Source organism: Malaclemys terrapin, chromosome 10 (assembly GCF_027887155.1).
Source record: "Malaclemys terrapin pileata isolate rMalTer1 chromosome 10, rMalTer1.hap1, whole genome shotgun sequence".
Lineage (NCBI taxonomy): Eukaryota > Metazoa > Chordata > Testudines > Emydidae > Malaclemys > Malaclemys terrapin.
The window spans coordinates 68591470-69114067 of NC_071514.1; the positions used below are offsets into that span (position 1 = coordinate 68591470).

Consider the following 522598-nt stretch of genomic DNA (forward strand, 5'->3'; position numbering starts at 1 on the left):
GAGCAGAAATTTGAACTGTTGGAATTCTCAGACAAATGCAGTCCTAGTAAAACAGAGCACAATAATTAACCCTACTTCTTGATGACTGTCTCTTCTGATTCTTGTTTGAAGTGGACAGTTAGGCATATAGAGTTTAAATGTTAATGGGTTTTTTTTTGACAGGTACCATAAAGGTTTAGAGCTTTTGAAAAATGCACATAAACATTTCTGAATTGTGCACTGACATTGATGTTGCCAGTGAGTGGCAATGTTCCTCTTTACAGGACCTGAAAGAAAGTTAGGTTATATTAAACATTTAAACCCAAAAGACATTACTATTGTCAGAAGAGATCTGGATGCTAAAGGTTTCATGATAGTTTTGTTAATACTTCTTACATTAGTGTGGGCCTAAATAATTAAAGTTCAGTACATTCAGTGAACATTCTCCGTCAGCAATTGTCATTGCAGCACACACAACACCTCTCCTTTGGAGAGAACCTTTGTTAAGAATATAAAAATGAAGAATGTTGGGAATGCAATGGGAAAGCGTTTACAGCATTAGAATTTTTGGGATGCATTTGCAATAAATTATGCTCTATTTATTGACCTCTTAATTTATATTGCCAAGATGAAATACAGATCTCCTTTGTTTTCCTATATAATTTATTCTAAAAGCAAGCTTGAATTGTTAACATTTTGATTTTGTTTTTAGTGCAGTAAACTATGAAAGGCTGGTCTGATGAGGACACAGATGCAGATTTTAAAAATACCCGAGGGAAGTTTAAATGTTCTAATTTTGGTCTTGTGGAATTTGCTGATGGATTGACAGTTTAAGTAGTTGCCACTTGCCTCAGCCAAATACCTATCTTAGGGTAAATCTACACATGTGATTGTAGCACAGATAGGCACCCCCTGTCCTAGCTTTAACCTAGTTAGCATGGGTAGCAACAGTAGAGTAGGTGGGGTGGGTGGCACAGGCTTCAGCATGGGTTAGCAAGCCAAGTGTGTACCCAGATCCCCTGCGTACTTGTATATGTGTAGCTAGCCCATGCACCACGTCTTCACTACTGTTGAGACCCATGTGAGGCAGATTGAAGCGGGCACAAGTGTAACGACCCATGCTATAATCCCATCTTGTAGACTAGACGTAGTCTTAGCCTCAACTCTGGCAAAGGACTTACATTCAAGGCTCTAAGATGCCATGAGGAAGGCCATGTGAGTGCAGTGTATGGGTCTGTGTCTACACTCTACAGACCTCTTCCCAGAATTGGGCCCACACTAAGTTTATACATAGATCAATGTGTATCTTTCATTGCTGGGAACTGTAAGAAAAATCTGAATGCTACTAGCATTCTCCTATTATATGAACACATCTTAGAAGGGCAAACCTGAGGTTGAGAATACAAGACTGATGAAAATTACAGCTTCAAATCCAAAGAGGCTTCATTCCTTTAAATGTATTCTGTTGGGGGGGGGGTCTTTCAAGTGACTCCTCAGAGAGGGGCTGTCTGTTGTGTATAGATACTGTACATCATCAGGCTCTCTGGCAAGGGATATGCCTCAATGTCTGTGACCAAAATTCCCTCTCCTCTTCCCTTCTTATAGCACATCAGCAGCCTATTCAGTTTAAAGTGCTTTGGCATGGAGGGTGCAGCACAAGTGTGAAAAATTAATTCTAATGAGTATCTAGCTCACTCTTTTCAGATTGGCAGAAAAGTCAGAATACATTTGCAGAATGGGGAAAAATAAAGCGTGTGCTAAGAGCTAAGACTATTTTCAGAAGCTCACCTGACACACTAAAACCAAGGTACTCGTACCCTAGGTTAGTGCCCCCAATTCCACTCGTAAAACCTGCAATCAGATTTATAACCAACCCAAGAAGACTTTTCAGTTGAGTGTCAATCAGGGCCCTTTGCTTATTGATTCTCTGCATCTCTCTCATTTACACTGTATGCACATATAAGACTTTTCAGAAATTCACAATTCAAATGCAGAAACCAGTGTTTCAGTTTAGGAGTACAGTTTGCATCTGAGTGCTTAAATAGATTTCCATGGTACCAGGTCTGCCTCTTTCTGTAGACTTAAATATGGGTTGGATTGGACCTTTGCCCTTACCATCTATTGAAAATGCCAGTGTTGCACATGGGTGCAAGCTCCTAAGTGGGTGCCTGTTTGTCAGTTTGCATGTAGCACAAGGGTATCAGTTTGCTGGCAACTACACCTCTACCCCGATATAACGCGACCCGATATAACACTAATTCGGATATAACGCAGTAAAGCAGCGCTCTGGGAGGAAGAGGAGGGCGGGACTGCGTACTCCGGCGGATCAAAGCAAGTTCGATATAACGCGATTTCACCTATAACGCGGTAAGATTTTTTGGCTCCCGAGGACTGCGTTATATCGGGGTAGAGGTGTATGTCAGATGGACGGGTGGGTCATGTACTTAATCGGCAGTAGGATGTGTGAGCATATTTCACTTAGGAGATATATTTTACCAGGAAAAAAGTCATCTGTTTTTCTCAGATATCCAATAATCTAAGACCTAGCTAATTTATTCACTCTGGTTACTTGAAATATGGCAAATGTCTTGAGTCCTAGTGGCAATGGGACTTAGAATTAGAGGTGGTTGTCAATTTTGTGTTTTTCCATAACATTTTTTTCAAATGCAACATTGGTTTCTGTATATTATTTGTGTGATTCTTCAGCAGTGTAACACACGTGCTTAATGATAGGTTTCAGAGTAGCAGCCGTGTTAGTCTGTATCCGCAAAAAGAACAGGAGTACTTGTGGCACCTTAGAGACTAACAAATTTATTAGAGCACTTAAGTGGGCTGTAGTCCACGAAAGCTTATGCTCTAATAAATTTGTTAGTCTCTAAGGTGCCACAAGTACTCCTGTTCTTTTTAGATGTGCTTAAGATTCTGTTGTTTAAAAATGAAATGGATCATTGAGATTGAATGTTTACAGTGTATTATCTCAATGATTCAGTTTAAATCACAATGCAGCCTTTTTATTACAGATGACAAATCAAGGCATATTCCAAAACCAAAAAATACTTTTTCAAAAATAGCTAATGTTGATTAGTAACACCTGTGTAGTTGTGACTGATAGGGAGATTTCCTGTAATATCCTTGAAAGACTTTATTTCATATAATTTATGTATTATGTGGGCCAGGATTGTATGTAACTACTCTAAGGAGGACATGTGAGGCCTGGGAGTTGAAAAGACGATATTGAAAATGTGCCAGACAAGTATGGACTTTGGGGATAATAAGTGTTAAGTGGATTTCCTTATGGAGGTTAAAATTCCCCAACTTGGATTATGCAAAAATCCAGCCCTTTGAAGGCTGAGGACAGAGTAGTTGGCTGCTGATTACCTGTTACAGAAGACCAAGGTCAAAGACCTGAGCTTTATACAGAAATGGCTGATCTGCCCAACCTTTGTTCTGGTTCTGGATCTAAGAGGGATGAACTTATAACCACAGGGAAAACTCAGTTACGGGGTTTGAAGGACTAAAACCTACCAGAGCCATAGGTTACAGTTAAGGGTGACTGTTGGTAAGTGTTTTTTAGCATGCGTGTAGGTTCTTTTATTGTCCTTAATATTGTCTCTGTAATGCTTTTTACCTTTAGAATAAATATGCTTAGAAGGAGCTATGTGGTAAAATCACTGTGGGCAACACACACTGGTCATAGCCCTCAGAGAGAAAGCAAAGTACAGGCGCTGGCTTTTTAGGCAGTCTGGTTTGCTGAGGGATATCACAGTGTCAGCAGGGAGCTGTGCAGCTTTAAAATCCCCAGTCAGACAGTAGTGAGGCACCGGTCTCCGCCCAAGAGAGGTGGCTGGGAACCAGTGAGTGCCCACAAGGCAGCACCGAGAGGGAATACAGGTGCAGTTACCCTGAAACTGTGATCGATAACTACTATAGTTATTTATAAAACAGGCATTTTAAAAGCGAGGCAATGAATAGTTAAAGATGTCAAGTCTTGTAATGTCCACGAAATAAGCATACATTTTAATCACATATAAAGAAATATGTGTTTCTTAGTAGTCCAGTAACCTTAACTCCAACCTAAGGACTTTAATGTACTTTCTTGATCTGGATTTCAATATGAGAATGTTTTCTAAATGAGTTCTCATTGACTAGGAGAGAAATACATTTTTCAAGTGACTACAGTTTTTGGATAGCAATTCCTTGAATTTTATACATGTAGGTCAGGAGGAAAGTAAGATTATTGATTTATGCTCGAATTCGGTAACTAATTCTGAAATACAGGGTAAAGAGTTGGCTCTAGTGATCGATACACGATGGGACATCCCAGCTTTACCAAGAGATCCCACAGCAGGAAATGAGGGATCCATGCAAAGCTGCCAAAACAAGAGAGAAAAATAAGGTAAGAAATGTGAGGCCAGCCCAGGCTGACCACAAATGCCATATGTGACATGGATAGCCAGTGTTGTCCTTAGGTGTTTTGATTTCTGCTGGTATTATGTGAACACAAAGGCTTGCTGTGTTAGTGCAACACCCTCCTCCATTTATCTAAGACTCCCATTTGAATCCTGCTGTACTTCTCTTCTTTCATTGCATAAATCATATGCTCTGCATAGTCTAAGTGTAGCTAGAAAAACTGCATACATTAATTTGAGAAATTCAAAAGCCCCCTCCCCAGCTCCAACCTGCTGAATTCAGGACTAGATCCCATACTACTGGTGTTATAGATTCTGTAGAATTTCTACGAAATCAGTGAGAGTTAAGTACCTAAGCAGTTTTGAAAATCCCCCAGGGACCTATTGGCATTTTTAGGTGCCTAAATACCTTTAAAAATCTGAGTTTAAGAGATTTACTCAAGATCAGTGAGAGTCTGGGTCAGAACAGGGAATGAAACCCAGACTAGGCCCTTAACTACTGAACCATCCTCCCTCAGTGTGTTTTGCCTGTACATTTTCAACCTTTAAGTAATATTATGAGCTGGGTGAAATTTTGTCATTTCAGGAGGTCGGTTTAGATGATCTGGTGGTCCCTTCTGGCCTTAACCTCTATGGTTTGTTGAGATTGATAGGTGTGAGCTCATCTTTCTGTTAACCTAACTGTAGGATAAGCCCACACATAGGACAAAAGAAGTGTGTGAACCTGCCCAGGAGTTTTTGCTGTGTATTGGGGCGTGTGTGTGTAATTCCTGCATATGCATTGTGTGTTTGTCGCCTAGCTCCTTTGGCTTCCATTATCATTTTAAACTCTTTGTTTTTAATGGAATCAATATGACTATATTATTGCCCTCTGTTCTTTATATAATCTTCCATTTTCTTCCCCCTCAGTAGTGTCTGGCTTTTGAGGTCATTTGAGCCTAAGAATTTCATATTGCTTGACAATTGTCTCAAGCCTTTTTTCGCCCCCGGTTCATATTTTATGTTCCCTTTATAGCCTAAAACTATGTTTACTTGAAAAACCCAGTGATATATTATGATAAAACATCAAACACTCACCAGAGGTTATAGAATTTATCATATCCAGACGCTCACTAAACAGTGAAAGATAAACCTGTTTTTTATTGCCTTCAGGAGCAGGCCCCGTGTCTCTTTCTTTACTACTTACTCTTGTCGACACCAGAGTAATTAAATCCCCACCACCAAGACTCTAGCTCCTTTGCTTACCATTGTGAGTTTAGTCACTTAGAATTTATAAAAAATGTTTTTTGTAAACCATAAACCATTAAACTTCCTCCAAAAGCTGCCTTAACATCTGGCAGGGGGGAAAATCACAGGCATTTTTATTTAAAAAGGCAATTATTTTGGTTTTATGGTCTCTAGTTTTTTCTAAATTATAGAATATCCTGCAAATCCTAAGATTTCAAGTAAAGAAAGTTAAGATTTCCCCCCCAGTTCTACAGTGGGAGGCATGGGGGTGAGGGTCTCAACAGGGCTTCGCCTAGGCACAAGGGTCGGCCTCTGCACATCTCCTTGCAGGATCGGGGCCTGGATTTCTTTCTGCTGTGAAGATATACTTGCCAAATGTAACCCACTGGCCAGCTGTCTCCAGCCATACTAGTGAGCAGCACTGTCATTAGGTGAAGTGGGACTATTTACATGCAGGCTTTATTAAGCAAAGGCAAGTTCTCCTTTTAAGAAACAAGGAAATCAAATACATAAAAAAAATTGTCAGAAAAAGTGTTTGCATTCTGCCCACAGCTGCACCCCATTAACCTTCAACGGGGACTTGGATTGGATTGTACGATAGTAAATAAGGGCAGAATATAGCCTGCAGAATCTCTGTTACTGGTGATGATGAATGGGAAGGAAAAAAAGCCGGCTTGACTATTAGGCCTCAGTCCTGCAATGAGCTGCGTGTGATGCCTACTGATATTAAATAGGCTCTGTGTAGACACAAGTCCACCCACATATTGCTCATGACAGAATGAGGGTCTTAGAATCTAGGAGGAATTTGCAGTCACTTTCCAAGTTAAAAGGATGGCTTCTCAAACTGAGACAAGCCATGTGGCAGTGAGACACAATAAAACTGGAACGTTGTGATGCCACTTCGCAGAGGAGAAGCCCACTTTAAATGTTGTAGTTATGTCTTTTTTCACATTATATATAAAATCTGTGAGGGCGCGGCGCTGTCTATATTTTCCCTCACCAGCTGTCTGCTGATTATTTCCTTTGTGCTTCCATAACAATTACCTGCTTGCAGACTCCCTTAGAACTGGGTGAGTCACTGTGGGGGCCCACTCCATCTGCTAGTTAGAAACATTATAGCTGTGCATTGTTTAGGGCTTGGTATAGTTTCATCTTTTCTATAGATAAAGTCCGATCCTCCTACATCTGTGTGCTGTACCTCTGTGTAGCTGGGTATCTCCACCTTTCACATCTTCCATCATCAGGGCCGGCTCCAGGCACCAGCCGAGCAAGCTCGTGCTTGGGGCGGCAGATTGTACGGGGCGGCATTCCATCTAATCCTTTTTGTTTGTTTGTTTGTTTTTTGTTTTGCGCTTCACCGCTTTGGCCGCCCCTGCAGGTTTTTTCTTTTTGGTTTGCTGCTCCCGCCGCCCTGTAGGGGGCGGAGGAGGGGAGCGCCCTGCAGCAAGCCCGGTAGGGAAGCCCGCGTCCTTCCCTGCCTGCCGACCGGAGCGGCGCAGAGCCCTCCCGGCAGGCGGCGCAGTGGGAGGGGCCGCGTGGCAAGCACCCCGCTTAAGGAAGCCCTGTCCGCCCCCCTTCTCTCTTCTCCCCCCCCCCCCCCCGCTGGGGTGTGCACTCCGCTGCCCGGGGACTGCAGGGCCGGGAGTCCCCCTGCACCCACGCTCCCGCCGCCCCGCAGGTATTTTTGTTTTGTTTTTTCTTTCCTTCACCACTGGCCAGTTTGTCCCCCCCCCCTCCACCGCTCCGGCCGGGGGCAGGTTTGTTTCCTGCCCCCCCCCCCCCTTTGCCGCTCTGGCTGGCCAGTTTGTCCCCCCGCCCCATTTGCTGCTCCAGCTGGCCGGTTTGTTCCCCCCCCATTTGCTGCTCCAGCTGGCCGGTTTGTTCCCCCCCTCCCCTTCGCCTCTCCGGCTGGCGGGTTTGTTCTCTCTGCCCCCCCACCACCCCTCCGCCGCTCCGGCCGGGGGTAGGTTTGTTTCCTGCCCCCCCCACCTTTGCCGCTCCAGCCGGCAGGTTTGTTCTCTTCTCCCCCCCACCCCCACGCTCCGGCCGGTTTGTTCTCTCTCCCCCCACCTTCGCCGCTCCGGCTGGGGGCAGGTTTGTTTTCCTCCTCCCTTCTCCCCCCCCCCCCCTTGCTGCTCCAGCCAGCCGGGTACTTTTTGCTGGGGCGGCAAAAAAGCCAGAGCCAGCCCTGTCCATCATGCCTCATCCACAGTAACTTGTCATTCATCTCTGCAGCCCTGTTGAACAGTTTAAGAGCCTCCACTTATGTCTGTCAGTAACTCTAAATCTAGTACTCCATTCTTTTATATTTAGATACCTGAACCTTATCTTTGGTTTATGGAGGTGATGGTATGATGGGACTGCCCGCAATGGCATGTAGCCAATCTAAGGCTGCTAGCAGCAAATATTTCCAATGGCTGGCGATGGGACACTAGATGAGGAGAGCTCGGAGTTACTACAGAGAATTCTTTCCCAGGTGTCTGGCTGGTGGGTCTTGCCCAGATGCTCAGGATTCAACTGATCACCATTTAGGGTTGGGAAGGAATTTTTCTCCAGGTCAGATTGGCAGAGAACCTGTTGGAGGTTCGTCTTCCTCTGCAGCATGGGGCCTGGGTCACTTGCAGGTTTAAATTAATGTAAGTGGAGGATTCTCTGTAACTTGAATCATGATTTGAGGACTTCAGTAACTCAGCCAGCGATTATGGGTCTATTAAAGGGGTGGACGAGGTTCTGTGGCCTGCAGTATGCAGGAGGTCAGACTAGATAATCATGACAGTCCCTTCTGACCCTTAAGTCTCTGAGAAGTTGCTGTCTCATTTGCATTTTTTTCTATGTGTACCAACAAACTGAGTGCTCTCATAATTTTGAATTAACATGGTTATCCTATTCCTGATGTACTTTATCTTTCCAGCCAATAATTGGCAAAGCAGATTGGGTGAAAGGAGTAGCAGAGACTCTACAACTGCTACATTCACTGGCTCTCTATTGCTAGCCTTTTAACTTTTATTATTTCTATTCTACCTGAAACATTTGCCTTAATCTGCCCCCTTCCCGATCACCTTGTCTGTCATCACATCTACGGCATACAGCACTGCTCTTTTTTCACTGAGCCTCACGCTGCTCTAGAATGCTTTTGTTTCTGATAAGAGCCAAATGCCTGAGTGGACAAGAAACTGTCTATGCAACTGGATCATTAAATCTATCAAAAGAGGGACACAAATGAGGTGTCAGCAGGGTAAGAACAAGTGTACTAAACCTGGCCACAAAGAAGTGTATGGCTCCAGTCCCTGAAAGAAACTGCTCCTAAGGTCACTGATTCTGATTAAAGCCATTCACTGTTGACCTTGCTTATATGCTAAGGCCATGTTTCCGCAAGGTACTTAAGCATGTGCGTGATGTTAAGCACGTGAGTAGACTTACTGAAATCAATGGGATTATTCACATCATTAAAATTAGGCACTTCTTACGCCATTACTGACTCTGGGCTTAGTAAGGAGGCGGCTGCTATTTTTGCAGGACTGCACATGCTTTGCTGTAGGAAATGGCACCTATTTGGTGAGGACACAAGGAAATACCTGTCAAATTAGTTTGATAAACTTTTTGAGGCCAGACTGCAGAAGTTTAAGGATGGGATTCTCAAAAGAACCCAACTGATTTAAGAACACCAGTCCCATTGGCTTTCAATAATGCTTGTGCATCCAAGTCACTTAGGTGCTTATGAAAATGTCACCCTAACCCATTAAATAAATAGGATTCAGACTCTGGTGTGGGTACTGAGAGCTTTTGGGTGGTGTCTTGATTGTTTAGAAGGATGGATACTGGCTGTTGGATTGAAAGAAGAGAGTGAACTTTATTTTTATTGGTTGTAGGACCTGATGCAGAGACAATTTGTCTTTCCACGCCTACCCTTGCGTCTCTGTAAACTCCAATGTAAAGAGAGCCAAAGTTCATCTGACAGACACTATTTGTGCTTTGGAGATAATGTCTTTATATTGATCTGTGTTATTTTTGAACTATACAGTTTCCAGAGTATGAGTCAATGAGCTTACTATACTGATCGGAGAGTGGCATATGAAAACCAGTTTACAGGATTGGGTCTCATGTTTAAAAAAGATCAAGGTATTGCAAGGAAGAAAAAGAAATTCTACCCACTCACTTCCATATCATCAACATTTCAAAGAGGAGCAGTGACAGTGAATAAATTTATAATAATATGTAAATAATATGTGAAACAACAATATGCACCAGTAATTGTCAAAGTATAATAGGGTAATATTTTCAATGACTCATCACTGAATGTGATTTGCATGCACATATGAAAGAATCCAGTTTAATAAGAGCCAAAGGAATTGCTCCTGTGCTTCTCCAAAATGATAGTTTCCTACAATTTTAACCATTTAGTCTGGGATTTTCAAAGGTGTCTAAGGGAGATAGAGCCCAGTTAGCACTGAATTTCAATGGGAATCGGGCACCTTGCTTCTTTTGGTGGTTCTGAGAATCCCAACTTTATTTGTCCAGATTTCCCCCGGCTCCCCAAATCATGAAAAAGGAGAGGCTCCTTGAGGAACTGGCTAGCCAGCTCGCTGGACGCTGGTGATTTATTAGCCTGGCGCTTTATTTAAAACCAGAACAAAGGATAGGCTCTTAACTTTTACTATAGCAAGGCTTCCTGGAGCATTGAGGGCCAGATTTTTAAAGGGATTTAAGCACCTAAAGATGCAGCTAGGGCCTTAGTGAGATTTTCACAAGTGCTTAAACAGATTAGGAATGGGAATAATAACTCCCATTATTAATAATACTTAGCTCTTATAATCTTGATCCTGTGCCATTGCAATCAATGGGAGTTTTGTCATTGACTGCAGCGGGAGCAGGAGCACTTTTCGGTGATGAGTCTCAAAGCAATTTAGAAAGTGGTGGCGTTAAGCTCATTTCACAGATGGGGAAACTGAGGCACAGACACTCACCCAAGATGACAGAGCAAGTCCATGGCAGAGTCAGGTTCCCTGATTCGCAGGCCATAAGAACAGCATCACTTTTCAGTGACAGCGTTAGGCACCTGCCACATGCAATCGCGGGGGGCCTAAGGCAGCGAGGGAGCCCCTTGACATGGTGAGTCAGTTACTTGTCCCTGATGTCAAAGAGTTGTAGTGGAGCCAGAATGTGCCCTACCTGGGAGGAGGATGCCATTTTGCTCCCCACAGATAGGGACCCCACAGGACAAAGGCCACCACTGACACTCCCTCGAAAAGAGGGAACAGGAAACCTATATGTGGAGTACTATAAGATAAAAATAGGATCCTCAACGTGGCATAAAAATCTATTCAGTGGTCTTTGAAGCTCCAGCTAGCTTCCCTGGTCTACCATTTTATTTCACACCCATTTATTACCTTTCTGGACAGGAGGGCCAGATGTAGCTACCTTTTGGACCTAGTCCTGAATCAACCGGAAGTTTTTTCAGTGCTTTCTTCCCGCATGGGACAGGTTAAGGACTTCACTCTATTTAAAACAATGCAGCGACACTGCTGTAGCGCTTCAGTGAAGACAGTCCCTATGCTGACAGGAGGAGTTCTTCCATCGCTGTCAGTACTCCGTCTCCCCGAGAAGAGGTTCTCCCTTCGTCCTAGTTGTGTCTATGTAACACTGACAGACCCTGGTCGTCGGCGGGTGGGCTCGAACCTGGGACCTCTGGAGCTTAGTGCATGAGCTAAAAGCCGACTGGCTATTAAGCAAACTCATTCATCTCTCACTTTCTAAGTGGTCTCGATGCCACTAGAGGGGACAGACCACCACGCCCAGGAGGTGTGTTGGGTACATACTTCCCCTAGCTGAGGAAGTGTGTCCCAGGCTTCAGAGACTTCCCTATTGAAATCCTGGCCAAACCCCCACTTGTATCACCGACAGACCGTGGTCGTCAGTGGGGGGGATCAAATTTGGGACCTCTGGAACTAAATGAGCCTCTACCGCATGAGCTCAACTTGCTGTAGGGCAGACTCCTTGTTTGTCTGTCCGTTGCCCTTCCCTCTCCTCCCATGGGACAGAACACCACACCCAGGAGGTGTGTGTGGGTTACATCTACACCAGGGGTTAGGTTGGTTTAAGTGCATCTTAAGTGGATTTTTCACATCCTTGAGCAACGTAGTTATACTGACATAATGTCGGAGTGTAGACCAGGCCTGAGAGTAAAAGTTTCTGATAGAACCTTTATCCACCTCACTGAAAATCTCCCTCATGTCAGTGGGAGCGCTTCTGGTTCCTAAACTCATATTGCCTGGATGCTGGCACAACATCTCCAGATCACTCAGGACTTGTCTACACGGAGACATCCAGGAGAGTTTATCCAACTGAACTAAAGGTGTAAATTTGAAGTGGATTAGTTAAACAAGTGGCTCGCAACCTTTCCAGACTACTGTACCCCTTTCAGGAATCTGATTGGTCTTGCGTGCCCCAACTTTCACCTCACTTAAAAACTACTTGCTTACAAAATCAGACATAAAAATACAAAAGTGTCACACTTTCTCATTTTTACCATATACACCTCTACCTCGATATAACGCGACCCGATATAACACGAATTTGGATATAACGTGGTAAAGCAGTGCTCCGCTGGGGGTGGGGGCGGGGCTGCGCACTCCAGTGGATCAAAGCCAGCTCGATATAACGTGGTTTCACCTATAACGCGGTAAGATTTTTTGGCTCCCAAGGACAGCATTATATCGAGGTAGAGGTGTAATTATAAAATAAATCAATTGGGATATAAATATTGTACGTCCATTTCAGTGTATCGTATACAGAGCAGTATTAAGTCATTGTATGAAATTTTTGTTTGTACTAACTTTGCTTGTGTGTTTTATGTAGCCTGTTGTAAAACTATCAAATACCTAGATTAGCTGATATACCCATGGAAGACTTCTGCATCTCCCAGGGGTACACTTTGAGAACCAGTGAGTTAAACCACATGAAACCTCTGTGTGAACAATCTCATTCAAAATTAAAGGGGTATTAATTTGGTTTAGTTTAATTCCAAAGTGAATTCAATTGAATTTAATTAAGGCCACTTTAATTCTGAATACCTGCCTCCACACAGGGATTTAATGTGGTTTAACTCATCCACTTCAAAATCACACCTTTAGTTAATTTGGATTAATTTTTCTGGATGTCCCCATGTAGAGAAGCCCTGAGGTTCTGATCCAGCACTTAAACACAAGCTTTAAACTTGTGCTTAAGTGTTTTGCTGCACTGGGGCCTAAGCTATGGCCATTTGTGGCTAATTAGGATGTCAATCTCCAAGGTTATCAGGTTGGTACCTTTTGTCAGCATCTAGACAGCTCTTCTACTACAGAAAATACGAACACTTCATGCAGCCCAGTTTTTCTGTAAACTAAGGCTGGACTATGCAATCAGAAGCTTTCCCTCTCTGTTTGCTGTCTTCATTCGTACAAGTACTGGGCAAATAAATGGAGAAGAGAAGTGACATGGAAGTTAGAAAGGCAGAAAAGACATAAATGCTCTTGGTTATTAGTTTTTATTCCATATTGTACCATGTAACATTTTTCTTCTCTGTCAAACTAATTAGCAAGAAACTCCATCCATAAAAAGTGCCTGAGCTTTTCGCTAGGTCACGGAGTACATGTTCATTCTGGTAGCAAATGCTGTCTGTGATTATTGTGTTCATTAATTTTAATAATGGAAATAATACCCTTGTGTTCGTATATATTAGCACGTCAATTTCTGTCCCACATGGAACTTCCTCCATGTCCTTTGTCAGTGCTGGGCGCCCACAGCAGCTAATGCAATGTCAAATCAACCTTAAAAATGCAATTTTATTTTAACTGAACAATAATTTAGAGTCTGTTGTGGTCTGCAGGCTGAACTAGGGTAATAATGGGGCACTGTTATGTTTTTGATATATTTTTTAGGGCACATAAAACATGTAAAAAAAATTGTTAGGCTGTGAAAGCAAGATATTGAATATGGAGCCTTGTAACTTTGGTTTATGTCTACATACCTGGGTTCTGTTCCATGTGGGGTGACCAGACAGCAAGTCTGAAAAATCAGGATGAGGGTGGGGAGTAATAGGAGCCTATATATAAAAAACAAAAAAAACAAAAATCGGGACTGTCCCTATAAAATCAGGACATCTGGTCACTCTAGTTCCATAAGCTTAAAATTCATTATTATATTGTTGTCTTATATGTCAGCCACACATGTTTTGGTAGCACCAAACATTGTAGATTCTTCCAAGAGATTGCTTCAGTATTAGGGATTAAACTCAGTGATTTGTTTGTTTAGTGCCTATCCCCCTGTAATGAAAATAAAGCTGGTTTCGAGAGAATTGACCACTCTGCCAGTCGAAGGGTAAAGCATAGGGGATCCAAAACAGTCTTGTACTTGGGTCAGCTGATTTTACAACAGCCAAACCAGATGAACTAAGCCTTGATGACATCTGCTCCAAGGAGAGGTTGCTGCAGCAACAGGGCTTTCCTGGAAGCAAACTGAGCAACTACTGTACAAGCTACAATACTACTGGGCCTACTCCACTCCCGTGAAGCACCACTGCAAGAGGAATCTAGCTGGATAGCCCTTGAACTTGTGTGTCCTGAGGGATGAAAGCACCTGTGGGCAGAGAGGAGGGAAGAGGAAGTGGAGAAGAAATGGGCAGTGCAGAGCAGCTGTAGCAAGGATCGGAGGAGCAGAGAAAGGATTAAAGGTGCTTCGTTATCTGATGTCATTCCCATGGGGTTCTAGCGACCACAGGACTTGTCCAATTTTTCCACACTCGCCTGCTACAGTGTGATCCGGTGTTGTGTACTGACCTACCTACTGCACCAGCAGAGAAATCTTGTTTACAGTCCCCCTCCGCCTAAATCCTACAGCATGCTCTCTGCTCAAGAGTGAAAGGTAACTTAGTTTGAGACCATGCTAGGAGTGGGATGTAAATCATATCACAATCAGTAGCAGATGTAGTTTAAAGAGCCTTCTTGCCATTGCAGTCCTTTAGACAGCTCTGGGACCAGGTTCATTTTGCTCTCCAGCCATTAGAGACTCACTCTGAACTATAAACTGCAAACTATGGCTTCCTCAGCTCTGATGTGGATCTGCTTAGGAGATGCTCTTCCATCCTCTTTTTGTGTATTTGTCTTTAATTGTTTAAACCTGGGATTGACTTAATCATACAGCTAGCAAGACTCCTGCTGCTGGTTCTGGTGATCAGAATCTAGATCTGCAGCTGAAATCATTTTTTGCTTAACAAAGCTCATTAAGTAAATTAGAAATTATTGTGCCATATTAATCTTCTTAGTTTGAATAATTTCTCCAATAATTATATTAAGTGTCAAAGTCAAAATTCTACATCCAGTAAATTAAAATGGTTTTGCATATTCTGTGTGCCCTGAGAATCATCTGCGTTCATTTGCCCAGTGGCCTCATATCTTTAAGGGGTAACATTGTCATGGGCAATGGAAAGGCTACTTAGGAAGGATCTTTGACATCACTTTTCAGGATGAGGTCTAGTCATGCTCGGGAGGGAGTAGGAGGAGTGACCTTTGCTTTTCAGATACGGTCTTTTGAAAGACCTAGGCCCAGGTTTTTTAAAGGTATTTATGTTTTGCTGTGCTCAACATTGCGACACCTAACTGATCTAGGAGCCTCTATCATTTTCAAAAGGCATTTAGGAGCCAAACAGCCCATTGAGAGGATTTAAACTCCTAAGTGCCTAAATCCTTTTTGAAAATGAAATATAGGTTTCTAAATCAGTTGGGTATTGCAAAGCTGAGCACAGCAGTGCCTAAATACCTTAAACATTGGGATTTATTAAATGTTAGATTTGTCTTTTGAAAATACTGGTTTGCATTTAATTAAGCTAGCAAGGAGCTGAGAACTGTGGCATAAATACTGTTTCATTATTATTGTTATTTAGTATTTGCAGTAGCACCTAACAGCCCCAACCGTGATGGAGACCCATTGTGCTAGTCTGACACTGAGGCCCATGGGTGGTTTGTTAATCTGTATCAACAAATCTTTTCAGGCCTGGCAAACTCATTATACTGTTTTCAAAGTGTTTATCCAAAAATGTGTCTTGTAAGGTATCTAATGAAAGCTGGTAGCACATTGGTCATTAATATCCCTGTGCAGTGTATGCATTACCACTGTATGCGGAATTATGTACACCTATTGACATTATACTTTAAAGTCTGTAACAGGGCAGAGTGGACAAACAGGTCTTCTGCCAGACAAAAGCTTGTCTATGCAACTATCCCTGTCTATGTAAATTAAGCACTGTGAGCCAAAGACAAGGGGAGTTACATCTGCAAGTGAAGTAAACAGAAAAAATGAGTTAACATGGGGACGTGGCACCAACACACTGCAGAACAAGTGACAGGGGAGAAGAGTCTTACTTGGTGATACGCTTCAAAAGGAGACATTTAAAAGATTTACTGGACTATAAGAAGAAGGAAAAAGAACCCCTTTGTTACCCATTTACTGAAGAAACCCCTTGTAGTGTATAGTGGAATCATGAAAGCTGGATCCTGGTCTGACTGAAAACCAGCCAGCTCTGCAGGAAAGCTTTGGTGAGAGACAGTTTTAGGCAAAAGATTATACAGTAGCTTGTTAAGGTTTAGTCTCTCAAAAGTGCATTATACTTCTGTTTTATTTGTAACCTGTTGCTCTCATTATTCTTGTCCACTACATCTTGGATTCTCTGTTCTTTATCACTAAACTTATCCCCTTTTTATTATAAACAAGGGTGCTGGAACAATTTTTATATTGGGGGGTGCTGTGAGCCATTGCACCAAACTGTAAATCCTGTGTATAATGGAAACCACTTCAAGTCAGGGGGTGCTGCAGCACCCCCTAGTTCCAGCACTGAGATTATAAATTCATCTCTCTGCTGTGATACTAAGTAAAACAGGCATCCTCAGTTGAATCCCGCAATCTGGTGTGTACACTGTCTCTAAGGAGACAGTGGCCTTGGTAATTACTGTGAATGTCCAGTGGCAGGGGCTGGACTCAACAGTGAAACACTTCTGAAGTGTTTGGGAACTGGAGTTGTTATCCGGGGTTATCTGAACCCACAGCTGGTAACTAGGTTCTGTTTTCCAGGTGGTGTCATCAAATAAATCAGTGGGGGAAACAACAACTCCGACTGTTGATTGGTACACACGAGAGCTTCCACCCCAAAATCCTTATTTTTATTGAATACAAAGTATACATCTAAAGTAGCAACTGGGCTACAGCACCCCACTGAACCCCAAGAAACTTAGTTACTCAAAGTCTGAGGTGGTGTTGAATGACAGCAACAGGGTTCCAGTGGCCAGCCTTCCACCTAGCTGCTGTGGAGTTTTTATGGTAGTGACTCCTTGCTCGTAGAAAATCCAAACTTCTCCAAAGCACAACTTCTAACTAAACTCCTGATGTGCTTTGTCCGGAGAAAACCAATAGGCTACAATTTCCTTAGCAACAGCCAATAATAATTCATTATTCTACTTAGCAGCAAAGCAGCTTCAGCCAAAAAAAAAAAAAAAACCCACCACATTTAAAAACACAGACAACCACAATCAAGGAAAGTTTTCCACCCCTCGCCCCTTCTCATGAATCTGTGCTTTCACTCTATCTATCCCAGTCAGTAAAACTGCAGCTTACAGCTGTTTGTGTTCTGTCTGACCCCAGGCCAGATTATTCCTATGTGCCTAGATGCTGGAACTGGGGGTGCTGCCACACCCCCTGGCTTGAAGTAGTAATAATCCAAATACATGGTTTCCAACTTCAGCACGCACACTATAAAAATTGTTCCAGCACCACTGCCTATGTGGTGTTCTTGCTTCCAGCCCATGGGGGTTAAGTGCACAAAATGGCTGTGAGTTGCGTCAAATCCAGTTCACTCACAACAGGGTACACCAAGTGTTACCTGCAAGGTGGAGTGAAGGCTGGCAGGGCTTCTGAGGAGATTGTTTGGGTGGCTAACAGACTGGGGTGAGGGGAAGCTGACACCAAGTTTAACCCCAGCAAGTCTCTCGCTCGCTGAGGCAGGGGGTTATCAAGTTGACTCTTAGGCCTGGTGCACCAAGAAAATGTCACAGCTAGGCACTCTACATACACAAAATCCCTGTTCCAAAGAGCTTACAATCTATTCACAGAATCTGAATATGGTCCCCATTGTACAGCTGGGGAACTGAGGTACAACAAGATTAAGTATCTTGCCCAAGGTCACATAGGGAGGCTGTAGCAGAGCTAAGAACTGAACCCAAATTTCCTGAGGCAGAGTCCACAGCTTTAACCACAGATCCATCCTTCCTGTTCTGTAAAGGATTGTTGCCTAGTGGGTAGAGCAATTAAATGGAAATCATTTTTTCCCCCTGACTTTGCTACTGATTGGTCATATGCCTTTGGCCAAGTGCCTTAATCCACTATTTTCAGACATGGCCTGTGACTTTGGCTGCCTGACCCGAAACACTCTGGGCTCGAATTTTAGAGGTGTTGAGCACCCCAAATTCCAACTGATGTCACTGGGAATTGCAGGATCAGAGCAGCTTTGAAAATGAAATGCAAGTTGGAGGCTCAAAAAAATGAGGCACCAAAAATCAGGGTCCAGTTTTAAAAATGTGGCTTATACTGCTTTGTACCTCAATTTCCCTTTACCAAGGGATGTGGTGATACTTCATTCTGCCTCAGCTACTGTGTGTGCAACTCTGAGTGAAACCAGGGGGATTTGTGTGTGCAGATTGGAAGGCTGTAAGTGGCCCTTTATACAACTCCGTGAGATTCTCAGGTGACAGGTGCTAGGTAAGTTCAAAGTGTTGTTGTAATTATAAACAACACATTAATGTCATAATCACCTAGCTAAGGTAGCTCTGACCACTATAAATGATGTTTAGAAAGAAACCAATTTACAATGAATTACCCTGTGATGGAAAAAGTAAAGAAAAGATTGCAGGAAGGACACTAACAAAGCTTGGAAATACAGTTTGATTTATATTAAAAATTTTGATGAGGAAAGTCCTTCAGATAATAAATATTTAGGGCCTGATGTGGAGAGGGGCAGGGCAGCTGCATGTCTCATTGACTTCAATGGAAGTCATGGGTTCTTAGAAAATCAAGACCTTAATATTAAAAAAAAAAAAAAATCCACTTCATCATCTAGAAATTTGCCCCCAACACCAATTTTATAAGCCCTTGTAAAACACGATCTACTGTGAAATGAGAAGGTGCTAAGAACTAGGCTGTTCTGAGTCTTCTGTGCCTCACTGCATTTACTCGGCATGATAGAAGTGCTGTGGCTGTCTCCTTAACTCACACAGAGCCTGATCATCAGCTCGTTTTCCTAAAGCAGAATCTTAAATATTTCCCTTCCTGTTAGCCGTGTCCCTTTTCAGTTGTGTTGACGTCATCCTTCACATCGCAAGAAGAGAACAGCAGCAGATGAATATCCTGCAATTCTGCCTTTCCATTCTCCTCACGGTCTTTTCCTATCTTTTGCCAGGGGGCTGTTTGCTAGTTTCTGGTTTCTTCTAATTTCCTTCTGTTTGACAGTAAAGGGTATAATACAAAGGGCCATCTGCACATCTGTACCTCTCTGCTGAGGATTATTTGGTTTGTGGGAAGCTCAATGGAATTCTGAAGAATCAAATCTGTAGGGAATGGAGGCTTACATTTCTGATTTAAAAATCCAACTAGAAAACAAAATCTATCCAGTGTGCTCAAATGCTTGCCCATCCCCAGGAAAAATGCATTTCTTTGACCTACTGGTCCTTTTGCCATTTATAAAACAGACCCCAAAATGATGGCTTTATGATTAAAACTGAAGGGAAAGAGTCCAGCTGAATCACCAATGTGTTCTCCAGAAGGTGTTAATATAATGTCTGTTAAGATGCCTCTGTTGAGAAAGGTTACTTCCATTTATGCTTTAGATGAAAATATTTCCTAGCTTTATAGCATGTAATCACCAGCCTACATAAGTTAACCCCTCAGGTTTACAGCTGCTTGGCATATTTGACCTAATGAGGATGGAATGTTCTGAAGTTTTCTTTCAAAACTACTTTTTGTTTCCAAATGATTTTGATGATATAAATTATAATCTAAAATAAAAATTGAAATTAAAAACATTTAAATTTTATCAAGATGGGACATCGTGGTTAATCCAAAATTAATTTTTTTAAACAAATTTTGTTTCGTAGGAAATTTCAAAAGTTTTTGGTTTTGTCCCAACAAACTTAAAAATGTCAGAATTTCCCACAGAACAGATATTCCAAATCTTAACCAACTCTGAAAAAGAGTTGGGGATTGTGGTGGGTAAGCAACTGAACATGAGCTCCCAGTGTGATATCGTGCCCAAAAGAGCTAGTGCAGTCTTGAGATGCATAAACAGGGGAATCGGGAGTAGGAGTAGAGAGCTTATTTTATCTTTGTATTTGGCACTGGTTACACCACTGCTGGAATACTCTGTCCAGTTCTGGTGCCCATAATTCAAGAAGAATGTTGGAAAAAGTGGAGAGGGTTTAGAGAAGAGCCATGAGAATGATTAAAGGATTAGAAAACATGCCTTATAGTGATAGATTCAAGGAGCTCAATGTATATAGCATAACAAAGAGAAGTTTAAGGGATTTAATAATGGGCTCTTTAATGTAGCAGAGAAAGGTAGAACATAATCCAATGGGTGGAAGCTGCAGCTAGATGATTTCAAATGGGAAATAAGGTGTACATTTTTAACGATGAGAGTAATTAATCATTGGAACAATTTACCAAGGGTCGTGGGGATTCTTGCAATTTTAAATCACGATTGGAAGTTTTTCTAAAAGATCTGTACTGGAATTATTTTGGGGAAGTTCTATGACCTGTGTGATATAGGAGGTCACACTAAATTATCATAATGTCCCTTCTGGCTTGGAATCTACAAATCTATGAAAACAATCAGAGCAAGCAGATCATATAGCAGAAGCCCAAAACTTTTATCAGAACCTTATTGTTACGAAGGACAGCCCTAAAAGCTGAGAAATTCAGCTGGATATATGATGTATTTGGGACATGCAGCCTTCATTGGTAGGTGATGGATTCCCTTAAATATCCCTTTTACTGTTATTATAAATAAATAAACTTCGCCACCTGCACAGGCCTAAGGCCTCACTCTCAAGCGGAGTGAGGAAACCGGGGGAGAGGATAAAGCAGACCAGCTGCAGACATCTCGAGGCAAGCCAATGTGAACCCAGGGCTTGCCAGGGCTGACACCAGTGCCTCTAGGTTTGGCAATTCATAGCCCTGGCACCTCTTGGCTTGCCACATCAGTTATGAAAGTAAAAAATTGCTTGAGCCCCAGCATCTCTTTCATTACAAATTAAGCACTGGGCTCCCTATTTGGAGACAAGGTGGATTGGTTGAGCACTCTGCTTACCAGACCTGTGGAGGGAGGCACCATAGGAAAATACCTCAGGGAGTTTTGCTTCTGACAGATTCACTGAAAGCTCCAAATTTGAAATGTCCCCCTTGAACCATTCTCAATTTTCAGGCAATTTGGCAAAAGGAGGAAAGCTGCTTTTTTGTAAAGGCCATGTTGCAAACTGAAATCTGATTAGTTTCACATAGTTCTGGGCTCTCAAACTCTACATGTCGTTGTCTGAGTTGGACCGATATGGTGCTTCTCTAGCTTCAAATCTTTGACACAGAGGATTAACTCTTGAGTTGCTTACTGTGCAGCCTACTTACTCTAGCTCTGGAGGGGGACTTCAAAGGCTTGGGTTCTATTCCCACCTCTGCCATGGTCTCCTGGATGACCTTAGGCAAGTTACTTCTCCTCTCTCGGCCTCAACTTTCCCATCTGTAAAAGGGGAATGATACTGACCTCCTTTGGAAAGTGCTTTGGTATTTACTGATGAAAAATGCTATGTAAGAGCTAGGTATTACTATTAATATACTCTCCTGGGCCTGGGTAGTGGGAGTTACATACACACACTGGGTCACATTCTGTAATCTTGGAAGTGAATAAGCATTTATGACAAAGAATTGAAGTGTTGTGCACATTATACTCATTATTTCCCCCTTTTCTCATAGACTTTAGACTTTAAGGTCAGAAGGGACCATTATGATGGTCTAGTCTGACCGCCTGCACAACGCAGGCCACAGAATCTCACCCACCCATTCCTATATCAAACCCCTAACCTATGTCTGACCTATTGAAGTCCTCAAATCGTGGTTTAAAGACTTCAAGGTGCAGAGAATCCTCCAACAAGTGACCCGTGTCCCATGCTGCAGAGGAAGGCAAAAAACCCCAGAGCCTTTGCCAATCTGCCCTGGAGGAAAATTCCTTCCCAACCCCAAATATGGTGATCAGCTAAACCCTGAGCATGTTGGCAAGATGCCCAGGAAAGAATTCTCTGTAGTAACTCAGATCCCACCTCATCTAACATCCCATCACAGGCCATTGGGCATGCTTACGGCTAATAGTCAAAGATCAATTAATTGGCAAAATTAAGCTATCCCATCATACCATCCCCTCCATAAATTTATCAAGCTCAGTCTTGAAGCCAGATATGTCTTTTGCCCCCACTGCTCCCCTTGGAAGCTGTTCTAGCACTTCACTCCTCTGATGGTTAGAAACCTTTGTTTAATTTCAAGTCTAAACTTCCTGATGGCCAATTTATATCCATTTGTTCTTGTGTCCACATTGGTATTGAGCTTAAATAATTCCTCTCCCTCCCTGGTATTTATCCCTCTGATATATTTATAGAGAGCAATCATATCTCCCCTCAGCCTTCTTTTGGTTAGGCTAAACAAGTCAAGCTCTTTGAGTCTCCTTTCATAAGACAGGTTTTCCATTTCTCGGATCATTCTAGTAGCCCTTCTCTGTACCTGTTCCAGTTTGAAGTCATCCTTCTTAAGCATGGGAGACCAGAACTGCGCACAGTATTCCAGATGAGGTTTCACCAGTGCCTTGTATAATGGTACTAACACCTCCTTATCTCTCCTGGAAATACCTTGCTTGATGCACCCCAAGACCGCATTACCTTTTTTCAGGCCATATCACATTGGCGGCTCATAGTCATCCTGTGATCAACCAATACTCCAAGGTGATCAACCAATACTCTCCTCCTCTGTTACTTCCAACTGATGCTTCCCCAGCTTATAACAAAAATCCTTGTTAGTAATCCCTAAATGCATGACCTTGCACTTTTCACTATTAAATTTCATCCTATTACTATTACTCCAGTTTACAAGGTCATCCAGATCTTCCTGTATGATATCCCAGTCCTTCTCTGTATTGGCAATACCTCCCAGCTTTCTGTTATGCGCAAACTTTATTAGCACATTGCCACTTTTTGTGCCAAGGTCAGTAATAAAAAGATTAAATAAAATTGGTCCCAAAACCGATCCCTGAGGAATTCCATCTTTTTTGGTTCTTGCCTAGTTTCCTGTCACAGCCTTAAATCTTCTTTTTAAAATAGTTTCCTTAATTGAGGGGAATCTTTTTGACTAAGCTCATGGTATCATTAAGCTTGCCAACTTCCTATTTGCAGAAAACTGAATACCCTTTCCCCACCCCTTCCCCAAGTCCATGCCCCTATTCTGCCCCATCTCAGAGGTCCCGCCCCTGCTCACTCCATTCCCTCCCTCTCCATCGCTTGGTCTCCTCCACCCTCGCTCACTCCATTCATTTTCACTGGGCTGGGGCAGGAGGTTGGGGTGTGCAAGGGGGGGTGAGGGCTCCAGCTGGGGGTGTGTGCTTTGGGGTGGGGCCAGGGCCGGCTCTGGCTTTTTTGCCGCCCCAGGCAAAAAAGCCTCCCGCCGCCACCCCCCCACCTCCCGGCGGGGAGCGCGGCGAGCCCAGCCGGGGCCCCAGGGGATGGTGGCGAGCCCGCTGTGGCTCCGCTCTTCCCAGCGGCAAGCCTGGCTGGGGCCCTGCTCTCCCCGGTGGCGAGCCCGGCCGGGGCCCCGCTCTCCCCGACTGGCCGGAGCGCCAGGGGAGGGCGGCCCCGCTCTTCCCGGCCGGCCGGGGGGAGGGCGGCGAGCCCGGCCGCGGCCCCACTCTCCCCAGCCGGCCGGAGTGCCGGGGGGAGGGCGCCGAGCCCGGCCGCGGCCCCGCTCTCCCCGGCCGGCTGGAGCGCCGGGGGAGGGCGCCGAGCCTGGCCGCGGCCCCGCTCTCCCCGGCCAGCCGGAGCGCCGGGGGAGGGCGCCGAGCCCGGCCGCAGCCCCGCTCTCCCCGGGTGAGCGCCGCCCCTCTCCAGGTGCCGCCCCAAGCACATGCTTGGAGGGCTGGTGCCTGGAGCTGGCCCTGGGTGGGGCCATAAATGAGGGGTTCAGGAGGTTGGGGTGAGGGAGGGGGTGCAGGGTGTGGGCTCTGGGAGGGAGTTTGGGTGGAGAGGGCTCAGGACTGGGGTAGAGAGTTGGGGTGTGGGAGGGGGTCTGGGCTCTGGATGGCGCTTACATCAGGCAGCTCCCAGAAGTGGCTGGCATGTCCCTCCGGAAGGGCAGCCAAGTGGAAGGGCAGCCAGGTGGCACTGCCCCCACAGTTCCCATTGGCTGCAGTTCCTGGCAGATGGGAGCTGCGGAGCTGTGGGAGTAGCACGTAGAGCCCCCTTGGCCGCCCCTGCGCCTAGGAGCTAGAGGGACATGCCGGCCACTTCCAGGAGTTGCGTAGAGCCGGGCAGGCAGCCTGCCAGCCCCACACCAACCGGACTTTAAATGGTCAAAAACCGGATGCCTGGCAACCCTAGGTATCATATGTTCTGCAAAAGTTTGTAATGATAATATCTCAACCGTGTTTCTTTTAAGTAAGGATCCATTAAGTAGAAGTCTTTTAATGGTCCAGCCTGATGGGACCATGGGGATGTTTAATCAGGAACCAAAATAAAGAGCCAGATAGATTTATAACAGCTCATAATGTGTAAAGTACCAGAAAGGATTTTACTCAGTGCATGTGTGCCAGGAGTCTTCTGATAAATCACAGTGCATCACACGTGCTGCATACTGTACTAGTGAGATTATTTTATCTGCAATGTATGCACTGCAGTCAGATTGGGACAGAGCCCCTTGCCACTTCATATAATATTCTCTTTACACTATAAGTGGCCTTATTGAATTCACAAAAGAAGAAATATCCCTTATAGTTCCCCAGCTTGCCCCCAGATCAGCAGTAAATGTGAGGCTCAATTTACATGTTCTATATGAAAATCTCGTGCAAAATAATAGCATACATATGCATGAAAGCAATACATTTGATATGCTCATAAAATTGCCTCCATAACAAACAAAATAATTTCAGACAGGTGAAGAGGCGTCTGCTTCCCCCTCATTTTTAATGTCTAACTTGCACAATTCTATTACCTGAATTCAGACCAATGACATTTTGCTCCTATAGTATTTTGTGCCTTTCATCATCTCTCAGATTACATTGTCACAGGGATGTGCTGCCCCTTTAAAATGGCTGGTTTGACCCAGTATGTCCCAGTGCTATACTGGCCCTTTTTGGTATAGGCATTCTGGGAACTGTAGTTCTCAAAAGGGTCAGGTGACTGTGGGAAAAGGGGGTAGGTTATAAAAAGGCTGCTTGTGGTTGAAAATGAAGGGAGGATGGTGTCTCTTTATGATGAGTGGAAGGAGCCTGGGTCGGGGCTGTAGCTGGAAGCTGGATAAAAGGCCAGGATGAGGCCTAGAGAAACCTGAGGAAGGAACCTGAGCTGGGCTATCTGAAGGAAGCCTAAGGAGAGCTGGTAAGCCTTTCAACTTTTAACACTAATCAGTCACTCTGAACTTTTCAAACTCTAAGTAACTGCACCTTGTTCAAACTACTACAAATAACCACCCTTTTGTTGGAAAACTAGATTGTAGACTGGGGACATGATTATTGTGGAACTAAGTTTTACTTACAAAACTGCAAGCTTTTTATTGTGGAATCATTTGAAGAGTAAATATGCTCACAAGTGCATTGCATATTATGTGGTTTTTGCATTTAATTTTGAAACACCTGTGTAGTATTTTTTCAGCTGTCTTTTTGTGTTGTTCTCTTTTCCTCCCCACCCCTTTATCCCTGGGAGGCGTGAACAGTAGATTGGTTTAAGTTTGAGGGGGAAATTGCAACAATCCTACTATTTACGCACTTTTATGGCCTACTGTGATTTGGTGGAGTACTTGCTCTAGCAGGTAGTATTGCCACATGTGGCTGAACATATATTGTACTGCCATGTCATTGTCAGAACTAGCAGTGATGTCCCTTTTCTATCATACGTCTCACCCAATGTTCTAGTGCCTTGCAAATAACTAACGCTCGCAACAATCCTGTGAAGTAAATAGAGGATATATGGGAGACACCACTGAAATGCACCCTCCTCCACTTTCCCCCAATCTAGTAGCTGGCATAGAGGAGATGTTTAATAGGGGACAGCAACAGTACAGGCCAGGAAGAGAAGAAGAAAGCCAGGGACAGTTAAAACTATAAGGGAATTTAGGTAGAATGTAATTAAACCAAGCTGGAATTTGCACAGAAAAGTAGGGTTAAAATTTCCAAAAAGTGCATTGGGTAAGTTAATGACTATAAAGTGGCCAGAAACCCTTGGTGTTTCATGTCACCTGAGAGCTGCCATCTTAAAGAGTATAGTGTCCCATTATACTATTTGTGGGCATTGACCCAGGGTGACTCAGAGGAAAGAGTACCATCTATTCACCCAGCACAACTCCTTGTGCTTTGAGTGTCTCTCCTCTGCGCACAGACCCAGGTATGCCTTGCTCAGTTTGTGACTCTACCAGGATCTCAGTCTGAGATGGCATGATTGTAAGTGCTTTCAGGAAAGTACATGGGGAAAAACAAGCTCATATCAACAAATAGAGCCTCAAGTATCTGAATTCTTACATTATATGCACAGTGGTGGGGTCTCTGGTTTGCAAATACCTGAGGCTTCTTGGAGTGGTGGGAGGAATCTGGCCAATCTTTAAATGCAACGATTGTGGAGCAATGTTGGAACAGAAGAGCGCTGCCACCCTATATTGATTTCAGAAAAATAGACCACTCTCTGCTGACCCTTTGCCTTTTTAAACTGGCAAGCTGTGAAGAATTATGGAGATCCCTTCTTCTGTGTACATGTTCTGGGGACTGGCCAAAGATTTTTCTCTGACTCAGTTCTCTGTAAAAACACAAAGAAAACTTGTACAAATCAAACATTAGAACAGTGATATTTCCACTGTCTGGTGGCTCATTTAGTTATGAATATGATAAACTTTAAACTACAGCAGCTTCAATATGAAGTAAATTATCTGTGTGTAGCAAATTAAAATTAGACACATTCTCAAGGCTGGGAATTTGTCCAGATAGAGAATGAAATTTGCTTCCTATCAAAGTGCAGTTCTACTCTCCTGGGTTTAGAATTGGCTCTCCTCAGTTCTGGAGAGGCATTGATTTGACAACCGTGGAAAAGCATTGAATTCTCATTCCGTAGTTTTGCTGAAGCGAGAGCAATTGAGAAGACCCTTGTTCCATTAGTAAAAATATCGGGTGAAATCCTCACCCCACTGAAGTTGATGAGGGAGGGGGGGATTTTTCTATTGTCTTCAGTGGGGTCAGGATTGCACCTATTGACATAAGTCTGTAGCAGTTCGTACAAATGGTGCATTTAAAACACACTTGTGTTGCGGGAAATCCGAGATGTTCATTTCTCCATTTCCTTTTAATAGTGAAACCAAGTAAGAATAGGAACAGCTGAAGTGGAAAGCATAAGTGAACTCAACGGGCTTACATTTAAAAAGGAGAGACCCTGCCCCTTTCAATAGGATGTGTGTATGTATCCAGAACTATAGGTTGTTTTGCTGGTTTTCAGAAGTAATCGCTTTATCTATAATCTATGGAACAAGACTCTGGTAGAAGAGGGAGGCAATATGGTCTACTGTCTAGAGCACTGGACTGGGAATTGAGACCTGGGTTCTTATCCTTAACCTGCTCTTTGACCTTGTGCTTCTGTTTCCCTTCCTACCCTTTCCCTGTATCGTGCATCTAGACTGTAAGCTTTTTGGAGCAGGAGCTATCGTCTCACTTGGCATCATGAGGTCTGGTCTTGGTCATGGGATGGGGGTGTCTCCAGATGCTACTAGAATATAAATCACCATAGCATGCTTCAGCCATTCGTGTATAGAAAGATACACTGTGAAAACAGTTGAGATTTCCATTTTAATGATAATGGAAATTGATGCAGAGAAACCTGCAAACTGGGATTGGTTTTTCTTTATTGTATTTCTGTGGGATTTTTGTCCTTCCAGATCATACTCTTCAGGAAATAATGTAGGAACTATTCAAGGAGTAAAAGGTTTTACCACATACTGTGTGGCTCAAATCCCCCTGGGGTTTACTCCCTGTCTCTTATAAATGCATAGTTTGTGTTTCCAATGGCTTTGACAGAATATTCAGAAGTTGCCAGAACTTCCAGCTTCAATTCTGATTGAGTCCAGAGGGAAGAATTTTGAGCCCATAATGCAGTAGGTAGCGCTTAAGTTACTTTCTGATACTGCACCAATTATTTTACAACCTACCCAGCCGCTGGTCTTGAGACTGTCAATAGAAAGTATATCAGAATGAATCTGATGGCATTTGAGTCTCCCTTTATTTTTTTGCAATGCTTCTTTCCTCTTGGCAATTTGAGAGACGAAGGAGGTGTAGGAGAGGAAGGTCTGAAAGATTAAGTCAAATGAAGCATTCTGTTCTGAAAGAAAGAACGGGAGTTCTGTATTTCTTGTGCCCCAGGATCAGCCCCACACTGTTAAATTTATTGTGGTCTGGATTGTGTCTTTAGGCACAATCCCACCAACAGGTGTTGTGAAAGCTCCCTTCCCTTAGTGGTAGCCCTGGCAAGCATTGTATTTCAGCCATCTTTGAAATACAATGCTGTCTTGGCTCTCCCCTTGCTCCAGGGGCATGATTTGCTGCTGGCTTCCACCTCTGAAGGCCAGAACCAACTCTCCACCTATTCCTTGCTCTCCATGTACCTGGCTGACTCTGGTGGGGAGTAAGTGGGCTTAGTTCTGTGCACTTGGACTTGAGGAGGTCCTGGCAGCATCTGCAAGGCTGTAAGGGGGTCCTTATCTACATGTGTTGTCCAAGTCATAATCTATCCTGCTAACACACACAAGATTTCCAAAGCCATGACTTCCTCCCTTCACGGTCTGCTTTTACAAATGAGAAAACTTACTTGGGTCCTGATTCAGCAAGGCACTTAAGCACATGCTTCAGTTGCTCATGGAATAGGCAGAGACTTATGCACTCAAATCCCATTGATTCTTTTGCTGAACTGGGGCCTCGGACTTGCAGTCCCATCTCTTGTGTTTGCTGATTAAACCTTCTCCTTGAATATAACTTTCCCACTATTTTGTTTGGACTAAAATAAATGACTTGGTATGCATACATACACCTCTACTTCGATATAACGCTGTCCTTGGGAGCCAAAAAATCTTACCGTGTTATAGGTGAAACCGCGTTATATTGCACTTGCTTTGATACGCCGGAGTGCGCAGCGCCCTCCTTCCCCCGGAGCACTGCTTTACCACGTTATATCAGAATTCGTGTTATATCAGGTTGCATTATATCGGGGTAGAGGTGTATTTATGTTCTTATCCCATCCACTGGTGGGGAAGTCAGCATTAATCTTATCCAGTATGTCTGCATGGATTCGTTGCACAAAAACCCAAACCAGTACAGCATGATGGGAAAGTGGAGGGGAGTGTAAAATATTCCTGACATGAATAGAAACAAATGTAAAAAGTTACCCTCATCTCACTTCCCAGAATCCTCCATACGACCCATCTGCTCTCTGGGAACTTGGAGCTGAATTCAACTTCAGACACCATCTTCTTGGCCTCAGGTTTACAGCTTAAGGGGCAGAGAGGTAAGTCTATTACCAAAGAAAAGAGAAGCAAGCGTTACCACCTTGCACCGCAAGTGCAGGTTTTAATCCTGCAAAAAGAAACTTCACCCTGAGTTTCCCTGTAACCACTTTGATTGTGAGCATTGCTTGCATTAGTGTAAAGCACCAATAAAAATACTAGCCAAATGGCCAGCCAGGAGACAGAAGATGGGCAGCTCCTTCTGAATTGCTTATTTAAACTAAACAAGGGGCATGAAACTGAAAACAGAAAATCATACAAAATCTGGGTAAACAACCCTATTACTAATAAACCCATAGCATAAAACCTCAAAAAGCATCCTCCCACCTGGCATTGAGTGGTTCCACTCTTACCTCTGCCTTGATAAGATCCCCACCTCCCTTGGTCTTTGCTCTTTGTCAGAAGTTTGCAGTTAAATAGGTGGTAACAAAACCAAACATCACAAAACATTTTAAAGAGTCAATGGGGCTGTGTGCAGGCCCCAGAATCTACTTGCATACGTGCAGTTGCAGGATTGAGGCCCAAGTTATTCTTAACTGGATAAGAACCATCCTTCCCCAGTGTGGATTTTTCTTAAATAACTGCGGTACCTGTGAATGAACAGTTCTTTTCAGACCTTTGCTCTGCTCATTTGAAATGATGTAGTTTTTAATGGATGCATGTCATACTATATTTTCACTTCTCTTCAGCAGGAAGGGAAAGAATATAGGAATACAGTACAGTCCTGTAAGGGTTTCTTCCCCCCCCCCCCCCCCCACTGTTTCCAGGGGCAAAGGATGGATATAGGACATCTGCTTATAGGACACTTTTAGAGCAGTCTTGGGTTGGGGAGCTTAAGTAGATCTACATTTCTCATGGGAAAGTTTATATTATAATGCAACCATAGCTTTCCTGGCCCATGGTCCTATGCAGGTATTTTTTCAGCAATCAGCTATACACCTTTAAAGAGGCTTTCCTGCTTTATATCCTTTCCAAGTTCAATTCAGAGGCACCTCCTCATTCTAGAGTTTTATGGGGTGGAAAATGCCCAACTGATCTGCTTAACTTAGAACTGGAGCCAGCTGTTAGGTCAGTGAGGCATTTACTTGCCCCTAATAAGTAATTGGAAAGCTAGTACTTGATTTGTTTAATAGGAAGACAGTAAATCTTTGAAGGGGGATCTGTGACAGGACTTGATACCCTGTCACTCAAATCCCCACCAACGTGGGTTAAGTGGGACCTAAATAGAGGACCAACTAATGAGTAGAGCCACAGCTGAAGGGCTAATTAGAGGGAGAAGCAACCCCAGCAACTGGGAGCAGATAAATAGGAAGGAAGCCCAGGAAGAGGTAGGGGGTGGAGAGGGAGAACCTAGCAGAAGTAGCATCCAGTTCTGCCTTCTATTTGTCCTGCCTTTCTCCCTAGAAGTGATGAAGGTGGCCTGGAGGAGTGTGGTGTGTACCTAAGGTGAGAGACACAGGGGGCCACCCCATGACATATCTTAAGGACAATAGGAGGGTAGTAATTACTTATTTTAATCTAAAGGAAACACAGTTGTGCAATCCAAAAATTATGCTACTATCCTAAGTATTTCAGGTTTAAGGGCTGCCCTATTCCAGTCTCAGATATGCAGGTGCATCTTGGAAAAAGCCGATATTGTGTGTCTATGGGTCTAAGAGTGAAACTGCTATCTAAGTGAAACAGGAAGGCTAGGAAAGATAGCTATCTGCAGTTCTTCCCACTCTGAGTGAAATCCTTGCTAAATCGGGGTAATTCAGTTCTGTGCAAGGGAAGGGTGGTGGCTGAGAAGATGAAATTCATCCTTCAACTTGGAGTATCCACTATTTGCTGAAATAGCCACTACAGCTCCTTGGTGCCAGTTGTTTGTTGAAAATGAATATTTTCATTCTCCTATATTGTCTTGTGATGAAGCCTTTCAAGAAAACAGATGAAGTTGCATTCTTTTTGTGTGTCTACCAATAGGAGACTTGCTGTGCCATTATAGCAGTAAAAGTTGTGTCAAATTAGCAAGTTGCTTGAGGGTGGCCTTTAAAGTGTGTCCTGTGAAGGCGACACTTAGCCTATGACAGCTAAGACTTCTTTTATAATTTTTTTGGTGAGTTCCTGTTTTGCCTCCCAGACTGCAGCTTTTCTCCTATCCGATAGCTGTGATGACAGTTTATTCTTTGCACTTTGGAGATGTCAAAGGGCTTGTCACTCCCTAGAGGAAAACTTGGAATTGTCTGTGTTTGTAAAGTGTTCAAGGGAGATAAATATATTGTTCTTTCAAAACCCCCAGCACCTTGGTGCATGAGTGTTGAAGTTAAGCATTTAAAAGTCAGGCAATGACAAAGTTAAGTTTGGACATATAACCTTTACTCTGCCCACTTGTGCATTATGTCCCCATCCTTAATTACATGATTAATAATAGAAATGTCAATTTTTCTATTATTACTCCATATACACAGTTAACGGTTCTTACGCAGTAGACTACAGACTAAATATGACAGTACATCCTGCAAACACTTACTGCATGTGTAACTCTACTCATATTGAACTCAGTGGGACTGCTCATGTGAGTAAATACTTGGAAGGATGAGTCCCCAGTTAGCTTTATAGTTCATGGGGCCCCACCCCTTAAACTGCATCTAAGAGAGGCTATGCTGCTAGTTGGAGAAAAGTGTTGTGTACATGATAGATGACTAAAGGCAGATCCCTGTGCCCGTACAGAGCCCCAGTGATGCCTATGGCTCTATGAAAGCGTGCTGCCTGCAGTCCTAAGTCGATCAGAGCAAAGCCAGGTCTCACCACAATACTCACCAGAACTAGGTTGTCACAGTCCTTACAGAGCTTTGCAGGGGTGTAAGGAAGAAAGAGTGATTGCTGGAGTAAGGGTAGCCCAGATTGTGGCAGCTGGCACTATTTGTTTAATTCCTACCCCCATGCACAAGTAGGCAGGGAGGAATGGGGAGTAGAAGGAGCTCTGGCATTGTCCCTCCCCCACTCGCTGACTGGATTAGCTGTTTGGCCATATGGACAGGAGTAATTTGCTGACCAGAAGGAGTGAAGTAATTTCTTCCTCTTGCAGGGCATGGGACATGCTGGGGTGAAATTATGACTTGGAGTCACTGTTTCTTCTTTGGTCCTCTGCTGAGGTGATGCAGTTACATGCTGACCTCCATTCAAGGTAGGCTGTGATATTGCAGTCTAGCTATTGGCAATGGCTGTGTCCTTGACACATTTCAATTTCCCACCTTGTCATTTGTGCTCTAATGCTATATTTAAAAACAAACACAAAACCAGCCAACACCCTGCCCCCCAGGCAAATGGTTGATCCTCCCACATGAGTTCCCAAACTTTCTAGAAAGTTGTCTTCAGACAGAGACCAAGCACAGGAAATTTCATCCTAAATGGTGAAAGTTTGGGAAGCATCTTAATACAGGGACTTAGGATGGGAATGCTCATGCTACCTTTTGCTATTGGAACACTTTTTGGTATCTTCAGTTGGGTGAAACAGTGCTGTTTAACTGCAAAGTTATTTATGAACAAACTTATTATTCGGTCATGTATTTAGGAAACATACTTGAACCATTAGTTGTCCTGTATTCATAAAAGGATTTCTTTGTTCACTTTCTTGCTTTATAAGTTCTTGGGTTTTAAGAAGGCGTTTAGAAGTATAGCAGGGACACACACAACCTGCAAATCAAGTCCTGGGCTGGCAGGGAACCATTGCTAAGTGGCAATCTCTCACTTCGGGGGGGGGGGGGGGGAAATGTATTGTAGAGAGTCTAGCAAAGCTCTTATTCTTCTTGAAGCAATCTTGCCAGTCAGCAACAACTGTGGGCAGAGACAGAAACCTGGCTGTTCTAAAAACTGAAGATTCTGGCACCATTCCCTGCCAGCTACAGTTATTAAAAATATGCTGAAGTAGCACCATCCAGCAGCTTGAAATATTTCAGACAGCGTGATGATAACCCATCCACACCTATCCTCCTCATAGCATGGCAGAAACAAACAAAAAAAAAACAGTGTTCTGAGGAAAATGTGGAAAAGTTTCTTATTACCTTGCACCAAAATCAATATTGTCTGTGTTGGGGGACAGGGAGCTTTTGAAGAACTTTTGCTGCATATCCGAGGGTTGAATGCCCAGCAAGCTTCTGAGACCGAGGTCTGATAGAAATGAAACACTTGCCTTTCCGGAGTTAGAAATGTCATGGAGGCATGCTGTAGCCATGGGGAGGAAAATGAGAGAGAGCGAGACTTTAAAATTAAACTGTTTCAAATTCAGTAAACTCATTGTCTTTGCTCTAGATAAAGTTGATCCTGGGAACTGGCATAACTGCTATTTAGAAGTGGGAAAGCTAATTCTGCAAAGACTGATGCATATGCATTACTCATGTAAGTAGTCCTACTCTACTCCTCAAGACTATTCTCATGTGTAACTTTACCCAGGTGTTTAAGGCCTTGTCAACATGCACAGGTTGTATTGCACTGGTATCAGTAAACAATACATCTCTCTCCCTAGTGTGACCGCAGTTACACTGATATAATGACGGCCTTGTCTACACTAAAAGGGTTTACCAGTATAGCTATGCTAGCTGGAGATACATCTTATACCAGCAAAAGTTCTTTTATACCAGTTCCCTGAATGAAATAAGCTAAGGGAATTTTTGCCAGTATAACTGCATCTACACTAGGGCTTTTGCTGGCTTAGCTGGGCTTTTGCTGGCTTAGCTATGCTGGTCAGGGGTGTGACTTTTTTTTCACACTCCTAACAGCTGTAGCTATGCCAGTAAAACTTAAGTGTAGATGAGGCCTAAGCTTCTTGGGAGAGGGACTGTCTTTTTGTTCTGTGTCTGTCCAGTCCCTAGCATAACTGGGTCCAGTCCATGACTGGGTACTATGGAAATACAAGTGAGGATAACTGCTTACATCAATGGTTGTACTGCTATCACTCCTTTGGTAAAAACATCACACCCCTGACCAGCATAGTTATACCACGTCTACTGTGGTATAACTTAAGTAGACCAGGCTTAAGTCTTCTCAGAATTGGAGTCCAAAGCAGCTTTGACCAGCTGCCAGTTATTAATGAAAGCCCCATGTAAATGTTATGGTTTCATTATCTGTGTAGTTTAGGCAAAGTAAATCATCAACTTAATTATGACACTTTTACTTGAAACTTTAATTACTAGCTTTACAATTAACACTACTATAACTGGAGGAAAAAAGTTCTCCCTCTTTCTGTTGGTTTACATTGTGAATTTGGCAGTGCTTGGTCTCAGTTTGTTAGTGAGTGCTATCAGATGAATTGGAGTAACAATGCATGATGTCCAGTTAAACTGGTCTGGAACTGTAAGATTCCTGTCCACATAAGCAGGCAATATAGTTAAGTGATCTCCACCTAAGTGGAGACTACTATATGAAGACACATGCACTGCAGGAGGCACTAACAGACACATGGATGGACCTGATTTTTTTTTTTTTTTTCAGAGCTGCTAAGCATGAACAACTCTTGTTGACTTCACCAGAAGTTGTGGATGCACCTCACCTCTTAAAATTGGGCCAGAAGAACCTCTCTCAATCCTTGCTGAAGGCCAAAAAACGCAACATCAGACTGGTACTAACTTCTCATGAGAAAAATCCATTTAATTCTATCTCTGAAGTGAGTCAACAGATTCCCTCTTGTGTGGGAGCTTGTGAAATTGTTGATAAGGTTCAGTAGAGGATGACAATCCCTCACATATTTGACAACTGGTCAGAGAACCTGCCCTTCTGCTGTTTGATCCTACAGCCACAGACACCAAATTTGTTGTAGGGTGTAGGATTATTATTTAAACCAGTGTATTGCCATGAACAAGCCAGTGTTTTAGAACAGACACGAGAGGTACTTTAGTCTGTCTTTGATATCCTGTTCTGCTGGCATCTGAGAGCAGCAGCATTACCACATGTCCAAATGGATTATTCCATTCAGACAATTAGCCCTCTTCTGGAAGGAAGGTATGCCAAAATAAGAGCTACAACAGGAGCCGCTTGTTGAAGAAAATGCCAAACTCCTCTCTGGAGCATTTTGTCTGTGGATAAATACTAATGTGTTTAGACCTTAAACAAAAAATTGGTGAAATCCTATTATAGGTTTAATGATGCAAGGAAGAGACATGCATCAAAAAGCTTCCTGTAAAGTCTGCAGAGCCTGTCTGTGGATAATCCCCATTACAATGTGCTGTCAAACTGGTCAGGTGTAATGTGCATTAGCAGAGCTGCTGCATAGGGAGAAGGTTGCCCATCCACAGCAGAAACGGATCAATATCAAAACCTTGGATTTCAAACCCCTCCTTTAAGCACGCCGGGTAATCCTAGTTCTGGAACCAAAGTCTATGTGTGAAGGTCAGTACCCTGCAGTTCATAATACCATAGTTTTCTCCTTAGTTGTTCCCCCAAACAATGACACTTAAGATAGTTTCCCTATGTGTGCAGCAACATCATAACAGTACAGTCTGAGCATTAAAACAGTGCTAAATATGAACATGATAAATGCTAACGATTGACTTCTTGCAACTAATTTTATTAACACTCAGAATCTTTATCACCAACAAAGTAAAGTTATTTGGGTAAAGACTTTTTTCTGATGACAATTGTCAGATACTTTTGCAGGGAGTTTTTAGACTCTGAAATTAAGCGCAGAAGGGATCATCTAGTCTGACCGCCTGCACACTGCAGGCCATGGAACCTCGCTCACCCACTACTGTAATAGACCCATAACTGCAGGCTGAGTTATTGAAGTCCTCAAATCATTATTTAAAGACTTCAAGTTAGAGAATCCACGAATTTAAACCTGTAAGTGACCCATGCCCCATGCTGCAGAGGAAGGCAAAAAGCCACTAGGGTCTCTGCCAATCTAACCTGGAGGAAAATTTCTTCCCAACCCCAAATATGGTGGTCAGTTGGGTCCTGTGAATTTTGGCAATAGCCAGACACCAGGAAAGAATTCTCTGTAATAACTCAGCGCGTTCCCCATCTAGTGTCCCATCACTGGCCATTGGGGAATGTTTGCTACTAGCAGTCACAGATTGGCTATATACCATTGTAGGCAGTCCCATCAGACCATCTCCTCCATAAACTTATCAAATTCAGTCTTGAAGCCAGTTAGGTGTTTTTTTGCTCCCACAGCTCCCCTTGGAAGGCTGTTTCAGAACTTTACTCCTCTGATGGTTAGAAACCTTCATCTAATTTCAAGCTTAAATTTGTTGATGGCCAGTTTGTTGTGTCAACAATGGCGCAACATTTTAATTCTATTGAAAAGACACAAAGGTAGTTAAGCCTCTAATGCATGTCCACAAATATACAGAGGCTGATACCTTCTCACCCAATGTGTCTCAGTAGGCGTATCATGTGGTCATGGGACAGCGGGTATGATCACCATGCATGGCTATGTGCAGGCTAAAGCCTGTGAGTTAGAGAAGTAAGCTGAGGGTTTCAAAGGTGGTTAAGGAAGTTTGGCTTTCAGTGGAATTCTAGGTGAGTTTGGTGCTCAACTTTCTTTGGCCCCTTAGAAAATCCCAGATGGAACATCTGTTTGGTAAGGTTTTAGTCAGCCCCTTGCTGGTATGGAAGCATGCTTTTTGTGGCTTGACTATGATATGCACCGTGGAATGAATGACTGTTCAGCTGCATGATGAAAGCAATGATTCATATCTAAGGCTGTGGTTATGGGACAGTGCAAGTTGAGCTGCTGTAGCATACGAGCCCTTTTGACACTGAATTATGTTGTCAAATGATACACACTCTGCACATACTGCAACCCAGAGAAGGATGAATGGAAAATTTCACTGAGTGCTTTATTGGCCAACTGACAGTGGTGGCTGATAATACTGCGATGCGCTTGTGGCGAGGATAACAGAGCGGTGAAGAAAAAAAAAAAGCAAGAAGGTAATTGACACTTGCAAGGACAAGGACAAAATATACAAATCATACTGGAGATAGAGAAATGCTCAGGCTTATGATGGCAGTGTGTTTGGGGTACATGATGTTATCACAAGATACGGTAGCTCGTTTATCTTGCTGTGAAATGCACAGACTAGACACGTCAGTTTTGGAAACTATTCTGAACCACAAGAGCTAGGGAAAATAACTTTGCAATGTACTTAGTTCTGGTAATGAATTAAGATAGTGAAGACTGAAACACAGAGTAGTGAAGTATCAGGGGGTAGCCGTGTTAGTCTGTATCTACAAAAACAACAAGGAGTCTGGTGGCACCTTAAAGACTAAGAGATTTATTTGGGCATAAGCTTTCGTGAGTTAAAACCTCACTTCTTATGCATCCGAAGAAGTGAGGTTTTAACTCACGAAAGCTTATGCCCAAATAAATCTGTTAGTCTTTAAGGTGCCACCAGACTCCTTGTTGACAGAGTAGTGAGTGCACTATATGTGCAGTCTATTGGCACATTAACCTTGAGTCTTCCTCTTTTATGGTTGATGCAGAGGCAGAATTATATCATAAAACAAGTACGGAACTGGTGAGGCAGGGCCAGATTCTCAACTGGTGTAAATTACTGTAGCTTTATTGAAGTCAATAGTGCTACACCAATTTACACCAGCTAAGAATTTGGCCTAAAAGTTTGGTTTGTGCCAAGTTAGACTAGTTCACGTTTGTACCACTGCTGTTGATGGACCATGATCTGAAAAGAGTGGCAAAGAGGTAGCGTGTAGGTAACTTTGTTTGGTGGTTTTGTGGTGGTCAAACAGTATGTTGAGGATAAACCACAAACCTCATAAAGTCACACTTTTTTTTTTTAATCTAGGGTTCAAGAGGTTACAATTTATACATGACCCCATTACACTTTAGTGCACTCAATGTACTACATGAATTTAAAGATGCGTGTCTGTTCATCTCCAAGTGTGCATGTAACCCCTTTAATTGTTCATATAAGTTACACAGTAACTGCATTAAGAGAAGAGTGCTCTGATTCTGGAACGGTTTCCTGCTAATCTAAAGGTAGAGAGGGGAGTAGAGAGGGTTAAAGCTAGAAGCAAAATTTAACTTAATGGGGAAAAAACCCTTTGATTAAAAAGTTTGATTCTGTAGACAAATAATAGTTGGCTTTCACCCTACAACATGTGTTAAACTTTCTAATAGCTCTATGAAAAATACCCCATTCCTATGAATAATACTTCTGATTTTCAAATTGACTATATTGAGAATATTTACCAAAGAATAAATAAAATTCATTATCTTGATTTTTCTTAAAACTGGAATTGCTGAAGCCTATCCCCCATTACTGTATCATACAGTTTTTGTAAAATTCGTAATGAACAGGCCTGACATTTTATTTGTTCTAAAGTTGAAAAACCGTCACTTTTTGTTAATATTCAGTGTAATTTCCCTAGTCGCCTTTTTCAGTGAAAAATGTTTATCACAAATAGTGTTATGTATGTAGCAGAAAAGTTAAAAGAATTGAATTCTGTCCTCAAGTGTGGTGTTAGCATGCTTAGGGTTACCATATTTCAACAAGCAAAAAAGAGGACGGGAGGAGCCCCGCCCTAGCCCCTCCCACTTCCCACCCCCCCAGAACCCCCAACCCTCCCCCCGTTCCTTGTCCCCTGACTGCCCCCTCCTGGGACCCCTGCCCCTAACTGCCCCCCAGGACTCCACTCCCTATCTAAGCCTCCCTGCCTCTTGTCCCCTGACTGCCCCAACCCTTATCCACACCCCCACCCCCAGACAGACCCCTGGGACTCCCACGCCCCATCCAACCACTCCCCACCCCCTGACAGCCCCCCCCCAGAACTCCCAACCCATCTAAACCCCTCTGCTCCCTGTCCACTGACTGCTCCGATCCCTCTCCCCACCCCTGCCACCTGACAGCCCCCCCCAGAACTCCCAGCCCCCTACCCCCCCACTCCTTGTCCCCTGACTGCCCCCTCCTGGGACCCCTGCTCCTAACTGCCCTCCAGAACCCCACCCCCTACCTAAGACTCCCTGTTCCTTGTCCCCTAACTGCCCCCTCCTAAGACCCCCCCAACTGCCCCCCAGGACCCTACCCCCTACCTGTACCCTGACTGCCCAAAACTTTCTCCACTCCCCCCAAAAAGCCCCCCCCCCGTTTCTTGACTGCCCCCTCCAGAACCTCCCTGGCCCCCTTACCCTGTTGCTCAGAACAGGGTGTTGGGCTCTGTGCCAGCTGGACACATGGCTGAGCTCCCCAGCACAACAAAACCCGGTCCCTGGCCCTGCACAGTGCTGCTGGAGCGGGGCTGCCGGAGAGGAGGAGCTGCCGGCTCAGAATGCAGGGAGGGAGGGGGGAGTGGGAGGAGGAAGCTGCTCCGGAGTCCAGCCCGGGACTTTCCTGCATCCCTGCCAGCCGCTCGCTCTGCTCTGCCGGGGGAGGGGGGAAATCCCGGACATTGTGAGTGCTTTACAAATTCCCCCCGACGCTATTTTTAGCACAAAAAGGAGGACATGTCCGGGTAAATCCAGACAAATGGTAACCCTAAGCATGCTCTTCTTGAATACATTAGTTGGCTGATCAATTAGATGTACAAGGTGTACTCAGTTGTTATTGCTTGCTTAAATTACTCCATAATGAAAACTAAGCATTGTGCAGAAGATTAATCAGTTAGGTTTTGAGGACACTGAGGCTGGCATGGGGAGGGTAAATTTCATATTCCTGCCTCATTACAACTCCTTGAATGAAAGGGAGGCTCCTTCTTTTCTTTCTTTTCTTCTTCTTTTTTTTTTTCCTTTGAAGCTCTAGCTATTGCTGGCTATAGTCCTGCTGCAACTTTTATATAGTGCCCCAGTCTCCAGGGACAATATTGTGAATGTTTGAAATGAATATACACTTCCATTTACTGTAAAGGACCTATTTTAAATAACATAGTGGCTTCAGGACTGGATTTGGGTCGAGTCTAATGGAGCAGAAACAGAATCACTTGAATTCCAGTATATAGGCTTCAGTGGCCTCGCAAGTATTCTGGGTCAGGTTTCAATCCCAGACTGAAATGGGGGGCCCACACAAAGCAGTGACAGTGGGGAGAGAAAGATGAACCTCTCAGATAAGAGGGAAAGCTATATCACAGGGAGCTGGAGAAATGTTGCTTCTGGCTAAATACCAAATAGATATAATGTGCAAATAAAACTTATTTTCTTATGAATTTTAAAATCTACACATGAAATGAAGATCATAAGGGTTAAGACTTCTCTGTTTTGAAAGAGCTTATTTGGTTAAAGAATTGGGATCAACTACTTTACATCAGGGGTTGATCTACTGGGTTTATGATTCACAAAGGTTATTTTTACTTGCAACTGTGGTCAGAGGTGGATTAGGGGTTTCTGAAACCCTGGGCCAGAGCAAGTGAGGGCCCCTCCCCACCTCTTCCACCCAGGGCTCCTGCCAGGGAAATGGGGTTGGGGTGTGGGGCTTGCCCTGCTCCACCTGCCTGGCGCTCCTGCTGGGGAGTATATTACATCAATGTTGTTCCTTTAACTATATAGACTTACTATCTCATTTAAAAAAAAAAATCAAGTTAGTTTGACAGGGTCTATTTTCCATAAACCTGTGTTGAATTGCATTAATTACATTACTCTCTCCTTTAGCTCTTTCTTTATCGAGTCCCATATCAGCAGCTCTGTCAAGGCTGTATCCCCACTTTGAACTTTAGAGTACAAAATGTGGGGGCCTGCATGAAGACTTCTAAGCTTAACTACCAGCTTAGGTCTGGTCCGCTGCCACCATCCCAATGGATTCCCTTCCCTGGGAAGCCTTGAGAAACCTTTCACCAATTCCCTGGTGAATACAGATCCAACCCCCTTGGATCTTAAAACAAGGAGAAATTAACCATTCCCCTCCTTCCTCCCACCAACTCCTGGTGAATACAGATCCAACCCCCTTGGATCTTAAAACAAGGAGAAATTAACCATTCCCCTCCTTCCTCCCACCAACTCCTGGTGAATACAGATCCAACCCCCTTGGATCTTAAAACAAGGAAAAAATCAATCAGGTTCTTAAAAAGAAGGTTTTTTAATTAAAGAAAAAGGTAAAAATCATCTCTGTAAAATCAGTATGGAAAATAACTTTACAGGGTAATCAAACTTAAAGAGCTCAGAGGACTCCCCTCTAGTCTTAGGTTCAAAGTACAGCAAACAAAGATAAACACTCTCTAGTAAAAGGTACATTTACAAGTTGAGAAAACAAAGTAAAACTAAGACACCTTGCCTGGCTTTTTACTTACAAGTTTGAAATATGAGAGACTTGTTTAGAAAGATGGGGAGAACCTGGATTGATGTCTGGTCACTCTCAGTCCCAAGAGCGAACCCACAACCCAAACAAAAGCCTTCCCCCCCCCCTCCCCTCAAGATTTGAAAGTATCTTGTCCCCTTATTGGTCCTTTGGGTCAGATGCCAGCCAGGTTACCTGAGCTTCTTAACCCTTTACAGGGAAAAGGATTTTGGAGTCTCTGGCCAGGAGGGATTTTATAGTACTGTACACAGGAGAGCTGTTACCCTTCCCTTTATAGGTATGACAAGCTCCATTATCTTTCACGTGATCTAAGCCAATTTTCATTAATGATCTGGAGGATGGCGTGGACTGCACTCTCAGCAAGTTTGCAGATGACACTAAACTGGGAGGAGTGGCAGATACACTGGAGGGTAGGGATAGGATACAGAGGGACCTAGACAAATTAGAGGATTGGGCCAAAAGAAACCTGATGAGGTTCAACAAGGACAAGTGCAAAGTCCTGTACTTAGGACAGAAGAATCCCATGCACTGTTACGGACTAGGGACCGAATGGCTAGGAAGCAGTTCTGCAGAAAAGGACTTAGGGGTTACAGTGGACGAGAAGCTGGATATGAGTCAGCAGTGCGCCCTTGTTGCCAAGAAGGCTAATGGCATTTTGGGCTGTGTAAGTAGGGGCATTGCCAGCAGATTGAGGGACGTGATCATTCCCCTCTATTCGACATTGGTGAGGCCTCATCTGGAGTACTGTGTCCAGTTTTGGGCCCCACACTACAAGAAGGATGTGGAAAAATTGGAAAGAGTCCAGCGGAGGACAACAAAAATGATTAGGGGGCTGGAGCACATGACTTATGAGGAGAGGCTGAGGGAACTGGGATTGTTTAGTCTGCAGAAGAGAAGAATGAGGGGGGGGGGGTTGATAGCTACTTTCAACTACCTGAAAGGGGGTTCCAAAGAGGATGGATCTAGACTGTTCTCAGTGGTACCTGATGACAGAACAAGGAGTAATGGTCTCAAGTTGCAGTTGGGGAGGTTTAGGTTGGATATTAGGAAAAACTTTTTCACTAGGAGGGTGGTGAAGCACTGGAATGGGTTACCTAGGGAGGTGGTGGAATCTCCTTCCTTAGAGGTTTTTAAGGTCAGGCTTGACAAAGCCCTGGCTGGGATGATTTAGTTGGGAATTGGTCCTGCTTTGAGCAGGGGGTTGGACTAGATGACCTCCTGAGGTCCCTTCCAACCCTGATATTCTATGGTAGGCCTATAAATATCCACGTCATCTTGTGTACCTTTATAAAAATAAAAAATTGGCATATTAGCTTTCTTCCAGTCTTCTGGAACTTCCCAGTACTTCAAGAACATATTGAAAATGAACATTAATGGTCCAGCAAGCTCATCAAACATCTTTTAAAACTCTTGGATATAAGTTTCAGGGCTGCTCTTTATAAAATGTTTAACTTCAGTAGCTTGTTTAACATTCCCCAAAGATACAAGTGGAACGGGAAGAGTGTTATCACCATATGATGAGACAATATCATTTGTTTTTACCTCCGATCTAGAATAGAAATATTTATTCAACACTTCTGCATTATTGATAATTCTACCATTTCTATCTAGTAATGGACCAATACAATTGTCAGAATTCTTTTTGTTCCTAATATATTTAAATGCCTCCTGCTCATTGTTCTTAACGCTGCTAGCCATAGATTTCTCTTTGTGTACTTTTCACTTTCCTTATCAATTTTCTACACTTCCTAACTTCTGATTTATATTTATTATCAACTTCCCCTTTCTTCCATCTGTTCTAAATATTTAATTTTTATATTTAATTTTTTAAATAGGTTATAATTATTGATGTGTGTGGTGGTGTTGTGTGTTTTTTTTTTTTTTAAAACATTCCAATCCTGCAAATCATCCAGGTTTAAGTAATACCAACTAGATTGAATTAATGCTCATAAATGAGCAATTCCAATTCCTCTTGTTTATCTCCTAGTGTTGGTGTAGAGGCAATTCAAGAACAACTACTTCTCTTCAGATCCTTTGGTTCTTGATTAATTTTGTTCTCAACATCTCAGTTTTGTGCTAAGTGACTTTGCACATCATCCCTCTTTATACCTTCCCCTTTTTTTATTAGTTTAATATCCTCCTGACTACTCTAGCCAGTTTGTCCACAAGGAGGTTGGTCTGTCTTCTACTGAGCTGGAGGCCATCCAAACAATACAGCCCCATCTCCTCTTAGAAGTTGGACCAATGTTCCACAAAGCCAAAACTCTCTATCCTATACCATGTACCTAGCCAGCAGTTCACTTCCAGAATCTTCTTTTGTGTCTTCCTTTGTTCCTGGGATGGTGGCTCTCAGAACATCACTTGGACATTCTTCTTCAACATGCTTCTAAGTTCCCTGAAACCATCTATACTCTGCAAGATATCCCGTAACTCAGTGTCGTTACTACCGGTCTGACCCATGAACTTGGCTGTCCATTAAAGGCCTTTGCCATGTGTAAGTCATGACTGGGAAAGAAACGTGTTATACATACGTTGTGCAGCTTAATATCTGTGGAGATGTAAGTGCATTTTTGGAGACATGACATAAACTATTTATGCCTGCATGTTTGTAGCGCTAGATCCCCAGCTCATGTAAATCAGCATAGCTCCACTGAAATTATACCATCTGAGGATCTTGTCCCCTACTCTCTTGCTGAGCTAACTGAATTGGGGATCTCTAACAGGGTCAAAGAAGATAGTGCACAACATTCAAATGTGCTTTTCTAGCAATTTGGCTTAACTCAAGCTGAAGAGCTAATAAAAAATTGTCTCCATATTGCTGAGTATTATTAAAGATGTTGCATATCTGAACAGCTGTGAAGGATTAGTAGCAGTAAAAATAAATTATACATAAAATCAAAAGGGAGCTTATATATTGATTCCACCAAGCTGACATAGAGTAAAATAAAACCCATAAGATGTATCAATAGAATTATATTATAATAATATAATTATAATATTGCCTGGCAGTAGGTTGTATTTTAAATAAAATTAGTCTCACAACCTTAAAATGTCAGATAATAAACATCTTCACAGGCTAGAGGCTCATCTCACTTAACTCAGAAATATTAGATGTCTGTCTAATCATAGTACTTTAATATACAGTGAAAAGACCCATGTGGAAACCAGAATAGTATGTTTGTTCTGTTCATCCTATTGAATTATAATATTGGTCTCTCTCTCCAAATTTTGCATTTTTTTTGTAACTTCTCTATAGCTGTAATTTTATTGAAATGAGAATATAAAATACAGACGAAAGTAGTGCGGTATGTCCTAGTACAGTGACGAAAGTAAAGGCAATTCATATGGCAAGACAGGTGCAAGTCAGTAACAAGGGTGGGTAAGCATAGACCTGCTCTATGCTTACCAGATACTGACCCGGTGCTCCCCTCTATTGGATGGTATGTAGGGGAGCCAAATGGCATTAATTAAGTGGATATTGGACATGGGACTCAATGAAGAGGAAATAAAACTACACCTCTACCCTGATATAATGCTGTCCTCAGGAGCCAAAAAATCTTACCGTGTTATAGATGAAACTGCATTATATTGAACTTGCTTTGATCTGCTGGAGCACGCAGCTTGCCCCCCTGGAGTGCTGCTTTACCGTGTTATATCCGAATTCGTGTTATATTGGGTCATGTTATACACCTCTACCCCGATATGTGGAATGTCATCACTGACCCCTCTGTACAAGCCCACGTGGCACTCTGGGTATGTACTTGTGTTGTCAGCCCATGCCGTCACATCTTCGCTGTTGTTTTTAACCATGCTAGCTAGATTAAAGCGAGTGCAGGTATGCCTACCCTAGCTGCAATCACGCTTTTGATTACAGTGACAACATAGATCACTAAGGCCCACAGTCAGCTCCAGGGATAAAGGCATGTCTGTAGCTCAGCATTAAACACTTTCTTTCATTTTAAAGACTTGTGTTCTTGCCTCGCTCACCTGGATAGCCTGATGCTTTAGCATCTTACAACTCTGAGGTATGGACTATACTATGTGGTGAGGAGAAAATGGAAACTTATATGTTTGAGCCCTTGGAGAAGGATGCTGGATTTAAATCATCATGACTGAGAGAATTCAGATGTAGTAAAACCTGCAAATCATCAATAAAAGATGATACAGGAAGAGAATCTCTGGACTGGGTAAGTTCAATTCCCAGATCTACCAAAGACTTACTGTTTGACCTGGATAAATTGTTTCAACTCTCTGCTTAGCTCCTAATCTGTAAAGCAGGAAATATCCTCTTCTCCCACCTTTGTCTCATTTAGATTGTAAACTCTCTGGGAGTGGGGACAGTCTTTTTCTATGAGTGGTGCCTGGAGCAATGGGGCCCTGATCTCTGTTGGAAGCCTATAGGAGCTACTGTTTATACTAAGAAATCTGGAAATCTCTTTATTAGGTCATTCCTTCTAATACAAAATGTTAAGTCTCTGCCTTTAAGGCAGTTACTAAAATATTCCTGACATGTGCAAAGGGGGAGAACATGTTTTCTCCTCACCTCACTGAAGAAGGCTATAAGAAATATGGATCCAGTTTCTTATCTGCATTCATCTCCCTTATGAAAAGGGTGGAAATTGGAGAATGTTAGCTACTAAAATATTCTGAATGTGAAAGCGTAATGTATTCTAGGTCTGAGAGAAGCAAAATATTCCTGCCTCATTGGTCATTATGGTGCCAATCTTGGCATTGCTATTAACATTGTCATGCAGGAGATGACAAGTTTGGTTTCTTTTCTTGGCCTTTCACTCTCCAGGATGATACAGCTCTTAGGCTATATCTGTACTAGACTCTAAAACAAATCTCAAACCATCACATTAGCACCAGTGCAGTTCTATTGATAGTGGCAATAGCGTAAACTGGTTTTCATTACTTTAATCACTATGGTGTTGTCTAGACCTGCCCTAAAGAAGGTTGGACACATCATGTTTAGAAATCGGAGCCCTGTCCACGCTAGCACTTCTCCGCCCATTGACACTGTTCTTGGCACTGTAGTGGTGCTAGCACTGTAGTGGTGAGGGGTTCCCATTGAAGAAAAGTTTCCTGGGAGGCAGCCAGACACCCATCTTCCCATTCATAAAGCAGTGAGGCTGAGGCCAGTTTCAGGACAAGGAGTGAATAGGTGACCCTTGTGGGAGGCTGAAGTGATGGATGTTTGAGAGCCTTGAAGATGTACCCCAAAGAGGCAACATGCTTTTTAAACATTGCTTATCCTATTGATGATTTTGTGTGTGTGTGTGGGGGGGGGGGGGCTTTTTCTTTTTCCTCTGTATTCTGTCAGCAAGTGGTGCTGGGAAATAGTATAATATTTACACCTGGACCTGAACCAAAATCCTGGCTACTTCGAAACTTGGGGCTTTGAAATGTGAATCTAAACACGTTTGGATTCAGTGTTGAGATTCTGCTCATCCTAGAGAGGGGTTTGAGTGGTTAATGTGGGTCTGGCTCTGGTGTATATGGGTAGGGCTCACCTTTATGTTAATAAATCCTGGCCCCATTGGAGTCAGCGGCAAAGCTTTCATTGGCTTCAATGGAGCCATGATTTCACCATCCAGGAAATGTCTATTCCACATCTGGATAGACAGACACATGCTAGCTCTGCTCAAGCTAGTGAGCTAAAAATGGCAGTGCAGCTGGGGAGTAGCGTGGGTGGCAGCTCAGCCTAGCAGCCTGAGTACACATCATCCCAAACTCCTTGGGTACATATTTGGGCAGCTAGCCCGAGCCACCCCCCATACTACCTTGGCTTCATTGTTGTTTTTAGCATGCTAGCTCGAGCGGAGCTAGTGCGTGTCTGTCTGCCCATGCTGGGATGGACACTTCTAGCTGTAGTGCAGATATAGCCTTACTGAGAGTATTAGCCCCAGTACCACCTTACGTACGTGTTCCAGTAACGGATCAAACGAGAGAGAGAGAAAAGAAGGTTTCATGGGCTCCTGCTGGCAACTGATAAATTTGTGCCTTTCAGAAAGCATTCCGTTCCATTCAGTACATAAATGTTTCAATCTGGAAACAAATACAATAATATTACCTGTCTCAGTTATGGGTTACCCCAGCTGAAGTTTCTGCCATGACTTAAAATGAGAGCTGTGAATGCAGAGGAGGAGGGCTGTTAAGAGAAGTAATTAACATCATTGAAAATAGAACTTGTTCCTGTGAGGTGGGAGTGCTGATTGAGCACATGAGCTCCATTTACATTTTGTTGTGAAATAGATTTTAATAACACCACAGGCAAATTGTGATGGAAGAGAACAAATCATCAGAGTGGAGAAATTTTTTTAAACGTTTTATTTATAGCAGTTTAATGAGGGTGCAGAGTGGGTTCTATATGAAGTATCAGATCTGAAGTAAAATCAGAAAGTTATTGTTAAGGGAATTTGGAGCTTTTCTTCAATGTGTCCATGTGATGCTGGTTATTTGAAAAGAGTGACACTTTACATTTAAACTAAGTTTAAACTCCAACATCTGAACTTTATATTTAACTTAACTTGTTTTTTCTAACTGACAAATGAAATCCTTACTTTAAATTTTAAGAAAAATATTCTCAATTTAAGAAAAACTTCCTTCTTAACCCTGGATCCTCAGAGGGCATTTGAAGATCACTCGGGTAGTTTGCTCTAAGCTTAATATATACGGCAGATACTAGCGTTTATACATGAAATACCATAGTCCTGACTTATAAATCATTGTAACAGAAGGCTGATTAATATTAAACTTTTGGCAGTGTAAACGTTACCGATTCCTGAAGTTTGTAGTGTTCTCTGGGTAACCCATTCCTGAAAATACATTTCTACTCTCAAAAGCAACTGAGTTAAAAAGATGGCATCTTGGTATGCCACATTTTTGTTTCTCAGTGATTTACGTATCAAATTTGCTCTTTCTGGTTAAATGTTTCTTAACTCTTAACGCTGTGAAGTTGCCTTTGGATCTGAAAATCAAGCTGTGATCGTCCTTATACACAACAGCAGTACTATTCCACCACTAAAAGTTAGCAATTCTGATCGCTGGTGTGTGAACAGGAAGAGGCCAGTTTGCTTTCTCAGAGGTGGTGTTGCTGCATTTCTAGCTCATCGTAACACACTTATATCACTACAGTAAGCAGGTAACTGAGTACTTGCAGAGAGCACGACTGTGGAGTAATAATATGCCATTTTTAATAGTTGCTTCCTTGACCATAAATACACTTTAATTCTGTTCAATCTCTAGGGAATGTTCTCATCTTTTTTTATTTATAACTCTTTGAATTACACAGACCAGATAAGTTTGCTGCTGCTCACACAAGGTGTGACAGGTTGGCATTAACCTGTCCATAATTCATATTTGATTCCAAGTAGAATTAATGGTAAGGATTATAAACACCCTGTATCTCTCAAAGCTTTTTAGCAATAAAACAAAATCCTTCACTTGTCTTCAGCAACGTAGTATAATGAAGTCAGACCCCTTTTGGTAATCCATTGTCCAAGTATTAGCACTAGATACCAGATTATTCAAAGAATCAGACCCTTTGTGGAAGGAACAGACTATGACAGGCTGCTTTGTCATTATGCCATACCTGCCCTTTTTTTAGCCTGGTGTCTTTCTGCCAATCCAAGGTTCTTGCACAGTTTACACATGTACAGTTCTTGCACAGTTTACATATGCAAATTTATACATGGGAAGTTTCTCCCATGTAGGCACTGTTCTGAGCTATCACTTCATAAACACGCAGACCTCATCCTTTGCAGCTGTCTTAAGAACAGGCTTACCATAGGTAACATTTCTGTGAGCTTTTGCATATCTTTCTGCCATCATGCTTTAACCCTCCCTTAGCATGGTCACCTTGAGAGGTGAGAAGGGAATTAAGTCTCTATGCTGATTCAGCCCATGGTCTGGGTATTTGCAGGAACAGAGCAGAACGTAGGTGGCAGTGTTTCTTCTAATGAGCCAAGAACCACAACTTGAAATCAGATCTGGCTCTTAAATTGATCCTCCAAAGAATGGTGCTCTTTGATTGGTGGTTTAGGTTCAAGCCCATCTTTACTTTTAATAAACGGTTTCATAAGCTCTGAAATAATTTTTGTGCCCCCATTTTGTGCCCTGTCGAAGGGGAAGTTACCTAAAGAAAACTGAACTGATTCTGAGATGGGAAGCTGGAACGGGACATAGTATGAAGTAGCATATGGTGGTGATGGGCATATGAAGGGTTACCATCAAATTGTGACCAGTTTTTATTTTCTATTGAGCTCCACTAGATGGTGGTGTAGATAAAAGCAGTGTGCATAAGGTACCTTGCATATAAAATCAGTTCCTGTTTCAAAATCTATTGGATCATGTTGGTAATTGTTTGCTAAGAATTAGTAATTAAAGAGCTGGCCTCAGTCTTAGCTCTAGCACGCTAACCTTAGGATTCCTGATGTTAATTTTGTTAACTACTGTAAGGTTGTTGAACTATATCCCTTTAAGCTTTCCTAAAGTGAGTTGCTTCAGGACTCATTTAAAATTGCCCTCAGTGATTTGGTTTGACTTCTTACTATTCGTTAGTTCACTGATTGTTTGGAATGTCATACCTTCCTACCTGTCATCATCCTTTCAGGAGCAACAGACCCAAATGGAAAGAGAATGCAAATTCTGTCCTGCTGAGAAACTCAGATCTGTTTGGCATTTAGAGTTCAGCTATGCTTCCCTGCACATGAAATCAAAGGAAACTTGTTCAAATGTAATTCTCCACTCTCACCATGAGCATCACAATCTGTGGATACAGTATATTGCATACTTCTGGTTGCCTAGGGCAGGGCCGAATTAATCTTTTGTGGGCCCGGCGCTAAAATTATTTGTGGGCCCCCATGCCCTGCCTCCCAGCAGGGCCAGCAAGTGCAGCTGGGAGGCAACTGTGTCTGCCTGCCTTCCTGCCCAGGACCGGAGGTGCCCTAGGGTCTGGCCAAGGGGGTGGGGCTGAGGAGACAGCAGGTGGGCAGGCTGAGAGGAGCAAATGGTGGGTGGGGGGAGCCAGCGGGGTCTCGGGTTGCAGTGCAAACAGAGTAGGCCAGGGCCCCTTCTGAGCATGGGCCTGGCTCCGTGGAGCCACTGGAGCCATTGTAAACCTGAGACTGGCCTAGGGGATTGCATCCTGTCCTGGTGGATAGTGACCTGGTCTTGTCAATTTCTGGTGCAACGTAACTGGGTATAAAGCAGTCAGCCCTTTGGGAAAATGCAGCTAGTACAAAATGTGGCAGTGCATCTCCTCAGGAGATTCAACAACTCTGTCCTCAACTCTCTACGTTGGCTGTCCATACATAGAGTCAAATTCAAGATCCTGGCCATTATTTTCAAGACGCTCAATGGTCTGGGCCCAGCATACCTAAAATCAGGGCCGGTGCAAGGAAGTTTCGTGCCCTAGGCGAAACTTCCACCTTGCGCCCACCCCCAGCCCTGCAGCAGCTCCCCGGCCCCCTCTGTCCTGAGGTGCCCCTACCCCCGTGGCAGCTCCCCACCCCAGGAGAGCCGTGCGGCAGCTCCCCACCCCAGCTCACCTCTGCTCCGCCTCCTCCCCGAGCACGCCGCCCCCGCTCTAATTCTCCTCCCCTCCCAGGCTTGCAGCGCCAAACATCTGATTGGCACTGCAAGCCTGGGAGGCAGGAGAAGTGGAGCGGTGATCGCGTGCTCGGGGAGGGGGCGTAGGAACGCTGTAAAAAAATTGGGGGCACCGCTTCTTGGCGCCCCCAAATCTTGGCGCCCTAGGCAACAGCCTAGTTTGCCTTAATGGTAGCACTGGCCCTGCCTAAAATATGCTTGGAAGTGTTGCGATGAGAACTCTACCCAGTGGACACAATGGAGCTGTCCACAGCAAGTGAAAAGCTCATCTGTGCAGGAGACAGAGCTTTCTTGGGGAGTGGGGTTGGGGGTGGAGGGAAGATGTACAAGAACAAGGAACGGAATCCCATTAGGGAATAAGAGCTACCAGAAATGGGTTCAGAAACCACCAACCTTGCCTTCTCTAATATAAACACAGTGTGCATATGATTTATAGTAAAAAATCAACCAAATAACAATATGCTACCCTGGCCTGTACACAGTTACTTCTGGGGAGAGGATCAGAGAGACGGCATCACACGTGACAGGTGTTAGTCATGTCACTTAATAGAAGGCACTCGGGTACTGTGGTGATGAGGGTGGTGTGAGAAAGTGAATAGACTAGAACCTCCTAATGATACAACGTAAGCCTGTTAGACATGATGTGCATACCTTTTTCTGTATTTCCTTAGAAGCAGTGAACCAAATCAGGACTATTGTAAACTCATGGAAGTTGGTAGCTACACTAGGAATGAGTCTGGTCCATTGAACATCATGTTAGCACATTCAAAGCAAACTTGTCCTCTCTGAAATTCTCTATTGATTTGTGACATTAAAAACATTACAGAAATATGACTGTAAATATAAGTTATTGCCACTACCTTGTAAACTAAATGGTGTATGCTACCAATGCAGTAGCAATCAGGATTTGTGCTTGAGCTAGTCACTCACTGACGTAAGTGGGACTGGGCTGCTGGCAGGGTGACTTCCATGGTGGATGAGTGGCATTCTTGCCTCTGGGACTTGCTTGCTCATGTTGTTCCATCAGAACCCGAGTTTGTTGATCTTCAGGGCACACTGTGGGAGCCCTCTGGTTTCTTTGGCTTTTGTTGACTGAGGAGTGGCTTATTTTGTTGGGTGACTTCTACTTGAGATGGGTAAATCCTCTTGTCTGGGAATGGTGTCCTTAGTTTTGCATATATGAGCTATTATATTGCTGATTAGATGTGCTTCAGCTTATTGAACAAATATGGAAATAGAAATGGCAGTATTCCCTCTAATCTGATGCATGGAGGAAACTTTCAAAAACTACCATTTACTGCAATTTTATACCGTTCTTGTGACAGCTGCAAGAATTCCATGCTGTAAAGGGAATACCTCCAATACTATAAACAATGTCAAAAGTGATCAATGGCCATGGCTTAATGACCCCAACTGTATCATCAGATATTCCTGTCAGTGGGAGCCTTAGGTTTATCAATCTAAGAGGATGTAAAGGCCCCTGCCTTATACCCCTAACCACGCCAGAGCACTGTATCCACAGCAATATTTAATTTTGGTGCAAGTGGTCACTGTGTGTTTGTAAAAAGAACAGGAGTACTTGTGGCACTTTGGAGACTAACAAATTTATTTGAGCACAAGCTTTTGTGGGCTACAGCCCACTTCATCGGATGTGTTTGTACAGCACAACAAGGCTCTGACCTGATAGACTTCTAGATCCTACTTCATCACAGATGACGAAGATGATAGAAGTGGGCTGTGGCAGAGACTGAATGATTAAATCAAGGCTGGATTTTTTTTCTTTTTCTAAAATAAATCCTCCTTGCTCTAGAGCACATATCTGGAGATGTTCTATGGCCTGTGTTATGCAGGAGGTCAGACTAGGTGATCGCAATGGTGCCTTCTGGTCTTGAGTCTATTCTTTCTCTAGAAAATTGCACTTCCAGTGTTGTGATGTATGGAACTGGTGAGGACCACAAAGAACTGACCGGTTCAGGTGGGTCACTGCCTGTTAGAGTTGGTGAGGGTGCGGGGAGGTAGATGGCAGTTGAGTGGTGTGGGGATGGGAACTTAATAAGGCATTGTGTCACTTTCCATCAGTCTCTGCAAAACAATAACCATGCAGCTGATTGCTGTACATATCACAGACAGCCAATGCAATCATGTTTGGAAGTTTAACACTGTCAAAACTTGCCTTACATTTTTATTTTCTGGAGTGTTTATAGTTTTTCAAAAATGTGCAAAGAAGTCTTTATTCTTGGACTGTGGAAGTGTCAAATTAGTATTAAAGGAAAGACCTAGAGGATGGCAAGTATTTGATAATAGGCGTAATACTGGTACTGATGCAAATTCCCAATGTCCGCTCCTGCCAAACCAGCAACAGTGATGTGGAACAGTAGATCACACAACTACAGCATAATCTTTCAGAATGTTCACAAATATACACCAGTCCGTGCACAAAACCCGTTCACCTGCCCTCTAACAAAAGGGCAAGGATAGTGAGCGGGGGAAAAAATACTGTTATGCTGGAGGGTGTTGGTAGCTGCCAGAAAGTGTCTCTTTGATATATGGGTAGGGCCCTACCAAATTTACAGTCATGAAAAACGTGTCACAGACAGTGAAATCTGGCCTTTAGTATAGGGTAAAAGCATGCATCATGGATTTCATGGGGGAGACCAGTGTTTCTCAAATTGGGGGTCCTGTCCCAAAAGGGAGTTGTGATATTTCCACCCTTACTTCTACGCTGCCTTCAGAGCTGTGAGGCCGGAGAGTGGCAGCTGCTGACTGAGGGCCCAGCTCCGCAGGCAGCAGTGCAGATGTAAGGATGGCAATACCATACCATGCTATCCTTACGTCTGTGCTGTTGCTGGCGGTTACTCTGCCTTCAGAGCTGGGATCCCGGCCAACAGCCACCGCTCTCCGGCTGCCCAGCTCTGGAGGCAGCGCTGTTGCCGGCAGCAGTGCAGAAGTAAGGGTAGCAGTACTGCAACACCCCCCCCCCCTACAATTATCTTACAGACACCACCCCCCCCCCCGCAACTCCTTTTTGGGTCAGGATCCCTACAATTACAACACCATGAAATTTCAGATTTAAATAGCTGAAATCATGAAATTTATGACTTTTTAAAAATCCTATAGCCGTGAAATTGACCAAAATGGATCATGAATTTGGTACAGCCCTATATATGGGACCTTGTTGAGACTCATGGGCATGCTTGCCATCCTTCGTTATGCCTAAAGGAAGAAGCAATTAAGTTCCTTTATGGAATAAGATAGTTGAAACAATAGAAGCCACCACCCAAAGCACAGACCACGTAGAAGGCCAGAGCAAGAGGTAACTCAGGGAGAATGAGGAGGATTTCCTTGGAACTGATGGAAAATGCAGGATTGGATTTGCAACTGTGTCAGAACACAGAGAAACCAACTGATAGTAAGATGGCACCATTAGCATGGTCTTGAAAGGAAGCCAAGAGAGAACTTCTGGATAATAAGGCAGGTTTGGAAATTAGGAGACTCTTTCCTTGCTCACGACTTCAGGTCTGCGCTCAGGGAAACAGAATTTTGTGTACATTCTTTGTGTATAAAAGGATTGCTCCAGAGAAATACTTTAACAGAAACCACTCATATCTGTTAACTGCTCGGGACAAAGGGACAACAATATCTTTCTCGTTCATTCGAAAGGTTACTTGATGTGGGTGAGTAGAACTTTGTAAGACTGAACTTTAGGATCTCTTTTTCTTGTGATCACTAAACACTAGTAGGCTGGGTGAGAGAATCATAGAACTGGGAGGTACTTTGAGTGGTCATCTAGTCCAGTCCCCTGCACTCATGGCAGGACTAAGTATTATCTAGATCATTCCTGACAGGTGTTTGTCTAACCTGCTCTTAAAAATCTCCAATGATGGAGATTGCACAACCTCCCTAGGCAATTTATTCCAGTGCTTGACTACTCTGAGAGTTAGGAAGTTTTTCCTAACGTCCAACCTAAACCTCCCTTGTTGCAATTTAAGCCCATTGCTTCTTGTCTTGTCCTGTCAGAGGTTAAGAACAATTTTTTCTCCCTCCTTCTTGTAACAACCATTTTCAAGTGTATATAAAAGGTTATCATGTTCCCTCTCAGTCTTTTCTTCTCCAGACTAAAACCCAATTTTTTCAATCTTCCCTCATAGGTCATGTTTTCGAGACCTTTAATCATTTCTGTTGCTCTTCTCTGGACTTTCTCCAATTTGTCCACATTTTTACTGAAGTGTGGCGCCCAGAACTGGACACAATACTCCAGTTGCTGCTTAATCAGCACGGAGTAGAGCAGAATTATTTCTCATGTCTTGCTTGCAACACTCCTGCTAATACATCCCAGAATGATGTTTGCAACTGTGTTACACAGTTGACTCCTATTTAGCTTGTGGTCTACTATGAACCCCAGATCTCTTTCCCCAGTACTCCTTCTTACGCAGTCATTTCCCATTTTGTATGTTTGCAACTGATTTGTTCCTTCCTAAATGGAGTACTTTACATTTGTTCTTATTGAATTCAGACCATTTCTCCAGTTTGTCCAATCATTTTGAATTTTAATCCTATCCTCCAAAGCACTTGCAACCCCTCCCAGCTTGGTATCGTCCGCAAACTTTATAAGTGTACTCTCTATGCCATTATCTAAATCATTGATGAAGATATTGAACAGAACCAGACCCAGAACTGATCCCTGCAGGACCTCACTCATTATGTCCTTCCAACATGACTGTGAACCACTGATAACTACTCTGTGAACAGTTTTTTCCAACCAGTTTTGCACCCACCTTATAGTAGCTCCATCTAGAATGGAAGATACATCAGGGATTTAGATGTCATGGAACACGAATGTTGTTAGAAATTTTGTGTCCAGCCCTATGAGGCAGCCTTGCAAATCTCTTGGCACTGACTTTGAGGTGCCAAGTACCCACAGCTCCCATTGACTTGCATAAAAACTGTGGTTGCTCCTCTGAAAGTCTAGCTTTAGAGGTGGGGATTTCTCCTTTCCCAAAGATCTTCCTAATGTCTGTCAGGTTTTTTACATTGATCATGAATGCAAATAGATCCACTGAGGGTAGATAGAGGGCAAATTTCATTCAGTTATTCATTAAAACTTTATATGCACTTCCAAAGGAGTTATGTACTACAATATGTGTGGATGTGGAGTATTAGAAGACATGGAAATATGGCAAATATTGATAGGATAAGAATACAACCACACTATTTCCATTACAAGGGGACATCTGAAAAGTGACTAAGGTACTGCTGAGATGGGCCAAAGGACAAACTATATAGATGGAGCCCTGGGAATCGGGTGTGATAGGCATTGCTGATTGATAGAGGTCAGAACTGCAGAGTTTAGGTCCAGATTCAAATTTCACTCAAGTTCAGGAGTGTTTGGATCCAGGATTTGGATCCGAGAAGACTAAATGATTCATGACAAGAGTGCAATTAGAATCTGTACTGTATTCCTATAATCAACGAATAAAAGATCTGTAAATATACTTAAAAGGTGAGATCTTGACCTTGCTCTGCATCTTTGGCATGATGTTGCTCTTTTGATTATTCTCAGTTTCACATTCCCTTTCTAAGTGGTGCTTACAGAGCACGGAATTTATTCCCATCTCTGACTATGACTTGCTGCATGACCTCAGAAAAGTCACTCAGCCTCCTTTTACAGATAAAGAAATTGAGGCCTGGCTAACACCACCCATCTCATGGGTATGTTGGGAGTAGAGCAGTATGACATCATTTAAAAATAGTTTTGGTCTTCGATAGCAGCTTCCCTCTGATCTCAAAGCATTTAAATTGATTAATGCGTAAACTTCACAGAACTCCTCCTTAGGGGGATAAGGATTAGTATCCCCTTTTAATTGAGGTTCAAGAAGTAAGGCCTCAATTTTAAGTGTCCACAAACTTTGGGCGCCTCATTTCTTTGGTGCCCAGCATGAAATGTCCAGCTGTCTCAATTTCACTGGCCAAAATTGGTGGCACCCAATATTAGGGGACTCTTTTGAAGATGTTGGATGTCCCTGTGTAAACATGTCCAGGAAAAGTAATCTTAATTAACTAAAGGTGTGAATTTGAAGTGGATTAGTTAAACTGTATTAAATCCCTCTGTGGATGTTATTGAGAATTAAAGTGGCCTTAATTTGGTTTATCTTAATTCACTTCCAAAGAGAGTCAATGAGACACCGCATGGGGGCAAGGGTCCATGCTAGCCAAACTCAAAGGAGCATTGGTGCCATATATTCTTTTGAACTTTGAAACAATTTCTGTTTTTTTTCTGGCAACTCAGCAGCTGTGGGATGCTTGTCAAAGATCCTCTTCAGTCTGTCCCTTGAAGCTGATGGTTTTTTCAATATTTATAATACAGAGATTAAATGGCACTTGTTCTCTTGTTTCCCCCTGCAGTATTACGTTTAAGTTTTTATATGTTATGCGGCTGTTTTTCTTTTAATCATCATCAACCACATCAATTTTATCTATTAGTGTTTAAACTGTGTTCATGGAGGCACTCCAGCATGTCATTTTGAGCACTGAGAGTACTTCTTTATTGTCCCATGATAGGGAATATAGTGTGTGGTTTTTTTTCTTCTTCTTCTTCTTCTTTTGCAGAACACTATCAGATCAAATTAATTATGGGCTTTCTGTTCTCCTTTTCAGTAAAATGTCTTATCACCCAGTATCAGCATCTCCATCAGAACAAGAGTAGAGAGAGAGGTTTTCAGAGCCAAAGCAAAATCATTTTTGGCTCCTGCCTGTCTTTTTTTATTTTTATTTTTTTTTATTGCAGTATTTTAATGCCCTGGTAGTAATTATGTTAATTACACTCTGGGGAAAAACGAATGTGTCTACTGCTCATGTGCAAAAACTTCTTGAAATGCAATCTCACCGGGGTCCTATTAACGGAAAAATATCTTCAACAAAAAATAGAGTCCCCAGGGATCTGATGACCTTTTTGGTTAACTTATTTATAGTGAAAGGAGAGGAAATTTGTGCTTATTATTTCTGCACCAGGAAACTTCCCCTCCAATCCAGCTCTTTCTATAAATCAATCAATCACTCAGTATGTTCAATAGCAAAGCCTATATATAAACTTTTAAGCAAAGGGTGTAGTATAAATAAATACTGTAGCACTTTGCAGTATTTGGATTTTTTATTCAGTCAAAGTAGCCATCTTTTTTTTTTAGTTTTAATGTTGAGCTGTGGCCAGAACAGAGATCTTAAAGATGTCAGCACCTTAGCTCATCAAACAGTACCTGTTCCTTGTTGGCTCATCCATCAGTCCATCTGTATGCCCCTGGAGGAGAGCGAGAGGGTTTAGGGATACACAGGCTCTTTACTTGCCAGACCCTGTGTGAAGGAGGGAGGGAGATCAGCTGCTACTTCACCTGCCGTGCAGGTGGATGGGGAATGGCTGGGCAGAAATGAGTGAGTGGAGCCTTGGTTCTCCTTTTCCCCCCCTCTTCAATATGTCCCCAGTACAGCCAAGCTAGTGTGGCAGGAGATGGATTGGAACAGTTTATGCCCCTATGGATCAAAAGGGTTCAGGAACTGAACGTACACAGCTCCTTACTTGGGGGGAAAATAGTAAAGTGCTAGCCTGGCCCTTTATTGACCTTTTGTTCTGTGCAAACAGTTTGGCTAGAAACCTGATCAACCCATATTTAGGGTGGGTTGAAGTCTCAATTTGTAGAGCTGGGCAAATGCAGTTTGCCCACCATAACTCATCCCATCTCCGAGCAGACTCCTCCAAGGATTTTTCTCTGTCTCTCCCCTCCCCCGCAGTTCTACCTTACTTGCCTTCCAGGGTTGGTGCCCTGAGCCCCTTCATTGCCTTGTGGGTGCTATGCAGAATCTCTCTGTTCTGGTCATTCAAGAGTGGCCTGACCATATCTCTCTGTCAAAAGCAATAGGAGCAGGGAAAACATCACCATGTTGATCCAGAGGCAGAGTACATGGCATAGCACTCAGATTTAGTATGAACGGGATTAAAACCATGGAAGGAAACAAGGAGACCAAAGAATGGGGACTTGATTCTGCACCACATTTTACATAATGACTTATACCTGTGCCTCCCCTCTCCCTTCCTCCCCTATGTTCTGATGGCTTTCTGCTGCATTAGCCCCAAAAAGGGGAATAGCTGGGGACAAAGGGTGTGATTGCTAAGCGTCTGTGCTCCAGCAGTCTCTGACTGTGGGGTGGTGATCAGCCAGGTTTAATTTAGGACAGCCCTGAGGCTGCTCTAAGTTGAGCCATTCAACCTGATCAGGATTAGGGCAAGTAAGAATAAAGGTGTCCCAGTGCTAATGTGGCCCAGAATCTGTCCCAGTTAGCACTTCAAACTGGCAGTGTGTTTACACCCACTTTGCATAGATGTGACCTACTGAAGGTGCAGGGCATTGGAGAATCAGGTCCTGGGTGTTTTGAAGGTACTCCTGAATCATCTGTACCTACATTTTACTGTAAGGGCCATATGCTGCCCTTCATGTCTGGTGGCACTTTCATTAACATCAATGGGAACTTCAATTACTGAGAAGCCACGTTCTTTCTGACCATGTCCAATCAGACTGTCATTATGGATCTCAAGCCCTGGAGTGCGGTTTACTTAGATGTGGTGAATCTACACCATTAATTCAGACAAACTGGGAACTTCTACAGACTTCACTGTAGACTAGTTTCAGTATTCATCGTTGTTTGTGTTCCTTATACCCCTGGGTTTTTTGACTGGAGAACCCAAAAAACCTTATAATACAATACTCAGATCTTCAATGGCAAATACCTATAGACTGTGTGGAATGTAATGCCCATTAGTGTCAATGGAAGTTATGTATATCCGTGAAGAAAGACCATACACCTTAAGGAGGGGAATTCTCACTTCCTTTCTGTTCATTTTCCTTTCTCTCGCATAATTTATACACAAAGGCAGCAAACTTTGCTCAGCTGAGGCAACCTGCTAGGAACCAAAGGACCACATCTAATTTGTAGCAAATTGAGAATGTATATAGAATATGCTCTTTGGTCGCCGCTCAATATGGATCAATGGATGCTGGGAGTCCATATGTAGCACCTCCATGTCAAAGATGAAGACAGCTGTGGGCCTGTCCATATCAGAGCAGGCCCAACAGCACCAGCATCAGCTTTGCTAAAAGGCACATGCGTCCTACATCTCCAAAGCCTGGCTGACAAAAGAACACATAGAGCAGATGACAGGTGATTTTACTTTGCTATGTTCTCCAAATTCATTTGAACTTCCGTTTAACTACATATGTTGTGCACACAGTCCTTTAGCTACTCTGTCTATTCAGTGGCAGCCTTCGCTCCAATGTTTAATTCTAATTGGACACAAACTATGTCCCTATTTTCTGATCCACTAAGCAAGAATTGTTGACATGGCCTTCTGGGACTTATTATTCACTAAGCATATTTCAGATAAAAGGTTCTGGTTAAATATGAACATTTGACAGATGTTTCTAGAGTCTCCCGTGATAGTAAGTGCACTGATCTAATACAAAGAGCTCAAACAGACAAACACTGCTGTTAATTACTATACATGGATCTATTTGATTTTTTTTTTTTCCCTCCACTTTTCCACCTCTGCTCATTGGGCCCATGAAGCTTCAGCTTTATCTTAAGTAGCTCTTTATTTTTTCTAGACAAAGGGGAATTGGCCACTGGTCCCATTGCCTTTGGAGCTGTTATCCAAGTAAATTCTAAGCCTATAAAGCATTCCAAATAATCAGGATGTTTGAGAATTACTGACATATCTGTTGAGGTACTTAGTGATGAGAGAGTGTTGTAAAGCTCTGAAAATTCTGCCTGTTTGAACACCAGTGGTTTGGTTGTTTTAACAGACTCAAGCTGTTAAACAATCAATTTCTATTTTCGGGGGAACCTCTTTCCCCAATCATAAGAGGCCACTCCCTGGTGTCCTCTGATCTGTTCCACATCTCTAACTCTGTAAATGCCAGCATCGTTGATCTCTGAACTGGAGAGCCATAAGTAGGAACAGGCCTGAACTACAACTCTGGATGATAACCCTTTGGCCCTGAATTTGGGAATAGTTTGGGGTAGGATTTGATCTCCCCAGCTCGGGGCCTATCTCTAATCATAATGCTCTTACTTTTCCTCGGAGGGGTCAATCCTGCAGTCCTTGAGTGTGTACATGTCTTATTGACGTCCGTGGGAGTTCTGTGTGCAGAAGGACTGCAGGGTTGTACTCCTAGAGACAGGAGACTAGGGAGGACCCTTTAAAGTGGTGTGAATTGAAAGAATCCCTGCCAGGTATCAAATCTCTCTCTCCACACACCATCCCTACTGCTCACTTTTGCAAGGGCCTAGTTCACTATGGCTGTTCACCTTGTATAATTATTTACAAAGTGCATACTGAGTGTAAAACTATCCAATCAGAGGAGAATGGCCATACGGGGCCAGGCCAGTGGTCCACCTTGCCCAGTATCCTGTCTTCTGTGGCCAATGACAGATGCTTCAGAGGGAATGAACAGAACAGAGCAATTTATCAAGTGATCCATCCGCTGTTGTCCACTCCCAGCTTCTGGCAGTCAGAGGGTTAGGGACACTCAGAGCATCAGATTGCATCCCTGACTATCTTGGCTAGTATCCATTGATGGACCTATCCTCAATTCTTTTTTGAACCCAGTAATAGTTCTGGCCTTCACAACATCCCCTGGCAATGAGTTCCACAGATTGACTGTGCATTGTGTGAAGTACTTATGTATGGTTTTTAACCTTCTGACTATTAATTTCATTCAGTGACCCCTGGTTCTTGTGTTATGTGAAGGGGTAAATAACATTTCTGTATTTACTTTCTCCACACCATTTCTGATTTTACAGATGTCTGTCATAACCCCCCTTAGTCATCTCTGTTCTAAGGTGCACAGTCCCAGTCTTTTTTTAATCTTGTAATCATATAGAATCATTAGGTTTCATGCCCCTAATCATTTTCATTGTGCTTCTCTGCACCTTTTCCAATTCTGGGGTGACCAGAACTGCAAGCAGTATTCAAGGTGTGGGCATACTATGGATTTATGTAGTGGCATTATATTTTCTGTCTTATCTATCTATTTCCTAATAGTTCCTGACATGGTGTTAGTTTTCTTGAATGCCACCTCACATTGAGTGGATGTTTTCAGAGAAATATACTCAAAGAGCTTGGAGTAACAGCTAATTTAGACCCCATAATTTGTATATGTATGTATAGTTGGGATTATGTTTTTTCCAATGTGCATTACTTTGCATTTCTCAACATTGAATTTCATCTGCCTTTTTGTTGCCTAGTCACCCAGTTTTGTGAGATCCCTTTGTAACTCTTTGCAAGCTGCTTTGGATTTAACCATCTTGTGTAATCTTGTATTGTGTACAACCTTTGCCACTCACTGTTTACCCCTTTTTTTCCAGATCATTTGTGAATATGTTAAACAGTATGGTCCCAGTACAGATCCTCTGCGGACCCATTATTTACCTCTCTCCTGGTTTCTTATCTTTTAACCAGTTACTGATCCATGATAGGACCTTCCTTTTTATCCAATGACAGTTTACTTTGCTTAAGAGCCTTTGGTGAGGGACCTTGTCAAAGGCTTCCTAAATGTCCAAGTGTACTATACCCACTGAATCACCCTTGTCCACATGTTTGCTGATCCCCTCAAAGAATTCGAATGTATTGGTGAGGCATGATTTCTCTCTACAGAAGTACTGTTGACTCTTCCCCAATGTATTGTGTTCATCTGTGTCTGATAACTTTGTTCTTTACTATACTTTCAACCAGTTTGCCTGGTACTGAAGTTAGGCTTAGTGACCTGTAGTTGCTAGGATAACCTCTGAAGCTTTTTTAAAAATTGATCTTACATTAGCTACTCTCCAGTTAACTGGTACAGAGGCTGATTTTAAGCAATAGGTTACATGCCACAATTAGTACTGCAATTAATATTTGAGTTCCTGCCTGGTCCTGGTGACTTATTACTGTTGAATCTATAAATTTGTTCCAAAATCTTCTCTAATGACACCTCAGTCGGGAACAATTCTTCAGATTTGTCACCTGAAAAGAATGGCTCAGGTGTGGGGATCTCCCTCATGTCTTCTGCACTGGAGACAGATGTAAAGAATTCATTTAGCTTCTCCATGATGACCTTGTCTTCCTTGAGCGCTCCCTTAGCACCTCAATCATCAGTGGCCCTACTGATTGTTTGGCAGGTTTCCTGCTTCTGATGTACTTAAAAAAACAGCACTTACACTTACTTTGCATTGGTGTAACTGCAACATTCAAGTCAACAGTGAATCAGGTACAGTGTGTCCAATATTGCTCCAAACATAGTCAAAAGAAGTTCTGTCAAGGATTTCAATGGCAGCAAGACTAGGCCCGAAATGGCAGGGAGAGAGAAGTAAGTTGTAGCTGCATGTCATTACTAACACCTTTAACATTGTGAAAACAAACCATTGTGTAACTTTGCCCTTGGTAAGAGGTGTAATCTCAGTGGAAAATTCCTGGATACGTCAACTGGCTTCTCAAAAGCTCTGTCTTGGCTTGGCTTCCATGGGAATAGTTAGGTCAGCACCAAGAGCTTTAGAAAATCCCTCTTAATTGGCGGTTGGTTTGTGCTGGCACAGCCAAGCTCTGCCAGCCATAGTTTTCTACTGTAGGAGCATTAATAGAGTGAAATGCTCACAGATTCTTATTAACTCCCCCATAAAAGGGGCTGTTTTACAAAAATAGATCCAAATGGTATAGATCTCAATGAACATGCAAAAACAAATTAGTGACACTGTGTTGCAAACAGTTGGAGGGAACTCAAAGCACAATGCATAAATACCGGTAGCAGTATGAGGGGAAGAGTTTTCTCTGGAATTCATATGAATTAATAGCATTTATGTTCTTTTTCTGCAACAAAAAAACTTGACAATGGTTAGGCAGTTGGTGTGCTGAGATCACTGCCTATTGTGCAGACCAACATTGTCTTGTCGTTTTCCTTGTGCTCCCCTGTCGGACTGTATCTGTCTCTTGTTTTATTCTTAGAATTTAAATGGTTTGGGGCTCTTTTGCGTTGGTACAGCCCCTAACACAGGAGCCTCCGTATTAGAGCACAACCTCACTGGGCATTACCACAATACAAATAACAACATCTAGGTAGTTGGTACCTCTAGTGATTTTTAAAAAGGAGGTATTGTGAGACCGGCAACCTCTTAGTGTTATGCTGTGGATTTCTCTCTCCCTCCCCTTTGTCTAATTTCCTGTGTTGATGTCCTATCTTATCTAGCCCAGACTGCAAGCTTCTTGGGGCTGGGGCCATGTCTTTATTCTTTCTGTAAAGTGCTACTCCTCTTGGGCATCTATAATATCCCAGATTGTCCTCCAGAACCATGCATGGAGGGGAGTCTCTGCATGCTGATCTCTCCCCTTTTGTTTTTAAGGGGTGGGGGTTGAGTTACCTCCATGGCACTATGTACCCCACTGCTCTTTGTTTGCCTTCTGGTTTCTGCACCCGCTTCCCATTTTCAAGCTTTCATCTGCAATCACAAGGGCTAGAAGGTGACTTGGTTTAAGACTGAAAGCTGAAAAGGCCTCTTTGTGGATAGTCCTGGCCTTTCAAGGATCCCTGTCCTTCTTGTTTGTTGCTTTCCTCTCCTCAGATCTCAAAACAGGGTTGCCAACGTTTGTATTATTTAGTGTCTTTCTTAAAGACCTAGCTGCCAGATTCAGGTGGCATGGGAATCTCGGCTTTCAATTTTAAAACTAGTCACCTTCTAGCCTTTGTGGTTACAGATGGAAGCTTGAAAATGGGAAGCGAGTGCAGAAACCAGAAGGCACACACAAATATTTGTTTTTTAAATCTCATGATTTTTGAGCCAGTATCATGATCTGGGGGGAGCTTGTCTCATGTTTTCTGAATGCTTGGAGTTAGCAATACTTACTATGACTTGCCCTTTATGGGGATGGGAATAGATAGCATGTGCTGTATCCCAGTTCATAGAATATCAAGGTTGGAAGGGACCTGCTCAAAGCAGGACCAATCCCCAACTCAGACATTTGGATTGGCTGAAGTTGGCATAGGCCTTTTATCCAGATGACACTCTGCACCCTTCCTGTTCTTTTGTAGTCACTAGCAAAACTCCCATTTATTTCAAAGGGGTAGGATCAGGCCCACTGTGTGTTAAGCTTCTGGTATGGGTTGTCTCTTTATGGCATATTACGGACATTGCCTTCAGCTATTTCCATGGCCCTTATTTTTTCAATACACAAGGTCAACAAGAACCTGTACCCAAAAAGGAAGATATTTGTAAAGTACAGTGATCCCTTTTGTGGGCATTCACACTATTCCTAGCTTCATTTCCTCCTTCCTAGTGCTTCTTTCCTCCCCCCTCCCCCCACCCCGGGATATTACAGAACTATCCTTTTAAAATGTGAGCCAGCAAGCAAATACCATGCATTAACCATGACAAGGCTGAGTTTTCAACTGAAATTGTGTGAGACCTCCTGATAAATCTAAACCAGTCAGTCATAAAAAAAATTAGTCACTGAAGACTTTAATCCCATTTCAATGTTTCTGGGCGTATGCCATAGCAAAATGAGGAGCAAACTGCCTAGGGAGTGTAGGAAACTGGACACATTCCAGTACTGTCAACTGAAGTGACCTTTAGCTAAAGAGTTTTGGAATTAATATTTCATATATTTTTGCTTGGGAAAATGGAATTTGAATCAGCTTATTAAAATGAGCTAAAATACCCATTTCTTTTTTAAAAAGTCTCAAAGTGCACTTGTCTTGTACCAATTTATTTTTTTTACTGACTTGTGTAAACCAAGATTTTTTTTTTTTTTCCCCCTAAGAAGTATTTTACCTAGACTTCTAAAGAGAATTCGCTATTATAATGGCGTGTAGTGATGCCTTTGTAGCCCAGTGAAGTATGGAGTTTACAGTCTTAGGTAAGCATTTCAAAGGCAACGACCATGATTAGCCAGCAATTGCTATTGAAACTGAGTTGTGTGGCAAACGCTGCTAGGCACTCTTGAACATCTCAACCTTCATTCAGTATGAACAAAACTGCACTACATAGCAGACAGATGACTAGAACCCGATCCTGTAATCTGATCACTCATGTGCCCAGGGTGTAGCCCCACCAATTTCAGTAGAACTCTGTGCAGGTGGGAGGGTTGATTCAACTTCATAAATTTGCAGAATTGAATTTGCATGTGCCTCGTCACGAAGAGATTTATAGTCTCCTCTAAGCTAGATGGCTGTCTTGTCAGATTCTGTTTAAATGAGGCATGGATTGAAGTTTCAAGGGAGATCTGAAAAAGGTAACATTCCCCCCACGAACAGGAGAGAACGTCTGTCATTCTCATTTTTTGTCCAAGTGTGAATGAATGGCTCAGCCTGTTAAAGCAGGATTTTCTTTCTCTATGCAACCATAAGAGATGGTCTAGTTAAAATAGGGAGAGTGAGGAAAGAAAGTGGTTCTCCCCATAGGCCACCCTGTCATGAGAGAGCTCTGTTTGTGTATGTGAAATTAGATAAAATGCCAGTAGATGATGCTCAATAACATGTAGTATAGTTCCTGGGATTTGTAGGCCCTATAAAACTTAGGCACTGCAAATGGCTTCCTCTGGCTGCTGTCTACATCATCTCTTAACGGGGTTTTAGAAATGGGATTTGCCTTAGCAAATGTATCTTGTCCAATCCTTAAAGCACATGATGCTGAAAGGAAAGCCACTATTCCTTCAGCATTTGAATGTCTGAGAGAGATGCCTTGTTAGCGTATGACCTTTTAGCTGTGCAAACCACTCTTTTTTTCCCTTTGTGTTTGGTAGTGCTCTTAACGCACCTGGAGGCTTCCGCTTCTGGGGATAAAGCCTGAGGACCTTGATCAGTTTGTATTTCATCCTTATTCAAAGATCTTCCCATTAGGAGCATTGCCCTTAGCTTCAGGATGCAGGGCCAAGTACGGCAAAAGTAGTTCTTCTCACACTATTCACTTACGGGCAATCCAGCTCTCTTTAATTCTCTACACTCCTTTTTCCTGTGATTGTTTTACTATATTTTGTCTTCATTTTCTTGACGTTACCTCAATTAAATATACAAAACCAGAATATTTTCCTATAGCATTTTTCTTAAAGCAAGCAACCTCTGCCTCTATGATACTTAAAATCTATAGAATATTCCCCAAGAGACTTTTAATTCTTATAAGACAGGTCACATTTTGGTTCTGAACACACATATGTTGTCTCGCTAAAGCAGGGGTGGGCGACTACGGCTCACGGACTGGATGCGGCCGCTCAGGGCTTTGGATCCGGCCCGCAGGATTGCCCCCTGTGGCACTGCAGGCCCTGCGCCGCTCTCAGAAGTGGCTGGCACCAATTCCCTGCAGCCCCTGTGCGGCGGGGCAGAGGGCTCCATGCATTGCCCTTGCCTCCAGGCACTGCCCCCCGCAGCTCTCATTGGCTGGGAACGGGGAACCGCGGCCAATGGGAGCTTTGGGGGAGGTACCTGGAGGTGCAGCAAGGGCAACGCACGCGGAGCCGTCCGCCATGCCCGCTTCCTCTTCCCCCCCCGGGGCTGCAGCGCTTCCTGGAGTGGCACGGGGCCGGGTACAGGGCAGGAAGCCTGTCCTGGCCCTGATGCGCACTGCTGCCACCCTGGGACCGCTTTAGGTAAGCAGCGCCGGGCCAGAGCCTGTACCCCTCCTGCCCCCTGACTCCCTGCTCGAAGCCCCCTTCCTGCACCTTGCACCCCAACTCCATGCCGAGCCCCCTCATACACCCTGCACCCCCATGCACCCCAACCCCCTGCCCTGAGCCCTCTCCTGCACTCCGCACCCCTCCTCTGCCCCAATCCTTTGTCTTGAGCGCCTTCCTGCACACTGCACCCCCCCACTCCCTCCTGCACCCCAACCCCCTGCCCCGGCCTGCATACAATTTCCCCACCCAGATGTGGCCCTTGGCCCATAAAGTTTGCCCACCCCTGCTCTAAAGCCTGAAGCTTCAGCAGAAGAATTTTCTGTAAGGCTTCAATCTATTTGATTTTGTTTTTTTGTTTTTATCTCACTCAAGTGTTGCAAGAGAAACTTGCAAGTAATCAATCTTGGATACAAGGGCAGGATTTGGAATCCGGCTAGCTAAGGAAGTGAGAAATGGCCAGATCTTGCAATATTTTTAGATGCTAGCATTGTGATTGATAGGTGAGAAAAGTTAACCTGAAGTAAAGTGTGCGTGTGCATATACACCCCCCGCCCCCAGAGGACATTGAAAGCTATTAGAAGCAAGAGAGAATGATGTCCAGTTCCAACGGAGATGGAGTCACCAATCAAAACCATAGAATCTAATCACAAGTGTCCATAGTTGTGATACATTCTAGATCAGTATGAAAGCAAGTTGCTCAAAATATTTGAATGGCATGATTGATGCTCTTCTTAAAAGGACATAGTGCTACAGTAAAAGATGTTACAGTTCCTGGGGGAAATTAAGATTTATTAGTGACTGTTGGAGCTCAGAAATATTGGCTGCATTTGTCAGTGAGCTCTCTTCTAGGGCTGCAGTAATTTACTAATTCTCACACATTGGGGTACATTAGTATCCATCCTAGCTGCCTTCATTAACTCCATTTTTATTAATGCATAATGTACCAAAGCCTTGTGGTGAGGAAGCACTGAAAATCTTTGCAAACTGTCTATTTTTAAATGTTTTACTAGTTATTTCCTCTCTGTAGCACATGGTGGTAGTTGCAGGCACTCTTAGGACTTAGCCATAACTCTTTAATAACTGAAAGCCATGCAAAAGAAGCTATATTTGAATGAGTCCAAATTGTCTTGGAAATAGGTATGCTCAAGGGTGATTGATCATATTATAAAAATAACTAACTAAATTAGAGATGGGATCTGTACAAAACTCCACCTCTGAACCTGGATCAAAGAATGTAAAGCTTATAAGTGAGCTTTCTCTGAATACTTTAATTGTTCAGGTTTAGCTGTCAAACTCACAAGTTTGAGGGTTACCAAAAGAAACTGCACCATCCACTCAAGAAACTCCCTGAAGAAGCACAGGAACAAATCTACACAGACGCCCCTAGAGCCCCAACCAGGGGTATTCTATCTGCTACCCAAGATCCATAAACCTGGGAATCCTGGATGCTCCATCATTTCAGGCATTGGTACCCTGACAGCAGGATTGTCTGGTTATGTAGACTCTCTCCTCAGGCCCTACGCTACCAGCACTCCCAGCTATCTTTGAGACACCACTGGCTTCCTGAGGAAACTACAATCTATTGACGATCTTCCAGAAAACACCATCCTAGCCACTATGGATGTAGAAGCTCCTTACACCAACATTCCACACAAAGATGGACTACAAGCCATCAGGAACAGTATCCCCAATAATGTCATGGCAAACCTGGTGGCTGAACTTTGACTTTGTCCTCACCCACAACTATTTCAGATTTGGGGACGATTTATACCTTCAAGTCAGCAGGACTGCTATGGGTACCCGCATGGCCCCACAGTATGCCAACATTTTTATGGCTTACTTAGAACAACGCTTCCTCAGCTCTCGTCCCCTAACGTCTCTACTCTGTTTGTGCTACATTGATGACATCATCATCTGGACCCAGGGGAAAGAGGCCCTTGAATTCCACCAGGATTTCAACAGTTTCCACCCCACCATCAACCTCAGCCTGGACCAGTCCACACAAGATCCACTTCCTGGACACTACAGTGCAAATAAGTGATGGTAACATAAACACCACCCTATACTGGAAACCTACTGATAGCTGTACTTACCTACATGCCTCCAGTTTTCATCCAGACCACATCGCACAATCCATTGTCTATAGCCAAGCTCTAAGATACAACAGCATTTGCATTTTGTCACTCAGACAGACAAAAACACCTACAAGATCTCTCAAGTGTTCTTAAAACTACAATACCTACCCGGTGAAGTGAAGAAACAGATTTATAGAGCCAGAAGTCACCTACTACAGGACAGGCCCAACAAAGAAAGTAACAACACCACTAGCCATCACCTACAGCCCCCAACTAAAACCTCTCCAGCTTATCAAGGATCTACAACCTATCCTAAAGGACAGTCCCTCACTCTCTCAGATCTTGGGAGACAGGCCAGTCCTCGCTTACAGACAGCCCCCCAACCTGAAGCAAATACTCACCAGCAACTACACACCACACAACAAAAACACTAACCCAGGAACCAATCCATGCAACAAACCCCGTTGCCAACTCTGTCCACATCTATTCAAAGGACACCATCATAGGATCTAACCACATCAGCCACACTATCAGGGACTCGTTCACTTGCACGTCTACCAATGTGATATATGGTATCATGTGCCAGCAATGTCCCTCTGCCATGTACTTTGGCCAAACTGTGCAGTCTCTACGCAAAAGAATAAATGAACACAAATCCAACATCAAGAATTAGAACGTTCAAAAACCAGTAGGACATTTCAATCTCCCTGGACACTCAATAACAGACTTAAAAGTGGCAATTCTTCAACAAAAAAAACTTCATAAACAGACTCCAGTGAGAAACTGCAGAACTGGAATTAATTTGCAAACTGGACACCATCAAATTAGGCCTGAATAAAGACTGGGAGTAGATCGGTCAGTACAAAAACTCTGCTGATACTCACACCTTCTTGTCACCTGTTTAAAATGGGCCACCTTGATTGCATTGGCCTCATTAGCACTACAAAAGTGACTTTTCCCTTCTTTTGGTATTCACCCTTTATCAACTGTTGAGAATAGGCCACTTCCACCTTAATTGAATTGGCTGGCTAGCACTGACCCCCACCTTGGTAAGGCAACTCCCATCTTTTCATGTGCTGTGTATTTATACTTGCCTACTGTATTTTCAACTCCATGCATCGGATGAAGTGGATTTTAGCCCATAAAAGCTTATGCTCAAATAAATTTGTTAGTCTCTAAGGTGCCACAAGAACTCCTCGTTGTTTTTGCTGATACAGACTAACACGGCTACCACTCTGAAAGTTGGTGACTGTTTTTCATCTGGGAACCTGTCCTGTATCAGAGGGGTAGCTGTGTTTAGTCTGTATCCTCAAAAACAACAAGGGGGTGCCACCAGACTCCTCATTGTGCTGCAATAGAAACAGCAGAGTTAAAATCCTGGCTCCATTTAAATCAATGGAAAAACTCCCACTGACTTCAGTGGAGCCAGGATTTCACAGGTTTGATTTGGCCCATCTTTAAATACCAATAAACTGCAGAGAGTACATGAGGCTGATGGTACTATATCTAGATCAGGGGTAGGCAACCTATGGCATGTGTGCCGAAGGCAGCACGCAAGCTGATTTTCAGTGGCACTCACACTGCCCGGGTCCTGGCCACTGGTCCGGGGGGCTCTGCATTTTAATTTAATTTTTAAATGAAGCTTCTTAAACATTTTAAAAACCTTTGTTTACATACAACAATAGTTTAGTTATATATAAGACTTATAGAAAGAGCCGTTCTAAAAACGTTAAAATGTATTACTGGCACGCAAAACCTTAAATTAGAGTGAACAAATGAAGGCTCGGCACACCGCTTCTGAAGGGTTGCCGACCTCTGATCTAGATGCTAAAAGGGTCTTGGAGTAAGACTGGTAAAATTCTGAGTGGATTCCTTGTGTGGCCATAGTTGATTAGGATGGTGAGTTTCTAAAGCTGATTATTATCCTAAATCAATAAAGGTCTGATCCAATGGAAAGACACCCATTTACTTCAGTGGGTTTTGTGTTAGGCCTTAGATCTCTTCTGGCTTCCTCAGTACTATGAACCATTTTCTTCCTTCATTCCAAAGATGTTCTGGAGTCTGAGTCTCCGTTGGTCTGATTCCTAGGTCTCAATTACCCTCAATCCAAGCATATGACACATGGCTGGTTGTGAAGATGTCCTCCGAGCAGTATATAGAGGGGCATACATACGTGGTATGTGGGCTGTTAGCAACTATTTCTAACTATAAGGGGTCCCAGACTTATTTTGAATATTTCATAGTTCTGAGAGAGCATTGTCCATGTCCAATGCTATAGATACAATAAGTAGTAGGCAGAGTGTTTGTTTGAGCCATTATTTTCACTCCTCAACCATAAGTTGGTATAATATTCTCCACCCTCCCCCATTACCGAAGGGCATGTTCGGGGGCAGTGGAGTCATCAGGTGAGTACAGGATACAAGTAACGCCTTGCTGTTGCATGTTTGTTGAGTTTTGTTTAGGTTTGATCTCCTATTCTGTTCCTTCACTATAGCTATAATCTTTGATGTGAAACGTGTTCCATGCTGGTTGAAAATCTAAACAAGCTATTATCTTTGTATATCTTCAATAACACCAGTGAGCTAAGCATCGTCTCCATGAATGTATCAGGTGCTGCTTGTTCTTGATCAAACTGTACTTTTCTAGGTGTTACCCATCACAGCTCTTAAGTGACTGATGTCACAACAGATGTTAAACGTACTGCACTGTAGTTTTCTGGTTTGTCTCTTGACCCTTTTCTAAATAATGGAGTTGTTTTTGTTATTTTCCTCCATTAGTTAAAGAGGGATCAAAAATCAAACTAGAAAACTATAAAGCAGTAAGTTTAACATCTGTCACAACACCACCGGGAAGAGACTGCTTTGAGAAGGGTACACTGTAGGGCAACTCAGTCTGGTGAATAGTCACATTAGTGTCTTCCCATGTATCTTTTTTTCTTCAGTTTCTCTTCTGATGTGATTCTCTAGTCTCCTTACAAATTTAAAGAACTACTAAATTGAATCCCTTCTTTACCCACAAATATAATTCTTAAATAGACACTTCTTTGTACTGGATAGTGAACCATAGGCTATTGCCATCATTTATATATGGCCTGGGGAAAGCTTTAATGATTGGGATGCAGCCCAATGTGTATGTGGGGGAAATGGGACCAAAAATTAGGATGTTGGCATTAAATTTACCAGGTCTTAATTTGAAATTCCAATGCAGTACGAATTTGTCCAGAGGGGTTCTGTGAGTTATTGTACAGTGTGCCCTCCAGTGTCAGGTCATGCAAATATTTATTGCAAGCATTAAATGGAGCAGTCTGCATATTTGTAAATCTGTTGTGCTTCGTTTCAGCTGGGAGCCTTTCTGGGTTAGGACTGCAGTTCATTTTGTTGCATCTGCCCTCTCCAGGGGGAAGACAAACCAAAGATGAGGAACTGGGAGCTAGCTATCTAGATTTACTAGCCTGAGACGGATTATACCTCAAAATTATCATTTGGCAACATAAGAACGTCCATGTAACTGTCACTGCCTGGAGAACAAATTACATTCATGCTTTATGGCCCTTACTCTGCCACCCTAACTCAGGGTTTGTCTACATGGGCAGCTGGTACACACTAACCACACCATAGGGACCCTACTCGTGCTCACTACAAGTTTTCTAGTGCACAGTGGTTTAGTACTTTTAAAATGAAACTGTGCCGACGCACACTAGAGAACTTTCAGTGCACGCCCACAATTCGTGCACATCATGCTGGTGTACACTACTGTAGCATGTAGACAAGCCCTTGCATTAGGCCTTGGGGGTGGTACTTGTGGAGCAAGGTGCTACTCAGCATGAGTAATGGTACCAGAAATGGGCCCTGCAGAAGATGGTCATATTTTTCTGAAAACTTGGTGATTGATTCAGAATGAAACATAACGGTTTGTTTTATGAACCACTAGAATATTGCTTGCTAAATGTCAATAGGAACTTAAGAGTAATTCCCAAGAGATGGGAAAAAGGAGTCACAAAATATATGGAAAAAGCATTTCTTCTTATAAATCAAGGAGAAATACTTTGAGCCCAATTTCTCACATGGGCACCTTTGAAAATCAGGACGTTTGTGAGGGTACCCAGATGTGGATTTAGGTGCCTAATTTTATAGTATCTAACTTAGAAAAGCGCTCTGCCTCAGTTTTCCCAGCAGTAAAGTGGGGATTAATATCACTAGCGGTTCTCTGAGAAGTAAACTAAAGGGGAGTTGTGAAGGCACAAATGGGAGTTGAATGCCCGACTGCCCTTTGTGCTATTGAAAACTCCCCCCTCAGTGTTTGAGAAGTACTCTGTAAACAGTAGCTATTCGTATTAAATGCCGAGGGCGATGGAATTTCCTTGTCATTATAAGCTGCACAACTGTTCTAAAATATTTAGAAGACACTAATTCCTTTAAAAGAATAAACATGCGGCGTTTTCTTCTATTGATGATGTAGTCTCTTGCTGCTGCTGGCCAGCCTTATGTGAAGGAGACTATATATTTTCAGAGCTGTGGCACTTTGGTGTACATTCACTAACGCCAGGCCAGCTGGCAAGACTGATACGGACCCAGCAGCTTTTAGGAAGTATTTTGTTTTTAGCTAGGAGAATCCATTTAGCTTGAGTAAAGCATATTGGGCTAGATTCTGTTTTCCGTTTTACTGGTGTAACTGAAATCAGAGTCCATCTTGCTCCTGTGTTGTTGCAGGGTTCCATAGTTTAACTTGTGGGTGATTGCATCTTCGTTTCATATTAGATATTGTTCACCCAAATGACAACCTGATACTAACAGGGATTAGAAAGATACTGTTCACGTGGCCACTTTTCATGGTGGTTAGTTTTGTATGATGATGTGCAAATGTTTATGAAAGTGAGTTGTTAATAGTGTTGGCTTTGGCTAGAGCCAGGCATAATGCAGACAGATTGTGAGCAGGATTCATTATATAACTCTCTGCATTTCTGTCCTGACCTGACAGACCTCTTCTGTTTCAACCCTTAATTTATCAAATTATGGGGCAATTTTATGATGTAGACTGTAGTTCTTGGAGTTTTAAGGGCCATTGGAGTTCTGTGAGATTACTGCACTGTAAGGCCTGAAATTTACTAGGCTAGTAGAGTTCAATAGACTTGTCAATAGGGAGTCAGTTGTAGCTGGAGCTGGAATTGGTGTATGAACCTAAGGATGAAGTGTTAAAGGATTCTCACTGTGTTAACTGGATTAATTTTTACTTTGTTTCCTTGTTGTCATTTTAATCTCACTATAGTCACTGGAGCTGGTCAAATTTTTTTTCCTGTGAAACCGTTTTTCATTGGAAACTGCTGATTTGAGTAAATCAAAGTATTTGTGTCAATGTATCAATTTTTTGGACAAATGATTGTAGTGCTTTGTTTCAATAAGGTGGAAGCACTTCATTTTGACTAAGTATCATAATAAAGTCAAAATGATAAAGTGGAAAGGACATTGTCCAAAGCAAGCCCTTTGACATTTCTGAAACAATTTTTTGGGAAATTTGGTTTGTGGGAAACTTAAAAATTTTGGCTTTACATCTGACCTTGAGATGAAAGTCAAATGTCAGACTTTCCCATGGAACAAGTTTTGACAAGCTCTAATAGTCACTACAGCTAAACCAAAAGGCATCGTTTGTTTGAGTTTTTTTGGGGAAGTTATAAGTGACTGCTATAATCTAGAATTAGAACCAGAGGTGGCTTTCATTTTAATATTTTCTTTATGAAGAGTGGAAACAGACACTTCAGAATACATTTTCTCATTAATGCACACAATATAGAGCTTTCAGTGTATAATCCTACATCAGTACTGTGATAACAGATGCCCAGAAGCTTTATAAAGGAGAGATTGAATGTGTTGTTCCACTTCGCCTTTCTAGATAAGATTTTTCCTTTATAACCCCTATCCATTTGGAAGACACAGGACCGAAGACAAGGGGTCCAGTAATAAATAAGGTGCCAAAGATGAAGGGCTTGGAGGAGTGGTCTTGAAATTTCAACAAATGTAGGTTTTGATTTCTGGCTGTGATCACACTGCTGATTGAAGAGGTAGCAGAGTGACAATGGGCTGTTTACACAAAACCACATCATGAGTCATAGCAGAGGCTTATATTTTATTTAGAGCTAGGGGAATTGTTCAATTATCTTTCCAAAAGCCGGATCATAAATAGGGGTTTGTGTTTTCTGTACAGGAACAGATTAAAGATACCAAATTCCGATTCAATTCCCAAGTCGTTTTTCCAGCTGTTCTTAGTACTGCTGAAGTAAATGGTGAATAGCAGAAGTCTTTTCAGAGATGTATAACATTGCCAAGCACCATGAAAGTGGTAGAATCTGTGGCTACTAAAGGGAGGGTATTGTTTCTTTAAGGAAATTAGAACACTAATTTGTCCCGCCCTCACTTTTGAAGGCAGTGCCAAAATTCCTAATGGCAGTTTCTCAATGAGAGAAATATTCTGTAATAGCAGGACCCCACCCCCCCCACACACACCAATGTTAGTGAGATGTTGATATGGAGAATTGCAATGCATAGATCAGCAATGGATTAGAGAGAAAATGGTGGCAGTCAGGGATGCTGGAACAATTTGTATGGCGGGGGTACTGAGTGCCACTGAACCAAACTGTAAAACCTGCATATAGTGGAAATCACTTCAAGCCAGGGGGTGCTGCTGCACCCGTAGTTCCAGCACCTATGGTGGCAGTGAGTCAGTTTGTGTTTCATCAAGCTTTTCCACTATTCCCACAAGTTCTTAAACAACTGGTAACTAGGATTACAAGCCGTTTACAACATGATGGTGGTGGCAGAAACTGGAGAGCACAATTCTCCTGGTTCTTGAAGGACTGCAGTAAATATTGACATATTCCACTGGGATGACTTTAATTCCAAGTGACACTGTTGTTGTGAAGCATTGGGGACTGAATGTAACTCTGTTTTTAATCTCTATGTATATAGTGTTCTCATTTGGAATACTGACAGCAAACTATTTTTCACAAGTTACAAACCTTCAAAGGGCTGGCGTTGTATTTGACATTCCCCCAAATAGATTTGCTGCTTTGCGGCAAATACCACCCTCCTCCAGATTAGAGAATAGTCCTCAACAATTTGAAGACCACAGTGGTTTCTGCTTCAGTGTTATGTCCAAAATCTACTCATGGACATTCTACTCATGGACATATGATAGCTTATTTTTTCAGCTATGCAATAATACACTCCTGCATGTCTGAAACTAGTATTGAGCCCAAAATACCACGGATGATGTCTAATTCCCTTCTTATGTAGATCACTATAGCATCCCAGGTTACTGGAAGATTCTTAAACTGATGGACTAATACACTGGGTCATATTCAGAGGTGACTCTAAATTGAGAAGGATGGAAAGTGTAAGTTCACCAATGTTTACATGTATACCCCCGTAGTCTCCATATTTACTTGGGGCTTCTTGACACTGAGGCTTTCTGGCACCAGTATAGCTACACCGATGTAGCAACAGTGGTGGAGACCCCTAGAGTGGACATGCTACACTGGTGTGAAACCTTGCACCAGTGCAACTTACCCCTGTCTAGAATTCTCAACTTTAGGTAGCCATTTAAAAAACAAAATCTTCGTTCTTATCCTTCTATTCCGTGAGCAATAAGCTGGAGGCGGTTGGGTGCATTGGCAGAGGAGAAAGCTTTGTGACCGCTAGCATCCTCTGTTCCAAAGAGAAAAATCCACAAGAGTGCATAAACAGCCTTGCCCTCTGGGTTGTAATGGGGTGATCAACAAGGGCTCCTTAGACTTGAGCAAACAGGCTGAAAACTCAGTGAGTCAGCTGAAGAAGGCTCAAGAACTACCAGTGGCCAAAGGAAACTAATACGTAGCCCATAATATGAAGGAACTCAGCAATACACACAATTGTGGTAAGGAGTCTATCAGTGTTGTAGTGTCATTTATTATCACAATAAATACACCTGCAACTGTAAAAGTATCGTAGGTCAGGATGTAATTAGCCATTATAAATTAGTATTTACTAGCCACAGATAGTCTGTCCTATTTTCTTGTAAATTGCTCTGGCACGCCTCCAATGCAGAAAGCTTGCAAAGGCTGATGAGCAGAATAAATCATTCCTAAGGCCTTTTCAAGGTTTTACTCAAACCAAAATACTGTGCATCTAATTCATAGCCACTGATGCATACATTACAGTGTCAAACTTTGGTGACTGTACATCATTGGACTAATCTTTCACTGCAACACATTTTTTAAAATATGTGAAGCATTTGCATCTGTATGACTGTCTCCTGGTTCTGTGGAGACTGATGGACATATAAATATTAATGCTTGGAAAAGATATATAGATTAGATAGAGCATACTGCTGTAATCCACAGGGAAGATGATCTCATGAAAACTTGATTGTTTTACATAATCCCGTCAAAACGCTTCCTAATGTAAAATAGAAATGCATTTACAACTATTTTACCTTGTCAGTATAAACAGGGAGAGACTATCCCTGCCTTTTATCTAGTACTTGAGCTCATGCAAAAGTAGAGATGGCAGTCAAAAAAAATCATATGGGGTGGCTATCGCCTGTGATGATGCATCATATTGATATAACTGAATGAATTTTAATTGGAATGTCAGATTTATTGTGTTTTTTATAAACACAAAACCAACTGGAGCCCTTTAAGAAGCGGCTCATTAGATGTACTGAAGGTGTACTTTTAGAATGATAGATACAATATTACCAACTCTAAGCCTTTAGGAATCATGCCTCTCATGGAAGAGATTGACAGTGTCTCTCTTCTACCATAGGGCAATTACCTCCCTCAAGACTGGAGTCCAGATTGTTGAGACAAGAAATCAACAAGAGGCTGATCATATTCTCAAGATATTCTTAGCTGGTACTTTGCAACTCTGCTCAGAGAGAGGAGAATACGCCTCAGAGACGGAGAGCTCTTTAACTGCTTTATATAGGGGTTGGTTTTAATTATTTATTCTCACATTTCTAAACAGATAACTACTTTGTGTAAGCAACCAAATTAATATAAAAGCGTGTCTTAAACTACAGTAACTGGGGTCCTCTATAAATATGTATATACCACTAGTGATAGAGCTACTTTTTCCCCTTCAACTCTGAGAAGGAACATGGCAGAGACCATTGTAGCAAATAGGAAACTCATCTATGGTAGTGTATAAAATATAGAATTAAAATAAAAACATTGTCACCTGAATAGATGGTGACCGCCCTTGTGATATGATATATGAATGTAAGAAAATATGTCTTATGGTGACTGTTGATCGTGGTTGGCAGACAGGGTCTGATCCTGGAAGGGATAAGAAAGCCATGCCTCTGATTTGTGGCTGTAGTTGAAACTCATGGGAATTAATGGCATGAGATGTGTGTTTGGAGTTATCCAGTGGCCTTGTGGTGTTCAGATTTCAGTTCTGAATGAAGTAACTTTAGCTATCTACTGGTGAAACCATTGCAGATCAATTGCAGAGACGTTTGGTTTAGTAAAAGGCATTGAATATACTGCATTTTCAGTGGTAAAATGTTCAGTCTGTGTTTCTATATAGACAGAGACAAGGTGGGTGAAGTAATTTTTATTGTCTCTGTTCCTGTTGGTGAAAGAGACAAACTTTCGAGCTTACACCAAGCTCTTCTGTGTAAGCTCGAAAGTAACATAAGTTGGCCCAGTAAAAGATATTACCTCACCCACCATTTGCCAGGGTTCAGGGCTTCAGCCCTGTGGGAGCTGCTTGCCAGGGCTTGGGGCTGAAGTCCTGCTCTTGCTGAAACCCTGAGCCCTGCCAGGCATGCCCTGTGGGGCAAAAGCCCCAAGATTCCCCCTACCCCAGCTGGGCAGAAGCCAGAGGCGACGTGTGGGGGGGCATGTGGCGTCAGATGGCCCACCCCCAGATTTTTGCCAGGGTTTGCTGACCCCATTCAGTCACATGGTGCCACTGTGCTGCCTCCCTGCCTGGCAGCTGCTGGAGCCAGCAAGTTGGGAGCTGTGACCATGGGGAGAGGTGGCAGCAAGCAGTTGGGAGCTGCAGGTAGAGCTGCTGCTTTTGCTGCTGGCTCTCCCTAGAGAGATAAAGCAGCGGCCCCTCCCTGCAGCTCCCAGCTGTTAGCTCCAGGTGGAGAGGCAGCAGCAAACAGCTAACACCTGGGAGCTGCAGGGAAGGGCCACTAAGGATAAGAGGGGGAAGGGAATTTTGTATAAAAGTTAAACTATCCAATATAGTCTAAAATACCCATCAGCTGAAAAGCCTACTAACTGATAGCAGATATACTGTCTCTATTAAAGGGGCTGATATTGCCTTCGCCATCTCCTCCAGCTCACCACCATCACCTCAGTCTCATCTGGGTTGAGATTCAGCCAGCTCACAGAGTTCGTGGTGGTCACTATTGTTACTCCTTTAGCCTTTAAGGATGTAAGCAGAGTCCGGATGAGCTCTACCCTGACATCTGGTGGTGAATTATGGCGAGTGTGGAAAAGAACTCCAGGGGCTGATCTTGTTTGCATAGGCACACCCACTCGCCTGGCATGAAACAACAGCAACTCAAAGTGGTTACTTTGGCTGGTGTGGGATCCCCAGTCTTCTCTGTTATTGGGGCAGGAAGAATAAAGTTTTGTTACCCTGATTCTGTGAATCAAGGGCAGTGAAACTGTTGTATGACAGAAGGACTGAGTGAGTCCTTCACCATTACCTAAGTAGCACTTGCTTGACAAGGGGCATGGGTTACAAAACCCAGTGAATGGAGAGAGGATGGGACAGGTATTTGTACCTGATGGTATGGGCCCTCTCTGAGGAGTTGAAACACCAATTGCACTACCTCCTCTCTCCACTGTTGAATATCAGAGCTAACTTTGATTCCATTAGAAGTCTAGTTACAGACACTGCTGAGCTGAATTCACTTTGGGCCAATGGTGCACTAGCACTGGGGCTCCCCTACTATGAGCTGAAATTGCTAAGAGCTGAAATCCCAAAAGAGCTGAAATCCCTGAGGCTGTGTTAACTAGTGGGGGAGCCTGAAGCTATATTGCTAAGCGGCTGGTGGAGCAGCTAGCAGAGTGGAGCCTTGCGGGATGGTTGGAGCGGAGCTGAGCGACTCACAGGTCGGTGAGCGGAGCGGAGTGGCTGGAGGAGCAGCTAGCAGAGCGGAGCCTTGTGGGAGTGGCCCAAGGGACGGCTGAAGTGGAGCAGAGCTGAGCGGCTCACAGGTCGGTGAGCAGAGTGGAGCAGCTGCCAGAGCAGTTCGTGGGACGGCGGGAGCAGCTCACGGGACAGCTGGTGGAGTGGAGCGGCTCGTGGTGAAGGCTGTGGCGGAACCCCGTCGGCCTCGGATCACGTAAGGTGCCCCTTAACACCCTGCGTGCCCCCCCCCCGAACTCTGGGGCTGCACTGACCAGGGACAGAGACTTTGGGGGGTTGTTGGACTTTTGGGACTTTGGTGATCCTTGGGTTGCTGGTTTCAAGAATCCAAGGGAAAGGACACAGCCCAACTTGCTGGGGTGGGTTTTTTGCTCATGGTTTGTGTTATGAATCCTGTTTGTGGTGTTTTTCCAATTTAATGCTGATGTCATTTACCTCATGTTATTAAACATTTTCTGTTACACTCAGACTCCATGCTTGCGAGAGAGGAAGTATTGCCTCTTAGAGGCGCCCAGGGGGTGGTATGTAATTGTCCCAGGTCACTGGGTGGGGGCTCGAGCTGGTTTTGCATTGCGTTATTGAAACGGAACCCCTAGATACAGAACCCGGCCCTTGTTGCTGCCAACTTAGATGGGCAGAAGGGTTACAAGTATATGGCTGCTCCTCTGCAGGTTTCTTCTCAAAGTGCAGCTCTTTCCCAGCTTTTCTCTCGCTTCTGAAAATTGCCCCACCCTTAGTTACAAACTTGCGGTGACACTTGGGCATTGCAGGTGTAGCCGCTCTATGCCGACGGGGGAGAGCTCTTCCATCAACATAATAAAACCACCGCAATGAGTGGTGGTAGGTATGTTGGCAGGAAATTTTTTCACACCTCTGAACGACATAAGTTTTGCCAACATAAGCGGTAGTGTACACAGGGCCTTATAGTGTCAAGCATTTGTCTGTATTCAGTTTTTGGTGCATTAAAGGTATGTCTACGCTGCATGTTCTTTTTTTTTTTGGCAGCGGGCAGAGTACATACTGCCTGCTCACCTGGCAAGAGTATAAATAGCAGTATAGACAGTGAGGTACTGTTCAGGGAAGTAAAGATGAGCCTGAAGCCATAAGGCATGTACCCTCCACAGCTCTCTGTGCCCAAGCAATGCCTCTCCATCTATCCTGCAATTATTAGCAATGTAACATCCCAATCCCTTCCTGTTGCCAGAGTCTTTCCTCACTACAAGGAAAGGCTCCAGAATGGGGAAAGTCTCGGGGGGACGCAGCAGGGCAAGGCTCCATTAGCTCCCCACTACTGGAGCCTTTCCCCACCACAGGGAAAGATGCCACAGCAGGGTAGGGCTTTAAAAGAGTTGAAATTCTGGCCCCACTGAAGTCACTAGCTGTTTTGCCATTGACTTTTGGGTGAAATTTTCCTAACTTCTGGGTCTTTAACTTAGCAACTTTAGCACTGAGTCTTTTAATGCTGTATTAGAAAAATTTAATGTATAAAAATGCTATTTTCAGATACTTTGCACTTTGGAAATAAAGGGTGAGATTTTAAAAATTGTTAGGCTGTGTCTGCTCCCAGTCAATGGGAGAAGAGTGAGGCCAAGGCTGAGTGCTTTTGGAAGTGTCGCCCAAAGCCAATTCCTCTAATAAACCTGACCTCCCTAACTGATCCAATTCAGGGCAATTTTAGATTCTTAAATTGCAGTGAACTGCCTCCTCTGCTGGGGATCTCTAGTGGACATGGCCTGCCAAGGTCATGAGACTTGGCTCTCAAATGCATTGCTCTTTGCCTGGTAGCTCACGCTTCACTGTGAATCTGAATGCACCCAATAAAACCGACTTAGAAAAAAATATTGCCCTCTTTCCCCCACATACTGACAAGCATGCCAGTGAACAGCAGGGCGATTCTAGCTCTTGGAAGTGTCAGAGGCAACAGCGTATTTAAAACAAATGAATGTTTGGAAATGTGATGCAACTCTATGGTCAATGAGACTGCTTGTGTCAAAGTGACTTTGGGGCCATATGATACCCACCAGTGAGAGGAAACCTAGAGAGAAGACTAGGTAAGGACATGAGGTAAGTACCGGAATGCTGACAACTGTTCTCCTTAGGGTGCTAATATAGTCCGTATGCAGACAGAAGCTCCTATTAGAGTCAAAATGAAATTTATAACGAGTGAGAGCCTTGCCAGATTTCTGGGGCCTCTAAAATGTATGTTTTTAACTTCCATTTCTACTGACTTTAATTTAGCTTGCACAATATTTTAGGCTGGTGAACTGAGACCAATAGTGAGTTTTCTTGGATCTATGACTCTTTCAGCTTGGAAAAAATACCCTTTTCTTTTTAACGTAATAATTCAAGAAAATGTCCTCCAGACCTTTTGGGCTAGCTAAGGATGAAAGGTTTCTCAGAATTGTGTTGCACATGCCACTAGCATAGTTTTGAGATCGTATCTCTGCCTCCAAGAACAGTCCTGGTGTTTGAAAGTTGGATGGCAAGGCTGCCAAGTACCTTATACTGCAATGCTAGTCCTTCATATCTGAGACTCAAAACTCGCTGGGCTTGTTGGATGCCAATTTTACACTGGTGCAATGCCATTGAAATCATTGGAGTTACAGTGATGTAAAACTTGAGCAACACAATGGAGAGTCTGGTTCTCTATTTGTAACCTACAGCCTCTCCACCCTGTACTTTCGATAACACTGCTCTACAGCCAAAATGCTTCTGAAATAAATGTAGTCAAACTTTACTAATTCTGGGTCACTGAGAATGAAAATGATGCTTAAAATTGTTGATTGGCTCTAGTTTTCAAGATATGCTATTGGGTCAGTGTATATGACCCTTGACTTGGGAAGGGCGGAGGATAAGTGAGTTATAAAGGGAAGGGATCTCAATTTAAACCAGAAATGACTAAAATACATCTTTGACTGGATCTATGAATAAATCTATGACTGGGTTTGGACAGTACTTGCTTTTTAGGCAAAACAATGAATGATGCAAGCTGAAGCTGGTATTGCGTCATACATGATATGAATTGCATCATGTTATTCCTAGAAGTCATGGATGATGCAATCATAACGAAGCTTACATCACTCTGCTGAACAAATTGCCCTATATCAGCTCTAGAAATCATACAGTGTCGTGCTCTCTTATTTGTCAGTGTTTGATTTTTGCAAAGGGACACATTTCTGTTTAGCCAAAGTGAGCAGAGATGCCTCGTACTTGTGTGAACAGTGCAGATAACTTCTACTATGTTTGTGGTGAAGTGACTTTTGCATCACAAAAGCGCAGTATAACCACTATGGTTAAGAAAGCCTATCACTTTTATTTTGGCTGCAAAATTGGAGATCAGGACAAGAGGTGGGCCCCACACATATGCTGCAACACTTGTGCAACAAATCTTCGCCAGTGGTTGAACAGGAAAAGGAAATCTATGCCTTTTGCAGTGCCAATGATTTGGAGAGAGCCAACAGATCATACCAGCAATTGTTACTTCTGCATGGTGCCTCCAGTTGGGAAAGGTGTGTCAAAGAAGAAAAAGTGGACTGTGCATTATCCAAACATTCCATTAGCTATACGCCCAGTACCCCACGGAGAAGGACTGCCGGTTCCTGATGCACCAGAATCATTCTCACTTGAGTCAGTCGAGGAAGAGGATGAAACTTCTGGTCCTGAACCATCAATGTCACAGGACCCACATTTTCTCCCATCCTCCTCCTCTGAACCACACCTCATAACACAAGGTGAACTGAATGACCTTGTCAGGGATTTGGAACTACCCAAGAGTAAGGCAGAACTGTTGGGCTCCAGACTACAGCAGTGGAATCTCCCGGCAGGTGATGTTAGGGTTTCCATGTTCCGTGACCGTCAAAAGGATCTTGTCCCATTCTTCTTCATGGAAGGTGATCTTGTAGCCTGCAACAACATCGATGGTGTGATGGCAGCCCTCAACATCGTTCACGATCCAGATGAGTGGAGACTGTTCATTGATTCATCGAAGACGAGTCTTAAAGCTGTTTTACTGCATAATGGCAATGTTTTGCCATCAATTCCAGTTGGCCAGGCAGTCCATATGAAGGAAACCTATGACAACATGAAACAACTTTTGAGGTGCATAAACTATGACCAACATCAGTGGCAGCTCTGTGGCGATTTGAAGGTTGTTGCTCTCTTGCTTGGTCTGCAGACTAGATACACAAAGTACTGCTGTTTTCTCTGCGAATGGGATAGTCGTGCAAGAGATTCCCACTACATCAAGAAAGATTGGCCACTCCGACAGTCATTGGAGCCTGTGAGGAAAAGTGTTCAGCATCCACCACTTATTGAATCAAGGAAGATTTTGTTACCACCCTTACACATCGAGCTGGGTCTGATGAAGAACTTTGTCAAGGCCATTGACAAAACACAAGCAGCTTTCAAGTACCTCCGTGGAAAATTTCCAAGGTTAAGTGATCCTAAGATAAAGGAAGGTGTCTTTGTTGGTCCTCAGATTCGTGAACTTCTTCAAGATGATGCATTTGACCATGCACTGAGTGGCAAAGAAAAGACAGCATGGAAAGACTTCCAGTTAGTGGCAATAAATTTTCTCGGAAACAACAAGGCAGACAACTACAGGTTGTTGGTGGAAAATCTCCTCAAGGCATACAAAAGCCTTGGTTGCAACATGTCACTAAAGATACATTTTTTGCACTCTCATCTAGATTTTTTTCCACCGAACTGCGGAGCAGTGAGTGACGAGCACGGTGAGTGATTTCACCAGGACATTGCAACAATGGAGAAATGCTATCAGGGCAAATGGAGCCCATCAATGCTTGCAGACTATTGTTGGACAGTGACAAGAGATTCTCCATTTAATGAATACAAGGGAGAAGCCAAGAAGTGCCGAGTAGACACTGACTAGGACTAAACTATGTACATAATAGTTTTTTGCCTTTTGTTTCATAATACATTTTATTTATATAACCCTTTTGTTGATTTTTAAAGTGTTACATAAACAGGACAGGTGAAATATTATCATGTAAAGCAACCATAAACACATGAAAAGACCTAGGTTTACAATTTATGATTAAAACTCTATCTACACAATATACATAGACATAAAATGTAAAAACTTAAATATCTTAGAAACAGTAGCCAATCAGTTGTTTTAATTGTCATACTTGAATTCAGCACATCAAAATACATAATAAATAGCACATTTTATCTCTGAAGCAGACGACTTCTCAAAAAGTGTAGACCAGTGTAATCAGTGAAAGCAGGTAAAAAGCCAGAGCCTAAGATGCGAAGTAAGTAATTTTAATTCGATCTAAGATACATCAACTATTCTCGTAGCTGAAGTCGACGTATCTTAGATCGAATTAAAATTACTTCCTTCACGTCCTCGCCGCGCGGGATTGACAGCCGCGGCTCCCCCGTCGACTTTGCTTCCGCCTCTCGCACAGCTGGAGTTCAGCAGTCGACGGGAGAGCGATTGGGGATTGATTTATCGAGTCTACTCTACACGCAATAAATCGATCCCCAATAGATCGATCGCTACCCGCCGGATCGGCAGGTAGTGTAGACGTACCCTAATTAGAAAGCGCGAGACATAGGTGAATGTGAAGGAAAAGGTGTGAGCAGGAAAAAAAACCCTCATCATATGGATGAGATTAGCTGGTAATTAAAAAGTCAACCAATTTGAGTTAAAGGATGGATTAATTAGATAAAACACCAGGAAATCTAATTCACTCAGCAATTTATTTTTAATCTGAGTCAAGAAGATGTTTATCATGGTTTCTATGAAGCTTGTAGGAACCAAGTCAGATTTAATTAGACTCTTGTGTAGTGACCCACATCTCTCCAGTTTTATACTTGTTATAATTTATTTTATTTATAAATAGATGTACATTTAAGATCTGGAGAAAATATCTGGAGTATTTGATTGCTGCTTTAGCAGGTCAGATGTATTAATGTTATAAATGTAGGGGATGTACTCTGTTCCCCCCCCTATTACCGTTCATATATCAGACTTCCTTCTGTGCCTGTAATATTAGATCCTTTATAACTGGAAGTTTAACTCTTCACAGAAAGCAGAAACTCACTAACCTATGTCATCCCCCATTAGGAAAGCACTTCAGCATCTGCTTGAAGCTAAGTGTTGGCTTAGTGGTTTCTTGAATTGACGCCTAAATCAGCAAAAAGATACATATGGAAAAATATACATATTTATAATTTGAAAGTGGGTACTAATTAAGGTTAAAACAAATTGCAATTAAATTGTACATAGAATCAGTCAGAATTACATCCATAACTGAGCTTGGTTCACCAATGGAAAGCAAAAGATGCTGGGAGTGAAGCAGTGTGAAAAATGAGCAGACCTTTACGTACATTATTTTGAAGACCTTGGTTTTGCTTTTCAGAGTATGTCAGAAGCTTCCATTATTATTACTTGGTATTGATTTTTGTCTTTTGCTGATCAACAACCTTAAAAGGATGGGTCAAAGAATATCACCCACAATTACAGCATGTCTGGTACTACCGTGGCAGTTCCTTGTGCTGGTATGCAGGAGACCTAAGCTGAACATCAGTGCAAAGGTTGTGTGGTCCCACTAGTGGAAATTGGGTGCATCTTAACAGTGGTTGGATTGATGGAGAAAAAAGAAAAGACCAGGGGGATGAATAAAACTTTATAACTAGAACCAGTTGAAAATTGGAATTTCTGGTATTTTGAAATTTTTGTTTTCATGATGATTTGGGGATAAAAAGGTCAATTTCCAAATTCCAAATCTTTCACAGAACAAAGTTCTGAAAAATTGCATGTGCCCAAAGGTTTAGTTGGCTTGGTTCAGTATTAATCTGTTTCTCCCTGAACGTCTGTGAATTGTATTTCGGGTGCCTCATACATCTATTATCCTCTAGGGGCCAGGCTCCCTAGCTGGACTACATCTCCCACGATGTGCTACAGTGTTTCAACCAAAGTTGAAGATGTATCATGGGAATGTAGTCCACCCTGGGGGCCTTGTCCAGGGAGGCAAATAGGAGCATTAGGCAACGTGGAAGCACAAAACTGCACACAGATTTTAATGTCAAATTGATTTGGCATTAATATTTGAACTCCGACTGATGAACAGAAATGTTTTTGATTTAGATTGACCTGACATGAACAAAAATATTTTGTTTAGATTTTTCCCAATGGAAAAGCGAAAAATTTTAGGCAACACTGAAGCTTTCCCACAGAAAATTTCAGTTTTCAGAAACTGCATTTTTCACAAATTTCCATCCAGTTCCATTCCTAACCACGTAAGTAATGGTAGCTAAATCAAGGTCTGCAGCATGCCCTCCGTACTCCTATATCACTTTGATTCATAGGTAGCACCAAGATATGGACACTAGGTATGCCTAGGTACAGTAGCTAGATCCTAAAAGTTAGATCCTCTGACTAATCACATGTTTCCTATCCTCTGAAAGAAATGTGGAACAATGGCAATCAGAGACGGGAGAGCGGAAGGGCAATGACATGAATGTCTTTAGGCCCTGGACATCCAAATTGATATGACAAATAAAGAATTTCTTTAGCTCTCAAAAGAATGTTTCCATGTTCTTTATTTCTCCCTTAAGACCGGGTAAACCAAGGGCTAAATCCTGATGTTTTGGCTCAGGCAATACTCTGTCTTCATTGGAAGTTTTGTCTGGGCAAGGACTTCAGGATTGTCCAAATGATTTATTTGTATGTCTTGTGTTTTCAGTTAACAAGATGCCAGCTTGACATTACTTGCATCTGTAGGCGGTCGCTTCTTGGCCAGATTGCATGTCCAAGCTGCCTTTATGAGACATGGCATGTCTCGTATTTCAGTCCTGGGCAGTAAATGCAAAGATGGTTAAATGGCATGCCAAGAATACAACCTATCAAGCTGAGAGTTGAGGCGGCAATTCCACACTTGGCACTGCTCAACAGACAGGGAGGAGATGCAGGCAGGCGAGGCTAGCACAGTAGAGATAATGCCCAGCACAATGGAGCCCTTATCAGAGCCTGCAGGTTCTACCACAGTATAAATAATACAGACAGTGGACAGCCTCTGGTCAATGGTACAGTGAGTCTAGATGCATTGGGTCCTTCTACCCTTTCGCTGTTAGAGGTGAGCCTTCTGGGATAGGGCTGGGGCACACTGGTGTTATTTTCAAACAGCATCTCAGCCCAGTGCTCTAAAGGAAGGTGGTTCTGCAAATGTACAGCAGGGGTAAGCAATCATCCTGCCAGAGGCACTTGTCCCAAAGGTGCCTGCTTCTAGGCCGCTTTAAATGTATAATTCATAAATAACCTTCTGACCGTTGCATTTGTCTTCACTATGGAAGCTAATTGCACATTGAGGTTTTATTATAATGAATTATTTCACATCCCCATTAAGCTGATTACTGAAGTGATTGAGACACGACTGGCCTGAATGACAAAGTAGTAATCAACAAGAGTAAACCATGTCTGACAGGGAGATCATTTCTGCAAAATTAGTATCATTGATGCAAACGTTTGGACTGAATAAAGCAGCTTTTTTTGTCCTGTAAGTGACACAAGCAGATTGCTTACTTAAATATGCATCTTGGACCATTGACATAATGGTAATGGAATTTATAATGGTTTCAAACTAATCTCTTTAAAGGGGATACTCCTGGCTTTATAAATCGGGTATTAACTTCCACTTATGCTGCTATTTGTTTGCCATTGCAAATTATTATTTCAGTGATAGTACTACTTCTGCCGGACAGTCATGACCAGTTCCCACTGTCCCATAATCCTGCTGTGTGAGACGTGGGCAAATGCAGCTGTGTTAGACTATTGGGCTGAAACCAGATGTTCCATCTCCAGGATATAACCTCACTTGAATTCAGCTGTGATGTGCTGAATTAATGACATTGGGGGGTCATTATTTCTCTGAGGTGTATTTTATCTAGAGAAATACAGCATGAGTATTAGTAGCGCTGCCATCGTGTCTCAGCCCTGTTCTGGAGGAGCCATCTGTGGGAGAGGAGGGAAAGTGAGGTTCTTGGGTAGCCTCCAGGCCTGTTCACTACTTGGCTTGTTTGGGGAGACTGTGAGCAAAAGGAGTCTTCTAGGGATATTTTAAAGACAATCCAAGATAACAATCTTTAGGCTGATTTTTGAAAGCTTTTAACGTATGAAGTAAAATTATGATCTACTGAGTAGTTAGTATATTATGTTTCACTCTGAGACTGGTGTTTGAAAAGGGCTAATTTCCAAAAGGAGAGGAAAATTATGAATGAAATTGATTGGGAAGAAATATGTAGATAGAAAAATTTAATGGAAAATTGGGAATCTTTTGAGAAGAGCGTATTAGATGGTCAAAAAGCTACAATTCCACAATCAAGAAAGAGAACAACTTTGGCCAGAAGCCCATCTTGGCTCAGTGGTGAAAGGAAGGCAGCAATGAGAAACAAAGTACTGTGTAACAATGTGGGGTTGCCGGCAGAGGAGTGGAGGGGAAATAGACGCTATCAATATAAATTAGAAGTTATAACATCTATAGAACTTAATAAGAGAAACTACAGATGTCCAGGAAAATCCATGCCTGGCAGGGCTAAAGCCAATATTAATAATTAGATTTAATACTAATAAAAGTGTGTGTGTGGAGAGGGGGAAACAAATTTAAAAGGAAAATCTGTTCTATAGAGCTTGAGATGACAATGGGATACAGACCATGACAGTGGTCCCCAACCTTTTTCGTCTGGCGGGTGCCAGACGGTGAGCCACGGAGGACCATGGTGGCGGACGAGCATCCGCCAAAATGCCGCCAACAAGCAGTGTCATATGCGTCATACAGAGGCGTTGCCACCGAAATGCCGCTGAAAAGCGGCAGTATTTTGGCAGTGATGCCTATTGATGTCGGCGGCATTTTGGCGGGCACCGCGTTGGGGACCCCGGACCATGAGAACAGGGTTTGGGACTTTGAAGTCAGGCTGACTCTAGGATTTGAGATCCATAAGAGATTTTCAGATTCTGATGCCAAAGATTTTTATTTCCTTGTGTAAGGGGATTGTTGCCCCCTTACTAACATTCAGTGGGGGTGTTTTGGTTGGCTAGCTCCCAGTACTAAAAGGGGAAGGGTCGATGGCAAATCAGGAGCCTGAGACTGACAGTCCCCAGGAACAATGGGGAGAGGCCAATGCTCCAGATCAGCCTGATTGACAGGGCGGGCAGGCTAATCAGAGAGTCAGGAGGCCAGGGGGGTCCCGTCCTCCGTGTGAACTGGAATGGCCTGGGTCAGACAGAGTGGGGCCGAGCTAAGGAGAGAGCAGGGGCCCGAGCTAAGCTGCTGGAAGCAGAGCTGCAGCCCCAAAGCCAGAGCACAGCCCAGAGAGAGCAGAGCTGTCCTGGGGGCAGAGCTGCAGCAACCGGAGCCAGAGGGGCCAGACAAGCAGCCCAGGGACCTGGAGGCAGAGCAGCAGCAGCAGCTGTGCTGAGGCCGAGTGGAGCTGGTGCTGGAGCAGTCCGGAGCCAGGTGTGGTGAGCAGCTGGGGAGAGCGAGGGGGACTCTGGGCCGTGGGCCCAGCACAGGGAGACGCCTCAGCCAAGAGGCTCTGCAGGCCAGACTTGGAGGGGGATCATAACCCCGACTGGGCAGGGGCGATGCTGGAAAAAAGGGTCCTGCCACCTAGAGCCTGAGAGCATGTGGCCACCGCCAGAGCAAGTGTCCAACCCACAGCGTCTCTGCAGCACAGCCAGCGCCTGAGAAGGAGCCTGGGACCTACAAGGAACAGACTGTGAACTGCCCTGACATCCCAGAGACACTGGTTGTGATGTTCCCTGCCGCAGAGCGGGGTGATGTGTTTTCCTTTAACCTTTCCCATTTTTCCTTATTCTTTTTTTTAAAAATTAATTGTTAATTAAACAACTTGTATTTGCTTTAAATTGTATGAAATGATCAGTGGGTCAGGGAGGTGCCCAGTGCAAAGAAAGTACCCCGGAGTGGGGACACCCTAGCCCCTGTCCTGGGTGACCACAGCAGGGTTGGGAGTCGAACCCCCCAGGAATCCTGGGCCCGGCCTTGTCGGGATTTACGAGGACTCTGCCAGACAGGAGAGTGGAAGGGGAGTCTTCAAGGGCAGGGAGGCCTCTGGGTAAAGGAAGTGGGCGCGAGGACTCGGATCCTTTCGCTAGCCCACTTCACCGGGGTAGTGCAGAAGCCAGGAAAGTTCCCCACAATAGTGGGACCATTCCCCCGCTTACACTTGGGATATGTAGTTTTTTAGATGTGTATAAACTGAGGTGCGTAAATATACAGCACAACTGTTAACAAAATACCCCTTTGACTCTTTCGTCCCGTTTTAAATTTTCTATCCCTTGTAAACTTTAAAAGAAATATGACTTTATTCCAGGTAAGAATAGAATTGAAAAATACATATGAGGATATACAGTATTATTCATTAAAAAACAATCACGGGCCAGGTCCTATCCCTGGGTGGCCATGGAAGAGCCAAAATGTAGTGTCTTCTGGAGAAGTCAGGGAGCCGGGTGGGGACTTTCTGTACCCTCCTCTGGTTCCCAGCATGCTGTAGAGCCAGTCTCAGCCATGGTTCTTTGAACAGCAAGTGTGTGAGCGGGACACCAGGTGTAACAGACGACTCATGAACAGCTTGAATTCACAAGCACTAAATCCCAAGTAAGGGGACACTTGGAGCAGTTTCTTTTCCCATGGACATGGAATTCCCATGCACCAGCTACTACAGATTGGACTTGAGGATTCTAGCCTTGTGCCTTTTGAACAGCCTCTTTACTTTTCGTAAATTTGATCCTTATAAATCATTCAATCTCGCTCTTCTGACTCTAATACTATTTAAAAATTAAATGGACTAGTGCTGGCCTTCTTGCTAGGATATGCATATCTGCTCTTCATTAATAATAGCATCTTGATAGTGAAAAATGATGGTCCTCTGAACTCTGTTAGTGTTCTTGCGCTACAGTGTTGAGAGAAGCAATTCAGCATTTACCAAGATGCTTTTAAAAGATGTATATTTTTCTATTCTAGACAACCAGTAGAGAAGCTCCAAATAGTTATACGGTATGCAAACAGTGATGTTTGGTCAGATTTAATCTATCTACTGACAAATGTACTGAGCAAAGATGCAGAGTAACAATTGAGAAAACCTTTGGTCTACAACCCATTTGTTTGTCATTTAACTCCCATCCTTAACAAACACTACAGTAATTTGTGTGATATGCACCATCATACGTAAAGACTGGCATTATGATGACTTGTGATCTGATCGACTCTGTGTGTTCAATTTCTTAATTGAACACAGTCTGCTATTTAAATATACTGTAGCATCACATATGGTGGAATAGTCTTAATCCACACACAAGTCATAGGTCACCCTAAGTATGGTGTCCTTGTATACAGGTAATAGGCCACTCTGCAACAGTGAACCATATTTGGTCAAAATTGGAAACTTTAGGAATTTAGCTTCCTAACTTTAATTTAGTTTGGATTGTCATGGTCTTAATCACTTAATTTTAGTAACTTAAATTGTTTGCTTCAAAATGATGTCATTTGGATGAAAATGAAAAGGTAACAAGCACAGAGGCCAATAACTGATGCTTTCATTGATGGCTGTCTAGTAAATTTGACCTGAATGTAGGTTTTGCCAGAGTCTACAGGGAACCTGAAACAATTGCTCTGAGAGGAGTATGCTCACATTTGTCTCAAGTGGGGCTTAACTTCAAGGCCTGCTGCTTGGGGAGGGGGCAAACCAGTAGAGGACCCTGGGATGTCCGGAGAAGAGAGCAGTGGCTCTGTCCGCCCAACTGTGCAGATATCCCCGCAGCCAGTGTGTAAATACTGGGGGTACTGTTGTCCCTGATTCTCTGTTAGGGAGAAGGAATCCATGTCCTCCCCGCCACCCCACTCCCTGCCCCGTGTTGCTCTGAGGAGAGGGGACTCTTGTTGCTATACCTTGTGAGGAGAAGGGTGCCCATGATGCTGCCCCTGTCTTTCTCAGAGGGTGGAAGGGGGTCCTCCTGTATCGGCTACTCCATTGTGATGTGGGTGTGGAGCTACAGAGGGCCCCATGTTGGGAAGCGTTTAGGGCCCTGGATTGCATTAATCTGAATGTGGGCATCCCTAGAAAAGAGTGAATTAAACTCTACTGTAACATAGGATATTGTGTCTGCTTGATCACAACAGGTAATTGTGAAACATATGACTGTTTACCTGATGTTTCGGGGTTAAGCTGGGATATGGAGAAGAGGTAAGGTGGTTTGGAGCACCATAACTCTGCATTTCGGTGGTTTATCATTTTTTAAGGCGTTCTTAGTATTAGCTTTAATTTTAAACTACTTAGATTTTAATTTTTAAAAAATGGAGAATCTTTAACATTATAAGATTCCTCCCCCCCTCCATTAATTAATGATATATATTTAAACCCTAACTCTATCTTAATAAAGTTATTTTTATTCAGGTCTGTATTCATTTGTCTGTAGGGGGTTTGTACTAGTCAGAATTAGAGCCATCCAATCCCTACATATCTAGCTGAGTAGAAGTTAGCAATTGCATTTGAATTTTACATAATAAAAGTAAATGTTTGGTGATCTGGATATTTATACTATTGGGCTTTTCTTTTAACGATGCTACAATACCTCTTTCCCACTTGAGGAATGTGGTGTTTAGTAATAAACCAAAAACATATTTTTAAATTATAAACTATAGACTTGATTTATTAGTCCACTGTGCTAGCTTATGCTGATTTAATTCCATTCACTGGAGGTAAAGCTGATATAACAGAGTGGAGAATCATGCTGTTAGTGAAACAACCACCTACCTTTGACATCCTACGGATTGAAGGAGTACGCTTATTTGAGTGATGATCCCACCTTGCAGTTCTATGTAGTCGTACGCTAATGATTAGAACAGTTTTGTTCATCATCTAGCCAATTTCCATTTGAGAGTTGATTTTGGATTCACATGCTTGTAATTGAAATTGGATGTTGTTTGTCATATTAAAATATAGATGATATGCAAAATGACACACAGACTGTATTTGATTTGCAAACTGGTTCTTTAAAATGGATGGTCTTGAATATTAATGAAGCAGGCTTTCAAACAAATTGCCTTTCTTCCCCCACCCTTTTTTTCCCCTGGTTGACGCAGAGGGTTTGATAGTATGGAAATTATGAAAATAAACAAGTCCATTTCATCAAGTGCTCTATTAATTATTCATTAACAATTTAAATGGAAGCAGCTCAGCTATTATACGTTTTTGTGCACGTCATTCACCGTCTATTCTAGACAATGTCCTCTGCTTTGATATCTCTAGGTGGTGGTTATACAATTCTGATCATAACTGATCAAAGGGCTGGCCCCCTTTAATTGGACCCTTTTCAACTAATCAGATACTGAACCATGCTCATTATCTCTCCTGTTCTATTTATATGGTTTCTTTTTGAGTGATACATCCCATGCTGGTTTATTTTTTATTAAAGCACCCTATCACAGGAGAGCTTATAGGAAAGAAGTTATATGCAAATTACTAGCACAAGGTGGTACCACATTATGTAAAACAGACTAGAATTGTTTATATTACTCTGGGCTGATTTCTATTCGCAGACCTGGTCTACATTAGGTCAACATAGCTGTGGCACTCAGGGATGTGGAAAAATTCACCCCCCAACCCCTGTAGCCCTAATGCCCCTAGGCATAGATGCAGCTAGATTAGCGGAAGAATGCTTCCTTCATTCTAGCTAATGTTTGCTCAGGGAAGTACAGTTCCTACAAAGACAGAAGCTCTTTCCATCATTGTAGGTACATCTATGCTATGGGGCCACAGTGGCATAGCTACGGTCTGTAGTGCCTGTGGTGTAGGCATGGCTTCAGATACCCAGGCTCTAAATCCTAATGAAGTCAATAGATGCTGTGTCCATGTATCGCAGGATAGAGTCTGGTTCAATCTGTATAATGTAGCCAAAGATTTGGGCCGGAGATGGCTTAAAAAACAACAAACCAAAAAAACAACCTTACAGTGACACAACCATGCCGTAGTCAGCCTGCTATGAATTGAGGGGCTGGTGGTGCCAACCAGTAGCTTGCATTCCACTCTGGCAGATGAGCAGATGCAGAGAAACTCTTGACTGGATTGTGCTTCTAAACCCCCAAGGCTCAAATGGCTTCAAAATTAGACAAAATGTTCCTAAGCAGAATCTAACTCCTTCACTGCTAATTACTCATGTCATTTGAGGAGTAACGCCACCAAAATCACTAGGCTTACTAGGGAGAGACCAGAATTGGATCCCCAGTGGCTATAAGACTGTCCTGGTTCCTTCCCCACTCTGAACTCTAGGGTACAGATGTGGGGATCTGCATGAGAACCTCTAAGCTTAACTACCAGCTTAGATCTGGTTTTGCTGCCACCACCCAAATTATTTGAGTCATTTGGGAAACGGTCTACCTCCCCCTCCCCCCTCCCCCCCCGAATATTTCCCTCCCAAGTACTATAACCCTTCCCTGGGTAGCCTTGAGAGACTTCTCCACCAATTTACTGGTGAACACCGATCCAAACCCTTGGATCTTAAAACAAGGAGAAATTAACCATTCCCCCTCCTTTCCCCCACCAATTCCTGATGAGTCCAGATCCAACCCCCTTGGATCTTAAAACCAGGAAAAATCAATCAGGTTTTTAAAAAGAAGGCTTTTAATTAAAGAAAGAGGTTAAAAAACATCTCTGTAAAATCAGGATGGAAAATAACTTTACAGGGTAATCAGATTCAAAGAGCCCAGAGGAACCCCCTCTAGCCTTAGGTTCAAAGTTACAGCAAACAGAGGTAAAACCTCTAGCAAAAGGAACATTTACAAGTTGAGAAAACAAAGATAAAACTAACACGCCTTGCCTGGCTGTTACTTACAAGTTTGAAATATGAGAGACTTGTGCAGAAAGATTTGGAGAGCTTGGATTGATGTCCGGTCCCTCTTAGTCCCAAGAGTGAACAACCCCTAAAACAAAGAGCACAAACAAAAGCCTTCCCCCCACCAAGATTTGAAAGTCTTATCCCCTTATTGGTCCTTTGGGTCAGGTGTCAGCCAGGTTATGTGAGCTTCTTAACCCTTAACAGATAAAAGGATTTTGGTGTCTCTGGCCAGGAGGGATTTTATAGTATTGTACACTGGAGGGCTGTTACTCTTCCCTTTATAGTTATGACAAAGACACACACACACGTGGGTTTCCCATACTTGTCACGTGCTTCTGCCATCATTCTCTTGATCTTTGTCTCACGCAAATAGCTTTGCTCAAAAGAGTTCTGAGTATTGTGTGGTTATATGCTTTTGAAAATCAGTAGCGTCTGACTGTGTAACTGATGTTGAAAAATTATTAGCAAACAAATGTCTAATCAGTTACACAGTGGAGATCACCTGTGGCGTGCTAATCAGCTGTAGTGAGGCTATTTCAGCAGTAGTCCTGCAGCTTCAAAGAGAACAGATGCCCAATGAGAAGGTTGATATAAAATCAGAAACATCCCATTTTATGTAATTTATTCCGTTCAGTGTGCTCTTTATCCAATTTGCCATATGCTGTGGGATATAAATCTTGGGTATATGTTCTTTTCTCTTTTATACCCTGATCATTATACAACAATACTTAAAAGTTCATTAAAGGAATGCTAAGGCTCTGATAGAGAATCTCTAAGAATAAAGACAGCGAGGATAGGCTTCTGCCCCATCCTTTGACTATAACACAGGCCATTGAACTTGGGTTTGGCACTCTATTAGAGATGTAGCTTCAATGGGCTGCACTGGGGCAATAATTCACCACATAAACTGCACTAGCTGGGCCTGCTAGAGGGACTCTGAATTTCTCCATCTTTGTGAAAAATTTAGGAAGCATGGCATGCTTCCTAATATGATGAGAGGATGAAATGATGACTTTCCCTCCATATTTTCCCTTAAGCCTGATTTCTTCATTCTAGGGCTCAGCCTAGATACAAAAGGTATGCACTGGATAGTTGTGCCAGGGGCAGAGAGGGGAAAAGATCCCATCATCCAAGCTCTGGAGCAGCCTGGGGGCCCCTAATATGCATTCTTGTCAGGGGGAGAATGACCTGAGTAGCAAAAGATTCCCCTGCTCCAGCCCATACATACTGGCCCGCAGTGAGCTATTGTGGAGCTGGTCTTGGCACTGTCCTTGAAATATGTAGCTAATGACATGGACTAATCACTGATCTCTTCAGTAGCATAGAGACCCTCAGTTATCTATTGGTCTCTCTTAAAAGTATATGAAACATTTCCAGTTCACATTAACAGTCCCCAGTAGATGTGCAAAATTGTTGCAAAAATAGACAATTTTCTATATAAGTTTTGTATCTCGAGGGGACCTGCCTATCATGATTTTTTTCATACAGAAAACAGCATGTCATAAATGTCAGGGAGCTAGAAGCCAATAAAACATGTTTGTTTTCTAAGAAAAACAGAACATGCACTTAAAGGCAGATAATCAAAGGACATGTTCAGAATACATAATTTAGCAAACATTAAGGAATAAAACTTGAAATATTAAAGAACAAAGCCTGCAGTTAAATTAAATATCTAATTAAGCTATCTGGCTGCAAAATATCTTTGACAGACAATTAGTTCTGGGCAAGTCAAACATTTCAGCTATGCATTCATAAAGGGCAATTAAAGAAACTAATTTATATTTGATCTGAGGAATTGGAGAATTAATTGAAAAGTTTTTAGGATTAATATGGTAGGCTAAGCTATGCTGCCTTCTATGCAGTCACCCCAATGTACTAGTAAGAGGTCAAATGATTTCCTTGATAACTAGATGACCTTTCCTCCCGTTAGGAAATCTCTAGTGAGATAACATTATTGATTCTTGATTAATGTTGAAGACACTGACTGCCAGTTTCTCACACTGTGAAGCCTTTAATAGCAATGCATGAAAGAAAAGTACAAAATAAAAGAAATCTATCATGGGTTATTATTTTTAGATTCCCTTACTAAAATGGAGCATAATCTTCCTCCTCAACTGAGACCTCTTTGCTGCCACTCTCAGGGAAACTGGCCTCTTACTAGTTTCAGAGCCCTCCTTTCCCCTGGTGCTATTGGCCTGCACGTGTAGGCTTCATGATCCCTCCAGAAGGTCATGTATAGGTTCCAGGGGTCATGACCACCTTCCATTTCCTCATGGCTAGGTAAGAGGGAGTCTCCTAAAACTCTTCTGTTGCAACATGGTGAAGGTTGAGACTACTAGTGTAGACCTCTCCCCGCCCCCCAAAAAATCAGATCTCCATTTTAGTTTTTTATGATCAATTTCTGATCCTAGCCATATGGTGGTGAATGGAGAATTGATGGTTAGCACTGGTTCTTTGAAACATGAAAGGTTTTAATTTAACTTTAGCTATTTTTTATTTTTATATTTTGGGTACATTTTTCAGTCACCATTGCAATTTAGGCTTCTGAGTCACTTAGTTGCTTTTGAGAGTTTTACTCTTCATATATGGTATGAAGGATAAAATTAGTACTTGCTCTTGCATGCCCATGCACCAGAAACTTCCACGGTGTCTGAAAGTTTTGGATGTATAAGGAATGTAGGACTTGATCCTTTATTTGCACTTTTTTCTCATATATGTTTTAGAAGACGTTACTTTTTTCAGTGCATAAATATCAAGATATTTTGTTTAAATTTCCTTGCTCCATACACTTCTCTCTATTATGCCTAGCTAAATGTCTCCACCACAGTTCATCACTATGCTGTCTGGCTGAAGGAGAATCCCTACAAAGTCTAAGAAGCATTTTTTCTGTAGGTAAAAATATATATCCTGTTGTCATTCATTTATTATTTATTGTGCATAGTCATCTAGCCAAGTGATAGCATCTTCAGTGGCGTGTTGCAGGCCTTCTAGGCCATCACTGAACCTAGTCAGCAGGCATTCATCTACAGTCTGTGTTGTCTATGTTGTGTTGCAGCCAGGGCCGGCTCTAGGCACCAGCAAAGCAAGCAGTTGCTTGGGGCAGCAGATTTGCAAGGGGCGCAAGAATCCAGCATGGGAGCTGAGAACCAACAGGGAGCCCTGGGAGCTGTAGTTCCTTGGTTAGCTCCCTGCCTATAGAGCCAGCCCTGGAGCAGGGAAAGAACTACATTTCCCAGCATTCCCTTGGTCACTAGCAACAGGAAAGGGTGTGGGAAAGGAGTATGGAACTGAAAACTGCAGCTTGCTGTGAATGGTAGGAACAGAGCCAGCTCTAGGTTTTTTGCTGTCCCCCCCCCCCACACACACCCTGGGCTCCCCCTGCCCACACCCCCTGCTGCCCCAGCTCTGGCCCCCACCTGCACTCCCCTGCTGCCCCAGCCCTGGGCTCTTCCCCCCCCCCCCCGCACCCCTTGCCGTCCCAGCTCTGGCCCCCACCTGCACCCTTCTGCTGCCCCAGCCCTGGGCTCTCCCCCGCCCACACCCCCTGCTGCTCCAGCCCTGGCCCCCACCCGCACCTCCTGCCGCCCCAGCCCTGGCTCTCCCCCAAAGAAGGAATGGGGGGACTAAATGGATGGTGCACCTCTCTAGCTGAAGCCTAGCAAGGGAGGTATGTGGATCCCACTAGAATTTAAAATGAAAAGTAAGGGAGGGGAGGCTCTGGACCTGGGCAGCTTTAGATATAGTACCAGGCACTTAGGAGGATTTCCACTTCTGAGCCATGGAAGCAGAAATTGACTTTTCCTCTCCAGATATAGCTCATATTCAGAAAGGGAATCTAGCACCTGCCTTCCAGATTTGAACACCCTCAAAATTCAGGAGTGCTCAAGCTCAGTTTGGGCAGCTGTTACTTCATTTCCCCCAAATCAAATATACTGATCCACTGTAACTTGCTGTAGAAAAAGTAGAATAAATTGAGCAAGAAATGCTTCCCAGTGGTTATTAGGATTGGAATTGCTGTTTTCAACAGCCATTGCCTTTTTTTTAAAGTTTTAGTTTTATTTGTTTAAAAGGAAGACTGTGATAGTGCAGTCCCCATAGAAACAAAGAGTGTAACAAAAGAATAATAAAGGCACCTCAGCTTTTCCTTATTTATGTAGGACAGTCTTATAATATGCATCCAGATATCCTCCAGTCACACAAGCTGAAAATTGTTCCACTTCACTGCAGTTCTGTAACCATATGAGAACCAATCCTGTCTGTGTTCTGTGCACATCCAAAATTCCTGCTGAATGACCCACCCTGGGAGCGAGTTACCAGTGACCCAGGGCTGGGGCAGCAGGAGGATGCAGTTGGGGGGGGGGGAGGGGAAAGGGTGAGCCCAGGGCTGGGGTGGGGGGCAGCCAAAAATTTTTTTGCTTGGGGCAGCAAAAAACCTAGAGCCGGCCCTGGTCGCAGCTGCACAAAGGCCCCAGGGACACTGGTTGGCTGCACAGAGACCTTTCCCCGGTCCAGAACCTGTTCAACAGGGACTATTGGTGATGGGGCAGGTCAAAACCAGGTGAGAAAATTGTGGGGTCGGCGACGAGGGACTAGTTGTGGATTGTATCAGAGATCCATTCCTCTCGCTAGAGTGTTTTCGACCTAACATCCTGGCGTGACAGATGAGATCATAATGGGTGACGTGATGGCAAACGTGCAGCTGGTGGTTTAAAAAGGTCAGAGTCCATCATTCATTCATTCACTATCTTTGAAAGCAACCCCCCTACTATTCCCAAAATATTTGACAGATCATTAATCTTAAAAATGGTTTAACCAATTCAATCCACGTTAGATGGGGAGCCCTATATGAGTGCCAAGTTTTAACTCAATACAAATTAGAATGGCTGAGTTATATAAAGTTCTTGAAAAGCAGAGTTTATTATGGAAATGGTAACTGATCATTAGCTGGAGTGGTGCTATCAGGCACAATAAATTGTTTTGACTTTACAAAATGGTGACACAAGAAAGCACATTTGGTTTTAGAGAATAATTAGCCCATTATTCTACTTACTGAATTTTGTTTTATTACTCGTGAAATAAATTTTATTATAACCAAGAGAACATTAAGCCATAACAAAGTCTTTCCCATGGGCGAGAATTTGCTGTTTTAATATAGTCTTTGAATGTGTAAGACAAGCCATATATTATGTGACATGTGCAAGGCCCATAAAACCAACCAGTGTTGGAAAATGCTACTATATCACTGTAATCACAGTTCAGAAGTTTGTGCAGGTTTCCATGTTAGGTCCTTAATAAGCCAACATATTGGTGAATGCATCAAACACAACTGTAAGTAGGTTTTTGAAGAATTTTTAAATACGGTTAGTTAGTTACTACCCATTATGCCTCTGGCGTTTTAGGGCAGTGATGAATCTCCTCCATTCCAGTCTATTTCTAGCCAGTCTTTCAATGGTTCCCCATCTGTGCCCCAGGTTTTTCAGCTCAGCTTTCACAGCTCTTCGCCATGTTGTTTTGGGCGACCTCGTTTTCGCTTGCCTTCAGATGTCCTCCTTAATGCTAATCTGGTGATGGAATCAGTTTCCATCCGAAGCAAATGGCCAGTCCATCTCCAACACCTCCTGGTAATGATGCTCATATCTTGGCTGCTCAGTGTGAATAGATCTTGGTTTGTGATTGTTCTGGGCCAAAAGTTACAGAGGATTTTTCTGAGGCAGGTTGTATGGAATGGATTGGCTTGGGTTTTTTAATTTTGCAAAAATGTTTGTTGAGTTTCAAGTGTAGTTTTACTGTGTTAAATAAGTCATTGGGTACTCTGATCCTGTGAGATGCTGCATGCCTTGAGATCCCATTAGAGTCAATGGAAGTTTAATATACTCAACCCCTCTTATAAGGATTCAGCACTTGCCAGAGCCACAAGTAGACTTGCTCTGGTAAGGAACGGTGTCGTCAATGTTTGGATGGAGTCTTTCTGGGGTGTAGGTATCAAATTTGGGAAAGACTGCGAAAGTAATTGAGTTAAGCCTCTCAATAGGCCAGTTTGAACAAGTTTTTTTCCACACATGTAAGCCTATCTATTGCTAAAAAGTGCAGTAACTTCCCTCCTGATAAATCTGAGTGCTTACTAAACATTACAGGCACTTCAAGCACAGGCAGTGGGTCAGAGCAAAAATAAATCTGGAGTTTTACTGGATTAATGTACTACCATAGCAAAATATAGCATATGGACATAGAGATCCCTCAAAACACCAGCTTTGTCTAGGAAAATTTCTGAGTATCTGACACTCATGCCCTCGGCACACCAAAGGGAGAATTTTTGCCCTTTTGCTAATAGCTGGAAAGGTGGCAGTTTGTACAGACATCTGGTCACCAAGAACTTTCTCCTTTGTTTTCACCCTTTTATTGGGGCCTTAGCCAGTGTTTATTTGTATTCCAGTACTGCCTAGCGTCTCCTTTGAGACCCCAATGTGCTAAGCACAAACATAGAATAGAATGTTTCTTTTGTATGCTGGCCTACATCTTTTGTTTGTTTGTTTTTGTTTGTTTATTTTATTTATTTATTTTATTTATTCTCTTTTGAGTGGTTGAAAGTACCTTTCCATGGATCTAGATGCTTTTTACAACAGTTTAAAATGTGCAGCTGTAAACCACAGCCAAATGCTGCCCAGGAACAGCCATCCAGGCTAGGAATATTATTGCAGTACAGGAATAGTAATTAAGGTCCTGGTTTTGCGAGCCACTTAAGCAGGTGATTAGTCCCATAGAAGTAAAATAAACCCCAAACCCTACCCTCAAGAACATTTTGCAGGGAAAGCAGCATACCTGGAGTTAGTCCATGATTGCTAGATCTAATGCATGGAGGTAGGTGTGTGTGTGTGTGTGTGTGTGTTTTTTTTTTTTTTTTTTTTAAAGACCTGATATTCTCAAGGAAAGAACTTGTTTTGACTTTATAAAATAGAAAAAAATTGTTTTAGTGTTGGATCCCACTTTGTAGCTTGTCTCCCTCAAACTCTGCTCTTAGAGAGACTTGCATCTCTGTTAATAAAAGCTGGACTGCAAATTTCCAGGTTTGTCCTGGTAATATGCACGTCAGCTGTCCCTGCACATGCAGCCTCAAACAAATTTCATGGTGGTGGTGCGGAGCAGGAATTGCATTTTTAAAGAACCTGTTTAATCATAAAAGCAGTTTGGACAATGAGGTCAGTACAGGTTATCAAGCAGGAGCTGAAGGCATGAAGTGGAAAGCAGAGCTAACAATTCAGAATTATTCATAACAAGCCTGACTGAACAAATGATGGGGAAATATTACTCCAGACAAGCATACAAGAAAAGGCAGTTATTTGGAGTAAGAATTTGCCAAGATGCTGCTGTCTGTATTTGGCTTGAAGTTAATGACCTCTGGCAAACATTGTGATCACCTAGTGTGACCTTCTGCATAACACAGGCCATAGGAATTCCCTGAATTCATTCCTGCTTCGAGTCCAATAGCTGTGGTCCAACATTTGACCTCACTCTGCCATTCTTGCACATTCACAACTCCCATTGGAAATCAACACTTCCAGAATGTTCTTTTGAAGCATAGCCTATAATAAGACTGGCAAATATCACAATGCTGCATGAAATAACATTTAAAATATACATCTACCACACTTTACTAGAATCTGAATACAAGCGTTTTCAAATGATGATAGTTTACTCCTTTGCCCCATTAGGTAATGAGTAAAAATATGCTTAGCTTCACTGAGTGCAATGGAGTTATTTTGGATTGACACTTGAAGGAGCCAAGTGTAGAATTCTGGCTCAGTATAATTTTTGGGACCTAATCTGAAAAATAGAAACATTAGGGGGAGAAACAAATGGGAAAGGGCACCACTATTAAGCTAAATTCTGCTTTCATTTACACCAGTGTAATGCCATTGAACAACATTGTTGCACAGAGGGGTGGCTGGTACAAGAAATGAGGCAAACTCCGCTAAGTTTCCAAGTGGCTTTTGGGGGACAATGAAGAGTTGAAAATACAAACCGTTACAACTTCTCAAAGGTAGTTGGCAACGTCTCTTCAATGAAGAACAATTTAAATAGAGAGATGGTTCAGTCTCCTGGCCGCTGTTGCTCGCTTTGGGGATTAGCTGCATAATTGCAACAACTCTCATTATGTAAAGGTTTTGGCTGACAATAATTCCTAAGGGCTAGCCCTCTCTTCAGCCACAATCCATGAACTTAAATTCTTGAGCTTGGTGACCTACATCTTTGTTTCTCATCCAAAGCTCATATATCTCATGTCCTCTCCCTTGCGCTTCCTGCCTACCTACTTGCTAAACTATCTGTAGGGGCTAAATATGGCCATTCTCATCATAAACTTCTCTCCCATATGCTACACATTCTAAATTGGGTTTGTTGATCTCAAATGGTCAGTTTCAATCTCTGCAATGACCTTCCTATATCATGATGACTGGAATGGCATGTAATACCCCAAGGCAGATCTCTCAGTAAAGGTGCCTTTTATAATACCAATTTGTGTCCATTCATCTCTATTCGATAAGAAAATGAAGTAGGTGAGAAGAAAAGAGACATCGGTGATGCTTGTAGCCTCTTGAGTAGAAAGCAATATACTTCAAGTCCGCCAGCACTCCTCTAACTGATCTCCATAGTTATCAATGAAGAAACTACACACAGTCCGTTCCTGTACAGTAGCATATACAAAAATGTTATGCCCATTATGTATGTATTATTATTTAGTCCCAGTTCTGGTGATTGTGAATTCATGGTGCATTATGTCTCCTCTTTTGAAAAGGGATAAAATGCTACCAATATTAAGTGGGAGTTATATATATATTTAATAGGCATTATTAGTAAAATCTTTGTAACCTGCAAACACAATTAAAAGGAGCAAGGAAGGTAGGTTCCAATGTATTTTACCTAAAGGAGAGGAGTTTATTTTATTGCTGCCATAGTCTGTATATATTGGTCTTGCCTAGAGATGATTTGCTTAACACATTACTTTTTCTTTAAGGGAGCAGGGGCCACACAAGCCATTATTTGGCCCACCTTATGGAAATTAGTAAATTATTCATGAGGAAGTATTGACTTGTGTACTACACTTTGTGTTCTGCCTTAAATTTTGAAAGCCATCATTTATCTTCTTCATACTTTGACATTTTCTAAATCTTGCTGAATACCGCAGCTCACAGGTTGCCTGCTCTCATTGGAATTTAGCTGTGTATTTGACCTTGCCAGCATTCCTGGCTGTTTTATCAGGAAGAGTGTGCTTGAAAGTGTAATCTGTAATAGTTGTCCTCTGATGATTAATGTAATGGAAAAATAATGGAAGGTTCTGGGGAATACATCCAGAGTTTTTCAATTAGAGAGCTACTCATGTTTTAATTAATTAGCAGAAGAGTTAGTCGATTAGGTAGTATTATGCTTTTTAAAGATGTTAGAATTCCCCCCCCCCCACTCTGAGAATGTTAATGCAAAGCCATATTGCCTTTTATTTGGTATTCGTTAGACTAGAGGTTGTCTATGGTGCATTTGCTTTCTAGTCTTGGTTTTGGTAAGGATGAGCTAGATTAATTCCCAGCTAGGAACCCTCTTGGAGATGAATCTACAACAAGCTGCTTGGTGGGGGAGGGTGTCATCTGCTTCCCTGGCACCATCTTCCTAATACCCCCCTGAAATACCTTTTGAGATGGAAAGCAGGAAGTGAAGGGCCAGGCTGGGGAATGAATACCACCCCCTAAAAATTCCCTCAGAAAAGGTGGTGAAAAGAGAGTCAGCCTCAAACTGCATTAGCTCCTTGCATAGCCCCCATCCTCCTTGCTAAGAGCTGACCCCCTTTAAGTGAGATTCCTGGCTCACTGCAGGCTGAGACGCCCTTGTAGGGTGGTTCCAATAGGTCAGTGTTTACAGGGTGTTTCTTGGAGACAAAGGGCTTTTGTGTGGAAGCCTCTCATCTCCTTTGGACCCTCCTTCATCTGCATGTCAAGGGGGAAACAATTGCTTGTGGCACGGGGGTCCAACAGAATAGATTAGGAGGTATTTATAAGAGGAATTTTCCTTGTCTGGTGTCAGCGTCCCGCCCCCCCAGGTTATTTCTACCGGAGGCAGCAGTGGGGTCTACTCTGAAGTTCTTAATTGTAGAAAACACCCACTTATCTTCAAAAGTCAGAATGCAATAGGAGATGCTGCTTTGGTAGATTTAAGATTCTGTATATATCTCGTATAGAAAATGAACATTTCCATTGCTTTTGTTACCTGTTGCATATTGTCCAGAGGGGATTAATTTGTTTTGTGGTTTGGAGTTGGTGGTGTGGGATTTTATGGGTGTGGAGTAGTGGTGGTTTTTTTTGTTGTTTGTGTTTTTTTTTTCTTTTCTTTTCTTTTTTTTTTTTTTTGCTAACATAGAAGGCGTCTGTAAAATAAAATCTGAAACTAGCTAGTTGCTTGTATGCAGTTTGACAATGTTATGCATTAAATATATTATGTGCACAGCAATAACTAAAATATGTATTTAACCAGGTGTAAAATGTATTAAAAATCTGACCAATGATGCAACCTATTTACAGTATGTTAAATACTTTTTCTCTGTCACATACCTGAGCTTTCATTTCTTACGAGCTAATGGGTATTTGGGGTTTGCAAGGAGGACCAAGTCCAGAGTAGTGAAAATTTAACTGTTTTGCAGCTTTTAGTGTAGCTATGACTTCTGATTGATTGAATACCAATAGTTGGCACTTATCTAGCTATTTACTGTAGGTACTTATATGGCCCCCATTAATGTAATGTTTGAGCACCTCAGTCTTTTTTTAAATGTATTTATAGTCGTAATACTCCTGTGACTTTTGAATCCAGTGTCTTAACCACTGGGTCATCATTCCCCCATATAACTCTAAATTTGGCCCATTTTAATAAGGTTTTCTAGAGGAGCACAAGTTTTAACAGTGACTTCACCAATGTTAAGGCAAAATAACTTCCCAGATGCATGCAGCATGTGACAGTCAGATGTGCTGCTCTGTTCATATAATTAATACAAAAGCACATGAGGTCACTGTCAAGATCAAGTTTGATGAAGCTGGTGCATGTATTGCTTTTGAGTGTTTGTTGAAAATGAACTGAAGGCCTTGAGAAGCATTGGGTATGTTACCAGTAGTGTTTGTAAGCAGTAGGAAGATGAAAAGGAATGCACGTTTTCCCCCTTAACATCTCATTTCCCTGCTTTTAAGGCTTTGGGTAGGTGGGGTGGTCCTCCCACGACTGTAACCATCTCCAACTGTAGTTTTTGAATGCTAATAACTAAAGAACATGTGTGGCATTGTAATTCTTTCCCATGTTTCACAGCTGGAGGTGGCAGGCTTCTGGATTTCAGTCAGATAATTCAGTCAGGTATTACTTTCCTCAGTGATACAGGATTTATTGTTCCCAAGGGGATAAAGAGAGAACTCCTTGCTTGCATGGTGAGTTACCTCTGCTTCGATTCAGTCTGTGGGGTTACATGATAGGAAATCAAAGGTACAACTGTTGGGGGGTGAGAGGGTGGAGAGTTTGTGGGGAGAATGTTAAATTAAAACATCTTTAATTGTGGCCTCTTCTAATCTCTTCCCTTTGGAAAAATGTAACTGTAAAATTCAATGTCATAGGTGATGATTTCCAATGCATATGTTCACGCACATCTGAAGTACCCATTAAAGTAGTTCCCTATAGCGTGTCCTCCTATCAGACTTATTTGAGCTTGAAATAAACACATTTGTCTGTTATATATTTGGAAACAAAAAAGCTGCTTTATAACCATGTTGTTGTTTAAGAGGAAAACGTGTGTCAGAATGATCTATTATGGGCAGTTAAGTAAATACAGCTCCAATTTGTATTCCATACTCTTATCACTAGTACATTTCCCAGAGCCTTATCAGGACCGTTTTTAAAATATGCAAGCTATTGTCAGTTACCATGGAAAAGAGGCAAAAGGGTACTGAATAATTCAAAGGGACGCCCTACTGGTAGGTCTGACTGCAGTCTGTCATTTTTCATCGCAATGTATGACTGACTGACTGGTTGCCTTCTGTCCTAGTCTTAGATGTTGACCTTCCTGTAATGACAGAGAGGTTACTTTCTAGTTTGACAGTAACCTTTTCAAAGTGATCACTTCTATGCCATGCAATATTAATGGAGCGACAATGAATAATAAACGCTCTCTAAGACAGTCTGCTTGTTTAAATTAGACCACTGGATCGCTGAGGAGTGACTGCCATATTTTGTCACTTGTGATGTAGAGTCTGGCGCTGTGTGTGGTAGCGATGCCCAGGTGCAGCCTGAAGTTTCAAGAACAAAGGGAGATGGCTTTTGGTAGTTGCTCCGAGTGCTGGGGAGGGTGTTATATGTGAGGATTGAAAAACAATAGATGCTTTTATAAATTGGTGACCTGCGTATTTAGGGTGGGGGGAGGGGGAAATCTGAGTATAAAATGTTTGTTCTTTGGTATCATCAGTCTGGCTGAATACGATATTGAGTGGATCAGCTGTACAAAGTGGAACAAACCTGTGGAATGTATTGGAGATGAACAAACACAACCCTGTTCTGGGGACTTGCTGCTGCTCAGTGATCCTTGGTTCCTCCCGTGCCGCTGAGGAAGCAGTCCACTTCCTCCACTGATTAGTCTCTTGCTAGTTGTGGTATTTCTTCACAGCAATGCCAATGCATTCAATATCCTCTATAACTGCTACTTCTTGTTTGGTCTTCCTCGCTTTCTCTTTCCTTTCTCAGATATTAAATTTCAACGCTTGCTTAGCATGTCTCTCATCTTCCATGCCAGGTACTTGTCCCAAGCACTCGAGTCTTCTTTTTTGATATTTTCTACCATGTCCTGCTCTGTCCACTCCCTTACTCTCACATTTGTTGTTTTGTCTTTCCATGAAGAATGTAGTATCTTCCTCAGCCATCTGTGAGGGTCAGCCTCTGATCTTTTTTGTTTATCTGTCGTTTTGGTGACGTATGTGCTCCATACAGTAGAATTATCAGTACAAGCACATGGTATAATACACGGGTCTCAAACACGTGGCCCGCCGTAGGCACCAACTCCACTGGCAGCCAAGCTCCCCACCTCCCCCCAAGCACGCCGTGTCCCCGCTCCTCCATCTACCTGCCAGCACTTCCTGCCGCCATACAGCTGTTTGGCAGCGCTTAGGACTTTCCAGGGGGGAGGAGTGGGGACACGGTGCGCTCAGGGGAGAAGGCGGAGAAGAGGCGGGATTTGGGGGAGGGGTTGGAATAGGGGCAGGGAGGGGGTGGAGTTGGGGAGGGGACTTTGGGGAAGGGGTTGGAATGGGGGCAGGGAAGTGGTGGGAAGAGGCGGGGCGGGGGGGGGGGGGGGGCTTTTGTATCTTTGTATGAAAAGGTTTCAGTGATGCAGCCCTGATCTTGTATGAATATCTTTATCGCAGCCCAAGCTCAAACGTCTACACAGTTATTCTTAGCATCATAGCATGAGCCCAAGTGTGTAGATCTGGGCTCTGAGACTTGCTGCCACAGGTTTCTGTTTGCTGTGTGGGCATACCCAACAACAAACACAGTCCCTGCCCCAAAGAGCTTACTATTTACGTACACTATCAAACACAAAAAGCTTGTGCCTTATTGTTTGTAATTGTTTCACCTACTTAAAAGTCAGGTTCATCCCTGGTGTAGGTCCTTTTAAACCAATGAAATAACATCAGGGATTAATTTGGCACAAGGTTTTAAAACTGATTAGTTCTATATTAATTTCCCCTGTATTTTCCTCATGACTGCTTCAGGAATAGTAAAATATGGGTTATGGTTCCTTTATTCAGTCTCTTAGTAACATAAAATCAGATCACTGTTATGATTTCTGGACTAAACTCTGCCCTCATTTATACCCTTAAACTCATTGGGTCAAACGCCTCCCTGCTTCACCTCTACTAAAGGCAACAGGAGCGATGAGCAGTGGGCAACTCAGAAAATCAAGCCCACATTGCCTCAAGTAAGGAACCCAAGAAGTGAGATACATTTATTTTGAAGTGATCAGTGATTTTTGGTAAGCCTCAATGCTTTGCTCAGGGTCAGACAAAACAGATCCTCAGGAGTCTGAATCCAGCACCCTGCTGTAACCCCAGGTAACTGCCACACTTCACTTTCATAGGCGGAAGTTAATAATTCAGCATTGTTGATTTGTAACTTCTAAGCCCCTCTGCCTTTTAATCACCCAACTTAACCTCCAGTGGATAGTAAGTTTATTCTGGTATGTTTTATTGATTAAGTGAGGAATTTTGTGGTGGTTTTGATATAACTTACTCAAATAAAGGGAAAAAAATCTCTTGGCATTTTTGTGTGTGAGAAACCTTTGGTCGTTTTATTAATTTCCCATTGTTCCAGGAGACTGTTTCTCGGTCTCAGATAATTAATGCTTGCTGACATTTTCCCAAAGATCTGCTTAAAAAAAAAAAAAAAAGTTAAGCCTGTTTTTTACTCATCTGGGGAAAGCAAAACAGGAAACCTGTTCAGAAAGTGCGTTGAGTTGAAATTGTGGGACCTGACAGCTCATCAGTCTTAAATGAGAGGCCGTCTTTGAATTATGTTTTTCTTCTGGTTTTAGAAATGCAATTGTTGATGGTAATCTCTAAATGTTGATTGGCTGTTCTAATAATGGCATTCATGTTTCTATTGAGCAGTGGGCTAAAAAGAGGTTGAAGAAAATGGGTTAGATCACTTCCCTCCCCCACACAGAGGGGACAGGAAATGCAACAAGTTTCCTTATGAGCCGTTTCCCTGCCATCCTTCCATGGAAGGTGGGCTAGCCCCTAAAGTAATACATAAAGCAGCACTGATTTAGGTCTGGGTTTACTTTGGGATTGGTGGGAATTGAACGAGTGAACCAGGGCCGGCTCTAGGCACCAGCAAAACAAGCTGGTGCTTGGGGCGGCACATTTTTAGGGGCGGCATGGCCGGTGCCAGAATGGTGCCCCTAAAAATGTGCCCCAGCCGCCCTAGCTCATCTCCGCTGCTGCTGCCACGGCGTGCAAAACAGCTGATTCGCGCGCCGCTACTTGCCCTCCCTCCCAGGCTTTCAAACCTGGGAGGGAGGGGGAGATCCCGAGCAGCCGTTTCGCGCGCCGCTGCTCCCCCTCCCTCCCAGACTTGAGAGCCTGGGAGGGAGGGGGAGAAGCGGCGCCCACGCCGCGGCCACTCGGAGTCTGCCCCTCCCTCCCAGGCTCTCAAACCTGGGAGGGCGGGGAGACTCCGAGTGGCCGTGGCGCCGGCGCTGCTTCTCCCCCTCCCTCCCTCCTAGGCTTGAGAGCCTGGGGGGAGGAGGCAGGGCTGGGGATTTGGGGAAGGAGCAGAGTTGAGGCGGGGCCGGGGGTGGGGTAATTAAAGAACCGGGGGAGAGGGGGGGCGGCAAAAATCCTAGAGCCGGTCCTGGAGTGAACAGTAGAGTTGCCAACCCTCCAGGATTGTCCTGAAGTCTCCAGGAATTAAAGATTAATCTTTAATTTAAGATTGTCATGTGAATATATCCAACTGCCCTGACCCTTCTGGCCCTGGTTCGCTCTCACAAAGATTCAAATTCCTGGGGGGGGGAATCTCCAAAGGGACTAGAAGGAAGGGGGATGGGGCCAAACTTTGGTGGGTGATCCACCTAGATTTTCTCTTTTCCAGCCACCTGTGGTCGATTTCTGTGCAGCCCTCTGAGTGCACACCAGTGAGTTGGGGGAGGGGGAAGTAGAAGGAATGATCTGGTCCAGATTATTACACGTTCTTACCTGCAATTTCCCCTAGGGTCCATGACTAGGCAGTATGTTCCCATATGTATTTGGTACACTGAGCATTTCCTATCAAGCTTGTCAGGCTAAAAATGAGCCAGCCTTCTTCGACTTCTTAGCGGGATATGCACTCTATCCCAAATGCTGTTTTTGCATGACAGCGTAGGAGTTTGGTGTTGCCTTGATCATTTGTGCTAAATCTGGATCTTGTCTAGATTTTCAAGTATTTTTGAAACACAAATGCTGAGTGTAGAATGGATTGTAAAAGTATGAATTTCTGCATGGAGTCATAGGGCCAGATCCTCTTCTCTTACGCCAGTACAACCTCTCCCCAGTCAAAGTGGTTTCACCTGTGTAACTGAGAGGAGAATTTGGCCCATGCTTAGTAGGATTAGGACTAGCATATCATTCTCACTAATCTTGCCTACGACTAGAGCGGACTCTTTGTTTGCCAGCTGCAAAGTACTTGGCAAAAGCAGTGGTTTTTAGGAATGTGGATGATCTTAGTAAGCATCACAGCTGACAAACCCTCTTGTCTGATGTCCTCCTTCTGCCAATGGCATATACCTTTCATTGCACATAAGGGACCAAAGTCATGCCTGGCATAACTCCAAGTCACACATAGCACTGTAGTCAATGGAACAGCACCAAAGATGAATACAGCCTCAAGGATCAAATTCTGCTCTTAGTTGGTCTCAGTGGAGTCATGTGGGTGTGACTGAGAGCAGAATTTATCCCAAAAGGTGATTTAGGCAAAACTGAGCATTGAATTTGGCACTGAGGCTTAAAGCTCAGTGACATTCTAGCTGAGATTGTGGAGAAAACAGTGTTTTTACCAGTAAAGGAAGTCCCAGTGAGTTTAAAGTATGTGGTGGGTTTAGAACAATCCTGAGTTTCATTCTGTTATGTTCTCTCCCCTCTCTTTTCTCTCATGTTCTTATAACTGCTTCCAAGTGTGTATTATCTTGGATTTTCCAAATCTTTCTTGACTTCTTTTTGGCCAACTAGGATCTTCATGTTAACTCAGGTTGGTGTCGGGTTTGGGAAGTACCTGTTCTGTTTAATGTATTTGGTTTACACACACACAATGAATAAAGATAACGGGCCAGAACCTCAGCTAGTGTAAATTTTCATGAACCATGAAAACCAAAACCCATGGAAATCAATGGGGCTTTGCCAGTTTACACCAGCTGAAGACTTGAAAAGGAACAGAGTAAGTGGTACCACTCTTTGAGTAAGCGTGGTCGTCAGTAACTAACCTTGTGTTTGTTTAATGAAAAAAAGTGATTTTAATTATGTTTGGAGATAGTAACTTGACAGTAAAAGGATTGAGGAGAAATCTACTCCCAGCAGTTGAGCAGAACCAACAAGGTCATGAAGAAATGATGCTCACTGTTTGCGATTCTTTCAGCTCACTCATGAATAAAACAGTTACCAAATATAGAGATATGAGCAGGTGAACACAATTCATGGGATCTTTAGGTATACATCAAGCAGTCTTTCTACGATGAATTTTATAGCATCTTTTGCCATTCTCTGTATTTAACTTGCAGATGAATTACTTTTGGTTTGTATCAAACACATTGTTTGTGGATAATATTTATGCAAATCACAAGCTATTCTCTGAGTTTATTTTACACTTAGTTATTTGAAAGTTATTTTTGTACAAGCTTGATTTTCTATCTTTTGACTTGACACTGTTCTTCTGGGGTAATAGGGTATTGGATGCATTTTGATAAACAATGCTGAAATGACAGATTTAGGCTTTAAATAAAATTGTGTTCCATAAACTGTGAAACAAAGACTCATAACTCATCCTCAGCTACATACATTTCAGGGAAAATTATCTTTCATGCTTTGATCTACACTGTATCATTTTACTGAGTAGCCTCATGTGCAGTATCAATCAAATCCACTGAAGATGCAGGAGAATCTCATTTTAAAATCAGAGAATACAAATCATAGATTCATCTGCCTAGTAGGAAGGAAAATATTCCACAAGGTCCAGTTTCAATCTTCCCTGATTACCACTGAATTATTTCTATAAAACTCCTGGAAGTGCAAAAGATTATTCTCTGACTTGCATTATTTTTGATATTGACCAATATCTGAGGAGCCTAGGTTGGGGTTTTCAAAGGAGCTGAGGGGATTTAGGCACCCTAATACCTCTGAAAAATCAGTCTAACTCTTCATATATTCTGTGCTTTTTGAAAATCCCAACCTTGGAGCCCCAGATACAAAGGGCAAGGGAGGACCTTGCGTACCTAGGTCTGAACAATAGAATTCATGCATTTCAGCTGCCATTAGGTTGATTATTTGAAATGATTCCTTCTAGAGGAATTGTTACATTATGGAAGATGGAGGGGAGAAGGTGCAGGCACTGATACCAGAAGAGGCCCCCACAGAGTAGAAGTATATACAGGCCTTCAGCAGCAAACCTCTGTGAGGACTACTGAAAGATTGGGGGAGGGGCATGAAGGAACATTCCCTTCTAGGCCAAAAAGTCATCCTCCATTTTAACAGGTAGGGTCTGGACTGTGGGGATCCTGTCTTGCCTAACAATAGCAGTGTTGCCTGCTCTTGTGATTGTATCACAAATCTCATGATAGTTGGTGTCTCTATTAAGCTCCAGCTCCTGGAGTCATTTTATTTTACGAAAATCTCTGCTTTCACCAAGGAATTAATTTTCTGTCCCTCCTGGTTTCAGAGAAAAATTAGAAACTGTGACCCTCATATGTCCTACAGACTCAGAAACCAGAAGGCAAATAAGGAGCCCAACATTATATATTTTTTAATCTCATGATTTTGGAAGCCTGAGTCATGATTTTTGAATGCTTGAGGTTGGCAACACTGCAAAACTATTCCACATAGGGTGCGGTAGTGGCCACAGCAGCTGTTTTTCCCACTTACGTGGGGATTTTTGATAGTTGTGGACGGACTTGCCAAGCTTATAATTTATTATTCATATTACTCTAGTATGTAGAGACCCCGGTCAAGGATAGGGTCACCATTGTACTAAGCACTGTTCACTCCTATGGCAAAAAGACAATTCTTGGCCCAAAGAGTTTACAGTCGAAGTATAAGACGAGTGAATGCAACAGACAGATGGGGAGGAGGAGTGTGTGAACAAGGTATCAGTGAGATGATTGATTGTTGTAATAAGCCACAGTCACAGCTCTCCAACTGCCTAGCCCATTGTCAAATGCCCTCTAGGCATAATGGCAGAGGTGAGTTTACCCATTCTGCTCCCAATCTCCCCCTTGTTGCTGCTGCAGAGAAGATGTTGCTCCATGGTGTGCAGGGTATGCAGAGTCCTCATGCACTGTCTCTGCACCACCAACCTCCCCCTGAACAGCAGAACTGTGCTGGAACCCTTGAGATCCAAGGTAGAGAAGGTGCAGAACAGGATTCGGCCCTTTGAGAGGAATTTGCCCTTAAAAAGTTGTATTTTTGGGTTGGGTAAGAGCAAGGGAGGGGGAAGGAACAATATTTCTCTTTGAATAGTTTTCCCCCTTCACTTAAACTAATGTTACAACAGTCTTCGGTCAGCGGAGCATGACACTGACTTCAATGGCTTCACTCCTGCTTACACCACTGCAAGTCAGAGGAGAAAAAGGCCCCAAGTTATTAGCACTGGGGATACTAGTACTTCACTTAAAGCCCCCCAGCTCTTACTCTTGGCTTTGCTGGGTGGTCTTTCGTGGAGCTAGAAGGGTTATAGACTCCAGGAAGAATAGATGGAATGACAGACACCCTGCAAAATAAAATGGATTTGTGGTAGGAGATTATGATGCTACTACTATTCCCATCTCTGATTCAGACTTCTTGTCATTACAGATGAAACTCTGGAAGTAGCTACTCTTTTTTCCTTTTTCTCTGTTTTTAGCTGATTTTCATTTTTTGGTTTTGTTGCCTTTTCTCGCTGGTTTTTGGCCCCTTTGAGGAGTAGAAACCTTTCCATATCCACAAAGTTGTTCTGTTGTTTTATTTATTACATACTGGCAGCATTGTTTTCTCTGACTTAGACGGTAAGATCTTTGAGCAATGGGCTGTTTTCTGTGCTAGGCGAGACGCGTGCTCTAAAATATTAATAACGCCATTAGATAATACAGTACCATTATTTTAACACTCACCTAGTGATCTTCAATCCAATTAAATTTTGTTTTTGAGCAAAAATTCCAGTTATCAGGAGTCAAACGCGATCACTCTTCTGGTTTGTGTTTGTCTAGAACATAATTTAGGTGTCGGATACCATGACAATGGAGTTGGTATAAAAATCCCATTATTAGGGTTTTCAGAGTCAACATGGTCTGGTGGATAAGTCACTGCACTGGGATTTAGGAGACCTGCGTTTTATTCCGAGACCTGTTGTCACCTTGGACCAGTCTTTTCCCTACTCTATGCTTTTATTTCCATTCTTGTCTATTTAGACTGTAAGGGGTTTGGGGCAGGGACTCTCTTGCTACCTGTTCATACAGTGCTTAGCACAAGGGGCCTCTGATCTCAGGTAGGGTCCTGAGGCATCACTGTTATACAAATAATTTAATAATAATAAACAGAATTGTCAGTCAGCAAGGAATGCAGACACCAACTTAGTTTCTGTTTTAACAACAACAGAAAATGGGGCGAGACTATAAACAAAATACACTTGACTCTGTAGAACTGTGGAATTTTCTCTGTTTACATAAATTCATATGCGCACACATAAATTCTCTCCCTTTCAGGTATAATTGTGAATGCAGGTACCATGAAATGTGCTAATGGTTTGAATCTTTTCTGCCATCTGTGTTTCATATAAGAAATTTGGGATTTCAGCATTAACATGGAAATCCAGTTTTAAAGATGCTGGAAGGGGAACATCTGTGAAAATCACAAGAACAACTTTAACATCTGTCCCTCTAGTAGAAAATTGCTGATATTCTCTTTTTATATCAGATAAATCTTTGAGTGCTGCACTGTTTACATATTTAAATGCAGGTTTGAAATGGGAGAAGTGGCTAATTAATTTCATTCTAGATCTTAGCATTTTCATTGGTTTTTAATTTTAATTGAACATTTTATATGCTGGATTAGTGAATTTTACCATAGCTCAAACTCTGACCTTTTAATAGGTGTATGATTGAGGAACAGGAAAATGGAGAAACATCATATTGAAAGGGATTGTATGAGATGACAGCAGTGATACTGACAACCAAGGGTCTGATTTTATACCAATGTAAGTTTATGGGTTACATTGTTATTGCTTTTGACTGTAAGTGCGATCAAATCAGGCCCCACAGTGCTCATCTTGATTAAGTTGAAAATAACAAACCTCAGAATGTCATGATTATGGGGCTGATGGCCTTGGGAAGGGGGCAGTTCGAGAAGATGCCTTTCCAGAAGTTTTTAGAGTCATTAGTCTGTGCTGTACGTCTGATTCTGTTTTCTCCAGTCTAATTATACAATTCCCAAGTGATAGGGCTTTTACCATTTTCTTTTGAAAATCCTAATGAATCTCACTGTCTGGAGGTCTTCCTGCTTTTCAGTGTAATTTCCCCTTTTCTTAGTTTCACTCGTATTCCTAGTTATACCCCTACCTAACCTGTTCTTTCCTAAAGTGCCCATCACCTTGGTATCTATGTATCGTGTATCCCTCTAAATAATTCCTCTCATGACATAGTGTTCACATCCTCCAGATACATGTAGCCATGTTCCCCTCCAATATAGCTGCTGTTTGGCCAAACTACCATATACGATTATAGCTTTTTCAGTCTTTGCATTTAAAGTAATTCCTTTCATCCTTTAATAGTTGCTGTGTTTCTCTGCATTCATTCCCATCTGTCAACATACTTGCATGCAGTGGTGGCATAGCTATGCCACCCATGTTGGTCCCAGATACAGTATTAGAGAGAGAAGGTGGGTGAGGTAATATCTTTTTTATTGGTTTGGTGTCAGAAGTGGGTCCAAGAAAATATATTAGTAACTTGACAGCATAGATGCTGACTTCAATTTTATTTTTCCCCAGGAGTGTTCCACCTCCGCTCCACCCTGAGGCCCCACCCTCACTCTGCCTCTTCCCACCCCTGCTCCAAGCCCTCCCAAGTTCTCCGCTCACTGCTTTCCTCCCTCCCCACAAGTCCCTCCCTGAGTTGGCAAACAGCTGATTGGTGGCACTGTCGAACAGCTGTGGCTGGTGGGTGCTGAGTCCCCACACTTGTTTCTCCATAGGTGCTTGAGCCCCGGAGCACCCACAGAATCAGGGCCTATCCTTGACAGTAAAATGGTTCTGAAGAGAAAACTACTCCCAACACTCCAGCAGAGCCAAGAACAAGGTCATGAAGAAATGACTAGCTTTTGAGCTTGCACAGCGCTCTTCTTCAGGTCCAGTAAAAGATATTCCCCCACCCACCTTGTCTCTCTAACATACTTGCAATAATGTGGTATTTAGAAATTAACATACTAGGCCCATTGCCTGGCCATGGTACAGGTGGTTGTGGTGAGAGGGTCCTGGATCCTCCTGTCCCCACCACCCAACCTCTAGTACATCAGTACAAAGCCCAGTCTGGGCCTGTATCAATTATTCCTCTTTTTTGCTATGACAAACAACCAGCCTCATGCCCTCATAACACTGGGACTTGCATGGGTGCAGCTTAGAGAGGCTGCTCAGGGCAATATACCCATGTGGATAATAAATTTCATTGGGCCTTCAGAAGCCTCTATTCCAGATCTGCCACTGACTTGCTATAACCACAGGAGCGTTGCGTACCATTCTGTGCTTCCTGCTTGGCTATTTAGATGGCAAACTCTTTGAGGAAGGGTTACCTTTTACTCTGTGTATGTACAGTGAACATAACATAAGAACGGCCATACTGGGTCAGACCAAAGGTCCATCTAGCCCAGTATCCTGTCTTCCGACAGAGGCCAATGCCAGATGCCCCAGAGGAAATGAAGAGGTAATCATCAAGTGATCCATTCCCTGTCACTCATTCCCAGCTTCTGGCAAACAGAGGCTAGGGACACCATTCCTGTCCATCCTGGCAAACAGCCATTGATGAACCTATCCTCCATGAATTTATCTAGCTCTTTTTTCAACATTGTTATAGTCTTGGCCCTCACAAAATCCTCTGGCAAAGAGTTCTACAGGTTGACTGTGCGTTGTGTGAAGAAATATTTCCTTTTGTTTTAAATCTGCTGCCTATTTAATTTCATTTGGTGACCCCTAGTTCTTGTGTTATGAGAAGGAGTAAATAGCACTTTCTTATTTACTTTCTCCACACCAGTCATGATTTTATAGACCTCAATCATATCCCCTGAATGGCCACTGAATGATACTCCAGTATAAATAAGAGATGTCTGCAAAGAACAAGCAAACCGAGATGGAGAGCGAGAGTTTAGGAGTCTGCCTGTTCTTCTCTAACTAGCCTGAGAATTGATTTGTGTGTGTGTGTGTATATGTATATATGGGAATTGTGTACATTGCTTGATTGAATAATTTGGCTCAGGTTTTAGTCTCTTCCACACCTTCCTCTAGCTCACTGATAGGCCATGGTAATTCTGCCTCTTATAAGGGATCTGGAGTAGGGCTATATACAGAATAGGTAAATGTCTTCCTGTGCCAGGGAAAATGGGAAACAAGAGCTACTATGCAAGTGATCTGATTTTTTTTTTCTGAGCCGTTTTGTATCAGCTGCTCTTTGAAATCTACCCATTTTCATTAACTGCTAATCCTCCTGCTCATGGGAATCATTTACTTTTTTGAAATAGCTCATTATTTAGGTAAGTTCGATAAGAGAGAAGCTAGAAACCACAAAAATAGAACTCTTAAAAGTGACTAAACCAATATGTAACAATGAACACAACCCACTGGAGTTTTGCCACTGCCTTCATTTGGAGCTAGGGGAGGGTCCGTGTTCGTAAGAACAAATTGCAGTCAGGATAGCTGTTTGTTTAGTTAGTTTCAACCCCAGGGGACTGGAAATGGCCAAAATGCAGCATATGTCACTGAAAATTGAGCTGTGTATTGAAACATTGCCAGCCCCATAACTACCATGACTATGTGAGATAATGGCATAAAGTAAATAACTATTTGTCCTAATGGGGCAGATGCTACCTGCAGCCAGAAGGCTGAACTTAGGTATAGCAAATAGCTAATAAGGGAAACAGACATGGACAGATTCACATAATGACCCAAACCAACATCATTTCTGCTTGAGCAGACAATTCTGATTTAAAGGTAAATCTGCCTGTGGAATACTTTTCACCGGCTGTCAATCAAAAGAGACAAGACTCCAGAGAACCTGCTTCGATACATTGGATATCACCTTTTCATTAGTCTGTTCTGTATTTCTTGTGCTCTCAGAATCCCTTTGGGATATCTGCTGTGAGGGTGAGAGAGAACTTTTAAATCTCACTAAAAGAAGGGAAGACAGAGGAGACAGAACAACAGCCCTGCCTGAAAACAACATTTGGCAGCATTTGCTTCTAATTTTAGGCCCTGGGAAGAAAATTGCCACCTCAATGATTGCGTATTAATGTGCAGAGCGACATGCTTTCGCAGTGCCAATCTGGAGATCCGTCTAGTATGTCTTGCTGGCATTTATTAACTGTAGTTAATTTATACAAGCAATAGCTTGCTGAGTTGTGACATAATATATCACTTACATGAGGATCAGACAACACCTCATAACATGTAGGCAACAGATTTCACAAAAAATAGTTGCACATTAAAGGATTTATTTTTATAAGGCTACTTGGTGAGCATTGAAGAATTTCCCATCCATTCCTGTGGATGTTGCCCATGGGGTTCTATAAGGAACTCTATTCTGCCTCAGGGTAATGTTGTTTGCAATCATGTCCTTCAATATCCTGTTGTATGCTGATGATACATGTTTATTTTTGGTCTCTGCAGGCAGTATGGGGGTGGCTGACAGATTAACCAGATGCTTGTCCAATATCCACTGCTGGAAATCTACGCCTTCTTAAATTAAAAATCTGACAAGTTTTAGTTATTTGCCCCCACGCAATTACAGAAATCTTATCCCATTTCCCCACTTCCCTCTCAGAGCTGAATTAAAAACACCCTCCCTCCCCTGGCTTTTTTTTAGTGATCATTTATCTTAGGTTACAAAATTACCTCTTCCTCATCTTAAGATCCAGGTTCAGAGCAAAGTATGGAATTGCTTGTATGTGTGTCTGCCATTTAATCTTTCCTGCTGCTCAGAGATTGCACCAAGTTTTTAAAACCATGAAAGAGAAATCAACAATCAGTAGTAGTTGTTTCTTGTAGCACCCATAGTATAGTAGGCATTGAACATACTCAAAATAATGACTAGTCCCTGTTCCATAACACTATATAAGTTTAGGGAAAAGAGATAAACCAGACCAGTAAGGTGGCCAGGTGGTGACTGGACAATTTGTGTTAAAATATGAATAATGTAATGTGGTTTTCATAGTTTTTTATTTTATTTTTAAGGCTTGAAGAGACCGTTATGATCCTCCAGTTTAACACAGATCTTAAATATCACCCAGTAATTCCTGTGGTCTTGTAGTTTAACTAGAATGCATCTCTTGGAAAGTTCCTCCATCTTCATCATGAAGAATTTAGCACATCACTTAAGAGTGTGTCCAATGGTTAGTTACCCTTGCAGTTAAAATTTGCATTTTATTTCTAGTTTGAATTTTGCTGACTTCAATTTCCAACTTTAGTTGTTTTTTTTTGGTTTTGTTTCTTTTTTAAAAAGGAAAAGTATAAAGACCTTTCCCAGTTATCCTACAACCATGATACAGTCAGGTGACTGGTCTCTTGTAGGCTTCATGGCAGAAGTGGGCCTACAAGGAGGGATTTGTATGAGGAGAGGATAGTGACTTTGCAGAATTACTAAGAAAACATAGCCTGTGCGAAAGGAGGTATGGATTTTGAATACTTCCCTTTGATTTGATTCTTCCATAGAAGAAATCCAGTCCAGTGGTTGAAATAAACATTGATTAAGGGCTTAAAAACAGAAATTAGTTTTCAGCATAGAAATAAAGGGGGTACCATTATACAAAGGCATACAAGTATCTACTAACCACAACATGAGGTATGTACGAGGGAGACCATTATCTGATGCTGTACTCTTACTACAGCGGCAAACCTTTCATCAGAATCAATTCGGAAGCACTTAGAGGAGAGGAAAGTGATCAGGAACAGTTAGCATGGATTCACCAAGGGCAAGTCATGCCTGACTAACCTAATTGCCTTCTATGACGAGATAACTGGGTCTGTGGATGAGGGGAAAGCAGTGGATGTGTTACTCCTTGACTTTAGCAAAGCTTTTGATACGGTCTCCCACAGTATTCTTGCCAGCAAGTTAAAGAAGTATGGGCTGGATGAATGGACTATAAGGTGGATAGAAGCTGGCTAGATCGTCGGGCTCAACGGGTAGTGATCAATGGCTCCATGTCTAGTTGGCAACTGGTATCAAGCGGAGTGCCCCAAGGGTCCGTCTTGGGGCCGGTTTTGTTCAATATCTTCATTAATGATCTGGAGGATGGCATGGACTGCACTCTTAGCAAGTTTGCAGATGACACTAAACTGGGAGGAGTGGTAGATACGCTGGAGGGTAGAGATAGGATACAGAGGGACAAATTAGAGGATTGGGCCAAAAGAAATCTGATGAGATTCAACAAGGCCAAGTGCAGAGTCCTGCACTTAGGACAGAAGAATCCCATTCACTGTTACAGACTAGGGACTGAATGGCTAGGAAGCAGTTCTGCAGAAAAGGACCTAGGGGTTACAGTGGACGAGAAGCTGGATATGAGTCAACAGTGTGCCCTTGTTGCCAAGAAGGCTAATGGCATTTTGGGCTGTATAAGTAGGGGCATTGCCAGCAGATCGAGGGACGTGATCATTCCCCTCTATTCGACATTGGTGAGGCCTCATCTGGAGTACTGTGTCCAGTTTTGGGCCCCACACTACAAGGATGTGGAAAAAATTGAGAGAGTCCAGAGGAGGGCAACAAAAATGTTTAGGGGGTTGGAGCACATGACTTATGAGGAGAGGCTGAGGGAACTGGGATTGTTTAGTCTGCAGAAGAGAAGAATGAGGGGGATTTGATAGCTGCTTTCAACTACCTGAAAGGGGGTTCCAAAGAGGATGGATCTAGACTGTTCTCAGTGTTCCCAGATGACAGAACCAGGAGTAATGGTCTCAAGTTGCAGTGGGAGAGGTTTAGATTGGATATTAGGAAAAACTTTTTCACCAGGCAGGTGGTGAAGCACTGGAATGGGTTACCTAGGGAGGTGGTGGAATCTCCTTCCTTAGAGGTTTTTAAGGTCAGGCTTGACAAAACTCTGGCTGGGATGATTTAGTTGGGAATTGGTCCTGCTTTGAGCAGGGGGTTGGACTAGATGACTTCCTGAGGTCCCTTCCAACCCTGATATTCTATGACTCTCTTTATTCTATCCAGTGGGAGCTTGGACTGGATGAGAGCTTCACTTAAGAGAATAACAGAACACCACTAGCTGTCACCTTCAGCCCCCAACTAAAACCTCTCCAGCGCATCATCAGAGATCTACAACCTATCCTGAAAGATGATCCTTTACTCTCACAGATCTTGGGAGACAGACCTGTCCTCGCTTACAGACAACCCCCCAACCTAAAGCAAATACTCACCAGTAACCACACATCACTGAACAAAAACACTGACCCAGGAACCTATCCTTGTAACAAAGCCCGATGTCAACTCTGTCCACATATCTATTCAAGTGACATCATCATAGGGCCTAATCACATCAGCCATACCATCAGGGGCTCGTTCACCTGCACATCTACCAATGTGATATATGCCATCATGTGCCAGCAATGCCCCTCTGCCATGTACATTGGCCAAACCGGACAGTCTCTACGCAAAAGAATTAATGGACACAAATCTGACATCAGGAATCATAATACTCAAAAACCAGTGGGAGAACACTTTAACCTGTCTGGTCATTCTATGACAGATCTGCGGGTGGCTATCTTAAAACAGAAAAACTTCAAAAACAGACTCCAACGAGAGACTGCTGAGCTGGAATTGATATGCAAACTAGACACAATCAACTCAGGATTAAATAAGGACTGGGAATGGCTGAGCCATTACAAACATTGAATCTATCTCCCCTTGTAAGTATTCTCACACTTGCTTCTTATCAAACTGTCTGTACTGAGCTACCTTGATTATCACTTCAAAAGTTTTCTCTTACTTAATTGGCCTCTCAGAGTTGGTAAGACAACTCCCACCTGTTCATGCTCTCTGTATGTGTGTATATATTTCTCCTCAATATATGTTTCACTCTATATGCATCCGAAGAAGTGGGTTGTAGCCCACGAAAGCTTATGCTCTAATAAATTTGTTAGTCTCTAAGGTGCCACAAGTACTCTTGTTCACTTAAGGGTGATCACTGGTCAGGATCAAGTACTTCTCCAATCCATCTGTTTCTTCAAGCTGGCCATGACTATTCTGTCTATGATCACTCTGCTTTCCAGTTTCTTCTTCAAATCAATCACATGCTGTTCTGAAGTCCACTGCTAAAGCAGCATGATCTCTTACAGTAACAGCAGAAATTCTTCTGTGCTTAAAAAGTCACTAGCTACCAGCAGAGTATAGTGTGGCAATGATATTCTTCTGTTGAAGAGAAATGAGATCATCTGGCCTTGTCTTCTCTTTCAAGACTATGGTACCAAGTTCCAGCAAGCTTCGTCTTTTCCCCATGCACAGTCTTGCAGATGAAAGTGTTTATTTTTGCCTCCCTCACATGTAGAAACTCTTGCTCTTTTGTGGGAGATCTCAAGGTATCACATCTACTGAAGTCTCCATTTAAAAAGGCAATGTTTGCCAGTGGAGGCCAGTGCAATTACTAGACTTATTTCCTCTTGTACATATGGGTGGGGAAATGTGGCCACAACTCCACTGTGGCAAATGCTGCCTTTTTAATGGCGACCGCTTACTTTAAAACCAGATATCCAAAGAGGCAATTATTATACCTATGGTTTCCTGCAGAACAGTAACTTCTTCCAATAAGATTTATCTTCTATTGTCGTTTTAATCTTTGGTACATGGGTATCCACAATAAATGAGTTGAAGGCCATAGCATTGATGCCTTCTCAGCTATCATTACTGAGGCTAAAATCTACTGCGTATTGCACATACAAATGATCGGAGGCAGGAAAAATGGATATTGTTCCCTACCAATCTTCACAGCTACTGATTTTTAGCAACCTGTGAATAACCTTTCTGAATCCCTTCCTCTGGTCTTCTGCGGATCTCCCTCAGCTTATGAGGAAAGAGGAATGCTTTAGGGTACAAAAGCTTCAAAATTGTATGGATTAGTTTTAAAGCTGTTCTATTCACTGGAAAATCCCCACAGTTCTTGGCAGTTCTTGGTAATTTTCTGACATTAATATAATTGTGTTTCATTCTTACCTAAAACACATTTTCTAGTCCTTGCTTTTAGCTGTCAATACAATTTTATTCTATTTATTTTCATTAGAGAGTGTTCAGGGATGCATGTGTTAAGGGAGCTTTATGAATGTAAATGATTAATTGATTCAGATGAGAAATGCTGTTGTGCACTTTAAACCCTACTGCTTTCGACAGACAGACACTTAGCAGTTCTAAATAACCAAACCAGCCAAGTTACAAAATATCCACATTTATAATTGCAGGGAGTGCACAATGTAATGCTCTCAGGTTAGCAATCAATATATTAACCTTGAGGTAACCTTTATGCTGAGACAACACATATTCTTGTGAAGACATTTGTGTCATTCTAATTAAGGTTGTGCTAGCACTTCCATTTAAAAATCTTTCCCCCTCCTTCCATAAGAAGAGCATTTCCTGTACAGCAGGGGTCGGCAACCTTTCAGAAGTGGTGTGCCAAGTCTTCATTTATTCACTCTAATTTAAGGTTTTGCATGCCAGTAATACATTTTAACGTTTTTAGGTCTCTTTCTATAAGTCTATAATATATAATTAAGCTATTGTATGTAAAGTAAATAAAGTTTTAAAAATGTTTAAGAAGCTTCATTTAAAATTAAATTTAAAATGCAGAGCCCCCCAGACCGGTGGCCAGGACCCAGGCAGTGCGAGTGCAACTGAAAATCAGCTCGCGTGCCGCCTTTGGCACGCGTGCCATAGATTGCCTACCTCTGCTGTACAGTATCTTTTTTGCCCATTTCATCTCAGGACGTTTGAAGGACTGGATTTCAGACAGGATTCTGATACCATAAGGATAACTGTGTGGTCTTAAATTTAGGGCCAGATTCAATTTCCTCAGAGGGAATTTTTGTTTTTTGTAGAAATTTTAAACAAACAAAATCAGTGTGATTGGATTTTAAACCTACAGAGTTGCATTATGGGTGAAAGTCAGGCCTTATTCTGGCCTTTAGTTTGGGGCTATCTGCCATTTGTGACCTGTTTCATGGACTTAAGTGGAACATAGACCCTCTACATGCAGAGATGCTAGAACAATTTATATAGTGGGGGTGCGGAGAGCCACTGAACCAAACTATAAACCTTGTATATAATCGAAACCAGTTCAAGTAAGGGGGTGCGGTAGCATCCCTAGTTCTAGCACCTATGCCTACATGAGTGCATTTCACCTACAATAAGTAAGTCTGCTAGTTAAATTTATTTGCTTCTGTAAATAGAAAAATAGTTATCTTTTTACTGAAGGAAATCCAGCTGGGCTTTAGTCCATAAAGCAGCATAGGGCCGTTTACTCTCTCTTTCCAATGAAACAGTTGTGTTCTTTTGTTAGTCTCTAAGGTGCCACAAGTACTGTTCTAGTTGTGTTCTTAATATTATAAAATATCTTTAAAGGAATTTGTTGCCAGTGGATGTTGTGAAGGACTAAACTATAACTGGATTAAAAAAGAATTGGGTAAGTTCATGGAGGATAGGCTATTAGCCAACGTGGTCAGGGATGCAACTCCATGCTGTGTGTGTCCTCGGCCTCTAACTGCCAGAAGCTGGGAGTGAGCGACGGGATGGATCACTCAATAATTGCCTGTTCTGTTCATTCCCTCTGAAGCATCTGGCATACAGGATACTGGGCTAAGTGGACCATTGGTCTGACCCAGTATGGCCATTCTTGTGTTCTCAATGGGTTTACTCCAGATTTGCATTCAGCCCAATATATTTCTTGATTATTTGATAACTTTAAACTAGGCAACTGCATCATGGGCTGTTTAGTTACTTTTAAAAAAAATAAAATGGCCAATATTAATTTTAAAGAACTACCTGCAAGGAATCTTCTCTTTCAGCCAATGTAATGTTTTATACTTGGTACCGGTTAGTTTTATTTGTGTTTTGTTAAGAAAGCTTGTTAGTGGGGGAAAAAAAATACTGGCTTGACCCAATCCCAAATTTGCTCCTTTTTTGATATAAAAGTCACCTCCTATCTTTATTTCTTGCATAAAGGGAAATGCCAACCTAATCAGTCAAGGGTTCAGAGCAGTTCTAATTCCTCCCAATGCATTGTACCATAACAGGTTGAGATCAATCACGTTAGAAGCTCTGCTTAGGGTAATAAAAATTGTACCTGCCAGCTGCTTTATGTATAAGACCATGCCAAGCGAATTACTGATCAAGAGGTCTGCGTAGAATAGTCTGGGAGGAAACTTATGTGCCATTAATAAGGCAGATTCATAGAATTTAGGTACCAGAATCCTGTCTGAAATCCAATCTTTCCCATGCCCTGAGATGAAATGGCAAAAATAATACTGTATGGGAAATGTGTAGCATCCTGTTTCACTGTTGTAACCAAAATTATTTGGTCCAGCTTTGTGGGCATATTCCTGCTATGTACAGCAAGAGAAGTGAAGGAAGAGGGAGAAGCCAATACTTAGAGAAGCTCTAATTAGTTAACTCCATGTTCATTGTTTCAGTACCTGAATTTATTATTGCAGTAATTTAAATACTTCTCTGAGATCCTTCTTTTGAAGAAGATGTGAGCCACCACTTGTAATTAGTCAGAAACATCTAACAGTTTAACCGCAGCTCCATCAAATCAATTCCAACATTTACCGGATATAAACATTGTCTATCCAGTATGCGATCAGACCACCTTCTTCCAAATTTTCAGTATAAGGAATTGTTATGAAGTTAGTATGTTTCACTAAATATGTTTTGATCTGGCCTCTAAATAATACTAGCAAAATTTTGCATGTGTACCTGCTTGCATGTCCAAATTGGGTAGTTCGATGATTGGTTAGTTGGTTTGTGCATGCAAATACACCATATTTTGCAAACATAAAATGGGTGCTGTGTAATCTGATTTTTAGGAATAATTTCAATGGGGATGTTTGAAAATTTGGCTCTCAAAACATTATATGGCAGCTTCTTCTTTCAGTTCAGGCAACAGTATCTCTTGGAACACGGTTTTTCTACTATTAGATCTGTCCAGAGCAGAAGTTATAATGTGGACAAAAATCTGCTAGGAAGTAGACTGAGAGCAACAAACTAGATCTTGTTGGAAAGAGGGGCTTTTCCCTCCTGGAAATTGTGAGTTTTCAGTGAAAAAAATAATTGAAATATCTTGATTTTTTTTTTTTTTTTAATACAATGCTGTCGTAGTGCCTCATGGAAGTTATAATTCAGGTGTCACATGGTCCTTTTCTCCTTACTAGGCTAGGCTTCCTGGTTAGATTACATCTCCCACAATGCACCATGATCTCCCTTCTTGATAAGAGGAGGCCATGGTCTGTGACAGTTGCGTGTCCGTGGTACATTATCAGAGATGAAGTCTGATGAACAGTCCAGCCCATAGAAGAGAATGGGAGCACGAGACATCCAAAATAAAACTCTGAGACCCCGTGGCAGCATTTCAGAATTGAAATATCTCAGTTTTTGGCCAAAATATTTTGGTTTTGGGGCATTCAGTTTTTTGACAGAGTTTCTGTTGAAAGCAGATACTTAACTGAGAACATAATTTTCTGTTTAAAAAAACAACAAAAAACTCAAAAACCAGGAACAGTTTTGATTTTTTTTACCAGCCCTACAATAAGATAATTTTCCTTTATAGTCCATATAAGAAGATCCGATTTCAATTATACTTTGAAGAGCAAATGCATTATTAAATATTGTGCAATGCCAGCTCCTATTCTAAATCCTGTAGAATTTCAGTTCTACAGTACACTTTTAACAGAACTATAAATGTGGGACTTGCATATTGCATGCTTTGTGGATTGATTCTAGAGGCAAATATTGAATGCTATGAGCAGGTGATGTGATACCATTTTCTTTTATTTCCACATATTCCTCTCTTATAGCCTTGGCTTAGTTTACTACACCAAATGTAGAAATGTACAAAGTCATACCCTAAAGGAAACTGGACAAAACTATCATGGTGCTCTTATCACTGTGAGGGGAAAAAAGTCGCACCTGTCTCTAGCATAAGCAAAATAGCTTTTGCAAACAAAGCAATGCTTTCCACTTCCTGGTATCATACCAAGTTAGAGCAGAGGCAAAGCTGAAGGTCAAAACCTGATGTCGGCTAGCGGTGATACTTTTTCACTCAGTCTGAATGTTACCCAAAGGAATTGCCAGTTTCCATTGTCACACAAAAACTCTGGCAGGGGAGACAGATTTCACACTTTCAAAGCATATGAGAGAGGCAAATGCGCATTACATTTGTCAGAGATACTGTAGGTGATTCTTGCCTGTGCTTGTAATTTCAGAGTTCCGCATACAGAGCTTTAAAGGACTCCTTAGAATAAAACCAATTTTCATTTTGTGCTGTTGGAAGTGTCCGGTAGGGCTGGGCAAATATCTGTGTTGAGGTTTCATGTGATATTCATATTTGGAGGGCTTACGTGGATGGTATTCAAGATACACCTCTACCCCGATATAACACGACCCGATATAACACTAATTCGGATCTAACGCGGAAAAGCAGCACTCTGGGTGGGGGCGGGGGGCTGCGCACTCCGGCGGATCATACCAAGTTCGATATAACGCGATTTCACCTATAATGCAGTAAGATTTTTTTGGCTCCCAAGGACAGCGTTATATCGAGGTAGAGGTGTACTTGGATATGGGAGAAAGTCTATTGGAAATAATAAGGGTAGATCTGAAGTACAGGGAGCGGAAGAGGAAAGACAGTAGTGTAAGAATGCCCCTTCATCCTTTTATATGAGAGGCTATAATTTAAAGGCCTGCTCTTGCTCCCGCTGAAGTCAATGGAAGTTTTGCCATTGACTTCAGTGGCAGCAGTCTCAGGACCTCAGTGCTGATGACCATGGTGTATGGATGCACAAAATGGGGTAGAGCCTCAGCTCATGCAAATCCTAGTTGCTCCATTGAAGTCAACAGAGCTACACCAACTTACATCAGGTCAGGGTCAGGCACATTCACATATCTACTCTACCGGCTAACTTGGCACCACTGCGATTGATGTAGACACCGCTGTAAATTGACCAAAGTTACGTCAACTTCAGTTACGTAACTTACATAACTGAACTAGCATAACTTAGATGGACTTACAGCATTAGTGTTGACCAGTCCTATATTACACTTTTGAAAGATCAAGCTGTTGAGCTCTAAATGTGTCTAAAATATTCCAAGCAAGGCAATGACTTAAACTTTCTAGTTTAAATAGGAATATTTATGTGCTACTTCTGCCGCACGTACTGTATATCTTGTTATATGGGTCTTCGTTCCATCTGGCTAAATCTGCCTCTTACATCCATCTGCTTAAAACTGAAACGTGTTGCATTGTTTCATGAAAAAGTCACAAGGAAGTCATTTTTCTGCAGTTGGCAGTCTCGCTGATTCTCTGCCTTGCACTGGAAGAAGACAATAGCTTGCAACTGGGTTGACATAGTGGCCCCACACCAGTCAGTGGCTGCTCATTTGTTTGTTACTTTGTTGGGTATTAGTGGTTACCTAGTCAGCTAGAACTGCCACAGCACTTATAACCTTGTTAACAACTTATGGATTTCATTGGACACTTATGATCTAATGGTTGATGTCCAAAGGCCACAATACCTCCAATAAACCATTTTTACTTTATGGTTATTTCACCTTCTAGGTGCCTTTTGGGGGTCATTTTGGCCATTTTTAAGCGTTTTTAGTAGCTATTCCCGGTACTGTGGAGGATTAATTTATACACTTCTACCTCGATATAACGCTGTCCTCGGGAGCCAAAAAATCTTACCGTGTTATAGGTGAAACTGCGTTATATTGAACTTGCTTTGATCCGCCAGAGTGCGCACCCCCCCCCCCCCGGAGCTCTGCTTTACCGCGTTATATCCAAATTCGTGTTATATCGGGTCGCGTTATATCGAGGGAGCGGTGTATTATGTGACTATTATGAATCCTGCTTCATCACCAGAGGGAGAATTTCAAAAAGACATCTCCACACAGAGAAAATTTATGCCATATAGTCAGCATCTCAGGTATTTCTGATCCTCTTTTCCTTGTGTTGCATCAAAAAGCATCCTAACCTACTAGTATAATTTTCCAGTTAGCACTATATGATATGTAGCCTAGCCTTTCAAAAGGAAAGCCATAGCAGAGCAAGCTATTGGGAGCAGAGGAAAGAAACCACTGATTTAATCTGGTATGGCATTTATGTTCCTAGAGAACTTGCCTCATTTCTCATACCATCACTGAGGCAAGTCGAAGTGTCTTAAGCACCCTAGTTCCTCTTTGTCACAGGAAAATAAATAACTTTAATTTTTGCTCTGTAATGATAATTGTCACTTAGGCCATAAAATACTCTCTATAGATTACTCCAATATTTAGCTGAAAGGCCAACACATAAATTAGTTCATGTGACTTTTCTGACTTCAGCCAAATCATACCAGGAATGAATTTAGCCCATTGCTTATTTAGCACTTCTTATGTACTGTCCACAGATATGGACTGTTTATGGTAAGACTAATTATCGGAAGATGCGGACCTAACTTTCATTCTGTGATAGAGCATTCATCATTAGCCCAGAGATAATCCACACTCAAGAGATCTGCCTGTGTAACGAGAATATCCCTCTGAAAAGATGTGACTTTTTAGATTGGGCAAAGTTTGCTTACAGTTCCCATGGGATGAGCTCATTTCCTATATTGAAGATTATAAACCATCTTATCCCACTGTGGTTTTCATTTAAGCTTTCTGTGCTTCATCAGCTTTCTCTTTTAAATTTCTCCAGACATCTCTATAATTCAGGAATCTATCTTACAGACTTTTGTTTAGTTTTGAGAGGATGAAGCAACATGTGAAAACTCCTGGAGCTGCTTCCTAACCTCAGAGTTACATGAGGGAATAACAGCATTATTGGTGATCAAGTCCAGACCAGTGACGTACACTTGTTGCTTTAAAAGGGCCAATTTGACAAAGCTGAAAACAATTTTGAGACAAATCAGCTGGGAGGAAGAAGTAAGATGGTGTCAGCGCACTTTTTTTTTTTTTTTTTTAAATGACCAGCGGGCTTTGTGTGTGTGTGTTCTTCTGTATCAGGGTTCTGAGTTGTAAGAAACAAAGTAGTGTTACGTTGCAACCTTCCAGCAGGAGTATTTTTTTTTTTTAATCTAACTACTGTGTGCATGTTCTGATCATAACACTAATGGTGCAGTTTTTCATGACAATTTCCCAGTTGAGACCCTAGAAAGAGTAGTGGATTGACTAGGTGGACCTGATTGGGATTACAGTAAAACTCCTATCGGAACCCTTTTGTGGAATACTGCAGGTCTTAAAAATAAATCCCAGGATTTGGATTTTAGGAATGTCTTTTTTTTATTTAGTTTTCCTCCAAGAAACTTGTCTTTCTAAGGATACGTCTTTTTATTTACCAGGCTTTGATCTTTATTTATTTTATTTTTTTAAAAAGGGAGTGCTGAGCATGCAAAGAGAAGAACGACAAGTGGTCTGTCCCTTCTAATCTCTACCATTGAATGTTATAACTAGTAAATGAATACCTGGCAAATGGCATCCTTCTTTTCAGGTCTATAGTACTGTTGTCCCAGATTCATCTAGTCTATTCCTGAATGTTTATTTCCTTTGGGCTCCCCTTTTTATAAGAAGTGGAATCCATTAGTTGAAAATCAGACACACTTCCATCCAGTGATTTGTAGGGTCTGAAGAACCAACATCTGGACCTTAATGATCCAGCACAAGGCCACATATTTATTAAAATTGTTAAAAAATTACTGGATTATCTGACCACTAAAAAAGGATATTTTCACCTTTTAAAAGAATCATTTAAAAGAAACCACTTCAGTTTATGGCAAGGGCCATTGGACATTAATTTCTTAATCAGAGGAACCATTATCTTAAGCAATTTTTTGTTTTCCTTTCTAAAGAAAAAGTTGGATCATCAAGCAGTTCTTTGGAAGGAATTCGAACTCACTGCCATAGAGAAAAATCCATCTCTATTTTGGATGTTGGTGGCAATTGGCTACGATAATATTAATATAAATATCGAAGCTCTAATCCCCAAATATGCTTGAGAGAGAGATTTGCATTTTATAATGACACTTCATCTATCACGCTCTCAGTATTGTCTGTCTCATTAGACCTCGCATGTTGTGCCTTTCCAGAATGGCCCTCAGGATGCACCAGGAAAGCTAGAATTTTGATAAACCAACACCACCATAACACAGCTCCTGGGGAGGATTTTATCCCAGTGGACGTTTATAAGGACAATATTGAATGCTGGGCTCTTCGATTACCGGAACTGACTATTATAAATAGTACAGGGATTTTTCCCATTAGTTGGTCCATTGGTATTATAGTTCCGTTTTATATAAAGAAGGTGATAGAAATGATCCTGGAAATTGTTGACCAGTTAGCCCCCTAAATGTGGTTTTTTAAAATCCATAGCAGCTAGCTTCTGGGGAGATTTAGAGGTCTGATTGGAGAGTTGTAATTTTATTTGCCAAGGAACAAGACTGATTCAGGAATGGCTGCTCCACTATTCTTAATTGTTTTGTCCTCTGTCATTTGATTTATAAATATTGGTCCCAAGGGAGGGGGGATTTTATGCAGCCTTTGTGGATTTGAAATTGGCATTTGATTTCCTTGTCAGGATGTCTCTGGGAGAAACTTGCGAGGACTGGCATAGATTCTAGGTTATTCTATCTTTTGAGAGTGTGCCCATCTATAAAAAGGGAAATAAAAACAACCCAGGTAACTACAGACCAGTTAGTTTAACTTCTGTGCCAGGGAAGATAATGGAGCAAGTAATTAAGGAAATCGTCTGCCAACACTTGGAAGGTGGTAAGGTGATAGGGAATAGCCAGCATGGATTTGTGAAGAACAAATCATGTCAAACCAATCTGATAGCTTTCTTTGATAGGATAACGAGCCTTGTGGATAAGGGTGAAGCGGTGGATGTGGTATACCTAGACTTTAGTAAGGCATTTGATACGGTCTCGCATGATATTCTTATCGATAAACTAGGCAAATACAAATTAGATGGGGCTACTATAAGGTGGGTGCATAACTGGCTGGATAATCGTACTCAGAGAGTTGTTATTAATGGTTCCCAATCCTGCTGGAAAGGCGTAACGAGTGGGGTACCGCAGGGGTCTGTTTTGGGACCGGCTCTGTTCAATATCTTCATCAACGACTTAGATATTGGCATAGAAAGTACGCTTATTAAGTTTGCGGATGATACCAAACTGGGAGGGATTGCAACTACTTTGGAGGACAGGGTCATAATTCAAAATGATCTGGACAAATTGGAGAAATGGTCTGAGTTAAACAGGATGAAGTTTAACAAAGACAAATGCAAAGTGCTCCACTTAGGAAGGAAAAATCAATTTCACACATACAGAATGGGAAAAGACTGTCTAGGAAGGAGTACGGCAGAAAGGGATCTAGGGGTTATAGTGGACCACAAGCTAAATATGAGTCAACAGTGTGATGCTGTTGCAAAAAAAGCAAACATGATTCTGGGATGCATTAACAGGTGTGTTGTGAGCAAGACACGAGAAGTCATTCTTCCGCTCTACTCTGCTCTGGTTAGGCCTCAGCTGGAGTATTGTGTCCAGTTCTGGGCGCCGCATTTTAAAAAAGATGTGGAGAAACTGGAAAGGGTCCAAAGAAGAGCAACAAGAATGATTAAAGGTCTTGAGAACATGACCTATGAAGGAAGGCTGAAAGAATTGGGTTTGTTTAGTTTGGAAAAGAGAAGACTGAGAGGGGACATGATAGCAGTTTTCAGGTATATAAAAGGGTGTCATAAGGAGGAGGGAGAGAACTTGTTCACCTTAGCCTCTAAGGATAGAACCAGAAACAATGGGTTTAAACTGCAGCAAGGGAGGTCTAGATTGGACATTAGGAAAAAGTTCCTAACTGTCAGGGTGGTTAAACACTGGAACAAATTGCCTAGGGAGGTTGTGGAATCTCCGTCTCTGGAGATATTTAAGAGTAGGTTAGATAAATGTCTATTAGGGATGGTCTAGGCAGTATTTGGTCCTGCCATGCGGGCAGGGGACTGGACTCGATGACCTCTCGAGATCCCTTCCAGTCCTAGAATCTATGAATCTATGAGAGACCTCCATAGCCAGACTGTGACTACGGTTAAAATAGGGTGTAGAGGTGAAATAACTGACCCCATTTCCATCACAAATGTCTGTCAGGGCTATTAGCCCTTTTCATTTTTTAGCTTTTATAATAGTAACGTTGTGGCAGTTTTAGAAGAGGTGAAGTATTCCCGCTCCTCACCCCACCCACCACCCCAAATTGGAACGGTGCCTGTCTGGACGTGGTTCTGTTGTCCCAAACTTCTTTGGGTTGATGTGTATGTTAAAGGATTTTGGGTCTTTTTGCCAACAGGGGTGTTTAACTACGCATTGTCAGAAAACTAAATCAATTTACTTTGGCCTCAGACCAAAGCTGCATCAGTGAAAGACTCCATATCTACTATATTGAGCAGGTTAGGTTTTTCACCTATTTGGGTATTTTACATATAATGGCCAGTGGGATAAATATATAGAGGAGGTAAAGGGGGGAGCTTTAAAATCTATGTTAATGGTGCTCTGTTTCACTCATGTCCTGGGGGCTTTATTTAATTGCATCAGCTTTCAGAGTTTTCAGGGCTAAAGTCTGTGCTCAAATATTATGATGTGGAAATCTGAGGCTGGAAAGACTTTGGAGATTGTGCAAAACAAAATTTTAAGGAGGATCCTCTGACTCCCAAACTACAGCCCAGCCGATTAAAGCAAATATGGGGGAATGTGCTATTTCAACGAAAGCCCATTGCCTTTATATCAATTATTGGCTGTGTATTCAGCATATGAATTTACAGCACCTTCTGAGATTATGTCTGGAGGAACAGTTTAATAAAGCACAAATCTTAGTTTCCCTGACTCTTAAAGTCCATTATTCTCTTCATTTAGGCTTCTTAGAACTTGATCTGGCTAGGATGGTAGGCAAAAATAGAAATTCCTTAATTAAGTTTCCAGCCAAAGATATTTGGAAATAGCTAGATAGGCAGTTGGCCATGCGACAGATCGTCTTGGCTTCTTCATCAAAAGATTATCTGTAGTTTTGAGAAATATCTGGATTTTTTTTTTTTTAAACAATATGTGAAGAAGGGTTTTTGCGGCTCTCGGTTTTCAAGCTATGCAGTTGGCCTGTCTGGAAGGGAAGTATGCGGCGTAGATAAATATAATTGTTTTGTCCATGCAGGACTGGCCTGGTTGAAGATTTAGCATGTTATTTACATTCTTTCAACTTGTTGTGTCACCTGAAGAACAAATGGTTAACCCTGTTCTTAGCTTAGATGCCTTTTACTGCACCAGCTCGTGCACTAGGATATTTGCTATGCAGTGACAATGTTTCAATTATATGGGCCGTTGCCCTGTTTGCCTGGTTGGCTGTAAAAACAAGGAAAATATATGTGAAAGAGAGGATCCTTATGACCTCAATTAAATAATATATTCATAGCCTTGTTGATATATTTTTCATATTGTTTTATGGGTTGTGATTGTAAAAGTTAAATTTATCTTGGGAGAAGATTTAATTTTTTCCCCATTTTTTGTATTGTAAAGATCTGTATTTATTTTACCAAGCTGTGCTGACTTTAAAATTTGTATTTTGTTGTGAGCTATGGCCTAAAACTAAAATGCTATATTCTTAAACTTGTACTCAAAACAGAGTTTCAAACCATTGTCTAAAACTCCCTTCTTCTCTCAACTGCTCAGATTTCAGTTCCTTTGTACTTGTGAATATCTTCATCCTACTAATTCTCTTTAGTTATTCATATAGTTTCTCAGCAAGCCTGGGTAAACAAGGCTTGAATTTCTCAGGTATAAAAACAAACAGAAGAGGCCTCTTTAAAGGAGCCCTGAAAAAATGTTAATTTTATAATCTTAAAGAAGCGGTGGGGGTGGGGGACGAAGGGCATCATAAACCAACATCTCCCTTTTGCAAGTCACATTTTACTCTATTCTTTCTTATGTTTTAATATATTTTTTTTAATCTAGCAGGATCAATGTCCGAAGCATTTTTCAATCCTCTCTCTCCTGCTCCATTGTTTATATCATCATCAGTAAAAGTTTCCAAAATGTTCTTCCACTGCTATCCATTAACCCAGCATCAAGCTGGAGATGTTATAATGACAGCTGTGGCAGGATTTCCATTATAGACTCTTACTTTCAGCAGAAGGAGCAGTCGCTGCCTGGCAGAGAGGGAAATAAATGATGCTGGCTGTGCTGGGCAGCCATTGATTACCTACTCTGCTACCTAGCGTGCGTTCCCATTTGCTCTCCAGAGAGCTGCCACTGGGGTGGTGCGGATGGATTCGTTATTGACGAAGTTAGGCAATAGGGGGTTAAAAAGAAAATGAAAATAGAAAGGTGTCACACACATAACCTGATCTGTAGCCCAGTGAAATTAATGGGAAGATTCTCATTGACTTCAGTGAGCTTTGGATTGGCTCAGATTGTAGTTAGGGACCCACTAAACTGTAAGACCACCCAGTTCGTGGTGCAACCCACCCTAAATGTACCTGTTTTGGGTCCTTACTCTGTATTTCCTATCAAAAGGTTCCAACGTGTAATTAATACACTTAGTCGCCCTAGGGCTGTGCATAGCATCAGGAGCCTCTGAAGTTGCCTGCACTGCTGGGCTGCTGCACAGGTGAGAAAGGGCAGTCCTTGCACTCAGCTCAGCAAGGTGCATGATATGACTAGCCCCTGCTTGGTGGCAATGGAGAGGTCGGGGGGAGGTTCCTTGAGTGCCGCATGGCTTCCCCTGCATGCACAATGGAAGTGCATGCTTGCTTCTGTTGGGTGGCCACTAATCACTGACGTGGGTTGTTCCATTGAAGTCAATGTTACTGCTTGCATGAGTAACAGACTTCCAGGTGTAAGGGCCTGTAGGAGCGAACCCTATAAGAAAATGTTGCTGTTGCACTAGGGATGGATATTGTGGTGGTCAGAACAGCAGGCGCTTCACAGCACTATGCCCAGGGAAGTTCGGCCCTTTAAAAGCACAGTCCCAGTACACGGATATGGCCCCTTGTTTCTGTTCATGCATGTGAGGAAACACTGTAGTCCTCATAAATCTCCACAGCGTTTAGTCTAGAAGGAATTGAACACAGGCCTTCTAGATAAACTATTGGCTGCTGGCCTATATCCTCATGTTCCCCATCTACTTCCATCACTGCAAATCTGTCTGACTTTCCATTGGCAGTACAAGACAAGCTGGGTCAAGTGAGCTTTGGATATCAAGGATTCCTGAAGCAGACACAGGAGATGAAAAACAGTGAGCTAGAATGTGAACTTGATTGTCTTGTAAAACAAATGGAATTAAAGGGGAACAAACCTCCAAACAGAAAACAACACCCAGCCCACGTAAGGAAAGAATTCTTATTCAACATGTAGGCACAGTCCTTTTTTATGTAAGATGCTTCTTCTACTTTCTGGCAAATGCCTGCCCTGCAAACTAGTACATAAGATGACAAAGGATTTTTAATGAATCCTTCCCTGTACAGATGGCTTGTGAAAATAAATGCCAGTGGTACTGAATCCTGAAGACTGATGGATGATATTTACGGGCTTATAATTTACATTTTTTGGTGGTAATTGGATTTTTCTTAATTAAGGAAAGTGGGTGGACAGTTTTGTCACTTAACAAGTCCTTACCAATTAACAGGGAAACGTACTGTGCATAGTATAGACATTTGAACTAGGAGTAAGTGCACAGAATAATTGTTTATTTACTTGAGTGTTTGTTACTGGATGATGTAGTGCATGAAAGTTACACTCTAGGGCAATGTCTTGCTTCAATTGGTGTTAAGCCACCAAATACCTTACCGCAGCCTAGTTGCTTTTATTACATTAGCCTCTGTGAAGAGGGCCAGTCTAAAACCTATGCACCATTTTAGTCCAATTTAAACCCTAATTTGAGAGTTTAGATGAGATTAAACTATGCATAATCCTTATACTGGCTCTTTTGTATGGGGCGAGTTTCACCTTATTAGACAAGTCTTCTGTCCTTAAAATTATTGTAAAACACAATAAAGGCCTCACGTGAGCAATGCTGTAACACCCTAAATTAACTTTTTTTTTTCTTAATTTTCAAGGTTCTGGAGTAGGAAAGTTTTCACTACTTTTTTTTTTTTAACAGTTAATTTTTAAATCAAAGAATGATATTCTCCTAGAGCAGAAAGCGAGGGAGACTGCCACAGGCTGTCTTCTGAGGGCCTGTTCTCAAGCCCTGGTTAGAACATGCCGGTGGTGGGGTTGCTGCATGTAACACTGCAGAGATTTTGGGCAGTGCTCTGGGCTACTGGGGGCCATGGACTGGCTGCTGTAACACAGACAGTTCCCTAATGAGGGGAGACTGGGGTATGCTAGCATGGGGGGGGAATGAAGGGCATGAGGGCATATAGAGCCCTTACTGTGAGTGGGGGAGATGGGAATGGGGGTGTACAGACTGCTGTGAGGGGAGAGAATGGGGGGACCCATAAAACCCATGATGGGAGATTAAGGGATGCTGACATGGGGGTACACAAAGCCACTGCTTTGCAGGGTGGAGAGTGGGGGAAGCTAGGAAGGATGGGGAGGTCACCTAACCCTGGTGGTTGGTGGCGATTAGGCAGAGTTGCAAGGAATTCCTTCAAACAGAGGGGGATGGGAGGGTGCCACACGTACAGCTCATGGGGTGGAACAGAGGAAAGCCAGGGGCTCCTGATGGAAGCAATAAGCTCAGTTGACAGTCTGAAATGTGCCCCCCCACACACACTGTGTAAAAGAGACAATGCATTCTTGATGCCCAAAACCTTGCAGGTGCTGAACTCTTGTTTCAGGAAAGAGTGAATTCTCAGAACTGATAGGTTTCCTATTTCAAGTACAGACAATTGGCAGTGCAGAAAAATGGCCACATTACAGCACTTTTCAGATCTTGCGTGTCCAGTATTCCCTTCTCTCAAATACAATTTTAATTTACTTTTTTTAGTATAACCTAAAGGATGGATTTTTTTTAAAAGAGCACAAAATAAGATGTCTATGTTTAAACCCAATGATACAAACCACCCATTATTATTAATAACTTTATAATTAAGCACCTTTCATCGTGAAGGATTGGAAAGCACTTTACAGATAATATGTAGTGATGACTTGTCCACCACTGAAATACTGGCATGCAGAAACCACTCTACAGAAGTAATGCTGTGTAACAGTTATTTTTATCTAGGAAAGAAGGAAAAATAGCTTTGCCTCTGAAACTACACGAGAAACTTTAGATGTGAGGAATGTGCTAATGTCAAGTGGATGTTTGTTTTTATTTATATTACCCCACATCTGCTGGGTGCTGTACAGGTCGGGAGCACAAATCCTAGCCCCAAAGAGCTTGTGATCTTAAAAACAAACAAGAACCAAAACTTGAACCACAGAATATGGGTGAAGGAGAGGGATGCGAGATACAGGCCTGGTGTCCGGATGATGACAGGCACACAGCTTGTTAGCTTGCGTTTGTGTTTTAAGGATATATGTCCTTTTTGCAGGCAGCCCTGCAGCTGTGGATTTTTCAGTGATTTCAATGAGAGAGCTTGGCAAATATATTTCCCAGTGGGGGAGTGGGTAGGGGGGGCAGCAGCGTGGATAAAGAGTTCTCATTCAGAACAGGAAAAGGGGAACATGAACCAGCTGAAGCCATACAGTAGGGCATCAGGCAGGCAGTAGGTTAGCATAGCTCCCCTGCTCTAGTCAAGTGTCATGGAATCTTCCGTAACCCTTGTTCTCCATCTCCTCGGTAAGATGGAACCTCTATCAGTGCAATGCTCCAGGGTTGATTGCTGGGTCAAATAGTTTAAGACTAACTCAGAGAATAGCACCAGCTACTGAAATACCCACACTGCTTTCTGCAGCACCAGTGACCAGGGCTCTCCCAGCCAAAGAGATCAGACAGGGTCACCGGCAGAGGTAATAGGGCTACATTTTAATCCTGTAAGAAGCTGTATGATCTTCTGCAAATCTTGCAAGAATCAATTGTATAGTAAAAATAATTTCCCTTAAGACAAGCTTAGCACACCTGCTGCTGCTTTGTCACAGCTGAGATTGCTCTCTGCATATTGTACAAGGGGCGTCTTTGCATCCGGTCATTTGCAAGAACTGGATCAAAGCTGAGATTCAGTGCTGTGCGGCGTGGACCCCTTGCGAGTTTGGCCAAATGGATGGGGGACTCCACTAATTGGATAATTCTGCTTCAGGGTCTTGCCAGTGGCTATCAACAGAGAGACGACTTCTGATGCAGATGAATATGAAAGCTTTGCCATCCAGACTCTCACTTGAAAAACCTGCTCCTGCCCTATAGTATACAGCAGTGCGCTAAAAGAAGGAAGACCTTACTTCATTAGGGGTCAGATCCGTAACCCACTGGCCAGCCTGAGCAGCTGGGTTGGGCTCTGGGGGAGAAGGTATCCTTATCCCAAGCCTCTGAAGTAGCTGGGGAACTGCTTCAGTTCAGCAGCCCGAGAATCTGTGCAGCCCGTCCAGCTTTTCACCTTCCATCACCCACATGCTGCTCATCGATTTGCCATGGAGCCAGATACTGTGCAAGGGCTTGAGTCCCAGACTGGTTATGGGACTCTGTGGTTCTGGAGGGGGCTCTCAATGTGCCTTACAGATGTAGGGCAAGTTGCTATAATCCTTGCTGCTGTAGTAAGTAGTCCCTTAATCACTGGAATAGTTCCAGTGATGTCAGTGGGCCTGCTCGTGGGATTAAGGGCTGTTGGTGGGCTATGTTGCCCAACCCGCACTCTCACAAGTAACCCCTGACTTCTGGAGGACTATTTTGTGCGAGTTAGCGTTAACCAGAAGGGATAGGGATTGACTATCCAGCTCTTTGTAAATTAGGGCTACAGGATTTGCTTCCAAAGTCATACTAGCATGATGGGATTACCTGCCTTCTGGCTCTTTTTTCAGATCCTCATACTTTTGGGAGTGGTTTGACCCAGTTCACTAAGGGCAGGTCTTCACTACGGGGGGGGGGGGAGGGGTGTCGATTTAAGATACGCAAATTCAGCTACGCGAATAGCAGCCGATTCCCGAGAGGTCAATTTCTACCCGCCGATTCAGGCGGGTAATGTAGACCTAGCCTCAGATAAAGTGAAAACCTTTGCAATCTGCAGACCACATTTTGCTCTCCATACACGCAGACTATTGTGGGTACAGATGAAATCATGGGCTCACCAGTTGCCTCTGAGTATTTAACAAGAAATGTTACACGAGTGAGATTTTGTAGACTCTTAGCAACGTGACTAGTCTGTGGGGTTACAAGGCTATGGACAAGAAAAATGCTGAAATACGGAGCGGGGACAGAGTCATTGTACATGTAAAGAAAATGGTGGGGAACGTGTGGGATCTGCTCAAGTATCTGGGCTAAAATACAGGCTGGAAATGGTTAAGAGGAAGATCTTAGATGCATTATCCATGAGAAGATGAGTGTAAAAATCAGGGAATATTTATGCACTTGTGGAGACTTATTAAAAGCATAGAGCACTAATCACAGAGGATTTCAATTACCTAGAGTTTGACTGGAATAGAAATTGTTTAATGCCTGAGGAAGGATGCATGTGTCTGCCAGTTGTAGGGTAAGATTATTTTTCTTTTACAATTTATATAAGCAACCAAAAAAACCTCAGAGAATGTTTTGGACTTAGTCCCAGGAAATGAAGCAGGTCCCGTATGATAAATAAGATAGTAGCTGGTGAGCTTATAAAGTTGAGTGATCATAATACTATTGGATTTGAAATATTCATGAAGCTCCAATATGTACAAAGAGAAACAGCACAAAAATATTAGAAATTGAAAAGGCAGCATTCAAGGGAGTGTGTAATGAATTGAAAAAAAAAATGGATGGGGATGCAACTACTGGCCTCAAAAATGTGTTGTGGAAGAATGAAGGAAATATTTTAGGAACAGATGATAAAGATGCAATCTACATTCTTTCCAATAAAATGTAAATGTCAAACATGTAGTCAATCATCTTAAACATTTAGCAAAGAAATAGTAGACAGCAAGAAGGATTAAAAAGAAGAATCAGCCTTGGGTAAATTATATAAAAAAAGGTATTTTCCTTTCCATGATCATTCATGGAGGAACCTAAGTGAGACTTGAAATTGCATAGTGAACCTCAGCTAACTGCACTGCAGTTAGCTACTGAACATGGAACTCTTTCTCGCTCTGAAATAGAACAGTGGGAGTGAGGCAGATTATAAATTAAATAAACTGAGGGACAAGAAAAGGTTGTTCATCCCTACTATACATGTCTGCCTCTTGTTTTTCTTCTTCCCGTTTTATCTGCATCTTCTCCACCTCCTCTCTGTTCTCAGTCCAGAATCAAATCTTGTTTTTTCTTAAACGAATTTATACTCCCTGCTTCAATGATCTCCAACAATAATTTACTACCTTTTACATGAAATAATTCTGCCCCATTTCCCTGTTAAACTGAATGAGAAACTTGGAGTTATGCTACCTACTTGTTGTCCTTCCCAGCGCTCTCCTACTTTATTGGTCACTTTTTAAAACTAGATTGTGACTCTCACTATGTGCCAAGGAATAAGAGGCGGTACAACCCCCCCCGACTCATTACACCCTGACATGGACCTTGGGTCTGAGTGCATAGGAATAAGCAAGACTACTTACTGCTTATTTCCTCCCTGGAGCAGGTGGGTGGGGAATAGGTGAAATCCTGGCTCCACCTCCCTGCTTGCTGGTCAGAGTAACTGAGCCAGCACAGGGAGTAGCAATTTACTGCAGGGTTATACCAGCAGAAAATTACTGAATCCTAGAAGCAATGAGGAAGCAGGGAGAAAACTATGACTCTCAGGTTACTGGAAGGCACAGTGCCCCCCAGCTTATGCATCCACCTTGTACAGTGGCTGTGCCTCAAGGCACAGTCTAGCCCATCGTCTTTGAAGCTCTTTGGCTGTAGGTGCAGTTTACGGTGACCGTCACTATGGTCTGCAAGTGCTACACTGGTCTCCCTTTTTCTGTGTGTTGCACCCCGGGGTGGGGTGTACAAACCCTGCACCAAACCGGAAAGGGTTAAGTAGCCGCTATGGGCTCAAAAAGAACTCCACCCCCACCAGATCTGCAAGGCATCCTTGAGCTGGGGGAAGGATCAGGAAGGAAGAAGCCCAGTGCAGTCCTGGGAGGAGGAAAATCGCTAAAGCCCGAGCTCCATTGGAGAAGCCAACTCACATGACTACAGACTGTCCACGGCCTCTGAGAAGGAGGTGGGCTAGACTCCAAACGATTACCCCTTGGTACTTTCTGGTGGTTTGCCTGAGGGCACTGAGCTGGACTGTAGCTGGTCAGTGGCTCCCCGAAGGAGTGGAGGGTCGCAGCATTTTTGGAACAGTTTTTATTTTCCCGTAGGTTTTTTCCCCTTACCCTTTCTGGGTTCCATAGAAGAGAAAGTTCCAGTGGAACCCATCTGGAGGGATGAGTTTCCATCCCCAGTCCACAGCACTGTTGGCTGTGTGGGTGAGAGTCCCCATCCCTCCCCAAAGCAGTGCTGTGGAGGGACTTAAGCCAATGACACACACTTAAAGTGCTAGGAGTCTTGCTGCCTCTCTGGTCAGCCAAGCACATTGACCATTCAGTTATTCCTTTAGGCTGTAAATCCCTAGTGCACGCAAGGAAAGAAAAAGAATCCAAAATGCATTTACAGCTCATCAGGGAAAGGAAAAAGGCACTCCCAGCCATCCCTTCTCTAGGAACTTCATGGTCAAGGAACCTTAGTGGAAAAAACATGACAGCGACTGCACAAGGGTGTCTCTTACAAATTCCAGAGCAGCCTGTCAACATAGATGTGGACTTTTCCTTCCCAAATATCAGTCTGTGCCTTCAAAATGATTACTGCAAAGTGGGCTTCTCATCCCACCTGTTTTGTATGTATGTATGTATTTATTTATTTAGCCTCATGCTGCCACCTCTGAGGCAATCACACCCTTTCTGTGCTACGATGCCCAGTATTGCGCACTGCAGATCTGATCCAAGCCCGTGGGAGACAGTACACCGACTTCAGTGGACTTTAGATCAGGCCCTGTATGCGAGGCACCAAATTGAAGTCAGTGGAGTTACACCCAGGATGAATTTGGTTGAAGGTCTACATATGCTAACAGAATCACCTCCACCAATACAACCTACCATAGGAACTTGTTTATGTGCTCTTGGTTTCAACTACTTTCCTACAGTAACTGCCAAATCCTTCCCTCTTCAGTATGCTGAATGCTGCCTTGTTTTATTTAGCAAATATCCACTAGCTTGAATCTTGCCTCTGATTACTAATTATTGTATGTTTGTCTGCAATGAACTACATGTTGCATCTGATGGTCCAATTATATAAATGATCCAGATTTTTTCTTTGAACCTCATTTTTCCCCTTATGATTCAGTCTAGACAGGGAAGAGTAATTATGTACTTTTTATGCAAAACTGACAATTTCTGGTTGTTTTACAGTTGTTTTAAAGATTAACTACAGTATAATCTGCTGTGCTCTTAGCTTACTCAAGTGGTGTTCTAAGATGTGCTCACAATTTAATGTTTAATTAGGAAGACAGATTTGGAACAATAAATTAACTCAAGACCTTACTCTTACATTATAACTATGTTTTTAAATAAATAATGCTGTGGTGGGCAATACTGAAAGTTTGTAATTGCAAACTGATCTTTTATACTCTGGTAAGGAAATCCTATATTTTCTACATGATTGCAATGCACTGAAATATATGGGACTTTTGCATATAACAGATGGAACTGACTAATATGCACCATCATTGTATTGGAGACTATGTTTAAGTACATATCAGCCAATAAGCAGGGAGAGTGACTAGTCTGAGTCATAAATCTCCTTGAAATAAATCAGTTATGTTAAACTTAAGGATACATTCCCTGAAACTTAGAGGCCAGATTCTGCTCTTGGTTTAACCACTGCAAATCCAGAGTAACTTCCTTGTCTTCAGTGGAGTTGATCTGCATTCACTCCAGTGTAAAACAGAGCCAAATTTGACCTCTTCTTTTGTTGGAATGCCCTTGGAATTAAAACCCTCAGATGTCAAATTGACACTTTCAGATCAAATACATTAAAAACAAAGGGTGAATTTCTCTTCTCTGATCTGCATTATGGAGCTCTGTTGCATGTTCTGCACACAGAACACACAGTAGGAGTCTTCAGCACAGATGAGAATGTTTGTTTTTCCCACTTTAAAATACAAAGTTTTTCTTTTGTACATGGGTGACCCCGCCCCCACTCCCCAACCCCCAATATTTATCTTGATGTGACTCTGCTGCCAGTGAGAGTGTGGCAGATTGCGAGTCCTGGAGACTACTGTCCTCTTTGACAGAACTGGCACAGCAGCAGGCTCAATGACAGTTGCCCACACCGACCCGCCAACGTGCCTCAGCAAGACAAGGCGAGAATCCACCTGAGAGGGTTGGAGTCTCTGGGCCTTACTGTCTGTTCTACAGCTTGTGTGGATGAAAACTGCTGCCATTCTGAGCAGATCATGTTTTACACCCACTTAGCACTGGTGCAAATATCCACACAACAAAACAGAGCCCTCTACATTTGCTCAGTCTTTGGCGTGTCTGCTGTGATGGCAAAAAATGGTCTTTTAAAATTTTGTTTGTGTACTCCTGAAGTAACTCATTGCATGTAGGTCTCTACACAGCCTCCAGATGGTGGTAACTTTCACATACTAGGGACCTCATCCAATGCCCATTGAAGTCAATGAGAGTCTGCCCATTGATTTCAGTGGGCTTTGGATGAGGTCCCAAATGAAAGTGGGCTGGATTAGAAGTGGTGACTGAAGGGAGAAGAGCTCTATTCCATCTCTAGTTTCCCAAAGCATCTAGTCCCTGATTTTACTGTGTTTTAAATCAGAGATGATCCCCAAACTTTAGATCTGGACATCTTGACCTTTGGACTATTTTGACTCAAGACCAAAGTTTTGTGACTTGAGCCCTTCTCAATTTTAAAAATTCCCCACGAATTTGTTCATGTATATTCAAGTCATATATAACACAGAAGGCTTGCAGGGGATGGAATGGTACTGAATTTGGAGACATTCCTGGTAGTAAATTGCTGCACTTTTCAGGTTATGGGACATGATGTCCTTTAGATCATGAGAGGGTTGGAATGTTTGTATGCAGGAAGTTCTCCCTATCAAGGGGAAGAAGAAAAATCACAAGGATTGCAAATATGGGTACTCTTATCTGTAGAATGCTGATTTTCTTTTAGGCCTGGTATGACATAATTCCTATTGTAGAGTCTTGAAATGAGAGAAGCATTAACACTTAATTTTCTCCACAGTTGAAGTTTTAAGATACTTTAGTGGAAGAGTTTAATGTATTTTAAAGCCAAACACACACACACACACAGGCACAAAGCCTGGCTCTTAAGGTTTTAGGGGTGGGGTGTTTTTTTTTTTTTTTTTTAAGGCCCTTCCTGCTTCTTGAGTTGATTTCCCTGGTTGTGGATCAAAATTTTCCTACAGAGAGCTCAACCGTGGCTATCATACTCTGGTGGCTTTATTATCCTTTAAAAGCATCCATCTGTGAAATATAGTTTGGAAGTTGATAGGTTGGAATATAGAGGTTCTGAGATTAGTCTCCCCCCCTCCCCCCCAATAATGTAGGAATTTTTCTTCTCATTTAAAACAAACTCCAAGAGGTGGAGATTACTGAATATGTCAAAGGCTAGTGTTTTATAGCCCAGTCTCATAGACTTTAAGGTCAGAAGGGACCATCATGATCCTCTAATCTGACCTCCTGCACCTTGCACGCCACACAATCTCACCCACGCACTCCTGTAATAGACCCATAACCTCTGGCTGAGTTACTAAAGTCCTCAAATCATGATTTAAATATCCTTTTATAGATTTAGAGACTTCAATGTACAGAGAATCCCTCATCTCTACTAGTTTAAACCTGCAAGTGACCCATATCCCATGCTGCAAAGGAAGGTAGAAAAAAAATCTGCACTAGGGGAAAATTCCTTCCTGACCCCAAATATGGCAACCAGTTAGACTCTGAGCATGTGGGCAAGATCCACCAGCCAGACACATGGGAAAGAATGCTCTGTAGTAACTCAGAGCTCCCCGCATCTGGTGTCCCATCACTGGTCCATAGAAAAGCTGTTAGTTTAGGCCCAAAATTTTACTAACCAGATGGATTAAAATGTTCTCCGAAATGTTAAAGATTGAATCAATCTTCTACAATGATTTTAAATATTCCAGTGTTTCCAGGGTGCTGCAGTAAAGAGATGCTAGAGGCAAGCACCAGCAAGGAGGTGCCAGACTCTGCGTGGATTGCCCAAGAGCCCCCCAGGATCTGCTGTATTTACAGACAGGCCCTGTTGCATATTCTGTGGGCACCAAATCCTCTACCATCCTCCTAGTCTCCTGTGGCATGATCAGGTAAGATGCCACAAGGGGAGTCTCAGGGAAATTTCCTCTCTGCAATCTTCCTTGCATTTTTCCCTGAGGGAGGAGATCTGGGCCCGGGTCACTTGCTTTTTGACTTTGACTATCAATATGAAATCTCCTGAAACTATCCAGAAATCTGGGATTAATCCAGCTGATGGTTTCTTACCTCAGCCTATTGTTAAGTGCTGAGGAACGTTGATGCTGCTGCAGTGTTCCCGTTCTTGGAGCACTGATGTCAGCTGCAGTAGTAGAGAGTGCAGCATGGTAATTTATCAGGGGGTAGCCGTGTTAGTCTGTATCTACAAAAACAACAAGGAGTCTGGTGGCACCTTAAAGACTAACCGATTTATTTGGGCATAAGCTTTCGTGAGTTAAAACCTCACTTCTTCAGATTCAGGCATTATATACTGACACATGGAGTTACTTCGCAAGTGGAGAACCAGTGTTGACAGGGCCAATTCAATCAGGGTGGATGTAGTCCACTCCCAATAATAGATGAGGAGGTGTCAATTCCAGGAGAGGAAAAGCTGCTTCTGTAATGAGCTAATTTAGCAGACCTCGATGTTGTTCATAAGAAAGACCACAGGCTCGCTTTGGTAGCGAAGGTACTCGGCCAGGTTTCTTGTCCACAAAGCATAGTACTAGTGCCCCATGGGAGCTACAGATACACTAACACATGTATGCCCATAACAATGCACCAGTCAGCGCACTGGGATGCTGCCCCCCTGGCTGGCTGAAGGTGTCCCTCCTATGACTTTTCCTTGGATACAAACAAGTTATGTATTACACTCCTGATGTGGTTCGTGACCAACCCTGCATCTTGTACCTGCTAGTTAGGATAATGGATGAGGATGTTTTGTTCAGTCATTCCATCCTTATCGTACGAGGGGTCGGTGTGTTCCTGTATCATCTCTTAAGAACGTGTTTACATAGTTACTTGAGAACTCTGGGTGTTCTTGTACCATCCTCTGCAGTCAGGAATGTGCTTACTTGATTAGCCAATACATAGTGTGTTATTTTGCCAAGGCCAGGCCTACTCTGGTTCACAGCCTTTGGGTCACACTATTAGTGATGCCTGGGGCTCCAGCAAGGCCTATACCTATCCCAATTTAAATGGTATATGCATGGTAGGTTGCAGTCAATTCCTCTCGAGCAGCCAAATCGTCTTTTGTTGCGAGTGGCAAGATTTAGTGAACAACGAAATAAAGTTGTAGCTTTCTTTCATTAAAAAGATTCTGTTCTACATATGGAAAGAATCATGAATGTGTGGCTATTCTCCTCCTCCTTGTTTCCTCCCACCTCCGCCTCATATTTAATTGAAAACAACTGATGGTAAGAAGAATTCAGCTTTGTCTGCTTTGTAAAACCTGACATTAACTTCACCTCTTGGCCCCAGTCAGCATTCTCCCCACAATACGACCTTGCTGCCTAGAGTGCCTCTGTAGTGTCCATGTTTCTGAGAAGCTTTTTGTCTCTGAAATGATAATCCCATATGGGATGGGGGGATGTTCTTGTTTTTGTTTGGTACTACCCATATTGAGCCAGGTGCTTTCTACAAAAAAAGCAAGGTATGTGCCACATGGAGCAGGTCTGGAGACAAGAGCAGTAAACTCAGAACAGAGAGATGAAGTATTGCACCGGGGTGTTACAGACAAGTGGAGTAACCTAATATGGGCCTGATTCACCATTTGCCCTGCACTTGTAACATGGTGTTTTACACCCACTTTGTACTTGCTTTGCCTGCAGCAGGGGATCAATTCTGCAGGCGACTGCTTTAACCTTGATCCAACAAAGCACTGTAGCATGTGCCTAGCTTTGAAGTCAAGAAGATTAATCACATGATTAAAGCGCTTTGTTGTATTGATCCCCATATGACTACACAAACTGCAGGCCAATAGTGAATCATGCCTTATGTGGCAGATGCCTAGGGTGAAATCCTGGTCCCAATGAATTCAATGGCAAAGCTTTCATTGACTTCAGTGGGTCAGGATTTCACCCCTGGACCTATAAACTGTCTGGGACAAGGATTATCTTCCTTGGTTGTCTGTATAGCATCTGGCACAAAGATGTCCTGATCCTTGACTGGAATTTCTAGGAGCTACTGTAATACTAATAACAATGTCTCTAGCTTCCTTTGCATGATCTCCCGCCACGTTTTTCTCAGCACTGCCTGATACAGCCTCTGGTTTGTGAACACTCCTCCCCAGGAGAACAGGGATTTAAAAAGCCCACTCCTAAGTGACCAGAGGAGCCAGTGAACAGGGGAGTTTTGTGAGGGAGTTTAGAGAGCCAGTGTGAGAGGCAGATACTCTAAACTCGTCCCTTCCCCCAAAACAAACAAACAAATCCTCCAAGAGTAAAAATAATCTAGCAGAAGTCAACAGCAGGGGTGGCTATCCAGTGTATTGCATTGCATGCAGCATATGTGCGCATTCAGTGCAAGCAACTCATGACCCTCAGAGAATGAGTATTGGCCCTTGAAACCAGAATGGTTGAACTGGAGGAGCTAGAGGAGACAGAGAGATAAACAGGAGAGACTTTTCAGGGCACAGTAGAGCCGTCCCATCTGCAATCTGACCGCCTCGGGGCTGTTGAGGAGGATAAAAGTCCCTGGAACGAGAGCATCAAGCTGGAGTAGAGGGAAACAATTCCATAGTTGGGACTCTCCTGCCAGATGATGTCATGGTATCTTCTCACACTGAGGATACCCCGTCAGAGGAGAGGGCCCCAGTTATGAGGAAGAGGCAGGTAATAGTAATGAGGTATTCAGTTATTACTAATATAGATAATTGGGTTGGTGATGGCTGGGAGAACCGCATGTTGAATTGCTTACTGGCCACAAATGTTGTGGACTTCTAAAAACATCTAGATAGACTTATGTGCAGTGTTGGGGAGGAGCTGGTGGTCATGCTACATATAGGTACCATTGACATAGGGAAAGATAGGAGGAGAGAAGTCCTGGAGGCCAAATTTAGGCTGCTAGGTAAGAGATTAAAGTCCAGGATCTCCATGGTAGCATTCTCTGGAATGCTTCCAGTTCTATGTGCAGGGCCTGTTAGACAGGCAAAGGTGCAAGATCTCAATGCATGGATGAGTCAATCCCTCCTTCCAACACTATTTAGATTCCCTAGGAACTGGGGAATGTTTTGGGAAAGGAGGAGCCTATACAGGAAGGATGGGCTCTACCTAAACCAGGAGTCGGCAACCTTCGGCACGCAGCCCATTAGGGCAATCTGCTGGTGGGCCGTGAGACATTTTGTTTACGTTGACTGTCTGCAGGCACGGCCCCCTGCAGTTCTCAGTGGCCACGGTTTGCCATTCCTGGCCAATGGGAGCTATGGGAAGCAGCGGACTGCAGGGACGTGCTGGCTGCCGCTTCCCGCAGTTCCCAGTGGCCAGGAACGGCAAACCGTGGTCACTGAGAGCTCTGAGGGACCATGTCTGCGGACAGTCAATGTAAGCAAAATGTCTCGTGGCCCGCCAGCGGATTACCCTGATGGGCTGCGTGCCAAAGGTTGCCAACCCCTGACCTCAACCAAAATAGAACCAGATTGCTGATGTGTAAAATTAAGAAGAGTTTAAAAATTCCTTTATGATAAGAACTCGGGGAAAGCTGACAGGTGCAGAGGAGCACATGATTTGAACAGACACACCCCTTCGAGTATTTATTAGAGGGGATACTCTATATCCTAGTAAAGAGGATAGGATAGAAGGTGATAAAGTGCAGGTAGGAACTGAAGAGAAACAGGCAACTGAATGGGACTTTTTTCATTTGAATCACATGAAGACAGACAACTAAATATTGACAAATTTATAAGTGCTTGTATACAAATGCTAGAAGTCTAAATACTAAGATGGGTGACGTTGAGTGCCTGGTATTCTATGAGGACATTGATATAATAGGCATCACAGATATTTGGGGGAACAATGATAATCCATGAGACATGGTAATACCAGGGTACATGATGTATAGGAGTAAGACAGTAGGTTGTCCTGGTGGCGGAGTGGCACTATATGTGAAAGAAAGCATAGAGTCCAATATAGTAGACATCTTAGTCGCCAGGCAAAAAAGGAGACCGCCGCCCTGCTGAACCCCCTCCCAGCACTGCAGAAGCCCCCGCCCCCTCCGAGCACTGTGCCGCCCGAAGTGCCCGCCCCCCCGAGCTCCGTGCCAAGACCACGCCCCCCTCCGAGTGCTGCGCCGCCCTAGCCCCTGGCCCCCCAGCGCCACACCAAGTCCCTGCCCCCCCTCCGAGCGCCACGCCGCCCCAAGCACCCGGCCCCCCAGCGCCGCGCCAAGTCCCCGCCCCCCACCCGAGCGCCGCGACGCCGAAACAAAAAAACCCCCCTCCAGTGCTGCCCTGACTAACCAAATAAATAAATAAATAAAATAAAAACCTGAGCGCCGTCCCGCCCCAAGGTGCCGCCCCAAGCACGTGCTTGGTCGGCTGGGGCCTGGAGCCGGCCCTGACTGTACCATAGACTCTCTACAGATAGAAATTCCACGCTTGAATAATAGAAGTATTGCAGTAGGACTATACTACCAACCAGTTTACCAGGATGGTGACAGTGATTGTGAAATGCTCTTGGAGATTAGAGAGGCTACAAAAACAGAAAACCCAGTAATAATGGGGGATTTCAACTATACCCATTTTGACTGGGTACATGTTACCTCAGGATGGGATGAAGAGAGAAAATTTCTAGACACCATTAATGACTGCTTCTTGGAGAAGCTAGTCCTGGAGCCCACAAGGGGAGAAGCAAGTCTTGATTTAGTCCTAAGTGGAGCACAGGATCTGATCTCAGAGGTGGATATAGCTGAACAACTTAGTAACAAACTGAGGGGAAAAACAACTGAGGAGAGTTGGCAGTTTTTCAAAGGGACACTATTAAGGGCCCAAAAGCAAGCTATTCTGCTGGTTAGGAAAGATAGAAAATGTGGCAAAAGACCACCTTGGCTTAACCACGAGATCTTGCATGATCTAAAAAATAAAAAGGATCATATAAAAAATGGAAACTAGGACAGATTATAAAGGATGAATATAGGCAAACAACACAGGAATGCAGGGGCAAGATTAGAAAGGCAAAGGCACAAAATGAGCTCAAACTAGCTACAGGAATAAAGGGAAACAAGAAGACTTTTTATCAATACATTAGAAGCAAGAGGAAGACCAAAGACAGGGTAGGCCCACTGCTTAGTGAAGAGGGAGAAACAGTAACAGGAAACTTGGAAATGGCAGAGATGCTTAATGACTTCTTTGTTTCGGTCTTCACCGAGAAGTCTGAAGGAATGCCTAACATAGTGAATGCTAATGGGAAGGGGGTAGGTTTAGCAGATAAAATAAAAAAAGAACAAGTTAAAAATCAATTAGAAAAGTTAGATGCCTGCAAGTCACCAGGGCCTGATGAAATGCATCCTAGAATACTCAAGGAGCTAATAGAGGAGGTATCTGAGCCTCTAGCTATTATCTTTGGAAAATCATGGGAGACAGGAGAGATTCCAGAAGACTGGAAAAGGGCAAATATAGTGCCCATCTATAAAAAGGGAAATAAAAACAACCCAGGAAACTACAGACTAGTTAGTTTAACTTCTGTGCCAGGGAAGATAATGGAGCAAGTCATTAAGGAAATCATCTGCAAACACTTGGAAGGTGGTAAGGTTATAGGGAACAGCCAGCATGGATTTGTAAAGAACAAATCATGTCAAACCAATCTGATAGCTTTCTTCAATAGGATAACGAGTCTTGTGGATAAGGGAGAAGTTGTGGATGTAGTATACCTAGACTTTAGTAAGGCATTTGATACGGTCTCGCATGATACTCTTATCGATAAACTAGGCAAATACAATTTAGGTGGGGCTACAATAAGGTGGGTGCATAACTGGCTGGATAACCTTACTCAGAGAGAAGTTATTAATGGTTCCCAATCCTGCTGGAAAGGCATAACGAATGGGGTACCGCAGGGGTCTGTTTTGGGACCGGCTCTGTTCAATATCTTCATCAACTACTTAGATATTGGCATAGAAAGTACGCTTATTAAGTTTGCGGATGATACCAAACTGGGAGGGATTGCAACTGCTTTGGAGAACAGGGTCATAATTCAAAATGATCTGGACAAATTGGAGAAATGGTCTGAGTTAAACAGGATGAAGTTTAACAAAGACAAATGCAAAGTGCTCCACTTAGGAAGAAAAAAATCAGTTTCACACATACAGAATGGGAAGAGACTGTCTAGGAAGGAGTACGGCAGAAAGGGATCTAGGGGTTATAATGGACCACAAGCTAAATATGAGTCAACAGTGTGATGCTGTTGCAAAAAAAGCAAACGTGATTCTGGGATGTATTAACAGGTGTGTTGTGAGCAAGACACGAGAAGTCATTCTTCCGCTCTACTCTGCTCTGGTTAGGCCTCAGCTGGAGTATTGTGTCCAGTTCTGGGCACCGCATTTCAAGAAAGATGTGGAGAAATTGGAAAGGGTCCAGAGAAGAGCAACAAGAATGACTAAAGGTATTGAGAACATGACCTAGGAAGGAAGGCTGAAGGAATTGGGTTTGTTTAGTTTGGAGAAGAGAAGACTGAGAGGGGACATGATAGCAGATTTCAGGTATCTAAAAGGGTGTCATAAGGAGGAGGGAGAAAACTTGTTCACCTTAGCCTCTAAGGATAGAACAAGAAGCAATGGGCTTAAACTGCAGCAAGGGAGGTCTAGGTTGGACATTAGGAAAAAGTTCCTAACTGTCAGTGTGGTTAAACACTGGAATAAATTGCCTAGGGAGGTTGAGGAATCTCCTTCTCTGGAGATATTTAAGAGTAGGTTAGATAAATGTCTATCAGGAATGGACTAGACAGTATTTGGTCCTGCCATGCGGGCAGGGGACTGGACTCGATGACCTCTTGAGGTCCCTTCCAGTCCTAGAATCTATGAATCTATGAACAGCAACCATAATGTAATTAAATTTAAACATCTTATAGGGAAGAAAATACCAGAGAAACCCACAACAGCAGTGTTTAACTTCCAGAAGGGGAAATACACAAAATGAGGATGCTAGTTAAATGGAAATTAAAAGGAACAGCCACAAGGATGAAATGTGCAAGCTACATAGAAACTGTTTAAAAACACCATAAGAGAGGCTCAAACTAAATACTGTTTTTTGGGTGGGGGATAAGAAGCCCCCCGCCCCTCCAAAGCCATGATGGCTAAAAAACAGACTAAAAGAGGTGGTTAAGGGCAAAAAGGCATCCTTTGGAAGTCAAATCCTACTGAGAAAAATAGAAAGGAGCACAAACTCTGGGAAGTCAAGTGTAAAAGTATAATTAGGCAGGCCAATAAAGAACTTTAAGAACAACTAGCAAAAGATACAAAAACTAACAGCAAAATATTTTTAAAAATCAATGGGTCCACTGAACAGTTGAGGTGCTAAAAGAGCACTCAGGGAAGACAAGGCTGTTGTGGTGAAGCTAAATTAATTCTTTGTATTGGTCTTCACTCACTCACACCACTCCTGCTAATACATCCCAGAATGATTGCTTTTTTTGCAACAGTGATCTACTATAACCCCCAGATCCTTTTCTGCCGTACTCCTTCCTAGGCAGTCATTTCCCGTTTTGTCTGTGTGCAACTGATTGTTTTTTCCTCAGTGAATTTGGCCTTTATTGAATTACTTCAGACCAATTCTCCAGTTTGTCCAGATCATTTTGAATTTTAATCCTATCCTCCAAAGCACCTTCAACCCCTCCCAGCTTGGAATCGTCCACAAACTTTATAAGTGTACTCTGTATGTCATTATCTAAGTCACTGATGAAAATATTGAACAGAACCAGACCCAGAACTAATCCCTGCAGGAACCTACTTGATATGCCCTTCCAGCTTGACAGTGAACCACTGATAATCTACTCTGTGGGAACTGTTTTCAAACCAGTTATGTGCCCACCATATAGTAGCTCCAACTGAGTTGTATGGCACTTACTATCTGTTTTCTTCAGAGATCAGAATCCACATGGCAGACTCTTGACATGTTGTTGAGAACATCATGGGGGTGGAGGGAAAATTACCCTATTTCTGGAATCCAGGAGACAGAGCATTTTCACTGTTCCCATTCTACAATAAATTGTTCTCTCTCAGTACTTATCCATGCTCAGTGAGCACCTCCTAAGTATTTACAAACAGAATAAATAATAGCAGAGTAGGACAATCGAGCCACTATCTATTCATGGATCAGAGGGGTAGCCGTGTTAGTCTGAATCTGTAAAAAGCAACAGAGGGTCCTGTGGCACCTTTGAGACTAACAGAAGTACTGGGAGCATAAGCTTTCGTGGGTAAGAACCTCACTTCTTCAGATGCAAGTAATGGAAATCTCCAGAGGCAGGTATATATCAGTGTGGATATATAATGAATATGAATGAATATACCACACTGATATATACCTGCCTCTGGAGATTTCCATTACTTGCATCTGAAGAAGTGAGGTTCTTACCCACGAAAGCTTATGCTCCCAGTACTTCTGTTAGTCTCAAAGGTGCCACAGGACCCTCTGTTGCTTTTTATCTATTCATGGAATACCATCCCTTTTCTGACACCGCAAGTCCCTATGCTCACTTAATTCCAAGACTCACGCTTCCATAATCACCCCAAGAAGTGAGTCCGCAATGATGATGATATCCTAATAATTCCCTTCTCTTTGCTTCATGGTGTTTGTCTTGTTTAGATTGTAATCTCTCGGGAGCAGGAACTGTCTGTTTTGTACTGCGCTGAACACACACTGTTGGTACTTAAGCTAAGAAATTGTAAATGGGACTAGTGAAGCTGAGCAAGAATCATGAGTGATGGGAAATATTTGTACAAGCTCATTTCTAGATACCGTACCAGAGAGGAAGGCATACTGTAAGTATAACCCAGTTTTTTTTCTCTTAGCATACACACAAACACAGGCAGCAAAAGAAGCTCCTTCAACTGAAATTGTTCTGAAATTAGACATCTCTAACTTAATATTCTTCAGACTGAGGCTCTCATTTCAACTCATTTATACTTCTAGCAATGATGTCTACAAATTTAGTGTCTGTAGGGGTGTTGGGAGGACAGGAAGATTGGGATGTCTTCCCTGGGACCATATGATGTTAATTTCTTCACTGCCTGGATTATGGAAGCACAAAAAGCAATAACTCATTTATATGAAGACAGAATTCCTAGGGTTGTTGTCGTGGAAACGAGTGGAAGCACTTCCTTTTTCATGAATAAATTGAATAGCCACGCTAAAAAAGATTGAACATACAACTCATTTATTCATTCAATCTTATTGAAATGGCGCTGATAAGGAAAGACACTTATTAAGGACCCAATTCCTCAAACCTTCATGTATGCCAGGAGTCCCACTGACCCAAAGATAACTACAATGTTCATCTCCTCTTGCTAAGTGTTTGAAAGTTGGGCAAGGGAGAGTTGTGAGGGTAGTTAATTGTTGGACTGGGGAGGATCTGTTAGCTGTTAAAGTGCCGGCTTGGGGAGTCACTTGGCATGGAATTGCTGCAGTTTAGTTGGAATGTGTTTTATGTTATGCCAAAGGTGCCTAGGGCCTGACCCAGAAGCAATGACGTCAATGGGAAGACTCTCATTGACTTTGGTAGCTTTTGGATCAGATCCTTGTTTTGGGTCCGGCTCCTAGAGTGGCCAGAGAGCTGTTCCGTCTACATTGAAATGGTAATTCCAGGACCATGTATTCAGTGGTATTCAGCAAGTATTCAATGGTGAAAATGGCAAATGGTTCCACAGGTGACACTGAGGACACAATGTGGAGATTGTGGGGTTGTGCAGGTGTAACTGAGGTGTAAATTGGCCTGTAAACCTGATACTGCAGTTTAAGCTGGAAAGAATCCACTTTGCCTTTCAAATCCTAGGGGGGCTTTCTGTTGGCAGTTAGAAACAAACTTTTTCCCCCCTTGTAAACTGAGCATATTTATTTTGAAAATCATTGCAACGCAATAAACCATGAGCCCCCACAATCCCACTATTCTGAGTCACCTTGCAGAGCAGCACATACTTTTAAACAGAGACTATTCCATTTCAGTGGAAACAAAAATGCCATTTGCATTTGGAATGTGTACTTCAGTTCCAAGAGTCCAGCTAATTCCAAATCATCTGAGCATTTAAACTGCTACTCTAAAGGGTTTGATTCTGTTGAGAACAAAATTTCTTTTAGTTTTTCATTTTTATTTATTTATTTATGCAAGAGGGCAGGAAGTGGAAGGAGGAGAGTACAAAGGATTGTGATTTGGCTGTGATATATTTTTTTTTCTCATTTTGGAAACTTCTTGGTGATCATTATTACTGTTAACTTCAATGTGCTTTGGATCAGCTTAACGGAAAGATCCCTCTTTGGCTTTAGTGGGTTTTGGATCAGGCTCTGACATATATTAGATATACCATAAATGTACATGGCACTTCAGAAAATATGGATTAATGAGACCCTGCCCCAAATTGCTCATATAGAAATTACCATAAAGAAATGTACAAGTGAGCATCTTGAAATAAATCATAGTCCACTTCTCTATATTTAATCTAGCATACGTGTGACAAGCTTTCTAACATGAAAATACTCTAAAGCACAAATACAAAATAAAATAAACTTTTGGGGTAGACTTTAGATGGCTATACTGAAAATATTACAGGAAATTGAGAGTGAGGAAATTGTGTTATCAGCAAGTATATAATGTTCCTCCTTCCAGATTATTAGAATTATACTTATCTGAAGAACATTTAATCTGGCCTTGCCTTGCCTTAACGTCCCTTTCCTATTCTTTTCACATAATTAAGTGTGAGAAGAACAGGAATTACCCTTGTAAACTGTCATGTAGATGGATTTTTGGCTTCTACAGGAATTTCACATTTGAACAGCGTGACAGCGAGTATGTTCTGTCAGTATTACAACATATAGTCAGTGTTGTAAATTCCATCCAATAGCTGGCAGCCTTATCAAAGACCATTATCTGAGCAGCTGTAGTAAATTTGTTGGTTTGGTGGTACTGTGTGTGTTTTGTTGTTGCTAATCTCAGTCCTATCTAGTCTGTTATATATTTTACCTGAGAATAAAACATACTTTGATTCAGGTGCAATGGGAAGCTTAAAGAAATGGTGAACTTTCAAATAGCCTTCATGTTGTCTTTAGTGCATCAGATTACATCATTTTCTGTGTTGTGTATGTCATATCACAGCATAAACACAATCCAATGTGAAGTGATAGATCATTCCAGGGTATATTTTTAAAATTTAAAACTTTTTTCACTGAGTTAAGAAAAAGAAATTAAAAAAAAAAAAAAATCCCCCCCCACCCAAGTTTCTTTTTAAAGTTTGGAGCCTAAATTCCTTGCCAGGTATTCTCCTAAAATGTCCACAGCATAGATTAGAAAACCTGCAACCAAGAATGTTGAACCTTTAAAATGTATTGGCATCTGATCCTGCAAGTACAGGTATGTGAATAATCCTGGTTGGGCATAGAGGGGCAGTTTCTGTTGCTGTAGAGTATCATTGTACCAGAAGTTTCCTGGTATTGTGCTGTAGGTTTTTTTTTCCTGTTTTGTATTGTGTGTTTTGTCATATTAAAAAAATTCACACACCCACACCCACACCCACTACAAAAACCAGCTCTCTGGTTCACTGGCTCCTTCCTCATCATTCAAGTCATCTGCTCCTGCTCTCACTGAGGTGAATGGAAAGACTCCCACTGACTCTGGGGAAGTTGCATCAAGCCCTCATAACATGTGTTCTACTGAAAGGAGTTTGTGTTTAGTTTACGTGATAAAGCTAACAATGCAGTTGGCTGTCTTCCTTCAGTCCTTCCCGCCTTCATATGTGGCAGAGGTACAGCACCTAGATATTAGATTATAATGAAACAATCTCCATTGCTTCAGAAATTTGAACAGCTGCATATGAAATGATAAAAATGTTTTGCCAAGTTAATCTCGTATGATTTACTGCCCACGCCTAATCTGTTCGGAACCAGCTATGAATATTCTAATACCTTTTTGGAAATTACTGACTAGGATGACAGCAGCTGAGAAGAAGCTGTCAGAGCTTTATGATGTCTGCTTGCGAAACATGCACCTGCCTGCATGCCTGGAGCAGTTGCTATCAGACTTTCAAAATGATGAAAATTCATTGTTGTTTGTTGCAGAAATAAAATGTACCGCCTGGGTTCCTGGTAACTTGAGGAAGAGTCAGTGAATCCATATATGGCATCTGCAACCTGTTAAGCAAATTTATGGTTTACATTTGGGGAGTTAATACTATCAAGAAAGGTGAGCCAGAAGCCCCGCTGGGTAAACCTTCAAAAGACCTGTGAACAGATGGCAGTCATAGCTCATCAATAAATAAGAATACCAGCTAGTCTTGTTTTGTTAGCCTGGAAGATGCATACTACATCCTCAGGGTAAACCAAGTACTGCATGGTATTCTATTGCATACAACTCCATTAGCCTAACTGTTTTAATGCAGCTTCCAAAACCTTGAGCTTAGATACCAAAGGGACAGACCCCTTAGACATACAATGGAGAGATGAGTCTAAATAGTAATGGCCTCTGTGGAAAAATCCAGCAATATTTGATGGGGAATAATTCTCATTCTATGTAATTTTTGAACCAACCTATAGAATTCTGTAACAAAATCAGAATTCCCCATTCAATTCTGTAGGTTGCTTTAAAGTACTATAAACTGGATCTTATTCACTTATTAAATTCAGTACGTTTTTAGAGTATAGAACCCTGTTGATTTCATCTGTATCAAATTACATAGGATTATTCCATAAGAGGCAGATAGGTTTGTGTTTATCTTTGCTCTTTACACAACATTAAGAAAAGAAGGAAATCACATGGACACAGTTGGGTTCCAGAGAACCATGTTCATTAACATACAAGGCATAGCTACATATAGTCACTGCTGCTTTGTTAGTTCCTGAAGGCTTCTGCAACAGAAGACACAGAGGCTTACTACAGGACTCTCAAACTATTTAAAGGGATACTGCCCAATTCCTATGTGCTACAATTTGTTGAAAATATTAATTGAAATATTTTTTCCATTTGTCCCCTGTGGAACAACCCTTCCATGAATTCTCCTCAAGTGATACATCTCTGTACCTCCCCCCTTCTCAGGGTTATAACTAATAAATGGCACAACCCAGTCCTTATCTAACATGTTTTATTGCATTCCGCATTTTAGAAAATAAATCCAAAGTTTTACAAAAGGTTCTCAAAAGTTTACCAAGACAAACTTAAGTCTCTCTAGGAATTTAGAGAGGCTATGTGTAAAAATGTGGTTGTTACCCTTGCTCCATTCCCATCCTCTGATGTCCCAGAAACCTCTCAGACTCTCTCCAGTAACTGGCAAATTTATTTATATTCCTGTCACCAACACCAATACTTTGTGCAGCAAAGTATTTACAGTGCTTCTTGCCCTTTCCCATAGTGCCGAGGGAGAACAGTGGTCTCCCTTTCTTGAAAGCTCAGAGCATACTGGGCTCAGCTAGCCCAAGTCTCTCCCTCTCACTTCCTTCCTGTCTCTTCCTTTATACCCCTCAACTGATGGCTAATTGGTTATTGGTCTATACTATGAGTTGGGTGCATTTAGAATTACTTCCATAAATTCTCAGTACTGTCACAGAACTTAGTATTATTAATAGCATGGAATGGTTACTGGGAAGAGTAAATTCATTAGCAACATACCACAAATGCATAAGGAAAGTGAACATAAAAAGTCACTGATATTCCATAGCTCTTGAGATGAAAATTGTTCCTTTATCCTAATGTTTGTAGTATTCACACTGCACTACAGTCTGATCCAAAGTCCCCTGAAATGAACGGGAGTCTTTCAGTGGGCTTCAGATGGGGCCAGACATCTCCAGACTTTGAGAAAGATCTGTTCCCAATCCAGATCTGAACTCCGTGACCAGACATCCTGATATTAGGGGCTTTGGCTTATATATGCAACTATACCCCACCCTCTGCCTGAAAAAAGTGTCCTGATTTTTCACACTTGCTATCTGGTCACCTTAACCAGGTATTGGCTCTAATCTAAACTGAAAGGAATATTAGTTGTGGCCACACTGAGCCCAACCCTGCAGTCTTCACTCAGTCAAAAGTCCCATTAGTAGGTGTCTCACCTGAGTGAGGGATGCAGGATAACACCCAAGGGCCCCAGTTCTGCAAAGACTTACACACATGCTTAACTGGACACACTGTGAGTGGTGTCATTATAGTTAATAGGACTGTCTTCCATGCATACATTGTGTGCTAAAGTCTTTGCAGAATAATTTTTAATATGGTGCCGTGTTCTAGGAAGCACATCATTTGTTTGTCTAATATATCAGATCACTACAATATCATATAAGCAGCAATGAAGGACCTGTAAAAGATGGGAAGAGTGGTTTGTTTTAGTTAAGGTACTGGTCTGGGCACTTATGAGATCTAAGTTCAATTCCTGATTCTGCCACAGATATCCTGTGTGACCTTAGACAAGTCACTAAATCTCTCTGTACTGCAGCTCCCCCTCTGTAAAACAGGGATGATAATGCCTTTTCTCCACCCTTTGTCTAATTTCTTTATTTAGATTGTAAGCTCTTTGGGGCAGGGACTGCCTCTCACAATCTGTTTGTACAGCGCCTAGCACCATGGGCCTCAGTCGCAGCTGGAGCTTCTAGGCTCTAAGGTCATACAAATAATAATTAACTCTTTATTGGGTTAAATCAACATAATTCAGATCAGTGTTCACTCTGGCCTGCAATGGAATGAGCAAAACAGCAGCCCAAGTTTTCAGTTTGTCTGTATTTGTCTCCCTCAAACTATATCTGCTAAACTTTAAACTTTGTTTTCTAAGAAGAAACTAATAATAGAAAACAAAATTATTGGCATTATTATTCCCTTTCCTCAATACTTATAGTGATTAATTTGCTCTCTCTATTTATATGCAGCTTGAGGTTCAGGAGAAACAGAAAATACTTTATCAATATTGATTTCTTACATTGGCCAAACCCTCCTTTAACCTTTTGTGCTCACAAACAGCACAGAGACAGGAATACAGGAAATAGACCTTTCCTACAACAGAGGGTCCTTTGCACATTCCCAACTTTGTTTTATGTATATAGGATTTTATAGATTGGTTTACGTATTACTGCTTTACGCTGTCAGTTTAAGAATGCGCCTTTAAACCTGAAAGTCACTTTGAGTCATATTATGGTTAATAATTTGGCACAACGTTTCTGTCTTGCTTTTGCAACATTGCAGGCCCAGGTCCCAATCTTCAGGCAGTGTAAATCAGCACAGCTCCATTTAAATCAGTGGAGCCACACTGGTTTACACCAGTTGAGGATCTGCCCATGGTTGTCAATGGTGGCTGAATGGGTCCAAGGAAAAGAGAACCCATTGAAATTTTTGAGAGGTTTGGCATTTATATGGTGTCTATGAATATATCTGGTTTAAAATTTGACTTCAGAAATTGGGACCTGCTATATAATTGATGGTGGCTGCTGCAATATTTATAAATGCAGTTTATTTTCCTGCAAGCCCGCCTGTAGTTTTTCTCATCAGTAATTCATAAACAAAACTTTCAACTGTGGTTAGCAATTAAAAGATATTTGGTCCAGTGGTTATGGGCTTGGGACTGGGAGTTGACTCTGACCTGTGGGACTCTGAGCAAGTCACTTAACCCGTCTGCATCTGGAGACTACTAGATTTGCTGGTTACCTACCTCTGTGTGTGGAGTGAGGGGAAAGGAGAGGAGTATTCTCTGAAGACTGATGATGTGGCATTTTAAGTTAGGCTGCAGCATTGATAGAAAGAGTTTGCTGAAGACCAAAAAAAGAGAGAAAGTTAAAATAAAACTCTAAAAAGGAAAACAATAAATTCTCTGAGGCAATAGAGAGCTTTACTCATTTTTCAGGTAGTTCTAGTCATGCCTGGTAAGTCATTCTTCCTTTCATAAATCTTTTTGTGGCACTTGAGGTTATTTATCGCAGACTTCTTTAGTGTTACAAAAAAGAATGGCAATCATTTAGAAACTATTCTGTGAGCAGCAATGGCTATTGCGTACAGTAGCTTCTGGTTTTACTTGTTCCACCCACATATCGCCAGATTCTCAGTAGGTGTACGTTAACGTAGCTGAACTGAAGTCAATGGAACCGTGCCGATTTATGCCAGTTGAAGATTTGATCCATAATCTGCAATGACAGGGTATGGATTCCAAATTGTAATCTGTAATTGTAATTCTAATAATCTCTTTCTTTGTAAAGCTGTGAAATTTGTGACAGATTTATCACACTTAAGTGTCGTAGGCTGGGGCTATACCACACATTTCTCCCTTCTTGGCCCATCTCTCCCATGTACTTTAACTTTGTTATAGTGTACCAGAATTCGAGAAAGATTGGGAAATGGACTCAGAATGAGATACAATGCCTTTACCTTGAGGTCAGCAATTTGAATCTAATTCAGATTACCATCAGCTAGCACTTTGGTAACTAGTTGCCAGTTGACAAGAGCATATAATATGAAAACCACCACTACTTTCAAAGTTCATTTTCCTCCAAAGCGTCCAGCAAAATAACTCAAGATGGTATTTACATCCTACTGTTGCAGATTTTTAGACTTAAACATCAACAAGTTCAAGCCTGAACGCTGTGGCATACCAGTGAGGCTGGGCCTCATTCATTTTTAATGAACCTTTATCCACATAGCCTTTGAAACAAACTGTTACTAATGGCTAGTCCATACGTCAGTCTAGTGAATGGGACACCTACATTAGAGACTAATGTGCAGTCTTAGTCCAGACCTTTGACCTTACTCTGTCCATGACTATTTTCTCAGCCTGTAGAGATGTCCCTCTAGGTCCTTGGTCAGGCTGGTATGGAGAAGCTTGCATTGCTGCTGCCAATACAGTCCCTTTAATGTAGTTATATTATAGAAATTATTTCATTCTCCAGGCCTGTCAGCCTAGCAGTCATTTAGTGACTTGTATAAGGTGCCTGAAATAAGATTGTTCTGTATTACATTTTGTTAAATAAGGCTCCTGCCTGAAAGAATCCAATAAGTATCCTCCTTACTTAAGCATTTTCTCTGCCTTTCCTGTAATCTATCAACAGGAGGCTGATTACAGAACTGTGCATCTTCCTCAATTCTGTCTGGGGATGTGAGTCTGGGGCTCCTATGGATGTCAGTGCACAATACACCTGAAGGCATAATTGATCCCCAAAGGGGAATGCAATTGGAATTAAATGCAAATTGTCCCACTCACTCACCGCAACCTCAGAGGTGGGAGCCACAAGGGATAAGAAAATCCTGGAGTGCTTTTACCTCCCCTTTTCCCTCTCCTCATAGGCACTCCGCCTCCTGGTAGGTTTGGGCATGGAGGTTGCATGCCAAGGGAGTCTCCCTTGCTGATTGGCTGGATTGAAGGGTGCACTAGAAGGCCATTAGAACATAACACAAGAATGGCCATATGGGGTCAGACCAATGGTCCATCTAGTCCTGTATCCTGTCTTCTGACAGTGGCCAGTGCCAGATGCTTCAGAGGGAGTGAACTGGCTCCCATACCCCTGAGGAATGGCTGTCTGCCCCTCCTTGGTCACCATTCTTGGTCTAGTAGCAATCTCTCTTCCCAACCATCTCCTTGGGATTAGAATAGCCTGGTTTGTGGGACTTGTTCTGGGCAATCCTGCTATATATCTTTCTGGGGCTGGACAGAATGTTTCCCCCTCTGCCAGATTAGCCTAAAGTAGATGGATTTTTTTTACTTTCCTTTCAGCAACCCAGAGACTTGGTAAACAGATTAGGTTGGAAAGGGTTCACCTTGTCACAGCTTGGCAAATGTCCATTGCAGTCATTCAGTAGGGGGCTGGACAAACCAGAACTGGAAGCAAGATTAGGGGAGATCATTGCCTAAAACAGGTGTAGACTGATTGAGGCACCTAACGTTGAGTACGATAAGGGGCCGAATCCTTGGCTCTAAATACCCTGGTATGAAGGGAGGGTCGGTGGGGTCCCAGCAATAGTACGGGGATCTGGTAACATATTACTACTACAGATTACTGAAGGAAGATTGACCTTCACTGGTGGCTGGTCCTGTCTTCCTGTGGTATCTGGGACAGTTAACTTGGCTGCCTAGCTCTGTGTACTGCCACATATTTGTCCTATGCACAGAATTCTGATTGGAGGTCATAGGAATTTTGCTTAAATAGTGATGGAAGAATAAGCTCTGAAATCCTGTCCATTAACTTTTTAATAATGCCCTATATTTTCAAAAGGGACTAGTATTTTTGGATGTCTCTGAAAATCAGGCCCCTTTAGGGTGTCATAGTTTTGGCACTCAGAATCACCTGTCTTTAAATCCCCCCCCCCCAAAAAAGTTATTTGTTATAATCTAATGATCTGTAATAAAGGTCATGGGGCCACTTTGGTTCTTAGCACTAAATTATCCACAGAAATTAGATCTCTTTACTACCTTAAGCCGTAGGCTCACCCTTCCTCGTTCAAGGAAACCCTGAAATATGATCGTATGCTTAAAGATTGAGTTCACTCATATTTTTCTGTTTTTCATGGTTGTTTTCTATTCTTGTATATCCTGTGTGTGGTTAATTGATGTTCTAGAGTCCATTTTACACAGTCTGTATGTATTTATCTCTTTGTTAATAAGAAAAGTGCCTCTAAAACAGCAGACATGAGCTAAATTGGGATGCCCTGCCTAAAGACTTCAAATAAATAAATAGACTTTAATATGGGCAAGTAGTGCTGAACTATAATTACCTGGGGCTGAGTGCCATAGAAATGTAACAAAATTCCAAAAAAGCTAATTTGGTTATTTTAATGCACGTCTGCATCCCATTCATTAGACTGACATATGACTAGTCATTAGTAACAGTTCATTTAAAAAACGAGGGTGGATAAAGGTTGATTAAAAATTAATGAGGCCCAGCCTCATTGGCATGCCACAGCGTTCAGGCTTGAACTTGTTGATGTTTAAGTCCGCGAATCTGAAAGAACAGTAGAATGTAAATACCATCTTGAGTTATTTTGCTGGGCACTTTGAAGGAGCATGAACTCTGAATGCTTTACCCTCCCACAGATCTCAGAGACAAATTAATAGATAATTAAGATATTTACTGAATAAATTGCAACACTGCACTAACCATTATGCCATGTGCGTGTAGCATAAATACTTTGCTGATAATCAGGCCAACGTAGGGCTTCATCATATGAAATGCCAAATGCCTTCAACTCTCTGTGAAGTCAGTGAGAATTGGAAGGCACTTGGAACTTCAGAGAGTCAAGCCCTCAGCTACCTGCTAACTCATTGGCATCACTGTTTAGGTTTTCTGACTCTACTGTGGCCACAAGTATCAGAACTCCATTACATGTATGTAGTTCTCATTTAGTAGGGGGAACTTGGAAGGGTGGGTATAACCAGGATCCATTTAGATCAAACTTTTTTTAAACAATACTTTGTCCAATTTGATTCACTAGAACTAGAAAGAGTTTTACAATCCCTGGTGTCACTTGTTTAAGAATCCACACAGGTGGAGCCCTGGTAATCCCAACCTGCTTGTTTGGTTTACGGTGAAGAAGTGTGTGTCGGTGGTGGGTTCGGAGGAAGAGAGATGGGATTTGAGGAGACAAGTGGATTGTGGAAATTTTTGCAAGTACACCTCTACCCTGATATAACGCTGTCCTCAGGAGCCAAAAAAATCTTACCACATTATAGGTGAAACCGCGTTATATCGAATTTGCTTTGATCCGCCGGAGTGCACAGCCCTGCCCTCCCCCTGGAGCACTGCTTTCCCGCGTTATATCCGAATTCATGTTATGTTGGGCTGCGTTATATCAGGGTAGAGGTGTATAGTAAAGAAGAAAATTCAGTCCCATAAAACCAATATGGAAAGTTGCAAAAAAGGAAGAGATGATTTAGCTAGAAGGAGACTGGACTTCCACCCAAGCCCAAAATGTTCCCCCACCTCTTAAATGTCAAACCTGGGTTATAGAAATGTTCCAGCAACAGCATTGCCACCTAACTACAGTGGCTCTCTTACTCTATTAGGGCGAAGTAGCCATGGCAGCTCATGAGGTCTGAATTGCCGTTGGGGTTATGGAATCAGAGTCCAATCTGTCTTAAAATGAATGATGGCTTGTAGTAGTTCCGGGGTGGGGCTCGTCCCTTCCTGGGGCGCCTGGAAGCCAGGCCGCCCCGCTACAAAGCGAATAACAGTTCTGAGCTCAGGCCCTTTGGGCAGGGGCTGAGCACACAATTAACAGTTCTGAGCTCAGGCCCTTTGTGCAGGGGCTGAGCACACAATTAACAGTCCTGAGCTCAGGCCCTTTGTGCAGGGGCTGAGCACACAATTAACAGTTCTGAGCTCAGGCCCTTTGTGCAGGGGCTGAGCAGACAATTAACAGTTCTGAGCTCAGGCCCTTTGTGCAGGGGCTGAGCAGACAATGAACAGTTCTGAGCTCAGGCCCTTATGCAGGGGCTGAGCAGACAATTAACAGTTCCGGCCCTGGGTCAGGGCGGGGCAGCAAACCAATAGTCAGTCAGAGGCCCAGGCCTTGTAGCAGGGGCTGGGTCAGTTTGGGTTAGCCCAGGCCCTAGGTCAGGGCAGGGCAGCCAACGGATAGTCTGTCACGGGCCCAGGCCCCTTGGACAAGGAGGAGGAGAGACTGCCACCCGGCGCGGGGTGGCAGGGGGGAACACAGGCCCGCCCACTCCACTGTGTTCCAGCCCGGGGCCCTATCCGCAGCAGTCCGTCTGCCGCGCAGTCAGTGGGGATCCTGACCGCAACACACTGACATGGGTTCGGGGTCTGCTATCCCCGGGCCACTTCCCATCTCCTCCTCCATGGGTACCTGCTCCTCCTGAGTTCCGTCTGCTGGGTCACAGATCATGGGCTCCTCCGGGCCCCGAGCACCAGGTAGGTCTGTCACTCCCTCTGGGCCCTCGGCGGGGGGAAGCTCAGACCGCTCCTCAGGATACCGGGCTCTCGGCAGGCTCGGCCAGTCCTCCTCAGGGTACCGGGCTCTCGGCAGGCTCGGCCAGTCCTCCTCAGGGTACCGGGCTCTCGGCCGGCTCGGCCAGTCCTCCTCAGGGTACCGGGCTCTCGGCCGGCTCGGCCAGTCCTCCTCAGGATACCGGGCTCTCGGCAGGCTCAGGTCCGCGGGAGCTCGGGCACCAGCGTCTGTCCTCTCCCGCTGCCGGCCAGCTACTGAGCGCTGGGGCCTGGCCTTTATACTTCCTGTCCCGCCCCTTGACTTCCGGGGGGCGGGGACAGGCCGCGGTGGCTCCGCCCACTCTGGCGGCTTTTCTGGCTCATCCCTTCCTGGGGCGCCTGGAAGCCAGGCCGCCCCGCTACATGGCTGAACTTCAAAAGGTTCGGTTTGGAGAGAACTGGATGAAATTCTGTGGTCTGTGTTGTGCAGAAGGTCAAACTAGATGATTGTGAGGCCCCTCTGGCCTTAAAATCTATAAACCAAGAACTCCAAGACTAAAAATACCATGAGTGTTTTCCGTATGATGTTTCAATACCTCCACTGTTGTGGGGCAGGCTATACAAACAGCATTATCAAAATGCAATGGCTTTTGATTTGAGTAAGGCGAACTCTGTTGAATATATATCATCAGTACTCCATACGCTGCTCTGTCCTATAGTTCACTTTTGGGTCCAGCTAAAGATGTTGATAATGCTCTATAAAGCCATAAATCACTTGGGACAAATCACCCCTCTCCCTGTGTCTCATCACAGTGATTGAGATCTGGTGGATGGCTGCTGTTTCCGATATAGGGTTGAACTCTGAGTTGGGAGGAAGACTGTCGTCTATGAGGGGCACATGTTTCTGGAGCCTGTTCCCTTGACAGTTTTGCCTGAGGCAGTCTGGGGTTCTGGCTATACTGTGAGACCTGTCTTTTTGGTCAGAGTTTGAAAAGCAGAGGTACCAAGCAACTGATTAACAAATATTAGCTAGTTATAAATGTCTGAAACAGTAGTCTGCACTTCTATATTGGCAAGGTTTTTAACAATCCCTGGTAATGTATCTTCAGTACTGATCATTATATCTTCAATATGTTTAACTTCACTTTAAATGTTCTATGAAACAGCTGAACGTAACCCAAAAGATAGCCGGAGAAATCTGTAGTGGCCATATGGTGTTATAAAATTACAAAAATGAGAGAGGGGGATGAGCCAATTCCAGTTGCCAAACTTGCTACTTGCCTCTAATAAACACTGAACTATCTGGCATCTGCCATCCCTCAGGTAATACCATCAAGAGTGCAAGTAAATGTTCCCATTTAATTGCATTGTTTATGTCTCAGAGGGTCCAGGGAAATCATGCAATGTTTATCTAGCTTCTCCATTAATAGTGAATTGGCCATTTCTCAGAGATCTTCAGTCTTCTTTCCAATTTGTACTTTAATTAGGATGAAGTCTCACTTATCTCACAGGATCCACATTCTGTATACCTTCATAAAAGAGTGCCCTTATATTGTTTTCAATATGATCGTGGTGTTAGGTTTTCCGCTTTCATCTTTGTTAAGCTAAATAGAGTCAAGGCTGGTCAGTGTTTTACGTGGGACGGGGGGGAACCCAGGTGAAGTACCTCTAGGGAAAAATTTCCTGGTTAAAATCTAGAATGCTATGGGAAGAGGGTGCATTTACTTTCTCAAATCACTTACTTCTGTTAGTCTTAAAGGTGCCACAGGACCCTCTGTTACTTTTTACAGATTCAGACTAACACGGCTACCCCTCTGATACTCAAATCCATAAGCCACTTAGGATTTGTTGGCTGTAAGTGTGGATACAACGCAAACCCTACTCTTTTGAACTAAAAGGGAATCCGGATTAGTGGTAGTACTGAATGAGGGATTATTTGATCAATCACTACCTCTAATGAAAAAGTCCAAATAAATTTAATAATGTTCTAGCCAACAGAGTTCCACATAGATTTAATAAAGTTCTATACACATTTAAAAGGATTTTGTAGAAATCACACACACCACCTATAGAATTAAATCGAGAATGATATCCTTTCACCGGGATTTACTAACAATCCTATAGACATTATAATAGCAAATATTATCCCTGCTACACAGGAATAAAGATTATTTTCTGTTAAAGTCTATAGGACTTTTCCATAAGGAGATGCAGTCACATCTGAGTAGATCTGATCAAAAATAAACTTGATTAGACTCTTTCTATAGTTTGCTGACAAGCCTACAACCACTTGGATTAGGGCCTGTCGGAGTTCAATTCCAGATTGTTGGGTGGCACAGGATAAGCATAACCCGAGTTTGGAACTAACAAGGATTTGGCAGCCTTAGTGAAAATTTGGACGTGGTTTATGGATAACAATAATGATAAATATTTACAAGCCCTCATGAGATTTCATGCTGAATTGTATCACTATAAACTGGAGCATCCATATGAAATGCTGGCTTGCTACCAAGTATTCCCATGCTAAGATATGATTGTTGGTTATCGGGTGATAATGATGCCACTAATGTATTCTCACCATTGCACTGGATAATGATTTTGAAAGAAGCATTTTAGCATCAGAAAGATTTGAAAGACAAATCAAGGAAAAGGAGATGACTATAGACAGACATGATGGCTACTGAAATTATCCGGAGGCCAGAATCACTTAGGAATCTAGTTGAGACATTGATTAAGACTATGCCGTTAGGATAATTGTTAAATTCTGGTTATAGTAAGAGCTCATCCTTTAGATACTATATGTATTTTAATTTAGCATCTTGGTTTTTAATTCTCTTCCTCCATTGCTACTGCTCCTACAGAGACACCCACTGGTATTGCTGAGTGAACAAGCTGAAATGCCAGGCTCCACCTCAGGGGAAATGTACAACCGTAGACCTTCCTCCACAGCATGAGGCAGGGATCGCTAGCTGGAGGATTCTCTGCTACTTGAAGTCTCTAAACCACAGGATTTGGGGACTTCAACAGCAGAGTCAAGGGAAAGGGTTGGGACGGCTTTGTGGCCTGCATCATGCGGGAGGTCAGACTAGATGATCATAATGGTCCCTTCTGACCTTAAAGTCTATGAGTCTACTCTTTAGCTCTAACACTTTTGTGTAGGAGATAATTAGGGTCAATTGTGCTTGTCCCTTTTGGTATATGTCTCAGCAAATAAAGGCTAATCTGTCAACAAGGCATTCCCTAGCAATGATCTTGAACAGAAATGAATTTTAATAGCATTAGGAAACATCTGGGACATGCTCTGGATCAACTTGGGAACTGACTCGAGCACAAGGAATTATATAGCGTAAAGGGGGATTCGCTGTGTCAGTGTGAAATCCTTTGATTCTCACATGAAGATTGGGACTCAGATCAGCTAAACTGAATGACTGCAGAGGCTAGTCGGGGAATGTGCACTGAAAGAGCAACTATTAAAAAAAGCGGAAACCTGTCAGTTTGACAGATACTATTGTACAGCTCATGTCACCTAACAGTGGTAATACTTTGCAGTGAAGAGCGTGTCTGATTGGCAAGAACTCAGTGGAACTCAAGATAATTTTCCCTCCTGGTTAGGGCTCCCTCTGCAGGACAGTTACATGTTTGGGTGGCATAGACTGTATAGCACCTGAGACAAGACTTAGAAGGAAATATTCTGAGAAGATCTCAGGGCAGATTCTCAGATGGTATAAATTGTCAGAGCTCCCCTGAAGTCCTCTCAAGTATTTGACATTTCCTGCATATGCGTGTAAAATGTATGGTAAGGAGTTTATGAAAAGGGGCTCATTAGGGTTGGATTTAATATTTTGGAATGCAGTATGCGGAACATCACCCTAAGAGAAGGCTACATACTACATGACAAATATTTAGACTTAAATTCTGGAAAATGCAATGAAATTATATAGGTGGGGAGAAGGGGTGGAGTGGAAGGAAAAAGTTCCCTTTTCTACCTTCTGTGTTGTGAAGTGTGTAGCTTTTGACAGCTTTCCACCGACCTCTGAGATGGCTTCCCACATGAGATTGTCACAAGAGCATGAACATTACTCAAGTCAGCTGCTTCAGATCTACATATTTATTTGTTATAATTTAATTATCAAGAGGATAATCCTCATTTGCTGTTTGTACACACAAGAAATTATAGAGCTGGCTGATCACTAAAAACAGTCTTCTTTACTTGTGTAAACTAGGTGGACTGAAGCTCTAGTCTAGGGCAGTGGCTTTCAACCTTTTTTCATTTGCGGACCCCTACAAAATTTTGAATGGAGGTGCGGACTCTTTTGGAAATCTAAGACTTAGTCTGTGAACCCCCCAGGGTCTGCAGACCACATGTTGAAAACCATTGTCCTATGGTAACAACCACCTTTTGCGGACCTTTTAAACTTAGACTGTGGATTCCCAGGGGTCTGCGGACTCCCAGGTTGAAAACCACTGGTCTAGGATAAGGAGTTTCTATGCTTATCTGTTGGTGAATATGGGGACGAACGGTCACTTCATCAATATAAGCTATTTACCCAAACTCCAAATGGGCAGACGTTCCAGAGGAGAAGGCACTTCAGGCTCCTCCATCTATTAGTGAACAGTGGGAAGCATAGCTACAGAGAGTTTCATTTACATAAGTTATTTACCTAGAATTCTTCCAATGACTCTTTTTAGGAGCCACCGTAACTACACAAACTCAGAATTGGCTGGGTAAGAGAACTGAACCGAGGGTACATCTACACTGAGATGGGAGCATGCTTCCCAGTTTGGGTAGACAGATGCGCTCATCTGCTCAACCTAGCATGCTAAAAATAGCAGGGTAACCAAAGGTAGTACAGGTGGGGATTCAGGCCACCTGCCCCAAAACATACCTAGGGGGTTCGGGAGGATTTGCACTCAGGCGGCTAGGCTAAGCTGCTGCCTGTGCAACCCTGACTATGCTGCAAGTTTTAGCATACTAGCTTGAGGAGAGCTGGGAAGCATGTTCCCAACTTCAGTTCAGATGTAGCCTGAGAGAAAAGAGCTCCTTGTGGTGGGGACTCTGCTCAAGGGTCCTGTATGCTTTTGGTTCTCCTACCCTGAGGATCCTGCTATGTTTAGCGCAGAGCACTTCATGGGGAGAGATGACTCAGGCTGAGGACTTTGCTGTAAGAGTCACTGCAGAGGTGGCGCTTTGATTGGAGACAATGCACAGATGACTCCATGACAGAGAGAATGCACCGGCAGCTCTTCAGCTAGGTGCAATACCAAAAGGGCCCTTCACTGAAGCCACAGAGGACATTAGCAGAGCTAAGTGAACTCCGGTGAGGCCCCTTCTACCCAGCCAATAAATAAAATTGGAATCACTATTGCTGGGTGTAAGCGAGTGTGAACTCACCCCTGTGGCGCCTCCTGCTGGTCTCTTCCGGGAATTAGCTCATCGACCCAGGAGCACCCTCTGCAGGCCAGTGATCCACCTTACCACTGGCCCTGTGTCCTCCCAGACCCCGGTGCCCCTTTTTCTGGGGTGCTGCCCCTCTGCCTCAGGGTTTCCCCACCAAAGGGAACCCCTACCCCCACCTTGCCTCAGTGTAAGGCTACTGCCAGTCACCAACTAGCCCCTGTTCCCTGGGGCAGACTACAGTGTATGCCACTCATCACTGGCAAGGTTGGGTTTGGCCTGCTGTCTTCTTCCACCCTCAGTACCTCTATGGGCCTAGAACCAGGCCCTACAGCCTGGGGAGTCGCCAGCCTGGAGCTCCCCTGCTCCAGTCTGGCTTTTCCCCAGCCCTGCCTCACTCCCAGGTACCTCTCAACCTTCCAGCAGCCAGGCCTGTCTCCCTCCACAGCTAGAGGAGAGACTGCTGAGCTTCTGGCTGCCCTGGTCTTCTTATAAGGCCTGGTTAGTCTGTTTGGGGTGTGGCTCCACCTGCAGCCACTTCCCCCAATCAGCCGGGGTTTTGCTCCCTTCCCCAGCCCCAGCCTTCTTCAGGGCTTTTCCAACCCCTTCAGGGCTAGAGCGGTTGCTCACCCCACTACACTAGGTCAGGACAGGACCAGGCAGCACTTCCCACGGGACTGGAGACAGGCCAGCCTAAGTGCACTTGTGTCTCTAGATCTACACTACCCATCAACACCAAACTAGAGAGTGGTATTTAGTGGAGGGGGAAGTGACCTGGTAAAGAGACATTTATCTATTGGATGATCTCATTGGTGAGGGTGGGGACTACTGCCAAAGTTACCATGGAGGAGTGTGTTTTACTGATCATTCCTTTAGGTATATTGTTGATGTGTTACTTTTCCCCTAATACAGTCTTCATTCTTGAACTTTTGAATGGGGAAGTATTGCCTATTAAGTGTGCCCAAGGATGGTATTTAGTTATTCCAGTAATTCTCGGTGGGAGGTTGGGCTGGTGATGGTTGGTTTGAAGAAGGACCTACAGCTTTTTGATCCCAATGGCATCTTGCAGAGGAGTAAAATAACATGTATTTGTCCTTTTGTGCCGCACCAAATTAGATTTTACTCTTGCCCCCTTATCATCTCCTTTTATGCTAGCTTTTCAAATAAGCAACGGTAGACTTAATATTTAAACGAGAGAGGAAGGATAATAGAGTGCATATTGTTTGGTATTTTTGGCTTCTTGTGATTCAGTCATAAATAATTCATTGTGCAGCATCAATGAAATAGGAAAGGATTGATTATTTCTTTGAGCCTGAACATATCCAAATGTTACACTCCAAAATTAATTAAAAGCAGTTTAGATCAAACATCCTGTAGTGTATCTCGCTTAAACTGAACCCGTAAAGCTGCCAACATTTCAGGCTTTGAAACTCAAAGGATTTTACAAGCATTACTTTTAGAGGTGCTCTGGATCCTGAAGAAAAGAGGGGCTTCCTATGGGCTTAACTTATTTGTGATGTGATAAATTGTACAGGAAACTTATATTTTTGTATCTACAAAGACGGGAGTCTAATTAACCTGAGGGTATTAGGACTCCTGCCCTGCTAAATTAAAAGGCACATGTTAATACAGAGGAGTTGTCATTTCTCAAGGCTTGAGGCTATAAACATACCCAGTTGTAAGTAGCCCACTAGCAGGGGCCTTTTGCCTAGTGGATAATCGTGCCTACTGTGCTGTATTATATTGGTTGATTTATTTAAAAATGGAAGGGATCTAAATGTCGACAAGTTGGCCCCTGTACCTGAGTGAAGAGTCAGTGGATAACTGCACTGCCCTAGGACCGACACTGGGAAGGAATTGTCTCTCATGGGTATCTATGGATTCTAGCTATTGCAGCGTATGAATGGCTTGCATCTATAGAGACCTCATTGTTGTTCCAGCTTCTTCATATACATACATGGAGCAATAGTTGTAGCACTGTTGGCCCCAAAATCTCAGTGGTAGAATCCTGACTCCATTGATGACCATGGCAAAACTTTCCCTTGACTGTACTGGGGCCAGTATTTCACCACAGGTCTCTCACTGACACTGAAGGAGATCTTCCTTTTATGCTGGTAGAAGGATTTTATCCTTTGCAGGCCACTACTAGTACCTTACGCTTCCTTAGCTAGCCCTAAAGAGATGGCGTTGTTTATTGTGATCTCATATTAAAGCTAAAGCTCGTCTCCTCAAATGCCAGGTTTTGAAAACAAGAGTCTCAAAGACTTACCAATAATTAGTCGCTTCATTTTTTTTTTTAAATCAGGCCATGTGTTTACTTGAATCAAGAAAAACGATAGCAGATTAACTATCTTCTTTTAAGTCAGCGAGCTCAGCTTCAATTTAAAGTGACTTGAGCAGATTGTTCCTAATGTATTTCTTCCTTGTACAGTATTTTCTTTTTGTGGATTCTCGCCTGTCTGAATATAAGACACATACTAAGTGCCAATAATCCAGCTGCCATTGAAGCCAATGCAAAGACTCCCATTGATTTCAGTGGAAGTTGGATCAAGTCCTATAGATGTGGTATATGTTATGAGGCATAGAAATGTTAATTTGGTTGGCATTGTTACTTTACATGATAACACAGTGGGTGAAATCCTGGCCTCACTGAAGGAAATGGAGAAATTCTCACTGACTTGACTAGGTCCAGGATTCCCCCCTGTTATCCTTCTAAAGTAGTTTTATGGCAGATGACTTACCTACATTTAAAAAAACCCAAATAGGTTTTTCCTTCTTTACTTTCATCACCCACTTTAGCCATCCTTTTCCCTTTCTGCTGTTGATCAATGTTCCAGGTTGTGGCCGCTTGCAAGTCATGATCATCTAATATTTATTTGATTGCCTCTGTAAAACAAGTTGAAAAGGCATCATCTCACTGCATTATTGTAGCTAATACTATTTTTTGCCAGAGGTTTCCCTTGTATTTAGACCAAGACATTAAGAATGTTCTCAGATGAGGCATTTATGGCTTCTTGTGTGCTGGATGAACCATGCAATACTGTTCTGATCAAGCGCCGCTTTCCATCAAGTGCTACTTTTCTGTCCTAATTACAGTACAAGAGGAAGTCTGTCCCCCCCCCCACTTTAGAAAACGTTTGAACATTATATATAGGGGTGTAGTATGTGAGTGACAGGAGGGGTGTTCTAAAGGGGAAAGAGTTGAAAACTCTTTGAAACACTTGCCTTTTCTGTCCATAATCAATTCAAAATAAACAGCTTAAAAATAAAGGCAAAAATACTTGTAGCTGTTCGTTTGCTGCTGTTTTGTGACTGCAAAATGGGATATTTGAGGAGTTTAATCAAAGTTGTTGTAACCCTCCTGGTAAACTCCATGTAGACTTTTTGATCACCAAGGGTAGATGACATATTTTTTTAATATCTACCCTACATTTTATAAATAATAGTTAGACCTAGTCGTGTACTGAAGTTGTTGTATTTGTTTGTTTAATTAGGAAGCTGAGTCAAGCTGAATCCTGTGGCAGATGTTGCCATGTGTAATATAATAAATAAAAGTCTATGTGAGACCCAGCAGGCAGCAGAGCTTTCAGTTAGCAGATGGCAAAATATTAAACTGGCAGTGCAATAATTTAGCTGACTGATTCAGCTGGACCTTGCCCAGGTTTAACACAAGCATGAATCAACTTCCTATATGAAATGTCAGTCAGCCCTGGGTTCTTGTGATGGATGTTAACCTTTTTTTTAATACCATATGTGATTTTTTTTTAAAAAGGGCTTTTCAATTAACTAGATATTATTACCAAATCACTCAATCTAGGCTTAGCGTGATATCTGCTGTGCGAGACTACAAAAATCTTTTACAGTAGAGGAATGTCTAAGCAACAGATGTGCAACTCCACCTCCTGTACCAGCATTTAGTTTGGATTTAGTCAGGAAACCTGTTACTCCTGACCCCTCTTGAGCAGAGCAGGTGCTAAAGTGCTTTAACATGTCTAATGAATAGTTGTTATACCTTGTGGTGCTGGGCTGTTTAGGCATTAACTTTCCAGTGGAACTTCTAGGGGTAAGTGTATGGAAAATACGATAAAGCATCAGGACCAGTTCTAAATGAACCAAGGTGACTCCCTAAAAGAAGTGGGAAAGTGAAATACTTCCTGTGACGACCTTCAAGGTATGTATGCATGAAATATTTAATCCCCTACTTGCCAATGTCATTTGCAACTGGACATGGTAAACTGGGGACATTTTTGTGGAAAAAATCACCAGTGCAAGTAAGTTCATGCCTTCATTTTGTAGATTATGGGAAGTCATACACAGTTAATGAGGACAAAAATATTTGGGATTTTTGCCTGTGCCGTTTTGTTCCTTAGCGCCCCCCCCCCAAAAGGGATATGTTCTTTGAACAAGTGACTCATACTACTTATCATGAACATGCTAAAGGTTCGGAAAGTATTTTAAGTTGGGTTGAAAAAATAAATGAATGGTTAAAATAACCATGTCTGTAAAAATACACATAATGGAATTAAAATGCAGCTTGTAAAAGGGCAAGTTGTTTAAACACGACAATGCTATTTCAGTAAATGCATTGAACTGGCAAAGACTGTCTAAAACCTCCAGTCCTCTGAGTAATAGAACAGATACACTTTTTAAAGCATAGGCCTTTTCTAGACAAAACATCTAAGCTGAATTTCCTCCTGTTCTTTGAGATTTTTAAGGAAAAGTTAGGACACAAAGAATAACAGGATTGAAGCTGAATGCTTTATAGCCTCAGTGATTTTATCTTCCGTGGTGAAGCTCTTATCAAATATATAGCATCAAACCACTATAAGGTAAAGGAACAAGATAACTAACCCATCTTCTTTAGAAAACACTTTCCCTACAGATTAAGGAACTTGGGTTTATATCATTGTAGGTACATGTAGATTTTAATAATTAAAGGGCCTAATTTTGCTTTCAGTTGCTTCTTTGCAACCTTATGTGCACAACAGAGGCCCCAGTTTGTGGGTCCGGCTGAGCTATGACTCAAGATAGAAACAAAAGTGACTTTAGATCACCTGTTGTCCCTAGAGTCTGGGGCCAACATGGGGAAATGGTTTTACTCTGCTGAATTTGAATTAATTTGCAAACTGGACACCATTAAATTAGGCTTGAATAAAGACTGGGAGTGGATGGGTCATTACACAAAGTAAAACCATTTCCCCATGCCTATTTTCCCCCCTACTGTTACTCACACCTTCTTGTCAACTGTTGGAAATGGGCCATCCTGATTATCACTACAAAAGGTTTTTTCTCCTGCTGATAATAGCTCACCTTAACTGATCACTCTTGTTACAGTGTGTATGGCAACACCCATTTTTTCTGTGTGTGTGTGTGTGTGATATATATCTATATCTTCCTACTGTATTTTCCACTGCATGCATCCGATGAAGTGGGTTTTAGCCCACGAAAGCTTATGCTCGAATAAATTTGTTAGTCTCTGAGGTGCCACAAGTACTCTTTGTTCTTTTTGTTGATACAGACTAACACGGCTACCACTCTGAAACCGTCTTACATTGGGGAGTTCCCAGATTGCTGACTAAATTGGCTATCCATCTGTTTTGCATCCCCTTAGCAGTGTAAAACAGGCAGAACATAGCTAAGGAATTGGGCCCATAGGTTCCAGTTTGCATTTTGAGATTCACCCGAACAAAAAGGGCTGTGTTTGCAATACTAATAATACAACCATCTTGTATCAACAGAAAGCAATGGGCTTTCGTTAGCCTTTGAGTTTTGTTGGCGGGGGGAGATGAGTGCAAATCCCAAGCGTAGTTTTGTAAAATGATGATGATTGCACAAATGAGTCCCTCGTTGTCTCTTTAGTGTATTCTTCTACTGGGTGGTTGCTAGAGAAAGATGGATAATAATGGTTGCAAGTGCTTATATACAATAGATTGATGTGTGTGGTGTGGTGCCCTATGAAGAAGACAATGCCTTGGCAAAAGTTCTGTGTTTGCAGAAAAGGCAATGACCACACCCTAATAAATACTCTTTTTATGACATAAACTGAACATGTTGGTAGCTACTATAAGAAGTGGATAATAAAACCCCCCAACCAATCCAAAAACATCTGGCATGAGAGTTCTGTTTGGAATGATACAATTGAATGGAAACACTTTAAATATCAGAGTACTTCAGAATCACTTTTTATTGCATCGGCACTACAAATAGAGGAAGCAAGCAATTTGTAATGAGCCTCCAAAGCCCTGCCTACACTCTTCTGTATTTTGTTTAGTCAGTCATACACTGCTAAGAAAACATCACATTTAAAACTGGAATGCATGTCCATGCATGTCCGGTTTTCTAAAAAGAAAAGTTATATAAATCATATGGTATAAGGGCCTGGAGAAGGCATAGCTGGAATGTGCTATGTTGGTGGATATTCCTTTGGGGCCCATTTCCATCTGGCAGAGTTTAGAGCAGCCCCAAGACTGCTCTAAACTGCCTGGTTGAATGCAAAACTGCTTTCAGAACCAGGGAACGGTAACTCTCTTCCTGACAGGCCATGTGTCATTCTCCCCTGAGGCTGTGCGCAGCCTAGAGACTGAATACAGCAAAGAATATGGATTGATCAGTTTTTCTAGTGAAACGTATATCAATGCTTATTAGCTGGGGCGAGGTTTAAAACTGTGTGGTGCTGCATGCTTTCTTATGTTCAATTTGCCCTGAAGCCAGCCCTCATACAAGGGATCAGATTTTCAAAATCATTCAGAACTGGCATAAGTCTGCTCCCATTGAGTGGTAAAATTCCCACTGACATCAGTGGGAACATAGCTGAGTCAGTGCTGAGCGCTTTTGAAAATCATACCAAAAATTCCCACTGTTGAATAGTTAGTACTGAAGCTTTCTGCTGAGGTTGGGAATAGCTTTCCAGGACATCCTTCAAATAATGTTTCCAGTCTGCTGTGGTTTATACAGTACTTCTTAAATTCAGATTGGTACAGTGGACACAAAGATAGTTAATATTGATTCTTTGTCCCCTGAAGGACTGTGGAAATTATATTTTTTGTAACAATGGACAAAAAATGATGTGTCGAGAGTAATTTAAACCATTTAAAGATGGTTTAAAGAGAAACTTCTTTGGGAGAAAATTGAGTAAAATGCTGGTGACAGACAAGCAAAGTCCCTGGATACGTGCATCAATTTCTGCCACTGGCAGATCTTGTGTGCATAATAAAACTAAACTGCTGAGGCCAGCATCAGATTGAAACGACACTTATTGTCACAAACACCTTTATGGGATGGTAATATCTACTAGCAAAGGTGACACGGCCATCTGCCAGACACAAAAATGAGCTCTCCCACACTGCAAGATGAGCAAAGAAGGGGATCAATAAATCATAAACTTAGTTGAGACTTTATTTATCTTTCATGGCTTTCCTTCATTTCAGCCCAGAATCCCTCAGGACACTAATTCATTTATTGCATTTTATCGTTATGAAAGCACGTAAAGGCTTGCAGGCGGTGTGAACTTGGGTAAGCAGAGACAATAATGTATATCATTAATTAAACAGGCTTTTGGATGGGTCAGTTCAAAACTTGATCACAATTTGCTGTAATCTATTGGGTTATAACTCTGCTTCTGAATTGTATATTGCTCATCAAAAGAGAGGTTTTAAGTAATATGCCTTTACAAGGAGTAAAGAATTCTGTTGACGCCAAAGCAACAGTAGTTTTATTTTGGAAACTTAAGTAACAGGTGGTAAAAATAAGAGATGAGGCTATTTTATCTGACATATCACTTTAGTCATTAATTTCTACATATAGGTTCTGTGTTGTTAACCCGAGAATTTAATTTAGGGCCCAAAAAGCAAGGCGGTATCTTCATATTTGTTTGCCTTTAAACCCTTTTAAAGATCCCTAAGTATTTTATGGTTTACATATAGGGCTCACTTCACCTGTCACTGAAATGCAGCCATCGTGGTTTCGAGGGGCACAACAGCACAAGCACAACCATTCAGGACAGGAAGTGAAGATGACTGTATCTATTTGAAACTGCAGAGGAAATGTAGCTTGAATTATCTCAGTGTGAAGCATAGATACTGGGACCCTCTTTCGATAACAAATAACCCTCTGTGATTAGATTAACTCTCAATATTGGATTATTTACAGTCTATTTCATGCTTTTAGAAAAGAAAGGCAAAAGTAATTACCTAATCCCAAGATTTACATTTTTAGCCGCAAGTGACTTTAAGCTAAAGGCTGCCTTCAAACCCTAGAATGAATACATCGTGCAAAATTAATGCTGAATGTACTGCTGAGGAAATTATTGAACTGTGAGCTGGTTTTTGTTTTGTTTTTGACAGTTGCAATGAAAGTCATTGATGCTGGAAACAGGTGTCTCAAGAATATGAAGCAGAGAAAGAGTAGGAGAGAATGGACTTCTACCCTCCTTCCTTCAGAAAATGTGATTTTTGTGGTGCATAACACTGCAGCCTATTAACAAAAATCAGAATGAGGGATTGCTCTCTTTAAAATCAACATGGGGAAATTGGAACTTTCATTACAGAAATTGGGACGTGATTGTTCCGTTGAAGTATGTGGGAACAGGATTAGTCCTTTAAGAAGTGAGAAAACATTCCTTTCCGAAAAGAGAGTAACAAATGCATACAAAAGTAGTTTTAGGGACCACTGATTTTGAAGCAGCATTCCCCCTTGTGGAAAACGGAGAGTGCTACTCAAAACTGATGGTACAAAAGCAAACTAATTTTAAAGTAGTGGGACAGACTTCCCTGACATGGCCATCCTCCAGAGACACTGCTAAGACTTAAACTGCTAACCCTACAGGCTGTCCTTTAAGACATCAATGAATAATGATGTAAAAGGAAATCTATGACAGAACACCAGATGAATATTTTGGTAATCTCAGTACAGAGTCAAGAGGATACTAGATTGTTGTGTACTATTGTCTTCATTTCATGACACCACTGACTACTTGTCAGAAGCAATGGATTACCTGTTCTTTCTCCTCTTCTTCAATCCTTATTTCTCCTCTTCTTCAATCCTTATTTCCCTTCTTCTCTGTTGCTACTTTTGCTTTGTCTCTTTCTCCTCTGTTTAGGTTTAATGAGGCCCCAATTCAGCAAAGCACTTGCATACTCCCTTACATCTATCCCTCTCCAGCAAAGCACTTAAGTTCATGCTTAAAAGTAAGCACATGTGTGACAGCCTCACTCTTGCCTGACACTCCAGGGACTGATCTGGGGACCTCTAGAACTAAAAGCCTTGAGGTGCTACAGCAGGAGCCGAAGAGCCAAGTCTTAGGGGCTGGAGTTTGTGGCAACTCGTATCCTCAGTGGATCAGCACAGAGAGGGTCTTGTAGCACACTGGTGAGTGCATATTACATGTTTTACTACTTACAGGTGTAATCACTCAGGCTCAAATTCAGCAAACAAATACAGATGTCATTGGCAAATTATTTATTTTTAAAACTTTGCAAGGATGGTAATGTATAGAACTCTTCAATATTTCTCTATTTAAGTCAGTAGGAGATGTGTGGCTACAGCTCTGTTTGGCTCTTAAAATGTTTTTGCCCCTTAGTGGATGTGACTTTTTTCCAGAACTTTGCGAAGATGTATCTAGAATGTAGTATAAGGGTAGGTTTCTTTAGCATACAGTGTAGTCAGCATCTGCCATCCTGCATTCAAGCTGCATCCTCATGAAAATATTTGCCCAGGTGAGGTGGGTTTTTTTAATAATGCTAAAACTAATCAGGAACACACTATTCAACAAGTATTATATATGCTTATATGGGGCCCGATCCTGCCTACTGACTTCAAAGGTAACAGAATAATGTCCACAGGTAGTTTAAATTTGCAGTAGTTTGCTGAGCATTTATTAAAAACCAGTCAATTTCAGCAATGCAGTAATTTCCAGGAGTAGATTTCCACATGCTTTTAGGCCAGTGCTACAGAGTGGACTATACCAAGGCATGACATATTGCAGGACTGTCCATTGCAGCAAAGAGAGAGACAGGCCAGTTGAAATGGCAACAGTTTGGCTTTTGTCATCATTATCAGTGTTAGCCTACTGTCCAGTTCACGTACCCTCCCTGGAAGGCCATTATTTGTGAACACAGGTTTGCCAGTGGCATGGACTGGACATTAATATGCTGTGTGGCCCTGAATTTTCAGAAGCGCTGAGCAGCCACCGCTCCAGCTGAAGTCCATAGGAGCCCAGCATCTCTAAAAATTGGGACCAGACAGGATAGAGGATTAAGAGTTTTTCTGTACATGGACTCATGTCTGCATCTAGGAAGAAGTGACAAAAGTGCTGAGTGCAGTGTGACAGCTCTCTTAGATGTGAGCAAGGTTCCATCCAGAAGTCCTGAGGAGAGGGCGTGGAGAAAGACAGAAGCAGCTGGTAGGGAGAAGTAGGCAAAGCATAACGCAGCTGGAAAGAATAGGTCCTTTTATGTCTAATACTTTATATGCACGGTCTACATCGCACACTAATACTTCTGCAAAAGTCTCTCTTCTAGACCCTTGTTAGAGGATTTGATAATCTTTTATAGTGAGATGAAGGGTGATCCAGATAGTCTTATGCAGGGTGGATGCAGCCTATAGCTTCTTGATAAAGTGACCTCTGCTTTAGCATAAAGGATTCTACAGCTGCAGCATTTTAAACCATCATTTGGGAAGTGACTAGGACAATTTTCTTAAGGTGCATTTTCCCCCCCTCCTTATCGCTACTTAGTATTTAGTTCTCCATAAGAACCTCAGCATCAACAGTAAGCAATGTATCAATTCTATGACACCACTGACTTCCATCTCTCCCAGGAGCTGTAAACTGTTCACAAATTGCTACTGGCACATTGCCACATAATTAGGTGAGTGAGTTTCTAGAATGACAAACCATTTCATTTTATCACTCTGCAGGTCATGTACTGTATGGCATGAGGCACAGAATCACTGATGTGGTCAGCACATTCCCAGGGTTATGTTAAGATTGATTTACGTACACTCGCAAATGGCTGCGAAGTAGCCTATTTTTGACTGAGTAGGAGCCAGCCTTTGTGCCTTTGCTAACACAGGACAAAAATGTAAATGTGTTTGCTTCTAAAATTTCTTGATATTTTCTTTTGGGCCTGAAGAGGAAGATATTTAAGCCTGGATTCTCCCTTGAATTCAACCAAAGGGTGTTTGCAAAAGGAACACTCACTTCTCCAGTCAATCATATAAGGTCAGGTATAGGTCAGCTTGGACTTTCTTCCAGGTTACTGCTATTCCACACTATACTTTCACAACTCCCTTCCTGCTCCTAGCTGCTGTTGCATGCAATGCATACCTGTATTCACTAGGGTATTCTCCTAATGGGCAATAGGCTAATTCTCCCCTTTTGGGGCTAAGAGCATCACCAGTGGTTGCTCTCCATTTAAAAGGTACATGTTAGAGTATAACTTGCCTTAGCTCTACTTCGGCTCATTATGAGAAGGCACGTTTTAAAGTGCTCCTCAGTGTATTGCTGTGGCCAGCAGCCTAGTGAATGAGGTCCTGCTACTGCTGCTTTATATCCACCTACAGGAATGTGCACATAAAGCATGCTCAGTAGTTAAGGGCACTTTAGAAAGTATCCTTGAATGCTCTGCTGTGGTTCCTGGGCTATTCAGTGAAGTGCTGCTTTGAAACCTCCGCTGGAAAATGCATGATGCTGTTTGGAGCACAGAACTGCTGAATTACAGGGATCGTCTGGAAGAGCTATTCTCTCACATTATCAGCTGTGAGTGGCGCCTTTATTTTTCTCTGCATGTTTTGGAGTGGAAAGAGGCCTCTTGTATTAATTTTAGATGGAAATATGGGCCCAAAGAGGCAAAAGTGATACAGCTGCTCACAGCTCCCAGTGGCCGTGGTTCACCGTTCCCGGCCAATGGGAGCTGCGGGAAGCGGTGGCCTGGCCCGTGCTGCTTCCCGCAGCTCCCGTTGGCCAGGAACGGCGAACTGTGGCCATTGGGAGCTGTGAGCAGCCGTGCCTGCGGACGCTCAGGTAAACAGTGTCTCGTGGCCTGCCAGGGGCTTACCCTGAAAAAGCTGCGAACCAAGTTTGGGAACCCCTGTATTAGAGATACAGAAAAATAAGGTAAAATAGAGCATTTGAAATGTAAAGTGTTAAGTAAAGCTTTCATTTTAACAACAGTCCTTGTACCCGTTCCCTTTAGCTGGAAAGACCCCTTCAATCCCTCTGACAATCTCTTAAATGGTATTAAAGATGGTACCAACTGTCCTGTGTGGGAGGAGGGAAATAGAAGAAGTTAGTTGAGACAGGCTGGCGCTGTTGCTGCTGCTGCTGTTTAAAGTCCAGTCCCATTTCCTAGAAGACACAATTGAGCGTTCTCTCTCTCTCTCTCAGATGCTTGGCTAGCTGATTCTTGCTCACGTGCTCAAGGTCTAACTGTTGCCATTTGTGGGGCCGGGAAGGAATTTTCCCCCAAGTAAGACTGGCAGTGACCTTGGAGATGTTTTGTCTTTCTCTGTAGTGTGAGGATGCGGATCACTTGCCAGGATTATCTGGGTATATCTCATTTAATCATCTCCCTGCCATTGCAGGGGGGCCCTTGGGCGCTGGTCCACCCTGGTCCCTCCTGTTCTTTGCCTGTGGCACACAATAATCTAGTCTCCTGTGGGCTGTGATACGTTGACCTAATTTTGGTGGTTGGGTTTAGTGTGTGGGCACTGGCTGGCATTGGTGGCCTGCGACAGGCAGGAGGGATGAACTGATGCCCCCTTCTGGCCTTAAAGTCTGACTCAAAACAAGACACACACACACCCATCCACCACAGGGAAAGGAAAGAACAATGAAAATAGAGCTTCTGTTGATTTTCGTTTGCAACCTTGCTGCTGTGGAAACACAGACACAGCAGATGGTCTTATTAGCCACTCTGAGACCTGGCAAACTTGTGCCGGCATGAGGCTGTTTAGAGCATTACTTTTAACTGCTTCTTTCTGGTCACAGGCTCACAGTAATGTTGCAAAATACATGGTCTTCGTTGGCTTTGTCAGACTCTTATTTGACAGAAGACAAAAGAAGGAAAGCAAAGACAAAAGGTGAAGCAGGAAAAGGTCACTCTGTCTCTCCTTCCCCCTCGCCCCACAGTCTCACATCCCAGGTGGTGTTTGGGATTTAGCCGGAGCCAGTGTTGATGGCGATGGGTACCTCTCTCTGGCCCAGTCCGGTCCAGGACATCTTTCAGATCAAGACGAAGAAGCCACAATGGTGTCATGCTAGATCCTGGCATCCCAGGTGATGGTGGGGCTTGCTCCTTCCCCTTTTATCTTTCAGTCAGTCTGCATTGTGGTCGCTTCCTCCTTATTCTCCCCCTCCCCCCCCCCAAAGTATTTTCTTTTAAGGGCCCCACAAGGGAGTGATGGGAGGAATAGCCCATCCCCTCATTATTTTGTCCACCAATTAGGCCTAATTTTTGACATACCAATTTTGGTTCATTAATTTCCTGTCCCAAACTAATCTTGCTGCCTATGTCCATTCATGTGCTTCCATCTGGAGATGGTCCTGGCAAGTGTGACTGTCCAAAATGCCCACGTACCATTTATGCATGGGCTGTGCTGCCTGTTCTGTGGAACTGGCCTTGAAGAAACTCATTTTCAAAGTGGAACCCTGCTGTGTCATTGACATCAGGGCCATTTGCCATTGACATCACTGAGAGAAGGACTGGGCCTTAAATTGATGTCTTTTTCCTTTGAAGTTACCTTTTCTATGATATGAACTTTTAATAAACTGAGGCAGCTCCTGGAAGTTCACTTAGCCTGACCAATGGAAAGTCCCTATGACAAAACAAGCAGGCATAGGTGCTAGCACTCTGAACCCCAAGATTTGGTCATCTGGCTATTGAGGGGAAGGACATTGTCTGGAGAGGGGTCCCTGTTAGTCCAGCAGAACCTAAGCCCTGATCCGCATGCCATGCTGTAGGACCCATGTCTTTTTTTTTCAGTCCTGATAAGTATAGGAAAGATGGTTCACCTAAATGCTGGGATTGGGGAAGGGAATCTTTAATGTGCTTTGTATTGTGTTTTTGTGAAATCTTGGATGTGCACTTAAAGTGGATTGGGGAACACGTCATAAAAATCGAGTACTTTGTCCAGTGCAGAGCGGATCATAGACATCCATGCATGAGTAACACCTTCCATGTGTTTCTGGGGAAAAGTGTGTGTGAGAGAGACAAAGCGATCACTCTAATTCTGGCCTATCAGTCCTCATCCTCAAAGGAAACTTGCACCACACTTTCAAAAGATGAGTCTGGGAGCTTAAATTCATACCTCTGCTAGCCACTAAAAATCATGAACTGAACAGAGACTCTGGATTTATGGCTTCTTACAACAGTCTGTAACCCAGAACTTTGTTCTATGACTGCAGAGGTGTTAACAGGCCACTCAACCTTGAATGGTCCCTTAGACCATGTGCTAACTATTTATGCTGAACAATCTGTTCCACCTTGTATGTAACTGTGACTTTGGAGTACTTTTCCTAGACCTGAAGAAGAGCTCTGTGTGGCTGGAAAGCTTCTCTCTCTCACCAACAGTTGGTCCAATCAGAGATATTACCTCACCCACTTTGTTTCTCTAGCAACGTTGTCATTTCAGGTTCCTGGCTAGTTGGGAAGGGGGGTATTACATATTTGGAGTGATAGGATGGGATGTAGGGTCACATAAACCAGCATGTGCTCATCTGATGAGCTTTCAGAGCAAACAAGATGCATCTGTAATGATCTGTGTTCCTGTCTGCCTCTTTGTGCAGTGCCAAGTACATGGTCAATATTTAACAACAATAAATAACAATAACTTAACTGTCTAGGAAGCTGCAGGACGGACAGAAAAATAAACATGAAAATATTTTTAAAAAATTCACTAGAGTTAATAAAATCCCCAACATCCCTTCTTCTGCCTTTTGTGATCGTAGGGTTTGACCCAAACCCCACTGGAGGTCATGGGAATCATAACATTTGATTTCAGTGGGCTTTGGATCAGGTCCATACTGCACTTCTGGGTTTTGAAGGCTTTACTGGCTGCAACTCTGACTGAGATGAATATTGTGTATCTGTGTAATGCACAGAAAATAACACAGCCCATCCATATTTTCTGTGCATTGGGCAGGGATTTTTCACTTCCTACATCATTCTTAGCTGCTGCAGCGATTTCACAAAGTCAATCCATATCCATTAATACACAGGGAAAGTGGCAGAGAAATATACATTTGTGGTATGGGTATTTTTCTGAGAATTCTTTCTAAGCATTAACATATTAAGTACAGGTGTCATCCTACTGCAGTATCACAAACTGCACCTAATCCTCCAGAGTCAAACCTCCATTATGTTAAATTAGGATAAACCGATCTTTGTCAGCTTTTTGTCATGATCTGCATAGCAACTGATTTATGGGGCTTCCCCTCCCCACCCATCAAACTGCATTGATCAGATCTGTGCATCATGCTGCACTGATTTAAGGTAACATAATTTCATTATTAAAATTATTCATTTAATTTTATCTGAACCTTTACAGGTTCAGACAAGGACCTTCCCTGCTCTTTCCAACTTTCAGCATGGCCACATTCACTCCCAGGCTCTCCAATAACGTCTTGACCTCTTTGCTCCCTGTGACAGTTCAGTATCCTTGCAGTTTCCCCTGCGTAGAAATTCCAACATGGCTCCAGCTCTTTGCAGCCCACAACTCCCACAACAGATGATAAATTGTCTTTTCACCTTAAGCAAGGATCCTGCAAGCTTTTACATGTTAGTGGGATTCCTGCGCCTGAGTGGAGATGAACTGAATGAAGTTAATGGGTCTCCATGTGGAGGCAGTATTCCAGTCATGCATTTAGTTAGTAGGATCAAGGCCTAAACCTCTTCCATTTTTATATAATGGTAAAAAGCTTCCCCCCCCCACCTCCCCCAGACACCAGATTGCTTCTTGCTTTCACAAATCCATTGCCAGTAAACAGTGTCTTGGTACAAATGGTGAACTTGAATATCACAAAAATCTCACATTTTAAAATGAAAATGTATTTTTTACCACAAAAATAAACAACACGACTTGAGAATTTTTTTCTTGTAAATGAGTGTACATTAATTTCCTACCTTGAGAGCTAGAAACTGTTTTCCTCAGGAGAAAGATGTTGGAATATGGATCCTTCTCATTTAAAGGGGAAATAGTAACCACTTCCCAGCATTTGACCTGCAGTGATGGCAGGATATTCTCTGCTGCCAACAAACTGTATTCACACTGTGCTAATCAAAATACCGTGTATTTGTGATTATGTAAACATTTGCTTTCATCCAGTAGGAGGATCCAGAGATCCCAAACAGTGGGAATGAAATCCTGGCACCAAACTTCTGACTCAGGTCCTCAGCTTGACCTGAGTCCACACTGCAAAGTGACAGGGCTTGGACCTGTTCACAGCAGGACACAGGCTCTGAAACACTCCCCTAGCAGGTCCTAGAACCTGGGTCCTGTGTGCTTGCTGATCTGAGTCAGACTGGTTTGTGTGTGGACCAAAGGGGGGCTTGGGGTCAAACCTGAGTCAGAGCTCAGGCTTAGGCTGTAGTGTAGACACAAGTTATGCCGACATAGGCTATGTCATTCAGGGGTGTGAATAATCCACCCCTGTGAGTGACATAAGCGCTCGTATGCACAGCGTTATGACGGCGGGAGAGCTGCTGTACGTATAGACGTAGCCTTAGTGTGCAGTGTAGATATGCCCCCAGTCCCACTGCGATTCAGGTCCAAGCCCTATCATTTTGCAGTGTGGCTGCTGCTCAAGCCACAGACCCAAATCAGAAGGTCTGCTTAGTGCAGTATGAATGCGTTAGCTTGGCTGTGAGGCCCAGGACCAGCCATTGTAAACCCAGGTCCACAATATAGTGTGGACGTTCAAGCATGGGCTTGGAAACAGAGTCCACAAGCCTGGGTCCCACAAACCTGGGCTTAGTGTGCAGTGTTGACATACCCTACGTGGGCTGCAGAAGGGGTGTGTGTATGTGTATGTTTCTTTACTCTTCCGTCATGTCTGCGTAAGAGCTAGCCACAATTTCCTCCCAGTGAGCTTGTCCGACTATTTCTGTTTCAGTGTGTTTGTTCCCCCCAATGCAGGGTGGGTAGGATGGATTACATGCCTATTGTGGGTGATAAGTGATGCCAGGGCCCTTATGCAGGGTCTCTGAACTAAAATGGATTTCATCTGTTTTGGGTGGTGATGAGATTAATATGCAGAAATGGAATAGCCTTTTTTCAAATAAAATGAATGAAAAATAATGATGAAGAATGACAGAGATGGGATAATTGGGCCGGGGGGGGGGGGGGGAAGGGGAGGGTGGCGGCAAAGGTGGTGGTGGGGAAAGTTCAGCGAAGACAGAAACCAAATGGAGAAGTGAGGCCTCCAGTCTCCCAAATGCGAGCAGTTTTTAGTAAGCCACAAGAATGCATTTGTCACCTGCTCATTTGATAGGTATTCATGAGCTTTACAGTTACACCTGTGCAGAGGGCAAGGACAATGGCTATGTACCATGTGAGTTCTTATGTGGTGCATAGACCTTGCACTTCCCTGTGGGCATTTGTAATCAACAGGATGGTAGTTTCCTCTGTGTGGGGAGAGGATGGAAAGCAAAGACCAAAGAAAATATAAGCAGGAGGAAATATTTTCTAAAAATAGGCCAGATTCATTCCTGATGTAACTCCATTGACTCCAATAGAGTTACAGCCATGATGAATCAACCCAATGGCTTTGAACCCCATATGAACTGCAGTGCATTCACGAGAAAAGTGACTGAGTGGGTGCTCCTGCAGTGATCTCTGCATCTAGATGGCACTCTTACAACACTCATTTGCTACCACGTCAAGCTCGGTAATGGCTGGCGCAATGTTCAGCAGAAAAGAAAATGCTAAAGGCAAGTACTTACTACTTGATAAACAACCTAATCTTTTATCAAACAATTTATTTTATGTAGAGGAAGGATTTTAGTTGGCCAAGCTAATCTGCCTTGTCTAAACCCTCATTTTTATCTTTGAAGCCCAAGCAAGTACCCAAATTGTAGTATTTAGTAGATAGGATTTGGAATGATCAACCTAGCAATCTTGGATTTTGAGTTTCTGGTCACGTTTCCGTGAAATAAATCAGCATGAGAAGCTGACATTTTTGACAGGGTATTTGCTTTTCTTTTTCTTGAATGCCCAAAATATTTATGCTTGGAAAAGTGTGTGTTACATTTATCAGAAGACTGTAGCATGATTGTAATATTTTCTTAGTTTTTCCTCCAAGTAAATGACTGAAAAACCCCACAGTTGAACAACCTTTTATATATTTTTCTGGCTTCAATATTGACTGTTAAACAGTTGCACACAGCTGCTAGGTATCTGGTTCTATCAGGGGGTAGAAATCAATGACACGAGGGGAAGGGATTTAATAAGAGATGCCAATATCACTTTGAGACATGCTGCCAGGCTTTTATTTGTAATTATTGCAGAGCTTGACACCCCATGGAACTCTGTTTTTCATGGAGCACTGGGGGCTTGGTTTTCAGAGATGCTGACCACTAGCAGCTTCCGTTTACTTAATTTTGAGCAGGGATGCCTAGCATTCTGAAAGTCAGGCCCGAAGTACCATCTTTTTTCCCCTTTATTTAGGCATTTTTGCAGCTAGACTTTTGGTTGAAGAACAAACTCGCAAGATAATATGGAACAAAAGAGTTGGGATTAGAGATAAGGGAGTTAGAAGGGTTAGAGGCTAAAGGTGTAGAGACCCTCCACACTTATCCCTCTACTTATGGACACAATGGCATTTTCTTAAAAAATATCAACTGTACAAGGTAAATCTGAATGCAGACAACTTTACCTTTATACAAGCAGAAGGCTTATGGCCACTGACCCAAGGTTTCATTGGCCTTAACATTATTAGAGGAAGAACAGGAGTACTTGTGGCACCTTAGAGACTAACAAATTTATTAGAGCATAAGCTTTCGTGGACTACAGCCCACTGCATCCGAAGAAGTGGGCTGTAGTCCACGAAAGCTTATGCTCTAATAAATTTGTTAGTCTCTAAGGTGCCACAAGTACTCCTGTTCTTCTTTTTGCGGATACAGACTAACACGGCTGTTACTCTGAAACTTGTCATTATTAGAGGATAATCTTTAAAGAGGGATTGATCCTGAATGTGTTCTCCAGTGTACAGGTGAGACATTCAGGTGCCCATTTACCAGAGTGTGTGAACCCCTTTCTTGTGCGGTGAGCTCTGACTCTCAGAAGTAGTCAATGGGACTATTCATGCGAGTAAGGGGTTCTGGTCCTAAGGGAACATAACTGCTTCCAACAGAAAGTTAGCAACCTTGCTTCAAATACAGTAATACATGGTGTGTTTTATCATTTATTTGTTTGATAGTAGCGCTTATAGCACCCAGCTGAGATGGCGGGCCCCATTGTGCTAGGCACTTTACATATATCTAATAAGAGGCAGTCCCTGCCTTGAAAAAACTACTGCCCCCATTTTACAGGTGGGAATGCAGGAAGAAATGAAATGAGTTGACCAAATTCACACAGGGAAGCCAGTGGCGGGGCAGGGAATCGAACCCTGATCTCATGAGGTAGTCTGTGGCTTTAATCACAGGAGCATCCTTGTTCTTGTGTAATCAATTTGCATCAATATCATGTTAGGCACAAGCCATTGGGTATGGCTATAATCTTGTTTTCCTTTTTTCTTAATCAGACATAGAAAACATACCTGGGGGCACAGTCCTATTTTTCATTTCTCTCATAGATTTTTCTATAGCCTACCTACTGTAGCTTGGGATATTGATTAAGCAGGGTACAGATGGATGATTTTGTAGGAGACCTTTCAAGACTCTGATGCTAGTACAAATGGTGGTATTTAGTGACCATCTATCTTTGGGAATTCAATTACTTTCTTTTTTTTATTTGCAGTGTTGTTGCAGCCATATTGGTCCCAGGATATTGGAGAGACGAGGTGAGTGAGGCAATATCTCTTACTGGACCAACTTCTGTTGGCAAAAGAGTCAAGCTTAGGGCTTGTCTACACTTGAAATGCAACAGCTGCAGGGCTGCAGCTGCGCCAATGTAGCGCTTCAATGTAGACGCTACCAAAAACAGAAGTTGGACCAATAAAAGGTATTACCTCACCCACCTTCTCTCTCTAATATTCTGGGACTGACACAACTACAGCTACACTGCATACAATACGTAAAATGTCTGTCAGAATTAAGACTGATGCTCTTCCTCCATATGTTGACAGAAAAATGCCTGTGGCTGTATTTCAAAGCCACACACAGCCATGCGGCTAAAAATGCCTATCAACATGCTAGTGAACAGTCCTATCTCTTGGATAGCCGGGGCTTGAGTCTTCCCTCACACTAATTTTCGCTCTGTAATTCCACTGACTACAGTGAAATTACTTCTGATTTACTCATGCATAAGTGAGAGGAGAACCAGGCTGTCTTTTTTGCAGAATATGCTGCATTTAACTCATCCATCCTGCTGTGTAGATCCATTGGGGAAAATGTGCTGAATATGCTTAAAAGAAAGCCGTAGGCACAGATTTGGTTTAAGGCAGATATATCGTCAGATCCAGTTTGTCATCTCTTTATGTCCAGACAATCATAGTAACAAATTACAATCAGAATGTATGGCTGATGATGATTCTGATTTATTATTATTATTATTTATTATTATTATTAAAAATATTTATATTACAATAGCACTCAAAGGCTGGAATCATGATCTGGGGCCCCTTTTGCTGGGTACTATACAAAAAATATGAAGATATTCCCTTGCCCCAAAGAGCTGAACTAAAAGAATTATTCCGTTGATTGATCTTCACCTTGTGGGACACTACCATGGCCCTGTGGCCCATCTATTTCTGTTCCATCTCAGCATTACTAAAGGGCCCATCTGTGCAAGAGAGTCTAGCAACCATTGAGCCTGAAGTCCGGTCAAACTTGAATTCTTTCCTTGACTACTTACTACCTGAACACTGTGGAATAAATTCTGTCCTTCAACATATGTATGGCATTAGTTAATGGAGCTAGGTACACACTTTTCATATTGCAACATTTGGCTCAGTTATACCAGGGAGGTGTAATGTATCTGTGTTCTTGTATGGGTACTGTACTTTTCAAACTCCTGTTATGCCTGCTAAGGGAACTGTTTGGCTACCTTTTTCTGAGCATGTGCCGACAGAGCTAGGACCAAGGGAGGAACCTGTTAGTTAACAGCTCAGAATGCTTTCACCTGTTTCATATCGGAGGATCCTAGCCTGAGTTCTTTGCCAATACTTCTTATTGTAGGCCCAGGTTGTGACTTAGTCTGTTAAACTGACCTGTCTTTGGTAGAGTGGCTTTGCCTTGTTAGTTGTTCCTCTTGGTTTGAGAGCCATTGACAAGGAAAAGTCACACAGACACCTATGTACAAAATGGTAGCCGTGTTAGTCTGTATCAGCAAAAACAATGAGCAGGGCCGGCTCCAGGGTTTTGGCCGCCCCAAGCAGCCAAACAAACAAACAAACAAAAAACAGCCGCGATCGCGATCTGCGGCGGCAATTCGGCGGGAGGTCCTTCGCTCCGAGCAGGAGTGAGGGACCGTCCGCCGAATTGCTGCCAAACAGCTGGATGTGCCGCCCCTCTCCGAAGTGGCCGCCCCAAGCACCTGCTTGGTAAGCTGGTGCCTGGAGCCGGCCCTGACAACGAGGAGTCCTTGTGAAAAAAACAGTAGGCTCTGTGTGTGTGTGTGTGTGTACAACACAGTATATATAACGGCACATGAAAAGATGGGAGTTGCCTTACCAAATAGGGGGTCAGTGCTAACGAGGCCAATTCAATCAAGGCAGAAGTGGCCAATTCTCAACAGTTGACAAGAAAGGTTGAATATCAACAGAGGGAAAATTACTTTTTGTAGTGACCCAGCCACTCCCAGTGTTTATTCAGGCCTAATTTGATGGTGTCCAGTGGAATTAATTTGCAATTTTGAGAATGGGCAACGTCCACCCTGATTGAATTGGCCTTGTTAGCACTACAAATTTTTTTTTTTTTTTTCTGGGTTAAGCTCATAAACCCTCTGACCCTTTTTTATTAAGTGTAATCTCCTCTGGATTTGAACCCAAGCCTCCAGAGGTCGCATTGGTACATCGACCTGTTGTATCACCTAGTCCTGAGCGCTGTTGACTTGAATGAAGTTGGAGGTCAGACCTTAGAGCCTGTCATTGTATCTGTGAATTTTGTAACTGAAATGTTGAAGTCAATTAAGAATTTGAACAAAATATTATAATGTGGAAAAATATTTGCATTAATTCGGAGAATTGTTTGCTTTATTTGGTTGAGGGGTGTTATTTCAAAGTTTGACCGTGACATTTAATAGACTGTTTTGAAAATCTAGATTATCTAAACTGATTTGTTCCCATAATGGATTACTTTTTTTTTTAAATGGTGTGTGTGTGTGTGTGTGAGAGAGAGAGAGAGAGAGAGAGAAAATATCACTTGCACATTTTTGCGGGCAATAGAGTAGTTTTTGAAGTGAAACATTTAAAACCTATTCCTGCTTGGTGCATTGCAGTTCTCAGGGCTAGAATGAGATCTACCACTGTGAGTGGTGTGAAGGCATATGACCCTGTGACCGATCGCAGCTGTACCCTTGCTTCCTCTGCAGGGCTGGCTCCAGCTTTTTTTGCCACCCCAAGCAGCGAAGGAAAAGGTGGGGGGGGGAGTCACAGTCGGCCGCACTTCGGCGGCAGCTCTACTGCGCCACTTCATTCTTCGGCGACTGGTCCTTCCCTCCGAGAGGGACTGAGGGACCCGCCGCCGAAGACCTGGAAGGGTCGCCCCTTTGCATTGGCCGCCCCAAGCACCGGGTTCCTGCGCTGGTGCCTGGAGCCGGCCCTGTTCTCTGAGGAGCACATCACTCAGATAGGGGTGGCAGGAGGCTGGGTCATGTGCAGCCTGTTCATTGCCTTCAGAGAGGGGCTGAGGTACTGAATGGTGGTGGCAGCTGTGCCTGGGGCTAACTACCTTCTGAGGCACAATCTCTCTGTGCTACCTTACCGGCAATGTGCCCGCTGAACACGCCAGCCCTAAGTGAATTCTAGAAGATGTTAAATTATCTGCAAGGAAAAGTTACAGTAGAAAATGTTGCCGGCCCCATTTGCAAATGTCTGGTATACATGCTGCAAATGTTCATTTAAAAAAAAAAAAAAAAGATAAGTATGTTGCTTCCTTTGTTGCCGCTCTGCCCAGTGTGCCTCCAAAAGTATATTTCCGGATGATCAGCATCATGTCAGTATTAGCGATCCATATAAGGAAACAATCTGACTGTTAAACGACTCTAAGAATGGCTTTTCAAGGCTGTCATCTTCTCCTTTGGCACTGGATTCACTGTTAAACGATCAAGAGCAACAGTGGTAAGCACAACAGTAATGTGAAGGAAAAAGTCAGTGCCTGTGGATAATAGTATCAATGTTATCAAGCATTTTTTTTTTATTTTTAACAATTTTTAACAATTTAAATGTTCACAGTTGTGGGAAATTATGGGGCTAGTGATCTGACTTCGAGTATTAGGTGTAGAAGGATGCTTCTTCTCATGGGCCTTTGCTTTCAGTAGGAGCAAGCCAAAGATCCAGGCAGGATAACCAACAAATACAAACAGAAGACCACATTGTTCTATTTGTGTGCTCTTGCTAATGCAGTGCACAGCACGTGGCTGTTACTTACACTGGCTTGGAATGTTGTGGTGGCAGATGGGGATGTTGTGGACTCTCCACAGCACAAGGAAATGTTGACGTAGACAATGGTGTCAATACACTGTAGTGTGTGTAGCCAATTCTCCTAGACACACTAATTTGCACATTATTAAAACGCTCCTCAATTACTTCCTGGTATCCAACATTTTGAAAACCGATTTAGAGTAGCATTGCATTTTCATCTCATACAGTAACACATAGAAGAATGTTCTTATAGATACACAACTACAGGTGGTCTCCTCATACCCTTCTTCCTATCCCCAGCTCAGTTGACTCATAGCACACTTTCTACTTAATGCCACAACATGAGGATAGAATGCAAACGAGTTAGTGCTTATTAACACCGACAGACCACACTCGTTGGTTGGTGGGATCAAACCTGGGACCTCTGGAGCTCAGTGCATGAGCCTCTACTGCATGAGCTAAAGCAAACTGGCTGTTAACTAAACCTGTAGAGCAGACTCATTTCTCTCTTTCGCGGGCTCTCTCTCGCTGGGATAGAACATCACACCCAGAAGGTGTGTGGGTTACACAACCACAGACCATCATTATGGGTGATACTAACTGGGTACTCAGCTGTTGGAGTGTTGTTATACCTGTTTGGCTATGGATATTTCAGCAGCATTTATGGGTACTTATCTGAGTTGGGTTTTTCAGTACATACCCATTTCTCTTAAGTCCTTCATGTCCTCTGTGGGCAAATGTGTGCCTTACCTTACGTGGCTTGTCAATAGGAAATCTCTGCACTGCATCCATTCCTGTTAATTGGGGAAGTACTTTGCTACTGCTGCTGCGATCCATTCAGCACAGCAGAAATGGGGAGATGTCAGGCTGGGGGCTGCTCTAACCTATGCTACCAGGTAATAGTCCAACATCTGGGGATAGAGCACTGTGGGCTCAGGCTCCCCACTCCCCACCCAATGCCAGGGTTCCAGGAGGAGGGTTGTGCATGAATCCGTTGCACCTAGTGGGCACAATCAGTGTAAGTGGAATGAAGCAGTGATCTTCTCCCAGATCTTAACTTTCTGATGTCTACAATGGAAGACTGACAGAGGGCTGGACTATTTCTGCAGTTAGATAATAGGTCAGGCAATAGTTAAGGTGTTTAGCATCCACAGCTGTTGCGGTGGGAACAGAGGATTTGTCCAGTAAATAGACAAGGAACTGATTTTAATCACTGCTTTAGAATATGGACTCATTTGTAATATTGCGTCTTCACATATTACTGCTCTGGGATCGTAACCATTTTCTGTCGTTTAAAAAAAATAAATCTCTCTAATGGGGCAAATGGAAACCTTGGACCTGAATTCCAGAGGACTTGCATTGCTGGAGATGAGTTCAGCAACTCTGTCCCATCAGTGTTTTTTACAAAAACAGGTTGGGGCCTCTAGGGTGAAATCCATCGTTGTGCAAAGGGCCAACCCAAGGCCTGTATGGGACTTAATGGATGCTTAGGCCTTATTGTTAACCTCTGCACCAAGGGAAGTTCACCCCTAATGCATGTGTCTGATAAAGAACTATGGGAAAATTCAGGGATTAAAATAAGAATCGATTCAATATAGGTCAATAGGGTTGTATGGGTTCAAAGAATGGCTTTAATGAATCAAAGTTGAATGTAGCAGGTAGTATTAAGTAGACATTCCAGGAGTATTAATGCAAGCCATATCATTTTTCTCAGTCTGACATTGTTAACAAGTTCTGCCATAACTCAGTTTGCACCTTGGAAAGAGTTAAAAGCAATTGAACAGCAAACTTGGTATAATTAGTAGTTAATAGCCAGAGCCAGTGCTCTTACAGTGAAAATTGTTTCTGTATTGATCCAAGCCTGCATTGTCAGCACTCTGTAGAAGCTGAACTTTAAGTGCTTAATTCAGCCGTATTCAACCAATAATTTTGTTTTTATCCTCACACAAAAGTGCCCATGTTTGTTCTATTTTTCTGTGAGTAATAAAATCAATTAAACTATTTTTTTTCCCAAACCTAGTTTGCCCACTGTAATCAATACATTTGATATGTCAATGTGCTCAGAGAAAATGGCTTCAATGCATTGTGTTGAGATTTTGGGTTCATTAAGACAAATGGAAAACTGGTAGTGAGTTACGTTGTAGCTACTGATGAGGCATCTCTGGTGAAAGCTTCCATTGGTGGGAATTCTGTAATTGTTCTTGGGTGTAGCCCAGCCTTCATGGAGTTCACTTTCCATTTTGTTTCTGTTTGTTTCAGTTTTGTGTACAACCTGGTGCTTGGATGTTGGTAAATGTTCAGAAAAGGGCAGAGAGCCAGCACTAGGCTTATACACTGCTTAATTCCTCCAGCACAAAGAGCGTGAATAAAGTCAAAGTAATTTTAGAAATGTGAATGAGTGTTTGTAGATATTTTGTTTAGTATTTTCCCCAGCTGTGCTCGGAGCTTACAGTAAGTCATGCCCAAAGGTCCATAGCTTTACTGGACAAGCAACACACATCATGGATACAGGAGCGCCGCCAGCTTTTCTGCCGCCCTAGGTGGCGGAAGGTCTCGCCCCGAAATGCCGCCCCCCACAGAGGCGGCGGAAGGTCCCGCCGCCGAAATACCGCCGCGGCTGCTGCCCCCCAAATTGTAGCGCCCTAGATGACCGCCTAGGTCGCCTAATGGGTTGCGCCGGCCCTGCATGGATACTTCTCCAAAGCATTATCAGAGCTACCTGAACCTCCTGAGACTGAAAAAATGGGAGGGTTGAGTGACCTAATCTTCCTAGAATCCCCGTGTGCCATGAGAGGGTGAACTGAAGGGCTTGGCTACATGGTGGGATAATGTGCACTCCAGAGGAGTGATTTCTAAAACTCACTTACATGTTGCATATTCCTTGATCCATGTAAACCCTGTTGGCATGCACTAAGAGTCAGTGCGTTTTAACATAATACTGAAACAGTACTACATTGCCGCCCATTAGGGAAATTTTAGTGTGCATCTGCAGAGTCTACACGGACCAATTAATGCACAACATATTAGTGCACGTTAGACATCACTCCCCTGTAGTGCACATTACCCCACTGTATAGATATGCCCTCAGATTTTCTTCTTGGCTCCTGGCCTCAGGTTTTTCTGCAGGGCAGGTCTATCTGTGGAAGGGAGGGAGGGTAACACTTCATTCCAGAGCAGTGAGTCTGATATGGAGGAGTATTGATTCATTAGTGCCAGACAACCACTCTGTATACAATAATTGTGAAGTATCCAGGGGTAGCCGTATTCGTCTGTGTGCACAAAAACAACAAGGAGTCTGGTGGCACCTTAAAGACTATCAGATTTATTTGGGCATAAGCTTTCGTGGGTAAAAAACCCACTTCTTCAGATGCATGGAGTGAAAATTACAGATGCTGGCATTATATACTGACACGTGAAGAGAAGGGAGTTGCCTCACAAGTGGAGGACCAGTGTTGACAGGGCCAGTTGGATCAGAGTGGATGTGGTCCACTCCCAATAATTGAGGAGGAGGTGTCAATTCCAGGAGAGGCAAAGCTGCTTTTGTAGTGAGCTAGCCACTCCTGGTCCCCATTCAAGCCCAAATTAATGGTGTTAAATTTGCAAATGAATTCTAGTTCTGCAGGTTCTCTCTGAAGTCTATTTCTGAAGTTTTTTTGTTCAAGTATGGCTACTTTAAAATCTGTTATAGAATGTCCAGGAAGATTGAAGTGTTCTCGTACTGGCTTTTGTATGCTACCATTCCTGATGTCAGATTTGTGTCCATTTATTCTTTATGTAGAGACTGTCTGGTTTGACCAATGTACATGGCAGAGGGACATTGCTGGCACATGATGGCATATATAACATTAATAAATGTGCAGGTGAATGAGTCCCTGATGGTGTGGTTGATGTGGCTGGGTCATCTGATGGTGTCGCTAGAGTAGATATGGGGACAGAGTAGGCAACGAATTTGTTACAGGGCTTGGTTCCTGGGTTAGTGTTTCTGTGATGGGGTGTGTAGTTGCTGGTGAGTATTTGCTTCAGGTTGGGGGGCTGTCTGTAAGCGAGGACTGGCCTGCCTTCCAAGGTCTGTGAGAGTGAGGGATCGTTTTCCAGGATAGGGTTTTAGATTGTTGGTGATACGCTGGAGGGGTTTTAGCTGGGGGCTGTATGTGATGGCCAGTGGTGTTCTGTTGTTTTCCTTGTTGGACCTGTCCTGTAGTAGGTGACTTCTGGGTACTCGTCTGGCTCTATCAATCTGTTTCCTCACTTCCCTAGGTGGGTATTGTAGATTTAAGAATGCTTGATAAAGATCTTGGAGGTGTTTGTCTCTGCCTAAGGGACTGGAGCAAATTTGGTTGTATCTTAGCCATTGGCTGTAGACAATGGATCGTATGATGTGTCCTGGAGGCATGTAGGTATGTATAGTGGTCAGTAGGTTTCCGGTATAGGGTGGTGTTTATGTGCCCATCGCTTATTTGCCCTGTAGTGTCCAGGAAGTGGATCTCTTGTGTGGACTGGTCCAGGCTGAGGTTGATGATGGGGTGGAAATTGTTGAAGTCCAGGTGGAATTCTTCAAGGGCCTCCTTCCCGTGGGTCCATATGATGATGTCATCAATGTAGCACAAGTAGAGGAGAGGCACTAGGGGACGAGAGCTGAGGAAACGTTGTTCTAAGTCAGCCATAAAAATGTTAGCGTACTGTGGGGCCATGTGGGTAACCATAGCAGTGCCACTGAAGGCATAAGTTGTCCCCAGATCTGAAATGGTTGTGGGTGAGGACAAAGTCACAAAGCTCAGCCACCAGGTGTGCCGTGGCCTCATCAGGGATACTGTTCCTGACAGCTTGTAGTCCATCCTCATGTGGAATATTGGTGTAGAGGGCTTCTACATCCATGGTGGCCAGGATGGCGTTTTCAGGAAGATCACCAATGCATTGTAGTTTCCTCAGGAAGTCGGTGGTGTCTCGAAGATAGCATAGAGTCTGAGGAGAGAGTCCCAATAGCCAGATAATCCTGCTGTAAGTGTGCCGATGCCTGAGATGATGGGGCGTCCAGGGTTTCCAGGTTTATGGATCTTGGGTAGCAGAATACCCCTGGTCGGGGCTCTGGGGGTGTGTCCGTGTAGATTTGTTCCTGTGCTATAGCAGGGAGTTTCTTGAGCAGATGGTGTAGTTTCTTTTGGTACTCCTCAGTGGGATCAGAGGATAGTGGCCTGTAGAATGTGGTGTTGGAGAGTTGCCTGGCAGCCTCCTGTTCATAATTCGACCTGTTCATTATGACACAGCACCTCCTTTGTCAACCCCTTTGATTATAATGTCGGAGTTGGTTCTGGGGCTGTGATGGCGTTGCGTTCTGTACGGCTGAGGTTATGGGGCAAGTGATCCTGTTTATTCACAATTTCAGCCTGTGCACATCTGCGGAAGCACTCTATATAGAATTGTGAGTTTATAATTGTGAGTTTCTTCCCCAGTTTTCCCACTGGGTTCATTGCCTCCATAATAAATCCTGGCTGTCTGTTTGCTGAAGAAAAAGATTGTCCCTGCCCTGAAGAGCTTACAGTATGAATCTGAGAAACAGGAGAATATGGCAACAAAGAAAGTAGTGTGGGAAGGGAGGGACAGGTTAAAAACAAATATATACCCTGTGAAATGTGTGTAGCTGCTGCATGAGTGCCATTGCTCACTGTTCTAGGTGTGCTTTGCACCAGCTATCCTGGTCTGAAGTGCCCACAAAGGCTACACTCTTCCCCTCTTCCCCCCCCCCCCCCCTTGGTGAATTCTGCCAATGTAAATGGCCCCCAACAGGTGCAGAACCTTCTATCCCATGGCACTCTCAGGAGCCTCCAGTGCAGGGGGGAATTCAAAGCAGGCTAGGGATTTGTCAGTGTGCGATGGAGGAGGCATGGCTCTAGTGTTGTCCTCTAGGAATTGCCCACAGTTGCAAGGTTCCTGGGCTATAACAGCAACGGGATGTATTTAGAGCAGCCGTTAGGCTGCTCCAAGGGTCTATCTAGTCTGCCAGCTCCGGGACAAGGGAGTTACAAAGCAAACCAGGGTTTAAGTGGGACTTAAATTGAGCAAATATTTTTATGCAGGTCCTGTACATGGTGTGAATTTTAACCTCGGTCCCCATGCTCATTGTTATGTTGGACATTAGGCTGGGCTAGAGATCTTTTGGAGAGAGAGTCCACGGAATGATTAAAAAACAGGTTGTTTTTTTCTACTTCTATTTCTAATTTTCCAGCTAACACTAATGAAGACTATAATGAAGCTCCACTTGAACTTGTGGGCTTTGTATCTTTCTTTTTCTCTATTCAAAAACTTCTGTGCTTTTATGTATTTACATTTTAAGTTTCATTACCCTGTTTAGCAGGTTTTTCCCTGATTGTTCATCTTTTCAAGTTCATGTTTGTGTGCATGCCTGGATGTGTGTTTATAAATGTCTATATTATGTTTTTTTAAAATAAATTATAATATCTTAAATGTGTATACAGTGGCACCCAACTTGGGAATACACTGGAAAGTCCAGTGATTAGGGAACTAACCTGGAATTGAGGAGACCTGAGTTCCATTACCTGCTCCATCACAGACTTCCTATGCGACCTTGGGCAAGTTTCTCAGTTCCTCTGTGCCTCCATTGCCCATCTGTAAAATAGGAATAATAGCAGTGCCCTACCTTAAAGGAATTGCGAGGGAATAAATATGTTAAAGATTTTGAGATGGGCCTTCTTATTGTCTTTAGCTCTACTACTCATATATTTCTCCTTGTGTCTTTTTGCTTCACGTATCAATATTCTACAATTTCTAGCTTCTGATTTATATTCATTACTATCAGCTTCCCCTTTCTTCCATTATATTATAACTGCAATTCCTTCCCCTTTACACCAGGTCAGTTTTTTAACTTATATGCCTTTTCACTTTGATAGCGGGTTTTTTTGGGGGGGCATTTAGTAAAGTATTGGAGCAGACCTTTTCCATTTAAAACAGAGCGGAGAATTTATGAAGCCAAAGCATGATTAATGGAATTCAGACGAGATATGGGAGACCACACTCAAACTCTTGTGAAAAGTGCCTTTAGTGGCTTCAATGTCCTAATCACCTAATTGACCTAATTATCTTTAGATGCAAAGATTGTCAGCTGTATCTTTCAGCCCAGTCTATATCATGGACATATGTGAGTATATGCTGAATCAAGAAGGCCAATCAATAATTTAAAGGAACAGACTTTTAGAAAGATCAATTAAAATTCATGGGTCATTTTGTCACCAGCAGGAATGCTGGCATGAGAATTTAAAGTCCCGGGATATCTGCTGTTCATTTCTGCACTTTAGGGGCAGGGCCGGCTCTACCATTTTTGCGGCCCCCAAGCAAAAAAAAAAAAAAAAAAAAAAAAACCGCTCTGACTGTGCTGCCCCAAGAATGCCGCCTGGAGCCGGTCCTGTTTAGAGGAAACTTCAGTGACCGATAACTATCCTTCTAATTTTGACAATATTGATATGTTTATGCTTTTTATTTATTTTGCATCTTTGTGGTAACAATCCATATATACTGAACTTATGTTTTCCTTATACTCTCTGCTTTCCAATAATAAGTCAACAGTCTTTGCTTGTGAATAAAGATTTACAATTGAAGGAGTATCCGGTGTACACTTCTCTGGGGGAGTTTCCCAGGAGAAAATGAAATAAAAAGTTAGGCTGAACTGTCACTGTTGGACAGATTTTAGGTTTCCAACAGCTTAAAACTTCATAGCTCTATGTATTCAGCATTTGAAATATTTATTTCAGAAGTGGTAGGGGAGACAGGAGGGTCAAAACCCAAGTAAGCCTTTCGGAGGAGAAAGATTGGGGCCAGCAAGTCAGAGAAAGGAAGCAGTGGATCCTAGAACTGGAATGTCTGATCCTGAGATACTATCTGCCTCTTGCGGGATATGAGTAACTCCCACTAAAGCTCCTATGGCACTTTTGAAGTTAATGGGTGTTTTATATCCTTTAGAGGGAGAAAAGGGCTTCTGGAGCACTCGTGATGGCATTCTTCCAGTCATGGTAATGGGAATCTTGCATTTATAACATGTGCATGGAGTGACCCCAAGGGGAAAGCAATGAGCCTGGGAGCATAACTCTCAGCCTAAAGTGGAGGACAACATGTGATACAGATCCAAAAGAAAGGACACAAAATTATTCATCCAGGAAACATAAAAGGCTGAAAGAAGAACAGGAGTACTTGTGGCACCTTAGAGACTAACATTTATTTGAGCATTAATTGCAGTGTAGACATACCCTAAATGTGCAGAAGTTTCCTCTCACTCTGACCATTTGGGTGTCTGTGCTGTGATTTTAATGTGCAAGAAAAGTGGAATGCCTATTTGTAGACTATAAAGGATGACTAATCAAATTAAGGTGTGAGTGGTGTGTGTTTGCTATCAACACACTGAGCGTTGAGCTGCCTTTGGAAGGAAAAAAGGTCTTCTAAGGCCAGGAGACTTATTGTGCTCTGCTAAAGCCTCTTTTGTCGCAACTGTTCTAATCTCCTCTTTCACCACCTGCTAGTTAGATCAGGATGTTCACCTCTTGTATTGTAAGTAGAACCATATTGTATACGACTGTTCCATTCGGTGTCTATTTTGGGATTTTCATGTGCCTTTTTTCTCTGTTCAGTATCTCATCTCAAATGCACTCTTTTATTGAAGGAAAATGACTTTATTAGAGCGAGATGCTTGCAATGTAGTCACTCTTTTGGAAGATGCTTAACACTAGTCCCTATAAAATAAATGGAAAGAACTTCCTTTGGGAGTGTTCTCCTTCTTGTTAACTGGACATCTGCCATTCTGCTTGTTGTAAAGCAAAGGATTTATAGCCCAATACGAGAGAGTGAGTGCCACCCCACTTTTGTTAATGACAGCGTAAAATCCTGTGCACCAAGTGCCCCATAAGTTACTGAAGGGTTTAAGCTAACAGAAGCCCGAAGAATGTATAGTCTTCATATGAAAATAGATTGCCCATTGAAAAGAAACAACCTTTACTAGATTATATATTTATCTTATTTTGATGTAGCCAGTGAAGAGATGTGTTCTTCTTCGAGTGATTGTTCACGTCCATTACACATTAGGTGTACGCGCGCCGCATGCACGGACGCCGGAAACTTTTTCCCTTAGCGGCTCCCGTCGGGCCGGCAGGGCCCCCTCCTTCCCGCCAGAGCGGCGCCCCGCTCCAGGGTATATATATCCCTGCCGACCCGACCCCTCCAGTTCCTTCTTACCGTCCGTGGCGGCGTTGGAACAACTCTGTCTCTCGTCTGAGAGTGTCCCTTAGTAATAGTCATTAGTGTTATCTAGCAGTTATCAGTTAGTTTGTAGTAGTGTTGAGCAGTAGTTAACAGCTCATTAGGGTACTTAAAGTTCCTGCTGTGGTTGTTTGTTCAACCCCGGCACCGGCCCTGGTCGGCGGGGCATGCCGCACGCCCAAGGCTTCAAGGCTTGTGCCACGTGCCGCAGGCCTATGCCATTGAGCGATCCCCACGCCTCGTGTCTCCGTTGCCTGGGGGAGGCTCACCAGAAAGAGCGCTGCAAGATCTGCAAGGCCTTTAAGCCCAGAACCAAGAAAGAAAGAGACTTTCGCCTTAAGCAGCTGCTCATGGAGACGGCATTACAGCCCTCCACTTCGGCGGCACCGTCTGCCTCCGTGCGGAGCGCCCCGGCATCGGTGCGGGAACTGGCGCCGGCGGGTCACATGAAGCCCACGGCACCGACCCAACGGGGACATATACGACGCCGGTCGTCTTCGCCGGCAAAAGTGAAGGGCCAACCTAAGGCCCGAGGACGCTCCCCGCACAAGAGGGCGGCACCGGTGAAGACCTCGAGTGCCCCTAAGGCGGTACGGCCCCGGCACAGACCCCGGTAGTGGCTCCGGCGCCGAAAGGCCCGTCGAGCCCCGGGATGGGCGCGTCGAGTGAAGATGAAGGGCTGGAGGAGCTCTTGGAACAGCCCTCCACTCCGGACACGTTTGAGGCAGCTAAGGACCTCATCGCATTGTCCGTCGAGGCCCCGGCACGCGCTGAGGACGCTCCACCGAAGCTGCCGCACAGAGGCAAGCCGGCGATGGTGCGCCCATCACGATCGCCGTCTCGGCACCGTTTCGGGAACCGGTCCCGGTCGAGCTCCGCTTTGGTGGACTCCCGGTTACCCTCAGCGCAGGAAGCACCGCAGCAGTCGGGCTTCAACAAGCGGTCGGCACCGACTCAGCAACACAACACGAGTCGGCACCGCGAAATGTCGGCGGTACGTTACCCAAGGCCGACCAGCCGTAGCCGTTCCCGGTCCCGCGACCGCCGGTACCGTTCCAGGTCCAGATCGGCGAGACGCTATTCCAGATCCTGGTCGCAGAGGCGCTACTCCCCAAACCCGGACTGGCACCATCCTACGGCTCCGCCGTGGCCTTCCAGGTCACCATCCGTGGTCTCGGGGACTGACTCGGACCGGTACGGTGGATATGGCCATAGGTCACAGGCCAGCAGGGACTATGGCCATTCTCAATGGGGCCAGCCGAGCCAATGGCCATTCTGGACACCCTGGGCCTACCACCAGCAAGGGCCCCCATCGAGGGCCTCGAGATCCGGGCCACCGGGGTACCGATCCCGCTCCCCACGGCACCGCCCGCCATCGCATAAGGAGGCAACGGTCTCTAGACCTCCAGAGCGGGAAGGAGTGGACTCGGCACCGAGTACGGTATCGTCCCAGTCCCACGCTGCGGGTCAGGCCCCAAAGGAGCAACTGGTCGATGCAGGGTTGCAGGACACTGAGGAGGGGCAGAAGGCTCCGACCTCTTCCTCCTCGCCAGATGAGGCAGTAGCGGGCACCATGGTGTCCGGCCCTCCCCCGATTGACCATCGGGCACACCAAGACCTGCTTCGCAGGGTAGCCCTCAATCTGGGCTTGCAAGCGGAGGAGACCGTAGAACAGGAAGACCCCATGGTCGATATCCTGAGCCCAGAGGGCCCCTCCAGAGTCGCTCTCCCGATCATACGGACAGTACAGTCCAACTATAAGACGGTGTGGCAGACGCCGGCCTCCAGTGCACCGACTGCAAGAGGCGTGGAGAGGAAATACTTCGCCCCATCTAGAGGGTTTGACTTCCTCTTTTTACACCCGTCCCCTTGTTCGCTAGTGGTCTCGGCGGTCAACGAGAGAGAGCGTCATGGCCAGCAAGCTCCGGCCCCCAAGGGCAAGGAAGCTAAGCGACTGGACTTGTTCGGGAGGAAAGTCTATTCCTCTGGGGGCCTTCAACTGAGGATCACCAATCAGCAGGCAATTCTGAACAGGCACAATTTTAACTCTTGGGCTTCAGTCGCCAAGTTTAAGGACTCCCTCCCACCTGACGCGCATCAGGAGTTCACGGCCCTGGTGGACGAGGGGATGGCAGTGGCCAAGACCTCATTGCAGGCCTCCCTCGACTCAGCCGATGCTGCGGCTAGAACAATTGCGTCAGGAGTCATGATGAGGCCTTCGGCGTGGTTACAGGCTTCAGGTCTTCCACCAGCGGTGCAAACCACACTGCAGGACCTCCCGTTTGAAGGTTCGGGCTTGTTCTCTGACCAAACGGACGCCAGGCTGCATAGCCTTAAGGACTCGCATGCGACCCTTAAGTCGTTGGGTATGCACACCCCGGTAACGCAGCGTAAGCCCTTTAAACCCCAGCCACCGCAGAGGCAATACCACCCTCGCTCCCGGCACGAGCCTTACCGCCGTCGAGGCAGGGATAACAGGCGGAGACGTAACAATACGCCTAACCAAGGCCAGAGTCACGGCCAGGGCAAGCCGCAGCCAGGGAATAAACCAGGCTTTTGAAGCTACGCCCGAGGACAGCGTACCACTTCCTATACCGGATCCTCCTCTGGGTTTCAAGGACCACCTGTCCCATTTCTACCGGGCCTGGTTGCGCATAACATCGGACCGCTGGGTCCTGCGCACAGTGAAGGCGGGCTATACCCTCCAGTTTTCCTCGCCCCCTCCCTGCCATCCTCCTTCCCCGTCCCTCTTCAGGGACCCTTCTCACGAGCAACTCCTCATACAGGAGGTACAGACCCTTCTCGCTGCAGGAGCAGTAGAAGAGGTCCCACCAGACCTAAGGGGAAAAGGATTCTATTCCAGATACTTCCTGATCCCCAAGGCGAAAGGGGGCCTCCGTCCTATTTTGGACCTGTGCGATCTAAACAAGTTTCTGATCAAAGCGCGCTTCCGTATGGTCTCCCTTGGAACTATTATCCCATCCCTGGATCCGGGGGATTGGTATGCTGCCCTCGATATGAAAGATGCCTATTTTCACATCGCAATCAATCCGGCCCACAGACGGTTTCTGCGCTTCGTTGTCAACCAGCGCCATTTCCAATTTACGGTCCTGCCCTTCGGCCTGGCGTCAGCACCACGAGTGTTTATGAAGTGCATGTCCGTGGTAGCAGCCTTCCTTCGAAAAAGAAGGATGCGTGTGTTCCCGTAACTGGATGATTGGCTTCTAGCGGGCAGGTCGGAGGCCGAGGTCCGATCTCACGTGACGCTGGCCTTGCAGACGTTCGACAAGCTCGGCCTCCGGGTCAATGTGCCCAAGTCCACGTTAGTCCCCACACAGAGACTGGACTTCATAGGTGCGACCCTGGACTCGGTAGCCGCACAGGCAAGCCTACCAGAGGCACGGTTCATGTCAATTCAGAGAGCCGTAAGCTCGGTCCAAAAATTCCCCACGACAACGGCAAGGTGTTGCATGCAGCTTCTGGGGCATATGGCAGCTTGCACACACGTGGTCAGGCATGCTCGCCTGAGGCTCCGGCCTTTACAGTTGTGGTTCGCCCGCACGCATCGCCCCAACAGAGACCCATTGGATCAAGTAGTCACGATCCCAAACCAGGTGCTGAGCTCGCTACGCTGGTGGCTCGATCACCAACAGGTATGCGAAGGGATCCGCTTCGCTGCCCCACAGCCCACTCTGACGTTGGTAACAGATGCATCGGACCTGGGTTGGGGGGCGCTCCTGGGGGAACTGCGGACCCAAGGGCTGTGGTCCAGAGAAGACAAGCTGCTTCACATCAATCTGAAGGAGCTAAGAGCGGTTCGCCTCGCCTGTCAGACCTTCCGCGCCACCATAAAAGGTCACAGTGTGGCAGTCCTGACGGACAACACTACCGCCATGTTCTATATAAACAAGCAGGGCTGGTCCCGGTCTTCTCCCCTCTGTCGCGAGGCACTCCAATTATGGGACTTCTGTATAGCCCATGCGATACACCTCATCGCGACGTATCTTCCGGGGATTCAAAATGGCTTAGCGGACCGCCTCAGCCGATCCTACCGAATGCACGAATGGACGTTGAGGCGAGACGTCCTGCATTCGATCTTCCAGAGGTGGGGCTTTCCCCGGGTGGATCTATTCGCCACCAGGGACAACAGCCAATGCCCTCAGTTCTGCTCGTTCCAGAACCTCAGCCGGGGATCATTAGCAGATGCCTTCATGATCCCATGGGGAGGGAGCCTGAGATATGCCTTCCCTCCGTTCCCACTCATACACAAGGTTCTCCTCAAGACCTGCAGGGACAGGGCGACGATCATACTTATCGCCCTGGCCTGGCCACGCCAGCATTGGTTCACGTCCCTGCTGGAACTGTCCATAGCCGATCCAATCACCCTCCCTCTCCATCGCGACCTAGTCACGCAAGACAAAGGTCGCCTACTCCACCCGAACCTGTCTTCGCTACATCTCACGGCATGGTATCTCTCTGGCTGAATGATGCAGAACACAGGTGCTCTCACCAAGTTCAACAAATCCTCCTTAATAGTAGGAAGCCCTCTACAAGAGCGACCTACCTGGCAAAATGGAAAAGGTTCTCCCACTGGTGTGAGCCTCAACGCATACAGCCTTTACAAGCCTCAGTTCCGTCGATCTTGGACTACCTACTGCACCTCAAGAATCAAGGGCTTGCGCCCGCCTCAATTAGAGTGCACTTAGCCGCCATTTCGGCTTTCCATCCGGGAGAGTTGGGAGTGTCAGTGTTCTCCAACCCCACAGTGGCCCGATTCCTCAAGGGGCTGGAAAGGGTGTTTTCCTACTCGCGCCCGCCTGTCCCGGCGTGGAGTCTGAACCTAGTCCTAACAAGACTCATGAGTCCCCCCTTTGAGCCCCTAGCCACTTGCTCCCTCACGCACCTCTCGTGGAAGGTGGCGTTTCTCGTGGCCATCACGTCGGCCAGAAGGGTATCGGAATTGAGGGCCCTCTCTTCGGAACCACCCTATACAGTGTTCCATAAAGATAAGGTGCAACTGAGGCCGCACCCCAAATTCCTTCCAAAGGTGGTATCGCAGTTTCACATGGGGCAGGACATTTGCCTACCGGTGTTCTTTCCTAAACCCCATACGGACCCTCACCACCGCAGCCTACATACCCTGGATATCCGAAGGGCGTTGGCATTCTACCTGGAACGGACCAGGTCGTTCCGCAGAACACCCCAGCTGTTCATTGCTATTGCGGAACGTATGAAAGGCTTGCCTATCTCGACACAGCGCTTGTCGGCATGGATTGTGCATTGTATACGCACCTGTTATGAGCTCGCCGATGTTCCGGCCCCGGAGATCCGGGCCCACTCGACTAGGGCCCAAGCGTCCTCAACGGCCTTCTTGGCGCAGGTCCCTATCCAGGAAATCTGTAAGGCGGCCACCTGGTCGTCTGTTCATACGTTCACAGCCCACTACGCGATCCATCATCAGACCAGAGAGGACGCGATGGTCGGTCGGGCTGTGCTACAGTCAGTTGTACCTTGACTCCTACCCACCTCCAATGGTAAGCTTTGGAATCACCTAATGTGTAATGGACGTGAAAAATCACTCGAAGAAGAAAGAATGGTTACTTACCTTCTGTAACTGTTGTTCTTCGAGATGTGTTGTTCACGTCCATTACACTTCCCACCCTCCTTCCCCTCTGTCGGAGTCTCCGGCAAGAAGGAACTGGAGGGGTCGGGTCGGCAGGGATATATATACCCTGGAGCGGGGCGCCGCTCTGGCGGGAAGGAGGGGGCCCTGCCGGCCCGACGGGAGCCGCTAAGGGAAAAAGTTTCCGACGTCCGTGCACGCGGCGCGCGTACACCTAATGTGTAATGGACGTGAACAACACATCTCGAAGAACAACAGTTACAGAAGGTAAGTAACCATTCTTTTTCTGAACTGATCTTCAGAAGCACTTCCGTGAATTCCTTGAGTTTAAAACGTCCTGGATCTAGGTGTTTCTGAAAATTTGTTTGCATCTGCCAGAGGTCCTGCACTGCTAGGAAAAAAATTTCACTGCTCTGAGGATGGCTAGGTGGATTTAATCCCCAGTTTGTGTTAAAAATGGGTGCTATTCCTTGCATCATGCTGAAAATTTGACCCCTACAATAGCGTTAATCGAACAAGGGGTATAATCCTTTCAGTACCATCAATATCTCACAATGGGTTAATTCTGTTTTGAAAAGACTATGCACATTAACTTGGATGAAAAGTTACTGTTGCTGTATATTTGCAGCATTTACTTGTGGAAAGACTGAGGCGACACACTGAGTATACACAATGCCTTTCCTGAATTTCTTCTGTCTTCCAGTTACTGAGCCAAATTCTGCTGGCAGACCCAGATTCAATAGTCTAATTGAGTACAATTAGACTTTAGCATGTGCTTAAATCCTTTGCTAAATTGGGGGCCTTAGTTCCACCCCATTGATTCCAACAGAGCTACTATAGATTTACAAAGGAATACGTGATAGTAGGAGTTTGTTTAGAGATTTAGGAACTCTGCTGTTGATTTGATATGGAAGATGCCTAATAACTGTGGTGAGGGGCAGCAGTTTAAAACCCTAAAATAAGGAAATCTGTTTTTTGTTTTTTTTTTTTTTTTTTAAAAGACTAAATGTGGTTTTCATTTAGCTAGGCAACTATGGAAAAACTTGACAGAATACGCACTACTCGGGAGAAAGTCAAATTGATAATGGAGATTATAAAAGCATCAACAGATCCATGTGATGGTTGTTTAGTATTACACTCAGTCCTGAAAAAGTTCTCATTCTATCTTGTCAGCCAAGAAAATTCTGAGTTCTCATCTGCTAAGAGCTTTAACATGCAATAAAAAGGAAGGTTCTGGTTCACTTATCCCTAGAAGCCTAGTCCAATCCAAGAGTTATTTGAGTTAATGATATATGACCAAAAGAGCAAAATATAGATTTAGCCAGCATGAAGGCCTTGTTCCTGACGTACAGCATAAAGGCAGCATGCAGGCTTACAAGCCCTGCCACCTAAAGGGCATTATTCAGTGTAGTATTGTGAGCTCCTCAAGAAAGCAGAGAATATGAGGAAAGCCCGTGTCCCTCAGCGTTGCTGAGACCTGTGGGTGTTACCTATAAGAGCCATGTTCTCCAGGCTAAGACATCACTAGAATTGGCTGGATAATGGAAAACCCTTTTAGCAAACATTTTTACAATTCTCCTCCCTTTTTTTTTGTCAAGCTTTCTCTTTTTGGTGGAAAATTCCCATCCAGCTCTAGATAGCAGTAACAGTGATGGCAGTCTTGGAGACTTCTGCCTGTGGGCTCAGTCTTGCCAATACTGAGCATAGTGCTTATTCAGTGAATAGTCTTAATGGCTTCAAAGGGGCTATACAATAGGACTGAGCTGTACAATACTGGCCCAGTCCTATGCCCACTAAAGCCAATGAGAATCCTTCCATTGCCAATAAACATTGGATCAGACCCTGTATATGCAAACCTGCACTGGAGAGTGTGGAACTGCGCTATTCTTAGGGGAACTCAGGGAGTTTACCAGCCAAAGGAGAAATATACCTGCTGGTGCACCGTACCCTGCTACTGCGTTTAGCTTGCTTTGCAATCCAATGCTGAGGAGTCCAGGCCCACTTTGGGTGAAGTGAATAGGAGGAGCCATGTCTGCATGCAGAGAAGCACAAGAACTGCATTGTGACTAGCCCCAGAGCACATTTCTCCCCTTCATGTCCCCACACATCTCCGTGAGCTGGCCCATAGTAAACAGGACTCTCAGTGTATGTCTACACTGCAGTTGAACACTCATGGCTGACTTGCGTCAGCTGACTTGGGCTTGTGGGTTCCCAAAGCCCAGGCTCCAGCCAGAGCCCAAACATCTTCACCAAAATTTTACAACTCTGCTGTCCAAGCCCCGTGAGCCTGAGTCAACTGACACGGACTAGCTGCGGGTGTTTAATTGCAATGTAGACATAACCTCAGTAGGAGGTGTTTGCATGCTATAGGGGGTCTCAGCATTTCCACCTGAACCTAAAGTACCTTCATTTATCCCAGACTTCCACATGGTGGTTTAGTGAGTTTTATTTTGGAAAACATTCTTTATCGTGCTATGATTATTTTGCAAAACTTGCTCATTCCAAAAGTCCCCCTTATGCAGATTCTAACCAGCTAGAATTGAAGGGCAAAGGGCTAGTAACAAAGAAGTAATTGCAGCACTTCTTGGGCACTGAACATCATCTGAAAGGCTGATCTGGTAAACTTTCACTGTATTTGCATACAAAAAACTTAATATTGCCTCCCCCATTTCTCTGCTTAATAGTAAATAGATTTATCCCCATCAGAATCAGACTTCTCCCTCATCAAATCATCCTGAGAAAAACTCGATCTTTAATTGTGTGATGTATGACCAGTTAAACTGCTCTAATTCTTCCTAACAGTTCATTTTTCACTGTAGCTCTGTAATGGCGGTAATACCAGATACCTCAATGATACCATATTAATAAGAGGCTCTTCATGGCCTACCAGGTAGTCCAGAGGATTTCAGAGTTCTACTCTCAGCCTTGCCACTGACTTGCTATGTGACCTTGAGTAAATCCCCTGTCTTTTTTGTGCCTGTCACTAGTCTCTCCATCCCTCAAATAAGGGTAATACTGAGACACCTTTGTAATGTGCTTTGAGATCCTTGGTTTGCAGTGTGCTATGTCGACATAAGTGCACGTTTACATAGCTAGGGCTCGGATGTATGTACCACAGATTTGGACTCTTAACTTCAAATCTTCCAAATTGAATTGTATCCAATTTTCAAAAAAATATTCATATTTCAATCCAAAAGTGGGGTGTGTTTTTTGCGAATTATAAGTGGTTGGAAACTAGTGGCTTAAAATGAATATGCTGCCTCCAGATTTAATTATTACATTTCTCACATGAAAATATAATGCAGATAAGATGGGATTTTCCAACATGCTGAGCCTTAGCCTCTGACAGACTGACACTAACCTGTCATATCCTGAACAACGGTTAATGGAATTAAGATGAATTTAATTCAATAAAGTTTAAACCGTATTGGATTAGGGTTAACACTTTTGGGGTACATTGTAGTAAAAACTGCAATTGTGTATGTGTTGTTGTGGACTTGTATGTACCTTCTCTAGTAGGGAGGGGAGATGCTAATGAACTTCCTCCGTTATCAGTCTTTCAGCCCCCCTGGAGAGAGATGCATATACTAGTTTAAGCTGGATTCTCCAGAGACCAGCAGACAAAGGAAAAGACTTTTGGATAAAAAGTCTGTTTAGGCTGACTCAGAGCCACCTTTGTGATCCAGCAAATGGATAGGACCCCGGTCCATGGAGAGCCCCAGTCCTTAGGGGAGGATTGGAAGCAGGGGCGGCTCCAGGCACCAGCACAGCAAGCGCGTGCCTGGGGCAGCAAGCCGCGGGGGGTGGCCTGTCGGTCGTTGTGAGGGCTGTGAGGTGGCTTTTGGCGGCATGCCTGCGGGAGGTCCGCTGGTCCCGCGGCTTCGGCGGCAATTCGGCGGTGGAGACACTGATGGCACGGCACCGGTGGACCTCCCGCAGGCGCGCCGCCAAAAGCCGCTTGCCTGCCGTGCTTGAGGTGGCAAAAAACATAGAGCTGCCCCTGATTGGAAGGATTTGGCCTACTGACATCTGATACGACTTTACTTGTTCTGAGATGAAGCTCTGACCATTGAGAAATCCCTAGGGTGGGGTGATGCCTGGTAAGCTTATTAGTATGCATGTAGGTTCTTTTATTGTTTGTAATGTCTTTGTCATCTTTTTATTTAACCTTAAGAATAAAGTAGGCTTGCTTAGAAAGAATGGTGTGGTAACATATCTGTAGTAAGTACCCGGTTATCAGTCTCCGAAGAGAAAGCAAACAGGTCTGTTCACACAGATTCTGTGCTGAGAATTACACAGAAAAGGCAGGGAACTGTGCAGCCTGGCAATCCGCTGGTCAGAATGGGGAGAGACGTGGGTTTCCTCCCAAGCTGGGAAGCTGGATGCCTGACAGTGCGTGGGTGCCCTTGGTGAACCACTGAGGGGAGAGGTGCAGTTGCCCTGAATTGTGACAGCCTAACTCCACTCCTACTGAAGTCCATGGGCGTTTTACCAATGACTCTAACGGGAATAGAAGTTAGGCCAACACTAAAGGCTTTTGAAAATGCCACTCATAGCATAAAGCACCCATTTATTCATTAAATCCATTTGGAAGTTGAAGCTGGCAGCCACTTGTTTAGCAAGGTATCTCATCACATGTGCATTACACTAGTGCCTTCTAATTTGCACTGGCTATCTGTGGGTCACCAGGAGGAATTCAAGGAATTGATTTTGACTTGCAAAGCCTAGGATCTGAATATTGGAGACACCTTGTGCAGTAGCACTACAGTTGTGATCGGTAGAGGTGCTCGAGCTGTTGCTCTCTTGGTTTGAGAGATGGAGCTGCCAGCAAGGCCTTCTCTGGGGTTAGGGGGAGCCTTGCACTTTGACTTGCTCCCCCATCCCTTGGTCCAAAATAGTGCCACTTTGTTGCCTTTGAGGAGGTGCTTTAAAGCTCAACTATTACGAAGGCTTTTGGAGAGAGAGAGATGGGTTGTTTGGGGGATGCAGGGGGTGAAGGGGGAATATCTGGGGAGGATGGTATTGGATGGCAACAGTCTCACTTATTTCCACGTTCTCCAATTCTCCATCTCAGTGAATTCAAAGGAAGCCAAAAGTGTCTCCATGTTTTCTATGGTCTAATTCACCTGCTCAATGCTAGGCTATCCACACCTCAGAGGGGCTGCACTGGTTGACCCAGGACTAAGGAATCTCCCTGGGGCACCTGCACATACCCCCAGGGAACCATGGAGAAAGAATGGGTTAGGGCACTAGCATAGGCCTTGGGAGACCGGTTCAATTCCATGTTCTGCCACAGACTTCCTATGTGACTTGAGGCAAGTCACTTAACCTCTCAGTGCCTTAGTTCCCAATCTGTAAAAATGGGAATTGTAGCACTTCCGTACCAGACTGAAATGCTTTAAGCCCTACTGCTGAAAAGCACTGTATAAGAGCTAGTTTGTATTATTGCTATTGTCTCTGCACAGGCATAGAAGGCGGTGATGAGGGCAGCCAAGGGATCTGACTTTACATAGACCTAGGGCCCAGACTCCCTCTGCAACTGATTCAGGGGGTGGAGCTGGAGTAGCAGATGTGGACAGAGGGAGAACTGCAGCCTTGCATAGGAGGAGGGGTAGATTTCACTCTGAAGCCCTTCATACTTCACCTGCCTGATGCCCAAATATTTTTTCATGAGGCTGGGGTAGATGTCACTCTATCAGAATAGAAAATCTGCTTTGAAATGTTGGAGTTAGCTGGAGTCTCCTGACGGGCTAGTTTCAGCATTTCATATTTGTGGACAACAGGAAAAGCTTGAGGCAAGATCACAAAGTGAATGAAAGCTGCATGTGTATATCAGAGGGTAGATGTGGACCCAAAATATTGGTTTCCATGAAAGTGCAGGGTGAACTTCAGTTCATGCTCACATCAGTGCAAGCCCATTGACCAATTATATTTTGCCTATTCAGCTCAGCCAATCCAAGTGATGCTGATATTTCAGTCAGAGCTGGTCAAAAAAGCTTTTGACAGAACAGTTTTCCATTGGAAAATGCTGCTTTGTTCGAAATCGAAAGGGAGTCATGGGAATGTGTGGATTTCAATGCAATTTTCAACAGAAAAAAATTAAAAATGAAACAAAATCAAAGGGGAGTGGGTTTTTTTTATTTATTTTGTTTTGACTTTCTCATATCAATTCTTTTTGACTTTCTTGTTTTACTTAGATTATAATTTAAAATTATATTATTTATATATATTTTATATTATGTGTAAATGTTATCAAAATAAAATATTTGGACATTGTTGAAACAAAACATTGTAATAAGGTAATTTTGATGTTTCTAAATTGAAATATTGCAGAATTTCTATTCTGCAAAATATTTTGAGATTGTTTTTGTCCTGATTTGGGAGGAAGACAAATTTCAAAATATTGTGTTGCATTGCATTGATTGATTGAGAGTGTGTGTGTGTGTGTGTGTGCGTGCGCAATAGAATAGGGGTGGGGAGAAATCAGCATTCAGTCCCTTCACAGCAAGGAAGGAAAACCCAATTCAAACCACTTCCACAGTAACACGCAGTAGTGAGTGGCATACAGTAATTGCACAGATATGGGAATTATTAGGAGCTCACCTGAGATTTTTTTTCCATAATATTTTGCCCCAGCTTCCATTCACGTAATGGCACAAAATGAGGTTATGGCAAAATATGGTGGTAGCTGCAATTACCGTGTCACTGGTGCAGTAAACACCAATTCAGGGACTTCCACACCAATTCTGAAGAAGCCTGTTCGAGCACATCCATAAGTGAAGAAGAAAAATCTTGTTTAAGAATGGCTACAGTCACAAAGGAAAATCCCTCCAAAGTAATGAGGTGAGAGCACTGGAACAGAGTAATCAGCTCAATTCGGGCAGCTCTAAGCTAACTCAGGAGAAGACTACTCAAGCACTTTGAAGGCAATAAATGTATAAGGAACCTCCAGAGCAGTAAAGGTGAATGTTGTTCAAACAGCCCCAGACAAATGTAGAAGAATCCTATTCATGCACCTGTCTATTTGTCAGTCTTTTAGATGGTATTAAAGATGGTAATAACTGTCCTTTTGGGGGACAAGAAAAGAAGTTAGCTGAAATCACTTTGACTTTTATTTGCAATCTTACTGCTGGAAGAACTGAGGCATTGCATACGGTCTTATCAGCCACTCCAAAACCTGGCAAACTTGTACCATCCTTGGGCTGTTTAGGACATTGCTTTTAGCTGCCTTTCTGATCACACAATTACAGTACTGCTGCAAAATATCCAGTCTTGGCTGCAATGTCAGACTCTTATTGGACAGAAGGAAAACGAGGGATAGGAAAGAGAGTAAATATGGCAGGGAAAGAAAAGGACACACGGGGGAGGTGGAGAACGAAGTCTCACATCCCAGATGATGTGTGACTTAGCAAAAAGCTGGTGGAGGTGATGTGATTTGGGTCCCTCTCTTTGGCAAGTCTGATCAGGACATCTCTCCAGATTAGAGTCGTGGGTTATTGTGACACTTTATGAACTTTCACTCACTTTTCACAAGTGAGCTTACAGTTAGGGTAAATTCGTAGGCTCCTGATGCCCAGGGGAAAGGAGTATTGAGTGTAGGGTGGGGCTAATGATATTGTGGGGGGGGGGCAGAGAGGGGGATTATAAGCAACCAGTCTGCAGGGCTGAGTTGTGAGAAGGGACAAAACACTGCAGGGGGTGGGTGGGAAAGGGGGGGGGGGGGGGGGGCTGACAGGGGTGCCAGAATTAGAGGCTGCTGCACCATGCCCAGACATGAGGAGGCACACTGGCTTGTGAGTGTCCCCTTCACAGATGATTCCAGTAAACTCTGGTTTGTAGGCATCACATTCTCTCAGGGAGAACTCCCAAGTCACTGGATTTTCTAGAATGGGTGGGCAAACTACGACCCGCGGGACTGTCCTGCCCAGCCCCCAGGCTCCTGGCCAGGGAGGCTAGCCCCTGGCCCCTCCCTGGCCCCTCCCCTCGCTCACAGCCTCAGCTTGCTTGCTCTGCCGCCGGCGCAATGCTCTGGGCGGCAGGGCTGTGAGCTCCTGGGGCAGCGCAACTGCAGAGCCTGGCCTGACCCGGTACTCTGTACTGCATGGTGGTGACAGTGGCAGCAGCAGTATGGCCTGGCTCCAGCCAGACAGTGTGGCTGTAGCGCCGCCAGCCACCAATGCCCCAGGCAGCATGGTAAGGGGGCAGGGAGCGCGGCGGGGGGGTTGGATAGAAGCCAAGTGATAGCATCTTCAGTGGCGTGTTGCAGGCCTTCTAGGCCATCGCTGAACTTAGTCAGCAGGCATTCATCTACAGTCTGTGTCGTCTATGTTGTGTTGCAGCCAGGGCCGGCTCTAGGCACCAACAAAGCAAGCAGTTGCTTGGGGCGGCAGATTTGCAAGGGGCGCAAGAATCCAGCATGGGAGCTGAGAACCAACAGGGAGCCCTGGGAGCTGTAGTTCCTTGGTTAGCTCCCTGCCTATAGAGCCAGCCCTGGAGCAGGGAAAGAACTACATTTCCCAGCATACCCTTGGCCGTTAGTAACAGGAAAGGGAGGGGGAAGGAGTGTGGAACTGAAACCTCATGCTGCAGCTTGCTGTGAATGGTAGGGACAAAGCCAGCTCTAGGTTTTTTGCCGCCCCCCCCACCCCAGCCCTGGGCTCACCTCTGTGTTGCCTCAGCCCTGGACTCTCCCCCAATCACACCCCCGCCGCCCCAGCTCTGGCCCCCACCTGCACCCCCAGCCCTGGGCTCTCCCCCCCCCGCACCCCCTGCTGCCCCAGCTCTTGGCTCTTCCCCCCCCCCTCCCCCCGCCGCCCCAGCTCTGGACCCCACCCGCACCTCCTGCCGCCCCAACCCTGGGCTCTTCCCCCCCACACACCCGCCCCCTGCCGCCCCAGTTCTGGGCTGTTTCCCCGCGCCCCCCCCCCCCCCCCGCACCCTCTGCTGCCCCAGCTCTGGCCCCCATCTCCTGCCGCCCCAGCCCTGGGCTCTCTCCCCCCCCACGCCCCCTGCCGCCCCAGCTCTTCCCCCCGCACCCCCTGCCGCCCCAGCTCTTGGCTCTTCCCCCCACCACCTCCTGCCGCCCCAGCTCTGGGCTCTTCCCCCACCCGCACCCCATGCCGCCCCAGCTCTGGCCCCCACCCACACCCCTTGCTGCCCCAGCTCTGGGCTCTTTCTCCCCCCCCCTCGCACCCACACCTCCTGCCGCCCCAGCTCTGGCCCCCACCCGCACCTCCTGCCACCCCAGCCCTGGGCTCTCCCCCAAAGAAAGAATTGGGTGGACTAAATGGACATTGCACCTCTCTATCTGAAGCCTAGCAAGGGAGGTACGTGGATCCCACTAGAATATAAAATGAAAAGTAAGGAAGGGGAGGCTCTACTAGACTGGGCAGCTTTAGATACAGTACCAGGCACGTAGGAGGATTTCCACTTTTGAGCCATGGAAGCAGAAATTGACTTTTCTTTTCCAGATTTGAAGGCCCTCAAAATTCAGGAGTGCTCAAGCTCAATTTGGGCAGCTGTTACTTCATTTCTCCCAAATCAAATATACTGATCCACTGTAACTTGCTGTAGAATAAATTGAGCAAGAAATGCTTCCCAGTGGTTATTAGGACTGGAATTGCTATTTTCAACAGACATTGCATTTTTGTTTGTTTGTTTGTTTTATTCCTTTAAAAGGAAAACCGTGATATTGCATTGGCAAATTACCCATAGAAACAAAGAATGGAAGAAAAGAATAATAAAGGCACCTCAACTTTTCCTCATTTATATAGGACAGTCTTATAATTTGCATCCAGATACCCTCCAATCACACAAGCTGAAAATTGTTCCACTTCACTGCAGTTCTGTAAGCATATGGGAACCAGTCCTATCTGTGTTCTGTGCACATCCAAAATTCCTGCTGAATGATTCGCCCTGGGAGTGAGTTACCAGTGCCCCAGGCAGAAGGAAGGTGCAGTTGGGGGGGAGCCCAGGGCTGGGGTGGGGGGCAGCCAAAAATTTTTTTGCTTGGGGCAGCAAAAAACCTAGAGCCGGCCCTGGATAGAGGGCAGGGGAGTTCGGGGTGGTGGTCAGGGGATGGGGGGGAAATGGGATTGAATGGGGGCAGGGGTCCCGGGGGGCAGTCAGGAAGGAGGGGGGGTTGGATGGGGCGGCAGGGGGCAGTCAGGGGCAGGGGTTCCGGGGCCAGTCAGGAGACAGGGAGAAGGGGTGGTTAGATGGGGCAGGGTTCCCAGGGGGTCATCAGGGAACAGGGGGGGTTGAATGGGACAGGAGTCCCGGGGGGGCCAGATAGGAGGTGGGGGCCAGGCCATGACCCTCTCCCCTAACTGGCCCTCCATACAATTTACGATACCCGATGTGGCCCTCGAGCCAAAAAGGTTGCCCGCCCCTGGTCTAAAACATATCCTGATAGTATTAATTTATTTTAATAGGCCACCCACCCCCCCACACACACTAATTCAACACTATTTCCCTGCTGTTATCTTTGATGTAGCCAGTGAACAGATCTATTGATTCCCAAACAGCACTACTCTGTTAGTTTCTTGAATTTAGAACCGTCTAATATTTATGAAAGATCAATTGTCAAGCTGTGTCATCCAGGGGGCACGTTTTCATTGGTATAAAGATGGATGGATGGTTGGGTAATGGACTTGGTTTGCAATTTGTGTTAATAATAGCAGTTGGATCCTTAATTCCTTGTGAATTACGGTGAAAAATGTCCACTCTGTGGGAATATATTTACTTTCTTTATACTGCTCAGCACTTATAATCAAGTACAGAGTTGGAAGAGCTGAGCTGCCAATTAGGGCTAAATAAGAGACAGATTTTTCAAAAGCACCCAATGTGCCAAGCTCGCTTGAAAATTTGGCCATTTGTTTTGGTGCCTAAACGGGAGGAGAGCTCTTTAATATCCAGCCCATAGTACTCCCCTGTTGAGCAGAATCGATACACTCAGTGTTGTCAGTATCTCACATGTTCAACCGTGGTTTAGCCAACTACAAATCTTAACTTGGGTGCAAACTTACTAGTGCTGTATTTTCATAGCAGTTATCGTTACAGAAGAGATTGAGGCCATACAGTAAAGACACTTAGTACCTTTCGTGATTTTTTTTTTCTCTGAGATGCATTCTACTCGTACACTTACATGATGAAAACCATTCAAGTGCAGGTCTGGCAAATTCTTCTGGGGGAGAAGCTCCCAATTTAACAATACATTAATTGCTAGGGGAGTATGTCATTTATTTACTTATCGACTCACTCTTGTTCCTTCAACTCCCATTCCCAGTGAGATTCGTCCTTCTATGATATTACGTCAACACTCAGACAGGCTCATGCTCCCCCTGGGAATGTTACCATCTATTCAGCAGGCTCCCTCCTTCCATGACGGTGTCTTTATATGATGACACTTGAATGAAAAACGTAATATACAACAACCGTTTCTCTCTCTGCACTTACCTCCGCTAAAAATGTTTCGAAGGAGTTGGATGAATTTTAGAATCCCATTGGGCAGCCGTTATACATCCCTGTGCCTAGCATTGCTTTAAATGAGGCCATGCATATCCCCATCTCTATCCCTAATAATGTATTCAGTCCATCAAAGTGTGCATCAGAACGTTCTTCCACATCCCCAGTGAACTCTACAGAAACTGCTTGTGTGGCCACTGATTGATGCGGTCTATGCTCAGAATTATAGCTGTCCTTTTTACAGGGAAAATGAAATGACAAATATCCAAATTAACATTGACTGCCTCATTCAAACAAGAAGAGAGAATGTAAGATGTGTATCCTTCCATGGACACAAGAAAATCAAGACCCTGGGCTTCTAATGAATGACATCCAGTCAGGATGAAACTGTCAGACTAGAGCAGATGTTTTCAGCTGCACAGAAGACCTGCTGATGGCTTGTGGAAAATTAAGGAGAACATTCTCTTTAGAAGTTACTTAGGTCTACGTTCAGAGCCAGAACATGTCTGTTGGGCCCAGCCTTGAGTGAGGGATGGGGTGGAGCTGCACTGCCTGTGATAGTTCAGGGCAGGGTTAGTGCCTCCTCAGGCTCCCGTTATATGGTGGGGAGTAGGCTGTTCCATGGTCTGGTATGGCGTAGATTGCATGTGCGCTAGTGTGGCATAGAGTAGGGCCTCACCTCCTCTCCACACCCCTCCCCATTTGGGGTAACATGCACCCCCACAGGTATAGAGACGAGTAGTCTCTGAGCTCCCTGGAGCAGAGGGCTGCAATAGCCCTTCGCTTTTGTGCAAGCTGCCTAAGGTGGCATGGGAGGAAGGAGAGCCTTTGTGACATCCCCTCTTTCCTGTGCAAGGTTTAGGGACCATCTGATGGTCTGGTGTCTAATTCACTTAAACTTGTCCAAAAAATGAATGGTTACATTGTCAGGTGGTTGCATCATGTTCCACATATCTTACACAGGAAGGGAAGCTTTAAAGCCTAGCTTGGTGAATACTCTAGGGGAAAACAAAGTGTGTGACGGTGTTGCACCTCCTAACCCCCATGTGTGTGCAAGGACTGCTGGGCAAGCCCGCTTGGTGAGTGCAGTGGGAGACTCTTCTACTTGTAAACAACAAGGCAATTCACTTGTGGCGCTTATTGCGCAAGCCAACTGAATATATAGACTATGCTCATCTTTTATGCCTAGTCTGATGTATCCTCTTAAATTGATGTTAATATCTCTAAACTGATTGTTGCTGGCTCTACCCAGGAAAAACAATAATTTATCAGTAAAATAAGACAGATCGTGAATACATGTAGGAAACAGCAGTCACAGCTGGTCGACCCAACCTGTGGGGTAATCAGATAGCACACCTGTGCTGACTGATTCTTAATTGAGCAAAAGTTCTTCGAGAGAAATTAATCTTATGATAATTAGTTTATTTTACTGATAACAAAAACAGCTTCATGCAACCTAGAGCATACACACAGTTAAAGGAATCTTCTCTGCAGATGAAGTTAGCATTGACAGAGCAATTCTCCATAACTAGATCGCAGCATTAGGAACGTGATTCGGAATTTCCATTTGTTTTCTCTGTTTTTGTTTCACAATCGATAATGTAATGAATGAGAGAGAAATATGTTGCAGTTACATTACTTGAAAAATAGCAAGGTAAAAGTATAATTTCTTATTGATTAGTCTAACATAGCAGGCAAAGGCCGTACATAAGAGAACAGACTGTGCCTCAAATGCTAAAATGCAGAGAGCAGAAGGAAAAATGTGTATAGTTAAAAAAGGTAATCAATGTATTGAATCTCTCTAAAAATGTTTGTACTCTGTTTAAAAAGGCACTTTAAGTTCTTCCTGAGTTGATTGCCTAAACTTTTTTTTTTCTTGCCACTTTCATGCTGCCATTAAGAATAGGTGAAGGGAGCTGACCACAGCATTGTGCAGCAATAATGAAATGTCTAGGTGGAATGGAATGGATGTGGGTGCATTACCAGGCAGCATTCTGATTTTCCTGCCTGTATCCAGATGGAGTCTCTGGTCCAACAAAAGGTTACATGTGATGTGCAAGAGGAGGGGGTGGCTTTATTGCTGAAAGTAACTCAAGCTAAGGATCATGTAAGCTCCAGCCTGGCTGCCCAAAAGTTCTGTTGTGTCTTTGCTCTCTAACCAACATTAATAACATGAGGAAACTACACAGACACGGTCGGGTTCCAAATAATTGTGTTACTAATTATATACAAACATACATACATTCTACTCCTGCTCTGTTACGATCTGGTGGCTTCTGCAGTAGAAGTCAGGGAGGCCCACTGGAGGGCTCCCAAACTATTTAAAGGAATACTACCAAATTCCTATACACTACAGAACCTAGTTTTCTCTCTGGTGGGTTACTCCCCTCTCCCTTTATATTGTAACAGTGAGCCAATAGGCACTAACCTGCAGGATTCAGCAGTGTCCCCACACCTGCTAAGAGGTTACCCTGCCTCTTCTATATTTGGTTGGGACCTATCATTTTAATATTGCACCACCAACTCTTTTAAGAGCTGACATCTGCCTGCATATTAATCTGGGCACAGCCTGGTATGCAGATATTATAGGGACTTTCAAGAGCTGACATCTGCCTGCATATTAATCTGGGCACAGCCTGGTATGCAGATATTATAGGGACTTTCCACTTGAAGTAGCTGGTGCGGGATTCCCTAGCAAGAGCTGTGTTGTCAAGATATTGGAGCTAAAGAATCAGGAGCAAGTGCAGAGGCATATGACTTCCACACATCCTCCAAGCTGTGTGCTGTTCTTGTGGGTTTCCCTCATTTACGTATTCAACAAGCTCCTGTTTCTGCCTGTTTGAGGGAGAGGAGAGGTGAGGATGAAAAAGGATTTCCCAAGGGATGAATTCAAAGGAAACTCCACAGTTCAAAATCCTAGTTTCCTAGCTCCTTTATGTGGGTAGTTTATGTTTGGGATAGCATGGACTTAATGTCATTAGATTCCTTTTCCAAATATTGTTAAAGATTGATGTAATTGTTAATATATGAAAGATTGTGTATTACTCATGCTGCTTCATAGTCTGAGAGTTTGAGTCAGATGTGATGATTAGATCATCTAGTCTGGTCTCTTGTGTATTGCAGGACTTTGAATTTTATCCAGACACCCCTACATTCCATCCAAAAACGAAAGCATTCAGTCCTCAGGAGATCAAACTGTGTGCCACAGGTAGAGAACAGGAGAGACTGAGATGCCCACAATGCCCCCAAACCCGATCTCTATAAAGTGGGAAGAGGATTGGACTCACTCAGGACACTTGAGTTCTATTCCCAGCTCTGGCACAAGCCAGCTGTGCAACTTTAGACAAATCACTTCACCACTCTGTGCCTCAGTTTCGCTATCTGTAAAAAGGGGATAAAGCATTTTACAAAGGTGCTTTGAGATCAGTGACAAAAACGCTTATGAGAACTCAGGAATTATTGTTATTACATTATAAATACATTATATTTATTGTAACATTATCAAAATACCATGCTGTAGTTTGATGTACAGTAAATTATGAGGGCTTCAAAACCGGCTATACAGAGGACAAAATTGGGAGAGGTCAAGAGATTGTCATCTGGCCCTGCTTGACCTGAGTGAGGGGTGATTGGCAGTCTCAAGGAAAAGAGAACTTTACGTTACACAAACCTCTATACAAATCTCTTCTTCTGTGACTCACCACAGTGATCTAGCCAAGCCTGATTGGAATCTGTAGATGAGCCTCTCACATCTGAATGCTTTAATTAGCAGGCAGAAATACCAGGATAGCTTACAAAACTGAATCTTGCCATCATTTTGTCACTGGAGTAAAAGTGTGTATGTTCAGCAGAAACCCTCATGAAGTAGATCAGAAGCAAATACTCAAGGAATGTGAGAGCAGATGAAAAGAGGAGATAATTCCCCATGCTCTGAAGTAACAAAAGTGAGCAAAAGTCCAGCAGATGAGTGGAACAGGTGGAAGGCAGTGCCAGTTCAAAATTGATATTCACTTCAGTGATCAGAAATAAGAGGCTTCTTGGAAAAAGCTGGAAGGCATGCATGCAACAAAAGCAATGTTGGATCATATTTCACCCACCAAATAGCTTTTGCGCTTAAATGTCACAAAAATCAGTAGTTGGGAAGATTCACACCCTTGGAATGAGATTTCATTTGCGTTATTCTGTGAATCAATTTTACAATGATACGAGCCTTGCTGATGCTTGTGCTACATAACAGAGACTCACAGGTGCTGTTAGTGGCTGTGTACTAGCTTCAGCCTTGAACACATACATTACAGGGGAAATAACTAAGGCTCTGATGGTCCCTTCCTGCTCCACCAATGGAGCAGAGCACAGGGAAGAGGGGAGGTTATGGAAGAGCAGGCATGGCCAGGGATCTAGGACCATACTAATTACCCACTTGATCCACAAAAGTACTTAGGTGTGTAAAGCCCCAACTTTGGCTCCTAAGTTCCTGTTTTAGGCATCTAAGTCCCAGTTTTGGCTCCACTGTGATCCACAAAACTCTCACTGATCACTGTGGGCATCTAAACTCTAGTTTTTCAGGGTAAAAATTCCCTAGGCACCTTCTGTATGCCAACCAGATTGGATCCCATTCAAAATCCTGGTGGAAGTGTCCACCTTATAACTTTTAGCCCTGGGGAACACAGGTTCAATTTCCCCTCCCACCCCCCACCCCCCCGGGGGGGGTGGGGGGGAGAAGATTTGAATGGGGTCTCCCACCTCTCAGGAGAGGCTCTAACCACTGAGCTCTGGGATATTCTGATGTGGGGCTCTCTCAGTCTCTCCTGTTGAAGCTGTTGCACTGTGAATAAATAATGAAAGAGTGACTGGAGTAGGGGGACTGGACCCCAGTGCACCCACCTTTGAGGTGGGTGGGTGCCCTAACTACTGGACTATAGAGTCATTCTCTCTCTTTCTCTGGTCCCATGACTGTTCCATTGGGGATAAGTACTTAGTCATTGAACCAGAAAGAGAGTGAGAATGACTCTAGTCCAGTAGTTAGAGCAACTAAGGCTCTGGGCTGGAATCGTCACATGTAGCTTGCCGGAGATAGGGGTTAGTTTCTGGGTGGGATAGCAAGCTGCAGGTTATATGGAGATGTTCACAATGTGAAATTTGAACTCCCTGAAGGTGAGGTTCTGCCTTTAAGAGAAATTCTGTTTATTAGGATTAATGGACAATAACCCTCCTGAAATCTGAAGCAGCATATTGCTGGTCCTCTTCTCTGAGACAGCTAATGTGCCCGAAGTAAATCTGATGGTATTTTAGTAGGGATTGACGGTATTTTGGATGCGAATTATAGTTTGCACTGGTTTAGAGAGAGAGAAGCATCTGACATTGAGTGCCTTGACTTGCCGCCAACAATGCAATCTTACTCCACACTATCCCTATTGTTACTGCAAAATGTTTAGGCTTGGAAGGATTAGATGATCAGTAAATGTGGGTAAATATCGATTTCATCATACACACATAAACAGCTTGAAAAGAATATTTCTATCGACAATAATAGAAATGTACAGATAGGCAAAGTAAGGAAAATGCAGCTTGAGAACTTATTCAGGTTTGGTGTAAGGATATTTACGATGCATATTTTGAGATGTGATGTTGGAAATCTGTTTTAATGGTTACAAAGCTTTCACTTTTAAAATCTCAATGTCTATCATTCAGTAATTATTATCTGAACCCCCACCTAATTTCCAACAACTGTGAAAATGTAAACAGATAAAAATAGAAAAAAGCTTAAATCCCATAATCTTGTGCAACTGACAATTATAATGGGTAAAAATACAAAAAACACTTACAATAAACATAGGTATTATCTGTCAAAATTACAAAAAGTAAATTGGATTCTGCCAAGCCCAGAGTGATCAAGAACGTAAAAGAGCAGACTCCTGTTGTCAGGCCTTTTCTAATTTATTTTGCATATTACTTTGTGTTAGCAGCTGTGAGCACCACACAGTCTGAAATGTGATGATTTTTCCAGTGTTGTACATGTAGAGAACATTAAGTCCAAACCATTGCTACTTTCAAGCATCAAGCTTTGCAGTTTAAGGCAAGAACACTAATTGAGCCAGGAATAATTCTGAGGGTGAAAAAGTCTTCCTTTGTGTGAAGGAATAAAATGAAATAACTGGAGATAGATTAAATCTGTGTACTGTGGGGCTGATCTTGCACCAGTTGGCATCTATAGCAAATCTCCAGGCAAGCATCGATGGCTCACTAGTGAATGAGAGAGATGGTCGATAGGGTGGGGATTGACTGTGAAAGGCCTTGAAAGTGAAGACAAGCAGTTTGTCTGATGCTCTAGAGGTGGGGGAGCCACTGGAGGGATGCAAAAAGGGATGATGTGATTGAAGCTATAGGCTAGGAAAATGGTCTTTGCAGCAGCATTTGGAATGGTTATGAGCTGTATAAAATTGCATTTGTGAAGGTCAAAGCAGAGCGAAGGATGTTTCAGTAACTGAGGTGCGAGATTATGAGATCCTGGGCAGAGTTTTAGACATGGGTGTCGCATGCATCCCCCCATTTGGGGAGGCCATCCCCCTGCTCCGCCCCTTCTCCCTGAGGCCCCTCCGCTGGCTGGCCTGCTGGCGCAGTCCCGAACTCGGGCCAGCCCATCAGTGCCCGGAGCACTCCGGAGGAGCCATGGCCAGTCGGCCAGGGCTGAGCCCTGAGCCTGAGCCACCCAGAAGAGCTCTGTGCCCCGCCATGGCCCAGCCTTGGGGCTGTGGCAGAGAGCATTAGCAGAGGTTTGGGGAGACTTAGCCTCCTCTGGCCTCCATTATCTGCCGCCCATGGCTTTAGCTGTGTGGCTGGGTAGGTAAGACCCTGCATTAGAGATCTTGTACAGAAAGAATCTTTGAGCCTAGATGTGAGGACCTAGACACAGGTCTCAGTGGAAGATGATGACCAGGTGATGTGCCTGAGTGACAGGCAGAATGGTGGTGTTGTCCAGAGTGATTGAGAAACGAGGTTGCAGAGAGGACCCATAAACTTTGTCTCAGACACCCCTCTGATCCCTGATAGCTTCTGTGCTCAGTATTTGCATACCTCTCCTCTCAGGTTACCGGTCTGAATAGCTCTGAGTGGGTTAGGTGGCTGCCTAGATTGCATTTGCAAGATCAATCTCCACCCATTGGAGGAGGGGGGAAAAAAAAGTGAGCGTGAATTTGTGGCTGGTTGTTTTAGCAGCTTTGAAAGACAGACCTAGCTGCTCCCTGTCTAATAGAGTTGTAGGAATTACTGAGAGCACTGTGATATAGGGGTAATGATATCAGTAGGCATGGGCTGTATCTTAAATACTTGACATCAAAGGAGGTTATAACTCCAAACTCCCTTCCAAAATGCATTTTACTCTTCACAGCTGTTACTTCAGGTGGCAGTGACATCATTTAACAGGATGTCACAAATGATGAATTATGGTGCCATCATTCAATAGCAGCATAGTCTAATATATTCCGACAGTGCAACTTGGGCACTTCCAGCTCTGCTTCAGAATGGCGAAGAATGCAACCTCTCTGCACACCCAGAGCTTGTCTGAAGGTGAAACGCTTTCTTTAGCCTATTATAATTTGCTATTAAAAATTCAATCTAATCTAAATATTATTTGAAGTATTTCATGTTGTTATTCTCACTGGTATTTAATGTAATTCCAAGTATTAAAAGAATAAATTCTAGCACCTTCATTCTAATCAAGTTTGTTTGTTTTGTCTTTGTCTCAGATCAAAGCTATGGCAGCGATGTACTAAGGGAGCTGGGTGCCCATGGAAGTTCAATAGGAGAAATGGGTGCTTACTCTTTGAAAATTCCAGCCTAAAATGCTAATGCACTGCTCTTTGAGACTTCCTTTCTTTTCTACCTCTCGGAGGTTCTAAAGGAAAGCTGCCAGCTTTGGTCACCCTAAGTTAGACTGAGCTGTAAGACTTAGCGCTGAGTATGGGGTAGCTCAGAGCGGTGCTGTTCCAGGAACAACTGCGAGAAGGAATTGTGACTCAGTCCAAATCCCTCCTCTTCTCCCCCTTTGCTCCTGGGGCAAAATAACTTACTGTGTGCAGCTTCTCCCCCTCATGTTGTCTCAGCTTTGTAGGCCAGCTATGGCTGTGCCCATGTCCTTCTGTTTCTTTCTTGTCCACTTACTATCTGTACCCCCAGACTTGTGATGTGGGGAGCCCTCTCATAGCAATGTAGATGGCTGAAGAGTCCTTTAGAATTCAGTTTTCAGAGCCCCTGATAACTGCAAATGTGTCCTTAACATTAAATGAAACTGAAAACAGCACAAAGGGGGGAAGAAATCTTCCCAATTTTGAAATATTATACTGCTCTTTGCTGGAGTTCAGACTTAATTCATCAAACAGCTTTATTAATCTAAGAGAATAATTCAGAGAGATGTTTGATCACCTTTATTGACTCATAATGGCATCTTAACTGTTTCTGAAATCACCAGAAAATCTATTCCTGTCATGGAGGCAGTAACCAGGTTGTAAATTTGAAATGAAATAGAAAGGCAGATAATTGGATCAATGGTTTGTTAATGTTGATATTGAACAGCTACTTCACTCTCGCTCTATGATAAAATAGAAATGGATAGTGCTAGCATCACATCCAAAGCTGACATGGCCACACTACAGACTCTAGGCTCTAATGTAATGCTACGGCTCTTAGGACTCATTCAGCCATGCCAGAAAGGGAAGATTTTGGGTCAACGAATGGATGAGTGGCTAATCAGAATTTTGTCCTGACTATGTGGAAGCCATTCCTGTTTCCTGAGTGTAGTGAAAGCCATTCTTGTTTCCCTATGCACAGCTTTGGCTTTCAGGAGAGGGAGTAATCATTGCTAGTTCTTTCCTTTCAATGTACATTGTAGGGTTTAGGACCCGCCAGTGCCGAAAGCCTGTCTTGTTTTTCTTAACTCTGTCCCGATGCTCTCCTTTTGCTTCGGATCCTTCACTCAGCATCAGCCCAGCTCTCCCTTTCAGTAGAGCCACAACTCATTTTAGAAGGAAGGCGAATTGTGGCTGTTTTGTGTATCTGATATTTTAATATTAAAACTCATAATTACAGGTAGGCACAGAACTTTAGGAAGTGCCACATGGCAGTTTCTACTTTCCAAAAGACTAGATGGCTTGGAGAATTGGTACTAGACTTTGAATCCTTTCACTTGAGAGTTGCTAATCTGAATTAAGCCCTGATGTGTATTGACCAAAAGTTACTGTTGTCTGGCTGATGTGAAGTCTGCAGTCTCGGCCTAGTTTTTATGTCAACAACATAATTAACCTCGTAGTGTGGTGAGTAGAATTGGATAAGGAGCTTCAGATTTCGGGAGGGACATACAGTGTTGAGACCAGTGGCTCAGGAACACAAGCCTGGGTGTTGCTCCCAGGTGTGGCATAGAGACAAAGAGCAGAGCCCTGCCTGTTTGCTGCAGTACTTATTGTTAAGGAAACAAAGCAATGGAGCTCATTTCTTAAAAGTATCACTGAGTCCAGGAGTCTATTTGGATTCAGGAAATATTAGATATTTATATGGAACAATGGAAAACACCCACAGTTGCATTAGAGAGGATCTGAAAGCCTCCTGCCCCAAGTCAGGCAATAGCTGATGATGATGTTGCTGTCCCTGTCCCTGACCAAACTGTATAAATGTGTGCTGCCTGAAATTCCCCAAAACAAAGTTCTTTTCCTGTTTAAACAAATCTTGGCTTCAAACCTAGAATTTGCTTTCGGCAAACAGTCATATGAGCACACCTTTGCTCCCTCAAATGTACTCCAAAAGCAAATAGAAAGGGGCGTGAATACGGCTGGGGAAAAACTAATTTTATGTGGCTGAAATGTATGTGAATATCTCTTCTATTGTTCACTCATTTCTATTATGTATCAATCACCATATATGTCTGCACTTTACTGGCAAGAAAGGCAGCTTCCCTTCTGAGGAATTTACAGTTTAAATTAGACACAACACAAGAAAGATGCAAAGTAAAATGAACACAAAAGGTCTTTAGGAGGGATGAATGCTATGTCAGCTTCCACTCTGGCCCCCTCTAGTGCCACCCTATGTTTTTGAATAGAAATATTGGTTTCAGAAAATGCAGCCTGCTTCCCCTGTGTATGACCCTGTAATTAGGGTGTTTATTTTGATGGCCTAATGTGCTATTACCATATGTCCTAAGGGAATGTAATACATGGAAGAGTAACCAACAATATCAGAATACACCAAATGTTAGTTTTGAGTATATAATGCCAGGTATGGAATCTATATGTCTAATCTATTATCTGTCGGCATTCATGCCGTGCTTATCCCCTTGGTATTTGAACTCTTTAACTGCTGGTATTTTAACAATGGACAGTAATAATTTTCGACACAAGTAATTCCAATGAGGTTTCATTGCTACTTAAACTGCTTGTCCTTAGCAGTGTTCGTTCTTTGAGGTGGTAACATTAAAGACATCCCAAATCTGTCTTAACTCTGTGCCTACCCAATTTCATAAGGATCATTAGGCAGATAATACTTTTCTGATGATAAAACTGAAAAACATGCATATTACAGGGCTTCTATTTCTCACCTAAAATATCTTTTCACTGCAGGAGGCCATTTTAGAATCCTATTAGGCAATCATTCATTCTGCCTTTCTTCATTCTTTGTAATAATCAGCATGCCAGCAACTGCACACCTGTAAAGTTGAAAGCATTGCTTTTTATGTTACATCAGTAGCTCGCTAATGAGGGGAATTCACAAGTCAGGCAAACACTTAATTTGTCAGACATCTTTATTGATTCCTTAACCCCTTAAAGAAGTTCTATTCTTTTTCATAATCTCCTCCATCAGTCTGTCTCTCTTATTCACAAGCTGCTGTTAGGGCATTTTATCCTACTGCTGCCTGGATAAGCAGTTACCATTCAGCTGTTGCCAATGATTCCCATTGGATTTGTCCATTAGGGTAGCAGAAGCGCTAAGACTGGTGAGGATGCAATATAGGACCTAGGCTAAACAAGAGAGGATTGACTGTTAAGGGTGGGACTTTAAGAGGGGCCTAAAGGGTTTAGGAGTCTAACTCCCATTGAATTTCAATAGGATTTGAGCACCCAACTTCCCTTGACAATCCCAGCCGAGCCCCTTCTAATGCTGTAAACAGCACAGGTCATCTAAGTGAGTTTCAGATTCCCTAGTACTAGTAAGCAATAAACCCTTTGCCTTTAAGATCATTCTAAGAAAAAATACTTTTTCTTTAAAAAAACAAACAACCGCCCCTCTCTCACAACCTCCCCCCCAAACAAACAACAAACTAGTTTCACTCCAAACAGAAGGGTTTGAGCACCTTCTTCCCTTACAGCTGGCTTCTCTGAGGGGCATTTCCTCTGCTATCCTATCATTAAAATCCTTAGGTTAAGAATGTCAAAGCTGTGCTGGGGATGTATCCACACAAGTCCTGTGCATGTCAGTTGAAGTTGTGTGTTTACAATAACTGTGGTTGCCTTTGCAAATCTGAAACTGTAGTTTGTACTGTACATGTCTGAATTAATCTAATTCCCCTCCCTACCTCCCAAAAAAACCATTTACAATGAACTGTAAGGGTTTTTTTTTTTTTCTTTCTTTGGCCCTTTAGTTCCTCATGCATCTCAACAATGGAGGAAGGAAGGTAAATGTGGCGAAAAGCAGGTATCAAGGAGAAAGCTGGATAGAGGTTTGCAGCCCAGAAACTTGCAAATGTTTTGCAGCTACACCTCTACCTCGATATAACACTGTCCTTGGGAGCAAAAAAATCTTACCGTGTTATAGGTGAAACCGTGTTATATTGAACTTGCTTTGATCCACTGCAGTGCGCAGCCCTGCCCCCCCTCCCCCCGGAGCACTGCTTTGCCGCGTTATATTCGAATTTGTGTTATATTGGGTCGCGTTATATCAAGGTAGAGGTGTACAAACAAATGGATCACTTTGAAAGTCAGAGGTGAGTGTGAGGTGTTTGTTTGTTTTTTAAAAACCTTCCCATTTTTCATCCTTCACCAATTAAACAGAATTGATATAGTGATGAGTTTTTGGTTTTGGTTTGTCTGAGTGAAAAAGTGCACAGCTGTGGTGATTCCCAAAAATTCAAATAGCCAATCAGCTTGCAGCTTTGAACAACTGCTATTCCTATCATACTTTAATTAGTCACAATGGGGAGAGATGATTCTGGCACTATGGATTTATATCTGAATTCTCTGCTTTTTTGTGTTTTTAAGCCAAACCTTGAACTTTCTTTGTCTTGCTGTTGGAATGCCATTTTTGTCCATGTTTTCTGTCCTGTATAAAAAAGACTTAGGTTATAAGGAGACATCTGAAGTGAGACTGATTTTCTGTGGTAGCAATGACTTTTTAAATCAGGAAAGTAAGGTTAATGCAAAGCAAGTATTAATGGAGAGTTGTAAGTGCTGTTACTCTAATCACCATGAACCTTAAAATGCCCCTACTTAGATAGGGGCAATTCATTTTTTGGAATAATAAGCAATTTTAAAATGAAAGCAGCAAATTGGAGCCCTGTATGAACCACAAATGCTAAGTTCCAGTAAAATGACCCAATTAATTCTTTTACTCGTTATCAACATTTCTTGGAGCGTGTTCTATTTCAGAAAATGAGATGGATCGTTGTCACAGATACAGGGCAAACTGCACTTTAGACTCCTTTCAGTTCATCTCAAATGCACCTCTTTGTGGATAGGTTTTGCTACCTTCACCCTTCTCCGATTGGAACCACGCTGTCCTGCCACACTTAGGCCAAGTCTACGCTACCACTGTCAGTCAATCTAAGCTACGCAATTTGAGTGAGGTTAGTAGCATAACTCAAGTTGACCTAGCATAGATATACTTACTGCGGGGTTCACGCTATGCTATGTTGACAAAAGATGCTCTCCCGCTGACATTGCTTCTGCCTCTCATTGAGGTGGCATACAGAAATCGAGGGGAAGCTCTTCACTAGACCCGCTAAATCGATGCCGCGGCATGAATGTTTAGCATATCTGGCACGTAAATACCTTGCCATGTCGGCCTCAGAAGTGCCATGCGAACGTCTGTTCTCACTTTCAGGTGACATTATAAATAAGAAGTGGGCAGCATTATCTCCCGTAAATGTAAACAAATTTGTTTGTCTTAGAGGTTGGCTGAACAAGAAGTAGGACTGAGTGGACTTGTAAGCTCTAAAGTTTTACATTGTTTTGTTTTTGAGTGCAATTATGTAACCAAAAAATCTACATTTGTAAGTTACACTTTCACAATAAAGAGATTGCACTACAGTACTTGTATAAGGTGAATTGAATAATACTTTCTTTTGTTTATATTATTTATTACAAATACTTGCACTGTAAACATGATAAAGGGATCACTGTACTTTGTATTCTGTGTTGTAATTGAAATCAACATACTTGAAAATATAGAAAAACATCCAAAAAAATTAATAAATTTCAATTGGTATTCTATTGTTTAACAGTGTGATTAAAACTGTGATTAATCACAATTAATTTTTTTAAGTTAATCGCGTGAGTTAACTGTGATTAATTGACAGCCCTACCTATAAGCAATACTTCCCCTTGCCTAACCTTTAATCTTTTCTCACAAGCTTTTGTAAGTTCCATTCACTCCAGTTACTCCATCTGTGGGCTAGGAAAGATGCCTGCGTGATGGAGTTTCTGTGTCTCTTTCTCGGTGTGTCTCCATTAATGTCTCCCCACTGGGCAGCTGATGATCATCCACTCAACCCCTCTTCTCCCACCCTCTTCATCCCAAGGTCAACATTGTAAGATTGTAGTATTGCCTTTGTTCTTAGTTTTGGACTGGGAAGAGTAAACCTTGCCAGCCTGGTTGGAGCCTGGCCAGGGGTATCCCCCAATTAATAGCTTCCCCATTGTTTCCCCAGCTACTCTCAGAACTTGTCTTTGTGGCAATTTAGCACACAGAATGCACAGAATCTACAGTGTTCCAGCCTCCCATGAACTGAGTGGCCATGTGGACCCAGATACTGTGCACTAAGTTCTGTTGTCCACTTTCATCTACTGCTGTTTAACCCAAAGGAACTTCTGAACTTTTAGTGTGTGGTAGCAGGGCCTACATGGCCACTTAGTGTGTGGCATGCAGGAGTGCTGTAGGTTTATACCCCAGCTTGCGATGCACTAAATTGCTGCCTAGCCATGCCCACAGTATTCCCTGTGATGGTACCTTATCTTTGCCATTGTTTTGTTCTCTTTGGTTTTCCTTGAGTTTCTTTTGATTTTAACTTTATGCAACCAGGCAGAATAATACCAACCAGGCACACTGAGGTGCATATGATACTTAAAACAAATATTGACTTTTAAGACCCTCTGCAGTCAATCCCCACCCTACCTGTCATCTCCCATTCAATATCGATACATTGAAGCTCATCTCTGATTGGCCAATGATGCCATCTTCCACTGCCCGCTTCTTATATTTTTGTGCTTTCTCCCATGCTGCCCTATGTACTTGGAAAGAGCGCTCCATAAACCTCATTATCCACCTTCAAATCCTCTCTCAAATCTCTACTTTGCTGTGAGACTTTGGTCTCTGGATGCTAGTGGTTTATCAAACTGACCAATATTTTCCCTTTTACTCCCTCATCTGTCTAATCCATTTGTTGTCTCTTGTCTTTTACTTAAATTGTAAGACACTAGAGACAGGGACTGTCTTTTTGTTCTGTTTCTCTACGGTGCCTAGTACAATGGGATCCTGGTCCATGGCTAAGGCGCTTAGATGCTACCAAAATATAAATTATGGCTAAAAATACATATAACTCCCTCATTCTCCACAGTCATGATGACAACAACCACCTGGGAATTAATGAAGCACTAAACGGAACCCTTTGAAGGGCACCATTGCTCAGAAGTTCTGAGGTACTGCAGTTTAAGGCAAGTCTGTTGCATGGAACATGGATGCATAGAACACTTACTGTATTTGTCAGGCTATGACAGCCCTAGGTTGTTGAAAGGCATGTGGGATACATTTAAAAAGTGTACAGAAGATGACAAATAATTGGAGTTAGCTATATCTCTACCATAATGGAGATGGACATAATGAGAGACAGTATGTCAATATGTCAAGAGTGTCTGAATGGTGAGTAAAGGAATCTGACTTGATGTTTGTTTGCGAATATATGTATTGTGTTATGGTAGCCCCTGAAGAACCCCAGTCAGATCAGGACCCTGTTGCTCTAGGCGTTATACAAACAAAGAACAAAAAATGGTCTATGCATCAAAGAGCTTACAACCTGCATATTGTGTTCTTAGCTATCTCCTAGTTTATTTCACCACACTCTTTACCGTAGTATCGCAGCATGTGACCTTTTTAACATAACTGTCCATATAAAATGAACCACGGTCCTACAAGGCTTGTGAACCACAGAATGAGAATCTGGGGCCGCCTGAAGCTGAAGTAAAAAGACTACCCCATGAATATTACCCCCCCCCACGGCAGCTTTTTCCTTAACTTTTTGTTCAGGAGGTTCAAATATGGCTCTGATGGAGTCTGTTGTTACTGCAATATCATCATGTTCCCATTACGCCTCTGGTGTTTAGGGCAGCGACGAAGCTCCTCCACACCTGTCTTTCTGGCAAGTCTTTCAATGGTTCCCCAGCTGTGCCACAAGGTTTTTAAGCTCAGCTTCCACAGCTCTTCGTTGTTTTCAGGTGGCCTTGTTTTCGCTTGCCTTCAGCTGTCCATCTTATTGCCACTCTGGTGATGGAATCAGTTTCCATCTGAAGCACTTGGCCAATCCATCTTCAACACCTCCTGGCAATGATGGTGCTCATATCTTCTTGGCTGCTCTGTGTGAATAGATCTTGGTTTGAGATTGTTTTGGACCAAAAGATGCAGAGGACTTTTCTGAGGCAGGTTGTATGGAATGAAGACAGTTTGGACATGTCATACTTCCTCATTCCCCAGCATTCCACACAGTAAAGTCATATTGAAAGTACACAGCTCTGATAAGTCATGAGTCTGGTTTGGTGTTGTATTTTGATGATTTCCAGACTGTATTTAAGCTTCTGAAGGTTTGGCTTCATTGATTCTGTTCCAGCTGTCCTGGCTTGTTCCACCATCCTGGCTGATGGTGCTGCCCAAGTATGTGAATGTTTCTACATTGATGAGAACATGATCCTCTATCTGTACTGGTGATGGTCCAGGTCTACAAGGGATGAGAAGGGTGTCCATTTAATGCTTCTTGGAATGTCTTCTGTTGTACGCTGTATTACCCAGTCGATGGCAATGTTGAAGAGGCTTGCAGACATGACACACTCCTGACATGCTCTTGTTTCTCCCGAGGCTGCTGTTAATCTTCCTCATCCTGTCCATCTGCTCTCGCTGACACCCAAGATGTGTAAGCTGTAGCGTCTCATCTCTGCTATGACCTGAGCTAGCTTCCCTGTTTCATACATTGTCCATACGTTCCAAAAAACAAGTTTGTTTTTTGTCCGTGTGTTGAGCACTTCAGTCTTCATGCCAGTGGCTTCCTTTCAGCTTTCACCACTGGCATGAAGGAGGCCATTGACTCCTGAAGGCCGTCGCACACTGTAATGGTCAATTTCTCTGCTGCTGTTTCTGTAACAGATTTTGTTTTTTATGGGACAGGGTTGTTAACCCTGTGCCTAACCCCCAACCTGGAGAGCCAAGATATCTGTTTTGTCTGGTCCCTCCCCCCCATACCAATCTGGCATGGTTGAACTTGCCAGAAGCAAAAAGCCCCCGCTGACATTGTCTCCGGGGATCGTTTGAGCATGCAAGCTGTCCTGCCACGACAAGGCCTGGACTATCTTCAACGCTGGTGTAATGATGGGTCTTCATTTGTCAGCATGGATATGATCACTTCTGCACTTTCTCTCATCCTATAGTTTAGTGATACAGTTTGCAGTACTTCAGCAGCTAATGTGGACAGACATTACTTCTAGAAAATATCCCTTTTTAATGTAGAGGGACATGAAAACTGTATTAGACAAGCATACCACACAGTTATCCAGTTATCTTAATGGAAACATAGGTGTGAGTTAGGGCCTACCGTACCCTGCATTCTGGGGAACTGGGGGGCATGAGTAACACATTCCTCTTTACCCCAAAGTTCTTTTGAAGCTGAACATAAGTGTGATACCTTAGCCCCAGCGCTGGTGGGTTGATTTGTTAGTGGAAGGGTACCTCTTTCAGTCCAAACTTGTGCTCTGAAAACTCCTGCTGCTGAAGCCTCTCTATTTTCAATCAATAAAGTGTTTCTGCAGTGAGTAAAAAAGCTGTGGCACCTGTTGCTATCAGCAATCCCATTTTGGACACAGTTTTTTGCATTCCTGCATCATATTTGATGACATGGCACCTTCCACTGCTATTTGCAGCAACCTTTCTGCTCTGTTACTGACTAGAACAGGGGTTCTCAAAGTAGGGGTCGGGACCCCACAGGGGGTTGTAAGGTTATTACATGGGGGGTGGCAGGGTCGCGAGCTGTCCGCCTCCACCCCAAATCCTGCTTTGCCTTCAGCATTTATAATGGTGTTAAATATGTTTAAACAGTTTTTAATTTATAAGGCGGGGGTCACACTCAGAGTTTTGCTATGTGAAAGGGGTCACCAGTACAAAAGTTTGAGAACCGATGGGCTAGGGGCTGGTTTGTACACAGGTCCATGCTGGGGGCAGTGCACATCTGCCGAGCCCAGCAGGAGCTCTAGGCTGAGTTGTGCCTCAGGAAAGTCGCTTAGGATAATACAAAAAGAACAGGAATACTTGTGGCACCTTAGAGACTAACAAATTTTTCAGAGTAGCAGCCGTGTTAGTCTCTAAGGTGCCACAAGTACTCCTGTTCTTTTTGCGGATACAGACTAACACGGCTGCTACTCTGAAACCTAGGATAATACAGTCTGCTTCCCTCTTGGGTCAACACCACTGGGTTGGGCAGAATAGATGCTGGGACATGGGTAGCTTTTGGAGTAGCTTGCATCTCTGGGGTGCTAAAAGGGAACAGTACTGTGCTCTTCTGGGTGCTCCATGCACCTCCCCACTGGGCCGCTACACAGAGAAAGGGCCCTTTATTTCATATTTCAGCACAGTGGTAGAGGGTACCAAGAGGTCTTTGCATTTACATGTGCAGAGAGTGAACAACTTATACTGGACATAAGTCATTTTTATATTAGAACGTTGGCAAGTAATAGCTTTAAAATCCTATTTTATTGCAAGCTCATGGTTTAATCTGGCTTTAAACGTGATCCACATCAGAAATGGGAAAGGCACCTGTCTGTCTTCCCCTCTCCTCAGTGGTTGTCTCAACATTTCATCCATCTCCAACTCTTCTGCCACTCCATTTCTTTATTTTTATTTCTTTATTTTTAATTAGCAGAGAGAATCAGGGCATGGAATAATTATATGTCACTCTCTATCCTTTCCTGCACCCTGCTTTGTAGAGCGCTGATCATTATCATTCCCAAATATTGCGAGCTTCCTGTAGTTTAAATTAGAAAATCTTCTGCTCACCATTCTGTCCTATTTTGTCCATTAAAAAGCATTCAGGGTATTGTGTCCTACACTTGATATCAGCTTCTTGAATGGTACATTAGGTTTTTAGCTGGCACTCACATCTGGCATGCAAATATGGACAGATTGGCTAAGAAAAGGCAGCCATCTAAATCAGTGTTTGCAATGCTGCTGCAGCAAACCATGGTTTTATGAGAGAAGAAATATCATCAATCCTGGAGGAAACTGTACTGAAGGAGTGTGGGCCCTAGACATCCCAGCTAGAGGAGATATAGCTGAATGGCAAGCATTAATTACAAATGTCAGCTGTAAGTTGCACTGTACAGGCTCATATAAAATTAAGTCTTAGATTTAGCGCACAGCTTTTATTCTCCATATGCCAAAGAATAAGGTTGCTTTAAGTCTTGCATTTATAAATTGCTCTACCATTTCTTTTTAGAAACGTCTGGTAGATCTAAAGTTTTTTTTTTTTTTTTTAACTCCATTCCTAGAAAAGGAGAGAACATTGACAGGGAAAAATTTCTATGCCACAAACCATTTAGAGTTTCATCAAGTAATCTGAAAATAATCAGACGATGATAAACTTTGGAAACTAAATTAAAAAGGGTGTGCTGCAAAAAATGTAGCCTTATTAATGTTAGGAGAAATTATCTAACTGCCAAACCTTTCCAATGTATATTCATGTGCGCGGGCAGCATACTTAGGGTGAAATATTTCTGCCTTACAATAGTGAAACCACTCTGAAATCAGGCGCAACTAAGCGGAGAATTTGGCCCTTAATATATAACTTGTCTATAATATGAAATCAACATTAGCGCTAGTTAAAACTTTTTCTGTTTTTAAAATTATGATGGGGGGGGGAAGGAATTATGAATTTCAATGGAAAAAAGCAAGAGGGAAATTTGAAGGGGAAAAAAAAAAACATTTAGCTATTCCCCCTTTGGACTAGTGGTAATCAACACATGCTGAAAAACATAGGGCCAAATTCTGCTCTCAGTTGCACTTGCGTAAATCCAAAGTATCTCCATTTATTTCAATAGATAACAGAATTTGGCCTTAGCAGTCTCTTTTAATGCACATCTCCAATGCATATCCGTAGGAGAAAAGAGAATTGACAAGGGGTAGTTTTCTGGGCCAGAAGAACAATAAGAACAATAAAGGTGAATAAGTTGGAAATAACAATGAAGAGAACAGCTCAGGATTGACCAGAACATGAGCTCTGGAGAAAGAGCTGTGGATCAGTCATATGAGGAGAGGTGAATGACAAGGGTCACAAGAGAATGTGGGAAGAAAGCCCTCCTCCATGTATGACAGTAGCAGTTTCAGGAATGCTTACATATACCAGCTGCTGCTGCCATCCAATGAATTAGACCAAAGAGAAGAGATGACAGGACAATTGACTGAACTAGTAAGAGGAAAGGAAAATAGCCAAGGTCTTAGCAGTATGTGGGGATCATTAAAGAAACATTTAACAGGGAGCCTAAGATGATCAAAGTGCTTCTTTTTGTCTTAGCAAGACAGTATTTTGTTGTAAGCATCAGTTAATGTTGGTCGAGTGACTTCAACATGAAAAGCACTAAATGAGTTCAAATATTAGCATATTAGTACTTGATAGAAATCCTCAGGATGAAACTAGTAATAATTAATGGCTAATAATTGAATGAATGAATAATCAAAGCAACAGAAATAAGCCTAAGCATTTAAAATTATATCAGCCCCCTCTCCCCAAATCAGGAGATTACCTTATAAATCATGAAACTTTAAAAAAAACTTTGGGGGAGGGTCACACTTTCAAGCTTTTCCCGCACCCCAAGAGTTAGAAATTTACTTTTTTAAAACAATGAAAGTAGAAATTCCCAGGTAATGACCCAAGTCCAGCACCTGGGGTCTTAAAAACGCTAAATATTGCAAGACTCATGGTAAAATTGTGAGTGTTGGCAACATTTAAAAATTATTGGTAAGGAAGGTAAAAAAGTCAGAAAGCAAAGTAATTTAGCACAAAATGGCCCTGCACTGGATTATTTCTTAGTTTACAAAGTTTTCAAGGAAGGCACTATGTCTGCTGGTGTGTCTGTACTGTAGTTGCACAGCGGGGCCCTGATCCTGAGCAGGGCCTCTGAGTGTTACTATAATATTTAAGTTTCATGGAAAGTGACGATATACAACTAGCATTGTGAGGGTTTTTCCTCTAGCTGCCAGTCCTACAAACTCATCCTAGGACCTGAATGTCAAGCTATGTTCTTTCTAATTGTTTTGGGATTGCATGGATGTGAATGAGATAAGAATTTGACTCTCAGGTGGACATTAGTTAACTGTTCTATTGATATTTGCATCAGGATAGACTCCAGATCTCTCCCATACTATTGTTGTACAGCTTCACAGGAGTAAAAAGGAGTATAAACCTTATTGTTGTCACAAAGGTCAGCAGGTGTGACTCTGAAGACACTCTTGGCCTGACTCGGACCTCACTTACACCAGTTTTACACCAGCATAACATGAGTTTTCATTGGTGTACGTGAGATCAGAAACAGCTCAGCAGATCAGTTGTTTAAGATGCTGCCATTTCTACAAAGTAACTTTTCTAACGATAACAGTGCTTTGGCCTTGAAACGTGAGTAGTCAGGGGCGGCTCTAGCTTTTTTGCCACCCCAAACATGGCAGGTAGCCTGCCTTCAGCGGCATGCCTGCGGGAGGTCCGCCGGTCCCGTGGCTTCGGCGGCATGCCTGCGGGAGATCCGCCAGTCCCGTGGCTTCGGCCTACCCGCCGCTGAATCCGCAGGACTGGCGGACCTCCCGCAGGCAAGCCGCCGAAGGCAGCCTGTCTGCCGCCCTCACAGGGACCGACAGGGCACCCCCCGCGGCTTGCCACCCCAGACACGCGCTTGGAGCGCTGGTGCCTGGAGCCGCTGCCTTGAGTAGTCGCACTGACATCTGCTTAAACAAGTGCAAAGTGCTTTGCTTAGGATGACCAGATGTCCTGATTTTATAGGGACAGTCCCAATTTTGGGGTCTTTTTCTTATATAGGCTCCTATTACCCCTCACCCCATGTCCCGATTTTTCACATTTGCTGTCTCGTCACCTTAGCTTTGCTGGATTGGGGCCTTTAAGCAGGGGCCTTGGCTTGGTGTGGATTCCTATGGAGTGGTGGCTTTCAAGATTAGTAAATGAGTATTTGAAAGGGCTTGAAGTGGAGATAGGAGTTGGTTCATTCTATTCTCTCTGGGCCCTTGTACTGAATGTTTCACCATAGTCTCTAACAACATATAGTCATTGTCCCTTCTCTTTTTTACAACTGTTCGTCCCCCTTAAGATGAACGTTGATTGTGAATTTATTATGAAGAGCTAACATCTTTGTTTAGCACCCACCTCCTTAGCTGATGCCAAGACACATGCATCTTCTGCCAGTGGTGAATGTAAATGCTTGCAGAGCTGATATAAACCTAGGCATCTATAGTGCTCTACACCATAGAGAGTTGGGTGATGGTTTTCATGGTCACTTTTAAGTTTTCTCTTGGAGACCCCTGATGTCCATGTATCTCTGGGAGGACAAGAGGGGAAATGATGGAACATTTTTAATCCACTATGAAACATTCTGAGTCTGCGTCAGTAATCTTAAGCGATTAGCTTGGAACTAAATAACCTTGTCTCCATAGCAGCAGCTGCCACAATCAAATGCTGATTTGAGGCCAGTTTTGTGGAAGAAAGCAGGTAAATTACAAATTCCCCGTAGAAGAGTAGTTCGGCCTGAACCAAACCTTTATGTGGAAGTTTAAGTCAGACAAGCAGCTTGTCTGGTCTGTGTACTCTATATCATGTGGAAAGCACATTCCCAGAGGATGTGAAGATGTTTCATACTATTGGCCTCACTTTGATACTTGGCAGGGGTAGACTCCAGACTGATCGCCTTCATTGTGTTTGAGGAGGACAGTCAGAAATCACAGTGGAAATACTGGAGGATGTGATTAGAGCTGTGCAACCCCCAGAAGTTGTCTTCAGAAACAGCTTTACTGCCAGAGTTAGCCTTTGGGACCCAAAGCCCCCAGCCATGGATCTCCTTTCTATACATGTCAAGGCTAATCTAAGCTTTCATTAAGGATGAGTGAGTCTCTAGCCCTTAATGTTGAGGGGACAGCCTCGGAAATGTGACCCAGATACTAGGGTGGAGAGTTTAGCAGGGTGATGTCTCCAGAAAGTGATGTGTTAGTCATGACTTCTCTGTGTCTGAGTATCACAGACCCCAGCTCTGACAGACATGGGAGACCCCAGACCAATCCAGGGCTATGGCAAGAGGACAGGGCACATAAGGGGATTTCATTGTCACCTGCTGCAAAACTACTGACTTAGCTGCAGGCTGGAAAAGAGCTGCTCTGCTGAACAGGGGCAACACAACTAAGGGGCAACACATTAGACACAGAGTGATATAAGTACAGAACTAGGAGAAAAGGACTTTTATGATTCAGCCTCTGTCACTGATTCTCTCTGTGATGTTGCAATCTATATGGTTTTATAAAAATATGCTAATGAGTGATTATAATGTAACTGAAATATGCTTCATGCAAAAGGTCTCTTGTAAGGTATCATTACAAAGCTTATAATCTACTGAGTGTGATCATCCTATTTGTATAAATGTTTCATGCTTGTATCTGAAACTAGAAATACGAAATATAATTCTGAGGGCCTATTGTAATTATGCAAATGGCCATTAATCGTGGTTTGGAATCTTGATGACTCCCATTAACCAGGACAATTGTCTGCAAATGGCTGTGTTTTACCTGTAAGTCTTCCTGTATACGTGTGTGCTGGCAAGTGGGCAATGAAGTCTTGCAGTGACATGTGATCATGTCATCTGACTGGAATCCATCTTTAACCTGGTGTCTTTCCATTGAGAAGGAGTGGGTGGGAACCCAGAAAGGGACAAAGGATTCCCGCCTTATGAAAAAGATATATAAAGGGGTGGAACAGAACAAGAGGAGGAACCATCATGAAGAATCCCCTAGCTACCACCTGAGCTGGAACAAGAGCTGTACCGGGGAAAGAATTGTGCCCGGGCCTGGAAGGTGTCCAGTCTGAGGAAAAAACTTACTGAAGCATCTCTGAGGGTGAGATTACCTGTATTCAGTTTGATTAGACATAGCTTTGCGCAGTTTATTTTATTTTGCTTGGTGACTTACTTTGTTCTGTCTGTTACTACTTGGAACCACTTAAATCCTACTTTCTGTATTTAATAAAATCACTTTTTACTTATTAATTAACTCAGAGTATGTATTAATACCCGGGGGAGCAAACAACTGTGCATATCTCTCTATCGGTATTATAGAGGGCGAACAATTTATGAGTTTACCCTGTATAAGCTTTACACAGGGTAAAACGGATTTATTTGGGTTTAGACCCCATTGGGAGTTGGGCATTTGCGTGTTAAAGACAGGAACACTTCTGTTAGCTGCTTTCAGGTAAACCTGCAGCTTTGGAGCAAGTAATTCAGACACTGGGTCTTTGTCGGAGTAGATGGGTGTGTCTGGCTCAGCAAGACAGGGTGCTGGGGTCCCGAGCTGGCAGGGAAAACAGGAGCAGAGGTAATCTTGGCACATCAGGTGGCAGCTCCCAAAGGAGGTTCTGTGATCTAACCCGTCACACTCTCTGTGGCCTTGGTCAAGTCACCAAACCTTTCCCATCTGTTGTGTGGGGATAGCAAGATGCTTCATAGGGTATTCTGACAATGAATTTTTTTGAAACCTGTTTTACAGGCCATCTTTATAAGAAGGATGTTTGGGACAGGGTCTTAGTATCTTACAATAAGTAAAATTTACCTGTATTAAAAAATCTCCCCTCTGAAGGCCAAGTTCTCCCAGAATTAGTCTCAGCTCCTTCTCTTAGAGGAGACAGTTTCAAACTTTTTGGACCTTCATGTATATAAGCCACCAAGGTGCCAACACTGCACAACTGAGAGTTCATAGCTAATTTTTCTGGTCAGGCAGTTCATATGTTCCTCCTGTATCTGGCCCAAGAGCTGACGAGTCCAGTATCCTGTGTAGTACGGTAGCCTTGGCAGATGCCATTTTGCAAAAGCCAAGGGATTGTGTTGTGTCAGCTCCCACAAAGCCAGAGGTGGTTAGATGTCTTACTGCTGTGTTAGGGTCAAATCCCACAGTTCTTACTCAAACAGAAACTCTTGTGAATGAAAGGGGTGAGAGGAGGGTCATCTTATTTGAGTAAAGGCTGTAGAATTTGGCCCCAGAAGGAACAGGGCTGCCCAGAGGATTCAGGGGGCCTGGGGCAAAGCGGGGGAGCTGCGGCGCTTGTACTCACCCGGCAGCGGTCCAGGTCTTCGGCAGCATTTCGGCAGCAGGGGGCCCTTCAGTCACTCCGCGTCTTCGACAGCACTGAAGGGCCCCCCGTCGCTGAAATGCTGCCGAAGACCCGGACCACCGCCGGGCCGGGGCTCGTGGGGCCCCCGCAGGGCCCGGGGCAAATTGCTCCACTTGCCCTCCCCCCTCCCCCCCCGGCGGCCCTGGGAAGGAAAGAGTCTGAGGTAAAAGAGAAGGGACAATGACTAAATGTTGCCTCTTGCTAGCTTGTTTGACACTTTAAAAATTCTTCCAGTGGTGTGATATTTGTTGGGCATTTCTTCCTTCAGAGCAATCTGCCCAACTGTTGTGTATGTGGAGAGATTTATCAGTGAGTTTAAGATTTTTTTTGCCACATACAGCTGCATGCAGAGCAGGAACATCTGCTGCTGTGTTTTCTTTTAAATAGCTGGAGGCTTCTATTTTTAAACAGTCAGGGCATTTTCAATTATTCTGTGCTTGTCCATAACCTGTGCAAACAGAAAATTGTAGTAACTAGATTCATAGATTCCAAACCAGAAAGACCCTTGTGATCATCTAGTCTGAGCTCCTGCATAGCACCAGGCTGTGGAACGTCCCCAGAATAATTCCTAGAGCAGGTCTTTTAGAAAAACATAGTCTTGATTTAAAAATTGTCAGTGATTGGGGAGTCCACCACGACCTTTGGTAAATTGTCCCAATGGTTAAGTATATGACTTATTTCGAGTCTGCCACAGTGCTACCCAATCACCTCAGATTTCTTAGGTACTGTATTTAAGTTCATCACAGTGTACTCTTGACTAGACTAATTTTGTGTCCTTGACAAATTTTGCCACCTCTCTTTTCCCCCTGTTTCCAGATCATTGATAAATATCTCACTGGCATCTTGTTAGGAGCATTTTGCCATAAGGAAAATCGTCCATTTACTCCCACTCGGGTCTCTTGGCCAGTTTCAGATCCAGGTGAGTTTTGTTGCCCCTCTGCTGAGCCAGTAGCAAATTTGGGTGTCTTGTAAGTTAGTGGAGAAATTAATGACATGGAATCAGGTGTTCGGTGGGTGAAATTGGTTTATTAACAAAATGTACAGAGGCTCCGTTTCTTTGACTGTGATGGTTACAAACTGCACACAAGCAGAAAGCTCAGGAAAGGCCTGACTACTCTCTCCTAAGAAACAGATGTCTAGCGCCTGCTCCCTTCTTTCTCTCTCTCTGGTCTCTCCTCTGTTTCAATCATACCCAACTGCGTAAACATACTCTCTCTCTTTTCCTCTTTCAACCCTTTACTTTCCTTACACCTAGGAATCCCCTAGTCCAAGGCTCTCCTTTTTGTGTAGCTGCTCTACAACACAAAGGGAGCTCAGAAAGGCATCTTTGACTTTATGGAGTGCTATATACTGGGTGCTTATACATCAGTGACCCCTAGTTATCAGTGCCTTTCCCCGTAACAGTATATACCTCTCACCTGTATCCACTGTTTCCCAAATAAACTTGTGGGGAACATTGTCACGGTCTTTTCTGAAAGTCCAAAGACGGCATGGCTGAAATATTATGAAGTAGTGTGAGAGTTAGGCACTTGAATCCCGTTGGAAACAAGCACCTAATTCCCTTAGGCTCATTTGAATATACAGTCTATTTTTACCAAGTCTTCACTATGTTGTTGACATGAACTGATCTGGCTGTTAATACTAAGGAAATAAAGGCTGATTCTGCCCAAGGAGATGAGAATGTCTCCAATATCTGGAAAACAAATGCCAAAATAGGAAGTATATTGATTGATCAATGTCAAGTTACAAAAAGGATCTTGGGAAGGAGTTTCTGCAGTAAGAGGTGTCATAGATGGAAAGTGGAGGCTTACACTGGTGCCTGGAGGCTCCTATGTTAAGTGATCCTAGGTATGCTGACCCAGTGCTAGTTTTAACGTTGTGAAGTATCAGATCTTCACAATCAGGGTATGTGTCATGAGTGACTTCAAAGGACCCGTGAGAGTTGTACAGGTATAATTGTACAGGTGTGACACATCCCATTAATAGTCTCAGCATTGTTGAACTGACTGCGCATTTTTTAATTAGACACAGCTAGTTGTAGCTGTGTGCCACTTTCTAAGAGTCCATTGCACTTTAAGTGATCCAAATGTTGTTTCCCAAGACTCAGGGAGTGTTATAAATTTTACTCATGGGATTCTCTGATTTATAGTGGCTGATTCATGTGACACATTCCTGACTGCAGTCTTAAATGGGATAAAGATGAGTCATGGAAGAAAAGTGGGGTTTCTGCCTGGGCAGTGTTGCCAACAATCCTTAGGAGCTGCAATCTTCAGTCTACCTTGTGGGAATATTTTAGGATCATTTGGGGCAATATTTAAGCAAAATTTTACCTAGAGATAAAATATACTTTTGTGCATTATATTGGAATCGTAATAAGAAAACAGCTTTTCTTTTCTAATTTCAGTCATTCTCTTTGAACCACAATAAAAACCACTTTGTTGGCCACTCTCCATGTTCTTTAAGGGCCAAAATATGAACAGTTTGCTAGAGAATTAAATCCTTTGATCACATCAGACTGAAATACTGCTTCTGTGAAATGAAAAGGATTTAAGGTGCAATTTCAAAAGCACCCAAGGTCTTGTCTTTTTTTTAGGGAAAAAAGTGTGTTTTAACATACACATGCTAAAATCCTAGTCAAGATAGCCAGTTATAGTTTTAACATGGGCTAGCTGCAACATCACATACCTCTACCTGCTAACACATTAAAACTACAATTTTAGCCCATGTTAAATGTATAACTTTTCCCCCCTAGTGCAGACATGGTGTAAGTGACTTGGGAGCACAAATCCCATTGTTTATCACTAAATCCTAAAACACTGTGCTTTTGAAAGTCTCACCCTTGAAAGTCTCACAATAATCACTTTTAAATATATAGAGCAACTTCTATTATCCAAAGCTCTTTTATTTAACAGTCATTTCCCCATATTGAAAATTTCCTAGTTTACCCGAACTTATTCACTGTCTCTGGTAATATACGGATAACCAATATTATACTGTAGACTTGTTTTTGGCATGGTTCTTGCCTATTTCTTTCTTAGATGCTCCAGATTCGAAGGGGAAAACAGAGGACATGTCATTAAATTATGTAGTTTCTTTTGTCTTCTGTTCACTTTTTGTCTGATTTTTTTCTATTTATTTTGTTGGCAAATATGCACAGTGCTTTGTCATATTTTCATCCATCCTTTGTGGTATTAAAGTACATAGTGCAATGGTATCTAAGTACAGTGCATGGATGATTTAAAAAACAAAAAAAGACAGCACCACCACTCCAGTGGGCTGTCTTCTGCCGTTTGAGTTAGCTATTAACGTGCTACATTTTCAGGTACCTTAATCCCAGTCCGAAGGAAGAAGTGAGTTTTGCAGTGATATGAAGATAGCAATGGAAAGCTGTTATATAGGTTTGGCCAGCTATTGAGGGATCTCTTCATCTGGCTTCCTTGAGTTAATACTTGGGTTTGTTAATGGAAGTGTGGTAGATGTTTGTAATTGCTCTGGTGGGTGTCAGAAGAGGCCCTTGAGAGGTCCTATCTCACACGCAGTTTTGTAGGTCAGTACCAAACCTTGAATTAGAACTGGGAGTAAACAGAGATGCAGAATAAGTAGTAGAGCACCAGTGGAATATATTCTTTTCAGTTCATCCTACTCAGGAGATAGGCTGCTGCACAGCTTCCCCATAAGTGTGTTTGTCCATATTTAAGTAGAGCGCATTACACATGCAAGGAATCCTGTAGCCAGGTTGTCATTTGAGTGGAATAGATGGAGCCTTCTTACTGGCTGGAGATAGAAGTAGTGCTTTTGATGACTGAGTGCCAGCTGAGTGTCAAAGAAGTGAGATACTGCCATAACTATTCAGGTTAAATATTTCTAGTTACTGAAAGGGTGTGTTCTATTGTCTGGTAGAGTAAGTGCGTAGCCCCGCTCCAGCACATCTCTAAATAAAATTACCCCAGGGCCAGGCCTTTGATTTTAACTAAGATGAGGAGTAGATCATGTAATCAATTATGTAAACAGCTTTCAGAGATGCACTGGCTGACTCAGAATTTTTGTAAGTGAAATCTTCAAAGCACCAAGAGATAATGCAAATTGCAATACATGTTGATTTTGAGAATAACTAAATGAAACCCAAGGTTCAGATCCTATCTAATGCATAAAACTGAACAAAGCAAAAAACCAACAACCCAAAATGCTATATCTTAAGGAGGTAATTCTCCAGGCCATATGTGATATCTTATGACTATATGCAAAAATAATCCTCTGCAGGGTGACATGCTGGGGCAGGTTTGGCCCACGCAGCCCTTCTAATATGGTTAAAAGAAAAATTTCTGTGGATGAAGAATAATCAGCAGCACACACTGCCTTTATCTTGGACGAACATAAATGTAGCTGCAAAGGATTTCACCCAACATTGTAAGACTTAGGGCAGTATGGATCAGAGCAAAACTTTCTTTCAGATGGACACAATGAACACTGGAATTTAAATGGCTGAACAGCTATTCACAATGTGGATCATGTGTTTCTTATAAAGAATCAACATCCACATGCTTTTTGTCCTTCATTCTTATGTCTTCTGTTTAAATGAAACTACAAAGGACTTAGGAAATCTCTCTTTCAAGTATCAAATGTATGTCTTTGATAGGAATGATGATAGAGGTTACACTGTCATTTGCATAAAAAAACCACCTTGCTAACTCCATCATTCTTGAGCATGTATTTCCCTTAGTCATGCTGATTAAACTTCAGCCTTGACTGCTTGGAGGAAACCAATGAAATCAGAAACACTACATGTTAGATTTATAACAGAAGGGATTAAATGCTTTCAGAGTATTCGTTCAACACATCTGTTGAGACATATTTTATTATTATTTTTGTATTATACCCATATTTAAGCCTCTTGAAATGAAGAACAGCTCAGAATGGATTTGGCTTTCCAAAAGGGAAAGGAACTTGAGAAAATTGGCCTTGTAAGGTTAGATAATATGTCCTAGTCATGGATCTAAGTTCAATGGAACCAACAGGTACCGTAAGTGATGAAGAAGAAAATAAAAGAAAACTATTTTGTTTGAGTGATTGGAGGCTATATAAGAAAAGAAAGCAGGAAAGATTAGTTTTCTAAGGCTTGAAGCGGCAAAAAGAAAGTTAGAATTTCTGGGTTATAGGCCTGGAGAGATCTAAGGACCTTGAAATGTAAAGACACTGTCTGCCTTTGTAATGGGGTATTTATAATTAATGTGAAAACAGTTTTCATCCCCTTCACCTGCCATCATTACATGAGACAGACAAAAATAAATAGTGCATTAGTTAAACTGTTCATTGACAGTGAATATAAACATATCTTGAAGCTGTTTAAATTTGAATCTAAACTTAAATCATCTTAAGTGGCAGAGAAAATCGTCATATGATTAAATTATAAGTCTAAAAACCCATATGAATAAAATGTCTTGAAGTGAATAAGAATGGTGTTCTTTATTTGATATTAAAGATAATGAATAAAAAGCCACGTTTCTCTCTCTGATTGAACACAGTTTAATCACAATTTTCTTTATTATTAAATATTTATTAAATACAAGTAGCACCTGGAGATCTCAACTGAGAGCGGGGCCTCATGTTGGGTGCTGTACAAACACATAGTAGGAAATGGTCTCTGCTCAGAAGCGTTTATGATCTAAATATAACCAACTAGATCATCCTTCCTTTGTCTTTCTCCAATGTTTCTCCAGGTGTTCTATATTGAGTTGTATGTTTGTTTTTAAACGCTAACATGTATTTATTTTGTTAATTCAGAAGTGTAATATACAGTATTATGCAGAATCCTTGTTCCAGTGCCCCTCATCTTTAAGTAAGATGGAGAAATGTACTACAGTTGAATGTTATAAGATTGGCCTTGTAAGGTTAGATAATATGTCATACTGTTGGATAGCTTGGAGGATTTTTTATTAGCCAGTTACTAAATAGCTGCAAATATTAGTATGCCATCACACTATGCATTAACCAACCCACACATTAGTCATACATGTCTCCAGCAATGCACTATACATGGGCCTATGCCTTAAACTAACTCAGAAATTGAGGCTAGTGCAGGAGGCAGTGGCTCCCTTGTGAAGTGGAATGTCTTGCTGAGAATACACTACACCAGCACTCTGTGATCTGCTCTGGCTGTCAGATGGTTTCCAACTGGAGCAGAAGGCGTGTTTAGGAGGAAAACCAACTCCTCTTCTGCTAGGGTGATCAGATGTCCCAATTTTATAGGGACAGTCCTGATATTTGGGGCTTTTTCTTATATAGGAGCCTATTACCCCCCACACTCTGTCCTGATTTTTCATACTTGCTGTCTGGGCACCCTATCTTCTGCAGATGCAAAGAGCCCTATTGCAGTGGAATTAATACATTATCATGAGATAGGAGGGAAAAGGTGTTGGAGCACAGCCCTTTGGTAGCCCCTGAGCAGCAGAGATCTGGTGTTGAATGTGTAGGTCGGATTTCTACTTTGTCCTCTTTCGCCTCACTTAAAAGCTACTTGCTTACAAAATCAGACATAAAAGTACAGAAGTGTCACAGCACATTATTATTGAAACATTGCTTACTTTCTCATTGTTACCATATCATTATAAAATAAATTGATTGGAATATAAATATGGTATTTACAGTATATAGTACTGTGTATAGCAGGGGTCGGCAACGTTTGGCACGCGGCTCGCCAGGGTAAGCACCCTGGCGGCCCGGGCCAGTTTGTTTACCTGCTGATGCGGCAGGTTCGGCCGATCGCGGCCCCCACTGGCCGCGGTTCACTGTCCCGGGCCAATGGGGGCGGCGGGAAGCCGCGGCCAGCACATCCCTCGCCCATGCCGCTTCTCGCCGCCCCCATTGGCCCGGGACCGCGAACCACGGCGAGTGAGGGCCGCGATTGGCCGAACCTGCCGCGTCAGCAGGTAAATAAACTGGCCCGGCCCGCCAGGGTGCTTACCCTGGCGAGCCGCGTGCCAAACGTTGCCAACCCCTGGTGTATAGTATATAATTTATAGTATAGGGAGCAGTATGAACAAGTCATTGTATGACATTTTAGTTTGCACTGATTTCGCTAGTGCTTTTCATGTAGCCTGTTGTAAAACTAGGCAAATATCTAGATGAGTTGATGTACCCCCTGGAAGACCTCTGTGTACCCATTGGGGGACATGTACCCCGGGTTAAGAGCCACTGCTCTAGCACATAACTAGCAGCTTGGGATGCACAGTGAGGGTACGATTTGGATCATAATGAATGAGGCTATAATTGCAGTGAGTTTCAGTTCTGGACAAATTGCAGAGAAAAGCAGCATATTCCATACAGTGGGATTGTTAACTAGCTCAAACTAAAGAAGTTACAGGAGGCTGTGTTTCAGATCACACCGAATCATTTTGATGAAACCCACATAATTTTAGAGAAATCATGTCCTGTTTTTAAACACGGTGGGGGGGAGAGGGAGGCAAGATAAATCAACATCTGCTGCCTTTAGGTTATTGCACAATTACAGGCCTCTGGGCTTTGGAATAGAGAAATGGGCCTCAATGCAATTAGAAGGAAGTTGCTGTTGGGATCTGAAAACCTGGCAGTTGTGAGGCTAATTACCTGACTATTTCGAAAGTCATATTTTCCAGAGCATTCCTAAAATATATACCAAATCTTATTGAGAATAGAGGACACATCCTGAAATCATATGCATCCCCTTTCTATGAATTCTGAATGAAACAAGTGCTAACCTGGTGCAAGCAGGTTGAACTCCTTTGACTTCTGTGGTATTGCAGCTGCTTACATTACATTTAGCTTTGGCGCATAATTTGGAAACAACTATCTAATTTAGGCTTGTTCTGAGATGCTGTTGTTTACTTGGTGGTCTGTCTTGGTGGCTTTTTGTTTTGTTTTTTTCATTTCACATATTTCAGTGCCGTTGGCATTAAGGGATTGTAATGTCATTCATTAATTTAGCTAACAAGTTTGGTTTGATTGTCAAGATCGAAGTATGCAAAAGCTGTGTTTTCCTTTCAGAAAAACAAAGCCCCTATTTTTATCTTGTATAATGGAACTGTTGACATTTTCTTTATCCATATAAGCATCTAATCCTTTCTGAATTCTGCTAAATTCTTGGACTAACTGACACATCCTTCAGTAAGCTCAATACATTACAATGTTTCCTTTTTCCAGTTTTAACTGTGTTGCTATTCATTTCAGTGGATGTAGTCTTGTTCTTTTAAGAACAGATAAAGAGGATCACCCTTTCTACCTTCCCCATGTCCTTTATTATTTTGTATACCTTTATCATGACCCTTTTTATTTCTCTTCTGAAACTAAATAGTCCCAATTTTCTCATTCTTTCTTCATATAGAATAATTTTTGCCCCCTGAACCTCTATGTCTGTGATCTATTTTTGAGATGGAATGATGAGAACTCCACACAATATTCCAGGGATGAAAGGCACCCCATAGATTTATATGATGTCACTGTAGTATTTTCAGCATTATTGTCTATCCTGCTCCCTGTGCATTGCATCATCTTGATTGCTGTTTTGACCATTGCTGCACATTGAGCAGTTTTCATAGAGCTGTACACAATGACCCCTAGGCCTTTCTGTTGGGTTATCAGTTAATGTGGAACCTAGAAACGTGTACAAGTAATTATTATTCCTTCTAATGTGCATTACCGGGAACTTACCAATAATGAATTTTGTTGCTATCATTATTACCATTTACCTACTTTTGTTCACTGAAGTTCCTCAGTCTTTTCTCTAGTTTAATGCCCTCTGCAAATGCTGACATCTCAGAATTCACCCCCTTCAATACATTCTTTGATCTATTAAACACCATAAGATCTACCATAGAATCTTGGGGTTCCCCACTGTTAACCTTTTGCCTTGCTGAAAACTGATCAGTTATTCCAACCCTTATTTTTTCGTCTCTTAGTTAGTTAGTTTCTAATCCATGATGGAACTTGACCTCTCATACCATGATGACTTGTGAGGGATTTTGTGAAAAGCTTTTTAACAGCCTGATATTGACTTGCTCAGAGAATGATAGTTGGAGAAGTAAGTTCAGTTTTCCTTTTCAGAAGCTATGCTGGTTTGTCCTTTTTTGTATCCTGTTCACCGAGCTGTTTTATCCTTCTGTCTGTGATAACCATCTCAGCCAATATACCTGATAATGAAATAAGGCTCTCTGGTCTGTATTTCCAAGAATCACCCCCATCATTAAAACGACAGGAACATTGAGTGTGAGTACAAAGATTGCTACCTTCTACTACTATGATATAGTAGCGATTTTCAAGAGAGATTGCAAACTTTTGTTAGGGCATTTCATTTTTTTTGATAGGGTAGAAGTAACTGAAAGGTGATGTTTTGGGTTGACAGGTAACAAACATAAAGTAATGAGATCTGATAGGCATAGAGTAGAGTGGTCACATGACTGAAAGGACTTCAAAAGCCTGTGAGAATTTATCTGCTAGCAAATTTCATCCTAAGAAGAGGAAATAGCATTTGAGTTTTCATCTGCACTCATAGGCAATGTAAGAAATTTACTTAAAGTGAATTCAGTGCCATAATATAGCCAGGGATTTAAAAAAGGTTATCTCCTTTGGGGACTGGTAGGAGAACTCAGGTCTATTCACACACTCATGCAAATGGCGATAGCAAGCTTAAGAAATGGAAGTGAAAGCAAAAGAGCCTGCCAAGGAAAGAAGAATGACAATATAAGTGAAGGGGAAGCTAAAGACTTTGAGCTGAATAAAGGTCAGTGAGTGAGGCTGTAGCTAGAGACAGAGAACCCACAGCAGACATCTTAAAGGCGGCTGCAATAGCAGCCGTTTTAGACAGTCTTTAACGGGACCATAGCAATCGTTCAGACAGCTTCAGTGGAGTGGCTAATTTCGGCAGGAGCTAACCTTTGTCAAAACATCAAAGAAAGCCTTGGGTTAGTTTTAAAGGCAGAAGGGAAGGGAAGTGGTGTCTGAGCCTTCAGTTCAGAAAATTCTGAGACTTATTTGCGGTCAACTTCTCTGCTGAAGAGAGCCTTTGTCCCCTTATCTTGGACAAAGCATATAAACTTCTAAGCAATGGTTCTGTGTGTTCTGGTTTTCGGTGCAATATGATCTTAATTTTTAAAAGTTAAGTAACCGTAATGCTAACCCATAGCATTCAGAATTTGAGTCAAGCCCCCCCACAATTGTGAGATTATCTTTAAAATAATGAGATTTAAAATACTACTAATAAATACTGGGTTCAACTCTTTGCCTTCTAGTTTTTGAATCTTTAGGGTGCACTTGGGTACATTCTCAACCTTTTCCCCATACCCATGAGGGCTAGAAATATACCCTTAAAATCAGGAAAGCTGAAATTCTCATGATTCTAGGAACTGGGGCTTCAAGTAAAACACCAATCATTATGAGACTTACGATAAAACTGAGCGTTGGCAACGCTGAAATAATTTATGGACATCAACGTGCTCTCCATCAGAATCTAGCAATAATTGTAGAGAATGCGTGTACCGAAAGGAGTGGGTGTCCCAAATCAGGTTATCCTCATCAAATGCTGTTGTATCTTTTCATACACAAAGAATAATCAGTCCTGAACTATTTATTTAAGATTAAGGAACAAGAAGAGAGAACAAAAGTTCAAGAGCATGTATAGTAACTCCTCGCTTAATGTTGTACTTATGTTCCTGAAAAAATGCGACTTTAAGCGAAACAATGTTAAGCGACTCCAATTTCCCCATAAGAATAAATATAAATGGGGGGTGGTGTTAGGTTCCAGGGAAATTTTTTCACCAGACAAAAGACTATATATACAAATCTAAGATGTTGCTAAATCTTCAAAGTTTGGATGTGTTTGAATCAAGAGTTTGGTTTGGGTCTGTCTCTAGTTAAGTGGATTCCAAAAAGTATTTAACCACAAATGATGAAAAAAAGCAAATAAACAGAAAATTCAGCAAGGATTAAATATTTAAGATCAATGTATTCATAAATAATCTGCAAAAAGGGGTAAACAGCGAGGTGGCAAAATTTGCAGATGATATAAAATTACTCAAGATACTTAAGTCCAAAGAGACTGTAAAGAATTACATAGTGATCTCACAAAACTGGGTGACTTGGCAACAAAATGGCAGATGTAATTCAATGTTGATGAATGCAAAAACGTAATGCACACTGGAAAACGTAATCCCTATTATACATACAAAATTATGGGTTCTAAATTAACTCAAGAAAGAGATATTGGAGTCATTGTGGATAGTTCTCTGAAAACATCTGCTCAGTGTGCAGCAACAGTCAAAAAATCTAACACAATGTTAGGAACCATTAGGAAAGGGATAGATAATAAAACAGAAAATATCATAATGCCAGTTTTTAAATCCATGGTACAGCCACACTTTGAATACTGTGTGCGGTTCTGGTCGCCCCAATCTCAAAAATGATACATTAAAATTAGAAAAGGAACAGAGAAATGCAACACAAATAATTAAGGGTATGAAACATTTTCTGTATGAGGGGAGATTAATAAGAGTAGGACTTTTCAGCTTGGAAAAGAGACAATGAAGAGAGAATATGATTGAAGTCTATAAAATCTTGAATGGTGTGGAGAAAGTGAATAAGAAAGTGTTATTTACCCTTCACATAACATAAGAACCAGGGGTCACCCAATGAAATGAATAGGCAGCAGGTTTAAAACAAACTAAAGGGAGTACTTCTTCACACAAAGCATAGTCAACCTGTGGAACTTGGTGCAGAGGATGTTTGAAGGCCAAAACTATAAAAGGGTTCAAAAAAGAACTAGTAAGTTCATGGAGGTTAGGTCCATCAATGGCTACTGGCCAAGATGGTTAGGGATGCAACCCTATGCTCTGAGTGTTCCTAGCCTCTGATTGCCAAAAGCTGGGAGTGGAAAACAGGGGATGGATCACTTGTCTATTCTGTTCATTTCCTCTGAAGCACCTGCATTGGCCACTGTTGGAAGGCAGGATACTTGGCTAGATGGACCATTGTTCTGACCCAGTATGGCCGTTCTTATGTTCTTAGAATTTAGTTCAGAAGAGTTGTCAGAGAAGCTGGGTGAGATGGTATAAGTTAGACTTCCTTTTACTCAGTTATGTTCCTCTAGGGCTTCTTGCTAATGTGCAAGGGAGTCTAAGTTGACATAGACCATTGAGCTGGAAGCCAGTTAATGCCACTGAGCCTTAAATGAAGGTGTAAGTTAGAAATGGGCAAGGGCTACTTTAATGTTCTTCTTATTCCCTTGGTTTTTATTGCCACCCCTCACTTCTGGCTTCTCAGGGTCTGAATTACGCCACTCCCATAACACACAGTTACCTTAAGGGATCCATCAGAGGCAAGGGGTAAGGACAATAGTCCTTACCTCTCTCTTCTGACACGTGTGTGCTGCTGTCCCATTGACCTCTGCACTTCCCAGCTTGTGTAGTAGCAGTACGTCCAGGGGCTCCCCCTTCTGAGGCTGCCCCTGTAACTCATCCTCTTTCCCTAGGTGATGAGGGGGACCAGTGCATGTGAATATTGCCTCAGGCATATTAATTTGCAGTGGGTTCATGAGGCCAACCTGGAGGAACCCCAACCCCTCCTTCTCCTCTCTGCCCCTGAGTTGAAATTGCACAGGAGCTCTGCAGAGGGCCTTCCATGTGTTTTGAGGAAAGGACACAGCATGCCACTGAGGTAGGATTCCCCATCTTTCCATTTCAGGCACAGGTTCTCCTTTATATACAGACACGGAGGGAAACATGAGGCCCTGTGTCTGATCATTTTAGTCCCCATCCTGCTCCCATGACATTAATGGCAAGATTCCCCTTGACACTAATGGGGCAGGATCAGATAGTAATAGCTTTACGTGCTTTTATTTTGAGCATATTTGCTTTAATTGTAAAAATGAATTGCTTGAGAGACCTTTCATGTGACTTCAGTAGTATACCTGCTCTCTGCCTGGTGTATTTCTTCCATGTAAGATATATATCAGTCACACATTTCATTGACCTCATTGTTCATCATTACATGCTCTTTTCTGTAAAAAGAGGTGCCTCAAGCAACAACAATGACGGAGGCCTATGTTGAGGCAACCTTTAATTTAAAAAAAATGTGAGCTCCGAATCTGACAAAATGCAAGGGTCACAGAGCACTAGAAATATATAAAACACCTGAGACAGGATCTATAGGCCCCACCTAGTCTCCAGCTAGCAAAGAGGCAGGACTTTGGGGGATTGAAGAAGCTCAGTCAGGTTCTTGGAGGTGTACAGGAAACTCTGAAGAGTTGGTAAGACAACTCCCACCTGTTCATGCACTCTGTATGTGTGTATATATATCTCCTCAATATATGTTCCATTCTATATGCATCTGAAGAAATGGGCTGTAGCCCACGAAAGCTTATGCTCTAATAAATGTTAGTCTTTAAGGTGCCACAAGTACTCCTGTTCTTTTTGCGGATACAGACTAACACGGCTGCTACTCTGAAACCTGTCATTATGCAAGGCACTGCATTTAGCCGTATGGAGTGGAAATCCATCAACTTCATGAAAAAACTCATACAGATACAGACAGACATCATCTTCCTTTCCAAATGCAAGCAGATGGACATCATAGCAAAAGGACTAAAGGTGTAAAATCCATTACAATCTACATATCACACAGACTATCCTGAGAGACTGTGTCCACACTCTCAAAGAAACTGCGAAACCACCTGATCAGCATCCTATACAGCAAACAGGGAAAGATTAAGAATGAGCTCTCAAAACTGGATACTCTCATAAAAAAACAATCTTCCACACAAACTTCCTCATGGATAGACTTTACAAAAACTAGACAAGCCATTTACAACACAAACTTTGCCTCTCTGCAAAGGAAAAAGGACACTAAACTATCTAAACTGCTACATGCCACAAGGAGCCACAACAGTAGTTCCTTTAACCCACCCAACAATATTGTTAATCTTTCCAGCTACACTCTTAGCCCAGCAGAAGAGTCTGTCCTATCTTGGGGCCTCTCCTTTTGTCCCTCCAGACCCACGAACATGATACAGTTCTGCGGTGACCTAGAATCCTACTTTCGACGTCTCCGACTCAAAGAATATTTCCAACATACCTCTGAACAACATACTAACCCACAGAATCCCCCCTACCAGCACTACAAAAAAAAAAAAAGATTCTGCGTGGACTCCTCCGGACGGTCGAAACAACAGACTGGACTTCTACATAGATTGCTTCCGTCAACGTGCAAAGGCTGAAATTGTGGAAAAGCAACATCACTTGCCCCATAACCTCAGCCATGCTGAACACAACACCATCTACAGCCTCAGAAACAACTCTGACATCATAATCAAAAAAGCTGACAAAGGAGGTGCTGTCGTCATCATGAATAAATTGGAATATGACCAAGAGGCTGCTAGACAGCTCTCTAACACCACATTCTACAGGCCATTATCCTCTGATCCCACTGAGGATTACCTAAAGAAACTACACCATCTGCTAAAAAAACTCCCTGACAAAGCACAGGAACAAATCTGTGCAGATACATGCCTAGAACCCCGACCAGGGGTATTCTATTTGCTACCCAAGATCCATAAACCTGGAAATCCTGGACGCCCCATCATCTCAGGCATTGGCACCCTAACAGCAGGCTTGTCTGGTTATGTGGACTCTCTCCTCAGGCCCTACGCTACCAGCACTCCCAGCTATCTTTGAGACACCACTGACTTCCTGGGGAAACTACAATCCATCGGTGATCTTCCAGAAAACAGCATCCTGGCCACTATGGATGTAGAAGCCCTCTACACCAATATTCCCCACAAAGATGGACTACAAGCAATCAGGAACAGTATCCCCGATAATGTCACAGCTAACCTGGTGGCTGAACTTTGTGACTTTGTCCTCACCTGCAACTATTTCACATTTGGGGACAATATATACCTTCAAGTCAGTGGCACTGCTATGGGTACCCGCATGGCCCCACAGTATACCAACGTTTTTATGGCTGACTTAGAACAACACTTCCTTAGCTCTCGTCCCCTAACGCCCCTACTCTGCTTGCGCTACATTGATGACATCTTCATCATCTGGACCCATGGAAAAGAAGCCCTTGAGGAATTCCATGATTTCAATAATTTCTATCCCACCATCAACCTCAGCCTAGATCAATGCACACAAGCGGTCCATTTCCTGGACACTACTGTGCTAATAAGCGATGGTCACATAAATACCACCCTATACCGGAAACCTACTGACCGCTATACTTACCTACATGCCTCCAGCTTCCATCCAGGACACACCACACGATCGATTGTCTACACCCAAGCTCTAAGATATAACCACATTTGCTCCAATCCCTCAGACAGAGACAAGCACCTACAAGATCTCTATCAAGCATTCTTAAAACTACAATACCCACCTGCTGAAGTGAAAAAACAGATTGATAGAGCCAGACGAGTACCCAGAAGTCACCTCCTACAAGACAGGCCCAACAAAGAAAATAACAGAACACCACTAGCTGTCACCTTCAGCCCCCAACTAAAACCTCTCCAGCGCATCATCAAAGATCTACAACCTATCCTGAAAGATGATCCCTCACTCTCTCAGATCTTGGGAGACAGACATGTCCTCGCTTACAGACAATCCCCCAACCTGAAGCAAATACTCACCAGCAACCACACATCACTGAACAAAAACACTGACCCAGGAACCTATCCTTGCAACAAAGCCCGATGCCAACTCTGTCCACATATCTATTCAAGTGACATCATAGGACCTAATCACATCAGCCATGTCATCAGGAGCTCGTTCACCTGCACATCTACCAATGTGATATATGCCATCATAAATTCATAGATTCTAGGACTGGAAGGGACCTCGAGAGGTCATCGAGTCCAGTCCCCTGCCCACATGGCAGGACCAAATACTGTCTAGACCATCCCTGATAGACATTTATCTAACCTACTCTTAAATATCTCCAGAGATGGAGATTCCACAACCTCCCTAGGCAATTTATTCCAGTGTTTAACCATGCTGACAGTTAGGAACTTTTTCCTACTATCCAATCTAGACCTCCCTTGCTGCAGTTTAAGCCCATTGCTTCTTGTTCTATCCTTAGAGGCTAAGGTGAACAAGTTTTCTCCCTCCTCCTTATGACACCCTTTTAGATACCTGAAAACTGCTATCATGTCCCCTCTCAGTCTTCTCTTTTCCAAACTAAACAAACCCAATTCTTTCAGCCTTCCTTCGTAGGTCATGTTCTCAAGACCTCTAATCATTCTTGTTGCTCTTCTCTGGACCCTCTCCAATTTCTCCACATCTTTCTTGAAATGCGGTGCATTCAATCGGACACAATACTCCAGCTGAGGCCTAACCAGAGCAGAGTAGAGTGGAAGAATGACTTCTTGTTGTCTTGCTCACAACACACCTGTTAATACATCCCAGAATCATGTTTGCTTTTTTTGCAACAGCATTACACTGTTGACTAATATTTAGCTTGTGGTCCACTATAACCCCTAGATCCCTTTCTGCCGTACTCCTTCCTAGACAGTCTCTTCCCATTCTGTATGTGTGAAACTGATTTTTTCTTCCTAAGTGGAGCACTTTGCATTTGTCTTTGTTAAACTTCATCCTGTTTAACTCAGACCATTTCTCCAATTTGTCCAGATCATTTTGAATTATGACCCTGTCCTCCAAAGCAGTTGCAATCCCTCCCAGTTTGGTATCATCCGCAAACTTAATAAGCGTACTTTCTATGCCAATATCTAAGTCATTAATGAAGATATTGAACAGAGCCGGTCCCAAAACAGACCCCTGCGGAACCCCACTTGTTATGCCTTTCCATCAGGATTGGGAACCATTAATAACAACTCTCTGAGTACAGTTATCCAGCCAGTTATGCACCCACCTTATAGTAGCCCCATCTAAATTGTATTTGCCTAGTTGATCAATAAGAATATCATGCGAGACCGTATCAAATGCCTTAATAAAGTCTAGGTATACCACATCCACAGCTTCTCCCTTATCCACAAGACTCGTTATCGTATCAAAGAAAGCTATCAGATTGATTTGACATGATTTGTTCTTTACAAATCCATGCTGGCTATTCCCTATCACCTTACCACCTTCCAAGTGTTTGCAGATGATTTCTTTAATGACTTGCTCCATTATCTTCCTTGGCACAGAAGTTAAACTAACTGGTCTGTAGTTTCCTGGTTGTTTTTGTTTCCCTTTTTATAGATGGGCACTATATTTGCCCTTTTCCAGTCTTCTGGAGTCTCTCCCGTCTCCCATGATTTTCCAGAGATAATAGCTAGAGGCTCAGATACCTCCTCTATTAGCTCCTTATATGCCAGCAATGCCCCCCTGCCATGTACATTGGCCAAACTGGACAGTCTCTACACAAAAGAATTAATGGACACAAATCTGACATCAGGAATCATAATACTCAAAAACCAGTGGGAGAACACTTTAACCTGTCTGGTCATTCAATGACAGACCTGCGGGTGGCTATTTTACAACAGAAAAGCTTCAAAAACAGACTCCAATGAGAGACTGCTGAGCTGGAATTGATATGCAAACTAGATACAATCAACTTAGGATTGAATAAGGACTGGGAATGTCTGAGCCATTACAAACATTGAATCTATCTCCCCTTGTAAGTATTCTCACACTTCTTATCAAACTGTCTGTACTGGGCTATCTTGATTATCACTTCAAAATTTTTTTTCCTCTTACTTAATTGGCGTCTCAGAGTTGGTAAGACAACTCCTACCTGTTCATACTCTCTGTATGTGTGTATATATATCTCCTCAATATATGTTCCATTCTATATGCATCCGAAGAAGTGGGCTGTAGCCCACGAAAGCTTATGCTCTAATAAATTTGTTAGTCTCTAAGGTGCCACAAGTACTCCTGTTCTTTCTGAAGAGATGGTTTTTGAGAAGGAAGAGTGCTCCATCCAATTTTTGTAGGGCTAGTAGTAGCTAGACCTGCCTAGTACTCAGACCTCTTGTCTGGGGATTCAGAGAAGAAAAGCAGATCTCTATCCTACTCCACCAACTGGCATCACAGGGGGACTTCTCCTCTTGCTGCTGCTGGGTAGGTAGGAGGCAGGTGGCCAGGCCAGTTCTTCTCCCTCTGGGTCATGCAGGGACTTTCTGCCTCCCAGCACCCCCCTCTCTTTGTTCTGGGTCTTACTGCAGAGCATGAGTGGGAGCCACAGGTCTAAGCAGTGTTCTCTGGAGGGTAGGAAACTAAGAACAGGAGCCTGGCCCAGCCTGCTGTGGGGAGCAGAGCTGGTCATGCACCTACTACTACATGTTGCAGCAAAGAGGAGCTCTACCAACAGGTAATGAGCGGTTGGGGAGGCAGGCAGAGGGGTGAAGGATATAATATGGCTGAGAGTATACATGTTTTATGTGAGGCCTTCTCCACCCTGGTAACTTGTGTGCAGCATATCTTGTATGGATAGTTGGGTGAGGCGGCTTTTATGTGGTTTTGTAGGAGAGCTCGACAGACAAGTGGCTGCCATATCAACCATTTCTGGCACTGCTTTGTCTCTACCCAAGGGATGTGTGGAACTTCCCAGCTTTAACTTGGGCCTTGGCTACACTTGCAGATGTACAGCGCTGTGAGTTAACCTGACTTGTGCAGCTGAGTAGAGAAAGCGCTGCAGTCTGTCCACACAGACAGCTGCCTAGCGCACTGTCGTGGCCACATTTGCAGCAATTGCAGCGCTATTGGGAGCGGTGCATTATGGGCAGCTATCCCACAGAGCACCTTTTCCCATTCTGGTGCCATGGGTTGTGGGAAGGGGGCATGGGTGCGGGGGATTCTGGGTCCTGTCCCAATGCCCCGTGATGCATCGCTTCGCATCCCAGAAATCCCTTTGTTTCCGTCCACCTTTGGCGCCATCTTTAAATGGTTTCTGTGCAGCGCGATCTGTCTGCGGGAAATGGAGCCCGAACTGCTGAGGCGTATGCTGACGAGTCTCACCAGCACGTCACGTTTGGCTGTCGAACTATTCCTTAAGATCCAAAGTGACAGTGAGAGGGAGGGTGAGGAATCCAACGATGCTATCTAGCCGCGTAATGCGTACGACATGAAATTGCTTGTGGCATTCACGGACATGCTCAGCACCATGGAATGCCGCTTTTGGGCTCGGGAAACAAGCACCGAGTGGTGGGATCACATCGTCATGGAAGTCTGGGATGACAAGCAGTGGCTGCAGAACTTTTGGATGAGAAAAGCCACTTTCATGGGACTGTGTGAGGAGCTTGCCCCCACCCTGCGGCGCAAGGACACGAGATTGAGAGCTGCCCTGCCAGTGGAGAAGCGAGTGGCTATTGCAATCTGGAAGCTGGCAACTCCAGACAGCTACCGGTTGGTCGCAAACCAGTTTAGAGTGGGAAAGTCGACCATTGGAATCGTGTTGATGCAAGTTTGCAAGGCCATTAATCGTATCCTACTCAGAAGAACCCGTGACTCTGGGTAACGTGCAGGAAATAGTGGATGGCTTTGCACAAATGGGGTTCCCTAACTGTGGAGGGGCGATAGATGGGACACACATTCCTATTCTGGCACCAACCCACCTAGGATCTGAGTACATTAATCAGAAGGGGTATTTCTCTATGGTTCTCCAGGTGCTTGTGGATCACCATGGGCGTTTCATTGACATTAACACAGGCTGGCCCAGAAAGGTGCATGACGCACGCATCTTTCGGAACACTTGGCTGTTCAGGAAGATGCAGACTGGGACTTTTTTCCCAAAGCGGAAGATCACGGTAGGGGAAGTTGAAATGCCCATTGTGATCCTTGGAGATCCCACTTACCCGTTAATGCCGTGGCTCATGAAACCCTACACAGGGAGCCTTGACAGCGGCAAGGAACGGTTCAACTACAGGCTGAGCTGGTGCCGAATGACACTGGAGTTTGCCTTTGGCCGCTGGCGATCTCTGTATGGGAAGCTGGATTTGGCCGAAAACAGCATCCCCGTGGTTATATCCGCGTGCTGTGCCCTCCATAATATTTGTGAAGGGAAGGGTGAAAGCTTCACTCAGGCATGGACCTCTGAGGTTCAACACCTGGAGGCTGAATTTGCACAGCCAGAGAGCAGGGCTATTATGGGTGCCCAGCGTGGGGCTGCAAGGATTAGGGATGCCTTAAGGGAGCAATTTGAGGCTGAAAACCAGCAGTGATATCTGGTGCCCTGCACGGGAGTTAAGTGCAGTAGTTCCAATCTTTAGGAATCAGTGTTTGCTAAGCAGACAAGCAGACTTGCAGTGCCTGTTTATTTCCTGGGCTAAGGAGTCTTTTACTTTATGCAATAATAAAGAATGTTTTCAAAGCCAAAAAATCCATTTATTGAAAAGAAAAAAAAATTATTTATTGAAAAGAAACAAGGGGGTGGAGTGGGGAATGATACAATCATAGATTTGCGTATGTCCTGTCTGGTGTGCTGTGCAGTGAGTGCTGCACTTCAGGACAGCTACACTGCATGGTGATGGGGGTTGAGTGCAGAGGGTAAGGGTTGTGATTTTCAGGGCTGGGTGGTGAAGATACTGGTGTTGGAGGCAGTGGGTGGCGTGAAGAACACGGAAGTTGGGGAAAGTGGGTTGGAGGTGACAGTGGGGCACAACGGAAAGAGTTTTGGGACAAGGGCTGTAGGGGGGGTGGCGTTTGCGGTACTGTTCCTCTTTCTGCATGGCTACCAGCTCCTGGATAGCATCTGTTTGGTGCTCCAGGATGCTTATGAGCCTATCAGTGCTTTGCCGCTGGTGCGCTGCGTTTTCCTGGCGGATCCTGCTTTCTCTCTCCCTCCAGTTCTGTGCTTTCTCATTCTCTTTAATAGATTGCCGCATCACTTCTTGCAGCATATCTTTGCATTTTGCGGTCTCTTCCTGAGTCTTTGCAGTCTCTGAGCAGGCAATAAGAGGGACGGCTGAGGTCTCAAGGTTGATGCAGCTGTATAGGCAAAATGCAACATTTAACAGAGGCAGCATTGTTTATACCAGACAGAGTAATGATTCCCCCGCACTTAAGGAGTAGAAAACCCATAGGGTCTACACAATAGCAGAATTTTCCCGTCCGAAACAGAGCACACACATCCCACAGGCGCCTCAAAATGGTGAGTAAGGGGGACTGATTGTTTCAGAGCTGCACTGTCGTCTGGGTTTCTGTGCCTTGGGGAGAGCCAACAGCTTCAGGGGGCACCTACACTGAACACTGTCCCAACATTTTCCACAGGAGTTCGTCCTGGACGATATCTCGCTGCTGAGGGTGACCTGGGAAGCAAGGGAGGGTCTTCTACTGCAATGCGGCTTCTGCCCTGGCCCATATGCAGCTTGCCTGTGTGCAGCAATGGTCCCCCGGCCCCTCGCGGCACAGTGGTGCGGACACGTTAGCCTGGCTGGGACAAGGACCACGGTGGCTCTCCCGATAAACCTGCGCAAGCGCATCGCACACGTTCTGGATGAGACATTCGAGGAGATTACCGAGGTCGATTACCGCAATGTGATAAACCACATCAATGCACTATTCCACATCTAGGCATACATGCCTAACCCTCCTCTACCAAAGAGCCCGCACCGAAAAAATTCCTTCCCAAAAAAAAACCCGCTTACCGGGAACCTGGTCTTCTGTTTGTCCTCCACCAAGTACCGGCCACTGCACCGAAAAAATTCCTTCCCCCAAAAAAACCCGCTTACCGGGAACCTGCTCTTCTGTTTGTCCTCCACCAAGTACCGGCCACTGCGACTGGCTACCTTTCTCCTGGCTCGAGAAGAGCTCCTGGCTGCATGGCTCCAGGGATTCCGAGGTGTCTCCATCCGGCCCACCACCATCATTCCCATTTTCCTCCTCCTCCCTCCCCCCCACACCAGCTCTGAAGTGTCCATGGTGGTGCTCGGAGTGGAGGTGGGGTTAACCCCAAGTATCGCATCCAGCTCTTTGTAGAATCGGCAGGTCGCGGGGGGAGCACCCGAGCGGCTGTTTGCGTCACGGGCTTTGCGGTAGGCACTCCGCAGCTCCTTCACTTTAATCCTGCACTGCAGGGCGTCCCAGTCATGGCCCCTTTCCATCATGTCCTTTGATACTTTCCTGAAGGTATCGTAATTCCTACGGCTGGAGCGCAGCTGGGACTGGACAGCTTCCTCCCCACAAACACTGATGAGGTCCAGCAACTCGCCATTGCTCCATGCTCGGGCTCGCTTGGCGCGTGGAGGCCTGGTCACCTGGAAAGATTCGCTGATAGCACTCCACACCACACCGGGCTGAGCAAACAGGAAGGGGATTTTTAAAATTCCCGGGGAATGTAAAGGGTGGGTCACATGGTTGGTTACCTGAGGCCAGGGCCGTAGAGTTTGAACTGATGACCAGAGTGGCTAGAACAGGCATTGTGGGATACTGCCGAATAATTCTGGAGGCCATTCACAGCGCATTGGGCGGCCACACTGGCACCGCGGCGCCGCAGTGCTGCAGCGGCAGTGCAATACTTGCTATTCCTCTTGGAGAGGTGGAGTGCATGCAGCGCTGCAACCACGGAGATACAGCGCTGCAAATGCCTTGCCAGTGTGGACAGGGAGTGAGTTACTGCGCTGTAACTCGCAAGTGTAGCCAAGGCCTTGGATAGTTATCAAACCAGTGTAGCCACTTTCTTTTTTTTTAATCAGCTAATAGTGTTTCATCGGACCAATAACCAACCACCTCAGCACTAAGCATACGTGCTATATCAGTGTTTTCCTTAGCAATGGTCTCTCTCTCCTTCTCAACCTTTCTTAGCTTCGATTTTTTTTCAGTTTCCCCCCTCTCTGCTTCATCTTCAACTTCTTGTTTTCTTTAACTTTTTCCCTGTCTGCTGTTTTTACAGGCTAAGTGAAACTTGAAACCAATAACCTTTCACTGGAGTGGGACTTATGACCCCATAAAGCCAAAATTAGGCAAAGAGAATTCATCTGTCCCTAATCAAAACCAAATTGAACTACAGAACCCTTTTGGAGTTTGTCAGGCATTAGTTTGGTGATCTCCCATTATTACTAGTTTTCAAATTTAAATTAAAAATTTTGCCAGCTAGAAAACAAGTATATAAACTAAGGTTTGATCACGCTTTTAAATGAATCAGAAATCACAGAGTAGATGTAAGCAGGGCCAGCTCTAACTTTTTTGCCGCCCCAGGCAAAAAAGATGAGCGGTGCCCCGCCATAACACCCTCCCCCACGAGTGCCCCGCCATAACACACCCCCCCCCCAGCGCTGCGCCGGGCCGCCCAACCCCCCGCGAGCGCCTCACTGGGCCGCCCAACACCCCCGCCCCCGAGGGCCTTACCGGGCCGCCCAAACCCTCAGAGCACTGCGCCGGGCTGGCCTACCCCCTCCCCCCCCCAGAGCGCCGCGCCGGCCAAACCCTCGCCCCCCCAGCACCGCGCCGGGCCGCCCAAACCCCCAGAGTGCCGCGCCGGCCAAACCCCCACCCCCCACCAGCGCCGTGCCGGGCTGCCCAAACCTCCAGAGCACTGCACCGGGCCAGGCCACCCAAACCCCCGCCCCCCTCCCCCGAGCGCCAGGCTAGGCCAGGCCGCACCGCATAAACCCCCGCACCGCACAAACCCCCGCCCTCCCAGCGCCAAGCCGCCGAAGCCCCCGTCCCCCCTAGTGCCGCACCGCCGAAACAAAAAAAACAACAACAAAAACTCTTGAGCGCCACCCTGCGAACAAAAACAAAAACACCGCGAGCGCCCCCCGCCACTCCAACATTGGCCGCCCCTTATAAGGTGCCACCTCAAGCACGTGCATGGAGCCAGCCCCGAATGTAAGTGGATGTCACAAAGCACTAACTTTCCAAGGATCATTATTTTGCAGAGAAATGAGCCCACTTGTTTAGAATTAGAAATGATTACTCTTCTTACCTAAGGAAATAAGGGTCGACAGAGGGATGATTGAGTAGTCTGAGGCCAGTTTCTAGAAGACAGATAAACCCCTATCATATAAAACCACAGCTACCACCATCATAGGCTGCTTGAGTAAGGACAGAATAACATGGGCATGGAGATTGAGCTCTCTACACCTTTAGAGATCATCCACCCAGAAAGTATTGTGTATTGTGAGAATTGCCTTTACTCACATAAATAGAGGACTCGGGTCTCCAAAAATATCGATTCAGCATTAAATTAATTTAAAATACCTCCAGCAAGCTGAAGAATGGTTAGATATACTAGGAGGATAATCATGGTGAACTATATTCAATATATATTTATAAGAGAACAAGTATTTTCCACCCAAATCACTCCAAAATTCTTACCACTCAATATTTGGTACAACTACCTGGAAATAGTAGGTGTAATAAGCCTAGAGATAACTGAGTATTCTTCCATGGAGGGTGATACTAAAAGTCAGAAGGAGGTGAAGCAGAAACATGGGAAATGGGGCCACAACATCTGAATGAAGATAATTGAATGCCTGAAACAGTGACCATGAAAATAACATTCTCTGCATCTCCCAGTTGCATAAACTTGGAGTAAAAACACTGTAGAGTTCTTATGGGTTTCTGTTATTTGCTGTAGTTTCTAGCACCTCTTCCATCACATTAATAGCTGGAGCTTTTCCTAACATTCTCTAGTAGAAAAGGAACCCTTATCTCAATAGTTCTATGAAGCTGTTTGGACAAGATGAATGTACCATATTAAAAATAGTAGTGAAGTAGGTGGAACATATGGGAGCTGTAAGTGGAACACAAGGGACCTGGGGGCGTGAGTTAAAATCTAGGTTAGGTTTCACCCAAGTGAAACGAGTTCTGCAGTCTGAGTTTACTGTCTATTCATGAACACCTCAAAGATTACCACACATCTTGATGCAACTATCTGCCTCTGCTCAGAGATTTAAAACTCAATTAAGAGGCATGTTGTAAGGAATGAGGTTCATTGGTGGTATTGTGTATGGGGAGCTTGCACAGAGCACCTGCTAGATGTACTGTATGGCATGTAATGAATACCGGATATATAGGGAAGTTGAAATTCAGAGCTCCACGTAAGTTTATTAAAGATTAAGTTCAAAGGCTGAAGTTCTCCAGAGATGGGGAATGAATAATAATAAGCCAAAGTGAGAAAATATATGAGGAATTATTGTTTCTGAGACTTAGAGCTTTCTCCTCTTGGATAGATAGGGACAATGCTGGATTTTGAGGAAAATGGCACTGGAGAAGGATTTGTGACACAGGAGTGTGTCTGCTGAGAGCTGACCAAAGCCGGGGTTATGAGGAAAAGTTAGCAGCATCGAGAAAGGACTCAAGACAAAGTGGTGGCTGATAAAGCAGTTGGCTCTATTATAAATGAGACTTCATAAAAAGCTATAAAACCAATTACCCATTCCTAAACATACAGCACAAGCATCACATCAATTATTTCCTCAGATTCTAGTCTTTGCTACTGTGACATAAAAATGAATAACAAGCTGTGGGAACCAGACTCACATCTCTCTGGTATGCTCGGCACATACTGTAACTGCACAGCAATCAATAGGATTGCTCTGCATTTATACTGCTGTTCGTGAGAGCAGAATCTGGCCCTAGAAGCAGAAGGTCCTATTACTCCTATATGATGTGTCCAGTGTTCCCAATTGTAAAGACAATGGGACAGAACGTGATCTGTACTCCAGAGCCCCACATCTCAGTTGCTCTATTTTTGTGCTTTGTGTAGGAATGAAGGGGATGGCGCAGAGGTAGCCAAAGCCACCTTTGCACTCCGGAGGTCTCATGGGAGCCAGGGGCCTGACTGGTCCCAGTTGGAATTCAGAACAACCTCACAAGTGCCCTGAGTCTTGCTCCAGCTGTTCACAGTTCTGTCAATTCCATGGGCAGCCAATAGCCAAAGCACAATGTGTTCCAGTCATGCCTGTGACATGTTTTGCCTCCCCCTCCCCCTTATAGGCTTGCTTCCTCCTGGTGGAGGCTGTAGGGAGAAGAGGGAGGAGGTGGCATAGATCAATTCCACTGACTTTATAATAAGCAAGGAACACCCTACTATGCACATCAGGGTTATTCCTGGAGAGCCAATTGTGCCTGTTATAGGGCTTATTTTCACCACTGGAGCAGTGTAAAAGGGCCACAGGAAAACAGGACTGGGCTCTGGCTGGATAAAGCTGTAGCCCCTAGGGTTCTACGGGTGTAACAGGGGAAAGAATGAAATCAGGGTGAGTTGTGTTTAAGTACAGCCAAACCCGGCCTATGTCAGTGGCTGAAGAGTAGATTCCAGAATGGAGGTAATTTGGTGAAAATAGAAATGAAGGGTTTTTTTTAAACAGGGCTTTCGACACTTAGTGAAGTGAAGAAAACAAAGAAGCATAATACAAAGCTGTGAAAAGCAGAATTCAGAGAGGGTAGAAACCACTAACAAGTGCTGTATTATAGCCTTTGCTAATACTACAGCTTTTGATGAAATGCAAGGGCTCTTTGCACTTCAGTGCCCTTCTCAAGGAACTGCTCTGCTTACACTGACTTGGGAACCATGTCCTTCACCAAGGGACTGTAACTCCATCCATTTGATTCTCTTGTTAGACATCACTGCATATTTACGCAATAAAAGTGTCAGACCTGGCCATCACAGTTTATTAGATGTGATGGATCTCACCTTCAGACCACTGGAGATATTAGGCCAGACTTTGTTCCCAATATACTCTAGAAAAACCTCATTACAGCTTCAGTGAAGTTCATGTGGAGTTAAACTTGTGACCCTGAGAGTAGAATCCATCCCACTGAATTTACAAATTGAACAATTTTTCACTTCTCTTGTTGCCACGAAGAGAAACATAGCAGACAGAAGCTGAAATGCTACCTGTGCTACAACTGCAGTTAGTGCCCAAAATTTCTGTTGAGCTGTTTTGAAAAGCGTTTTTATTGTGGGATTTAACTTGTTTGGGATTGAAATTTTTTTAAAGGCCTTATGGTGTTGAACTTCAAAACATGAAGCCTAGGAGATCCATCAAAGACGTGTCAGATAATATAGCTCATACCTTACCAGAGTAGATTTGTTTCCTACCTCCGGTATATTGTCTGATGCTTTGTCCAGTCAAGCTGTACATATCTATTAAAATGTTACATTTTCTTAAAGTCCTTTCTTGACTACTCATTTCCACATCCACAAATAATTTAATACCCCTTTCGTCCACACATAAGGCCCCTTCCCTACATCCTCAAGAAAGCCACCATATATAGCCACACACATTGTAAGTGTCTATAGCATCTGTGTCTAGGTCTTAATCCTGCAAAGTCCTTGAACACAGTGCACATCAAGTTTATTGTGTTCTAGTGGAGGAGCGTGTGTGTGGGCTTAAGTAAGGTTAAGCACTAGGTGTAGTCCTCTGCAAGCCTTTAGTGTTCCAGCTCCCTTGATTACAGAATAAAAAGGAGGTAGAGTGTATGTGCAGGATACCTGTGTCTTAGGAGCCATGAATTTAAGCACAATGCTGCTGGTATGAATGTTATGCCTTCCTCTCTTTGATTTTATTTCCTGTTGTTAGATAGGTCTAACGTGATGGCTCTGCAGCAGTGATCTCATTAAAGTTGAATTAGATTCCCATGCACTCTCTGTACAGCTTTTCACCCTGCTCTTGTGTACACAGTCCCTCATACCTCTACTATGCACCACTACTCTTTTGATGCACATGTAAAATACATAGATAGTGACGTGAGGCTTATAAATCATATGGGCAGAAAGGAGCGAACACACTGGAATAAGGAATGTTCCTGGGGGCAGGGACTAGGTTTGCCAAGCTCCCAGCAAAATGGTGCCAGGATCTTGACTGGGGTTTGGGGCAGTACCACAGAATAAATAATATTATCTAAAATATTATCCAAGGGCAGGACGTCTGGCATGTTTTGGGAACTGAAATTTCTATTTTTCTGAAAGGGGAAAAATGGGATAGGAATATGCTGCAGTGCTCTGAATGTGGGGAAATGGACATTTCTCCATATTTGTATATTTCTCTATATAGCTGATCAGAAATCAAAAGTATTTCAGGGTACTGCACTAACTACTCATAACCTGTCAAGGACAATTTTGAAACATGCTTGCAAAGGTGACTCACAGCTGCTTTTCTATGCAGTTTGTTCTATAATAGATACAATGGTGCTGCTACAGATCACTATCTCTGTATTATTTATTTATGGAAGAGCACAGCCTCTAACTAAACGCAAACCACAATTACTGATGTCATTCAGCCCAAAAATAATACAGCATTAATATTTTTAATATTAAAAATTCTTCTCACAAATTATATTTGGGGGCTGAGAGCTAGTATATATGGAGAGTTATTCTTGATTAATTCCAGGTGGGGACACTTCTGAAATAAAAGAATCCAGACATGGAATAAATCAGGAATAGATAATCTGGTTTAAATTCACATTGTACCTTATTCCAGATTAATTTTCATGTGTAGACAATCCCTGCAATGAGAGAAGAGACAAAGTTAGTGACTTTTTTTTCATGTGTTCTAGGTCTTATTATAGCTTCCAGTAACTAGTGGCCTTTTGTGTGTGATGAATTAACTTACATGTATGAATAGGCACAACACAGCAGCATCCCAATTACTGGAAATAATGCAGTTGCAACCTATTAGGTTTCCCAGATGCCTCTTCAGAAGTTCAGTTCTTCTCACACAGGTATGTGGTTACAGAGCCATGAGTCATGCTAGTCAGGGTTAGTCTACACTACAAAGGCTTTGCCTGTATAGATATATGGGCAAAGCCCCCTACTGGAGATGCCAGCAAAAGGAGTTCTTTTGCTGGTATTGCATAGTTAAACCACTTCCCTGAACAATATAAACCACAGTGGGGAAAAGACTCTTTTTGCCAGGATAAGTTGTGTCTCCATGGGGAGGTGTGCTAGCATAGTTATGCTGGCTACGGATGTGCTTTTTCACACTCTGAACAGATGTAGCTTTGTTATGTAGACTTGGCCTAAGACGCCAACTCTACGCTATCCCACTCTGTCTGTATTCTGGGAGTTATCCGCAGTGTTACGTGAGCACTTTTGAATATGGAAAGGCTCAGGGCAGGAGTTTTGTAAACAAAGACTGAGACAGAATATTTCAGCCAAAATAAAGATTGATGAAACTGAGACAACTAACTTGCTAACAAACAGTTGACATTGCAGTTAATGATGGTTGCCAATTGATGCATTTGAATATTTTAGAAATATTAAGTACAGCTGGTCAATATATTTTATACTTTTGATGGAAAAGCATTTGCCTTCTTTTGCAAAACCTATTTGCTATTATCGACCAGCTCTTTGTAAATATCTAACAAATATACATTTTTCTAAGAGGCGGATCAAAGAGAGGTGAACCTCTTTTCTAAGAGGTGAACTCTGTCGAAGATGGATGACTTGCCAGTTTATACCTAGCATTCATATAGTTTACACTGTGCCATTTTGCATTAGTTTTTATACTGCAAGAATTAACAGTCTTTCTCCATTAAAGTATGGGTACATTTCTTCATTTCCCAACATAAAATGACAGGAAATCTCATCCATCCCTGAAAACTGAAAGTGACCTAAAACACGTTCTGTCTGTGTTTTAAATGGACAAGTCCTTGTAAGCCTGTGATGGGTTGGACCCCCATTCTGGGGTGCCACCTGATATGCTGGGGTTTCACAGAGCCTCTCTTGCTCAGACAGCCAGGGTTCCCTCTCCCTGCTTTGCTGAATTAGGCTCTCTGGCCTCTTGCAGCACACACACAGGTAGGGCCACCCCCCGCTGCAGTCACAGACTGAAGTCAGCTCTGCGTGCGAGGACTCCCCCAGCACTCACGTGCACACCCCTTTTGGGAGATAAACGCAAAACAATACTGTCTTGCAATGTATAGAAAGATCTGCACAGCGAAAGCTCATAAAAATCTGCCCTCTTCCTCAATGTGAGGAGAGATGTGCACGACTTCTTACCCCCGGGCCCCCAGTTAGAAAGTACATAAACTGAGTTTTATTATAAACAAGAAAGTTTAACTACAAAAGGTGAATTTTAAGTGGTTAAAGGGATAGCAAACAGAACAAAGCAGATTACCTTAGTAAATAAACAAAAGCCACAGACTGAGTTTAACACACTAGATAGGTAGGATACAAATTATCAAATTCTCACCCTGAGTGATAAATAGGCTGGCAGATTCCCAAGGCACAAGTTGCCTTGGCTTTCCTAGGTTTTCTTACACAGACTAAAGATCTTAGCCTGGGACCATCGCTTCTCACAGTTCAGTCTTTGATCCTCATGTGTTTTCAGGTGTGGTGTTGTAGGGAAAGTGAGGACCCTTCATGTTGTCATTGTCCCTCTTTTATATCTTCCCCCCCACTTGCTGGAAAGCCTTTTTTGCTGTGACCTGGGTCAAACAGTTCCCATTGTGTAGTGCTATCTCTGAGAGGTTTCTATTGCACACAGTTACTGGGATAATCCTTATGCTTGTGTGCATTTCTTCAATAAGCCACTAACATTGTTTGGCCTCATCCAACATAGCACATTTGAAATGGAGACGTGGTCAATATTCCCAGCTTCAGATACAAAAATGCTACATGCATATAAATTGGATAAACACATTCAGTAAATCAATACATTTCCAATGATACCCATCTTGCATAAAGTATATTTTAATCATACCATATTCATATCATAACCTTATTTCCAGAAAGAATATGGGGTGTAACATCACAAAGCCCATACCCTGACTTTTCCTGTAAAAGTAAAATTGCTTCCAAATTGAATTTTTATTAAAGGTCAAATTACTTACTGGGTATAGATGAGGAATGTACAACAGTCCATCCAATTTTCAATTTCTTTATTCTTTGTGTTTGCATACTCCCTCCTTATCACCTTCTCAAAGCTATTTGAAACACATTCCTTCTGGAGAATAGCTGTCTAAACCACCATGCACCTAGAGTTCACAACAATATTCACCTCTGCTGTTAAGCCATAGATTTCACTTTCTTTAATGCTGACCTAGGAGTGCAAGCGTATCGATTGTCTCTAGGTAACAAACTTCCTCAGTGGATAATGGTCCAGTCTAGTAGCTCTTACTAAGATTAGTTCCATCTAGATTTCAACTTGACTACTCATGTCATTATCTTAATGAGAGCTGGGGCACTTAATACCTTTCAGAAGGAGTTTAGGATCCTGTAGGAGCAGGGTCTCAGGGGTGTGAGCCTGAGAAGTGCTAAGCAACCATACTACCCATTAGCCAGTGCAAGTAGCGATTGCTCATTTAGAACTGAGCAACTCTTCAACACTAGTTGTGAGACTTGATGTCATGATACTCGGTCCTGCTCTCGCTCTGTTTAGTGGCAGAAATACCATTGACGTCTTAGGGTGACCAGATGTCCCGATTTTATAGGGACAGTCCTGATTTTTGGGTCTTTTTCTTATATAGGCTCCTATTGCCCCTCCACCCCCTGTCCCAATTTTTCACACTTGCTATCTGTTCACCCTACATTGACTTCAGTGCAAGCATAACCTGGGGCATGACAACAGCTACAGTTCCTGATCCTACAAGATTCTGAGTGTAAAATGGAGCGCAGCCCCCCACAGATTTGAACTCTTGGCAAAAGCAACCCCAGTAAAAATTCAGTGCACAAGCTTTGCATATCGTAGACTCTGACCGCTAATGAGCGGAGTTGGACTCTGTTTCATGCTAGGTCGCTGGATTGGGAGTTAGGAAATGTGGCTTCTGTTCCCACCTTGCCACTGAGCTGTAGTGTGACTTTGGGCAAGTCACATCACCTTACTGCGCAGCAGTCGCCCATCCATAAAATGGAAATAATGACATTTGTAAAGTGCTTGACACTCTGTGGATGGAAAGAGCTATAATAGCTAAGTGGGAATAGTAGCATGGATTTTAAGTGGTATTATGTACATACACATTTCCAATCAGCTATGAATGTCAGTTTCCTTCTGAAAAAGCTCTTAAATTTCTCTCCCAAGCTCCCTAAAACAATAATAGCTGATGATTTGCTGCACACCCACTTCTCTTTCTACTTTACATTCTTGGCTGATCTAGTTTCTCTTTTTTGCACACACACACACACACACACACACACACACACACACACACACACACACGGTTTAAGAGGCAGTTTGATGCAGCATTTTTTTTCCTTGCTGTGTGGAGATTATCCGCAATGGATATATGGTGTAGAAATGAATTTACACGTTGCTTTTGCAGCAAGGAGAGGAGTATATTCTTCCCCCTCCCCTCATTGCTTTGTATCCTTAAAAAAAACCAAACCAAACCAAAAAATACCAACTCTCATTTTGTTTGGTGGAAAAAGGGAAGAGTTGCTTGCTGCTCTAGTATTTAACATTTAGTCTCAGATTTTAAGTTTTACCTGCACTTCAGAACTACTCTGATTTACATCAGCTGAGGATCTGGCCCATGGTACTTCTCAGTTTTAATACAAGTGAAGGATACTATAAAATATGTAAAGGATTACTGCAACAGAACAAGGTGGAAAAACTATGAATAATAGAAAAGGGCACAAAAAAAGTTAACCTGTTCCTCATGTTTAAAATATCCAGATTAGGAAATCTCTTAACTCTACCAGAATATTAAATGGGGGAGCATTTAAAAAATGTCATGTACAGATACTTACTGATTGAAGAATCTTCTTATTTTTTTTTAATACTTTTTATTAGCACTTCATTGCTTGCCCCCTAGCATTTAAAGCAGAGGTATCCAAAGGGGTCTATAACAGCAGACCCCATTGGCCTGGAGCAGCAAACCGCGGCCAGTGGGAGCCGAGATCGGCCGGACCTGTAGACACAGCAGCTAAGCAAACCGGCCCAGCCTGGCCTGCCAGGGGCTTTCCCTACACAAGCGGTGTCCCAAGTTTGGGAAACACTGCTCTAGGGGCTTTCAGTTCTCCAATTTATTTGCAACTATCGTATCATCAGATATGAGTAAGTAAGAATGACATCGAGGGGTTCTGTTTATTAATCTCTGTTGTGTGATTAAACCACTCTTCTCTCGTATGCATTATCCACCTTCCCCCTTTTCTTCCTCATTTGAAAGTTGGACAATTTTTTGGGGTTGATGTGAGGAGGGGCTACTCAGATGAGTTAGGATTCAAGAATTGTACCAGTATTTAGGGGGGTACATCTGAGTATTTCTGTGCAGCACGGGGCCGTTAGTGTTAACCTTTGCTTTTTCAGAAGTTCCACAACTTTGTCCAAGAAATGTTGGGCTCAGTAACTCGGTAACTTAATAAAATAATTTCTTGGGTTGTCATGTGGGGTCTGATTTGCCAAACTTTAACTGACAGAAGTGATCCTTATTTACACATGGAGACCCATGGACGTCTATAGTCATTGGGTAACAGTACATGTTTTCAGACCAGTGAGTGAAAAGTACTATAATAAGTTATTTATTTATTTAAGTATCACAGGCTTTTGAGTACACAAAAATCCCCCTCTAGCTCGTAGATTTAACTCTTTTAAAAGCTCTCTTATTCTTGAGATGTCATTATGGGACCAATGATCCATTCTTTGTTCACCCAAGCCACAATTCTAAGGGAGATTTGGAGATAATGAAGGGATAACACCCGATTCTGAAATAAGTTATTCTGGTGTAAACTAACAGAAGCACGTCTGAAGTTATTAGAACTTCACCAGTATAAATGAGAGGAGAATCAAGCCCAAAAGAATTGGTACAAAAAACTGGGTATTGCAGCTACAAACATGATGTGCTAAAACATTTTTGGTGATCATGCTTAGATAAAAACTTCAGGCCTTACTGGGAGGACATGTTATAAATGTATAGACCCTGATATTAAACCTGGCTTCTAACAATAATGCCCATAATTGTGTTCAAGAAATACCCAACTACCTTACTTTGGGAGGTAAAGAAGCCTTTATACCCCGAGTCAGCTGTCAGGGCACCACATTTAAAAACTGAGGGGTAGATTTTCAAAGGCACAAAGAAAAGTTAGGCATCCAACTCCCATTGAAACTCAATGAGAATTGGCCTTCTACTGTGCCTTGGAAAATCTTCTCCTTAGGCCCTAGTACACGTTAATGTGATGCAGTTAAGCATGTCCATGTAAATCAACCTTAAAGAGTAGTGAAGCAAAACTGAGTTTTGATTTAATGTTTGTTGTAGTTCACAGCAGGGGAATAATGCAATAATTAGCTTAATTTGATTCAGAGAGATTTCTATATCTACCTGAACGTCTCAAGATAAGCAGTGAGGTGCAACAGGATGGCATGTGGGAATATTGCCTACTAGAATGATTAAAGGATTAGGAAACACGCCTTATAGCAATAGAGTCAAGGAGCTCAATCTATTTAGGGACTATAAATCTCCACATGGAGAAAAACATTGGATAATGGGCCTATCAATCTAGCAGAGAAAGGTATAACATGATCCAAGCTAGCCAAATTCCGACTAGAAATAAGGGGCACATTTTTAACAGTGAGGGTAATTGACAATTGGAACAATTTGCCAAGGGACATGGTGGATTCTCCATCACTGACAATTGTTAAATCCAGATTGGATGTTTTTCTAAAAGATCTGCTCTAGGAATTATTTGGGGAAAGTTCTATGGGCTGTGTTATACAGGAGGTCAGACTGTTCGCTGGTCATAGTGGTCGCTGCTGGCCTTGGAATCTATGACTCCCTGTCAGAAAAGAATGCTGGAGAGGAACAAACATACAGGGTCAGGAATGAGGCCCCTTTCCTTTCTAATCTCAGTAGCAATGGAGTTTCTCACTGTATTTCAGCAGCAGAGTGAACATAGCCCAACTGATGGGAAAAGAGGGTGAAACGGAAAAATGCCTCCCATCCTCCCAATACACCCTTCATGTATCCATACAGGACCTGACCAGAAATCAAGCCTATAATTAGAAATTGGTTCCCATTACTTTATAAAGGCGGATAATTATAAAGCTCTACAATTTACTTATAACCAGGGCTCAATCCTACTTGCCTACACCCAAGGAAAAAAAAATAAAGGGCCAGATCATTGGCTGATGTAAATTGGTATCAAACTTCAATGAAATATCACTGATTTACACCAGCTGAGGAGCTGGCCCAAAAGATATGCTGCACAATTCAATAAAAGTGACATTTTCCTTGGCTCCTCCTCCTCCTCCCTTCTGTGTGACATGTCCATCTCTTTGGGGATTTTTTCACTGCTGCGTCAATGCATTTTGCATTAGAAGCACAAATAGTGCTTTCTTTTGAAAAGTCTGACGGTCGCACAGTAAGTGGATCAGTTTTCCCTCTGTTTGCAGTTACGCACAAGGCAGCTCTTGAAAAACTCTCAACGCCCACCGCAAGAATGTGAAATTTTAAAGTGGATATATTTGGAAAAAACGAAAAGGGAACTAATTTATCATCAATTGGCCAATTAACTTCCATGGGAACAGAACTCAGCCTAATTTCCCTTGACATAAAAGAGAGCAGGATCAGAAATGTTATTAAATCTAATAGTTCTCATTCACAACATGGTAGGCATTCCTTTCTTTTGATCAGCTGCACTATGGACCTGATCCTGATACTATTTCCAGAGAAGGGCATAACCTGTCACTAAATCAATTCAATGGGAAGTATTGATAAAGGTAATTACTTACATGAATATGGGAAGGAGGACTGAGCCCTTGTGTAGGTAAATCATAAAGCTTTATAATTAACTTCCATTATATTCCACATTCTTTTCCAGAAAATATTTGGATTTTATTAGGTAAATGCAATTCTGCAGTTTTGCCACAAACAATATTTCCAAGCAAATATTAGACCTTACTCAGTAATATAAAATTTCACACTATTAAATTTATTACAAGAATTCATGTTCACATCTGGGCAGACGTTTATCAGTTGAACAAAAATGGAAGGGAAAGACAGTTCCTGTGTCCATTAAGAAGGGAATGTATTGTCCTTTCTTTCATTTATAATGAAGTTACAGGAATCACAATCATAGTTGAAAATGGGGATTCTGCAAAAATTTCTGACATGGAGATTGCAAAGAATTAAAAGATAACTGTATCAAATTGCCTTTCTGGACCTAAAATGGGCCAAATAGATTTAGAAGCTGCATCCTTTAACATGTCAATTCAAGGGAAAAAACCTAAAACATGAATCTTTAAGGGTGACTTGCAAAGGAAAAAACATTGTTTTGTCTTCTCTTGCTGCATTGTGATGTATAAATAAGACATGGAAGTTTAATACTTTTTTTGGACTTTAAAAAAAACAATCTTTGAGATAGCAGGGGTCTTTTCTGTCTCTGTCCAGCTGGGTGCATGTTGTGGCAGATAGACCAGATAATCCAACATTTATGCAGTCTCCCTCATACAACCAATGAAAGGGTTGCATGCAAATTAGCTGTAGAATAAGGATGTTGATTGGTTGAATTATCTCAGAATGGGCTAATACTCTTATAATAATATATGGAGATATACCTATCTCATAGAACTGGAAGGGACCCTGAAAGGTCATCGAGTCCAGCCCCCTGCCTTCACTAGCAGGACCAAGTACTGATTTTGCCCCAGATCCTTAAGTGGCCCCCTTGAATATTGAGCTCACAACCCTGGGTTTAGCAGGCCAATGCTCAAACCACTGAGCTATCCCCTCCCCCCACTCTTGGCGTGGTATAGCTTACTGTAGCTGTATACCACATGGATGTAATTTGTAAAGTCAAAATGACTGAGAACTTGAAAATTGGATGGTAACAGGCTGTGAATTCCCATGACAATTCATCCGAGTGATATTCTGAACTAAAGTTTTCAGCCACAATTGTAGCTGCCTCCATCATTTCACACTGACTCTACAGACTATTTAGGTCTCAGAGTAACACACAGTCACATTACTGGAATCTTATTATATAGATTATTTGTATTGCAGTAGAATAAGAGTCTGAACAAAGATCAGGTAGGCACTTTATGGTTAAGTAACAAAGAATATAGTCCTTCTCCCAGAGAGCTCACTATTTACATGTTAGATGGGATGGTGGACAAAGCAAACAAGTGGGCGGGAGGTTGAGGTTTCAATAAAACAAACAGAGTTTAGCAGAAAAGCAGAAACCACAGCTTGTAATTGTGAACTGTGTAATTGTATTGTGAAACAAAGTATCTTCATTCTAGCTACCAAATCTCTGCTGTGTGACTCTGTATCTTTCATCCAGTGAGATTTCAGTCCACCCTTTGTTGCTGACATTGCACCTGAATGTTTTGTTGTCCGAAAGGGTCTGAACACATACTGAGGAAAGTAGAATCTTGATGTCACCTCCGAAGCAGGCACTTGGATTGTTTGCGTATAGCATGCACAACCTCCAAATCATCCATTTCCTGCCCATGGTAGAGCAGTGTTAAACTTCCATTATAAAGTCTGAAGCCACATGATGCTCGCCTAGTTTTGTGGATTTTTTTTTTTCAACCACCACTTAAACTTGTTAAAAATTTTGCTATCATTCACAAAACTCTTGAGCAAGCAGGAGACCCTTTTTCAGGCAAAAACTTGGGTCCATTTATGGTTTTGTAAAACATGGGAAATGTCAGAAACAAGTTTGTGAGAATACATCCCTTGAACTTTGGAAAAGTTTTGATCCATATCTGAATGGTAAACTCTGATGCTCCAGCACCTCCCAAACCATTTGAAGCCTGTGATTTTACACTGGTATGACTGAGATTTGCTTGGAGTTTTTGGGTTTGTTCCGATCAAAAATTCAAAGTGAGACTTGTGGGGATGTGAAGCCACGCAAATAAGAACTAAAGAAAAGTACCATACAGACCTCTTCTAGATACACACTGTAAGCTATGCCTTCAGGGAGGGTGGCAGTGGTGGTGTTTTTACATAGAGAGCTATCTTCATGTAAATTCTAGTGGTTAGAAGGCACAGGTAGTCAGGGCTGGCTCTAGGTTTTTTGCTGCCCCAAGCAAAAAAAATTTTGGCTGCCCCCAACCCCAGCCCTGGGCTCACCCTCCCCCCCAACTGCACCCTCCTGCTGCCCCAGCCCTGGGTCACTGGTAACTCGCTCCCAGGGTGGGTCATTCAGCAGGAATTTTAGATGTGCACAGAACACAGACAGGACTGGTTCCCATATGGTTACAGAACTGCAGAGAAGTGGAACAATTTTCAGCTTGTGTGACTGGAGGATATCTGGATGCATATTATAAGACTCTCCTACATAAATAAGGAAAAGCTGAGGTGCCTTTATTATTCTTTTGTTCCATTCTTTGTTTCTATGGGGACTGCACTATCACGGTCTTCCTTTTAAACAAATAAAACTAAAACTTAAAAAAAAAAAAAAAAAGCAATGGCTGTTGAAAATAGCAAGTCCAGTCCTAATAACCACTGGGAAGCATTTCTTGCTCAATTTATTCTACTTTTTCTACAGCAAGTTACAGTGGATCAGTATATTTGATTTGGGGGAAATGAAGTAACAGCTGCCCAAACTGAGCTTGAGCACTCCTGAATTTTGAGGTGTTCAAATCTGGAAGGCAGGTGCTAGATTCCTTTTCTGAATATGAGCTATATCTGGAGAGGAAAAGTCAATTTCTGCTTCCATGGCTCAGAAGTGGAAACCCTCCTAAGTGCCTGGTACTATATCTAAAGCTGCCCAGGTCCAGAGCCTCTCCTCCCTTACTTTTCATTTTAAATTCTAGTGGGATCCACATACCTCCCTTGCTAGGCTTAAGATAGAGAGGTTAGTCCCCCCAATTCCTTCTTTGGGGAAGAGCCCAGGGCTGGGGCGGCAGGGGGTGCAGGTGGGGGCCAGAGATGAGGCAGCAGGGGTTGCGGGGGGTGGGGGGGAGGGGAAGAGCCCAGGGCTGGGGCGGCAGGAGTTGCGGGTGGGGGGAGAGCCCAGGGCTGGGGCGGCAGGAGTTGCGGGTGGGGGGAGAGCCCAGGGCTGGGACAGCAGGAGGTGTGGGTGGGGGGGAAGAGCCCAGGGCTGGGGCGGCAGGGGTTGCGGGGGGGGAGGGGAAGAACCCAGGGCTGGGGCGGCAGGAGTTGCGGGTGCGGGGAGAGCCCAGGGCTGGGGCAGCAGAAGGGTGCGGGCGGGGGAGAGCCCAGGGCTGGGGCAGCAGAAGGGTGGGGGGGGGAGGAAGAGCCCAGGGCTGTGGCAGCAGGGGAGTGCAGGTGGGGGCCAGAGCTGGGGCAGCAGGGGGTGTGGGCAGGGGGGGGATGGCAAAAAACCTAGAGCTGGCTCTGTTCCTACCATTCACAGCAAGCTGCAGTTTTCAGTTCCATACTCCTTTCCCACACCCTTTCCTGTTGCTAGTGGCCAAGGGAATGCTGGGAAATGTAGTTCTTTCCCTGCTCCAGGGCTGGCTCTATAGGCAGGGAGCTAACCAAGTAACTACAGCTCCCAGGGCCCCCTGTTGGTTCTCAGCTCCCATGCTGGATTCTTGCGCCCCTTGCAAATCTGCCGCCCCAAGCAACTGCTTGCTTTGCTGGTGCCTAGAGCCAGCCCTGCAGGTAGTTCCTCTATGTAACTAGTTGAGGTGAATCCTGGGTGTTGGGTAATAGGTTGAACATGACTAGCTACAGCGAGGTAAAAACTCCTTGTATCTTGTCTCCACTCGGATATTACATTGAATTAAATATTTCAATGCAAAAAGGATCACTCTTTTTGCAATGAAGACATAGCTTCTGTTTTGTACAGATCTCTCTCTATCCAGACAGTGCATGAACTTCATCAGATAACTCTTTTTTCTACTGATCTTCCAGAATTTCTTAAGCTTATTTTTTGGGGCCCACAAAATTCTGAAAATTAAAAATAACTTTTAAAGATTATTGTGCCGTACCAGTGCAGAGGACCAACCAAATGAGGGAATTTCTAACTGAGTTAGCAGTTTGAATGAAATGTTGGATAATGTGCTTGAATACCATGAAATAGTAGTTCAGAAATACTTTATGCAGCTAGATTGCTTTTGTGTTGTTGGTTCTTGCCTTCTCCCACCCAAGTTTATATTGTAATAGTAAATGTTTCTAGAACAACTGTGCAATTAGTAATAATCTTGCCATTGGCTCCAGTTAATGTCAGTGGAGTTTGGATTGGGCCCTCATTGGCCAGCAAGGCTAATTTGTTCCCAATGTGAAGTCCTGCTCTGAAGGCAAAAAAGATATAAGAAAGATCCTTTAGTTTAAAAAACACAGTAGAACATATGAATCTTAGAAGTGTGCGTGTCTCTCAGGTAATGGGGATGAAATTACTACTAAGAAGCTCCACTCAAATGGTCCCAGAAGCTGTCCTATGAGAGAGTAGCTATCACCATTTTTTTCTCAATTAACTAGTGTGTTTATTCCTGGGATCTCTGGAGAAAAAGCTCCATGTCTTATCAAGATTATAAATAGGTGTAAGGCAATGGACAGGGCCCGCAAATCTGTAATTCCCGTTGACAAAATCTTTGTTACAGATGAGACTGTGATATTATATAATGTTGATTTATGGTGACAATTAAGAATATGTTACTGAAGCCTGTTTTCACTGTAAAGTCCCCTTGGATTGTATGCCGTTTAAATCTTTCAGCGTCTGTATCCCAAAAGACTTTGATTTAAGGGAAAGGATTTAGTGATTATAAATGTAGTAAAGGATGAAAACTGCTGGAAGACTCCAAAGCAGCAAATAATGAGATTTTTTTAACCAGGATCCTGTGTAATTCAAAGGATTTACACTGCCCACAAAACTGAGGCCATGGAATCTTTTCTTTTTAAGTTTATAGCCACTATTACTTACTGTTTAAGTCCAGGTATGATGGTCTATCCCTCTCAATAGCTTTCTTTAGGAAAGCAAAGCTTTGTTCCCTTCACCGGGAGTTACTTCCTCTAAGTGTGTAATCAGAGAACAGGTTGGCCAGCTGAGGGGATCAGCAATGGGGCAAGAATTAATGTAAGGGCAGGGCTTGAAGTGAATAACTTTCAGGGGGAAAAGGGATAAAGTCCTGGTGGTGAGGTGTGTGCGTGGGGGTGGGGGTGTCAATGTATCGTCACCATAGGATTTTAAGAGGAAAAAACTATGCCATTTGGTACAGTCCGAAGGCAAAAAATCTGCTCATCAGCAGTATCTTTGAGGCAGAAATAGAAGTCATGCCTGGAAGGAACGTTTTAGTGCTGTACTATCCAGAGAGAGGAGCAAACGCCACCACAGGCAAGGACAATCCCTTTCCATTCAACGCTGGTTAAGAGATAACCTTGGACTCTTAACGACAGTCTGTGATATACAGCCTGACTGCAAGAGACATGAGCCTGGTTTCATTGACGTGAAATTGACCCAGGACTGGTTACTTCACTGGAAAAGATTCCAGACATCCAAGTCTGTAGACTCTCTAGTATCATTGTCGGGTATTTCTGACAAGTGATGCATGTGTATGTAAGTGCCTACATTATGGTTGTCCCGGCATGAGTGGGTGGTAAAGGTGCAGGGAGCACTGTCTGCACACATGTAGGGTAGCTGGAGTTTGGTTGGCTGCTGGGAAGCTGGCAGTGCTGATGGTCCCATAGGGTGCAAGTCTGAGTGGCGGTGAGCATGTCTGTCAACAAGCCAGCAGTTCTTCATAGGGTGTGCTAGCTGTAGCTGATGTGGCAAGTCTTGCATCCATTCCCCCTGAGATGTGAGACCTGTAAAACGAAATCATTTCAGGAACCATTCTAATGGCAGGGCACTTCCTCCCTCTCCCCAGCATGGATCAGCTTCATGAGAGGCAAAACAGAACCTACAGGGCCCAGTTCTACCCTCTGATAACTCCGGGAACTCGTTGTCCTCTGCCTCACGGGGATGTCTGTGGGGCTTAACTCATTAATAGTTGTTTGGCAGGGGGGATAATTTTTTTTTCATAAACAGCAGACAATGAAAAATACAAAAAGGTAAATAACTGACAGCTTGCATATGTTTCCAAATACTACATGCTTCACAGGGCTCCTATGGAATTATGCAATTTTGCAACTGGTCCAAACCGCACAAGCAGACAATACGACATAGACGTAACATGTTAGGGTGGGGTCGTGGGGGTTGCAATCGTGAAACAGGAGAAGACACATGAATAGGGAAGGACAGGACCTTGAGAAGAGGAAAAAGAGGAGAGGTTATTAAATCACTGGCCCTTACTCAATGATTTCAAACTCATCTATGCTAGTTTGCATGGATTGATGGTCCCAAGGTCACTGTGTCAGATGAAAACAAAATATTTTGACTGTCTTTGAAAGAGATCTGGCTATAGTGCTATTTATAGCAAATAAGTCCCATTGATTTCATTTTGGAAACAATGATCACAAGCTATTCTGACTTCCGACTATTACTCAATATTTATAGTGAGGTACTGTTCAAAGTAACTTGTTGAAGATGATGCAGACACAAGGTACAATCCTGCTCACATTACTCATATACACACAGTCCCATTGACTTCAAGGCAAGCCGAATGCTATTTGTACTTGTAAACTTAGGCTTTCTGGCCTCAAGACAGAGAATAACTATGAAAAATAAGATTACAGGTGGCCTGAGTGAGATGAGTGAGTGGTTTCAGCCAGTTCTTAGTAGTCAGATACAGTCAGCCTTGGAAACCAGTTGTCACCAACTGGCCGCCTTGTTTGTGATCTCAGCAGAGAGGACTAGAACCGAATGTGCATGAAGACATTTTCTCTTTTACCAGCCATCCCTGTAGATCAGTGTTGGGGTCCCTTAGCAGGGCAATCTGGCACCTTTCACAAGCACAGCATTAATGGTGAATAAACCTGTGTGTTCAATTGACAGAGTGTAGTTAAATGATTGTTGCTACTGCATGTGAGGCTGTAATGGGAGTAATTAATCACATGTTTCTTCCTTGGAAAAGCTCTAATCTGATCAAGTGTTTATAAAGCATCCCTTTTCAGGCTGCTCAGCTGAGAAAATATAACCCCAATTTACCTAGATAGATAACCGACTAAAAAGAAAACCGTAGAGAGAAGTAAGTACATACTTTGTGGCATACAAAACAATGGCAATAATAGTGTTTTACTGGATAGAATGTCTGAAATAATAAATACAAGGCATTAAAAGGTGTCTTTGTTTGGAAACAATATTAAGAAACGCCTGTTTCATTAGCCCCTACCTGTTTCCCTTTCATGATTACTGCCAGATGCACCATTCCTTTTGAGATGGTGCCTTTTCACTCTCAGCACTGCTTTGCTGCTTGCCAGTTGGGAATGGATGCTATCTGAGGAGAAAATCCTTATTAGCATCCTTTAGTTATATTAACAGGGTGGTGATTTAATAATCACAAATGACTGAGAGAACTTGGCATAGGGAAATAAATAGCCTAATAGAAGAGTAAATAAACAAGATATTAGCATATCCTTTGTTGAAAATGGGGTCAGCTTCTGAAGTCAAAGTGTGTCAGCCTTTTGCTTGTAGTCACTAAAATGAACTATTACTCGGAGGTAGCAGCTTCAGAAGTCTGGTGTTTATCCTCACAGATTTATCTTGCTGAAAACATTAACCTCTGACATGCAAGAGTACAACCACCATATATTAAGCACAGGGACAATGAGGGAAAAAACATATTGAATCCTGTGATGCCTTTCATTTACCAGAAGACTAAAAATGGCCATGTGCCTATGGTATAATTATAAAGGACCTATGCATTAGAGAAGAGCTTATGAATGTAAAAGACTCATGCTCTGATGAAGAAACATGAATTATATTAGAGCATCTTACAGGGTATTATGCTCTTCCTGGAAGAGCAGTGCTTGTTCCTCCCTCCCCATATCATTAGTTCCTCCTATTGTGACATTGTGTGATTAAAATATAACCATGCAAATCATTATTGCTGCCACTGCTATATAATTGCAGCAAATCTTATACAAGATATAACTGATGGCCAGAAAGAGTTAAACAGCTTGCAGACTGAATGACCCAAAGCCCACATTTAAAGTCATGCTGGAAAGGTATGCAAATGGTAATGAGGGTCATTGTGTGGCTAGGTAGGCTAGAACTTTGAAATGCAAACCTATATTGTTAGAAGTGATACTAATTGTGTGTATCTTTGATGCTAGCATGTAAACAGACAGTTCCTGTCTGTTACTATAACTATTAATTCAGAGATCAAAAAGGAATATTAACATTTAGATGAATCTTGGGTAAAATAATGTCATTGTCTATATGTCTCTTTGAAGTTTGTAATAGACTGCCTAATCAATAAATTGCCCTGTGCTAATTTGTGTAACTAATTACTGGTGGTGTTTAGAAAGCAAAAGGTTACATCAAAAGCCTATTGTTTAACCAGGACCGTGTGTTCAAGTGAATGCTAGAACACTGTATAAAAAGACCCTTGAGTCCTGATCCTGTTCATCTCAGATCTGCTTAAGCTTCATCAGGGGAAGTTTGAGTCGCAAGACTCAGGTCCTAGTTATGTTGGTACACCTTGAATATGATATTTGGACATTGGACTATAACCTATGAACTATTTCTGAAAGAACTCTTTGCAACTACAAAGCACAACATCTCTGCTATGAATCTGAATCTTAAGAATTGAACTCATGTCTGTATGTATATTGATCTTTTAACCATACACTTCTGTTTTTTAATACATTTTAGCTTAGTTAATAAGAATTGGCTCTAGTGTGTATTTGTGTAAGATCTGGAATATTTAATAACCTGAGAGGTAATGTGTCCGATCCTTTGGGATTGGTAGAACCTTTTATTTTATATGATGAAATAAGATTTTCATAAATCATTATATTTGGCATAGGTACCTGGATGGAAGCCTGAGGCTGGATTCACTTTAAGGGAACTGTGTTGTTTGGACTTCTGAGTAACCAGTAAGGTAATAAAGAAGCTGTTTTATGTTGGCTTGGTAAATCTAAGTATTGGGATATCCACCAGCTTTATGGGGCTTGTCTGCCCAATTCTTTGCAGTTCACCCTAATTGAGTGACCACAGCTAGCCCCCACTGGGACTCCGGTCGCACTATGGTACAATTATAAAGGGCCTATGCATTGGAGAAGAGCTTATGAATGTAAAAGACTCATGCTTTGATGAAGAAACGTGAATTATATTAGAGCAGTTAACAGGGTATTGTGCTCTTCCTGGAAGAGCAATGCTTGCTCCTCCCTCCCCCTCCATATCAGTAGTTCCCCCTACTCTTTAATTTTCCCAATATTATCAGAAATATATTCTCATGGTCTTCCCACCCACTTTCCCCAACTTGGGGGCTTTGATTAGGCTGAACCTTTGATGCCATGTTGCTGGGGAAATCAATGAGCATCTGTGATGGGGTGTACCTACTCTGCATCAGCCCTGAAAGGGATTTGCAGGCTGAGAAAGCCCCCCCCCCTCAGACTTTGCTAGGCATGCTCAGCCTAGAGGTAGAGTATGAAAGGAAGCAGCCCAGCTCCGTCTAGGCAGGCTGCTGAAGGGAGAGTTCACAGAGTGCAGCCCTCCCCCTCTCCCCGCCCCCTCAAGGAGCAGCTGCAGGCTCCAAACACAGGAGCAAGGCACGCAGAGGCCCAGACGGACTCCAGACTGCCTGACGAGCCCTGGGTGTGACGTTGCACTCTATGATTTTATGAAAATATGCTAATAAGTGTGAATATAATGTAACTGGAATATGCTTCATGCAAAAGGTCTCTTGTAAGGTATCATTACAAAGCTTATAATCTACTGAGTGTGTTTATCCTATTTGTATGAATGTATCATTCTTGTATCTGAAACTAGAAATATAAAATATAACTCTGAGGGCCTATTGTAATTATGCAAAGTGTGGGTCATTAATGTTGGTTTGGAATCTTGATGGCTCCCATTAACCAGGACAGTTGTCTGTAGATGGCTCTGTTTTACTTGTAAGTCTTCCTGTATACATGTGTGCTGGCAAGTGGATAATGAAGTCTTACAGTGACATGTGATCATGTCACCTGAACTGGAATCCATCTTTAACCTGGTGCTTTTCCATTTAGAAGGGGACCCAGAGAGACAAAAGATTCCCGCCTTGTGCCAAAGCTATATAGGGGGCTGGAACAGAACAAAGGGGGCTGCAATCATGAGAAATCCCCTAGCTACCACCTGCGCTGGAACAAGGGCTGTACCAGGGGAAAGGATTGTGCCCAGACTAGGAAGGCGTCCAGTCTGTGATAGAAGCTTATTGAAATATCTTTGAGGGCGAGAGTTTATCTGTATTCAGTTTTCTTACTGGATTAGTCATTAGTCATTGTGTGTTTTATTTTATTTTGCTTGGTAATTCAGTTTGTTCTGTCTGTTACTACTTGGAGCCACTTAAATCCTACTTTTTGTATTTAATAAAATCACTTTTTCTTATTAATTAACCCAGAGTATGTATTAATACCTGGGGGCGGGGAACAGCTCTGCATACCTCTCTGATGAAGTGGGCTGTAGCCCATGAAAGCTTATGCTCAAATAAATTTGTTAGTCTCTAAGGTGCCACAAGTACTCCTGTTCTTTTTGCAGATACAGACTAACACGGCTGCTACTCTGAAACCTCTCTATCAGTGTTATTGAGGGTGAACAATTTATGAGTTTACCGTGTATAAGCTTTATACAGGGTAAAGCGGATTTATTTGGGGTTTGGACCTCATGGGGAGTTGGGCATCTGAGTGTTAACTGAAAGCAGCTTAAGAAGTGTTCCTGTCTTTAAGTCTGCAGCTTTGGGGCACGTGGTTCACACCCTGGATCTGTGTTGGAGCAGACTGGTGAGTTTGGCTCAACAAGATAGGTGCTGGAGTCCCAAGATGGAAGGGAAAGCAGGGGCAGAAATAGTCTTGGCACATCAGTTGGCAGCCCCAAGGGGGTTTCTGTGATCCAACCCGTCACATCAGGAAGAGACCGCGCCGGCGGAAGCTAGGCCATTGGGGACCTGGGGGAAACGTGCAGCTTCACCGAGGGAGAAAGGGGAGGCAGCAGCCCAGGAGACTTAGAATCTTCTCCAATGAGTGAAAGGGGGAACTGGTCAGCATGTTTCAGGGGGATTCCCACTGACTCAGTGGTAAGCACCACCGCCAGGGCCCTGGTCTGGGACTCGGAGGAGCAGGGAGGGCCCGAGTCCCCCTCCCCTGAGTGCCACACTCCCCTAAGTGGTGCCCCACTCCCCTAACGGGCCAGTAGGCCACACAATCTCACAGAGGTGGGCTACCCTATTGACTTACTGACCACTGGGCTGTGCTACCCTGTGCAAAAGGGCTGCTTACAGAGTCTCTGGCCACTGGGTGGTGCTGTCCTGAGTGAAAGGGACACTTACAGACTCCGGCCACTGGGCCACGCTGCCCTGAGCAAAAGGGACACTTACAGACTCCGGCCACTGGGCCGTGCTGCCCTGAGCAAAAGGGCTGCTTACAGTCTCTCTGGCCACTGGGCTGCGCTGCCCTGTTTGTAGTCAGGGTCACTAACATAGGACCTTAGAAACTGCTATTCAGTTTTTTTCCCCCTTCTTCCCGCCATATGTGATCTGATCCCCACGACAGCATCCAAATCTGGTGTGGAGCTACAGGGACTCCAGGTACATAGCTCTACCCATGTGCTGAGCCCCAGTTTTGAGAGGTGGGGAAGATCTACTCTAGGGCCCAAGCTGCTGGGGAGGGTGAAATCCATTCTTTGTATGGAACAATCAGGGATCAATATGGGCACAGATTACCTCTTTATTTGCGTCTGATTTTCCCACACAACCAACCTCTCTGAAACCAAACTGCAAGTGTCAAAGGGACTGCAAGTAACATTCAGGTTCCTAACCTTATGAACACACACTATGGTCCTGTCCTGAATCTTGTGTCCTCATTTAGACTGTGCACAGTGGGTGTAAACTGCTAGCACTTCGCGTTCTTTTGCCCTTGTCTTACAAAGGTATAAACGATGACACAAGGTGCAGGGCTGAGGAGAAGTGGGCTCCATGAATCAATACCACTGTGAACAAGATCCGACTACAGAGAAAAGAGTGAAAGTGACTGTGACTGGAGAAATGTAAGTAAGAGAGCCCAAGCCTTGCCAGTGTAGGGATTGCTGTTCAATGCCATCTGAAAGCCAGATCCTCAGCTGCTGTAAATTGAGCTAGCACCGTTTCCCCAGGGCCCTGCTTGGTTTATGTGACATGTATAATGGAGAAACAATCAAAGGATGAAACATCCCCCCCAAACTCTGCTAACATCCAGAGAAAAATGTGTGTGTTAAGTGTTAAATGAAAGTGAGTCAATGACATCTGTCTCTTAATTAAAGTGGACGGTTGGAGTCTGTTATAGCCACAAGAATTTATTATAAGAGAAGCAGCCTGAAGGAGTAACATCAACACACTCATTAGGAACCATAGAAAGGTGTTAATTAGGGAATGTGTGATCCTACCATCAGACCAATTTGGGGAAAAAAGGTGAATAATATGGAGATGAGCTGCCAGTAATATAATATATCATAATTATAGTGCACATTCCACTGGCATTAATGGCAGTGGGGTAGCAGGATGGGATGCTGGTTAATTCACATTAATGTCAAGTCAGGCAGTTAAAATTTTAAAAAGTAAATGAGGAAGTCTATTTGACTCTGAGCAGGCAATTAACATTCACTTTCTTTCCAAACTCCTCCATTAACAGCCTTGAAAAAACCACTTGTGTTTGACAGGAGAAAAGACATCTGAACTGTCCAATAATGTAAGTAGCAAACTAACTAGCAGGGCTTCAGATAGTATTATTGGCATAGCTGTGACATAACTGCATATGACACTCAAGCAGGTACATTATGCTAAGCAAGCAAATACAATCGCTGACCTGAAGTGTTTATAAACTGAAGTCACAAACAGTTAAGTAGCAGTTCGGTGTGTGCGCACGTCCTCAGAGTCAGGAGTGGTTTCAAAAGAGACTTGAAGAAGGGGATGATACTTGGTGTAGAAGAGTTGTGATCCCCACATGAGATTAGATGGATAGAGTTTAAAGATGGAATAGATTTAAGCAGGCATTTTCACTAGCTAAATTAAAGGTATAGAATTTCCGTTGTCTTCATTGAAGCAAACCCTATTCTTGTTGCTTTGGTAGGCAAAGAGCTTATTAATGTTAGGGATGTGCAAAGATAAAAAGCCAGAGATGACAAACTCTGCTGTAGGTGGCTTAACATTTTTTAATCAGAGTCTGATTTCTTAAAACAACTACTTTTTAAGGGGAGGCAAACAAACCCAGAGCATGTAGTACTGTACCCCATACCCGTGAGCGTTCCTTCCAATTTGGGGCCCTCTGTGGACAGCTAGTTTTGAGCCGTACTAATGCTGTCCTTTGTTTCCACATTCAGTTGCTTATTTGTGGAATTGTTGCTGAAAAACCAAGTGAGAATGTGCTTTATTGCCTCTATATGTGTAACATGCTTTAAAGTGTGGGTCATATCTCACCTCGAGCACCTCATCCACAGAAGGTAAGAGCCTACCATTGGAGCCCACTTAACGGAGTTGCTCGTTTTGTTCATGCAGTAGTGTTCTGTGCTTTAGTGCTGAAGGTCCAAGATTCAAACCCTGCTGGCTACCCACTTAGAGGGTCATTACACATTCTCAGCTTCAGAATGATTATGTAATCAAGGGAGTTGCCTGGATAGTCGCAGACCAAGACAGCGTCAACGTCCAAGTTGAAGATGTAATTCGCTTGCAGTAAATCTTGCAGGACACATTTTTTTGTGGGCAGCAGGGTGGTGGAGCCCTTCCTTCTCCACCTCACAGCCAGCTGGGCCCATGTGCTTCAGTAAGTTATGCTGGGCTCAGTGGAGAGGATGACACTGAGATATTTCCATATCTGTGGGGCTGCGTGGCTTTGTGCAGCTTGGGTTTCCCAAGGTGGCATCTCAGACTGATATAATTTCCTGGGGTCTAATGAAATTTCCAAAGTTTACTGGGATAGAAAATTGTTTCATGAGAGCCTTTAACGCAGCATTAAAAGGTCCTGTGGGAGGGCTGGCGTCCTGCTAGAGACACTGATGATAAATGATGCCGACACACAACAGCAAGGAGAGCTGTCCTGTAGATGTGTATTTGCACACAGGGCTTACGATATTTAGATATAACAATATCTGTGCAATCTTATGTCTGAGCTTTCCAGCTTATTTTGCTTCTCTCTAAATTAAAAAGGTACTTGTAGGAAAAAGAAGGCCTAAATTTTCTCCCAGTTATATCTGTTTTACATCGGTGTAAATCCATTTTCCTCAACTGAGTTATTCCTGATTTATACCGGTTGCGATGTGGGAAGAATTGGATCTTAAGTGGATTAGAGAAAGAGACGAGTGGCTTGATTCCAATTCACCTCCCATCTACTCCAGTGTAGATCAGAAGTTGCTCCATTAAGCTCAGTGTGAAACTAGTACAAGGGAGAGGAGAATCAGACCTCCCTGGGATCTATGCCCAGAGCTGCCTCTAACTTGCAGTGGCTCAGATTCCGCCACTCCTTTTTATTTGAGTAGTACCTCATTCTGCAAAGGCTCCTGTTGATTTCTATAGGAGTATATGAAGGAGTACGACGATTCTACTCAAGGTGAATTAGGGCAACAGAAAGTTGACCTAAGTGAACTTGGACAAGTCCATGTAATTGCTTGAACCTCAGGCTCCTCAGCTATAAAATTAGGTTACTGCCTACCTCAGTGGTGTGCCGTGAGTTGAAATTAATGTTTGTTAAGGTAGACGGGCCATATAGTATAAATGCAAAATAGTAGCACAGCTCCCAGAATCAGATGGTTTTGAAAGAAGATGCTTTAGAGAATTCTGTGACATGCCCCAAAAGTCCAACTCTATAGAAAATGTATTATCATTCATGGCTGGATACCAATGCTATTACCTTTTGCATCTCTGGTAACAAGGGATGGGTTTGAATCAAACCGCTGGAGCTTTAGGTTTGTTCAAAATCTAACCCAGGTTGAATCTTAGTTTTCCAAATAGCCCATCTTTCTAACTGCCCTCCTCCCACCCAAAAATGGATTCTCAAAATTCAGGTTCTACTAATGCTTACTCATATAGTTGGATCATGCTTTTCCAAGGACCTATTATGTAACCTTGGGCAAATCTCCATGCAGCTTTCTCTTCCTATCCTTTGTGTTGTTTATGTAATTATAAGCTTTTGGGGAGCAAAGACTCTTACCCTGTGCCTGTATGGTGACTACCACAACTGAATCCTGAGCCTGCTTGGAGCCTGTAGAGGCTACTGGAATACCAATAGTAAATAATACTGGGCCTGATTCAGCTCTCACTCAGTAAATTAGGAGTTACTCTATTGAAGTCAATGATGTCACAGAGGTATTACTGAGGGGAAAAAAGCAGATGTCCGTTAGAACTGATCAAAAGTGGTAGACAAAATAATTTGCAAAAATGATATGTAAATGTGTCATTAGCTAAACCAACTCTAATGAATCACAGGCACAAAGGACTTGATTCAGATCCTGTGTCCTCCACTGTTACACCAATATTGTTTGTTCAGCTTTGGTGGAATTTGTGCTGATTTACATCTGTGTGATCAAAATCAGAATCTCACTGTGAATTTTTCTATATGAATTTTTCCATACAATATCTTTCCATACTACAGCTATTTAGTTCTAGCTAAACATATATTTATACATCTAACCCATACCTAGCAGCAACAAATTCATACTGCTGAGAGAACAGAGTGCTGGGTTAGCTGCCAGGGAGCTAGTCTCTTCTGCATTGTTTTATGAATCAATATCATTCCCCTCACGTCTCCACCTGGTGTGCTATATCTATGAAATCTGTGTCAAATGTCAGGACAGGATTTTCCAGGGTTGCTGCTGCTGAGAAGAGGCAGAAAGATCTGTTACAAATGTACAGGGATGTGGGTAATTCAGGCTCAAAATGTTAGTATTTCATCAAGAACCAGCCCAAACAAACACAGGGTTTTACTAACAAAGATCAGTAAATGTTTCCATTATTTACATTTTCATTGACAACTGTTCTTCGTTTAAATCCAAGCATTCCCTTCCTCAAACGTCACAGCATTGGGCTAGTGCAGGTGAACTTGAAAGTGAAACTGTCTGGAAACGAAAGTGACATTGACAATTGTATGTTAGTTCTCCACGTTTAAGGTATATAGAGCAAACAAATCTGCACAGATAGAGAAAAGTAAATGGTTTGAAGAAGTCATTCAGTTTTAATGCCATCCTCCCCATGGCTCAGGCCCATAAATGAGAGGATCATCTTTGACTTGTTCTATCTTGTCCCCAGGACATACAGAAAATGCTCAAAACTTCCCGCTTCTTCCAATTCAACACTTTTAAGAACTAGCCTCTTCATCCAGGCCCTAGTTATTACCTGTTTGATTGTTCTTTGGTCTCTCTGTCACCTATGTTGCCCCCCTTCAGGCCACACAAAATGATGCTGTCAGAATAATCATCCTTACCAGTCACTCTGGCCATGACACTTCCCATGCACAGTTTTTGCTGCTCTCTGCTGTCTTCTCTTCTATTACAGCAAGCCAAGCTGCTTGTTATGAGCGTCAAGGTCTTTCACAACCCTGTCCCTCCTTACTCATCTGCTGTTGTCCCTTTTATACCCCTGCTCCCATCCCCTCCACTCCCCCAACTATGCCAGCTCCCTTTCTGCCCATTTCTCCCATGGCCCTCTTTGCTTCATCAGCCATACTACCCCTTATGCCTGGAATGTCCTCCCTCATCTGGTCTGAAAGGTACCCTTTTCTCTTTCAAATCCACCCACAGTGCCCACCTCTACTGAGACACCTCCAATGCTTTGCCCACTCATAATGGCTAAGGAGTGGGTGGTTGTGCTCATAAAAGAATAACTTTGTATTTATCCCACAGCCTTGGTCTGTTGCCCGTCTTCTGACGCTGAGTTTTCTCCGACGTTGGCTGTGTCTTCCTGGGTATATAAACAGTGGCTATCATGTTGTGGACAGTGGAAATAAATCTTAATAACTTCCATGTGTAATTCCACCCATCCTCCCCAGCAGTAATGTATGTAGGTTGGAGAGGCATCCTGCGGTACCATTAATTCTTGCCATTTAAGTGCTGCTAACTGTATCCAAAGAAGCTCTGTTCTCCAAATGAAAAACCTATGGCCATTACTCAGTCTTTCTCAATTCCTGTCCCTCAGCAAAAATTAAGCTGCTCTTTTATAATTGAACAAGTGTTTTTTCGCTTGCTAAACATGCTACTTTGTATTAAGATTTAGTCCTGCTTTGTCTGCTTCTGAAAGGGAAAACAACGCTGGCGTAATGTAATGGAAGAGCGGAGTTATCTTCCTCCAGAGATAATTACTCTGAAGATAATTACATCTGAAAAAGGGGCCATTGAAACCTTGCAACTTATTTTTCATAGGGATGTGTGTGAGTGTGTGTGTGTGTGACTCCCATGCACAGCTTTGGTCTGCTTTTGCTTGCACCACACAGACAATGAGAACATAGAGTTTGACAGACTGGAGCAGACCCATTGTCCGTCTAGTTCAGTATCCTGTCTCCAACAGTCACCAGCACCAGACACTTCAGGGAAAGGGGCAAGAAACCCTCCAGTAGGCAGCTGTGCAACAATCTGCCCCCAGAGAAAGTTTCTTCCTATCCCTCTGTACTTAGAGGTTGACATATGCCAATACGCAACTTTTGAGTTAAACTATGTCTTGTTGGATCAAATATTAGGTTTTCACCACTATGAACTGGATTCCTGAGATCTGCTGCACTGGTGTAATTCTTTGTAACTCTATTGATTTCAACAGAGTAACGCCAATGTTATACTAGCACACGTGAGATCAGAATCTGGACCACATTTTTCCAAAGAGAACATGAACGTATGTTCTGTGATATGTTTCTTTTAAACCTCACTGCTCTTCTCCTTTGCAAAAGCACATTCTGAGCTGGTTTTTCTGTAATGCTCTTCAGTTCCACAGCTTATATACTGCCAAATGAAGTACTTCAGTCAAGCAAGTGCTATTCTTAATCAGACCAAGCATCCCAGGGTAATTCAGCTATTTCCTTTTGGACAATGAGAAGCCATTAGCAGGTTCACACCATTTTGCCCTTATTTAATTACACCCCAAGGAGAGGATTGAGCTTACAGGCTTGCTGAATTCTAAGGTGACCCAGTAAAGACTCCAGGCATGAAGGCTTCTTTTTAATATTTCATGCCAAGTCCTAGCAGCAGCTTGCAGTAGAACAGGTTTCAGTTTCACTCAGTGCACATGTACAATGACTTCTATTCATTGTCACAGCGATGTCCATTTCAGAGACTAGCATACAAAACCATCAAATGTGTATTAGCTCTGTGAGGTCCAGCGACTCTTCCTAAAGTGGGTAACAGTCAGATTTGGATATGATGGTGGCAGATTTGCCTTTATTCCCCCAAACAGATTCTGCGGCACTGTTTGTGCACAGGGCAGTTAACGAAGTAGTAATGAAGGAAAATCCCCTGCACTGTGAAGAAATATACTTTGGCTTGGGGTTCCCTCTGTATTGGTGGGTGGGGAGGTTTCCATAGTACTGTTAGTACAGCCTCTGGTATGGTTTAGGCAATGCTGCCAAACATGCAGTATGACATTTATTGCTCCATGGGACATGCTGACAGAACTCGGTAGGTGATCGTAATACCTCAAGGCCCTCGGAAAAAAATGGTCTCCCCTTCTATTGCAGCCTTGGCTGGGGCATACCACTGGTTCCTCCCTTTGTTTTTTTTTTAACAGGAAACCATCCACTACTCCCCTAGCATCCCTCACATATACCCATCCAGCTCCAAGTGTGGACACACTGCCTATTATATACCTCCTCCCCATAGCTGGCCCAACTGGCAGGGCACCGGAATTTGGGATAGACAAGGAGGCAGGAGAGGTGATCAGGTTGATTTAGGACAAAGCAGAACACTGAGGCCTCGAACGTGAACATTTAACATTTCTCAGTGCAAATATCATGATTCTAACGATTGTTTCTATCCCTTTGGGTCTGCTCTCACACAGAGCTATTTTATCATTTGTCCATGTTAAATCTGTGGCTTCCTTTCTGCATTTTAACAGAGCTGTCATAGTCCCGGGGTAGTGAGTGGGGGAAGCAGGGCTGAGACAGGGAGAATTTTATTAGAGATGAGCTTTGCTGAACGGCTGGATAGTAACCTGAATATTAAAAAAACGGGACCACATCATGCCATTGATTCAGTCCATTGATTTAATTTAGGAGTTCTGCAATGGTGCAAGTACGGCAGTATGTGTCCGGTATGCCATACCAGTAAGCTATTTATAGCCAGTACATGTACCGGAAAGACACAGGAGGAGCAGAACGCCGGCAGCTCCTTCAGTGTGGCTGTACCACCCCCAGCCCTTCCACGCAGCTGCATCTAGGGTCTCCGGTCTGGGGTCTGTAGGCAGCCCCGCCAGAGGACAGGGCTGGGGGCAGTAGAGCTGCGCTGGAGGAGCTGCCGGCATGGGGCTGCCCAATGTTCTGCTCCTTTCACCATTGTGGATCCCAGGAGAGCCCTGCAGTTGAGAAGTCTCCAGTACAGCAGGAGGAGGACAGAGTCCTTCCCCCATCCCACCCCAGGTAACGTGGGCTGGATCATAGGGGAGAGAGTGTGGGGGACTGGGGAGAGGGCGGATCATGTGAGGGGTCACATGCCCCCCCCTCCCTTTAGCTGGTGCAGCATATCAGTAAGAAATGAATTCTACTTGCACCACTGGAGTTCTGCTTGTGAATCAGTGGCATGACATGGCCCCAAGGTATCTGATGGCGTGCAAACCTGGAAACCATTTCCTGTAGTGAAGAGTTGTGGCACAGTAATTAGAATTCATCCATAGCTCGTTAGCAATTTTATTTTTTGACTTGCCTGTAACTATCACAGGGGGGGAAAAAAATCTAGCAATGGCTTCCAACTGCAAAACTGAGCTCCAGAACACCCCACACCTTAGTGCAGTGTTTCTCAAACTGGGGTTGCTGCTTGTGTAGGGAAAGCCCCTGGTGGGCCGGGCCGGTTTGTTTACCTGCCCTGTCTGCAGGTCCGGCCAATTGCGGCTCCCACTGGCTGCGGTTTGCTGCTGCAGGCCAATGGGGGTTGCTGGAAGTGGCGGCCAGTAAGTTCCTCGGCCCGCGCTGCTTCCCACAGCACCCATTGGCCTGGAGCAGCGAACCGCGGCCAGTGGGAGCCGTGATCGGCCAGACCTGCGGACGGGGCAGGTAAACAAACTGGCACAGCCCTCCAGGGGCTTTCCCTACACAAGCTGCGACCCCAGTTTGAGAAACACTGCCTTAGTGGTCTCCAGATTTGAGTGTCTTAGATGAATTTCTATTCCAAAGTGTGTGTGCTAGTGAACTGTGAACTAGTGTCCAGAAGGGAGTGAACTCCCTCAGTGTACTTGGACCCTTGGAATATTTCTGTAGCAAGCGTATTGGTAACCATCCCAAGATGCAGTTCCTAATCCTCCCTCCTTTCCCCGCCTCATGTAAAACACTAATTACTTGCAAAAAGAGACACAAAAATCTTGTTAGTATGGTTGGAGGTGAGAGCATCATAGTTAGCTTTCTTCTCTTTGTATTTTTTATGAATGAAAGCTGAAAGGGCAGATGGGAATTTCTTGTAAGTGGTGTGTGTGTGCATGCGCACAACCTGTGGGGAAGAGGATGTGGAGTTGTAAGAGTTTGTGCATTTAATGTCATATGCCCCAATCCTGCTGTTCCATAGAAGCCAGTTGGAGTGTAACCTGAATCAGCTGTGCAGGGTCAAGCCTATGGACCGAAATGCATATGCACTTGAGAAGAGAGCAGGCCACAGTCTGCTTTCAGGTATGCACATGCAGCTTCTAATGAAGTCAGTGGGAATCTCACATAGGTATGAGAGGGCTGAATTTGATTCTGGTGCTACCTGAATGGCTTCAATGGAACTGGGCAATGGCTGAATTCCCAGTTGCTTATTTTTGTCTGGCAGAGCTATGATTCTATATGCTGTCTTCAGTTATGTATGCACTGACTTGCTGGAGTCTTCTCAGGAGAAGAGAGTGCAGACGAGCAGTTAGAAAAAAGCTTTGTGTCTCTTGGGTTTACTTCCTGGTGTTGATCAGAGGACAATCAGGCTATATAAGGACGAGCAGGCTGTGTGCAATATGAACATGTTATTGGCACTTAACAGATAAACAAGGAGAAGCAAATGAGCCACAACAATAAATAATATTATGAGCACTTCACTGGGGATCGGTTGCTTTTTAATTATCCTTTATTATTTTCAAATAATGTAACTGACATTGACACTGAGTCTAAATCATCACAAGTAAAAAGCAATAGGGAAAATAAAAGAATAATGTAGGAATGGCAACGTGTAAATAACAATAGCTTACAGCACTGTTTGCCTACTACTGTATCCTACAAATCCATTAATCTCTAATTTGGCATTTCAAGTGCCATTAATTGGTCTTGCAATTTTAAGTCTAGACCATTACATTAATGGCTTATATCTGTAAAGAGAGAGAAAATGGAACGTAAGGCCCTGATCTTGCAAACGCTGATGCTTAGCTTTATGTATGTGAGTAGTCCCACTGAACTCCCATGCATACATTGTGTGTTTGCTGGATTGGGGCTGGACTGCCCCTGGGACACCTGCCCTAGAGCATGCGTCCTGGTCTGTTCAGTTAAATTCAGTTGTTATTCCACACCGCTTTGCATTTGAGTAGATCGTCTGCAGTTGACATATGAGGTGATCATTCACAGCGACTTGTGCCATGCTATTTCTGGATGCCAGTCACACTTTTGGTACCAGTTTTGTGCTCTGTCTCTTCAATACCAAGTGCTGTGTAGTAGCTAGGGATCAGATAGGAACAATGGAATTACCCAGTGGCGGATTAATAATTTTGCCGCCCCTAGGCCGGGAAATAATTGCCGCCCTGGCCCCGCCCAGACTCCGCTCTTTTCCCGCCCCCATTCCAACCCCCTTCCCAAAGTCCCCGCCCCAACTCCACCCCCTCCCTTCTCCTATTGGATCCCTTCCCCAAATCCCCGGCCCCGCCTCTTCCCCCAGCGCGCGGCGTTACCCCTCCTCCTCCCTCCCTCCCTGCCCCGTGAAACAGCTGTTTCGCAGCGCAAGCGCTGGAAGGGGAGAGAAACAGGATGCCGCGGTGCGCTTGCAGAGGAGGCGGAGGTGAGCCGGAGCAAGTGGGCGGGGCGCGGATGGGAGCTTCCGCCCCTGCAAATTTGCCGCCCTAGGCCTAGGCCTTGTGGGCCTAGGCAATAATACGGCACTGGAATTGCCATCAAACCAGTGTTACATCTCCCCTGATGTCCTAGTATGATAAACTCTGCTTGAATTAAATTTCATTGTTGCTATTGCCATATGAGACCCATCCTCTAAGACTTATAATTTTGAGTTATTTAAAAAGCCCATACTCTGATCTGAGTATCATACTCCACTGATCTGCCCCTATATTGCCTAACTTGTCTGGGCAAGATTTTTCCTCTTTTAAAAGAAGAAACAAAAGGAGGAGGAAGCATAATTGTTGGGACAGTGCACCAGACTGGGAGTCCAGAACCCAAGTTCTGCTCCTGACTCACTGTATAACTGTGGACAACCCCTCACATCCACATTTTCAGAAGTCACCACTGAATTTGTGTCTATTTTTGGGTACCCAACTTGACTCAATATTCAAAGGTGCTAAGTATCTACAGCTCCTATTGACTTGAAATGGAATTGTGGATGCTCAGCACTTCTGCAAATCCGAGCCAAGGTATTTCGAAGTAGTTATCCCCCAAAATGGAAGCACTAATAATCAGTGGCCACTTCCGCAAAGGTAGTCCTAATGCAAAGCTCTTTAATGGCTTCAGATTAAAACTACTGTATAAACGCAAAATGTTATTTAAAACAGAATGGGACAAATTTAGCCCTAGTGAATGTGGCCCAAGCTGTGTAGATTATGGGTACAATCCTGTTCCCGTTGAATTCAATAGTAAAATGCCCAGTGGTTTTAGTGGGAACAGATTCAAGTTCTACACCACCGGTTTTTCTAGTGGTCTCAGATTTAAAGGTGATTTTGTATTTTGGAGTATTCACTAAGCCATGGAATCATGGGGGGAGGGATAACTCAGTGGTTTGAGCATCGGCCTGCTAAACCCAGGGTTGTGAGTTCAATCCTTGAAGGGGCCACTTAGGGATCTGGGGCAAAATCAGTATTTGGTCCTGCTAGTGAAGTCAGGGGGCTGGACTCAATGACCTTTCAAGGTCCCTTCCAGTTCTATGAGATAGGTATATCGCCATATATTTATTTTATTTATTTTTTTATCATAAAATCATATAAATGTAGGGCTGGAAGGCACCTCAACAGACCATCTAGTTCAGTGACCCTCAACTTTTCCAGTCTACTGTACCCCTTATTTGTTTTGCATACCCCAAAGTTTCACCTCACTTAAAAACTACTTGCTTATAAAATCAGAAATAAAAATACGAAAGTGTCACAGCCCACTATTACTGAAAAATTGCTTACTTTCTCATGTTTACCATATAATTATAAAATAAATCAATTGGAATATAAATATTGTACTTACAGTTTAGTGTATAGTCTGTAGAGCAGCATAAACAAGTCATTGTCTGTATGAAATTTGAGTTTGTACTGCCTTTGTAGTGCTTTTTATGTAGTCTGTGGTAAAACTAGGCAAATATCTAAATGAGTTGATGTGTACCCCCCCGGAAAACCTCTGTGTACCCCCAGGGGTACACTTTCCCCTGGTTGAGAACCACTGGTTTAGTTCATCCCCCTGTGCTGAGACAGGATTAAGCATGCCTAGAACATCTCTGTCAAGTGTTGGTCTAACCTGTTCTTAAAAATTTCCAAGAATAGAGATGCCACAACTGCCCTCGATAACCAGGTCCAGTGCTTAACTATCCCTATAGTTAGTTTTTTCCCCTAATACCCAACCTAAATCTTTGCTGTAAGCTAAGCCAATTGCTTCTTGTCCTACCCTCAGTGAACCTGGAGAACAATTGATCGCTGTTCTATTTATAACAACCTTTTACTTATTTGAATACTGTCATCAGGTCCCTGCTTAGCCTTCTCTTCCCTAGATTAATCAGGCCCAATTCTTTAAATCTTTCTCCATAGGTCATGTTTTCTGAACCTTTTATCATTGTTGTTGCACTCCTCTGCGCTCTCTCTTGTTTGTCCACATCTTTTTTTGTGTGCCACTCAAAACTGGACACAGAACCTCAGCTGAGGCCTCACTAGTGCTGAGTAGAGCAGGATGATCACCTCCCATGTCTTGTAGAGGACAGTCCTCTTAATATGCTCCAGAATGACATTTGCTTTTTTCACAACAGCTGTTTACTCATTTCCAAATTGTGATCCACTATTGCCCTCAGATCCTTTTCTGCAGTCCTGCTGCCTAACCGTTATTCCCCATTTTATATTGGTGCATTTGACTTTTCATTCCTAAGGACTTGTCTTCACTACCAGGGAGATCAACGCTGCTACAATCAATGCAGCGAGTGTCAATTTAGTGGGTCTAGTGAAGACCCACTAAATTGATGGCAGAGCACTTTCCAGTGGACTCCGGTACTACAGCTCTCCCAGAAGAGTAAGGTAAGTCCACTGGAGAGGCTCTCCTGTTGACGCAGCATGGTGTAGACAGTGCGGTAAGTCGATCTAAGTTGCGTCGACTCCAGCTATGTTATTCATGTAGCTGGAGTAGCGTAACTTAGGTCGACTTACCCCAGTAGTGAAGACAAGCACTAAGTGTAGTACTTGAAATTTTTTTATTGAATTTCACTTTGTTGATTTCAGACACATTCTCCAATTTATCAAGATTGTTTGAATTCTAATTCTGTCCTTGCAAACCTTCCCAGCTTGATGTCACCTGCAAATTTTATGAGTATACTCTGCACCCCAGCATCCAAGTCCTTTTCCTTTTCCCCGTTTCGCTTTTAAAACTAGTACTGTGAAATAGCAGGTAATGAGATTTCTTGGGGGTGCCCCTATATCTCATTTCCTGGCACCCTGTGTTTTGCAGATTGAGTCCTTGGCACGAGCAGCACTATTATTTTTTTGTTTTATCAGCATTTTTAAGAAGCAAGAAGTGACTGTCATTGTCAAGGGCTTCAACAATCCACACAGTTCCAGGCACCTCACTATGGGTGTTCATTGGAATAAGCTCATAAAGCATTCAATAAAAAGCGATAACACTGTCTTCAGAAATTAAGAATGCCTGGTATTCCTCCAGTTACGCAATGCAGCAAAGAACAACAAACCTAATGAAGGAGAAGGAGCAACTAGAATGGTAATCACAATTTTAAAAAATTACACATTTATAATTTAGGAAGCTTGTTATTGTCAATAGCAGCTTAGGCGACTACGAATTTTCAAGCGTAATTAACATATTCACCTCATAAGCTTTGTACTTTGTTTTTCTCTCCTTCCCCTCCCCTCACCCTTTATTTTCTCAGCCTGTTTTCCACATACCATCTTGTCAAAACATTAGCTTGTAAATTAGCACTCGCAGATAGGCAATTTTTAATAGACCTCCAGCTTATTCTGGTCCCACTGATAATCCTTTGACTCAAAGTATCTATTAAATCTCTAGGAGTGGAACTTTAGTATAAGGGAGTAAACCTTTTAATCTTTAAGGGAAAACAAATGAGGAATGAAATTAAAATGCAACTGTAAAGGTTGAAATAAGGAGGAAGGAGGAGTGACACTAGCAGTGCCTGAGTGCTCCTTTTCCTTCTGATGATAGAATCAATCAGATGCCACCATCTCTGAAAAGCCTTTTTTTTTTTTTCTGGGGGGGCTAATCCAAAGGTCATTGAGGTTGAGGTGCTGCTACTACTGTACTGAGTTCAGTGGCCTTTGGATCAAGCCCTACCTAGGTTCAAAGAAAAAGTCCTCTCTTGAAGTTATTTGAAACCGAAGAGGTAATGGCACTTTAATATCCCTGTTAGCGACACAGATCCATTCTTTGTCCCTACATATATTTAGTTCAGTAGCTTTGACCCTCAAGGTTATATAACAATGAAGTAAAGAGGAACAATAGTAAACCTGGTAGAAGGCCTCCCCAATAGGAACATAGGCTGATGTAGACAGCATAGGAAAGGAATGCTAATATATAAATTATCAGTGGAACTGGTAGTGCTTCCTTTTAAGGTTGCTCAGCACTTTCCATATAAGACCCTGTTTTCAGTTACTTATAACTTTAATCATCTCGCCTGTTTGTTTGTTTAAATTTCAGCCAAAACAATTCAGCCCTTTCTGAAAATGAAGTGAAAGGAAAATACAGTTTTGTAATGTTAAAAAATTCTGGGGGCCTTTGCTTTGAAACCTCTAGCACTCCCATGTTTGGGGGCAGAGGGGTGCCTTTTGCTGTTCCTGTGAAAAATCTGCCCAAGTTATAAAACTTTGAAAAATCTCAGTTTGCACATGCTCACTAGAGACTTAGATTTTAGTAATCAAAGGCTCCGAAGATTCCATGTGCACTGAGTATGCTCCATCTTCTCACAGCTCATGTGTTTGACTGGACTGGATATACACCATTCCCACAGAATGTATACTGTCAGGGAAATCAGGTGACTGGCAGCCAGTGTCTTTGGGGAAGAATATGAGGGTGAGGATGGACAAACCTCACAAAGAGCATAGGTGTGGGGATGACATCTGGGCTCGCTGGGAAAAGAGGTTGGGACAAGGAGTTAGGGGATGTGGAGACAAAGAGAGTAGGCTGGGGAGGGAGAGTGGGACTGGGACCCAGTGGGGATGGGGAACATGGGTGGAGGGGAGAGAGAGAGAGATCAGAGGGAGTGGACAGGGGAAATGGGACTAGTAGGGAGCTGAGGAGCAGTGGGACTTAGAACAGCTGGAAAGGAGACAGGACAAGGCGTGGGGGGTTGAGAACAGCTGGACAAAAAGACTGGGATTGGGAGTGGAGGAGACTTGGACTGGGGAGTCCAGAAGCCTGAGGACTGGAGACTAATTGAGTAGCTGAGGAAAGTGGATCTGGGAGACAGGATGGAGAGGGAGGAGAGAGAGAACTGAGACGAGGACTCATTGCACAGGCAACCTTAATTTCCTAACTTCTGAGAGCTTGACTTTGTCCCCTTAATGTTCCTTTTTAAGTAGTTCTTTTGTGAGTAATATAGGGGAATATTTTCACAGGCACAAATGGGAGTTAGGAACCCAAAATCCCATTAATTTCCAGTGAGCGCTAAGCACCTAACTGCCCTTTGAAAATCTTGCCCATCATCTTTTCACAAATGGAAGCTAGTGCCTGATTCAAAGCCCACTAAAGTCATGAGAGTTTTCCATTTACTTCAGTGGGTTTTAGATCAGACCCCTACGGAGCTTCAGCTAAAGCGATGTACAGAATAGTTCTAGTGCTCCATAGCAAATTATTAAAATGAAGCTGTCAGTCAGTATTCTTACAGCCAGACCCCTGTATTTCATGACCTGGGGGAGATATATCACCCAGACTATCTGAGAGCACGGTCAGCTGAATCAGCTTGTTCTACTACATAGTTATGGTAAGTCTGTCGATCAATATTGTGTGCATTTTTAATACCTTCATATTGAAGTTTCTCATCTCTCTGCATTAATGCTGCTAATAGTTTTGCCTTTTGCTGCAATCAAACAGTCGAACCATAATGTCCTTTTCCTCCCCACTCCCTGCTCTGAGGGTTAATGAGTCCTTCAGCTCTGAAAAGCAAACCTGGGCTGCTGCTTGTTTACTTTTTAAAGGAAAAGATGGAAATCTGAAAAAGAAAAGGAATGTGAAGCTGGAGGGAGAGCTTGGACAGGAGCCATTCTGATAATTCCCCACAATAATAAACCTTCAAGAATCCTTTTAAACATTGAAGACTGTGTCCATCTAATGAGCAGCATCTAACCAATAGGAGCTCATTATTTTCCTGAAAGGGGTGCTTGGGGCGGGAGGGAAGAAGCTACTCTTGTTCAGAAGCTGCCTTAGCAATGCTGTTTGGGTTCCTTACTGTACCACAGCTCCTTAAAGAGCAGTCTGTGACTGAACTGTTGGCTGCTTTCATTAGATTTTTTCTTCAGCAGAACTAACTTTTTACTTACAGTTAAATCAAAAGCACTATGGGCTTCCTGTTTACTTTGGCTTACTTGTCTGTCTTGACTAGGTTTCCATTTGAAGCGCTGTTTGGTCCACCCTTTAACTTTGCCAAATGTAAGGCAAGTCAACTTCGTGATGGGGTGTCCACTCCACATAGCATTGTACCGGGGTTAAGTGGCCAGGGAGGCCAATTAACTCTGCAGGCTGCACCTACAGGAGGAGCTGGGGAGCAGGGAACTAATAGGAAGCAGACTCAGCTGTGCCGGAACAGGCGGGGCCTGTATAAAGCCAGGTAGCTGGCAGGAGATGGGGCTGCTGCTGAGAAAGGACAGTTACTCCCTGGGAAGAGGGAGGAATGTTTGGGGAACTGCTGGGAAAGGCTGCAGGCAGGCAGCAGTCACTCCCTGGGAAGAGGGAGGAAAGTTTAGAGCTAATCCTCAGAGAGACCAGGAGGAGGCGCCCGACTAGCGGTGAGTGGTGCTTCCCGTGACAAACTGAAATGTCACAGAACAAAACGGGGGATTAATCAGAGTAGGGAATGTGGGAAGTGAGAGTTTCAAAAATTCACTTTTCCAAAAATTTCCTACTTTTGTTGTTGCCTCATTTAAAAATGAATGGGTTGGCCTTGAAATTTCAAATTTCTTTGGTTCTGTTGATCTCACCAAGGTTTCGTTTTTTGTCTATTTCTGGGAAGCGTGGTGGTTTAGTTTTGGAGCTATTTGATGACATTTTATCCAAACATGAGATGTCTTGGAGTTTATGAGGGCCGTAAATCCTCTTGTGATCAGACCGTCTCAGGCTTTTTTGCTACCCCAAGGGATGAAGGTAAAAAAAAAAAAAAAGCCGCGATCGGCAGCACTTTGGCGGCATCTCAACCGTGCCGCTTCATTCCTCGGTGGCAATTCGGCAGCGGGTCCTTCGCTCCGAGACGGACTGAGCAACCTGCTGCCGAATTGCTGCCGAAGACCTGGACGTGCCACCCCTACCCATTGGCCGCCCCAAGCACCTGCTTCATTTGCTGGTGATAAGCCTGCTTGTGATAAGCCTACAGACTAATGGATTTAAGAATTCAATAGCCTAAGAAACATTGTCCCAGCCAACTCAAAGTCCATATCTGAGTGCGTAGACTTAGATGCCCACAGCTGAAGGCTTCAAGGGCAACTTTATGTAGCTTGCATGGCCTAGTTGACTCAGCTGAATTCCTCAAAGATACAGAAACTCATAAATACATCTCATGGTACTGGATCCCTCTTGACCTTTGCTTCCACTAGGCCTGATTCAATGCACATTGAAGTCGCTGGAAAGGATCCCACTAATTTCAATGGACTTTGGACCATCCCATAGCAAATATAACCTCGTGTAATTGATTTATGGTGTATATATAGTTAGTTGTGAACTATGTTTTATAAGGATTTCAGCTGAAAGCTGATTGGTTTATGCTGAATACATTTTATTGACTAATTGGACGTCTCAGTTCTACAGAGAACCATGCAGGCCTCAGCCTTCCACATCCATACAGAGGCCCATTGGCTTCAGTGGGGTTCCATGCAATCACAGAGGCCTGCCAGACTGGTTCTCTTTGCAGGACTGGGACAATAATTTGCATGACAGATTAAAATCACTATCCTTTAAACAATGTACAAAAGCTACAGCAAAAAAAACCTGTATGGCTTCTCATTAAATAGGTGAATTTACAAGCAAACCACTAATATTATCTCGAGCAGATATAACTAAGGCAGAGCTACCATAGGATTTTCATGAAATGTATAACATACCACACCTACATCAATGGCAATCTAGTTTTTCATATGAATACAACCTTCAAAGGAGAATTTAATGACCATTTACCACTTGTTGATGAGTACTGTCCTTTTCCCTTCAAAACCTGATTTATAGTGAATGTTTTATTTGGGAGCTGTCAGCATAGATTAGAGGTTGCACGGAGTGCAGATTAGTAAGAAGACTCCCCTCTTTTACAGAACTGGTGTAATAACAGCAACCATTATGTCAGCCTAGAAATGCATTCCAATTAATTAATACATATTCTTTTTACCAATTGTCAAATTAAATATATGGTGACTTCTGCTAGTAATAGATGGCAATTGAAATGCATGACCAGATATTTAGAGTACAGCTTTAAAAATGCATTGAGCTTTTTCATCCACACTAACTCTAATACTGTACCAAGATAGGGAAGACCGAAAAAAGGGATGGGCTAGCGGGAGGAAGCAAAGTCCAGTGGTTAGGGTGTTAGTCTGGGATGTGAGACCTGGCCTCAATTCCATGCTCTACCAGGAGCTTCCTGTGTGATCTAGGTCACTTAATTTAAAAATTGTAAAAACGCTTAAGTGACTTAGCAGCAGAATCGGCTCTAGGCACCAGCAAAGCAAGCACGTGCTTGGGGCGGCACAATTCCAGGGGCGGCATTCCGGCTATTTTTTTTTTTTGCTTGGCAGTTGCGCTCTTGGAGCAACAAATTTTTTGCTGGGGACGGCAAAAAACCTAGAGCCGGCCCTGCTTAGCAGCCCAAGTCCCATTTTCAAAAGGGACAAACATGGCTTGTCTACACTGAAAAGTTAGGTCAACCCAGCTATGCTGCTCATGGGTGTGAAAAGTCCATACCTCTGAGCAGTGTAGTTAAGCTGACCTAACCCCCAGTGTAGACCGCACTAGGTCAATGGAAGAGTTCTTCTGTTGACCTAGCTACTACCTCTCAGAGAGGTGGATTAAGTATGGTGATGGGAGAATCCCTCTGTCACTATAAAAAGCAACAGAGGGTCCTGTGGCACCTTTAAGACTAACAGAAGTATTGGAGCATAAGCTTTCGTGGGTGAATGCCCACTTCATCAGACGCATTCACCCACGAAAGCTTATGCTCCAATACTTCTGTTAGTCTTAAAGGTGCCTCAGGACCCTCTGTTGTTTTTTACAGATCCAGACTAACACGGCTACCCCTCTGTTATCTGTCACTATAGTGAGTGTCTGTACTGAAGCACTGCAGCAGTGCCACTGTAGCATTTTTAAGCATAGATATAGCTTGGGAACCCAATGCTTACTGACTTTCAGTGAGAATTAAGCTCCTGAGTGCCTTAGTTATTTTTGAAAATGGGAGCTAGGCTAGAGTTGAACAAAACTCAGAATTTCTGTCCCATGGGAAATTCTGACACTTTTTTTGTTTTCATCCCAAATTGAAGCGAAAAGTCGAAATTTCAAATTTTTTCCTGGGATGGAAATTCCAAAAAAAAAAAAAAAGAAAAATTGATTTGGAAATTTCAAAACTAGATTTCTGAAATCAAAAAGGAGTCACTTTGGTTTATTGAACTGACATGAAACACTTAGTTTTGAGACAGTTCAATTTTACACAGCATTTTCCCAAAATGATGCGTTGCCTCCTGGGAGTTGTAGTTCAGGAGCCTGCCCCCATTATTCCCTGTGGGCGCCAGACTATGTCACCCATGATGCATCCAGAGTCACGTGACTCCCATGATGCACCACACATCTCGATCAGAGAGAAATCTGTATTATGAGAAAATTTCTGAGTAGCTATTATTTAGGAGCATTTAAAAGTTTTAATTTGGGTCAAATTTTCAAAGATATTTAAATACCTAAAGATGTACCTAGGCACCTAATTCATTTTTATTTCAATGGGAGTTAGGCACCTAGGCATTTTCAAAATCCCCATAGGTGCCTACCTGCATCTTTAGTCACTAAATATGTGTCTCTTATCTGCTAATAGGAACGATAGTACTTTCCTGCATCACAAGAGTGTTTTGAATATAAATACATTAAAAGCTTGTGGGGTACTCAGGTGCTATGTTATTGGAAGCCTTGTAAGTACCTAAGATAGGAGATACCATCTCAGAAAAATCTAAGAGTAAAATCATCCCTTTATATATTAAGTGTCATTTGCAAACACCTTCTTTCAGATACTATGTTAACCTGTACTGAAATAGCTGGCAAGACACCTGACAGTCACATGACTACCAAATAAATACACTTCTTAATTACGGGTTTGTAAAAACGCCAAGGAAATATTTACAATATGTTCATCACCCCTTAAAATACAGAAGCATAAAACTTCATTTTTGTAAACAGCTCTCCAGATTTTATGGAGACACAAAAATGGTTTTATGGGGGGTAGGGGAGATGGAAGTATTTGCTATGCTGAGGATGAAATTCACTTCCTATCACTATAGTTATTGATTTTCTTTTTTTAACAGAAATATTCTGTGGGATGAAAAAGCATCACTGATAACACAGCCTTGACATGAAAGATACTTTAGTTAAAATAGTTTGGTTTAAAAAAAAAAAGTCTTTGAACATCTCAGGGTTTCAGCTTTTCTTTGACAATAATGGTGCTAGAAGTAAGAAAATATCCTCAGCTGGTAGGAACGAGGTTTAAGCAATCAGACACACACAGAGAGAGTTCGTTCAAGTAAGTTTTGAACCAGACTACCTATATATGAATTTCAAATTTTCTCAGTCTTGATGCTACTAAGAGATTCAACATTTTGGGCCTGACCATTCTTGATGGAAAGACTCAGATTGATTTAAATGGGCGTTGGATAAGGGCCATTGTGGGCATTTCCTTTTCTGTTTCTTGTGGTGCAAGCATTCCATAAGATAAGGTTAAGCTATATCCATGCTCTCAAAAAGTCAATAATGCAATAGGAAGTAACTACACCTCTACCCCGATATAACACGACCCGATATAACACGAATTTGGATATAACGCGGTAAAGCAGCGCTCCAGGGGGGCGGGACTGCGCACTCCGGCAGATCAAAGCAAGTTCGATATAATGCGGTTTCACCTGTAATGTGGTAACATTTTTTGGCTCCCGAGGACAGCGTTATATTGGGGTAGAGGTGTAGGTGTTTGTGTGAACACTTCTTGCTTCCTGTTAGTTTTTCTAAACTTAGAGACTACAACTCCCAGCATGCAATACTGGTTCTAGCAACATGACATTTCCCCCCGTCTTAAGACCAAACCCAATTTCACAACAATAATAATGCAATACTTTGCTACTATATTAAACACCAATTAAGTAATTAGAAAATAAATAACCATTTCTTCTTTGTTATTGTTTATGTAACTACAGTTAGAATTCTAGTTATAATTGCAAACTATTAATAATTACGTAAGTCTCTAGTCCGTATAGGTGGCTATCTGACTTTGACAGCATGTCTGTCAGGCCCAATGTCCTATTGGTTATCCTACAGTGTCAGTGGCAAAGTAAAATATTCAGGACCAGTCAGAAGATCTGAAACATCTCTGCTTCACTCCTGGTAAGCAGGTACAAGATGAATAGCATTCCATACCTGACCCTCTGACAGCTTGTAAGGGTATGGTCCTTTTTTGGCAACAAGTTTCAGTGGTGATGTTCTCCTTTTCATAAGATTCCAGGTTATCCTACTCTTACAAATGAACCACATTCAAATTTTGGTCCCTTGGCACCACAGGGTTTATCTGTATGGGTCTTATATTTTTGCTGTTTATATTGAACTGTTTGGTTACTCCTGGCTGTACAGATTTATCAGATGTAGGTCTTTGTAATCCAGCAGTGTTTAATTTAGTGTACATCTCTCTGCCATGCAATAATTCAGCAGGTGAGCTTTATGTTGTGGCATAGGGTATAGCCCTGTAGATTTGTGAGAAATCTGTAGGGAAGGTAGTCCCTGCTTTTCTTTCCAACATAGATGCCTGGAGACTGTTTTTCAAACTTATATTGAATCATTCAGATTTCCCCATTACTCTCAGGTTAACACATGGGTGATCTTCTATATCTAACATTCCTCTCTGCAAGAAAAGTTTCAATTTCCAGTGAGATAAATTACAGTCCATTGTCCAATACCACTTCTTTTGGGTTCCCTTCTCTACTGAAGACTGTCGGCAAGAACTTGATCACTGTACCAAATGTGCTCTGGGACATAAATGCCCCTTCTGGACATTTACTGAAGTAGTTGCACAGGGTGATAGCGTAGCAACAGTCACTCAGCACATTGTCAAATGTACCTATAATATCAATGACAACCTCTTTCAGATGCAGCATGGGAAAAAGAATAGTCTGTTATGGTGGCATGGATCACCACCATCTTGTCATGTAGCTGGCAAGCAATGCATGGTTTTTCAACTTGAGCATCTATTCCCAGCCACCAATACAGGTCCTCTAGATGCTGTTTCATTCTGATTCCAGGCTGGTTCTTTAGAATCACTGACATCATTCTCTGGAAAGTGTTGGGGGCTGATGCTAGTCCATATGGTACACATTTAAAGCAGAATAATCCATCATGCATAATAAATGCTGTGAGATCTCTGCTGTCCTCTGTAGCATAAGTTGGTGACATGCACTCTGTAAATCAAGAGTAGGCAACATCTTTGTGCAATGGAGTTCCACAAACATTTCTTCTATATGTGGAAGTGGATGGCTGTCAATCACAACAGCTATATCGAGCTCCTTTTTGTCTACACAAAAACAAATGCCAGTCTTCTTATTTTGTCACCACTGTGCAATCTCTTCAATAATATAATTCTGTACCAGCTATTTTTAAATCTTGTGATATCGCCTCCCTGACTGAGAATGCTAGACAGCACAACTTCTGTCGTATGGGTGTCACGTTAGGTCGAAGTCTAATTTTGTGAACAAATCCAAATGCACAGCCAAGGGGCTCCTTTTTCCCATCCTCGTTAAGCAGGGAGGCTGGAGTTTGTGGGTAGTGGTGCCAGGTGGAGTAGAAGAAATGCCCCCATTGACTAACAGCATATTTAGTGAGGCAAACAAATCTCTGCTTAGGATGGAGTACCCCTGTGCACAATATAAAATTCTACATCAGAAGTCACGGTTAGAGGGAAGCAACTAAGCACAAGAATGCGGGTCATCAAGTAGTGCACTAGGTGTAAGTTTGGTTCAGTAAGTGTCACGCATCCAAAGTATTGCAAGTAAATCAATTCAGGTAGTATAGAAACTGCAGAGCCATTGTCTGACATTCATTCCATTGCCTGGGGATTCCCTCCTTCGGTAGCAGAAACATGAACAGTGCACATTATTGTATCCACAAGGCATGTGGAGCCGCTTCCGTCCACGCTCAAAACAGGGCAAGTCTACACTACCGCACTACATCGGCGCAGTCGCACCAGACGCATTCTGCCATCGGCATAATTACTCCACCTCAACGAGAGGTGGAAGCCAAGTCAGCGGGAGAGGGTCTCCCACCAACATAGCACAATGTTGACACTGCTTTCAAGTGGATGTAACTTAGTTGCTCGGTGTGGTGGCTTTTTCACATCCCTGAGTGACATAAGTTACATCGACTTAAGCGGTAGTGTAGACAAGCCCATAGTAACGTCAGGCACAGTAATTGCATATACTTGTTGATATGTCTGGTCTTTTGGCAGCGAATGCACCGAAATGCCTTTGCAGGACACGTTGTGTAAATCCACAGCAGTGACATACTTTTCCTCATGTGTTTTTGAAGTCACTGCGCCTGTAATTTCTCCTTTGCATTGCCCTTGTAGTGTTTCGACTGCTTTGTTGTAGTAAACATCTGTAAGGATTGCATGGCTTGGATTACATGTGCTGTACCTGCACTTGTTATTTTTGCCTCCACCATAACTGACTCGATGTTATTAGCAATGGTTATGGCGTTCCGTAGTGTCAAGTCCAATTCAAGGAGTTGGTGTTCTCTGATATGGGACACAACTATTTTCTTCACGAGCTGATCTTGAATCATTTCATCGACCATGTTGCCAGAATTACATGTGACAATCAATTCCTTTAAAGCAGCAATATACAGATACCCCTAGCTTCTGTTCATGCTGGTGAAATGTTTAGTGTTCACCTACCACATTTACTTTAGACGCACACAAAAACCGCTGTAACGTAGTGAGTGCATTATCATATTTATCGTTTATCTGCTCATCTGCTCCAAGGCAGTGAATAAGCAGAACATGTTTTCTTGGTTTGGAAATAAGGACATAGTTCTCAAATACTCAAATCCAACATTAAAAGCAGTTGGAGGCACAACTGGGCTTTGAAGAAAGGGTGCAGGTGCATTCAGGGGCAGGAGTGCCCTCCTCATCACTAGTTTGTGGAATAGTACAGGCTGAGATCAAAAGAGCAAAATCTAACCCATTTTTTTTTATTAAAACAACAATCCATGCAGCTCCACAAACAGCTGCAGTACAGGGGCCTTTGACTCAGCTGTGACATCCATCTACTTACACGTTTTTTCCCCCTGCTTCCTCTTAGTTTTTCCAAACTCAAAGACTACAACTCCCAGATGCAATACTGAACTAGCAATGTCACAGTATACCCAAGCCCTTAAAATGGGGTTCTGAAAAATGTCTGTGGACATAACCATAGAAACAGAGGGACATGCCTGTAGAAGCAGGGGGATGTTATTCCAAGACCCTGGCAGCACAGAGAGTTGAGCACACTACCTTAGTAAGAGATGTAAAGCAGCAGGGCTCGAGAATAAAGATGGCTATTGAAGCCAAGGACTGACCAATTTGGAAATTTTGGAGTATCTGCAGGCATTGGGAGGGGGTGATAGTTTCCTATGTGCTTACTGCTCAGTGAGTACCGTTGGACTGGATGTGATCCAAACTGCCCTTGTGAGCTTCACATTGACTGTAGCATTAGGGTTGATGCCACCTAGAGGGTTACCTACAGAAGTTAAAATAATCACATGCTTTTGTTCTTTTATCAGCCAATCATGTAGAAGTTGTAAAAAAACCTGGATGCTCCTACCACAAAGTATGACACACTGAGGTTATACCAAAAGCAACAGAGGGTCCTGTGGCACCTTTGAGACTAACAGAAGTGTTGGGAGCATAAGCTTTCGTGGGTAAGAACCTCACTTCTTCAGATGCAAGTAATGGAAATCTCCAGAGGCAGGTATAAATCAGTATGGAGATAACGAGGTTATACCAACTACCTTTAGAATAGTACAAAATCTGAAAGCACAAAGGAGAGTACTATTCCCAAAGCATCACATACTCAATAAATATTTTAACAACCCCCAAAGTTGACAAGTAATGTCATTTTGGCATTGTATTAAAACTAGTTTTTCCTGTCTACTGGGAAATGCACATTGCATTACTAAGAAGGCAATGAAAATATTCATTGCTTACCTTGTTCTAAAGGTTTTTGTAGATTCATAGATTCTAGGACTGGAAGGGACCTTGAGAGGTCATCGAGTCCAGTCCCCTGCCCGCATGGCAGGACCAAATACTGTCTAGACCATCCCTGATAGACATTTATCTAACCTACTCTTAAATATCTCCAGAGATGGAGATTCCACAACTTCTCTAGGCAATTTATTCCAGTGTTTAACCACCCTGACAGTTAGGAACTTTTTCCTAATGTCCAACCTAGACCTCCCTTGCTGCAGTTTAAACCCATTGCTTCTTGTTCTATCCTTAGAGGCTAAGGTGAAAAAGTTTTCTCCCTCCTCCTTATGACACCCTTTTATATACCTGAAAACTGCTATCATGTCCCCTCTCAGTCTTCTCTTTTCCAAACTAAACAAACCCAATTCCTCCAGCCTTCCTTCATAGGTCATGTTCTCAAGACCTTTAATCATTCTTGTTGCTCTTCTCTGGACCCTTTCCAATTTCTCTACATCTTTTTTGAAATGCGGTGACCATAACTGGACACAATACTCCAGCTGAGGCCTAACCAGAGCAGAGTAGAGCGGAAGAATGACTTCTCGTGTCTTGCTCACAACACACCTGTTAATACATCCCAGAATCATGTTTGCTTTTTTTGCAACAGCATCACACTGTTGACTCATATTTAGCTTGTGGTCCACTATAACCCCTAGATCCCTTTCTGCCGTACTCCTTCCTAGACAGTCTCTTCCCATTCTGTATGTGTGAAAATGATTTTTTCTTCCTAAGTGGAGCACTTTGCATTTGTCTTTGTTAAACTTCATCCTGTTTAACTCAGACCATTTCTCCAATTTGTCCAGATCATTTTGAATTATGACCCTGTCCTCCAAAGCAGTTGCAATCCCTCCCAGTTTGGTATTATCTGCAAACTTAATAAGCGTACTTTCTATGCCAATATCTAAGTCGTTGATGAAGATATTGAACAGAGCCGGTCCCAAAACAGACCCCTGCGGTACCCCACTCGTTACGCCTTTCCAGCAGGATTGGGAACCATTAATAACAACTCTCTGAGTACGGTTATCCAGCCAGTTATGCACCCACCTTATAGTAGCCCCATCTAAATTGTATTTGCCTTGTTTATCGATAAGAATATCATGCGAGACCGTATCAAATGCCTTACTAAAGTCCAGGTATACCACATCCACAGCTTCACCCTTATCCACAAGGCTCGTTATCCTATCAAAGAAAGCTATCAGATTGGTTTGACATGATTTGTTCTTCACAAATCCATGCTGGCTGTTCCCTATCACCTTACCACCTTCCAAGTGTTTGCAGATGATTTCCTTAATGACTTGCTCCATTATCTTCCCTGGCACAGAAGTTAAACTAACTGGTCTGTAGTTTCCTGGGTTGTTTTTATTTCCCTTTTTATAGATGGGCACTATATTTGCCCTTTTCCAGTCTTCTGGAATCTCTCCCGTCTCCCATGATTTTCCAAAGATAATAGCTAGAGGCTCAGATACCTCCTCTATTAGCTCCTTGAGTATTCTAGGATGCATTTCATCAGGCCCTGGTGACTTGCAGGCATCTAACTTTTCTAAGTGATTTTTAACTTGTTCTTTTTTTATTTTATCTGCTAAACCTACCCCCTTCCCATTAGCATTCACTATGTTAGGCATTCCTTCAGACTTCTCGGTGAAGACTGAAACAAAGAAGTCATTAAGCATCTCTGCCATTTCCAAGTTTCCTGTTACTGTTTCTCCCTCTTCACTAAGCAGTGGGCCTACCCTGTCTTTGGTCTTCCTCTTGCTTCTAATGTATTGATAAAAAGTCTTCTTGTTTCCCTTTATTCCTGTAGCTAGTTTGAGCTCATTTTGTGCCTTTGCCTTTCTAATCTTGCCCCTGCATTCCTGTGTTGTTTGCCTATATTCATCCTTTGTAATCTGTCCTAGTTTCCATTTTTTATATGACTCCTTTTTATTTTTTAGATCATGCAAGATCTCGTGGTTAAGCCAAGGTGGTCTTTTGCCACATTTTCTATCTTTCCTAACCAGCGGAATAGCTTGCTTTTGGGCCCTTAATAGTGTCCCTTTGAAAAACTGCCAACTCTCCTCAGTTGTTTTTCCCCTCAGTCTTGATTCCCATGGGACCTTACCTATCAGCTCTCTGAGCTTACCAAAATCTGCCTTCCTGAAATCCATTGTCTCTATTTTGCTGTTCTCCCTTCTACCCTTCCTTAGAATTGCAAACTCTATGATTTCATGATCACTTTCACCCAGGCTGCCTTCTACTTTCAAATTCTCAACGAGTTCCTCCCTATTTGTTAAAATCAAGTCTAGAACAGCTTCCCCCCTAGTAGCTTTTTCAACCTTCTGAAATAAAAAGTTGTCTGCAATGCAGTCCAAGAATTTGTTGGATAGTATGTGCCCCGCTGTGTTATTTTCCCAACATATCTCCGGATAGTTGAAGTCCCCCATCACCACCAAATCTTGGGCTTTGGATGATTTTGTTAGTTGCTTAAAAAAAGCCTCATCCACCTCTTCCACCTGGTTAGGTGGCTTGTAGTAGACTCCTAGCATGTCATCTCCCTTGTTTTTTAACCCTTTTAGCCTAACCCAGAGACTCTCAACACTTCCATCTCCTATGTCCATCTCTACCTCAGTCCAAGTGTGTACATTTTTAATATATAAGGCAACACTTCCTCCTTTTTTCCCCTGTCTATCCTTCCTGAGCAAGCTGTACCCATCCACACCAACATTCCAATCATGTGTATTATCCCACCAAGTTTCAGTGATGCCAACAATGTCATAGTTGTATTTATTTATTAGCACTTCCAGTTCTTCCTGCTTATTACCCATACTTCTCGCATTTGTATATGGGCATCTAAGACACTGGTTTGATCTTTCCTCCCAGTTTTGTCCTGACCCTCCTTTCTCTCTGCCAGTATAGCCCACTCTCCCTCTCATTTCCAACCCATCTCCCAGGTCTCCTTGTTCCCCACTTACCTGTGGGCTTTGCTCACCTGTCCCCATCGAACCTAGTTTAAAGTCCTCCTCACTAGGTTAGCCAGTCTGTGTCCAAATAGGGTCTTTCCCCTCCTCGAAATGTGAACGCCATTTCTGCCTAGCAGTCCTTCCTCGAATAGCATTCCGTGGTCTAGGAAGCCAAAGACCTCCTGGCGACACCATCTTCGCAGCCAGGCATTCACCTCCATGATGCATCTGTCTCTGCCCGGGCCCCTACCTTTGACAGGAAGAATCGAAGAGAATACCACATGCGCTCCAAACTCCTTCACCCGTACTCCCAGAGCCCTGTAGTCACTCTTGATCCGCTCAGTGTCACACCGCGCAGTATCATTTGTGCCCACATGGATGAGTAGCATGGGGTAGTAGTCAGAGGGCTGGATAATCCTCGACAATGCCTCTGTAACATCTCGGATACGGGCTCCCGGCAGGCAGCATACCTCCCGGGATGAAATGTCAGGGCAACAGATGGGCGCCTCCGTCCCCCTCAGCAGAGAGTCTCCGACCACCACTACCCTACGTTTCCTATTCGCAGTGGTGGCAGCAGACCTCCCAGCCTTAGGGGTACGAGGCTTCTCTTCCTTTACTCTAGGGGGTGATTCCTTCTTTCCTGTATCAAGAAGAGCATAACGGTTACCTATTACCACGGTGGGAGGGTTCGGAGCAGGGGTGGAGCACTGCCTGCTGCCAGAAGTAACCAGCTGCCAGTGTCCATCCTGAGCCATCTCCTCCTCCACCAGTGGTGTATCAGCAGTCTTGTGTACTGGGACAGCTACCTCAGCTGTCCCAGTACACAGGACACTGTCCAGGAATTGCTCGTGGATTCGGATGCTCCGCAACCTAGCCACCTCCTCCTGTAGCTCTCCTACCTGCTGCCTGAGAGATTCCACCAGCAGGCACCTTTCACATTGGATGGTCCCCCCAGCCTGGATATCAGTAAGTGGAAATTGCAAGCTACAGTCTCTGCAAAACCACACCAGGATCTGGGTAGAAGCATCCATGCTCAGGCGCTCTGTCTGGCTACAGGCACAGGTGGAGGAGACAGAAGCAGTGCTGGCACAGGTGTTGCGGGTCTTCCTAACCATCGTAAGCCTCCCTCTGTCAAACTCCCGTCTGCAGCCCCCTGTCCGCAGAAAGGGTTGTTTAAGCAAGAAGTTTTGAATGTAGTTGGTTTATAGGTTTTAAGGGGAATAAAGGGACAACAGATAGAACCGGCAAGGGACCCTCGCCCCCTTCCCACTCCCCTTCCAAACTCCCTTGCGAAACTCCCTGTTAGCAGCCCCTGTTCGCAAAAGCTGTCTCACTTTCTCCTTGAGAAGTTTACTGATTTAATAAGCAATGATGATGGTGTCCCAAACACCAGCATATGGTAACTGTTTCCACCTTGGCAAAATAAATGTCTGAGCGTTTTTATCCGACAGCATGGGCATTGCAGTAATATAGCTTTATTGATACATGGAAATTTGCATAGTATTATCCATCATTATTTAGAGTGCTGATTATTAATTTGCCCCTGTAATTGACCTGAGGTAAATGGCAACTGTGGCCCTGTCAGATAATTTATGCTATGCAACCTTTATACATGCAAGATGAGGTTTGAGTAGATCATCTGGAGATTTACATGGAATGTAATATACATATCCTTCCCTTTTTGGATAAGGTTACTGAGGAAGGTACCTTTTGGTAAGGTTACTCTTGTGGCAAAAACCACTTGAGTGTCTATTGGGGGGCCCTGGTTTCCTTTAATTGTTTATTTATGTGGTTGAACTTTTCCTTTGCCTTTTCTGCCCCAACAGTGTGAAATGTTCCAGAATATAAATGTGCAAAATCACCACCACAGAAGAGGTGCTGAATATTCCTTCTGGCAGATTCTACCATGAATGCAGATGGTTATAGCCTCCAGTAGCACAAATGTCCAAGCAGTCTCCCAGTGGAGTGGGTGTTATAGTAAGCCAGTTCAAGAGTTCACAAAAGCATGAGTTACTGTGGCAAGAGCTACATCATCTAATGAGGTGCAGATGGAAAAGGAGTTTCTAGCTACCAAGACAAACTGGAAATCCAGGAACAATTGAGGAGCTGGAAGCATCTCCTAGGTTGTGGACTTCCTTGACAAAATGGAGTCATATTCCTCAGCAAGACAGGCAAATATCTCATCCTGAGGATTCTCCTTTCATACCAGTATCACTGTCTCATTGTTTGGAATTTTCAGCCAATTCACAATCATCCAAGCTGGGAACTCCGCATCGATTCATTCTAGGCAACTTAAAGTCCCGTTCGTGCTGCTGGAGCAGCTCAAAAGAAAGTTAATTTAGGCTGAGAAATTGTCCTTTGTTTATTTTTTCCATACCTTTTCAAAATTACTAGGATAGAGTCCAGGTTACTCTCAATTTTCCTGTTACACAGAACCACTTAAAGTGATAATCTTTTGCATATATGACTGAATTTAGGGATGTGTCATCTTTACATTACCAAATTCTTCATTTTACAACCTGGCTCTTTGGTACAGTTTACTTCTGTGTATCTGTAGCTGATTTGTCATTACAATAAGGCAACTTCAGTGGCCAGATTTACTATGTAATAATTGGACTTTAGAGCAATTGCAAAAAAAATGCCTACTTGCATTTTATGTCATGCCATATTCTGTAGGTAACCCAATAAACTTTACGTGTAAAACTAATGCTGGCAGAATTGTCCAGGACTATCTCTTCTCCACAGATTCCAGCTGGGGAGATGAGACAAAATCTAATAATGAAATATGGTATTTTATGTGGAAGGCAGAGGAGCTCATCCAACTTAAGCATTGAGGAGAAAAAAAATAGACCACTAAGAATAATGTTGGCAGGGGTAGAGGGGCTGGGAATGGTTTAGGAAACACCTAGCACATGAGAACCGCAAGAAATGCCTCTAGCAATGAACAATATATATCAAGTAAGAGAGAGAGAGAAAACTATAAGCTTCCCTTCTCCATAACTCACCAGTGGGCAGAACTTATCTGTTTGAAAACTGTAACTTTAAGAGTGAAATTGACCTCTGCACAAGGCCTAGGCGTAACTTTTAGACCCTAGTTAAATCTTAAAACCTCAATATGGGTTTAACTGGAATTCGGATCCATAGACCTTGTGGTGGGCTCAGGGCCGGCTCTAACTTTTTTGCCGCCCCAAGCAAAAAAAAGAGTGCTGCCCTCCATAGCGCCGCCATAACACACCCCCTCAGCATTGCGCCGCCACCCCCCCCGCGCGGAACGCCGAACCCCCCAACCCCCGCGGAGCGCCGCGCCGCCGAACCCCCCAGCCCCCCGTGGAGCACTGCGCCGCTGAACCCCCCCAACCCCCCGCGGAGCGCCGCCGAACCCCCCCAGCCCCCTGTAGAGCGCTGCACCACCAAAACCCCCTGCTGATCCCCCCAGCCCCCTGCAGAGCACCGCCGAACCTCTCCCCCAGCCCCCTGCGGAGCGCCACGCCGCCAACCTCCCAGCCCCCCACGGAGCGCCGCACCGCCGAACCCTTCTGCCGCCACACACTCCTCCTGCCGAGCGCCGCTAAACACCCCCACTGCCGCGCCGTCACCCTCCCCGGAGCGCCGCTGCCGAATCCTCCCCCCAGCCGCCAAAACAAAAACAACCCACCCCACCCCCAGCGCCGCCCGACTACACCCCCTCCAAAAAACAAAAAACCCTGAGTGCCCCCCGCCACCCCAAGATTGGCCGCCCCTTACCAGGTGCTGCCCCAAGCACGTGCTTGGTCAGCTGGTGCCTGGAGCCGGCCCTGGGTGGGCTGCTGCACCCAGTACTTTTTACTCTCCATGAATAGACTGTCTATTTGACAGTAGTACAGCTGCAACTGGATGGTGAAAGTATAGAGCCAGCTTTGGGCCGTACTGATGATGTCGTCATTCTTTGGGTGATAGTAGTGTCTAAAAGCCCCATCCAAGATTTGAGTCCTCTTGTGTGAGGCATTGTATGAGCACCAAGGAACAGACAGAGCTTACAATCTAAAATGACAAGGCCGACATAGGGTGGGAGAAAGGAATGATTACCGCTGGGGAACTGAGTCCCAGAAGTTAAATGACTTGCCCAAGGTCAAATAGGAGTCTCTGACAAGTATCTCTTTCTTCTGTATTTGCGCAGCGCCTAGCATAATGAGATCCTGATCCACGACTGCGTCTCCTAAATTTTCCAGCGGGTAGTTAAAATAAAGAAATAAATCAAGTTGGGAATTGAATCCAGGTCCCCGGGCCAGTCCTTTACCTCTTCCTCTCCAATGGCAAACCTTTTCCCGGAGTTCAGTGTGTGACTAAGATTTGGCTCATTGGATATACTCATGTGACTTTTATTTTCTTTACTGTTTTGTTACAAAGAATTACATTGAACTATGGGAAAAAAAAACATCTTTGTATGTTAACAGCCTGTCAAATTATTAGCACTCCCAGCAGACTCCAGAACTGAACTGTCAGTCTTTATTATTAAATTCATGATCTTTATTATATAAATTATCCAAACCTTTACTTCACTGCATTGACACAACATCAATAGTAAATGATCAAGCCTTTTGCATTTGACGTGAAAGCCAGGGGACAGCTGTATGTGTTCCAAAGGGAAAGACGTGGCTCTGGGCGTAATATTTTCTCCCAGGGCTCCAGAAGCTGAGATCTTGCTCTTCATGTTTATTACCATGCAAGCAATATGGGAGTGGTGAGAAAATATTCTCATCATAATGTTCAGTCACTAATGGTCAGTAACCGTCACCTCGTTTAGCTGTTGTTGGTTGCACATCGCTTTCTTCCTCTTATGGATTCTGATAGATTTTCATGCTAAGTAGGTTAATCCTTTCTCCCAGCTAAAAATCATAAAGTTAGGTGCAAGAATCCCCAAAGCAAGAAAAATTACTGAGAAAAAATTACAGAAGTGTAAATCAAGAAAGCAATATTGAACTTTAGAAGACAGCATACAATAATATGACACTTTATTCCACTGCTGCCTGCGGTTTATATATGCTACTGTCACTTTTATACTGTTCACCACCACTAGTAATTTTCTCTCAATCTAATTTTTATTTCCCAAGGGTTTGCCAAGGTTAAAAGTGCTAGGAAACCAATGACTAGTCACTTGCCAAAGGACAATAAATTAAATTAACCGTTGTTGGTAGCCAGCTCTGATCAGAACTATTTATATGTAAATAGGTACAAAGGCCTGATGGCATGCTGTATGATTATTAGCAGCTCATTGCAGAGGCTGTTCATAAAATTAAAGGCCACTAGAAAAGGCAATGTGTGTTTTCTCTTTCAAAGAAAACATGTTAGATTTCTGCTATTTCAGTACCTTGTTGTTTTTAGCCTTCCTCTGCATTACTACCATAAGTGTCCAAAGGCCAAACTAGATGGGTTCCTTAGGATTCCCACCTCTTTTATTTTAAATTGTCCTTCCCTCCACAACCATCATAGCCACAAGTTCCAGCTAGGATTACTGCAGTTGTACAGATTTAAAATGGGCTATCCCACTCTTCCACTTTCCAATGTACAGTGGCTTCTGGAATTCGTGTACAGTAGCCCACTCTCACATGGCAGGGCTTTTCCACTTCCTGGAAGTAGGGCCAGGCAATTAACAATCCACCTCTTAGCAGCACTCCTATGTGTCCAGGGCTGGCTCCAGCATTTTTGCCCACCAAACAAAAACAAACAAACAAACAAAAGCGATCACGATCAGCGGCGGCAGTTGGGGGGAAAAAAAAAAGCCGCAATCGGCGGCGGCAGTTCAGCGGCAGGTCCTTCGCTCCTAGAGGGAGTGAGGGACCTGCCGCCCCCGAATTGCCGCAGGTGCCGCCCCTCTCCCTTGGCCGCCCCAAGCACCTTGTTAAGCTGGTGCCTGGAGCTGGCCCTGTATGTGTCATTCCTTTTACTAACTACAGGCAGTGGGGTCGATTTCATATATACAGCATGAACCACTTGCTTTCCTATTGCATCTGATGGAGCTAACGTTGTAGCATCAATGCATTAGAGATTATGGGGCATCTGCTAGGGATTATGGAGTGCTGTGTCCTGCCAGTGGGAGTAGTTCCCCTGTACTTTTGCTTTATGGAAAGGAAGGTGAAATGTACTCCCTGTAAGGTAGTTAGAGGTCTGGCAGTTAGTGGCTCCTACTTGGTGATTCCGAAAGCCTTGGCTGCAGGGAGCAGTTACCCAAGGATACCAAGGATCTGAAGAGGGAGCCATCCAGCCCATGAAGGAGCAGACAATTAGGACAATACCCTTTCGTGAATATCATGTTGGGAGGGTTGCAGGTGCTGGGAGGCAGCGGTAACTATGGCAGTAGCTTGAGAGTGGATGTCGGTAGATGCTTTAGCCATGTTCCTCCTGCACGTGACACACACCCCTGTGCTGGGAGGGGAGGGGGTACTAGCTGCATAGCCTGTTTAGGGTAACTTTATCACCCCTTGTGCTGAGTACTATGAACTCAGAGCATGATTGTCCTGCTCATGTATATAAATCGCTGTGAAGCCGTAGTAGCACGGGTAGTAGCAGCAGAGGCATAGGTTTCAGGTGTACTTGTACTTTGTACTTGTCATGGCTAAGCCATGTCACGGCTAAACCTCTGCAGCTGCTACCTGTGCTACCACAGCTACACTGGTATTTACACTCATGCTAGCTCAAGGACAGCCCACTTGAGTATGTATATGTGAGCCAGGGAATCACAGCCTAGCTCATAGTGTAGATGTAGCCTTTGTACTACGCTGGCAGAGCACAGGGGTCATAGCCAATGGTTAAAGGAAAATTAAAACAGGCAGGGAGATCTCACTCACCAGCCATGGATGGGGGCTGTGGGGAGCACTGTTTACACAAGCCAAGGAGAAAAGGGGGAGCTCTACCTCTGATTTTAATAGCAGAGGATGAGCTGTGCTTAGGGTGACCAGATGTCCTGATTTCATAGGGACAGTTCCGATATTCGGGGCTTTTTTCTTATGTAGGCACCTATTACCCCCCACCCCTTGTCCCGACTTCCACACTTTCTATCTGGTCATCCTAGCTGTGCTCGCCCCATCATCCCTTAACCCCTTAACCCATAGCATACTTCAGGATTTAACCCCAGTGCTAGTAACATTGACTCCAGACTTCTAAGTGCCTAAATCCCTTTGGAAAATGAGATTAGGCTCCTAAATCAGTTAGGTGTTGCAATGCTGAGTGCCTAAATATCTTGAAAAATCTGGGCTTATACCTGCTAGTGATAGGACTGGGTCAGTATCTTGTACACACTAACCAGACACATCCACCAGGAGAAAAATAGCTTTAATAATAATATCAGGGGTTCTTTGTTGAAACATTGTTGAATCGCATTTTTATATAACAGCTTTACACGTGTGCTGAAACTAAACTTGTATTTATCCTGTTTGCCTTGAATTATTGTATATTTGATCCAAGCAGGGAATTGTAAATTTTCCGCATTGCTGCTCTTTACCAGGAATAAGAGAACTGCAATTTACGGTGTGTGTTTGCTGCAAAGTAATTTTCAGGGATTATTATTATTATTTTGACATGAACTGAAACAAGAATGCAAGACTGGGCATGGGAGAGACGCTGCATTGAATGTGTCTAGCTGTATTGATGTGCGCACTGTCACGGTGCTGTAATAAAAGTTAAGGGAAAAGTTAAGGCTTGGCTTGATTTACTGCATTTTGTAAAAGCAGCACCATTCAGGCCTGTATGGCTTCTAGTTTAAACAATTACTAGAAGAAGGATTATAATGTGCAATTCTGTAATTACTATCCTGGGTAGATACAGATACTAAATAATTATGAGCTCTTTTTGTTAATTAAGGCCAGAGGCCAATTTTTCCAAATGATATTAAATAAGCAGCTAATTTAGATGCCCAGATGGATGCCCATTATCAGGTATCCAAGTTCCGGGGCACCCAGTTGCTTCAAACTGCCTGCACAAATAGCATTTGTGTAAGTAAAATTGAGCAAATGCCTAAATACTTGAGTGACCATGTACATATGCGAAGCAGGATTATGGGTGTAAACAAAAAAACCCAAAACCCAATGCTGGAAGTACGCAAAGGCCATATTTTGGCTCTCCCATGGGGAGAAAGAAACTACAGGGAGCCCTGTTACTTGCTGTGCAGGTGCAGAGCAAGTATCTTGGGGCCAAATTTTCAAAGATATTTAGGTACCTAAAGATGCAGATAGGCACCCAATGGGATTTTTGAAAGCGACTAACTCCCATTACATATGGGATTTTTGAAAAAACCCATTAGGTACCTATCTGCATCTTTAGGCCCCTAAATACCTTTAAAAATCTGGCCCAAGAATTTTAGCCCTGAATGAAGGATCAGCAATGCTGAAGGGACCAGCAATGCTGAAGGGCTAAGACCCTGCTTCCGGACCACACCACCTGAGATTTTATATCCCTTCTAAAAAATGTCATCAGCTTTAACTCTTCTAAAGCACTCCTCATTCATAGAGCCCTTCTACATCCCTTTATCCCTAAACAATTCCTGTGTTGTGTATTTCCAAAGGGTCTCTTGTTTCTTGATCAAAAATGGTACTTGGGAATTTAAGATACATAGTGGAGCATTGAGAAGAGAGGAAGGGAACCACTAGGGTTAGTCATCTTTTCAAGTACTTTACAATGGTAATGAATGGATGTAGGGGTTAACTGAACAAGATAAATCAGAGCGCAGAACTATATAAAATTGTCAATATCTACATCAGTGTTCAGGAAAAAAATAAAACTCACATGAAATCTAGTTCTTTTGAATACATAATAAATTAGATGTAACCTCCTATCGGTGACTTGGACATTCTGTTATATGGTACTTGCAAGATAATTTTCCTTGGATTTTCAATGAAAATTTGGGGTTTGACCTACGACCTCAATGTCACAGTCATTAATACTTTTCCATTGTCATTAATTACTGAGAAATTTGTATACATGTTTCTGGAAACTTTTTAGAATATGATTAATTTTTCAAGAATAAACTCAACATGTAGAACTCATCAATTTCCAAAAATTAACAGATTTACAGTGACTATAGGGTTTCTCCAGATGGCTACCAAATCTACTATGTATTTAATTATCCTGTTTGTCTTTGGCCAAATGCTAAAATTTCAAGATTATAACTAACCTAAATACATCAAGATAATACAATTATTCAGTGGACCTTTCTGATCACATGTAGCATACATTTTAAAACTATGTACTCTCTCTCTAGGTCCAGGATGCAAATGTATATTTGCTAAATTGTTTTGATAAGGAGATTTGAAAACTGTTTTATTATATTTGATTCAGGCTAGCTATCTACCTTACCGTTTAATTCCCTTGCTGCTTTGCCTCTTTGACGTCAAGGTCATAAAACTATCTGATTATTGTACCATAATAAAAAAAAATACAAAATAATAGAAAAATAGCTATTTACAACACCAGCAGATTAGAATTGAGTCTATTTCAGGAAATTCCCAAAATAAATCACAGCCATCCCATTTTAAATAGAAACGACAACAATAAAACAATCATTTTATCATTAAAAGGGCTATAAAATGTGTCTCTTTGATGAAAACTCTTGCGTTGTTTTGTTCATTTGAATGAGAAGAGATAGTTTGCAGGCAGCCCCCAAGGGCGAATTCATGCAGAAATTGTTTAAACAGTGCGTCAGTATAATTTAATTGTGACTAAGCATACCCCCAAATAAATAAACTAGACAGAGAAATAGTAGTACAAGAATCTGTGCATTCTGCTCAATGAATCTGTTTTGTTTAACACTATTAATCTAAATCACATGGAGGTTTGTCCAAATTAACAGAAATACTGTACTCAATGCAGGTTGTGAATATGGGCCCTGATCTGTAAGGTGCTGATCTCCCTGGATCCTCATTGACTTCAATGGCAGTTGAGAACTCTCTGCACTCTTCAGGACTGGAGCCATCCTGCCCCACTGCCATAGATAGATTAATTCATTCCAGGAATGTCACTCTGAAGCCTACAAGGGACACAACCCCACACCAGAAGGTGTGTGGGTTACATAGCTACAGATAACCATCTTTTTATCCAGAGAACCATCCAGAAGTTTTTGAAAAAAATAAACTTCCTGTTCAAAAGATCTGAGCTTTTGCTACTTTGCACCATTAACTTTTTCTGATATTTAATCACTCCAGATCATTAGAACACGGTAGAACTGTGCCACTGTTTGCCAAGCGATGAAGTTCTGTAAGTGAAGAGGGTCAAACAGAGGTGTGCGATTAACATTGGATCTGTAGGAATGCCTGAGCTCTTGTTCAGGTGTTTGGGCTTTTCTCATGTAGTAACCTGCCTAGGGTAGCAGATCCTGAATTGGCCTTGGAAATGCCTGGTTACATTTGCGCCCAAGGCTTAAGCAGGCTGGTTAGATGTTGAGCAGTTGAAATACTCTGGATTTAGGTTGGTGACTAGAGCTGGGTGAAATTTTTCATGCAAGTAGTATTTTTATTTGTCAAAAAATGTAGATTTACGTCAACTGAAAAGGTCTGGGTTAAAAAAAAAAGTTGGAAATGTCAAAAATGGTTTGTTTTAGCATTTCCAAAACAAAATGTTTTGACTGTTTTGTTTCCAAAGGACATTGTTTTGGAATTTCCCAACATTTTATTAAATTTAAAACATTTTACGAACCCCCTCACCCACCCGCCCCAAAAACCCACAAAATGTTAATTTGACCCCAAACCTTTTTTCTCTTGTTTTCTTTATTGAGTTGTGGTTCAATCTGAAACATTTTTTCCCACTATATTTCGGACTAGCCACTGAACTAAAAAGTTGGTTATTCATCCAGTTCTAATGGTGACAGCTTGCGCACAGCCATTGCATTCCACTTCCACTGGTGCCAGGACATGTTGCCATTTGTTGTTTTAAGTTATAGCAATTTAGCCAATAATCTACTGATTCTGCCCATCCTCCCATCTTCGCTCATTCACAATAAGCTAGGAAATGTGTGTTTTGCCTTCTGTATTAATTATTATTATTGATTGTATTACAGCAGTACCTAGGTGCTCTGCACACACACAGTGCCTGAACAGCCCACAGTCTGAATACACATGACAGGCAAAGGGTGGAGGGAAGGAAATACTGTTATCTATACTATACATGTGGGAACTGAGGTTTAGAGAGATTAAATGATTTGCTCACGGTCACAAGGGGAGTCTGTGGCAGCGCAGAGAATTGAATCCAGGCCTCCCGAGTCCCTATCTAGTGCCTTAATCCCAAAATCATCCTTCCTCTCATACCAAGCTGTGGGGAGCCAAGTGGAGGATTAAATGTGATTCAAAGAATGGAGTCAAATATTATGTCGAAATGCTGTTCTCTAGCTATTTTTTAAATGTAACTGTGGCTATACTAACTATCAATCCACTGTAACTTGATTTGTATGAAGCAAGTTCTCCACAGGCCGTTATAGCTTTCGGCTTACAGGCACATCAAAAATACTTGCAATATCATAACACTCTTTAGCATTGCCAATCTAAACACATCTTTCAGTGGTATCACAGCTGGCTACTTACAGTAGATGACATTTCCATTAAAACACAGACCAGCCTGCACACTAATACTTGAAACAGGCTGTGTATACACAGTGTGCATTGATTTCACATAAAGCTTCTCTCAGTTCAGCAGACCCTGAGGTTCAAATTGAAACACAATGAATATGGTGATAAAGCAGTTGCTATCTTATTCTGCTACAAATCCTTAATTCTGACGGTCTAATCTAGCCCCATGATTGTGAATAAAATAAACACTGTTCTATAAGCTGCCATATTTTTTTTCAGGTAAAATTGGTGTCTCAATTAATACAGTGATTATAGTTAGCAGTTTGAAAAACAAACTGGAATATCTGTCTCTTTAAAAGTATTTCTAATTCATTCAGCACCATAGTATCTATATGCAAACAGGTTTGAATGTCAGACCAGAAAACTCCCTTGGTAAAATAATGGTCCTGAAAAGAATTTTCCTTGGACTCTTCCTTTCAAGAGACAGTTTGGATTCCCAAAATCCATTTAATATTTAAATAAAAATAATAATACCTTGCTCTTATACAGTATGTCTCAAAGCACTTCCCAATCGGCTAATGTATTTATCCTCAAGGACCTCCAACATGCGGATGATATCATGCTTTAGGTGTATGGGTGTGTATGGGGAGGTATAGCGAGATAATGCTTGAAGCGCAAAAGCAATATTTAGATTAATTTTTAAAGTGTCTGGAAGTTGTAGTCCCTGTCTTTGTAATCGTTAGCCTTCCAGGTGGCTAGCAACCAGCCTTCAAAACCACCTCAGTGGGAAGGCTGTTTTATCACTTACCATCAGTAACCCCTAAAACTTCTCTTTCGTGATCTTGTGTTAGATCTTATTTGACTCTTTGAGGCATGGAACAGTTCTAACTCCAATTCTATGTACAGTGCTATATAAATGCTTAATAATAAAAATTACCCATTGTTTCTCTGTTTACCCATGTTCGCCCGTTAAGGATGTGGGTTATTTTTTGTGATTGTTGCATCATTAATTTCCAGGAATTTGCTAAGAAGACAGCTACAGATTCAAGATACCTTTAGATGCTAGTAAGCAGTGAAATTAATAGTTGAAATAGGCTCTTAAACGTGCTTTTGGGGGGACAGCTGGATTTAGAGGATTATACTGCCTAGGACTCTTTAAATAAAAATCAAGATATTCTATCCCAGGTGTGGGTGATTGCCATATTGGTTCTTTTTTACATCCCCTGGTGTTTATAACACACCCATTCAAGATGCTCAGGTTATTCCAGTCTTTTTTTTTTTTTAATGCAAAAATACTTCAAGCATCAGGGAGTAGATTACTAAAAGGAGAAGGATCATTAGCTGCTGCTTCAACAAGGCTGCAGGAAGACTTGTAAACAATATAATTTGCCAATATGAAAGATGTGTTTGTCTTTAATTCTAGAATTCTACAGACTGTCTCAAGATTAACAGTTCTGCTGGGCAGATTTGCTTCTTTCTGAATTATATGCTTTGATGGGTTTTCTCAATGCTTCAGTGGACCACGAATTAAACATATTTTCAATCAAACAAAAATGTGAATGCTCTTGACATGTTGGCTTAATGACAAATTAAAGTTTGAAACATAGTTAAAATATCCAATACTGCTTGTGGTTTGGGTATTAGGTGCTACAGCAGAACATGGATGTTAGGAGCGGGCAAGTCTTCATTGTATCAAGCTTGATTTATTCTGTTCAGTCTCCTAGTAGCTGGTTGCGGTATGGCATGGCTGTACTGGAGGTGTGCAGGCTTCCATTCCTGCCCATAGGTAATGATGGTGAGGAGAGTGGTTTAAGGGTCTGATCCAAAATCTATTACCCTCAATAGACTTCCACTGACTTCAGTGAGCTTTGGCTCACGATTTAAGGCTTTGATCCTGTGCAGTGCTGAGTGCTCTGACCCCAGTCCAGCAAAGCACTTATGCTCACGTTTAGTTTTCAACACGAGTAGTCCGATTGACTGCTCTTTTCATCTTCTTTTTTCTCCCTCTCCCGAATGTCTCCTCATTTTTTCATTGTTCACATTTGTTCACTTTCCCCCTGATCTTTGCCACTTCAACTTAGCATCTCTTTGTTAGTTACACATGACGATCAGGAAACTGTCAGATACGCTTAATGCTAAAGGTGGCAGAGAGATGGTTATAGATACAACATTAGATGAAAAGCATAAAGGTGGGGCGAGACTGAGACCGAAACCGAGAAGTTTCAAAGTATTATTTATTTCAAAGCATTGTAAAACTAATAAAAACTCCCTTGAACTGCTTCTATTTCCTCTCCTTTCATTTCATCTCTCATCCCATCAATGCATCTTGACAGTCAGTGTGATGAGCTTTCCTGGCAGAAACACATTTTTTTCTTCCCAAACACGGGAGCTGAAAAGTGGGCTTGCTGGCAGAGAGAAGTCTAAGCTGGTGCGGTGCAGTCTTCGCAAACCAGGCCCTTTGTGTCTTAAGCTGGGAACTCAAAATTAGTAGCAGTTGAAACTGGGGGTGGGAAAGTATTTAAAAAGTGCTAAAGGGATTTAGAAGCACAAGTCCCATTTAAAAGTTAAAAGCAACAGAGGGTCCTGTGGCACCTTTAAGACTAACAGAAGTATTAACACAGGACCCTCTGTTGCTTTTTACAGATTCAGACTAACACGGCTACCCCTCTGATATTTAAAAGTTAGTGGCACATGGGCTCCTAAATCCCTTAGGCACTTTAAAATTTCTCCTTTGGGCCTTAAGTTTTTTGTGCTTTAGTTTTCCTGTATGTAAAATAAGGATATCTGTCACCAATTTGGGACTGTCCAGTCCCTGGGGGAATGTATTTTCTGAGGACCGGGTAATGTGCTCTGGGTTTGGCATGGGGGGGTCCTTTTTGTTTCTTTTCCCTCCCTCTGATATTTGGGCCCTGGAGGATGAGAAGAGAAGGACTAGTTTCTATGCAGACTTAATTTCACTTAATTTGAAGAGGGCTGATTGATTCCAAGCTGTGTCCTGGCCTCTTTCTACTCTACCAGTGGTGTAAAGGAGGCAGCTGGATCTTCTCATTCTGGGAATGGCAGGATAAAGCAGGATCCCTGGAGAGATATGGGGTGGCAGAGTAGTCCTAGGACAGGCTTCTTCACAGTGGCTGATGCAGGAGTGTGCTGGGGGGTTGCCCTAAAGAGAGAAGGGGTGTAACTGGAGCATGCTCTGCACTAGCTATTGCCGGCTGGACCCTTGAGAGGACAATTGCAATCAGAATGTAAATATGAGCAGTCTCCAGGGCTGCTCTAGTTCACACTGAGAGTTGATCTAACTCCTGCCATCCCCTGAACTGAGGAGGTGCCTTCTCCTAGACTGCGCCAGACTCCGCTTGAACCCAGCCCAGAACTGGGGCCTAGGTTTGTGATAAGTGTTTTCCTAGGGACATGCAGGTTATTTGGAGGAACTGTAAGAATCTATCAAATATAAACATTCTTCAAACTTGGGAGTGTTACTCCCCCTCCCCCCATTTGCTATTTTGCATATTGAAGTTATTTCATTGTAATCTCCTCTGTGATTTCTGCTTTTAAATCCTATGCTGATGTAGATTAAGAGTTTTCAGAGATACTCTGGCCCTTCTTTCTTAGGACCCTGAAATCTCTGCACTGCAGGAGCAGTGACAGGAAGGTAACACTAATATTTCCCCTCCTTTGCAGAGTGCTCTGAGATCTCCCGTTGAAGAGCGCTATCTAAAAGCGGTAGGTGTTATCATTTCATTGCCTCATCAGTGACAATTAGAGCAATGAGGTGTGCTCACACTTCTGCACCTGGAGTGGCTCTTCCTAATCTACTTTTATCTGTTTCCATGCTGAATTGCCATAGCTAGGTCACCTTGGAAAACAGGTTAACATTTAAGAATAGCCATATTTAAGTTGTAAATGGCCTTTATGTGGCCCTGCCTATTCTCACTGGTGCAGCTCTTAGACCAGGTGAATACAAGTGGCCTGGCTGATCTGTAGCGAGCCTGAGCACAGCAGAAATGGACCGACCAGAGAACCCAGCCCACTGAATGGAATACTGGCAAAGGTAGGGATGTAGGGAACAGATGGAAAATGTTGCCACTTTTGAACCTTTAAAAATGTTTGGAGAAAAGAGTTAAGACTTGGCTGAATAATTTCTATTAAATGTGTGTTTAACTCTGATTATTGGTGAAACCTATTCCCAAATATCTCAGATATTCCTTAATTTATATTCTTCACAAATATCCTAGAAAAGAGAGATTTGTGGACCCAGGGCCGGTGCAAGGAAGTTTCGCACCCTAGGCAAAACTTCCACCTTGCGTGCTCCCGCCCCCAGCCATGCGGCAGCTCCCCCCCCCCCGCCCTGAGGCACCCCCCTGCGGCAGCTCCTCACCCCCCGGCCCAGGGATCTGTGCGGCAGCTCTGACCCAGGTGTTCCCCTAGGCTGCCTGCCGGCAGCTCAGACTCCCTCTCTCTCGCAGCACAGTGGCCGCTGTAAAAAAAATAAAAATAAAAAAATTGGGGGTGCTGCTTTTTGGCGCTCCCAAATCTTGGTGCCCTAGGCAACTGCCTCCTTGGCCTAAATAGTAGCACCGGCCCTGTGTGGACCCCCTTTCTGCTCAAGTCCCCAGATTTAGCTAACTTAGAACAAACAACTTCTCTGTGGCTGTTACTTACTGCTGGATTGAAGAAGTTACTGAATGTTAGTTTGAATGTCTCGCCTTGTCTAACAATGAGGTCTGAAATTGAGCTGGCTTCATGTGTAGTAGAAAACAATGAACAAACCCTATGAAGGGTGAATGTACTCTACTTGAACTGAAGCTGGGGAAGAAAATCCATTCTAATCAAATTTCCACAGAGATCTATATTTTCTCCCACTTTGATCAAAATGGGGGACTTTCTTAAACATTCAATAGCCTCTAAACAAATCTAACTATCAATCTGTCTTTATGGTAGATATTTTGTTCTTTCCTTTTCAGATAGCAGATTTGATTTAACTGTTTACTTGGGGTGACTTATTTTATTTTAAAAAGCTTACAGATCTTAATTTGAGAGATGAGGAACATAAGGTTTCCAGCTGTATTGTGTTCCTAAGGCATTACAGGAAACATTCTAGCATATGAGATTGGTGCTGTTTCTTCTTCTGCAGCTATTTTTTATGTTGAATAATTGGACCAGATAACTTGTGTGCTAATTAGCCTGAATTCCTCCCCATTGACCCTCTAGCAGTTTCAAAATGACTTTCAGCTCTGACAAGAAGTGTGGCTGGCAGGTGCAAATATCACTTCCATTTAGCCATGTTGACTCACTAATGCTTGCTGATGTGTAAAGATACAAAACCTGTAATATTGCTAAAAGTGCCTGAACAATATTTCCAATAACCTAGTTACACAGAAACACACTGCAAAGATGTGGCTACTTGGGGATTCTCAGACTGCTCTTGATTGGAAAAACCTGCTAAAATTAGAGATGTAAACACCCTGGTCTCAATTCATCCCTCTGCGGGTTCTAAGGCCAGTGCAGGGTCAATATTGTGCCTGCAGAAATAAAATTGATAGTAACAGTATTTAGAGATGGACTTAGTCTGTGTCAAACACACACATTCTACACTTGAGATGCCAAGTTTAATTAAATCCTTTCACTGTAACAAGTTTCTTTGTAATTTAGCCATGTAAAATATTACTGTGGTGTATTTCTGGGAACTGTACTAGTGGGTTGATGGGCTGGGTTAGTTTCAAAGTTCTCTGATGAAAGCTCCCAGGATGTTCCCAGCTCTCTGGGAAATGATTCCTCCTCAGGTTTGTTAGTTTCCCATTACAAATTACTCTGTTGATCAATGGTCAGCCAGGAGAGGCTGTTGAGAGAAGCTGGTGCAGTTTTTCCTTCAGCAGGAGTCATTGGAAAGTAAAGGCCACTTTCTAGGCATTACACTTGCATCTCTGTACAATATCCCATAGTCTTCTACAGGTCAGGGACAGATACTGAAGATGGCATTTATTACATTTGCAATAGTGCTTGAGAATATGCCATTGACAAGGGGTTTTCTGCACTCATGTTTTGCAAGACAGAAGGCTTATAGGGCGTGTCTGGTTCCAAGGGAAGCACTCATATCACCATAGAAACTGGTTTTTAGCTTATTTCAAGCATTTTAGTCACAAGAGTGAACTCAATGGGGGTTTTGCATGCTGGCTGGACTGCAGGATTGGGCCCTCTATTGGTTTTGCTGACTACCAGCTTCATACAGCTTCAATAATTATTCTGTATTGTGCACTTTTCTAGAAATTGCTCCAGCAAGAGCATGAGAACCTGAAACAGTAAGAATTTAGTGTACAGCTTCTGAGTTTCCCCACTATGAGACACCATCCACTTGAAGATCACTTATGCCTGAAAATGTACGATATTTACGAGCTCCCACCAAAGATTCTTTTCCCTGAACAAAGATAGCAAAGCCCCAGTTTTCTCCTTTTGTTTTTTTTACTTCAGTGTAGTCATTTTAACAGTTTCCCCTTGCATAGCCAGTTACTGTATTACAGTAGTCTCCACTGAGATTGGGGCCCAGCTGCTCCACTATTCTAGATACTGTATGTACATCAAAGCAAGGGATTATCCCTGCCCTGAAGCTTTTTAACCATAGTTTGCACCACAGCAGTAGTTTCGTTTGATACAATAATGAGTATATCCTGAACACTTGACACAATGAGCACAAATGCTATTGTAGAGTATGGTGACTGATTTGAGATTCAAGAGGGTGTGTTTAAATTTGTCAGGTTGCATTCAAACTGCAAGGAGACTGTGTTCCTTTGGGATTTGCTGTGATACTAAAAAGGGTCCATTGTAAGAGCACAGGATTGTACACTGAAGATGAGGAAGGTGAAAGTTCATTGCACATATGGAAAAATCTTGTAGAATTTACTACAGGAGAAACTGAAAAGGCTTCAAAGACATTTAGTACAGTTGGTGGAACTTGAAAGAGAATTATAACTTATCTATAGTGTTTTTAACTATCTATATAATTTTATAGCAGGGATACATTCCCTAGGCTAATGTGTTTAATATCTTAAAAATAACCCATAAAAAGATTTTCTTAATACATTTTACAGGATTTTTGCATAGGGGCAAGTAGAATCAAGTTTCAATAATAGGTCTTCTAAAAATGGAAAGACATTTCATCGGACAACTTGAGTGCAAATGATTTTTTCCCCCCAAAATGCAGCTAATAACTATCAAACTTCTGTGTAAGAGTTGTGTTTATTATGCCAAGATGAACACTTGGGAAGCCAGGAAAAATTGACCAGGGGGCTGAATCTATTATCCTAGCCAAGTAGCCACAAAGGGTATGCAAAGCCAACTTTCCCCCCTTCCTAGGGACCTGCACGAAGCATGACTCTGTCATACTGAGAATGGGTTCTGGTGCAGTCTCTAATGTATGTCTTTAGACCAGTGGTTGTCAACTTTTTTTTTCATTTGCAGACCCCTAAAAATTTTCAAATGGAGGTGCTGACCTATTTGGAAATCTTAGACGTAGTCTACGGATGCCCATGTGTCTGCAGACCACTGCTTCAGACGGATTAAGACTGTGCAGTGTTATGGTCTGCGTTTCAGTTTATTTACTGACAGCAGTGCCTGTTTTTAGTCTTGTCTGGATGAGGAGTTCTGTACTCAATGCACAAGGTCATTCTTTCAAGGTCCAAAAATAACTAGCCTTTTCCTCAACTGGTTGTGCTCAGTATGTGCTGTTGAATTGGACGTGTTAGCTATGTGACATGAAGAACGAAGTCCCTATGGGGGGCCTTCAACTCATTCCCTTAGCACCCATGCTTGTTTTGAGAGAGGCCTTGGTTTGCACTGTCTTTTCTATTCAGCTCATCTCCATCACCAAACACCACCTCCGATACAGTTTCTGTGGAGTTGCTTCCTTTCTTCTTTGCACTTTCCTAGCAAAGGCTCCTATTCGCTTTCCTTGTATGAAGTCTACTTTGATCATTTTGAACTCACCACCTGTGGTGCTTGGAACTGAGTAAACTGGATCCTCTGCTAATTTAGGGTCCAATCCTGAAAACCCTTATATAGCCCTGTTGAAGCCAATGGAATTAGATCTGTGAGTGTGTGTGGAGTAAATTCTACTAAATTAAAATTCAGATTAGAACATGAATATATTTCACTACTTTATTTCACCAGTCAGTAAGTGTTAATTCTGCTTTTTGCATACTTCTTAAACATAAGAGTGGCCATACTGGGTCAGACCAATGGTCCATCTAGCGCAGTATCCTGTCTTTTGACAGTGGCCAATGCCAGGTGCTTCAGGGGAAATGCACAGAACAGGCAATCATCAAGTGATCAATTGCCTGTTGTCCATTCCCAGCTTCTGGCAAACAGAGACTAAGGACACTCAGAGCATGGTGCTGCATCCCTGACCATCTTGGCCAATAGTAACTGATGGACCTGTCCTCCATGAACTTGTTTAGTTTTTTTGTTTTTGTTTTTAACCTTGTTATAGTTTTGGCCTGCACAACGTTCCCCTGGCAATGAGTTCTACAGCTGACAGTATGTTGTGTGAAGAGGTACATTCTTTTTGTTTTGTTTTAAACCTGCTGCCTATTAATTTAATTTGGGTGACCCCTAGTTCTTGTGTTGTGTGAAGAAGTAAATAACATTTCCTTACTCACTTCCTCCACATGAGTCAAGATTTTATAGACCTCTATCATAGTCCCAGTTTTATTAATCTCTCCTCATATGGAAGCTATTCCATACCCCCAATCACTTTTGTTGCCCTTCTCTGTACTTCTTCCAATTCTAATACTTTTTTTTTTTTTGAGGTGGGGCGACCAGCCCTGCATGCAGTATTCCAGTTGTGGGTGTACCATAGATTTATATAGAGGCATTAATTTGAGCCTCTTTGGTGGTTTTTAAAAAGTTTCCATGCAGCTTGCAGGCATTTCACTTTGGGGACTGTACCTTTTTAATTTCTGTTTAACTAGCTTCCTCATTTTTGTGTGGTTCCCCTTTCTGAAGTTAAATGCTACTGTGGTGGGATTCTTTGATGCTTCCCCTCAATGTTAAATGTAAATATATTATGGTCGCTACTACCAAGTGGTTCAGCTATATTCACCTCTTGGATGAGATCCTGTGCTCCACTTAGGACTAAAATCAGGAATTGCCTCTCCCCTTGTGGGTTCCAGGACTAGCTTCTTCAAGAAGCAGTCATTTAAGGTTTCAAGAAACTTTATCTCTGCAACCTGTCCTGAGGTGCCATGTACCCAGTAAATAGGGGGATAGTCGAAATTCCCCATTATTACTGAGTTTTCTATTTTTATAGCCTCTCTAACTTCCCTGATCATTTCATGGTCACATCACCAACCTGGTCAGTTGGTAGGTAGTGATCCCTACTGCTCTATTCTTATTATTCAAGGATGGAATTTCTATCCATGGAGATTCTATGGTATGGTGTGGATCATTTAAGATTTTTTTTACTATATTTGACTCTCTCTCTCTCTCTCTCTGCTTTCTTTCACATAAAGTGCCACTCCCCCACCAGCATGATCTATTCCATCATTCCTATATATTTTTTACTCTGGTATTAGCATGGCCCATTAATTATCATCATTCCACTAAGTTTCTGTGATGCCTATTATATCAATATCCTCATTTAATACCAGGCACTCAAGTTCACCCATCTTAGTCTTTAGACTTCTAGCATCTGTATGTAAGCACTTATAAACTTGTCACTTTTTAGCTGTCTGCCATTATGTGATGTAATTGAATGGGACTTTTTCATTTGATTTTTTTTCTGTCAGAGCCTACCTGTACTGTGTCTGATCCGTATGCTCCTTCACACTATGGGCTTATTTAGTTAATCTTATGCTTCCAAGCAGTTTTCTTTTGCTCCTAAACAGCATTTATAGAAAGAATAGCATGGCTTTTGAAACAGATATTGATGTGTTCTTCAAAAATGCACTATTTATATATAACTGTCACTATTTTATACCATTAGCATTAGAACATATGTTAGCTGATAAACAGATGTCTGACCTAGGGAATGCTTTGCCCAGCCTTTGAATGTAGGAGCATGCTAACTCGAGTCCTAAACAGGTATCAGTTGATTCAGCATGAAAAATGTGTGTATCTAGTCATACATATATGGTGTATGCATGCATAAAGTTCTCTGGATGTAGGTTTTGCATCTTTGAGACAGCAATTTGCCAATTAGAGCTGGGTGAGTTACTTGTGGTGAACAATTCATTCATTTTGCTAGTGGAAGGTGTGGGAAGGAATAAATGGAGAGAGGAGGAAATCCCTAAAAATGAAAAACCCTCTTTCCCACCCCAGAATGCATGGCTGGGAGGCATTGGGGAACAATTAATCTCCAGTGTATTCTAATGTTCTAAACCCCTAGGACTCTGGTAGAAAAGTGTTAGTTACAGCCCCAGACACACAAACCGCAGACAAAAGAACTGTGTGTTCCTAAAGAGAAACTTGTTCCATTTCTTCCCTTTTTTTCATAAAAATGTCATCAGAGTTGCCTGCAATTTTGTGTCAGTCTTGTAAATATCAAAATGTTAATTAAGATATTTTTACATCCATTATAATCATCAGCGTCTAAATTTAACACACCCTCATGTGAAACCCTTAAAATTCCAACCGTGCCACTGTTACGTATAAATGTAATGTCTGATTCAAATGGAAACATTGTATACAGAACTATTTATACTGAAAATAGAACAAATCCGGATTTTCAAAAGCCCCTGTTGCTCTCAAACAGGCATGAATTCTGTTGTGCGTGTTGGACAATGGATGCTGAGAAGGCTAGTAGACATTTGCTTGCACTGAAATTGGTACTTAGCAGCCACATTCTGCTTCATTTCCTTCTGTGCATGTCTGCCAGCTATAATTATTCATCCTCCCTTTTCACTGATTACATGGCTTCTAATGTTTAGCAGCTATTCCAAAGTGGGGTGGGGAAAAGCTTATTCCTGTGTGAAAAGATTTAATTAAACTTCCAGCAAAATAATTAGTAAGGGTATCTCAAAAGACTGTTTAAAAATCAATGTGGTACTGAGGACCAAATAGAGTTAACACTGTCATCAAAGATCAAAGTCATCAAAGAATGTGACTGAAAATTAAACCCGCAGCAACAATCTAATGAAGAAGCGTACTGAAGGAGTTGTGATTTTTCTGCCTCTTGGGTCCCATCTGCAAATTGATTTGACATGGAAAATTTCCTGCAGGAAGCTTAAAAATGGTAAATTTCCATTAATTATATAGCAAAGAATGTTCTTTCTATAATTTATAATCCATTAGGAAACTTTTTTTTTTTTTTTTTGGAGGTTGCCTAAGCTGTCAACTCCTGCAGTTTGAGATACAGGCAAGAATGGACCTCCAGGCTGAGATTTTCAAAGGAGTCTATGGGAGTTAGGCATTCAAATCCCATTGAAATCTCTAGGATTTGGGTACCTAACTCTCCAAGACACTGGAAAATCCCAGTCTGGAGGTCCATTCTCATGTACCCATTGCATGAGGCAATGGGAGAAGCTATTCACCAATCTCTAGCCTAGCTATTGGTTCAAATGTAAAGAGGATGTCCAGATACCTTGTTTAGGAACTTTTTTATTGCCACTAAGAACCTAATTCTAGCCTTGTTTAAGGGATTGATCCTTGGGAAAACTAAATCAATGGGAGCTAGATCCAAGGACCCATATGCAAGAATAAAGGGACACAGACTTGTTGTTACTGCATAACTGGGCTCTGCATTGTATGGACCATTCCTGGGAACTGTTGAAGATGGACACTGACATCTGCCATTTGAGCAAGTGAGTTTACTCTCCTCGTCCCATCCCATTCGCTAGACCATGGAGATTACTGCATAGGTAACTGCCACAAAGAGAATGAGCTTCAATTTGAGTGACACATATTGGAGGTTTCATGTTGCCAGTACTAAAGCATCCTTGGAACTTTTAAACATTATAGATTTAAAAATTCATAAAGATTTATAATTTAAAAAGCGTTGCAGCAAACACAGGAGTGTTCTTTGTTAGATTTTTTTTTTTTCTTGACAGAAAAAGAGAAACTATGATCACAGACCAAAAAATAAATGGTAGCTTAGGTAAAAGTGATTGTGACTTGATCGCATTTATAATGTGCAAGCAGAACATTGTCCAGACCAGTAAAATGTATTAAAAAAAATACTCTGTGGTTTAATAGAGCCAATTTCACAAAACTGAAAACAATTATGAGCCAGATCAGCTGGGAGGAAGAATTTAATCAGAAAAATATGAAAGATAATTGGGAATAATTTTTAAAACACCTTACTAGATGTTCCTTGATTGTGGATTTTGGGGCAAGTCTGTACAGTTTAAAAAACTGACCTGGCTTTATGGGGGAAGTGAAGGCAGCTGTAAATATGTGTGTGTGTATAAAAGTTGATAGTAACTAATATTAATGAGAAATTAGGAATTGTACAAAATTGATGAGGGAAGCCAAGGGACACAAGAAGAAACCTATGGCCAGCAGAATTAAAGACAATAAGAATGAGTGTTTTAAAATATATTAGAACAAAAAATCTTGACAATGGTATTGGTTCATTACTAGATGGAAATGGTAGAATTAGCAATTGCAGAAAATGCAGACGTGTTCAATACATATTCTTATTCTGTATTCAGTGTGGGGGGGAGGGACAGATGATGTAGTCCAGGGGTTCTCAAACTTCATTGCCCCATGACCCCCATTCTGGCGAAGTTACTACATGATGCTGGGAGGCGGGGTGTGTGTCAGAGCCCAAGCACTGCCACCTCAGGTGGGGAGAGAGAGGGCTTCAGCCTTTGCCCTGCCACCCCGAGTGGAGGTGAAGCTTGGGCTTCAGCCTCGGGTCCAAGCAAGTCTAATGCTGGCCCTGGCGACCCCATTTTGGGGTCCTGACCCACAGTTTGAGAACCACTGATCTCATCATATCGTGATAACACTCTTCCCATTCCACTTGTATCACTGGAGGATGTTAAATGGAGGTTACTAAACTTAGCCCCTCTCAAATCAGCAAGCTCATAACTTTTTTAAAGAACTGGCTCAGGAGTTTGCTGGACCATTAATTGACTTTTCAATAAGTCTTGGAGCACTGGGGAAGTTTCAGAATACTGGAAGATAGCTAATGTGCTAGTTTTTAAACAGGGTTAATGGGATGACATTAAAGGCCTATGGGCCTGACATCAATACAGGGCAAGATAATGGAGTGTCTGATCTGGGACCTGATTCATAAATAATTAAAGGAGGATAATATAATTGATGCAAATCAACATGGATTTATGGAAAATAGATCCTGTCAAACTAACTTGATATCATTTTTGATGAGATTAAAAGTTTGATATAATATACTTAGACTTCAGTAAGGCATTTGAATGCGAGTGGAAGTAAACATCACAAGTAGACCGCGAAAACTGAACTTTTAACCCAAACTGGACAGTGGATTTTCTTATTATGCCACCTCATTTAAATGCAAAACCATTGTTTAATATGCCAAACTGCTGTATCCGTCTGTGTAACATCATTGCTGTGAGGCGCCACTTTGAGCAATGCTCAGTAATGTCAGCATGGCCTATCCTCCCGGGAGCATGGCAAGACATGATAAAATTGAAAATCGGACGTCTTCGTATCATACTTCAAATGTCATTCTCATAACATCAGCGACTGTACAGGAAAAAGTAACAGCTGCTTCACTTCAGATTCGCTCTAGGAATTATTGGGGGGGGAAGTTCTATGGCCTGTGTTATACAGGAGGTCCATTCTGGCCTTGAAATTTGAGAGGGATCAGGTCCAGACTCCTCCTACTTAGGGAAAAATAATAAACCTATTATCGACCACTCTGTGGAGACTGAAGGTGGAGGGGGTGTCTTGGGCATGCCACCTTTTCCACTTAATGCACCATTAGCTGGTTGAACTAGTTGCTCCATGATCTACTTAAAAGCCAAGGCCTTAGCACGGTTTTAAAAAGAATTGGACTATTTTATAGCTAACACAGTTATCTGAGCTTTAGTACTAAATATTCAACACACACGAGTTTGGGGGAGGGTAAAACCCCTCCAGCTCCAGGGCATAAGCCAATCTCTAACTATGGGAGGGTTAGAAAGAAACTTTCCACAGGGACAGGTTTCCCCATAACTGCTTATTTCAGGGTTTCTTGAATCTTCCTCCAAAGCAGCTGGAGCTGGGCACTTTCAGAGACCGAATACAGCCTTATATGGACTACTTGTCTGATCCACTTGGCAATTATGTTCCTTCTCTGACATGTTTGCTTGATGTTACTGATACTATTTCCTAGTGCCTAGGGGTAGGCGGAGCCTCTAATGCTAATAATTATAGACACAGGGGAGGAGTTGAGCACAGGGCCGCCCAGAGGATTCAGGGGGCCTGGGGCAAAGCGGGGGAGCGGACATAAAAAAAAAAAAAAGGCACCACCCGCTCTGAGTCAGCGGGGGAGGCGGGTCCTTCACTCGCTCCACATCTTCGGCAGCACTGAAGGACCCGCTGCCGAAATGTCGCCGAAGACCCAGAGTGACTGAAGGGCCCGCCTCCGAAGTGCTGCCAAAAACCCGGACCGCCGCTGGGTGAGTAAAAATTAAAAATGCGCCTCTAGTCAGGGAAGGGATTCTCGGCCAGGGCTTGTGGGGCCCCTGCGGGGCCCGGGCCTGGGGCAAATTGCCCCACTTGCCCCCCCGCCTCTGGGCAGCCCTGGTTGAGAGGATAAGAAACGTTATAATTGGTCTGAATTTATATATTGACTGATCCTTCGGATGGGATTTGGCAAGGTGCCACCGAGCCAGGTAAACTATTGAGACCTGGGACAGAAGAGAGTTGCTTTGCTAGGAACTGCTGTGTGTTTTGTGCCTCTTCTAGCTGCCTTGTTCTTGAACTGTAAAGATTTGAATAATTAATCTGGAAAGCTAAGTTAACTCTGTGTGGCATTGAAACCCTGCAGATTGGTAAATAATTAATAAAAATCTTTTGTCTGTAGCTAGTGTCCTTGTTTGAATTACTCTAATCTTTCTGGTGATGCTGGGTATCTGAATGGAATATTGTGGGGCGATGATGATGTAACTACTTAATGTTTTCTATTATTAATAAACTAATTCCTTTACAGCACCATTAAGAATCTGATCTCAACTATAAAAAAACAAAGGCAATTCAGAGCTGAAGCTCCCACGTACTACCCTGTTTCCCCGAAAATAAGACAGTGTCTTATATTAATTTTTGCTCCCAAAGATGCGCTAGGCCTTATTTTCAGGGGATGTCTTATTTTTCAGAAATGAAAAATGCCTTATTATCGGTGGATGCCTTATTATCGGGGAGGTCTTATTATCGGGGGGATGCCTTATATTACAACGAGAGGCAAAACTGTAAGTAGGCCTTATTTTCGGAGGATGTCTTATTTTCGGGGAAACAGGGTAGTTAAATAACATCAAAACCAAACTGTAAGCAATATTGAGAGAGAGCACCAGCATCGGGTAAGATCAAGTAAAGTGCAGGCAGCTACTGTAGAATGAAAAGACATTGCAGGCTGTAATGGATGCTTCCACACACAACTCGGCCCGTCAGACAGGCCTAGTCCTGACCAAAAGGGTGTTGCCAATATTGTTCAATTTGAAATGGAGAACAAGCATGAATTTCATCTCGAGGAAAGAAAGTTATAGTACATAAGGCTTTTATTATAGAAATCATGGTCATAACAAAACCAAAAATGGGCCAAATTCTCTGCTGCTAATTGGTGCAGCTTCGTTGACTTCAGTGGCTCTTTGCCCATTTACTCCAGCCTTATGACATCTAAAGCCTTTTCAAAATGGAGTCATGCCCGCTAACACAGTGGAAAAATTGTACCCAGGCTCTGTCTTACTCACCAAAATCTGCTCCATGCTGAGCAAAAAAACCTTCTAGACCTGATTCTCAGCTGAGTTATGCCAGGAGTCCATTTTATTTATTTTTAAACCATGAGCATCTGAAACTGTTGTGTAGTCTTAACTTTAGTAGTCACCTTTTGCTCCTGCTTTAATATTTAGGTGGCAAAAAAGTGCTATTCCCCTGAAATGGAATAATCTCTTCTTATGTCAAAAGTAATATTTGAATCCTGCTACTCATACCAGGGCCCTTTAGCAGAGAGTCTGAGGTGTCACACTGGGTAGCACCTTGACTCATTTCCACTTAAACTATCTCAGAATATGAACCTTGGTCTCCAAAGGCAAACAGTCAGTGCACTGTATCACTAAGACTTCATAACTGCTTTAATTTGACCCATTTTGCCTAGGCATAAGGGAGCATGGGCTCACTCCACTCATGGATTCTCGTGATTATACTCCCCTGGATCTCACAGGAGCAAAGGTTAAAGGTCTGGACCCAAAAATAAGCATCTGATGTTCTAGAACCCAGCCTAGGCACTGCAGTATTGAAAAAAACAGGACAAACCAGATAGCAACAAAAACCTGATTCGTTTCTTTGAGGAAAGGGACCTGATCCTGCAAACACTGACTCACATGAGTAGTCCTTACCTACGCTGTCCATTGTACTGGGTATGGGCTACTCATGTCAGTGAGGGTTTGCAGGATTGGGTCTTACACAGAAAAAGTAATGTGAAGGGTGCATTTTGTGTGGCTTTTTAAAACTATAATTCTCCAGGGATGTTTGCAGGGGTGCTGTATTCTCAAACCTTTGCCCAAACTAGTCTCAAATGTTACTACTTGTAACATGAACCCTTATTTTAAATATACAGGAGATCTTCTCATGTTAGACTCTTTCACATGGTAACCTGCATATTTAGGATAATATTCTTGGGGCCTGATTCTCCTTTGGGTTTTGCTGGTGTAAATCAGCAACAACTCCAGTAAAGTTAATTGAGTTACACTGGTGTAAATTTGGTTCAAGAGGAAAATCAGACCCCTGAGATTTAGCCCATTTCTGAATTAGTATTAAGGAAGAAAATGCTAATCTACGGTAGTTAGACTTCCCAATTATCAAGACATGCACACAGTGCTCTAATAAATTGTCTTCTCACTTAATTACTAAACATTGTACAGCATTATGGTGCAACTGAAGACTTTCCCACTTACAAATCCACAGTGCTGCATAATTAAAAGTACAGTTTCTACAGGCACGACACAGATATTTGGGGAAAGGCAATGCCTTCAGAATGAGATTTCTGACAATTGATTAGACACAGTGGAGATTTAAGATTTACAGGATGATGAAAATAGTATATGCCTAAATTATGGAGGTGGGAGGACGAGAGGGAATTAAAATATGGATTTTTATTTTCTATCCTTTAATCTGACATTGCTTTTTTTCATCTACGTATATTCCCAGTGTACCTTCTCTGCTATCTAGGACTTGTGCGTACAACACAGGAAACTTCCTAAATGTCAGGAGGAGCTTTGGATAAATAAATGGACATCTTCATCATAGTAGATTCTGAGTAATAATGAGCAACCTAGAAGCTAATATCACACCCCAGTATCATGATAGTAATGTTTGGAGAATGACACATACTTTAAATAACAAACCATATGAGTGAACAAATGAGATGGGGACCCAAGCACCTCATGACAAACATCTGCATGAATAACATAATATTGTCTATGACCTGGGACTCAATAATGGAAGATGCTGAATGCCTTCAACTTCCTATGAAGTCAGGGGGAAGTGATTGCACTCAGCTTGAGGAGTAGGCTCTCTTTTCCTATACTTTCAAAACTTTTATTCTGCATGAGTGTTGAGCTCAGGCCCCACTGTGGTATTGTATTATTATTATTCCTGCATCCAAAAGCAGTTCACACATAGCTGTGCCATAAATGTCTCTTTCAAATCTCAGCAGTAACTCAAGAGAAGGGAGCCAGGCTGCCAATGGGGATTCCTCGAAGGCCTGCTCTACACTTAAAACTGTCAGTTTGGGGGAAGGAGGGCAGGAAAGTTATTACACTTCTACATGAGAGCTTGTATTGGTATAAATGTAATTATACTGATATAAAAGGGCTTTGCATCTTCTGAGGAGGGCAAAACCAGGGAACCAGCATAAATTGTGCTAAGCCTGCCTCGCTTGCAACAGAGCACCTTTGGTGACCATAAAAATCTCTCTAGTACAGTAGTGGCTAGTACTCAAAACACAAGCTCCATTTCCTTCTATAATGTAAAGTTTAATGCATGGCTAGCATATATAGTTAATATATGTAATGCTATGCTTAAATTTCTCCTACCTATTTGATGTAATGGCTAAAGTAAGATTAACAGGGATTGTTTGTGATGACAATTTTCGGATCAAATCCTGTGAGAATTGGTCTATTATTGCCTTATTTGGGTGTGTGGTTGGGGTATAATTTGCTTAGTTTCTCCAGAGAGCTTGGAAGTTGGCTAAAGCACTATTTGTTTTCCCGTTTAAATGCTATTCCCCAAGTGCGTGTATCTCATACAATTGTTTTTAGTCATAACTGTCATCAAGTGGCTTCAGAAAGGTTTGAAGCTAAATCTCTGGATGATTTTTCTTTTCTTTCAAGCTGTTGCTATCCATATTGATTTTAGGACCTGTCAATTCAAATTCCTCATCTGGGTGTACTGTACATAATACCTTACCACAGAGTAAACACAATCATTTGTTACCTTTTATGCTGCTAAGATTTTTCCCGTCTGGAAGCATAAGCTTTATCAGTCCCGTTTGTTAGCAATGTTTTAAATCATGACACAAAACCGAGACAATGGAAAATGTAAAAGTACAGAATCAGTGTCTAGGCATTGGGAATGGAATAGACAGCAGAGGGGGGGAAACATTTTAGAGGGTGTTATATAGGCAGGGCTAGCTCACTGAAGGTCTAAGTACATTTTCAGCTTAGTGTGTCTTACAGAAACCTACTTCTGACAATGATGTCTACCATTCAAGTCCAGTGGATATACTTATAAAGTATAGGACCGTGACCGTGGAATGTCCTTTAAAAAAAAATAGGTAACAGAATACACAACAGAATAACGCAAGGACATATTGAGCCTGTATCTGGAATTTTTGCATAATTTACATGAGTGGGTCACATTATGTGAGGTACAGTAACTCCCCACTTAACATTGTAGTTATGTTCCTGAAAAATGCAACTTTAACCGAAATGATGTTAAGCAAATCCAATTTCCCCATAAGAATTAATGTAAATGAGGGGGTTCGGTTCCAGGGAAATGTTTTTCACCAAACAAAAGAGAGACACACACACACACACACACACACACACACAGTATAAGTTTTAAACAAACCATTTAAAACTGGTACACAGTGATGATGATTGTGAAGCTTGGTTGAAGTGGAGGAGTCAGAGGGTGGGATATTTCCCAGGGAATGCCTTACTGCTAAATGATAAACTAGCAATTGGCTGAACCCTCAAGGGTTAACTCTCACACTCTACAAGGCAGCAGGAATGGAGGGAGGGGAGTCAGCATCACCGACAGAGACACACAGCGTGTGTGTGTGTGAGAGAGAGATGTGCATTGCCCCTTTAAGTATGCTGACCCTACTCTTAAGTACACTGCCTTGTTAATTAGATCAGCTTGTTGAGACCGCAGCTGCTGCCAGCAAGCTCCCTCAGTCCTGAGCCCTGTTGTGTGTCCCCACTGCTCTATGGAAGATGGGGGTAAGCGGTGAGCAGGGGGAGCGGGACACCCTGACAGCCCCCCTCCACCTCTCCTCCCCCCTGCCTCCCCCCCCCCCCGCACAGCAAGCAGGAGTCTTGGAGCAGCTCCAAGGCAGAGGGCAGGAGCAGCACATGGCAGTGGGGGGAGGGACAGCTGAACTGCCGGCAATTGCTAACCTGCTGGGCAGCTGCTGCACAGGGAACTTAGGGGAGCGGGGAGCTGATTGGGGGCGGGGCTGCCAGTCCACCCTGGTTCCAAGCCCCCACCAGCTAGCTCCACCGGGCTGCTCTTCCTGCAAACAGTGGACAAAGCAGGCAGCTGCCAAACGACATTAGAAGGGAGCATTGCACAACTTTAAACGAGCATGTTCCCTAATTAATCAGCAATGTAACAACGAAAAAATGTTAACCATGACGATTTTAAGTGAGGAGTTACTGTATGTTTTGAAGCTGAAAAAATGCCTATACATGTTAGAGACCTTGTGGGTTAAGTTGGAGTTATGGGGGAAAGAGGGTTGAGAAATTCAGAGAGAGACAAAATATGACCAGCTATATGTGTGTTTTTTCCTTTTCCTTTTTCAAAAAGTGAGCCACAGGGCAAAGAAACCTTGGTAGATACGTTAAAAACGATCATTCAGTGAGCCCAGCTGCCTTTTAAATAGAACCCTTATTAGGGTGTATTGATTTTGATGGCTATAAATGAATAGTTTTGCATATCCTTCGTTAAGTGTTCCCTGTAAGATTTTGTATGAAATGTTTCATCTAAGTGCATACTCTCATAAGCATAGTAGGCAAGTGTGATCGAGGTGCACGTACTATAAGGTGGATGCACCCTGGTTGAAAAACCATACCCAAAGGGAAGCTATCAATGGTTTGCTGTCAAACTGGGAGAAGGATCTAGTGGGGTTCTGCAGGGGTCTGTCCTGGATCCAGTACTGGTCAATATTTTCATTAATGACTTGGCTGATGGAGCAGAGAGTACACTTATAGAATTTGTGGATGGCACCATACCTGGAGGAGTTGCAAGCACTTTGGAGGACTTGATTAGAATTCAAAATGACCTGGATAAATTGGAGACTTGGTCTGAAATCAACCACATGAAATTCAATAAAGGCAAGTGCAAAGTATTAGACTTAAGGAAGAAAAATCAAATGCACAAATAGAATTGGGAATAACTGGCTAGGCAGTCATACTGCAGAAAAGGATCTGAGAGTTATAGTAGGTCACAAATTTAATATGACTCAGCAGTGTGATGCTGCAATGAAAATAGCAAACACAATTCTGGGGTGGATTAACAGAAGTGTCCTATGTAAGACCTGGGAGGTAACTGTCTGCTGTTCTTGGCACTGCTGAGGCCTCAGCTGGGGTACTGTATCCAGTTCTGAGTGCCCCACTTTAAGAAAGATGTGGGAAAATAGGAAAGAATGCAGAGGAGAGCAACAAAAATGACAAATGGTTTAGCAAACTTGAACTATGAGAAAAGGTTAAAGAAACTGGGCATGCGTAGTCTTGAGAGAGAAAAAAAGACTGGAAGGGGACCTGATAATGGAATTCAGATATGGTAAGTGTGTTTATAAAGAGGATGGTCATCACTGGTCTCCATGCCCTCAGAGGGCAGGACAAGAAATAATCAGTTTAATCTGCAGCAAGGGAGATTTGGGCTGGATACTAGGAAAAACTTTCTAACTGTAAGAATAGTCAAGTACTGGAATAAGTTATCAAGGGAGGCCGTAGAATCCCCCATCATTGGAGGCTTTAAAGAATATGCTAGAAAGATGTCTGTCAGGGATGGTCTATGTATACTTGATCTTGCCTCAGCACAGGGGAATGGACTAATGTCTTTTCGAGGTCCCCTCCAACCTCAATTTCTATGATATATCATCATGTGTGATGTTTCTGGGTTAATTTTGGAAAAAAATCTTATAGGACTATAGTAGAACCTCAGAGTTACAAACATCTCATGAATGGCGGTTGTTCGTAACTCTGAACAAAACGTTATGGTTCTTTCAAAAGTTTACAACTGAACATGGACTTCATACTGCTTTGAAACTTTACTATTCAGAAGAAAAATGCTGCTTTCCCTTTATTTTTTGGTAGTTTATGTTTAACACTGCTGTATTTGCTTTTTGTGTGTGTGTCTGCTGCTGCCTGGTTGTGTACTTCCAGTTCCAAATGAGGGGTGTCAGAGTAACAGCCGTGTTAGTCTGTATCCGCAAAAAGAAGAACAGGAGTACTTGTGGCACCTTAGAGACTAACAAATTTATTAGAGCATAAGCTTTTGTGGACTACAGCCCACTTCTTCGGATGCATATAGAATGGAACATATATTGAGGAGATAGATATATACACACATACAGAGAGCATGAACAGGTGGGAGTTGTCTTACCAACTCTGAGAGGCCAATTAATTAAGAGAAAAAAAAAGAACTTTTGAAGTGATAATCAAGCTAGCCCAGTATAGACAGTTTGATAATAAGTGTGAGAATACTTACAAGGGGAGATAGAGTCAATGTTTGTAATGGCTCAGCCATTCCCAGTCCTTATTCAAACCGGAGTTGATTGTGTCTAGTTTGCATATCAATTCTAGCTGAGCAGTCTCTCTTTGGAGTCTGTTTTTGAAGTTTTTCTGTTGTAATATAGCCACCCGCAGGTCTGTCACTGAATGACCAGACAGGTTAAAGTGTTCTCCCACTGGTTTTTGAGTATTTTGATTCCTGATGTCAGATTTGTGTCCATTAATTCTTTTGCGTAGAGACTGTCCGGTTTGGCCAATGTACATGGCAGAGGGGCATTGCTGGCACATGATGGCATATATCACATTGGTAGATGTGCAGGTGAACGAGCCCCTGAGGGGTGTGTGTGTGATGGTGGGGCGGGAGGTTGACTGGTCAGTTCGTACTTCTCTAACTCTGAGGTTCTACTGTAATAGTTAAAATTACTAGTTTATCAAACACAACATACCTATAGCAATGGGGAAAGTGTGTGTCAGGAAAAGCTAAAGATACAGATAGAGCTTGGCTCTAGAAAGTGCTGCCATTTTAGAGTTAGGGCAATTTCTTCCTTCCCTTCTGGCTCAGATTTTTGTAACACTAGACTATTTCCTTTTTTCCTCCTCCATCAGCCATTTGTTTAGTCAAAGAGGTAAAAATAATGTATCAACAAAAACTTCAGGAGTAGAAGGTGTTTTCCTGTTTCACTGAGTTAATGTCCAAAGCCATGGACATTATGGATGTGGAAAGAGGGTATCTTTCAAAGATCGAATAATGCCCCATTTTACTCATGTATCTGTATTTGCACTAAGCGTCTGATCCACAGTTCATTGGAGTCTATGGGGATCTTGCTTTCAAAGGGCTTTGGATCAGGCCCTAAAGTTGGAAGTTATGACTGCTGTGTTCATCAATTTATTTTTTTATCAGATTAATAGAGAAAAATCAATCTATCCTCATTCAGAGCTGTTCTTCTCTGATTGCAGGGGAGAATAAGTCAAATTTGGAACCCGATGACCCAACGTAGATGGGCTAGAGTCAAGTTTCTATTGGGAGGAGACAGAATTGGGCTAGAGAGAGGAAGCCAGAGGTTGCGTTAAGTAGCATTGTAAATGCAAGTGGCAATGGGGCAGTCAGAGACTGGGTTGGCAGCTGCACTGGGAGTAGGTTTGGAAGTTGAATGGATGGAATATTGGAATGACAAGGAGGAACCAAGTATTGGCTGAACTCCGTGGTGAGCTGGAGCCGGTTTGCGCCGGTTCGCAAGAACCGGTTGTTAAATTTAGAAGCCAGTGTAGAACCAGTTGTAAAGGGGCTGGCGGGTGGGCAAACTCTGGTCCGCGGGCCACATCCGGCCCACGGATCCGTCCTGTCCGGCCTGCCTGAATTCCCAGCTAAGGAGGCTTCCCCGTTTCCCCTCCCCCGTTTCCCCTCCCTCTTGCAGAGTCCCGCGCTGCCGGCGCCAGCATTCTGGGCAGCTCTGCAGCTCCTGCCGCTTTGAGCAGCATGGTAAGGGGGCCGGGCCTGGGAGGAGGGGTTGGATAAGGGGGAGAGGGTGGGCAAGGGACGGGGAATGTGGGGGGTTGGGTAGGCGTGGGAGTTCTGGGGGTCTGTCGCGGTGGTGGTGGATAGGGTCGGGGCAGTCAGGGGACAGGGAGTGGGGTGAGTTGGGTAGGAGGCGGGGTCCTGGGGGGGCAGTTAGGGTGGGGGGGGTCTCAGGTGGGGGGGGTCAGGGGACAAGGAACGGGGGGGTTTATGGGTTGTGGGTTCTGAGGGGGGCAGTCAGGGCAGAAGTGGGTTGGGGTCAGGTAGGTGTGTGTGGGGGGGACAGGCACGTGGGGCTTGTACTCACTGCGCGGTTCCCTGATGGGTCTTCAGTGGCACTTTGGTGGCGGGGGGATCTTCACTTGCTCCGGGTGAAGGACCCGCCACTGAAATGCCGCCAAAAACCCGGAGCGAGTGAAGCCCCCCCCCGCCGAAGTGCCGCCGAGGACCCGGTAGGGAACTGGTTATTAGGATTTTGGGAGCTCATCACTGGCTGAACTGGAATATAAAATAGGACCAATGAAGTATGTGAGCGATTGCATGGGGTGTGAACCATGGAGAGGGGAGGCTGGCTGAATTAGTGGTGAGAGCGGAGCTGGGTGAAAATTTTCAAATAATTAATTTGCTGAAAAATGCTATTTCAGTTGATCCAAAACTGTTCCTGTTCATGAATTTGACATAAATAAGTTTTGGCCCTTCACAAAACAGGAGGCAAATTCATTCTGGGAATGTCATCTCTTCTACTTCCTTTGCCTTCCCACCCTTCTTCATACCTTTATCCTCTTTAGCCCACTGGTTAGGGTACTTATCTGAGATGTGGGAGACCCAGGTTTGAATCGGTGCCATTGAACAGTCCAGAAATGGACTTTTTCAATTCACTGAAAATTCTCAAAAATTTCAGATTTGATTCAACCCCCACAATTGTTTTTTTTTTTTTAATTATTTTTATTATGAGAGAAATGGAATAGAAAATACAGGTGGGAGGAGAGGACTTTATTTGGACAGAGTTTTTTGTTTTGTTTGTTTGTTTGTCTGGTTCAGGGGCTTGGATAAAATTTCCAGTCATTTCTTAATTTACCTGAACTAGTTGCCCCTTCTCTGGCAATGGGCCTTTAGAAATGCACTGTCTGGAGTGTGCCATCTCTGTTACGTAATGGAATTTATAAGGCAAAAGTCATTCTGGGCACTACTGACATTTGTTTGACATCAGTGAGAACCAGTCAGAAAGCTACGTGTGTGCCCTGAGTTCTGAAGCCATTTCAGAATAAATTAAAAAGCATCTTGTAAAACATAAAAGTCCTTGTGGGACCCTGCAAAGAATGCATCATAATGTGGCATAAGTGATCCAAAGCAGAATGCATCATATCATGCAGAATAATTGCAAAATGTAGCTTTCGGAAAACCTCTGCTGAAGGAATATGAAATCGCGAAAGGTGGCCCCAATTCATTTTCAAGTTCCAGAATGGTTTAAACACTATCTAGTAATAACAGTTGCATTCACTTATTAATTTCTGTCTTTTTATTACTGATAATAAGCATGGTGCGCCAAAAAAAGCAGTCTTGCTTGTAATAATCAAATTCTAGCAGAATTTCAGACAAAGAATCTGGCAGATCACCATGTTACACGGCAGATGAAACAGGCATTAATATTTGTTTATATTCCTTCTGCTTTTTGCTTTCAAATCTCTGCATTGCCTCCAGAGTATTTAAAAATAATGAACCATTATCCCTGTAAAATAATGTTTGAACTGTTACAAATATTACATTAGTTTCCAGTGTGGAAATATTATTTTTTTAGAAGAACCTGTGCTAAAATGCATAAGAGAACTGCTTTCATAGAAAGAAAACTACACATCTTTTAGGGATATTAGAACAGTTATGATACTTCTCAGTGAATTTAGGTTTCATTAAATGTTCTTAAAATCAATCAAGGGGAGTGCATAGGTCAAAATTCTGTCCCAGCACTACTCGGCTGACGCCAACTGATTTGCATCCTCTTACACTACATTTTAATTTGGCCAGCTCTCACCCTGTTGACATCGATTAGCATTTCTGTATCAGGCCTTTACCTTTTAATATTCCTGGATTTCTCGTGGTGTACTTCTGCATATGCAGCGATCATAGAATTATAGAGTCGTAGGACTGGAAGGGACCTCGAGAGGTCTTCTAGTCCAGTTCCCTGCACTCAAGGCAGAACTAAGTATTCTCTAGACCATCTCTGACAGGTGTTTGTCTAACCTGCTCTTAAAAATTGCTAATGACAGAGATTCCACAACCTCCCTAGGCAATTTGTTCCAGTGCTTAACTGCCCTGATAGTTAGCTTTTCCTAGTGTTCAGACTAAACCGCCCTTGCTGCAATTTAAGCCCATTGCTTCTTGTCCTAGCCTAGGACGTTAAAGAGAGGTTAAATTTATCTCCCTCCTCCTTGTTGCAACCTTTTATGTATTTGAAAATTGTTATCGTGTGCCCCCTCAGACTTCTCTTCTACAAACTAAACAAACCCAATTATTTTCAATCTGCCCCCATAGATCATGTTTTCTAGACCTTTAATCATTTGTGTTGCTCTTCTCTGGACTTTCTCCAATTTGTCCACATCTTTCCTGAAATGTGGCATCTAGAACTGGACATCATACTACAGTTGAGGCCTAATCAGCATGGAGTAGAGTGGAAGAATTACTACTTGTGTCTTGCTTACAACATTCCTCCTAATACATCCCAGAATGATGTTTGCTTCTTTTGCAACTGTTATACTGTTGACTCATACTTAGCTTGTAACCTCCAGAGCCATTCTGCAGAACTCCTTCCTAGGCAGTCATTTCCCATTTTGTATGTGTGCAACTGTTTGTTCCTTCCTAAGTGGAGTATTTTGCATTTGGCCTTATTGAATTAATCCTATTTTCTCCAGACTATTTCTCCAGTTTGTCCAGATCATTTTGAATTTTAATCTGTCCTCCAAAGCACTTGCAACCCCTCCCAGTGTGGTATCAGCCGCAAACTTTATCAGTGTACTCCCTATGCCATTGTCTAAGTCATTGATGAAGATACCGAACAGAACCGGACCCAGAACTGATATCAGTGGTTCACAGGCAACTACTCTCTGGGAACCAGTTATGCACCCATCTTATAGTAGCTCCATCTAGGTTGTATTTCCCTAGTTTCTTTATGAGAAGGTCATGTGAGACAGTATCAAAAGCCTTACTAACATCGAGATATACCACATCTACTGCTTCCCCCTATTCACATGGCTTGTTACCCTGTCAAAGAAAGCTATTAGATTGGTTTGACATAATTTGTTCTTGACCAAGCCATGCTAACGGTTACTTATCACTAAGGCTATGATTTAGTCACAGAGGTCATCGCAGTCACGGATTCCGTGACTTTACCAGACCTCCATGACTTCTTCAGCTTCCGCTGTCAGTGGCTGAAGCCGGGGTTGGAGCTGGGGCGGTGCACCCCTACCTCGCGGCTTGCAACAGGGGCCTGGAGCCAGGGCTGTGCGCTCCTGCCCGACGGCTTGCGGCGGGGGGCTGAAGGCGGGGCTCAGCCTGTCAGTCCCACCCCCCATGGGACTCCAGCTGTTATTCCTCCCCACTGTCTAGCCCTGCCCCCCTGGTTATTTTTAGTAAAGTCACAGACCGGTCATGGGCTCCAATGAATCTTTATTTGTTGCCCATAACCTGTCCATGACTTTTACTAAAAATAACCATGACAAAATTGTAACCTTACTTGTCGCCTTAGAAGATAATAAGTGTTTGCAAACTGATTGATTGCTTAATTATTTGCACCATTATCTTTCCAGGTGCTGAAGTTAAGCTGACTGGTTTGTAATCCCCTGGGTTGTCCTTATTCCCCTTTTTATAGATTAGCACTCTATTTGCCCTTTTCCAGTCCTCCATGACTTTTCGAAGATGATCACTAATGGCTCAGATATCTCCTCCATCAGCTCCTTGAGTATTCTAGGATATATCTAATCAGGCTCTGGTGACTTGAAAACATCTAACTAGTCTTTAACTTGTTCTTTTCCTATTTTAGCCTCTGATCCTACTTCATTTTCACTGGCATTCACTATGTTAGATGTCCAATCACTACTCACCTTTTTGATGAAAATTGAAACTGTCATTTAGCACTTCTGCCATTTCCACATATTCTGTTGTTCCTCCCTCCCCCGTCCCCCCATTGAGTAACAGACTTACCCTGTCCTTGGTCTTCCTCATGCTTGTAACGTATTTGTAGAATGTTTTCTTGTTACCCTTTATGTCTCTAGATAAACTAATCTTGTTTTGTGCCTTTCTAATTTTGTCCCTTCATACTTGTGTTATTTGTTTATATTCATCCTTTGTAATTTGATCTAGTTTTCACATTTGCAGGACTCTTGGGGTGGGGGGGGTTGAGTTTCAGATTATTGTAGATCTCCTGGTTAAGTCAGGTCTTTTGCCGTACTTCCTATCTTTCCTACGCTGTGGGATAGTTTGCTCTTCTACCCTTAATAATGTCTCTCTTTGAAAAACTGGCCACTCTCTTGAACTGTTTTTCCCCCTTAGACTTGCTTCCCATGGGATCCTACCAACTCCCTGAGTTTGTTAAATTCTGCCTTCTTGAAATCCATTATCTTTATCATTCCTACCATCATGTTGGTTTGCTATTGAGAATATGGAGAGTACAAAGATTTAAGAGCCCAATCCTGCTCTGATTAAACCCCGTGAGAGATTTGCCATCAACTTAATGGGTGAAGAACTATGCACTAAGGGCCTGATCGAAAGCCCTCTGACATCCCTGGAAAGATTCCCATTGACAGAAATGGTCTTTGGATAATGATTTAAGGTCCTAATTGAGCAAAGCGCTTAAGCATGTGATATCAGTGGGACTATTAATGTGTTTAAGTTCTGCATATGTGTGTCCAGGTAGACTGAGGCCTACAGTAGTTGTTGTGGTAATAAGCACTGTACCCTGTAGCTCTTTGACAGTATTTGAGTACACCACTTTCATAAATTCTTTGAATAAAATTAGGAGCAAAAATAACCAAATACACCTTATTTCTCCTCATAACGTCATCTTTCATTTACAGGGATTTTAAAAATTGCCCACTTGAAGGATTGGAGAGCGCTAGAAAATTGCTTTGTTCCCTTATCTTCAAGCCACATACAAACTGTCATCCAAATACTGCTTCTTGATAAGCTCAGTATGTTTTATCACAACAATTGAAACATATGTTGAACTTGCCTTTAAATATATTTTGGGATTCAAATTATTTACAGCTGTTCTATTTTCTCCACCACCTCTTCTATGTCTATCTTTTTGTTTTTCATGTGCAGAGAAAATGATTTGTTTCAATATATGTATCTTTTCATAACATAAATCCGGGGGGGAGAGGGGAGAGTAGGAGAAAGACACACATGCTTGGCTGAGTTGCTGAGAAAAGTACTCCGTCTGTGTGCCTAATATCGCCTCATATCATGTAAAGCATTTGACAAAGAAAAATGGGTTTTGCATTAAGTACTTAAAGCCACCACAATAACTGATGCCATTTGGAAGATGACAATAGGTTTAAAACAACAATAAAATACAAGGCTCTTTCTCTCTGGCTCTTCTTTGTAAGTTTTTATAAATAACAAATGTGGCACAGGAATTCCTTGGTTTGAATTCACATACAACACTTGTTTTTGGAGAAATTAAAAATCTTAATTGAGGGAATAGAGCTATAACCTTATCACCATGCAGGTGAGGACATTTTTATCTGTTACTACACAGTATGTGCAACTGACTTTTTTAAAATGTGACATTATTATTCATGCAGAGTAAAAGGCAGATGCAGTTCAGTTTTGTGAAACTTTGGGATGTGACTCTTCTTAACATTCAATCTAATTGATAAGGGGCAATATTTGGATGCAAATTTAGCAATTACTAATTACTATCTAAAGCAAAACAATCTATTTTTATTTTGACATCATGCAACCCAAAGGTCAAGCAGCTACCTCTTCAGAAATTGCACATCAGAAGGTGGCGCAAATGGAAGGCTAAAATATGCAAGAAAGCAGTAATTAAGCAAATGCCCGTTACCTTACTTTCCTAATCCTTTCTCAACTGAAAAAGGTAGCAGTTACTTTTTAAAATACCTATTTAAAGCCCGTCAATTCCCCCCAAAGCTATATTGCGAAACACTTCCTCTTGTAAGTGCACACCAACAATCTGAGGAAGATCAGCATAGTTTAGCCCTAACTGATGCATCTGATCTCACCGGGTAGTCTTCATCTGTGTCACCTTCCGGTTCTCTCTAGTCTGAAAGTGATGGGAACCCAGTTTTGTGATATGGGCCTGAGTCAGGTCTCCCTTTGCTGCCACCTGCTGAAGCTCTTTTGGTATTACAGATTATACTTGAGCATTATTTGTATATTTTACTATTACATGTTTATATTGCACTTGTACATGGAGGCTTCAAACAGTGGGGACCCCATTGTGCTAGGCACCATGCGAGCATATCGTACATGGCATTCCCTGTTCCAAAAAGCTGCTTATAAACACAAAAGAGGTTCTGTCTGTTTATAAGGCCTATGATCTACTGAAGATGATAACATGGCCATAGAATGCATGTACAATCTATAGTAGTCAAACATACGAGTGTGTTTGGGTTAGCTGGAGATAGAAGGGCTGAGGGGATGGGAAGAAAGCGAGAGAGAGAGAGATCAGTCATGCACTACATTTTAAGTAATAATTTTTTCATCCTAGTCCTCTTCTCTACCCAGCCTCTGCTGACAGAGGCATGTCAGGCTCAAGGTAGGACAACAGCTATGCTGATCATTCAGTGATTGTGATTGATAGACATTTAGAAAATACACACTGAATTTTTTAAAGAGTTTTAACATCAAGTAGCTAATCCCTTTCCTAGCCTGGAAGCATAGGAGAAGTTTAGAAATTGGTAATTTAAATAGAATTTAATATATTCTAGTATCTTCTGAGAGAAGAAAAACATAAGGCCAGATTCTCACCTGGGGTCATGCATAGGATTTCTTTAATACATATACTGCAGAGCATATGGTAGAGAGTTAACTAAAACTGCGTGAAAATGGAAAATCTCTAAAGGATTTCAGAAAAAAATCAGCCATACCAGGAAAGTGTCACATTCTGTTTTTCATTTTTACTCTATTTTAGTTGACCCTGTAGGATATAGTGTACAGAATATGCACTAAAGAAATGTTGTGATTGTTTTAACCGACGAAGAGCTATTCACGTGCAGGTATTGTGAAATCAACTGCTCCTGTGCAGTTACTAAATTACAAAAAACTTACCCACTCATTGCCTTTACATTAAAATATGTACTATAAAATTAGTATGTGCATTTGCCTATGTATTTTTAATGTTTTGTTTTACAGTCCTATTCCTTTTTTCTTAGGTCTGTTCTGCATAAGAAAATTGCATTGGTATAACCTTAGTTGGCTTTAAAACAATATAGTTAAACTGACGCAAAAGGCTGCATGGACAAACTTATTTTGATTTAAGAATGGCTTATTTTGGTTGTGTTAAACCTGTTTCTAACTGACTTGAGCTAAACCAAAATAATCCAGTGTAATGTTGAAATATGAGTGTTCACACGAAGATTTGCATAAATTTGATTATATTGATTTTAAATTATAATCTTAATTTATACCAGTGGCTACGCAAGGCTACAAGACCTTAGATACTGTACCCTGCAACAGGAATCATTGGCTAATAAAACCTCATGTTGTACATAAGTAAAAGAAAAAGTAAGCACTTCCAAGGCTTTTTTTAGTTTAAACCATTGATATTAGGTTTCTAATCTAGCTGAGCAAATTGAGATAGGACTGACTATCTGCATGCACATAAACAGTATTGGGAAAGCTCCATTCTTCTCAAAAGGTGAATTTTATTGATCTGCTTTAAGCATGACTTTTGCAGACGTTACCCATTCCTGCAGTTCTTCTGTACAGTGCTTACAGATTGGTTATGAGTAGGCTTAACCATATCGCCAAGTTTGGAACTTGGTATGTTAAGAGTAGAATGACAATGACTAGTGATAGCAGCTCAGGCTCTTGGCAGGCTGGACTAGGAGTATTTTAAATAACTCCATGAATGCTACGGTACGGTTTGAATAGCATTTTAAATAATAATCCCGATGTCTCTGGACAGCATATCTTCTAAACCTTTAGGAAGATTGCACAGAGCTGAATTTCTGCAAAGGGTATTTTTATACAGAACTGGTGTCACATGGAGAAATAAAAATTGGTTTGACTTCTGGCATTGACACCAATCTCATTATAAATTCTGCTTTTCCTGCTGGAAGGAAAGGTGCCACAACGAGGGATGGAAAAAGGCAAGGAGGTCAGATTTGGGGAAGAGCAAGGGAGAATGGGGTGGGCCCCACAGTCAGTTGTTAGACTTTGCATTTACAGTGGACATATGGTCTAACAGAATATTGTAAGAAGCACTCCCTGAGGCTCCAGTCCTGCAAACACTTTCACAAATGCTTAATCTTGCACACTGTGAATAGTCTAGTTGACTTCAATGTATAACTTGACTTCTTCTACATCTAAAGTTAAGCATGTGCATCAATGTTTGTAGGGGTGGCACATAGAATCGAAGAAATGGAGGACTGGATGGGATCTTGATGGTTCATTTAGTGCTGTCCTCTGCACTGAGGCAGGGCTACATATTATCTAGACCATCCCTGACAGGTGTTTGTCTAACCTGTTCCTAAAAACCTCCAAGGACAGCAATTCCACAATCTTGCTACGTAATTTGTTCCAGTGTTTAACTACCCTTAGTAGACATGGTTGGTTCAGTAAAAGCCTTGGTAAGACAGGACCATAGTAGAATCACTAGACTTCCACTGCATGTAGCCGGTCAGGGTTCAAACAGCCATCCAGGGTTGTAGAATCACAAAGATCACATTAGCAGACCTTCAAAGGGGACTTTTGAGGACTGGCACTGACAGACTGTGGGAAGGACTTGATAGATGCAGGAGGGGTCAGTGGGTCTGCAACTAGGCAGGTTATCTCTGGGGCTTAACCCTGCATGTAGTGGCTGTGGATTTGGCAGTGTTGAAGTCTTCTAGAAGTCATGGAGAGGGCATGTAGATGCTCAGTGCTGTACCCCAGCTAGGAGAAGAAAGTTCAGACCTTCCCAAGCCTCCAGGTAATTAGTCCACATACAGCCTGTTTACTCTGCTTCATGCCAGGATTGTGACTTAGCTCTTATAAAGTGTCATCCTAGTTGTAAATAGCACCTTACCTCAGAATGTTACCTCCTTACTCAGTATAATTACAGCTATTGTCATTTTGTGTAGATCACAATGACATTTGAAAACAGTAATCTACAGCAAAACAATAGCAATCAAATGCATAAAGATAAGTCACCCCCAGCAAAGACTGGGCTGCCCACAGCATTTTGAGTAGACAACAGTATCTGCTGTGAAGTTCTGCACTAAAAGAGAAGACGGGATATCCATGTGTGCTATTTAGATATGCAAATACAGATCTGCTGCACTGGCAACAATTCTATTAATTATAATGTGTTATGGAGGCTGGCTGGCCTTGTGAATGAAATACTATTGCACTCTTTCACCTCTGGGAGGCTGGTTCACATACAGACATAAGTCTTTTAATAAAATTAACTGAAATTAATTAGGTAGTTCCTCCTTAATTCTTTTAACTGTAATCCCATATCACAAAAGCACCATATTCAATTTGGCACAAGCTGCTCACAGGAGAGGCCCAGATATAAATTAGTATGTAATTGAAATCACCTCTCTCCACTTGAAAGATTGGTCCATCTAGACTAGGTTAAAATCATTACTGGTAACTACGAATGCACTGTTCCACTGCCTGAGTTGAAGGCTTCTAGATAAACGTCAGACTTATGTTTCTTGCAGTGTTAGTCCCCTGTAACCCGATGGCTTCAAAGGTGCTGAGCACCTATAGTTCCCAGCCCGGTCAATGGGAGCTCTGGGTACTCAGCATTTCTGAAAATCAGGCCAATAATTTTTTAAAAATCTGAATGGAGAGAGATTTTAACCTCCGTGAATCTGGATTGCAGTTCCTTTCAGGTGTTTTAGCTATTCAGTACTAATCTAGCAATAAATTCCTTTCTTTCTTGGCATTATTACTAACTGATTTTGCTGGGTTGGAAAATGAAAAAAGTGGTGGAAGTAATAACTTATGAGCACTTTTTGGTTCCGTTACAGTGAAATTCATTCCTGGACAGAGAACCAACACAAGTGTGCAGTGTGTATAGGTCTTGTACTGGCCCTCTGCATAAGGGCGAATTTCACCTTTTAAAAGGCAATGGACACTGTAGAAACTGATCCTCCTTCTTTGTGGTCACCATAGCCCATAATTAGAAGATATGAGACCAGATCATGCAAACCTTTCAAGAGTAAAGATTATTCCTGTATGTCAAGTAGCTGTATTAAGCAGTGGACCTATTTACATGAGTAGCTCATGTACTCATGTAGCTAAAGCTTTGTCCAGCTGGACCCTACACATTCCTACATTGTACTTTACTAGTAGGAGAAAATTAAGTTTTGCTATTAGTTAAGTTACACTGGTGACAATCAAACTCCAAATAAAAGTTGAAACAGAATTTTCTTTTACTGTTCATGGAACCAGTCACTGTGAATCCTTGTAATGTCTCAGCACAGGAACTATTGATATTTTGCCATATTTCATTATGATCAATGAACTCATTTGCCAACCTAGAATCCTAAATTCCTTCCAGCATAAAGGCAATATGTGCTGTGCCTTAGGAAAAGGAAGGATGCCGAATAACAGATGGACAAATACGATTTCTAGATGACTGCATCATGACAAAAACAAATTGCTCTCATATAGTGCCATTCCCAGGTTTTTGTGCAGTTGAAGAATGAGACAGTCTGCAGGCTAGCCAACATTGTTTTCCTATTGGTTCAGCACACGTTTGGAACTGGCTTTTGTAAAACCATAAGTGATCTTACTGTCCATCCTACATCATCATGTGTGCTGCTATAATGAAACACAATTGAAGGATTATAGAAACGTGGCCTTAATTCTGAAGTTCAGTTCCTTTGCCGGCTCCAGCTATATTGCCTATTTATTTTACAGAGATTTTTCTATTTATAATTTTACCCTCCACCTCCCAATTCCTTTTTAATAGTTTGGTAGGTTCCCTACTATTAACCTTTGGCATTCTGCAGCAATTGTGGTGCAGCAGTATCGACCACTGTCAATATAGGAAGATGTTTTAAAGTATACTCCATGTTTTAATGGTGCCCACTTCAGAATTACATAATGTGAGCATGTTTGTATTATGCTGGCTTCCCCAGAGACCCAAACCATGTTCAGGTCCCCATTGTCCTAGGCCGGGGTAATCAATAGACAGGCTATGGGACAAAGCCAGACGCTCTTGAATGGACCACAAAATCTTTTTGTTTACTTATCATTATTGCTGTTGTTGTTTTTTTATTATTTTCTCTGGAGTTTGGATCTTGATTATACCTTGACCAAGAAATTTGGATCCTGACCAAAAAAAAATGGACTACCCCTGTACTAAAACATAGTAAGAGACAGCCCCTCCCTGACGAGCTTCCAGTGTAGGTAGATGAGATGGACAACCGTTAGGAGAAATGAAGTAGTATCCCCATTTTAAGATGGGGGAACTGAGGCCAGAGAGAGGAAATCTGTGGCAGATCCTGGGAATCGTACCCAGATCTCCTGCATCCCATTTTAGTGCTCCAGCAAAGCAACATCTATCCACTCTCTGTGTACTAGGTACAGAAATGGAATGTTGTTGGTTTCTCTTATTTGTCCTCGACTGCCTCACAAAAAAAGTGAGTGGCCCAAGTAGAAGTGTTGGAACAGCGTTACAAAGGAGGCTGTTATCAAATTGCCTGGATAGACATATGACTTTCCATTCATATACTGTTTCTTTTAACCTTGTTTTGCAGATATAATGTCTGGAGTTGATATTAAGCATCATGGTCCAAATACTAGAAGGCTGCTGGGCATACTTAACAGGGCACCCTCATACAGATGGGGGAGCATAATATCCTATAAAACTGATCTTCTCCAGTCTCTCCCCTTTGTAGATTATCCTACTATTGTCAGGAAAAAAATATGTGGCTTAGAGGTAGGGTGACCAGATTTCCCTACAGTGAAAATGGGACACTGGGTAAGCAATGATGCTAGGTGGCTCAGGCCAGCCCCACCTGGCATCACCGCTCACCCAAGCCCCACTATGCGGGGCCACCCGCCCAAGCTGACATCACAACTATTTTGGCAAAACCGGGCATGTGTCCCATTTGCTCTTGCCCGAACGTTCCTCTGCAGCCCCCTAAGGCAAGAACAAATGGGATAAATACCCATTGTTGCCAAAAAAAAAATTGTGACGTTTGGGACAGAGCTTAAAAAGGGGACTGTCCTAACAAAAACAGGACATATGGCCACCCTACTTAGAGGGAACTTCTCTTGAGATTCTGTCACCCAAAACATAGCACTACTATGAGCTGGACAGTCTTGAGACATAGCCCTCTTCTAGGTCCCCTATCTATACTGAATGGCTGGGATTGGAAAAAAAACAAACCTTTTGAAGCTGGTCACTTGAAGCTGCTGTTAGAGGGGCCATTCATCCCCTCTTGCTATTCTTCGCTGCTGACTACAAGCCAGTGACCAGTGTCCGCAGATCTAGCTCTGTTCCTGGGGTGAGTGGAGCAAGGAGGCACTGGATAAGTGAGTTTAAAAAAATACCACAGGAGAGGGATAAGACATCCACAGTGGGCACAGAAGAGGTGGTAGGCCTAGGGGCTGCCCTCCATCACAGTAGGAGGCTACAACATTTTCCCTCTAAGAAATAAAAGGTAGTGGGAGCCAGATTGTGTTGAGAAGCAGAGCTGTTCCAGATGCAGGCTCCCTGAGCCTGTCAGGAACTGGTGTAGAAATGAGCAAATCTCTAGATTTCAGCTTGCATCTCTGAGCTCCAATTCAGTATTCTCTGCCTCCCCCACATGTGTTGTATATTTGCTCTGGCTTTTGCTGGGTCTTTCTGGCATTGCCTTATTGTGATGAAACATCAGGTGGTGATGCTACCTAAGGGGCAAAGAAAGTACTGAGTGGACCTCTGGGCTGGCAAGAGGGCAGAACAGCCTGAAAATACCATAATTTTTGACTCTCTAATAAGAGATGGTTATAATTTAAAGTTTCAAAAAAATCACCATATTGTGCACACAACTTCCTTGCCATCCACAGAGTCTTAGCCTCTATGGTCCCCTGAGAAAACCTCAAATATTGGCAACTGTGCCAGAAAGCCACATAAATTCTACTTCAGCTCCACTAACATGCACCTGTTTTGTGGCCAAATTATGACCGTGTACCAAATTAAAGAAGTAACCCAATGGTTCGACGTAATGTTTCCCATAATAACCTTGAGACACTCCCTGCTGACACAGAGAATGTTGGACCATTTGGAACTTACTGGAGTATTTCTATTGAAGTCAGTAAACCTATGTTGATTTATACCAGCTGGACGTCTGATCCCTTATGTGTCCACTTCAATACATTAAATACATTTAAGGCACTTAGAAAAACCCAGCTAGAGGAAAAGATGCCCCACTATTCAACTTTAACTGTAAATATCTTTTTTTCTCTCTTTTTTTTTTTTTTTTTTTAAGGGAGTGTATGATGGTTGCATTCTTTGTCATCAGCACAAAGAAATACATTCTCACTAGTGCGTAGCTGACATGGCCCCAGTGTATAAGAGAGGAAACAGGAAACTGAAATGAAAAAAAAAAAGACAGATGAAGGCTGAGGTCTGGCCTTTTCTTGCCCTGTTTTCAAGTTGATGATATCGTGGAATTGAATCAAATGATGACATTAGGCTCGGTTTCTTCAGGATCATCTTGCAAACTGTAGCTGGTGTCACTGAGTAAATGGGCCATTATTTTGCCAGAATCCCTCCCTGAGCACAAAATCAGACAGCCCATCTCCATTGCTCTGGCAGTGTAAAAGGGGGCCTTAACATAGGTGTGAATGTAATGCTCCTTAATGCTGCCAGATGATGTCAATGTAAATCAGCCTCTACACAAGGAAAAGGGTAAACCAGTATAAGCTTAAACAAACAAACTCAAATTTAGCCCGAAGTCAGGATGCTCTATTTAATATTCATTACTCATTTCTTCAGTCTGTTGCTATTTTATCTCCCCTTGGCCTAGTAGTCAATGTCCTCCACTGCATGAATTTTGTTAATCTGTTCACATGAACATTCATTTCATCATTGCCGTCTATGCTGGTTTGTGATGCTTAGTACATACTCCTCTAGATACTAAACCCAAATCCAGCAATTTCAGCCTGAGTTGTGCCTGAACGGCTGCATGATTTGACCTATTTGAAATTACTCAGCTGATGTTACTGTGCTGAGTGTAGTGCACACACTCTTTAACCATGACTTAAATGCTTTCCACTTTTACACTCCCAAGTGTTGTAGACAATAATTGAGTACAATCAGTTTTTCTTCAATTCACACTCCTTTAAACCATTTAAAAAAAATCTTTTTAAATTGCTTTCTTTGAAATAACACCCTCAGGAAAATATTACAGCTCACAGTATCTTGATCACTAAACCTTGGAAGTTTTCCATCTATCTTATTTATCATACCTGGCTTATTTCCTGTCACTCGTCTATGCTGTGGTTGTTAAACTTGGTATGTCACTCCTTGATATAGACACAGCTTCCTCCTCCCTATAAGTATCTAATCTTTATTCCCTAAGGTCACTTTGTACCTACATGTTCCATCATAACTGCCTCTTTTCCTGTACAGCTCTGATTTTTTTTTTTTCCCCCTCAAGCATTTTAGAAGTAAATAGCTCTCTTATGTGTCCAGGCACCTTTCCTGAGTTGTTGTCATTTAGAGTAACTGGAATTGTCCTCTTCTGTGCACAGACCATTCGTGATCTCTTATCTCAGTTTGATCATATCATCATGAACAGTTTCCTTTGCTATATTTGACCTTCTCTTTCTATCTCCACTCACTAAGTCACTTCTGTAACTGTTTATAGGCCACAGCTTGTACTCCCAATGCATGTCAAACTCCCATTGGCATCCTCAAAATTCCTTTTGCCTTCATGAGGAGGCCTCAAGTCCTTCCACATATTAGAAGGGTTTGATTTCAATAAATCCTGCAAAACCAGATTCCCCCCCCCCCCCTTCATGGCTTTTTGTTTTACAATCCTCTTTCAGTATGGGAGCTGGGCAAATGCTGCGAAAAACTTTCAGAAAACACTTCAGAGTCAAACTTTTTTTAATGAATTTTGCTTCAGCTTTGTTCTTACCTCTTTTATGTTCATTTGCCACAAAGCTCCATTTATTAAGGCATTAGCAATAAGGTTACTCAAAGGTATCAAAGGGCATAATTTGAAGAAAATGAGGCTTGCACAGGCATCATATTAAGTGAACTGTCCCTTTCGAGTCAGGCCTGGATCCAGCCAATCTCTGCTCTAAATTCAGGCCATTTGCCAGAGGCAATATGAGACTTGTAATTCCCCAGAATGGGACCACAGCCTACAACAAGGCCTGCTGGGAAAAGAGGCGGGACTATACAAGAACTGCCTGTTCATTTCAAGGAGAGACCAGACTCATGGTGACCTGGGGAAATGAGCTGAAGAGGGATTGGGTAAGGGCCAGGGAATGATCTAGGGAGAAGGATCCTGAGATGGGTTGTCTGGAAAGAAGAAAGCTAGCAAGCAAAGCTTTGGAGGAGGTGGCCCTGTGAAGCACAGAAGCATGCATTCCTGGAGTATGACCGCTGCCAGCTGCGCACAGAATAGAGTCCCATGGCTAGAACCTTGAGTAGAGGCAGGCCCTAATGCTAACACTAAATGGCAGTGGAAAAACTCCTGCAGCCAATGGAAGGCCTTGGACAGAAAATTGTCATGGCCTGGAGAGGGGAGAAGAATGACAGGCCTTCAAGAGAGGCGGGTGGAAGACTTGGACTCTCTGCTGGACTTGATTGTGCCCCTGGAGGGGAGGATTCATTGGTTTGACTAAAGGACTAAACCCCAAATCAACTGCCCAGCCAGAGGGAGATTGCTGATCTCTGAGGAGAAAGTGGGGCACTGATGGAGGGGAAACTGAGACTTGAACAACATGATACTAGACCAGGTAAGCCACTCCATCACTGGAGGTATAATTTGGCCTGCTGAAGTCCTAATATTAATACGAGAAGGAAAGAATCCACTTCCTTCCATTGTGAGTCAGAGGACTGCTGGAAACTGAGCACCTCTGATGGAGAAATTGGGGATGCAATGAACATGGGGGTCCCACAAGGCTATCTTCAGAGCAGAATGCCCCCTTAAGGGAATGGTTAAAAGATAGTAAACAAAGGGTAGGAATACATGGTCAGTTTTCAGAATGGAGCGAGGTGTATACATACAGTGGTGTCTCCCAGGGGTCTGTACTGGAACCAGTCCTATTCAATATATTCCTAAATGATCTGGAAAAAAGGGGTAAACAGTAAGGTGGCAAAATTTGCAGATGATCCAAAACTACTCAAGATAGTTAAGTCCAAAGCAGACCATGAAGAGTTACAATGGGATCTCACAAAACTGGGTGACTGGGCAACAAAATGGCAGATGAAATTCAGTGTTGATAAAGGCAAAGCAATAAACATTGTAAAATATAACCCCTACTATACATATAAAATGATGGTATCTAGATTAGCTGCTACCACTCAAAAAAAAGATCTTGGAGTCATTATGGATAGTTCTCTGAAAACATCCACTCTGTCTAGCGACAGTCATAAAAGCTAGCAATATTAAGAACCATTAGGAAAGGGATAGACAAGCAGTAAATATCAGAATGCTGCTATCTAAATCCATGGTATACCAGCATCTTGAATACTGCATGCAGATGTGGTCACCCCATCTCAAAAAAGATATATTGGAATTGGAAAAGGTACAGAAAAGGGCAACAAAAATGATTTAGGGGTATAGAAGAGCTTCCATCTGAGGAGAGAGAGAAAAGAGATGACTTGGGGGGGATATGATAGAGGTCTATAAAATCATGACTGGTGTGGAGAAAATAAATAAGGAAATGTTATTTACTCCTCATAGCACAAGAACTAGGGGTCACCAAATGAAATTAATAGGCAGTTGGTTTAAAACAAACAAAAGGAAGTATTTTGTCACACAACACACAGTCAACCTGCGGAACTCTTTGCCAGACAATGTTGTGAAGGCCAAGACTATAACAGGGTTCAAAAAAGAACTAGATAAATTCATGAAGGATAGGTCCATCAATAACTATTAGTCAGGACGGTCAATAGCTATTAGCCAGAATGTTTGCTAGAAGATTGGGAATGGCTCACTTGATGATTACCTGGTCATTCACTCTGAAGAACCTGGCATTGGCCACTGTCAGAAGACAGGATACTGGGCTAGATGGGCCTTTGGTCTGACCTAGTAGGCCTGTTTTTATATTCCTAATCCATCACTGCTATGTTCTGTCCCACTGGGATGGGGAACATCAAAAGTACCTTGACTAACCAGCCTATTCTCAGATCAGTGTCACTGTCCCGCTTCCAACTGACTATCTGCAAGGATCCCCACATTGTCTTTAGAAAATTTAAATAAAAAGTGAGGATGTAACATAATTCGTCCCATCTAACAGATCATAAATGATAACTTGATATCTCCTCATGCCTCTTGGAAACTTAATTTATTCTTGTGTGTACCACTGACTGTCTCTGTCTCTCTCTCTCTCTCTGTTTTTTGTTGCGGGCAATGAGATTCCTCTACAGATGTTCGCCATACTAGCAAATTTGGAGATAGATCAGCAAGCTTCTAATGGAATGCTGAGGGCTATGACAGATGATTGCAGCTTCTGTAACCCCCAAGGGGCTGCAAATCAACGTGACCTTGTAATTCCACACTGATGTCAATATACTGTCAAGGAGGAGGAGTGACAGACTCTCCATTGTTTGGGAATAGAAATCAACCTGTCAATATCATCCTGTTCCAGTTGCAGGCTGATTGTTTGGGGAATTGGGAGAAACGTAAATAAAGGTCAGAGATTAAATTTCTCCTGTTGCAACAAATGTTTTGTTTTAGAAACGCCATGAGGTTGTGAATGGTTATACTGTTGTGTAAAGGGTCTGACTACTTCTAGGTCAAAGCAGCATTAGGTTCGATAAATTTAGAGCTTGTGGTTGTTTTCAGGCCTTGAGGTAGGATGCTACAAGCTATTTCCCTACCCACCCTCCTCCTGGGACAGTAGGTCCACCACGCTAGCTGTTCATTAGTGGATGTTACCTCCTTCTGGACTCTTCATCCCCTTTATGAATAAGTGCTACTTAACAGGAGTTAAGCTGGCAGAATGAAGCTCTCTGAAAGTGGGTTTTCTTGTAATAATACACTATCAGTTGGCACTGTTCTTTGGATGTAGTGCTTTGAGGATAGTTATATGAAAGCACTATGACCACCTGTCCTTCTAACCAGTTCAAAGTGCCCATCTGGTTAGTTTGGCTTATGCTGAATAATTATCAGCACTGTCCAGTTGGCTATATTTGCCATGGTTCATCTCTCTCTCCAAACAAGTCAAATGGCTAAATTAGATATTTACTGCATATCCTGTCTAAATACTTTTAATTCTTTCTTGGGAGAATAGCTATTTTGGGTGAGGAGAGATTTGGATTTTTCTAATGTTGCTTTGTTCCTGGAGAATACATTAACTCTAACAATGAAGAGAAATTCAATGTTATGTGGAAAAGCTGGTTTAGCATGCAATAAGTGATGCTGTCTGCCTCCTCTGGCTTCCTCTTAGCAATTTTACCATCTATACAAACTACATTGTGAATTTTAAGTTGGGCATATGTGAAACCAGAAGTTTTGTATCCAAGTTTGCTGAATTTTTAATATTTTAATGTATACTGATAATATTGTCCATTAATTTAGGGAAATTAGTTAAATGACTTTTTTCCTTGACTTCTTGCTGAACTTTATGAATTTGTTTAACTAGTGTCAGGCCACTCGTTGCCTAAGTACCTGAGCATGTGTACAATATGCTTTAAAACTTTGTATGTTATCTTTTGGGTGACTCACTAGAAGAACTGCTCAGTCTTTGCTACGCTAAGATTCATCTTGACATGATGACTTGTTGAGGGACAGAAGCTACTCTGGATTGACATTGGAGCAGTTGAGGGTAGGATTTTGCTATCGGACGTTAATAGATTTGTCTGAGGCCCAGGATGACCAGACAGCAAATGTGAAAAATCGGGATGAGGGTGGGGGGTAATAGGAACCTATATAGGAAAAAGACCCAAAAATCGGGACTGTCCCTATAAAATCGGGACATCTGGTTACCCTCCTGAGGCCACTTACTTTATAGATAGAGCTAGAATCAGAACTCGGTAGTTTCTTGCTCCTCGTTCATTGTTCAAATCACAAGACAAAGCTGTCTTTCATGAATTCATCACCTTAGCTTAATAGAGGGAGGCAACAACTAAAGAAGTAGAAAGGCAGGACTTGTATGTCAAGAAGCCCGTACCAAACGAGAAGGGTTCTCTCATGTGGAACAACACTGAAGAAGGAAACACTAGAGATTTTATTCAGGACAGCAATATGTGTAGCCTGGTCATACTTTGCCACTACAGAAAGTATAAGCATCTGGGGAGACTAAACACTAGTCTTGGATACATACCTGATATCACCTTCTGTTTTACGAGGGTTCAAACCAGGCTATAGAGTTGTCTGTTACAAGAGACTAGAAACTAACTGTGGTAGAAAAAGTTGCTTCCCTGTGGGTTTTGCAAATTCTTCACTGCAAGAGACTGCACTTTAATGGAGGTGCCATTGATTTTCTGTAGGATCCTTTCATTTTTCAGCTGGCTCTACTAGACAGCAAACTTTTAGTGACCTAGGAAGTGGCCTTGACCACTTTGACACCCACTGTTGTCTCCTAGTCAAAATCTAGGAGACAGATGCTCTTCCATTTCCTGGCAGAAAGGCTTGCAGATGACCGCTATGGGGGTTGAAAAATCAAATTACAGAGGATTTATAGTTGAATTGAGTAAATAGTTATGAAAAGAAAATTCAAGCTGCAACATTGCCAACCACAAATGTTAAAAAAAATAACATGGTCTTTGCCTCAAAGTGTCATGAGACTTCACTAAAACCATATGCTTTTGGATATTTGCCTGATGGGTTTGGGGGACTTTAAAATTCATGTTTTCAAGCTTTGTTCCACACCCATGAGGGCTAGCGATGTCGTCTTTTTTTTTTTTTAAATGAAAGGTGAGATTCTCATGTGATTCTAGGGCCTGGGGCTTTAAGAAAAAAACAGTGTGTTTTGGAATTAAAATCATAGATTGGCAAAATGGAAGTAGCTGGGTTCAGCTAATATAAATTAATCAGTGGAGAACTGACCTGGGCAGCCATGCAGCATCGGCCTCACTGTCACCTGTGCAAAATGACTAGCAGGCTCTGGGCCTTACTATGCTTTCATTACTCAACATTATTCCCATTTTTTAAAAAAAGCTGAAGTCCCTAATTCCACACCAGTCTTATTGGAATTACTGAGGGTGCTGTTAATTAGTAGTAGTAGTATTGTTGTTAGCTGACTAGCCCACATAAATAAGAATGGATTGCACTTGTATAACCTGTCCATCCAAGGATCTCAAGTTTTACAAATTAACTCTGCCTCTCAGTTACCTTGAGAGAAATGTGTACTGTTCCCCCCCACTTTATTAATGGAAAACCTTAAGTTAAATCACTCGCCCAGGCCACACGGAAAGTCTGAGATAGAGTTGGAAGTAAGGATCCAGATCTCCTAGGCTCGTTCCCCCTCCCTGAAATTTGTGATTTATATTGAGAACTATTTCATGCAAAACTGGAGATTGTATGAACATAACTCACTCTCCGAAAACTGAACAGTAGTACTTGTGGCACCTGTGACTGGTCTTCACTACCCGCCCGGATCGGCGGGTAGAAATCAATCTCTCGGGGATAGATATATCGCGTCTCGTCGGTACGCGATAATCAATCCCCGAATCGACGTGCGTACTCCACCAGCCCAGTTAAGAGTAAGCGCTGTCGACGGGGGAGCAACGGCGGTCGATTTGCCACCATCCTCACAGCGGGGTAAGTCTGATCAGATGCGTCGAATTCAGCTACACTATTCCCGTAACTGAATTTGCGTATCTGAAATCGATCCCCCCCATAGTGTAGACATAGCCTTAGAGACTAACAAATTTATTTGAGCATAAGCTTTCGTGGGCTACAGCCCACTTCATCAGATGCATAGAATAGAACATGTAGTAAGGAGATATATATACATACAGAACATGAAAAGGTGGAAGTAGCCATATCAACTCTAAGAGGCTAATTAATTAAGATGAGCAATGGATTATCAGCAGGAGAAAAAAAACGTATGTAGTGATAATCAAGATGGCCCATTTCAGACAGTTGACAAGAGGCGTGAGGATACTTAACATGGGGAAATAGATTCAATCTGTGTATATTGCGAGCCTCAAAGGACATACTTTATTCAGTTGACACTTGGACCTGTGGTTTTTAAGGTTTCATCCAAGACACTCCTACGAAATGCATTCAGTTTATTTACATTGAACCAGTACTGTAACCAAGTTACTTTTAATTAAAACCGTAACTGAATGCCTACTCACTCTCTGCAAGTAAGAAACATGCTATGTCTGATTACTGGTCATCAGTGAGATCATCTGGAAGCGTATGTTTTGTTTGAACAACACTCCACTGGTTGTACCATAGCTTCTTGTATTCAGCTTAATTGGGCAAAGAGTAATCCTTCTCTTCCTAACTATGGAACACAGATTAGTAAGTGAACCGTTCTGGCAAAATGTGAGTAATTTGGGAGAGAGTAGGGAGCTAAGTGTATTGGTAGCCAAATTGTAGAACTTTCAAACTGAATGAGTTTCACCTTTTTGCCACTCATGTTGGTAGCACAACTGTGAAAAGGGGTTGTATTTCCAGAAATGACATTGAGATAGTACCAGATGCTGATTTCCTGTCACTTGATTACACTGCTCTACAGCCAAAATGCTTCTGAAATAAATGTAGTTAAACTTTACTAATTCTGGGTCACTGAGAACGAAAATGATGCTTAAAATTGTGGATTGGCTCTAGTTTTCAAGATATGCTATTGGGTCAGTATATACGACCCTTGACTTGGGAATGGCGGAGGATAAATGAGTTATAAAGGGAAGAGATCTCAATTTAAACCAGAAATGACTAAAATACATCTTTGACTGGATCTATGAATAAATCTATGACTGGGTTTGGACAGTACTTGCTTTTTAGGCAAAACAATGAATGATGCAATCTGAAGCTGGTATTGCATCATACATGATATGAATTGCATCATGTTATTCCTAGAAGTCATGGATGATGCAATCATAACGAAGCTTACATCACTCTGCTGAACAAATCGCCCTATATCAGCTCTAGAAATCATACAGTGTCGTGCTCTCTTATTTGTCAGTGTTTGATTTTGCAAAGGGACACATTTCTGTTTAGCCAAAGTGAGCAGAGATGCCTCGTACTTGTGTGAACAGTGCAGATAACTTCTACTATGTTTGTGGTGAAGTGACTTTTGCATCACAAAAGCGCAGTATAACCACTATGGTTAAGAAAGCCTATCACCTTTATTTTGGCTGCAAAATTGGAGATCAGGACAAGAGATGAGCCCCACACATATGCAACAACACTTGTGCAACAAATCTTTGCCAGTGATTGAACAGGAAAAAGAAATCTATGCCTTTTGCAGTGCCAATGATTTGGAGAGAGCCAACAGATCATACCAGCAATTGTTACTTCTGCATGGTGCCTCCAGTTGGGAAAGGTGTGTCAAAGAAGAAAAAGTGGACTGTGCATTATCCAAACATTCCATCAGCTATACACCCAGTACCCCACGGAGAAGGATTGCCGGTTCCTGATGCACCAGAATCATTCTCACTTGAGTCAGACGAGGAAGAGGATGAAACTTCTGGTCCTGAACCATCAATGTCACAGGACCCACATTTTCTCCCATCCTCCTCCTCTGAACCACACCTCATAACACAAGGTGAACTGGATGACCTTGTCAGGGATTTGGAACTACCCAAGAGTAAGGCAGAGCTGTTGGGCTCCAGACTACAGCAGTGGAATCTCCCGGCAGGTGATGTTAGGGTTTCCATGTTCTGTGACCGTCAAAAGGATCTTGTCCCATTCTTCTTCATGGAAGGTGATCTTGTAGCCTGCAACAACATCAATGGTGTGATGGCAGCCCTCAACATCGTTCACGATCCAAATGAGTGGAGACTGTTTATTGATTCATCGAAGATGAGACTTAAAGCTGTTTTACTGCATAATGGCAATGTTTTGCCATCAATTCCAGTTGGCCAGGCAGTCCATATGAAGGAAACCTATGGCAACATGAAACAACTTTTGAGGTGCATAAACTATGACCAACATCAGTGACAGCTCTGTGGCGATTTGAAGGTTGTTGCTCTCTTGCTTGGTCTGCAGACTGGATACACAAAGTCCTGCTGTTTTCTCTGCGAATGGGATAGTCGTGCAAGAGATGCCCACTACATCAAGAAAGATTGGCCACTCCGACAGTCATTGGAGCCTGGGAGGAAAAGTGTTCAGCATCCACCACTTGTTGAATCAAGGAAGATTTTGTTACCACCCTTACACATCAAGCTGGGTCTGATGAAGAACTTTGTCAAGGCCATTGACAAAATACAAGCAGCTTTCAAGTACCTCCGTGGAAAATTTCCAAGGTTAAGTGAAGCTAAGATAAAGGAAGGTGTCTTTGTTGGTCCTCAGATTCGTGAACTTCTTCGAGATGATGCATTTGACCATGCACTGCGTGGCAAGGAAAAGACAGCATGGAAAGCCTTCCAGTTAGTGGCAATACATTTTCTCGGAAACAACAAGGCAGACAGCTGCAGGTTGTTGGTGGAAAACCTCCTCAAGGCATACAAAAGCCTTGGTTGCAACATGTCACTAAAGACATGTTTTTTGCACTCTCATCTAGATTTTTTTTTTTTTTTCCACCGAACTGCGGAGCAGTGAGCGACGAGCACGGCGAGCGATTTCACCAGGACATTGCAACAATGGAGAAATGCTATCAGGGCAAATGGAGCCCATCAATGCTTGCAGACTATTGTTGGACAGTGACAAGAGATGCTCCATTTAATGAATACAAGAGAGAAGCCAAGAAGCGCCGAGTAGACACTGAATAGGACTAAACTATGTACATAATAGTTTTTTGCCTTTTGTTTCATAATAAGTTTTATTTATATAACCCTATTGCTGATTTATAAAGTGTTACATAAACAGGACAGGTGAAATATTATCATGTAAAACAACCATAAACACATGAAAAGACCTAGGTTTACAATTTATGATTAAAACTCTACTATCTACACAATATACATAGACATAAAATGTAAAAACTTAAATATCTTAGAAACAGTAGCCAATCAGTTGTTTTAATTGTCATATTTGAATTCAGCACATCAAAATACATAATAAATAGCACATTTTATCTCTGAAGTAGACGACTTCTCAAAAACTGTAGACCAGTGTTATGTCTTCCCAGATGAGCTATTATCTGTAGGTGGTATTTCCAGGAATACCAGCCTGGAGTGCCTTTAGGAGGTCAGGCACTTGGCAGATGAAGGAGGACACAAAGAACCCTTGGCTTTCTGGGCTAGCCCATCTTAGAGGTCTAGATACTACACCTTTTCTTGTTTTAGTTCATTTGGTTCCATAATAAAAACAAACCCTGACTCATGGCTATATCAATAAATAATTGAATTAAGTTTACTATGGGTAACAGTGTTCTAAGAGTCCAGTGGGGATTCTGTGGAGTCTATTAACATTAATGTCATCTAGTTGCTACTGAACCATTATATTATGGGAACTCCCAATGGCCTCAATATTATGGGGGCTTCATTACTGAGCACTGTACAAACAGAGACAATCCCCATCCCAAAGAGCTTGCATGAAGGTCTGTTTTGTTTGTTAGTGTATTTGTAACAGATTGCCCAGGGCGGCCAAATGTTGGCTGTGCATTCTTTTAATGTAGATTTTCTAGATCTCCCCCGCCCCCCACTCCCCAAAAGGCTTTGTTTTCAAATGCATCGTCAATGGTTTAGGAGCATCAGACCCATTTTTTTTAATCCAATCTTCACCTACATTTTTAAACTAATTACACTAAAGGAACAAACATTCAACATTATGGGATCAATTCACAAACTAATGTGAACTTGTGTACCAACCCATAATCTGAAAATTATTCATCCAAACTATTTGGCCAATATTTACAAATAATGAATATGTCTGAAGAAAATGAGGATCAGTTTACGGTGGGGGAGAAAGAGAAGGATCTACATTCATATGGTCAGATTGTGAATCCCTTACTCATATTGCTTACATGAGCAATCCCGTTGAGTGAGTAACTGCTCACATGACTAAGGTGCCACAGCCCATAAGGGATAGTTTGGCTAGCAGGGGACTCATTAATATGGTCTTTTATAGACTTTGAATTAAATAAAGTCTAAGTTCTTCATAATTTCTTGTATACTGCAAGTTCCTCTTTTAGGGAACTCTCTGTTATTTAATAGCACTTACTTTGCAGGATGAGAGCAATTCTAAAGGGACAGTATTGTTGTGCAAACTATTTTAAGACTACTGTGCTAATTCACTTTGAACAAACAACAAAATATTACATTAAGAAGGAACAACAATTAAATTTGTGTTCAGTCATAATTGATAAGATTTGATTACAATAATTGGTTAGAAGCTAAACCAATGCACTAAACTTCAGGTATCAAAAGTGCATACCCAGGCACATAGGTGCTTGGTTACTATGGTGATGAAGACCTAGTACATGAGAATGCTTTCATAATAAATACATAAGTAAGATGGATAGTTTCCTGCCTGTTCCAGTTCCTGCCCCAGAGGCACCTATGAGTCGGGAGGAGGGGAAATTATTAGTTTTTGTTTTATTTCTGGAGCCTTCTCATCATTCCTGTAATTTCGTTCTTGAAATTACATCACCAGCCCTTCAGACCTTCCACCTTCATTCTCTTAAGCAGCTGAATTTACAGAAGTGAAATTACAGTTTGGAGATATGGATCTAATCTGGGAATTAAATCTGTTTATTAGCCATCAATGTTTCCAGGATGCCTAATATAAGGGTAAAAATAAATAGTGGTATTTAGCATCCCGATAGGTGGGGTATTTCCTAAGTTGTACCTTCTTGGTATATACAGAGTTTGTATTCCCATTATTTCTATGTACTTTGTCAAAGCCAGAAAACCAATAGTTAATTGATTAGGGCAAAGATGAATTGTTTGCCAAAGGTTAAAATCTACAGTACCTAGAGATATTTTTAGACTAGAAAAAATATATTGCAGCCCATTTATAATGTGTATTGTTCCACACCAGTGGCTTTTGAATTCTGAACAAACAATAGTAACCACACGCGGAGAGCCCAATATGGGAGCATTTTTAAACAGACGGAATTTTAATATGATATCCCATAGCAATTTCACAAAGGTACTCTTGTGTTCAAACAAACCATATTTCAACACAGTCTACCACTCTGCCCTCCTTGGGCACTTCTGAGACACTGGGTGACTTATGTGCTACTGTTTCTCTTATAGTTTAGCTTCTATAGACTCAACAGCAGTAAAATTATGTCTTTGTAAAATGGCTTCAGATTTACTCCAGCAAATCTGTTATCTCCGATGTTACAAAGGCCTCTGTATTTATAACATGACTCCTTAATCTGTGAAGGTTTCCTCGTTGTTAGTAGATTTGTTCACATAGGTTTAAATTTCTTTCATATGCTGAAGAACCAGTAATTAGTCTTAATGTTTCTTCTACCACATATTTGTAGGGGATTATGCCAGATATTTCCTGCAAGTTTTGTAGCTCATAGACAATGGCTTTAGACAACCATCTCATTAACTCTTTCACCATAGCACTGATTATAATTATTGCTGTAACCGCTATCTGAGTAGCACTAGTCTGGATTCAGTGATGTACTGGTTGAGTAATAGGGTTTAGGACACCCTTTCTGCCCAGGGTGGAGGCAGGCAGAATGCCTCAGGAAGCCGTGAAGGGAACATATTATACAGTGCTTCTAAGCGCTATTGGTGGAAAAATGTAGCATGAGCTCCCAATGATCTTGTCGGTGATGCATAGTCTTGACGAACCCTTTTGTATGCACCATCTTGTGCTTATAGAGTGCTGCAGGCCTGCTGGCTGGGACGCTTCACCCTTGCATTCAAGAAGCACTAGTGCCAGCAATGGGGGGCAGGGATCAGCATTCACGTTGCACTCCCCATCAGTACCCGGCCCAAGCTGGGGAAGCTAATGATCCAACCAGCAAATCAAATTGGGTGATGAATCCCGGTCGCATGCCACCTGAGGAATGTTGGGCATATGCTGAGAAGAAGTAGTGCCACCATGCTGCCAGGGCCTCCCTGGAGGAGCTACTAGACCCCATCATAACATTGTATGTGATAGCAGGCAGCTGACATCTCTGAACAGATGCATCTTTGCTATAGAAATAAATGGATAAAATTAGAGAAATTTGGTTTGTAGGACCATCAATCCAATACCATTGACAAACATTAAATCCATTTAAACAGATCAATAAACCACAGGGGTCTAGACACATTCTCTTCATTATTTGACTCTCATTCCTTGCTGATGTGTTGAAATCTGCTTTCTATCACCTAGCCAAAGTATGTCCTTGTCTGATTCTTGCTGCTGTTCAGGTCCTCCTCCATGCTTTTGTTTCATCCACTCTTTTGATTACTGTAACTTTTTTTCTTATAAGATCCCTGAATGTGCAATTAAGAGATTACGGCTTGGTAGACAGTGCTGCTAAGATCTCGAGTGCCTAGTGTCAGATGGAATAAGCATGTAGTTTGTTTGACTCGGCTGCACTGGTTGTCAGTCAGTCTCTGGTAGTTTTAAGCTTCTTTTCTTATCTTATTGTCTTAATACCAGCTCAGCTCTGTTCCCCTCATTCCTGAATTAGAGAAGTAGGATAATTCTTCCCAGCCTACCTCCCTAGCAGTGCCATGGGGTCACCTCAGTATCCAAAACTGTTAGGATAAATACATCAGTGCCTCTAACTAGGAACGATGTCCACAAAAGTCACTTTGATATAAACAGAGAAACATCCATTTTTTCCATTTAACACCGGATACTCAGTTAAGTTTGTAAGTGATGCCCGAAGGGTATAAGCTGAATAATAGAAAAATCCAATTGATTTCTTCAATGAGTTAACTAACTCCATAATAGACCGAAGAAGCAAGAAAGAATAAGCGATGGCTCAGAAGTAGCCAAGACAACACAAGTCTTGCAGTGTGTTTCAGTTGGGTTATGTGAATGGAACCATGCAGGTTCGCTCGGGGGGAGGGTGTTGGTATTTGTCCCTCCCCTGCTAGTTTTCATGGAGGGGTTTCTGTAAGAGCGACCCATGCCTCCAACCACTCTTGTCTTTAGGAGGCCATGGCCTGAGTCCTACTCTGTCCTGGGCCAGATGCCTCCCTTCCAAGTGGCTAGTACGTTTGTAAGTGGGAATGGCTGTCTCTACTTCTCTCCTGCCAAGCTCTTCAGGGAGTTGTCAAGTATGGATATGACAAAGAAAAAGCCATGTAATGTTTTAAATTAACCATCTGGGGGGACTATATAATTTAAACCAGTGGTTCTCAACTAGGGGTATGCAGAGGTCTTCCCAGGGCTACATCAATTCATCTAGATATTTGCCTAGTTTTACAACCGGCTACATAAAAAGCACTAGTGAAGTCAATTTGAATAAAAATTTCATACAGACAATGACTTTGTTTATACTGCTATGTAGTATAGTATATATACTATGCACTGAAATGTAAGTTCAATATTTATATTCCAATTGCTTTATTTTATAATTATATGGTAAAAATGAAAAAGCAAGGAGTTTGTCAGTAATAATGTGGTAGGGCACTTTTGTATTTTCATGTCTGAGTTTGTAAGCAAGTAGTTTTTAAGTGAGGTTAAACTTGGGGTACACAAGACCAATCAAATTCCTGAAAGGGATACAATAGTCTGGAAAGGTTGAGAGCCACTGGTTTAAACAAAGTATATTACGTTAGTGATACCTACATAATTCAAATGCATGTAGCATTTTATACAAATCAGGGTTAATTGTGTATTGCACTTGATCAACACAAATAAGGGAATGACAAAAGAGCAAACAGTGAAAATGTTTCTACTCGTAAGCTTGTACATGTCTCCCTTGCCAGTAGAGCTGGGCAAAAAATGCAGATTTGGTGATGCCAACATGTTTTTTGTGATTTCAGGTCAGTTTTTTGCTGAATAGTTTCAGTCAAAAAAAAAAAAAAGGCGGGGGGGGGAATTGACTTTCTGAAAGTTTCTCTCATCTCAATATTTTTAAAGAAAAATGTTTTGATTCAAAACAACTTTTTGTTTAGAAAGCGCCAATCTTATCTAAATTTAAAATGCTTGAAATCTGAACAAAACATTTTGTATCTAACAAAATGAAACTTTTTTGGAACTGCCAGCAAACCAAAAAACCAGATATTTGCACACCTCTACTTGCTAGGTCACCTATGAATTACTTTCCTGTTGCAAAGGTTTGTAGAATGGCAACAGAAATATAAAGTCTGAAACTGTCATGACAATACTCCTCTAACCCGATCCTCTATAAACATTAATTTTCTCTCTCTCTCATATGTTATTAGTTACATGCTCTGACCTTTTTTGAATGTGACAAAATCATATTAGAGACATAGAAGTAATGATTTATTCTTGCATATTTTTGAGGGAAGAGCATAAAATGAAAAGAGAAATGTGTAATGTATGTTCAAAAAAGTAAACAAGTAAAGTAGGAAAAATGTTGTCCCAATGAAATTCAGTAGTAAAGCAGCTGCTGTTCATGTTGATTGCATAGAAATGCAGAGCTGGATATTTGTCAGTTGAATATGGGCCAGCTGTAGAGTGACTCTAGATTTATTTTTATTGAATGTTAAGTTCATGCTCTACCTGATGATAGATGACATTGGTTAATGTCAAACCAGCACTTTCCTATCCATTTGGAGACTACCTACCAGGGCTGGCTCCAGGCACCAGCAAAGCAAGCAGTTGCTTGGGGCGGCAGATTTGCAAGGGGCGCAAGAATCCAGCATGGGAGCTGAGAACCAACAGGGGGCCCTGGGAGCTGTAGTTCCTTGGTTAGCTCCCTGCCTATAGAGCCAGCCCTGGAGCAGGGAAAGAACTACATTTCCCAGCATTCCCTTGGCCACTGTGGGAAAGGAGTATGGAACTGAAATCCGCAGCTTGCTGTGAATGGTAGGAACAGAGCCAGCTCTAGGTTTTTTGCTGTCCCCCTCCGCCCTGGGCTCCCCCCGCTCACACCCTCTGCTGCCCCAGCTCTGACCCCCACCTGCACCCTTCTGCTGCCCCAGCCTTGGGCTCTCCCCCCACCCGCAACTCCTGCCGCCCCAGCCCTGGGCTCTTCCTCTCCCCCCCCCCCCACCCCCCGCCGCAACCCCTGCTGCCCCAGCCCTGGGCTCTCTTCCCCCCCCCCCGCACCTCCTGCCTCCCCAGCCCTGGGCTCTCCCCCAAAGAGGGAATTGGGGGGACTAACCTCTCTATCTGAAGCCTAGCAAGGGAGGTATGTGGATCTCACTAGAATTTAAAATGAAAAGTAAGGGAGGGGAGGCTCTGGACCTGGGCAGCTTTAGATACAGTACCAGGCACTTAGGAGGATTTCCACTTCTGAGCCATGGAAGCAGAAATTGACTTTTCCTCTCCAGATATAGCTCATATTCAGAAAGGGAATCTAGCACCTGCCTTCCAGATTTGAACACCCTCAAAATTCAGGAGTGCTCAAGCTCAGTTTGGGCAGCTGTTACTTCATTTCCCCCAAATCAAATATACTGATCCACTGTAACTTGCTGTAGAAAAAGTAGAATAAATTGATCAAGAAATGCTTCCCAGTGGTTATTAGGACTGGACTTGCTATTTTCAACAGCCATTGCTTTTTTTTTTTTTTTTTTTTTTAAAGTTTGTTTTATTTGTTTAAAAGGAAGACCGTGATAGTGCAGTCCCCATAGAAACAAAGGGTGGAACAAAAGAATAATAAAGGCACCTCAGCTTTTCCTTATTTATGTAGGACAGTCTTATAATATGCATCCAGATATCCTCCAGTCACACAAGTTGAAAATTGTTCCACTTCACTGCAGTTCTGTAACCATATGGGAACCAGTCCTGTCTGTGTTCTGTGCACATCCAAAATTCCTGCTGAATGACCCACCCTGGGAGCGAGTTACCAGTGACCCACGGCTGAGGCAGCAGGAGGGTGCAGTTGGGGGGGTGGGGTGAGCCCAGCGCTGGGGGGCAGCAAAAAACCTAGAGCCGGCCCTGCTACCTACCATATTTTTCTAAATAATTCTGCTCTAAGGATTCTGAAAACATTTGTATCTTTTGGCGAAGGCATTGGACAGAGGCGATGTCAGCGTGTGGTCCTCATGCTCTGATGTAAATAAGAGCAAAAGAGATCTGGCTCCCCATTTATTTCCTCAAGGTGCTAAAGCTTCCTCCCAAAGTAGTGAAGTGAGTTTAGTGCTGATGACAGATGACGTGTTTACAGAGCTATACAACATTGTCTACTGGACAAGGAGTTGGGAGACCTAGTTTCTATTCCCAGCTTATGTTGACATAATTATGTCAGTGTCTACACTACAGCCTTGCCCCCGCCAGTGTAAGTGCCCTACTATAGCAACATAAGTCCACCTCCACAAGCAGCATAGGGCTTATATCCGTGTAGTTAGGGCAATACACTTATGTGGGCTGTGGACTGTCCTTCTTGTCAATTTTACAGCTCCCTGCTGCAGCCGTGAAATTGACAAGTAAGGCTGGTAGGTTCCCTGCTGTGAACCATGTGCCAAGCTGACAGCGCAGGTGGCCATCCTGGACCAGGTGGGGGGCTCCAGCTAGAGCCCTCCTGACTCCCAGCCAGGCTGCCACCCGGGCTCCCAGTGGGGAGCAGGGAGCCAAGAGCCCAGGGAGCAGCCCCCCACATTGCCCCCTTAAGTCAGTGGAAATGCTCCTGCTGAGGATGCACAACACTGACAGAAGGAGGGTAGCGTGGATGTGAAAAACCACAGTAATTAATGCGGTGGCTGTAAATCAACCTAACTCAGGTCGACTTAAATGTATAGTGTGGACGTGCCCTTTTTCTAATCCAGTGTGTTTAAATTGAAGGGTCTGGGAAACTCCATTTGTGGTGGCAAGATGTGTGCATGTTACTTCTATTCAAGAATAATGGACTTGTCTTGCCCAGGAGAGGGCTGGGCAGTACAGGACGTACATTTCTGAGGGGAAATCTAAGTCCGGGAGTATGTTGGGATCACCCTGCAGTATAACCAAGGCTGGGGAGAGCCAGAGTGTAACCCAAGTGTGGCTGGCAGGCTGCAGTTTCACACAAACATTCAGTGTGTGGCTTGCAAGCTAGAAGTCTGCTTGTGAGCGGCCCAGCTGGAAACTCTTTCCGCAAGACATCGTAAGGCACCTAAGGTTGCATGGCAAGAATGGCACAGCTGCTCGTTAGTCTAGATTGTACTCAGGTATATAACAATATGGACAGTGCTCTGTTCTCCATTGGGGCTTCCAGGTGCTACTGCAACACAAATAATAATAAAACCCCTGTTAATCTATAGAGTACATACAACATGGGCCGCAGAAGTAAAAGTCTCCACATACCACCCTGCCAGTATATCTCAACTTCTGCCTAGAAAGGCCACCCCTATGAGTGAAAAAATAAATTAGTTCAGTCTTCGTTATCTCTGTGGCGGCTGCCCAAGTGCCAGCAGAGGCTATTAAAATTCAACCAAGGGATGTATGGCGGTTAAGCCAATGGGAGTTTAGACTGAGTAAGGAATGAAAAAGGATTGAGCCCATGGTCCAAGCGTGATTAGAAATACTACCAGTAACATCTTTGTCTGTCTAGCCCATAGAGAGAGTTTTATTAGAAAGCCCAGGGTTTCAAGCAATCACTTTAAAAGTATTTAACTCTCTGAAAGATGTAAAAAAATGAGCCTAAAATGACTTTGCACTTTCCATTTTTATCAAATCAGTGCCAGTTTGAAGAGCTGCATGTGTAGAGTTTCATTACCATTACTTCCCAAACCCAGTTACCATCCTGCCTTTCTGGTTCTTGCCTGATGAAATTATTGTACTCTTTATTGGACAGAGTTATCAGAAACCCTAGGGGTAAAATTTGGAGAGGCTGTTATTGTGATAGGATTTGTATGGATTATTTCAAACCGCAAGAAATGTTTCTTTATTATTTATACATACATTTATGACATTTTATATAAACTTACAAATATGAAGAGCAAAGTGCAGCAATCTTATTAGGAGAATTCAATATCCACTTTACTCAGGCTCCATGTCCCAAAATAGTCCATCTGCATCATGTTAGTGAGTTGACTAATATGATACTAAAGGTGCTATTCTTCTCTTTCAAAATCATGCAAGTGTCTCTCCCTAATTTAGGACACATGGGGATTTTCCATAGGCACTGGTGCATAAACTGCACTTGTTCAGGGTAGATCGCTTCCTCTGATGTCAATAACAGTTCTGCATGCCAGATGACTATGAATTCTTATCTAACAGGGTATTGAGCAGACACAAACAGTTAGCTCTAAATGCTGATCAGATTCCATTTGGAACAATAACATATGCCCTGCTTGGAGTGAGTTCCAGTGGAAGGAGTTTAATGTAGGGTAGCGTTTATTGACATAACCAAATCTGGGTACAAGTAACACCTAATTTTCCCCTCCCATATAATCAGGGAGAAGGGTATTTTGAGAGGGCTGAAATGGATGTGGGCGGAAGAGATTTTTTTTTTTTTTTTTTTTTTTTTTTGGGCCCTGATCCTGCAGACTTAGTGCTTTACTTTACATTCTGTTGTTTGTCCCATTGAATCAATGGGGTTACTTGCAGTGTGTGAAGTTAAGCATGTATGTATGTCTTCACAAGATTTGGATCTTGATTTGTAATATTGAGCTAGAAAAATGCACTGCTGTTTTGTTGGTAGACTTTTAAATGACAAATGCCCATAACAGCCATTTATCCTGTGCTCTCTAGCTGAAATCCAAGTACACCAGGTAATTCTAACTAATTGATCTTGGATGTTTGTTTCGTATCCATGAATAATGGCAATTTTTTTTATTGAAAGGCAACTAAGGTAGAACCTCCCTTCTAATAAATGGGAGCTGTAATGCAACATCAGTTTTTGAGCAGAACTCCCCTGATGGCACAATGTAGTGCTGGTGGCCCAAGTTTGAGTTGAGGAGTTTTCAGGACTGTGCTGCTTCACTTCTTTGATCATTCATAAAAGGGGAAATGATGCCTCACGTAAATGTACTCTGTTGATTTTTATAGTTTGTAGTTTAGTTTATATCATTTGTAATGTATGATAGACTAGGCTAGGTGCATTGCGCTGTGTGTTTATTGTAATGATGAAGTCTCAGTAATTGCATTAAATCGTGGCTGAGAGATGGGGGGGAAAATATCACCAGGTTTTTAGTGACTATTATAACTCTGCAGATTAGCATGGTTTTGCTACATCCCAGAAGGAAGAAGCCTGAATAAATGGCAGGATTTTCAAATGGAAAATGTTAGGCCCTAATCCTGCAAGTTGCTCTAGGTGGGCAGACACCTGCACAGAGCTCCACGGAAATCCTTGGGGGCCCAGGCTTGCGCATGCATCAGCTTATGCAAAGTAGCTAACAAGCTTGGCAGTTAGGCTTTGTCTATACTCAGAGTTGCAGCAGTTTAACTAAGGTCTGGTCTACACTACGAGGTTAGGTTGAATTTAGCCGCGTTATGTCGATTTTATAAGCAATGCGGCTACACAACGAACCCTGTTCCACCGACCTAAAGAGCTCTTAAAAATCTACTGCTGTACTCCTCCCCGGCGAGGGGAATAGCGCTAAAATCAACCTTCCTGGGTCGAATTTGGGGTAGTGCAGATGCAGCGCTGTGCAATTCGATGGTATTGGCCTCCAGGAGCTAGCCCGGAGTGGATTGGCCCAGCAAACACAAGTGCATATGTCTGCTACCATTCCTTAATGTAGGCAGAGCAACACGATCATAATTCTGCTATGATACCAATGGTTCTGTATTATGCCTCAAAGATTCCATACATGGATGCAAGGATGTGCTTTCCTTGATGAAGAATCATTTCATCACAGTAGAATACCTAAAAAGCTGTATTCTGACTGTACCAGTCAGGCGTTGCAAGCTTCCACAGGGCTATCACCACTCACTTCTCAACTGTCTAGGCTGCTCTCATCTTGGTATGCCTGCGCTTCAGGGCAGGGGACAGCAAGTCACAAAGTTCCATGAAAGCGGCCTTATGCATGCGAAAGTTTCACAGGCACTGGGAATCCTCTCATACCCGCAACACTATGCAGTCCCATCAGTCTGTGCTTGTTTGTCAAGCCCAGAATTGGCATTCCACTGCATCAATATACCCCAATGCCACCATGATATCCCAATTACCACATCCCGTGCTTTCAGGAACATCTGTGTCCATGTTCTCCTCACAATCGTCCTCGTGCTGGCGGCTCCTAGCTAGGCTCTGAATATACTGCAGGATAATGCATGAGGTGTTTACAATGCTCACAAAAGCAGTGCACAGCTGAGCGGGCTCCATGCTTGCCATGCTATGGCGTCTGAATGGATAACCCAGGAAAAAAGGCACGAAACAATTGTTTGCCGTTGCTTTTGGGGAGAGGGTGGGGAGAGACCGACGACGTGTACCCGAAACCACCCGTGACAATGTTTTTGCCCCATCAGGCATTGGGAGCTTAAGCCAGAATTCCAATGGGAAGCGAGGACTGTGGGATAGCTACCCACAGTGCATCACTCCGTGAGTCGATGCTAGCCACAGTATTGAGGACGCACTCGGTCGACCTAATGCACTTAGTGGGGACACGCATGATCGACTGTATAAAATCAGTTGCTAAAAATCAACTTCTATAAAATTAACCTAATTTTGTAGTGTAGACTTGCCCTAAAAGTGTGTCCTTTTTTTAAAAAAAAGAACAGTTTAGTTAGACCAGTGCACATTCCAGTATGGACACTCTTAATTGGGTATAAAGCTGTCTTATAAACACAGTTGATCAATATAAGGCAGATTTGCACTTATTTAAGAGTGTCCGCACTCAGGATTTTTCACAAGCTTAAATAAATGGGTTTAAAAATCTCAGCTTTGATTACATTGATGCAACTTGGAACATAGACAGGGCTGTAGTCATTTATTTATGTGCATGACAACAGAAGCAAAAGATGATTTCATCTATTGTTGGTCTCCTAAATAATTCTAATTTCCTAAGACCCAGGCTTCATGTCTGCTGAAAAATTGAGACCTACTATAAATGTATTAAAAACCAAATACGCTTCACTTATACGATATGTACTGTGTCTGCTTTTCAACTAGCTACAGTTTGGAAATAAAACTGATACTGAAAAGTCTCCCAGAAAGCAGAGGTACAAAATTATACCTCCCCTGTCCCCACCCATTTGAAAATTGCACCTTTTTTCAGTACTAAAATAACCTAAATCCTTTAAATTACATCATATGGAATAAACCATACAATACCTATATTTATCTAGCGGGACTAAAGTGGCTAAATAGCATTTACTGAGTTAATTAATTCTTTTAGCCAGACACATAGGCACCATATATTGCACTCTACCTGCCTTTTATTGATCCATTTTGGAGGGTTGTATGAAACAGGCCAAAATGCCAACTACAGCACCTGGACTGGCTCCTGCAGGAAGATCAATCTATAGGTTACATTTAATTGACATGGCAGATTATTCTGAATGAGCCAACTTGACTCTGCGTTGCTGGAGTAGGCACACTCTTCATCTTTGTTCTCCTTGGACTGTAGCTATAAAAACTCAAGGCTACGTCCCTAACTCAAATTTACTGTACACTTCTGATATTACAGTACTCTAAAATCATGCTGTATGTCACTGTCATCTCAGCTACCAGGCTCTAATGCAGGAATTCATCTTGGTTATGATGTTCTTATTTCCTTTGTACAAGGAAAAAAATATTTACCAGTGTAGAGATAGAAAGAGCAGTCGGTGGCCAATGTACATGAAAAATGATCTATAAATACAGACCCTTATTGACTGGGGATGAAAATACTTTGATAAAAATCCCATTTTGAATTGTGTAATTGTGCCCGGTCAGCTCCAGGATTTTACAGAGGTTGCACAGTTTAGGTTTTATTTTATTTCTTCTAGTCCCTGGAACATTAGGAGAATGTGCTAATGTGTTTGGAAAAACACTAAGTATGACGGTGCTGCCACGTAACACAGCTGGAATTGACTATGCACACTCCAATGTTGTGTTTATTACACCACCCCAGACTATAGACATACTTTTGTCCAAGGGGAGGAAAAATGACAAACTGGAGATTGGAGGAAGTAGAAAAGTAAATATCTGGATTTTGTCACCTCAAATTCACACTGTTTTACAGTGAAAGTTTTACTGCAGGTTTCTATTGGGGGTCTACTCTTGCAGATTTAGTCCTTCTTGCCATACATGGTCTTTATTTTGGGGCCGTGAAACCAGGTAGGTTTTGCAAACTTTTAATGGCTAATTCAGTTTTTGGATATTAATAATGTTCTGCTGGAGGTCGGGTGGCTCCCAGCAAGCATTTCTTTGATCTGTGGGCAGTCACAGATCTTGTTGAAGCTCATGGGGCATACTAGCCACCTTCCATTCAGACTAAATGAGGGAACAATTAAATGTTCTTTTGTTTAGCGATAGCTGAAACAAGGGAAGCCACTGCCCAAAGACTAGTCTGAATATACAGCAGGAGTTGGGGATTGATTTGGTTGCAGCGCGCGTGCGCGCGCTCTCTCCCTCTCGATATAGATATAGATATAGATATATCTATATATAGGTCCGAAGCAGGCAGAAAGATGTGCAGGAAAACCGAGAGAGCAGCCTGAAAGCAGGAGACAGCAAGAGAAGTGTTTGTAGTGTAGTCATGAGAGAAAGCCAAGCGAGAGACTTTTCTGGCCAGAGAGCTGACTGGAGAGGTAGGCTTAGAACTGTGAACAAGGAAACTGCTTTGGGTTGTCTGTTCCTACTGTGTTCATGGAAGTGGGACTCTTTGTACAATCTTTGTACATAAATAGGATTGCACCAAAGAAATACCTTTCTTTCTGTTAGAAGAAGAAATTGTTTATGAAACCAACCCACCATTCCATGAATATTTGCCGACCACTTGAGCCAAAAGGGATAACAATTGGTATAAGATGGGAGCATTTTTGTGGACTTGGGTTACCCCAGCACATCTTGCAATGTTCTACATGGTATCCCAGACAGCCTCAAGTTCTGAAATAAGATGTTTGTTGCCAAGATCCCAATGTCTGGACTCTTTTACTTGATTTTCTGTTGCCAGGACTCCCTTCCTTTCCTGCTCATACTTTCCTTCACTGAATAAGGAATGTGAAGAACTACTGTGCACCTGCAGTGACTTCACTTGGATTGGAGCTTGATCCTGCTCCAACTGAAGTTAGTGACAAACCTTGCAATGACTTCAGTGGGCGGGACTGGATTTTGTTTTAGCTCAAACTCAGGCACGCATTGTACTTTAGCTTAGCTGAGAAAGCTTCAAAGTTGTATGGAGTCTGCCAGGGCCGGCTCTGGCTTTTTTGCCACCCCAGGCAAAAAAGCCTCCCACTGCCTTCCCCCCCACCTCCCCGAGCATGGCAGGGGAGGGCGGCGAGCCCGCCGCGGTTCCGCTGGCGGCCGGAGCCCTGGGAGGAGGGCGGCGAGCCCAGCCGGGGCTCCGCTCTCCCCGGCGGCCGGAGCGTCGCGGGGAGGGCGGCGAGCCCACTGCAGCTCCGCTCTCCCCGGCGGCCGGAGCCGGAGCACTGCGCTGCCCCCCTCCAGGTGCCGCCCCAAGCACAAGCTTGGTGGGCTGGTGCCTGGAGCTGGCCCTGGAGTCTGCTGAGTCAAACCACTGGGAATAATTTTTGAGTCTGAGTTTTGTGGTAAACTTTAGACACTTTACATTTGTAAACTCCTTTTGTAGAGTGTTTGCAAAAGTGTAAGAACCACTGCAGGCAAAAAAGGGGGCCCTTATCTTTAGCCCAAAAAAGGTCTGTGATGCAGGATTGCTGTTTGGGATTTCACCAGTCCAGGGGGACTCCCTCACTGTAGGACGGCTTCTGTGTGTGAGTGAATTTGAGGGAGAGAGTAAGATATAGCCGATTGAAAAGATGTGCACTTCAGATACACCAGCATGCCTTTTATTCCACACACAACTTAGAGAGCAGCAGGCCTTCAAGTTCCCGGCTTTTGTCAGTTCTTGACGTAACTTTAGTGCTCCCTAAATACAGTACAATTGTATGAACAAAGGCTCCATATATATAAAGACCGTCTCATATAAATCGTTGTTGTCATCCTGCTCCTTCAGATCCAGGCCCCAACGTAATAGCCCAATCCAATCAGGGAGAGCGTCGCTGGAAAACAACCACACTTACTTCTGAGAAATAGTAGCTACATTGAGAATAACCTTTCAGACCTGTCGCTATTTCATAAATGTGTTCTCCTAAGGTGCTCTTATTCAAGTACAGGCATCAAGACTTGCTCTCCCACTGGTTCTGCAGTGTATTGTTCATTGAGAGGTTAGTGCAATTGACGCAGTTCCTACTGGGCCACTACTTTAGAAAGGTCATGTAAGCACTGACAAAGCCTGTCACTTGGCTTTTAAAAACAGTAGGAATCAAATCTTATCAGTAACTATGACCAACAAAGCTACGTGAGATGTTTTACAGTTTAATATTCTATTACAGATTAGAGCTACTAGGGAAACTTGGAAGGTTAAAAAATAAGAAAAAAAACAATCACCTTATCTAAGCACAAAATAAAAGTATTTAGCTGTCTGTTTTCTCAATAATAGGGTTGCAAACCCTCCTGGATTGTCCTAGAGTCTCCAGGAATTAAAGATTAATTTTTAATTAAAGATTGTCATGTGATGAAACCTCTAGGAATATGTCCAACCAAAATTGGCAACCCTATATTAGACTCTTATGGATCAGGTCATGTTCTGCCAAAATACGCTTTCTGAAATAAGTGCTGGGAAACAGATCAGGATTTCCCAAAAATCTATTTTAGAAACAAAACCAAGCAAAAAACTTACAGTAATCCAATAATAGTTTTCTTTTCCAAATTTATAGATAGCTTACAAAACAAAATTTCCTTCTGTGCGTACTGTAAATGTGGGTTTGCACCAAACCTCAGGATTCTAAATTCTCTGTTTACCATTTAAGCACTGTGCTGGAAACAGTGTTATATTTAGAAGCATTGGTTGGTAACACGTAAGTGCTAGGAACATGAGCACTTATGCAGCAGTAAAGAGTTGTGTGGGATGGGGAAGGGGGCAATAAAGAGGATGGGGTGAGTCAAGGGAGGTGTCCTGTTGAGATCATTCATGCGCCATGCTTGGTAGGTTCTAAGGTAAATTTGAATAGGAGCATAATTCTCTTTGGTAAGAATTTTGTAATTGTACATTTTAATTCAGTATGTTCCAATATTTGAAATCCCATGGTACTGTACAATCCAAATGTGGGGAAAAAATGAAAAGTTCACCAGCAGTCCGTTTATCCCCAACTTTTCCTCTCTATAGGACACTTCTGTTCTTCACCAAGCTTCCCGGGGTCCAGCATTCATGATCAGAAAGTCATCTTTCATTATAGTAATGTTAATAGGCATTTATTACAAGCTTCTGTGGAATGAGAAAAATGCCAGGGACTAATTGTATGCCATATGCATGCTGTAAACTACAGGCATTTCATCCACAGATGGAAGTTTAGAAAACCAAAGATACAGCAAGATGCAGATACTAATTTAAAACCAGTGACAATTAGGCATATGTTTAAATGCACAGGTTATTTTGCTGGGCCAAAAAAAAAAAATATGCTAGGAACACATGAAGCTAAACTATGTAAAATTAGCATTTTGAATTTTCATTGAGATCACATGAGAGTAATTGTGAATAATATTAGATGAATTCAACACATGCCTAAGCAATTGTTAGGTTGATTTGATTTGCTCAATTTAGAGCTTAAAAGTAAGGATGCAGCTGGTATCGCAGAGAAAAATAATACTCTGCTAGTGGCGGTAGAGAAAAAGGCTCATGGAGGGCATTACTGTAACAGGATTGGTAATTAAGGGCTCTTCCTTTTTAGATTCAAAAGAGGAGTGGGTTTTTTCACATATGGATTTGACCAAAAACATCAAACCAACCCCCAGAATAACTGAACCCACTGTTACCTCTGCTCTTTTATGAGGAGTCTAAACGGGATTTAGAGCTGAGATGGAAGACTACTAACGGTATTTGCAGTGATTGCAGAGAATACCGCTTTTTAGGTATTCTACTGTGATGAAATGATTCAAGGAAAGCACATCCTTGCATCCATGTACGGAATCTGTGAGGCATAATATAGAACCATTGGTATCATAGCAGAATTATGATCATGTTGCTCTGCCTACATTAAGGAATGGCAGCAGACATATGCACTTGTGTTTGCTGGGCCAGTCCACTTTGTGGATGCAAATGCACGACCATATTTGGTACATTCAAACAACAATATGCGCCTACTCTTTGTAATAAAATATTGCTGTCAGACACAGATCTATAAACTATATATTGACTTGAGGCTAGATGAAAATCTAGTTCTAGGACTTCTGCAAAAGAGCAAAAAGTAGAATCCCATGGAAATTAAAAAGGAGACAGTGGTGGGGGGAAAGCCCATCAATGAGTCTAGCAGGGTCTATAATTGTTAATTCAGAGTGCCCTCTTCAAATATCAGAGTGTAGGAGGTGATGGTTCTTGGGAACATTCAGAGAAGTTATGCAGTATGAATTAGCTTAAATGGCCACTGGATGATACTGTGGTTCCATTTGAAATACAGTTGCGAGAATGGTTTGCAGGCTGATAATGGGGCAGCGAGGTGGTAGAAAGGAAGAAGTTTGGAACAGGAAGTCGCAAAGTGAACAGATCTGCAAGAGACACATTTCAAAGAATCATTGCTAGAGATAACAATATTTCACATATGGTTATGCTGAACTGGATAGGGCGTGTGCATCTGTGTCTGGGGTGGGAGTGGGGGTATGGCACTGCATTTCATTTGAAAGACTAATCCATTAGTATGGTTCCCAGACATGTATCATCAAATCATTCCGGGATAAATCCTGCAGACCTGAACTAAATGGAGATTTTTAAATGTGTAGAGATTGGGCAAGACAGGATTTGACTTTATGACCCAAAATTGCAGTTACCAGCTCTCGTGACCTTTTTTTGTTGTTGTTGCAAATTTCAGGCTAGTATTTGCTGTGTTTCTTAAATACCAAGGTCCTGAAGTCATAAGATTAATGTGAGAATCTCATTTTTAATGAAAAAAATATTAGGTCTGGTCTATACAAAGTATAGGTCTATGAGGAGTATGACTGTTTTTTTTTTTTTTTTTTTTTAACTGACATAGTTATACTGGTACAGACCCTTGTGTGGATGCAGTTCTACTGGTATAAAGATGTTGTGTACCCCTTTCTGTGCTGGTGTGTCCCCAACCAGTATAAAAGCACATTTATTCCTATATAATTGTATCCATTCTGGGGAAAGGAGTTGGGGGTTGGGGTGTGTGTGTGTGTGTGTGTGTGTGTGTGTGTAGACGAGCCTTAAGTTTCTAGCCCTCGTGATAGCAGAGGAAACCGTGGAAATGTACACAAGTGTATCTGAAAGGCTTAAACACAACAAGGCAAACAAAGAATCCAACGTTTTGTTTTATTTTTAAAAACTCATGATTTTGGGGCACATGTCTCATTTTTAAACACTTGGGTTGGTAATGTTGAAACCGAGTATCAAAAACCTGAACGCTGGCCGTCCTATTTAGACACTTCAATAAGTAGACTCATTTTTCAGAGGTGCTGAATCATGGCACATGTTGGGGCTCAGCATTTAGAAAATCACGCTTAAGGTATGGTATGTTGGATTCAGAACCCCAAAATTGAAACCTTCGGAATTGGAGACTTTCCTCATCATAAAACGAGGTTAAGAATTACCCACCTCACAGGGTGTCGCGTGGTGAAATTGAAAGGGACGGGTGGGTGTTGGGGGGGGGGGTGTACACCCCTCCTCACAAATATAGTGCTTTGAGATCCCCTGTTAAAAGCTGCTACGTAAATTAAGGTATTACAATTAAAGTATTAAAATGGAGAGCGAGGATCAACTAGATTTATCCTCGTTCTCCATCTGCTTTTAATTTTGACCTGACTTGTGTTTTTATGATCCAATGTATCTTGCTGCTTCTTTGGATCAGAGTTTGAAACACACTAAGATGAAGTGCTCTAGGTCACTATCTTTTAAACTTTAGTCTAGGGCAATAGAAAGAGTTGATAGCAATAATGAAGATTACCTACCTCTAAGGTGTACACAGCTTTCTTGCATTACATATTCATTGTTTGCATTCTGTTAATCCACATTAGTTGTTAATTTTGCAGAGTAATGGCTGTTATTATAATCAGCTTTTAAAACTATGCAGAGAAATGCAAGTGGCAATATAATATATATATTGTAATAAACTCCTATTAGATGGATTCTTGGACTAAAGTGGCTAAAACTGCATTCTTGAGAGGTATCATTCCGAGCTCCATAACCTAACAGCTGCAAAACTAGTATAGGCTATCTTTGTCACCATAGCAACACCAAACCAGGAGTAGCCACTATAAACTTAAAAATATGACTTTTCAGCCATTCGCGCTTCTCTCACAATACTGAAATCTTTTCCTGAATTTCAAGTGAGTGGGAGACTCTTCCCTCCCGCCCCACAGTCATAAGTCTGACTCTAAATGCGATAGCAACCAAAATTAGGCTATAAATCATCTTAATGGTACTTTTCAAAGAATTCTTTACTGGACCCATTCGGATCATATAAGGTGGCACATTTTTGAGCCTAGTCACTAATAATAGTCGTGTCATGGACGTATTTCAAGGATGAAAGGGACTTCTGTGGAAAAACACCAGGAAAAATGTTCAGAGAAATAGTTGCCCTCAAAATTTCAGCTTTCAGTTTATATGATAGGCTTAGCTTCAAGCATCCAAGGAACTTCCTTTAGGCCTTGTTTGAGAATTGTATTCACTTTTTCCTTAACTGCCTCTTGCTACAGACAAATATTGGTATCTGACTATCTTTGACAAGAGTAACAACCTTTTGCAAACTTTATCCTACATTAAGGGCATGAGTGAGTGCCAGGTAAGAACACAGGAAAAAATTCATTGACTGTAGATGTAATGCCAAATTCTGATATCACTCACACAAGTATGTATTGCCACTATCATTTATGTTATGAAAATACTTCCTCTTTGATCACAGTTAGATCCTCTCAGTGTTTGTATGGTTCTGCCATGGAAGATGACTAGGAAAAAAATGGCCCCTTTTTACTCAACAGACCTGCTCTGTGAGTGTATTATATCTGCTGACTTCAATGACAAAATAAGGGCCAGATTCACCATCATTGCAAAGCAGCCAGAGCATGCCAGTCAGTCTTGCTCTACCCTTGTTACTGTTATTGAGCCAGCACAGATTTGAAAGAGATCGCTGGATTCTTTCATTCATGTGCATCATCAACAGAATTGTCTAATCTGTTTCAGTTACACCTGTGCAAACTCACTGAAGGTACAATAGTGCACTGGTGTCAATGAGGAGCCAATTTAGCCTCCAAGGCTCTCATTCCTAGTATTGAAGTATGAGAAGGGAGGAATACAGCTTGACTTGCACATCCCAGGTTGAGTTTGTAGGGCCAGTAGTTAGAGAGATGGAGAATCCACTAGTTCCAAAAGTAATCACTCTTTGTTCTGAAGATCTGTCCCTTATTTCTAAGTTGACTTTGTCTGGCTGTAACTTCCTGCCACTGATTATGCTGGTGAGGAGGAGGAGGAGTAGTAGTATGCTAGTGATGAGGAACGCTAGTTGTTGTGCTAAACCAGGGGTCAGCAACCTTTCAGAAGTGGTGTGCCGAGTCTTCATTTATTCACTCTAATTTAACGTTTTGTGTGCCGGTAATACATTTTAATGTTTTTTAGAAGGTCTCTTGTTATAAGTCTATATATTATATAACTAAACTATTCTTGTATTGTAAAATAAACAAGATTTTCAAAATGTTTAAGAAGCTTCATTTAAAATTAAATTAAAATGTTGATCTTACGCTGCCAGCCTGCTCAGCCCACTGCTGGTCTGGGGTTCTGTTCACCTAGGCCAGCAGCAGGCTGAGCGGGGCCTGCGGCCGGGACCCCGGCTGGCAAGGGTCTGGTAGCCAGAACCCCAGACCGGCAGCGGGCTGTGCGGGACCGGCAGCCGGGACCCCAGACTGGCAGTGGGCTGAGCAGCTCAGCCCGCTGCCGCTCAGGGGTTCCGTCCGCTGGCTCCTGCCAGCCGGGATCCTGGCTGCGGACCCGCTCAGCCTGCTGCCGGTTGGGGGTCCCGGCCCTGCCCACATACAGTGGGCACCTACCTTCTCCCTGGTTCTGGCCCATTCTCTTCCTCTCTCTCTGCACTGAGCTGAGGGTGGGAGTGCACTGAGCACAGGGCTGGAGGTGAAGGAGCAGGCTGGGGGTTGGGGTGTAGGGTCTGGCCAGGAGCTAGAATGAGGGAGGGGGCTCAGGATTGGGGCAGGAGGTTTGGGTATGGAGCGCTTACCTGGGCAGCTCCCATTTGGTGCAAGGGGTGCAGGTGGGAATGTGGGTGTGTGTGTGCAGGAGCTCCCGTTTGGTGCTCAGGGTGGGGGTGGGGATGTGGGGGGATGCAAGAGTCAGGATATGGGGAGTGCATGGTGTGTGTGGGGGCTGGGTATGTGGGGGGGTGTAAGAGTCAGGGCAGAGGGCTGGTGGCATGTGAGGGGGGTGCAGGTGTCAGGGAACGGGGTATGGGGGGGCCTGGGTATGTGTGGGGGTGCCAGAGTCAGGGCTGGTGTCGTGGGGGGGGGGCTGAAGGAGTCAAGCAGAGGGCTGGGTGTATGTGAGGGGGGTACAGGGCTCAGGGCAGGAGCCTGGGAGGTGTGCGGGGCTGCAGGGCTCAGGGCAGAGGGCTGTGTGTGTGTGTGTGTGTGAGGGGGGTACAGGGCTCAGGGCAGAGGGCTGGGTGTGTATGGCGGGAGTCAGGGCTGGGGGTGTGGGCTGGGGCCGTGGGGTGCTCACGGCAGGAGGCTGGAGGGGATATGCCCCTATTCCACCCCCCACCCTTCCCCAAGGCCCTGCTCCCGCTTCTTCTCTGCCTCCGGGGGGAGCAGCTAGCAAGCTGACTCCACTCCTCCCCGACCCTCTCCCTCGCAAGGGCCATCAGCTGATCAGCCGGCAGGGAGGGAGGAACGAAGAGGAGGAGGAGGGGCAGGAATCCAGCACACTGTGGGAAGAGGTAGGGGAGCCGGCAGGACCAAGCTTCTGCCCCCGGCCCCCTGCCCCCGCACGGGGGGAGCCGGAAGGTGGAGAAGAGCAGGCCGGGCTGGGCTGGATTTTTAATGTCATGCTGCTGCCTGCCGGGACCCTGGCATTCAGCAGCGTGCCATTAAAAATCGGCTCGCGTGCTGTCTTTGGCATGCATGCCATAGGTTGCCGATCCCTGTGCTAGACGCTGTACAAACAGAGAACAAAAAGATGTTCCCTGCCTCAAAAAGCCTATGGTTCTTGTTATGCCTTGCCCCTGCTAGATTAAGCAGCTCTTTGGGAGTTGGTAATTTCTCCCACAATCAAGTCACCACCTGATTTTTCTTTGCAGTAAGCTAAACCGATTGAGCTCCTTAAGTCTCTCACTATAAGCTATTTTCATATGAAATGCTAGTAGGCAAAATTATTAGGAAACCTCACTTTGAGAAATGTTTACAATATCAGAGTGGGAAGGGTTTTAATAAATCTGTCAGATTTCTATGAACCCCACATCATGTTGCACATTCATTTAGATCTCATATGTTGTAAATCATCTTCTAAAGAGTAGGACACACTAGACCACTCGTTGTAATGGCATATTTAATAGCAGACAAAACTGGAAACACTTAACAAACAAAATATTAGTTCAATATGTGTTATGAGTAAATGAGCACCTACTTTGTTTATTCATGCATATGTATGACATGACTTTTCCCTCTATTGGCATGACAACTAGAAAGACAAAGTCTTAATGAGGGGGGAGAGAGTTCAGTTCATAAAGAATTATGGATTAGTAATGGATAAACAAAGAAATGTGCTGCTATGAGTTAATTTTAAAAAGGATGTTCAAAATGAGAAAACTGTGTACAGGAATATACTTTACTAGCCTTTTGCTACGGTCCTTTGAAACTGAAAGCACAAAGGTTACAGGAAACTCATTTTACTTGTCCAAACATAATTACAAAAGGGTAATCATATATCATAGGTAGATATGTTTAGTTTCCCTGAAATAAAATCACATTTACAGCATTTGACAAATACATATATTTAGTGTTAGCACAGTGCACCTCATCACTTTGAGTTTCTGAAGCTGAGCATGATTGCTATGGTACCCTATGTTTAGGTGAATTAGTCACAGCACATTAAAGGTAATAAGCAGGTAAGAGTATGAATAAACACATTTTCATTTTTCCTGCAAAAAGGTGGCCACTGAGTACTATGTTTTAAAATAGACCCATATCTCTCTTTGTCTTCCAGTTTCCTTGAGAATCACTGCTAGGAAGACAAAAGGTAGGAATGTCTTGTAGTTCCTCTTTATTTGTGAAATCATCATTCTTTTCAAGAAGTGACTTGCTGGTTTTCCTTTATTTTCAGGGTGTGACTATTGTATAGATATTGTTGCTTATGAACAAGTATGCAAAACCCTAAAGAAAAAAAAACCTCTTAAAAATTAAAAATGTGCTCTTTGAAAAAATAAGAGCAACATCCAGAGAGCCTCCTCCCCTTCTACTTTCTCTTTAGGATTCATTCAGGAGGTTTGGTCCATACAAAAAAAACACAAAAAATGTTAACACCCAGGATTGAGAGGAATTACTTTAGTGTGGATTATTGGACTAGAAGTAGGAGTAATGAGATCAAATTAAGGCAAAAAAACTTTGACGGTGCCATTCTTATTTTAAACTCAGAAGGAACAACTGTGATCATGTAATCTGACCTCCTGCTTAGAATCCCGGGGATATAGTTTTCACCCAATAATTCCAGTAGTAGAAGGAATTATTCTTGTCTATTACGTCAATAACTTGTTAAACTAAAGCATATCTCTTAGAAAGGCATGTTTGAAGACTTCAAGAGGAGAGGCTCTCTTAGGCTGTCCATTTTTCTCTCTAGGAAAAGTCCCATATCTTTGGACTTTTAAAACTAGACTAAATTTTCTAAACACTAGAAATTATCCTATAGGGTACAATCCTATATTTGGCAGGGACTAGATTGGATGATCCAATAGCTCTTTAGAGAGACAAGGTGGGTGAGGTAATACCTTTATAGGACCAACTTCTATTGGTGAGAGACACAAGCTCTGGAGCTTAAACATCTCTCTCACCAACGGAAGTTGGTCCAATCAAAGGTGTTACCTTACCCATCTTGTTTCTCTAATATCCTGCACTGACAGGACTACAACAGCACTGCATGGAGCAATAGCTCTTTTTCATTTATAATATCTGTAATTCATTGCTATCACTAAATGACATTACTTTGTATTTAACCATCCAAACTCCATTAAAACAGAGCAGGTGTTTGGCTTGATGAAAAAGAGAATTTTACAATATATAATATTTTTTTTTCTTTTAATTCAGACAAGCTACTTTGGGGGTGATCCTTCCATAATTTACAGTTTATCTTATTTCAGAATCAAGCCATCAGAAGTAGCAGAGGAAATTGACTTGCTGTCTCTTTCAATACTGAACCAATCTTATTTTCTATGTTTTATATCTTGTCTTTTGTATGTTACTATCTCGTATATGTCCTAATATACAAAGGAGTTCTTATGTGCTGGAATTGTGTTTACGTTAACAGTAGGAAAATAGGAACCAAATCATCTTGTTTTTACTGAGACACCGCAGTCTCCACTTTAGCCCTGTCACAGTAACTCTAAATTGTTGTGGTTTTTGGTGAGTGCACTGGATCTGAGTGTACTCACCGGTGCACATGGACAAATGACTGGTCTAAAAGCCACTCGAGCAGAAGTTGTGATGCATAATATCAACAATTACAAATCATTCAGTACAGAGATTATTCTTTATCAGAACACATTCTGCATTTGTGGTACATGATTAAGGATCTGTGGGCCTTCATTTGCACCATTATATAAGTCTAGTATCCTTTTTTCACAGGAAGAAAGGCTTTTATGATTTGTGGCGAGCCTAAGATGTTGATGTAGATGGGGTGGAATTGGACATGGATTTGTAAGGGGGGAGCAGATGCGCCCATGAATTGCAAATCTGTTTGGAAGCTGTAAAAAGTCAGGGCCCTAAGCATATCTGTGCTTAAGGCTAACCCTGAGGATTGCTCATAGACAGTACATAAAAGCTGGTGCAAAGCCTTTTTATTATCAAAGGGTGACTAAACTTTACACACAGGACTCTTTCAGCTATGGTGCATGTGCGTTAACAGAGCTTCTGATGAATATCACAGTTTATTTATATTTAAAATCTGTTGATGAGATGACACACACCGATGTGCAGCAACCTTTTACTTTGTTTCCCACAGAGGCCTCTTCAGTTACTCTGTGCTAAGTAGCTACACTGGGCTCTGATTCAGCAGCTTTAAGTATGTGTGTAATCTCACTGAAATCAACTGGACTAAGCATGAGTTTCAATTTAATGTGCTTGAAAGCTTTGCTGAATCAGGACTGAAGTCAAGACTCTGTACTAACTTTGTTTCATTCTGCTATACAACAGTATTGGCAAGAAGAAAACATAGTGTAACTTAAGCCAAAGAGGACCAACATTAGTGCACTTCCCAATATGAGACCACATTTGGGGATGGGGGGGGAGGTGGGGAGCCACCTCTATTCCTTTTGGTCCTATCCTGAGGCTACTATTTGATTGGAAGTTGTCTGTGACCTTGACTTGACTTCTTCAAATACAAGTAACCATAAACATCAACAATTCCAATACTAAAATATCTAAGGCATCTGAAATCTAAACAAAGAATATATATAGAAGTGTAAGGATGAACAATCTTCATAATGCCATTGGGATTTGAACCATCACTGTAGACTACTGGAGAGGTTTTTAATCAGGATAAGGAACAAATAAGTGAAATTGTCTTTATTTTATTTAACTGTTTCAGATCTTCACAAACCCTATAACCAAGAACACAAGTGAATGGAAATTGCTTATTCAAATGTGAAGTATTTGCTTCGAAGTTCTGTGATGTCTCACCCCTGTCAGTGAATTGAAAGCATGTCCTTCTGGCTTGTCTGAGCATGTCACAGCCAAGACATGCCAAAAACCTAAAAAAGGACAATACATACTGTATTGATAAAGCTAATTGCTGACCTCCTAAATAAAATTGGTAGCTGCAAATACTGCAAATGGGGTATAAGTAATATATATTTTGCCTTTTTTTATCTGTCTTGACCATTTAGATTTGTATTATATTCAGAGTGGGGTTGTCTTTCATTATGTTTGTACTGCGTCTAGCACAATAAGGCCCTGATCCCAGTTGAGGTCTCTAGGAAGTACTGTAATACAAATAATCAGAGATGTTGGGAAATTTATATATTGTATGTCCTTCTGATGTATGTTGGCTAAGTTGTTTGTAGCCTGCAGTGCAGGCAAAGATTTTTCATTGGTCATGTAATGTTGATTAAATGTGCAAAAACTTAATGTAGACTTAAGGTTGCCCAGAGCTGCCTTGTACCCTTTCAGAACATGGAATTCAGCTAACCTCAAACCTCAAAGCCAGGAAACACAAAGTTAAGGCATATGCCACCCCTACAACACAACCTTAACATTGCTTTTTTTGCACGATGCCCCAATGTGCTCAGGGCCAGCTCCAGCTTTTTTGCCGCACCAAGCGGCGAAGCGGGAAAAAAAAAATAAAGCCGCGATTGGCGGCACTTTGGCGGTAGCTCTACCACATTGCTTCATTGTTCGGCGGCAATTCGGCAGTGGGTTCTTCCCTCCGAGAGGGACTGAGGGACCCGCCGCCGAATTGCTGCCGAAGACCCGGACATGCTGCCCCTTTCCATTGACCGCCCCAAGCACCTGCTTTCTTCGCTGGTGCCTGGAGCCGGCCCTGAATGTGCCTACAAAGCCTACTAGCACTCTGCCTATACAGATGCTACAAAATGCTTTGGGAACAGAACATGCAAGCGTTGTGGAACACAGACTAACAACTTCTCTTTCCAAGGTAAAATGTTGGTTTAGATCAAGCATAGCAAACAAGAGCTATCTACACATGGCCTACACTCAAACTGAGTCTACTCCACCCATTCCCTCTTGCCCTGAGTCCCTCAGAGGCATTTGCACCTCAATTAGCCCCAGAGACCACAGTCATGTATGCCTCCAGACTGCTGACAATCCTCATGACTAGTCCCTGTGCACTGCCAGTCCTTCCTCATGTCCAGTTCTTATGGCACCATCTTTACTGAACCATTCCCAGTGGCTATTGCCAGCTCCAGATGCCTGAGTTAAGATTGTGGTGCAGGAATGGCATGTTCATCAATTTGTATTTCCTGGCTCTCGGTCTTTGAGTGTAGCAGAAAACAGTTCTGGAAGATCACAAGACAACACTGAGATACCTTAGCTGTGCATTAATGAAGTTCTGGGGCATTTAATTTGCTTGGTTTTAAACACAACTTCTCAGCATCTCCATGTCCAACCGTCCAGCTCTTCACCTCCACTGCTTCTGGCAGTTGTTACTTAACCACAGAATGCACTTACTGAATATTGGTCCTTCACTGCCTCGCATCTTTTCCTGTTTCTGTGCCTGTCCAGCACCGCCCAGTTCTACCTCCTTCACCCTGCTCCCCATGGAGAAGTGGGCATTGGCATGGAACTCACAGATTAAGGAGCTGGGGAGGGGATATAGGAGGTGGGGAGGAAAGATGGGCAGCATGGGTGTGAATTTTTTGGGGGGGGGACAGAGCTGAAGTCCCCCCCCAGTGACCCCCACTGCACTGATCTGACCCCTTCCTTTCCACCGTGCTCATCCCTGCTGCAATTTTAATCTCTATGCGAGTGTGGTATTTCTGCAAAAGCAATGGAGAAGAAAATTGTGCAAGATTGACCAGGAAAAATAAGGCATACAATAGGAATAATAAACCTCTGCACAAATGGCCTAGTCCCACACTTCTTACTCAGTAAAAGCTCGCAGTGCTAATAATATTGATAAGTAATGTATCTTTTATATAACTTCTAAAGGATGCTGGGTATCTTCTAAACAAAAAGGAAAAAGTCTTTGCTTCTTTGACTTTATATGATCTCTAGAAACAGCAGCTAGAGGGGGAAGAGCTGTAAGTGTCTTGTACTCCCTTATGGGTTTGTTGAGGGCTTTTTAAAAATACACACACTTTTTTTTTTTTTTTTTTTTTTTTTTATTAGAGGGGATGGGAGATGGGGGGCGGGGGGTTAATAGGCTTGGTGGAAGAAGGGAATTTTGAGGAGCTGTTTGAAAAGAGAGTGAAGACGACGGCAGACCGGGCTAGGGAGTGGGTTCCATAGACGGAGATATGAAGATGAGTGGGAGAGGAAGACGAAGAGAGGCCATGAACTGAGGGGTGGTGCAGGGTGGAAGATCTGTACCAGGGAGGCAAAAGAGAGCTAGGTTGTGCATGTCTTTTAGGACAAGGACAAAATGCTTAAATTAACATATAGGGGAGTTTTTGCCCAAGATGCGTGCACGCAATCTGATACCAAAAAAGAAATCCTTGTAGTCCTGATTCTGCAAGGTGCTTAGCAACACAGTTCCCTTTGACTTGGATGGCAGTAGAGAGTAAATGCGTTGAGCGCCTGTAGGAGTAGGCGTAGGTACAAAGTAAACACAGGCTGTGTTTGGGAAAACCCTAGAAGTAGAAACTAGTGATGGATGATGGCTATGTGGCTATGCATCCACACGGTCTTCCTTTGCAAAACTGAGCTGGCAACCTCCATTAGAGCAAGTTTTCTTGAGAGATTTCTGGGACTTTGTCTTCAATTGTGCTGGAAATTCCATAAGAGGAACCCTTTTACAGTACAGAATTTCTCCTACAAGTCCCTGTCTGAAACGGCAGAAAGGCTGAGGTCCATGAAAATGAAGAATAAGAGGAAAACATATTATCCAAGTATTTCTGTACCTGATATATGTTTAGTTCCCGATCAAGTTGGGTCATTATTTTGTCTAAACCAGTTTGTCCACCTCTTATAGAAAAATAGCTCACAAACGGCTCTGCACAAGATGAACAGGCCAGTATATTGTCATAAAGGGCTAATTTCCCCACTTACGGTTTTCAGATAAGTGCTGCTTTTTCCCTACTTAAGGCCTCCCTTGATGCCCAGTGAAGTCAATGGAAAGACCCTGTCTTGCTTTCAAAATGTGTTGGATTGGGCCTCAATTTCTTTGATTCTGGATTTCCTGAGAAAATTCTCATAATGTGGTTCTAGTATATAAAACAAATTAACCTGCATTCATAATACTTAATCAAACTGAGATAATAGTCTTGCTGCCTTTGTCTCTAACTTCCTGTTTCTTTAGACCTTAGAGGGAGGAACGTGAGTATGAATATGTATTCCAGTTTTGCTCTGATTGAACTTTCTATTATATTTACTCATGTACATTAACAGATCGCTTTAGGAGCTATTCTCTTTCCATCATCAGTTGCAATGAAGGCTTGAATAGAATAAACTATTATTTCCTTATATTCTTATCTGTATCCCTTGTAAATAATGGTAGGTAGACAGACACCTGAAGCTGTGTGCTAATGTATGTCTACTGATTTGTCATTGCCAATATGGGTGATACTCTTGTATCTTTGTTTGCAGGCAAGAATTTTTTAGGAAGGGTTTTTTTCCCCTCTGTAGAGAGCTTTTTTTGAATGTGCTAAAATCGGTAAGGTGTTTGTATGTTTTTGTTTTGTTAATCTACCTCCTGTGTTCTTGATGCTCTCTTGTTAAGGATACTCCCCATGTTAGTGTGACCAAAACATCTCAGCTTTCAGTCTCTTTCAAGGTAAATAATACACTAATGACAGTAATTTCACAGTTATGAAATTCCCATGTGTGTCTCCCTTTTAATAGGGTTCAAGATTTCACAGAAAATCTCAGTCTCCCCTGGCAACCAACCTTAATGTGGGTCAGGGGTGTATATACTCCTTGCATCATGCTGCTTTTTCTGTACAGCACGTCCATTTCTACTTTGTTTTTGTACTGTATCGCCATGGATGCGATGTAGGGGGAAAACTTCTTTGGATTGCAGTAGTGTGAGTTTATGGAAAGGGAAGAATAGGTGGAGGAATAGCACTGTCGACTTAAAATATTTCCAACACCGGTGATCTGTAATTTGACAAGAAAGAACTTGACGATGAAATTCTATGGGCAAGGAAAGAAGCAGACAGTGGAAAAACAAAAGATAAGGACAGTGGGCGTCTGCTACAGAATCACCCTGGATCTACACCAGGGAATCAAATGAGAACATGAAAGTTATAAGGAAGCCTGGAGCTGGTGACCATGTGAAGAGTAAGAAATGGTCTTGTAGAATGTAGCAGTATAAAGGTATTAGATTTCAGGGAAGCAAATTTTAGGAAAATAAGAAATCTAGTGAGTGAGGTGCAATCAGGTGAAGTATTAAAATCCAGCCATGTGGAAGAAGGCTGAGGAATGCTAAAAAAACACAATGTGCAGCTGTCTCTGAAAAATGAAGAAGGTAAGGGACAAAATGTGGTCAGTGTGAATTCAAAGAAAACTAGTTAAAGATCAGAGCGGTTTAGGCATGGCTCTGCTGGCCCTCTGCCAGTGGTGAATTTCACCCCTATGATTCTAAATCGCAAAGAGTTTGTAAATTGTTTAGGGAGCTAGGGAGAGGGACAGAGAAACAGGGGCAGAAAGTAACTAAATGAGATTCAGGTTGGAAAATGTTAGAGAAGAGTAGTTCTCAATGAAATATAATTAATTCCATTGATTTAGCCCCTTCTGCTCACCCATTATACACAAGTGGATTGTGTTTTCCTTGACTTTGTTGTTTCAGTGTATCTTTCCAAATTCACCAGTGCAAGGTGCTGACCTGAGTGTTCCAAAGTTTGAGCTGTGTTCATTTGTTGTAACTGGTTAGATCAGTTATATGGAATAGTTTCAGTTTGTGACCTGGGTGAGGGCATGAGCACCTCCAGGGCCTGATCATCGTGTTTTCTGTTGCACATGTGCTTGTCTTGTCTACATGGCTCCCATCGTAGTTGTGCGCACACAGCCAGCAGTAGGATTGGACTTCCAGAGCAAACGTGTGAGTGCACATTTTAAATGTATTTTCTGCAAATAACCTCCCAGGAGACTTTTTTAAATTTTGCTTTCTATGAGCTTTACCAATAAAGCTCAACCAGACATCAGAGGAAAGTAAATATATATGCACGTAAATATTTAATTTTCCAAGATAAATCTACTGCCATGATTAATTTGGTCTTAACTTTGCATCTCACTCAGTCTTGCCTGCCAGCTATTTGCTTAAAGGGCCATTTCCAGAAAACCCTTATCACATGAATTTGGAAGTCCTCCCTCTGATGACAGCTCTTAGTGGGATATTGCTTTCCCAGAGTGGTAAACTCCAGTCATATCCATTAACAAGATCCTGGTGTTTTTAAAGTCTGGCTGGTTTGCAGCCATCTAACAACAGCTTTTTAAGTTATACTTTAAGATCTCTTCCTATACGGTTCGATTTGCTTTAGAATAAACATATACCAGCCTTTCAGGGAACTGGCTTAATTGGAAGAAAGACAGATTCATCAATGCTTTCAAAGTCCACCGTATAAGCCCCATGCTGAATTAGGAGTTGAACTGCCATTGGCTTTCCCCACACACCTGCACAAACTCCTATTCCCACCTTCAAGAGAGGTACAAACACAGAGTCCTTAAGTCCTTTGAGGCTATCCACTGGACTTAGAGGAGAACATGATTTGAAAACTAGCTTCTCCTCTTCCCCTCCCTGCCCCAACTCCAAAACAGATTTTCGGCAGAGGAGACTGTTAACTAAAGGGGGAGGAGCCGTCTCTCCTCTACCACTTGTGCAAACCCTCTCTCTCCAATCCACTTGTATAAACCCCGTGCTGTCCACCTTCCCCTCCCCATCCACACTAGTGGAAGGGGCCATGTAAAATAAACTAATAGTTGTCAACATTTTCCATTCCAGGATCTCCTTTTCCATCTACCCATGAGCCAGAGACGAAGCATGTCTGCCGATAGTAGAGTGCGGGGAGGGACAGAGTGAGGGCAGCTTCCTTCTGTGTGCGCATGCTCAGTCCAAATAGAGCAACAAATCGGGGGGAGGGAGATGTGACCCTACTTGACCCCCTCCCCTTGTGTCTCCTCTGCCATGAGCTAACCACAATACCCCTCCGATTTAGCAGTATTGGAAGGGCAGGGTGACTCACCTATTTTTGACTCCCATGTTGAGAGCCCATGATACATGCCACAGAGAATAAGATTTACAAATAAATTAGTAAATTTAAAGCAACAATTATTGTTGCTTTCTAAATTGCTCCCATCCTTTGATTATTCAGGATTTAGGTTATTTTCCCCCAGGGGTGAATAATGCAAAATAACATTCATACAAATATTTATTCAGGAGTTTAAATTAAGGAGGAAATACTTCTTTAAATGAATAGCTGGTAGTCAAGACTGTGGTTAGATACAAAATTAAGACCAAATTAATCATGCCAGTAGACTTAGCTTAGAATACTAAATATTTATGTTCATCTTTAGCATGTGTAACTCATTCTGTGACATTCACCTGAATATAAATATCAGAGTCTGAAATAGCATTACTCACCATGTATAAATTGTCATAGCTCTTTACTGCTAATCACTCAGACCATTCCAACCTCATGAATTAATGAGGGACTGAAATGAATTTTATTCCATTATAAAGAGCAAATTTCTGTATTACTTAAAGAGTTAACAGGTACAGCAAGGAAGTAACAGAGATATTGGTCAGCTTTAAGGAGTGTATGTATACACAGTGATCACCGTGGAAAGCTTTATAATGGCTTAAGGAAGACTTTCAAGAACACCATTATAATGTAGCTGCACAAATCCCATTGTCAGTCAATGGAACTTGTGCTCCAAACACCTTAGCGCTTTTGAAAATCCCCTCCCCAGTCAACATATAACATTACTGCATTATTTGTAGTATTGTTTAAATATAGCTAATTACAAGTAGGGAGTATAGGGAAATACTCTGACATTGTTATTTCATTACCTACTCAAAATTGGAAAAGGTTTGACTGGTGTGTGTGTGTGTGTGTGTGTGTGAGAGAGAGAGATATTTGAGGGTTATCTCCTCAGCTGGTGTAAATCAAAACTCCACTGAAGTCTATGTACACCTGCTCACAATTTAGCCCTATTTTATACACGCACGCACACGCGTGCACACACACACAACTCCATGATTGATAGGTGCCATGGAAGTCATCTTATAGAATATGTAGAGTAGCTGCCTTTTTGGAATGCTAGCTGAAGGACTGATGTGAAAGGAGAATGAGTAAAATTAAGATTATGTAGAGAGAGGAACAGCATAACCAGGCTTCCCCCATGTATCAGCCCTCAATTGTGCTTCTCCAATTCTTTTCCTTTTTCATCCTGTAACATCATATCCAGTTAGTATGCATTGTCCTTCTCAGATGTCCTCTAGAGTCTTTTGTCCCACTCAATGGCAGTCCAAAGGAGGTGCCTTGAACTGTCCAATGCTTTATGATATGTTTCCATTTTCTGAAGAGAACCAGATAGAAGACAATAAGCAAACCTGCTTCAGCAGAAGAGTGAAGAAAGGGAATGGGAGCGAACTATTAAATGGGGAGGGGGGGATAGACAGCACAAATTGCAAGCTAAGAATCCAGTTGAAAGCATTATGTACAGAACAGCTTAACGCTTTTAGCATTAACTTCCCTCTTCACCACAATCCACAGAGGCCCAACTGTGTGTGTCCTGTTTCCCTCCTTCAAGGGGCTTCGGGTGCTTTGTATCCCTTGACTCCCTCTCCTCCAGCATGTACTCCCACTCCTTCCCTTTATTACTTTGTTCTCTTCTGCATCATGTGGCTGATGGGACCTAAGGAGCCAAAATCTCCACGTTTGGCATCTCCATGTGTTGTATTCTCCTATGGCTCAGGCTACAGCACTGAGAAATAGAGGTTCTTGTGCCATTCACTTATACAAGCTTTAAGGAAAATGTACAACTTTCCTGCTAAATACTAGACCGAGGTTTGCCAGGTTAAAGTAACTACTTCAAAATATAAGCAGGTTATTTTCTACTGCATAGGTAACAGGAGATTTCTCTAGGGGAATGTGTATGCTCTAGAACAGAAGCACAGGAGAGACATGATGCTGCTGTGCTCCATTTAAGTGCCTGATATATACTCCTTCGCTATCCCCCCAGTATTTTCTGTGCATGAAACTGAAGTGCTGGGGTAAAAGATCTCCAAACACTCGGATATTCTATCCCGTAATTACACCATTGAAAGCGGGATCTTGCAGAAATCATGACTGTCCTGGAGAAACCAATTATTGGTGAAGCACTGGCTATGGAAACGTCTGCCAGAAAAAAATGGCTTTAACTTCGACCATGTTATAATAGTAAGAGGAAAAAGATTCTAAACCTCAGCCAAAGAAATACTCCCTGTTTGCTGAGGTACGTGATCTTTGCTTAAATCTGATTTTTTTCCAAGTTAAATTAGCTGCAAGAGTTGTCCATAGAATGCCATGATTATGTTGCAGTGGGATTTTTTTTTTTTTTATGAAAAGGACAAATATATGTGTGTGTGATGTTTTAGCAGAAAAGCTAAAAGACCTGATTCCTCCTCTCTACTAGTGTAAACCAGGAGTAGCGGCGTTGAACCCAGAAGAATTACCCCAGTAATTGAAAGTAAATGAGAGGAGAACCAGGCCCACAGAGGTCAAATGCAAAATCTTCCTGTGTTAATACCAAGTTTTTCCTGTCTGTAAAATGTCAACTAAACTAGCTCTGGATTAGTGCCAGTGGTTAAAGTGCTCTCGGGCAAATAAAATTCTACATCTTGAGCCCAGTTGCTAAGAGATTCACATTTCAGCCCTGCCTTGGGGATCCCCCTTTGGCTGCTTTTCCTATTTCCCCATCTCCTGGGGTATAAGCAGCCAATCAGAGCTGCTACAAGATGTAAGCAGAGCTCTTTGCCGTCTCCTCTGGAGATGATGCTGTTCTCAGAGGTGGGGAGGCCAGAGCAGAAAGAGGGGAGCCCAGCAGCTCAGAGCACCTCCCCTCCTGTAAGCAAGTGGATGGTTCCTCCTTGCAACTCCCAGCCTGGCACAGGAGAGGCTGGTCGGCCTTGCAACCATCTCAATAGAGCATGAGCTGGTCCAGACAGTGGACCTTCAGGAAGCAGTTCAAATCTTTGCAACCAAGAAGGCACGGAAAGCACCACTTAGATTATTCAAACAAATAAAAATGCCAGCGTTTACTATGCAGACAAGAAAAGTTACATTTGCTGTTCAGGCGTTTGAAAGTTGTGTTACTTAAAATGTTTGAACAAGGCATTTTAAGTTGTTAGTTCTCCTTTATTGGGGTAGGTAGCAGAGCAGTACCATGGGAGGAGTAGAACAGGAAGAAGGCAGAATTGAAACCTTTCAAAGTTTTGGCCCAAACGAGGCGGTATGGGGGTATCATTTGAGCTCCCCGCCTCAGGTGCCAAAATGTTGTGGGCTGGCCCTGGAGGTGAAGCAGGAGGGGGCAGAACAAAAGATGTGAGGACAGAACTGGTGGGGGGGAGCAGAGGGACAGGCAGACGGGATCTTGGTTTCGTTTCTGGAGAAAAGGATAGTGTCCTTTTCAGACCACTTTCAGCACAGCTTAGTGCTTCTTTCTGCAAGTTACTGAACACTCAGGTCTTGGTTCAGCAAAACACGTATAAATGTGCTTAAATGGAAGTACTTTAAACTAAGCACGTGTTTAAGTGCTTTGTTGGATCGGGGCCAGAATGCATAGCATACTGCAGGACTGAGCCCCTTTCCAACACTTTGGCTGCATGGACAAGAATAGGATAAAAAAGGCAAAGGTTTCCCCCCACTTCTTGGTGAATTGTTTCTCCACAGCCACTACATATATCTTACGAGGACCTAAGTCAGCTAGAGGCCATGTAAATTCCTAGTTTGTGAACAGTACTAAACTGCTAGTGTGTTTGAAATCCAAACTTGGATCCATAGCCACATTTTATAACTGGAACCTCTTTTTAGTGAGTTGAAACAAAACCAAAACCCGAACAGCCTCAAGTATTTTAGTGCATCTGACATCTGGATCCAGATTTGTATTTCACCACTTGTGCCCATCTGGATTATGCTGGAGGCACTGGAACTTGTACATAGTAACCAAAAACGAATGAGGCTCAACTCAAAATCTATTTGTCCATCTCGGACATCACATACAATGAGCAGAGAATAGGGCATGCGCATGGAAAATCTGAGGGAGACCCATGCAGTTATTTAAAAAATGTGGCTGGGCCAGGGCGGTTAAAATCAGTCTGATTGTGAGAGATGGGGCCATGCTGGGAAGTTTAGATTTGCATTTGGAAGGGAAAGAAGAGAGACCCAGGGGAGTGTGTGACTTGTACATTCACCAATTCCAAGGCCAGGAGGGACCTTTGTGATCTAGTCTGGCCTCCTGTCTAACATAAGCCATAGAACTTCCCCCAAATAATTCCTAGTCTTTTACTGCAGTGCAGATGTACCCTAAAACCTTATGTGGGAATGCAGGGCTCTTGCATTGTCACTAAAATCTCAAGTGTTGTTAAGTTTCAGAGCAATTACAGGTGAGCCATTCTTGCAGGTGAGTCCCCTTAATTGCAACTAGGATAGATGGGTGGAAGTGAGGGGCACCTCTCTGAGGCAGAAGGAATTAGGGAGCTAAGCCAGAGGAGGATTAGAACACTATCAACAGCCTAGCTCAGGGAAAGAAATTGAGGTTGAGGTTTTCCCTGTGTTTATTTTGGGTAACCAGTAAAGCTGAACCCCAAGAAGGGTTTGGACCTTCAGGACCAGGTTGTGACTGTGGCTATGGACCCACATAGGAAACTAAGGGGATATCAGGTGCCCCCTTACCTCTTTGTGCTGGCTATTTATATCGTCGGTCACAGCGTAAGGAGAAAAATAGAATCCATGGGGCTGCTACTTCCCCTTCTTTGCTGGTGGGGAAGGAGGGTCAAGAAGCAGGCAGAGCCAATGCACCAGCCAGCACAGCTGAGCCAGTGTGCCAAAGGAAATATTTATAAATAGAGGGATGGTCCAGATAATGTTCTTCCCCTCCTTTGCTCACTCCTTTCTCTGAGCAAGAAGAGAACCAGAAACTGGATTATGACCCATCAGTTTGTTCCTGGTCTGGTCCTGGGGCTGTGTCTCTATGTGCTGCCCCTTCTCAGGGGCAACAGGGTCCTAAATCAGGATCTGTGTAGACTGTTGAAGAAGGGGTAAGGAATCAGCCCATTCACATAGGCCGAAGTTGTTCACACTTTAAGCACAATCAGGTGCACTGCCTTCTGACACTAGAACCTGTGTGGAAATCCCTGGGAGCAAGCCAGACATTACTTTGTAATGCTTTAAGGAGTCTGAAACTGATCGTTTTGCTTTGTTTCATTAGCTCTGCTGTAATGTAGCAGAGCTAATGCAGTCATATCCCAGTTAAGGTACCAAGCAGCTTTAGCTGCTTATCTGCCATAGAACCACTTTCACTTTTGTGATGAAAATTAAATGTGGAAATAATTCTCTGTTCCTTTTCTGTAATATTACTGTGCTATTAAATAGGCTTAAGACCATTAAAAAGTAATGACCTGAAGTTGCATGCATCATTATTTTAAAGAGATTGAATGAAATATACTGTCTATCTGTCCTACTCCTAGACTAATCCCCAGTTTATTAGAGATTTGTAAGGCCATGATGCACATATATTTTAATAACAAAGTTGTATCTTCAGTCTCTAAAAAGGGAATTTTAGTATCTGTAGTAGGAACAAAGCAAGCATAAAAGACCATGAAGATTATGTTTTCCAGATCCATTAAATTAAGTTTCTTCTGTTAGATAGTGTACTTAAACCTAGAGAAATTAAATACAAAATTGAGGGAAACCAACTTCTTGTTCCCAATTACAGCTACTGTAGCAGGCTATCCACAAACAGCCTTGTTCTACAATATTCTTTCTAGCTGTCATTGGAACTTAAGTAGCTCCCCACTGCCACCGCTGTGAGACAGTGAAATAGCATTGTGTTAGTCCCCTATTACAGATGGGGGAAACTGAGGCACAGTGACTTGCCCACCCTTGCACAGGAAGTCTGGGGCAGAGTGAGTAACTGAAGCCAGGTCTCCTAAATCCCAGGCTTAACTACGGGGCCATCCTTCTTCTCTGAAATAGTCACTCATCTGCACCTGGGGACTCACGCTGGGCCACTGCTATTGTTCTGCAAATTAATTGTTGTCAAAATGTTGATGGCAAAATGTATATTTAGTGCGCAGTAGCTGACAACATTAAAATGTGAACCTTCACCCTTGTAGCGATCTATACTGTACTCATCACTGCGGTATTTCACCTTAGTGAGGGAGTGTTAGACGTTGATGTAAAAAAAATCAAGCAACTTTCTTATTCCATTGGGTGTAAGTGAGAAGTGAATTGGACTCAGGATCTTAAAGGAGCACATTAAGACCTTGGGGTGACAACTCATCCTCTAGATGACTAATTTGTGATACCATTCGGTAAGTGTCCAGTGAAAAATCATAGAAGGGGTTACTTTCTTCTAGCACAGAACAAGGAACTTGGTTAGAATAAAGAAAACCAGGTAATATTTAAATCTACACACACTCTGTCTCTTTCTGCATTACTGTAGAACTTCTGCCTTAACCTTCCTCAGCCTCCCCTGCATCTCACCTGGCTACCTGCTAGAGTTTTAAAGAAAGAATTCAGTGGACATGGTCTCTCAGTAAAATATACATGGTGGGGTGCCAGGTCTATTGACCACTACTAATAGAAAAATTTCTTTTACTCTTCAAATATGGATGCCTCTGTTTTTGTATTCTCTTCTTGAAACACCCTAAAGGGGCCTGTTTTTCATAAAGTACTCAGCTCCCACCCTCTGAAAATCAGGCCCTTTAAAGTGTCTCCAATTGGGCACCCCAAAATCACTAGTCACTGTGAAGATCAAGGCCTTTGTCTTTTTTATTTTTAATGGCCAACTGCTTAGTGGTAGGGCTTTTTTCATGTGACAAGTACCAAGTGAATCCACCGATGCAAAGAAATACATGTGACAAACCGTGCAAATTACTGTGCACAAGAATGCCATGTAAGAATTCTCCAAAATATATATCAACTGGACTGGCGGTAGTTTTACAAGACCTAAAAACGCTATCCATGCACTGTGATTTACAATTAGGAGTGTAGAGCCTCAGGAAAATGATATCAAGTGAGATATGAAGTTATACCCAATTTGCACAGGTAGTTTGAGTCTTTTAATTGTTTGGGATGTTTTGATTTATATTGGATTGCTAAGTGTAAGATGAGGGCTGTAGATTATATCAGTGGGAAGTCCTCTTACTCACCTTCTCTCTGAATAATGTGTGGCTGGAAGGGAACAAAAATGAAGCTTGTGGGGAAAGTGCTAAATAAGAAGTCTAAATACATATTCAGAATAAAATATTCATGCAGGGAGGAAATAGGCTCCATGTATAATAAAAAGGAGATTGTACAGGATGATGATGGTTATATATCTTCACATTTTACATCATCTTTCAAATCTTGGGTAGGAATCCTAAAATTAATGTTCATATCAATAATAGATTTCTAATTTTCAGCTACAAAAATATGGCTTTGCTTGTTTCTATAGGATAGTTGTTTTAAGACAAAAATCTTCTGTTTGTCACTGAGGTCTTATCACAAGAGGCAATAATTGGTTGAAATGGGTCATAAATTGACCAATTTGTTGTTGTGGGGCTGTTCAAACTATTTCATCTTTTTATAATCCCAGCTTTGCTTTTTAAAAATTAACGTCAGAAAAGTTCAAAGTGGCCGGTTGGCTCAGGGGACCAGGGATGGGATGTAATTTTTTGGTTTTGGGTCACTGGTTCAAATCAGGGCAATAACAAAGCCATTCCTGCTTGATGGCTTGGATGGAATAAATTGGTGGGTTCAGGCTCATTTACAATAGACAGATGTCCATGTTATGAAAACTATCCTCAGAGCTGACTAAATTGTTGCCTTTGTTAGCTGTCTCAGGTAGGCAAAGCATCGAATGCATAAGGAGAGAGAATTCCTCTCTCACTCCCAAGGAATGATTCCAACTGCCCACTGGCTTCCTGATTTAAATTGGTGCAATGGGAAGCGGATCCCAGGTCTCTTTTGAAGCACTTAGGAAGCTTGCCCTGATGCCCTTGAAGATATCGATCAGACTCGATTGCCCAGGCCACGTGCATGTGCACACACATGCCATCATCACACCAGTTTTACCCTGGTGTGGCTCCTTAGGATTCCATAGAATTACTCCTGATTTGTAGCAGTTTAAATGGGCAGAATATCGGGACCATTCCAGTTTATAATATAGACACTAAAAAAGGGAATTCTGAGCTCTAGTACAAAGTAATCAAGACACCAGTACAATCTCAGATGGCTCTACTTTAGTTTAAAAACATATATATTATATCATTACAAGCAGCTTTTGCATTAGGGTTGTATTACCGTAGCCTATCTGCTTTGAGAATTGAGACTGGATAGGATGGGAGTCCTGGCATGGGTCAATAAATTTTTCAGTTAAGAGGAGCATCCAAGTTGCTAAGAAAAGAAAGATTCACCTTTCCATCTTCCTTTCCTTTTACTCATTTTCCTCCTTACCACTTTAAATGACTATAAATCTGTAACACTCTTCTCCAAGGACTCTGCCACATTCCTACCACTGCAGGTTGCAGGCTTGCTTGTCCCTTACACTGATCAATTGACACTTGTGGCAACACCTCAGCCTGACAGTCAGTCATATGTGCTCATGCTTCAGAGCTCCCAAATGTGTGATTGTTGCCTGATGTTTCTGGAAGCTCATCGTCACCATACTTCACACATCAGTTGCAGCCCTTATTCCACCCTGTAAAATGTCCTCACCTAGTCTCGCTTCTCAGCCTATATATTTCTCATTGAATGGTTGGTTGGATTTATCTTTTAAAAGGTTCACAATATCACCATTTCTGTGGAGGAGCACGTGCGCACACACGCACACAAACCCTGTATACATTTAAATCCAAGGAATCCTCATTTTTTTTTTTTTTTAAACCGTGGACACCTGCTAATATTGCTCATTGTTGCGACTTTATGTGGATACTCATCCTTCTGTATGCTGTATGTAAACCTGTGCTCCAGCATTGTTATGGAGCAATGTGCATGCTGGAGGTGATGAGTTCCCTCAGGGGTGCCACCTGGAACTGGAGTACCACTGAGGCCCCCTCACCCACCAGCCTGGGCTCCCTTTTATACTGTACTGCTGTGGTAAACTGCCAAGCCCTCTTCAGGCTCTAGCCTGCACTTTTCCCAGCATACACACAGGTAGGGACACATCCAGCTGCAGTTACATGCAGATGCTCTGACCAGTCCCTGCATGTGAAGGTTCCAGCTAGGGGCCCCTCCCAGTTCCTAAGGCATGCACCACCTCTGGAGTGTAAACCCAAAATTATACCATCTTGTGCTGCACAGGAAACTACAGCATAAACTCATGAAATCCACCCCCTCCCCCAATGTGGAGAGGAATATACAACTTGGGGGCAGAAAGCTGTTATGACTTCCCCTTACTGGTTTTAGATAAAGCAAAAACAAGTTTATTAACTACAAAAGAGAGATTTTAAGGGATAGCAAACAGATCAAAGCAGATTACCTAGCAAATAAACCAAAAAACGCAAACTAAGCTTAATATTCTACATAGATCGGATATGAATGGCAAATTCTCACCCTCAGATTCTTAAGGGGCAAGCTGAACCTGCTTACAGCTTGGAATCCCCAGGTGGTCCATTCACAGGCTAAACATTCCTTTAGCCGGGGTCCAGCACTTCCCCAAGTTCAGACTTTGTTCCTCAGGGGTTTCCAAGAGTCTTCTTGGGTGGGGGAGTGTAGTGGGGTGACTGCCCCCACTCCCATAAACAGGGATTAAAAGCAGCCAACCTAGGCTGATTGGGGAAGCAGCCACAGCTGGGGCCATCTCAATTGGCTCCTGGCCCTGATAAGAGGGCTGTGGGCCAGGAGCTGAGGAAGTCTCTCTCTCCAGCTCTGGAGGGAGAAGGGCTAGCTGTCTGAGAGGAAGGTACCTACACTGGAGCAGTGCTGGGGAATAGGACAAGGGAGCTGGGGAGCTCCAGCCTGGTAAAACCCTAGGCTCCAGGCCTTGTTGAAGGCCCACAGAGGTATTGGGGCTGCAGAGATACAGCCTGGGAATAGGCAAAGGCAGCAGGTCCTAACCCCTTGCCAATGATAAGTGGCCATTGCAGACTGCCCCAGTGAGTGGGGGCTAGATGATGACTGGCAGCACCTACTGAGGCAAGGTGGGTTTAGAGGGTTGGGGGTTCCACCAGCCAGCAGAGTGTGCTCCAAGCTGGAATCAAGCTAATTCCCAGGACAACCAGCGGGAGGCGCCACACTGGTGAGTCTCGCTTTGCTACAGGGAGTCAGTGAAGAAACAAGATGATGTTACTCCCCCTACCTTTGTATAGCTTTTGCATATGGCGGGAATCCTTTGTTTCAAATGGTTCCCATGTCCGTCAGTGGAAAAATACTGACATCCCAAGATAGAGTTCAGTACCAGGTGACTTGGTCACATATCCCTGTAGTGTCACAGAAGCCATTACTTGGAGGCTGTCTGTAGCATCCTCAGGAAGGCTCCCCAGGTGGGAGACAAACTTCTCTTAAGGCCTATTCTCTCTAATGGCTCATTAAGCTGAATGGGCCCTTCCCAGCCAGCCATCTAGACAGAGAGCGTTTTGCCTAGTGGGCATTGCCCTGGAATAGCTACATGTGAATGGATACATAGTCAATATTCCTAACTTCAGATACAAAAATGATACATGCATACAAATAGGATAATCATATTCAGCAAATCAACCTTTCCTATGACATCTTACATGCCTTATCTTGCATAAAATACATCAGAATTATGCCATACTCCATCATAATAATATCACTGTGAAGAATATGGGGTGCAGTGTCACACTATCATTGGGATGGGAGATAAAATCAAGGACCTGCCTGGTTGAGGTTTGTTGTACTTTTAATGAGAGATAGGTATGTGGATGATATAACAGTGAGTTAATATTCATTTGAATGTAAATAAGAATTATTTGAGATTACTTTTGTATCCCTTTTGTATTCACTTTCCCCAACCATTCCTGCATTTGCTTTACTCACAGAAGGTGAATTTGATGCTGTCAGGGTTCCTTCCCCACTCTGAACTCTAGGGTACAGATGTGGGGACCCGCATGAAAGACCCCTAAGCTTATTTCTACCAGCTTAGGTTAAAACCTGGTACGCTGCCACCACCAAGTGATTTAACAAGAAAAAGGGAAAGGACCACTTGGCGTTCCTCTTCCCCCAAAATATCCCCCCAAGCCCTTACACCCCCTTTCCAGGGGAGTCGTGAGAATAATATCCTAACCAATTGGTTACAAAGTGATCAAAGACCCAAACCCCTGGGTCTTTGGACAATGGAAAATTCAGTCAGGTTCTTAAAAGAAGGATTTTATTAAAAAGAAAATGTAAAAATCATCTCTGTAAAATCAGGATGGAAAATAACTTTACGGGGTAATCAGATTCAAAGAGCCCAGAGGAATCCCCTCTAGCCTTAGTTTCAAAGTTACAACAAAACAGGGATAAATCTTCCTCTAGCAAAGGTAAAATTCACAAGTTGAGAAAACAAAGATAAACTAATATGCCTTGCCTGGCTGTTACTTACAAGTTTGAAATATGAGAGACTTGTTCAGAAAGATTTGGAGAACATGAATTGATGTCCAATCCCTCTTAGTCCCAAGAGCGAACACCACCAAAACAAAGAGCACAAACAAAAGCCTTTCTCTCCCCCTCCCTGCAAGATTTGAAAGTATCTTGTCCCCTTATTGGTCCTTTGGGTCAGGTGTCAGCCAGGTTACCTGAGCTTCTTAACCCTTTACAGGTAAAAGGATTTTGGTGCCTCTGGCCAGGAGGGATTTTATACTATTGTATACAGGAGGGTTGTTACCCTTCCCTTTATAGTTATGACAGATGCTATCCCATTCAAACACTGTGTGAGCATTCACTCCGAAAACCGGACTGTAGGAGTTATTATCCTTCATTGAAGAAGAGACAATACTGTTTTATGACTAAGCAACACAGCTTGAATGTTGAATTGCAGGCATCAAATTAGAAGTAATAGAGTAAACAAAGCCTGTGAAAAATGCTTAACAGTAATTTCAAATAATGAATAAATTAAGAATCTCACTCTGGTCATGTGCATTGTATGAACAGGGAGAAAAGTGGCAAAACTCTCTGAATAAATTCAGGAGGAATTACATGATCTGTTCTGATATAAACCCTGCTACTCTGAACAAATTCTAAACTGGGCAATTAATTTGAGCCAGCTAAATTGCCCTTGTAGTTTAATGTTCCATCGGAAATCTATTGTGTAGTTCTAGTGGACTCTATTAAATAGTTGCGATGCTTGATCCCAGGGTGGCTGCATTTCCATGGTGGTTGACGTAATCGTTGCATATAACTTGTAAATCAGTTTATTTGTAAAGTGTTTTGCAAGCATTCAGGAAAGCTTTCATCCAAATGTAAAATAAGTATGATTCTAGCCAAAGTTAATTTCCCTCCCAGGAACAGGAATTGGTCCCAACAACGCCATTTATTTGCTGCTTCCTGCTTTGGTGTTTTTTATGGTACAGATCTGTGAAAGGGAAGTGACCATTCTATAGCGTGGCAGCTTTATGAAGTGAGAGGGTGGTGAAGCTGGGCTGAAAAACAGACTAGTGAGTTGCACGGGCAGAACTGGCAGACTCTCTCACAATTCAAATGCTCTTGTTGAAAAGAACTGTCTCTGTTCCTCCTGGAAGGAGGCAGGGGATGTGCCGTTGGAATTTTGCTTTGGATGTGTTTACTGACTGACCCCTGCAGCTACTTCTGGAAATGCAGTTCTGCCACTCTAAATGAGTCTTGTCTAACCATGGCAGCTTCCATTAAAGCTGAATTCCCATTGATAACATAAGCCAGATGGTTTAGGAATGCTACATCTCCTAGCCCCTGCTGAAGTGGATTATCCCTAGCTTTCTGTGTTTCTTTTCTAGTATTTAAACAACTGCTCAGTACTGAAAATAATGCTTTGCATATGTGTGTTATATACACAGCCCCTTTCATTTAAGGCTCTCAAAGGACTTTCACAATAATAAACATCATAACATTCCTGTGAAACAGGTAAATATTATTTCCGTTTTGAAGAAGAGTAAATTAAAGTAGATAGAGGTTAAGTGAGAGTACAGCAGAGCTGTTGTGGGTGCTTGGAGGAACCTACCAGGGTAAACAAAAACAGCTTTCCAAAGTGAAGAGTCTAAGCGGAGAGGGAGTTTCTTGTCTCATCACGTAGTTTAGCTGTAACATGGCATCTAGCGCAGTATCCACCACTGGTGCTTCTGTGAGGCACCCACTTTACTTGAGAGCCCTTTATTTGGAAATTGGGGAAACTGCTTGAGAGAGATGTAAATGCTGCAGAGTGAGGCTCAGCCTTCAAAATAGCAACTTCATTTCAAAACAGTCAAGACTTTGTTTAGATATGGGCCTACAGCCACCTCAGGAGCAGAAATGTCTCTAAAGGCATGTTCAAAAGCGTCCCTGTGCTCATCAAACCATTGTTTATGAGGATTCAGCTCATCTCTAACCAATTTTTCAAAACCTATTTGAACAAGTGTCTCTCTGGAAAAACAAGAACCTCTCCTACTGCTTTTTTTGTGTGTGGAAGTAAAAGCAAGCTAGAAAGAAACCAAAGGGTAAACCAGTGAGGTTTTGTTCTCATCTTAATCTGCAAGAAACTTGTTTTCTGAGCTGAATAGCTAACAGTGGCTCTACTCAAAACTGTTCTGTTCACTAGAAAGATACAGAATCCATAAAACCTACTCACTGGCTGGTATTAATAAAAGGGAAGTGGAACTATTATTTGTATTATGGAGGCTCCAGCTGAGATCAGTCCCGTTGTGCTAGCACTCTTTGAACACTTCAGCTATATCTGCACTTGGAGCTGGGGGTGTGATTCCCAGGGCGCATAGATATACTCACAGTAGCTCTCATCAAGCTGGTACACTAACAATAGTAACATAGCCATGGTAGCATAGGCAGCAACAGTTGCAGCACGGGGCTAGATGCCCCGAATACATACCCATGGGATCCAGGCCGGTTTATTTTCACGGCGCCTAGCCCATGCTGCCACTGCCCATGTTAGCGTGGCTGTTTTTAGCACGCTAGCTCCATGAGAGTTAGCAAAACTGTCTGCCCAAGCTGTGAATCTCTCACCCTTAGCTTCAAGTGTAGACATAGCCTCAGTGAGAGACTGCTCATGCCCCGAAGAGCTTACAAATCAAATAGAGTAGATGGGAGCCAAGCTGCTGAAAAGGAGTTAGCCGTCTACTGTCCAGTATACATACCAGCTAGTCAAATACCCGCTATGTTACTCATTGATTATTAGTCATGCACAGTTGACTCATGATGCCAAGCAAACACTTTAACGCACTCCTTCATTTGAATTCATAGCAATGAGAATAGCTTGTGTAACAGGGAGCTGTATGTGGGAGGAAGTATTGTGCGGCTGGAGGTTCTGTTCTGTGGATGAGATGTAGCACTGCGTGCCTCAGTATCTGTAGGCATTACCAATTGGCTGGTAGTTTCCATAGGAGTTGGAGTATTAACCCTACCATGCTGGTGCCATGTGCTAATTTTGGGCCGTTATGTTCTGCAGAACTACTGAAATTATCTCAGTGGTTACCGCTGGAGAAGTTAATCTTAATTTTCATCCTTAAAATATTGAGCATTGCTGTCATTCCAGAGGAGACAGCATTTTAGTGCTGAGGAAGGGATCCTGTTGGGGTTTGTTTATACAGCGTCTGTAAAGTTCTTTGGAATCCTTCTGAGTAAAAAAGGAACTCTAAATATAAGTTATTACAAGAAAAAAGACTCAAAGTAGAGAAAACAAATACAAATTTTTCCCAACTAAAGGACATCACATCACAGAAATCTATGCCATACCTTGGCATTTCTATTATTGGTGTTATTTTTTACTGATTTCCTTAGTGTAGTGGAGATTTTTACAAGAGTGAGGTGGGAGGAAAGGATGAGAGGTATAAGAGGAGGCTCCAATAAGGACAAACTATTTTGCAGAGTGATACTAAATCTCTCATACTTCAGATATGTCTATGAAGTCTGGTAGAATACTCTATATCTTGCACTTTGCATCTAACTCCGCTAATCCTCGGAAATGTGATGTGGCTGCAGAAACTTTTTCTATTGCCTAGTTAAAGTGACTTGATTCAAGAGGGTTAAGAACTGACCCTGAAGGACTGTGATTTCAGTGTACTGAAATTGTAGTTAACCCCCGAGGTACTGGTAACGGTTGCCAAGGCCCAGCCAAATTCTAGTACCAAAATAGCAAAACAGGGAAGATATTTCTTCAAAAAGGATGACTTCGTATATATTCTCAACCTGCCCTTCCCACACCATCATCTTCTCAAGTTTTATAATCTGTTGAAAAAGGAAGCTCTCCCCGAGTAAGTTGATATTTGCCATATGGCCTAGCAGTCTTGTAAAGAATTCCACCATCTTTGCCTAATGTGCATATCTGATTGTTTTAAGATAAGGGTCTCGGTTGCACTAAAGATGGACATATTCTGTCTATCTCAATGATATTTTCAGCCTTTGTGCTTAGAGGAAAAGGGTGAGAGTGTTTGGCCAAATTCAGAGCCTAAGAAACCTAAATCTGTATGTGTAGGCGCTGGGTTATGAAGTACCCATTGTGTACGGGAGGTTTTAGCTGAATGGTGCCCTTAGTTATAGCTGCTTTATATGATCATGTATTGAGCAAGCTCTGTGGATATTGAAACCTCCCTCTTTCATAGTATCCTTCTTGCATACTGCTTAACACTTAGTACCTATAGAAGTTTGTCTGTTCACAATGAAACAGTCTAAATCCATGACTTGGAAATATTCCTCGGTGGCAATCTTTAGCTTTCATTAACACTTTCACTAACTCTTTCAAAGCAGCTAACCCAGACCACCGCCCTCATTACAAATCAACATGACTGATGTATGGTGAGGGCACATTCTGTCTAATAGGAGTATCCTGAACACCTGCGCAAGAACTGTGCGGGGGAGAGAGAGGGGAATGAGTAGAGGAAGGAGATAAAGAAAAGCACAGGGAAAAGGTGTTGTAATGAGAGCAGAGTGCAAAGAAGGGAGAGGTAGGAAAAGGCAAATCAAAGAAGCCCTCAGATGAAAATACAGTTTGAGAGAAATAGAAAAGGAGAGAGAGAAGTAAAGGGATGGGGGGAAGCAGCGGGCAGAGTGGAGAAGAGATGGGAATGGGAGGAGAGTAGAAAATAAATAAATGAAAGGAGAAAGGAGTTGTTGTGACAGAGATTTCACTGTGCCTTCCCCCCATGTTCAGGAACCTCAGTCTATGTCCTCCAAAAGCTCACAAACAGGCTGGGAACCCCAGACAGCCTCCCCCTTTCTTCTTCTGTAGAACCCCTCCTACCAAGGCACAGAATCTGCCTGGCCCTTGTGTATGTAGAGTGTGGGGAGTGGCTATAAGGAGCCTTCCCCCCCTTTGTGTGGTCCAGGTGATGAGGCTGTGGCTCCATCGCTCCCTCCCAGTTGCTGTACTTCTGCCTCTTTAAAAAAAAAAAAAGGCTGTCTGCCTTCATAAATACTTCTGGCACTTGAAAGAAGCAAAACTGCTACTGTCAATTGAGCTGCAACAGAGGACTTGTTAACTCCCTCCTTGGCTTTGTGGTGGTCTCTCGTCAGAGCTATATATTTGCTGTGTGACTCGTTGCTACTTTCACAGGGAGGTTGGAAATGTGACGTTCAATGGCCAGTTGACAACATTGGTAAATTAGTGAATTTGCACCAAGCACGAAAAACACCAGCACTTAACAAAGACAAGATTAAAATCCTGCAACCGTCTATGGAACCGCATCAAGACCCTTATGCTCAACTTCAATGCTGAGGCTCAATGGGAGAGCCAGATGGAGCATTTCAACCGCTCAAAACAAACCATTCGTCGTTGACCCTGCTGAGGAGCCACCAGGTTTTGATTTATGTCAGAAAGACTGGTGCAGATTGAATGGCATCAGGACATCTCCTGGGAGACCCTCTTTAAATGAAGAATGAAGCAAACACCTGTATGTGACTCTGGTCCCCAGGCATAAACGATGGAGCACATCATACCTGAGTGTCACCTTTATTCTTTCGCTGGGGGCCTGAAGGATGTTCACCAGCTCACTGCTGCGGCAATGTGCTGGCTATCGAATCTAGATATCCATTTGTAGTCGTTACTACCTACCACACCATACAAAAGAAGAAGGCGGCTGTGTGACTCAGCTGCCTTCTGAGTTAGTGTAGCTGTTTGCCTTTTAGAAAAAAAAATTAGTGAGAAGTGAATATTTTCTTTAAAATATTCATCTCCTCTGATACTCAGTGATGGAAGCTATATAAGCACCTACATAGATAATGCTGGAAAAAGAATACAGAACAGATGACTTTATTAATCACATCATTGTTTGAAGTTGTCATGAGTTGTTTGGTTGAGGGTTTTTGTTTGTTTGGTTTGTGTGTTTTGAGATTTATTTTATTCCCCATTCTAGTGATGAAAGGCCCTTTGCAGCAGAAGAGTTAAAAGATAGTCTGGAAGCCTGTGACAGTCATGGGAGTCTTTCCCTGCCAGGCCTGATTGTCATCTTACTTCTGTAGAATTTATATGGTAACTTCATGGAATCACTCTTGATTTATGATACCGGTGTAAAATCAGAATGAGCCGCCACTTTCTTACAGTCACACAAAAAGAACTGAGTTTCATAAGAAAGGGCCGGCCAAGTACTGAATAATGAAATGCTTGTTGGCCTTTTGTTGTGACTATTTGCTGTGGAGAGTGAGTTTTTAGCTTTGAATAATAACTTTTGTTGTTCTTGTCTGGACTTGGATCTATAAACCTTCGTACTATGTTGTTTGATTTCAGGGTCTGTTTGGTTGTGTTTACGCTGTTTTCCTTTCTAATGCGGCGTCCTTTTGCTGGTGGGTTTTGATTTATGTGCAATAATCTTTTTCCCGGAAGAGTATTCCTCTTCAAATCCTGTAGTGGTCTTTATTCTGGGACATTCATTGGTTTGCATTTTCTCAAGGCACTGAGCCATTCCAGTGGTAATAGATAATCTGTTCTGTATAGCAAGTTGTACGCATGAAAAGGTGGGTGTGTTTGGTTTTTTTGTTTTGTTTTTTGCTTTTTTTAAACGTTCATTCATTTTGGCTTCTACATTATTAATCTTTTGTTTGCAGCAACTTTTTAAAAGTTATTTTTACTGCATTCTGTGCAGTATCTTTGTAATATTTGGTTTGCTTTTGCTGGGAGATAGCTTTAGCTTTGCTGATGCCAGCTGTTTGTGTGTTTATTCTGAAATTAAGGTTTTTCTGTACAATCAAAATCTTCTTTATTCATATTGTGCTGGGTTTTTTTTATATTTAAAAACACACAACCTTCAAAGTGTTTTGCAACCAAACTCCAGTGCCGCTGCTGCTCCGAGACCACTGCTCTGGGGCTGCACTGGCCGCTGTAGCTGCAGAAGTCATGGAGGTCCCGAAAAGTCATGGAATCCCTGACTTCCATGACAGACTCTGAGCCTTAATCATGATCATCTAGTCTGACCTCCTGCACATTACAGAGCACAGAACCTCACCTACCCATTCCTGTAATAGACCCAGTGGTGACCTGGAGCCAGTTCACACCGATTCGCGCGAACTGGGTTGTTAAATTTAGAAGCCGGTTTAGAACCAGTTGTTAAAGGGGTGGGCAAACTCCATTCCGCAGGACCGTCCTGTCTGGCCCGCCTGAGCTCCCAGCTGGGGAGGCTCCCCCAGCCCCTCTCCCGCCTTCTCCCCTCTTGCAGAGCCTCAGCGTGCCGCGCCGCTGGCGCCAGCGCTCTGGACCGCTCCTGGGCAGCTCTGAAGCTCCTGCCGCTTTGAGTGGCATGGTAAGGGGGTGGGGCTGCGAGCTCCAGTGGGCCGCGAGGCATCCATACCCGCTGCCCTGAGCAGCATGGTAAGGGGGCCAGGCCGGGGCTGGGAGGAGGGGTTGAATAAGGGGCAGGGAGCGGTTGGAGGGGGCAGAGGTTCTGGGGGGTGGTCAGGGGACAGGGGTTGGGTAGGCATGGGAGTCCCAGGGGTCTGTCATGGTGGTGGTGGATGGGGTCAGGGCAGTCAGGGGACAGGGAGCGGGGCAAGTTGGGTAAGAGGTGTGGTCCTGGGGGGCAGTTAGGGTCGGGGGTCTCAGGAGGGGATGGTCAGGGGACAAGGAGTGGGGGGGGTTGATGGGTTGCGGGTTCTGAGGGGGGCAGTCGGGGGCAGGAGGTGGGTGGGGGTCAGATGGGGGGGAGACTGTTTTCGGAGGCACGTGGGGCTTGTATTCACCAGGCGGTTCCCTACCGGGTCTTTGGTGGCACTTTGGCGGCGGGTCCTTCACTCGCTCCAGGTCTTCAGCGGCACTGAAGGACCCGCCGCCGAAGACCTGGAGCGAGTGAAGGACTCGCTGCTGAAGACCCGGTAGGGAACTGGTTCCTAAGATTTTGGCAGCTCATCACTGAATAGACCCCTAACCGCTGGCTGAGTTACTGAAGTCCTCAAATCAGGATTTAAAAACTTCAACTAACTGTATGATTTGTTCCCAGATGAAGGACAATAAGAGTAGAGTTTGTGGAAAGATGCCACATTTTGGGGTTCAACCCAGACCAGTGAGAGATTGTCACTGCTTGTCCTGTATCCCTGAATACTTTAAAATGCACTGCTGCTATAGCTCCTTGTATGGTTGCTCTCACCCAGCATACAAACATTCACTGAGTGTCCGTGTGGTAAGCAGCTCTGGTTACAACATACCTGCACTCTGGTCTCCACCAGCCTTGATTATTACTAGCCAAGTGACCCTAACACCCCCCCAGTCCCAAATTCCCCCAAAACCATCTGCTCTGAAATGTCCAGCCCGCTCCTGGAATACTCAGAGAAGTAATAAGGTCCATTGCTCCTTTAAAGAGACAAAAGCACAGCAGCGTGTTGCTTTAACTGGAGTGAATAATCACTTCAAATCAAACACAGCACTGGGTTGATTTTTAGAATAAAAGAAAAACAAGTTTATTAACAGGAGAGAGAGAGGGTTTTCTTTTAAGTGAGTTCAAGTATAAGGGATAAAATCAGAAATGGTTACAAACCAACAAAAGTGAAAAAAGCTTTTAAAAGTCTAAAACTTAATCTAGCAATGCTAGGCTGTCACTGTCTTAAACATGTTCTCTGCAGAATGCTACTAGGGACTTCATAACTTCACATGTAAGGTTAGCACATGCATTTTACAATGATATTAATAGTCAGTGTGGTGTTAGCTTTCATAGCTCATAAGGCATATTTTGTTCAAGTATTAATGCAGTAATGTGTAGGATATTAACACAGGAGTGCTTAGGGTCGCAAACGGATATGGAAATGATTGTGTTGGGATGGGGTAGGCAAGAGGGATACAGAGAGAGCTACTTTTACCTTTGAACTAGATAACTTCACTAGTGCATGGAGTGTGTTTCTCTATATGCCATGGAAAGTCTTGAGAAATTGACATCTCTCTTCTTATTCCTCTTCACTTTAAATTCCACATAACTACATCATATGTTGCTGAGGAGGGCAGGAGAGAGACTTTTTTCAGAATGGTAATGCTGTTTCTAAATCAGGGATTGCGGTTCATGAGAAAGAGTAGTGCAAAATTCACTGTGCTGCTTCCTTGGTGCTTCTAACTGTTACCAACATGGAGGAGGCGGAAGGACTAATCTCCACCCCCATTGCTGTGTGCAGATGATCTAAAGCAAGGACCAAATGAAACATTTTTACCTGGATGAACTTAAAGAGAGAAAGTTGGTCCAATTCTAAGGTTCTGACAAGTGGAAACCCACAAAACGTGTCAGGTCTAGAGCTCTGTGTGATTCAGTTACATGGGCGCTAATGTCAAATAAGCAATTATAAGAAGTCAAACAACTCCTGTAAATTTGTCACGCAGCAGAAGAACATTATGTGTAATTATGTTACATCACTTTAAAGCTGAGGCTCATATTCCAGACTCCATTAGCTTTCAGTGCCATTGTAATATATCCCTTATATGCATCTTAAAAAGTTTAGAGACAAGATTATTACTGATTTTTATTCACAGAAAGACAGATTTAGCTGACAGTTTTGATGCTGAAGTTTCAGACCTGCTTCTTTAAATACACATTGGCTTATTCCTAGCTATCTGCATTTGTAAGATACTTGTACGATATCTGCTCGGTTTCTGCATACATTTCATTGACCTAGTTAGAATTGTTACAAGGAGATTGTTGCTGGTGAATAGGCTTTCAAATTCCTCCCTATTTCCCCTTTTCTTTCATCTGCTTAAAGCCAAACCTTGAACTCCTAAATGTCCTTATGTTATAGACTAAACTCCCATTGATTTCATTTTGGGTTTTGTATGAAGAATGACTGACTGTTCTTCAGGAATTTGCCCTAGATGTGCAACCGTTCCACAAGACCATTTTGAAGGGGTTGATTTTACTGGAGAGCCATTACATAAACATTTTTATTCAGGTTTAGTTGTGTTTAAACTTTTTTTAAAGCTTATATAAACTCAGATAATTAAAGTTTGTTGACCAAAGCCTACATCTTACATAAGGAAATATACTTTTGCCAGCAATATCTCCAAAGGCTCAGTGAACAGATCTATAACAAATACACCTGTACCTTAGCCCCACTACAGCAGCTTTGAGCAGCTCTAAAATATAGGCCATGTCTACGATACAGACTTTGGCTGTTGCTATTTACATCAGCATTCAGCCACTGAAGTTAATATAACTTTAGTGTGCATGTATACATGGCTGTTTGCATCGGCTTATATCAGCGCTGCATGTACTCACCAGGAGTGCTTGTGTTGATGCAAAGTGCTGTATACCATAGGTAGGTATTGCAATGTGCCACTGCCCAGCACAATGACTTTTGGGAAATTTTTGCAATGTGTTGGGGGTAAAAATGAGTCACACAGGTATCTCTGGGCATTAGGGTTCAAGTTTTCAGTATGCAGCTTTCTCCATCCCGTAACGTCATTCATATCCCATAAACGTTGCACCTTTAATTTTTTTAAATCCCACAAACCCACGCAGCACTTTTCACTCTCTGCCATCTCTGACAGAAGCATGGAACCTGCAGAGCTCTGCACTGTATTCACGGACATTGCAACTAAAGGAGGCACAATTCTCTGGTATTTGCGGAGCTGAAGGAAGAACCGGATCAATGGGAGACATGAGGATTTCTTCAGGGACAGATTGCTGAGGGACATAGTGAAAACCAATTCAGTGTTGTTGGTGGCATTCACAGAGCAGCTGCAGATAGTGGTGCTTCACTTCTGGGCCTGAGAAATTAGCACTTACTGGTGGAATTGCATCATAATGGAGGTCTGAGATGATGAGCAGAAGCTGCAGAACTTTTGGATGCAAAAGTCCACATGCCTGAATCTGTGTGCTGAGCTTGTCCCAGCCTGCCAGCTCAGGGTCACCAGAATGAGAGCTCCACTGACAGTTGAGACGCAAGTGGCGATAGCGCTCTGGAAGCTTTCAATGCCAGATTGCTACTAGTCAGCGGGAAATCATTTTGGAGTTGGAAAATGCAAGTGTACAGGGCCATTAATCATCTACTGCTTCGCAGGACTGTGATGCTCAGCGATGTGCAGGATGTAGTGGATGGATTTGCAGCAATGGGGTTTCCAAAGTGCACGGTGGCAATAGACGGTGCACGCATCCCTATTTTGGCTTCAGCCAACCTTGCCACAGAGTACCTCAATAGAAAGCTGTTTTTCTATTGTTATGCAGGCCTTGGTAGATCTCTGGGGATGCTTCACTAATACAAACATGGGCTTGGAAGGGAAGGTGCATGCGGCTCACATCTTTAAGAACACAGGGCTGTTCAGAAAGCTGCAAGTAGAGACATTCTTTCCTGCTCAGTGGATTACCATGGACAATATTAAAATGCCAATAGTGATCCTGGGGGCTCCCAGCTTACCTCTTGCTCCCCCTGGCTCATAAAGCCAAACACTAGCCATCTTGACAGCACCAAGAAAAGATTCACTTACTAGCTCAGCAGGTGCAGACTAACAGTTGAATGTGCTTTCGGTAGATTGAGGGGATGCTGGCATTGTTTACTCACAAGATTGGATCTGAGTGAGAAAAATATCTCAATGTTTACAGCTTCCTGTTGTGTCCTGCATAACATCTGTGAGGCAAAGGGGGGGAAGTTGCTGCAAGGGGGGAGGGCAGAGGTGGAGTGGCTGTCTGCTGAGTTGGAGCAACCAGACACAAGGGCCTTACCAAGAGTTCAGTTAGAGAGACTTTGAAAGAGCACTTTAACGGTCAGCCACATTAATGTGTTGTGTTGGACTGTGCTCTTGCCCAAAGATCTGAAGGCTGTTAGGAACTGTGTAGTGCATGATGTATATTTATTATTATTATTATTATTATTATTATTACCCTGTGTTTTTAACTGAACCTATGAATGATGCAGTGCTTGCTGTATACTTACACAAATGACTGGGTGTTGTTGTTGTTTTTTTTTTAATCCGAGTTCTGTGGTGCTTTACACTTACAAGTACTGGTGCTCTGAGTACCGCTATGTATTCTGCAATATGTGCTCTGAGCCAATAAAGATGCAAGAGACCCTGTAGTGGAGAAGTCATGGAATAACCAACTCAGGGAAATTTTCTTCCTTACCCCCTGCTAGTCAGAGGTTGGCTTATGTCCTGAAGTGTGAGGGTTTATATCCCTTCCCAAATGTTTGGTTGGGTCTCCCCCCCCAATCTTACTGTTATAACTTTCAACATTGATCTTAACCATATCAATATCCAAACTTTTTTTTTTTAATCCTGCTAAGCTTGCCTGAGCTCCGGGCTAGGGTGGGGGTGGTGCTGGGGGTGCAGGCTCTGGGGTGGGGCTGAGGATGAGGGGTTTGGGGTACAGGAGGGTGCTCTGGGCTGGGACCGATGGGTTTGGAGGGCAGGAGAGGGATCAGGGCAGGGGGTTGGGGTGTGGGGGGTGGCTCAGGGGTGCAGGCTCTGGGAGTGCTTACCTCAAGCAGCTCCCAGAAGCAGCAGCATATCCCCCCTACGGCTCCTACGCGGAGGTGCAGCCAGGTGGCACTGCTGCGCGCTGCCCCGTCTGCAGGTGCCACCCCGTCTGCAGGTGCCGCCCCTGCAGCTCCCATTGACTGTGGTTCCTGGCCAATGGGAGCTGCGGAGGTGATGCTTGGGGTGGGGGCAGCATGTGGAGCAGAGCCACCTGGCTGCTTCTGTGTGTAGGAGCCGGAGGGGGGACATGCCACTGCTTTCAGAAGCTGTGCGGCGTGGCCCCGGACCCTGCTCCCTGGCTGGAGCAGGGCAAGCCCCAGACCCCGCTCCCCAGTGGGAGCTTGAGGGCTGGATTAAAATGGCTGGTGGGCCGGAGGCGGCCTGCGGGCTGTAGTTTGCCCACCCCTGTTCCCACCTATCTGCTTCTTTTGCATCCTTCACCACCACAGGCTTTCATACTTTCTTCATGCTACCCCTTACATTTGGAACTGTTTCCTTCTCTTTGTGCTCCAAACAATCTTCTTGGTCTCCTTTAAATCTCTCCTTAAAACATACTGGGCCAAATTCGATGATGATAGTGGGCGAAGGTTCATTGAAGTCAGAGAATGTGGCTCGCTTTTTCCACAAAGCTCTTCAAGGAAAGCCTCTGCTAGTGTCTGCCCCGGTGCCCATTGTTGTCATTGGGAGTCTTTCCATTGACTTCAGTGGGCCTGGACTCAGACTTGTCACTTCAGTTGTGTCCTTAAGACACCAGGTTAATAATACAGGATTTTCAAAAGTGCTTAGCATTGGTCACCATTGAGGTCAGTGGGTTTGACCATGTACTTCAACAGAAACAAAATTAAGCCAATACTGAACGCTTCTGAAAATCTATGCTATATGTGTCTAAATAGTCCAGGAATAGATAGAACAATCTTGTTTTGTCCTTGACACAGAGATCATGTCTGCTTATGTTTATGCTAAGCTCCTTCTCCATCTCAGTAAATCATCATAATAGCAACTCTTCCTTCCAAGCAATATTGGCCGAGAATATAATCTTATCTGACCCCCACATCCAAGATATTCTCCTATTCCAAAGAAGAAAATAATTACTATCTATTTGAGATTGTACACATATTATTCAGCAGCTCATAAATCTTACTCATGCTTTGATTTATTTTTTTCTATCCTTGTGAATCAGTTCTTTAGGTTCCCATATATTATAAACTAGAATATTTCATCAGTGCATTTGTCAGGTTGTGCTGCATTTGATTTGATGCTATTGATCTCAGAAGCTACCAATGGAAGGAGCCTGGTAGAATTTTAGTAACTCTTTAATTCCGAATGAAGAACATCAGTTACTGTTGGGTAACAAAATTCCTATATTTTGTTAGGTCTTCATACAATACCTCCCTGATTTCTGCTTTTAGGATGCTTGATGAAAGATCAGATATCTGTGCAATCTCACCAGTCTGAGAAGCATCTGTCTTTATGTATAAATTGTCTATCCCATAGTAATAAAGCACATGCATATGAAAGAGGATGAGTGTAACCAACTGGTGAGAGTCAGCAACTATTCTCCTATAAATCAAGCTTTTGTGCTCTATAAGAATGTGTCATATAATAAGTTCAATTCTTTATTTATACCAATGGGTAGCTGATCTCAATAGATAGGTATTGACAGCATGGGGAATCTCCAGGCCTTTTAGAGATGGTGACCAGAGTTCCATGTGTCCCAGCATGCACTATTCCTTATAGAACAGTATCTCACTTAGCTGTGGCAGATCCTATACCAAAAAGCAGGGTTATTTGTGAAGTAATAAATATATATACTGCTGGTTTGGATAAACAGAATTAATCAAATCACTTGCTGAATGTTTCCATCAGCATTTTAATTTTCAAAAGCCAAAGTTCATTGATATTGTTCCCCTTCTAGGCCCATCCCTTGATCATGAGTAATGCAAAATTGGTTATCTTCCATCAGATTGGAAACTGGCCTAGAACAGTTAGAATAAATGAGTCCTTTAGAACAAATGAGCTGATGGAAACATTCATAGAATCAGAGAAACAGATGTTCAAATTTCAATGGGAAGCTGGCATTTTGTTATTAATGGACCACAGCAATGTTATGTAATGTTGTGACCTTAGGCACTGCTGTATTCACACCCAAACACTGCTGCAATAATATAAGTACAAAATATGCCTTGTGAGGTACTGTATGACTGCTAATAACATGCCGGTTAGACATATTGTTAAATGCACGTATTATATGTGAAGATATGAATGCCCTCTGTACGATGTTACTAGAACTTGACAAGACCGCCTAGCCTAGGTAAAGGTGATAAATATATCGATCCTAGGCAAAGGAATGTGGGTTTACCTTAGCAGTAAACAAAGCCATCTAGTTAATCCAGTGGAGATTATCCTGAACCTGAATTTGAGAGAGAGAGAATTAACATGGCTTCTGCACCCCAGAGAGACACAGGAAACTGAATCCCCAGGAGGCCTTCTTGACTTGTAAGACAAAGACATCCCTTTGGGGATATAAGGCACAGAATGTGACTCCATCTTTATCCTTCACCTGAGAAGACAAAGAAACCCAGCGCTTTGATCCCTGTGATGGTCCTGCCCAGGCTGGCCAATAAAAAGCTGGAAAGGAGACTGTCCAAGATGGCGTGTCTCATCCACGACTGTATCTTGCTAGATTAAGTTTTAGACTTTTAGATGCATGTGTTCACTTTTATTTGCTTGTAACCCACTCTGTCTTTAACTCTTTTACTTGGTATCACTTCATAGAATCATAGAATCTCAGGGTTGGAAGGGACCTCAGGAGATCATCTAGTTCAACCCCCTGCTCAAAGCAGGACCAATCCCCAATTAAATCATCCAACAGATTTTTGCCCCATATCCCTAAATGGCCCCCTCAAGGATTGAACTCACAACCCTGGGTTTAGCAGGCCAATGCTCAAACCAGGCTCTTTTGTTAATAAATTTGTTTTGCTTTCATTATAAGTCACCAGTGGTGTGGAAGTTCAGTAAAGTGTGTACTTCTCAAAAGTTGACAGGCTGGAGTTCGACTGGTTCTGGAGAGGCAGTGAATCTAACACTGTCCCTGTAAGGGTCTAGTGAGAGGCACTGGTCTCTGCAGTGGGATGATTTGGGGGCTGGAATGGTACCAAGGTCAGCCTACAAAGAGTAACCAGGTTAGGCAAAGCCAGGGTGAGGCCTCTGGGTTGCTGGCAGGCTGTTGGATCAGAGCTCTGGACCAAAGCTGCCCAGCCATATGATACCCAGGGTTACAGGGCAGACAGTGACCAAACCCCTTACTGGCCTGGGGGAATCCCAAAACATCAAACAAATTGTTCATATGAAGAAATACTAGGATCCCTTCTACCATAATGACGATATGTACACCTATTGTCACCTAAGAAAGCTAGGTCAGTAAACAGAGAGGCATGACATAGCTGGAATAATAAAATGCAAATTGTATCCTCTCCATGCTTGATCTTCAGTGATCTGACATGAAAAGATATTGACGTCTCTCTAATTATTATGATATAATTCAGCAGGTGGTAATGAGATATGAAAAGACTAACATGATAGTCTAGTTACATTTCATATTAATAACTTTTGTGTCATTGTAAGAGTGATTTTGTTGGACCATGCTGTGAGTACTGACCTGATTTTTCTTTCTCTCTCTCTCCCTCCCCCACGTCTCATCCATAACAAAAATGGTGAAATCACAGTAATTTGCAGGAATGGATATGATTCAGAAGCAGCAAAAGTACATTCTCAGTTTACTATGTGCTGAAAAAACTGTATGAGTCCCTCTAGAGAAAGCTATGTACTGACCCTTATGAAACATCTTTACACCAATAAACTCATTATCAGCCACTGTCAAAGAAACAAACACTTTCCGACTTCTCCTAGGTAAAATACCCTGCATGGAAAACACAGGGGAAATGATACAATGCTGAATGGAGGTGCGAAAGGAAAAGCAGCAAAGAAAGGATAGGGTTCCAATAGAGAATTTTTAGATCTCAGATTAATAGAGATGCTCTTCATTGTCCTTCTGCACTATAATTTTTTAATGGGACTATAAAGTGTCCATTTATTGTATATATGGCTTGCTGTTAAAAGTAAACATTTACCACTGCAGTGTATCCACAACACTTTCATTTATTTCTTATTTCACGTATAGGGAAATTCTATGGAATCTCAACAGAGAGTGTGAGTGAATGTTGTCTTTGAAATGGCACCCACTGCATCTTACAGGTTAATACATGCTTTCCCTTTGCTTGCATTGTTTTTTGCAAAGGTATTCTATGTATTCTGTAATAGACTGGTTTGTCGTGCTATTTGCCTTTATGATTCACCCATGAATCTTTGGACATACCCCAACGTACTATGTAGTGCTGTTAGTTGTGTCTTTGGGGAACTATAATGCTTTTTATACCATTCTGAACACATTATTTGTTAATTAATACTTCTGGAATGATATTCCCAAGGATGCCATGAGCCCTTAAGTCCTACGAATCTGCTGCCCTCACCCCATTGTTATGGAAAGTTCAAAAGAACTGTGTGCATTGCTCATAAAATCCTGGATCTTCGGAAGCAAGGATAGTTAGGCATGGTCCTGAGTAGGAATTACTCATCTTTTCCTAATCTCCTGGCCAGGCCTTTAGATTTATGGGGCAAGATGAGGAGCAGAGCTGAGTAGGTAACTGGTTTTTCAATTCAGTAGCCAAACCAAAAAATCAGGGGGAAAATCAGTTTGTTTCAAACTAAAACTGTTTTTGTTCTTTACAAGAAAACGTAAAGCCAAAAAAATGTTGTTCGAATCAATTGAGACATTCTGAATCAATGTTTCTTTTTAAAAAGGTCTAATGGAAGAACCATTTCACCATTTTCTGAAGCTTTTGTTTACAGGCTTGGTTTGGATTTTTTTTGGTGAAATATTCACCAAATTGGACCCAAATTCGTGAAATGCTCCAAAAATATATTTTTGGCGAACTTACTATTTTCTGGGGTGGAGGGGAAATTGTCCAGCTCTGTTGAAGAAGGGTTGAAGCCCACCAGTGCTCAACTTCTGCATTCACAGGATTAGGTGAATCTTGCACAAACAATTTTCTAACAAATGATGCCGATGCCTGCTAAACCCTTCCCAAGAGGGCAGCCACCACTTTCCCATCTGGGTCCTCAAACCCTCATCTGCTCAAGATCCTGCCAATGTGGCCGGGGGGAAAAAATTCTTTGCAGCCACAAAATTCTGATTACATAAGTGTGTCCTTCCTGAAATGGTGAAGACTTAATAGAAATGGACTGACCAGTTTCAGAAAGGTTCGGATTCATTAATGTTTTTGAAGCATGCAGCTATTACAGCAATGAGCAACCTAGCTCTGATCATAAGGAAATATCTGGTTCTGTATTATTGTAGTCTTTAGATGGCATGCAGCAAATAAGGTAGAGTCCACTAAATGAACAATGAGGAGAAAAATATTGAAAAGTTGCCTCATTCCTTAAGTACATCCATCCTGGGCACTGAATGAGGTTGGGTCCTCTGGGAAGAATAGTATCTGATAATATAATTAACAACTGTATCATTGTTACACAAAGAGATCAAATTAAGTTTTCACAGACAACTTCATTTTCTAGCTTTCAAGAGCTTAAATTTGCAATCTATCTTTCTTTTGTAACCCTTCTGCCAGGTGGAGCCAGCAGCAACCTGGGCTGGGTTCAATATCTAGGGGTTCCTTTTCAACAATACAACACAGAACTAGCTCGAGCCCCCACCCAGTGACCTGGGAAAATTACAAACCACCCCTGGGAGCCTCTGAGAGGCAATACTTCCCCACTCGCAAACACAGAGTCTGAGTGTAGAAAAGAAACTTTTAATGAAAGGAGGGAAGTCACACAACATTAATTTGGGAAAATGCCACAAGCAGGATTCATAATAAAACTGTGAGCAGGACACCCACCCCAGAGTGTGTGGGGCAGTACCTTCTGCCTCATGTTCTTGAGTTCCACAACCAAAAGTTCTTTTTGGTGTGGCATTCGAGCCCCGGCTTTACAAGGTCCTTTCAGCTGAGGATGACCCACTCATTTGGGACAAGTTAAGCACAGCTCTGTTCCCCTTTGTTCATACAATAAAGTCAACAACATTGATAACAATATTTCACTACCCCTGCATTCAGTACTAAAGTGATTTGTAACCCAACACCAGCCAAAGTAGATCATGTTGAGCAACACACTCTATCTGCTGGATATCTTGGCAGGGTAGGTGTGTTCATGTAAATACACTTTGCTCCTCAAGTCTCTCCCCTCCTAGCTAGCTGTCAGAGGAGAATTCATTCAGACTCTGCTTATACTTTGAACATAGCTTTTTCATACGTAATACGCTATTTATATAATATGTACTCGCAGTAAAAGGCTAAAACTAACAACTGGCAGATTCTTAAGCTGATGTGATTTTACATTTCTCAAAGTCTTTTTGATTGTTGTATTCCACATTGAGGAGCAGTGCACAAATGGTACGAGAAGGAATTTCAATACAGATAGCTTTGCAAATTGAGTTACTAAAACCGTCCAGTGAAAATGAAAGATCAAAGTCCCAGTCAGGTTGAATTTGTGTTACTTCCTAGGACAAAGAATCAAGCAGGAAAACTTACAGTTCTTTTTTTCTACTAAGTATCGTAGTGTGAATCTTCATATTGCTCCCCAGTACCTAGTCTAATTGTTTAAATATTAATGCCATAAACTACAGCAAAAATGAGTTTACATTGAACCTGTGAACTGTTGAGCCTATTTCTTATTGTGATTAGTAATTAATCTTATAGAAGACATAAGTCATTTGTCAACATATGCTCTGTAAATCAGGTGTTGTCTGGGTGCCAAGGCATTTACTGGTCAGATGAAGGAGACTCCTGACAATCTTTCAGATGAATGGAAAAACTGGAGACATAACTCATATTCTAGAAAATTTTAAACCACTGGATGCCATCATGGTTTTCTTGAAGATGATGGATCTAGAAAGCAAAGAGACCCTCTAACAAAATTGTAAATGAAAATGGAGAAGCATGAAAAATGGGCTAGATCCTCAGCTGGTGTAAATTGGTGTTGCTACATTGTGGAGAAATGCCAGTTTATAGCAGATGAGACTCTGGGTCTTACAGGTCTAGTGTATACAGGGCCGGTGCTTCCATTTAGGCGACCTAGGCAGTTGCCTAGGGTGCCAGGATTTGGGGGGTGCCAGGATTTGGGGGGTCCCTCCGGATCCTTCACTCGCTCCAGGACCCGCCGCCGAAGTGCCCCGAAGACCGGGAGCGCGGAAGGACCCCCCGGCCGCAGAATTGCCAACGACCGGGAGCGCGGAAGGACCCCCGCCTAGGGCGCCAAAAACCCTGGCGCCACTCCTGAGTGTATAGAGGATGCTTCAACATAGCAAAGTGATGCACAGAAAACTCTCTTTTCAAGGTGATCTGTTAGTTTGACTGAGGCCAAAAAGAGTAAAAAGTGAAGATTGGGGAAGCAAAGTATAAAAAGCAGGCATATGATTTAACAGCTGTAGTTTTAAACCCTCCACAGATTTCTTTCTGATGGACCCTGACAAATCACAGGACATTCCTCCTCTCTGGAGGAATTTGATGGAGACTAAATTCTAGATCTTCACTGTTCAGAATTAATTTCAGACTTGTCACAAGGAATAGACTGGGAGTTACCTCTGAGTCAAACTGAAAGAGATGTAATTTCTAACCTGGGAGCCCCTGCTATCTAAAAATGGGCAGACAGGTTACTACTTGAGTAGGCCTGTTGTGTCTAATTAGGACTGTGGGAAACCTGCCAGCTTCAGCTTGCACAAGTAGTCCAGGAGGTTTGTCCCTCCACTTGTAGCTTTTGGTTCTAATGTAAATGTAAGCAAATATTTCTCTCTATTTTTAAGGCAAGGATTTTCAAAGGAGGGTAAGGGAGTTAGGCATCCAACTCATTGAATTTCGGTGGTATTTAGGTACATAACTCATTATGGCTCCTTTCAAAATCCCAGTTTTAGAGGCAGATTCTCCCTTGCCTTGCACCTGTGCAAAGTGAATGTAAAAGGCTACTAAATCAGAATAGCAGTGTTTTACACCCACTTTGTACTCCCTTTTATATAGGTGCAACTAGCTACACAGGATGCCAGGCAATGAAGAATAAGACCCATCATGTCCACACTTCCCAGATTTCTCATTTCATCTGTGATGGAGGCTATCCCAGCCTACACTGGGTCAAAGGGGTTCAATTGAACCTGTGGGTTCAATCAGCCTTGCCCCACTACCCCTGCAGTGGATGTCAAGCCTGGAAGGGGCAGTTAAAAGGGCTGAACCTGGCTCAGTTGGGGGCTGACTGGGAAGGAGGACACATCTCTGACTCCCCCTCAGTGGGGGAAGCCTGGTTGGAGTCAGGGAGCTGAGTGGGATCGCTGGCAGATAGCATCCCTCAAAGAAAGTAGGTCTGCAACGGGGAGCCCAAGGCTGATGGGAACAAGTGGCAGGAAGTGAGTCCGCCCAGGATTCTGCATGCAGGTGGTGTGCCTTCAGGAAGACTCCTGCTGAGTAAGGGATCCCCTGCCAGAGAAACATAAAACTCACCTGCAGCAGAACCAGCTGGATGGCAGATAGTGCTAAGAAGCTCTGCAGTGAGTCTGTAGAAGAGGCTTAGAGAGAGGGGAGAGCTGATACACTGTGAGCCTCGGAAGAAGCTGGGAAAGGTAGGAAGCGGTCCAGGAAGGCAGCAAGGGGTCTGTGTAGTCAAGCTTGACTGCTTATTGAAAAGTCTCTGGACCAGAAACCATGGCGAGGAAAGGCCTGGGTTCCTCTATGGTTCCATTGAGAAAGGTAGAATGGAAACTCCGTGACAAGGGGTAATGACTATTCAAAACCCGATACCATAGTAAAGATTAGTGAGCCCGGAGGCCGACCAAAGGCCTGACGTGAGGGCAATGGACTGTTGTTGGTTTGCCCTGGATGGGGCAAGAAGACACCCCTTCATCCTGCACCAAGGAAGTAAATGTGTAGTGCGTTACATTCTTGAAAATGGAATATCAGCCAATCTTGGTTCAAAACGCTAAAAAAGACTTTGAGAAAACTTCTTTAGACAGGAAGTTACCTGATAGTTTAGTTTAGCCTCTAGATAGCCTGTTATGATTTTGTTTTATATGTAACCAATTATTCCTACTATCCTTGCTCACTATCTCCTGAATCTCTAGACTTTGCTCTTTATGCTGAAAATAAGAGTTTATTATCTCAGTGCTGTCTTGTTAATCAAAGTGCTGGTCCTGAGCTGACGCTTACAAGCTGGTGTGCGTACTGTTCCTTTGAGGACAACAGAACTGGTATTTCTGTGCGTAGCCAGTATCAGGAGCTGCATATCACAGAAGAACAATTCACAGGGGATCAGGGACTGGAGCACGCTATTGTTAACTGGCAAGACAAAGAAAGGGTTGGTATTGCCCAGAGGAGAGTACTTGAGTGGCTGACAGGCAAGTGGTATTCGGGGGCTAACACCTAACTAAGGAGCGAGATTCCTGCTACTGGAGGCGGAGCTGGGGAACAACGCAGGGGGGTAACAAGGTGATTTAGGGTAATGCAAGAACAATCAGTCACCAACTCACCTCAGAATTTGGCCTGGAAGCACCAGAACTCAACAAATTTTGTAGAGAGTTATAGTATTTCCCCAGGCCATCAGTTATGCTGCATGAGTTCCCAGTGATGCACTAAAGAGCTAATACAGATATAATAAGGCAAAAATGCAAGAAGGGACTGGCAATAAATATCTCACCCCCACAGTGGAATAGAAGAATATAAGAGATCAAGGAAGCAAGCTTGCGCCTTCAATATTATCTCATTCAACAAAGAAACCATCGTTAGGGTGTGCTGGTCACCCCCCGAGACTTTATAAAATTAAAGCTGCCCCAAAGATCAATGCTGGAGGTGAGGGGTGAAGGAGCCACACGTGCATATATGTGCTGGTTATGCCCTGTTGTTTCAAGCTCCTGAGATAGCACTAAAATCAGAATTAACATGATCCAGGAGATTTCACTTGACCTTAAAGCAGATACCTGTGTACTGGTCATCTGCCCAGCCATACAAAGAGGATCGCTACATAAAGTTTTACTGGTCATATGTCAAATTTTGCTATCCTGGAAAAAACCTAAACATCTCCTCCTTGCCTTCCCCTCTCAAGGCACAAAGGATGATACAATGGACTGGCAGTCCTGCCTGAGAAGGAAAGGATCGTATACAATAGGTGGCACACTCCAGGAAAAATTCATTTGGGACAGTTTCCTAGAACTGGTCAACTAATCCCCACGCTCCCTGCCGCCACTTCCCTCTTGACTTTGATTTCCTTTTTATTGTCTCTTTTTTAACTTAGTCTGTGCCATTAAAATCTGTGTGCTGGAAATACTGTGGCTAATACGCAGGAATTCAAGCATTGTGTCTTGGTCTTTTATCATTTCCATGGATAGTATTTTTTGTATGTGTTCCATAAGTTATCACCTAGAATTTGTTTGGTTTGTTATAAGAAAAAAGAATGGAAAAGTTTAAGATTTTTTTTAAAATGTTTTTGGCATTATAATGAACCCAGAAACCATGCAGGTTTTATGTTGTTTTGGATTGCATCATGAAAGCTTTGCATAGCACTAGTTATGACACTAGTCCTGTTTGACGGGACTCCTGTTTCCAGCTTGCTTCACTAAAGAATAATCTAAAACAGATTGGATTTCAATCTGAGAGATGGAATTTGATACATAAAATGAAATGGAGCACTGGTTGATGACCAGGCAATAATGTTCTTTAGGGGCTTGTAAAATAGAAATAAAAATAGCATGATAACAAGAGGATTTGATCTCAGAAAATATTGGGAAATATTCTTATAATGCCAGAAGCTCTAAAGGAAAGTTAAAAGAAAAATTTACTAGCGGCCTAGCCGTGTTTATGATTATTCTGGAAACTGATTGTAAATAAGAATTATGTTCTCCTCCTTAACTAGAGAACTTCGGCAAACTCTTGGGGACAGTAGTCATTTGTAGCCTGGGTTACTCAACCAAGCTGAAGACATTGAGGCATATATTGATTGGAGATGCCATAATAGAAAGCAAGTGAATTGAGACCAAGGGACAATAGTTTTCCCTCCACACTAAAAATCTAGTCTTTCCACACTATATATAACTTATAGCACACTTTCAAACAGTAATAGGAGAATAACAACCCCTTTTCCAACATCCATTCCTGTTTCAGACAAAGATGTGCTAGCCAATAGTTCCTTCATCTATTGACAAGTTCTTCAGTTGTATGAAACTATTTTAGACTGATGTGATCCCATTTCAATAACTGGAATGTGTCTGTTGGTTGAAGACTCTATATATGTCTGTGGGTAAAAGAATAGCTACTTCAATTTAGGTTTAAATTATCTCCCGCTGTATACAGATAGATATTTTACATTCTTGCAGTAATTTTTTTCTAATATAGGCTACTTTGATTTCATTTGATTGACCCTTTGGACTTTGTTTGACACTTCTGGACTACTTCTGGCTACACTGTTCTTGCCCACAATAGTAAGCAGAATTATTAAACTAAACTCGCAGTTTTATTGTTTGTTGTATGCTTGATCCTAAGCATTGCAAGTGTCTAAATTAGCTCAATTCATTGGCGTGAACTCCTGAATAACATAACAATTCAGTGAGCATGGCTGTGAACAAAAGACAGTTGTGATGGGTTCGAGGCCACTCTGTAAAAAAAAAAAAAAATTGTTTTTGAAAAAAATATATTTGTAGTTTGATCTTGAATCCAGAAAACAACAAACTGCATACAAGAAATGAACATTTGGCACCTCTAAAACAATCCATTGCATAGATTACTGACTGTCCTTGTAATGCAGAAATGGATGATAATGAAATGGGATAAATCCAGAGGTAATGTAAATGGAGCAGTCAGTAAAGGATACGTAATCTGCCATAAAGTAAGGGAGGGTAAGGTGGGTTTTTATTATTACATGACTTTCATCCTTGATAAATCAGAAGCAGTGCCTTTGGCATGTTGAAAGCTTCTGAAATGGCACTGGTCTCTTTTTTTCTTCTTGTAAAACTGGCCGAAAGACAAAACTGACCAATTTTGGATTTGCAGGAGAAGCTTTTCATACACATCTGAATATAATGTAAATCGGTGGTACCGATGAACAGGAATGAAGTAGTGGGATGTTCTTGGAAGACCTTGAGTCCCAGAGAGACTTGTCCTCTTTTCCTGAAAGGTTTTCTCAAGAAATAATGTGTAAAAATTGGAGAATATCCTGATCTATTCTCTATTTCTGGATTTCTGTCTCAGTCCAATATCTGCAGTCCAAATGTTAGAGAGGAATCAGGAAGCAGTTTATTTTAACTATCATTAAATAATAATATAGGTGAGACAATGTAGGCATCTTGCCATACAGAAATATTGAGGTGGTGGATAATGAGATCTTGCAGTTTTCTGAAGTTGTTTGACCTGAGTTTAGTGTTTGTGGAAGGTTCTGGATTGATAGCCCTGGATATTAAAGTCCTCGCTCTACTCACAGAACAGGTGCAGGATTGAAAGGTAGTTCAAGCTCCGTGCCTCTTTCTATGCTTGGTTTATCGGCTAAGACTGACAGCAATTATGCCAATTAGTGCCAATTAAGATGATGACTTTTTTGATGTGGAGACCTGTCCACTGGGAGTCGGAACGTGATGACACTCATTTAGCATAGGCCATTGAACAGCCATTTCAGGCCAACAACTTTTAGTCACAGACCCTTCAATATTTTTTTCAACCTACTTGACTGACAGCATTTTCTCAATCTCCAGGCCAGGTTCGATTCAAAAGTTGTTTCAGTGTCTGTACTGGCTTTCAACTAGAGCTCAGTGTCCCATTTCTCCCTAGTTGATGAGAACTGTTCTTTCATAACCTTTATTCCATGCCTGTAATATCACCTTGATCAATCAATCCATCAGCCCTCATAGAGAGAGTGCCAATCATAACACGTCATTCACGTTATTCTAGCCAATCCTTCAGCTCCCGCAGGCCAGGCTGTCAGTGACACCGGACACCCGAATGGCATAGCGCACCACAGCCCAAAACCCCTGAGTGATCCACTAGCCTCAGCCTCCCAAGTAGCTGGGATAACAGATGCATGCCACTGCGCCCAGTGCCTGTAATATATACAACCATATTGCAGCAGGAAATGAGAATTAAAAAAAAAACCTCCTTCTCTGCTTATGATGCATTATGTGTAGTCCTATTCTTCAGTGCCTGGGTAGTATCACATTTTGAAAGAGATTTTTTTTTGATTGTCTAAAAAATAATGATTAAGGGCCAGATTTTTAAATTTTCTATTTCAGTGGGAGTTAGGTGCCTAAATACCTGTAAAGATCTGCCTGAAGGCTTTTGCTGATAAAACTGAAAAAAAAATAGGGGGGGAAAAGCTTTAAGCCCATTTTTTTATAAGCACCATGTAGGCATTGCAATGGACTATAGAATGTGCATGATCATACTGAAATATTTACAGTAGAATTGTTACAGTATATATCAAGAAACAATGGAATGGCCCAGAGCATTTCCTCCATTCAAACACCTGTTGGAGAGAGGAGATCCATATGTAATTTTCCTCAAAGCATTGCTAGGGAGTAGGGTGTCAGGTGAGGAAGGGTGTCGGGGTGAGGAAGGAGGGGCGGGGGGCTAGCACTTTATTCCCATAATGGAAATGTTGTAGGGACCTCCGCTTCCACTTAAATTTGTGCATGCACAGGGGGGTCAGAGGTGAGAGTGGGACCCAGAGGGTCTGGAGTGGCTGCCACGGTGTCCAGGATCAGGCTGGGGAGCAGGTAGGAATCTCTGGACTCCCCTTCCTAATCAGAGCCAGCTTGTCTCCCGCCCCCATACACAAGTCTCAGTAGCTCCCCTTGCTCTCCTTCCTGTCCCTCTTCTCTCACTCCCAAGGTGGGGTTTGTTCCGAATGGCTCTTCCAAGGGTAAGAAACATCTAGGCTAAGGCCTTGAGCCATCACATTGGCTCTAGACCCTCTGCCCCACACCTGAACAGCAAAGGTATGAATCTGCAACCAATGCAAGCGACAAACCACAGCTCCTTGGGGGCAATCTGTGCCACAGCAGGGAGCAGGGTTTTATGTGCTGGCGGATGGCTGCAGAGGGGCTGGTAGATCCATGACTATGTAGATTCACTGCACATTCCTCCCTGGGTTGGAAGTGCACTTCAGTTGTTTCTTTTCTTTTCTATCCCTGTAGAACTCCTTAGCTCCCAGCCTGTCCCAAACCAGGTTGGGTCGAGGATTTGGCCCTAAAGAAACTGAGAATTAATTCTTCCTGAACATAGGCACAGCTCAAGCTTGCCCTCTGCCCTCTCATATTTTTGTCTTTGCTGTAGACTCACTATTTATTGCTCTTTGAAATATAAAGATGGTTTGGCATCAAATTAACTTAGAATCACAGGTTTTATCAGTCTCTACAAGAAGTTGAGATATTGGTTTATTTGGTGACTCCAGAATCCTGGGTGTCATATTGCTTGCCAGTAATTGATCCTTTCAAATTTCTTTGTCCATGAAATAAAATGGCAAAAAGTGGAATCCTGAAAGCTCTACTTCCATAACTGTCTTCCTTCATTCAATTTTAAGAAAGACCAAAAGACACTGAATACTTGGAAGTGACATAAATGACAGATTCTAAATTTCTACTTAATCCTTATTGTGTCACTATGCATGTCAAATACTGTAGCTTTCATACTAGAAGGTGGGGAGAAGCAGATAGAAGACAGCAGAATCCTGTATCTGTAACATCTGTGCAGGTGGATACATGAACTTGCTCTTACAGAATGGCCCTGTGAGCTGTACTCATAGATAGAAGTAAGCATGCAGTCTGAAAAATGGGTGTAATTGATATAGAGTTAGTAGTTATACAACCTAGTCCACAGTTTCAGAGAACTTGTATGGTATTGCCAGCACTGCACTAACCAAATGCATAGTAAACGTGAACATCAGCATTACATATAGAATGCAGTGTCAAAAATGACTACAGACAAGTCATTCTTATAAATAAAAAAGTAGCAACTCAAAAATAGAGCTCTGCAGGAAACTCCACTCCACACTTCCAAAGAATGAGATTGTCAGTGCCTTCACCAGCCTGCAAATGATTTGATAAATATTGTAAGAGCCAGTGTATTGTATCTCTCAGGAAGTTTGTTGGTTCAGAGGAAATGAAGGGAGGAAAAGGGAGTATTTCAGAAGGAGGTTTGTAGACACCATCTTCAGTCAGGTAATGTCAGATTACATTTGTATATGTTTTGCTGAAATCTGAATGTGGAGACTTTATCTTTTAATAATGTATCTCTTTACTTTCCGCTGTTATTAGGGCTCCCCTTCAAATGAGGTATCTTTATTTCATTGATCTCCTCTCTGTCCAGCAATTCTGAATGCAGTTCAAAACATGTATATGTATATTGTTAAAGATCACAGACCAGGTATTGGAGATAGGTATTGGGCTGAGAGAAAATATATAGTACTGGACTTGAAAAAATCTCCCAGTCCACACTTGGCCCTTTCTTACCTGTGCTAATTAAGGGCTTAATATTTATTTCTTTGCATCACTTTATTGGCAAAAACTCCATTAACTTCAGCTACCATAAGCTCAGCCTGTTTTTCACCAGCACAATCAAAGAACCTACAAGTCTTCCAAGTTTATACTGAAGACGCTTCCTTAGCTTATATTTTCAAATTTATTTTTAAACTCCAAAATAATAATAAAAACTAAAAACAATCAGCTTCACAAAATAAACAATATTTTACACTACTTCAGCACCTTCTATGCAAATATTTCCAACTTAAGGCACCTTACAGAAATGCATCAATTCTGCTTCGTGACACTCCAAATGGGGTAACTATTATTATCCCCCTTTTATAAATGGGGACTATGAAACACAGAGGCAAATACATTGCCTGTGGCCACAGAACTAGTCAGTGGCAGTAACAAGAATAGAGCCCAGGTGTCCTGACTCTCTGTTCTCTGTTTTGATTGCTGGATTGAATTGTTTCTGTGTAGTTAGAGGTAGAGTGGCAAACCCAGAAATACAAAGAAATTGAAAATTAAGATGAAATTCTACCATTGTCTGGCAATTGCCAGTGCTAAATTAAGCCGGCAACTTTTTTATAAAATCATAGCAGAAAGAGCAGAACAAGCAAATAAACTTTTGTGTTCCTTTAGCTCCCATAATGTCTCTACTTTTTACTATTTTGGCTGCTGTTGTACCAGTTTAAGGTGCTGACTCTTATTTGAACGTTATCCACACAAAGATTATTTTTTTCCTTATATAAACTTACTATTGGCAATACAGTTGCCTACGTTGTATTATTACACATACACCCTTTTCTATTTAAGTTATAAATATCACGTGATGGAGACATTTATTAGCTAAAGACCTTGCCTACACTACAGAGCCTTGGCCAGTATAGCTATGCTAGCAGAGCCTCCTAGTGGAGAGGCCGTGTAAGCCGTCAGAAGGAGTTCTTCTGTCAGCTTAGCTATACTGGATGATGTTAACTACACCAAGAGAAGCACTCTTCTGTTGGCATAGTTGTGTCTACACTGGGAGGGTGTTGCTGGCATAACTAGAGTGTGTGTGATTTTTTTTCTTTGTTCATACTTCTAGCCAACATAGCTATCCCAGCAAAATGTTCTAGGGTAGACCAGACCAAAGTCAGGTCCAGTAATGCATTGTATTTATTACACACCTTTGATCCAGTCACCTGTATTCTGCCCACTAATTCTTCTCTCTCAAGACTTCTAACATACTAGAGCTCTGAGAATCTGAAAATGGCTAGCAGTTTGCCTGAGAAATGTTTTCTTTTCCGCCTAAAAATGTGGGATATCTCCCATCTGAGCTGAAATGCAGAACAGGCTGCCAGGCTAGGGCTCTGGGCATACCGAGAAATTAACAGGCATGTGCATAGTCCAAAGTGGGACTTTACTTGGGTAACACTCCCATTGAAGTCAATGGGAGATCTGGCGTCTATTCTTGTTCTCATAAGATAACACGTGACAGTTGAAGTCAAAAGAAGTTTTGTAAAAATATGAGCTGTAGGATTGGTCCCCATTAAAATACCATCCAGGGATCATCGGGGAATAGAAAGTAGCCAAGAAGATGAAAAGGGTTTTTTCTTTGCCTTAATTTATGCAGGGGCCAATAGTAATTGCACTGGTTGTAAAAGAAGATTTTTACTGTGAAAGTGCTTGTTTGCAAAAACAAATTGAATCTAATCCCCGATAAGGAATGTAGAATCACTACTTTCACCAGTAATAGGAATAAAAGATTTACAGTTCAGCACTGAAAGTTCCCTAGGAAAATGTCCACACCCCCATGGTCAAACAGCAATCTAATTACAACATTTGATAGCAGCTTGGCAAACCTTTTAAACTTCCTAAATCTTGTAAGAATCAGCTGGTAAACTAGACCTAGCTCTAAAAATATTTTCAGGAACTATTTTCCCAACATTTACCAAACTATTGAAATAGTAGAGTCCAGGGCCAATCCAAATATATTTTACAAGGAAGGGTCACAGTGGGGTCAATTGAGGACGACAACACCAGGAGCCAAGAAGGACGGCTCCAGATTAAGCTACAGTGAACTAAACCCACTTAACCTCTGAAGGAGAGCATCCATATGGAGATTCATGTAATTTAATGTATGCTCATTAAGGTCTCTGCTTTAGTTGTTTCATTTTAACTTTCCTGAGTTTCCTCAGGAGCTTCCAAGTTCGGAGGCTCCCTTTGTTGTTCAGGGCCACATTTTCAAGTGTGGCCTTTAATTTTGTTTACCTTAATTTTGAGGTGCCAAATTTTAGAAACATCAAAATAAAGGCAGCTAAAACTATAGGCTGCTTCTGCAAATACATTTTCAGACCTGTTATAAGAGGGTAATTGACACTTATGTAGCTTACAGAAATTAGGTAAGGGTTAATGAGTTACAATTTGTAAAACGCTTTGTAGATAAGGAGCTCTGTATTGGTGTGATTATTACAAAGACTTTGTAATAATTTAGCATTATTACTATTGAATTCTTTGTTAGCTCTTTTATCTTTTTAAAACTATCCTTCCTAACCCTCAGTCTGCAATTTACAATCCCACCGGGTTCTCCGGATCATTATGGAATTGAAAGGTATGTACTATATTTCTTTCTGTTTCTTTCAGATATAACCCTTTAAAACTACTGCACTCTAAAGCATGAGCATTTTTCATATGTAACCTTTTAGAACTCCTATACTTTAAAATAAACCGATTTTTCTAATGAAGAGGTGCATTATATGATTATGGTGATTTATAGACTTCTTTTAAGAGTGTTGTAAAATGTCGCTGTTTGTGATTTTTATGCCTCCAGATCAGGCTGTGGGATATCATGTGGAAAAGAGCAAAGTACATTTTAGAAACATATTCAGGAAATCAATTCCCAACATGCCTTGCCTGACTTGGGCTACTTGGTTATTTTATGGTGCACAGAATAATACTTTCTCCTTCTTTCAGATGTATTAGCATACCCCACAGTGAGGCACATAATGTGCGATGCAGAGCTCTTCATCCGGGGCTCACTAATGCTCCCGTTGAAGGTAATGGAAGCTTTAGTGGTGGGAGCAGGATTGGCCCCTTCTTTAAATGCTTGTCCATATATATGCCACTGTTGGTGCAGATGTACTGAATGCACTCAAGGCTGGATTCTTTTGTCCAATAATTTCCATTGGGGGCTGCATCTGCACTCTAAGTTCCCCCTACCAAGGCCATAAAGAGTGGGGTGACCCCTAATCATCCCTCAGTTCCTTCTCACCACCTGTGGCTATGAGTCAGAACTTGCAGCATCCCAGATTCGACACTCGCAATGTGGCCTTTTCTTTCATGATTTGTTGTAGATAGTGCTTTAACTGCACGGTTGTAAAATGAAAGAGGGGAACCACCACCAAGTCCTCTTCCTCCTTTCTGAATGGCCCCTCTTGTGGATATAGCTCAAAACATTTTTTTTGCCTGTAACTATTTGGCGAATTTGTGAATAGTTTTAGTAGATCCCAAACTGCATTTTTCTGTGAAGAAATTATTTGTCTGAAAATGTTCACCCAGCTCTACATATGCCCTCCATTTGGGAAGCCTTTATTTCATTTTTGTGGGGTCTGGAGCTCCATCACTACAGACCATGGGGGCTGTGGAAATCCTAGAGATGGGCTGTTCCATCCAGTTTCAGACCCTCTCCAGCCCCCCCAGCATCCCTGTCTCTTATCAGCCACCCCAACACAAGAGCATCGTACATCAAAAGGTGTAGTTACTTCTGAATCTCAACACATTGGAGGAGGCACTTCAAGATCAAAGGGGAAAGGGGGTTTACTCATATTCTGATTCCGAAAAAGAAAAGGGCTTGTTGCCCTATTCTGGACCTGAGACAGGTGAACGTCTTTATCCACAAGCTTAAGTTCAGGATGTTGACTCAGGCATTATTAATTCCAATCTTAAATCCACACGACGGCATTCAGTTCTTGACTTCCAAGATGATTATTGTCATGTAGCAATTCACCCTACCCACAGAAGGTATCTGAGGTTTTAAGTTGGCAGTTACCACTACCAGTACAGTGTTACCATTCAGTTTACTAACAGAGTCAAGAGTATTGACAAAATGCTTAGCGGTAGGCGTAGCTTACTTTGGGATCCAAGAAGTCCAGGTGTTCCTGTATTTAAACAACTGATTCACTTGTGGAAAGTCACACCAACAAGTAACATACTCTTTTCAGTGGAATCTGCAACTTATTGCCTCCTTAAGTCTGGAAGTAAGCAGAGAAAAGTCAATACTGACTCCAACTTAAGGGTTAGAATTTGTAGGACTCCAGGACAGCAATGACTTATCTACACCGGAAAGATTTCAAGCCAAACTAGACCTATCCCTTCACCTACAGACTCACCTGAAGATACCAGGGAGAACTTTTCTCAGGCTGCTAGGTCAAATGGCCTCCTGTGCCTATGTAACTCAACATGCCAGACTTCACCATTACCGCATGCCTGGGTGGTTGAAGTCTGTATATCAGCCAAGCATACATCACCTGGATATGTCAATACAAGTGAAAAGACTCTCTGCAAGGGAGTGTTTCTCTCTCTTCTGTTCTCTGCCACCAAATGTTTGATATCTACACAATGGGGTGGGAAGCCTATTGAGACAACCATCAAACACAAGACATATGGACACCTCAGAGAACAAGCTTGACAAAAATGTCTTGGAGTTAAGCCCCGATAGTGGATGTGCACAACTTTCCTCCAGCTTTTAAAAGGACTGACCATTCAAATCATGATGGACAATGTTTGATATAAACAAGCAAGGGGGAACAACATCCACTCCTCTATATCAGGAGGCTGTATGTCTGTGGAATTTTTGTATCCGTCATGAAATTATTCTGAGAGCAATACACCTGTCACCAGCAGAACACAGAAGGTGCTGGCAGATCACCTCAGCAGACACTTTTCAAGCGACCATAAGTGGTTGATACAGGATAACATAATCCAAGACAGATTTCTCAGCCAGAGAAAACAAGAAGTGTCAAAAATTCTGTTCCAGAGGGGAGCAGATTCAGGATCCTACCTGATGCATTCCTGATTCCGTGGCCTGAGTCCCCAGGCCTGATATACACTTACCCTCCAGTTGCATTAATCCCAAGCGTTCTCAGAAAACTCAGGCAGGACTCAGCCAGAATGATCGTGGTAGCTCCAGCATGGCTGAGACAATTCTGGTATACAAACCTAAAGAATCTCTTTATCCAAGTTCTGATCCAGTTACCCCTCTAGCCAGATTTAGGATTGCAGAGATTGTCAGTTCCCCCAACCAGATCCACGTTCCCTGCACTTCACAGCTTGGATACTGGCTAGCTGACTTCAGTGGAATGAACCTATTTCAATCAAAGTACCAAATGTCTTAATCCACAGTAGAAATCCCTCTGCGAGGTATACTATGCTGTTAACTGAAATAGATTTACTATCTTGGCCCACCACCACCATTTATGCCCATAACTGGCACAGTTGCCAGACATACTGGACTACCTTCTCTCATTAAAGAACTCTGGACTGTCAGTGAGCTCACTCAGGGGTCACCCAGCCATCTCCGATTTCTATCCTCCAGTTCAGGGGCATTCTACATGTTCTAACCCAGATTCCTAAGGGCCTTATGAGGTTATATTTCCCAGTTAGGAAACCTACCTCTCATTGGGAGCTAACTGTTGTTTTCACAGAGTTGTTAAGCCCAACTATTCGAGACGTTAGCTGCATGTTCCTGTTTCATCTTTCCATTAAAACTGCCTTTCTGGTAGCAATAACTTTGGCCAGAAGGGTGGCATGAGAGATACAAGCACTGGTGGCAGGTCCCCCATATACAAGTTTTCATAAAGACACACCTTATCTTTTACTAAAAGTACTCTCTCTGGCTTTCATTTAAATCAGGTTATACATCTACCTGTAATTTTTCCAAAAAAACCCAGTCAAATAAAAATGACTTCATACCCTAGATGCTCTGAGGGCACTCTCTATCTACATAGAACAAAGTCATTGAGGGTATCCCTCAGACCATTCATAGCCTGGAAGGACAAGGTGAAAGGACAGGCCACTTCAATACAAAAGCTTTCTGACTGGGTCTCTGCTTGCATAAAGCTATGTTATGAATTAGCAAAGATAGACCCACCTCTGAGATTGACTAGATCACAAGTAACCTCTGTTTCTTCTTTGAGAAATGTTTCCATGCTGGAGATATGTAGGGCAGCTACTTGGGGTTCAGTGCAGATACTTACCCAGTATTACTGCCCAGTGGAAGCACCCAGATCTGATACTAATTTTGATAGGGCTGCCCTATAATCAATGTTTAGGTAGACTCCTAGCTCCCTCTGCTGTAATCTAGGTCACTGCTTGGTGAGTCACCAACACTGGAAATATAGATGGACAAGTACTCAAAAAAGAAGAAATTGTTACTTACTTTACACTACCTGTGGTTTTTTGAGATGTGTTCATATAAATTCCACAATCCACCCCACTTCCCTACTACTATGAACTCTGAGAACACCTAGATTCAGTATTGGCCAAGAAACTGAGGGGCATTGGGGTTGCCCCGCCCTTTTTGCATTGGTTGGCGGCATGAGGACACTGAGGGCACAGGTGCGGCCTCCAATGGACATCGAAAGCCCAAAGAATCTGGACTCATTGGACACACACACACCAACGATGGGAATATATATGAACAATAAAGGTTGAAGAACCACAGTTACTGTAAGGTAAGTAACCATTTTTGTTGGTGGTGCAACATTCAGAAAAGTGAAGGAGGCTCTTCAAGCCTAAGATTTGTGGTGATGTTATGCAGTGACTCCTGTTCTCCCTCTGTGGTGTATATTACTTCAATTCTTCTATGGCTAGCTCAGACTTCTCCTTAAAGAGAACCCTGGGGCCAGAATCAAAGCATGTTGCAATTGAATATCCCATTCAAATATCCATCTGCATCAGCACTACTGAAATGAAAATGTAACCCTTTCTTTGAGTGCAGGAGTTGGATTAGCTTTTTGATGAATGGCAGCAACAAAGGTGGCCTATTTTTCCAGCTATATTGTCTTTCCAAACTGCTGAATTAAGGAATTCATGTTGTTTTGTTTTATTTCTGTTGTAGGTATATGGTAAATGTAATTAATTGCAGATAGACATAAAGGCACCTACTCATTGGCGAGAAAGTTTTATATTATATTTACGAAGGAATTGTAGGAAGAGTTAATCTAGGGATTGAGAACTTTGACTGCTCAAGGTGCAGGCCCGATACATAGATGGGTAATTTTACATTGATACAGCATGATGGGGTCTACCTACAAAATATTAAATGAAATTTAAAGGACAAAGATATAATTACAAAGAAAACTCATAGTCCAGTCCTACAGCTGTTAATCAAACATGGGATCCTTAATCACATGAGTAATCACAGTGAAGATAATAGGACTTCTGCTGGAAACATAGGAATTGTCAGACCAGATCAGACTACTAGTTCATCCAGCCCAGTATCTGTTCTTTGACAGTAGCCAGTACCAGATGCTTCAGAGGAATGCCTTGTAATAAACAACTATGCAATAACTTGCTCATAAGAGATTATTTCCCTATATCCAAAATCTCCTGTCAAGTGTAACTCTGGATGTTCTAATTATCTATAGATGTGTCTAAATTTTAAAAATTCCATTAAACTCTTGGCTTCAATATGTGGCAATGAGTTTCACAGGTTAATTATAAATTGTGTAGAAAAGCATTTCCTTTTAGGGGTTTGTTTTGTTTTGTTTTTTTTTGGCAAGGCCACCACTTGTAATACAAGGGTAAATAGGCATACCCTTTGTGTACTATCCAGCATTTTGTATATCTTTGAGGCCTTCTCAAATTTGTCTCCTCTCTAAACTGAAGAGTCCCAGACTCTTCAATCTCTCCTTCAATGGAAATCTCTCCACGCCTGTAATGGTTTCCATTGCCTGTCTTTGTATCCCTTCTGTTTCTACTATATCCTTTCTGAAGACATGTGAACAAAACTGAACACAGTATTCCAGGTGACCATGTATCCTTGATCCCTATAATATATTACTGCTGAAATATTGGGTGTATAAAGAATGGGATAGAATTTGTTTGCTTTTTGACAGCTTCTGCACAATAAGCACACGTTTTCATTTAAGCCGTTCCCAATGATGCCTTTGTCTCTGCCTGGGTAGTTACATTTCATTTAGAAGCCAACAACATATATGAGTGCTTGAAATTATTACTTCCTATGTTGATTACCTTGCATTCATCAGTGCTGAAATTCCTCTGCTATTGTGCTGCCCATTCACCTAGCTTTGCTCGGTCCCTGTCAAGTTCTTTAGTCTTCTCTGGTCTTGACTACAATGAATAATTTTGTGCCATCTACAGACTTTGCCACCTTGCTCTGACAATTAATGAATGTATCAAATATTGGTCTTAGGAACAATAGGGCACCCCAAACAATTTTTCATGTTGAAAATTGGCATTTTATTACAAGCTGGTGCTTGGGGCAGCACATTTTTAGGGGCGGCATGGCCAGCGCCAGAATGCCGCCCCTGCCGCCCCTAAAAATGTGCCCCGGCCACCCTAGCTCACCTCCGCTGCTGCTGCCACGGACCACGAAACAGCTGATTCGCGCGCCGCTACTCGCCCTCCTTCCCAGACTCTCAAGCCTGGGAGGGAGGGGGAGCAGCAGCGCATGAATCAGCTGTTTCGTGTGCTGCGGCAGCTTGGGATCTCCCCCTCCGTCCCAGGCTCTCAAACCTGGGAGGGAGGGGGAGACTCCGAGTGGCCGCGGCGCGGGCGCCACTTCTCCCCCTCCCTCCCTCCTTCCTAGGCTTGAGAGCCTGGGGGGAGGAGGCAGGGCTGGGGATTTGGGGAAGGGGTGGAGTTGAGGCGGGGCCGGGGGTGGGGTAATTAAAGAACGGGGGCGGGGGCGGCCAAAATTGTTTTTGCTTTGGGCGGCAAAAATCCTAGAGCCGGCCCTGGACAGAAGTCATCCTGGATTATTCCTATCATATCATATGTTCACCCACATGTTTATGTTATGAAGCAAGGCTATCTGGTCTCTAACTCCCAGGACCACTTCTGCTGCCTTTTTAAAATTGACAAGGATTAAATCAAGAGCAGAAGTTTCAGAATCAAGCCCGAAGCATGTTAACTCTGTTGATAATGTTGATTGCTTTGATGCAATGAAAGTTTTCTGGGATTTGAAATGATGATGTTATGTTATCAATAGTTTGAGGCTCTATTCTGTGAGGTACTGAGCATCTTTGGGGTATGTCTACTCTGCACACTAAGCCTGGGCTCTGAGCCAGTTTTGAGCCCAAGCCCCCCTTGCATTCACACACAGATCAGTCTGACTCTGGAGGACCCAGGTCCTAAGATGCTGCTAGGGGGTTGGATTAGAGCCCAAGTCCCTCTGACTTGAGTGCAAGCCCTGTCATTTTGCAGTGTGGTCACAGTTTCAGATCCAAGTCAGAACGTCTGCATAGTGCAGTATGGACACATTAACATGGCTGTACAACACAGGTCCAGCAACTCAGTTAGATGTACTCAGAGTGTTACCTGTGGTATATTGAACTTTAGGAATTTGAGTGACTGTGGATGAGGTGTTACTGCCCCTTTAAGGCACGGAACAGTCAGTTTAGCACCATTTAAAAAAACTTTGCATTTAGAAGCAATTCCAGATGGGGACTGTTAGGAGACTAAAGTAGGAATGGAGGAAGCCAGCTGCATTTGCTAACAATGACCCACTTATTGGCTAACTTATTGGCCATTTTTTTTTTGTTTTTTGTTTTTGTGGTTTGCTGTTCTTCTCATCCAATTAGTGTCAGTATTGATCATTAAAAAGACATGATTGGCTTAACTGAATCCGGAGACATAACATGCTCAACTTCTAATGAAGTCAATTGGGTTGTTTGCACTAGACTTTTATTGCCAAAAATTCCCACTTTTGTTGCCACTGATTCAGCTCTGCCAGTAACAGCAACAGCACTAATATATACAGGGATCTACATGGCTGCTGACATTTTAAGCACTGTATTGTCAATTCCTGCTTGGAGCAGGCCTAAATGACAAAGTGGCAAATACACAGGTGGCCATCAACCCTTGCACTATGTCTGGGCTAACAATGGTGAGAAATTTGGGACAAAAGTCAAGTGTAGACATCCCCACAGGGATTTGAGGGCACTCAGCATCTCACAGGAATTGCTTACACTTTGCAGGATCAGATCCCGTACTGTAATTAGCCTTTGATTTCCAAAGGTCTAGAGAGACATTCTGCTCTGACAATAGTTGACCGACACCGGCACAGTGTTTAGGGGGAGCAAAGTCTTTTTTGACAATTTTATTATTTCTCTCTGTGTCCAAGTCTTTTTGCTAGTCCTGCCTGTAAGCAATATTTTAAACGATCCCATGATTTCAGTCCCATGAGAAATTCACTACAAATTTCTGAATCTCAGCCTTTGTGCTTGCAAAGTTCTAATGGCGGTGACCATCAAGGACATTTTAGCAGAGCACAATGATCCAGTGTCAGGGGTCATGAAATATATTACAAATAAAACTAAATGGGCCAAGACCAGAGGATTAAGGCTAGTTGTAGTTTAGAGGTTCTATAGACCTCAATGCAAACTCAACATAATACATTCAGTAACACTGCAGGGTTGAGTGAGGGGCCCCTCCAAGTACATTTGGCCCTGGAGCCCCATCTCCACCCCTTTCTAGGAGGAACTGTCTGAACCAGCAGGAGCAAGAGGAGAGCAATGGAGTAGTGGGTGAGTCAGAGCTTACAATGCTTTCAGGGATAGCTCAGCGGTTTGAGCATTGGCCTGCTAAACCCAGGGTTGTAAGTTCAATCCTTGAGGGGGCCACTTAGGGATCTGGGGCAAAATCAGTACTTGGTCCTGCTAGTGAAGGCAGGGGGCTGGATTCAATGACCTTTCAAGGTCCCTTCCAGTTCTAGGAGATGGGAGAGCTCCCTGCTCAGGGCTTATCTTCACTAAAGAGTTAGGTTGTGTAAGGAGTTGTAATAACTAGGGGTATGTCTGCAGGGCTATAAAACCCCCGCAGCGCTGTGTCTCGGAACCTGGGTCAGCTGACTAGGCTTCATGGGGCTCAGGCTGTGGGGCTAACAATAGCAGTGTAGGTGTCTGGGCTTGGGCTGGAGCCCAGGCTCTGAAACCCACCACTCTTGTGGTGTCTCAGCCCAAGCCCAAAGGTCTGCACTCCAATTTCCTTCCTTGTCTTTAACTGCAGTGTAGCCATACCCAAGGTATGGCTACACTGCAATCTGGAGATACAACTCTAGCATGTGTAGAATACCTGAGCTAGCTCAATTCACAATAGCAGTGAAGCTGCTGCAGTAGAGACAATGGCACAGGCTAGCCCTGCTTACCTAGGATCTGGGGTACATATTCAAGTGGCTGCAACCCATGCTGCTGCAGCTAGATCAGAAGCTAGGTCAAAGGTAGGTCAGGTATGTCTACATATGCGACAATCCAGATTGCAGTGTACACATATGCTAACCTGATCTTAAGCATGACTTTACAGTCAGAATAGGCAGGATCAAGTCATGGTGCTGATGAACGAGAGCAGTGGGGGCAGATGCCAGGAAGAAGTCAGAGTTTCCTGCCTAGAATAGTGATGAAGAGACAATTGAATTCAGGGAGAACAGGAGAAATAGAAAGCTAACAATATATTTATTTTTAATGGTTAATAAGATAATGCAAAAACAGTGAATAAATGGGTAAAGCTTATGGAATCATAGAACCACTGGAGTTAGAAGGGACCAAAAGGGTGTCTAAGGAAGAAAACAAAATTTTATATATATGTAAAACACAAAGACTTACATTCCTGCCCAACCCTTAATATTCTTAGGCTTTAACAGGGACCAATTGCTATAAAAGTTACACTATCCCCACAATAAACGTATGCTCTCGATGCCCAGTGTATGATACTGTTGCCATTTTTCCTGATCTATGGATAGTGGAAGAATATACATTTTTGAAGGCCTGAGACACTTCACAGTGGAACTTCTTTGATATAAATGTTTTCTGGAGCTTTATATTGGCTGATTAAGAAATGCGATGACTGTCTTTGCCATTGATAAGTAACTGGCATTTTCTCACATAACAGTTATGCCCTAAAGCCATCAGGTTAAAATTCTGTATTGTGATGTGGCTGGTGACACTCCAGGGTGGAGTTCTACACATGTATGCACAGAATAATATCAATGCCAGAGCAATCAAACATACAGGAATAACAGAATATTGGAGTCTGGGGGCTACCATGCAAGTCTAAGAGCAGAAATTTGTTTTCTGTTTTAGAACAGTACTTAGGGCATTTTCTGCTTTGAATAGTCATATCCGCACAAAATTATCATACAGAGTAGGAAACCAAACAATCTTCTAACAATGTTGTAAGATTCAAGGTAAGAACATGAGGGTGGAATTCTCAAAGTCACTCATCATTGGCCTAATTCTGCTTTCAGTAAAATCAATGGTAAAATTCCCAATAACTTGAATGCTATTGGGAATTTTACCATATTTAAGGCAATGCTGAATGTTTTTGACAACTCCACCATAGCAGGAAGAGGCTCGGAGTGTGAAATTTTGAGCTGCTAAGCACCCACAACTCCCTTACATTTCAGAAGAAAAGAACCAGGTGCTCAGTACCTCTGGGGTGATGCACTCCTCTTTAAAACAATCTGTGCACATTTCTTGATAAGCAAGCACTTTTGCTCTGAAGGTTTTAGGAGTGGTTCCAATTGGTAACATACTTCATATAAAACTTATGGAAACAACCATCATGTTAAAGGGTGAAAACCTGCCTCACAAAGGCATGTTTAAAAGGAGACCAATCTACTGATGTTTTGCTGGTAGTTTGAATTAATTTATCCTGGCTTAATTTTGCTGCTGCATTCATTAACATCAAGCAAATATTTTGCTCCAAAGACATCTTAAGCTCTGTAGTAAATGGAAAGTGGTTGATTAAGTGTTGGTGTTAAGATACTATTTTAGCATGAACTCTAATTTTACCCAATAATTTTTATATACAGACTGAAACGTAAATTAATTGACTGGTTCAAGTGAGATTTGTAAAACATATCTGGATGAGTTCCAAACATTAGAATAACTCGAAGGAAAGCTACCAACTTTGCAAATGAACTGATCTACTGAATACCATGAATATGTAGGTAGCATGCGAGGTCATGCTGTGCAGAGGATGGCATTTTGTTCAACAGTGCATATTTGGGGCTGGACAGAATCATCCCGCAGGACAGCACTTGAAGCACATTTTTAATTAATTCTGGGGGCATTGAATGCATGCCTTACTCACATAGGCAGAATGCTACTGGTTCATATTGGGGCGGGGGGTGCAAAAAAAAAGTTTCAGATAAGTGCCAAAACAAATTGTTTATATTTTCAAAAAGAAACATTTTGATTTTTCAATGCTAAATGATTTTTCATTCTGAAATTTTCTTCAATTTTATTTTTAAAAAGTTAAATGTCTACATTTAACAAAACATTTCATTTAATTTTGGATTGAATGAAACATTTTGTTGGACCCGAAATGACACTTTTTCGACTTTTCGGTTCACCACCATTTTTGGAAATTTTTTGTTTCGGGTCAATCTATTTTTTTCAAAATGGCTATCAAACTGAATAATCTGTTATTTTCATTGCTCTGTTATGAATAATGTGTTATACAATTTGAAGATATAACTCACTTACATAAGCAGTAACATTAACTAATTTACGTTCACAACAGTAAGAAACTGACCAAGAGAGATTAAGGATAACATGTTCTATTTTTGGTACTTAAAGTTAGACACCTAGATTCATGTTTAAATACCAAAATAAGAGACCTGAGTTTCAGAGGTCAGAGCAATATTTATTCAGTTTCCTAAATTTAGGCAACAAGATTTGAAAATTGCTCTTAAGTCCTGATTTTTATAGGTGCTAAACATCCATAAATTCATGTGAAGTCAGTGGGTGACAAGAGCACACATCAAATCAAGATTAGACCCAGGATTAGAACCCAAGGAATCTAAGCTCCCAGTACCATGTACACCATGATCCAGTATGTGCTGGTGGATATGGCACCTAAGGTGACCAGATGTCCCGATTTTATAGGGACAGTCCCGATATTTGGGGCTTTTTCTTATATAGGCCCTTATTACCACCCACCCCCTGTCCTGATTTTTCACACTTGCTATCTGGTCACCCTAATGGCACCTGAGTTCTATACTTGGCTGCACCAACAATCTAAATAAACAAGACTATGGTTGTTAAACTCTTCAGGGCAGAGATTATCATTTCAGGACAGTTTCCAAACCAACATTTAATTGAAATCAACACCGTTTATGCAAAATGTTTTGATTGTTTGAGTTGGTATTTTTCTGACAGAAAAATGTTCTGCCAGATAATTCCTAACCAGTGCTAGGTCCACAGGACAGGCTATGATCTGGAACATCGTGTTTACATTTGGATTGAAATGATTTGATCAGGAATCATAGAATCATAGAAATGGACCTTGATAGGTCAACTAGTCCAGTCCACTGCACTGAGTCAGGACTAAGTATTATCGAGACCATTCCTGACAGGTGTCTGTCTAACTTGTTCTTAACCTTCAATGATGAAGATTCCACAACCTCCCTAAGTAATTTGTTCCAGTGCTTAACTATCCTGACAGTTAGGGGTCCTAATGTCTAACCTAATCTCTCTTGCTGTAATTTAAGCCCGATACTTCCTCTCCTGTCCTCAGTGGATAAGGAGAGCAATTTCTCACCCTCCTCTTTATAACAATCTTTTATGTATTGAAGTCCGTTATCCTGTTGCAGACACAGCCTTCTCTTCTCCAGACTAAATAAACTAATTTTTTAAATCTTTCCTCATAAATCATGTTTTCTAAACCTTTTATCATTTTTGTTGCTTTCCTCCTGACTTTCTTCAGTTTGTCCACATCTTTCCTGAAGTGTGGTATCCAGAATTGGACACCGTACTCCAGTTGAGGCCTTATCAGCGCAGAGTAGAGAGGATTTAGTTTGTGATCCACTATAATCCCCAGAGCCTTTTCTGCAGTACTCCTTCCTAGGCAGTCATTTCCCATTTTGTATTTGTGCAATTGATTATTCCATGCTAAGTGTAGTACTTTGTATTTGTCCTTACTGAATTTCATCCTATTTACTTCAGACCATTTCTCCAGTTTGTCAAGACCATTTTGAATTCTAATCCTGCTCTCCAGAGTGCTTGCAGCCCCCTCCCAGCTTGTTATTGTCCACAAGTTTTATAAGTGTACTCTTGATCCCATTGTCCAAATAATTTATGAAGATATTGAATAGAATCAGACCCAGGACAGATCTCTGAGGGACCCCACTCTGTATGCCCTTCCAACTTGACTGTGAACCATTGACAACTACTCCGAGTACAGTTTTCCAGGCAGCTGAGGAAGAGGAATTGAGTTTTAATCCTTCTCAGTTTCTAAGTAACCAGAATTTAATGATAACAGTGTATTACGGTGGAATGTTTGGCACCATTTGGCATGCATGTGGGTTCCCCTGTTTGTACAGCCTGGGTGGCCATAAATGCTTCAGTGGATGACTGGAGGCCTGGCTACTGTATAGCTATCGCTATTAAGTGACTGCAGTCTTGGGGAGCTATTGAGAGATTTATTTTTTTTGTCTGACTCAGCTCAATTTTTTAGTTGACTGTCTATGTATCGTGTAATGGGGAGGGATCTCTTTTTGCACTTTTGTAAGTAGAATGTAATGAGAATGAGAAGTAGAATGAAATTTGGTAAGGAAAGGGATGTCTCAAGTATGAAAGAGCTCTCAAAAACAGGCTGGTGATCTTTCGTGAGTAGAGACCCTAAAGTATAGAGAAATCATTCTGTACAGTAGAATATATCACTTAAAATAGGTTGGGAAGGAAGGTTTGGTTTAACTGGCTAATAAAGAGATCCAGATGATGTGATTAGATCAATAAAACTGCAAAGATTGGGTCTCATTATCCTATTCACTACTGCATACTGAGTAACGAAGTGTGTTAATTGAAAACCTTCCGGTATACAAAATGTGATTATAGAATGTTAAAGCCATAATACCAACATTTAATTTAATGCTAACAACCATACTAGTAATAAACATGAATTACTTTAGCAATATAGGGCAGTGGAGTACACTTATTAAATGCATGATAAATAGGAGAAGCCAACAGTATAAAGCAGGTACAAAAACAGTTTTTAAAAGCTTTTACTGGAACTATCTGGATGCTTCAAACCCATTGGGTGTTCTGATATTGGGAAGGAGCTTTAGGATATGGCATTTAGAGATGGGCCCAAAGCACATAATTCACATATAGGCTTTGATCTGGATTTCAAATACCTCAAAACTTTGGGGGTGTTCAGAATTAGGATTCATGACTGGTAATAATAATAATCCTTTGTACTAAAATAGCAACTTTAATCTGAGGATCACAAAGTGCTTAGCAAGGGTTATATTAATTCATTTTGTTCATGAGTCTGATAATCTGATATGTACTCCATCCTGACTGCTGATACTATGTTTGGAGGTAATGGTCAGGGAAATTGGGATGGCAGGACCAGGGAACAGAATGTTAAAAAGGAAAGTCTGGTGTAATATGTGTCTAAGACTTCATGTTCTACTGCAGTTGTGATATTTGCTGTGTAGTAGGGGAAATTAACTAGTTTTTGGCACTAAATCTAGCACTTTGAATAGGCATAAGCAGAAATACCCATAATCAAAACACCTGTTCAGAGCAATGCCTTCATTTTCTTATGAGATGTTCCAGTTTTCCTTATGCTTAAAGGATCTTCATTATTCCAAAGAGGAGGACTAGGCACATTTCTCTATGGACACTGTCAAAGCAATTATTTGATGCAAGGCACAAGCTGTCTTCCTCTGATACTGGCTGTGTTGGAGACAAGATAACAGAGTACGTCAGCCATTGGTATGACCAAGTTTAGCAAGATCAGTTTTGGAAGAAACCCACTTTCTGAAACGTGTGTAGGAGACCAACACAACATCTACTTAAATTGTACTTCAGCTCACCAGACACCTCCAAATAGGACTTCTGAGCTGTACATGTCTTATGCTGACCCTTGTGCACACGGGTGAATTTCATCCTGGTACTGAAAACCATTAGAAACCATTTCAGGTGGTTATCGGTATATTAGAAGAGAAGTTAACCATCTACATCATTTTAAAAATGATAAAGTTATTCCACTGTGTTTTTTGAAACAATATTTTCCCCAGATGACTTTTCCGATTTGGACACATCACATGAGCCTGTACCACTCACTGTCACATTACACAGTGTAATGAAATGCAAGGTGATAAATCACTGCACAGTTAATGAGGCATAAAAACCAACATCAGAACAAAGTTAGCTCAGAACGTGCAGGCAGACATTGCTTAGTGTGGCTCTGACAATTTCTTTTTATTTTGTTTTTGGTTTTTTTAAACTAAAAACAAATGGTCTATGTGCTTGTACTCACTGCCTAGAAATAATACTATAATGATAAAGAATGTTTATTTACCCTGCAGTGACTGTGGTTCTTCGAGATGTTGTGGTTAGTGTGGATCCTGCGCATGTGCCTCATGTTCGAGAGATCAGAATCTTTTGAATAGCAGCGTCCATTGGGGTCACGCATGCGCCCTGTGCCTCCTCTTGTTCCCATGCCAGGGCCTAAAGGGCAGAGTGGCCATGACCCTCCTTCAATTTCCTCTTCACTCAAAGCCTGTGATAGCTCAGGCCTCCAAAGACTGAGGATGGAAGACATGTTGTGACATCCACACTGACTACAACAGCTCAAGTAAACTCAGTTACAGTAGGGTAGGTAACCGTTCTTTCTTCTTTGAGTATATGTGGATCCCACTGTAGGTGACTGGCAAGCAACATCTCCTCAGAATGAAGAGTATCCATGTATCAGTTAAACAGATCTCCGAGGGGCCCTACGCCATATGCCCTTCCAGCTTGACTGTGAATCATTGAAAACTACTCTGAATACAGTTTTCCAGCCAGTTGTGCACCCACCTTTATAGTAGATTCATCTTGGTTATATTTCCTAGTTTACTTATTAAAGTGTCAGATGAGACATTATCAAAAGCCTTACTGAAGTCGAGATATAGCACAGCTACTGCTTTCCCACATCCACAAGGCTTGTTACCCTGTCAAAGAAGATATTAGTTGGTTTGACATGCTTTGTTCTTGACAAATGCATGTTGAGTGTTACTTATCACCTTATTATCTTCTAGGTGCTTACAAATTATTTGATTATGAAGTTGAGCTGACTGGTCTATAATTCACTGGGTTGTCATTATTCCCCTTTTTATAGCTAGGTACTATATATGCCCTTTTCCACTCCTCTGGGATCTCTCCTGTCCTCCATGAGTTCTCAAATAGAGTCACTAATGGCTCAGAGAGCTCTTCAGCTAATTCTAAAGTACATGCTAACATGTATTTCATCAGACCCTGCTGATTTGAAGATGTCTAACCTGTCTAAGTAATTCTTAACTTGTTCTTTTTTAGCCTCAGATCCTAATCCCTTTACACTGGTGTTCACTATACCTATCTCCTTTAAATGGAGATATCCCATCTCCTAGAACTGGAAGGGACCTTGAAAGGTCATCAAGTCCAGGCCCCTGCCTTCACTAGCAGGACCAAGTACTGATTTTGCCCCAGATCCCTGAGTGGCCCCCCTTAAGGATTGAACTCACAACCCTGAGTTTAGCAGGCCAATGCGCAAACCACTGAGCTATCCGTCCCCCCCTTTCTGTTATTGTCTTTCCCTCCTCATTGAGTAATGGGCCTACTTTGTGCTTGGTCTTCCTCTTGCTTCTAATGTATTTGTAAAATGTTTTATTATCCTTTGTGTCCTTAGCTAGTTTGATCTTGTTTTATGCATTGGCCTTTCTAATTTTGTCCCTACATGTTTGTGGCGGGGGGGGGGGGGGGGTTATATTCATTCTTCATAACTTGACCTAGTTTCCAGTTTTTGTAGGACTCTTTTTTGAGTTTCAGGTCATGAAGATTGCCTGGTAAACCAGGAGGGCCTCTTACAATATTTCCTCTTTCCTACACATTAGGATAGTTTGCTCCTGTGCCCTTAATTATCTCTCTTTAAAAAAACTGCCAACTCTCCTGATCTCCCCCCCCCCCTTAAACTTCCCTTTAACTCAGGGGTGAAAGTAAAATGGAGCTCTTACCGGTATGGGCCCAGTTCTGCCCTCCCCCTCCCTCCTGCATTGGCCTGCTAAACCCAGGATTGTGAGTTCAATCCTTGAGGGGGCCACTTAGGGATCTTGGGCAAAATCAGTACTTGGTCCTGCTAGTGAAGGCAGGGGGCTGGACTCAATGACCTTTCAAGGTCCCTTCCAGTTCTAGGAGATGGGATATCTCCATTTAAAAAAAAAGTTGTCTCAAATGCATTTCCAAGAATGTTTTGGATAATCTGTGCCCTGCTGTATTATTTTCCCACCAGATAGCTGGGTAGTTGAGTCCTATCACCACTAAGTCCTATGCTTTTGGATGATTCTCTCTTTATATTTATAGTTAATTTGTATACTATTACTTCTTGTCTTGTCATTTTAACTCTTCACCAAGGTGAATTGTAACAGGGTGCTGGCTAGGAGAAACAAGCCAGGCCCCTGTTAACCCTGTTCCAGAGGAACAGGTGGTGGGAAGGGACACAAACAATAAAAGGACACAGGTGCTGCACTTCAGTTGGTCTCTGACTGCGTTTGTGGAGGGGCTGGGAGCGGGTGCTGCTACATGAATATTTTATCTTATTCCGTTTTAGCAACTTCTTCCATAATGTTGAATGTTTCTGTTGTGTCACCTTGATGTCACCTCTGAGAGCTTGACCTCTTCAACCTCTCTTCTTAACAATAGTTTATTAAAACTTGTCATTACGATTGCCCCCGGTAGCATCCTCTCGAGGCCAGGTCTATGGCTATTCTTGAACTAAATATCCTATTCTGTATAGCCTCTGCAGTGACACTAGTGCATCTTTCCATTTATATTCTAGCCCTTCTGCTTGCAGTAAACAGTTTCCTGTTAGTCTGTTTTACTACAGCAATACACAGAGTTGATGACTTCAAGGATTTTTTTTTATGGTAACCCCTAAATGTCTTATGTGGCCGGCGTGGTTGTATTTCTGCATGGTTTTTCTTTTTAATATGTACTCTCTATTTTGGTTCATTGGCTCTAACTTTCTTAGTTTACACATCTACACTGAATTTATCATTTTAGTGAACAAATCCAATATCCAAATGTTTCTGAATCCAGTTTCATTTCCCTCCTTTATTTGTTGTGTGCTCCAATTTTGATACCATGAGCAAACTTTTGTTATCTAACTTTGATATCTTAATCAAAATAATTTTCCTACACTATACTCCATGGCCCTGAACCACGACAGTATTAAAATGTGTTCTTAACTTCAACGACATGAGGAGTCCCATTAAAGTCAGTGGATATGTCAACGCTCCAATTAAACACCCACGGCTAGCCCACGTCAGCTGATTCAGTCTTGCGGGGTTTGGGCTCTGGGGCTGTAAAATTGCAATATAGATGTTTGTGTTGGGCTGGAGCCTGGGCTCTGTGACCCTCCCCCCATGGGCTCCAGAACGTCGGAGCCCAAACATTTATACTGCAATTGTAGAGCCTACAGCCTGAACCCTCTTAGCCTAAGTCAGCTGGCACAGGTGAGCTGCAGGTATTGAATTGCAGTGTAGACATACCCAGTGGGATTACTCTTGTAGTTTTCACTTGAGCATGTACTGAAAGTTATGGTGCATAGGGATGGACTCTTAGTCACAGGCTTGAAGTTTAGCACATGCTTCAGTGCTTTGCAGAATCAGGGCCTAGAAGAGAGACGAAAGGCCCCAAAACAACTCTTTTGTGGTTCCTCTGAAACATTATAAGGCAATATCAGATCACTTGTGTTGCACTATGAACTGTGCTTGTCAAAGCTATGTAGTAGTATAGGGTAGAGTGGGTAGGTGGCAGAATTTTGTTTAAGATGAAGTTTCAGAAAATTTAAAAAAATCTGTTGACTGTTCTTTCATTTATTGAAATTGCTTGGATTTCTCATCTATGAAAGCTGTATGGACCTTATTCTGATCTTACTTACTGTGAGATCCTACTAGTTCCCACTGGTTTGAGAAATATTGCAGGTTCTGCCAGTATTCCCCATCTTAAGTATAGAGACTCTCTCAAACAGGAGAATTTTATACGCTAGAAGAAATTTTTTAATTATGACATCTGTGCAGTGAGAACTATACCTAACTTCAGTGGAGAGAGTAGGGTCATAATCAAGCCCCATGTTTTTAATGAATACATTGACATTAGTTAGACGCCTAAGATTTTCTTCCCACATTAATGAATGCTCATCAAATTCCAAAATGCCACAGTTGAAACCTGTTCTTTGAAATTCAGCTGAGAACTTAACACAGCAGTGGCCTGGGAAGAACAAGTTTACAAGACGAAGATCTGCCACAAAACTACCAAAGGTGTGCGTTCCATTTACAAGTGACATCACAAGGTACTGACCAGGCTTTCCTTCATTGATATTTGGCTGCCCCATGCTGCTTGCAGAAATAAATCCAGTAAGAATTTAGCCAGGACATCAGAGAGTTGCACAGTGGAGTCTTGTGCAAAGCATTTATCTTATAAAAGTGGAACCGGGAGTCATGTATGTCACATACACAACATGTGATCTTGCGTTGGCTGGTATTAGCATAGGCAAATTTGTCCTGTGGATACTTTGGTAAAGCAATGTTCATGCAGCATAGGATGTAATAGTGTCATCAAACATTATTATTGCTTCAAACCTCTTTGTTGTAATATGGATTTATGACAAATTGGCACCATATGATCATTGATCGCTGAGAGCTGATACGTCTTCATACCACTCCTAAAACTCCTATTGATATTAATGGAAGTGGCACAAAAGGGTTGCAAATACAGCTGTGGTATGAAGTCTATACTATACCTCCCATTATGCTGCCAGTAATTTAAATGAATGCAAACACTTCCAAGCATGAAGTAGCCAGGATGGGATATTCTTGGTAGCAGGCCCTCATCTCTTGAATCTGCTACTTCCAGCCATGTGTCTATACCTGAACCTGGCACCATTAAAAAGGCAACATTAAAAAGGCACTGTAAGTTGTACCTCTTCATTCAGGCTCTCTGCTAACCGCTGGCTCCATTATTTCAAGCACTTAGTGTAGGGCCATTTTTTGCCATCTCTGCCTGCTGAAGTTGTGGCATGGGGGGTGGCTATGGAGTATCTGCTTACTACCCAGGAGAATTGTTTTTGTTTTTAAATTAAGTCATGAAAATTGCACTGGGCTGGGGGGAGGGATGGAGGCCATATAAATTCTTGTGCGCTACATTCTCAGCTGACATTTATCAGCATAGCATTTATCCTTTCTTCAGAGGAACTATGCCAATTTATGGCAGCTGAGGACCTGACACATGAGAATCGAACTTGTATTAATAACATAACACAATTTAGAGTCATGTGGTGGTAATGGGATAAATCTAACTAAAATGTATCCTTTTCATCTTTATTCCTTAGGCGGGAATAAGTCTTTATAGAAAGATTAAATATTAAACATGGAAAAGCAAATCCCCAATGAAAAACAAATTGACGTAAACAGCCAGCAAGTAAAAATATTACAGATGCTATTATCTCTAATAGAAATGCCCCTTTAAAATAAAACAGGTGGGTCAGATGCTTAGTTGCTGTGAATAGACATCACATCAGTGAAGTTATGATGATTTACACCTGCTGAAGATGTGGTCCCTTACTTACACTGGCTTCTTTTGTGTTGCAAATTTGGATCCAAGCCCCATTAAGGGGTTGCACCGTTTGGCTCACCATAACTCAGGAAATCACTCACTCACTCATGCCCGTCACCCCAATCGGGGTATGGGCCGCCAACCACAGATCTCCAGAGTCCTCTATCCTGGGCCATTTGCTCTAGCTGGTTCCAGGTATAGCCCATTTTTATGCTATTAGGTGACCATTAATGTGCTGGGTTCTGGTTTCAAATACTGGGCTTGCCCTTTGAGCAAATCTTTAAGAAGGGACACATAAGACATGCACTCTGCTACTAGGAAAAATGAATTTGTCCAAGGAGTAGTTGTGAAAGAATCCTTTTTCTGTAACTGAGTATTCAAGCCAGAATGTTGTTGCTTTGGGTGGTTAAAATCTGTTCAAAGCCATTCTGTGGGAATTGTCTATTTGTAAATAAAAGTAGACTAGGATAATATATTAATCCTGAGTCTGCTGACCATTCATTTTCTGTCCTAAAAAAAATAGTCCACTTCTCAGGTGCCAATGTGCTAACTATGAAACATCATGACAGTATTCTACAGACTATTTTCCCCTCTAACAACACAGTACTGTAAAATGTGTGCTGTTATACGCCTAGATAGAATAGAAATGGAAAATGCTGAGGTCTGACCCTTGAAATGGGACTATTGGTCTCTCTACCCCATGCTATTCTCTGTGTAATGTGCAGGCGCTGTTATCAGTGTCTCATGTGGCTTCTTCATTACAATGACAATGTTTAAGCTTTGCAGAGTGCTCATCTGCAGTATAATCGCTTTAAGCAACTGAAGCCTCTAACTGATCATGTTTAAAACCCATTTGTCAAGGCATTTCTGGCTGATCAAAAACATTTTTATGGACAAGTTGATCATGCTTTACAAGGAGAAAGCAGACCTCAGCAATTGTAAAGCTGAATACACCTTGCAGTTAGCAGTGTTTGAGATGAGATAATGTAGCTGTGGGTGCTTTATAAATAAATCTTATAATGTTATAGTAGTAATACTGTGTTTAAATTCAGTGCTGATGCTGCTAGTTAAAATATGCATAATGAAAATGTTCTAGACAAGCAGTTATATTTTTGCCTTCTACCTAAATTCTATAGAGGCACATGTTTTGAGCCACTCCCATAAAATTGAAGTGTGACTTTTATATCCTTTTAGGACTTTAGGTAGGTAAGATCTGATTCTGCTCTTACCTGCACTACCATTTAGTGAGGGCAGAATCCAGCCCTTTGTGTGTATACTCTTATTTGTCTCAGATCTCTTAGGTCTCAGACTTTTCCACACCACATACTTTACATTGAGTTTTATATGTGTCTTTTTTCTCTCTGATTATATTGATCTTTGACCTGATTTAAATGCAGCCATATGATCTTATGCTGTGATCTTCACTTGTGAGATCAGAGTGGATTTGGATGGAGTAAAAACCTTGATGGGAGACGTCCAAGGAACATGTAGACACTGCAGGAAGTATTGCTAGTGATCCACCAGGTCACATTCTTCCCTCAAACTCAGTATTCAACAATGTATGAAACTAGTGATTGTATGGCGCTGCTAGAGATGCTGCCTTTCAGATGTGATATAAAAAATAAGTCCTGACCAGCAGTGGGCCATTGCTGTGTAGACAGCTTAGCTGGGAAAGTGCCTCCCACAGCAGTAGAAAGAACACTACATTTGCTTGAGGTAGCATCCTAAAAGTAGTGCGGACGCCGTGGCACAGGCTAGCCACCTGAGAACAAGCTTGCCCAACCCCTGTGTCCATACTGGGATGGCTAGCTCACGATGCTGCCTGTGGCACAATGTCCGTGCTGCTATTTTAGTGTGCTTGCTAAAGCAGAGCTATCATGTGTCTGTCTACCCAGCTGGGATGCGTGCTCCCAGCTGCTGTGTAAACATACTCTAAGGGTTCCATGCCACTTTCTGATACCCAAGTGTTCTGGGCTAATTCCACTTCAGATAGTTACATTCCAGGTACTTGCATACCTGACAGAACTTTCAGTTAGACAGAACATTCATCTTTACTTCTCATCCTACACTGTTGTGTAAAATCCATGTGTGCTAGTTAATAGTGGCTATCTTCCACCTCAGAAGTGAATAAAGTGATGTCCATTTGTGTTTTACCTGCCTCATGGAGTATAATGAGACTTAATTACTGGTGGCAAGGTTTTTTGTGAGAGGTGCTATAGAGGTGCAAAGCATTTTTAAAATCCTACCAAACCTTAGCAAAAGCATCAGACACATGCACAGTGTGTCTTAAGCTTTGGCCCATTGTGTGAAACAGTCACATAAAAATTCATCTAGAAATACATAGGGCAGGAGAAGGAGCCCCTCCCCTGCCCCATCATTCATTCACACGCACTCACGATGCCTCAAGCATGAACAGCAGCTACAAGATTCTCTTTATATTGGGTCCAAATAGTTCTTCAGAACTTCAGATGGGCCCCACCACATCATTTGAATCCAAGTCCAAATGAGCCTATGATCCAGGGAGAGCAGAAGAGGATAAGAGCTACTGTTCAACTTTGAACCCATCCTTATGCAAAACACTTCATTAATTTGAACCCAACATGTGGGAGATTAAGAAGCACCAGAAAGGGATATCCTGTAATGGGGTGTTCACCCCACACTAGCTTAGAAGGGGTTAATAGGACTGAGAAGGGGCCAATTAACTGGATGGGGGAATTAGGTGGCCTAAGTAACCCCTGAATGATAATGGAGCCCAGCTGAGAAGGAACAGGCAGAGCTAGTATAAAGCTGGCAGCAGAAGAGGGCTGCAGTGAGGGAGCCTGCAGCTACTCTCTGTTAGAGAAGGAAGGAAACCGAAGGGAAGACAGTGTAGGAAGAGACTCGGGGAAGTAGCAGCAAGGTTTAAGGCTGAGCTGGAACTTGCAGTAGAAGGTGGGCCTGGGTTCCTCTACTTGCCACTAGGTGGTGAATGGGGAGACTGTCTGAGACAGTTTGTATGGAGAGACTTTGATACCCCCAGAAGGGGAAAATGCACAGTGCGCTGGGCGGAGGGCTAAGCCACAAGGAGAGAGATGCAGCAAGGCAAATGAACAAGCAGCATGAGACGGAGCCCTAGTGGTGAGTGAATGCTTTTACATATCTAATTAAAGAAATGTAACTTGTAGAGACTTTAGGTATATATTCATATCATCCTTAGGGTCAATTTAGTTGCCAGGGTAGAAAGAAATAGGACTGGTAGGCACAGGAATAAAGAATCCTGTTGTTTTTGAAAATCCCAGACAAATGAGATTCAAACCAATTATTCTTTAGACAGATCTAGAATTCTGGCATAGTACTATGCTTTTTGTTGTTGTTCGTGTTTGTTGGAGGTTGTTTTTGTTTCAGCCTTTGAAAGACATGGACTATACTTACTGTATGATGCCATAACAACCCTGTGGAAGGCCGCACACAGAAACATTCTGATGTTTGCTTGCCTGCTTGTCTCTAATGGAAATACAAATGAAGATTATGAACCATTAACCTTGAGTTCAGTTTTTCTAAGTATTGAACAGCATTTAAAAACAATTAATTACTTTGCTTCACTAGCATCACTCTTTAGACTGGAGCAATTTAGCAGCTACTGCAGACCAGATTTCATGCACAACTAGGTTTGTTTCCTTGAGGAACTCAATGTGCATTACAAATATGAATTAAAAGGGCATTGTCAACTTGACTTTTTAAAATTAATTTAACAAAGAATCATTTCTGATTTTAATTTAAATAATATGCCCTGGATTTTTTTTTTAAATATTTATTCCTAATTGCATAAGGGGTTTGGTTTGGGTTTTTTTTTTTTTTTTTTTCCCCCTGCTCATCTGTTGCTGTTCCTAAGGGTCTTTACAGCAAGGTAGAAAGTAACCAATCAAAGCATAAAGGGACTTATTCAATGCACACTGAAGTCCACTGAAAGACTCCCATTTCCTTTGATAGGTTTTGAGTCAGGAAAATATCTACCCACCTTCTTTCCTTTATAATTATCTTAGAGTACTTTTAACTATAGAATGTTCCAGATTTTCCGACAGAGTTGATTTCCATCTTGTCCATATCCCTCCAAAGCTCACATGACCCCATGAAGTAGGTAAGTAAAACCCATTGTATAGATGGGCAATCTGAGGCAGAGAAGTGTTAGGTGTCTTGCTCAAGGGTGCACAGAGAGTCAGTGGGAGAGTTGGACAGAATCTTTGAGCCTTGATTTGCTCATCACTAGTTTACAGACCCACCTTTTCACAGCTGTCTGTCACTGTTTGAGTGGCATGGTGGCAGGGTTGATTTGAATTCCGTTTGGATAAGACAGTAGTGGTGCTGATTAAGAAGGGGAAGTCTTTTAAAGAATGGGCAAAGTCTATGACTGCTTCTGCAATTAAGCCTGCATCATAGTCTCATGAGGGCCCCATCTGAAGGTATGAAACAGTCAGGGCAGGTCTACACTACCGCTTAAATCGATCCAATTTATGTCGGTTGGGGTGTGAAAGAGACACCCCCCCTAAGCAACACAAGTTACAGCGACCTAAGCTTGTCCATACAAGGGCTATGTTCCCCCAGCGCTGTAGCTTCCGCTTCTCACAGAGGTGGTGTAATTATGCCAACATTAGAGTGCTCTCCCATCGACATAGAGCATCTTCACCAGATGTGCTACAGCGACCCTTCTAGTTTAGACCTGCCCATAAAGCTGTTAGAAAAGAACTGCAATACATCATTTATGGAACCACCAAAGTCTTTTCTTGTTTTCTTTGGGCCAGATAATGCTGACCTGACACTGAGTAGTACCCTGTTCCACGAATAGTCTCATTGAAGTCAATGGAACTATTAGTGGAGTAAGGCACAACCAGGGCTGGCACCAGCCCTCCAAGTATGTGCTTGGGGCGGCACCTGGAGTGGGGCGGTGCTCACCCGGAGAGAGTGGAGCCCTGGCCGGGCTCGCCGCCCTTTCCCCGGTGCTCTGGCTGGCCGGGAAGAGCGGGGCCGCCCTCCCCCGGCGTTCCGGCCGGCCGGGGAGAGTGGGGCCGCGGCGGGGCTCAGCTCCCTCCCCTGCCGCGCTCCCCGCCAGGGGGCAGGGGAGGGGCGGCAGGAGGCTTTTTTGCCTGGGGTGTCAAAAAAGCCAGAGCCAGCCCTGGGCACAACTCATCGTGGGTAATGGTGACAGAATATGGCCCTTTGTGAAGACTAAGCTAGTAATTTGCAGAAAAGGTCCATGTCTGTGACTCAAACTTTCCAGAAAACACATTGCAGCTCATGACAGTCATGAGTTTGGCCAATTGATCAGAGTAAAGAAGGGACTGAATGTTTTTTGATATTCTTAACATGGAGGTTCATATTTGTCTTTGAGCCTCAGCTGCCTCAGTTCACCTACAATGCACCCCCACCAAAAAAATGTGAAACTGAATAATAAATAGGACCTGACTAATTTATTCATGCAATAAAATAGCAATAGCCTAAAGTTAACTGAGCAAAAACAGACTCAACTAAAACGCTAAATTATACTTCCTTTCTACACAAAAGTCTATTGCCTCGATGCATTTTCCAAAAGTTTAAACAGAAAACATTAAGTGTGAATGAGCTTTTAAAGATGATTAGAAGGTGCGCTTCATAGGGGTAATTTTGTTTTCTATTATTTTTAACATAAATTCTGAATATTTTAGAATAAATTGTATTGTATACTCATCTATTCCACTGCACTAACACAGCTGACTATACACATTAAAAACCTGCCCAGCCCATATGCCTTTTTCTGTAGCTAGCCAACCGTGGAAAATTCTTCCTGATCATGTATTTATTACGCCTTCTCTTCTACTGTACTGTTCATAGTATTTTTATCCCCACCCTACAGCAATTCTCCTTGACACCACTGCAATAATTCCTGCTGGGAATTATAACAGGTGCAGGTCTTAAATTCCATTTTATTCCCCATCCCTTTGATGTAACTGTGCTTTGCAGTGCTAGGAAATGGAGAACTGTCTGCTCTTCTAATGCAGTATTTCCTCTATCTACAAAGTACCAGAATGGATATCCCCTACCCAACACAATACATTGCTACAGTACAAGCTGCACAGAGCAAATTTATTGGGCAAATGGGTTTTTGTCCCTTTTTTGTATTTAAAAAGATGTTTTCCCCCTGACAATAGTACTGTATCTTGTGAATGAATGGTTTTCCTCTCCAAGGGCTAGATTCTTATTCTAGTGAACAGTCCTTATTCTGCAAATTGCCCCTTGAAATAAATGGAGCTGCCTGTAGAGTGTAGTGATCCTCACTGAGGTTAGTGGCAGCAAAATCTGGCCCAGAATGTTTTTTTCAGAAGAATGATCAAAGTAGTCTTCAAGTTACAAAGCCCAGCATTTCACTGTTGTACATTCACTGAGTTATCTCCTCCGGCATAGGAACATGGCCACAACAACACCCACTTCCTATAGTCTAGGGACCAGTGAGGAAACTGGTTTTAAGATGAATTTTTTTTTTACATGTTGATTTGAGCACTTACAAATGTAAATGCAAAGTATTCCACAAGAATTCATTTGTGAGCTAATTCGGTGGAATAAAAGTCCTATTTCTCTTGAGGGGTGTGCGGGAGAGAGTGAGTGTTGTATGTCAGAATGTAGAATCCTAGAGGCAAGATATGGTTAATCAACATGTAATCAATAGCTGACAGATTTTAAGTAAGTTAAAGCACCAGTATAACTAGGTGGATCCTAGCAGGCCAGAAAGTGGAACGACAATTTCAACTGAAGACACTGAAGCTATGTCGACCCTACAGACCTTACAGTGGCACAGCTGTACCACTGCACCTGCGCCGCTGTAAGGTCTCCCATGTAGCTGCTCTGTGCTGATGGGAGAGAGCTCTCCCATCGGCATAACTAAACCACCCCCAATGAACAGCAGTAGCTATGTTGGTGGGAGAGCAACCAACTTTTGTTGGTGAAACTTTTGTCGGTCAGGATTGTGTATTTTTTCCACACCTCTGACCTACGAAAGTGCTAGTGTAGACATAGTCTGGGGAAAAAACTCACTGACATCCGAGGGGCAGGAGTTCGCACCAGGTTTCCACAGTGGGCCATAGTGGGTTAGACCAAAGATCCATCTAGCCCACTATCCTGTCTTCTAACAGTGGCCAGTGCCAGATGCTTTAGAGCAGTAATGCAAGGCCTGTCAGGGTAATCCGCTGGTGGGCCATGAGACATTGACCTCCCACAGCTCCCAGTGGCTGTGTTTCACCGTTCCTGGCCAATGGGAGCTGCAGGAAGTGGTGCAAGCCGCAGGGACCTGCTGGCTGTCACTTCCGGCAGCTCCCATTGGCTGGGAATGGCAAACCGCAGCCACTGGAAGCTGTGGGTAGCCGTGCCTGTGGACGGTCAATGTAAACAAACTGTCTTGCAGCCCGCCAGCGGATTACGCTGATGGGCCGCGTGCAGCCCATAGATTGGCCTCCACTGCTTTAGAGGGAATGAACAGAACAGGCAATCTTCAAGTGATCCATCTCCTGTCATCAAGTCCCAGCATCTGGAAGTTAGAGGCTTAGGGATACTAAGAGCTTGGGGTTATATCCCTGGCCACCTTGGCTAATAGCCATTGATGGACCTATCTTCCATGAACTTACCTAATTCTTTTTTGAACCTAGTTATATTTTTGGCCTTCACAACATCCCCTGGCAATGAGTTCCACAGGTTGACTGTACACTGTGTGAAGTGGTTTTTTTGTTTGTTTGTTTGTTTTTGTTTTTAAACCTTCAGCTTATTAATTGCATTGGGTGATCCCTAGTTCTTGTGCTATGGAAAAGGGATGCATGAGAACTGTGCAAAGAGGAAGGGATTCTCATTTCTATCCTCTAATCATATCATGTAACTAAAGAGAGACAAGTAAGAAAGAGGGGTGTGGTCTAATTGCCTGAGACCAGGAATAGGAGCTAGAAACTCTTGAGTACAGTGACAGGAATTCATCTCTTACAGGCCTTCTGAAAGCTTCTCACTCCCTTGAAAAATGGGAATACCTCAAATAGTGCAACAAAAAATATAACCGAATAAATGAGAAGAAAACTGAAAGCAGGTAACTGCAATACCAGGAAAGTAAGTTACAGTTTATTGAACAATATACTTTATATCAGAGAAGAATTCAGCCAATTCTTCCACCTGCCATCAACCTGATGCAATTGAAAGTGCACTTCTGTTGCTCTGAGCTTTCAGTTTGTGTGGCCTCTCCAAAATGAAACAATTCTTTGTAGCCTTTTAAAACTTTTATGGCTTGCAACATTTGTTTTACCCACAACAGCTAAGCCTCCCTTTAAAAGTAAAATACTGACATGTTATTGAGGAAAACTACAATCCGTAACGTTGTTTAGATGAAAAAGGATGACTTTGTTTTCCAGCTTCCCCCTCTCTACTGTGTTTTAGTGATGGATGATGTGGCCAAAGAATCCTACCCCATTCATAATGCTATATAATCTACAAACAGTGTGGCTGGAGGGTGATTGCATTCACCTTCAGCAGTACTGCTGCTTCTCTCTGGCTTCCCTCTCCCACTTTCCTCAGTGTGTTTGTTCAACATAGAAACTCAGCTAGAAGAAGTAAGGAAGAGGCTCTGGCACCCATTTCAGGACATCTTTGTTAGATATGGGCCTGAGCTATGAAGGTTGGATTTGGATCCAGTATTCTAGTTTGGGCTCCTGCTCTAATCCTCATTGGAAAATCATTAAATGTCCCTTCATTTATAAATTCTTGTGCTATGTATCAGGTAATTTAAAAATTCCCAAGAAATTAAAGTACTAGTTCTGTATCCATCAAACGCGTTCCTACTTTCTCCTCTGCCACCTCCTATGCATAGGAGATGCTCTCCTTAAAAAAGCAACGACATTGTCCTCCTTCAGATTGCTCCTCATAGCTCATCTCTGCCATGGTGCCTATAACACATTCAACAATGGCCATGCAGCCATTACACTAAGCACAATCACCTCACTGTTGCCCTGTGCTCCCTCTACCAATTGTTGTAGCTGCCAGTTGTCTCTTCAGATCTGAAGGCCCCTAATCTTGCAAACATTTGTGTGTGTGATTAATTAGAATAATCAATAGTAGCCAATGAAACTACTCCCATGTGAAGGTAGGACATTAGAAAGTGTTTGCAGGATCAGGGATTTAAATTGTAAGCTCTTTGGAGCAAGGACTATTTTTCACTATAATCCATATAATGTATGAGGGGGCCATAACCCAGGCATTGTCACAATACAAATATTAATAAAATACATATGGATTTTAAATACATCTCAGTAAATAAATTGAGGGTGGGGTGGGTGTTTAACCAATAATTATCATTGCTAAGTAAGTGCCAATTAAATAGTGACTAGTAAAGAACAAGTCATTTGTTTGGTAGCAGTAATGTTAAAAAAATTATAAAGTTTTTTTTTTTTTCAATTATTATTAGCTTGGAGAGTGTGTCTCCTTTTGATTATGTGGGGGTCTAAGGAAACACCCCAGTCTGCTGTTTTTTCCACATACAGTAAGGCTTCCTAGAGATAGGCATGGAGGCAACTTTTCTCTGCCTCTGCTTGGTTAAATTATTATCCAGTCTGGGTCTATGTGAGTCTAAGATTAATAATATTCAATTCTATATTCTCACCAGTATGTGGCAATAACAATTCCTTGCAATACCCTGCAACTACATATTGAAGTCTCTGTCTCTGGAATCACAAGGAATTTTAAAGGCTTTGCTTGTAGGGTGCTCTTCTTTCACCCTATCTTACCTTTCTACAGTATTTTTCCTGCTGATTTTTCTCCAGTTCATTTTTTCTCAGCCCCTTTCCCCTACCTGGCCCAGCCATGCTTCCATTCCTCTTGTCAGGCAGTGGTTGTCAAGTCACGCTGGAAATAGCACATTCCCAGCAGGTAAGGCTGTGTTAAACACACTCCTCTGGTAATCAAGTGCTGTGCGATACATTTGGGACTAAATTCTACACTTACACCTCAGTTAATGCCTTAGATTTCAATGGGAAACAGTTTGGTCCAGCAGATAGGAGACTATACTGGAAATCTGGATTCTATATCCAGTTCTTCCACTGACCTGCTGAGTGACCTTGGGCAAGTTGTTTCATCTCTCTGTAGTTTGTCTTCCCCATCTGTAAAATGGGTATTGTGTATACATTTTTGAGACCTAGGGATGAACAAAGTTATATAATACAATGTTGTAGATTACTAGTATTATTAGAAGACACATGATAGTGCAGAATTTTGTCCATCATCCCAAGGAAGGAGTTTTACCATGGTGAATCCTAGTTCTTCGTGCACCGCAAAAAGCTAGATTTATACACAGCCAGGACAGCAGAGCAAACTATCATTTCTAAGGGTATGCCTACACCAGTACTTCCTGTGTGGCAAGCTGGGGTATAAATCCATGGTGTTCCAGCATTCTGCTCAGGGTGGACCCTGTTGTTGTACATTGAGTTCCCTAGTGTGCCTTGCCATACTGTTTTCTGAAACAGCAAGAGACTCAAATCCAGGATATCTGAATTCCATTCCAGAATCCTGCTACTAACTCAGTCTCTTTGCCTCGATTTCTCCATTTGTAAAATGGAAAGATTATAAACATTCATCAATAAAATGCTGTCAGAGCTTACGATGAAAGACACTGCTATGTAAAGTCATGATGTTGCAAATACTTAATACTATGGGGCTTGCTCCAAAATCCCCTAGTCAATTAACAGACTCCCAATGACTTCCATGGACTTTGGACCGGGACCATGGTCCTGAAAGATCAGGGCTCAGACTTACAAAGTATTAGAAATAGTGAGTGTACAATTGAGGTTGTATCTTCCATCGAGCATACTGTATCCAGAAAAAAAGAAAAGGTGTTCCCTTAGTATTGTGTATGTGAAGCACTTAACGGATCAGTTTCAAAAGCTTTGACCCAGGGGTGAAAGTAACTCAGTACACTTACCGGGAGCTTGCCCCTGAAGGGGCGGGGCCTCAGGCGGAAGGGGCGGGACTGGGGGGGTCAGCATCCCCCAGCCAGCCCTTCCAGGCCGCCTGGCCCGCGCTACCTGGGGCTCCAATATTTAAAGGGCCTGGGGCAGCTGCTCCCTTTGCCCTCTCCCCCGCGCATTGGTGGCCAAGGGGGGGCAAAAGGGGCAGGGACATTAAAGCGCTGCAGGGTCCTTTCTGCAGGGACCGTCCTTAAAGCACTGCCACAGCAGCACTTTAATGTTGCTGCCCCTTCTCTCTGCCCCCCCTCCCACCCCCCGGGTCGGTGGCCCTGCTGGTATGGACCCTAAAGGCAAAAGGGGCAGGGTACGGGCCGGTGCAGGTTCTTACCGGCTCACTTTCACCCCTGACTGTACCTCTCAATATTTTTGCTTATAATTAAGTCAACTAAGACCCTGTAGTTGAAATCTAAACACTTTCTTCCCAATTGTGACTTATTAGGTGTGTGTGGGGGGGGGGGAAGGGGGGAATGAAATAGAAACTTTGGATTGCAGCCCAAAGGGTGGAAGTGAATGATCACAATAGCGAAGACATTGTTCACTGCCATCCTCTATTGGAAAATTTGAGGCTGTAAGCAGCAGCTGTCCAGTGTGACAAATCGTTTAAAAATGTATGTCTTACAGCTTCCCAGAAACTGACCCAGTGAATCTAATCAATTATAAAATCAATGTAATATATGGAACTTGGGCTAATAATCTGAATTTATTCCACTTCAAAACAGACTAGCCATTGTCAAATCTGGGCATGTTCCAGATGATGTCTTCCTATCTTCATCATCAAAAAAAAAAATTACTTTACTTTCGAAAAGTACTTAGATGTATACTTATTCTGATTCACAACGTTGCAGTACCTAACTGTTCTACTTTTGGTGGTGGGACACATGATCCCAATATGTATGAAAGATGAAATCCTGACATCAGTCAAGTCAATGGCAAAACTCCTAATGACTTCATGGAGTGGGGTGGGGTGGAGTGGAGTGGGGGGGAGGGGAAGAGATAGGATTTCACTACATCTCTTTCTTCTTCCCTTTTCTAATCTCCATTTTTTTATTTTAATCTTCTTAGTCCTTCAGACGTGACACATATAACCCTTCAAAGTGATGTTTTTCACCCTGTAATGTACATGGTGTTGTATTCAGCATTTTCCTCTCTTCGTGTGTGGTTGTGGTACTCTAATGGCTCCCAGTATCCTAGTGTCTGTGCACCTCACACTCTTTTATGTATTTATCCCCAGAATACCCCAGTGAGGTAGAGAAGTGCTGTTATCCCCCAGTTTACAAATGGGGAACTGCAGTACAGAGAGACTGTGACTGGCCCAAAATCTGTAGCAGAAGCAGGAACTGAACCTTGTTCTCCCAAGTCCCAGACTACTGCCCTGACCACTAGACTCTAAATCCTTTAAAAATTGGAAGTCAAATTGCACTGAGAAAAATAGAAAGGAGCTTAAACTCTGGCAAGTCAAGTGGAAAAGAATAATTAGGAAGGTTAAAAAAGATTGTGAAGAGCAACTAGCAAAAGACATCCAAATTAACAGCAACATTTTAAGTACAGCAAATTTTAAGTACACCTCTACCCCAATATAACGCTGTCCTCGGGAGCCAAAAAATCTAACCGCGTTATAGTGAACTTGCTTTGATCCGCTCCCCCCAGAGCGCTGCTTTACCGTGTTATATCCGAATTCGTGTTATATCGGGTCGCGTTATATCAGGGTAGAGTTGTACAAATAATCAGTGGGTCCACTGGACTATCGAGTCATTCCTTCAGCAAATGGCACGGTGTATTTGCTCTCTTTGTTGTCCTAGCTACTGCACTACTCTTCCAGCAGATCACTTATGCATGAGCAGTTGAGAAAGAGACAGTCTGCATCAGTGACCCTTGAAGGAACACTGCAATAGGCTACAGGAAACTGGAAGAATCCTGCTTCTAAGAGTCCATATGCAAACTGTCCTAGTAGGTGCCTCAAGGAATTTTGCAAAAACCCCTGGATTTCTAACTCCCATTGACTTCAATAGGAGTTAGGTGCCCACTGGGTGCACATCTGTATCTTTAGGATCCCAAATACCTTTAAAAATCTGGCTCTTAGTATGTGTGCTGACAAATAAATATTTCCTGAAACTATAGTTTTTATAGAACCCCATTAAACCATCCACTCCAATGCAGCACAGCAAAGTGCTGATTTTAAGAATATACTTAAGTCCCTTGGAAATCAATGTGACTTAAGAACACCTTTAAAGTTAGGCATGTGCTTAACTGCTGTGCTGAATAGAGGTGGACTTAAACACATGCAAAAGAGCTTTAGTGAATCACAGCCATGGAAACTTGTGCACTGAATCTTAGAAAAGCAGCCAGGTGTGATTTAAAAAGGTTACGGACAGCAAAAAGTGGTTTCTAAATTTTATTCAGTATTAAATATTCAATAGTCATAACAGGAGGTTTTATTGAAGGTGGTTTTTTGTTTTGTTTTTCTTTTTTCCTTTAGGAAGCCTAACTGGTGGGACACACAAAATGCTTTAAGGAATTTTGATTGGACCCTTTTAAATACATGCGAAATTGGGAAATATTTAAGAAATAGTTGAGTGAACAGCAATTGAAACATTTCCTAGTAAAATCTAAGGAAGGAAAAGGAGAGGACAGGGTACTGTGGTTCCGTGGTGATGTTGAGATGACTATAAGCAGAAGGTCTTTAAAAATATGGAGTACAATATCTGGTAAAGAAGATTGTGAGTCATAAAAGTAAGTTAAAGAGCTAATTAAAGTTTCCAAAGGAAATGCTTAAGATCAAATTGCCAACAGTATTTCAACTAACACTAAAGGATACTTCAAATATGTTTGCCAAGAAAGAAAGAGACAATTGTTTCACTAAAAATTATAGTAGGGAATGCATTGGAGACAGGCTGACATAAAGAAATGACTGATTTGTTAAATGGCTTCTGGCTTTAAGGAAGAGAGAGAGCTCATGGGACTAAGATCCCGCCTCAGTAGCAGGAGAGCAGAAGATAGTTTTCTGGGAACTATTGCAATGGTTGTGAAATTCCAATTAAACTAAATATTTCTCTCTGTTGCTCTCCTCTCTCTCTCTCATACACACAATGGGAGGGGGGAAGAGAGGGGTGCAAAAACAAATTAAATCTGGGGAATTGTTTGAAAATATTTGGAACTTCATTAGGTTTCACAAATTCACCATCATTTCTGGAATGGGAAACTGGTAAATACTATTCATCAGCAGTGGGACAGAATACCAACCAAATCTAGACATGATCTTGTAGCTGGTCTGAGGGTCTGTGGTGGTCCAAACTCATCCTGAGTGTACTGTTTAATTTTGTAGAATGGATCACATCAAATAATCCATACAGGATGCAATTGTACCACAGAGAGTCTTAAAACAGTGAGCTTGTACTAAGAGGTTGAGGAAGAGGTTCTGAGGTGACTTCACAGAAGTATTCAAAGTTCTGGGGGAAAGGAACAATTGTAAAATTTTCCTACCAGTGAAGGATTTAATAATCAGGAGTATAAAAAAGTCAAGGCATTTGAGGAGAACTGTTTCACTCAAAGGTTAGTAAATGCAAAGTTCACCGTATAAAATAAGTCTTAGCAACTATAGATAGAGTGAACTGGAGGATACAATAACAAAGCAGATGAGTGGAGGTATGATCAGCTTTAAAAGACAAGTGCTTTGAACAAAGTGCCTTTTTTCCTGCACACTTTCTCCATCCTTTGTGAATTCTGCTGTCTGTTTAGCTAGAGATCAGGTGCATTGCAGAGAAGATGAACACAAGAACATTATGGCAATATTAATGTGAGGATCCTTGAGACACCATGAGCAGCTGTGTAGGAAAGCTATAGCACAGGACTGAGAATGAAGAGACTTATGACCAGATTCTGGTTTCACGTACACTGGTGTTTATTCAAGATAATGTCTGTACTCCTACTCTGGATTTATACTGGTATGAACAAGACCAAAATCTAGCCCCTAAATTCTCTTCCTGGCTCTTCCACAGCCCTCCTTTGTAAACCAAGTCACTTAAACACTCCATGCCTGATTCTTGTCTGTTAAATGTGGACAATGTGTACCTACTTTGTAGGGGAGCTGTGAGGGTAAAGTGATTATTAGTAAAGTACTTTGAAATCTTCTCATGGAAGACACCTATAAATATGAAGAATCCGTCTCCAAGGACTTAAAGTGGCGTGCATGAGCCACTCTCCTACCCCAAGGCAAGGTGTCCAATGGCAAACAGCTGGCCGTGGAGTTGCTCCCCAAAAGTGAAAGGATGGACTCTGAAAATGAAAGCATGAACTGATGAAGGTGAAGACAGGAAAAGATTTGAGTCTCACAATGTGATAAAAATGCCTTTTTTAAATAAATAATCAACTATTGAAAAATAACTCCAAACCTACATGACTGCTCTTGGAAAGTGAATTTTAAGCTTGCTTATATGAGTTTTCACACTAGAATCCTGATTAAAAGACCAATCCAAGGAATAGAAACAGTACAATGGGGCTTACGTCACAAATCACAGCTGACCAATACAGTGTGAATTTTCAAAACCCGTAGCAAATTGTTACCAATCAATCTACAGATTGAGGAAGTGTGTGTGTGTGTGCACGCACACACACAAAACATGGCTACGTGTCAAATAAGTGACTGTTAATAATAATGTGCTCAGTTCTAACTCTGTTCCAGTAGTCATATAGTATTTATATATATTTTCAGCAAGCTAGTACTGGAAATCCAAATACTTGCTCCAAAATTGTCATTCCCTATTTCCAAGCACTACTGTAGACTTTAAAAAATATAAAAGTACTTAATATGTGAATCAACTTTGTTCAAAAGTCCCAAAATAAAAAAAGGTGGGTGGGTGATGGAGATGTTACGACATTGTGAGAGTAACTGATGCGGAAATACTGTAATATTACTGACACTGGGGGAGGGGGGATAATGTTATATTTGGGTAATTACTGGGTCTCACTGCCAATGCCAAGATGTCAGTAACTAAGGGGGAACAATTGATTGAGTGGGTGGATGAGTAGTAAATGTGTCAGTGTGCAGGAGTGACATCTGGAACTCCAGCAGATCTGTCACTACAGGCTACAGTTGGCATATTAATGTTTATAATAAGACATGTAGCAAACTACCTGTAACTTGAGTCTCAAACTTAATTTCTTAAAATGAACTGTTGTGACCACATAAATCAGCTTTCAGCGGGAGTGGTATAAATTAGCATGATTAATAAGTGGTGTATATCACTAATGAACAGTCCCCGTAGAGCTTTGGGAAAGGATTAGAAGAGACAATAAAGCAATGTTTTCAAGTGCAAATGCATACTTGTGCATCTACTGGTGGTGTGGTGGTTTACAACAAACAGAAGTAGCCTTCTTTTGCCATTGTCTAGTGCTCCTTCCTAGTGCAGGTGTGCCCTCTTAAAGGAGCTTTTTCCCCGGATGCTTTCTGAATCTGACCCTTTAAATCTGGCAGAGACAAAGAGCTGCAGGTCTGAAGTGGCCATTTTGAACTGGCTGCTGCTTGCTGCATCATTCTACCTTTTAGCCTGTTGTTTTTGCCTCAGGAGGTATGTTCTCATGTGGGCCAGTTTTCTATTTGTCTAATTATCCTCTGTCAATTAATATAATGGTATTTTCTTGGATTATTGGTATTGTTAACTCCAAGCATTCAAAAATCATGAGATTAGCTTAAAATCAGGAGATTTAAAAATATTTATTTTAATTCCCTGCTAGTTTTGAGCTTTTAAGGCTTTTAAGGCTGTTTTTTCAGGCTTTTCTCCACAACTGTGAAACTTCCTTTCATTGTCACATAATAACATGATTCCAGGACCTGGAGTAATCAGAAAAACCCCAAATATCATGAGATTTAGGATAAAATTGCAAGAATTGACAACACTGAGATAGTCATGACTACGTATTACAATCTAGTACTCAAGGGAAGGATGTTTATAGTTAAAGAACAGAACTGGGATTGTGGCAATCTAGATTCAATTCCTACCTCTGCCACAGGCATCCTATGTAAATTTTGGGAAGTCACTTATTTTGTCTGTGCCTCAGTTTCCCGTCACAGAATTTGAGGATAAGGGGGCTATTAATATACTTCCTTACCTTCCAGGAGTAACCTGAAGACAAATCTATTAATGTTTGCAAAATACTTTGATATTATATAAGAATAGAAAAGTATGATGCTGTCTTTGTATAGCTTTGGCATTTGGCTTAGCCCCTACTCACAGGCCCCAGACATAATGCATGGATTCTCCACAACCCAAGCAATCACTAGATTATCAGAGTGGTATTTTCTTCCCAAAGGCAGAGATTAATATATCTCGTTACCCCACTGGAGTCATTCAGTTCAGTTCTCTAATTAGCAAAGATTGGAGCTGTTTATGTACCCATTTGTCCTAAAAACAATCTCTCCATAAGTGGTCTCCATTCAGGGTTATACTTAACAAATATAATTTCTTTTTAAAACCAATATATATATATTATCAAGTGGTATTAGAACCTGCTTCTGTTTGAAATAAGCTGAATATATTACATGAAAGCAGCTGTGTGTATGAGCTTTTTTATTTTAACTAGGAATCTATCCATTTCAATGGCATTGCTTTTGAGCAGAAGAAAATTAATCTTCAATAAGGAGTCATTAAGACAAAATGCACACCAATATATCAAAACATTATTGCCTCACTGACTTCCATAGATAACTTTAGGAGCTCTTATTTCTTTAGTGCAGAAATCATGACCAGGTATATTTGTTGAAAATGAGTTTTTGCAGCCTGTAATACGTTTGAGGAAAAATAAATGTGTGCACTCTGTTCCGATATGAGATCATGTTTAATAATTCCTGGAGTAGATCAGTACTGTAGAACTATTTGATTCATAACAATAACACTACCCCAAAAAACCATTTTCTGAGGTCACTTCATCATCTCCTCCATGTATTCATTGTACAGAAAGACAATAAGAATGGTAAGAAAATGTGTAGCTTAAAATCTACTTTCTTTTCCGTTACTTTTCTAAGAACATCCACTCTATTTAGGTGTCACGATTTAGGGCAACTGCACCTGTATTCCCCCTCTATGCTCCAGCAAGGGCACCCACTCTAGGCTCCAGGTTCCTCAGCTATTGCCCCTCTCGAGTGGAGACATGCATCTCTCGTCCCTCTAACTGGGGTATTTCCTGGCTGCTTGGTTTCCTCACTATCCTGTGATATCCCCAGCAAAAGACAGACTGCCTAAGCAGGCCTTTTTTGCCTTCCCTGCAGTGATGGTACACCATGTAATTGTCATGGTTATACGTTAACACACAGCCCTTTATAAGCAGCCACATTTATTCTTAAGGTGGAAGCATTACAGAGACAGTATATGAAAACAATAAAAGAACCTACACCCATGCTCATAGGTTTACCAGAGATCACCCCTTTAGTCCAACAAGAGACCTGTTTGGCGATTAGTCCTCCAAAATCCAAGGGTTTTTTATGTGGTCACAAATTCATCACAGCCTCAGCTGAGAGCCAGCATGCTCATAACTATGAGACCCCTCCTTTATCCTCTTTGGGTCTTCGACGTAACCGTGACTAGCTAATCAGCCAGACAATAGGCTTCTGTTCAAGGCACAGCTTCAACGGGATATGGAGGTGGGTTATTTGTATTCCCCTCCTCCCAAGTATTTTCTAGGAATCCCCCTACTTTGTCCAGCACGTGGTTTCAAACAGTCCTTTGAAGTACATAACCCATCCTAGGGTTTATATTAGCCATGGCTTCTCCTTAAAGAAGTTACATACAATTCCACAATAACACACAAACCTTTGTATTTTGAATACAGTGAACTTTTAAAATACTTAAACTTAACTTAACTAGGATATTGTCATATGTGGCACAAGGTGCACAAACTAAGCCACAGATCTGGTGCTGCAAAAATACGTATTTGGAGAGAAGTGCAGAATGATTGAAGTATATTGAGCAATCATTAATAAAATGGGTTTGAGTGATGGGTTTAGGATATGGATTAGAATCAGAGCTTCCCCATATTTAGAGTGTGTGTTTAGAGCTGGTCTTTCTGTTCAGGCCTATCTCTAGTACCATGCTTAGTAATTGTTTCAGTACTGTTGGAAAAGAAAGAGTGTGGCACCTACTCTAACCCCATTTTCTGTAGCACTTCGATGTTCCTTCATTTCAAGACTCCTATTGAACTACTAATACTGATCTAGTGCAACCCTGATTAGGAAACTCGGGAGTATGAAGAGATTCTCCTCACCTTGCATTCAGCTGCATATGATCCAGTCACAGTTGCAGTACCTATACCCAAGGGTTGCGGGGGGTGCTGCACTTTTGGGGCTTGCAATCTATCTCAAAAGGGATAGGGATGAGTGAGGAAGCAGAGCTCCAACCCTTGCTTCTGCTCATGGAGCAGGCCCAACATGCTGGAATGGTGTAGCAGTGGATGGTCCAGCAGAAGAATTCTCAGGCAGAATTTGAAACAGAGTTCTTCCCAGGATGTAGTTGCAGGTTGGAGGTCTGATGGGAGACAAAGCATAAAATAGCATGGCTGTGGGCATACAGTAATTTACGGTAACAGAGCACGACATCTAATTTACATAAGACGTTGAATGCTCAGAGTACCTCTCTCTTCATAAACTAGGGAGAACATTTTTATGGAACTTTATAGCTGTTATACCCCCTTTTTAAAATAATGTGTAATACTCTGTTTCCATTGCTGTCAGGAAACACTGGAGCAGCCCTCCTGTAGCCAATATATAATACCTCTGTAAATTCCATAGCTTATACAATGCATTAAACATACTAGGCATTGTAAAAGAAAATATTAATAAAAAGAGTATAAAAGCAATAAAGTTCAAACAAACTGTATTTCCTTGTTCATAACAAGATTTATGTTCATATCCTTTTGGGGTGGTTTTTATTAAAACTTCTATTACTTCCCTCCATCATTCCAATTACATGTTACTTAACCCTGAGCACCATTCCAAATCCAAAATAATAAGAAAAAAATAACTTCAGATCCAAAATACCATATATCACTTCCCCAAAAAGCCCGGAGAAAAAAACAAGAATTGAGCCTTAGAAAGATATAGAATCATAGAATATCAGGGTTGGAAGGGACCTCAAGAGGTCATCTAGTCCAACCCCCTGCTCAAAGCAGGACCAATTCCCAACTAAATCATCCCAGCCAGGGTTTTGTCAAGCCGGGCCTTAAAAACTTCCAAGGAAGGAGACTCCACCACCTCCCTAGGTAACGCATTCCAGTGCTTCACCACCCTCCTAGTGAAATAGTGTTTCCTAATATCCAACCTAGACCTCCCCCACTGCAACTTGAGACCATTGCTCCTTGTTCTGTCATCTGCCACCACTGAGAACAGCTGAGCTCCATCCTCTTTGGAACCCCCATTCAGGTAGTTGAAGGCTGCTATCAAATCCCCCCTCATTCTTCTCTTCTGGAGACTAAACAATCCCAGTTCCCTCAGCCTCTCCTCATAAGTCATGTGCTCCAAACCCCTAATCATTTTTGTTGCCCTCCGCTGGACTCTTTCCAATTTTTCCACATCCTTCTTGTAGTGTGGGGCCCAAAACTGGACACAGTATTCCGAATGAGGCCTCACCAATGTCGAATAAAGGGGAATGATCACGTTCCTCGATCTGCTGGCAATGCCCCTACTTATACAGCCCAAAATGCCGTTAGCCTTCTTGACAACAAGAGCACACTGTTGACTCATATCCAGCTTCTCGTCCACTGTGACCCCTAGGTCTTTTTCTGCAGAACTGCTACCTAGCCATTTGGTCCCTAGTCTGTAGCAGTGCATGGAATTCTTCCGTCCTAAGTGCAGGACTCTGCACTTGCCCTTGTTGAACCTCATCAGGTTTTTTTTGGCCCAATCCTCTAATTTGTCTAGGTCCCTCTGTATCCGATCCCTACCCTCTAGTGTATCTACCACGCCTCCTAGTTTAGTGTCATCTGCAAACTTGCTGAGAGTGCAGTCCACACCATCCTCCAGATCATTAATAAAGATATTAAACAAAACCAGCCCCAGGACCAACCCTTGGGGCACTCCGCTTGAAACCGGCTGCCAACTAGACATGGAGCCATGGATCACTACCCGTTGAGCCCGACGATTTAGCCAGCTTTCTATCCACCTTACAGTCCATTCATCCAGCCCATACTTTTTAACTTGGCGGCAAGAATACTGTGGGAGACCGTATCAAAAGCTTTACTAAAGTCAAGGAATAACTCATCCACAGAGCCAGTTATCTCATCATAGAAGGCAATTAGGTTAGTCAGGCACGACTTCCCCTTGGTGAATCCATGCTGACTGTTCCTGATCACTTTCCTCTCCTCTAAGTGTTTCATAATTGATTCCTTGAGGACCAGCTCCATGATTTTTCCAGGGACTGAGGTGAGGCTGACTGGCCTGTAGTTCCCCGGATCCTCCTCCTTCCCTTTTTTAAAGATGGGCACTACATTAGCCTTTTTCCAGTCATCTGGGACCTCCCCCGATCACCATGAGTTTTCAAAAATAATGGCTAATGGCTCTGCAATCTCACTCGCCAATTCCTTTAGCACCCTCGGATGCAGCGCATCCGGCCCCATGGACTTGTGCACATCCAGTTTTTCTAAATAGTCCCAAACCACTTCTTTCTCCACAGAGGGCTGGTCACCTTCTCCCCATATTGTGCTGCCCAGTGCAGCAGTCTGGGAGCTGACCTTGTTTGTGAAGACAGAGGCAAAAAAAGCATTGAGTACATTAGCTTTTTCCACATCCTCAGTCACTAGGTTGCCTCCCTCATTCAGTAAGGGGCCCACACTTTCCTTGACTTTCTTCTTGTTGCTAACATACCTGAAGAAACCCTTCTTGTTACTCTTAACATCTCTTGCGAGCTACAACTCCAAGTGTGATTTGGCCTTCCTGATTTCACTCCTGCATGCCTGAGCAATATTTTTATACTCCTCCCTGGTCATTTGTCCAATCTTCCACTTCTTGTAAGCTTCTTTTTAGCGTTTAAGATCAGCAAGGATTTCACTGTTTAGCCAAGCTGGTTGCCTGCCATATTTACTATTCTTTCTACACATTGGGATGGTTTGTTCCTGCAACCTCAATAAGGATTCTTTAAAATACAGCCAGCTCTCCTGGACCCCTTTGCCCTTCATGTTATTCTCCCAGGGGATCCTGCCTATCTGTTCCCTGAGGGAGTCAAAGTCTGCTTTTCTGAAGTCCAGGGTCCGTATTCTGCTGCTCTCCTTTCTTCCTTGTGTCAGGATCCTGAACTTGACCATCTCATGGTCACTGCCTCCCAGGTTCCCATCCACTTTTGCTTCCCCTACTAATTCTTCCCTGTTTGTGAGCAGCAGGTCAAGAAAAGCTCTTCCCCTAGTTGGTTCCTCCAGCACTTGCACCAGGAAATTGTCCCCTACACTTTCCAAAAACTTCCTGGATTGTCTGTGCACCGCTGTATTGCTCTCCCAGCAGATATCAGGGTGATTAAAGTCTCCCATGAGAACCAGGGCCTGCGGTCTAGCAACTTCTGCTAGTTGCCAGAAGAAAGCCTCGTCCACCTCATCAGGGAGTATCACAGTGGGTGCATTGATAGTTCTTTCTGGTTGCAGGCCCTGATCCTGCAAGCACTTACTCATGTAGCTAACATTACTCACAAGGGTGGTCCCATTTGAAGTCAATGGACTTAATCTCATGAGTAAAGTTAAGCATTTGCATAAGTGTTTTCAGGGTTGGAGGGCCTAGAGAGAGAACTTTTAATGCACCCACTGTACCAGCTCTCACAAATTTTGTATGTCACCATCTGTATTGTTACCTGATAACCAACCAGCTGTGGTGTAATTACCATTAAATATCTCCTTACCACTCCCTTGCTTTTGTGTTTCTTGACTACTGCTTCTGTGTACTATAAAACAGACTTTGGGACAAACATAGTAAAAACTATTAGGAATTAAGGGGCTCTCCAAAATTCAAATTCTCTCCTGTTTTCAGTTGTTTTGTTCGAGGGAAATCTAGTAGTAGGCCTTCTCCTATTAGACTTTTTAATAAAGTCTATAAACTGAGTTTTAACATAACTAGTGGTGACACACTCGTGACAGGCCATGTTTCCAATGTACCATTGGTCAATAGCACAATCAAGAGAACTCTGGTTTACTAACACTAACTGCAGATGAATGCACAGTGCTCCAGTCTGATTCAGCAAAGCACGTAAACATGTGATTAAGTCCCTTTGAAATCGATGGAAATTAGGGCATACTGACAGAACATGCTTACGTGTTTGCTGATTTGGGACCATAATAAATAAGTGTCTGCTTTGTTAAAATAAATATTTTTGAATGCTTTGTACTGTAATGGACCTCTGTGCTCTGAAAAATTAAGGTTATTTAGGGGTGAATATCAGATTCTCCTGAAACCCCCCCCCCCCCGGATTTGTTTCTTTAAATGATGGAGCCTCAGGTGATCAAAATTAGAAAGTATAAGAAGCCTAAATCTGTTCTCACTCTGTTCTAAATCAAGAGTAACACCTAATCCTGTGATATGGTAATATTGAGGGGTAGGTACCATGAAAAGGACATCCCTACTGGTTTGATTAAGTTCCCCCCATGGCTCCTTTTGGCAATGGAAAGACGCATAAATTGGAGGATAGGGGGGTATTGTAACGGCAGAAGCAGTTTGAAAGTGATTAGTTAACATATTTCAGATAAAAACAACGAGGAGTCCAGTGGCACCTTAAAGACTAACATATTTATTTGGGCATAAGCTTTCATGGGTAAAAAAAGCCCACTTCTTCAGATGGGTTTTTACCCACAAAAGCTTATGCCCAAATAAATTTGTTAGTCTTTAAGGTGCCACCAGACTCCTTGTTGTTTTTGTGGTTACAGACTAACACATCTACCCCTCTGATATTTCAGATAGATTTGGGACTTCCCTCATTTCAGCAATGAAAATTTCTTGTTAATAGAAATGTTTATAAAGTGGTCAGTGGTACTGTGTGTGTCTGTCCGTCCCTCAAACTACCTGGAATGCACTACTGGAACTGGACTGATACAGTCAAAATTCGATAGGTCAGATTTAGCAAAACTAGTGCAAAATTACACCTCCGTGCGCCAGCAACGTGTCCTAGAGCCATAGTCATAGAGTTTAAGGCTAGAAGGGATCACCAGTGCCCAAGACTCTATTTATGGACTCTATGAGGGGAGCAGGGAATGTTTCTGTTGTTACCCTCCATGGGTTTCAGGCAAGTAAGATGGCTTTAATTCCTGCCTGGGCTTTATATGTTCATTGAATTATAATCAAATGATACATATCTTTGAATCCTTGACTGGTATTTTGAATGCACGATATCCCTTATTTTAAATGACTTTAGACACCATTCTTTCCAACTACGTACACAGCAGTTATGATTCAAGGTGAAACATGTTAGTCACGAGAATTAGATATTTATTACTAGGGAAAAATACCTTCTCTCTCCCATGCATGTCAGCAGTGTATGCCAGCATATATTTTGCAATATCAATTTTATTAGGCCAGTTTCTCACTTTTACTCATTTGAGAATTGAATTAGCTTTTGGTGCCGCTTCACTGGGCTCACAGAACATTTCTCTGCAATCATTTAACACGCTATTAAATTCTAGAATATGTTGTCTGTACATCTGATATTTGATACTGAGTGATGTTTATGTCATTACTAAGCCTTTTAGTCAGCAACAATAATGTTAGTAATATGTAGCAAGGTTCTTTTAACAATGAACTCAAAAAGAGTTAGAGAAAACGCAACGTGAAGCTGGCAATGAAAAGAATAGATTACTTTCACCGTCGTCATATTCCAGGATAGATACTGGATTCAATTCAATTAAATCTGCTCCTTCTGTGTCCGCAATGGCTTCTTTAGTTTCTTCCATTTATTCAAAACTATGGAAAATTTGATCCGTTAAAACCATTTTTGAACAGTTTGTTTCCAAGACTACAAGGCATAATGTTCTTTGGGGATCGTGATCACCTCCTTTTTATACATTATGTGACGTCTACACGTGGATTATAAAATACTAAAAAGGACACCGAGTATAATATGATATTACCTAATCATTACCTAATTATCTTAATATGCAGGGCCTCATTCTCCTCGCCACTAGTGCAAAGGTGGAGTTCGTTTCCCTACAAACTGACAACTATAGAGTTACACCAGATTGAAACCCCTGCATGTGTGCAAAGAAACAGAGCCAGAGCATCCCAGGAAAACTCAGCAGAGAAATGACATTTTCATTAGCAATTTATGGGGTCTGAAATTTCCACCCTAATGAAAACTATTCAGGGACAATGCAGGGTAATCTCTCTCCATAAATATCGGCATGGCTAATGGCTAATTAATGGTGAAGTTTGTGTTAGATTAAGAGTGCTGCACTCAGTACAGGACTTGGGTAGAGTGGTAAGGAGTTACGGCAACTTTACATGACTTTAGCAGCTCCCCATTTCTGGGGCTGGAGAGGAACTGATTCAGCTCCCAGCACAAGTAAAAACAGCCTCGGGTCTGCTCTAACTTATTCACAATTTCTGATGGTCCCAAGGGCCTCTCATCAGCTAGAAATAGCTGGAGCATAAAGACGTATCATCTAACACCATCCATTCTGGGGGCTCCACAGGTTCTATGACACTTGGAGATTCCACCTACGCAATGGAAATTCCCAGCTAGTCAGATCTTCTCCAGGTTTCCCACCCTTTTCTGCTGGGATAGTGCAAATTTCATCCAGTCACAACCCAGAAATCTTAATAGTTATTCCATACTTCTCATGGAAATTGTCTGCGCTAGCATATTTCTTCCACTTTCCCACCTCTGCACAACTAACCAGTGCAGCTCCTCCAGTGATACCAAAGGGGGGGATGCTGGTGTAGACCGGCCATCAGCGTCCATTGGCATTTTAACTATCATGTTGTATAGATCTGCTGTAAGTCTTCCATCAGCTTCAATAACCTTTGGCTCTTTCTCCTACATGGCTCAGTGGTTTAAACTCCAACAGCCAGTCTAAATAGCACTCTCTGCAGGTAAGGAATGGGAAGAAAAGGCTAGTCTGTTCACAGCCTAAATAAGAACAGAATCTCCCCCCCCCCCCCCAAATTTAATCTACATCAGCTAGAAATAAAGGTGGAACATATGCAACAGCAATAGAGATCAAGTGTGTTTCTTTAGTTAGACACAGGCATGAAGTAGAAGCCAGGTCTGGAAATGGAGAGATGAGATAGATAACATGCATACTGCTATAAACCCTGTACGCAACAACATTTTTTTTCTTTAGATGCACTACCAGTGACTCAGCCCTAACCATGAAACAACAATGGAGGTACTACTCTACCAATGACTGTATTTCAGTCTCCTTGTAGCTCAGTCCTGTTCTGAACAGGATTAGATGACACACTGGGCGAAAAGTCTAGCAGTCAATCGATGCTTATGCCAGTAGCTTACACTAGTGCGAGCACTGGTGAATGGATTTAAACTGGTGGCAGTGTGAGAATGGGAAACTCAAAGGAAACAGGTAGTATAGATGATATCCTAGTGTCAATAAAGACCATGCTGAGTTGATGGGTTTTTTTCTGAGCAGTAATTGACTGAAATCATCTTACTAAATTGTTTATTGGGTTTTGTTATTTAATTTCTTTCTGAAAGACGCATCCCAGATAATTCTACCATGAATGCTCAAGTAACTTGGATTCAGGACATTAAATGCAACATGAGCTTCACCATTAATTAGCAATGTGGATGTTTATGGGGAGAGGCTCAACTGCATTGTTGATGAATAGTTCACCATGGTGGAAATTTCACACCCAGTAAATCACTAATGAAAATGTCATTTCCCTGCTGAGTTTACCTGAGATGCTATTAATCTTGCCGTTCCCATTGGAGACAGAATTACTGTCAGTTTTGCAACAAAGACAGGAATGGATTTTTAATTAGCATCCCCACTACAGTAGATTAAAGATTATTTATTAAAAAATGGTAGTTCATAGGTCCACTTCACACACTCTGAGTGGATTCATTGCCCATCAACCAAGCTCTGGTATCTATCTTATTATAAATAAGAGTCACTTTTCATTAACCCTTAGACCATTGCCTTTTTGTAGACTACCAACCAAATGGATGCTTTGAGGGGCTGTAATGAGGACCGGTATCCAAGGAGAGGGAAGCAGTGATATGGGTAGAAGTAAACTTGAAAGCATGAGGTATCAGAGTCAGAGAGTGAAACTGCTTGTTTTCTAGTTGTATTAATAAGGGTCACTACTCACAAGTGTCAATCTCCTTGTTTTTGGTCTCCCCAAAATGTCCCTGAATCAGATCAGCTAACCCCTTGATGACATTGCTATAAAGATAGATTATGGTGTCCTGAAAGAGCATACATTTATTTTACCTGATTGATGGTCTGTATCCTTGCTTTTTTCATAATATAATTTATAATGTTGCCAACATACATGCAACCAGCCACCTCTAACTTATATGATGATAGGATGGCGTGGAGAAAAATAGTATCCCGCCTCAGAGGGTATATCAGTGCAGAATTAACTCATTCGCTGGAGGAGGAATGCATATTATAAACACCACGAAACATTAGAATATGATTGTTACAAAGGATAACAACCACAGCAGTAGCTATAATGTATACCACACAAAATGGGACAAAATACACCCCCATAAAGTCATATTCTGTAGTTGGTGGTTCTGCGTTTGTCTGTTGGAAATAGTATGTAAATACAGAAGCTTACAGTTAATCAATTATATGGGACTTGACAAACTCTGTGAAGTCTTTGAATTTATGTAGCTCAGGCTCCAATTTCTCAACCTGTAGGGATGCACTCATAAGTAAATGCTTCTCAGCCAGTTAGTAATGGCCTGAAACATAGCAGTAACGCTATTGTAAACTGTGCTGATTTGGACTATTATGATCGAATAATGTAGGCTTTATTTTTCCCCAATTGCAAGCCTTTCAATAGGCCGAAACGTCAGAATTTGGATCTGAATTTCAAACACTCCAAAGTTCAGGGATGTCCCGATTTGTTTTGATTTGCTCCATTGTAGTGATCGAGGCCTTTTGCAAAATTCAAGTTTTGGTTGGGGTTTACCTTTTATATGCAGCTTTCATATATCATTGCATTGTCAGTGCAGGGAAAGTAACCAAGACAAACAAAACGCTAACTCTTGAGGCCCTTTATTCAGTTTTTACTCAGTACTTGGGTAAAACTCCCATTGACTCCAGTAGGAGATACAAGTGGTCAACACCTCTAAAAATGAAAGACCACTCTAGCAGGGGGTTGGACTAGATGACCTCCTGAGGTCTCTTCCAACCCTTATCTTCTATGATTTAGTTGGGGATTAGTCCTGCTTTGAGCAGGGGGTTGGATTAGATGACCTGAGGTCCCTTTCAACCCTGATATTCTATGATTCCATGATATAAATGCCTAAATACAGCCTTAATCCAAATCCCTCTGAAATCAGCAGGAGATGACCAGCCCCACTGAACACAGAGAACCCAACATCACATGGGAAACACCAGCACAGACTCTGGTAGGAAGTGATCCAGGGAGGGTGACAGAGTGGTACCTCAAGCCCGGGAAACCTCAGCGTGTTTCGGTAGGACCCTCCCGCTGGTCTGTGACAAGCTGCTACGCCACTGTTAGGGCCCTGGATTGGGGCCCGGTGGAGTTGGGTGGGCCCGGGCCCCCTTACCGGGGTTGCCACACCCCTTAATGGGTGCCCCAACTTTATAGACCCTGGCCGCTAGGCCATGCTGCCCTGCACCGAAGGGCGGCTCTATAGACCCTGGCCTCTAGGCCACGCTGCCCTGACTCTAGGGACATGGATCATCACAAGGCCTCACAGAGGAAATACACTGAAAAGCAAAAGCAGGTGAATCACTGCTGCCTGATGAAAAGAGTGGGTGAGCTAGGATGCTAACCCTACAGTTCAACACACTGTACCTCTCCAGAGCATGTATGAATGCTGCCTTCTCTCAGCCCACATGCTGGTTGTGTCTCACTCTCCTTGGAGGAACCCATCTCACATTCAGTGTCGGGGAAGCCATGACCAAACTGTCTTGGCAGATTTTGAGAATACACAAAGGGTCAACCATAGATATATATGAGAGAGAGAGAATTTATTTAAACTGCATCCCTGTCTAATTACACCATTTCTTAGGGATAGGCACCTAGTATATTTTTTGAATGCTAGAGAAATAATATACAGGCTCTGGTCCTAATTTATACCTATTTTGGTCATTAACAAAGTTCCATTCTGAACTCTCTTCGTAGGCTTGTGTTCCTGTTAGTTCCTAGGAACAGTTCTTTTTTAATAACTGTCCTCCTCCATGGTGACTGCCATCTGCATTTTAAGGATATGACACTCAGACATTAAGGGTTTTTTTGAAGTAGGCTTTTTGCCAAAAACCTCCCTCCACTGCTACTAACAGTCCAGTTCTACCAGTGTTAGAAGTGTTGGGAGCACTAATGTGAGAACTGCTCCAGGTGGCTGTCTTTCTTTTAAGAACTGGTGTTTACCTCTGCTCAGGTCAGGTCTATACAACAGTGCTAACAATGTCACAGACCACCTGTCTATCCCAGTGTTTCCAACAGTGCAAACATTGGCAGAGCTGAACAGCTGGCATCAATGGTTGGATATTTTTGGCAAAAGAACCTGCTTATAAGTCAGTCCTGAGTAGAACTGGTTTAGCTAAATCTGGAAAGATAGGCCTTCTTAACATACAGATAGGGCATTTAATTTTATTGTTGTATGTGATACATGTGGTACTTCTGGGGAAATTCTGCATCACTGCACCTGCGCAGAATTCATGTTCCCCACAGATTTATTTGCTTCCCTGCAGAAAAATTACTTCTGATGGGGAAGCAAAGGGAAGCTACACGAGCAGTCATGCACCCCTCCTCGGCAGCATAGGCAGGTTGGTTCGGGCAGCTGGTAGAAATGTAAATTAGGGGCAGGGGGCTGGGCAGTTGTGTGTGTGAGAGAGAGAGACACTTTGTACCTCTTGTGCGCTACTGCGGCACACTTGGTGTGGAGGGGCAGAGCTTCGGGGTGTTTCTGAGGAGATAGGGGTGGGGCAGGCTCTGTCCCCTCAGGCAGAGCAGAATATATGTTCCCATTGTCTTTGTGAATTCTCCCAGGAGTATAAAACAGGTGTAAAAGTTTTAAGGCTCCTTTACATTGCTAGAGTGCTGTAAAGGACAGTATGGCCTTATAAATGCTTATGGTAATTAGAACTGGTCTAAATATTTGGACTGAAAAAGTTTCCGATCAAAATATGCTACATGAACTGTTTGCTACTGACCTTTCTAGAGATGATCAGTAGCCAACATAAATTGTGAGTTTGATTCACCAGCCCTCACTTGCTCTTCAGTTGCCTATTATATAACACTGAGCATATGGCTGCATATATATGTTGACTAATAACTAGAAATAAAGTGTCAAACCTAGCTACATTACTATTAGACAAGGTGTTTGGGTATTTTCTCCAATGCTCCCCACTGCCATTTTCTATCTATTCTATTGTAGTTTAAATAAATTACCTATTTTTAATTAGGAAAAATTGAAACTGCATGTTTATATTGCAATATTTTGACAAATATGCAGAATTTTGCAGAATTTTAAAATATTGTGCACAGAATTTTTAATTTTTTGGTGCAGAATTTTTAATTTTTTGCTGAGAATTCCCCCAGGAGTAATATGGGGTAGTATTGAAATTGTTAAAAATTCCAAACTGTCATTTTAATTTGTAAGTGGTTTCCTCGTCCTTGCAGGCTAATCAGCTCTATCGGGAGGCATGCAATCAGAGTCAGTTCTGCAGAGAGCCAGCCTAGAGTAAGGTGGAGGGAGTTATGCTGCTGTTTCTAAGAAATAAAGTAGTGATAGGTTGGAACCTTCACTGGAGCGTATTTTTTGTTTTTGTCTAACTTCTGTTTGTATGCAATGAACATAACAATATGTTCATGGAGGTAGAATTGCCAGCTACAGGAATACAACTGTAAAACTCAAATACAACTCTGCATGTAGGAAGTACTGACATATCCATTAAGATCAAGTTATTGCACTACCTCCCCCACCTTTCCTAGACATGCAATTTCAGTGCTCTTCACTATTTTTGAAGTGGGGGCCACTTTGGCAAAAAACCTTCAATGTGAGAGCCACATGGGGTGGGGCTGAAGGGTTCAGAGTGTGGGAGGTGGTAAGGCAGAGGGTAGGGTGCAGGGCTGAGGGCTCTAGGGTGGATCTGGGGATGAGGGGCTTGGGGTGCGGGAGGGGGATCAGGGCTGGGGCAGAGGGTTGGGATGTGGGGGGGGTGAGGGTTCTTGCTGGGGGTGTGGGCTCTGGGGGGCCTGAGATGAGGAGTTTGGGATCCAGGCAGGATGCCCTGGGGCTGGGGCCAGAGGCCTCTCCCTGCCAGCAGCAGCTAGCTTTGGGGAAGGGGCCTTGCTCTCCCATGCCGATAGGCAGCAGGAGCTCTGGGGGAAGAGGCCCTCTGTCCCCCCTGCTGGCAGGCACCATGGGAGCTCTGGGACCGGGGGAGAGGCCCACAGCAGCCCTGCAAACCCCAGCTTGCTCCCCTCCCCAGTTCCTGCCCCACCCCCTACCTCTCTCCTCTCCAGGTCCCTGCTGTGTGGCCCTTTAGAGCTGCTGCACGGCTATTTATACCCTGCTGTGCGGCCGTGCAACTTAGAGAGAACTTAGGGAGCTGCACTTCGGGTCGATGGGAGCCACCACTGGCTCGCGGGCCTTGCAATGAAGAACACTGTGCAATATGTTGGCCTGGTAGACCAGTTCTTCAATGGGAAGAAAGGTCTCTGTTTTGAAAAGTTATTTATATTCTAAGAAATCACTTTAGTTACTGAACAGGATATTTCCAATATAAACCAGATCTTGAAATAAACCCCACAGCCAGAATCAATGAAGAACTACAGGTAAAAAGTTATTAACTTGTAAACTATACTCTACCATGGTGATTTCTGCATGACTGTCACATCTAGAGGAATCTCCCAATCTCTTCTTGGGAGTTAGGAGATTGATGTTTTGTTAAATAAGGGAGTCAATCTTAACACTGATTGTATGCAGTCTGCTCCATGAAGGGGCATTTTTGACAAGGCAGGACAAGAATGAGCCTGCTTAACAAAGTGGTAGTAGGAGTATACAGGCCCATAAGACATTTTGAGGAGAATCTTTCCTGGGAAGAACTAGCTTATTCTAGGTGTACCTTTAAAAATACTGTGGGCCAGGCAACATGGTCATTGAGGGAGAAGAACTGATCTCAGGGAGCTGTCTGGGATTCATAGAGAAGACTGTGCTGCTGGTACCAGTCTTAGGACCTGAGGATGGAGTTCTATCAGTAGGGTGGGCTGGAACTACTTTCCTCTCCTCTCATGGTCAAACTGGCTCTCCCTTCCCTATAACTTTAGCCAATATCTTGCACTCTGTCTTGTTCTCTTGGTATTGAGAGAGCAAGATACTGGCTGAAGTTATGGGGAGCCAGTGTAACCACTGAGTGGCTAAGACCAGGGCCGGCTCCAGGCACCAGGCACCCAAGCACATGCTTGGGGCGGCACCTGGTAAGGGGCAGCGGGGGGAGCGCGGCGCGGCATTCCGCGGTGGGAGGCGCTCCGGCGGCACAGCCCGGCGCTCGGCGGGGGGGCAGCGCGGGGGCGGCGCTCCGGGGGGGGGGTTTCGGCGGGCTCCGGTGGCGCGGAGCTTGGGGTGGGGGCGGGCTCCGGGGGCCCGGCGGGGGGGCGGCACGGGGGCGGCGCTCCGGGGGGGGGTTTCGGCGGGCTCCGGTGGCACAGAGCTCGGTGGGTGGGGGGGCAGCACGGGGCTCGGCGCTCGGGGGAGGGGGGTTCCGGGCTCAGCGGGGGGGCGGTGCGGGAGGGCGGTGCTCGGGGGGGGGGGGGTTCCGGCGGCGCTCGGCGGGGGGCCTCGGTATGCGGCGCTTTCTTTTGCTGCTTGGGTCAGCAAAAAGCTAGAGCCGGCCCTGGCTAAGTCTAGTCACGTGGCTTCTCTGAAGTCTTTCAAAGAAACCACATTACTTGTCTTAGCCTGGGGCAAGTCATGCTGAGAAATATGGGGAATGTATAAGCCCCACCCCCTCCTCAGATGGAGAGACACCTGGCAGGAGACGGGTTGTGCTGATGGTCTCCCCTGGAAGATTCAGGGCAAGTGCAAATACTTTATTTGTATTTTGTAAGCCTTTGTTTTGTAATGAATATTGGCTGATGTCTGAACAAGGCCAAGTCTGTTTCGGCAGGCTCAAATAAATACTCCAGGAGGGGAACGTATCATTTACAAGCTCCAAGAACTTGCTTTTTTGCTGTTGTTGTTTGGTCTGGCCTGCCATGCGGGGAAATGTCACGCTTCATATCCCACATGTGTCACTTACTTCCTCATAATCCTACTGCTGCTAGGAGAAGAAAATACATGATATGATTTATTAGGAGGTGATGAAAAATGGTGAAGAGGTTTAATTATTATAAATCGTCACTGTTGTTTACATTGATGGAATAAATGGAGCTCTGAGGTGGAGGTGGATTCGTGTGCATTGCAGGGGGTTGTAATCTCTAAAAGGTTCTGGCATAAGTTCATTAAGACACATTTCCCTTTGTGACTATTGATGTTTTTTATGTAAAAGAAGAAAAGAAGCAAACCCACGTGCACAGAACTGTAGGAAGATTTTCATTGTCAGAGGTGGACACATATAGTGTCATATTCCCAAAAGTTTGAAGTTATTTGAATCCATGATTTTAGCGTGGCCCATTGGATCAGCCTTAAAACTAAAGGTATAGTTTTCCTCTCAAGTTTGAGATAGCCTAATAAAATCGGCCAAAGGAACAGGAACAAAGGAGACTGAAATCACTAAGCTAGGGGTGGCCATCCTGAGCCTGAGAAGGGGCCAGAATTTACCAATGTACATTGCCAAAGAGCCATAGTAATACATCAGCAACCCCCCATCAGCTCCCCGCTCCCAGTTCCTCCTGCCCACCGGCAGCCCCGCTGATCAGTGCCTCTCCCTCCCTCCCCGCACCTCCCGATCAGCTGTTTCATGGCATGCAGAAGGTTCGGGGGAGGGTTAGGAGCAAGGGCATGGCAGGCTCAGGGGAGGGGGGCGGGAAGGGGTGGAGTGGGGGGGAGAGCCCGTGGCAGAGCAAGGGGTTGAGCAGTGAGCACCCCGCGGCACATTGGAAAGTTGGCGCCTGTAGCTCCAGCCCCGGAATCTGTGTCTATTCAAGGAGCCACATTTTAACTTTTGAAGAGCCGCACGCATGTGGTTCCAGAGCCACAGGTTGGCCACCCCTGCACTAAGCAGTGTTCAAATGAGGTATCTGTATCAGGGTCTTGGTCAGAATTGTGCAGGAGAAAAGGGGAAAGGTGGTGAGTCAGGACTTGATCTTTGGAGGCATTGAGAGACAGCGAAAGGGTAACCATGGACCAAACCCTTTCCAGTCTCTTTTCTAGCTTATTGAAGAGTTTGAGGGGGGTGGAGAAGGGCAGCATAAATTGAAAAAAATGCTCTCTTAGAATCCAGTGTTTTTTCTTCACAGATATCAGATGCCAAAAGAAAAAGAGCAGAGGAGCAAAGACTGGACTGGCCCAATAAGACTCCCTCCCCCAATAAAAAATAGGCAAATAATTTTTTAAAAAATAATTCTTTTATCTCAGAGACTGAGGAAGAAATAAATGTGAGAGGGGAGGATGGAGAGACAAAAGCAGCTTTCTGTAAGTAAGGGACTGAACAAGGTTTTACAATGTTTAGGGGTCTCTGAACATGGAAATACTTTTCTAATTGCAGGTAAGTTGGATATTTTAATATTACTCCTGCAGAGCCTGATCCAATTCCAATTGAAATCAATGCAAAGATTCCCTATGACCTTGGTGACAGTTGTATCAGACCCTTGAGGAGGAATGAGAGGCTCTAAGAGGTCAATGAGATAGCATGTGTGCAAATGTAGCCCATTATTAAGTAATGGAGTAAGGCTGTTACTAGTAGGGCTGTCAAGCGATTAAAAAAATTAATTGTGATTAATCGCGTGATTAATTGCACTGTTAAACTAATAATAAAATACCATTTATTTAAAAATGGGATGTTTTCTACATTTTCAAATATATTGATTTCAATTACAGCACAGAATACAACGTGTACAGTGCTCACTTCATATTTATTTTTTAGTACAAATATTTGCACTGTAAAAAAGCAAAAGAAATAGTATCTTTCAATTCACCTAATACAAGTACTGTGGTGCAATCTCTTTATTATGAAAGTTGAAGTTACAAATGTAGAATTATATACAAAAAATAACTGAATTCAAAAATAAAACAATGTAAAACTTTAGAGCCTACAAGTCCACTCAGTCCTATTTCTTGTTCAGCCAATTGCTCAGATAAACAAGTATCAGAGGGGTTAGTCTTAATCTGTAAAAAGCAACAGAGGGTCCTGTGGCACCTTTAAGACTAACAGAAGTATTGGGAGCATAAGCTTTCGTGGGTAAGAACCTCACTTCCTCAGATGCAAGATAAACAAGTTTGTTTACATTTGCAGGAGGTAATGCTGCCCGCTTCTTGTTCACCTGAAACTGAGAACAGGCGTTCGCATGGCACTGTTGTAGCTAGCATGGCAAGATATTTACAGATGCGTATGTCCCTTCATGCTTCCTCCATTCCAGAGAACATATGTCCATGCTGATGATGGGTTCTGCTTGATAACAATCCAAAGCAGTGTGGACTGACACATGTTCATTTTCATCATCTGAGTCAGATGCCACCAGCAGAAGGTTGATTTTCTTTTTTGGTGGTTTGGGTTCTGTAGTTTCCGCATCGGAGTGTTGCTCTTTTAAGACTTCTGAAAGCATGCTCTACACCTTGTCCCTCTTAGATTTTGGAAGGCATTTCTGATTCTTAAACTTTGGGTTGAGTTCTGTAACTATTGTTGGAAATCTCACATTGGTATCTTTGCGTTTTGTCAAATCTGCAGAGAAAGTGTTCTCAAAACAAACAGGTGCTGAGTCATCATCCAAGACTACTATAACATGAAATATATGGCAGAATGCAAATAAAACAGAGCTGGAGACATACAATTCTCCCCCAAGGAATTCAGTCACAAATTTAGTTAACACATTATTTTTTTTAACCAACGTCATCAGCATGGAAACATGTCCTCTAGAATGGTGGCTGAAGCATGTAGGGACATATGAATGTTTAGCATATCTGGCACATAAATACCTTGGAATGAGGGCTACAAAAGTGCCATGTGAACGCCTGTTTTCACTTTATGGTTACATTGTAAATAAGAAGTGGGCAACATTATTTCCTGTAAATGTAAACAAACTTGTTTATCTTAGCTACTGGCTGAACAAGAAGTAGGACTGAGTGGACTTGTAGGCGCTAAAGTTTTACACTATTTTATTTTTGAGTGCAGTTATGTAACACACAAAATCTACATTTGTAAGTTGCAGTTCCACGACAAAGAGATTGTGCTACAGTACTTGTATGAGGTGAATTGAAAAATATTATTTATTTTGTTTATCATTTTTACAGTGCAATTATTTGTAATAAAAAATAATATAAAGTGAGCACTGTACACTTTGTATTCTGTGTTGTAATTGAAATCAATATATTTGAAAATGTAGAAAAACATCCAAAAAATTTAATAAATTTCAATTGTTCTATTGTGTAACAGTGCGATTAAAAGTGCGCTTAATTGCGATTAATTTTGTTGAGTTATTAGTACAAATAGTGACACTGAGACCCACAATGACTGTCTTCTAATGGCAACCACTAAATTCTTCTCCCACCGACATGGGAAACGAAAATCAAGGAAAAAAAGATTAAAAATAAACGACCCATTTGCCATGTCTGATAGAAAAGAGAAGGAGGAGACGTAGGCTCAGTTTTTCAAAAATATATACGTGCCTAAAGTTTTAGGTAGGCAGCTAGGGGATTTCCAGAAGCACCGAATCCCAATGAACGTCAACGTGAGCTAGGCATCTAACTCAGGTGCTTTTGAAAACCCAAGTAGGCACCTGTCTGCATCTTTAGGTACCTATATATCTCTGTGTATCTGGCCCTTACAGACTGGGAGAGATCATTATTTCAGAAGTGTTCTTTGTTTGTTAGAAAGGGATTTGGCAAAAACCAAAGAAAAACCAAGGGGCAAATCAACTTGGACTGTTGTTCCAAAAATGCCCAGAAAGGATCAATCTGGTGGTTTTTGTTTGTTTTTTCCCCCCTAGTTCAGCACCCTTGCCATTCAGTTCTGCAAAATGCTGCAATGCCAAAGGCAGTAGGAAACCTCTCCTATTTGTCCCCAGTTGTGGAAAGAAATGTTGTGAATCCAAGAGAGGATCAAGGTTTGCTCTGGCTCTAACATTGAGCGTATCATGGTAAGGGAGTTAGTGATTGTGTGTGTGTGTGTGTGTGTGTGTGTGTGTGTGTACACTGTTAATGAATGAACCCTATAAAAGTATGTCTGCTGCTGGCTAGCAAAATCAAACTTCTGTAAACGTAGATACGTCTAGCTACATACAGTGATCTGTGTGGAGAACAATCACAATTCAGGTGCTGTGCATAGACTGATTGGATCCATTAGAGAAAAATCCCAAGTACGTGTGGGTTTTTTTCTCACTGCCATCTTTATTTTGTTCCTGCTGTTTTTCCTTATTCCTATTTGCCCCCAATTTTCCTTCCATCTCTGCTTATTATTACTGCTGTTATGTTCCCTACAGGCAGAAGAGTCTGGTGCATTCCTTAAAACAATCTCTCTCAAAGTGAGTTTCCAGTTTCCATAAGCTCCCTTGAGATAAGGCACACAGACCTCCCTGAGAAAATCAGGATCCTAGTAAATCTCTTTTCAGTAGCTCTTCTAGGCTTCTTCTGGTGAAATTTAATGTTACACATCAGATTACAAGGCGATTATATACTGTAGCTAACGTGCACATTGGAAAATACAGTAGTCTTGTCCAATTCAATCTGATCCTGTCTTAAAACAGAAAGCATTAATTATGAAACAAGGTATTTATATATTAGTAATTGACCAGATGAGAGTTTTCATTTATTCCCTCATAAGAAAATTGAAACTATAAATTCAGACAGCTGTTCCACAAGACATATATTTTATTCATTGTCATTAAACATGACTGTTCAGAAATCCCTGTTTGACAGGCAGGGTGGTTTTATTACCCAAATATTGTATTTTACATACTTCATTTGCAGTTAAATTAGGGCCTGATCCACTGCCCATTGAAGTCAATGGGAGCATTTCCATTGAAGTCAATGGGAGCATTTCCATTGACTTTGCTAGGCATTGGCTCAGGCCCTTACTGAGCAGCGGACAAAGCAAACCATTTTCTTGATGCTAATACATTAAACTGCTTTTAATGGGATTTTTAACTTAAGGAACAAATTTCGTTTATGATGATGAAATCTCATTTTGAGCATGATTGTGAGCCTGCCTGTACACCTGCACAGTTGCCTAAGTCACTCCATACATCTCTGCATGAGCTATCCATAGTAGGGATCTCAGTGCAACTGACGGAGCAGCCGCTGCAGCGCTGCTATTGCCCCTTCTGCATAGGTCTGGGGCCAAGACTGGGCAGACCTTGATTCCACACCCTCGCCCACAATGTGCCACCAGCTAGGGTAACTGAGCTGGTGTGGAAGCAGAAGTCATGTGCACCAGGTATAGGGCTGCTTCCCACCTGGAGCAAGAGGGAGAACCAGGGACTGCATTGACACAGCCTGGCTTGTGGCACGAAGCCCTTCGTAAGTAGGTCTGAACAAAAATGAGGGGGTCCCTGGGAAAATGAAAGCTGATGTTCAGCCATCTCCCTCAGAACCAGGGAGTGGGGAGGAAGTAGTCAATGTTAACAGAAAACTTCTCATTCTCACAAAGAAAGGTGGGGATACAGAATAAAATTGTTGTTCTCTGTGAGCTCATATAGACCTCTGTCTTGAAGAGGGCAAGACGTGTCTGACCATCCATCCATCCATTTTAATATGTTCAAACCTGTACTATTTAGGGGCTGGGAGGGAGAGCGATGAGACAAGAGTATCGGAGTGTATGGTGATCCCGCAGACTGAGAGGCGCTTCAATGAAGGAAGCTGACCTCTGCCAAAGTCTCCTGATTTATCTCTGAGATAATGAGAAATCATTTCAGTTCAAGTGACTCATCCCAACCCTTTACTCATCAAGGGGATAGACTCATTTCTCTTCTCCCATTGTGAATTGAAGGCTTGCAAAAAATCAAGATCCCATAGGGCAATAACAGAGAACCTGTCCTTCTACACTTATTGCTGTACATCTCCAGGGTTAGCAAGTCTTCTTAACTCAATACATTCACTGACGTTCAGTTCAAAGGACCCAGTTCTGATTTCAGATACACAACAATGATTTACTTACTGTATCAGGACTCTCAGCTCCAGGACTCCTCAAGAAATGTGGCAATAGAAGAAGATGTTTGCAATCTGAGATCTTCAACCAGGGCAGAATTACAGACTATTTAATGACAATACCTTCCTGTGGTGGGGTGTACTTACCCCACACCAGCCCCGAGAGGGTTAACTCTGCTTGCAGGCTGAGGAAGCTCTGCCCCTCCGACCCTGCTGGGCATGCTCAGCCTGGAGGCAGCATATAAAAGGTAGCAGCCCAGCTCCGTCTGGGCAGGCTGCAGGAGGGGAAGGATGCAGGTTGCGAGCTCTCTCCAGGGCATTGCTACAGGCCCCAACTGCAGGACCATGGGCCCACAGAGTTCCAGACAGACTCCAGGCTGCCCAACGAGCCCTGAAAAGGGACCACACCGGTGGGAGCTTGGCCATTTGAGGGCCCCAGAGGAACCGGGGAAGTTTGACGAGGGAGAAAGGAAAAGAAGCAGTCCAGGGGACTTAAGCTGTTTGCCGGTGAGTGAACAGGGGAATCAGTCAGCATGTTTCAGGAGGATCCCCGCTGACTTGGTAGTGAGCACCCTCACTACTGCCAGGGCCCTGTGCTGAGATTCAGAGGAGCAGGGAGGGCCTGAGTCCCCTTACCTGGGGTGCCACACACCCCTGAGTGGAGCCCCACTCCCCCAAAGGGCCAACAGGCCAGACAATCCCACAGAGGTGAGCTACTTTATTTACTCTGGCCTTTGGGCCCTGCTGCCTTAAGTGGAAAGGTGACCTTATTGATGCCAACCACTAGGCCCTACTACCACGTTTATAGTAAAGTTCACCAATATAAGAACTCTCTGGCTGCAGTACTGCTTTTTTCCCTTCTTGTGGATCACACATGACCCAGCACCCCGTGGTGGGGTGTACCTACCCCATGACACTTCCAAAATAACCTTCCCAAAGCTTTATACCATTCTGTGGTGGCTCTTAAAGCTTTCCAGTTTTACAAAGGAGACGCTTATGAGATTACCTCAGTGCGAGCAGTATTTTTCTCTTGCATTTCCCTAGGCTCACTATAAGGAATGCTTGCAAATGCTGAGAGAGACCAACTGCATATACCTGGTCAGGGTTTGATTGGCAAGGGCGCGAAGGGCTGCAAGTCCATGGGAGTTGGGTGCCTAGCTCTATTTGTGCCTCTGACAGTCTTACCAAAGGCCAGGTCTACACTAGATGCTTTTGTGGGTATAGCAGTGTCAGGTAGGGATGGTTTCTTGGTGGCAGTTCTATATCAGCAAAAGTTCTAGCACAGCTGCAGTTGTACCAGCATAGAAGTGCTTTTGCTTCTTGCACTCACAGAACTGGTGAAAGCACTTCTTTGCACTAGGAGGGTTGTGGTGGTACAGCTCTACCGGCTGAAGGGAACTGGCAGTTGTGAAGGGTCACACTGTACGCAGTTCACACCAATGTTTTGTTTTTATTTTCTCACTTATATTAATATAGTACATAGAGTATTGAAGTAAACTGAGATTTTTTTCAAAGCCAACTAGGGGATATACCCTCAGAAATCCCATTGAACTTAATGGGAATTGTCTAGGGAATTTAGCCAGACAGCTTTTAAAAGCAATCTCACCCATATGATCTATGCTCATTTTCAAGTCTTTTTTCCTGATTTATATTCTGTGGTTTTGCTTTCTCATAGGCTGTGGCCTTTATAACTTTTTGTCACTAATCTCATTACCTCATTACATTGAGCAGCATGAGTCATGTTTGTTCCCCCTATTTTCTACTCTCTCTTATTTCAGATCCAAACTATGCTTTTAGAGGTGATTTCAAAAACACAAAATGAGGGTCAGGTCCCAACTCCCACTGAACATCAATAAGAGTTTTATGTCCTTAGCTTCCCTTTGGGCATTTGACAACCTTCCCCTTAGCACTTTAATATAATTTCATAACACACAGAAAACCAAAGCTACTTTGATACTGACCTTTCTGTTATTTCTTGTTACATTTTCTGTCTT

At 42.8% G+C, this 522598-nt stretch overlaps 3 long non-coding RNA genes across 5 annotated transcripts; all 3 read left to right on the forward strand.

The window, feature by feature from the left end:
- Positions 1-7217: 7217 nt before the first annotated feature.
- Positions 7218-35167, forward strand: LOC128843926 (uncharacterized). Its single transcript, XR_008446393.1, has 3 exons — positions 7218-7293; positions 33750-33836; positions 34929-35167. It is a non-coding gene; the product is annotated as an uncharacterized LOC128843926 (long non-coding RNA).
- Positions 35168-179921: 144754 nt separating this feature from the next.
- On the forward strand, positions 179922-409982 carry LOC128843925 (uncharacterized). Of its 3 annotated transcripts, none has more exons than XR_008446392.1 (3): positions 179922-180211; positions 295649-295723; positions 409950-409982. It is a non-coding gene; the product is annotated as an uncharacterized LOC128843925 (long non-coding RNA). The 3 variants fall into 3 exon arrangements; XR_008446391.1 differs by lacking the exon at positions 409950-409982 and adding an exon at positions 328808-329656; XR_008446390.1 differs by lacking the exon at positions 409950-409982 and adding an exon at positions 297549-297596.
- On the forward strand, positions 298752-323755 carry LOC128843927 (uncharacterized). Its single transcript, XR_008446394.1, has 3 exons — positions 298752-298863; positions 299484-299540; positions 323586-323755. It is a non-coding gene; the product is annotated as an uncharacterized LOC128843927 (long non-coding RNA).
- Positions 409983-522598: the final 112616 nt, after the last annotated feature.